At 44.0% G+C, this 470,483-nt stretch overlaps 3 protein-coding genes and 1 long non-coding RNA gene across 10 annotated transcripts; 2 read left to right on the top strand and 2 right to left on the bottom strand.

The window, feature by feature from the left end:
* Nucleotides 1-22,537: 22,537 nt before the first annotated feature.
* On the bottom strand, nucleotides 22,538-303,835 carry PLCB1 (phospholipase C beta 1). Of its 5 annotated transcripts, none has more exons than XM_063152828.1 (33): nucleotides 303,588-303,834; nucleotides 294,631-294,708; nucleotides 236,916-236,984; nucleotides 143,462-143,602; nucleotides 138,013-138,092; nucleotides 135,406-135,459; nucleotides 134,806-134,881; nucleotides 128,840-128,940; nucleotides 127,543-127,709; nucleotides 115,055-115,201; nucleotides 108,373-108,530; nucleotides 105,185-105,267; nucleotides 99,516-99,600; nucleotides 98,870-99,047; nucleotides 93,553-93,623; nucleotides 92,937-93,033; nucleotides 89,448-89,532; nucleotides 88,269-88,393; nucleotides 87,793-87,947; nucleotides 86,557-86,721; nucleotides 85,891-85,990; nucleotides 83,841-83,945; nucleotides 83,181-83,290; nucleotides 78,914-79,046; nucleotides 78,096-78,149; nucleotides 77,370-77,589; nucleotides 74,152-74,332; nucleotides 72,042-72,118; nucleotides 71,863-71,952; nucleotides 70,698-70,755; nucleotides 69,605-69,691; nucleotides 43,771-43,835; nucleotides 25,701-25,841 (listed from the first exon to the last, which is right to left on the bottom strand). In XM_063152828.1, the coding sequence occupies exons 1-32, from the start codon at nucleotides 303,684-303,686 to the stop codon at nucleotides 43,797-43,799; spliced, it is 3,468 nt and encodes a 1,155-aa protein (XP_063008898.1). In that variant the 5' UTR covers nucleotides 303,687-303,834; the 3' UTR covers nucleotides 25,701-25,841; nucleotides 43,771-43,796. The 5 variants fall into 5 exon arrangements, with proteins under 5 accessions (XP_063008895.1, XP_063008894.1, XP_063008898.1 ...); XM_063152827.1 differs by having other exon boundaries at nucleotides 25,710-25,847; XM_063152825.1 differs by lacking the exon at nucleotides 43,771-43,835 and having other exon boundaries at nucleotides 22,538-25,841; nucleotides 303,588-303,835.
* Nucleotides 303,836-338,311: 34,476 nt separating this feature from the next.
* LOC134416825 (uncharacterized) lies at nucleotides 338,312-343,359 on the bottom strand. 3 transcript variants are annotated; one of them, XR_010027416.1, is made up of 4 exons: nucleotides 342,981-343,359; nucleotides 342,729-342,865; nucleotides 342,535-342,638; nucleotides 338,312-341,821 (listed from the first exon to the last, which is right to left on the bottom strand). It is a non-coding gene; the product is annotated as an uncharacterized LOC134416825 (long non-coding RNA). The 3 variants fall into 3 exon arrangements; XR_010027418.1 differs by having other exon boundaries at nucleotides 338,312-338,928; XR_010027417.1 differs by having other exon boundaries at nucleotides 342,729-342,862; nucleotides 342,981-343,356.
* A 209-nt stretch (nucleotides 343,360-343,568) lies between these two features.
* Nucleotides 343,569-363,485, top strand: TMX4 (thioredoxin related transmembrane protein 4). Its single transcript, XM_063152823.1, has 8 exons — nucleotides 343,569-343,761; nucleotides 351,657-351,772; nucleotides 354,864-354,909; nucleotides 355,509-355,637; nucleotides 356,336-356,381; nucleotides 357,794-357,895; nucleotides 359,516-359,579; nucleotides 360,010-363,485. Exons 1-8 carry the CDS (start codon nucleotides 343,577-343,579, stop codon nucleotides 360,276-360,278), a joined length of 957 nt encoding a protein of 318 aa, XP_063008893.1. The 5' UTR covers nucleotides 343,569-343,576; the 3' UTR covers nucleotides 360,279-363,485.
* A 4,036-nt stretch (nucleotides 363,486-367,521) lies between these two features.
* HAO1 (hydroxyacid oxidase 1) lies at nucleotides 367,522-388,296 on the top strand. The gene is made up of 8 exons (XM_063152822.1): nucleotides 367,522-367,709; nucleotides 373,659-373,810; nucleotides 380,605-380,860; nucleotides 383,671-383,846; nucleotides 384,317-384,408; nucleotides 386,953-387,111; nucleotides 387,368-387,437; nucleotides 387,800-388,296. Exons 1-8 carry the CDS (start codon nucleotides 367,573-367,575, stop codon nucleotides 387,868-387,870), a joined length of 1,113 nt encoding a protein of 370 aa, XP_063008892.1. The 5' UTR covers nucleotides 367,522-367,572; the 3' UTR covers nucleotides 387,871-388,296.
* The last annotated feature ends 82,187 nt before the right edge of the window (nucleotides 388,297-470,483 follow it).

The following is a 470,483-nucleotide window of genomic DNA, read 5'->3' as shown; positions in this document are numbered from 1 at the left end:
AAAGGTCTTCATACCATGTAGGAAGGAGAAAAGTGCATGCATCCGTGGGTGATGGCAAGCAATTGTGTTTATTTGTTCTCTGGAAGTGCATGGATGTCTTGTAACTCCTGCCCAGGGTGAGCTCTCCCAGCTCCATTCCCTGTGCTGCAGTCTTGCTGCATCAGACTTCAGCCTCCTCCTCCTGCAGCATCCCTGGTCTCTGATATTTTCCCTGTTTCCTTGCCCTTTGTTGCAGTGCTTGACTAGTGAAATTTTTGGCTCCCAATCTGTTCCAACACCTCCAGGTAGTCCAGGTTTTAGCAATTTTCCAGTCAAAGACCTGGGTTCATGCACAAAGCTTGGAAGAGGAGGCTTTGCCTGGAGCAGAAATACTCCTTTCTTTCTCTTGGCCTGTTCATGTGCCAAAAGCCTTTATTGATCAACCTGTATAGATCTGCTGGCACTCTGTTGTGCCTTCAGCAGAAGAAAGACTGCCAGAGGCACAAAGTGGGGATAATTCATATTAGTCAGGCTGGGAGCTGTATATTGGGATAGATAACCCAAATCATCCCAATATGATCTTCTATGGGAGACAATTTCCTGTCCAGATGCCAGACCTGAGGTCAAGCAGTGAGATTTGCACCTCCTGAGCCAGGAATGTAACTCAGCTGCAGCTGATCCATGCCAGCCTGAGGCAGATGGGGCAGCTGCAGGGCTGTATCCAGGTACAGAGAGCCTTTATCCCAGGTACAAAGCTCTTTTCTCAGATACAAAGCCTTTATCCCAGGTACAGATCCCTTTATCCCAGGCACAGACTGCAGCCTTGGCCAGCTCCCTCCCAAGCAGGTGCCACAAGGCTCCCGGTCTGGCACTGAAAGGCAAAGTGGTACCACCACATTTTAGATTTAAGGAGTGACTTGGATGTGTGACCCCAGGAGGCAGCTCTGAGTTGTGCTGGATTCATAAGGCACTAAGGAGAGAAACCTCATCCTTCTTTGCATACCCCACAGAGGAGTATCACAGAAGGTGTTTTGGATGCCAGTAAGGAAGCAGGAACCCCCTGAATCTGGAATTTACCTCCATCACGAATAATCCTGAATAAACACTGTTAATGAGCACTGACAATGCTAGTATGAAATCCTGTCCCAGCAGTTCCTCATTAAGCTGGCCTGTTCCAAACACTCTAATCTAAAATTATGTGTATCAGGGAAGTCATAAAAAGCAGGAGCTCTAATCAGCAATGTTTGATGAAAGAAAGGAATAGATAAGATTTTTCGTATGCCTAGTTAAATAATGGCAGAAAAGGGAGGTGAAGACAACCACAGGCAGGGGAGAACCTGTAATCAGGCCTCATTAATACTATAGTTAATTGATTTTCTGCTCAGATTCCAAGGAGGAACAGGAATCTTCCTTTAAGGTGGGTAATAGATCAACAAACATTGGAGAGGCAGAGAGGAAGGGACACACTTGTATCTAAGCAATGTGAGCTTTTCCAGTTTTGAAAGGTCTATTTGCTTCAGAAGTTAGCATGAAACTCAGTGCTACAATAGTCACAGCCTTAAAAGATTGTTTTCCCTAAACTTTGCATGGTTACCAAAAAAAAAAAAAAATTAAAAAAAAAATCCCTTTTTGTGAGACTTCCCCTCTCCTTTTATCATATCTGGGGAGCCATAAATTGAAGAATCCAACATTTCCCTAGTCTGCTAATCACTTGGCCTACATATGATTCTCTTTTCAAGTGGTGATTCAGGTGCTGTGACTAGTGAGACATGGAGAGAGAAACCAAAACTATTTTCCCAGAATGAAAAAGGCCTGTTTTCACTCAGTTCAGGTAAACTATGCAGACTTTTTAAGTGCTTGGTGCTGGCTGAGATTAAACAGGAGCAACACAGTGCCAGAAGTGTTGTCCAGGAATATTATCAAAGTAATGGTCTGCCTAAGCACATAAATATGTTTATATGGGGTGCTGCTCTCTGAAATCCCACGGGCTGCAGAGCAGGGATCTCCCATGGCATCTCCCCCAAGTCCATTGTGTCAGTGCTGAATCATCCCAATAGTCAAATCCAAGAGCAGTGCTGCCTTACAAAGCTGTTTACCTCAAAGTGCACCTTTTTCTTCCCCTCTAAAACCTTTTCCTATTTATACCCTGCTTCAGCAGCTGTGCTTTATTCCCCATTCAACCTCCATTTTCCCTTAAGAGGGATAATTAATTTAGAACTCCAGGCAATCAGACATAGGTGAGAACCCAGCTTTCCTGGCGTTGCCTTTCTTTTCTTAGCCATTAAATGGTGCAGTTGTGCCTCACGTTTACAGGGGAATGAGGGAATACACCCAAAATCAACACCAGAAAATAATTCCTTTTAGTGCTGTGCTAACATCATGAAACACAGAAGTGCAGAAGTCATATTCCTCTACTACAGTATTAATTCATCCTGGGTTCTGAGGTACTAGAAAATCAAGAACTGACAAAATTAGGCTTTGATGTGTCATTTTCACTTAAGCAACCCAATGCTTGCCCAATAGTTTCAAGAAGTGTTTTCAGGAACCTCAGGTGCAGTGACACTTCAGAGATTTCTTTTTCCCATCAGAGAAGAGCAGCCTGTTTGCATTTATTGAGGATTTTTGTACATGCTCCCTGCTTTTAGTACTGAAGGCTGCCAGCAGTGGGGTGTTTCAGTTACAGGAGAATCCCAGCCCTTCCTTACCCAAAGGGATGGATGCAAAAGGTCACACTGACACTGCTAAAAGCAAAAATGAGTCCCCAGGCTATGGGAGCTGTCAGCTTAGGTGTTTTGTCTGACCTGGTCTCAGGGTTTTGTTGACCCTTAGGAAGAAATTCATCCTCTGGGACTCAAAAAGGAAGAGAGGAACTGGGAAATAGTTGATGTCACTCTTCTCTCAGTCAGGTTTTAATCCTATAATCTGAGACATCATCTCCCTCACTGCCTGGGTGACCTGGGTGCTCTCAGCCACCTTGTCCTGCTCCCTCAGGGAAGGAATAGAAAGCAGGAATCAGGTCATAGGTGTCCTGAGAACATATAAATGGGCACATATTGGTGATCTCAGTTATTTAGTGAGATCTGTGCTCGTGTTTCACCACCCTAGACTGAGGTCAAATCCTCTTTTCATTTTAGCACATAAAAAGCCCTTTCTTGATGCTGTAATTAAGTATATTACTTATTCCACACCCTTCATACAATAAGTGACTTCTGCTAGCCTGCTTTTTGCATGATTTCCCTTTAGAGCTAAAGCAGTTGGGATAGTGAAAAATCTATTGCTTGTCACCTCCCACCCCCCAGTATTGGCAGGGTGTGTAAAGCACGAAAGCGAAAACATTCACACCCGCAGTGTTCTGTCACAGAGAGCCTACCTGGGCTCCTGTTTCAGTAAAATCCAGGTGCTTCCATGTGATCCTGCCTTTGCAACACACATGTGCTCAGGCTGGGTGCATTGTGTTTTGCAGACACTACGGGAGAGCCTGACGGAGAGGGGCTCGCGGATGAGAGCTGAGAAAACCACGTTTGCAGTCCATAAAAGCAGCCCTCACAGAGGATCTCTCCACCCAGTGACCTCTGAAGTTGCAAGGACACATGGCCTAGACAGGTAAGGGAATTATGTTGCTCCTTATTTTACCGTGGTTTGTGCTGCGAAGCATGCTCATACAAGGGAAGAGCAGTTTGCAAAACTGTGTTTAAAAAGAGCTGGGTTTGTCAGCCATGACAACAGCTAGGGGAAGATTTAAATAAAATAATAGGTGTTTTTTGCCTTTAATGTCTATAATTAGTTAATGCAGTGTGAAAACCAGCACATCATTACTCTGCCTCTCTCCACTGTAGAAAAAAATCAACAAAGAGAAAACATGCAAACCCAGTATTTTTTAGCTTGTCTTGTAAGAGCCTGGCTCCTGTTTAGTATGCATTTAGTAACGATGCATTCAAATGAATAATTTAGACCTCTCATGACAACTTTTCAAGAGCAGTTTTATCAATGTCAGACAGCTTCCCATTTTTGACCATAGAAACACAAGACAGAAACCACCACTGCCATTATTAGTTTTGGCTCATCTTCCTGCTGTTTGGATAGGAAAGCCCCATTTAATTTTTTTTTTTCTAGGAGTGAATTGGCATCATTACTTTTAGAACTTCCTGATTGTAAATGCTGAATCAAATGTATTACCATAAAAGAAAAAAAAAAAAAAAAAAAAGCCCTGCCTTGTACCAGCACTGCTAAAGCTGCAAAGCCAGACACTCCTGGGAAATGCTAGAATTTACACTGTCTTAGTTTTGCAGGTTATTACTTCTGTGTGCTAAGGCACAGACAGTCACCTTACAGGTACTGACAGGTTGCTTACAACGGAGCCAGTGATGCCACATTTGCTTCCAGAGGCTGGAAGAGGGAACCATCCCCACTCAGCAGAGCAGGTCCCTTTGTTGACAGTACTTTTGGTGGCAGTTGTGTGAGGAAGGATTCTTTAAGGACTTTTATGTTCAGTTGCACACAATTGCTCCACATTCTGGCGCTCACACCGACAGCCTCACAGGGGTTAGTTTTAAGTAAAGGACTGTGTCTGTCCCTTTCTGTTATGGTCTGTGGCTCTAGCAGGTGTAAGGAGTTCAGCTTGCCCTGCATGAACCATCTCAGCCGAAGGCAAAACAAGCTCCAGCCTTGTACAGATTTTTACCATCCCTCTGGGTTCTTCTCAGGTTGTCACTATTTCACTTTGTTAGGGAAGGATATGTCGAGTAAAAAATCTTTGAAATCAAGAGGTCAGCTAAAAATACCACTAAACATTTAGTATTCCCTTCCACATGCTCATGGAGATTTTTTCCAGCTTTTTCTTTAGACCTTATTGATTCCTCTTATGAACATAATCTTATGTAGGTGCACACCCTGCATAAGGTGCCAAGCTGCACAGTGTTCTGATGGATTCAGTAATAGACTTAAATTTAGCAATTTTCTGATTGGAAATAATGCCATTATTCATGTGCCCTTGTACCAACTCCCAAGCTGCTGCCTGGCTCTCTTGACAATATGACGTTCCTGATGCACATTATCTCAGAGGTCAGTGCAGAAGGAAAGGTGTTATGCAACACTCAAGAACAAATTCTCCAAGGAGGAGGTCTCAGATAGGCACAAAAATCCAGTCTTGGCACAGTATCTGCTGGGTCCTTGCACACTTTAAATATATGCAGTGCTCCCTTGCTGGGTGTTACTTACAGCTGAGACATCAGCACTGGCTCCGTACACTCAGGGTAGTCATTGGACAGCTGGCCACAGGAATGGTGAAGAGCAGTGACTGATGGGATAAACTTATTGTTATTTTTTGAGGTTGTATGGAGGCTTTCCTTATAGCTTATGTTACTTTGTGAGCAACCTGTAAAAGCACCCAAAGACAGCAATCTAAATCCACAAGCAGCCGAGCAGCAGCAGCAGTTTGTATTAAGAATTTTGCTTCCCCATCAGATACAAATTTCAGATTTTGAATCCAGTTGCTCAGTGGTTTGATTGCTATATTTAAAAATTATATGAAGTCCTCAGAGCATTGTGACAAAGCAAAGGCTAGAACTTCATCAGCCCAGCAGCCAAGGTGTGAGCACAGAATAAGCTGTGAGACATCCCTAGAGCAGCCTGTGAGCAGGACACTGCCTGGGCTGCCCTGAGCTCCTGCTGCTGCAGCCAGCCTTGCCTTGCCTTCCTGCAGCCCCCTGTGCCACAACCGAGGCTGTGCAGCTGCAAACAGGTGGCACAGGCACCTGGCACAGGGAGCCCTGGCTCAGGAGCACTGATGGGGACTGAGCCCCTCCTGCCCTGCCCTGCAGCTCTAAAGGAGCCTCTTCCTTCCGAGGCTTGCGTGCAGCCGAGCACAAAAGCTGAGGGGACCTGGAGATTGAAATATTTGATTTGCCTGAGCAGAAAGCCCTTACTGACACAAACCAGGGCCTGTGATGAGATCTTGTTTACCGGGCTAGTGTGGGGCTGGAAATCAATGCACCACAATTGCTGTGACCAGAAATTAGACTCACTTAGTGAACGAAATTCATTAAAACAAGCTATGGCTCTCATCACACCTTTTGTGTGACTGATTTAACACTGTTGCTTCCTTCTTACTTTCTCCCAGAATGACCTTTCTAGAACAAAACATTTGTAGAAAGTCACTTGTAAAAATTATGAAATAGAAAGTAATAAAAAATGTCAGTCTTTTATAATGAGGCACTTGCTAATAAAACCTTTAATTAAAATGTTGTTGAAAAACTTAAAAGACAATTTTAAAAACCACAGATGTGCGCAGTTAGTCACTTGTGCAACATCTTTAGCAATTTCTTTTTAAGAACCTTTGATGGGTTCTCTTTATATTAAAACCTTCCTTTATTCCTTTCCCTTAAACATCAACTGCCCCACACTTGCACTGGCCATAGTCTTATTAAATAGGTTTAAAAGATTTTCTTACCAGGAGTTACTCGGCAAAAGTGATTTGAAGGAAGAAGATTTGTGACTCAGAGGTGCAGCAGACACAATGGCAGGAGTGTGTAGAACAAGGGGAGAGGCAGGAGCTGGTGACTGGGTTACTAATAGAGCTGGGAGAGAGCCATGAAGCATCAGTAGCTAATAAACTCCCTGTATCTCTGATACAGGCCAGAAAACCCCAAGGCCCTGCCCACAGAAAGTGGTGTTGTGCTGCTGACTAACAGCACCTGTGGCTAATTTAGGCAAGCAGATCAAAATAAGCCTGATAAAAACAAGGAAAGGAAAGATTTGTGTCCCTTGTATCTCCCTTTCACGCTGATATCCTTGGGATGGCAAAGGAGAGCTGGATCAGTTCCATGTTTGTGGTACAAGCACCTGGTGTGTGTGCTGCATGCACGTTTTCATGAAGCACATTTTGGGGGCTGACACTTCTTTCCTCTATCTCTCCACTTCTCCATCCAAACAGAAATATCCCCAGCTACTGCTCATCCCAGCAAGAACAGCAGTAGTACATCTGTGTGTAGATGGTGGAGAAAAAGAGCTTGTTTCCATTGCATTGCTGGCAAAATAAAACTGAGAACTGTATTTTCTCTCCTGCATGCTCACCCACAAGCTCAGCTTCCCCTGAGCATGCTGTGTGTGTGGTGCACAGACCTGCAGAGCCCCTAGGCACAGCTATATAATAAAGTGTTCACTGCCAGCAGGTTAAAATTCAGTTTAACACCTACTGGGCTACACAGAGCTGCCCTGGTAGCAAGGAGCAAGTCTCATTAACACTGCTGTGCTGCCCCATAGACCAGGAGCTGATAGCAGTCATTTATACTCTTACAAGGTAGGCGTAAACCACAGAAATTACTACAGTTGTGCTCAGACTGGGAGACAGAAGTGGTTTGGTTCACTCTGTGGTGCTGGGTGCCCCAGGATCTGGGATATCAGGCTGGATAAGGGATGTGCAGCACACACACACCAGGGAGAGAACAAGGGGTTTGCTTCACTCCAGAAGCCAGAGATGCTGTAGGATCCTGTGACAGGCAAGTCCTCTGAGCTGCCTCCAAAGAAAGAGTTTGTTAGGAAGAAACCCTCTTTTGACATGGAAATCATGCTTTTACTATTATTAAATATTAATTTAAAATAATCAATAGGAACAGGGCTTTTAATTTCTGAAGGCACAGAGGTCCAGAGCTGCAGGGCTACAGTAGCTGACTTCCATCACAACTGGTTTCAGACTGGGATTTTAAGAGTCCCATCCTTCCTGCAGATCTTTCTTTCCAGGAATGGGAAGAAGAATGAAAAATAAGTTGCATTTGCAGCTTGCCTAGGAGTTGTTCATCTGCACGTCCCACACGTTTGGTAGACAGGATATTGCCTTACATTTGTGTTCACCTTTCTGATTTAAACAATAGCACCTCTTCCCTAGGAAACCAGCACTATTTAACTAGTGCTGAATTACAAGGGACATTGAGGAACCTCGTTTTGCAAGGAAAAAAATATGAAAAAATTGCATTGATTAAAGTTACCAGCTTAAAATGATTTGTTCAAAGTTCCTCCACTGCAGTGAAACCCCCATAAAACCAACCTACAGTAGGAAGTGTATGCATATAATTTGCACAGCTGCCATTCAGGGGCAGACATGGTAGGAAATAAGAGGCTACAGCAATTCAAACTCTAACCCCAAGCCTCAACTCATTCCACAGTCTCAGCACAGCTGGAGGTTTTTTGCTAAATTTGTCCCCACTGTAGTCAAGAAAGATGGAAAGAGCCTAATTAGACTTCAGGCTCAGTATCTCAGGGGTGGGAGCAGAGCAGCTCCCCACCCCTTTGGAACCAAAAGCTGAGCTCAAGAAATATCAAAACCCAGCCAAAAAAAAAGAGATGTCACTACATGGTTGCATTTGTATTTAGGATAGTTAAAAAGACAGAACTGTATTCAGTTGCACTTTTGAAAGAGAGAGTTTAAACCAGCTAAGAGTTCAATTTGAAACTGAAATGCTGTGTTCTGGTTTGTTTTATGAATGTCCATAAATGCTGGACTTTTAGGTGATTTTAAAAAAACCAAAACATTTTCAGTGAAATGATGCTTCAGGGGTAGTGAAGTTAGGGCACATTTTCTGAAGGGTGGATTAACATTGGGTAGGATGCAAAATGCCAATGAGTGCCAAATCCTGCTGTATGCTAGATTATCAAAACGTGTCTTCATGTTTTGGAAAAGAAAAAAAGCAGTCCATCCTGAAAATTTTTCCTATTCATCCTTTAGTTTCTCAAAAAACCCATTTCATTTAGGGTGATATTTCTGAAGTGGATGTTGAAAAAAATGCTTCTCTGGTGTGAAGATCCCCAGTTTCTCATGAAATCAATATTGTGTATTAGTTGTCCTCTCCATCTCTGAAAAAAATCAAGTCATAAATCTTTCTGGCATAGCTATTCATTCTCCTGATTACACCATATAATGCTGAGGAACAAAGCAAGCTTTTTTTTTTTTCTATATTGCATATCTGGAGAGGCTTGTGAGGGGGACTGTGTAGCTGGGGAGATAAAGCCTCTAACTCCACATTAATATATAGCTCAAAAAGAAAAGAAATTGGAACAGCCATGAAATATGGAGTACAAGATACACCTTGCATTAGTATTTCTGAGCTAAAGGAATGGGCTATCAAGATTTAGGTGGCATAATATTCTGAATTCTATTTTAAAAGCATCATTATCATCAGAGAACACTTAATATAAATCCTTCCTACGGATTCCCTGCAGGAATAAGGTGGCCTAGCTAACAAAGCCTTGATTTATTCCATAAAACATACTCCATTTTCCTGTGAAATGTAGACAAGGCACCTGCTTCTACCATCTCCATGCTCAGCTGCCACTGCACAAATATTCCTTTATATCCAAGGAGTACCTGGGCACTACCACACGCCTTGATGTACAAAGGGCTCCATTCACACGCCTCGCAGGAAAGAGCAAACAAGGACACCACAACTGCCAAACACACAGGAACTCGTTCAGCTCCAGCAGACACGGCATTTCCACCCCCTGCCAGGATTCTCACACAGCACGCCGTAGCAGGCACGTCAAGGAAGCCAAAACACGAGCAGGGTTTGCTGCCTGAGCTCTTCCCTCTGCAGCCTTGCAGGAGGAAGGGTGACAAGCAGGGTCCTTGCACCCCACAGCCTGTAAAAGCAGTGTCAGTGCTTCCCCTGTGCCCAGAGACCCTTCTGCTTCTCATTTATCAACCCTGCCTCATGAAAGTGTTGTGCCATAAACCCATGCTCATCTCTCTGTCCTTCTTGCTGTCACTCATGAGTGCCCCTTTGCCCCATAAATGCCCACAGCACATGGCTGGGACCATCCAGCAGCTCTGGCTCCTGTCTGTGATGTGGGCTCTCTCTGGCAGTGCCCATCAGGGGCAGCCTTTGGCATGATCTAATACAGCAGGTCTAGAGACTCAGTAGGTGTTAGCAGCACCCCGGTGGGTGCTGGCAAATTCCAGCCCTAAATGAGGCACCCAAGGAGCCCACTGAGGGCAGGGAGGCTGCTCAGCTGAGCAGGGCTTACACACAAGAGCTGCACCACAGGCTCCTGCTAATTGCAGTGAGAGCAGACTTGGCCCCAAGGAAGGGAGGCACAAGAAACATCCACGAATATTCTCTCTGTGTCCTTGTGTGAATTCACCTGTGGAGTGCACACCAAAGGTGGATGTATGCTAGGAATGAGAGGTACAGAATGCTGAATGGTATCCAGGCAGTATCCCTGTCATGCAGTACACTGGTTATCCTCCCAGATCCATCCCAGGGCCGTGTGACAGCCCTGCTCCAAACCAGTGTTTTACATGAGCACAGCGATTTTTCCAAAGGGGACTTTCCAGTGCACCAAAACCCCCTTGGTGAGAGAAGCTGTGATGGTGCTCCTGGTACAGCAATCAGGAACCCAAAGGGAGAGAAATGCACTCAGGCAGAGTAACTCACAATTACATTGCTGCAGGACATCTGCTCTGTGGGGTACAGCTCTGCTCAGATCATAAAGAGCACTGGCATTGGAGGGTAACCTCCAGACACCCACCAGTGAATCTGTGAATGCACACCTTGCCACCACAACCAGGCTGAACACATAGCGGGGTTTGGTACTCTCAGTACAGATCAGAACAACGGATCACTTCCATTCCCACAGCTTCCACAGCCTGGCTCTAGGAAAATAAATTGCAGCTTAGGGAACTGGCGAGTTACAGTCTGTGTTTAAAAGAGGTGGAGATGGCAAATATGTGTGTGTAATGTTTAGTGCTTTATGAAATCCTCCTCTATTTTTCTCTAAACAATTCTGAATAAAACAGCAGCCTGTTTTAATACAACCTCAACCTAGCCCCTCTATGATAAGGATTTAAAGATGATTAAACCTAGTTTGTAAGCAGCTTCATTTCTGATTAGGATTAAAAAGCATCCTGAGTATTAATCCTGCATTCTTCAGTAAGCTTAAAAGAAAGGAAAATATATAGTGAACAGTTCTTCACTAACGAATCAACCAACCAACATTAGTGTCAGGATGGTTACAAAATTGCTCTCTACACATCTGCAATAATTCAATTAGCGTTTGTGCTTGCGACGGAACATGAAGTGTTGGTTACTTTGGGACAGTACTCTCCCAGCTCTCTTTGGAAACCATTTGTGCTATTGAATCATTGATTCCCAGCACTGTGCCTAGCTGACAGCCCCATACATCAGCTCATCCAGAAGAGAAGATCTGTACAAGGTCTTTGAGCGGCCCTTCCCCAGCTCGTGTCTTGTCTGCGGCCAGGACATCGCTACAACACAGCACCACCTTCTTTGGTTCTATCAAGCCTCAAGGAAGGCTGGTAATTTCCATTTCCCCCCTCAACACCCAGACCTACTTTCCTTTAAAAACTCTGATCTTTGCATCCCTTTCCACCCCCTCGTACACGGCAGTTTCTATAATCATCCCCTTATGTAATAGACCCAGAACCGGGAGCGGTTATTTATCCATGTTTGCTGCCCTGCCTTTCTCCCCAGAGAGCACCAAAATAACCCAACAGCTCCCCATTTGGTGCACGTGGGCTGGCATACCCTTGTCACCAGTGGTGCCCGCTGTCACCCTGAGGGGAGCGATGCTGGGGACAGAGAGAAGGGTTCCTGCTGAAGGAATCCTACAGGGTCCTTGCTCTGGTGCTGCTTTTCCAGACATTCAGCTCCATGGTGTGCTGCACAGCAGGTGATGGGTACCCAGCTCTGCCAGGCTTGCACAAGGGAGCCATGCAGGGAAGCAGCAGGGAGCATCTCCAGTGCCAGAGCCCCTGCAGCAGACAAACCTGCACCCACCCAGAGCCAGGCTCCTGACCTGGCCCCTGGGCAGCTTTCATTGTTGGCCTGTTTATTTCCAGGTGGCCCTGCTACAGTGTTGTTTTCTGGTTTCTCACTGACCTGGCAGGTTTTCACTGCTCTTGTGTCCTGCTGGCTGGCAGAACAACAAAGTCTGGGGGATTTATGTGCCCCGACACCCACGCAGGAGCTGGGAGAGAAGCCTCCTCCCGAGGAGAGGAAGTTTTTGCAGACAGATGCCTCTGTTTGAAGTGTCCATGTGTATTTAGGCCCTGATCCATGGGAGCATGGGAGCACTCAGCCCTAGGCACATCCATACTGCTGTCACCAGGCTATGCAAAGTAAGATGGGTGTTTAAGTCTTCCCTGGGCTTAAAGCTTCAGGTTTTTGTCCGGGCAGCTCTCGTAGCCTGCAGTGTTCTAGGTTGATGATTAACAGAGCAGCTAAAGATGAAAGTTTGCAGCACACACATATTTCTGCAGTGAAAAAGCACAGGATAACTTGTTTAATCCATTCTGGGGAAGGGTTTTACAAGCAAACATGCATTTACCCTTTTTATTAGGCATTTCAGCCACAGAATTTATGACCTCAGCACAGCCTTGCCCTGGGCAGAGCACCTGTAGGCAGGAGTTGCTGCAGGAGAAGTCAGTGGTGCATGGCCTATAAATGCCTGTTAGACACCACACAGTGTGCTTGGGTTAGCAGCAGCAGCTTCATGGGGACAGACACATCCCACATTTAGTCACTGTGTCAACCCAGCCCTTGTCTTGCCAATTTGGTTCCTGCCCAGCTCTCCACTGACTTGGTTACTTTGAGGGAAGCAGATGGGAACTAGTGGTATTCCAGAAGGCTGGGGGAGTTTCTGATGGGCCCAGACAAGTTTGACAACAAAAGCCTAGTCCTGAAGAAATACTTCTCTTCTTTAAACAAAAAAAAGTTTGGTTTTATTGGGAAAAAAATCTCAACTTATTATTAGCATGCAGATTTTTTAGTGCAAACCAGCTTGAGCTTTGTGTTGCTGGTACCCTCCATCAGCTTTGTTCCATGGCCAAACCATTTCTTCAGTGAGCTGCTTTGGTCTGGTGCCCTCAGAAGCTGATTGTCCCTGCCACTTCCCAGACCACCTTCCTTCCGTTTCTCCCTCATTTCTGCAGAACTGAACTCCAGACTCTACAATCCAAATTAAAATACTTAATTTTTATAACTTGTCAGCCAGACCAAATTAGTTTTGCTGATAAGGGAAATCCGCTTGTTTGCTGGAAGAGAGACGGAAAGTGGCTGTGCCAGCTCGGGGATGGTTCTGAGCCAGGACTGGAAATAGCAGCACTCAGCCTCAGAGTTCATCACTGAGCCACTTCTTCAGAAAAATCACCCAAACAATTTCCTGATGCTTCCCCAGCCACACCTCTCTGAAACTCTTCTCCCCCCTGAGCTGTTGATTTGGAAAAGTAAATCCCTTTTCCTTCTCTTCAGAAACTGCACTGCTTTACTGACAGCTTGAAAATGGACATTGTGGTTGATTGTCTTACTCACTCATCTTCCACAGTGATGGCATACAGCAATGATCAGTGAGTACAAGTTTTATATTTGAAATATAAAGCTACCTGGTGTCATCATCACCTCATCTGTGTTATAATAATGCTCACTTTTCACCTGACCTTTAGAAATCAGCAGATTCAATTACTTGTAGCATTTGCTGAAGATCCTCCAGGGATCTCACCATAAATTATGCTGTATTCTACAAATAGATATGACAACACTAATCAGCAAATTAAATGACAGTGATCATTCCTGCAGAGATACTTAAACATCTGATTGAGCTGGTAGGTTGGATCTCTGCAGCCTTCATCTTCAGCTGAGGCACTGCTCTCGTGCATAGGAAATGCTGACCTTGCAAGCAGGCACCTGTAGGGCACTGAAGATATCTGGTAAAAGAAGGGAGCAAAAGCCTGATGCCTCCAAGCAAATGGACATGGCTGGATGGTGACTCCAGTTCTTTCATTAAGGTTTGGCTCTGACTTTACACAATCATTCCCAGACAGAGCAGGTCTGGACACTTCCTAGCACTCTTTTCCCCAGGCATGGGAGAGCCATCATTACCCCAGCACCAGCATGCTGCCTCCCTCCAGGCTGTGATTGCCAGGTAGTCCTGCGGCTATTCCTCCTTGAACTGTATTCCATAGCCTACCCAACAGCCATTCTGCAGTGGATCTTGTCCCAGTCCACCCTCACGGCCCTGTCCAGCTGCAATACCTGCCAAACCCCCCATCATCAGCTGGCTGTGAGTGACTGTGCTCCATGTGTTGCCTGCAGCGTGGTTGGATCAGAAATGCTGGGCAGGAAGGGCAGGGTGCAGAACTTGGGGCTGGAAGGTGCAAAAGACCTTCATGGAGCAAAGGAGACATGGCTAGGGCCAGGCTCACAGTGCAAAGGGCTGGAGGGGCCTGAGGCCATGGCCCTGCTGGAAGGTCAGCCAGAGGAGCCCTGAGCCATGTCCTGCACTCACAGGCATGTCACCTTCATGTGGCCTGCTCCTGCAGCCATTCCCTGGAGCAGGTGCTGCAGGAGAGGGGCAGCATGAAGCCAAGAGGTGTGACTGCTTCCCCCACCACAAGCTGTTATTTTGACAGCTCTATTACAGTCATATAGAAACAACTCCTGGGAAGTGTAAAGCACTATAAAAAACCAGGCAGGGAAATCATCTGTCCTGCAATATGCCAGCTTTCACTGCAGAAGAGGATGGGATGCCAATGAAGATCTGCAATGGGTTCTTTCCCTGCCTCTTTCTTTGGCCACAGTTGGTTACTGTTCACCCCAAACCACCATTTCTCCTCTTAAGTCTGTGTGGTTGTCACATCTGATGTTTATTTCACAGCAGCCCTCTCCCCTCGATTCATTTTTCATAGAAGCATGAAGATCTCAGCCCAGCTGAGGTGAAGGGATGAGCAGCCCTTCCTCGAGCTCTTCTCAGGGAAAAGCCACAGACAGTTATCCCAGGAACCACTGGCTGTGCTCAGAGTTCAGGTGTGCTCTGCATCCTCACAGAGCAGGGCTGATCATGGGGGTACCACAGTGATTTCCTGCCCCAGGGGCCACTGACACAAAATCCAAACTGCTGCTTACTGTGCACGTCCATGCCAGGACTTCAGTGAGGGATTTGGGGAATGCAGGTGCATTCCTTGGTGTAATGGAGAGTCAGATCCTGTACAGACCAAGGTTTAGCTCATACAAAAACCCAGCAGCCCCTCCTGGAGTCACCTCTGCTACAGCAAATAGAGTTGTGCCCTCAGCCTGGCACGAGCAGAGCAGCCCTGCTGGGACTCCAGCCATGTTCCCACTGCTCTGCTCCTCCAGGAGCCTGCAGCAGCACCTTGGTCACCAGGAGAGCCCTTGCTCTGCACACCTGGGGGTGCTAGGAATGCATTTCCTAACCACCAGCAGACACATACAGGCACTCTAGCACCAAAAACTCAGTATAAAGTTTCTTTTTTTTTCTTTTCTCTTCTAATCACATAGTACTTAGTAGCAACACCATCTGATAGCCCAGCATAAACAATCCTGCTCATTTGTGTTGCTCATTGGCGTTCTCCATAGAGACACACACACACAAGTTTTCTCTGTGTGCCACTCCTCCCACCTTGGGGAAGGAAATTAGAAGTGCTGATGGAGGAGCTCCAGTCACATTTCCTTCCAGCTTCTGGTGGCATCAGCTCAACAGTGACAGTTTGTAAGGCAAAACAAATGGCTTGTGAAGTGAGTGTGTGTTATGGAGCCCTACCCAGAAGAAATGCCTGTCAGGTACTCCAGAAATTCACTGTGACTTTGGTACCTTTTTGTTTGACAAGAGCTGTGCTGCAAAGTTTAGCTTTCACCCTCATTACTGCAAATTATTCCCCCAGCTGAAGTGCCTTTTCTCTTAGGCAGTACACTGCAAACTGGTGCTGTGCTCCCAATCAGCATCACCCTTCTGTCAAGAGAATGCCTTCAAGGGCTTCTCTCTGCACCTGGCACTTCTTGTGGAGGAGCCCTTGCAGCAAAAGGAAAGTTTTCAGCCTGAGGAGCAACACCCAAGTGCTGCAGGCAGGAGAATCCTCTCTGCAGCTTAGAGGAGCTTCAAGTACCACACAGACTGACATACCCACCCTCTTTCATCCCTTTACAAACCAATTGTCCCTTCCTTGCCTTTTCTGTCCACATATTTCTAAGGCAGCACCAGTCCTCTAGGGCCACAGGCTGAGCTGGAGCTTTGTGGGAGGCTCATAGTACACATTAATATTACTATATTAATATTGTAAGAACTACAAATAATGCCTTTTGCTTTCTCCCTTCCCCCTCTCCTGTGTCCTCTGTCATGGATATCATGGCATTGTTCTGAACCTCTTGTGTCTGGGAATGGTTACAGGAAAAAATCAGGACAAAACAGATATTTCAGCCGTGGAAGACCAAGGAGAATTTCATTTGTCATGAGCTGGAGTAATTAGAAGTAATTTTTGCATGTTTTGGATGCTGACTTTGGTCAGAGCATGAGCTGTGCAAAACGCTTATTTTTATAGTTTTGACGTAAATCACGGAATGTTTTCTTTCTTAATTTGGAACACTTGCCCCAAATGTTCCAAGTCTCTGTAGATAAGTCCAGGCTCTTTTCTTCCTGACAACATCCATCCATCCATTAAAGTTCCAGGGTTGACTGCCCAAGTTGTTTAGCTGGACTGGACACAGGACAGGCATCTTTTAAAAGTGGTAACTTCCAACAGTCTTCACAGACCACTGATTCCAAGTAAGATGCACAGTTTTGCTGTCTAAAATCTGCCTTCTTCTGTGCAGAAGTGCCATGGGTCATTTGCTTAATAAAATAAACCCAGCCTCCTCCCCCAAGCCCGGCACATACACAAAAATAATTTCCTTGGTTATATTTTTCTCTGGGGATGTTTAAACTGTCAGCTTTGCTGAGCTACATTCTCCCCTCTCATTCTTTCTCATGGGTGATGTCTTGTCACAAGGGATTCGGTGCAAAGTCACATTTTGAAATTTTCCAGAGGATTTAATATTAATGCATGTATAAAAGACTTGCAAAATCTTTCTCTTTTGAAATGATCATATTCTATCAACAGTTGCTAGAGCTGGAGTTGTTCAGCTTTGGCAAATAGTTGGAAAAATAAGAAGCAAACACTTCTGATCCCAGGGTTACATGGATGTACAAATTTTCAGATCAGTCACTGTCTCAGGGTATGGGCATGTGATCATTGCTCACTCACATGAGATCCATCTGAAATGATCCCACGTGATTGGAATCAGTGTGGAACGAGGAGCTCTCTGTTTCCAGTTGTATCTTCTGTTATCCATGGAAAGTCCTGCTTGGCCAACAACAATAAACTCTTGGGAATGATCGCACACATCCCCAAACCTCTACCAGCGAACGTGGGAAAAGCAGAAGCTTCAGTTTTGTTTGAACCTAGGACACTGGCTAAGAATCAGTTACTGTAATGGATGGCAATGCAGAAATGTCAGCCCACAGGGCCTATCTCACATGGATACACATTTGGGAGCTTCTCACATTTGCAGTTTCAGCTGTCATCCTCTGCAGCCACCCACAGCCAGGAGCAGTGGTGCGAGATCACACCAACACCCTCACACTGACACTCGGGCTCAGTGTTTAGTGTCCATGCTAGCCCATCACTTAAAATCCATGGCAATTCAACCTCAAAACACTTGAAATGATTAATAATTAAAAGCTGCCTAGATAGGAATGTAACGTGCCGAAACGTTGGCTAGCACAGGCAGCTTGGCACAAGGATTTGCATTACAGCCTTTTCATCAGTTACAATAAATGAGTGTGGTAGAATGTCTCCTCCCCTATTAAATTAATATGTGGGGTTTTTTTTTGGCTCACATATGGCAGAAATCTCCTTGTGGCAGTAGGAAGGGTCTTGGCAGACCTGTGCCTAAATGTGTGTTGATGCCTTGCCTTACAAGTCTCCTGTAGGGAGAGCAGGGGTTTAGGCGGGTGCAGCCACCGTGATCACAAGTGCCTGGCTGTCAGCGTGCCTGGATGGGCTCCATCTGCAATCAAAGGCACAGTGTGGCTCCCACAGAAAGCTGCCTGGGAGATGGATGGGCTGCATTGTAAGATGAGTCCCGCTCCCGCTGTAAGTTGTGGCAAATTGCAGTTTTGCCAGGAAAAGCAGGATCAGGCGCTGGTGGCTGATGCCTGTATTTCTGCTGGTAAGGAATGCTAGCCAGAAAACCCAAAATGGTTGTATAGAAACATCCTCTGACTGGTTTTCCCCTCATTTGATATAAATACTGCATGCTTTAAATCAATTATCTGTCTTGTGTAGCTCCCTGTGTCAGTGGTTTTGCAGCCTTCACTGATTTGGGGTTGCTAACTCTGATTTTACTGCAGGTGCTATGGTGCTGATTGATTTTTTTGCAATTATCATCTCCTTGAGTTATGTGAAAACAGTTTCCATTTCACAGCTCACAATGGTCCCACATCTGCTGCTGGTCAAGGAAGGTTGCAAACATGCAACCTGTAACTGCTGTAGGCACCAGAAATATTAGTGGGGATAATTCTAATTACAAATGAAAATGAAGTTTTTATTTAAAGGAGGCTTTATGAATGTCCCAGTTTGGGTTTTGAATGGGTAGTAGTACAGAGGGAGAAACCACCTCCTGACCTACTGGACACCAGTGCTCCATCACCCCACACTGTACACGTCTGATTTACACCATACTGACAGACTCAGCATCCCTACAAACCTGGTCCCAATTGTGAGGACTGAAATAAGAAATTGAGTGCCTGATATTGAATTCTGATCCTCCAACCCTTGCATTTGTCCCTGCATCCCCACCATCTGCATCCACGATGCTGCTGGGTTGCTGGAAGACTACGTGGTTTGGACCAGATCCTCTCCTGGCTGGGGGCAAGCACAGCATTATTTTCATTCCACTATCTGAAGGAGGCAGATCTGGTGGCAATTTAAGAATCATACATTATCACAGGCTATGAAAAGAATAATTTATGCCCTTGAGCATTTCTCAGATCTTTCAGCAAAATCAGACATCTAAAGGAAAATCTGGTTCTTTGGAGAGCCACAGGGATGAGTAATGCACCCAAGAGGAGTTGGGGTTCAGACAAGAAGGGATTAGCATGCTCCACCAGTGTGGTTTTGTCCTCTCAGCCACACTCAGGCACATCATGTTTCCTTGTTTCGTAACAGCCATCTGGATGTGGAAATGGGAAGATGGGAGCTGGTTCTGTGCCTCTGGTTTGTCTTCCAGGGGCCACACGTCCCCTTCTGCAGAGGGCTGAGGGCTGTCTTTGTGCTGGGAGCTTGCACCACTCCTGCTTCCCTCTGACACACAGTGCCACAGACTGCAACAGGCCTTGGGCTGGAGCTCTGAAAGAGGGGAACCTCCCCAGGAACACCTCACCAGTGTGATCAACCATCCAGAATGCTTTTGTGCTGGGCTGCAACCTGCTGCTCTGCTGGCCATTCATCAAGCAGTCCATGTATGAAATGCCCAATGCTCCCCCAGGATCTAGTTGCCTTCACACAAGGAGTCACTGAAATAGCTTTGCTTCTGTTGGCATTCACCTTGTGCTAGGATAACCTCTCCCCACAAAAAGCAACCCCAAACTGCCCATTAATTGCTACAGCACTGCCCATTAATTCCTCCAGCAATGGAGGGATCTATCTGCAGCTCCTTGAGCGTGTGACACTGGGCAGTCACCATTACATAGCTGACCTAAGGCAAATCCCAGATGATCTAATTATTAAAAAATAAAATAAACACCCCCTCTCCCTCCCTGCCTTACCACCCTGAATTTGTGTGAATGCAGGCTTTCCAGTTCATCTCCCTCACTGAACATCTGATAGTTCATTTAAAAGAAAGAAAAAAAACCAAACAGAGCAGAGGGTTCCCTTGTGGAATGTAAGACCTCCAAAGGCCTTTTGGCAGCATCTGGAGATATTATTAAGTTTTCAGACTAGGTATGCATAGCACAATAATTAGGTCCCCTGAAGAGACCCCAGTAATTGATGGAATTTTATGATATCTATTATGAAAGTATGAAACGGCTCTTCATAGAAAACACTATTGGATTTCCACTCTTTATTCCACATAGGCTAAAAATCAATATTAACACCTGGCTAGTGAATTCTGACACTTGAAGAAGTTTGTGGCACAAAGAGCTCCCAACACTGGGCACTAATTGCTTTGGAGCTAACAGGAGCAAGAGCACCGTGCTGTGTGCATTGGATTAGACAGACTGCTCAAGAAACACCCTCTGAGTTTCTTTAAGAAACATTGAAGAACTTGCCTTTTGGAACAAAAAGCTGTAAGTTTTATTTTGTGGAGCAGGCCCTTTACTTTTGGCAGTGCTCCAGAGTGCTGAAAAACCAAGTGAGCAGGGAACAAGCAGGCCGTGCAGCGTGCATCGGCACTGCAAACAGAGCTCCAACATCAGACAGCTCTCCTGCATTTTGGGCTGAGCTGAGAACAGCCACCAGGCAGAGGCACGGTGGGATGTGGACCTGCCCAGGCTGGTGGCTGTCCGTCCCTGCTGGGCACAGGCTGCCTGGCCCGCTGCTGGTGCCCGCCAGGCTGCTGCAGAGCGGCAGCTAGTGCCAGCACAGGGGAAGGGCCGGGACAGGAACGTGCAGCCTGCAGCAGCAATTCTCTACAGAAACACTCTCCTCACTTCACATGCAGCTCAGGTGCTGGCTTTCATACAGCTGGTGTAAGGTAGTGCTGTGGTTTGATAAAGAGGGCTTTGCTGCAATGGTCTCAGTGAATATGGAGAGAAGAGGTATTTAACTCTGTTAGCTCCATGCAGCAAGACAATGATAACTGTGTCAAATTCACCTTAATGCATACTGAAGCAGGGCCAGTTAAACTGCAAGATTTTTATCACTGTGTGTAACACCAGCAAATGCCTGTCCCTGTGCCCTGGAGCGCTTCTGGCACCACTGGCATCCCCTGGCCACAGCCAGTCCCACTATGAGGTGAGGAGTTGCAGCTTTCCTCCAATAGCTGAGGATAGCAGCATTTCCATGGACAGCCAGATAATTTCCCTTTCATTAGTTACCTTGACACAAGAAAGTTATCACAGCTCCCCAGTCTGTCACTGGTCTGAGGGAACAGGAATTTTAAAAGAGATACAGATTTGAAATTATGGCAATAGAAAACAGTTGCATTTTATGGAAAGGGAGAACAAATGCCCAAAGCTGGGTTTCCTTGGGAAAACACAGCAACAATTATTTTGTTGCTATCAAGGCAATACCAAGGTGTTTTCTTCCTATTCCTAGACCCCTAATATAATAAAAGGAGCTAATAGCAGTAAGCTGTAGGAGCCACGGGACAGCCTGTGCACTCTGCACCATCCCCAGCCCTGCCCAGGGGTCCCCACCCCAGCACTTGCACAGGGGCAGGAAAACCCCTCCTGGGGAGCAGGAAAGGGCTGCTCTCCCTCCCCTCCTCTCCAGCCAGCCTGGCAGCTGCTGCAGGTGTCTGAGCAGGGCACAGAGCACAGCAGTGGCATCAAGGGCTCTGTGGGCACCTGCAGCCCACAAATCAGGGCAGCAAACAGCCCTGCTGAGGGCTGGGCTGCGGTCTGGGGCTGAACCATCAGAGGGAGGCTCTGTGGCAGCAAAGCAAAGGCAGAGGGCAATATTTATTTTGAGAGGAACACAGGCTCTTGCCTACTTGTACAGGTCCCTTCCCACCAGGAGAGGCTTCTCCCCCAGCCCAGGAAGGAGCTCTGTGCAGAGATCCTGCACTGGGATGGAGATGTGCAGCCACACCACGGCTCTGTCCCGGCTGCTCCCCAGGCTGCACTCTGTGAGTCAGAGATGATCTTACCACAGGCTGCACAGCGGGCTCTGCACCCTGCCAGGGACTTCATCTGCTCTGCTCAGCTGGTGCCAAGCTGCAAGAGCTCTTGGCTTCAGTTTATTTATTGCTGAGGGCTCCTGGGGTGCCACAGCTTGGCTGATTTACACCCTTGCAGAGAGGTGACTCGTTTGCTGGGAGACATCCCACATGGTGAATCACCACTCAGGGTTACTTTACTGACCTGGCAATTAAGAGGATATTAAAAAGCCTTTCCAAGGGGAATCTCAGCCTTGGGGTGATCATGTGTGAAAGTGCCCTCCTGGGGAAAAAAACCCTCGAAGAAAAGAACATTATGCTAAGAGGAGCAGATCTTAATGCCATGAGAAGCTGTGAGATCATGTGGTCTGGGCTGTCCATCACAGTCCCCTCTGCTGCATCCACACTGATCACAGGGTGCAAGTACCTGCTGTGGCACCATGCAGTGCATCATCCCCTCTTCCTGCCAGTGCCTGCAATCCATCATCTCTGCTCTGGGAATGCAGAAAGGAAATAAAGGTGATGAGTGAAACAGCTGGGGCAGTGGAACAGAAGTACAGGTGCTGCCATTTGTTGAGACAGTTTATTGGTGTGGCTGGAAGTCACGTCCCAGCTCTCCTGCAAAAGCCTTCCTGTAAACCAGCACATTTTCTTACCAGTTCATCGGCTCCTGCACACTGCTTTTTGCTTCCCATTGTTCCAGAGTCGCTGCAAATGCACATTGTGCTGGCGTGGGCAGGGGCTGGAGGCACAGGCACGTGCAATTTCTTGTTTCACAAAAGCCTGCAGGGAAATTTCCCTGCCTTCTCCTGGCACTGCCCCTCCTGTCAGCAAAGGCTCAAGGTAAGGTCTCCTCAGTCAACTGAGGCTCTTGAACCAACGAACGGAGAAAACTGGGCTTGTGTTAAGAAATTTTTATTTGTCCTTTGGATCTGTAATGTAAGCACATAAAATTACAAGTGGAAGAAACATCATGCCACAAAATTGCATAGAATTTTTACAAAAATGTGAATTATGCCTCTGAAACAATCATAGATTGAGGAACCAAAAAAATATGTACATGTTAACTGGAATATTTCATCCTACTCTGAAAGCAAATCATCAAGGACTAATCAATCACAGACACTATTAATACAATGTACAAGAGCAACACTGATTTCAAAGAAAGGCAAGCAATGATGTCCCTTTAGTTATCTGTCAGTGAATGTTTAGCTAATACATGAGCATTAATTAACATAATTATGAACATGTTAAGTCTAAAATGTCTGGCCTTCATTAGAATTTTTAAAATTCTGTTTATACTGCCAAAACCAAGCTATTTTCAGTAGTGTAAAGATATCTGAAGTGCACGACCTAGTTTAATATAGACAGCTCTATTCTATACAGCAGAAAGTCCACAATACAGCATTTCCACACATTCAACACGGAACAAGGCAAATACATAAAAGGCACAAGACTTGCACATCATAAAGACCCTTTTGTCATTATCTTACTCTAGTTCAAGTAATATCAATATTAAATGATATCAGTTTCACTGAAATAGTTTGAACGATGCAAGATGTACAGGATCACACACTACCTTACACCTGCAGAAAGTGGCACTGTACAGATATAAAAAAATGGGAGTACGGGAAATGGTCAAATACAAACGTACTGTAAAATGACTACAGCTGATAGTATATCGAACCCAACCAGTCTATTTATTTCTTATTAAATATAAATAAAAGGTTCACTGGCGTTTGCCCGAGTTTCTCTGAGGGCTGTGTGAAGTCCTGGCTCCCCTGAAGCCCTCGGGAACGTCACCGAGGCTCGGAGGAGCCAGGACTGTCCCAAAAGCCTGCGCTGTACAACGCTTCTGTAATGCAATAGCTTCAGTTTTATATGAACACTGCTAGCAGTTTATTCTCGTAATAATTTAGACAACACGTCATTTTAACTTTATAAAATGCAGCATTAAATCTCGACTCTACATTTTCAATGAGTGATTAAGATTGATTTCAAAGTGCAAAACTAGGATTAGCAGAGGAGTCACCTTTCCTAGCGTTAAGATGAAAGTCAGATTTTTGAATTTCATGTGCACTGATTTCATCATCATAAACCAGAACAATTTAATTCAAAATATGATCTCCAAACAATGTGCAATTTTTCTTTCTTTCTGCTCTAAGTTTAAAAAGGAAACATCAAAATACTGTTTGTTTTCCAAGACTTGAACTTATATATATATACACCATTATTTAACTGAAAACTTAAGCTCGATTTGTATTTTATTGCTTAAATTTAAATAAGTTACTTTAAGTACTAAACTCCTGAGGGAATGGAAGTAAGGTAACTCAACTGTTAGGATGTGTTAAATGCCTCTCTATTAACTGATTGCTCTCTCCGATTGCCGTGTAACCCTAGGTAAGGCCCTGATCTTCAAGGGTGGATGTGAGTGTTATTCCCAGCCCAGCTCCCGAGCCCAGTGGTGCAGGAGAACACAACTCTGCAGGATCAAGTGTGTCCAGGCCAGCCTGGGGCTTCTGGGCTGGTGTCCCCTTGCCCCAAGGCCCCTTCACCAGCAGGGAAGGATCGTGCACTGGCCCAGGTACAATCCCAACTGTCTGAGGTGTCCCATGATTCCCATTTCTGCTGGGGGGGAATCCACAGAACAGCATTTCTTTACCTTTTCAAACATCCTGACTTTCAAATGTGTCTCTGTCATCTGATAGAAATTTCCCAGAATGTGCTGTTACTTCTCTCATGCATATCATACAGTACGCTAACTTTGATTGTTCTTATTTTAACAAGTCAGTTAAACAGATTAATATACATTTTTAAATAACAGTGGTCAGGTTTTTATACTTTGCTTTTAAATTTTAGACCTTAGTAAAACTGAACCTCAGTCTTAAAAATAATGGAAGATTCTGTTAGATTTCAAATACTGTAGTCCTAAACATTTTATAATCCTATCAAATTCAGTAAGCTTAAAATATGATACTTAAAATCAAAACTTTCGAGTCTGCAAAATATATATCAAATTTATATTCTAAAACTACTTTGATTTACACCACTAACACCACAAAAAGAATTCTATGATTCCATGATTATTCTATAGCAGTATAACCCAGATGTTAGCTCTCGGAAAGATTTTCCCTACTCACAGATCCCTGAAACATTTCATTTGGCCAAGAGACCACATCAGCTTCAAATAGCAACATGCTGTGTGTGTATATGGACAGATGTGTGTGCACATACAGCAATATATATATATATAAATGTATATATATACAAACATATATGCACTCACACGGTGTAGCAAACACAGACGGACACAGACACCAACAATCTCCACGTGGGTTCTTCTCTCCGTTTTCCTCTTGTCCCCACAGTTCCAAGAATTTTCAGCAGCAAATATATGTCTCTCCGTGGGATAAACATAATATCAAGACAGCAAGCCACCAGTGCTTGCAGAGCTAAAAAGGATCCAAGGTTTCAGTGCAAATGTAAAAGGATGGTACAGCTGTCAAGGTGCAGTTATAAAGAAGGAAACAAATATGATTAGGTACTGTTGTGATATTCGCCAGGATCTCTATTAGTTTGGAGCACTTGGCTCTGGCACTCCAAAAGGAAATCTGCACACACTTTTCTCTGTACAATACACTGGTCTTCATTAAACATTCTTAACAGTGAACATGGCCAGAAAATTACCCACTGTAAACTGGCCAAAAAAAAAAAAAAAAGGAAAATAAAGAGAAGAGGGAGGTTAACATATTAATTTTCCCATTACAACTGCACTAAGGTTTAGGCCAATAATCAGATGAAGAATGAGAATGAAGACCTTTGCAGAATACTTTTATAAAATGTTCCTTTGGGGAGATGTGCACTGGAATGCAGATTCCTGCTGCCTCCCTCCAGGAGCTCCGGCGCAGCTCACCGCGGCACGGCGGAGACGGGCAGCTGGCAATGGTGCGCCCCGTGCACTGACTGGTTCCTGGGCAGTTAAAAAGTAGTATCAAACACTTTCTCTTGGGTATCTTCTTCCAATTCCTCCTCACTTTGCGGAGGTTTATGGTTTGATTTTCCACTGTCACAGGCCAGGGAAGAGGGGGCAGAACTGTGGTCTCCATCCTCACTGATTTTCCCTTTCATGGCTTCCTGTACGAACTCCAGAATTTCCAAAGGCAGTCTTTTGAATTTGTCTTGATATTCCTGATCAAGTTCCACCTGCAACTACAACAAAAGAGACAAGCTGTCTTCAGGTGTATGTGATGTGACCAGTGCTACAGGATGGGGAAAGCACCACACCAGGCAGGAGGGGCATTACCAAGGCATTTTTACACAATTCAAGACCGTACTCCCTTCCTTCCCGTATCAGCACCACGCATCCAAAGTGCCTATCAATTTCCATGCAGTCATTGCAAAGCTGGAGGAACGTGCAGTCACAAGGCTGGTTTTGGGTACCATCCTTGGGTACCCAAATCCTTCAAATTCATGTGGATTTAACTGTAGTGGTGTCCATACTCCCACTGGCTTTGACAAGACCCCATTCAGGTGCAGTATGGATCACGGATAGGCCTTTGAAAGAGCAAGGCCTTCATTGAGCTTCAGGTAGTTAATCACACATCAAACACACCACAAACGTTGCTCTGAGAACAATAAAACAACTTGTGCCAGATTTCTTGGGTTGGAGAAACCATTAGGAAAAAGTCAGTTGTCAAAGGGAGTCGGAGAGGGAGGGAAAACACGTTAAATTACATTTCTTAGGGCTAGATCATGGAAAGTTACATTATCGGATTAATGCAGAATGTGTCTTGGACATTACTGGGGAAAAAGTGTCATATCATCAACAGGATGCAAAAGGCATGCAGAAAGAAATCTGGCTATCAGTCTTCAGGAAGCAGTGGGTCCTTTCCCAGTATTTATTAGTACAGCCTTTGTTTTTAGTGCCCATATTAGGATCTGCACGATCCATTATTTGAAAAACAGTAATGTGTATCAAAGTTTCAACTGAAGACAAAGCCAATTTTTTCATCATGACCAATATGAGCACAGCAGGAAGCAAAAGGGGTGAGTTCCAAAGCCAGACCCGCTCCATCTGTCCGTCCATCCATCCATCCATACATCTACCCACCTTCTTAAAAAGAGGGAGTCAGGTTCTGCTAACTGTAGCTGCAGCAGTTTTGCAATAGTTTCTTAGGCAATTGTGTTTTCAGGTAAGTATTTTCCCAGGATTTCCAGGATAAAGGTGCTGGGAATTCTGATCCTTCAGCCCTAGGCCTGAGTCTGTCCTGTGCAGTTTCAGGTCTCCTCCACCCCACTGCAACAGCTCTCAACAGGCAGTGCAAATTTTCACCTGAACATCAGGTCCTATCCTAGGCTTCCCATTCTTCACCTGTCCACACACACCATGTGCCTCTATCCCTGCCCCTCCCTCTGAGCCCTTCCAATCCCATTCCCCATGCTTCTGGCCTGGTTTTCATCCTGCATCTCTGACTTTATTTTTGTGAGGCCTCTTCTCCTTTCTCCTGATGTGCAAATCAATGTCCTCAGCTCACCCGGTCTAGTTCTACATTCCTTAATTAGACAAATTCTGCAGCTTTTCTTCCTCAAGATCTAAGATCTGTTCTTTTTCCTTTTGGTTTCCCTGCTAAAGCTCTTTTCCTGCCTTCTTTCTGGCAATTCTCCTGATGTCCTGGCCTCTGTTTCCCACCTCAGATAAAACCAAGTCTGAGGCACAAACGGTTCCATTAAACACACCCTGTGTCTAAAATACATATTTCTATCAGCCAGAAATATATAGTTGTCACTGTGGTAGTTAATAATTATAATAACACCCTTCTTCTTTTCCTGTACCCTTTCATTTTCTGGCTTTATGTAGAGATACAAATTTTCTGAAGGAATCCTCCTTTTGTCTCCATTTTGCAAACACTTCCACTAGTACAGGCAGCATCAGAGGAACAGTGCCATGGCTGGTGGATAAACTGGAATGATCCTCCCTCTCTGCCCTGCTCAGCACAGCCCCAGCGGCTCACACTGCAAAACCACACATTAAAGACTGAGCAAAAGAATAAATTCTTCCTTCATGGCGCTTGGGGTTACAGTTCAAGCTAAATATCTGCCCTGTAAAACCACAGGAGTGTCCAAGGCAGAGATGGGCTGCTGCATTCCCCCACCTCACTGTCACACGTGGCGTTTGTGAATTTTGGGCACCTCAGGTACAGAAGGTGTGCAGTATCACAAGTCAGGGAAAAGGCTCCTGGCTCTCAACTTCCTTCAGAACCTCAATGTGCTTAATTAGGTTTAAAAGCAAAGGAAATTTTTGAAATCCCTCAGAAAGTGAACGTTATGTGAACCCAGTGCAGCCATAAGCATCTTGTTAGGTAACAGTTGCATCAGTATTCTCCTAAAGCATCTCCAGTGGCTAATCCCCCCTGAACTGAGTGCTCAATAGAGATGACATGGATCTGGTGGATCTGGAGCCACCCCTCTGTCTCCAGAGACAGTCTACAGAGATATCTCATCATGAGAAGGTTGAAGTTAGTTGAGAAGGAGCAGCCAGCAGACAAGGAGGGTTGATTAAACTGCATCAGTAAAAATTAGTTTTGTTTTTGACTCCAAAGGCTCTGTCAGCTCTTCTCCTTGCTCAGTCTCTGACAAGCCCCTCAGATCCCATCCATTCTCTGGCCCCTGAGCCGCCACACAAGGTTAAAGAAACAAGTTGCCTGCTTAAAACCAGCTAGCCTAAAGAAATCCAGCTGTTTTTCTCCTAAAAGCCTCAGTGTTGTTCTGTTTGTTCTGTAGCTTCACAGGGACATTGCAGTTCATGGCAGTGAATAGAGAGCTGCCCTCCCAGCAGCAGCAGCCACCCACAGCTCTCATTTGGCTGGCTGATGGCAAATCAGGGTGCCAGGTCAGTGTGTGAGTGAAAACCTCTGTGCTCCACCAGCACCTCATCAGATCCACCCAGGGCCCTTCTGCTCAGCCTGCTGTTCCCCTGGCTGCTTCCCATCACAAGTCCACCTACCCCAATTTCTCTCTCCCCAGCTACTGAACAAGGTGACCTACACTTGCTCTTAGGATTTTGGAGTCAGACAAGGGGGGGAATGAGACTGGCACATCATTATCTGGACCACTGTCCTCATTAACATGTAACAACCTTCCTCCTGTTATCTCACTGCCTGCCCTCTTGCAGATCCTCTGTCCTCTCCTTGACCAACCCCCAGGTGGCTTTATTGTCTCACAGGTGGACACTATTTCTTGTTCAGGTAGATCTCACTCCCTGTACTTTACTGACAGGCAGGGGGTTAAAACTTTAACATGCAGAGCCATCATTAGGTGTTGGCAACTGGGTCCTTGGGGACAGGAGATGACTGTGTTAGTCCCTCTTGATGGCTGTGGCCAGAAGCTCTTCAATGTGTGCTTCCACCTCCTACCTTTTATATTTTTCCCCAACAGTGCAAGTTAAAAGATGCCAGGTAATGCTCCCCTGAGCTTCACACAGAATGTGCCCTGGACAAACAGCACCACCTGCACCTCCAAGCCAAGCCCATAGCCCTGGGCTGAGGGGCAGGGCATGAGCAGGGCTCCCAGGTGAGCAGAGCTCCCGGAGCCCAGCCAGCTGCCCAGCTCCCTCCAGCTCAAAGGGCTCTGCAGCATCCTTGGCTGCAGCTGCTGCCCAAAAAGGGCCCTGTGTTTGCCCCTCTCCTCATCCCCACACCCTGGAACACAGCTCACACACCTTCTTGAATGCATCTGCAGCTCAGGAATAACCCAAGGGTCACTGCTGGAAAAGCATCTCCAGAATCAATCTTCAGCCAAAAACCTTTTGAGAAAGTTATGTGGGAAATACAACCAATTACACATTTTGGTGAAAAAATCCCACCAAAACACAGTTTTTGTTGAAACAAAAACATTAATTATGGCTATATTTGGTTTGATGAAGTTCTCCCATTGCAAGAATTTAATATGACTCCAAATAAGTCACTTTTTTGAGTCTCAGGTTTTTCCATTCTGTGGGAATTTTTCTCTAAGGGCAGATTTTTGAGTTTGGTGTTTCTGCTCTATCTCTTTTTAAATTTATCCTATTTTGTTTTTCTGATGACTTTCTTTCCCTTAATGATGCAGTGAATTATGAATGGAAAATTATTCAAATATCCTGGCTCAACAATTTAGGTAAAAATAGACTCTGAGGACTAAATAGTTCAGTATCTCCAACAATCTCTGACATTTCCAGCAGTAAACTCTTTATGCTTAAGATTTTTTCACAATTTTTGAGTTAAGATTTCAAATGTGAGACATTTTAAAGTTGTGTTATTTCTCCTTGAAATGATACAATAATATATGAAAAATGACACAAATAATATATGAAATAACACAATAATATATGAAAAACTTACTCTTATGGTATTTGATTGTTGCATTTACTCACAGTTGAAATGTGCTCATTTGTATCCATAATTACCCTGGCAATGCCCGTGTGCAGGATATTATTTAATTCCACACAGACAGTGCCTGTGCTTTTTGTTTTACTGATGAGAACTCAAGGGCATTTGTTTCTTCTGTGCAATTTCAGCAGAATGTACTCTGACACCAGGCTGTGAGTGGCCACTGCACATTTGTAACCAAAGGGGGGCTGCAGCCTCTGCAGGGAATTTCTGTTCAGCACAGCTCCCGTTTCCCTCATCACGTGCCATGGGAAATGTTTATTTTGCTAACACCAGCCCCACTGATGTTGTCAGTGCTCAGTGTTGCCATATTGCCACAGCAGCACTGTGCTGGGATTGGGGCCCCCTCCTCACTCCTCCCCTCCGTCTCTAAATCTGCTAAAGCCACAAATACTTCTTTTTCTTCCTGCAAATATTTGACCCATGTGCCTTAAGATACTTTTAAATAGAGGATTTGGGGCTTTTAAGCCTGCATCAGACAACAAATATGCATAATGTCAGCGACCTCAATTTAGCTTCCAAAATAGCACATGGAGGACTCCCAGATACAGGGTACAGAGAGCAGGAAGGCTGCTGTTCCTCTGCTTTTCATTTGCACAGCTTACTTAATTAGAAAGCCATTCTGGAGGGATACAGCATTAAAAGACACATGAGCAGCAAGAACTGTTAAAAGCAGATGGAGGCTCAGTAACAGGGAGAGTGAAATTGAGGAACAGAGCTCAGGGATCAAGTGATTTATAGGCAGCGATTTTTGTTTAATTGGAAACAGTAGGAGTTCCTTATTAAGGAGCATGTTATTCCCTCCACTAAGCAGATTTCTGCTGGGAAGGCAAAGGAGTAAGCACAGCTCAGATGTCCTCATGCCTCCAGGCCACAGTCCCAGTGCAGCAGGGGCTGGAGCCCTCCTGCCCCACCAGAATGGCCTAAGGCAGCAGGGGCAGCAGCAGGCTCTGGGGAAGCAGGTTCTCCTGGGAAAGGAGTCACCTCTGCATGTGCACAGAGCACCTAAGGGCTCCTTTGGTTCCCAGGGACACCAGGGAAGGGTGTAAAGGGATGTGCCAACCATGTTAATTAACATTTGGGCTTCATACAGCTCAAGGACAGCACTGCTAACCCTGAGCTGAAACTAGTCAGGTAGACAGAAGTGTGGAACCATCAAGGGGAGCCTAAGGGCACTTGGCAGCTGAGGTGGCACCAGGTAAAGAGCAGCAGGAAATGCCTTCATGCTGTCTGGAAAGCTCCTGTTGATGAGTCCTGTCCTCAGACAAGGACATCTCTGTATTTCAAACAGTGGTTACTTGGCAGACCATGAGACACACCAGGCACACCAATTCCCAAATCCTCCTCTGCCTCCCTGCCTGAAGGAGATGCTCCCATGTCCCACCAGGCTGACCTCAGCACCCCCAGTGTCCAGGCTGCTGGCTCAGCCCCAGCTCTGCCTGCCCCCCATGCCCCCAGGCTGCACAGCCCAGCTCCGTGCTGGACAGAAAGCACCAGCAGGGACAGCAGAGGCCAGCCAGGGCTGTTATCATGCCCTGGTATCTGCCCTTGCACACACACTGCCCCCCTTACCTGCCCTGCTGCAGCCCAGGGCTCTCTGTGAGGAACAGGGGATGTGCTCTGCCTGCCCAGGGTACACAAGTCGCCAAATGAATGAGTCCCTCCAATGTGTGCTGTGCCAAGGCACCAGATTGTCACCTGGGCCCCATCAATCTGTGCCTCTGTTAACTGCAGCCTCCATTAAACCAGTGGCACCTGGCTCCTGCATTTTAGTGTTTATAAGGAGCTCATATCCACCTTTGTGTAGTAAACCCACATTTGCTCCAATAACTGATTAAAAATAAATGTCCGGGGCATCTGACTCACTTTCTCTTTAATTATCCAACCCAAACTTCTGTCATTGGTATCAATAAATCTCCCTCTAGCAAACCACCCATCGCTCCAAGCACTACCCCCTGAACCTGACGATGACCTTCAGCTTCTTTGACCAATTTTCAAGCCCATCCTTCCTAGGAATCCCACTAATCCTCATCTCAATAGCATTCCCAGCTCTCTTACTGCCCTCCCTAGACAATCCATGAGTTACTAATCCAGGAGTTACCATCAGTGCTGCCCAGGTTATACACATATTGAACACACATTCACCTGTACAGTATCTCTGCTGAGACCTGCTGGGTTAGAGAAGGTCCTACAGCAAAAGCCTGAACTGGAGATCTTTGCCTACTGGCAATTGTATTGTTAGCAACAATTTCAGATCTCTTGCATTTTCTTTAAAGAAATTATTTCAAGAACTAGCTTGCACTGAGTTCTGTGGGAGGATTTTCTTCACAGTAACTCGTTTCCTGTTTCTTCAAAAGCCTGGCAGTTTATTCTCGTGCACAGCCCTGCTCTGTGCCTTGCAAGCTGCATACTTGGAATTACTCCTCTTTCTGATGATTACTTCATGTAACAGTTTGCTTTTGAGGACAAAATGCTTTCTTAAGCTGTCAAGTGGCTCTTAGACAACACCATAAAAGCATGACCTATGCACCTCATAATGCATATGAATAAAAATAATTTGAGCTAGAATGAACAGGAGAAAATCCCCTTTCTATGGGCATTTTAAGGGTAGATTCTGAGATTCTGTTCTTTTTCATCATCACTAAAGTAAGCTGTCTTCACTGTAAGCAAAGGAGAATCTGCTCAGTTTCAATGCAATAGATCCAGAGAAGCTCCCCTCATCTATCAGCAGATACTGCCCTTAGTTTACTGGGATGGATCCAGGGTAAATAATTCGAGTGACAGAGCTCAAAGAGAGCGTCTTAGCTGGTCCTTTTTTAAAGTACTCTCCATATTTTGGATACTGCAAAACAAACAAACAACAAAAAGAATCAGTGCAGCCATTACCTTCTAATAAATGATGTTTTTCCACTTCCCCGGTGCCTCCAAGGCAGCCTGCAAACAGCACAGGCCTTCCAAGAGTGGCACTATTGTAATCCTCATCTCAAGAGGTCATGACAGTCCCTTGGAAACTCATTTTAAATGACATCTTGAGGTTACAACAGCAACAATATGTCCCAGAAATATTCCAAAGCCTGGGCAGAGCCAGCAGAGGACACAGGACTCAGCAGCAGCAGCAGCACCATGGCTGCAGAGCAGGGTGTCCCCAGCAGCCATGGAGCCTGCAGGACACTCAATATTCACTGTGCTTGGCCTGAGAGTGGTGGTGTCCCCCTAAGTGAGAGATTCTGGCAATTTTGGAAAGAGGAGAGACAACAAAAGAAAGTTTCAGGTGCTTAAGGCCTCCTGTGTGAGGGCTCAGGAGCTGCTGGAGCTCAGATCTGGGAAAAGGTGGTGGAACCCACAGCAGAGCTTTTGGCTGCTCACCTAGACTGAACCCTGGGTTCAGTTTAACAAAGCACTTCCCAGTCTCTCATATCCGCCTTGCTAACAGCAATGACAGTGGTGTCTGTGTCTGGCTCTTGGCAGGACATCTCTAACAGGTCAGTGCCACAGAAAATTCCCTCTGAGCCTGCTCCTCCAACAGGACAATGGAAAGGAGACAAATAATCCCTTGGTGTGTCTCTCTCCAGGGCCATCGCTGTGCTCCTGGAAGCCAAGGGAACAGCTCGGGCTGTGACTGAATCTGGCAGCTCCTTTCACTGCCATACCTGCCCTGACCCTCCAGCCTGTTCTGAGGACAGGAGCTGCAGCACACACTGAGGGCTGTGCCTCTGCACACAGCACCTTCTGAGGGCACACACTCACTGCCAGCCCCATGGCCCTCACCATGCTCAGGGAGCTGCCACCATTGGCTGGAAATGGAAATAATCACTGATACAGCCTCTGCTGCACTTTGAATGTACCTTGCTCTCCATGCCAGGGGGCTTTGCAAGACGGAGACCCACTGAAAGGTCTGCTTGGAAAATTACTGAGCACTCAGTCTTCTCCTAATATCTTGTTAAAAATGGATGTTTCTAGACTGGAAAGCAAGCACACTCTGAATAAAGATCAAAGCCTTCAAAGTTGCTTTGAAAACCTTTTCAAGCAGTTGCAGCTCTATAATCCCCTGTAACAGCGAAGGCTATTCCAAAATATTTCCTAACTCATCAACAACATAAATCTGGCTTCTTCTTTACTATTAGCAGAGACTTTTGCATTGGCTCTCCTCAAATAATGATCCAAGTCAGTGACAGACCCACTGAACATAGCAGGCCAATGAAAAAACCCACTCAGAACCTGGCAGAAGTTACCAGCGCAGACAGAGCCACTGTCCCTCCTCCTCCATCTCCCAGAAAGGATGGCTCAGTGCTTTGGCCTTTGCACTCCCAAGTGCCAGGCAAGTTCTGAGGCTGGGTTTAACAATGACAAAGAGCTGGGCCCAGGTTCAAACCCATGTGCTGATGAATATGTTCATGATTACCTAATGGCCATGAACTGGAGATGTATCATTGCTGCTGGGCACTGAAGCTGCTCTGTGTTTATATTCTGTGATTATCTTCACATCCCTCCACTTCCACCCTGAGTTCATCCACATATCCACACTGCTCATCATCTCATGCTGTATTACACAACACACTGGGCTTTTTTTTCACTTGAGAGGCAAAATTAGTGTGGAATTTTAACTGCAACTATTAAAAACTTCAGAGCTTAATGTAAGAGCAACACTGCCCAGTGGTTCAGCCTAATTAAAAATAGCCTCAAGGTTTTTCTTCCTTATACTACAATGAGCTTTAAAGGGAAAAACCCTCCTCTTGCTGTCTGTGCTGCTGTTCCTGGATTAAGCAGTACTGTGCACTAGGAGGTTGGCTGAGCCATCCTCATGATTAAGTTCAAGGGATTAATATTTCAGTTCAGTTGTTTTTCATTTAAACATTCTCTCCAAAGTTCATATTAACACTGACTGCTGCAAGCTTAGGCAACTCTCTAATTACCCATCAAGTTTAAATGACTCGTGCAGAAAACTTTATTTCAGTGATGTCCAGCAAGCATCCCACAATGCAAAAATTGGCAAAGAAGGTAATTTCATCAAGGCAGATCAACAGGACAAAGCTGCCCAGGGCAGCCTGAACTCCTGCCTGGTACAGCACACACCCAAAGCTCACTCCAACCTACAGGGCAGGGATTGGCTTTAATGGGGTTTGGAGCTGCAGCCACACACGTACAGGTGCAAACACAGCAGATGAAGGGAAGGAACTGCTGGCACTAAAGGGCATGAGATGCTTGCTCCTGACCCAGCAGGGAGCTGGGGTAATTGTAGCCTGCCTCACAAAGGAGAGGTGCAAAGCTGTGTGTCAGTGGCTCAGGGCTTTCACCTGAACATCACTCCTTTTTTCAATTTAAGCAAACTGCAAAGGGTGAAGGAGTCTGGGAAAAGGGACCAGACTGCTACTTAAAATCCAACAGCCAAGAGATAACAAGCTCCCCCAGAGAAGGGCAGCTGCCTTGCTCACCTGCAGACCCTGCTCTCTCTGTACAACCCCCTCTGGGTCTGCCTGCAGCACCTGAGCTCCCTGGAGAAGGGAAGCTGCTGCTGAGGGGGTTTCTGCCTCCTGATGCTGATGCTGGGTGAGGAACTGCCACCCTGCCCGTGCTGCAGCCTCCCAGCCTGGTGCAGGGAGGAGCTGTGACAGAAATGTGTCCCAGGCCTGTGTGTGAGGCTGTGCCGTGGCACATTTCCCCTGGCTCTGGAAGGGCTCTTGAACACATCTCTGTGTTACAGAGACTGCCGCTGAGCTCTGGTCAGCCCCTGCTGCTGCCAGCAGAAGGGACACGCTAATCCCTCAGGAGCCATTCGGGGCAGGAGGATGAGGGCCAGCCAAGTTCAAACCCCTGAGGATCAGCTCCCCTGGTGCCCCCTGTCCCCCCAGGCTCAGTGGCACAGGAAGGTCACTGTGGGCCTCCCCACAGCCCCTGCAGGAACTGTGAGCTCCTCACTGTGAGCTGGAGCTGCCCCCTCTCCTCCTGGGCTTAACACAGTTCATCAAAGCTCAGTTCACCACAGGGTCAAGCCTGAGCTCAGATGAAGCTCATGGAACTTCACTAAGCCCTTTGCTTTTTTTTTCCACTGAGAGGCATGCCATCGAAATGCCTAACATGATCCCCCTGGAGCTCCACTTTGTTTTTAATCTGATTTCATTTATGTGTATCACTATTGGTAGCTCCTCTCTTGGAAAGGTTTTGCACCATGCAAAACCTTATTTAACGAAAAAACCCACTGGCAATAGAACAAAACTTCTTTCCATTAGAAGAACTTATCTTTTTAATGCTCTATCAGTGTTTTATTGTTATTTTGGTACTTGACATCTTCCAAAAGCATAAAAAAAGTTCTTGAGAGGTCTTACAGCTTTACAGTGTATTCTCTGATGCCAATTCTGATCACAATCTAGCTGAAGATAAGTTTAATGAACACTAGAAAAATAAAGGCCTTTCATAAATGATCAAGTGATTTGAAGAAGCAAAAGGGTACTTTAAAAACATGTGTTTCTCACTTTAGAGCCCTACTCTAAAAATGTGCAGAGTGCACATCTCTGCAACAGAAATTCACCTGGAACTTGGGGAGTACTTATTTCAAATCATAGTAGAAAGTATCAGAAATGAAAGAGATTATTAACTTGCAAATACACCTTTTAGAACAACAACTATAAAATGTCATCTCTTCCCCATCTCAGGGAAATCCATTTAGTATTAGAGAAATACAGACAGACATTAGATTTAGTGATGGTGAGTGAATAATAAAGTCTTCCGCTACTCTAAATAACAGTATAAAGATTATTCTGAATTAGTTACAGAAGTTATTCCTAAAAAATTCTTATCACTTATGTTATTTAAACTTTCTTACATATCAATTAGTTTGAAATAATAAGTCTTTAGGCTATCTATTAATTGCAGCGCTGTTGGCACGATCTGTGCTTAAAATTACACAATGAAAATTAAGCTGAAGCACCAAGCTGTCTTGGCTAACAAAAAAGATTTACTCAGCCCTTTGGATAGAGCAGGAGAGAGAATGGGGGCACAGAAACCACAGGAGAACTCAGATTGCTGAGTTACGGCTCCCTCCTGCCACAGGCTGCCAGGGGCTGTGCAGGGCATGGGGTGAGAACCTGGGCTGAGGCTGCAGGGCAGCTTGCCCTGCACAGTTCCCATTGCCCTGCACAGTTCCCATTGCCCTGCACAGTTCCCATTGCCCTGCACAGCTCCCATTGCCCTGCACAGCTCCCATTGCCATGCACAGCTCCCATTGCCCTGCAGTTCCCATTGCTTGCCCTGCACAGTTGCCATTGCCCTGCAGAGTTCCCATTGCTTGCCATGCACAGTACCCACTGCCCTGCACATTTCCCATTGCCATGCACAGCTCCCATTGCCCTGCAGAGTTCCCATTGCCCTGCACAGTTCCCATTGCTTGCCCTGCACAGTTCCCATTGACCTGCACAGTTCCCATTGCCCTGCACAATTCCCATTGCCCTGCACAGTTCCCATCGCCCTGCACAGCTCCCATCGCCCTGCACAGTTCCCATTGCATGCACAGTTCCCACTGCCCTGCACAGTTCCCATTGCTTGCCCTGCACAGTTCCCATTGCCATGCACAGTTCCCATTGCTTGCCCTGCACAGTTCCCATTGCCCTGCACAGTTCCCATTGCCATGCACAGTTCCCATTGCCCTGCACATTTCCCATTGCCATGCACAGCTCCCATTGCCCTGCACAGTTCCCATTGCCCTGCAGTTCCCATTGCTTGCCCTGCACAGTTCCCATTGCCCTGCAGAGTTCCCATCGCTTGCCATTCACAGTACCCATTGCCCTGCACATTTCCCATTGCCCTGCACAGCTCCCATTCCCCTGCACAGTTCCCATTGCCCTGCACAGCTCCCATTCCCCTACACAGTTCCCATTGCCATGCACAGTTCCCATTGCCCTGCACAGCTCCCATTGCCCTGCACATTTCCCATTGCCATGCACAGTTCCCATTGCCCTGCACAGTTCCCATTGCCATGCACAGTTCCCATTGCCCTGCACAGTTCCCATTCCCCTGCACAGTTCCCATTGCCATGCACAGTTCCCATTGCCCTGCACAGTTCCCGTTGCCCTGCACAGTTCCCATTGCTTGCCATGCCCATCTTCCCATTGCTTTCCATGCACAGTTCCCATCCAATTTTCCACTGCTCTCCCTGCCCCTTTCCCCATTGCTCTCACTGCCCATTTCCCAGCCATTTCCCCATTGCTTTCCCAGCCCATTTTCCCATGGCTGCTCCCAGGCAAAGGGAAAGGAGCTCCCAGGACTGAGGCAGAGGAAAGGCAGCAGCACTCAGAGCAGGAGGAGAGCTGCTCCAGGACATTCTGCACAGGGCAATGACAAACCCAAAGGATGGGGGATTTAGAGGGTGAAGTCACTCCTTCAGAAGGCACGGGGAGGCTGTTTGCAGAGGAATACCTGGTCCATAACCAGGAGAAGACACCAATTTTCATTTATCCTGCTGTTATGGCTCGAGGCTCTCCAAGAAGCCTCCAACCCACGCTTTTAAGTCTGGCTGTCTCTGCAGAGCAGACCTAAGGACAGCTGAGCTCCCCTTGCCTGCTCATCCTTGGCTTCCCAGAGAGACTGAAGCTACCCTTTGGCACTTGTGCCATTCCCTCTGGGCTGGCTCCTGCTGGGCCCTGTCACAGGCACGGCAGGCACTGCACAGCAGCACTGACCAGCAAGGGGCTTTGGAAAACACCTGCCAAGGAATGGCTGCACTGTCTGCCCAAATCCCCTGTGCCTGCACTGCAGAGGGGTCAGAGAGCTGCTCCACAGATCCAGGGAATGGCATCTTCCTGCCACAGGAATTAGAATAAAAGCAGGGAGAGAAACTTCTTTAAATCAGAGCAGCCACTGCAGCTCACTCCTGTCATCCTCTGCCTGCCCCACCTGCAGCTCCCTGGCTCCTGCACCCCATGGTTATTGTACTTCCAAATAAGGAAAGGCAGAGCATCCTCCTGCTAATATTAATGAGCTACAGGGAGGGAACAAGGGTGAGTGCTGAGTCAATCCCCTTGTGACAGGTCTGTGTGCTGGTGGATGCACAGACACACACATAAAATAGGGAAGGCATCTGAATATTTTAAATACATCAACATAATTACTCCACTGTCATAAGCATGGGTTTTGTTGGGGAAAAAAAAATCATATTACTGAAATATTCATACAAAAGATGCAGTTTGTTCAGGGAGGACAGGTACAAAGAGACCTTTGGTGAGATATTTATCAAGGATCTGTATTGTTTTTGTGATCTTCAGCACAGGGTGGAGAGGGACCTGCTCAGGGTCTCTGGGCAATGGCAGAACTGGACACAAAAGCACTCTGTGGGCACTCTCACAGATGTCTGGTGGTGAAGCTTTACTTACTTGCCCAGAAAACTTGTCCAAAAGGATTTCAGGAGGGCACAGAATATTTCAACTTTGAGCAGGCAACATCCATACTGGCATTATGCCCTCTCTGCTGGTGACTGGGTGGGAAAACAGACACCTCTTCCCAGGAGGGATGTGGGGCTGTGAGCAGGCTCACTGCTTTTCCACATTGAACCAATCCCTGCAGCAGCCAACAGAGAGGACCCTGCCCATGTAAACCCTCAAACATGGTTTGTGTCCCTGAATTAAATCCGCTTAAGAGTTGCAACCATTACATGGCAGCTGATCTTACAAGAAATTAACTCCAGTCTTAGAAAGAGAGATCACTTCAAAAGTAAAAAAGCTAAGCAATAATTTAAAAATTGGAATTCATTTTCAGCCAATTAGTATTTCCAAGTGGGAGCTGCAGTAGTGCCTGTCTGAATACAAATGGGAATGAAGGGTACTCCAGGCCAAGAGGAGGAGGGAACACTGCCATGGCACTGGGAGAAGTCACTGCAGAACTGATTGCCTTATGGCATGGAGAACACCAGCCCCTGCTTGGATTTCCAGGATCCCCTGACAGACAGACAGACAGACTGACAGTGAGGGATCACTGCCAGCAGCTCCTGCAGCTCCCAGGCTGCATTGGTGTCAAGTGGATTACTGAAAGGACAGGGAAGCATTGAATTGCTGCAACTCAATCCCATCAGGAACACCAATTTCTGAAACTTGACTTCTGCTCTGGAAACTGAACCTGCAAAATTTTCAGCAGAAAGGAGTGTTTTGAGAGCAGAAATATTAGGGTGAGATCTCACAGACCTATATGGCACCCTGCAGAACAAACCTGATCCCAACAGGCACCTCTGCACTCACTAATGGGAATTATCTCAAGGAGGAGCACAGAGGAGTGACTGCAAGCTGCTTCTAGCAATGCTAACCTTCACTATCAGCAGGCTGTGAAGTAATGTGCCCTGTAAGCTCCACACCATATGTTTTACTCAGGCATGAACACCTCCTTATGAAAATAAAGCTGTAGGAGAAGAGGCAGCACAGGGCAGTGCCATCCCCACAGGCCAGGCAGCAGCTGAAGCTGGAGGTTGAAGTTGTGCAGAATTCTGCATGTGTGCAGCAGCTACCAAAGGACAAAATTCCAGCTTTAGGAAAAAGCACAGCTTGATCCTAGACAGCACTTGCACATGGCTGAAGCCTCACTGGAAAACTCCCTCATGCATTCAAGTGTCCATTTGAAACACAGCTTAGAGATTGAGAAAAGTGCAGCAGTACTTTCTAGGTTCTACTTTTTAGACTTCCTAAAACCCATTCCTATCCAGCAAAAAGAAAAACCTCAGTGCAAAAGAATAGAATAAAAAAAAGGCTGCAGGTTCAGACCAGGCTTTTAAATATACATTATTTTCTTATTGTTTCAAAATTTTATCTACTACTGACAAACAAAATGGTGAACTGGGAGTTCCTCCTGTAGCTGGCTAACATTTAGTCACTAGAGGGTTCAAACAGCTCCTGAATGAAACTGTAATTTAGGGAATTTCTCTAGATTTCTGCATAGCTATTAGCGTGCCTTAGAAGGATTCTGTGCCTCCCCTGTACAGAAATATTCTCTGAGGTGTCCAGTTTTGTTCAGCCCAAAGCCAGTGCTTTACTCCACCAGAGCAGGAGCTGAGATATTCCCCTCTGGCCTGCAGGAAACATTTACTCCCTTCTTCTGCCCTGCCTTCCCTCCGTCACCCTGGCGCTTCACAGCATGCCAAATGCCCTGTCCTGTGTATGTAACAGTGGGGTTAGAACAGAAAGGGGTGGAAAAATGTTTCTTCCCATCATTCTCCCATTGGCTTTGGTGTGCTGGTGCTCCCTGAGTGCTCAGTGGCAATCCCCTTTGTTTCCAGGTGTCCTGAGTGACACGCCCACCCTGCACAGCTTCTCCTGGTCCTGGACACAGCCTCTGGGGCTGCAGTGCTGACAGCAGCATGAAGGAAGGAAGGAGTAACTCCAGTGGTGTAATGAGGAGTTACTTTCACTAGAGGAGGTTTTTTCCTGGGGTCTGATTTCTTTTAGCTGTGCAGGAGCCACTGGATTTGCCTGGGTTCCCAGCATCCTCCCAAGATATCCTCACTTGACCCAGGCAGGTGAGATGAGGCTGGCCTCTTATTATTTAATATGTAAGTGATGCATGACAAGAGCAGAGTTAAAACAAGTTCCTCTGTTTTTTTTTCAAACGTTCAGAGAGCTGCTTCAAGGCAACTCATCTCTATTCCCCTCCTCCCGCTTTTCAGGAAAGGAAGACAGCACATCCCTCAGGAACAGAAATCAATATTCTCCTGTCACTTGAACACAAACAACAAAGAAATCCCAGTCCCCTAGCGAGCAATTGCCAGTTTAATCTTGCCATCTCCAGTAAGTCACTCCTTTGAATACTGTGGAGGTGCCAACATATTCATTATGGGCTCTGCTTTCTTTTGTCACAACCACTGTGCTCAGGAAATCCACATTTAGTTCCCTTGCCTGTGTCCAAGAGGAAAACAGCACTCCTGAAATCAGAGCCCCACCTCACAGTTTTAATCTCTAACCCCGCCACAACAGAACTAAACAATACTTGCAATTGTGTTATCTTTAACCAGCATTGGAGAAAAATGTTCACTTCTTATGCAACAGTAAAAACCTTTCAATAAACCGTAACAATGAGAATTAACACATGAGGAATATGGTGGGGTCTGGGTGAGCAGAGCAGGTTACTCACAGAAAGAAAAGCCTGACAAACCAAAATCACAGTCACTTCACAAACCAAACTTAGCACTTGCCCTTCTGCAAAGCCCAGGACTCTGTGTTGTGCAGGGCACAGATCCAGTGTTGTTGTTGTTGTCTTACTGTGAAACTTTCCTGCCTCCTTTGTGAATTCCCATGGGCAGCCCCTCACCACAGCCCTGCCAGCTGACCCCAGCTCTGTCTCACCCAGCCAGCCCACCCTTCTCACACTCACTGGATGTACCTGGGGCTATTAGGGGCAGGCTGTTTCTAATCCCTGGTAATTGGTGCAGCTGAACTCCTCAGGGCTGAGACTGCCTTTAGCACCATCGCTTATTCTTCTGCCATCCATGCTCCCACAATCAAACACCCAGAGCTGGTTCCCCCCTCCTTGCCAGTGTGTGTTCATAGACAGGGATTTGGTCAGTATTTAAAACCCCAAACAACTCCCCCAGCCAGGCTGAGAGAACAAACACAGCCCTCACTGAGAGCCATGGCAGTTCCCTCCAAACAAGCAAAGCATATCAAAGCAACCCAGGAGAAAGCAGTAGGAGTGAAATAGCAAATAAAAATACAAAGCAAGCAGGACTCCCTGAATTAGTGACAAAGTTGTGGCTGATTGCTACCCTCAGCCCTCCTGGCATGGCTGTGTTTGCAGGAAGTTTGCTTACACATAATCATGTCTCCTGATGAACACACCTGAAATAATGCTTCATTCCATCCCCATCATGTCATCATTAGCCCTTCCATAAAGCAATGAAGAAAACCCCTTTACTTTCATCTACTTTCATCTTTCTTCCAGGCTTTGCCTGCTTTTCCTCAATTGTCTTCTGTTCTCTTCCTCCTGCCTGAAAAATTCACCCTCTTACCTTTTAGCCTTCCCCTTTAGGCTTCACTAATCCTGTTTTACTGATCCCCATTCATCAGTTCTTTCTCTTTGTCCCCCAGTTCTTCCTCCTGCTGTGATGCCCTGGTTAATCCCATCTTTATCCCATACTCTGGTGTCCCAGATGACAAATCCCTAATTTATCTACTTGGTAAGCTTCATCTTCAGAGGCAGCCAGAATTCCTACTTCAACACCTTTCCCCACCTCCCACTTCCACATCCAAATACTCTCAATTCCTACCCCACATGAATAATCAATCAATCAATCAATCAATCAATCAATCAATGTCCTTTACCTCTTCAGAGAGCGATTGCACAGTCCCTGGTGCTGTGATCTGACAGTACTGCAGCTACTGTGAGCAGAGAACAGGGCACATTGCCATGACCCCAGGGCTGTGGAGGAAAGCTGGGATGCTCATGCTGTTACACACAGCCCCTGCTGGCTGCACTGAGGGGCAGAAGCAGCAATCCATCAAACAGGCAGGGGGAGATGATGGGGTGGGGATGACCCGAGAAGGCACAAATCGGTCTCAAAGGGATGTCATGGTCAGGGGCAGCTCATGTTATGCAGCTAGCAGGTAAAAATCAGGGCTGGGATTGCTCAAAGGCTTCAGAAAAACCACCAGGCAGTTAATTGTGGATGGTCCTGACTCGGTTTGGACATGTAAAATGAAAACAACATCAGCATTACTGGATAAAAAGGGGAATTTTTCACTCACTTTCACTATAGTCTCATATTCCATTTCTACTTCTGTTTTTCCTCTACTTCTTGTTCTTCTATGCTCTTTAAAACAAAACCAAGGATCATTTCAATTTGAGGTGATTAACAGTTACTCTAAGCTGAAATGACATAATTCTGTGCATTACAGTAAAGCAACATCTCTTTAATCTATGCACTTAATGAAAAACAAAAGATTACTTCATGCTCTGTGTGCCGGCTCATTAATATTTGACTAGGTACACATTAGTCAGAGAAACAGTCTATTTATCACAACCTGTCACTCCATGCTACAAGAGCAGTATTCCAGTGTTCCAGCTGTGCTTGAGGGAGAGATCCAGCTTTAGTTGAAGTTGCAGCTTATGCAGGATGCAAGAAGGGTCACTGTTTTCTGGGAGAGGGAAGGAAGTGTGTCTGGAGGGAAAGATGAGCATCAGCCATGCACCTGGAGCGTGTGCTGGAAGAGACACCCTGCCCTTGCACTGGGATCATGATGATGCCATGGGCTCAGGGCACTTTGCATGGAAAGGCCCCACCACAGCCCCAGGCGCTCACAGGAGTGTGCTGCTCCAGCCCATGGCCCTGGAGTCACTCTGGCAGGAGATGTGGGACATGCTGCCCATGGAGCTGTTCCCACTGCTCCCACCTGCATCCCAAACTGCTTCATCCACTGCTCCCACCTTCATCCCAAGCTGCTCTTTAACTTTGGAACCCTGGCTTTGGCAGCTCAAGGAGCAGCAGGACTGTCCCAGAGGCCCTGGTCTGATCTGGGATTGTCAGACTGTCCCAAAGGCCCTGGAGTGCTCTGGGAGTGTCAGATTGTCCCAAAGGCCCTGGTAAGCTCCAGAATTGTCAGATTGTCCCAAAGTTCCCGGTGAGCTGACTCGCTGCATCCCACACCACTCTGAGCACCCTGAACTCAAATCTTGGAGAGATCTAATGTCTGGAGCAGACAAGTCCTGAAGGTAATCCAGCAGCAACCAAAAAGACACAAGTTTGTTCCAAAAAATGGGAGACTTTTTGGTTGTTGCTGAGTGCAGTCCTCAAACAGCCCTGCCCTGCCATTGGCAAGTGGCTGCAGCTTGCTCCCTTCTCTGTTGAGCTAAATTATTGTGGTAACTTGTCTCCTGTCTCTCTCTAAAACCAGTGTCACTTCAGCAATAAGTGATTTACTGCTCCACAGGGTAACAATTGCATGAGTCTATCACTTAACTTGGTTCTGCTTGCAGAAGTTAAATCACAGCTCTGTCATGACAGGGCTGGTGCCACCAAAGTCTTGACATTTCCCACATCATTATAATTTATACTTTATCCTGTATTCTGGACAGCTTTGTGTCTGCACTGTCCAGCAGCCAGAGCTGCAGGGGCACCCCTGTCACACACAGGGGACACACAGGTGACAGCCAGCCATGGAACAACTGCATGTGAGCTCACTGAGGTCACCTGTGCTTGGGCTTAGGTGTCACGTTTGTTTTGAATGAAACTGAAGATGGAAACCTTTAAAAAGAAATACAAACAGACAATAACACAAAATAAAGCTTCTCATTTAAAATGTAAAGATGAAATAGCTTAGAAACTGAGGTAGTACTCTGAATATTTGTTACAAAACATTTCCTCTCAAAGCATTTTCTTAAACTGAATACAATTATTGACTCACTTCCTTGGTAATGGGTGAAGAAGCAGAACAATATGTCTGAGCACTGTGTGCTCATGTTACTTCCATGCAGATTGATAAATCCCTTCTAATTGAGTCACAATGCAGGCAGAAAATACCATTAGCTAACAACTGGCTGGATTTGATTGAAATGTGTGCAAGGGAACCTCTGCCACCTTCTCATGTTGATGTGCAGCAATGAAATGATGCAGAAATGAATGTTGTTTATGCTCTCCTTGCAGCCTCTGTCACTGTGGCAGCAGTGGGCTGTGAAGCTGTGGCATGAGCACTGACACAAAGGGTGTTAGGGACACATGTGGGGCAGAGGATGCTCAGGAAATGGGTGCCACTGGCTGTGGCAGCTTGCACCATCTTGACATGCAAAATGAACCTAAAATAGTAGCTGAGGAAGCAGAAGGTGACAGTTTGTAGCAGCAAAGAAGGTGAAATGCAAAGTGAAATAAGAAAGCCACTTAATTTTGCACAGTTCCTTATCCCTCCTCCTGATGCACTTCATTTTCCTGCCCCTTTGATCCATGTACCTCACTGGTTCTGTGCTCCCACTGACAGACAAATCAGATAAAGCAACTCACAGAAAATTGGCATTTTTTACTAAATTACATGTAACTTTGCAGCACAAACACATTTTGTTGCTGGGGATGTTGGCCTAGTTACTTCAGTGAGGTTTAAACTACTGAAAGCAGGTTAAGATTGGATTAAAAATTCCCTTAAAACCAGTCTTGGAAAACACTACTAAGCATCCTCTTGCTAAATTTCTTCATTTGTGCAACATGAACACTTTTCCTTTCTTCTGGCACCGTTTTTTGCCAGCCTCCCTGTTAAAGAGCACACTTTACTTTGGGCAAAGGTCTGTGCACTCTGTGTATTGTGCTCACACACCAGGATTTGGGTGTGCAAAGGAGGCACACATCTGCCAATATCCAGCCTTTACCTACCTGCAGGATGAATATCAGAAATAAGTAAACATTTCAACAAAAAGCAACATTCAAACTTGGTAACAAACCCCCCCTACTTAACCAAAGTGAGGAATTTCCCCTTGATTATGTACCAAAACACAGTCCATGGGAAGTGACAGAGATATCTGGGTAGCATGAGCTCCACAGGCAGAGGAAAGCAAGGGTTACCAGGTATAACTGCTCAGCTGTGAGCAGGGTATGCACCCCTCAAACCTCTGTTTGTTGTGGAGCTTTTAGCAATATAATCTGTGCCCTTGCACCCTGGGATGCTCCTGATCCAAGAGATGGAGGTGCAGCAGCCAGACAGACAGACATCAGATATTTACCACAGCTGCTCTGGGAGCTCCAGGCATGGCCTTGCAGTGTAAGAAGGAGAAAGTCAGAGAGAAACACAGGGATTAAAACAAACACTGAATGTTTCAAGCTCTTCTCTATTCTGATGGTCGTGACTGTACTTGCAAAATTGCCTGGTTTTGAAAATGCCTGAGCAACTTTTGATTGTGGTGTGAGCTGAACCTTTGTGCTTGTACAGACATTGCATCAAGCAGCTCCTGGTGAAATCTCTGACACACAGGTAATAAAACACAGAAAATACACACACTTTCCCAAATCATAAAGCAGCCATGTATCTGTTGCTTTTGTTAGTGCTGAGACAACATTTTAGGGAAGACACACACAGAAACCAGATGTAGAAGAACACCAATGACAAGGGGAAGGGATAAAACATTATCTACTATTCACACTCACTGCCTACCTAATGCTGGTCTCCCAGAAGCTTTCTGGAGACACCAGAAAGTCCAGAAATCAATCCAGCAAGTGTTTAAACTTTTAAAATACTGAAGCTGAATATAGTCTGGTTTATCTGATGGTCCTGGATGTGTCCTCACCTGTGCAAAGGGCCACCCAAAAAGCTGCACTTTATATTTCTGGTTTCTAAGCTGTCATGAAAAGCTGGGTTGTGTTCTCAGTTATTGTGCCATCCCTGTAAAGAACTACTGCCATAATTAGCCAGGATTTCTCTTCTTGCTGGCACACAGAGTCTTGTCGGTGCCCACATAAATTGTGCTGATCTAACACCTGCAGCCAGCTCTTGTTAACATGGCTGTTCTTCACAATTATCCATTAATGACCCTTAAAACCACAAAGAAGATGTGTGTCTGAGGAGAAGGGAAAGGAGACGGTGCTTGTCCCAAGAGCTGCCTCACAGCCCAGGGCTGAGTTCCCTCAGGAATTCCCAAGCTCTCAGCTGCTCACACACTCACACCTGGTGCCTCTGGCAGGCACCTGCAGGCTCTTCCCTGACCACAGTGGCTTTATTTTGCAGGCTGTGAAACCCAGTTATACTCAGTTGTATTCTCTTCTTCCCTGGACCAGAGCAGATCCTTCACACCCCTGTCACAGACACAGCATGGATCTGGGTTTGCTTATCAATTGATCCAAGACTGACTGTGGAGCAGGCAGAGGAGGAAATGCAGGAGGAAGGGCTTGGTCCTGGCTTTGATCTCACTCAGTGAAACAAACAAACAAACAAAGAAATCAGATTAATTCTAGTGCATGTCAGTAAAAATGCCTGCTTTAACAGCAGCATGTGTGGAACCCCCCTGTGCAATTCCACCCTTCAGTTACACACACAGATCCCAGCTGCAGCAAGAACAGTCTTCAGATGCACTCCTGTTCCTCATCCTGGGCAAAGAACATTCCCTTCCTCCTTCATATTGACTATTTCAGATATAATCTTTTAAAAAATCCACTGAAATTATACAGCAGCTCCATAAATGCCAGCAGATTAAGTCAGAATATGCATCTTTCAGCTCAAAACAAAACTCCCAAACCTCAAAACAGGGTCCAAGCAGAGCATCACTGAAATTCTGTCTGTACAAAACATTTTATTTATCACCTTTACCATCTGTGGCACAGCATTCACTAACTGTAAGCTAGACAGAGATCAAGAGAATGGACTTCATTTCTCAGAAATGTATTTCCATTAATACAATGAGTGTTAGACAGAGAAAGTCCAGTCTGGCACTCTGACCATCTGCAAAACTGCATGAAATACCAGTTACTGGTTCGCATTTTAATACAATTAGAAGTTGAAAGCAACAGCATGGTCTTGTCTTACAGACAAGCATGATGGCTTAGGCAATTTCAGGGCCTCCTCTGTATTAAACAGAGCAGATTGCAGAGTTTTCTCTGCAGCAAAAGGAGCTTTATTTCCTAAGAACATTCAAAATCCAAATCCTTTCCTAATGAAGTGTCAGATGAAAGGACCTTCTTCACAAACACATCAAGAAAATGCCATCTCCCAGAATTTCATTAAACATTAAATGGCTGTGAATTAACAAGCAAAAAATGTTGATTTTTTTGACAAATTGTTATTCGTTCCATTTACTAGCTAAGACAGAATACATATGACAATTAGTTCTTCAAATGACTGCACGGGGGAAATCCCTTCTGTCCTGATGCTCTGTACTTTATGATAAGCTCATTTATTTGTGTCTAAGAGCAGATTCTCAGCTTCATTCCTTTCTGAAACCAAAGTTAGCCTCATACAGATAATGGAGCTGCTGCTAATAAAGCCAAGATGTCTGAACATCAATTTGCTGAATGGAAAATCCTGCTTATTTTGAGCTAATTCAGTACAGCAGTACCTGCTTAAGATCAATTGGCAGCAGACTATTTCCTATTTATTGCTAATTAAAATCATGGATTTCCTGTTCCAAACAGCATAAAGCCTGAAAAATTAGCTGCAGCCCAGAGTGCTATTGACTCAGCTGGGGCAGCAGATGTAGATTTACCACCCCATTGCAGGGTTTGTAAGAGCAGTGGCTCTCAGGCATGACAAGGCAGCAGAGGGAGGCCAGGTGTGGAGGCAAGCTCTGAGATTTGTCTCTCAAGGCTGTGGGGTGCACAATGGCTCAGCTGTGCCTTCCTGCCCAGCCTGGGGCACCCCAGCACACAGCCTGCAACCCTCCCTGGGCACACTGAACCTGAGCCTTTCTGCCTCAGCTGAGCCTTTCCTGCCCTGGGGAGAATAATACTGCAGCTGAGTGCCAAGGGATATCTGCAGTGCCATCTGGGCTAAAGTTCCCCCACCCACCCTGCTCCTGTCAGCTCCACACAGAGATGTTCCCAGCTGATTGTGCTGGGCACAATTCCTTCTCTTCTGGAACACAGGCCAGCCAGGAAAGCACACAGCCTTGGGAACAGCATGACAAATGGAAATATTGGAGTGGTCCTGAATTGAGGATGATCCCACCCAGTGCTTTCAGCATTGCCCAGAGCATTCAGTCCCTGGGATTTGAGACTGCCTGAACTGCTGAGTTCCCAGGAGAGCAGCACCTGCTGGGCTCCACTGTGATGGCACCACACTTGAGAGGGCACAGACAAGGGCTGTGCCATCCTGTGATGGCACCACACTTCAGAGGGCACAGACAAGGGCTCTGCCATCCTGTGATGGCACCACACTTCAGAGGGCACAGACAAGGGCTGTGCCATCCCTGTCTCCCTAATCCACATGAACTGACACAAGATGCACTTACAGCAGGAAAATGCCTATTAATAAATCAACCCTTCTTCTTTTTTTACCCCTCCAAAAATCTCTGCCTCATTCCCACATCAAAAGCCTAAAATCTGCTCAGGCTCATCTTGTGTGATTTAATCAACCTCAGCAGCCTGGACTGCATTTCCACCATGGCAGAAGTGACACAGAAAGGTAAAAGCCCTCTAGGAAGGAGCCCTGCATCTCTCCTGAGCTTTGGCCAGCCAGGTGCCAACAAATGCTTCTTTACTGGCACCAAATCCTCAGTGGGACAGAGAAACACCTCCTTTACAGTTCCATCTCACACCCCCAGGTAAGTCAATGCTGAGCACTGCACATGTGGACAGGTTAGAACTCCAACCATTAACTGCTATGAAAAACAGCATTAATTTTTTGTTACTGTTATCCTTTGGTTTTCAATTTTTTGAAGGATGCCAAAGGTCATTCTGGAGGATCTAGTCTGAAGGTAACATTCAAAAGCAATTATTAGAGTCTGACTTTGTTACTAGCATTTTCTTGGACACCCCAAACATACTTATTCAAACAGCTTCCCCAGTCAGTCTTCTATTCATAGGTAGATTTTTTAAACAGTGCTTGGTGATAGTAATAGCATGGCAAAAAACAGAATAGGTGTATAGTTAATGAAATAATTGTGTTGAATGTATATTCAGTACTTTAAGTAAGTGAGAAGTACTTCAAGTTGTGTTCCATGTTGCTCAAATACTTCCAGAATTCTTTTGGTTGGAAACTGTTTAGGAAGGAACTGTCTGTTTGTGAGAGGCCCCTGCAGAACCAGCCAAGGGTTTCAGGGTCTCTGTTCCTGCACTAAGCTCAATAACACTTATTCTATCTGCATTTCTTATTAAAAGAATGCAATCAAATTATTAATGACAAATATAAATATTAATGTGTTGATATTTAGATGATAAAATGTAGTTTTGTTGTTCAGAGAAATAAGCTGCTCCTTTTATCTGCTGGCTTGAAACAGCCCTTTGTTTATCTTCATCTTGTTTTCCAACATAGCTTATTTATTTACAGCATGTCAAGGGAGAACCTAATTTCTAAGGACATTTTCCAATTAACTTTCCTAATTAAAAGTAAAAGTTAGACTGAATTGGTTTGTAAATGGCATGATGTAAAGCCCCTAAAATGAATAGATTCTGGGAAGTGACTGAGAATGCCCCTACCCAGGCAGGATGAGGAATGCTGCCCCTGTTCCCTGTGCAGGTGTCCCAGACCTTGTCTGCATTCTGAGCTGCCTGCTTTGGATCAATGCCATTTGCTCCCAAAGGCTGTACATTGTCAGGGAATGCTGCTGCCCTGGGCTCCTGTTAGTGCTCACAGGGAGTTTGCACCCAGCCTTGGCTTTGGGGGGTTCTGAGCCTGCTCTGGATGTGAATCTGTACCAAGAGTTTCTGCTGTGATCCACCTCCATGGATTTCTGCAGGAGTCCAGGGACAGCCCAGGGAATGCTGCTGTTGCTGCACCGATCCAAACCCCTGCCACTCACTGAGAACTTCAGAGGGAATTCACAATTTCAGCAGGGACCATGGTCTTGTCCTGAGTGCCCTCAATGAAGCTTGTGTGAGGCTTTCAAATCCTGTGCTTGAGCTGCACCCAGACACAGGAACTGGAACCTGGGGATCACACTGTCCTGTCTGACTGGGGGATCAATTACAAACAGACTCACCCACTGAACAGCCCATGAGAACTGGGAAAATATTTAAATCCAATAGAGCCAAAGATGGCTGCAAACCACTTTAAAGCCCTGGAATTACTTATTTCCCCAGTGCATTAATGGCAGTGAATAACAACACTCTTTGTGGATGCAAGACCATTTCACATCTAAAAATAACTTACACTGTGCACTGATCACAAATCTAGACATACCCAAGGCAGCCTGGAGTCACAGGTCAATTTATAATACTTATTAAAAAAATAAATAAAATAAGCTTAAGGCAAAATTAGATGTTCTACTTGCTCCATATATCGTGGACATGTGCCATGAATTATGGCAAACTTTCTCTGAGACATACTAATTTAGATGAATGTACTTCTTAGCAGTTTCAGTACTAAAAATACCATTTTTTCCTCATCTATTGAAAATACATGGCAATATATTCCCCATACATCTGGCAGGTACAAACACCTGGCTGCCTCCTCCTCACATCCTACCATCTCACAACAGCTTCACACACATTTTAAGCAGCACTTTCCCTGCTTTAGTACTAGACAAACAGATAAATGTGCTTTGATGTACTTGCTGTGCAAGAAGAGCAGTTTCTATGTTCCCATACAATGCTTTTAGAAATATTAATGATAGTAATAACAAAAATAATGACAAAAGAAGCTGTAAACTCCAGTAGGGCCTGGCTGTAGCTGGAGAAACTCAATGACTCTGGGTTTTGAGGACAATGAGTCCCTACACGGTTTAAATTAGAGTGCTTGTGTGCAGACAGCAGCATTGTGCTCTGCCTTTGTGGTGGTGTTTTGAACCACACGAGGCACAGCTTGGGCAGGCAGCTGAGGAAAGCTGATGGCTTCATGCTCCTGTATTCCTTGTGCCAGAGGGAAATGCTGCTGTGCTCAGCACAGGGTACCAGGGAACCTCTCTGCTGCAGCTTTGGCACGTGCTAAATCCCCTTTGCAGCTAGCAGGGAACCTGGCAATCCATAAATCTGCCTTTCCCCCTCCTGTTTGCCATACAGGGGAAACTCTGACCTCACTGTTAATGCAGCCAGCTAGGAAAACTTGAGGAGACCACAAAACTCCTTTCTGGGATTGCTGGTTTCAACACAGGACTGGGAACCATCAGAACTGGAGTCTAATTGTGTCCTGCAGATAATTCACTCTGAAAGATGCTTCAGCCAAAGATTTCAAACACTGACACCTCAAGTAAGGCAGCAAAATGCAAGTTAACCTAGCAAAGCCTTCAATGCACAAAAACCACTGTATGGTTTCAGCTGGAAGCATCAAAGGAACTTTTATCACACATAATTTTCCTTTTTGGAATTGTCTATTGATTTCTGTTTCAGACCCACACATTTAAAACTCACAGCTAAATTTGTCTTGACAGTGTCAGTTCAACTGAGCTACAAATGTCTTCCATTTGTGTCGATACCTGTTCTATTTGCCAGGTTCAGCTTCAGAGACCTTTAAAATCAGACTGCTTCAAAAGCTAGGTTTCCTCAAAAACATATCCTAGGCTAATAAATATCCTAGGGTAATAAACACCTAGAATCTCTATTTCTAGGAACAACTGGCCATAATGATCAGGGTTTTTCTGGCACCCTCCATGTCATTTACACCTGCTCTGAGCCCCAGTGCATCCCTGGCCCTGCCCTGTGAGTGGCCACAGAGAGAGGGAAGCAATGCCATTGACTCCCAGGGTGGCAGTGGTGGCCACAAGGGCTCCCAGAGTCCCACCCCTCTTCCTGTGGGCTCTTCCCTGCCAGGATTGCAGGTGAGCTCCTGCAGGCCCTGCCCAGGCTGCTCCTGCAGCCAAGGTCACCTTGCAGAGCTCTGTTTGCCTGCAGCTGACGCTGATTCATGCTGCCAGATGGCAAAGGACAAAGCACAATCACTCAGCACAACGTGTGACCCACTTCCACTCCCAGCAATCTGCTGCCTAATGCTTGGGAAACGCAGAGACTTTGATTAAAATTGTCATTTTGTGTCCTAGCTGGCCCACATGTGGCACGTGCACTCTGCATCCCAGACACATCTGCTCCAGCAGGGCAGTGCCATGGTGCCTCCCTTCCTCCTGCAACAGGGCCTGTGATGTGTGAGTGCCACCTCCTTGTGTCCTACAGGCACTCTCAGAAGTAATTACAGAAGTTATTGCTGTGCATATGGACAACTAATGAAGAGCCAGGCACCCCATGCTGGCACCACACAAAGCAACAGTGCCAACAGTCATGAGTCTGCTCCAGAGGAGAGAACAGAGACAGGACACACACAAAATTCATGGAGGGCTCCCAGTCAAACCCGAGGGAAGTCATGGGGAAACTCTGTCCCTGCTCAAAGTCACAGATACATTTACAGGAGCAGCAGGGAATTTCTGCAACGATGAGCTCCTCTGTGAAGGGATGTGAGAGTAAAGCAAGTGACATCTGGTCACTGCAGGGCAGCGTCCCCACATTGGTCAGGGCTTTAGGAGAGCCACAGTGCCAGGCTGGCTCAGAGCACAGCTCAGACCTGTGCTCTGCCTCTGTGCTCTGCCCCTGGCTGCTAGCAGGGGCTGTCCGAGGGAAACACAGTCCTAGAGCAGGCAGGTAACACAATTCCCACCTCTGGGCACCCCTTCCTGGTCCTGATCCCTCAAACCCTGCCCTAAGTCCTGCAGCTCCAGTTTTAGTAAAGTTTTAGCTCCTGTCAAAGTGTCACTCAACAAGAACTTCGGTGCTGAAAACATTAAATTTCTGAAGTGGTCTCCAATCCCTTTTGAATCTCCTCAGCTTCTGACAGATTTTTCAAGGGCTTGGCACCAGTAAATGAAGTGGAACTGCTGAAAGTCTCCAGTGTTGAGCAGCTGCTCTAGGAGGAGGTGACGGAGCCTGCCTGGAAACCTTCCCATCACATATTAGTAGTGTTTATTCGGGGAAAATGGGAAGGGAAGGACAAACACAGGGAGAAGCAGTTGTATCACAGTGTAGGCACTGCTAATGAGGTGATTGTAGGTGGCAGAGTAAGTGAAAATAATTGGCAGGACCCTGCCTAAAATAAAAACTTATCAGCAAACCAACTATCTTGTTACTGACTAAAGATTTGCAGGGCTACTCTCAGGATATATCATCACATTATCTGAGTGCCACACGTGGTGTTACCTTCAGCAAGAAGTTCCCAGGGCTGGGAAGATGACTAGGAAGGATATTCCAGTTGAGGATGGAAAACAGAAATATTTTACAATTAAGCAGAAAAAACAGCTTCCCTTGCAGGCACCTGGCCTGGTTTGTCACACATTTCAGGTCCTTCCTGGGGCCTGAGTGAAGCAGGAGGCTCCCCTGGGCTGCTCAGCACAGAGCACCCCCTGTGTGGGTCTGCCTGCTTTGGCAATGAAAGCCTGAGCAGGGGGAAGCGCCTGCTGCATTTGGGTGGCGTGGAAAGGAGCCAAGGTGTCTGTGCACCGAGCTGTGCTGGGAACTGTCTGCCCTGCAGTTTATAAACAAGGTGCCACAAAAAACAAACACAACTGAAGAGAGTCTCCTCAAACAAGAGCAAATTAAACAGAGATGCTTCATCAGAAGTTACATCCTCTGGTTTTGTTTTATTTTCCTCTTTGGTTCAACTTAAAAATGAATTATCTTTCAATCCTTCATAGAAAACACATGTTTTGTTAACAATACTTTGAAGAAAAAGGTCCTTTTGGGGGCATGACTGTCTTCTAAAGGGAAGAGAGAAATTTAGTAAAACTTATCCTTGCTTGCTCTTTAGATCTTTCCAACAGGAGTTTGCAAATGCTTCCCCTATACTGAACACTCACAAAAGGGAAAAAAAATCTCTTAAATAGTGTGGAACTGGGGTAAATTAAGAACAGCAATACAATGGAAGAGTTTTGTTTGCGTTAGTGCTCCAGTTGGTGTTTTTGGAAGAGTTAGATGGATAATATTCAGGATAGCTCTTTATTTAAGGAAGGGAGCACACACCATAAATTAGAAAGTATAAATATTTAAAGGTTTGCTGAAAGTGTACACAAGCAACCTATTATGGCTGAACTGCTTTTTCTAGGCAATAGCTACAATAGATGTCCTTAAAAGTGATCCCTTGGTGTAACACTGGGCAAAGGCCAAAAGAAACTCTGTTTCCAGAATGGACCCCTAGGGAATTCTTTATTTTAAAGTGCCACATGGAATGCCTACATTAAGTCAGAGGGGCAAAGAAATTTATGGTATCCAAAATGTTTGGTTGGGCAGGCAGTGCATGGCACCAGCCTGTGAATAAACAGCTCTGCCAGACCCCTGAGTGCAGGGACACTGCTCCAGGGCTCTCAGCTCTGCTCTGTCCCTGCAACACAAGGGTGGATGTGCCTTTGGGGCTGCACTGAACACTCAGCCAAAAGGGACAAAAACGTGCCCAAAGTCCCACAGCCAACAGCAGGAATTTCAAACAGCTCCCAGCTTGGGAGTGGCTGAGGACAAGGACACAGCCAAGCCCAGTGGCTGGGAGCGTGTGCCTGGAGAATGCAGAGTTCAGAGAGTGAAAAAAATCCTTAAAAAACACAGCATGTAGAAGGACACAGGCAAGGGGGAAGATCAACAGGAGGAGATTTTCCCTCTCTCTGTAATGAAAGTCATGACCTGTGCACCATGGGATTTCCCAAGCCACAAGCAGCACTGGAAGTGCCACAGCTGCCCAATGTGCCAGCCAGGCCGCAGCAGAGCCCTGCCAGGGATGCCCCTCCGAGCCCTGGCACCCAGGGCACTGCCAGAGCTGCCCAATGTGCCAGCCAGGCCACAGCACAGCCCTGCCAGGGATGCCCCTCCGAGCCCGGGGGACCCATTTCTCAGGGGCCAGCTCCATGTCCCACCCTGCTCTTTGCTTGCCACTAAAGCAATGCTGCCCAGCTTTCCATGATCAGCAGCAAAGGCACCTGATACTTTCCCGAGTTTCTTTTTTTTGGGGGGAGTAAAATCTCCTTCAAACAGTTTGTAGGTGAAACAGAAACTCAGTTTTTTTCATACAGAATTATAAACAAAGCTCAAATTTATACCTAGCTTTAACTTGTTTTCACAAGCAAAATCACAGATGAAATACAGCTTGTCTTTCTTCTTGACAGTAAAACCTCCTCTCCATTACTTAATTACTCTTCAAATCTTAGATTTAAAATCTTAGTAGAGCACCTCAATACATCCGAGAGCTTTCTGTGCAAATTCTCCAATAATTCTTATAAAATCAAATAATTTCATCTGATGGCATGCAAGGTAAAATTCATTTCTTGTCTCTGCAGATGAGTGGTTACTGGAATGTCAATTCTCACTCTTTAAAAGAGGGTTGGCTTTAACTTAACACCACAATTACAGAGTGAATTTCTCTTTTAGAATTTTAGGTTTTCCAAAAGCTAAAATTCCTGAATTAATGAAATGCAAATGTAGAACATTTAGTCTTAACTTTAATAATTTTTCCTCACTTTTTTTTTATTAAATATGGATATAAAGATATATGTCTATCTGTAATGAATGCAACAGTAAAAGAATTATTCCTTCTGTTTTGAAGACACACAATGCAACTCATAAATCTTATTGAAACTTTAGATTGACCAGTCTGGGGCAGTTGAAGCTACCTTGGAACAGTACCACAGCATCTTGGCACTGCTTTGCATTGGCAGGCAATGGAACACCAAAATCTGCCTCCCAATTTCCCCCTCCTGCCTCTCTCCAAGCATTCCTCTCCTTCACACCCCCTACAAGTGTCCATATTCTCATTATTGCTGCACTTCCTTCCTTCCTCCTATTCTCAGAGTTTCCTCCTCCCTGGGAGCTGAAGAGTATCTCTTAATAGAGCTAATGTATTTTTTAAACATTTGCCTTCCTGTCTATCTGCCCTCCTGGTTCCAGCAGCTTTTCACCATTCCCACTGCTGGTGCTATTTGAGAAATCCCTGTGCTCTGTTCCAGAGTCCCTGCATGGCAGGAAGCACCAGCTGCAGGGGTCAACAACACCCCAAAAATGATTGAAGCTTTTCTACTGTGAAACTGTGACAGAGGCAAAAGCAAAGCACTCCATGAGCCTGTAACAACAGGGAGTGTTCCAGCAGCACTCCACCCTGAGCTGCCAAGAGAGCTTGGCAGAGAGGGAGTACAAACTGGGGAAGGACAAGGAAAACATGGGAACTGGGAAAGCCTGGCTGCTGGCACTCAGAGGGGAAGCTGCTCCTGTGATAGGCTGGGATCCAGCAAGGCTGGGCTGCCCTGAGCTCTGGGAGCCAGGCACAGCTGGGCCAGTGTCAGGGCAGCAGGGACACAGAACCCTGCAGGACAAGGCACTGGGACAGAAACGGGAGCAGAGCAGGGACGGGAGAGGGGGAACCACCACCTTCTGTCCCAGAGGTGAGCCCACAAAGGGCTGATCCCTGTCCAGCTGACCCCAGCATGGACAGTGCAAGGTGCATGGCCTGCCAGGGGTCAATGCCCTAACTGAGCAGAAACACACATAAATATCCCCCAGTGGCACTCCCAGGGAAATGAATCCCAAGTTTCATGGTGGGTAACAGAAACTGAAAGCCAGCAAGAACAAGTGAGCCATTTCAGTGGAATTGAGGGGTCACAGGGAGGCGAGGGGCACCGTTTTGGTGTGAATTCCAGCATTGTGTTCTGCATCACAGACTGAAAGGCAACACCCAGGGTAAAAAGAAAGAGGGGAGACATGATTCAGTTGGGGGTTAAAGTTGGCTAAGAGGCAGCTAAAAAAGGCACTTTAAAGATGGGTTAGAAATATTGTTTCTTTACCAGTTAACAGGCTCAGGAGACCAAACCCCAAAATTCTGTATGGTCTTGCATATGAAAGACCCCATATCTGAGCCAGAAGCTGCTGAGTGCTGAAAACATTTCTAAAAGCCATTCTGTGAAATGAGTGAGGGACAGATCCTGTGCAAGTGCTGCTGGATGTGGCTGCCTTTGCTCCTGAGCTGGAGGGGAAGCTGGCAGGATTCTGGGGGGCTCCCTTGGGGTAACTAAGGAGCCAGGGCTGCACAGGCACTCGGGAATGCTGGCCTGAGGATGAAGGACATGAGTGTGAGTGACAGGAGGAGCAGCCAGAGCTGCAAACAGGACTGAGAGGCCAACTGAGAAATCCTGTGGAATCCTGTGTCTGCTGAGAGGGAGACTGGAGAACTCTTGATAAATAAGAGCAATCTGTGCTTCCCATACTACAGCAAGAGTGTGCTGCACAGAGCATGGGATAGCAGAGATCATCCTCTGCAAGTACTTGCTCAGGAAATGTAAATCTAGTAAATCTAGTAAATCTAGTTTTCCACAGGAAACACAGGCCAAGCTGGGACTCTCCCCATGGCAGGAATGATCCACTGCTGATTTTCCCTGCTGTGTCATTAATATTGCATCCTGTCACAGCCTGTGCACCAGACAAGAACTGCCCAGCCTCAGAGGGACAAACAGGAGCCCTGACCTGAGAAGCCACCACAAAGTTACTGGAGAGCAGAGCTCCTGGAAAACAATCAGAAGTGAGGACAGAAGGACATTGCTGAGTGCCCTCTGCACAGTGAGGAACATCATCTGCAAGCAGGGCAGACAGTGAGCTCAACAAACCAACACCAAATGCATTTCCTCACAATATGCTACCAGCTCCAAGAGCAATGTTTCTTCTGAGCTAGAAAGTCACATTATTTGTTTTCTGATTCAACAGGCAGGGAGTGAATCTGACAAATGGTGAGGGAAGGGTGACTGGGGAGCACTGGCACAGCAGAATTCCAGTCAGGGTGATCATTACACAGCTTTGGTACTCCCTGTGTAAGGAAGGTAAAAATGCTGGGATGATGCCTTTCAGCAAAAGATAAACATGAGAGGAAAAGCCAGGAGTTCCAGCCACTGGAGGGTGTGATCAGTCCCTACATGTATTCCCACACCTCCACAGCTGAACCAGGGATGCTGGCCACACAGTGATTGCTCAGCTAGGGCAGTAAGGAGTCAGTTCATCTTGTCTGCAGGAGCAGGAACTGCCTACCAGGATGTACCAGAGTACAGCAGAAAACAGTGCAGGGACAGAAAATGGGTTTCATTACTGGTTGTGCAGCTCCAGAGTACGGGTTCCACGGAGAGGAGAGATTCTGTGCATTAACTGGGAAGCCACAGCCATAATGAATGCAGGATGACATTTTGAGCTTCACTTGCCCTCTCCCATGCCAATCCATCTCCCTGCTTTGCAATCTGTCACTCCTGAGGATGTGTTAATCTCTGGGCTGAGGAGACAAATCTGTTTGGGCTCTTTCTGAAGAGCAGCTACCTGTTAAGCACTGCAGAGAGCCTCTCTAGGAGGGAAGAGCCACTGCAGTTTGCTGAGAGGAGAATTTATCTATCTAGCAGATAACTCTCAGTGAAGCCCTCCATGACTTCCTCCTGTATTTACTGTCTCATTTGCATTTCTATAGTCTCTATCATCTGAACACTCAAAATGCCCCCTGTGCTTAACCTAACAAATCCCTAACACAATTCAAGGAGCAGCAGGTCAGTTTAGAGCAAAGCAGGGATGATGGAATTCCTGCCACTGGAGCTGGAAGCTGGTGCACAGATACTCTGTGTTTACTACAGGCTGAGAGGAAGGAGGAGAGTCTATGAAACCTGCACAGCCCCTCCTGAGCTCTGAAAGCATGCTCAGTGCCCTGTGCTGCCTTCTCTGCACCAAACCTTTCACTGCCATCCTCAGTGCCCTGTGCTGCCTTCTCTGCACCAAACCTTTCACTGCCATCCTCAGTGCCCTGTGCTGCCTGCTCTGCACCAAACCTTTCACTGCCATCCTCAGTGCCCTGTGCTGCCTTCTCTGCACCAAACCTTTCACTGCCATCCTCAGTGCCCTGTGCTGCCTTCTCTGCACCAAACCTTTCACTGCCATCCTCAGTGCCCTGTGCTGCCTGCTCTGCACCAAACCTTTCACTGCCATCCTCAGTGCCCTGTGCTGCCTTCTCTGCACCAAACCTTTCACTGCCATCCTCAGTGCCCTGTGCTGCCTGCTCTGCACCAAACCTTTCACTGCCATCCTCAGTGCCCTGTGCTGCCTTCTCTGCACCAAACCTTTCACTCCCATCAGCTGCCTGAGGTCCCTTTCCCTTGTGCCATTTGCTGTGCTCACAGCCAAGGAAGGCTCTCAATGGGCAGTCAGAATTTTCCCCATTTATTGTCTTTCCAGAAGAGAAGCAGAATATTAAGCAGGCAATTTTAAAGGACAGGGGGAAAAAAGAAAGAAAGTAAAAACCAAAGGTTTGAATCACACTGTAATTAATGTGGTGATCATGCCAGTTTGAAAATCACTAACAGAATTTTGTGATAGTGAATTTTCCATCCTGCAAGGCTGTGAATAACTGTAATTTAACAGATGCATCCAAAATGTACATGCATCAAGCTAAATCTCTAAAATTATAGCATATGCATGTTCTTAATAGAGCTGGTGAGCATGTGTGCCTATGCACACACAGCCAAATATTTACTGTGACATATAGAAACCACATTTCTTCATCAATGTAAACAAATGGATTCTATCTACTCCACTTCCTCATACTGTGATTAACATTCATGCTGGCCAGCTTAGAACAGGTACCAGTACTGCTCCACTTATGAGTCTTCAGAGGTCAGAAGAATTTTATCTGCCCAGTGTGTTGGATCACAAACCTGTGGCCTGTTCAGCACTTTTATCTGATGCAATTCTCAGTGTCCCTGGCTATCAATGCACTGTACAGCACCGCTGGTGTGATACAACACTGCTGCTTTAGGGTGTCTGCACACTCCTACACTCATTGCCTGTTCTAGAATGTGAACTTGCAGAGCACATTTTGCAAGAGAAAAAGAAAGTGGGTGATGTTATGGCATCACAGAAATCACCTTTCCTCATTTTATCTCATCTAATTGAGAGCTGCTTCTGTTGCCAAGTGATTTATACATCTGGGCTTCCTTGATGTACAAATCAAAGTGTTTGTTACACTAAAAGTGGCATGTAATTGCTTGTCAGCAGTCACCTTGCTGTAAGAAACGTGAAAGAAATCAAAGGAAATGTAGAATATTACTGGAGATGCCTTTGACAATGAACAGGACTGCATAAATGGCTGATCAGCTCTGAAAGGGAAATATATGGTGAAGGGTTTTGGTATAAATATAAGCTAAAAAGGTATGCATTCAATGGAATTCAATCTCTAATCCCTAAACTCTGTGTATGTTTGGCCTCTCAAAAGCCAAGCAGAGCAGAGGGGAGGGCCCAGGCTCTGTGCAATGGGCTGATCTGCACCTGCAGTGTTTGCACTCATCTCTGTGCCCTGTGCATCCTCTCTCCCACCTCTGTGCCCTGTGCATCCTCTCCCATCCCTGTGCCCTGTGCATCCTCCCTCCCATCCCTGTGCCCTGTGCATCCTCTCTCCCATCCCTATGCCCTGTGCATCCTCCCTCCCATCCCTGTGCCCTGTGCATCCTCTCTCCCATCCCTGTGCCCTGTGCATCCTCTCCCCAATCCCTGAGCCTCCTCTCTCCCATCCGAGGGAAGCTTTGGGAACGCCTGCCCCGTTCCCAGCCCAGCTCACAAACGTGCAGAACACTCCTGGCAGTTCTGTAACACCTTTCCCCTTCGTGCTGCTCCTCCTGCAAGAGCCCCATTCCCACAGGCACTTGTGGGCACTCCCTGAAATGTGTCAGCAGCCAGTGATGGCAAAGAGCAGGGAGTGCAAGAGATGGAAAATAAGGGCTACAGAAAGAGCAGGAGAAAGGAACCACATGCTGAGAAAAGGAGCTTGATGGAAGGTGGAGAAGGACAAGCAGGAGAGCAGGGGAAATGGGGGACAGTGGGGATATAGAGAAAAGGAGAAATGAAAAAGGCTGAGGCCTCCCTCCATTATCAGCAGGGTAATATTATGCCTGATAACTTCCTTTAGTGCATGGCTTCATTTCTATAAACCACGGGCCAGTCTGAGACCTGGGAAGCTGATGGAATGAACCAGAGCTCAGATTCCCTGCCCCATACCCAGCAGGTTTAAAAGGAAGGATTTTTCTATCACAAGAACATCAAAACTGCTTTATCTTTCATATATGAGCAATGGAAAAAGAACAAAAATTGTGAACTTTCACCACACTCATGATGGAAAATTCAATGTTACAATACTGGGCTCCAATGTTAAAAGATAATGTTAAAAAGTTTAAATTTTGCTTTGACCATCCTAGAGCTAGGCTCTGTATCAAAGCACATCTGGATTAGTACTCCCCTTGCCAGGCACATCCAATGATGCCACACAGAGCTCACAGATCCCTTGGCCTCCACTAAAGAGATCATCCTCAGGTACAGAGCTGCAGTTAGCTACTTAGTCACACTCCACACTCTGGGCAAAACCTGCCTCCAAACCAGGGCTGAATAATGGGAATTTACTGAGTCACTGCAGGCCAACCTATGGACTGCCATCCCCCACAGCTCCTGGATGATGAACTGCAGCAACTCCTCTGCTGGAAACTGCTGATTTGGGGCAAGTGACTCACAGGAGATGTTTAGATGTCTAATGAAAAGTAATCTTTCCAGGGAACATCCTTCCCAGCTATTCTGTACTGACTCCAGAGGCAGCACTGGGAGCAATGTGGGAACAGGGCTGGAATGTTCCCTGCCACTTTCTCTCCCTCCTGGATGTGCAGGGATTTCATCTCCCACCAAGCTCAGTATTCTCAACCTCCTGGGGAAGAGACTGCATCTCCAAACAACAGCATTTCTTCTGATTTTGGTTGTTTCTAGAAAGAAAAGTCCTTCCCCAAGACAGGCTACACATGACTTTCAGTACACTCTTTAAATCAGGTATAGTTTTGAAGCTGTAACACAAGTTTTCTTGTTTCTGCTACCCTTTCCTGTACAGCCAGCAGCAGTGTTTCCATCAGTGCCTCTGCTTTGCAGGGGATTCTGCACAAACCCTGCCCCTCTCCTGCCTAATGACTGCACACACAGAGCCCTTCCTGCACCACAGCCCTTGCAGGACCACTGATTTTACTCTGCTCATTAAAGAACACATCTCCCCCCCCACATTTCATGCATTTTAAAGCATCTCTTTAATGAGTTCACATAGCAGGCATTAATATTTCTTTCAGCACTTTTCCATTAGCTGTGTCAAACTGGATCTGCTGCCATTTGTCATGCTGCACTCAGGGGCTGATAATTGTGCTGCTGTTGCTGTGGTGATGGCAGCACCAGGAGTATTTGGTTGTTTCTCCAGCTGTGCAAGGGTATTTGGTTGTCTCTCCAGGGGTATTTGGTTGTGGCCCTGGGTGTTTGTGGCTGGCTCTGGGAGGCAGGGGTGTGTGCAGGGTGTGCATGGGGGATGTCTGTGTGTGCTGCCATGCATTGCAAGCTGTGTTCTGTCTGTGCACACCCCACGCAGAATTCAGTGTGTTCTATCATTTAGCATTTCCTGCGCTTTACCATTTCCTGGAGTGCCAGCCCAGCTCCTGCAGAGGGCAAGGGCACAGAACAGCCTGTGGTGGTGCCCTGGTGCTCCCTGACATTCACCAAAGCCCTTGCCTTTGCACAGTCACAGACATTTCCCCAGCACAGCCCTCCCTGGGCAGGTTTAAATATTGCACAGCCTCAGCCAAACATCCCGACACAAAACCTTGGCACTCCCTGGCTCCTTCAGTTTTTTAGCGTGGCTTTGGTTGTTTTCCCCTCAGAGAGCACCAGGTTAACACAGCAGTCAGCTCTGAAGCCAGGCTGATGGGGCTCTGAGCAAGCTGGGACAGGGGAAGGGAGGTTTAAGAAGGAGATCAGCTTTAAGAAACCTAATATCTTTAAATCACCAGTGACACTGGGAACTTGATCATGCTCCTTCTGATTTACATTACTGCAGAATTGAAAAGTTTGCCCTTTCAAGTAATTTATTTCCCCTTTTATTGCAACTCCAGAGCAAACCCAAGATTTTCTCTGACTTCCAGTAGAATGATCCATGTGTGAAAAATATCTCCTTCCCTCTATCAATAAACTCCAATTTAAATTTATCATATTTCTCCATGTGTCCCATTCACCAAAGTATTTCTTTACATTTAAATTCTTCCTACAAAGAGTTGGTGACACTTTTATTTAAAAGAAAGCGACACCAGAATTCAATTAAAAATTTTAAAAGCATTTTGCATATTCACACTGGAAAGGTGATGCTGTTGATTTAAAAGGAATGTTTCCAAGGGCATGTATGTGTAAGACATTCAGTCAACACAATAAATATCACCTCATATTGCTGCACGTATCTTTTGTGATACCCATTTCTCACACTGCAATATTTATCCTGCTGGAAAACATAAACAATCCTTTAAAATGTGGATTTGTAAGGAAGATGTAAACCAGCAAGGCCCAAAGTGACAATGATGCTTTGAGCATCCTGGTACTGGACTGGACCCTTTTGCTCTCAGGCCTGGGATGTGTCAGTCGCTTCAGGGAACTCAGGGAGGTTTTATTGGTACAAAACTGGCACAGGATAAAGGGCAGCCTGCTTATTTTTAACGAGTGAAGTGAGATTATTTACTGCTCAGTTCCCAGGCTGAACGTGCCACTGGGAACTGTTTATCCACTGGGAGAAACAGCAGAAAAGGGAGCACCCTAAATTCCCCAAAATAATACCCTGAACCAGGGGCAGCTCAGCAACTGCACCAACAGCACACTTAAATCCCAGCACATTTAAATCCCAACTTTGTTCAAAGTTTGGGCTGACTGTCACCTGGGGCTGGGTGTGAGCAAAGAGCCAGATCCTGCAGGGAATGGATCCCAAAATCATAAACAGTCCCAATGATCTCAAAATTTAAACACAAGCTCCCATCCAGAAGTGGGAAGATGCCAGATCAAGTCACAGGAACATTTGTAAATATCACTCTGTGTTTCTTTTTTCTCTTTTAAATATTCCTTTTAAATATTCCTTGGTCACTGAGGCTATGAAAATTCCCTTCATTTCTCCGTGCTGTTGCCTACTTAATGAGGTAAATAAACATTTTATTATTCCCCTCTGATGAGTACACAAGCATCAAAGCCCAGAGCTGAACAGTGAAACAAACAGTAAATTATTTCAATCCTCTTAATCCCCTGCTTTTTTGGCAGATAATGCCACAAGTCATTTTAGCTTAGCAGCCACAGATTGAAGACAGATTTCTTTTTAAACTTTGGAAATTTTCAAATTGAATGAACTAACAAACAGAATTTTTACCCAAACAGGGAAAAACAGAAGAACTTTGTAAATATGACACTGGCTATCAGATCACTTTTATGGTTTTTTTTGCCATGAGTCTGAATACTGATTTTTCTGGGAGGACAACTTTCCCCTGTCCGATCCCAAGCCAGGCAAGTCCCATGAATCCCAGTAAACTGAAATAACCTTTTCCTCCAAACTCCTGCCCCAAAATTCTTGGAGAGCTGCCTGTGGTTGAACTGGAATGCATCTGGAAGTGTTTGAATCGAGTGCAGCTTGCCCAAAAGGCAGCCTGGCTTCCTGCAGAGGTGTCAGGGATGAAAGGGGATTGTGGTGGACACAGCATTGTTGCTGTGAGCTCCCAGGGAGCTGAAGTGACTCTGGAACACTCACCGCAGCTCCTCAGGGCTGCTGAAATACCTTTTAGAAGATCTTTCAGAAGGTGTTTCAGAAGGTATTCACCTTCTGGAAGGTATTTCAGGACACATTTACTGTTTACCCTCCTGCAGGGAACAGCTCCACTCAACAGCATCACCTGCACCAGGAGGTCACAGAGCTTCACCCAAAGCACCAGAGCTGCAGCCCTGGAGGTACCAGAGGCTGTAAAGGCTCTGACCCACCAGCACAGGTAACACAAGTCCCACTGAGTCCAACTAGAGGAGGCTTGGGTCTATTTACTGTAACGGAATCGATTCCCAGAAAAATAATTAACTCCTTGTCGTGTCTCATGTGTATTGATTTCAGTAATTACAATGGAATTGGAGGCAAGGGGGCAGGGGGAAGGAAATGCACTTGATTTGTGTTTAATTTGATGCACAAGCTGTCAGGGACAGAGCCATGTGTGCCATGCCCATCCTGGGCACTCTCTGTGCCACATGCAGGATCCAAAATCCCTCCCTGCCCTGACACATGCAGGGCACAGAGCTGGGCATCCCTGGGCACCCTGGGCATCCCTCCCACTGCAGGCAGGAGCAGCCCAGGGGACAAGGTAAGGAAAGGACAAGCTCCATGTGCATCAGTGACTGAGAGGAGGAGACAGAGCACGAGGGTGGGAGAGAAAGAAAATACAAGTTGTGATAGATAATAGAGCTGCCAGGAGATAATGTAAGGAAAAACAGGGAGTGAGAGAAGAGAAAATACAATATGGCCTTGCTTGGTGATGGTGCTGTCAGGAAAAGCCAGCAGGAGGGAACTGGAACTACAGAACCTGGAACTACAGAATCTGGTTCTACAGAACCTGGAACTACACCTGGAACTACAGAACGTGGTTCCACACCTGGCTGTAACCCCCAGGCTGTGCAGGGTCACAGGTCAGTGTGTCACTGCCATCACACACAGAGGTCACTGTGTCACTGCCATCACACAGAGCCACCTCTGGGCTCACTAAAGCCCATCCTGCCCTGGCTCCTGCAGCACCACAAGGAGCTGTTTCCAGCCTTTTCCCTAAAAGTACCAGTTCAGGAAATCTCCAACTCTCACAGGAGCAAAAAAGCTCTTTTTAATACAATAGCCCTGCAAATAGAAGCTGCAAAACAGTCTCACATCGAAACACTAGAAAGAAATGATACATGTGAGGGAGAGGCAGAGCTTAGGGCTATAAATCAGCCCCGGGTTAAGCACTTTCAGCTAACCCTGTGATATTTTAAACAAAACAAACCAAACCAAAGCAGCCTCCAGGACAGGGAGTTACTCTGCATCCAGGTTGTGCAGTTTCTAACACATCAGCACTCCAAGGCAGATGTTCTCCTGGTGCCCTGCACACACCACAGGAGAGGAAGCTGCTAACTCAGAGAAAAGCCACCACGATGGGAGAGGTTGTGGCAGTGTGCTGGCAACACTGGGTGCCACAGCATCCTCCCTGGCTGGGAAAGGGCTGTGAGCACACTCAGAGCACAACAACACACTGGGAGCACCAATAAATAACCCAGCAGCACTGAGGGATGACAGCAGATCTGTCTCCAGTGGAATCATTGCTGAGAATACCGAAAATTCTTTCCCTCTTAATATATTGAACTCTTTGTTTGGGGCTGAGTTGATGCTGCCAGAAAAGCCTTTTAACACAGGCAGCATAAATTTCAGTGGGTGTTTGAAGCAGGAGAGGCTGGGCTGTTGAAAAAGCAGCCCCCAGAAAGGCTGCAGCCTGCAGCAAACACAGCAGCTCTGCTCAGCTGGGAAATCATTTGATCTATTTTACATCATCCACCCCGGCACTGAGGAGGCAAATATGGGAGTGAAACATGGACACGGAGCAAAGCATAAAAAGAGACTTAATAAAATGAGTAATTATGTTTTCCTAAAGCCTCTCATGCAAGCAGGAGGCACCAGCACCATAAATTGAGCCTGGTGCCTGTTCCAGTGTGTGGGGAAAGGGAAAAGCCCTGGAGCCAGGCCCTGTGAGCACAGCCCTGAGAGGAGGGAGGGCAGGGGCACAGGGATCTGGAGCTCATCCAGAGCTGGTCTGTGCCCACAGGGATCTGGAGCTGTCACTGTGCCCACAGCCAGCCCTGGGCAGAGGGAACTGATCAAAGAGTCAAACGTGGCTGCCCCAGCACCTCTCCAAATTCAGCTCAAGTCCTCAGTGACAAATTTCCAGTGCTTTATGCTACTCCTCAGTACATGGATAAATTAAAAATAAAAAATAAAGAAGACAAGAAGGAAGGACACAGCTAAGCAGAATAATTTGAGTGCCCAAGGATCCAGTGCTAGAAGCACTAACTGATTATTATTCTTTGGCATTTTAAATTCCAGTGTTTAAATTCCAGTTCACAAGCCTGATGAACTCATGACCCCACAGCACTAAACATAAAGATATGGATACTTTTTACACCCACAAGATGACCACAACACCAAAAAGTTCCAGCTTTTTGTAAGCACCATTTTACAAACATGAATAGAAAACTGGAAATGCAAACATTTTTGTTTTCCCAAACTATTGTAAACCTGTGTAAACTCTTAGCCCTTAGCCTTACTCTCTGCTGCTCCCCAGAGATGCCACGGCAGCAGTGATGACTCCCTGGCAGTGCCAGAGTTGCAGCTGTGGCACAGGCACAGAAACACCGGGGCTGTGGGCACAGACAGGGAATGGAGCTGAGCCAAGGACACAGGTGTGAGCAGGAGCAGAACAACGAGAGCAGACGTGACACAGTGGGCTGGGAGGATTACACCTGGCCATGAGCCCTGATGAACACAAGCCTCCCTCCATGTGGAGGTCTGACCATGGCCAGGTGTTCCTACAGGAGATCAGGTGCAGCATCTGAACCTCTCCACTGAGGCTGGTGGCAAAGCTGCCCCAGCTCCACCTGGAGCAAGAGGGAGCCCCAGGCCCAAGGAGCAGAACCTGCATTTCAGAATGTTACACGTGGATGCAGTGCATAAACTCCAACAGAGGCAATCAATCCAGCAAGCCGTGTGGAATGTGAAGCACTACTCCTGTAAGAAGGCTCCTTGTGTCCCACAGCAATCCCTCCTGGGGTGCCACAGGACCCGGGGCAGCATGCTAAGGAGATATCTCTCTGTCCTTCCAGTGGGAGCTGTGTTTTGCTTCTGTGCAGTCAGGCACAGGGGAGGGAAGGGCACACTCTGCTGGTCACAGCACCGTCTGCACCGACAGCTCCTGATCAGATGGGTGCTGCAAAGAGCCCTCCTGTCACATCTGCAGGGAGGGGTGCCCCACAGGCTGCTCCTGCCTCCCCTCACCCTGCTGCCACTGAGGGGGCCTCTGGTGCTTCCCTCACGTTCAAACATCAGCCTACCTGCTGCCAGAGCTCGTTCTCTCCTGAAGGACAATTTTAGCACTGTAACATGTTCAAAAACTCTTTACCTTGGGCTTTTCATCCAGTATTTGCTGGCGGATCTCCTTGTGTTTCTCTATAAGTTTCTCCTGCCTTTTGCTCTGAGCATCTTCTAGCTGTCAGGAAAGAGCAGAGGATCTTTGTTCATGGATTGCACAGCCTCACTCTCCCACCTGCCCCCCAGTAAACACCCCACCCATCAGAACTGAGACACTGTCATCAAAAATGTGACCAATTCCAAGCTGAAATGACAGAAATGACACAGCACTGCCTGAGCACCCCTGAGCACAGCTGTGCAACAGTCAGGTGTGGACATGGAATATCAGATTTACATGTAACATTCAGGATCACAAATGTCTGAAGGACTTACTGCAGACTCTAATGTTATTCAATTCCAAATTTTGGGCTTCACTTAGTAACACCCTCAGAAACAAAACCAACTTAGTTTACTTAATTCTTTAGGCTGCTTCCTAAATCAGACTCTTCTAAGCAAAAATGGGCCAATTTTAGAACATGACTATCTCTGCATTGAAATTAAGAGAAGAATTCAATGGCTGCACACATTCCATAGTGATTTTACAGCCCAAAGCACTGCAGGGCATGATTTCAGCCTGGTGTGAACCACCTGTAGCTTCAGGAAAGCTAACAACCATAATAGAATTCTTTAATTGGTGTTTACAGAACTTACAGAATGCTTTTTACATTTCAGTAACTGTACTAATGCAATTAAAGTTAATATATACTCTGCAATTAAATGTTCATTGACTTTCCTTATGCAATCTTTGCATTTGTCAGCCAGCAAGGCCATTAAAAAAATGGGTGCATTTTCCACAGATACACACAGGATATTCAGAGATGAAATTGTATTGAATTCTTCCCTCCTCAGCACCATCCCCCAACTGCTGACTAACAATTAATGAAGGGCTGTTTGAAATCCCAGTTTTCCTTTAATTGGAATCCCAGCTTTCCTTTACCTGGAATGGGAAGCAGAGCCTACACTGCATCTGCTGGGAGCCAGCAGGTGCAGAACCCTCCTGCTGAAGCCCAGAACCTGCAGCAGAACCCAAGCTTGCAGGTGCAAGGTGCCATTCCCTGCCCCAGCAGCAGCAGAGGCTGACCTACCCTCTTGATGTACTGCACCACCTCCTGGATGTAGGAGCGGATCATCTCCGTCTTCTCCCTGGGGAAGCATTCCAGCATTAGTGCATTATTCCAGCATTATTGCAATATTCCAGCATTACTGCAGGCACAGCAGCACATCCCACTGTGCTAAACACAATGGCTTTTACCTGCCTGAGCTCTCTGCCAGGCCAAACCCTGGGTGGTTTGCCTAAATCCTACAAAACACGAAGTAAAAACAATGAAATTGGTGAGTCTGTGTAATATTCCTGCCCAAAGTTGTGCAGAAGCTTTAGATGAGCAGCAGTGCAGCCAGAGTGAGTCAGAAGGGATCCACCAGAAGGAAGGTCTCACACCTCTGTGCCCTGCTCCCAGAGTGAGGACAGGCTGTGTCACACACAGGGGAAAGCTGACTTTCAATGGGGTTCCCATCTCACCTCTCTCAAGGGCTCTTGGAAAAGCCTGACAGAGGAAAGTCCTTGGGAAAAATGAGGAAAAATAAATGAAAGGGCAAGAGAAAAGAACAGCTATCTGTGTGTCCCTGAGCCTTTGTCACCAGTGCCACATTTACCTCTCAGCAAATCATTTCCTCCTGCAATTGATTTTCACTGCTGCAGCATTTCCACAATGGCCAGCTGCTCTCTTCTAAAATTAATTCCATGCCCTCTGAACAGCTCTAACTATGTTAACTATTTTTCCTCATTTCCATAATAAATTATTCTCATCTTTATTTTTTTAATAGGATGTTTATTGACATTTTTAATGTGCTGATTCTGAAACTACCTGAAACCCTTCACTGTGTGTGTCTGTGATTTCCTCTCAGGGGTACCAAATACAGATTCTCTCTTGAGAGGCTCCAGACCCTGTGCAAACCCTTTCACCTGCAGCAAACCAAACACAGTTGTGCCTCTGTTACATGGTAAAACTCAAACACTAGAGGGTTTCCTTTTTGGTTTTGTTCTGTTCGCTCCTCTTGTATTTTTAACTGCTCTAAAGTAAAGCTCGTGAACAGGAGATTGGAGCAGCCCCAGGAAATGAAATTATTGTCAGGGAAAGGACTCTGGGGAGGTCTGACTGAAGGCTGCCTTGCATTTAGGGTCAAGACCTTCCTTTGGTTACCAGCTGTGAAAAATCCTGTGCAGTGATATAGATCCAGGGATTTACTTACTCTTCCATTTGATTTTTATCCTTGGACTTTGCTTCTGTGATCTTCTCCTGCCGCTTCTTGTCCATTTTTTTCTTCAGTTCTTTCTTTTCTCTAAAGCATAAAAAATAAAGGGGAGTACAGAAAGTATCCAAACAAATCCCACAAGGAGCAGCAATCAGTGGTAAGGGAACAGCACTTACTTTTCACATGTTTCCTTCAGTTTCTTTAGCTGGTTGTTCTGACACTCCTCTGCTACATCTGTCAGCTTCTGAATTAGCTAGAAAAATCCCCAAAATAAAAAATGTATCTTCAGCTAAACACCATAGAGGCAGCTAAATTTCCTGAAAAGCCTGCAGGAGGCAGGAAAGTGTTACACCATTCCCAGATGAATTACCAACGATCAAAAGGCACCAAACATCATTATCAGTATAAACACATGATTAACTTGTGCAGTTCAGCCAGAATGGTGCATGTCCAACTCACCCAGAAACTGCTACTCCTCTGTAGAGCAAGGTGACACACTTTAAATATAAAACCAAAATATATTTCAAGTATTTTACCTTTGCTAGGAATGAAAGTGCCTGTGAAAAAACATGAGGGGTCACAAATTGAATTTACACAATGCTAATTGCCAGCTGAATTCCTGTGTGACAGAACATCCAGGTTTTCTGTGAGGGCTGAAATGTTCCTCTTGTAATGAGGATTATTACAAGGAATGCTTTGGATTTCAGGGTGGTCAGGGGCATGTTGAAAACCAGACATGGCAGGTATGAAAGGCAAGCACAGAGAAGCATAACCTACATTTTGGTCACAGAAGGAAAATCTCTGAGTCACTGTGTGAAATCTGCTGTGGGTTCATTCTCCTTGGTGCCCAAAGCAGAAACAAAGGGCGCAGCTGTGCTGGGGATGCTAACAGGAGGGGAGCTGTGGGCACGGCTCCTGGGCCAGGTCAGGGAATGAAGTGGGAATTGGGACCCTAAAAGGGTTTGATCACTCTTCTAGGTTAAGTCTGATTTTGTAAAATCACCTCTCAGGGAGATGAACCAGGAGTGTGTAACACAGCACAGCCAGTCTGATCCAACTTTTCATTCCACAGATAAAAGCAGAAGGGTACCAACAATAGGCTCCCCACTAAAATAAAGCCATCAGAAAGAACCTCTCAGCTGAAAGGCAAGTTTGAATTGGAATATTAACTCCTGCACAGCTCAGAGGGAAAGCTGCCCAAAAGTTCTGTGCTAAAAAATGAATTTAATGTGCCACCATCCAACAGGATAATGCCAGAAATGTACCTTGGCTTTGAGAAATGCCATTCCCCATTTTAGAATGAGAAAAGAGTTACCTCAGGAGATCAGCCCAACTATGTGGGTCCAAAATGGTTGTTTTATAAAAGCCCAAATCTCTGAGAAGCAGCCAGCAGAGGTCAGTGGGATGGGGACTGTCCCTGGGGCGGGTACACACACCCACCCTGGAGCACTGAGACTCACAGGATGGGGACAAACACCCCAGCTTTGTGCTGTGACCATGGAAATTAGCCTGTGCAGGGCACTGCTGAGCAGTACCACACACAGATCACAAATCACTCCTCTTACCTGCTCTTTGTGGCTGCCAGGGCAGAGGAGACAAATCAGACAAATCACCCATCAGGAGGGAGGCAGAACATCAGGTAACAGAAAAAACTGCAAGAGGGGGCTGTCTGGAGCTGATAAACAGCTTGCACTCCCATAACACCCTTTAAAAAAATGTTCATTTCTGCCTAATGTCCATAAGCATGAGCTTCCATCTGCCCAACTCCTCTGTTTCAGCTCAGAGGGCCTATGATCCTGCTGCAGTTGTCAGCCAAACTCCAGCTGTAAAAACAAAGCTGACCTGGACCAATGAATGCAAAATATTTCTCCACTGTATCCAGAAGGTGTCCTGTATCCCCTCAGAGTGCTCATCTGCCACAGCAACACTCTTTGGCACAACCCTCTGTCCTGGGGAATGTTTGAATCTATTTTCACGGTGTTTCTATTTATTTCCTGGCTAACCCTGCCTCCTTGTGCATTGCAGGTTTGGAAAAGTGGCAGAACAAAACAGGAACTTCATCCAAAAGCTGCAGTAAAATGAGGGAAGAACAATGAGGGAGGAACAATGCTGCTGCCTTTGTGCCATGCACCCAAAGCCCTCTGAGCTGCTGGGAGTGACAGAGTGACACAGCAGCCCCTTGGAGCTGCAGCACAACACAGGGAATGGGGCTCTGCAAGGGACCCCAGGCAGGAGGAAGCCCCAGCTATGAGAATGTGTCCCAGGAGCACAACACCACAAACCTACCAGCTTGATGTGCTCCCGCTTCTGGTACTTCTCACTGTAGTACTGCTCCTGCCTGAGGTTCAGCAGCTGCTGCTGCTGCTTCTCCTTCAGCTCCACCAGCTTCTGGGTCATCTCCGAGTCCAGGGCCGCCAGCTCCTGCTCGATGGTGGAGGAGCTGTGGTCAGGGCTGCTGGTCTCAGACCTGCAGGGAACAGCACAGGTCACCAGGCTGGCACCACCCTGCCTCCCCTTGGCCCAATCTGCCTGCTGAAGGCACATCTGTATAAACTGCCTGCTAACGAGCTCCCCAGCACCACACACAGAGCAAGGAGCTGGGAGATTTTAGCCCTAGTGAGTTAAAAAGAAGTTATTAATGATTTCTTAATGGCATGGCTGCATCTTTTAAACCTCATCCCACTGACCCACCAGGGTGGTGGCAACCAGACTTAGTGAGCTGTAAAGGCAGCTGCCAAGACTTCCCAGGGAACTTGTTTATCCCGTTGCAGACAGAACCTGAACTTCAAAGCTGCACAGCCTCCAGCAGGAGGGGTGAATGCTGAGTATTTTGGAAACAAAGTCATCCCTGCACCCACTCAGCAATAAATTAAAAAGCTGAACGTTACATCTGCATTTACCAAATGCTTCACATGCAGGAACATCCCTTTATTTGGTGTTTTGTCCCCCCTTCAGGAAATGCCATGCATAGCACACACAGCAAAGTGCTCCATGGGCTGCTGCCTCCAGAAGGAAAGCTCACACCCCAGTGGGGAGCAGAGCTCACACAGGCAGCTCTCAGGAGCAAGGCAGAAACACAATAACAAAGGGAAAAACACAGGAAGGAAGCTAAAAAGCAAAACTGAGGAACAGCTTGGGTCTGTTTTACTCTTTAAGACAGAAGGAAGGACAGATGTAACTGTGAAAGGAGATGACACCAAACTGCCCAGGAGAAAATTAAGCAGCAAATCCAGTATCACTCCGAGGCCAGCACTAAGCAAACCCAAGGAAAACACATGACAGGAATGAGATGCTGCTGTGTCCCTGCCCTGCTGCTGTTTGCTGCCAGGCTCAGGTGCTAAATCAGTTGCCTGGGAAACGTCAGAGCAGCGCAGGAGATGGACAAAACAGCAAAACCTTGAACAGGGAGGGCTGACACGGGAGAAAAATGAGTTTGCTCCTCAGAAATGTGCAGAGACTCCAGTGCAGAGCTGGCTCTGCCTCTCTCCTCTCTCCCAGGTTCAAGTGTGCAGCTGCTGTCACTCAGAGCTACCTCTGCTGAATAATGTGATCCTGCTCTCATCCCTCCGAGGACACCAGTGCCAAGGTAGCCTCCTTTTATTTCTCGTGCTTTGATTGTGTTTGAATATTCTGCTAAGAGGTTAAGTGTGCTGGGTGAGGGTAATTTAAACATTTCAGAGCCAGAAGACAGCGTGAATGAATATTACAGTCAGCATATGATGCCATTGCACAACACATATTTTAGAGCTGACATTTCTCTTATATTTCTGGGAAAAAGGAATCAGGCCTGTTTCTAAACACTGGCTGAAATACTGGCTGCTTTTTATGGGATGTGATCATTAAAGGAACTTCAGAGCAACACCAACAAAACCCTTGAGCACGTGTATAAATAAATATTTCAAACTTTCTGCAGACAACTCAGGCTGTACTGAGTCTTGGCTCAGTTTTAGACAAGGGAAGAAAGCAGAAATTGCTCCTGACAGAGACAACACATTTTTATGGCCATCTGATACAGGGACTCCTGTGAAGCAGTGATTTATACTTTGCAGTTACAGGCAAATAGTACCAGCAATAATTAAAAAAAAATTAAAAATCCTCTTGTGCTCTATTAGAAGTCTGCTGCTTGAGATAATATGTAATTGCAAGCCTGAAAATCCCTGAAAACATATTTGCGCCTTTTTTGACATGTAATCTCCAGACTTGTCAGTATGTGCACATAAACTCCCCATCACTGACATCACAGGAGACTGCAGGGTTTTGCTGCCTGACATCAGCAGTGGTTTGCAGTCAGACCAAACACACCAAAAAACCTCAAACCCTTTCTTGCTCAAAAACAAATGAGTCATTGTATTCATCCAACTTGATTTTCTGCTTAGATGTGAATAGGAGGAAAGGCAGAAACGTGCTGTTGTTGTGCCTGCCACTGTCTGTCACCCACTTTGGTGGTGGAAAACACTGCAGATAAAATAAAACATCCCTGGGCTGGGAGCTGACAGCCAGCCATTGAAGGGAGCTTGTTACACTCAAATACAGAACCTGGAAGCTGAAAACTGGCAGCAGTGCAGGCCAGCAGAACACAGATATATTGGGAGTGCCCAGCTCTTCTAAGGCCAGTGACATTGTGCCATCAGGAAGGCAGAAATGAAAAAGCTCCTGCCAGGGACAAGCCATGGCCTGAGTCCCAGTCACTCACATTTAGAGGTACTATCAAAAGGCTGGCAGCCAGAGCAGGCTTGCAGCTTTTTTCTCTGATATCTTCTACCAAAAAGTAATTTTTTTACAAGTTTGTTCAATATCATCATATTTAAGAACTGCACCTACATCAATTTCATGTAAAAGTTAAGTGGACTTTAGTGCTTGTCTAGTTACTTTAAAAAATAAATGATGTTAAGACAAAAAGGATGCACCAATGGGAGAAATAAAAAGTTCATTTGCAAGAGTCTCTGACACTGACTGGCTCTGTGTGTGTACATGCTTGGCCAGGAGTTAGGAATTGATCTTTATTAACATACAACTCCTACCATAAGAACAAGGCAATAATTGTGGAAAGGTTAGTAAGAATTCATTGCAGGTTTTTGCATTTAAATCGATAATTATAGTTAATAAAGAATGTAAAAGTTGTATCAGGACAGAGAAGGAGACAGGGTGGTGCAAGGCTTGGAAAGAGAAAGCACAGAAGGGGTGTTCCTGCAGGGCAAAGCCAGGCAGTCGTTAGGACACTCCCACGTGCTCCAGATCAATCATGATTTATCAGCAGTCAGGTGTTGACCATCTCCAGGCGCCTCTTTCCCCCAGTTCCACACCTGTGCCCTCTGCTGTGGCCTGAGCTTTCCCAGGGCTCCACCATGGAGCCATCGCTCCCACCTCCCCCATGAACCAGGAACCTGCTGCTGGGGATTGCTCTGTGCTCTGCCCCCTCCGTGTGAATTCTCTACCCTACAAGCAGCAGAGGTGCCTGAGGACAGGTCCCCAGCAGCCATTGCTGAGGAGGGTGCCTCACCCACCGTTTCTTGCTGTCCCTCTTGGCGGTTTTCTCCAGCACGGCCCTCCGCCGCAGGTAGTCGTTCTGGATCTCGTTGTACTTGGCCGTGTGCTCCTTGATCAGGTCCGTGGTTTTCTTGTGGTGCCTCTTCACCAGGTCCTTCATCTCCTTGTAGTGCTTCTTCTGCAGCTTCACAAAGGCCTTCTGCTGCTTCAGCTCCTCGATGGTCTGTGCCTCCACCTCTGCAATGGCAATCACAAAAGGCACTTCAGCTCTCCAGCAGGGCAGGATTTCAGCCAGAGCCAGGGATTGCCACCAGCAGCAATGAACAAACCCTGCTTGTTTGCTGGGGTGAAGGAAATATGGCATAAACTGAGTGGTTTTATCTGAAATAAGCTAGCTAGCTTGAAAGCACTGTACCAAAATGGTTCCACTAGTATTCACTACATTCAGAACAAATTTAGCCCCTGTTCTCACAATAATGCTGCTCTTTTTTCTGGCTTAGATGGTAGCTTGGTGGTCATGAAACCACAATTCCTAAAATATTCCCTGTTGGCACCCATCTCATGAGATGTGCCCAAACATTGTTTACTTCAGCCCTGAGGAAGAACACTTGGCATGTGCATTTTGTAAGAGTTACTGCAGTCCCACTCACTGGAAGAAATGCCTAAGCCAGGTGCCAATTTCATAAAAAATATCTTTTTCTTGACAAAAAAGCTTGTCATTCTTCATTCTGTGTATTTATTACCTGTGAGGACACTCTGGATAAGATCTTCTGTCTTTGCAGGTGCTTTCACAGAACCTAGAGGTAAAAGAGATGTTTAATTCCAATTCTTTTAAAACAACAGCCACAACTGTGCTGCTTGAGGGCTAGAGCATGGCAGATGACACAGGACACACCCTGACATGGGCAGACTTTAGTCACTGGAGAAAAGACATTTTTTGGGCATTTGAGGAGCATGAAGACAGAAAGGTGACCTTCCAAACCCCACCTGAGCTGTGCTGTTACTGATAAGGAGGAAGAACTCCCTGACACCACTCACAGGAGTCATGTGAGTGACATTAGGCTGGCAGTACAACCACATTACACAGCGTGTGGCAGTGCAGAATTCCTGCACACAGCATGAATCCAGCAGATACTGCAGCCATAAAAATCATAATCACTGTGTTTAACAAGCATTTGCTACAGGAGATGTGTCAATACAAATCACACCAGTGCCTAGGACTGGGTTTTGTGTGTGCAGTAAGATGTCACTGTGCATAGAAACAATTCCAAGAGATTCCTGCACTTGCAGCAACAACAAAAAACCCCCAGCATATTTTCTTGCTCGTAAAGAATTTCAGTTTCACCACCGATGCAACTGTTAAGTAGAAGATATTTGTATATTTGAAGCAGAGAAAAGTGGTGGGAAAGTTTTTACCTATTTTAGACAAACAAAACAAATACACAATTTCCCACCTTTGTTCTTTAGACACAAAGCACTTGAAAAAATATTACCCAGACTAATTTAGAAAAGATGGGACTTTTTTTTTCTCTTTTCCTTTGTGTTGTTTGTTATGTTTTACCTGGTGCTGGCTGGCTGTGCACAACCTGAGTGGCTGGTTTGGGGGTGAGGGAGGCAGTGAAATTCACCCCATTTTCTGCTGGTGTTGGCCTGGGCTCAGTGTTGGCTTCGGATGGTGCGTCCCCGTGGTCAATCTGAAATCACACCATAATTCACATAATTCCTCCCAACACACAGACATCATTTACTTGCTTTAGTTTAGCCTGGCTTTTAAATGAAAATTCTGCAAACATTGTATGTAAAAATAATTTTAAAATCAAACAACGGAAGAAGAGATCCTTAGGACCTGTGCTAACCCAGGTGGCTCATTTGTGCAGGGTAAATTTCAAGAAGAAATGGAGCATGCATTATTCTGAAAAAGTATTTTAAGCAGATATAACTCATCAGGGACATTTTTTAGTGCAACATATATTAGCTGCACCAGATGTGAAGGCTGTACTGCAGTGGAGAGCCATAAAATCTTTCTAGAAATAACATAGGTGCTGCCAGGAGAATGCTCCCCAAATCCCTGCTGTGAGCAAAACACGTACACAAGATTGCTGCTAAATTTCATAGACACACCCAGCACTGCCATTCCTCACCATTCTCACAGAGCAGGAACATCCTTGTGACTCCCAAGATCTGACATTCCTGTAACCACACTCCAAGGGAATCTGTGAACAGTACCTGCATTCTGCTGCATGGGCACATCTGTGGAATCCAAATACTGAAGCATTTTCCACACTCCTTTCCTTCTCTCCAGTCTCCTCAGGGCTCAGGCTTGCAGCGTGCACTGCACTACACCCTGGACACCTGAACTGTCCCTGTGACCATCAGGGTTTAACAGGCACCAGCCCTCACAAACAGAAGGTCATTCAAAGCAATTTTATTTTGAAATGTTTCCGCTTCCTGCTGTCCCCGCCAGGGCTGGTTGCCATGGAGTCTCAGGGAAGTTTTGGATTTGTTCCTTCAGCTGCTTCCATCTCCTCCTCTGATGCTAATCACATTACACGAGGAGGCAGGACAGCACAGCTGGCTTTTTATTTCTGCCCCATGATTACCCCACGCTTGCAGAACATCAGCCTGTGCTACATCAATGGAGGCAGAATGGGTTTTGATCCAAGGCTTTGTGCTGCTGCTGGGCTCCTTCAGCCTGGCCCTGACACTACACTGTGCATTCCAAAATTCCTGTCTCACCAGCCCATCCCTACCAGAACGACAGCAGAGAGGTACTGTGGGCAGGAGCATGATGCAACTGAAAACCAGCGCCAACAACTTCATTTACACCAAGCAGCAATGGCTGCAGTAAAACACAGAAAAACCTCATTCAGCCAACATTTCTAACAGAGGAACAACATGACAGGCAAAAGCTGTAGCTGTGATAAACACACACAGATGTGGCGATCCTCACAGCTCTCCTCAGGCTGCAGTTCATTAGCTTAATAAAAACAATGTTTGCTACACACATCACCAACATTTAATACAAATAAAGCCAGAATTCCCAGCTCCTGGCAGCTCTGTGCCCCACTGCATGGGAAGTGGGTGTTACCTTCTTCTGAGACCTGGTTTGTAGGTACTGTGAAATGCTGCATCACACCTTGCTGGGGAACTATTAATATAACCTGTCACTTTGGGACATAAAACATCTGTGTGCACAAGCTGAAGCAGAAATGGGAGGCAGGATCACAAATGAATAAGGAATAATTTTCACTATATCGAGCAATTGAATCTCATTAAAAAGCACTTTCTCTTCCCATAATTCACCACACTGTGCTAAAAGAATGCTAAAATAAACATGATTTTTCCTTTTTCAAAAAGGGTTTTTCCTTTTAGGCTGTTTTAAAAACATGATGTAATCCAGCCTTCTAATTTACACTTTTAATAATCACATAAACTGGTTTCTATTTCACGCTGCCATGTCTACTGCAACACGGTGCATTTACCTAGCAGAGAGATCCATTCCTATAGAGGACAGAGAGATCCATACCCATAGAGGACTCTATCTATGGGTCTATTTTTATTTGTACAGAGAAAAGGAGCTGCTGCAGGCTGGGATTAGCCCTTACCAAGGAATTCCCTCTGGATTGCTCCTCCTGTCTGTAAAGGACACTTGGCAGGGGAAGAGAGGGCAAAGGGATCTTTGTAAATAAATGCAGAAAAGAGACCCTCAGCCAGTTCTTCAGCATTCTTTGCTTATGTGATTGCACTGACATTAACAGATAAAGTCATGTGAAGTCTGAAGAAAAGCTGATTTCTTGGTTTAAAACAATTCACTGCTAGATAGTTTAGTTCACTGCTGTTCTGTGAGGAGCCTATGGAACTCCCTGCAGGGTTGGGTTTAAACTACAGCAAGGAGAGCAAAACAGAATCCTCTGAGTTTTCCTCCGACAGCTGCTCAGGTCAGAGATGTGTGTGAGGGGAAGGACAGAGGAGTGGGGAGCAGAATCTGTGCTGGGAGCCAGAACAATCAGTTCCAGTGTGCAAGACTGAAACTGGGCTTTGGGAATGGGAACCCAGGTGCAATTGCTGGCAAACGCACTTGGGTTTGTTCAGCTGTGCTGCCAGTGAATGTACCTGCAATCATGGATTGGTGTGGGCCAATAGAAGTGAAGATGAGGACAACGTTATCATCACAAAACATGGTCAGGGAATTCAAGATTTCCAAGCACAGACGTTTCCCAAAAAGTGCCTTTAAAATAGAAGGTAAATGTGGTGGACTCAGACTGACACTTCCAGAGGCAGCTTTGTCCCTGTCCCTTGGTGCTGCAGCTAACTCAACCCTTACACATTTATAGCAAACAGATCACAATCACTACAGTTTTCTTTCACAAAATATTTCTGTGCTTCTCCAAAACAACCTCCTTTACCCTATGAGCTTCCAAGCTCCTTGATAATCATCCCTCTTTAATCCATTTGCTGCAAGAGACACTCTATGACAAGAATATTTCTAACTAACAAATAAGCCTGTATATACCAGGAAAATGTGTAGTTTTCAAAAGTAAAAATGACCTCTAAGGTATTTAAAGGATTCTGTTACAAAAGGCTTTGCTATTAATATAGAATCTCAGGTGTGGCGTGTCCTAGATAAATGTCTGGGATCCTATTGAGCATTTCAGTGTCCTCATTCAGAGAGCCTGTGACACTGCACACACAGTGAAGGGCTGGCTACTGAATTGCAATGACTTTCCCTCATCTGGTCTGCTTTGGGAATGTATTCTGGGCTACAAAATCTAGTTCAGAGAGGCTCTGCACTTCTGAGCATTGCAGAAGGCAGGCACCAGGGCAGAGGGCAGTTAGGATTGAAAAGCATTTCCCTGTCTTAGCTGGAGACTGCTGAGAGCCTTTGGATCACGGGGTGTGCCCAACACCTGGCACAGCCACCTCTGGCAGGCAAGGCTGATGTCCCCAAACACTGCTGGAAGCCCAGTGACAGTGTCTGGGACAGGTGGTTTGACCATGCAGGATCCATCAGGAACCACAGTGAACTCTCAGTTATACCCACAACAACCTCTGTGCATTTGGGGGCACAACACCTTCAATTACACAGAAAAAAGGTTATATGTGCATAACACCTTCAATTCTACAGAAGAAGGTTCACAGCTTAGTCTGCAGGTAACCACACTTATCCAGACATTAACAACTAAAACTGGGGCCCCCACAGCTTTCAGCTGAGCAACACTAAGCCTGTTTTATTTACTCCATGGTCTCCTCCCTCTTCATTTCTAACATCCACGAAGGGCTGAACTCGAGGCCCCTTCCCAGTTAAATTATTGTAGGATTACCCTAAGTCTCTTCAGGACATGTTTGCTCACAGAGGATCTATAGAGACATCATAACCTGAGATACACAAATGTTTCTCAGCAGAATGACCTCTCCAGAGACAGGCTGAAATTCCCTGCAATTTGTAGTATTTTCAGGAAAACCTCCTGACACAGAGTTGTCATTTTCTGCAAGGGGAAGCAGCAGCACAGTGGAAAACAAGGGGCATTGTGTCACAGAGATTTCAGGTGCTCCAGAGCAAAGCTGCACACACACAAATAACACAAACAGCCCTTCCTGTGTCTCAGCTCTGGGCAGCAGGCTGCTCAGTGCACACCAAGGTGCTTTTAGTGACAGCACACCCCCAGAGCAGTGCTGCTGTGTGGGGTGTGCTGTGCCCAGCCCTCCCCAGGGTGACATGCGTACATGTGTTCATATCATTAGGGATGTTCAGTGTTTGCCTTCCCAAGCAAAGAAGGTGCTTTTAAATACCACAGCATCATCTCCAGAGGCTCAGAAACCTCCCTTACCTCTTTCTTGACCTCCTCCTCATCCTCCAGAGTGAGTGCAGCCAGCTGCTTAGCTCTCTGCTCCATCAGGTTCACATATCTGATGGGGTTGGATAAGGCCTCAATCACATCTGGGAACAAGGCAAACACTTCAGTTCCAAAGCCCTGGAGTTGTGGCCCTGGCACTCAGGGTTTAAGGAGAAGGCAGAACTGTGTTTTTCCCTGAAGATGCTCTTTGCCTGGCATTTAAAGCCAGCCCTGTTCAGAGACAATGCCAAAGCCAGTTCTCTCCCTGGAGCATGGCACCCTGCTCAGGGAACAATGACATCCTCATGTCCTGCATGCAAAGTTTCACTTGTGCTCCAGTGCCAGGTGCCTGGGCTATCTCCTCCTTTGGAGCCTGCTGAAAATGAGAGCTGGCCCTAACCCTAAGCTTCAGGCAAGGTGCTGTAAATCAAATCAGGCCATCTCCTGGGAGTGAGGATCCAATGCAGATCTCTGCTCACAGGACTGTCACCCCAGCCTGGCAAGCCCTCCACACCCCATGCACTTTGTGTTTCAATTAAAAAAATATTAAATAATATAAAATGATATTAAATAATATAAAATTATATTAAATAATATAAAATTACATTCCCTTCTATTCCTCAGCAGAGAACTGCCTGTATAATCCAGAGTTACCTGCATAAGTGTCAGGGACGTAGTCTTTGACCTCGATGTACACAAAGAGGGCTGGCAGTGTCAGGGGCTGGTTCCTCTCATTCCTCAAGCAGATGTAGTGATAGCCTGCAAGGTAAGGAACAACCAGTTCACAGCAGAAACCCCTCCACAGGCACTTCCAATGTATATTCCTGTTGTATTTGGTATTTAGAGAGTGGCAGCTCCAGGGACTGCTGGGAGGGGAAGGTTCACCTGAGGGTTTCAGGGATAACTGTGCAGACTGCTGGAAAGGCATGAGGCACTGCAGCTCAAAATTATACCAGCTGTTTATTCTTACATATGTGATTGATGCTAAAAATGGTAATTTATTTAAGGTTTTCATGCATTCTGGTTTAGTACCTCTGTCTGGATTTTTTTAGTTTAGTACATCAAATGTAATTTTCAAAAGTGACCCTGGTAGTACTCAGCAACTGAACAGCCAAAGTAAACTGAGATGTAACAGCCCATCCACACACAGCATCTGATTAAAAAATATACAATGTGGCATGATGGCCACAGGGTGTTTGTGTGTGTAAATCCTGTTGTGTGACCATCCTCAGGAATACATCTGTAGGAAGAGGAATTCCAGGCTGTTTTGAAAGCTGGCAGCCCAGCCTTTGATCACTGAGTGCCAGGCCCAGCTTGGCAGCCACCCCTGTGAGAGGTGTCAGGATGCAAGGATGCATTTACCTGGGAAATCCTCACCTGGCTCATGTAAGCCACTCTGTCCAAGCAAAGGCCAAATCCTTGCTTTGGGAACAGTGACAAGGCTGTGCATTTGTGTGACAGCATGATACAACTTTCAATAGCATCTCAGAAGGGAGAGAAATGAAATATTACAAAGGGTTCTCAGTTCTCTCAGCCTCCTCCAGGTTTTCAGCAGGACACAGACTGAGCCCAACAGGCTGCTCTCCATCACATGCTGCAAACTGAGCATTGCTGGGGCCAAGGCACAGAGAAAGGGCCTGGGAGAACAGCTCTGCTAGGATTCCACTTGCCAGAAGAGGAAAATCCTTCCCATGCCCCTTCTCCTCTCCAGTCACCCACCTCCCTTCCTCTGGCACTCTGCAGCTCCATCCATTCAGCCAGCAGAAAATGCAGCTGACACAACAAAGGTGTCAGCTGGACTGACAAGCTAAGTTTGCTCCTGAAAAAGGCGTGGAGATGATTGCTCAGGAGTAGTTTGGCCAGCTGTCAGATGTGGGGGCATGTGAGTTTTGTGTTGATAAGGCACAGGATAGATAAGGATGCTCTTCCTTTAGCAGGAGTAAAGCTGGGAGCACGCTCATGGCCCATATGCTGCGCTAATTCAGTTTCCTCCCCTGGCTGGAGAATCTGGCTCTGGATCTGAGCACTTCCCTTGCTCAAGCTGCCAGTGTCACTGCCTCTTTCTGAAACAGCATCTCCAACAAGTCCCTGGCCTGGAAAACGTGGCCAGAGTTGTCACACAAGGTAATTTTCATTGAAGTGGCCACTCATTATAGTAGAAATAATGTGATTTAGAAGAGGCCAATAATGATCTTTTTCTTTTAACTTTCAGCAATGAGGATGAAAGTAATTTTGGATTGATTTAAAGGTATTGCAGAGATATAACAGCTGGCACACAGGTCAGTCTCTCATGTGTGCAGAAATTACATTGAGGGGAGGAGGTTTGGCTTTCATTCCCAGCCACGTCCCATGCTCACAAAGATGACATTAAAATTGGCTCTTGCTGCTCTCTCTTCTCTTAAAAGTGTGCAATTACACTTTTTAGCACAAACCTGTTGCAATTGCCCTCTTCAGCATAAACCTGTGAGCATGAAATTGGGGTACTGGAGAGAAGGAAGTGCCAACTATGCCTCCAATGCTTTAGTTCCATTGCTTTTCCTGGACAGTCCAAAATGTCAATTTCTGCTGAAATATGGGATTTTTGTTTTTCAAGTCCTCATTTGCAATGAGCTGCTGAGTGGCTGCTGATCAGGAGCAGCTGGGATTGTGCCTGGCTGTCTCTTTTCAGCACACAGTGTCTGTCAGGATGGGGAGAAGCTTTTACCTGGTCGGATTGCTGAGACTGGCAGGATCCGGTGGCCAATGAATTTCCCTCCTTCCTCATACACTGCCAGCCTTAAACAGGCCAGGGAAGGCAAAACCACCTGCAAGGCAATATTACTGCATTGTTAAATTTCACTCTGAATGATGCAGCTCCTTCCACAGGCTGCACAGAACACATGCTAAAATTTATCTGGTCATTGGAAGGAAAAAACAAACAAACAAGCAAAAACAATGAAAAAAGCTTCTCTGATTTATTTTCAACTTCTAAAAATAGTAGTCTCTGAGCACAGGGCAGTCAGGCACGATCCTTAACTAAATACAGAAATAAGTACACTAATTAGAAGTTCATTACAGAAGAAAACTGCCAGTGATGTTTCCAAACCTAAGCTCTGGCAGGCTGCCACAGAAAAGCCATTGATAAGGCCAAATTATTCAGGGAAAAGAGCACTGCTGCAAGTACCAAGTGTCTGAACACCCTTGTGAGAGAAACCCAGAAGAAACTGTTTTACAGGCACCTGGACTGGGGATATGCTCAACCAAGGTGCTCAGAGGTTCTGTTCAAATACTGGCTGCAGGCATATTGCAAAGTGCAATAAAACACCCACACTGCATGGTGCCCAGTGTGCTCTGCCCACAGTTCACTTTGGGAAGCAAGGGTCACACCAACCTTCTTGAACACTATGGCTTCCTCCTCCCACACTGGGTTCACTGCATTGCCTTGAGAGGTCTTGGTCTTCAGAGCTTTCCTCCTGGTGTCCACAGGCAGGCCAAACATGTCCACCTCCACATAGGTACCCACTTTTTTATCAGAAAGGAACTGGCCTGAAATGATCTAAAGCCAAAGGAGCATTGTCACCGATGGCAGTGGTGGGTGAAGAAATGAGTGGCTGCAGAGCTCTCATTAATGATCAGTAGCGGCATTTAAAATAGAACCAAAATAACACTAAGCCCACAATAAACAGAAAAAAACCCCCAATATTTGACTGCAGACACAGAAAAACAGCTTGTGAGGCCTGGTTTCTGTGACCCTGTGGTTCTGAATTCCCCTATGAGCAATAATGTGGCTGAGACCAGGCTGCTGCCCTTCCCTCAGCAGGAACACTCATTTGGATCTCCTCCTCCATCTGTATGCCCAGCTCCTGACAACTCTTAAGTTCTATCTAGTCTCAACAACAGGTTCAAACAATGCTTAAAAATCAGAGGCTTAAATGGCAGAGAAATTATATACATGCTTTTAGCTGTGAGGGAGAAAACAATCTTAAAAGTCTGTGTTCTAATAAAGGCTCAGGAAGTTTATGGTTTTATAGCTGGAGATATAAAAGTGAATTCCCCAAGTGAATTTGTCCCCCTGCCACAGCCAATGCAATCTATCCCCTTGAACACTTATGCAGGTAATTCTCCACCTGCAGACTCCTGGCAGTCCGTGAACTTCATCAGAGGCCCTCAAAAAGGAACAGGGAAACCCAAGTTGGCAATGAATTGCAGCTGACATTTATGGTTCCACAGTTCTGCTGGAGAACTTTCAGAAATGCAGAAAAATTTATTGATGCGGAGCATGTAGTGTTCTAGCTATTGCAGTTCAGCCTCCCACTTCACACCAGCATGTTTTAAATCCACCCCTTTGTTTCTAAAACACAGCCAAACTGCTCCTAAATCCATACACCTCCCAGTTCTGTGATTCTGGGATTACTTCTATAGCAAAGAGTACAGACAATAAAAATATATTGATTCCTCCTACAATGCAAAATGAGAGGCAGAGTTTAAAAATTAAATGTTGCTCCATGAAATTAAATTTATTTTATTGGCATAGTATAGTCATTTTTGAGGCCGCTGCACCACAGAAACAGAAATATATCCTTGCTCTGGCATTGCCATGAGAGCACTTCCACAGCTGCATCCATACCTTGACAGACAGAGTGTTGGCCACTATTCCATCCACTATTCCCTCAGTAAATGGATCAAAGTGCTTGTCTGGCCTTCTCATGAATTCTGGCTTTAACCTGTAGCCACTTTTGCCATTGTACTCGTACATTCCCATGTTTATTTGCATAGACAAATCTGGATGTGGAAAATATTGGAAAGAGTTATTTTATGGAAAATAAATAATAAAAATAAATAAATAAAATAATACATAAATTAAAAAATAATAAATTCAGTTAAAAAAAAGCAGTAAAATTTTAAAAATTACTGTAATTCCTGACTGCAACAGAAACAGTAAAAGCCTGGGTTAAACACTTTAATTAGCAGCTCTATAGTACACTTTAATCCCTAGGTAATTTTTGACAAATACAACCTTTCCTACCTATGAATCAGCAAGTGCATGGGAAAAGTGGACACGTTCAGCTCCCCAAACGCAGAGCACAGCAGGATTTGACTCACCCACAGTTTGGAAGTTGAGGGCCACCATCTGGCAGCCAGCATTCCAGAAGACTTGGGGCATGTAGTTGGAAGAGTCCACTCGAGTTCCCTTGGGGTAAATCCTGCTCAGCTGCATCTTGTTGTACCTGAACAGGGAGGGGTTAAGGTGCACAACACCTGACAAGAATCACCTGGCACACAGGTGAGAAGGGCAGCTGCAGGGCTGAATTAAACACAGGTGATTCTTTACTGGTTCCTCACTGGATTTCTGCAAGCATCATGCTTCCAGGTGTCCATGGTTTTGCAGGAGATATGACAAATATGGGGCAGTTAAAGCTGCTGCTGTTCCTGCATTGAGTACTCAGAACAAGCAAGGAAAGAGCACACTCATAAAATTCCATTTATCTCTACATTCCTACTTTGAGATTTCCCTGGGATTACATTTCCAGAGGCCAGCTGCTTGTAAACAGTGAATCTCGCTCTGGAGCAGGGAGAGGTGCTCAGTTAAAAAGCGGTTTTCTGCAATGAGATTAGAGTTGGCCTCCACATGGACAGAAATGACAAGTGTACACATCTTCTGGCTGAGTTTCCAAACCTCTGAGATGAGGATGTGCTGCAGGCAATCCCTGGAAGGAGCTCTCCATTCATCTCCTTTGAGGTACTGCTTTATCTGTTTATCTCTTTTACTTCATTCATTTTAACTGCAGCCATGAGGAGAGAGACTGAGAAACATCAGAAGGTCTAACCAGAACGTTCCTTAGCTTTTCTTTAGAAGCTATAAAAATCAAAATAATTGAGAAATTGTGTGCCAATAAATCAGTAGAGGCATGATGGCAAAGTGAGCATTCTCATGTGACTTTGCAAAGAAGTCATTTTGACAATTTGCTCACCATTACTCTCGCCACTCCATATAGGATGATAAATTTAACAATCAGAATTAGGTCTTCAATATGTCATTTGTGCCTATTCCCTCTAGTCCTAGCCCACAGCACGAGGACTCATGCCAGTTTTTAAATTAGTTCATCAGAACTCAGGCCAATTAATTCCTTTAGAAATCTTTAGAAAGAATAAAATCTAATCTACAAATTTCATTTGGGTTCCCTATTTCCCCAGCTCCTGTCTGTGAATTCCAATAAAGCTCTGTAGCAGATCTCAGATATAGAAGGACTTAGGAAGGCACTTTGTGAAAGTCAAGGATACTCCACAAATTCCACAGGAGACTTTGTCAGCTGCTCAAGCCCTTTGGTTTCCACGAAGGAAGACATTTCAAAGCTCTTGTTGCGTTCTGCAGGTTGAGAGGGGAGAGAAAACCAGGGATAGAACAGGTTAGACACAAACTGGTGTTGTTTAGTGCCAGTCCCCTCAGCCCATTTTCAGCTCTTTTCACCCTGATCCCAAGGAATTGATGGCTGTGCTGCCAGCAGTGCCCTGGCTCTGCACACACCCAGGGCTCCATCTCTGGGTGCACTGGGGGGGGAGCAGAGATCCCATCTGTGACACACAGGGGCTGCAGCACCTGCCGTGGGCACTGCTGGGCCTCTGCCCTGTCCCTGCAGGCTCATGTGGGGCTGGAGCCACCTGCAGCTGTAGGAACTGATTTCCATGGCAGGTTAAAGCAGCAGAGCAGTGCAGTGGCTCTTGGTGCATCAGGGGCAAGGTCAGATGTGTCCAAGCCACCAAACACCACTATCCATCTGTCCCTGAAGGTACCCTCCTGTGCCCCAGCAGGGATTCAGACCTAATCCCCAACTGATTTCAGGCTCCTATGATCCCTTTTATTTGGTCAAACTTTCTGAGCAGCTCCTCCTCCACACCTGAGCTGGCAGAACAAACATTAATTTGTGCATTGTTGTCACCCACCTTAGCCTGATGTGGGCACAGCCTCTCAATGCACCCAGGCACCAGGAGGCAGCACAGCCTAAATCAAGACCCTGCTAGCTTCAGAACCTTCCCTTGTGTGCAGAGGAAAGGGTTTCTGTGAACTAACCCTTCCCACTCCATCCCAGCCAGCCCTGTGCTTGCCTGGAAGGGCCACTGGAGTCAAATCCATTAACTCAGCTCTGATCTGCTCAAAAATGAGGGGACAGTGCCTGTGCTGGGGCAAGACCTCTCCAGGCTCAGCACCTTGCTGCAAGAAGCCAGAAGGGCAGAGAGAAGGGGTAGGAATGGCTGTAAGGGTGCTGCAGCAACCCAGGGACAGGCTGCCAAGCTGCAGGGCAGGGACAAAGCTGAGCAAAGGCTCAGAGAGCAGGACACAAACAGGTGGGCTCTGTCCTCCCAGGGAGCCACAAAGGAAGCAGTATATCCAAGGAAATGGTTTGGGCCACTGTGAGAGGAAATTGTGCTGCCAGCCTGGGAGCACAAACCATTCTCAGCCTGTGCTGGAGAGTCAGAGGATGAACATGGGTTTCCAAAAGTAATTCCTGCCATTAGGAGAGCTGGGACTCACCCTCGATGGTGGTCCCTATTTCTAATCAGCAACCATCATGCCACTGCTGTTATTCACAGCTGTTATCTCCTAATGGTGAAAAACTCCCATTATTCCCTACAGGCTGCTCTCCTACCACTCCCTCTTCCTTTCTAACACACAATATCCTTTCCTTCTCCAGCTGGCTCAGCTCCATCTCAGCTTCTCATAAAGGCACTGAGATTGTTGTTATTCCAGCCACCCCCTACTGATGGCATGGCACAGCAACACACGTGTGCTGGTTTGATCCTGTTTAGAATATAGGTGCTAGAATTTCTGGTAGCCATAAACTCTTATCTCTAGGATTTCTGGTAGCCATAAACTCTTATCTCTAGAATTTCTGGTAGCAATAAACTCTTATTTTTCAGCCTTGTCTTTAAGTAGAGCATTTGTAGGAAACCAGAGCTGGTAGCTGTTAAAGGATTTGGTTACCAACTGTCCAGAGCTTAATCAGATCCTTAACTAAAAGAAGAACAATTATTTCCTTGTAGTATCTGAGAGGATTAAGGGACCTGCCCTTTGAAGAGAAAACTGCAGGAGAGACATTTCTCTCTCGTGATATATTACACTATGCTATCTTATCAGGAGCAAATTACTGCAGAGTGAACAAATAACTCATTGAAAACCTTCTGAAAAACATGGGAAAATGCACTCACAGCTCCTTGCTGCCAGAGAACAGGGAACATTTCTAGTGAGGGCAACCAGGGCACTGGTACAGATCCACTGGTGCTCAATATTGCTGTTACTAGCTTGGATGCAAGGCCACAAAATGCACTTTTAAAATGTGTGACTGACAGAAGCAGTGAGGTACTGCTGTCACCACAGAGGGCTGGATCATAAATCCAAACAAACTCTGAATAAAACATAATAAATTAGCAAAGGGCTGGAACCTTGGAACTATAAAACTGTACAAAAGACAAGTATGGATCTCTGGGCTTAAGAAAGTGAGGTCAAGTGAACAAAAGTAAAATTTTTGGGAAAGAGCTGGATAGATAGCAAACTGAAAAGCAATCCTTATTTAATCAGCTCATTTAATGAAGACCCAGCAGAGTCCAGGCCAGGACTAAGACCAGAACACTCACGTTGTTCTTTAGGCAGGCAGCAACATTTCCCACCTAGGGACATATTCATGACACAATGACTTTTTTGGACACAGACACCAAAAATTTAATTCCTTAACAATATGAGTTCACTGAAACTCTATTATTGATCAGAGGTCACACCAGGACTTAGAAAGATTTGACAGCAGCAGATCTTTACAAAAAGCAAAACTCAGAAAGGCAAAGGTATGTGAACAGTAAAAACAAACAAAAAAACCCTACATGAGACAATTGTCTAACAGCTGCATCAACTTGTAGTGCTAGGATTCACATGGCTTCCTCTCCAGAAGGCACATCTCCTCCCCACTGTGCTCCTGTAACTCTCATTAGGGCTGGAGGGGATTATCTACACCCCACGGGCCCTGCTGCAGGGAACCAGCACAGCTCCTGCACGGGGCATGCCTGCTCGTGTGTGGCACTGCATAAATACCCACACACAATGAATACTGGGAACTTCCCAGTGTTTGTTATTCAGCACAGCAAATGCCACATCTTGTACAGACACAGGGACTTAGGCACAATTACCTGTCCTCTGCCAAGGACACCACAAATCCGGAATAAATTAAAGTGCTGTGCACTTCCTTAACTGAAAAGCTGCAAAAGCACATTAAACCTGTCAAAACAAAGTGAGAAAGGGCAGGCAGGCAGCGGGGGGTGTGCATCAAGGAAAGCAGAGATGCTGCAGTGTTTGCTGAGGATGGCACTGAGTGCATTCCAGCAGGGGGTGAGATGATGGCCCTTCCTTCACAGCACACAGGGGCAGGAAAGTGAATCTGCACCTGGGGAAAGGCAGACTCTGCTTGCCCTCAATCTTCTATAGGAGTACTAGAGGCAAAAAGAAATAGGAATATTTATGACCACCTTTCTCAAACTGCTTCAGTCACGGACAACAAAGAACACATAACTTTCAAAACTGTTTTTGAAATGTCAGCATGTTTACTGTTGATGGAGTAGGATATTTAGACTAAAAGAGGCTTCAAAACACAAATGGATTTATCTGGCTGGATACCAAGGGAACATTTTCTGTCTCTGTTCCTGAATCTAATTGAGAGGAAGCCAAGCACATTTCTGCACAATTCTGCCAAACACTTGCCAGGTAATTTTAAGATGTTTCTTACTTACTTTTTGATACTTCAAACGACTCAAACTTCACAGGCTGAATGTAGTTTACCAGGTTAGACATCTCTTCAGTGGCCATGGCCTCACTTCCAGCAGTACCCTAGGGAAGAGAAGGGACAATGCTGCAGTTGGTCTGTCCATCAGAAGCCACAAATGCCAAAGCCCAGTTTTCTATCACTTGTGGTGTCTTTCACTGGCCCTGGCTAAGGAAGGCAATGCTTCATGTGGGGAATGCCACATGGGAAAGAGCAAGGTGGGCTGGAGGATGGGAATGTCCACATTAAACTGATGCTTTATTCATTGTTTTCATGTGGCTCCCAGGAAGGGACAGCATTGCCCCCACCCCAGTACAGTGCATTAGTGCTCCTGGGTTCTGATGGCAGGTTTTGCATCCAACAATGCTAAAAGGCAGCTGCCCCAAACAGATCTGCTGTGGTGCTGCTTGTTCTTCATCTTGAGAAAACAAAAGTATAGAAAAAGCAAAGATGTGTTTCCAACCCGACCAACAGCCAAGCTGGGGAAGCTGGTGCTGGTGCTCTGCCTGCCTTCCTCCACTGGATGGCAGCTCCAGTCCTGCTAACACACACCAACCCCATCCCCACACCATCCCCGCCCTTACTTCATCCATCGACGACTTCTTACAGTCGTCATCGTAGTCATCGTCGTCGTCGCTCTCCATGTCTGCTTCTCCTGCAAAGGTCCAAGCAGAAGATGAGGCCTGGCAGGGACAATGAGCAGTGACAAACCCAGGGAGGGTGTGCAGCAGCCCTGCCTGCAGCAGCCTGTGCTGTGCCTGTGCTTCTTGTCCCAGCACCAAACCCAAGGGAGGGACTCATCCATCCTGAGCATGGAGTTCAGTTCCCATTGCCCAAGCAGCAGAACTCTTGCTCTGAGCTGCCTGATGCTCGTTCCTTGGCCAGCAGCACTGAGAGGCGGGTGCAGTGTGCTCAGTGTGGGTATCTCAGAGATATTCCTGAGTTATTCCTGACTGCTCTGATATATTCCCGAGTTTGGGACATAGCCCCAGGGTTCGGAGGTGTGAGTCCAACCTGCAGGGTGCATGCAGGGCTCCAGGAGTGTCCCAGCCCCTCTGGGCAGCTGCAGCCTGCACGGGGTGAGGAGAGCACCATGAGAATCCATGGGCTCTGCTGTGCTGTGTGCCAAGGGCAGCTCAGCAGAGCCCACCTGTGCTGGGCATGCAGAGCCCTGCCCCGAGGGGCAGCAGTGCCAGCAGCTCCCTGCAGGGCCCTCTGGAGCAGAGCTGAGCCGTGCTGTGCCAGCTGAGGGCACTGCAGACCCAGCAATGGCAGGAGTGCCCAAGGCTCATCCTGCCCCTGAGAGCTCAAATGGCACCAAACACAGCACATCCATTGCCTCACTCCAATTCTAGGGCACTCACCAAACTTCCACGGGCAAGGTGAGAATTATTTAATACTAATTAACAAGGGCCTCTCCTCGCCTTCAAAGTGTTTTGATTGGTTGCATCCGAAATTAAATCATTAAGGAATATCAAGTTTAGCTTTGCCTTTAGAAACTCCTCCTGTGGGCCTGGCTGTCATAACGTGTACCTGTGCATCCTAAGGCTCTGGGAAGGAACATTTACCTATCCTGCGGTCACCCACCCACACCTGTAACAGTGACAGCTCTCCCTGAAGACTTCACTCCACAAACCTTCCAGCACAACAATCTAACTACTGTGCAGCATCCCAAATTCTCCAGAGACTGGTAACTCAGTCTCAGCTCCCCCTGTCAGTCTGTGTGCCCTGAGTCAATAAAGAGGCTCCTCTTTGCCCCAGGGGCCCCTCCTGAGCCCAGGGAGCACACACGAGTGTGCCTTGCACAACCCAGGGATGACTGCCCAGCCTGCATGTCCTTCCAGGGCCAGATGTGGAAATGTCAGCCTTTGATTCACCAACACACTTCTTCCTGAACGTTTCATTGAGGAAAATAGCATGATTGCTCAACAGGCCCAGGGGATGGCTCAGGGAGCCTCAGCACAGTGCACAGAGCCAGGCAAGCTCTCCCAGGGTTTGCACTGACAATCTCTGCATGGGGAGCTCTCCACTGATTGAACCAGGCTGGCAGAAGAACACCAGAAGGGGAAGGTGGGCAGGTTCTGGCCAGCTTGCACCTCTGAGAGCAGAGGTACACGATAGCCTGTTCCTGCTGCAAGCGCCCAGGGAGGAAAGCACACACTGCATGGCTGCTTTGTTTAAAAACATTTAACACAAACACTCCCAAGGAGATCCAATCTCGTTTTCAAGTTCTGCATCAGACAGCAAAACCAGGACAAGTAACACACAGGGGTGCCAGCATGGACTCAAAATGAGAGTGTCAGTAGGTGTGGTACACCTGCACTGCCTTGTCCCAGCAGCACAGCCCTCTCTCCCTATTCATAGCAGGCACAAAAGCCACCCTGAGGCTGTCCAAGGGACAATTAGCTGTCATACCATCCTTACTGGCTGCATTTAGGTGACACTGCAAACCCAGCTCAGCACGGGACCTCTCCAGGGCTCCCTGGCACACAAACACAGTGAAAATAGAGTCCTGCTCCAAGGAAGCCAAACAAAATCCTGTCCAGGGACAGAGGCAGCCAGAAGAGTAGCAAAAAATTGGAGGATACCGCTTACAACACAGGTACTGCCAACCCTCACAGGCAGAAGGGCACAGGAAACTCTGAGGAGAGCCTGAAGGATGTTTCCAAGGAGCTGTCCCTGCTGAGTGGGGCAGTGTGGAGGAGATAGAAAAGTGCTCCTTGGCAGAAACAACAGTGGGCAAAACAGGCTGAACCCCAGGTTCAACACAGCAATCCTGACTGGAGGATCATCGGGAGAGCTGGGAATGACAAGCCAAATCCTTGGCTTGAGGAAGCACTGTGCTAAACATTATCCATTCTCATCACCCTGACAGACTGGCAGCTCAATGAAACCAAAGGGTAGACAGTGCTTGAAATTCAGAGGGATCTGGTAATCTGTGTACCTCAGCACTGGCTGATTTTTAAAAAGGGAAAAATAACCTTTATTCAGTTTGATAAACCATTTTGCTTTGTAACAATGGGCCGTGGTCTCAGCTGGCATCAGCAGCAGTTACACCCACTGAGCCCAAAACCTTGTATGCAGTTTTCCATTTAGGCATCATGGAACCATGGAGCCGATTCTGTCCTCTGTCCCTGCCTTCCATGAGTCCTTCCTTGTAGCACCCACTGCTCTGACAAAACCATCATCCCATCAGTGAGAAACTAACAATCTGCTTATTTAACAGTATTTAATCCCGCTCCATCAGCAAGCTTTAGCTCCTTTCAGTGTGGGCCTGCTTTTGGTGAAGTGCACATCCTGCAGAACTGCACTGCTCCTTCCTGCTGTGACAGAATTTTGGAAATCTTGTTTGCTCACCTCTGTCCATTGTGCAGGACCCAGGTCTAAGAGGCTTCTTTACCAAAATTGCAATCTGTCTCAGAAATTCTTCTGCTTTTTCAGCTTTGCTCTACTTTTAGAAAAAGTTTCTCCCACTGACATGTATTGAAGTCACTTCCTACATCAGTTTCATGGGCATCCTGCAAGGCATCCTACAAAGCTCAGAATTCTTTCTTTAATTATTGCTACTATTTCACTAGCACTACACTTTCATATGGTCTTATAACACATCAAAAACGTGGGTTTACTCGAGTTTAAATCTGACCTCAAGCAGTGTAAGACACTGCGAATCTTGATATCAACTCCAGTGTGAATTTCCACTTTGTTTTGCACTGCTGTGAAAAAACTCATTTAGAATCTCCAGAAGGCCAAATCAGCACAATTTTCTCCTGGAGATCAGCAGCAATTCTGACAGGAGCTATACAACCCAATAGAGTAGCTTGAATAATATATCCAAGCTGTTAAATGTCAAGATTCTATTAAGGCTGGAGCACTGAAACACTTAACATTGGGCAATGTTAAGAATCAGGCTTCTGATTAATTGCATTGCTCCAGAAAGAAATTGGTGCTGGGTGCAGAGGAGCACAAGGCTGCAGAGCTCCAGGGTGACACGTTGCCAATATGGGGATGTGAGAAGAAGGGTGGCATGGTCACTCTTGGGCTCTCTGTGTAGAAACTCTTCACTACCACAATGTTCTTATAAAATGGGGAATAATTTTTTTTTAACTGTCCACAGACAGAAAAAACTGGCACCTGACTTACAGGAATGCTGCATGCTCATAGCTGTAAGCTGTAGCTGTAGTCTCTGGAGCTCTGAATACTTAAAAATTCAAAGCACTCTAGAAAAATGACATTCTGGGTGTTCCTCATCACTCATCCCCAGAGTGTTCTTAAGTTCTGTCAGATTTGTCTGTCCTCAGCTACAATTGCTGTAATGATACTGCACTTCCCACAGGTACCATTCAGATAAACTCACTGCTGTTTGGCAGCCTGGATACCCCCACAGACACTCACTGAGGATGCTCTAGCTACGATCAAGCACTGAATGACAGAGAGAGGAACAATATTGACTAATTGCATTCTCAGAAAGAGGCACAAGTGCCACAGGAGAGGCAGAGGCTGACACAAGGACACAAGCAATGTGTGTTGGCAGTCATGGACGAACCAAGTGACCACAGCAAGTCTGCAGCCTCAGTTCCAGCATTTTCTAATTTGTAAGTGCTCATCTTCATAACCAGAAGCTGTTCCAGAGGTAAATACAGGCATACTAGTCACAGTTGATTTGTAAAATTACACACGCTGTTCTGGGATTGACCCCTCTGCCTGGCACCATCATCATCACCACCTTTACTCCCAGCCTGGGCCTGTTCCCAGCACAGCTCCTGGGGAGGCTCCTGAGGGCAGAGCTGTGGCCCCAGTGCAGCCCAGCCCCTCAGAGAGCGAAGGCTGTGCTCCCTGCCACTGTCCTCACCCTGGGCTGCTCACAGAAAGGGACAGCTGGGAATGCAGGGCTCATTCCAAATGCTGCAGACGAGGCAGATGGAACACACACCTATCCTTCTCCTGCTTGGGATTTGTCAAAAGCAAATCAAGAAAATAGCATTAAGTCATCTCTGACACAGGGATTAATCTTGCTTTGAAATCCAAAGCATGCCCTTTTTATCGTTCCTTAAAAGCAACAGTTGAAAACTCTTTTTTGCTGCTAATAGGATAAACAATGTTATTCACAAACGAAGCAGGATTTCTTTCTCGTTAATTCAGCTTGGGGCAAACTGCCAGCAGGAAAATTTTCAGCTCAGTTAATCAGAGTTCAGAAAAAAACTACAAACAATGGGGAAAAGTTTTTAAATGGCAAATGGCAATGAACTGATACTTCAGCAGAGCTTTCAATTTACTCTGTGAGTTTTCTACTGCTGGGGCATAAATATCTGTGCTTATAAGAACATAAAATTTCAGTCTGGACAGGAGAAGAAATTCCAGCGCAGGGAACAGACACTGGGCCAGGAATTAGCATATAGAGATGTCATTATTTCTGTTTCCAGCTCTGGAAGAGAATACAATCTTACAGCACTTTAAACAGAGGTCCATGACATGCAGGACATCAGCAGGCTGAGCCTTCCCTGCCAGAGGAACAGGGATCTCATCCCTTTATCCTAAACCCTGAGGCACTGCAGACGCTGTGCAGGTTCTGGGGAACAGGTTCTGTCTGAAAGGGCACCAAATAATGGCAGGCACAGCCCAGAGGCAACAAGGACAGGAAAACATTTCCATTTGCTATTGGGCTTGGGCACACAGCAAAGGCAGCCAAGGGTGGAGGAGCTGGCAGCTGCCTGTCCTTAATAAGCAGTGCAGAAATGTTAGCACACACCAGAGAGCCTGGGTCAATCCATGAGAACCCAAAAAACAGATTCCAGGATCAAAGACACTTCAGTGTTGTTTCCTGCTGAGCAACCCCCACTGCTGCAGCACTGCAAATTGTTGGGATTGCATTTGTGATGGAGGGAGAAGAGTGCTATGTCCTACCTGCTCCAGGGGAGGAGGGCTCAAACATGCTGGATGTGTCACTGCAAGTGTTGGAAGCTTGCTCTGACAGCTTCTTCTTTGCACTCCCATCCGCTGACTTGTGAGACTTCTTCTTGTTCTTCACCAGGATTTTGTACATTAGGTCCATGGGGCTGGGGAGAGGAACCCCAGCCTCCAGCTTCCAGGGAGAAAGAGGAGAGATTTGTTAAAGCAGCAGAAGGAACAGGCTCATGGCAGTTTCTTAGGGAGCATGTGGTGCAGGAAACTTCTGTAATTTCGGTAAGCCCTGTTAAAATGAAATGGATTTTGTACAAGAGGCAATGTCAACATTCAATGAAACAGGGCTGCTGAGGGCACTTAAGAAGAAAAGTGCTTTATGAAGTGCCTGCAGTAATAACCAAAATAAGTATTAGCTCAGCTATGAGAGTCCAGGTTTTAAAATGGCAGCAATGAGGATCAATTGCATTGAAAAGATCACAATTCACTCCATCAGGGCAATCTCTGCCTCACAAATGATGCTGAAGCCACCAACAGCTCACAACTCCCTCCTTTAGACTGAGAGGCTTCCCATGGGGAGCGAGGCAGGACAGACACCCCAGGAAACATCCCCAGCCATTTGTGATGGGATAACACCAAGGCACCTCACCGGGTACTTCTCCAAGGGATCCATCAGCAGGGCATCTCCAAATATCAACCTGCAGTACTCTGCCATTTTTGCCTGCTGTTTAGGGCTGAAGGAAAGAAAGGAAAGAAAGAAATTAGTCCTACTAACACTCCAGAGTGACAGCAGCAGTAATGGAGCACCTAATAGCCCCAAACTGGATATAATTTCCTGATCCAACAGCTGTGAATTTTTCAGTGAGACCTACATACATCATGCAATTATTTCAGTTCCTCTGATGGAGTTTATCAAAGGGAACATACACAAAGTAAAGGCATAAGTCAATGGAATAACAGTGAAACAACCATAACATGAATTTGCCTCTTTCAGGCAATACTTCTATTCAAAATAGAAGTTTTTTCCCCCTTGTGTTACTTTATGCACATGCCTGGCATTTTTCTTGCACTGCAATTCTCACAACATACTCTGCTCTGTAACCTGCACCTCAGCAAACTCCACCTGTAACCAATTCCCCCCAAGTGCAACCAAAGATGAAGCAATTCCTGCATGCCAGTGATGGAAGTTCTAGGACTGAAGGTAGGTTTTGCACTCAGAAACATTACTCCAATCAGCTCAAAATGCAGCTCAGTACCACAGTCACTCTCTAATTTTAGAAAGCTGAGGATTTTTGCTACATGTGCCTGTTTAAAATGCGTAGCATCTGAGCTGAGGCATCTTTCAAGGTTTCCTTTTTTGACACTCTGCTGGGAAGCCTCGATTAAAGGACAGGTTTACATGGCTTAATATAACTTCCTCAGCTCCTGCTAATTAGGATCTGCATGTCATGGAAGAGAGAGGGATGCTGTAAGCTGGTATGTTACCATGGAGCTGCTCTTCATGACAAAATTGAGCTGGGTATAGAGGGAAAAAAGACAAAAAAAGCTCATTTCTCTCTTGCAAAGCAGTTCAGCCCTGGCTGTGCCCAGCTGGGCAGTGGTGACCAACTCCCAGGTCAGCGTGGCCAAAGCAGAGCTGAGAAAAAGGCTGGGTGGCCAAATGACATCTCCATCAGAAAATAGAATTTCCCTGGGATCAGCATCCTGGCTGCCCCTGGAAGCAGAGAGGGGCTGAAGCAGTCATCAGCTCAGTCACTGACAGAAAATACTGCCAGAAGGCTTTGAATTATCCCCAAAGCAGGAGCTGCACGCATTTAAATCCCAACAGCATGTCACAAATGCTGTGTTCTGCAGTCAGTTCTGCACAGAAAGAAGCTAAAAGGCACTTTGAGCTGGGGATGGGGACCACGCTGAAGACAAACAAGGCAGCAGAACACAGAACCCTCATGGGAGAAGGTGGTGGGAGAGCAGATCAGGCTGGGACACTGTGTGGGTATCTCCAACCAAGTAAAGGCACCACTCAGCAGAGTGTGCCTGTGCCCCAAATCCAGGGGCCTTCAGTGAGCTTTACTCCAGCCTGCTCCACCAGCCTGTGTTCTGAACAGATCCATACCCTCAGAAGGCAGGAAGTTCAAAGGACAGCTCCTTGAATCAAAAGAGGCCATATACTGAAACTGGAGTAATTAGGTGTGACATCATCATCATCATCCTTACATGGGCACAACTCCAAAAAGAACTCTCCATAGGAATTGGAAAAAAATAAAAAGCAAGAGTTAAATGGAATAAATTCCCAGTCACCACCACAGCTAGAACAAATTCTTCTGATCTTCTGTGTTTAATTACATGTTTACCTCAAAGAGAGCACAGTGAGAACTTTCATTTTTGCAAACGAGAAAAATGTAATGCAGCATGATGTTGGTTCAGCGTATAAATCCCAATGTCACTGCATCCCAGAGGCAGAAAGTGGGAAAATTATGTGAAAAACCAATAGGTTTTAATACCACAAAAAACCCTTGAGGTAGCAACAAGGCCAAATGAGGAAAATCTTGACATTTCAAAGTTACTTGTCTTTGTGAACTGGACTATGTGTACAAATATTTTTAAAAGCACCTAAGGGGGGATAGAAAAAAATTGAAGAGTACCAGCATTTAACTGTGTGGTAGATCTTTGTGTTCCCTCTCTCCCTAACATACATACCTGTGTTTGTACTGCTGCAAGAGACAGACCATTAGGAAAAGCAGATTACAAATCCCTATTTTAAGAAGTTGGAATATTGGTTTCTTTTTATTTCCCATTCTTTGAAAATTACGAACCAGAGCAACAGAAACATCAAATTTTTTAAATCAATATGTTCCCCCAATTCTGTTATGAAGTCAAACCCCAGATATTTCCTGGTCCACTTCTCCTCTTACTGGAAACTCTCTCAGCATTCATGCACTGCAGTGAAAACTGATTGTCAGCAAAGAGCTGACTTTATCTGCTTTGTGATTTCCACTGGGCAGACACAGACAGGCAGCACACAGACTTGTTGTAGGTGCCCCCAAAATGTGCCAGGGTGAGGGGACAAAGTAGGAGCATGGTACCTGGAGATGCAGAAATACAAAGAATATTAAGAAATGTTCTCATTACCATTATTGTACTGCCTGTATTTTGCTTTGCTGTGTTTGTGTCATGCCTATCATGAAGGTCAACCCAGAGGCTCCTTGGCACAAGTGCTGCTCCCAACATTACATTTTTATCACTTCTGCAGAGATACTTCCTCTGCATAAGACAAAGGCGCAGATGCTTCCCAGAAGAATCTAAAATAATTCAAAGTGTGGGACGAAAAAGTGATAAAAATCCTGTTAATATCTGAAGCAACAATTCCAGCCAGAAACCAGCAGTATGAATAACTGTAATTAAATTTAATCTTGGAAGCAATCTTATATGGATACTGCTCAAGGATCACTTCACCTTTTTGCTCTGTCATCAGTGCATTTCTAATTATAGAGTGTCTGCTTTCAGATCTGCAGATTGCTTATCACCTTGCAAGCCCCATTTCAAACACCAAGGTCTCCTTGAGGTCCTTTCAGCATTTCCAGGGCACTCCCTCTGCTTTTTTTCCCAGAACCACAGCTTGGTTTAGTGGTCTTTTTTTCTCAGTGGGCATGTTCTGACTTCACTATAAATGATGACATACATAACAATTTATGTCATCTAAAAGTTACATGCTTGCCTCTTTTCCTTAACTTTTCATTGCATACAAACAGGCAAGAAAAAATACACTAATAGCGGAGTTACAGTACAGGAAATTAAATCCTTCATGTGCTGTGGAGATAGTGGAGAGGAGCCCTTCTAGGAGACACATCAAAGGAAAGCAAATGAGATGATTTACACCATGTGCCAAAAAGTGATTTTTTCCCCTAGGTGGACAAGAAGTGTCAAAAATATTCCCATGAACATAAACCAGAATAAAGAAAAATTGTGTTTTAAGTCCAGTGCTGATTAACAATGTCATATCTTTGTGATGATGTGAAACTTATTTACCTCTGATAATTGCAGCCTGTTTACAAGCCAGGAACACAGGCTAAAACCATATTTTTGTTTAAACCAATGCCAACATTTCTAGGGGAGCAAAATTTTGCAAGCAACTCTCTCAACTTGAAAAGCATAAAAAAATATTTGGTCCCCTAGAAGTAGGAATTGATGAAACAGGATATTTGTTTGACAGCAATTCTAAAAAAACACTGGCACTTTTTTGTTAACATTTAGGGCAAAGTCCAGCCTTAAGATCCAGGAGAAAAACAACATTCCAAGGAAATGAAAAGACAAAAGGAGCATTCCATGAAATTAGGGGAACCTTTCTGTGAGTGACATGACTAATTGCAGATTTCTCCAGCAGCTAGTGAAGGAATTAAGGGGCAATTGTAGAAGCTGGTAAAATTACCAGAAATTATTTTCAGGCAAAGCAAAATGAGAAAACACACACTCTGAATCTGATCATTTACCATAGCAAAAAAGAACCACTAGCAGGAAAGCCTCAGAAAGAGAAAAGATTTGGTCATGGTTCTGCAAACTTGCTTTGCTACAACCCTGTGTCTCAGCAATGCATGGAAAAGGATATCAGAGAGCACACATCAGGTTAATTCCTTACTCCATGGCTGGGGGTTTCTGCAGAGAAGGGTTCCATTCCTTCCAAGGGGCAAGCTGTAAATGACAGGAATGCAGCAGGAACCCTGTCCCTTTCCAGGCACATTGCTGCAGTGCCACCCTGCCTTTCACTCTGATACTGCCTCACCTCAGGATTTTAAAGCCACTTTTGTGTATAACTTACATCTGACAGGAGTTTATTTCATAGATCTTTTTACTTCTTCACCTTCCTAAAATAGATCACCCTGGAACAGTTGAAGATTTAAGTCGCGATGACTTTAAAGGAAGAAAAATGTAACTCTTGTGGTTAAAATAATTTAGCTGTTGTTTTTCCTTTGCCTCATGTGAGCAGAGTGGATGTATATTGCAATAAATCCAGAAGTATAAAATATAATACTTTCAAAAATGATGGTTGACATCTTTCCTAAAGGCCAGAATTTGGAAGCACTGTGAGTTCAAACCTACAGGAGCAGGTGAGTGCAACCCAAAGGGACACAAAGTTCACCAAAAAGAAATGAGGGGCCATTAGAAAAGGCAATTAAACACAGCCCCTGTGTGGGCTTTCAGAGGCAGAACTGAGCAGGATTTAAGAGACTGTTTGAATCACAACCATGTGCCCTAGAAATGTGAGCAGAGCAAACACATATTTGCCCCCAAGAGGTAAATTTGTACCCTGAGGTATTCAGGTAGTGGAGCTCAGCCCTCTGACTTTAAATTTTTCTACCTACATAATTTTTGATCAGTATTGTCACATCTGTTCTTTAAAAACATTCTTACACAGCTGCTTCTACCAGTTCCTTCCCTTATGACAAGAATGTTCCTCCTAAAAAATGGAAAAGCAGTTAGCCCTCACCTTCTCCTCTTTCAGAAACTAAAGTGCCAACCTCATTTCTGATTTGTGTTAAAACACTCATAGCTGCCCCCAAGAATATTTTTATTTTACATTGGAAAAAAACCCCAAAAACACAAAAGCAAACCCAAAAATTAGTTTTTAAGTCCATACTGTCCCCAGAAATGTTGGAAATGTTTTCACACCAAATAAAAACACAAAAGGGGAAAAGATAATTCAAGTTAAGGTTAAGGTTATGTGTCACTGTCACTCCAATTTGAACCATGTGGTCTCTGCATTCAAAACCAAGGTTAATGTTAAAAAAAAAAATCAGAACTATAAAAATAAAACAGATCACTGGGACAAACATAGAAGTGTTCTCATTTATTTATATAAAATTGTCCTTTTCTTATAACTAAAAAAAAAGAAAATTAAATAAACTTAAGTAAACTGTTATTTTTTTGGCAGAAATTAACTGTTCCTGGCCATCCCACCATCTATTTTGCAGTCCTAGAAATCCATGGTTTGGCCTCTGCCTCGAACACAAGAGACAGACCAAATGCTGAATGTGTTTGTAGCACAGAACAGGGTCACAAGCAGGGGAAATACTGCCTGGTTTTCTCTGGAGTATTGCTGCATTCCAGCAGGACACACTGAGAGTGAAAAGTTAACAAAATCCCTCTCACAATCCAACCTCCCCTCCCAAAGAACAGGTTCTGATTCAGGGAGGTTTTCAGGAACAGGCCCAATTTCACTTTTGGATAAGAGCTGTTGTTTGGGTCACAGGTGCACACACAATTCCATGCCTAGACCTTATAAAAAATGAAACATCAGCCAAGAGAAAGGTGGTAATTACTTACGAATCCACATGGTTTTCAAAGGAAAGGAGGATTGGGAAGGGTGATGTCTTAAATGCACATTCAGCAATAGCTTCTATTACTTCCTAAAGAATCAAAATAAACACAGTTACAAATTTAACTCTCTAAAGAAGCAGAGTTGTAGCCTTTGAAGACAGAAAGGACCCAACAAGCTCTGAGATCATTCCCTGAGATCCAAACTTCCTTCCTAAACCTCCCAGAAAGCTCTGGATGTGCTCTTGCCACAACCCAATTTTTCAACCTGAACTATAATCAAATCTCCAAAACATCTGATGAGTCTCAAGCACCACATTTCTCAAAAAATTACTTATGTCTGCCCAAATCAATAGTTTAAATGTAAAGCTTGGTTTTGGTGTGGAGCTGCTCCATGCCTGCAGCTACCGCTTTCATTTGCTATAATAAAAATGCTCTGACAAAGGCAGATCTCCAAACATCATGTATCCATAAAATCCTTACTTACTCTGACTCACATTTTAGCTCTCCCTGTCTTTTTTTTTTTTTTGATGACAGAAATCCCTTTAAGGCAAAATAAAAGAAAAAAGAAATCTTTACTCAATTAAAACAGTTGGTTCTGTGGTAATTATCAGAAAACTCAGAAAAGTCTATAAAGTTTCCTGTCAACCTTACAGAAAATGGAAACCGTAAATCCAGTAGAAAAGTAATTTGACAATGCTGATTTTAGTGAGGTGCACAATAAATGCACTCATTGTTACAAATTATGAAATGTTTCCCTCTTGGAACAAATCTCTCTTCCAGAAGAACACAGAAAACACTGAAGACTTTTCATATGCTGGCAAACCCTGGAGTTTCTACAAACCCATAAGGCTCTGCCACACCAAATCATAAGGATGACTAAAACCTGAAAGATGTATTTATGTTAAACAAGCTTTCTCTGGGGATTCCTCTTGTTAACTTTCTGCACTTTTAGAGGCCCAACTGAGAAGCATAACAGCAAGAAATCCACTTCCTAAAAGAAGAGCTGAGCTCCTGGTACATTCTTCTGGCCCACTTGTTTTCAATGCCTTCCTGCTCCAAGAGGGGATGGAGCCCTGCATGAGTGGGGAAATAAAATAACCTGGAGAGTGAAATTAGGATTGAGCTGATGAGATGTGAGATGAAGAGCTCAGACACCAGTTCAGCGAAGGCAAATGCAGCATGGGTTAAAATTCAGATTAACTTTGCTTTAAATTCCTGCTCATGACCAAAGCAGTCGAGAGCCATCTCCGTCAATTAAAAGACTCCCAGCAATCAAACTCCATGCCTAAAACATAATGGTCAGAGGGACAGAAGCTGGCAGGCCCCATACCTGGCTCCAGCTGCAGAATGCCTCACTGGATCAGCCCTGCAGAGTTAAACATGGGTACACACACAGAAAGCCAGCAGGCTGAGCAGAACCCCTGTGCCCTGGTCACAGCAGAGCGTGAGCTGATACCTGATTGAGCATTCAAGGCATGAAGTGATTCTCACACTCCTGACACATTATTCCCTGCCATTTTGCTCCTCCCCAGCCCAGCAGCACACACTCAAAGCACTGAGTGTTGGAGTGTTGAAAAGAAACCGAGATGTTTTTCCACATTTTTCTGGGTGGATTAAAAATGCCTGCCCTGGAATGACCTATGAAATACTCCTGAGGAGGTTTAAAATGCTTCCCAATATCTCTCCTGCCAGCACAGTGCCAAGGGTTGAACATCTAAATATCCAGGGATAATCCTTGTTCCTGCTAATGATCCTTTTAAAAATCAGATTAACTTTGTTATAAATTCCTGCTCATGACCAAAGCAGTCGAGAGCCATCTCCCTCAATTAAAAGACTTCCAGCAATCAAACCCCATGCCTATAAACATAATTGGCTTCCCATAAACATAACTGGGAAGTTAATAACAAACGTGCAAGGAGGTTGTTTTGCGTGTTTCTGTGATTAACTCAATCAGGGAAGAATTAGAGAAAGCAAACTGGAAAAAAATGGATTGTCCTGGTACAAGTGAAAATTAGTGCTCTATCTGTGGCAGACGTGTTTGCTTTTTTCCCTAAAGAATAGCACTAGAAGACAAAAATCCCCACCCAACAAAAGGTTTCAAGTATGGGAGAAAGGTCCCAAAGCTGTAGCCACACGTAATTCCCAGAACACAACTAAAGTCAGTAATAAACATTTTCCCACATATTCTTGCACACAATAAATGTGTGCTAGAAATGCATCTCCATGGTGAGTTAGTGTCTCAGATGAAGAAGAAATATTTCTTCACACTTCAAAAATGATTTCCTGTGCTGACTACCAATCCTAATACTACAGGCAAACACCTCCATTATGCTCCTCTAACACCTCAGATCAAAAACATCTTTGAGAAGAACAAGAAGATAACAATTTAAGATTATTGCTAAGGGTTTGGTCTCTCTACCTTATACTGTAGGAAAGGAAATGGAAGCTGGAATTCAATAATAAAGATGACATATTTGGGGTTTGAATGGCACAAATATCCCTTCACAGCCTCCAAAGATGGTGATTTTTCTTTTTCACCCTCCAGTGCTTTGGGTCTGATCCCGAGCATCAGGGATAATATTGCACACTCACTTATTAATTCTTTTTAAAAATAATGCCAAGTGTCTGGGTCCTGTGCATGGAGCCTGCCCCCTGGCCATGAGCAGCATATTCTCTGCCCACAGGAATTTAAAATCTTGCAAATTGTTGAGATTTGGCTGCTACTTCCTGTCTCTGCTTAGGACTTTTGCCTCCCACTGCCAGTGACCAGGCAGAGAGGAGAAAGGGAGTGAACTGATGTGCTGGTTACTGCTGCCCAAACCCTGTCCAGCTCTGTCCCCTGGCAGTTGTTTCTCCCAGTACCTCCACACCCCCATTTGTGTCTGTGCAGAGCCAGCTGTGGTGGCTGTGCCTGGTCCTTCAGCCCTGGCTGTGGCTCCTGTCTGTCCCTGTGAGATGTGCTGCAGGGACGTGCACAGGAGCATGGACCTGGGCATGGAGCCCAGTCCCCAGATGGCCCTGAGAAATAATCCCTGTTCCTCACCCTGCCCTGACCACCAGGAGCCTCTCCCCACGCGAGGTGCACATGCTGCACTTCTTCTCTCTGCAGCTGCTCTGCCCTTTCCTCCTGCAGCAGCTTTTGCCCTCCCAGCGATGGCTGTGCAGGAGCAGAGCCTGCCCAGCAGAAGGTGTACCTTGAAGGAGATCTCGGTGGTCATGGTGAAGCCGTGGGTGATGACGGGCTCCTCCTCGGCCGTGCGGCCCTTCCAGCAGTCCAGCTCCACGCAGCGGCAGCCCGACAGCAGCACCTGCCGGTACATCTCCACCGACGAGTTCCCTGCCAGCTGCCCAGCTGCACACAGCACAGGGAGAGGCAGGTCAGCCTGGGCCCCAGGAGTGGATAAACTGCTCTGACAAGGACACAGCTACAGCAGCTTGGGCCCTCGGCTGGCAAGGACAACGCGGTCATGGCTCCAAAGAACGCGAACAGCGGGAGAACGCAACGAAATCCCTTTGAGACAGGCAGGGTCATGGATCCATCCCTTTGGCACAGCCAGGGTCACGAATCCATCCCTTTGGCACAGCCAGGGTCATGGATCCATCCTTTTGGCACAGCCAGGGTCACGGATCCATCCCTTTGGCACAGCCAGGGTCATGGATCCATCCCTTTGGCACAGTCGGGGCCATGGTCTGGATCCATCCCTTAATCTAACAGAGAAATAACCCAGCTGAACCCAGCTCCAAAGCTTCTGATGGGCAGCTTTGAAATAATGAAATCAAATAATGATCATGAAATCAAATAATAATAGTAATAATAACAACAACTTGGTTCTATGAGATTTTGTCCTGGTTTGGATCCTGCCCTCAGTCTAATAGAGAAATAACCCAGCTGAAGTCAGCTCCAAAGCTCTGATGGGCAGCATCAAACACATGAAATCAAATAACAATAAGAATAATAACAACTACTTCTACTACTACTTAGTTCTGTGAGATTTTGTTATCCCTTGACCAGCGATGTGAAATTCAGACTCAGGAGACCAAGACCACATTTTCTCACACCATGCAATGCAGTTCAGTACGAGATGAAACAAACCCCCTGCAGTCACTAACGGCACCACCATTAGGTCTCAAATCAATATTTAATATGCTAACCACTGCAATGAGCTGGTCAGTTAAATTTCCCTGATGTGACACTGTATTATGCAGGGAGAAATTCAATTAAACTGTCCTTTTCCAATAATGAGATAATATAAATCTAAAAACTAAGAAGGAAAAACTCATTTTTTCCAAACTTGCGAAGTATTAAGAAAGGAACCCAAAAAGAAATTCCAACCCAAGCCAACAAAGAAGTCCAGTTGGACTCAGGGAAGGATACCCAGCCAGGTTGTCTTCATCTGCTGCAACAGGTTTGATTCCAGTCACTGAGATACAAATGTCTTGCAGCAGAGAGGGAACATAATGGAAGAATGGCTTTGTGCCTCTTTTAGATGTGAAGAAAATGGATGCAGTTTCCTCCTTTCCAGCAGACTTGATGAGAAGATCCTCCCGGATTTCTTGAAGGAAATTAATTTTCTTTTTAAGGAGGCAGTGAGTTCATTTACAGTGAAGATTCTTTGCTGGCTGGGGACATACAAATACTTCATCTAGACTGGCATGTACTATAATGCAGATGAATCCTCATTTTATTGTCTCTGTGATTCTGTTTTTAGGTTTTATTCTGGGAAATACACATTTTGGGATTTGCTTCACAAAAAGCATTGTGTGCTTTTGCTCTGTTTTTACCTTGCACTAAAACCTGTGTAGCAGAGCCCCTTACTTGCAAATCCTGTTTACAGCTTCTGTCTGATACATGAGGTGGAGCAATCATAAATACTCCACAAGGTATTTACATGACTCCTGTTGAAATCCATCAGAATTCTCAGTTCCTGCTGGAACCAGTGACAAATGTCTGTTAATAACAGAAGGAATTGGCCAGGGCTGGAAAGCTCTGAAAATCCAAATGGAGTCAGCAAAGTGACAACGTGTCTCTTTTTCTCATTTTCTTTTGGAATTTAGCTTTTTCCTGTTTCACCTTTGATTATGGCAGATTACCTTTCCTCACACAAAACCCTTTTTGGTGCAATTCCAATGCCTGGGGTAAGTAGTGGCTCTTTTTCTTTGCAGGATGCAAACAAGCATAAGCATGGGTCAGGGAATAACAACTCACATTTCCATGTGCTTATCCCTGAGCATCTGCTGATGAAATCTTGGCTCTCACAGGGATCCACTGAACTCTACTGCCTAAAAACCCATTTTCACTTCAAAAACTGCTCTAATGTTGTTTTTCTTTTCCCTCAGAGCACACAGAGTTTGGATTAACAAAGTGTTTCCCAAGAGACTCCTGGTGGTTATCAGTGCTGAGTGTTTTGTGCTCATAGAGATCCTTCACCTTCCAAAGTGCTTAAGTAAATCATGACATGCATCACTTGCCACATGACACTTCCCACACCTTATTAATAAGGCTCAGACACTTTGGAAGGATTCCTGCAAAGGATAAGAGGATATTCAACCTCCAAACCACACAATCTTCAGAAGAACCCCCAGGCAGAGTGCAAAATGCTGGCACATGTTTAATAGTCCCAACAGCTTGTTTTTCTGAAATACAGAATATGAGAAATGTGCTCCCAAATGTGGGGGTTTTGCATACATTATTTAGAAATATCTTCCTGTTTGCATTTAGTTTAAAATACCCCTTTTGCATTCTAAAATGTGGTAACACAGACACTAAAGGGAACACTTTCAGTATATTTTTAATAGCCTGGGTACAGATCAATTTTTCAATACTGGAAATTGAAAGCATTATGTATTCCCTTCTACAATACAAGCAGTGTCTACAGTAACACCATGCAGAACATATCATCCCATCACCCTATGTGGGCTAAGGAGAAATGGATTCTGACAAAAAATTCACTTTTCAGAAAAATGTGATTGGCTAAACAACACCTGACAGGACAGCATGCAAAATGAGCTGGTGCTGCTTGATGTGAGCTGAGGATGTGACCCAGGTTTCCCCTCACAGAGCACTTCCACACCTCTGTAACTCTGAGCTGCTCCTGCCTCAGGAAGTGCATCCTTGCTGGGCTCATCCACCACTGTTTCTCCAAGTGAAAGTTATTTGCAATACATGGAGTTAAAACCTGGTTGCTATCTATGGAAGACATCTTTCCTCCCCAAACTGGATCCAGCTATTGGGAATCGCCTGACTCTTCATTATTCTAGACCCAGAGGCTGGTCCTTCCCTCTGTCCCAGCAGTTTCTCCCAGCACGAGGTGCCTGTATCCTCCCTTTGCTGGGCATAAACACAAGTTCCTACATCTCCTCTCTCCAGACAAGTCCTGCAGGAGCACCAGCGCCCTGGATCACACACTGGGGGCTGCAGTGTGCAAATCGGAGCCCCACACTGCTGGCAGCCTGGCTCCTCACTCCAGCAGCCACGAGAGGTGCTGGCAAGCTGAGATTCCATAGACCCAGCCCATTTATCTGAGTTTGTTTTGCTCCTGAGCTATTTCCCCGTGCAGGACAAGCAGATCAGACCCCACACAGCAGCAGGGAGGTGTCCCCAGCTCTCCTGCCCTTCCCTATGGAGGCTGCGAGATGAGGAAGGGTTCAGGAAGGGCTAGGTGCAGATAATCAGCAGGAACAGTGGGACTGAGGAGGCACTGTGAGCAGAAGAGCTGGAGGATGGTGGATGAGAGGTCACAGGCAGCACCAGAGAAGAGAACTGCCCCTGGTGAGCCATTTTTGTAGGAACAACTGAAATACCAGACTGTAAGAAGAGGCTGAGGGTCGATGGGACAGTCCCACACTGGCTACATGGGCTCAGCTGAGATTATTGCTCCTTTTAGCCAAAACTGTGTTCAAGGTGTGCGATTTCAGTATTTTGCATTTCCCATCAACAGCAGCAAGCTGCCCAGCCCTCAGAACATGCAAGGCTGAGTGTGGCGTGCCATCATTTGTCTCTGACTTTGGGTGCTGCAGAAAGAAGTGCTGCCCAAAAAATCACTCCCCACTGTGCCCACAGCAGGAACCTGAGGGGAGACTCCAAGAAAAAGCAGGGTTGCACTTTAGGGGTTCAAAGGAATAAAGAATTAAATATGATACCAGTGAGAAAAAAAGTGAGAAACTTTTTTTACTGTCTCATAAGACGACATTTCTTTAAGTTAGCCTAGGTTCACTGCAAATCACTTCTTTCTTCATGGGCTTTTACCTTTGTTCTTAAAAATTACATTTCCCTAAGAAAAAAGAAAGCAGTAACACTTCTAAATAAATAATCAGGACTTGATGTACTGCCAAGGGTTTCTACTAAAGGCTAGGAAAGTGATCAGCATAATTAAAAATAAATTCAGAGTGTGCACATGGTGATTTTTATGTTATAATGTTGTTTCTTTGTGCATGCTTTTTCTGGGTTTAAAAAAACCAACAAAGGGAGAGATAATTGGTAGGGCATTAAGCTCAGCAATCATGAAGTAATGCCAGGCTGAGTGGTTTTCTTATTGTCCTGGTAATTATTACATGACCAGTTGCTATTTCATGGCCTCAGTCAGGGCAAAGGTGCTCCCAAGCCTTCCCTTCCGGAGCCATGAGCACTTGGGCAGATCCTTCAAACTCTTTTGGGACAGGGAATAGCCAGCTGCCATTAATTTCATTGACTGTATTTCCTAGTTGGAAGAAAGCAAATGGGAGTGTGATTGCTTTGTCCATGCAGGTTCAGAGCAAAGTCCCAGGCTGTCAGTTTTTGTAATGCACAGATAAAAATCAAATCATGAATCCCATTGTGGGCCAGCTGCCACACATTCACTGCACATAATGAACCCACTGAAAGGGAAGGGCCTGTGGTTGGTGCCTGTAAATGTGAAACATGCACTCTGAGAAGGAATTTGAAAGAGTTTCAAACTTCTCTTGCACTATGCCCTGGGTTTATCCTGATTTACTCCCCCCAGTTTCCTAAGCTAGGAATATTTTGTCAAATTAAGGCTGAAGATCACATTTCCAAATATAGCCTCTGAAGTTCCTTGGAAATGCAGGCACAGAAACCCGTAGGTGCAATCTGAGATGATCTGCAGACTTTCACATCCAAGTCAAAGCAAGTGCAGCAAATGTCAAGGTAAATAATTAAACATGTGAGGTCACTTGTAGTGCAGCTAAAAAAACAGAATAGGTTGGACTAATCATGAATCCTTAATTCTTTGGGGTTTGGCTTCTGTACCTCTAAATCTTTGGAGCACATCTCTGTCCTGACCAGCCCTGATAAGAATCTGTGGTATGGACCTGGCTGTAAATTCCTGCTGGTAGAGTGGAGAGCAGTCTTTTATCTGCTCAGATCAACCTCAAATTGCATGGTCTCTAAACCTCCTGTGGGCCTGTGCTCCTCCTCTGGCACTGCAGCTTGACTGTTTTCTTCCAGAATATCTGTATGAAGGTGCAGCATTTGCCCTAAGCACCAGCTAATCCTCAGTGACAGCACAAAGTCCTCACTGGAGGTAAGAGGTCTGCAAAGCATCACAGTTAAAAATTGCTTTTGCTTTGGCCATGTCCTCACTCCATCAAAGGGCATAAATTTCTGCATATTGGAATCATAACTTAAAAGTGGCCACACTGATTTTCGTTTCTTTGAATTCAGAGAAAGAAAATCCCTGTCAAAACAAATACTTGTGTGACAAGTTCTAGCACAAAACACATTTTACAGCTGAGATATAAACCCTTGAAAAATGGTGTCTAATGGAAACAATGACAGTTCATTCACTCTGTGAAAGCTGGCAAAGGAGCTGGAGAAGGAGCTGGAACAAACACAGGGCAGATGAAAATAACTCCCTGAGGTCTGTTTAAAGTGGGCATCACCACTGCCTGGGCTTGTTAATGTTTTGGCATGCTGGCACTCTGAAGGAGTTGGTCAGCTAAGGCCACTCTGTTAATAGCATTAAGAAGCCTACATTACACATAAACCACATTTTTAGCATTCAGTGCAGCATCATTTTTTAAATTAAACATAATGCTAAGTCATCAGCAAACATGACAGGACAAAGCAAACATCAAATCAAACAGGACAGAACCCCCTGTTCACATCTGCTTGCCCCAAACATTTGTTCCCACGTAAACCAAACTAAAATAGTAAATTTACAATTATTTTCTCACGAGTTAACAGAACCTTGGACTAGGAAACAAATGCCAAAAGTCAAATTCCTAAACTGCCTTAGCTTTTTCTGAGTCTTAAAGCATTGTTGACTTTGCTGTGCAAACAACACAGTTCAGACTGTAACCCTAATTAACAGGAGCTTCTGGGTGCTCAGCCTTTTTAAAACATGACAGCACCTAAAGGTTTTAGCTCAGATGTCAGATATTGGCAGAATTCCCTCCTGGCACTTATGGGCTGTCAGAAAGTTATGTGCCATGCTGAACCTCCCTGATCTCTGAATCAAAGCAAATTTCATGAAGCACAGCAAGCTGCCAGATTTCATGTTTATGGGCAAATTTATGAGCTACAGAGATGTTTCCCATATTCTGCTTTGCACACTTGTCCTTCTTTGTTGCCATAAAAAGTACAATGTTCGTTCTCCTCCCTAAAGATGGGCCTTAATCTGCAATCCCATTTGAGAGAAGCTTTTCAGGGACTTCACTGGGTTTCTGACCAGAACTTTTCTGTACAAAGCAAGTGCTGCTCACCTGTTAATTAAAGTATATTTGATGCATTTGTGTTGCAGCTGCAACAAAAATCGAGTGCCACCCTTGCTTCCCTGGAGAAGGAACTCCACCATGTGTTTAAGGCTGATGATTTCAGTGTATTTTATGTCACCACTGAAAACACCCAGAACTTTAGCAAGGTCAGACATCAGGTGGTACCTGTGAGGTAGGTGTTGTGTGAGGAGTTGATGAAGTAGTGTGACAGTGGCTGAGACATGTCCTCATTCAAGTCCAGTTTCTCAGGGGGGACAACGCCGTTCTCCTCCCCGCTCAGGTAGCGCATGAAGCCATCCACGGAGATCTGTCCTGGGAGAGCAACCAGGGAGAGCACAGTCAGTCCCAGCTGCACACCCTGGCACAGGCAGCTTACAGTGCCACCTTTTAGCTCTGGATTTACAACAGAAAGATTTAATGGCACATTTGGGTATAAAAACTTAGACAAGAGACACATACCGCAAAGACACAGGGATATGAGGGATTCACACTTTTTCCTTTTCTGGCTTTTTGCATTAAAATTATCTTAGCCCTAAAATTCTCAATGAAACTTCAAAAAAATATCCATTGTGCTTTACATAGTTCAAGTCAAGTTCATAGTTCAAGTCAAGAGTTAATTGGCCTGTCTTTTTCTTTCACCGCTGCCATGTTAAATTTGATCTGATGTCTCGAGACGGAACCACAGCAGAAGCCATGTCAGCAGCTACAGCCCTCAGTGAGATCCTTCCCTCTGCAGGGTTTGGAGCTTGCCAGCACAAGAAATTTATTTTTCTTCCCCTTCAAACACCTCTTCTCTAATTTATCTGATTAATTACAATTCCCCTCCCCATGGGGTCACTCAGTAGTGCTTTGTTAAAACACTTAAAACCAGCACAAACATAAAAATGCCTCCTTTTTCCTGAGGCACCTGGCAATTGAAATGTTCAACGCAACTCAGGGCCACATAGGCACCTCCTGCTGAAGAAGGCAAGAGCCTCCTCATCCTCCCCTCTGACTTATTCCTTTGTCCTCTTTCCCTCACACTCTGTACCTTCCCTGCCACACTCTGCATTTTTTCCCATCACACTTTGCATATTTTTGACTTGGTTCCCAAAACACACATAAGTGTGCTAAGTTTAGTAAAGCCAGCTAAAGTTTGGTAAATAACAGAACCATTTTAATGTTTTTATTGTGCATTGGAACAGGTCTGAAAAATATAAGTGTGGAGGAGAAATACAAAAGTGTCTAATGTACTCTTACCACAGACATTCCCAACACCTCAAAATTAGAAACATGCACCTGAATTAAAAACTTCCAAGAGTTTGGAAAGGCACTGCCCAGTGTGGAAGTGTCTCTGTGCCTCTCCTGCAGAAATACTTGAGGCAGTTTCTCAGCAAATGGTTCCACAGAACACCTCAAACTGCTGCTCCATGCAACCTTCAGGGTGCTGGAATTGATGCAGAGATCAAAACAGAACCACCACATTAGGAACCAAGTGAAGTCAACAGAATCTGGCATTTCTCCATTCCAATTTTATAGGAAGGAGAAGTAATTTCCTACTAGAAGAGGAGGAGTATATTGAGAGGTTCTATTGAATTTCCTGACTGTGATCAGCTTCATTATATGAAACACGGGAAGTGTTTGTGCAGCCTGATCTTTTTCCGCATCCCTGGCTCCACCAGATTGTTCCAAAATAGTTACAAGGGAGGGAAAAAAGAAAAGCACAAATGAAGTGGCAAGTTCTACACATTTCACAAGAATTCCTTACTAACTGCAGCTACACAATCCCATAGCTTTCAAGATCTATTACAATTGATCAAATACATGAATGTTCCTGGATAAAAGAGAAAACCACATAAAAATGTAACTGTTGCTTTGTCCACAAGGCTCTTTTCTAGTCAGCATTTGTCTGTTCTAAATACACCAGAAGCCACTTCTGCTATCCCAGATCCTTTTTCCTGGAGCAGTCTTCAGGCAGGTGACACACTTCTGGCAAATGAGTTATCAGAATTCACCGAATTTCCAGGGGTAATGAAGTGAATCCTCTTTTCCATGGTTTTTAGATCTTGTCAACATTCATCAGTCAAAATGTTTTTTTCTGTAGCTCATGAGATCTGGACTATCCCCATCCTGGGAGCTGGTGATCACTCATTTGCTATGAAGCAGGAATTCCAGCCACTGTGCTGGAATGACAGACTTTGCTTTGTGAATGCACTTCTCAGAGGCTCCTCTGTTTGGAGACTGAGTAACCACTCAGTAATAGTGTGATAACACACTCTTGGTGTGCTATCTTAGTCCTGTTTGCCAGATCCAGAGAGCCAGGCCTGTGTCTCCTATGAGGCCTGTGATAGTGCTGGGGCACACACAGGTGACAGCCCATGGAAATCTGTTCCCATGCAGCTTCCAGGGCTGGAAAAAGCTGCTTTCAACACAGAAATCCTTCTCCCAGAGCCTAATAAGGCACAGGTAGCTTGACCAGATCCTGCTTTGCCAACCCTTTTAACAGCCAGCAGGACCAGCATGGTGCCTGATGTGGAAATGCTCCTGTGGCCCTGGGAGCTGGCCAGCTCTCAGCATCAGGATGTAAACAAACCCTGCTCACTCAACACCTGCTCAAAGACATCAGGGTTCAAAGCAGTTTGAACTGCCAAAAGAAGCTGCTCCTGCAGTTCTGTGCCCTCTGCACAGGTCCAAGACCAAAACAGCAGCAGTGCAGTAGCCTGGGGGAGATTTAATAAAAGTGCAGCTAACCCTGAGAACTTCCCAAACAGCAGCTGGGTCTAAACTTCATCCCCTTATTTTGATGTGCAGCTCCCTAATTTTCCTGGGCTCTAGGAAAATTTTCCTAGCCCAGCCTGCTCCCAGGAGCCCTCCAATCCTCCAGGAAAAGTCTTGGGATGGAAAACAAGAGAGGCACAGCAGGCAGCAGAAAAGACAACATATGTGAGCACTTTTCTTTGCATTTCATCCTTGCAACTTTAACAACAGCCTTCACCTGTCCCTTAAAGTTTGTGGATGATCTGTATGACAATCAAAATGTGCATTTGCTCGTACACAGTAAACATGTTAGGCCACATGGATTTTAAACATTTCTATTTGTATATTTGCAAACCTCATTGTGCTTTCCATTTGTTTACAGCCATGCTGTTATCCACTCAGTTATAATCTAACTGGAAAGCACCATTGTGCCAAGAGATGTTATTAAAGCAAAAAAGAAAACAAACAAAAAGGAAGCGAGACAATTAATTGGCACCTCGTATCTCCCAGTCAGCAGCACAGAATTGCAATGGTGTTTTGTCTGACAGTGAAATCAGGTTTATTCCAATGCAGTCTGTAACAATAATCACATTTGCTGTAATCCCACACAACTGAGCAGCCCTCTCAATTTGAAGATAAGAACCCAACAAGCAAAGCAGACACTTGATAATCCAGTGGGAAATCTGTGAATTGTGTCCCATTGGGAACTCTCTCTCACAAACAGGCCCTCCAATTCCCAGCTCATTAGGGATTAAGATTTCATGCACAGTGTGGAGCAGGATGCACAGATCCTGGTGTGTCTCCTGACACTGGGCACACATGAGCTACTGCAGAGAAGCTCCCAGGATGAATTTCCATGGAATCCACACTGTTGGGACACAGTGTGCCAGAGCTGCTCTGGTGGCACTTGCAGGGTTTGCATCCAAGTGGTGCTGAAAGCTGCTTGGCTTTCCAGACACATTTCTACTGCTCTATTGGTTGGGAGTTGTAGTTATCACAAAGCTCCCATACCTTCTCGGTGATGTCTCATGGGCATCTCCTTGCAGCACTGACTCCTTCTTCCTCACAGCACAGCCACCACACTGCAGCCCTCCCCTCAGCCAGCTCACCCACTCTTTTGTAGCACTCTTCTTCTTATTGGGCACAGCTGTGGCCTGCTAAGGGCAGGCCTGTTCCTGACTTTGGGGATTGGTACAGCTGTAACTACTCAGGTGTGAGACTGCCTTCTGCACTGTCTGTATTCTCTTACATTCTATCTGCCCACAGGGGTAACTGCAATTTCTGCTTATTCAGCTTTGCAAACCAGGGCAGGACAGGACTGTCCCACTGCACTGTGCACCCTCTGCCACTCTTGGTGGCAAAGTCACCACAAGGAGAGAACACAGAATGAGCTCAGCCCAGACTGAAAAGACTCCAACCCTACAACTGGGTAAGGACCTCACCCCAATTATCTTAGTGCTGCTTTGTTTTAGAAAAAACAGTGAGCATGGCAAAAACTGTCAAGCCTCAGGTCAGGATCTGCAGATACATCAAAATATCACAGTAGCAGCCACCATTTACACACCAGGGGCAAAAATCATCAGTAGCTCCTCCATTTCAGCAGTTCTCTCAATGATCACTAAGGGCAGAAATTCACACTAGTCAGCCTTATCAAATTAATAAGTAGAGGAACAGCAATATATCTGAATTACTGCATCTGGCTATTAGTGAAGCATTTAATGAAGTTTTAAACTCAGATTTTTCCTAATTGGAAAAACTAATCTGCTAAAAAGCTCAGATAGAAATAAACTGAGGTCATCTTAAAAGATCAAGGTTTCTTTGAATTTGAAAGCTGAACTGCACAAGAAGTCCAGAGGCTGAACACTGATCAGTGGTAGGTCTGGTTTCATAAAGTCCTTAATAATGTGAAAGAGTAGAACCAACAACACAGGGTTTAAAAACCAGACAGTTCTCTGGTGGCTGTTGGCAAAACAAGAGGGCAAAGCTGTCATGAACCAGGTAAATGGGACACAAATAAATGAGAACACATAAACAACAATTCAAGCTACACAGCTAATCACTGCAGCAAAGGAAAATCCAAAATACAGAGGAGAACAGGGAAGATAGGAATCCATCACCCTGAGAAACAGATGAGATGCAGAGAATGGCAACCCATCTGCAAAGGAAGCTGCATCACAAAAGATGATTAAGAAAAAGGAATTAAACAGGTAATGAGACCAGAGTGAGCACCAGAAAACTTGGGATGTGTGTCTGAAAAAGCTTGGCATTGCTTCAATTAAGTGTGCTAGGAAACAGTCTTGCAGTGGATTTATTGCTTGTGTCATTGCTTAAATCCTTTAAAATCAAAGCAGGACAATATCCTGTTGTGCTCAAATCTCATTTCCTTTCCCTAAACTTGGAGGAAAACATAATGGATCCAATCCTGCCCTTAGTTTTAGTCATTGAAATACCTCCTGTAATTAGAGTTACCTGGCCACAAACCAAAACAAGCTGTCTTGGGGAACATGTTCTTGCAAGAGAAATGGAAAACTCCCTCAGTAAGGAAGGGACAGAGCAAGATTCCTCTCTCCAGGCTTGTATAGGTACTGTGCAGTGAGACACAGGGAGATGTGAGCACAGACAGAGAATGGTACAGGATCAGGATCAATTATCCTATAGATATGGTTTATGCTGATACAGGATCAATTATCCTACAGATATGATTCATCCTGATACAGGATCAGGGTAAATTATCCTCTAGATATGGTTTATCCTGATACAGGATCAGAGTAAATTATCCTATAGATATGGTTTATATTGATACAGGATCCGAATCAATTATCCTATAGATAGGGTTTATCCTGATACAGGAGCAGGATCAATGATCCTATAGATATGGTTTATCCTGATACAGGACCAGGATCAATTATCCTATAGATATGATTTATATTGATACAGGATCTGAATCAATTATCCTATAGATATGGTTTATGCTGATACAGGATCAGGATAAATGCTTACTGAATGGGACACAAATCAAATGAGAACACACAAATAACAATTCAAGCTACACAGCTAATCACTGGAGCAAAGAAAAATCCAAAATACAGAGGTGAACAGGGAAGAAGATGCCCTAGAACCCATCACCCTGAGAAGCGGATGAGTATGAATGCCAAGTCAGTGAGGGAGAACAGGGAAAAGCAAACCCGGTGTGTCTGAGCAGCCTCCACAGAAGAGCTTGCTCAGTGCCCACTAACCCATGGGGAAATACCACATGCCCAAGGACACTGAGATCCAGAGCTGTGTGCACAGCAAGGCTCCTCAAGTACAGCAGAGTTCAGGGTGCCTAAATCAGGAATGCTTGTCATTCCAATGAACTATCATATCCACTTTAGCATCTGGACAAGTGCACAGTGAAAACCAAGAGTGGATACAATCACAATTTACCTTTTCTGGGGGGTGGCAAGAAAATGTTTGCAGATGGAAAACCACTTTTCTGAACTATCAAGAAGAGGCACTGCAGCCCAAGACACTGAGTTCACTCCAGGGAAGAAATATTTCCTACAAGCTTCCACAGGAGCCATGCCAAACAGCAAATCTACTTAAATCAGAATTAAAAATCAGAATTAAAACTTGGGGAGCATTCCAAGGACACTGCCATCTCCAAGGGAAAGGAAGGTGGAGTGGCACCTGAGGAAAATGCAGGTTTCCAAATCTCACTGGTGCCTGTAGGCAGGAACCATCCAGGCTTAACAAGATCTTAAAGCCAACTGCAGTGTTGAGTGTGGTATTTATTTACTCATTTTATTACAAGTCACAGGCTTTTTCAGCCTTTTTCAGGCTCTCAGGAAGGAAGGGCTCTGACCCACAGGGGCTACACAGCCTATGAAAAGGAGGTATTTTTTCTGCAGTAGCGCTAGAAAACAGCAAAACACACATTGAAGCAGGGAGGATTCTAAGCACTCAACATTTTCTCTTCCTTACAATTGATACCTTGGAAACACATTTATTTGGATGGCTATTGATCCTTTGAACGCCTGCAGCAGCTTTAAAAGCCTCTGCTGTTACAATGCACGGTCACAGTTCAGAGACTCTGGTAAGCAGAGCTTTCCTGACAAGGAAAACAAGTCTTGGAGCAGTTCCTAAAACTTCAGCAGGCAGATGCTAAACTTGTTAGAAGGCAAACTTAAATAACTGGTAATTGTTAAGGAGTTGGGGAAAACCCCAAGCAACTGATCTCTGCTAAGTCTCAAGACTGAAGCAGGGTTTCACAGCCACAAACCCATCCTCTGCTCTTGACTTCTCAGCAGAGATGCAGCAGAAATTGTTTCTGACAGGATATCCCTTACAGCACATCACAAGACAGTCAGTTTAGATCCAATTAAATCCACAAAACCACTACAAAAGCACCTTTACACCAGTCCCTAGCTGCAGTGGGATGAGCACTTTGCAACATGGCAGGTTTCTAAGGCAGCTGAGTGGAAAGGATTGAAATCAGACAGATAAAAACACCTTCATCCCAGTATACTACAGTTATTTCTGACAGACTTGAAAGAGGGACAGCACTGGAATATGTCACTGTCTTGCCAAACCTCTCAAAAACATCCTCTGTACAATGCTCACAGTGATCCTGGGAGATGGAATAATGTTAAATGCTGGCTTACTTCCAATTGCTACGTTGCACCAAAAGACATCTAAAAATATCTATTTTTCTCTGCTAAGTGATACTTCTCTACCTAAGCTATTAATGCACTTGCCAAAAGGACTGCCCTGTACTATCATGGGAAGAGATATGAGTGTCAGTGTGCTCTAAGGACCGAAAAAAATCCAAAAGAGAAAAATCACAGGTGACATTTTTACTTCCACAAACTCCTGCAACTAAAAATAGATTAATATTAAAGAGAAGTGGCAAAGAATAAAGGGGTGGCACTGCAAAGACAGTGCAAACAAACTGAAAAGAAGGGATTTTAGTCCCTTTAAAGGGCCTTCCTTATCTGTCCTTTAAACTTGATTCTGCAGCTGCAGGCACTGCAGTGGACAATCCCTTCCACAAACAACTTGAGCTCTCTCCTAACAACAATTGCTTTTTTTGCCCTCTTTGCTACCTCTGCTACTCTGTGCCAGGACCACATTGTCAGGAAACTTTTCCTCATTTCCAGCCTCAGTTTATTCAAGGCCACTTGATCCCTGTGTGTTCTTGTGCCAGCATTGTCCCTTAGTTCCCCACCTCGTGCTGCCTCCCCAGAGTTCTGGATTTATGGGTGGGGCATGAATTTATGGGCAGGGCATGAATTGATATCCTTCCAGCTGGAGGATATTGGTGGATATTGGTGGATACTGAAGGACACTGGTGGATATTGGTGGCTGACTGCATCTGCCAGCAGAAGGAAACTCCCTCCCATGGATGCTGTGCCCTAAACCATGCCATGTTTGTGCAAACTTTATCTGCGTTTGTTTCCATCAGCACTTGAGTCCAGGCTCCTTTATATTTTCAGAAACAAACCTTATCTAGTATTCATCTTCAAATCATAAATTCTGCTGCTAAAATGGAATACTTCCCCGTGCTCCATAAAAGAGGCAGGAACAAGCACAGAATAAACAGTTTGACTGCTGGACTGACTTTTCTATTTTATGGGCTCTGACAATCTGAGGTCAGGTCAAACACAATACAGAAAAATACTCTCCAGTGGAGATGCAAAAAATCCTTATAATTGAGGACTTTCCGTTCTAAAAGGTTTTTACATTTAGTTTTTCACTTGAGATGCAATGTTCAAAACAACTGCAAGATCTGAAATTAATTTTTCAGCTTAACTAGAAAAAGCAACCTCCAGTGTATTAGAGAAACAAATTTTGCAAACTCATTTTGTCAAATAGTTTCCATTAACATATTTATGCTGCCACATTATCCATACAACACTTGTTGCACATATATATATATAATATATATATAAAATAATTTTTTTTAAAAAGGTTTTCTGGTAAGCTACCTAGCTTAGCACTTGCTGCTGACAGCCTGGGCTAGCCCTACAACTTTGGTGTGGCTTAAACATTTCAAAGAGTAATAAATCATGCCTGGGATCTATTGTTCTGTCAATACTTGAGACAGAAACAGGGCAGAGAGCTCTTCCCCTGTACAAGTGGAATGCTGGAAAACACTGACAATCCCAAAGTTAATGGTCTTTTGGGGAAGTATTCTCACTTTCCATGTTCCAGTTGGGAGGCCAAAGAATTCCAACTGTTCTGTAACACTTCCTACAAGAGTTTCATACCAACCATTTGCCTGAGTGATTTATACATCAGAATTTATGCTTTAAATATTATGAAGCATGTCTTAAAAGTAGAGCCATGGCTGCACAGTGCTTGTTTTTGCCATTAAAATCTGTTACCTAGGAAATGACCCCCTTCTGCCACCAAAGGAATCCAGGGTGTAATTATTCTTAAGCAGTTACTAAAAGGTGAATTTAATGCAGTGGGGTGAAAATGTTTAAATTGCATAAAAGTTTAAAGGAGGAAAAAAAAAATTATGCTGGGGTGAATAGTGCCTGGTGTTAAGGCTGCCATGGGAAAAATACATACAATAGATGCTGTATAAAATTAAATATAACTTAATTGAATGATGATTGCTTAATTTATTTTATTACCTAAGAAAAACTCAGCGCAACAACTACCAATAAATGTGCACTGCAAAACAGAATTCATGCTGGAATTCATGGAGAGAGTCATGCAACCAGCTCCTCTACAATCCTTACAAATGCATGTCTAACCAAAGCTGACACACAGCAAATAGATACAGAGAAAATCTGGAGAAAGAAACACTGTGAAATGTAAGAGCAGATCTAAAGGGTTGGCCCTTTAAAATTAAAGAAGCAGGGATAATATTTAAATAAATGCATCCTTACAAGGAAAAAAAAAATCAACATCTTTATGCCATTACTTAAAGCACTTTCACACTCTATTTTTAAATCTTCCACTACCAAAACCACTCTAAAAATAAAGGCTGATAATAGCCTAACCCTTGCCTTGCTCCCTCCAAGGATGATGTGGAAACACTTAATTACTGGCTTTAGTTTTTTACACTCCTTTCCCTGGCAGCCCTTGGGTTTGTGCTCTCCCTGCTTTCATCTCCAGCCTGGGGCTGGGTGCAGGTGTGGAAGTGACCCAGGGGCTGTGGCTTGTTAGGTACGGAAGAGCCACATGTTTCTGTGGAATGGGAAACACACAGATATGGTAAATTCTCCTCCAGCCTCCCAGCACACAGGGACAGACTGCTCAGCACCACCAGGGGCTCCTCCTGCTCCCTCCTGATAAGGGAACAGCTCAGCAGGGAATTCCTCTCCTTCCCAGCACAACACAAAGCATTAATCACATCAGCTCACCTGGCCCACAATAAAACACCACTGCAGACTCTTAACCTATGCAGATGTCAAGCCCACCTCTCTGCTGATTCTGCAAAAGCTCCTCTGTGTCCCAGCAATAAATGCACCTAAAATACAGCAGTGACTGCAGGAGCTTTACTCAGACCTCTGTAACCTCAGGAACTTCACCAGCAAAAGATTTTACCAGGTACCTGAGGAGTTGCAAAAGTGTAAAACATTATGGACAGCTCTTGCTTACTGTGCTCGGAACAGTGCAGGTGAGCAGCAACAAAAGGCCACAATGGGGACCAGGGGAATGATGAGATCCCAAAAGCATTTGAATAGTGCACAACAACTCACCAGAAATCCATGTAATTAGCTGTGAGAGAATCATTAGAAGAGAATATTGTGGTACAGTGGATGTGCACAGCCAATGAGCTGGGACAGGGAATTAGGAAGAACAATCATCAGAGGAGTGAAGGGCTAGCACTAGCCAAACAGGGAGCAAGGAGTCAGCTGTGCACATGGCTTCCACTTCATAAATTTGGATTTACATTTTTAAGGAAAAAAATCCCTGATTTTATTGAAAAGAACTTTTCAATGCATGACATTTTATTTGCTAACAAGCATGTGCATCACACTTTTGGAGGTTGTCTGGGTACCTGTGTTCATGTTTCTGGCCAAAAACTGTCTGGAAACTTCACTTCAACAACTCTGGCAGCAGGAAGCCTGGGGGATCATCCCTTTTCCAGAACACCACATTAAAAGGTTAAATCACTGCTCTAAATATGTGCTTACATTTTGGTGACATTTTACAGACACGAAGCGTTTTTTGACAATTATTCCATGAGTGCAGAAATGAGTGCACACCTACACTTCATTTAATATACAGTGAGTTGCATTCCCAACTCGGAGCAGATGCACAGAAAATATTGTGTCCCCATGTCATCCCTGATTAGCCAATTCCTGTCATTTTGGGATTTACACTGGAGCTGCTGCCAGTTCTGCAGCTCAGCTGCCAGACAGGGAGGTGGTTCTTCAGCACAGAGGTGGATACCAGGCTGTGCCAGCTGGACCCAGTGCACAAGCCTGAAAAGGGAAAAAACCCCACAACAATCCCACAAAAAGAATTAACTCTGTGATCTTTCTCTTGCTCAAGTCAGCATTTTCAGAGAGAACTGATTTTTAAAACAACATAGATCACACCCAGGACAAGAGACATCCATGGAACAGCACCAGGGTAAACAGAGTGAACAAATCCCACAAAAACCTGTGTGCCCCAAGGTAAACAGGGTGAACAAGCCCCACTGGAGGCTGGGGGCAAACACCACCACAGCACCTTTTCCATGGGCTCTGTTTCACGTTCTCTCCTTATTGCCAGGCAGAGGTGTGACTCTGGCACACCACACACCTCCTTCTAATAAATCCTTTATTTGGCTGATGTGGAGTGCTAATATTTGGGTAGCAAGGATGATCTTTCAGGTAACAGACTTTCCTGTAAGGTAAGCACAGAGCACAGTTCTAATATTTGCACAGATGAGAAAGGAGGTCACAACGGGTTCCATTTCCTCAAGGAACTGCTCCGGCTGACGTCAAGAGACAGTTTGCATAAATATGGCCAAGAAGCAGGATTTAACCCGCCACAATAAACTGGAAACACTCACTTGGATTGGGCTAGAAAAATAAGAAGCCTTAGGAGGAAAAAATTAGAAGTGTTTGAGAGACAACATTCATGATGACATCAGTTTCCTCCAGCAATATGCAAAAGTGAGAAAGCTTCCAGATGGGAGTGCCTTCAGTTAACCTCCAGATTCTTGGGTCTTTTTTGGCTTTTTTGATTCATAATCTCTGGACCAAACCATCTTATTTTCATATTAGATCTGTTTTTCAGAATATTCCCATGGCTCTAAAATTTCTAAGGTGTAAACACATAAAAAGCTGCGCTAAGCATCAAGATATGTGCATTGGAATAAAACAGGATGCAGACACAAACTGAGTGCTATTTTAAGATTTGTGGTGGTAGCAAAAACTTGCAGAGATTTGTGCAGGAGCTCTTTCACTGGTTTTGGCTAAGTGCCCAGCTAAGTCCTGACAACACTTGAGATGTTCAAAAGGGAATTTTCTGTGATTATAGCATGAAATACACTGAGTTGATCTCATATCTTGCATTGTACACCACTTTATCCAAAAGCAGAGGGCTAGACTTAATGGTATTATTAAATTATAGATTTATCACACTCTGAGTTCCATTGTCCCTGATTTTTTTCTTTCAGCTTTACATTTTAGATGCTGGTAAACAGGCACTGTGATAGTCAGGCTTCTGCTGAGGGTCACATCCCAGAGCAACTCTCCTGTCAATCCCACACCCTGCAAAGCAAGCAGGGAAAGCAGCCCCATCCCTGCTCACTGACACCAATCAAACACACCTTATTTTAAAATGCACCACAGGATGTCTCACTGGCCTGTGAGATCCCAAAGCAGACAGCTGGGACAGAAGCTGGATTTGGAAGCAGACTTTGCTCTAGCATGTAGGAGAGCTGAGTGACTGTGTCTGAGTGCAGCAGGAGCGTGAAATGCACTGACCTTTCTTGGCCAGGTTGCTGTTGGGTTCATACTTCTCAATCAGCACTTGAACTTGCTCTTGTTTGAGAGGTGGGTAAAGGATCTCGTTCAATCGTGGATCCCGCTGCTTCAAATTGATGAAGTCCATCATCTGATCCACAGTAAGGTAGGGCTTGCTCTTGGCACCACTGCAGAGAAATTAAAGCAAAGTCATGTTAAAACATTTCCTTGAAGTCTGATTCTGGGTCTGAAACTTCCCAAGGAAACTGAAACAAGATTCATACAAAACTATCACATAACAGAAACATCACTCCACTGTGTCTCTGCACAGTGATTATTTATTTTGATTTATTTTGCCAAAGTTTCTCCATCACACATCTAGGAGGAACATCTCTGAAAATGTTCAGCATTACTGGCATCAATGGGAAGACTTGAGGCATTGCTAAAAGCCTTTCATTCCTCCGAATTCTTGGAATGGAGCTATTTAACAAAGCAAAAGAGAAAACAGCCGTGGGATTCAATTCCCAGCTTGCCACAACCACTCTGCTGGCACTCCTGGCCCAGCTATTTGGGTTACTGCTGAATAATAGCAGCCCTGATTGCATTATTCTGGTGATTTGTGTGGGTACCTTTTTTATAAACCTTCTAAAAGCTTCGAGGTGCTCTGCAAGGCAAGCAAAAAGCTGCCTGTTTGGGGAGGCAGTGAGGAGAGCAGAGTCTGGCACAAGCTGTGCCCTGACAGAAACCCAGGCTTGCTGTCCTGCCTCCACTGACCAGGCTGTGCTCAAAGTGAGGCACACAGATTGCTGCAGGGGTAGGAGCACCAGGACTTACAGAGCTCAGAACTGAATAGATCAAATCAGTTGTAGCTGGCTGCTAATTTAATTTCACGGTGTGAATCCATCATACACAAATCCTAAAAGTTGCTGCATTTTTTTCCCAGTCCTAATTAAGCTTTTGGGGGTGATTATACATATTCTCATGCCTATTTTGTGCTGTTATTGCTTATTACTCTTCTTTCTTTACTTTCTCGGAAACCTAAAGTGTCCTGATCAATGCAGAAAAACAAGACCTGGCAGTTCTGCTCCTCTAGGAACAAATTCCTTTAAAACTCAAGCCATCAGAAGTGGAGGTAAAAGCCTGGGAGAGAAGGAGCCCTTGATCCAAGATTAAATAACAGCCCTGCTTGACATTTGAATCTGTCACTGGCCAGCCCTGCATGCTGCTGTAGTGTAAATAACCCACTTTGCCGTGGCCAGCCCAGAAAATCAGTGAATGGGGAAAATAAATAAATAAAGCAGTGAGAGTGCTTCCTTACAACTCAGAGAAGATGTGGTCGATCTCAGGCCGAGGGCAGAGGTTGTTCAGGAACACTCTGTACACTTCAGGCGTGAAGTCATCTTGAGGGATTGAATCATTCTGTGAAATGGGGAAACAAACAGTGAGAGAGACATACAGCACTGTTATATGTTCTCTGCACACTGAGCACTCGGTTTTGGCTGCTTTTGATTTCCGTCCTGCAACCCAGAGGAGCCCAGGTTCTGCAGGGTTGTAAGCTCCCCTGAATGCCAGAGCATCTTAAAGAGTACAGCTTTAAAAAATACACACAAATATATCTGTATTTTAATTTTAGTTATTATATTATGTATAATATTGTTTATTTTATATAATATTATTTATTATATTTTATATATAATATAATATATTTATTTTATGTACTATATATCTGTATTTTTTTATTGATTATTTTTTATATTTCAGCTTCCATGAGTCCCAGGTATGTCATCCTCTGAGCACCTGGGAAGGAGGAGGAAGGCACAAGTCCCTACCTGCCCCCGAGCAGAAATGGGTGTACCAGCCCTGCTGAGTCTCTGAGCTCACCCCAGCAGTGCTGAGCCCGTGGTTGTCAGTGAGCAGAGCAGCAGCATCACAGGGGTGAGGATGTCACTCATCCTCCCAGAGCTGTCACACAGCTGGGGAGCAATGTGGGTCACTGTGTCACTGCTGCTACACTTGTTCCCTGGCAGCAGCAGGGATCCTTCCTGCACATACACGTTCAGGATGCCACAGTTCTGGGCAGCACTCAAGCAGCACAGCTCTGCCATCCATCTTTATCTTTGTCCTGAACACTCAGTGTGACACACTGGGCAACCAGACTTCTTTTAGAGAAATTGATAAAAATGCTCACCTGCAGAACACATGCCAGCTTTTTTTTTCCCTTACATCTTCTACAATTTAGAGTGATTTAATTTTAGAGTGATTTAAATTTAGTCCAACTTCTAGGTGACAATTTCATCATCCTCACTACATTTTTCTCTGAAAAAATCAAATTACTGTGGGCATTTACTGTACTGAGTATAAGAGTCCTTGATCCAAAGCTATGGCATGTGGTCTCTGGGAGCACCATGGCCCACAGGATGGCTCTCCATGCTCCAAAAAGGGATGAACTAGAGGAAGAGGATGGTAATTTGGGCACAGAGCTGCTTGCTTAGCAAGGCTAGCTGGGGCATGCAGTGCCTGTGTTCCTGTGCCTGTTCAGCAGCATTGCCAGGGGAACCTGCAGCATGGCTCAAGCCTTTGTTGGACCCAAGGAAACTTTGCTGTGCTCTTCCTGCCTCAGGTTACAAGAAGTAAACAATGCCACAGGCATCACTTTGTGTCCTTTCATCCGAAATCCACACAGCCTTGAGAAGGCTTTATCCTGTTTCTGTCCATAGGAGTCAATCTGTCCCAGACTGACCAGTCTGGGCTGTCCTCTGCTCTGCCTGGACAACCATCCCCAGGCTCCCACATTCTGGGTGACCCCACCAGATCCTTAACCCTCCTTTTCTGGCAGGCTGGGGTGGCTGCAGGGTGAGCTGGCTCAGACTCCCCCAGCCAGAGCCTCCCTGTGTGTGTGCTCCACATGGGATCAATCCCTGAGCCAGGTAACTCACTGCTGCCAAAGCCAGGGCCAGGCTGGATGGAGAAGGGGGAATGCTGAGGGGACAGCATGAAAACAGGGCTGCCAGTGGCACTGCCCCCATGGCACTAAAAAACTCCAGCTGTGCAGCTCTCGGTGCCAACACCTGTGTTTGCCTTGAGGCTGGGATTCCCAAAGCTTGGGAATTCTCCAGTTAGATCTGCCAGCCTGCCCTCCCCTGCTCATAACCCCTGTCCAGCAGGGTGCTGCTCCTCAGCCAGGCCTTTTCAATGATTCTCTGAGAATTCACCACAGAGCTACAGCTACATCAAGCCACTATTTTTTTCTTTACAAGGGATTTGAAGGTGCTCAGCTGAACAAAAGTTTATTTCTTCCAACAGCCTGAGATCCAGAACCTCAGACCCAATTAGCAGACATCACTTTGCCTCCCTGTGTCTCCAAACACCCACTGCAAAGAGAACAACCAACATGAGCCCTCAGGCACTAGTGTACAGCGCTTTTTAATAGGTGTTTCCTAGCAGTACCATCACCAGTGGGTACAAACCACAGATATCTAGATGGGAGACTGAAGCCACCTCAGGCACACCTCCCACAGCCACATTTGGCTTCCAAAAGCCTGTATGCCCCCAGGGATGGAAATACACTGCCCCCTGACTCAGGCTGGTCTGAGCCATCCCCGTTCCAGAGGAACCACCCACACACCTTATGGGCTCATCTCTTTGTGACACCAAGGAACAGAGCACAAACCCTCTGCACCACATGAGAGCATCCCTCCTTTCCAGCCTAGCTCAACGCTGGCATTCCATTTTATTCCTTGATTAGATTCTCTACTAATTTCAAGCCCTGCTGATTTAGGATTTGCCTGCTAACCTGCCTGCTTTTGTAACATCTGTATCCAGTCTGTTACGTATTTGGCAGCATGAGAGCTAATTCAGATTATTTGCACAGATTGGACTCAAGAGCTGGTTATTTTATTTTAACACTCAAGCTTGCTGGTGCTTTATTGTGAACCCTGACATTAACTAGAAGGCAAAAACCACTTTTCACAGCCAAAAGGCCAGCTAAAATAAAACTCTCCAAATTCTATTTAAGGCACCTTCAACCAAAACAAACAAAAAACATCCAACAATAACAAAAAGCAACCTTATTTCCAAAAGATAGCCAAGTTTTAAACAAAACCAACACAGGGGAATCAGACAGCAGTCAGAAATTCATTGGGGTACTTTAAAACTTTGTTTAAATGTTTATTTAATCTTTCTGCTTTTAGATCTGCTGGATGATGACTGTTCCAAAAATCAGGGTTTGATCCTCCAAGACTCCACACAGGCCAGTTGTGACCCAGAAAGAGAGAAATAATTAAAGCCATGTTTTGAAAAGTGCTTGACTTGAGGCCCATGTCTCATCCCACTGTGATCATGCCCTGCTGCTCAGCACTGCAGAGAATCCATCTCTATTAAGGTCCTTAAAGACAAAATAAAGGATTTATTTCAGCAACTCTGAGGGTCCTCTCTGGCGCTACTCCTCAGGAGGAAAACAATTACCTGGGCAAGGAGAACTCTTGCTCCTCTTGCACTAAGTGCAGAGCCTGCAGGTTTTTTCCCTGGGGATTGGGGCTGATGGATGGGGTACCTGTCCTGTCACAGAAAATCCACACAGGGACACTGTCCCCTGTCACTGTGAGAGGCACATGAGGGAATATCCCAGGCTTCAAGATCCACTCCCAAGTTCCAAGAGCTGCAGAACACATGGTGTGAAGCTCATGGCCAATGAGCTCCATATCCTCCCAGAGCAATGAGAGGTGGGCAAGCTCAGGGAGAAAATCCACGAGGCATGAATATGAAAATGCAGAGCCTGAACTGCTAACATCCATGAGAGATTTTCATGAATTCTCTGAATAATTTGGCTGAGCAAGCTCCCTGATATTCATGTCTTGCGTGCCGCTGGAGTCCACTGCTCTCCCAAGGTTTTATGGTAACACCATGTGTCCTGCAGTAATAGGGCAGAAAAGCTGGAGCTAAGAATTTCACTTGCTCAAATAAACAGGAACACAAAGGAAGGGAGATGTGGTTGAAGTTCTGCTTCTCTTCCATTCCCTTACCTCCATGAGATTCAGTTTTGCCCCTCCAAAGTATTTTCCAAAGATGATCACCACAGTTCTCTTTGGTGCATGCAGCACATTTCCCTTTTGTCCCAACCAAAGAAAGGATCTACTTCATACTCTGAATCATTTTCAAGATGGTATCCCAGCAACAAGCATCCAGCAGTGTGTATGTAAAACTGGCTCTACTTAGATAAATAGCAGAAAAGGCTGCAGTTTCTTTCAAAGACCCAAATGGTATTTAAATTTTCCTTTCACAGACACGTAGTAAACGGAAGGAATAAATCAGCTGATTCAGAAAGCAGCGCCTCAGAGATTTTTTTTGCACACTTTGTCTTGTTTGCTATCAATTAAATGGAAACTCATCTTTAAAACCTTTCTCTCCACATTTCTAACCTCACAATATTACTTCAGATAAGATTATTACAGTATTTTATACCTACTTTGCTGACATTCCTTGGAATTTTATTTAAACCTACGAAGGAAGGTCTCACTGAAGGGGTGTTTGAGGGTTGGCTGGGAAAGATTCTGCTCCTCTGTTCTGGAGCTGCAGGAAGGGGCTCTGTTAAACCAGTGGGGGAGCAGATGTCAAGGAAACCTCTCAGCACAGAGCTTTTTGTATGAGTCAGGGGATCAGGAGATGCAGTGTGTCTCTGCTACAGAAGGGTTGTGCCCCATCTCTTGGACCCCTGAAGGAAGGAATTATCCTGCAGGAACCTGTCCTGGGATTAAAACCCAGCTTGAGCAGAGAGGTGAGAGCACATGTCCCACTGCGGTTGCTCCCAGCCTCACCCAATCTGTGACTCCAGAGTTAACTGGAATCACCTGCTCAAGGTCATGCCATCTGAAAAAGGCTTCTTAAGGGCCAGGTGCCATCCTGGAAATGCTCTGGGTTGAGGACAGCTCCTGGATGAGCAGGATGCAACGGCTGCATGCCTGCAGTGTTAGCATCTCCCACAGCACATTTCCACAATTCCTTCATGCACCTTTTGGATAAGGCAGGGAGGTTTAGCCTGTCACTTATCTGCAGCTACAGATCACACCTCAGGCTAACACTGAAATTGTGCAAAGATCACTTATCCTTCAAATGGCCTCACAGGATTCCTCCAGGACAGCTCACACAAATCTGCCCTTCCTTTGAATCCTTTCAGGCTTCTTCCAGTGCCCCTGATCCCAAACAACTCCAACCCAAAGGCACTCAGAGGGCTCTCAGGAACCTCGGGGTGGGAAAGCCAGAGCTGCTGCTGAGGAGCCATCCAGAGCAAAGGCAGCACAGAGCAGAGGACACAGCAGCCAAGCCCAGCCAAGCTTGTAGGAGCATCAGGGGATAGGACGGTCAGGATGGATGGAGATGAGAGATCTCCGAGGCCAGGTCAGGAACTTGTGGTTTACTGCAAAGGGCCTGGGTGCAGGGCCCTGCTGGGAGCTGCCAGCCACAGCTCAGAGCAGGCCTGACAGAAGAGAGGGGGAGAGAGGACGAGAGGGTAAGAGAGCAAAAGGGCAAGAGAGCAAAAGGGGTAAGAGAGCGAGGTTCTCCTTACAATACAATAAATCTTCTGGGTTGAATATTCTAATTTGTTGTCTCATATAGCACAGCAGTTCTATTATCATTATAGCACAAGGATTCCATATCACCAGAGTTTTGTGCCTCCTCAATGTTTCTCGTAGGCAGCTCCTCTAAGCACTGACTCTTCCTGGTCGTTGCAACAGCCATCTGACTCCAGCTCCCACCAATCCACTCTTTTATACCACTGTTCTTATTGGCTACAGGTGTGACCTGTTAACATCAGGCCTGCTCCTAATCTTTAGTAATTGGTTCAGCTGCAACTCTTTAGGGGGTAAGATTGCACTCTATACACTTTCATTTACCCATACTGTCTCCCCCTACACTAATTTTTACTAACTAATCTAGTACAATATACAAATTTTATAGCATTTACATACAGCCTGTAAGAATCATTACATTACCACACTGTGTTACATTTTAAACTTTAAAAACTCCTCTTTGGGGCCCTTCTGCCAAGCTGGCAGGGCCTGCTCTGACCCTTGAAGCTGCCTGCAAGCAGAGGGTGTTGCTCCATCAAAAGGGGATCACCTTCAGCCGGCCACACCATTGTTTTCTTCATTGTTTGAGGTGTCTCAAAGCTTGCTTTCATTTCAATCTCCCTTATAGTTTCCATATTCTCAAAACCTTTTGCCAGGCAATCATATTGATAAGGCTTTCCTGTTCCATGTCCCCCACAAGAGCTTGCTCGGTGCTTACCCTGGAGGAGGGCAGGTTGCAGGCCTCCAGCGCCGTCTCCACGCGCTTTCTGTCCGAGGAGAACAGGCGGTAAATGCTGCAAGGGGCACAAACACAGGGTTTGCTGTAAACACCTGCCTTGATGGCCCTTGTGGCTCAAGGACTGAGTATCTCCCAGCAGCCTATTGCATCTTTAGCCATTTGTTTCCCTTTGCAGGCTGCTCAGTACAGAGTGGAGTTTGACAGTACACAGGTTTAACCCTACCCCACACCAGCCCCTATCACAGCAGGCATTTATTTCAGCCATCACTGGTCTCCTCATTCCCCCAGTGCCATGCAATTTGAATCTGCTTATTTACACATATCCCTGATATAAAGAAATTATGCTGCTTCTTTTATTTTTTTTTTAATTTTTAATTTTCACAAGTGGAAAGAACCAGGGCAGAGAGGCAGAACGCCTGTGCCCCAAGGGCATTTGAGCAGAGACACCCCATCATCACTGTTATAAAGAGAGGGTAAAATTATTCTTCTAGGCACAGGGGTCCCCAGCTCATCCCAAACACATCTTCACAGCCCAAAGCCAGCAGAGAGCACGTGGCAAGGAAGGGGAACAGCACTTACTTCTTCAGAGGAATGCGCCCCTCTGGAGTCACCTGCAGCTTGAGCTTTGTATAGCTGTGGAGAGAAAAGCACCCTGCTTTATTTTTACAGCATTTTCAAGGAGCTCTCCATCACCTTCTTAGCTCTGGGCTAGTGCTCTGATCATGTGGCAAGTCCCACTCAACTCCTCCTCCCAGCAGGAAAACATGTTGGGATATCATTATTGACCACAAACCTTCTACTGTCTGTCCTGAGAGAACTGTAAATGAGTTTTACAGCAACATCATCTGGTGAAAAATGTGGCAACACTTAAATATTTTAGAGGACTTTTTTTCTTTTTTTTTTTTTAGAAAACTCAGCTTTTTCACTTCACCCACTGGTCTGCCAAGAGAAGAAGGAACTGCAAGGTTCTAATAAACTTTCCTTTTCTTCCCAACAGAAAATGCCATTAGCAACCACTTCAAAAGCACAGTGCACGTTGAAACTAGGATGACTGGGATAGGAACATTTCTACAAATCCTTGACTGCCCACAGTTTCATCTTCTGGAAACTGAAGCCTTTCGTGCTACTGTGTCACCAAGCACAACCTCCAGCACTGAGGGAGATTAAAACAAAAAAAATCACAACAGTTATTTAAAAAAACCCAAAAGTTTCTTTTATTTTGCCTTCTAGTTTTTCAAAATTTGACTACATTTTGGTGACATTGAGTGTTTTCCTCTATAACCAAGGAGGTTAGAAATAACAGAAGATGTCCAAAAGCTGTTTATTATTGCACTCCCAGTGCTCCAAGGAACTACATGTCATAGAGAAAACCCCTTCATTCTGCTCTAATGCAATCTGGTTTTCTCTTTCAACGAAAGGGTTCTGATAGGACTCCAACCAACCCTTTGCTTAGTACACCAGTTATAATGGGGAAATAATTTAATCTTCAAAGTCATACATTTCTTAAGTGGCTGATTTGGCATCCGCGCAGAGGAGCTGGGAAACCTTACGGTTTCCAAGTGATTTATTAATTAGTGGGAAAAAACACAGGAATGCCATGCTTGCCTGCCACTGAATCCACACAGTGTGTCCAGTGACTTCATCTTTAATTAATATGGCTTGAAAAGCTGCCAAGAAACAGCTCCAGCAAAGGAGCTATCCTGTAGCGTGTGATGAGACATTTCTCCCCTGGTTTGGGTAGGAAAGGGCCCATTAGGCACAGCCCAACCCTCCCCACTGCAGAGCTGCCAGCAGAGCCCACTGGGCACCTGGGCATTTCAGGGGCAGGGAATTGTACAACAAATCCCCCTCCAAGCCCTTCTCCAGCCTGTGGAGCTGAAGGAAGTCACAGCTCAGGTGGGCACACTCCCAGCAGGCAGGGCCAACAGGAAATGTGAAATGTTCCCATCCATCTGGGATTTTGTTTGCCTAAAACATCCCTGCTGCCCCAACACACCCTTGTCAGACACAATGCTGTGTTTCCAACAACACCCACCCTTCAGAGCTGCCTCAAGAATTCCTGCATGGGGAGGAAACATACACCCACAGATGCACATATCTCCCTCCCTCCCACAGCAGGCACCTGTGGCTCTGTGGGATTAAATTCAGCACTCTGAAACATTCTGACTCTGAGGGCAGCTCATGGAAGAAACCTCACAAAGTGCAGGAAAAGGGGAAGTTAATTTTGGAGGGAAGAAGATTTTAGGAAGGTAAGTTTAGCCCTGCCTGTGAGCAGGGAAAAGTGTTTGGGGGAGGCACTAAGCTGACTTTAAGCAGCTAACTCACAGGCTGGGGAGGTGCAGCCCCTCTTTTAGAAGCCCAAGAGGCCAGTGAGTATCCCAGTTCAACACCAGCACTTTCTGGCAGGCTTTGCCATGCTCTTCTCAAAGATCTGATTTCCACTAAACTGCCTCTCATCAGCTGAGAACTGCTGAATTGAGAATTGTCAGGTTGACAATTGTCAGTTGCTTCATGTCTTCCCTTTTACCCAAACCTTCTCAAAAACAGCTTTTCTGCTTCAAGGAAAGCAACCCAGAATCTGCCCACTCTGCCAGGCAATGCAGAGGAATGAATTCTCTCTGGATCACATGGAAATCAGAGAGATGGGACTGAGAAAAAGGGACTTCTGGCATTTTTCTTTTTTGTTTTGTTATCAATAAAAGACAAATAGGAAAACAAACCAGAAGCAAGTCAGTCCAGAATATTCTTTCTTTTTTAATGGAGACTTTCAGCCTAGAGCTGAAGCTTCAACTGTACAAGGGGCAGGGAACATGCAACTCTGACTTTTTCTGCAATGATTTCATAGTTTGCCAGGAGAACCCTAGAAAGGATTTCTGCTTAGATGACTTGTGGATAACAGGCTTTTTAGAGCCACAGGGACCAGGAGCTGTGTTTACAGAAGCGACACGGCACCAGAGCAGAAACAATGGATGCCAAGGTGAGTAAGAGGCTGGAGGAAGATGCTGCAGAGGGAGGAGCAGCTCCCTCAGGGTGACAGGCAGGGCCTTCTCCAGAAACAGGACACCCAGCTCCCAAGGTGACACAACCAGGGCCTTCTCCAGAAACAGGACACCCAGCTCCCTCAGAGTGACACCCAGCTCCCTCAGGGTGACACCCAGCTCCCAGGGTGACATCAGGGCCACTTACGCCTTCTCCAGGAACGCGTCCCTCGACATGTTCTGGGCCAAGAGATTTGTTGCCAGACTGAACACTTCATCTGACCATTCCTGTGAAGGAAAAAGTGAATAAATGAGGCTCAGTTTAGATGTTTAGTGACACAATGCAACACATTTTTGGAAATTATGCTTTGAATAAAAGGGCCTAATTAAAGCCTGAACTTGATTTTTCCAATTACATCTTCCCTCCTCATCTGTGAGACCTGTTTTTCTCATGCTAGAGAAAAAATGAAGACTGTTACAAATCGAAGTCCTGACTCTATCCAAGATAAGAAAGAAGCTTATAAACTCCCCAAGCAGCAGAAATACACAGGAGTACATTTCAATTACTCTGATGTGCAAGGAAGATGTAACTCCAAAGAACTCTTTCTCCCTGATTGCACATCCTCACACAGTGGTCCTATCCTCCACTAAATATTTTTCCAGGGAAGGAATGGCTTCCAAGGGATGTCCAAGAGGATCCAGATCCAAGGGACACCTTCCCCTAGACAGGCTGCTCCACATTGCTCCAGTCCTTTTCCTGCCTCCCTGACCTTTCCTGTTCCCAGCAGGGCTGACCATGATTATAAACTGAATTTTAGACTCAGAGTTTGTGCTGCTCTCCTCCCTCTAAGGTCTCTCCCACAGCTCTTCATTGCCAGCTTCAGTGTGTTTTTCCTTTCTAACCTGATGCTTATTCACAACCTTTAATTGCAAATCTTTTTCATCACAACTGTGGTTTTGGATTGGCTTCATTTCACCTCACTGAAAGAAAGGGAAGAAAACAAGCAGTGCCTTTGCAAACAATGCGACTGCTTTTTGTTTTAGTTGACAAAGCTTTCAGAGTTTTGTTCCAAACGAAAGTTAGGTTTCCTTTCCTAACAGTCCAAATCAAAAACTCCCACTGCCACCCTCTTTGGGAAATATTCCCTTCTCCTTGGCCTTTCTTTTTCTTGAGATAAAAATATATATTAAAAAAAAGAAGGATTCCCTTCAGACAAAAATGGATAGGGATGGAAAGTGTCATTGACTTCCACTGAAACAAATGTTCCTGTGAAACTTTGATGCTTGGAGCCTGTTTTACCTAAAACTCCTCATTTTTCCACATGACTAGGTGAATGATTTGAGAAGCTGGGGGAGTTTTCCACCTTTTTTATATGCTGAGGTTTTTTCCCTGATGTTATCAGACCTTGTTCCTGAAGCTGGTGTCCCACCTGTGCTCCCAAGGATAAGGCTGCCTGCATGCCCAGTGTTTTAGACTGTTTTGGTGGCCTCTGATGCCCTCCAGCTCTCAGATCCTGAGCCCATCCCATTCACCCTCAGAGATAACACCTCTCCTGTGCTGCTGTTTCTGCAAGAGAAACCTTCTTCCCTCACACACAGACTTGTTCTGGAGGCAAATCAGTGTTGCCCAGATAGTCCTCCCTCCACCCTCTTGTGTCATTCTTCTCCTTTAATTGTTTTTCCTTCTTAGGTCTAGTTTGGAAAAGCCAGGGGTGTGAGAAGGCAGAGGAGGAGGAGTCAGGCTCTTTAGCAACACAACTGCTTTGCTGTGAGTCCTGGAACAGAGAGCATATTAAGTGCAGCATCTGTTTTTCTTCTTGGCAACTCATTTTTCCAGGCTCAAAATAGGCTCATCTTGTAAACACTGCTTTGTTTAGGCACTAATAATAGCTGCCCAGGCTTCTCCCTGTGACACTGACAGCCACAGAGACTCACACAGCACAAAATACTCGCTGGAAATCGAAAATACACTGCCTTTTAACAGACCCTGATGGACTGTTCTCATCTTGCTGCTTCTGCTGGGCTTGAAGCTGCAATATTTTGTGTAAACCAGAAGTAGGGCACTCCAAGAGTATCCCACACCCCCAGCTCTTCCTTTCCTTTGTCCGAGTGCTTGTTGACAGGAATGTGAGGGGAACTCACTCATTATGTGCCTGTCACACACATTATTTATATCAGCGGCCTCGCCATTTGTTCCATTCTGCTCCTCTGCTGGCTTTTCCTGGCTCTCCAAAGCAGCCCCATCACTCTTGGCAAACCCTCTGGGGGTACCTGCAGGCTGAGCCACTCCTAACTGTGACTGCCATGGGTGCTGCAGCCTCTGCACAGATGTGATACAACAGGAAAACAGAAATCTGGGCGCTTTTGGAAACGAAATAGGGCTGCAGCAGTGCCAGCAAACCCAGCACTGATCCCTCATGGGAGCAGAAGGACCTGACCTTCTGATCTGCAACTCCAAGCAAGCCACATCCATCATGGTAATAGAGAGCTTCCTGCACCTGATCCCCTCCTGGCTGTGTCCTGCCACACCAGTTCACCTTCTGCCATTCCTGTGAACTTTGCTGAGGGGTAATTCAGCTGCTCAGGGCTTTGGCAGGCAGCACACGAGCAGCAGCTCCTGTAGTAATGTGCTGCTCCTTTGGAAATGCACTAATCTCTCTGCCTCTGCATGCATCAGGGGACCATGAGACAGAAGAGATGAGACCTTTTTCATAAGAAAAGGCAGCACAGAGTCTTGAAAACTCTTCCTTCAAATCAGGCCTGACTACATGTGAAGGCAATGTCCCTCACACATTTCTTTTTGGTGGGAGGCTAACAAAGCAAGCTGCTGAAATTCTACACTTTCAGAATTTCATTTTTTAAAAAACTGTATCAAATGGAAGTGAATTTATTTTATTCTACTGATCAAGCTCTTACATACACTGGGGAAGCTAGAAAAATGAAGATGTATGCTAGAAAGAATAGGACAGCGTGACTTGTGAATCATCCTCAATGACATCATTTTACTGATGGAGGAATTCATCAGCTCTCAGTGATGCACTTTACCCAAAGCTCATCAAAGTGAGGAGAAAGAGATTTCCTAGGGCTCTGGACAGGGCCCTGCATGGCCCGGATGGGAGTGCAGAAAGAACAGAGCTGCCATGAGAGGCACCAAAGAGAGTGAAAGGGGTGGGAACAAGGAGATGTTCCCTTCTCAATCTGCTGGATTTGGGAAGAGAGGGAACTGATGGGCTGCACTTCCTCATGCTGGGAGTGGAGACAGAGAAAAGGAGCATTTGCTCAGAACAGGTTTGAGAATGAACTCTGCTGCTTCTGCAGCAATCTGAGGATGCTCACAAATAAATCCTATCCCAGACAGGCACTCTCAGATGGAAACAAGTGAGGGCTCTCTCAGTGCTGCTTGCCTCCCCAGCAGGACACACCTTTCTGCCTGCCCTTTACACCAGGGCCTCATGAATTCCAAGCTGCATTCTTTGATCAAAGCAAGTGCCCTCAGCTCATCACTGATGTGCTTTAAACATCAGTTATTTTCTCCTGGAGGAACAAACATAAACCAGCACACTGACATTTCTATTTCCTGCACCTGAGGCAAGCTGAATAACAACCCCAGACTTGCATTCTCCTACTTCTCCCATAACTTGGCCAGTGGATGTGACCAGCAGAGTTTGTAGCAGAAAAGGCAAAGGGAGAAATGCTCTAATGGAATGATTTTAATTGCCTCATTAAGACCATTACAGTTTACTGCGCCTGTCTCCTTAAGGGAGGGCTGGCCAACACTTGCCACACAACTTGAAAAACAAGGTGTCACAAATGAAGGGTTAACCACAAAATATTCATGCACTGAAAAGGAAAGGTGGGAAGGATTTCCATTGGCACTTGCTTTCCCTGGAACATCAGAAGGGTCAAAATTTGCAAGCGTGACGCTGGCAACGCCTTGTACTGACATTGCTCCCCAGAGCTCCCTGAGGGCTGACTTGTGCCTGATGTGCTTATTTATTACACCTTCTCTGACTCACTGCATGGGGCTGAGACAATAGAGACCAAATTCTGTGTTCTGGTTCATGTAAAGTTGGTAAACAGGTTCAAAAGGGAGGAATTTTTAGATGCGTTCAGCAGCAATCAAAACTGTTTTGATTCAGACAATCAGGACATTTAACACGGCCTCAAAGCACACACAATTCATCTGCAATGCCTTAAAAATTACATCCCCAGGCCACTGTGCCCAACTGATCAAATATTAATTTATTTGCTCTACTGCATTTACAAATAAAAAGGAAGACTCAGATTCTTAGTTACTCAGATGGGTAGGAGTTACTCAAGATTTGGAGCAGCCAAGCTTTTACAAAATATGATTTTATCCACTTTAAGGTTCCATTATCAAACAGAAAATAGCCCTAAAACACCCATTTCTGTGCTGTTTTAGCACATAGATGATGGCTCACGGACTGCTGGCTAGACAGGAAAGTGAAAAAGGAGGACACAAGCTTCTGATTTGGGTGATTTTCCCTGCTCCTTGATAAGGGACAGCAATTTCTGCTGGGAAAGCTTTAGCATACCTTTTCATTTCCCTTCATAAGCACAGCTCCTTTTTTTCTCCTGAAGAGTTATTTCAACTGCTTTCATTTCTGCACTGTTAAGATTTCTCACCCTATAGAGCTCTGCATTTTCCAGCCTAAGAACTGCACTTCCCTCTCAGCTCTTCATGGACCACCACAAACTCTTCTGTCTCTATTCTTCTGTGCCAAAGAACTGGAAATTTTTGCCAGTTGGCTAAAGAAGATTAGCAGAAATGGGAATTTGGCAAGCAGAAATGTCCCCTCCTTGCTGAAGGCTTTCATCGTATGACCTTTTTGCACCTGGCCTAACAGTCCTTGTTGGCTGTGAGGTGTTAAAATAATCCCTTGCTGTGGTTAAATCCCAGCAGGATGCAGAGAAGCTGTTTTCACACAATCTGGTGAAGGCCAGGATGTGAAAATGCCCTGTGGAAAGTGTTCTGTGCGTGGATTTCTGGATTTCTGGGAGCAGAGCGTGCCCACATGAGTGGAAGGGGAGAGAGGAGAAGCTTTGGGATGTCTGTTGGAAACAGATAAAGCAAAAATTCCCAGTTCATTAAACAGAATTGAATTGTAGAGAAATTGGAAGGAGGAGGAAAAAACTCAAACACAAATGTACTAAGTGTAATTTTATGTTGTGGGTTGAAGAAGTGGGAAGAAACTGATGGACCTACACAGAAAAAATTACTTTTCTAAGAAAATTATATTGACTACAAGCCTTATCAAGGGCTCTCAGCAGGCAAAATGTGATACTGCTACTGAAATACCGATGTGTGTTTGGGGAGCCACAGTGTAACATCTCATTCCTGAGCTAAAATTTGTGTGTAACACTATTTTTACTGTGATTATTTGAGCTTTACAAGCAATGTTCTGAACACAAGTACACTTAGCAGGGGCATTAATCTTCCTGAATAAACTCCTTGGGGAAAAAAAAAAAACACGAAACAAAAATTACACATTTGTTCTTGGGAACTGAGTGGCCCAGAATAGAAGTGTGCTTCAACTCACAGCAGCTCCTGCTTTCAGCTCAGGTATCCCTATCTCCAAACACTACCCCCAAAGCCTGAATTGGCTATGACAGACTTCACGTGGCAGGTGTGTTACCTTTGCAATGTCATCCTGGAATGCCACGAGGTTCAGGTAGGAGATGTTGACCAGGTCAGGCCCGTACACCACGGTGATCATCCTGTTTTCCAGCCGGCCTCCCGCGTTCCCAGCGTCCAGCAGCTCCCGCAGCTTCGGGTCCTGCAGGGGAGCAGCCACCAAGGGGTTAAAAACTGCTGCAAAATACACTGCACAAACTGCAAACACTCCCACTCTGAAAATCTCTGTAGTTCTGAACGTTTTAAGCACGTTGGCCTGTTGGTTCTGATCCGGCTAATGACTCATTAAATAGTTAAAGTTATTAGCCCAGAATAAAAAGGAAATCATTGCTGTAAATCCTCCAAAGCTCTGAGCTCCTTGTTGGTGCTGTGCACACTCAGAGCTGTCCAGCTGATGGCTGCACAGTCCTGTTTTCAGTCATTTTGCTGCAGAAGTCAAGCAAACACAAACTGTCAAAACAACACAATCTGTCCAAAGGCTACTGTCCTCAGCAGCGATTTTAATGGGTTTGAGATAAAACTGAAAATGAGAACTTAAGTTTTTCCTAAAGAATTAAGAAAACTTTTGGAGTTAACTTTCTTAAACTCTATGAAATGAGTAATGGAATTCTGGTGTTGCCCTCCTTTTTCTTCTTTGTGTTCAACAGGTTATTCATTATTTATTGTTTATTTATTTATTATTGAAATTATTAGTTATATTCAATTTAGTTTTTAGCCTTTTTCTCCCCCCCCCCCCCCCCCCCCCCGTTTGTGTCCAATACAGATTCACAGACTCATCTAGGTTGGAAAAGGCCTTTAAGAGCATGGAGTGCAGCTGTTCCCCCTGCTCTGCCAAAGGCACCACTGACCCATGTCCCCAAATGCCACCTCCACACTGTTAAAGCCCTCCAGGGATGGTGACTCAACCCCTTCGTGGGCACCTTGTTCCAGCCTCACAGAGGAGCCACCAGCTAACACTTCTGCGAAGGAAAGCAGAATTCAAGGATTTTCATCAGCTATTAATAGCCTGAACCTCAGCTGCACTGGCAACCTAAATGTGAGTGAAAACCTCAGGGTATTTGGTGACTCTGCTCATTTCTGTGAGGCTGCTCCATTTCCAAGAAATGCACTCAGTGTGTCTGAAATGAAGAAAACGGGTCCCTGGACTCATGGTAAAGTTTATGGAGGCAGATGAAAAGCTGCCCTGCATGACTGGATTCACCCTTTGGAAAGGGCCTGTACAATGTGAAAGCTCAGCTTTCCTAGAAGGCAACACTGCTCAGTCTCCTACAAAAACTAAAAAATGGCTAGCAAGAGAGTCCCTGTGGGATGGCAGATGCTGGGCAGAGATCAAGTTATTTCAAAACTGCCACAATAAATGCTCTGCACTTTGAATTTCATTCTCCCATGAATCCTCTCCCCACACTGCCTGCATATGTTCCATTTGTGGTATTCTTAATATTTCATAACTTTTGGAATAAGTATCTACATTTCCACCAACTGACAGCAATTAAATTTAATATAACAAGGTTAAGATGATAAAAAAGGGCCATTTTTCATGGATCTTGCAGGAAATCCTGTACCAACAAGACATCAATCTACAGGGCATCTCCTGATTGGTATCATACCTTCTTGGAGGCAATGGAGCTGTGTGTGTGTTCACCAAACACTTCACCAGATTTAGGAAAACACTTTTGAAGCATGAGGTAGAAACTGAAAAGAAAGTACAAGGCTGTCTATCATAAGTGCTGAGCCTCTTAAATACTGGCTATGATGCCAACAGTTACAGGAGAACAGACAGAATGATCCTATTTAAGGGCTCTGTAGATGGGGAATATCATTGTGCTCCCAGACAAAGATGGTTTCGTGGGTAAACAAGTTAATCACAGCCTTTCACAGGAGAGAAACACAGGAGGGGGATACAGAAATAGCAGTTGTGTTTCAGAGATTTCAGAGGATTCAAAGCAGAAAGACAAAGAAATGGTATCATTTAGATGTGGGAGAAGGGCTAGAGAAATGCCCTGCAGTTGCTCAGTCAGTCATGGTGCATTACTGGATGGGTTCCTTTCTCTTTTATTTACAGGCTGGAGGTTTCAAAGCTTTGTTTTATGTCTCTGGGAGATGAGAATCCATCTCCTTTCCATTCCAGCCCCAAATCAGACAGATAAATGCCTGTGCTCAAGGGCCTGTCTGGGAGCAGCATCATTCTTCCTGGGCTCAGACAGAGGAGGATTGTGTCTGTGCTTTCCTGCTTGCCCAGCACTGCCCCTGCTCCCTCCCTCTGCCTGAGCCTCCTGCTCACAGCTCCGCTCTGGACCATGGACTGCACTGGGAGCAACACAAGGAGAGGGCAGAACCTCCCTCTTCTGTATTTACACCTGGCCAAGGATGTCTCAGGGGTGAATCACACTCCGGTATGACCAAGACATGCATCAGCCACAGAGTAAAGAAACAAATATATTTGCAATGAGATGTTTTCTCCAAGGAAATTCATCCAAAGCAAAGTTATCTGGCACTGGCTCAGTTTTCAGAAGTGCAAATAAGTGGCACATCAAGCAATGTGAGTGTGGATTTGGTTTTCCAAATCCAAGGGATTTTTTGCCAGGTTTTCCAAGCAAGCAGTTAGAGCATTGTCTTTGGACTGCTGTGTTTGAATGGCTAAAATGTGAGTTTCTCTGCTCTGTTCAAGGCTTGGCTAGCAAGGTTGGAAGCACAGAGTCCATTACAGCAGTGCCCTGTCCAGAACCACCCAGCAGCTGTCAATAAAGGGAATACACCACAATTCCTGGGCTGTCTCAGTGAAACATGCTGTAGGCCCCACAGACCCCAAAGACATATTCTAATAGCTGGTTTTTAGTATTGCTTTAAACATTTTCTATTTTTAATTTCAGTGCAAGAGAATAATTTTGATGCTAACATGACTCAGAGCCAGGCTGACCCCTGCCATGGGTGCATTTGCCCTTCAGGGGTGACAGATGCACTTGTCAGCGACAACCTCACCCTTAGCTGATGATCTAGGCCATAAATAGTGCTTGGATCTGAGGTTCTCACACACCAAACCCCACTGCCAACTCCCACATTCATTCCTCAGCTCCCTTGTTACCCCCTTTGCTGCAAACACTGCTGAAGAGATGAGCAAAATCTCCTTTACCAACATCTTGAAGGCTCTCAGTGCTCTATGAATCAAAGCCCTTCTGGAAATGTCAGCAGGTTTTCCTGTGGAGATGGCAGGAAAGCACATGGGGAAAAATACCAAACCAAGCAGCAAGACCAAATTTAGCTTCTTTCATGGAAATGGGATTGATTTTGGTGGTTCCATTTTGGGGCATGACACTGCCAAGGCTGCTGCTGGCTGGGGTTGTGGTTCATGCACTGGGCCACAAGTGGACAGATTGGTTTTGGGATAAACTCTGCTAAACTGGGGCCTAATTAGCAATATGCTGAGCTCTTTGATGGACATTCAGAAGAATTACACCTATTTAATATTGATTACAGCAACTTTTGGAACACCTGAAGTTTGGGAATCCACCCATGGGATGGCCAATGAACAGCAGCCATTGGCAATACCCACATAACTCATGCAAGTTCCCTTTGCAGCTCAATATTTCAAGTCTTTGATGTTTCCTGTTGTTTCTTGATGTCAAATGCGATCAGTTTGGTTTTCCCCTTCCACTGCAGTCTGGTAGGAGCTTCAGCTCAAGGACTGTAAGTACCTGAAGATTGCTCCAGAAATAGGTCAGGAAAATCAGTGTTTGCATGGGACAGTGCTGCTTAAATTCCCAGGGGGAGATGGAATTTGTGAGCAGGCAAATGTGGAGGACGTGATAAGGATGGTGTTGGCAGCACAAAGAGCTTTAGAATCTATCAAAAATCACATTAGTCATGTCAAATTTGGGGCTAGGGTTGGTCAGAGGATTGCCTGCTCATTGGAAAACATTTTCCCTATTTGGTTCTGCTGTCTTGGGAAACTTATCAAAGAAAATATACCTTAAAACATTGGGAAATAAAGAGAGAATAGTGAAAAAAATTAAACAGAAACATTTAAAAAAAAAAAAAAAGCTAATAGAGGTTCTAGCATTTTCATGAACAAATGCAAAATAATGACTTTTTGTTAGAAACCAGGGTCCTGTGGACAGATGGATAAAAATAGATTTCAATCAGGCTTCCCTAACTTTCTCCTGCTGTATTTCCTTTCCACTGGAAATCATAAGAATAACACAAACTTAGAGAGGCACCTCAGCCACATCACAATCCCTGCCTACCACTGTGACTGCTGCTATTAAAATGTAGGTCCTAACCCTGAAATCCCAATTAGTGTGTGCTCTGCACAGCAAATGCCATAACATCTTTTATTAGTATCACCAGCTCCTTAAACTGTTTTTTGTTTTTAACTTCTGCAAACCTGCAGCACACCATCTGCCGGTGGAAACGCTGTGGCTCTTTCATGCATGGTTATAAAAGGCTGCCATGAGGTTCTGTGGCACCCAAATGCTGGTTCCAACACTCCAGGGAGCAGCAGGGCAGCTGCAGTGGTGCCTCGGGTTTGGTTTTTATATTTTTCAGGTTCTGTTCTGCTTTAGTGTGTGGGTCTGGGCTCCATATTATGGGATGGTGAGCTCTGTGCACAGAGCAGGGAGACAAAACAATTCCTGCTCCAGCTGGGCACCAAGGACAAATGACCCAAATCTCAGCCCAGGAGCACAAACACCGTGGGCTGGAGAGAGAAAAACAAGGATGGGACTTGATAACCTAAAGCTGGAATTGGACAATTAGCTCCAAGATGCAAATGGAGCAGAACTGATCACAGACCCCGTGAGCGTTCGTGCATTTTGGGGCCATTTTGGTTCATCTTGGGTGCAGCCCAAGGTGCATCAATCGAGATCCTTTGAATAAATCCCTATTTTATTCTGTAACTCCATCCAGCCCCTGCTCTAGGCCAGCCTTCCCAAGGCACCAGCAGCACCATCTCAGAGAGCAGCTTCTGATCCCTTTAAAAAGCAAAGGAAATGCTAAAGGTTTTCCTGGGTTTGATGGTTATAGATATCCAGACAATCACAACTTCTTGGGCTGCTGGAACAGGTGTGCAACTAAATATTGGGAATTTTTAGTTAAAACATTAATTTACAATGCAAAAACCTCTCAAAACTATCTCACAGAGTTATAGGGCACTCCAGAATTCCTTGCACTGCAACTATCATGGTCTGCATTACTACCTGTAACTGTCACAATCCCAAATCATTGCATTTATGTCCTGACAAATTCAGGAGAGACTTTAAACAAAAATGGCACCAATTTTCACCTTTGTTTTCTGCTCATCAAACTGAGATTTCCAAGCGCTCAAAAGTGCATTTATATTTTTCTAGCTCAATATCTATCCCAGAAGAAGGAATATAGGGGAGGAAAGAAGCTCCTACATATGCAAAGAGTTTTCCAGGAAACACTGGAGTTTGAGGCTTAAATTAAACAAAGTACCTTGCTAAATTAGGGCTTTCTATTGTGACTCAATTGAAGGCAGAACTCCCACAGATCTTCCACAAATAGAACAATGTCTTGTCTTCAAGAATTCCTTATCACAGAGTGTTTATCAACAAAAATGTATATATATAGATAGCATGGACATGTCATATATTTGACCCAGATTTCAAAATACCAGCTCTTAACACTTAAAGCACCAGGTGAGTTGCTGGTTCAGGGGTAGTAAAACAGGAAATAAAAAGTGAAAAAGTGACTCCTAAAATCACAGCACTTACCCTGTGGCTAGCTGAGGGTTGCCAAGCCCCAGCTGTGCTGAGTGACCCAACCCAGCTCCTCAGTGCCAGCTGCCCAGCACACAACACCAGCTAAAGGCAGGAAATGATTTCTAAGGCTCTCAAATCTCCTTTGTACCCCCTGTGGCAGCTGAAGCACATACACAGCTCTGCTCTGCCAGGATTTCAGGTCCACGATGACACCTAAGAGCTGCTCCTCATCTTTGTGTGGGACCCTCAGGAACAAAATGTCCTTTTCAGCTGGCTGAAACTCACTGCTAACAATGCCCACACAGACCTCACATTCCCATTCTGGTTCCATTCCCTTTGTGCCAGACATCACCAGGAGCTTCCCACTGAGGGCATGGACAGACTCATCCTGCAGAGAAATCTTCTTCTCTGCCCCCTTTGCTGAGAGCAAAGTCAGAACTCTCAAGTTTATCCTCCAGCAATGCCTCTCAGTGACTAAGGAGAATGTCCAACATGGGAATCACATGTGCAGAACTCACTGACAGCATTTTGTCTGTCTCATTGACAGCCATGTGAAATGAACAGACTGCAATTAATATATCAAAGATATTCAAAACAGTGCTCTCCAAACTCTCTTTGATGACACACAACACATAGGAAGTTTGATAGCTAAATGGATTTATGTGTATCAAGTTATCCTTACCAAAATCATTGTCATTAAACCAGAAATCTATGTAGCCCAACAAACACTGCAGTATGGTTTCAATACAAATAATGTCTTCACACATTTCACAAAAGAGTATCAGATCAAGACAGAACCAAAATATTTGCAAATAAATTTCTCCCCCTTTCTAAGGTTTCAGAATGGATTCCAACTTTGGTGTGCTATCACCATAGCTACCTATGCACAGAAACAGAGCCAGGATCTTGTTTAAACACCCAAGTCACCCAGACATCATTTCTGTGCAAACCAAGTCACTGTGCACAAAACAAGAGGAAGTTTCTTTAAAAAATAATCTCAATCATCTAAACTGGGCTCAATTTGACCATCTGCTCAGTTAATACAGTGGAATGTTTCTGACATATGACGCAGCATGAGGTAAAAGGAGTCAGAAATGCTTTAGTCAGTCCCTAGGGAAGGAGATCCAAGGCATGCACGGATCTGGTACATGCAGCAATCCCAAATACCTCCGATGCAGCTAAAACCCCAGGGCTGTTCTTCCCACAGACATTATCAGGGAGGACAGGGTGCCATAAATCAAACACTCAGGGCTGATTAACCTTCCCCATGAAACACCTACTCCAGAACAATGGCTGGTTTGCCTAAAACAGCGTGATCCAACTCCAGGCTTGAAGTAACAACATCAACACATCAAGTTTACCAGGACCAGGCTGTGGAAAGAGTGAAAAAGATACTCTTTTTTCTGTGATGTACAGCTTTTGAGGAAGAGAGAGCAAGTGCCAGCTTAATCCATATTTTTCTTTGGCAAAGGAATAAGAGGGAAGCCACTCTCTGCCTGTACAAAGGAACTCTGGAAAAGAGAGGACTGTGTCAATAGACATTTCCAATAGAATTCTAACTGTGAGCTCTGAAAATGCAGGATGAATTCATGCTGGCTTTCTATGACACCTACATTGCAAGACACAGGTTATTTAAAAACATCCAAGGTGATAAATCAGTACTTTTATAACATCTAGGGACATCCCCCCAGCAAACCTGGCAGTCCTATGCCAGCCACCCCACCAGGAGGACAGATCACCCTTTGGAAGCTCTCAGGTCTCTTTTCACCTCCATTTTCACTGACACCATCATTTCTGTACCAGATGTGCTGCAAAACCTTACTGGAGACAACACTACAAATTCACTGATGGCAAAATTCACTGAGGGTAATTCAGTTCTAGTTTTGATGAAGATACTCCTGAGAGTACAAAATCAGATTGATTTCTGGGGAAAAGGGAGAGAGATGCCCACAGGATACCTATGGCAAACACACTGAAAGCAGGATTTTAGCTGAAATACAAAGTGAATTAATTGCATGTGCTGAGGAAAGCCAAGGGAGAAAAGCAGGGCCACCTCATCCCTCTTTTCCTGACCTTTCTCACAGTTCCAGTGATCCCAATCCAGCCTCCCTGGGTCTCTCATGACAGAACATGAAGCAAATATCCAGCCAGGATTTTATTTTCATTTTCCATCCGAACACTCATATTTCTCAAGATGGTTTTTTTCTAGGCTTGTGGTATTTGAGTTTTAGGTTGTTTGCAAGACTGTGTGTTCTAACAAAAAACAAGTGACAGCATAAACCATCTAAGTAAAATCAGACCAAATGTGGTGGTTTTCAGTGCTTTTGGATGTGGCTGTGATTAACATGAGAAAGCTTTACTTATCACAGTGTAAATCTTAATTGATATTGATGCCAACTCAATACCAAGCAGCTACAACCACTCACAACCTTCCTCTAGGTGTTCTCTAACTCATGAACATTTTTTACCGATTTTATCAGCTGCAGATGGCTCATTATTTTAAAGATGACCTTTAAAGACACACACTTCCCTTCCCTGCTTTTCCTTCCTCCAAATTCCACGAGTTTTTCTTCAATTTAATTTAAAAGGAAGAGATGAACAGACAGTGGAGAAAAGAAACTCATCTCATTTCCATGTCACTTTTATGAACTCGTTTTCTTTGGTCTGTATGAGACTATTGCAAAACCTATAAAAAGCCTTTAAATGAAATGATTTCTACAGCAACTTGCACAGCCCCTGAGGGCAGGAATAGCTGGAACAGCAGCTTCATTTTCACTTATCTATAAATCTCACATGCATTGTTCTCCCAAACTGGAATTGCTGTGTGCAGTTATTTTAACAGATTTACTTCAGAGGTTGAGGCACAATCGGCTCCTCATTTATCTGAATTTGTCAAAATCTGAGCAGGATGAGAGGCACTGTGGGCATCCCCACGCTGCTCTGGAGTGCTCCACCAGGGCTGCAGGACAACCTCCTGCACTTTAATGCATATTTTGGTTTTTGGCTGGTGGAAATGTGTCCATCCAGACGGTCTGAAACGCTGCCTGCACCAAGTACCCACCCCAAACAGACAGGACAGATGAAACCAGAGAGCCAGGACTGAAAACATCTGACTAACGAGCTGCTCATTTTTGCAACATTTCACACACGCTCAGCAGTAGAGGAAAAAAATAATAATAATTTAAAAATAATTAAAAAACCCCAACAAACAAAAACAAACAAAAATAACAAGAAAAGAGCCTGTGTGCCATGCCAGCAACATTTTGTTCACTCTTACCTGTCTCAGACACACATTTTGGTGTCATTTTTTTTCAATCGCAAAGTCACGAGGGACGCTTAATGCTAAAGGTTTCAATTTACCTGATTTTAATTATTGTAAACACTCACTGCTCCCATTACCTCAAAGTATTTAATTCTAGGGAACTCATTTGCAGCATAGGAAAGAAAAATAAACCATTTCAATGATGATGCAACAGAAGTGGAAATTGTTTCCTTCTTGGGCTGTAGCAAACACTCAGCCTGTGAGCTCAGCACAGGCTCTTAATGGCACATGTGATTAATTATTGATGCCTAATGATGAGTTGTGCTGCACTGTCCTGTGTCACAAAGCCTTCCCTGCACCTCAGAGCAGAAGCAGAAATACATGCAGACATTTGACACCGACAAATTGATGCCAAATTAGCCCACACAGATGAACTAATTCCCTGTGGATCTCGATGGAGCTGCCCTCGCTCCTGGTGACAACCCAGCTCGGTGGGAATTGGAGCCAGGACAGCACAAAGCCAAGGGACTTGACTCTGAAAATCCATAAAACCAGCTAAAAACCACATGGCAAAATCATATGGCAGATGCCAATGCCTCAAATGGCAAAGTTAATAGAGAAAAAGTTATGCATAATAAAAATCAAATTAAGACTCCTTTTTACAACTTGCTCAGTTTCTATTTACTCCAGAGAGGAGGATTTCCTCTAAGTACATTTTAACTTTTAAAATAAGTGTCTAGCAGACAAAAACCAAGTAGAAATAGGCTCCTGGTTTACAAGACAACATGACTACTGAAGGAAAAAAAAAAGGAAGTAAAATCTACAAGGAGCATGAGTAAGAAGCACAAATATGTTTTGCTGGCTGAGGAGGGAGAGACAGCAGTGAATAAATGCAGCCACTGGATTTGGGTGGTTTAATGCCAGATGAATTTCAGCCCCTGTGCAAGCACAGGAACCATGTCCAGTCTATGCTAGGAAAGGACATCAAGTACTGATGTCCCTGGCCAGCAGCTGCACAGAGCAATTCTTCAGGGGATGCCAGGGACATTATTTAAGGCATTGGTTTTGTACTCCACGGTTTTGAGAGCTAATTGGGGAAGGAAATATACAAAGGGTGGCTGGATCAATTTTAAATCAAGCCTGAAGAACACAACACATCACTTGGAGAGCAGTGCTGGAGAAAATCATGAGTGTCACAAATCACAGATTTGTGAGCAGCCAAACAACGTGAGAATACCAAGACATGGATGAGGGAAAATCAGTGCAGGCAGAAAGTGGTGGAAATGGTCCCAAAAAATCCAGATGCAAACTTTTGAGTGAGCAGTTTTGGGCATCTGAATCATTCACATGAGTTCTAGAACCACAGTTCACTCATAAATACACATTGCTGCCTGTACATCTGCATTGGGACAGCTGCACCAAACTTGGTCCTTCAAACTTTTCCAGATTCATCAGCTTTCCTCATGGTTCACAGGGAAAGGCACAGGGACAGCAGCTGCTGCTTTTAAAAAGAGACAGCTCTCACTGAACCCCTCTGCATCCCTGATAGCCATGGCTGGCTCTTTTCCACAGCAGAAATCATTAAACTTTGGGAAAGCACAAGCAAACAAAGAATATTTTTCACCCCAGAACCTCCCGTGATTCCTAACTAGGTACCAACACCAGGTGATGCACAGAAACCAAGAGATAACAATGGCAATTCTGCCCTAATGCACAAACCCAACACCTCAATTCCAAGAGGTTCACCTGCATTTACAGAAGTTGAGAAACGGTAAAAAGCTGGCAGAGGAAGTTTAACCGTGATTAATTGTTTTTAAAGCTCCTCACACAAATCATGGCAGCTTGCAAAGAATTCAATTTCTTACATTCAGAGGGTGGATCAGCACTTCTCTTCCTAATTTCCCTTGCTAAGTGCCAGACAGACTCCCAGTTATCCAAGAATTTAATGAACTAAATCCAGCCATTTAAGGCTGTTTCATCTAGATAAGAAGCTTCCCAACGTGAAGGATAAAACAGCCTTAAAGGCAATGGAAAACAAACCCCACTTTGATGTGCATAAACTACCCAAGCAGTTAATTTTCAATGATAAAAATAAAATTTTAGCTGGGGGATGTCAAGTAAACAGGCTTGGCAGGAGAAAGGAGTCCAGGAAAGAAGAGGAGGCTGGAAAATTCCTGCACAAACTCCAGGCCACACTTTGTGCTCCCCCTTTGCTGAACTTCCCCCGGATCCCCAGTGGAGCACTTGACTGAGCAAAACTATGAACTCCAGGCTTTGACCAAAATACTTCTGAAAGGTTACAAAGTCCAGTGCTTTTTGAAAAGGGAATTAAAAATATTTTGTGCACATAAGATGGTGGCACTGAGGGTACGCTTCCTCCATTTGGATCCCTTCCAATACATCCTTGGGAAAACAAATAGTTATAATGGATGCAATTTGGAAAGGGATATTCTGCAAATATAGGAATATTCTAAATGTCACTTCCCCAAAACAACAATATGACACTGGGTTTTAATAAAGATGCATTAATTCCTTGCTGTTCTGAGTTCATTTTTCCCCTCATCCTTTAACAGGCAATAAAGAGACAAAACCTGAACATCTCTTGTGATGAGAGGTGAAAAATCCAGAATTTCAGTGTCTTCATTTCCTCCCTCTGTAAACTGAGCTTTTGTCTCTTTTGCTTCTCTAGAATCTACTGAGTTTAATTTTTCTTACATTCTGATCAACCACTCTTGCCTCACTGAGAGTGTTAACACAGCAGAAGTCTTTTTTCCCCTTTGGATGATTTTCATGAAGAATAAATGTATCTTCATCCTTCCACATCTGAATGAGCTCTGAGGTGATGAAGCACAAACCCTCACTGCATTCACATGAGCAGAGTTCAGACCTTCCCTTCCCTCCCCTGCCTGATTGTGTCCCTGGGATGCTGCTTTGAGGAGCCCATGATATTGTCTGAAAAATCTCTTTGCCAGGATTTTTCTCCTGAGAAGCTTCAGAGGAAAAGAAAACCAACAATTATCTGCTGCTGTGGAATGCAACAGGTGCATCTTTGATTGTCCATGTTGGTTGTTTTTATTAATGGCCAATCACAGTCCAGCTGGCTCAGACTCTCTGAGAGTCACAGCTTTTGTTATCATTCCTTTCTATTTCTTGCAAGCCTTCTGCTTAAATCCTGTCTTCTATTCTTTTAGTAAGTTTTATTATATCAAATTAAATGATAATATATAATATATAATATATAATATATAATATATAATATATAATATATAATATATAATATATAATATAATATGTGATATTATATTATATTATATTATATGACAATATAATATAATATAATATAATATAATATAATATAATATAATATAATATAATATAATATAATATAATATAATATAATATAATATAATATAATATAATATAATATAATATAATATAATATAATATAATATAATATAATATAATAATATATTTGGAGAACATCCCCAGGCTGTGGGATGGGACCATTCCAGCCTGGCCTGCCAGTGACCCCAACCCTGCCAGCTCACCCATAAACCAAACAAACCCCTGCAGATAAAACCTGGTGAGTAATGGGTCAGTGCTATAAATAGGAAGATCAATAGTGCCTGGAGTCAGCCTGAATGCTGCAATTAATGATTTCCCAAAACAGCAGCAGGCCAGGGCCACGTGGTACAGCTGGCACCTACCTGGGACTACAGAGCATGAGCAACACGGGGTCAAAACCCTCTAAGCACCTTCTCTTCCTCTTTCCCATATTTTCCATACCATTTAGACACTTAAATAGGCTAGGATTTGCTTTATATGCTCAGTGGGTTTATTTGAAAAAGATTATACATATATATATATGTGTGTATATGTATATATGTATGTATGTATATATATGTATATATATATTCTTTTATATATTTTATATATATTAATATATATTTATATATATATAATATTTTATTTATATATATAATAATCTTATATAAATGAAAAAGATTATTCTTTTATATATATAAAAGAATAATCACTTACATATATAGTGTATATATATAAAATGTGTATATATATAAAAATACAGTGTATATATATAAATATATATGTAAATATAGTGTATATATATAAAATATATATATATAAAGGATAATAAAAATTATCCTTTCAGAATAATCTACATTTTATATACATACACTATAACAAATATACTTCTTTAATATTTCTGTGAGATAATTTATATTGGCACCACCGTATGGTTTTAATTCTATACATGGTGGTGGTGCTTGTGGCATTTGCCCCTTTCTGTGCAAGCACAACTAACAACAGGGAGTAAATTCTCAGCAAATTCTTTGAATGTCTCTTTGATTTTGGTTTTGATCCCAACTCACAGCTAAGCTCCTGGAGTAAGGGAACAACAGGATGTTTGGAAAGAGGGATAAATGCCACAGTGGGAAATGGAATAAAAGTACGGCCTTACACCTCCCCAGGAAAAACAAGCTGTGCCAGTAGAACACACAGTGAATGGAAGCGCCTGAGCAGCCTCCTGGGCAGGGTTCCCAGCAGGAATTTATTTCTGCCTTATCAAGTTTCTCATCAGTTTTTAAACCAGGCTGCTGAATAGGTAAATCTCCTGAATGGCAGGAAATTCACTGTGGAGACAGAAACTTCCAGGCTGCAGTGGATATCATCTACCCCGAAATCTGACCTCTGAGACCTCTAACTGCAGCACTGAGGAGATTCTACAACCAGACTGAACTCATGATTCAAATGGATTTAAAAAAATAATGAAGACCACAACTAAACAAAATGTTTTAAAAACCCCACAAACAAACAACTCACAAAAACCCCCAATCAAACTATAAAAACAACCCAAAGATCCCAACTTACCACTGCTGAGATTTTCACTATTAATACAAAGGAATGGAGAAATTTAAATTACAATGGAGAAAGTTTTAAAAAATGCAGAAAGTTGATAGATAGGGCGATTGACACACATAAACTTACTGCTCTCAAACCAGTTTGCCAGAACCATTATCAAACCCCCTTTGATATGTTCAATCATTTAGCACCTTTAGAGGGGTTATACCCTGATCTGACACTGCTTTTCCCTGCCAGCCCTAAATAAAATCAAATTCCCATGAATTGGGTGAGTCCTTGCCTCAGCACCTGATCCTTTCTGCTGCCATTTGGAGTTGTGCTTGTGTAGAACACATCTGCTGATATCCACATCTTCTCTCAAGGGAGCTGGGACCCCAAAAAGCTGCAAAGTGCCAGTTATTTGGTGTCACATGTGCCACAAGATGCTCTCCCAGTTATTTGGTGTCACACAAGCCACACGATGGCTCTCCCAGTTATTTGGTGTCACCTGGCCACAGCAGACTGAGCTCCATTCCCTGCACACCCCTTGGGTTCAGGGATTTGATCACATCAGACTCTCCTGGCGCCTCACATGGAGGTTCTGAACCTTCCTTCAGGAACCTGGGAGTGCAACTGCAAGTTTGTGCTCCATTTTATGGACAAGGAAAGCACAGAGCACAAGAAATTTATTTATTTTTAATGCCCTGTGGGATGAGTGAGCTGCTCCAAAGGATGTCCTGCATGAACCAGGAGGGGAAGCTGAACAAATCCCAGCTAACTCTGTGAGGATCAGAAAGCTGGAACCTCACACCTTAAAAAACAAGGAAAGGAAAATAAAATACACTTCCATGGACCCAGCTACATTGCTGCTGCCTCTCTCGAGGCCTCCTGCCAGATCCTGCTCAGGCAAGGATGTACAAAAGCAAACACTGAAAAACAAGTTCCTATTTTTTTTGAAGCTCGGAGCAGCTCATTGTGCTGTTTCCCTTCAGATCAAGTGGCAGCAGCAGCAGAGCAAATACCTGAGCAGGGCATATTTTATTAGATCAGCTGTCAGGCAAATTCTCTTTTGCCTTAAAAACAAAACAAAACAAAACAAAAACGGCCACTCTCCCAAAAAAAGGAAGAAAAAAAAGGCAAATAGGACAGGCTTTTCTGAGTATGTTTCTATGAAGGTTGTTTTAAAGCTTCCAAATCGTGAATTAATGCCACCAATGGAAGCACTGTGCAAGAAGACTTGGGAGCTGCTGGCTCTGAGGCAGGAAGGGCTGTGCTCAGGACCTTGGGAGCACAGGAGCCTTTGGGATGAGCTCTGCTGGCACTTTGTGCCACGGGGAGCACAATGTGAACAATCCCACTGGGTGTAACCTGCCAAGCCCCCATTCCCAAGCCAGGAAGGAAAAGCAGAAGCTCACAGAATGCAGGAGGAGTTAAATAGTTGTGGTTGCTGTGATGGGATGCTCTTGGAAGCTGCAGGAATTAATTGGGCAATACCAAACCAAGGCACCAAGAAGCCAAAAGATGCCCCTTCCTCCTCATGTTGCCATGGATTCCTGTGATGCTCATCACTGGGAGCTCTGCAGGAGAGGGGAACGAGGCTGATGGCTCCAGTTTATCCCCAATTTCTGGTCTTATTCCCATCCCTGGTGGGAGCAGAACAGTGATGCAGACACTGACCTGAGGCACCTGAGCAGCTCTCGTGAAATCCGCGCCCAAAACTTCCCTTTGGGTTTGTTTTGGCTTTTTCAAGGACTTCAATTACATCTACAATTCCTCTTTACACTGCAGATTTTCATATTAAGAAGGAAAAAAAAAAAAAGTGTTTTTTTTCCCCTTGCTTTAATGTATCTGTTCCTGACATATTTCTTTTGCCTAGGTGTGACATTTTAACGTGGGCTTAGGAGGAAAGAATTTTAGAGAAGGGTATAGATTTTTGCAAGATCTCTGATTCAAGAGGAGCTGAAAAAAAGCCCTTAAAATCTTTGAAGAATTCTATTGCTGAAGCACAAAATACTGAAAAACCTGATTATTCTTCAGGCAATAGAAAAAAAAAAGAATGAGTGGCTTTGATATTTCTAAGATGATGCAGACAATGTCACTTGCTTTTCCATTTCCAAGCCTTTTTGTAAATATTCGGACTTTAGAGCAGCAAGAAGCCTCTCCATATTTTCAGACACAAAAAAAATGAAGTATTTCCTAAGGGGAAAAATAAATATTTTCTGTAAACTCCCCAGCTGTCTGGGAAGAAAGCAGCAGAAAAGGAGATGGGGAAGAAGTCTCACACACCTGAGACAGTTTTTCCAATGAGAACAGTTTTTAAGATTAATTTTTGACAGTGGCTGCCAGTTGCTCACCTGAAAGCCTTTCTCAATCTCTCTGGACCTTTTCTTTCCATGAGTCTCTCTGTATCACTACTTATTACCACAAAAACTCCTCATTTGTGAAAAGATCTTAATTCTGAAATTAACTTTATGAGAGAAAATGATAGCTCTTAGATAACACCATCACCTGTGGTACCACGGATGTAAACATTAGCAATTTAAAGCTTTCAGGGTGATGTTTCTTCTATTTTTTTTATACTTTCTCCCAGGAGATTCCTCCTCTGCTGCATTTCAGTTCTTTTTTTCTTCACATTTCTTTTAAGAGCCCCCACGTCCTTGATTTTCCTGGATCATTGTTTCAGCCCATGTGGCTCTCACTATATTCTGTCTTCTGTGAATTTCAGCAGCTGACATCCCTCATTTTCTCTGGTTGAAAGGAAAATTAAATATACACCATTTAATCAGCCTACATATGCTCATTTTCCTTTGTCCTGACTGTTGGGGTGTAATAGCTCGGGTTTTATTTGCTGTTAACAGGCTTGTAATTGTTTCTGATAAAATAATACAGTGTTTGTTCAGCTCTGCAAAACAGAAACACATAAAACCACAAGTTTTGTGCACAGCCTTTGTGTGAGCTGAAGGAGGGTTCAGCAGCTAAGCGCTCCTGGTGACTATCAGATTCAATCAGTCTGTTTAGTGAGGTTCTGCAAGGAGAATATGACAGTTCTGCTCCTGTTTACTGAAAACACTGACCAGGAAAGCCAGACAGGGACATGAAAAAGTCAGGCAACAAATACTTAGAGGAGAACACAACTGCTTCTTTTTCTTTTAAAAGCAATTTTGCTGCAATGATTTGCTGTCCAGATTTTGCATAAAGATCACGAGGGATCCATTCCAAAATTCTATTTGTGGTTGCTTTTTTGACATCTTACAGAAATGCTGCTTTTGCTGTGTAGGTGACAGGAAATGTACGTTAAATAACAGAAATTTAGCCTCTCAGAAGGAATTCAAAGGTCTCTCTGGTGTGAGACACAGCATGAAAATTAATCAGTGGAATTCCTCATCAGACAGTCCACAACACAAGCACAGAAAACCTTTCATTCAGGGAACCATATGTCCCTAAAAATACCTGGCCTAGCCCCAAATTATGCAAGGTGCAGCTCTCAGCTTTCTTCCCCAGCACAGCAATTATGCCTCCATTGTGCTCCCATCTCTTATTTTTAGCAGTGAATGTGTCCACACAAAAAACTGATTAATTCTCATCAGCATCTGGCACAGCCCTGGCTATTCTTTTACAGGTAATCAAAAGCTGCCCTCACTTTTTTTGGCCAGCAAAAAATGTTCCAGTGAGCAATTCAGGAATATTTACCCTGGACACAAGATTGTTCTCCTGTTAGCACGCTGACATATCTTGAGATCAAACTGTAAGAAGAAATCTCAGCTGCTGAATGGTGGAAAGGTTTTGTGCAGAGCCTGCATGCTGCCTTCCTTTCCCTTGGCAGGATGCCTTGTGGATGATTGCTGATTTTTAAATACTAAAAAGTCTGTTCTGCTATTGCTAAACACATTCCTGAGGCAAAGGAGAAATGGGGGGAAATTATGAGGATTAAAGCAAAGTATCTAAAACCTCCCTTTTGTTAGGGAATAGAAATATGCCATGCCCTGAAAGCCTATGGAAACCACGCTGTGTTATTTTGTTCCTTTGTTGGCTGGGGGATTTTTTGCCTCTGAACGTGTCAGTAATGATGACCCTCATCACTATTTCACAAAGCAATGCAGAAATCATTAAAGTTTCCTACTAAGAGTCTGGAGAGCATCTCATAAATGCAGGCTCTGATCAACAACCCCTGAAAAATCCCCACCAAAATCATCACACAAATGCCCCAAAATAAGATGTTCCCTCAGCTTTCCATACAAACTCCTCACTATCAGAAAATCCGCCTTGCTGCCATTAAAAAAAAAAAAACCAACCAAACTCAAGAAAACAACAATAAACTCCAAACAAACAAATAATAAAACCCAGAAGAAAATTCAGTTTCCTAGAAGCTTGGCAAACTGCAGCCTGATGGAATCTCGACTTGCAAAATGCTATTTCTGTACAACTGCTGCCATTACTGCAGCCCCGTCACCTGTTCCTGGAGAAGGAAAAAAAAAACAGATTTTTTTTCCCCCAATGAAATATCTGGAAGTTCTTGATCTGAGCAAAAATGAATTTAAATTTGCAATATCCACTTTGGAAGTTTTAATTAATTCAGAATGTCTTCAGTGGCTTTGTTTATTTTTAAAAGCCATGCAATACCCTTAGTGCACAATCACATCCCAATCCATGGCTGCATTAATCACATTTTAAATGACAAGGACATCCATGATCAAAGAATCTCATCCTGCCTGACTCACAGAAGCTCCTGATGCAGCCTGACACTGATCTAGACCAGAAGAGGCTTCAGCGTTAAAAACAAAATCAGATTCATTGTTAGCCTGCAGTTATTTGCCTTTCTTGTTAATAATTTCAGTCCTTTCCTATTAAACCAGGCTGGATACATCAGGCAGAGTCTCAGCCAGAGGCATCTGTGAAGTATTCAGCTTTAATCCATGTCCAATCCATTCAGGGATCCTGGAGATAACCTGCAGCTCTCCACACACTGCCTCTGTCCCTGGACGATCATTTCACTTCCTCAAGGGGTGCAAAAGAACATTTCTGCTCCCCCAAATATCCCCTTAACAAGCCACTTTTAACAAATGACTTTAAATTGTGTGTGGCAGATCTGTGTGACCATCCTGACAGCAGCTCTAACTCTGACTGGAATGATTTCATTTCTCCTTTTTCCAGGCTCACAAACCCTCTTCACTCCAACTTTCTAACTCATGTTTTGGCAATCAGGTGCTCAGGAGATGGCACGTGCTGCAGGATGCAGACAAACACTCTGGCATTTGAACTGCTGTGGAAATCTAAATCTGCTCCTGAGGATTTCCAGAGCCCAGCCTTTGTCCCTGGATCATGTTCCCACACAAGAAGGGCCTCACACTCACTGCCTCACCAGATTTCCAAGCTGTTTGCTCATTCTGCTGGCTTTGCTAATTGTGAGCCCAGGGAGCTGAGCCCAGGCTGTAAAACCCCAGCTCATTAAAGCTACAGAGAAAAGGTGTGAGGAGATAATTTCTCCGTGCCTTGCTCCTCAGGTATGACAAGCAGCAGCTCTGGGGCTGCTCCCCTGCAATTACAGGAGCTGCCTGCGCTGAATTAATTCATTTCAATGCTAAACATGCTCTAACAAGGTATATTGTAAATAGCACAAACACACAGGCGACGACCTGCACTTATGCTGCCTCCCAGCAGGTACAAAAGCCCCTTGATAATCAGGATGTTTCAGTACAAACTCACACAAGTAGAAGGCCAGATGTAGAACACATCCCCCATTGGGCCCACACTATTTTGCACTCACATTTCTACAGCCAATTCCCTCCAAAGCTCAATGCTGAGCAGCTCCAGAGAGAAGGTGACACCTGGATTAAACACAAACCTTGCTTGTACCAGGCAGCACAACCTTTATTGTCACTGTACCCAGTGCTGTGTCACCACTGCAGCACCATGGAGAGACTCGTCTTCTGGAAACTGCAGAAACTGGAATGGACTTAGAGAAACTCCCCACGAAATTTAAGATGACATTTGCCTTTTCTGGGAAGACCTGGGCCTTGTGGGGAGATTGGAGAGGGAAAGGCCTACTGTGTCTACAAAGGGACAGTAGACACAGTAGGCCTTTATATTGCCTGACTTTGTATTTGGTTGTGAAGAGAGCAAGGGAGTAATAACTGGGACATTGCACAAAAATCCAGTGTGGGGCTTCACCTCAGCACACTTTTCCAAAAGCAGAAGTTTGGCATTTTGCCTAAACTCCAATGGAACAAGAAGGCACTTCCAGAGGGAGGTGCTTGCTGCCACGGCTGTACCAAGACACACAACCTGCCTGGGTGTCCAGGCTTTAGGTAAGCAAAATGACAATTAATACAGGGGAAAAATAGTCAGAGATGAGCCATGCAACAACTGCCCAACCCGGGTCCTGGATCACTTCACAGCTCACCTTCTCCCAACAGCTTGGCTCAGTTCATTGTGGAGATGCTCCAGCCTGATGGAGACTCACACAGGAGTACTGAAAACATCTGGAACTGCCAAAAACCCATTCCTTGTGCCTTTAGACTCCACTTCTACAGCTGAGGTGATGAAGGCACAAAAAGCTAACAACCTTCTGGGTGCCCCACAGTCACTTCTGAGCTCCCTGAAGCCTCCTACGCTTTGGGACCAGAGTTGCAGTTTTCCTGGCATGGCATTGCCAAGGGGCTCAAGCCATCAAGTCCTAAAGGCCAAGAGTTCAGACCCTTGTGGCTTTTTAAGGGATCGTTCTCTTTTATTAGGACAATATCCAAAGGGAGGTGCTTCCCCAAACCCAACGGTCTCCATTCAATAATGAAAGCATTTTGCCTGAGACACGGAGCTCATAGAATGCAATAAAACCATCCACTGCTCATGAATCAGGTGCTTCAAAGCAATATAAACAGCAATAAAAAGGTTAGAACGTTATTTCTGTAAACTTTGCTGCCAAAGCAGTGTGACAGTTGTGCCTCAGCACACAGACTGAGGAGGGAAATTCTTTTTAAACAGACAAACCTAGTGCCAGGACAGGGAGAGCCTCAGAGCTGGGCTGCAGGGATTGGGGCTCTGTATCAGAGAGCTGAAAGAGGCTTCTCAGCAGCTTTTCACAGGGGTGGTTAAAGGAAACCCTCCCAGATTCGTTTCAATAAAGAAAAGGTTTTATTGGCACCAGCAGGGAGTGGAATTTCCACTGTGGACCTGGCCCTGCTGCCAGAACCCTCTCACGTTCTGGTTCTCATGGATGTGGGCACAGAGTGGGCACAGCCCTCTGCAAGACCTCCTCAGAAAGGACACTTAGCCCAGAGACTGATTTCCCACACAGAGAACAAGTTTGCTTTGTTTTGCAGCGGTTCATGATCTGCTCTGACTCCCTTCCCTGGCACTGAATAAATCTCAATTCAGATGCAGTTGCCCCCATGGTTACAAAACAAACTGTCAGCTCCCCGAGAAGTGACAGCTGAGTGCAAGGACAAAACGTTAAAAATAAAAGGTAAAATATATATCAATATAAAATACATTATTACTGCTTTCTGCAAACAGAAGAACCTTCTCTCGAGCAGTACATAGTACTGGAATTTAATAGCATTTTGGCAATATTATGCAACTCACAGACAGCAAAGAAATAAGGGCTCAGTGGTGAAGTGCTCTGCATGCAGAACTACTGAAAAGCTGCTTGACATGGAAAACAGTGCCTACATAAAGCATTAGTGCTTTGGAAGATCCTCACTGAGAGGTGTAACTTGTAATATTACAAAAAGAACTGGCCTTGAAAATTGGCAGATCTTTAAACCCCTGAATTCCTTCCAAAATGTGTATTATGCTTTTATTTGAGGGGGGGGAGGGGGAGAAAGCATTTCAACTTGAATTTATGACTGAGAACAGAAATGACTTTACACTGGAAGAGGAATCAAACAGACCTCAAAGAGACATTGTCTGATTTAAACTGAGCCAGTAACAACCATCAATACCAACATCTGGTGTCAGTGGAAGCAATTTCAAGCACAAAGAAGCTGTAGCAGCTCCTACAACCTGCAAAGAGTGGTAATGTCAGTCCAAAGTATTATAAAAAATCCACACTGGCTTAGCAGCTATCAAGAAGTTTGAGATCCATAAGAAATCCTGAGAAGCTGGCAGCATGAAGAAAGTAAGTGGAATTTATTTATTTTCAGGGAAAAGACTTTGAGAAATCCAAAACATGTGCAGCATGAAGAGAAGCAAGCAGAGAAGTACAAGCAGGACAAAGCAAACAGCTCTGACAAGCTCATCCTTGAGCCTTTGTAAATAAAACCCAGGAAAGGAAGGATCATACAAATATCTGCAATGAAATTCAAGCCCAGCCAGAGCCATGAAAAAGCTGTGTCAGAAAGGTGAATTACCTGAACCAAGCTCAGGTCTCACTGCCAGATCTCACTGCCATTACCTTTTTAATTACAGAGAAAGGTTAATAAAATGTAGCAGAAATACATTTATGACACTTCAAAGACAAGACTCTGCTAAATTCCAGTTCCATCCCGCAGCAAGTGCCTGAGACAGAATTAATAACCTGTAACTTAAGAGTCTTTCTTTGTAGCAATAAATACAGAGAGATATTGCACAGAAATTCTGCCCCAGGGACAGAACAGATCTGTGCTTCAGTGATTCAAGTCAACAACAGCAACAAAGCTTTCAGAGTTTTCCAAAACCCTGTTGAATCCTTTCAAACCAAGATCTGGGGGTTGTAGAGGCAAACCAAGTTACAGCATTTATTCCCTGCTGCACACAGCCCCCTGCACATGATCAGCACAGGAGTGACATTACAGCACCAAAGGAATTCAGAGGAAATTCAATAAATTCCAGCTTAATCAATGGAATATCCTGAGCACCTTCTTCCCCAAGCCTGAGAAAGCCTAGATATGTGTAAGTGATTATAAATGCCCATGAAAGTACAGAGCTTGGAATCTCACATGCTCTGAAACTCCTGTTTTCCTCCCAAACCCCAGTGTGTCTTTCAGCAGCCCATTTCATTCCCCAGCTCGATTTAAAGCATGCACTGTCCTGCAGCTGCCAGGTCAGATTCTCCTCATTCTCGGTGGCAGAACCCACCACAACCCACTCTGATAACCCACCCAGAGCAGTGACAGCCTTCCTTCCTGAAAGCCCAAGGCAGAGCAGGGGGAGCCCAGTCATTGATCTGACAAGTAATTTGTGGCTTTGCCTGACAGGGATTAATTAAGATTGGAAGAGAAGTGGGAGCAGGGATGACAAGCAACAGAGGTCCCTGAGGGGCTGAGAAACCAGAGGGACGTTTCACAGCTAAAGGGCACATCAACAAACCCCTGAATGCTGGAGTCCCTCAATTGCATGGCCACAGCACCTTCCACGCTTCTCCTAGGAAAGGGGAGAGAGAGCAAAGGAAGGCTGGGATCCACACTGCAACCTGGAGCAAAATTCTCAGTGAAAGCAGTAACTTAATTACAGAAATGAATTTTAATGCAACCAGATTGGAATTATTTACCTGGGTTCATTGCTGTAAATCGGCACAGTCTTCTGAATGTCAGCTCCAAATTAAGCCAATATAAATATTTGATGGAAGTTCACAATACGTGTAAACAACAATATACTAATGACACTGAGTTGTTTTGTAACACTGAAAATGAGATCTTACTCCTAATGAACTTTCTGCATACTCAAATTATTTTAAATTATTTGTTCTACCTCCATTTGTTCTGGTATACGAGATTATATTAACGAGGTGTAATTGTGATGCACAGCAATGTGTGAAGAATTTTTCAGTGTTTAGTCTCATGAAAAGCACAAATATGAAGCAATCCTGAAGTTTGTGGACAAGTAAAACCCCAGGGATGACTGGAAATCAAGCCTGCAGAGCCCAGAGATGGAGAGCTCAAAGTCTGGCTTAGCCAAATGCTCAGGATCACTCAGGGAGCAGGAGGAGGCAGCTGCTGCTCCCAGAACAGGGTGGGAAGGGCAGGGAATTGCACCACTCCATCAGCCAGAGCCACAGTAACATCTGACACAATTGTACTTGCATGTAGAAAATTGTGGCTGAAGCCAAAAGCAGATGAAATGCAACAGCAAAGCAATGTGATTTCTCTTTTTCCAAGGCCTCACTCAATTTCCTCTTGTGCATCTTCTGCAAGCAGCAGCGGTGTCAGCTCTGCTCTGGAGATTATCTCTGTCCTGGGATGGGGCTCTGCATCCCTGTGTTATCCCACTTTGGATACGGGGCTGCAGTTCAATCCTGCACAAAAAACAGCTCTGTGAACTTGTAGTCAGTGCTATTAATTGGCTGCCTTGATACTTAATTAATCTTCTCAGTGGAACATCTTCATCCTATGTAACATTTGCACTTCCATCAGTTACTGAAAGTGGCGTATCGATTAGAAACAGAAAAAGAGCAGCTTGGAGAAAACCCAGCCACACCTCAAGCAAGACACAGCCACAAGAATGAATCCTTGCTTTGTAACCACCTTCTTATCAGATATTTCTATTTACCAGACCTTGCTATTGTTCTTGTAAATTGGGGTGGTCTCAAGCACTAAAATTCACCTGACAGATCAGGCATAAGCTTCATATACAGAAGTTTCTTCCTGAATTATAGAAGAAATAATAAACATTTTCTAAAAGGGCTTTTGGTGACTTTACAGAAGTCTGTATCTGCCCACAGGTGCCCACTGGGACTCCTGCAAGCAGGTCCTCCTTCACCACTGAAACACCTTCTCAGACCCACTCTCCAGGCTCTAAATTGGGCAAGAGCTGGAACAGAGTTTCCAGGGTCACATCTCCCCCGTGTGCTCAGCTCAGTCCCTTTCTGTGTCTGCATTTAATTTTGGCACTGGGACTTCTGACATTCTGGAACACTTCAGGCTCTGATCATCTGATTCAGATGCAACCCCAGACTCGTAGACACCTACGTTGTGGGGGTGGCTGCATTCTCAACTTTGCTTCAACTTTCTCTCCTATTTCAGCCTTACATAACGCATCTATTTCAGTCTGTGCCATCAAACATTAAAATTAAGAAAAGCCTTGCTTCACAGCTGAATATAAAGTGAGTTCTTGATGCTCATGTTCCCAGCAGGGACATTTAACCACATCCAGTCGCTGCCACCTGTGTAAATGGGGTGCAGCAATTTTGCCTTCACAATCATTTTTTTAGAATAAAAATTGCAGGTGCACATTGACACCTCAATGTACAAACTGCAGAGAATGCAAACTGTGCCATTACTATGATTTGCCCAATACCTCCATAGGAGTTTTTTAAACTTGAAGTTTATATCTCTTCTTTTATTCCCAGACAACAATCGGTGAGTTTTGTGATAATAAAATACAACCAGAAAAATGCTTAATGCTAAAATTTACATGCTCAAAAAAATGGTGCCTAGAAATTATATAAAAAAGCAGCCCTTTCATATTTTACTCACGGAGTGGCTTTGAGAAGGGAAAGCTCACCAACCAATTCTTTTGAAAACCTATTGCAACACTGCCAGTTTTGAAAGAAAATACATAATTTTCCAGCAGAGTTGAAAGCAGGGAAAAGCAGACAATCCCCATCAGCGAAGAGGAAATAAAGTGCTCTCTCCTCTGGCTCTGAACAGAGACAAATGTTATTTGTTTTAATGAAGAATGGCTCACACAAATGCTCTTTGGATCTGTTTTGGTTTGATTTTTCTTTTTTTTTTCTTTTTTGGGAAAAACTTTTGTCAGATAATGTTTTAAAGCATTCCCAAATGTTTTATATTATGCAGCCGACCCAATCCATTGTCTGCTAAGTAATGAAAATGTCCAGATTCATCTGTGAAGCAGAAAGTCCTTGCAAAGTTAATGGTGTTTGATAAATGGCACCTTCTTCCCCAGCCCTCCTTAACTGGATGCAGTGATCACACATCTGTCTCCCTTCCCAGTGGAATATTCATTTCTGTTGCCTCCCAGCCCTGAGAGCTCTCACCTGCCAGCTGAGGGAACAAAGCAAAATGAATTTGTGCAATTCAAGAGGAACTGGAAATATTCCTAAAGAGGGGCAGATTAGCACAAGAATGACTGCTGGTCATTAAAGGCTGTCCAAACCACTCTGCAGTGTAGGTCCCTTGTATTTCATCTATTTCTCTCTGGGAAAAGTGCTCTGCTTGCAGAGCTGTCTCTATTTTTATACTTTCTGAAGAGAGGAGTCAATGGGCTTCACGCTGCTTTAACACACTGCACCCTGGAGAATTCTGTCCATGTTTGTGTAGTAAAGTGGTTATTACAGCAAAAAAGAAATCCAGTGGCACACATTTTCCTGAGAAGCAGGCTGGACTTTCCCTCACACTGGGCAGCAGTGGCTGGTACTGAACACAGTCTCCCACAGCACCAGGGAAAGTGCAGAACAATGTCCAAACTTGGACCCCAGGTAAAAAACAAAGGTCCCCCAGGTAAAACACCCTCAGATACACCCCAAAGGTCCCCCAGGTAAAACCCCCTCAGATACACCCCAAAGGTTCCCCAGGTAAAACCCCCTCAGATACCCCCCAAAGGTCTCCCCAGGTAAAACCCCCTCACTACACCCCAAAGGTCTCCCCAGGTAAAAGCCCCTCAGATACCCCCCAAAGGTCTCATCAGGTAAAATCCCCTCAGATCCACCCCAAAGGGCTGTCCTGACCACTGACCCCATAAACCCTTGAGGCAGTGGTTTATAACCCTCTAAAAACCACTGGAGGCGGGGAATGCCTTCCCAGAGCTGCTCAGAAACCCCCCTTCCATGGGGAAGGCACCAAGGTCTCTCTCAAAGCAAGGTACACACTGCTGCAGCCCACATGTTCTCCTGGCATTTCAGCACAAAACTCTTGCCACAAACACAGGGATTTTGTCACTGCCCTCCTCGTTTGACAAATTCTTGTTCAATTTTTGTCTAATTGTCATAAAGCATATGTGTTCATTTATAAACATATCAGTCAACCATTCAGCACACTTGGAAATATTCATAATCAACAGGAGATAGGGAACTCAGTCTTCTTAAAATCCTAGGATTACTCTCCTCATGGAAAGAAATTAAATGTTTTCTGAACATTTACTACTAATTAAGTACCCAATTAGTACAAAACCAGCAAATATCAAAGCAGATCATTTATATAAAGGGAAGTATACACAGAATGACAAACAATATTCTCCTCCTTCAAAGACCAGACCTGTAAAACCAGTGGAACCAAGGAAGCAGTGCAAACAGAACCTGGCAACCAAAGAAGCCATACAATAAAATCAAACTCCAGAATCTTTATGAGTACTTTTTCTGGACAAAATGAGGTAATCATTTCTCCAACTCCCTTCAAAGGCATTACTTCAGTGCAAAGCTATGCATGTACCTAAAAACATTTACAGGCACAGAAGCCTTCCTGTAAATTGAAAATAAATTAATCAGCTCAGGCAGTGTTTCACCAGGGCCCTGCTGAGGGCAGAAAATGTGACAGGGTCTGAATGAAAGCTGAGGCTGTTCCATAAGCTGCATGGGTGCAGTTCTGATGAGGTGATGAATGATATCACCTCTCATTATATCTCATGGCTGTTGAAGGCATTCTGCACCTCAGTGTGTGCGAGCCCAGTATCCCTCCAGCTGGAAATGCACTCCTTAAAGGCAGCAATTCTGCTTGGGCACAAAGTCTAATCCTACAAAGGCCCCAGGAAAAGATTCTGCCAACTTCAAAGCAGAGCGTGCTTCTTGCAGAATATGGTAATAATTATCCATCCCTTCAGCACATTAGAAATATTCATTTCATCAAGGTCAGAGCCACTTGAGGGACTGTGAGTGCTTGCTCATTTTAATGCGTGATTTCTGTATATTGCCCCATAAGTCTCTGGGAAGTGTGAACACCAAGAACATGCTGAAACTACCATGTTGTTAAGTAGGAAAACTACACTGAACCCATTAATTTAAAAGGCTGGTTTATTTTCTAGACTAATTTAAGGAGTTTTGTCTGGTTGTTTACATTAAAACAGTTTTTACTCAGTAGCTAAAGTTAATTTGAAGCTTGTGCATATAGAGAGATTCATTACCAACAACACCAAAAGAAGAACTAAATACAAACCCAAGCAATTATGTTTCTTAATTGCTATCTCATTTAGGGTCAGAGATACCAACATCTCTTCATCACACTTGACATTCAGAACTGCTCGGGTGTTTCAAATGCATAACTGCAAAACACACGGTCCTGGGCAGCACTTTGGGGTTTAATATTTCTAAATTATCAAGTTTTATCCCCAACTCTGCCCCAGTATCTCTGCGGGTTCTGCTCTGTGAGGTGGTTAATAAAACTAAGTTGTTAGTGGAAGGTTTTTCATAAAAGATAAAGTTGCAGCAGAGTTGTTTTCATTACAATAGCAACAGTCCTGCAGGGCAAGCAGGGTTTCCAGTGAGATTTTTGCAGCTTTACTAGCAGGAAACTCCCAAACATGAGATATCCATGCCTAAACAGAAAGAGAACTAGATGCAATCAACAGACTCCTTAATTGTCTTTCCCATGGCTCACTGCAGAAAAAAGCCCACACCTTTATTCTGCAGATACTAATTTCAGAATGTGGTATTTTTAGGAAGGAAAAAAAAATGACAGAGAAAAAAAAGCCACATGACTGACATATATTAATTAAACCCTGCTGTGATGTTTATTAGTTTGGGAATAATTATTTAATCAAGAAATAGCTGCCAAGCTTTTGATTTGATGCTGATGAATAGGTATGTTCAAAGAGATATTTGAAGCCAACCAAAGTAGGAAAAAATCCAGAATAATTCATAGGAATTTGAAAGCAGTGGCTCAGCACAAGAACATTGACCTTGAATTTATTCATGTTCTAAGTCTGAGACCTTTGGCATCTTCTCTGAATAAACACCATTGTGATCTGCAAATGTTTATTGGCACGACTGAGCCAAACATGAAAACAACCCACGGCACAAGCTGGAGGAAGCAGGACAAACAAGCTGGCAGCTTGTGCTACATGTCCTTCCACTGCTCCCACAGAAACACACCTAGGGAAAAACAATAATGGAATGGAAGAACAGGGACATCCAGAAAGACCATGAGGAGGAGGAGGAGGAATGGCCCAACTACAAAGCCTGTATGATTTCTCTAGAGTCAAGCAATGACATGGTGGATTAAAAACCAGTTACAACTCACACATTTATGTGCATATACATGTACATGCTTACATACAATAAACATGGCTTAGAATTCTCTTTTTAGACATTGGTTAGGCATTGTCTTGTTAGACAATTGCTTTGACACCTTTCTAAGGGATCTGCATCGGGGAGTTGGATGGACATGTAAGATCTTTCCTTTATGGCCGATTTGTTCTCCGGCTGAAAGCCATACACTAAACTGGGGAAGGGGTTGGCAGTCCAGCCACTCATTTATGCCGGTCTAAAAATGCTACAAGCTTCAGGGGATGGATCTCCTGGCAGGGATGTCTGCCAAAGGAGCACTGATTCCCTCTGGAGTGGCAGGATGGACCAAGGAGGAACCTGCAGCCAGGCATGAGAGCAGGGCTGCACAGGTGTGCACAGGTAGGCTGTGCTGCTGTGGAACAGCCTTGGCTTTCTCCCACAGGGTAACAATCCTCTCATTTTGGAAGGAGTGGGAGATTCTGTGAGCCTGAATGCCAACAAAGGGTTTGTCTGTCACTGAGGAGGCGTGATGGGAACCCGGGGGGAGGAAGGCACCGTGCTGTAGATAGAGCTTGAGCTCTCCTGAGCACAATTTCTCCTTCCCAAGCAAATGGGAGCTCCAATTCCCTGTGTCTGGGGACCCTCTTGAGCACACACCACTGGTGCCACCATTTCAGAGCCGCTCCATTTGTCAGCTAAGGCCTGGGATTTCAGTCTTGGCCTTCACTTGCAGCTCTTTCCATGAACATCTTTTCCAGCAAAGCCAGAGCTCTTCAAGATGAAATCTGTGCTTACTAACGAGGGACAGGTAATTTTAGCAGTGCTGTTTCCTGAGGGTCCCTGTCCTGTTGAGCAGTTTAAAAGGACTCACACTGGCAGGGCAAGGGGTAGAACATGCACAGTCCATCTCCTCCCACCTCTCCCATGAGCCTGGGTACCACAGGCAGCCTTGGTTCTGCCTTTCCCACTCTTCTGAGAATTCATTTTTGAGTATTAACAGATTTCCTCTCAGACAGTTTCCTGTGTTTAACTTACCCAAGAAAGGAGGGAATAAAATACCTAACGTACTGATTGCTAGAGTAAATAATGAACAAAGGCAAACCAGAATGAATACCTGCAATAAATGAGCAATCTACATGGCTAAGTGATAACATGGTGATTGATACAGGATCAAAGGCTGGTGAAGAAGGGAAAGTTTCTGGTTTTCACGTTTAATCTCTTCCACACAATAGGACAGTTTGTTTTGAGTGGCCAGTATATACTCAGTCTACAAGCAGCCTGGTCTCCAGTGAGATTTGACTTCAAGCTGAAAACCCATTTCCTACAGACAAGATTCTAAGGAGTGTCTAGACAAGTCTTCACCCAGGTGTCATCTGCTGGAAACATAGAAATTTCCTTGTGCTGGGCAAAAACAACCCAGTGAGGGGTGTACAACGACCGAATAACCATGTACAAGACTTTCAGGAGACAATAAAAGGCTGCAAGACCTTAGAGGAATGCCAGAAAATTCAGATCCATGATTAACAAAATCTTGTTCTGTATATTGAACATTTATAAGGCCACCTCTCTCAGCAAGGATTGAATGCACAGACTCAGACCTAGCCCCCTCTATCACACAGCACTGTCACAAGCACGTGCAGTCTGTTCTTTCTCCCACCCCACAGAAAAAGGGCCTGAGGCTAAACTGGGTTAGTGTGTCACTGTGACAGCAGTTTTTCTGCTGAAGACACACCGTGCACAGAAAAGGGACCAAGAGAACAAGAGAAAAATTGCCAACCGTGTAAATAAACTATTTAGTGCAATACAACAAACATGACATCTGGTTTTGCTGGGGCACAACAGTGCTGGGGCCCTTTGACAGAAATCCTTCTGGCCAGACAAATAACAACTACTAAAACATTTTTCAGGTGTAATCTTGCAGCTGGTCACCTGCCTGCAGTGACATGATGGCACACACAGAAAAGCATTAAAAAGTCTAAAGGAATACAAGGAAAAACATCTTGGACTCTTTTAACATCTCAGGGGGAGGAGGAAGGAAGCATGCTGTGAACACAGCAGCATTTGGCTTAAAAACACAATGCATGATTGATTAACTTTGATGAAGGTTCTTGTGGCAAGTGTTATGTCCATCTAATTTAAGAGAATAAAATACATTTAATACTGAGAAATCTTGCCGGACATGCAAGCTGAGCTCTCCTCCACCCCACTGAGAAACACTTCTGTGTATGGAGTATTTTTAGGGAAATGTCTGAGCCTTACTGGACTGACAACTGCGCAAGAAGCTGTGGAACAGATTCAGCAGAATCTGCCTTCTGAAGAGAAGAGGGTTGAGCTTTCAGCCCTGTGCCAGTGCTGCTGTGGCTGGGGTTTCTGTTTGCTGATGGGCTGAGCCAGATCCAGGCTCACTGAAACCCTTCAAAGCCTCTATCAGCTCCCACATCACGCACAGCACTGCAGGCAAAGCACCTGAGCACTGCTTGGACTCCTCCTCAAGAAAGTGGGCTTCAACACACTGAACAGTGATCTCTGAGACCTGCACTGTGGGGTTATCACTAAAAGGGTTCTGGAAACAACCTGTGGCCAACAGAACTGAAATAGGACAAAGAGATAGAACCATGCACATGAATCAGGCATGGACATTATCTCTAATAAGCTTGAGATGTATTTGTTTGCCTAAACATGGGCACCACAATTATTCTTCCATTCCCACTGGAAGGACACTCCCTGCCCTGAACAGTTGTGTGTTCTGTTTTCCTCTATCTGCAGACACACACAAAAGCCTCATGAGTATCTCACACAAGAGGAAGGTTTATATTCATGATTTGAGGGTGAAGCCCCATGCTGAACCACACATCACACAGTGTCAGTATAACTGGGATGTTCCAAACGTGGTGCTTTTAAAGCAGAGTGGACATGAGCAGTTTTTGTATCCTGCAGCAGGCAGGATCAGAATAGAAATGAGTCTGAAAATCATCTTGGCTTTACTTCACATGTGAAAACAGTTCTTACAGTGCCTTAAAACTGAGCACTATTTTATGGCAACAAATGCTGCTTTCTCTTTGTGCCCAAACAGCCTAAAGTGCAACATTCCATTCTTCCTGACACATTCCAAATAGTGAGTACAGGTATAAACTTCAGGAAGAGCTGAGTTCTTGGAAAATAGGAGAAATTAAATCCTAATGCTGTACCAACGTCCTGCAGTAACCAGTGGTGATGAATCTTTCCTGTCAATGTTACTCTCACCCCCAAACTCTCTGCAGCTTAAATAAGGAAGTGATGCAAGTTGGAAAGAATCCTGCATTATTTATGTAGCAATGCAGCAGGTACCTGAGAAATTAAGGTTTAGATGCATTTTGCCAAGCTAACACGTGCTCAGGTGTTACACCTTGTCTTTCTAGCAAGGTTTGCCTGTATAGTAATGCTGCACTGTTTGACCCAAAAAAATGCTCTGAAGCTCCCAAAGGGAAACAAAACAAGCCCTGAGGGAAGGTACAAAGCAATGAGGGAAAAGGAAGAAAACTCCAGCTTTGATCCTTTCCAGAAAACAAGAGACTTTTCCTCCTGCCTGCTCCAGGTATTTGGCAGGCTACAGTCAGGACCAGGTGAGGATGAAGCAGCACCATTTCCCTGAGGCACAATTCTCTCCAAATATCCATTTGTTCTCCTCAATACCCAAACTCCAGTGGCCTTTCCTGGAGCCAGCTGCAATGCAGTGAAGGTGCCTGTATCCAGGGTGCACAGAAAAACTGAAAAAAGCCCTGTCCTTCCCAACAGTGGACCGGGAAGGAAGGATCTGTTAAAATCAGTGTCTCCACAAAGAAAATGCATTCAAGTTATAAAAACTGCAGCATTTTAAAAAGCAGCTTTCTCTTCTTCCTGAACTTCTCATTCATGCTTACTGTGTATTTCACACAGATTTTGGCTTAGCTAATCAAGTCCTAAAATGTTCCTCTGACAATGTCAAGTCCTAAAATGTTCCTCTGTTCCTCTGCTGGTCAAATAAAATGGCAAGGAGAGGCCTGTGAGGTAAAATCCCAGTCCTGCCTATGCCAACAAAATGCTGCTGCTGCTGCTGCCATCAGCGAGAGCCAGGTTTCAGTTTTGGTTCCATCCACACACTATTTCTGATTGTAAACAAGTGAAATGGAACAGAGGCATGGTCCTACCTGAAAATATGAGAGCATTAAGAGTCAAGAGTAGAAAGAAAATAAAGAAAACTAAGAGAAGAAGAGGAAAAAAGAAGAAAAAGGAAGGGAAGAAGAAAAAAGGAAGAAAAAGGAAGGGAAAAGGAAGAAAAAGAAGAGGAAAACGGAAGAGGAAAACGGAAGAGGAAAACGGAAGAGGAAAACGGAAGAAAAGGAAGAAGAAAAGGAAGAAGAAAAGGAAGAAGAAAAGGAAGAAGAAAAGGAAGAAGAAAAGGAAGAAGAAAAGGAAGAAGAAAAGGAAGAAGAAAAGGAAGAAGAAAAGGAAGAGAAAAAGGAAGAGAAAAAGGAAGAGAAAAAGGAGGAAAAGAGGAGGGGGAAAGTTGGAGAAAATGAGAAAAAAAGAGGAGAAAAAGAGGAAAAAAGAGGAAAAGAAAAAATAAGGAGGAAAAAAATAAGATGAGACTAAAAGAACACAGTAATTGCAATACATATTCCATTCAACAGATTTCTCTTCCAGAGCAGTATGTGAGCTACATCCTTTAGCAATCACCAGCATATCTCGTAACTTCATCGTGAGAAAGAGTCAAAGTTAAAAAAACATTGTCATGGGAGATGGAGGCTGAGCATGAACTTCCAATGCCAAATGCAAGAAGCTGCTCTGAGAACATTTGGAGCTAGTTTAAATAAATACATCTCTCTACACACAGCGCTGTGATAAGAGCAGGGAATCAAGCCCAGCTGTACAAAGGCAGGGGAGATGGAAGCAGAGGTAAATTCCATTTAAACACAGGCTCACATGTAGCTCTGCAGCTACTGCAGCTTGATCTGCTCTGGACCAGAGCGAGGAAAGGGCAGTTTCTGTTCCAGCCTCAGCTACTACTGACAGAAATGAACAAGAATTAGCTGCTGCAGCATTTATAACTGGGGACACTCCTGAGGATTTCCAGAGCACATCACCCTGCAATCAGGCAGATTCACCCCCAGTGCAGAGCCAGCACCACTTTTTATCTCTAGATGAGAATCCTGCTACAACGAACTCCAGAGAGTAAATATCTGGGTTTATTTGAAATTATTTTAGTAGGATTTCAGCAAAACAATTTACTCAGACTGCTGCTGCTGCTTTAGTGAAAGCAATTGACTTTTCATCCTGATTTTATTGCTGCTGCTGGGGGAAATGAAACCAACTTCTCATGGTAATTCCAAATAATTCTTTGGTAATTCTTTCCTTTATAGAAAAGCAATAAAATGGCCTTGTTGTTAGTATAATACCAGGTATGAAGAGAGCGCTCTGATCACCCTTTTTATCCTGGCAATACAATCTGATCGATTCAGTGCTGCAGATGCACCCCAAGGGCAGCCCCTGAAGCCCAAAAGTACCCCCAGAATTTTGGTTAATATGTCACACAAGCTGATAGAACAACTTCAGAAGCTTCAGAGTGTTATGCCAACATTTGGTCCTCAATTTTGCTTTTTCTTCAGCCCCTGTAAGAAAAATTGGCAGGCGTGGATGGTGGGTTTGTGGTTCTCAATTGCTGCTGTTTCAAAGTGTCTTTATGTGTAATTCAGGCAACTTCCCTCCCCTCTGATTAGAAAAAATCACCAAAAAAAGCAGCAAGGAAGCAAAGCAACTGGAAATGTGATACTCCTCCCCAAATCATCCCATCCCTGGGAACAAACCATGGGCATTTCCTTCCCACAGGACCTGCTCACCTGCTCCAACAGTGCCAGGGGCAGCCCCAGATTAAAATATCCCTGAAGGGAGCTTGGTTAAACAGCTCAAAGGAACTTTTAATCCAACTCCTGCTTATTTTAAATTCATGGAAAAGTGCATGGCCTCTGCTTTTGGAAACCCAGGCTTTTGTGCTCTATGTTACATCTGTTTTCCCTTGAATCTCTGTGGAATTTGTTTACATCAATCACGAGCAAATAGCAACAAATTCTCTACATTTGTTTTTAACATTCTTTAAGTGATGCAAAACTAAAAATTACAGAAATAATGCTTAATTTGATTTATTTTTTCACAACGTTTTCTGATAGCAGCGCCAATCCAGCTGTACTACTTCTGCACACAATTTCTCCAGCTCCAAGGAGGAGATGTAAATCTCCTACATTTAGCTGGAAGACATTATCTTGATTAAATTTATGAAGAGAAAGAAGGAATTTTCCTCACCCAAAAATACAGAAAACAGTGAAGGGAAAATTAGAACTCATGGGGGCAAAATGCCTGGCAAGCTGCGCAGGGGTTAGTTAAATATAAAAGCATGCTTGGAAACCAGCACTCGGCCAAGCAGGCACCTAGCAACAAAATGCTGCACGTGATGTGCTTTTAAATAGGAGAGAAATGGTGCTGTGAGTGAAACTAGAATTCCTCTTTGAAACATCTCCTGCTACTGGGCTACCAAACGCCACAGGGCTAAAGATGCTCCCTGACACCAAAGGGAATGACCAAATTCTCTGTCTCCTGATGTGCTTTGGCAGCAGCTGTACCTTCTCCATAGCCACAGACAGGTTCTCCTTTCTTTGTGGATTTTGCCCAGAAAAGCAGAAAAATATTTAAAGGAGCTGGTGTTATGAATTTTGGATGCTCAGGTGGCACTTTCAGCCATGAAGGGATGAAGAGGGCACTCAGGACAGGTGATGTGTTTTGGGGTGTGAGGACAAAAATCCCTTCAGGTTCAAGCAAAAAATGTGTCCCTGGGATAACTCCACACCAGTGACTGCACCTCAGAGGCTCAACTGGCATTTTCCTTATTTTTCAGCTTGATATCCTGAAAAAAGCTGCGTGACTGACCCTGCCATTTACCACTGCAGTGATGGGCATTTTATAGCCCTGCACCTTGAACAGCTACAGCACTATTTTCAGGCTGGCAGCATAATGTACAGCTCCATACATGTGTAACAGCTGGAATTAAGAGCTTAAATCTGCTTTGTGAGATGTATGGCCATTAAAACGCAGGCAATGATGGAAATAAAATGAGGAAAAGAACAAAGGAAAATACTGTTATGCACTCCTTAGCACTAAACATCAATTCACTCACAGTTGTTCCCCAAAAAGAAAAAAAGAGAAAAATTTATGAAAAAGAGAAAAGGCGAACTTGCCATGAAATCCCAACAGATCCAGTAAGTAATGTAAGAAATCCTTGTGATGCACAAGATGGAGTTAAGCTTTCAGGGTACATAAACTGTCACAATTTAACATATATAAAATGAAAATAAATGCTTCAAGTTGTGCAAAAATACAGCAGTGCTGGTCATACTGAAAATGGAAAATAAAAATGGGGAAAAAAAATTAAAGGCACCAACCCCATCAAGCAGGACACAGGTCCAACCAACATCGTGCAACTTCAGCTACCACAACAGCAGTGTCTGAATGCCACCTTTGGAGCCCTTTGCCACTTTGCTGATTTAAAAGCACATTTCACCATTCCCTCCTAGGACCTGGGGGATGTTTTCCCTCTTTTTTCGCTCTGGGTTTGGCACAGAGGGATGATCTGATGGCAGAGAACTGGAGAATCCCCCAGCAGGTCCTGCTTGAGCACAATGGGTGCAAAAGCAGCCCAGGATTTCCATAAAACTGCAGAGAAGTCAGTGAATTTACAGACACCTGACCATGACAACCTGACCATCCAGACCAAAAAGGCTTCAAGCCATAATGATCATCACAAAAATTAATTTATTGTGTGCACATGCAGTCTGCTTAGCTCTGAGCACACAGACACAGACATAGGTGCTCACTCGTGGTTCCTTCCCACACCACTGAAATTCTGCCTGTGGGATGGTATATTTCTCCTGGATAATGTTATTACATATTTTATTGACGTCAGTAACCTTGTTTTTGGAGGACAGTAATAACTTCTGGCTATTTTTACTTACAGGCAGGAATTTGCAAATATTAATTGAGGTCCGTGATCCTTCATGGTAATAGTTACCAGAATGTTCAGAAGGGAACATCACAACTTCTCCTGTAAATAGTGCCAGGCCAAGAACAAACATAAATTTAAGTTAGCCCTTCAGTTGCTCTCACTGTGGTTTTTTACTCTGTGAGCTAGTAAAAGAAGAAGCTATAATAAAACACTTCTATTTTACCCTTTTCCACATGATCAGCCTTATTTCAGCGGCAAGAGAATAACAAGTGTTTTGGGAAATGCGCAGGAAAGCAAAAATTATTAAATTATATTTCCCCAGCTTTCAAAATGCAATGTTTGAAGGCATCAGCTTGGGCAAGGAAAGGGAACATTCTCATTCCCCCTTCTCTATCCCTGTGCAGCTCAACTGTGCTATCTTAGCCTGACACTGACAGAGGGGGTACAAAAGCATAAACCCTGTAACAGACCTGCTGCACCAAGGACAGCGTGACACGGAGCTGTTCTCCCACTTCCAGGTATTCTGTGTCCAGAGTAATAAAAATAACAATAAAAATGGATGTGTTTCGCCCTGGGCTGCTCTAAAACACCTCAGACTTTTCCAAAAGCACCTTGCTCCATTCTGACTGAGCTCTCACACTTCATTTCTCTCTGTTCCTGTTGCCTGACAGAGCAGCAGACTGCAGCAGCCCACACAGCCTGTCCTGCTCCTGGGCACCTCACAGTGAATCTCCTTTTTCCCCCTGGTTTATTTTCCTTCTCCTCCTTCTGCAGGGAATGGAATCCCTCAGGCAGCAAAGGAAGATAAGGTCACACCAAATGCAGCACCTCTGGGGGCTGCAGAAGCTGGAGAGGAACAAAGTCTCTCACTCAGGTCCTCCAAAACCAATCAAAGCCTTCCTTATCAGCCCGAAGAGCCATTTATTGTAACACCTGGGACATAAGTGACCAAAAACTTCTTAATAAAGACACAAACAAGGACAGCAAAACCCACAGTGTCATAAACAAAGAGCTCTTCTGACAGTGATAATTGGAGTTTTTCTCCTCAATATAGTCCTTTGTTCACTTTCACGTTCACCCAATGAACTTAATGCATTTATAATTCAATCTCTGCCTGCCTGGCTATGAATAAAGGATTAGGCCTGATAGGAAAGGTCATATTGACCTTGAGAGCTATCAAGTGATGAGACATTTTAGCAGTGGAGTAAACAATTTAAATACATCTTGGAAACAGACAGATCCTAATGATGGAGCCAAACATACAATCAAATGATACTTTGTTCTAATAAAAAGTTTATCCTGTCTCTTCCAGCTCTGTTAATGCTGTGATTTTTATGTATTTTCTGTCAACTTGACAACCCAGTTTATCAATTACAGCTTTTTTACCAAGCACATTTTCCCACCACATAAAGTTTGCAACCCCCCAAAATGCAAATGTTCAGAAATGCACATTAGGAACACATGCCTTGTTATTAAACTAAACCATCTCCAATAATCTTTATGCAAACATGACCATATCTTTATTTCTAAATATTCTGGTAAAGTATCTCCCCCACCAGCCAGAATTTGCACAAATGCAAATGAAAACATTTAGACACTGGAGTTTCTAAGCCCTTTTTTTGAGGGGAAAATGGTCCTTCAACATGTGTCAGTGCTGCTCCCAGTCAGAGAAGCAGGCCCTACACTTACACATAGATTGTTTCATGATGCATTTCTGTTCATAACAGGGAAAGAATTCCATAAGTAATGAGAGGTCAGTTTTTGGTAAATTCTGTGAAAAATGGAAATTACAAAATTTCACAGCTTCTCTCCTGTACAAAATCACTATTTTATTTTTTTCCTCCAGACTACTGTCTGGCAGCTGTTGACAAAACCTGACTTTTTAATGGTCTGCATAAGCTTGGCTGACAAAATTCCCAACAGAGAACACCCATCTACAACACAGCACTGACAGCTGACAATGCCCTCCGAGTCGGGATCACTGCTCCAATAATCTGTGCTCTTCACAGCACCATCAAACCCCATTTATTTATTTCTTCATGAGCTTCCAGTGCAGATTAGCACTTATCCCAGTGAAGCTGGAGGACAGAAGATGTCTTTTTCCTTATCATTCTCCAGATAAACCCAAAGAACAGATGACAGCACTTAGTGCTGACCACAGCACTGTGGTGCTAAGAAAGTTTAACCTCAGAAATTACAGCCCCACAAATCACAAGCAGCTGAAGGAGAGCCAAAATAAAATTTTGAAACCAAACCATTCTGGCCTGTCTCATCAAATGATTGGAAAGGTATTTCCCTCTGCATTTCCTGAGGGAAAGAGATGGAACAATCCATGAGACAAAGCAGGAGAAAAGCGGTAAAACAACACAACTCCCGTGACAAGTGCTGTAGGGAGGGCTGCAGCCTTTCAGTTCCTGCCAGGGGTTTACTCCAAGGCATTCTATTTCTGTCTTCTTTTCTTCCTCCTGAAAAGCAGACCTGGGAAAAGATCTCACAGGCTGCTCTACAATGCTGGACTGGCAAAGTGGGGGAAAGGAACCACAGCAAGCTGTGTGTGGTGGTGTGCAGGGAAGGCAGCAAAGACAGACCCAAGAGGAGTCTGATCTAAACCAAAAGCAGCAGCTCCTACAATGCTCTGAGATGCAGGAACATCACCTTGGTGTCAGACAGTGAAAAGCTGCCCACATTCCCTGTATCACAGTACAGGCTTCTAAACTCTGGGAAGTAAAACCAAATTTGAACTGGTTTTGTACATTGCTCAATCTGTCAAGAACACTGGCACGCTATAAACCACAGCACTGTCCAAACTCCTCATTTCTGAGACATTTCTGAGGACTTGACATCAAACCCTATTTTGTTTACATACTAAAGCAATTCCATGGACCTCTGCAGAGCTAGTCAGGTAAGCTGAACTGCACTGCTTTCTGGTGTTTCTGATCAGGAAATTGGTGATAATTTTCTCTTACTTGTAACCTGAATTATAAAAGCAATTTTCAATCATGCACTGGGTGCATGAACAAGCCTCTTCCATAATAACACCACTGATTTAAGAGGGATGATACTTCACAGAGCACAATCACATTTGAAGGGTTCTTATTATAGCAACTCCTCTATAACTGGAGCATTAAATAAGTTCTACTGTGTTATTAAAAAGCCTTGAAAATACTCTTTGAAGTTACTTAAAGTTACATTATGGGCCTGTCACTTCTTCTTTTGGAAGAAATAAGATCTGGGAACTGGGGAGAGGCACAGAATCACAAGGTTTGGTGTGACAGCTCCACTGCAAGAACCACCAACCATCCCCTTTATGCCCAACAGCCTGACCCAGGGGCAAAGCATTTCCAACAACACAGCAAACATGGCTTGTCTTATTCCAGGGCTTCTCAATCCTCTCCTGAGCACACAGCAAGAAGTCCAGTCCTTTTTACAGTTTTTGCAGTGCTTTTTGCTGCTTTGGGATAAAAATGCCTGCCAAGCAAATGAGTGAGGCCAGGGGGAGAGGCCCCCCCTATAACTGGCTAATCTTTTCTCATTAACTGTGCTTTTGATATTTCTGAGGAGAAGAGACTGATGGCATTTTTTGTCTCAAACCCCACCTGCTGAAGTGTCACACTGCACATCAGAGTTCAGGTGAAGACGACTGACCCCAACCTCTCCATTAAACACAGACCAGTCAGGGAAACTTGACTTCTGCCCTTCTAGCTGAATCCTTTAGGAAATCAATCCCATTAAATATCATGCACAGAAGGGCCTATAAGCAAGTGGCCGGACTGACTTAACTACATCCCTGCACTTTACTCATTTACATCCAAGAATTTACCTCACCTGGAGTTAAAAACCCAAAAGTGATGTAGGAATGCTGTCATAGATAACTCAAAGTGTAAGAAAGATCCAGCTGGTGCTGAGTGTGCAGCCCTGGGATGCAGATCATGCCCAGGAGAAGCAGGACGGAGATTTTCCACTGCAGAGCAGCGGGAGGTGGGCAGATCCCAGTCTGCCAAGAGACTTCTCCAAATGGCACAAAGCATTTGCAATTTGTGTTCCTACTGACTGTTCCCCACACACAGAGTCTCTGCTCAGCCTCTTGGCTCATTCCAAACCACCAAGAGTGAAAGCCTGGTTTCAGCAGAGCTCTTGTGATCCTTCCCAAAGGAACTTTTCAGCTGCAGTCTCTCTGCATATCACCTAAAAGACTGTGAATCTGTTGTTTGGAACCCTGTGGTCCCATTAAGAAATCAGAGAGCTGAAAGCCCAGAAAAGTCAATGCCTTTAGAAGCTTGGAAATTTAGGAAATGCAGTTTCATGCTCTCGGTGTCCCTGTCTGGAATGGGAAGTAGGATTACTTTTCTGCTTCACCTGATAAAGTTGATAAGTTTAAATCTCTAGTCTCAGTGCATAAATGAATTAATAACATTATTTCTAATTTGAAGACACACCCCAGTAAGTTTTAAAATCCAATTCTTGTGTGTATCTGGCTTCCTGGCAGTGGCAATGCATCACATGCCCCTCTGCTATGAGCAGTGATAATTAAAGGGAAATTTTTGTCCCAGGATAGCCCAGACTGCAATACTGCATTCCCTGAATCAATGTTCACAGCTTCAGCATTCCCAGATTTCTCTGTGTTGAAGCACACAACTGACAGCTTAGCAAACTTGAATCATTTCTCTTTTCTACCATACACAGCAATGAGGCAACACAATAGCAACAACATTTACACCCTTTACAACCCACACCTGCCAGGGGGAGGTCAGCAGCACTGGCTCACTTTGCAATCACAGCTGGAAAGCTCCAATCCTTTAGAAATGGAACTTTATCCCAAATTGTGGGAAACAAACTGCACAAGGAGAGGTGATGGTGCCTTGTGGTTTTGATGCAGATGAACATTAAGTTTAGTTTCCAGACAGGGCAGGAACAATTTAACACATTTATTGGTTGCTTAGAAGCAGGGAAATCTGAAGCACAAGTGAAAACATCACTACCCAATGTCACAAACTATGCAAGTATAACGAAAAATATATTTCCCTGTGCCAAGGGAAATACAGGTTGGATATTAGGAAGAAGTTTTTTACAGAAAGGGTGATAAAGTTCTGGAATGGCTGCCCAGGGAAGTGGAGGGGTCACCATCCCTGGGTGTGTTTAACAAAGCCTGGATGCGGCACTGGGTGACAGGGTTTGCTTGAGGGGTTGGGGCTGGGCTGGACTCCATGATCTTGAAGGTCTCTCCCAACCTGGTCATTCTGTGTGAATTCTGTGAGAAGTTTTGGCAAGATAACTGAAATGACAACTAATGGAAAGCACCATTCTTGAAGTTATAACTAATGGAAAGAACTATATAACTAATTATTAATTAGTTAGGAAAGAACTATATAACTAATTATTAATTTCACCGTTCTTGAAATGATAACTACTGGGAAGCACGCAGCCTGGCTGTTCGTGCAGTGCCAAACCAGCAAAGTGCACAAATACCTGGAAGGCTGTGTGGAACCTGCAGCACCCAGCAGGGAAGGGGAGCAGGGTGAGCAGGGCAAGCAGAGCAGATGGTGGCACCTCCCCAACTCTCTGCAAGAGCTCATGCAGCACCAGCATTCTGTGAATCCAGCTGGAAAATGGGCAATTTCTCCTGGGTGTGCATCCTGGAGGGTTTCTGCCCTTCCCAGGCCCAGCAGTGCCAGAGTAATTAGCTCTCCCCTGTTAATGACTCCATCCATGACAGGCTCTCAGATAAATGGCACCCTGGACAAAGAAACCACCAGATGTTAATTCAAGCTACAAAGCTCTGTTCCAGGACACTGACTCACCTGCTCTCCCCCTCATCGGTTTTATTCTGAAGTTTGAATCAGAGAAACAAAAATGGGGAAAAGGGAGTGCTGGATCCAGCTTTTCTCACCATCAGCACTCACAAAGAAATCTGTAATTTATTAAGTCTCAACACCTTGACCCACGGTCCCTATTATCAGAACAGCTAACTCCAAAGGTATCTATTTTGTCCACTGGACTTCAGAAAAAACCCCAAGCACATAAATCCATCTGGATGGAAAACAGGGTTTTACCAGAAGGTTATAATTTCTTTTTTGCCTTAATAGCAGAAGAAACTCAGAATGAATCATTTCATGATATTATCTGAGAGCACGCTGGTAACCTCTATCATCACTGAAACTGTGGCTCCAGAAGGATTTTTTTGACCAAGGTATCATCTCATAACAAACTATGTTTAAGCAGTTTGATTCATTTTTGCAGATCAAAACTCCTTGCTCAGACCAGAGATTGGTGAAAAAATCTCTCTAATAAACTGAGGCTGCAAAGAAAAAGCAGTTCACCTCTTTATATGAAAATTTAATATGTATTTTTATATTTTTCCTCCGGCCAAGAAGGAAAAAGAATCAGACCTGACTAACTCCCCACAGAACAACAATTCTGGTATTTGAATACCTTTTAAAAGGCAATTCTAACCCAGTTTTTTAAAGTTCACCTACAGCAAATTGCTGCCAAGGAACTGATGGCCAGTTTTTGAGTTATTGCCTTGAAACACTTCCCTAAACCAACACAGCTGATGGCAGACCTGCAGTGAGTGATGTGTTCTGAACAGACTGTGCCTCCCGTTTGCTTCTCCATCCTGCAGGCTCAAACCCATCCTTAGGGACTGGGAGTGAGTCTGCAGTGATGGGTAAAGCTCACAGGACATGTGGCATCCTCATGAAAAGTTTCTTTTAGGAGTATGGGAGTGAGGATCTCGATTAAAGTCTGAGTAAAGGATATTCTGAGGAACGAGAAGGAGGCAGAGACAAGTGTTAATATTCTGACAGGAATGCAGCACCTTCCCAGCACACTGATTACATCCAGGATTTATGGATTGTATTACATCCAGCTTTTCCCTGGATTTACCCTGTTACAGGACAGGTGAAAATGCAGGGGTGAAGTTAAAGATGACATTCACTCATGCAGTAATTATATTAAATTTAAAAAAGCCACTCCACTTGACTGCTAAATCTGTTGCAAAACACTGTGTACTTTTTACCTGTTTATACCTAATTGTCTACTTTCCTAAAATTAGCTTTCCTATGACACCCAGATGAGGTTTCTAACAGCCTGTCCTGTCACGGTTCCATATCTGGATCTGGAAAAAAAAATCCACAAAACTTTCTTGCTGAAATGCTTTAACCAAAAGTTATTTAATGAAAAGGTGTTATATTTTTTCCCTTACCCTTTCATGGACAGTTTTTCCTGAATTTCCCACATTTAATTAAAAAAATTTTTATTTTTATTTTATAAGAAAATTCAGCAAAACAACCTGCGATTTGCTCAGTGCTTGTTTTCCAAGCACATAAAAGTGTTCTGTAAATGCTTCCTAGGAAGCCAGGCAATGGATGCAGATAAAAAATCCCCCTCACACACACCCCAGGCCATTCTGTATTTAGGCCCTGTGTGTGTGAGGGAGGCAGGCCGCACTGGGTGTGTGAGGGAGGCAGGCCGCACTGGATGTGTGTGAGAGGGGCAGGCCGCACTGGGTGTGTGAGGGAGGCAGGCTGCACTGTGTGTGTGTGAGGGAGGCAAGGCTGCACTGGGTGTGTGTGAGAGGGGCAGGCCGCACTGGGTGTGTGTGAGAGGGGCAGGCTGCACTGTGTGTGTGTGAGGGAGGCAAGGCTGCACTGGGTGTGTGAGGGAGGCAGGCCGCACTGTGTGTGTGTGAGGGAGGCAAGGCTGCACTGGGTGTGTGAGGGAGGCAAGGCTGCACTGGGTGTGTGAGGGAGGCAGGCCGCACTGGGTGTGTGTGAGGGAGGCAGGCCGCACTGGGTGTGTGAGGAGGAGATTTCCCTGCTGCAGGGACAGGTCCTGCTGTGGCACACAGAGGGATGGGTGCTGCTGCCGGCAGGGCAGGGATGTGGGGATTACAGACACCCAGACACACAGCATGATTTACAGGAGTTCCAAACTGGCAGTGGGAACAGGCAGCTCGGGGGTGAGGGTGTGGGAAGGAATGGGGAGACAGTCAGGAGGCCCTTCCTGGGCCCAGGCCCAGCCTGGACGCTTCTGAAGGGAATAAAACCAGCAAAAATAGAAAAACCAGCACAAAACTGTTCCACCTCCCTGGTTTGCATCAGCGAAGAATTTGGTGCAAAGTGCTGCAGCAAATGAAGCCTGTGGAGATGGTGGGAGTTGGAAATGACAACCTCATGGAGTCCTCACCCCCACAGCTGCCCCGAGCCTGAAACCCCTGAATAATCCCCAGCCCACTCGTGCCGTGCCCAGGAAATAACATGGCTTTGAGCTCGCCTGTCTCGGGTAAAACAAAAGCTTTTGTGACTCACAACAGAAACCTGAATGCTAAAATTCCCTGCAGAACTACTGAGTGTGTCTTTTGAAACACAGTGCTTATTACCAGGGACTTGTCGTCCCAAGAGCAACTGCAACCTTGACATCTGCTTATTTTCTTTCAGAAAAGCACCTTGCTCAGTTATTAGACATTGAAAGCTTGATGGTTGCCAGCAGCTAGAAGGGTACAAGCCACCAAGCAAGTGCCACAAAGTGGTAATATTGAAGCTGCAGGATGTAAGGCTGCTGAAAGAACAAATGAACACTATTGCTACAGAGAGCTTTAAGAAGGAAAGAAATCTGGATTTCCCCAAAGAAACATATGAAGCAAGCCTTGCACAACTTCATTGTACAAAAGATTTCTGTGAAATACATCCCTCTCCATGCCCCAAAGACACTAAAATCCTGGCTGTGTGCAGCCCCTCTCCATGTCCCAAAGGACACTAAAATCCTGGCTACGTGCAGCCTGGCAGCCTGCTGGCTGTGGGAACAGAAAATAAGGCACTGCTTCCCTATGGATTTAACAGCACCATACATGCCAAGCTGGGGAAGCTTCAAGGTCACTGGACAATATTTAAGATGCTGATACTTAGTCATGCAATAATAATGTCAACTGCAATTAAATGCATTTGCAGAACATACCTTTTCAACTGTGGGGATAAAAACACCTTTTAGGGCTCATTCCAGAAGTGTCTGGTACAGAATGATGTCCACAGTTTTTCACACTGAAGTTAATTCAGACATTTTAAAGTACACTTGTAAATAAAGCCCTACCAGGAGCAGCCTTGATGATCTCACTGGAACCAGAACCAAAATGTGTGATGCTATAAAAGCACCATGATCAGGAGGGGAAAGCAGGCTGTCCCCAGGTCCCATTTCCATAGCTGGTGTGCTCTGAATGTCCCTACATTGCACAGAGGCTCTGACCCTGGGGAAGGAGAGACTGCAGTGGGAAGAGCAAGGATTCCAGCAGGCAAAGGGAAAGCCCCATTGGGGAGTGGGCTATGGTGACATCTCAGTATGGGAATTTTTCTGCCAACGAACACTGCATGGTGAGCTCTGCTCTCCTTCCTCCCCAAGTTAATAAAAGCAAATTCTTGGTTTGAGACGCTGTTTCTCTCCTGCAGCCCCTGTCCTGAATTTGGCTTCAGCAAAAAGTTACTGCCACAGCCCTCCTCAAAGCCTTTCCTCCAACATCCTTTCCAAAATCCCACCAGGCCACTCGGCAAAAACAGGAGCAAGCTCTTGCACAGCTGCCAAACACCCTTCCAGCTCTTTCTCTTCCCTTCCTTCCCCTGCTTGAAATGCTCTCGGCAAAACCCTCTCTGTGGGTGTCTCTCTGCCAGTGCCACTTGCTAATAAACACTTTTACTCTGAGCCCCTGAACCTCTGCCCCAGCTCACAACTCTGGCCTTGTCTTTGCCTAAAACAGCTTTTATTTTCATTTCTTTCCTGCCCCTCTTATTTCCTGTTTCCCCTATGCACCACTTAAGGAGCAGCACAGATTTGCTGCTCACATGTTGAAGAACGCTGCTTCTGTCCAATGTGTCATTTACAAAGTTTGGAAGGCTTTTCCTGATGAGAATTTCTGGGCAGGTTTTAGTGCTGTCAATCTTTGTTCCAAACAGAAAATTAGCTTTAAAAGCTGATTTTGAAAATTAGCTTGGAAAATTAGCTTTAAAAACCTATGAAAGCAAAACAGCTGAACAGAAATTTGTTTTTACAACCACAAACTCTTTGGAAGTATTTTTGTGCCAGGGGTGTCAAGCCCTGTGAACCCTCCAAGCAGCTAAAGAACCAATGAATGAGCAATGAAGGCATTTTTAGCTGTTGGGGTGGGATAATTCATCCTGCCTTCACTTCAGGGCAGGACCGAGGGTGCCTCTGGTTATGTGCACTCTTTGACACATGGAGAATTTAGCATTTCAGGATTCGCCAATCTGCCTCACACCTTGCAGGGTGCATCACATATCACATAAACACAGAGCCCCTAAAGCCCTTTCTACCAGAGATGGCAAAAACAAGAGTTCCTGAGCCTTAAGCCCCAGTCTCAACAGTTCTTTTGAGGCTGCCTCAACTATTTCAACAATAAAAATATCTACTTTTGGTTTGTAATAAGTTCTGTTTGTCTTTTTCTTTTTCATGCTAGATATAAAGCAACGTTTCAATCTTGTAAGATACTTGTGTCCTGTTTGCCCAGCTAGAACAATAGAAATCCAAGTAAAAACAGAGGTTTTGCTGACAGGCAATAACTCAGCGCTCATTCTATTCTACTGTCAGGAACGGGGAAAACACACAGCAGGAAGATTGGAACACCCACAAACACCAAGAAGAATTTGGCATTCAGCTCAAAAATACAGGGGAAGACCCAGCTCCGTTCCAAACAGTGGCATGTGGAGGGGTTTCACCAGGCAGGTGAGATCCCAGCCACAGATCCATCACCATCCATCCCAGCCTGTTCCCCATCACCAGCAGGATGGAGAGGACAACATTTCACCCTTTATTACCCAGCTGGAAAGGGCTGGCAGTGCAAAGGGAATAACAGGTGAGGATATGACACTTTAATTTAGGGGCTGTGAGCCCCTCAAAGCAGCAGCTCCTCCCCACTGAGAATTCCCAAACTCCACCTGGAGCCAAATCGTGCCCCAGCCATGGTGGGTTCACTCATTACGCTTTTAAGGAGCTTGGAAATAAAATTAAATTTCTGTGGTAGCTGTAAATCCTTTGTCACCTGGCAAATCAGGTCTATTTTCCTTCCACTTTTACTCATAAAAGCACTACTGGTCTGCCTAAATTTACATTGTGTTTTTATTGTGGAGACTATGGAAATTCAGAGTTCTCAGCAATGTTGTCATAACTCAAATTAAGTTGTGAGGGTTTCCAGACAAATTCTTTATCAGGATATTAAAGGCACTGTTAAAACCCAGAGAAAAGAAAATGACTTGTTAGGTTTTGAAAAAAAAAGAGCTATGGACCTTTAACATGACAATTCATTAATATTCCTTGTAGCGTATACATTACAACCTCATTTACAAATCACCCAGCAAAGTCATTATTTTGGGGTTTTTTTATTGTTTTCTAAAGAGTATAATTTATTTTGAAGATCATTCTTTGCATTTCTAGATTAGTCTTTTTAGCCTGTAAATAAGATATCAAAAGTGGGAATGAAAGCATTCTACTAAAAAGCACTTTGAAAAGAATACTCTACCAAATTAATTCTATGACTGATCAAAAGAACCAACTTTATTAGTTTTCTTTATGTGCCTACTAATGATGTAATTTTCTTTATTCCTGAGGACTGAAGTACTGCTCTCCAAAAAGCACTTGCAAACCCAAGATATCAGTAGTTAATCAGGTAGAATAAACATTGAATAACTTCACAGGAGAACTTAGCCTTGTGCTTCAAACTCTGACTGCACTGGAATAAGGAAATAAAAGAGAAAACAAGGGTTTTTATGATTAAAGTCAGTGAAATTGTTCCATTTGCCTCATACCAGTTGACTACAATGTATTCAAGTGGCAGGTCCATGTTGATAAAGCCCCTAAGAACACAGCCATGGACTAAGCAGTACTTGTTTTAAAAAGAGCTGGTCATGCTCAAATGGAAACAATTTCTAGTCCCTTCACACCTATGGGTTTGCTACCAAGCAAATTCCAGAAATAAATGAGAAATAGCAAAAACTTCCAGTGCTTACCAAATTTCAAGAAATTTAAAAGACCTTTATCCAGTTTAAGAAAACAATATTTCAAAATCTAGAGTTGGTCTATGAAAACAGTAAAGCCCCATCAGTATTTCTATCATTTTAGGTACCTTTTCCTCTTTGTTTCCTGTGACTCAGTGATAGGAACAACAATACAACTACTTTATTTAGACCAAAAAAGAATGTTCTGTTTGAAACAAAAAGCACTAGACAGTATTTCCCTTCTCCAGGGCTGTGAATGACAAAATAAAAGAGCCAGTCTCTGGAAGATTTGTGGAGTTTGTGTGACTCAGCCAGCACCAACAGCAGGCTCCAAAACGCCTGCAAATGGGGGCTAGAGAGCAGCCCAGCCAAATCCCAGCTTAGGGGAGCACTTGGCAAAGGAGATGCTGCTTCTCTGGAAAAGCCAGCCATCCATAAAGAAATTCATGGAAATCACTGTCAGTCTGAAAGGCTGCCCACTGCTTTCAAGTGGTTCAGGTTCTCTTGTCCCTCTGCCCACCACAGAGAGGCTTAACTAAGAGTGAGCAGCATCTTTTATTTATCACCTGAAAACTCCTCATTGTTTCTGCTCCATGCCCTGCCAAACAATCAACAGGTCTGTGCCACAGGCCAGAGCTGAGGGAGATCACAGTGCTGCAGGACACAATACTGATGGTGCAGTGATGCCTCAGGTTTGGTTTTTATATTTTTCAGGTTCTGTTCTGCTTTAGTGTGTGGGTCTGGGCTCCATATTATGGGATGGTGAGCTCTGTGCACAGAGCAGGGAGACAAAACAATTCCTGCTCCAGCTGGGCACCAAGGACAAATGACCCAAATCTCAGCCCAGGAGCACAAACACCGTGGGCTGGAGAGAGAAAAACAAGGATGGGACTTGATAACCTAAAGCTGGAATTGGACAATTAGCTCCAATATGGAAATGGAGCAGAACTGATCACAGTGACAGACCGCATGAGCGCTCGTGCATTTTGGGGCCATTTTGGTTCATCTTGGGACCATTTTGGTTCACCTGGGGTGCAGCCCTGGCTGGGCTCCTGTGCTGCCCAAGGTGGATCCATGGAGGAGATCCTTTGAATAAATCCCTGCTTTATTCTGTATCTCTGTCCAGCCTCCCCAGGGCATCCTCAGCTGCACGCAGAGGATGTGATGGTGCCGCTGGACAGGAGAACAGCACCATGTGATGGAAACCCAGGAAGAACTTTCAGCAGATGGAATGGAGGATCTGAAACCAGAGGAGGCCACAAAGCTGATGGAAGGCTGGAGCACCTTTCCTAAACAGAGAATTGGAGGCTGCAGGGAGAGCTCAGAGCCCCTTCCAGGGCCTAAACGGGCTCCAGGAGAGCTGGAGAGGGAATGGGGACAAGGGACAGAGTGACAGGACAAGAGAAATTGCTTTAACTGTCAGAAAGTAGCTTTAGATTGCATACTAGATATAAAATAATTCCTCTGAGGGTGGTGAGGCCATGGCATGGGTAGCCCAGAGAAGCTGTGGCTGCCCCATACCAGGGAATATTCCAAACCAGGCAGGATGGTGCTTAGAGCAACCTGGGATAGTGGGAATTTTCCCTGTCCATGGCAGGAGGTTGGAACAAGATGAGCTCTGAGGTGCCTCCCAACCCAAAGCACTCACTGGTTCCATGATTGTGTGAAAATTTAATGTAATTATAGCCATGATAGATATGAGGAATGCAAGGTCTGCAGGGAAAATAATATTGTTTATTAGAATAATTGATGCAGTTGGAAAGGATATAAATTTCTAATAGAGCACATTTCACTTTGTGCTATCTGTGTATTCCTTTCAAAATGTGCCTAGATGATTACAGCTTGCCAGCAAGGCAGAAATTGCCTCATTACCAGTGAAATATTCCAAGTGATGGTACACACAGCATTGTCAAATGTGGGAAATCATGAAAGTGGGGACTGAAGAAAAAAGAGAATATTCCACATTTCAGCTAAAAGATTTTTAATTCAAGCTTCCTTTGCAGATTCAGACAGATAAAAACTTGCACTTTTTCAAAGCAATCACAAATGGCTTTTAAGAAAGATAAGCCAAGACCATGGCTAAACCTCTGTGTGCATCAGGGGGCCAAATCCTGTTGAATCCCAGCATGAATTTGGAAAAACAACTGGAAAAGTTGCTTTGCAAGCAGCCTGTAGTTCCTGGGACACTGTGTGAGCACAGGGAGACATGAACCCCTTCTCCAGGCACAGGGACAAGGCACAGCCACCTTGCTGCTTTCTTCCTTTCCCCACAGCCCTCAGTGTCAGGATCCTTGTAATTGGTAAGAAACATGTTGTGAGAATGGCTCTGGGCACCAGCCTTCCCCCCAGAAGAGTAAAATGTTAAAAAGATCCAAATTCAGCCAGACTTCTTTGGTTATTTGGCTCTAAAATATAGAACAATGCACATATGCTCATTTTAATAATGCATCAACGCTCCTTCCTAGTTCCCAGGAGTTATTCTCTCTTTCAAATGATCTCCCAAATTCATAAGAAATAAGCTTAATTTCTTTCTGCACTAAAAGTGCAGATTGCCTCTCAATTACCTACATTTCTGTTGGAAGCTGGATTATTTAAAGCTCTCAAATTATTCAGCCACCAGAACTTAATTCATTTAATGATTACACGCAAAACTGAACCTTTGAACCATTTCGCTCAACTGGCTCTCTAATTGTTCTTCAGCAGCCCCCTAATAACTGGAAATATTTCCTTAAACTGTGGCAAAAAGCTGAACTGAGATGTGTAGTCTGGAGCTGAGACTTTTCAGATTTTCCTGCACAAATTCTCCATCACTGTTGCCACACATGCATTTATAACATTATCCTCAGGATTATTTCCAGGCTGCCAGGACTTTGGGGGAGCTGCACACTGAAAGTATTGCCCCGTTCATACTAAATTCAAAACCCTGAGGGCCAGGACAGCTCAGCCTCAGTGGTTCTGGGGCTGCTCATTTAACAAAGCCCATGCTGGGGACCTGCTAATTCTGTTTCCTCAGGAGCACTGGGTCATCCTGCTTTCCACAAGCCCCAAGTGCCCCAACACTTCAGCACAAAGGGATGAGAAAAGCAGAATTCATTCTCACATCACTCGCTGGACCACACTGACAGCTCTCAGCAATTACAGGCACACGACCCCTGCCCACGCTGAGGGAAGAAATGACAAACTCTCCTGCTTAGATGGAGGAAATATTTTCAGTAACAAGAAGTGCCTGGAAAGGGATGGCATTTTTAGTAAGGCAGCACACACACAGCCCTGTAAGTAGAGATTTCTTATATCTTCTGCTATCAGTGGCTCTAGATTTCAAAAAATAAATTATTCATCTCGCCCAGCTCCTTGACAGCCTGTGCATTAATTTTAAGAATAAAAGTGAATTGTTTTGAGTGGAAGAATCAGTACTGAGCTCTATTAGCAGAAATAAAAAGGTGAAAGAGTCTAAAATTCAGATAATAAACCTTGAAGGTGGTAAAAAAACCACCAGCAAGATGCTTCACCCAACCTTCTCATTCCTTACACTACCCTAAAATACGTCCTACAAGAGATAACCTCATTTTCCTTACTTAACATCTTCAATTTAGCAACGTGGGGGCAAGAAATTACTGCCAAACTCAATCCAAACCATCACATTTGATAGCAAAATCTGCATTCCCTGTAAACAGTGTGGGAAATCTACCTAACCAAGACTAATTTAACTCTTTAAGGTTGTGTCACAACGGTGGTGGAAACATCCCAAAGGAGTCATTTTGCAGAGACATGAGGGTTTTAGAAAGGATTAATTATAGAATATTTGAAGGACCAGGCAGTTTTTATAAGGCAGCATGAAGAGCAACACAGCTGAGCATGACAGTAGAGTTAAATCCTTGTGTCCCTGTTGTGCACACCCCAAATGGAAACTGCTGCTGTCTTTCAGCTGTAAATTTATTTATTTAAATAGAAGTTCTATGTCCAAGGACCATTCTGAACAACAGATAAATGTAAAGTTCAGAACACAGCTGAACCAGCAAGTGCAAAGCAGGAGCATGTGGTAAGATGAAAAAAACACCCACAACCAATAAAACCTCTACAGCAAAGCAGTTTCACAGAATTCAGTGGCACCAGAACAAATTGAAATGAGCAAATAAAAGACTCCAAATTAGACTACTGGAAGTTTTCATAAAAAATACTCATGGTCTCCAAACTACCACGGGAAGCTTCATAGCCTTGCTTTAAAAAATTATCTCCTTCTCAATTTTAATCTTTTTATAATGCATGCAATTTTTTTTAATCTTAAAAGAGAGTGCCAGATCATTTGCTGAATTTCTAAACTATTTATCATTCTTTCCCCTCAATAAAACTTCATTAAGATTATTAAACAGAGAAGAACTTGTATTTGCCCCTCTGCTGTAACCCTGTATTCTGGCAAAACGTGAACTGCATCTTTTTGCCACTATTTTGATATTCAAGGGGAGCCAGAACTGCAAATTTAATATTTAAATAAATATAGTGATAAATCTGAAGAAACCCATGCAAGTGTGTGACTTCTTGCTTTCTCTACCTTCTCATCCTCTTCTACAAACCGATTTTGTTTGGTATAATTGAAAATCAGGAGTCCAGGTGTGAGGTTCAATCTTTAACTTAGTGAAAAATTTGTATCAAAAGGAAATAAAGGCAGGAGGCAAAATGACAATCAGGATTGTGTGTCTGATGGCAATGAGCATTCTTGGTGCTTTTCTACAGAACACATGAATTATTTCCAGCCTGGGTGAGAACTGGCACTGTGTTTTCAGGATAACCTTTCTGTGTGGTGGCACTGGCTTTGTAATTCCCATTCTGCCTCCAAGGGCTGCCACCTTTCTGCTGACGGATTTTATTTTTTCAGCTCTACAAATAGGACCTTTTTAATGCTGACCAAGTACTTTTCCCTAGAAATGACAGCTCCAGCAAAGCTGTGTGTTACAGCTGGTCCCTACAGATACCTTCCTACTCTATATCCAAGAACTTCACCAGCAGGAAACTGGAAAAGCTGCAGAGCTTCAACAGGAGGCAGCATTCTGCACTTTTATTATCATCTTTACAGACACAGAGCAGTACAAACAACCCTCAGAGCCAAGACAAAGCCAACCAAAGTGAGAACATTTGAACAGCCCTTTCCCTGACACAGATACCAGACAGCCAAAACACCACTAAGACAGGAGTTACTGATTGCCTGTTTTAGCTAAAACACTTTTCTTTCCCTGATGGGGAAGGAGAAGTTTCCTTCCTCTCTGATGGGTTTGAGAGAGAAGGATGTGTTAATGTCACCCTCTGTGCAATGCCATGGAAATGTCTGGAGTTTGGACATTTGTGGGGGATACAGGGAATTTCAGGGCAGCAGCCTTGCCAGAGCAGTCCCTACTGCAGCTTGAACGGGATAAACTATTTCTAAAACAAGCCCCCTAAATATGTGCTAGTTTAATCTAACAAATCTAACTTATCTGCCAGAAAACTTCCTGGGACAGGAGAGCATCCTGTTTGCCAGCTTAAAAACCTCCAGGCATTTAGTTTGCTCCCAAATAACACCTTGGTCATTCCAGCCAGAGTTTAGGACAGTCTGATCCAGGTGCCAGCCTCCTGCAGATAATGACAATAAAGGTGCCATTGCCACACAACTTTGCTCAAGCCTGCTGCTTTCCCTGCCCTGCCCAAGCACACATCCAGCAGCTCCTCAGGGATGCCAGAGAAGCCTCTCAAGCAGCAGACAGGATTTGTTTAAAGGCACACTTATGAAAAATAAAAAGGCTCAGCCTCTAGGCAGTTTCTGTTTTGCTCACTCGTTTATTTTGCACAGGAGAGCACAGAAGCATAGTTTCCAACAGGAACATAAAATCATAGTTAACACACTAAATCCCTAAAGAGGAGCAGGCTGATTTTTCTCCCTGAAACAGGCAAGAGAAAAAGATCTCTGTCACACGAAGCCACCAGAGAAGAGCTACACAGATAAGGCACTTCAAAAAGAAAATGAATTCTTTTATAATTTGGAGGACAATTACTTAAAGATTGACATTCACAAGCATCCAGCTCCTCAAGGACAGAGTAGCAAGACCAGAATTCCAGCTACCACTACTCCCATTTTCCATTCTCACTGATGCAAGGCCTGATTAAGATTATACCCTTTGAGCAGCCAAATATGAGGAAAATTCCAAGTTTGCTACCTAAAAACTGCAGGCTCGAATCCCTCAGATGAAAATGACAGCACAACCCCTGAAATCACAGTGGAATCATTAACTTCATTCCACAAAGGACATGTCTGCTTCTTCAGAGTTCAACTGATTTCAGTTTTTTAATCCAAATGCTGAGAGTAACCTCCAGTTTTCATCATGTAAAATATTAACAATTTGCCCTTAATTAGCTGCTGCAATAGCCAGGTCTTGCAGAATTACAGATGGGGCCAAAGCTGAGGGAGCAGCCCAAAATCTCTCCAATTACAGATTAGTTTGTTTGCCAATTCCAGGAATGTACCCCAGGTACTGATGCTCTCCATCACTTGCAGAAAGCTTCCCACAGAAAGCAGGGAAATGTTCCTTAAGCCTCCAGAATGTTTCACGCTTTTCCGATGGAATTTCAGTGAGATTCAGTTAAGTTATGAAGTGCTAAAATAATCATCCTTTTACTTCTTAGAAAAATGTCAGCAACATGGCTAAACAAGCAACAGAAAACTGACACTTCTACTTTCCCAACTTGTTTTGCCACTTACATAACCTCTAACTTTTGTGTTCGGTAACAAAATATGTAGATGATAGAGAACTAAAAATTAACTAGATTTAGATGATAGAGAATTAAAAATTAAAAATTGGGAAATCAATTTCCACCACAATTCCAGTGGGATTCAGCGTGCTAAATCCTCAGGTTCTTCTAAAATTCTTAAGATTTTTAATCTTAAAAATCAATACTTAAATTTTTTAAAATTTTTTTATAAATTAGGCTTCAATCTTTAGACAATTCATCTCCATCCCCAAAACCTGGCACTCCACAGAGCTGTCCTTTGTGGGTCAGTTAGCAAGATGTGGAAGAGGAGCAGAAAATCAAACCCACTCCCAGCAGCTGTTTCCACAGCTGTGCTTGCTTCCATCAGACCAAGAATGACTCCTGTGACCAAGACAGCCAAGGATATGTGCATCCAATTCCTTTTTATAAATAAAAAATTCAGCTATATGAACTCTAGCTTTAATGACACATTCCTCCATCCTTGTGAAAACATGGCACCTGGGAAAGGCAGGGATCCTTGTCAGGGATCTGCAGGGAGTTGTGTAATTACAGTGGAAGACAAAAACATGGGGTAAAAGATGAGAACAAAATACTACAAATCTTCAGTTTTCCCAACACAAAGTACAAATACCACATGCAGACAAGAGCAATGTAATTATTACTACCCAGTTCAAATTTATTCATTATGAGCTCACCTTGCATCGCCTAAAAATCAGCAAGATTCTGTGGAGCAGCAGAAATATAATTACCAAGATCACTCCAATGCACTGTGCCATTAACACCTTGTTATAATGAGGCCACAATATGAAAGCATCTCATAGACAGAGCTGTGGTTTGCAATTCATGCTGCAATTAGGTCTAGGTCTAATTCAATGCATCCAGCTCTAAGTGGGATGGAAATTCCGGATGCCTTTGTCCTCAGATATAAAGGTCAATGGTGCAAGTCCAAATTAACTTCAGTGAGAAATGAACAGGGGAAAGGCTTGTGAAGCACTGGCACAGGGAAGGGGCAGGACCACCCTCCTTGAGGGATTTAATTGATGTGGCACTTGGGGACAGGGTTTAGTGGCCTTAGCAGTGCTGGGGGAACAGCTGGACTCCATCATGTCAGAGGTCTTTTCAAGTCTGAATGATTTTGTGACTCTGAGAACGTGTTAAGGCTTTTCCAGCAAGAAACTACAGCTAAAAAACCTAACAGCTAACCCCTACATATACACAAATCCTGAAATCCTGATAATCAATTATGTAATCAAAATATTCCCTGATGTTTCCTTTCCCCCACCCTTTTCTTTCCAGGTTTTCTCTGTATGGTGGCACAGATTTGAACTGAAAATGGACATGTCTGAAGCTGCAAAGAACAATTTTCTGCATCAGGGCTGAAGACTGGAATCCTGGATTCCTGTTTGATGTAATTCTAATAGTCAGAGATCCATACCTTCAAAATAGGCATATTAATGAGCTTCTCCTAAGAGCACCAGTCCTGCGAACACTGAATCTTTGATTCCTGCAGGAGCAGTTATGATATTCATTTTGAGTGTATTTCTGTGCGTATTGGAGCATTTTCTTTATTTCATTATAGGCAGTCCTAGCTCAGAGCAGCAGAGGGGATTTGTCTGAAGGCTCATTCCCAAAGCACCCAAGTGATAGCTCTGAGTACAGAGCTGCTATTATCAGCCATTACCACCCCAAATCTCACAGCACAACACAATCAAACTGCTGGAAACACCCAACGCCTGATGCTGCTCCGTTTTTGCATTTTGTCTTGCACAGCACAACACAAAACAAATACATTACATGAATCAAAGCCTGGGAAAGAACTTCTGAGACAATGGAATTAAGCATTTAAGTGTTCCTTTTGAATTGAGATGCATTCAGTGATAGCAGGATGAGGCACAATGTATGCTGCGATTTCTCCATCTCAGATGCAAACAAATCACTCTCTTTAGTGTTGTTTGTCCTGCAAAAACCACATTATTTGAAGGTGCTCTCATTAAAGATCTTTTTGCTCTGTAGCTTCTTCTCAAGCACCTGAAGCTTCAATATAAGCTGATCCATAAATTAAGTTGCACCTCAGTTACCCTTGGCTAAAAACCACTTTACTGAAGATACAACGTCTCTTAAAATCAGTTTTAAAAAGCAGCTGCAAATGGACTCTTTAAGCAGGGAATGGAAGTTTTAAAGCCTGAACCCTCTCCAGCTTGCCAGGTAGGGCTGTTGTTTTCAGGAACTATCACAATGCCATTCCTAAGCAGCTTTGGTGACTCAGTGCTAAGCCTCTGTGTGTGTGTGGGAAGCTGCAATTTGAATTTGTCTCCCCCTGGGTTGCCACTTTGGGACTCTGGTGCCAAAATAAAGCCGCAGGTTGTGCAGGGGAGGAATTTTGGGTGTGATCCCAGAATGGCTCCGTGCTGGGGAGGCTGAGTGGGCCCAGGGCTTGCCTGGAGGGGCTGTGCTCAGTGCCTGCCAGGATGGGGAGCATTCAGGGGCTCTCAGGAAGGGCTCAGTGCAAGGAAAAATGGCAGTTTTGGTTCAAAGTCACCTTTTCCCTTCTCTTCTAAATACAGTGAGTTTACCAACCGCAAATGGAGGCATAAAGAGTCTGAGCAGACTGCCCTCTATTTAAAATGATATTTTATTCTCCAGTGAATGTTTTTATTGAGTGTCCTGCTGAGGTGAGGGTATTTAGCATCTCCAGCCCACCCTCTCTTAAAATTATATTTTACTCTCCAGTGAATGTTTTTATTGAGTGTCCTGCAGAGGTGAGGGTATCTAGCATCTCCAGAGGTGCCAGAGATCAAGGACTGGCACCTGAAATAGCTTCCCTACCCACACTCAGCTCCCTCCTGAGTCTTGCAGCCCCTCTCCAGCTCCTGGAAAGCTCCCCAGGCAGGGCTCAGTGTTTTATGGATTGTTAAGAGGCATCAGGAACGTTGCTGGGCTGGGTCCCAGCTGGGGCACTCAGAGATGAGCACTGAGGGTGCTGATGGTAAAGGAGAGATGAGCAAAAAGGGAACTGAATCAATGGGGGGTGAGAAAGGAGCCATTTTTCTCCTCGTACAAGAGAGCAGAGTGAGAAGCAGTGAGCAGTGTTTGTGCTGCAGCTCAGGAGGAGCTTTGGAGCTGTCCTAGGTGGGAAGCAGCCCTTGCTGCAGGCTCTCAGGTGCCTGATGCAAACCTTCTCTAAAATCCACACTTTGGTCCACAGGTTGTTTGGGAATGAAGGGGTGGCTCAGCTGAGAGCAGGCATCCCAAAATGCAGATTTGGCAGTGCCACAGGAGGCTCTGAGGAACATCCCCAGGACACAGCCCTGCACTTTGGAGCCATGCACACACCAAAGCACGGCCTGCCCTAAGTGGATAAAGACAGATTTGCTCATAGCCTGAGGATTGAGCCACGAAAGCCTAATCCACCAATATCACTCTGGAAAGTAAAGCTAATTCAGGCTTACCAGAGCATGCTCTACCTCCTCTAAACCAGCTTTTATTTTTTAAACTGTCTTTAATTTGCAGCTTATGCTGCAAGTTCTAAGCTGTTCCATATAGGCCAACAAAAAGGGAAAAAAACCCAAAACATCAAAACAAAACCAAAACAAAAACCCCAAACCAAACAATCTTGAAAAGTCAAACAAAATGCAAAGTACGCTCTGCATTCCACAACATGGGAAACAAACCTGATAAACCATTTGGTTCAATTAAGCCAAGCCACTATAGGAGCACCCTCAGTATCCAGTTTGCTTCCCAAACTGCAGTTTTATTTGCTCACATTCTCATGTTCTTAGCTCCTGAGGACACTAAATTAAAAAAAGTTCTATCCTGTTTTGCCAAAACTAGGGTTTAGTTTTTATGTAGTTGATTTGGATGGAAGGAAAGCAGTGGAACATGGGAATAAGGGAGCTGGGGCCGCAGAATGGGTTCTGCCTTAGACTGGACACAGCAAGGTTGAAGGATCAGATAAATTAAATCACTTTAAATCAGATACTGTGGAGCAAGCGCTGAATTTCTGCACTTCCTTTTTACAGCCCCATCGTGTCCTTAGCCTGTGTAATTATTAAATGTGAGATCAGAGGACTGAAATGCATGCAACATTTACACAGGCACACACACACCCAGCTGTGAGCTATCCCATCTCAGAGCTTCCAAACCAAATCTTCACAGAGCATTTCAGAAATGCACAAAATGCAGATTCCCTCCATCACGTGAAACGCCTCAGGGGAGAAAACAAAACAGGAAAAACAGCTTGAGGTAAGGATTCTTAAAGCATGAAACGTGCCAAAATTGGAGAAATATCTTAATCTGCAAGTGGTGGAAGTGCACCAAGTAAAACACTTCAATATTAAAACAACCAATGTTTTTAGGACAGAACGAGTTCCCCAGTAGTATATTAATGCAAAATTATGTGCTTGGAAATGGGAAGTGATTAAAAACATACCAAATAAAATCAAAACATTGAAAAGCTTTTTTGATGGCAAGATCAAATTAAGAGTAATTTTTATTCCAATTGGAGGGGAAACTGTATTAACATCCATTAAAATCTATAGTAAACTGATTAGCCATGATTGCTGTGGTTTAAACACGCACTTTGGGCAATACAGGGCAAAAATGAATCCAAAATGCCCTCGGATGAGGGATGGAGGGATGGATGGAGGGAGCATTTCTGGCTGCAGCAGACCAAGAAGGTTGTGGTGCTTCACCACAGGTAGCCAACATCTCCTAGGGTGTGTGACAGGACCTGTGGTGTGTTAAACATCAGGGTAAGGAACCATGGGGGTGTGCAAATAGAGTACAAAGCCTGTTAATATCCTCTATTGATTGAGCTGTGTCTCAGTAAGGGAAAATGGCTTCAGAAGGCATCTCAGAGTGCACAGGACATGGCCTGTGGCAGCTTACAAACTCCTCACTGACCCATATTTGTAATCAAAATGAAATCCTCCTGTGAAGGCTATCAAAGCTTCACTTGCCAAAATCCCACTAACCTACAAGATAAAGCCTTTAGGCTGCAAACATTCATTTAACCTCAGTGTCACTGCTGCGTGCAGAGCTAACTCGGAGCGAGTTCCCAAGGTACCCTTCAAGGCAAAAATGCAATTTTGCTCCCAGCTGTAGATGGATTTCCCCTAAAAAGCCTCCTTGGACACTTTCACTGTATTCAAGCAGTTGCTTCACAGTGTTCAAGTGCAGGTTACAGATCAATGCAGCTCAACAGCACGTGAGAGAAAATTTCACTGTCACAATTAATACTTAATCAATTTGCAGTGCCTTGTTCCCCAACAGGCACTTAAAATACAGGGAACAGGTAGAGCCTTAAACTGCTGGGAGAATAATTACCACCCTGTGTCCTGAGCACAATGCCACTCCGCTGTGGTGTTCTGACAAACACATACAGACACTCACAGATCCAGTGACATTTTCTGTTCTTTTATTAAACACACTGTGTGGGCAAGGAAAGAAAGGAGGCTGCAGTGTAATTTTTGACACCATGTAATATCAATGCTAAAATACAAGTGAAAGACTTTTAAAACAAAGTTGCAGTGTTTCTTCCAGTAAGTTCCCCTTTTGTGTTATCAGCAAGCCTCAATTTTGATATTCACAAGGCAAATGAATGGTTTTCTTTTCTGAAAGGGAAAACTGAAATCACTGTCAACAAAATGATCAAGAAACAAAGATGATGCATATTACAATTAAGATGTTAAATTGTTAAAGACTAAAATTTCAAAACTCCCCACTGCAATGAGAAGGAAAAGTCTGACACACAATATGCAGAAGAGATGGTAGGTAAATAACTCCAAGTCTGGAATTGTGCAGCTTGAGAGTGAAATGCATGTTAGGAAAGTGGTAGAACTTTCAGTCCTACATTCGATTAAACACCACTTTAAATTAATTTGGCAGCAAAGCCCTAAGAGCAGACACAGCATTGAAATGGGGTGTTCCCATCTGAATTTAATGTAAAAACTGAGTTCCACACATTGATGACACTGTTAGGTAGGTATTAGCTACTATACATAATTAGTACCTGGGGACAAGTGTTAATCTGACAATCAAAGGGTTAAGAAATGGAGATACCATCAATAAACAAAAACCTTATTAAAGAAATTTTGTTCTTCAAGTATTTCCACTGCTGTTAATCTTTAGAGAATCCATTTTCAACCATTTCTGGGGAACTTGTCCTCAGCACCTTTTAGGCTGAGAATGTGATCATTTGTACTGGCCCTCAAATAAACCAACGCTGAGGAAAACTGCCTGGGTCACATGCATTGGGCAATTCATTTAAATGCACAAGGTCTGCTCAACAGACTGCAGAACCACCCATTTCCCTGGCTTTGTGAGGCCCTGCACACACAGAATTTATGAATTAACAAGCCCAGTTAGCCAGTTCCTGAATGCACACCTGAAAGAAAAGAACAGACATAGCAGTAGATTTATTGGTATAGTAATGCCTAAATGTTGGTTTGCTCAGCATCAATTAGAGAAAACCATATGTTCTCCTAGGGAGACAAAAATAAAATGGAACCAAACCCATTTTCATTTAAATGCCTGGAATTGACTGTGTTCTCAGAGTGATATTGCCGAAGAACCTACTTAGCGGCTGCTGCAACAGAAGCATTCAGCAGAGGAGAGGAGAGGAGGAGATGCTGAATGCAGGAGCTGAGGTGCCCTTTGCAAGCCCTGTCCTGGGACAATGACAATGACACCATGTCCTCCTGCTCTGGCAGACACCCTCATTTGCAGGATAATTCCCACACAACGGCTCGGGCACTGTCATTTTCCATTCAGGAGCTGCTGCAGCTGGGCTGAGTGAGTGCTGCCCATTAGCGCTGCCCAGCTGCCTCCCAGCTCTCTGCTGGCACCCTGATGGCGCCCAGCAAAACAGCACCAAGATGGGGCTGTCACATCCAGCCCAGGCTCTGAGACCATCACAACCTGATTTCCAGCCCACCTGCCCGAGCACAAACCTCACACCCAGGCTGCTGATGCTCACTAGTGCTGCACTTGGGGCACAAGCCAGACCTCATGGACTGCTCTCTCTGTTTCCTTTGCTGCAGGCACATCACCTGACCAGGAGCCATCTATCCATCAGCCAAGGAAAGCCTAGAAGTAGCTTTCCAGGTGCATGAATGCTGGAAATAAATTAAATAGCCTGTTGCAGAAAACCCAGGCAGATGTAAATTCTGGCCTCCCTTCTCAGTGAGGAAAAGGAGACAACAAACAATCTTTCCTATGGGATCTCTCCTCATTTCAGAGTGGAGACTGTTCATATAATGGTTTATTCCACAGTGAACACTTCAAAGCCATTCTAGTTTTGTAATTTTACATTTTTCTCCATGTTTAATCTGTGTGGGGCTCATGGAATCCTTTGGGCTATAGTGTAGGTTCCAGAGCCAGAAAAGAAGGCTGCCCATGCTGCACTTGTTTGTAATAGGTTTTTCTGTTTCAAATTTCTAATAATTTCCAGTAAATCACAGGCTCTGTAGCTCACTGGTGAACAATTTGTCTCAGCTACTGTTTGAACCACTTGTATGAAGTGAAGAAATCACCCTTGGAAGCTTCAAACCAGATTGCCACGTGTCTGTGAGATGTGAAGGGTGGCTGAATTGGTACCAGCAGGCTCTAGGAGCGGGTTTGCACTGTCAGCTCACTGCCAGCGCTGGGACAGCTGGGTGGGTCTCTCAGGCGGAGCTGCAGGTACCAAGTGGGTCTGAAGGAGCTGGAACAAGCAGTGACAGAGTACCACAACAATCCTTGTCAGTGATCACACTCTGCAGCAGTCAGGAATTCCTCCCCTCTCTTCCTGTCAGCAGCACAATTCCCAGTGCTGCTTCTACAACAGAGCTAAAGCTGTGAAATCCTGCAAATTGCCCTCATGGAAAATCCAGCATTAAGGGGCTTCATTTGTTCGGGGGTTTTTTTCTCTTTTGCTTTTGATGGAGGGGAAACCCTCCAACCAAACAGAACAGAAACATCCAAGCCCCTAAAACTGAACAAAAAACTTCACAGCAAAGCCCCAGATCAAACTCCAATGAAACCCATGCACCTTCTCTCCCTTCAGAAAGTCTTTTATCTTCCTGGGGCAACTGAATCACAATTTAGATGCCTTGGAAGGAAGCAGCAAGCCTGGCAGCTCTAATGCATTATGCAGCAGGCCAGGCTTCACCTAATGCAGTAACAGCATCCTGAACAGCACCAAACCTCCCCAAATCCACCTCTCCACTATCTCACCCTATACCTTCCTACTTGAAACAGGTCTCTCTATTTATACTTTTAAAGATATGAGCATGCAATCCAGATATGAACAGAAACACACAATCTCCTCATATTGATATAAATAACAAATTAACACAGAGCCAGGGCATCCCTGGGAACCACTGCACAGTCTGTGGAGTGTAAAACTTTGAGCATTTTAAGGTCCTAAAGGAAGGTCAGCATCAGGGTTCATTTTATACAATAAAAATGAACTTTTCCCACTCCTCCCAACAAAATTTAAGAAAGGAACAGCAGCTCTACCTAAATGCTTTGTCCTTTAAAGAAGAGAGGAACAAGAGTTCTTTTCACTCTAAAAAAATAAGCACTGCAGTGTGGTGTGGGGTTTATTTAGATATGTATGAGCAAGGAGAAAGCACAGCACACACATTAACAGGAAGATGATCTTGCAGCTGTAGTCCACTCCTTGACACCAGAGGCTTATAAAATAGACTAGAGGCTTGTAAAACAGACTAGAGGCTCGTAAAATAGACTTGCAGGTTGTATTTTTGTCCAATAATTTCTATAAAATGATATTACAATACAAAATTGTCCCACCCACCAACATTTCAAAATGGAGAATGTGCTTAGAGTGAGAAAAAGAAGCTGGCTTCAGAGAAGGTTTTGGAAAAGGGCAGGGGAGAACCACACTTTTCCTGCCAAAATGTGGAAGGGTTACTTCCCAAACAGAAAGATTTGGCAGGTATGAAGCATTTACACATCTCATGGCAAAATACAGAATGTTTTTCCTTAAAATATTTTAAGAAGAAATAAAATGCATATTTCAAAGACACTTTCATGAGCATGTGCTATAGTCCAGATTACACAACACTGCTCCTATTAAAAACAAAGCCTAGTCTGAAAAAACACCCAGCCATATTCATGGTGTTTGGAAATGAGAAATAGATGATGAGGAGCGTTTTCTTCATTAAGTAACAAATTGCTTCTCAGAGATGGATATTTTAAGATATGCAAGTGGCCAATTGTCAGCTGGTGCAAATTATCACACTAGCAGGGAGCTCTATTTTTACCAGCTGAAGATTTTGCCCCTGAGCATCTGCCAGTGAAGCCAGCCAGGGAACCATGGACATATATCTGGAAAGGCATTGATTCTAAAGAATGACAAGGTAATTACAACGTGCTGGGCAATTGCAGGGATGGCGGCAGGAAAAGGATGAGCAAAGTCACAGTAAGCAACCAAACGAGCAGGAAAGCAGACAGCAATCCTGGTAGCTCTGCAGGCTTGGCATTAGTGCACCAAAAGCTGTGTCAGAGCCCTCCCTCCCAGCCCTGTGCTGCAGATGCTGGATATAAAATACAAACTGTGCTTCAGCATCTGGGCTGAGTCAGCGTGGCTGTTCTCCCCTACAGCAGCCAGGGACAGCTGCTGACTGCTGAAACCAAGGGAGTGGATATTCTGAAGAGCGGGATAAAGCAGTTACATGATTTTAAGACAGCAATTTCCATGTGCATCTTGGCTGACCCAGTGAGCTGGGTCCAAAAGCACCTCCCTGACACTTGGAGCTCATCCCCACACTCTGTGTGCCACGCTTGACCAGCTCCTGCCCACCAGGCCCTGGGCACCCTGGCTGAGGGCTGGGCATCACCCATCCCTTCTAACAACTGGGACATCCTCCCAAAGGCCTTGCCTTGCCTGCTGGGGGTGCCATCCCCAGCCATGGCTTGGGTTTCTGCTTGTTCTCTGTCACTGAAGGTACAGGGGACAGTAAAGAAGGTGACATATGGACTCCAACATTCAGAAGGCATAAAAAGAGGCAAAAAGCTTCTCCTTTATTCAGATATCTTATTTTATATCTTAATTTACTACAGGTGGACCTGACTGGTCATTTAATGAATACATTTCACATGACTGGCTAATTAACAAGACACCCATTTGGTAAATAACCTTACTGTGAACACACACAGCACACGTTGACATGATCACAGCTGCAGAGATTAAGGATTGTTTGTAATTCTCTTTGAGCTTCTCACAGCTTTTCCCACAACAATGCCTGGGAAGCTGTTTCTCCCTGTGAGCAGAGAGCTGCCACCACAGTTCTCCACACACCCTTTGCTGGTGTAACCCAACTCAACCCCTGTGCTTGATGTGGAATTAAGAAACTGCAACAGAGCAGCTTCCAGGGCACCACAAGCACTGGAAAGCTCCAGATTTAAACAAAACACCTTCCCCAGTAGTCCATGTAATGCTTCAGTGCTTTCAGAAGACAAGAGGAAGATAAAAGATGTTTCCCTGTGTGTCCCACATCAGCAGCATCATTTTGTGTGCTAACAACTCACCTTCCCCTGCACTGACAGCACTGGCAGCCCCTTCCTGTTGCTTCATTTGCAGGGAAACAAGAGACTGGAGCTGATGCATTTCTGCAGGAAACTTACATTTCTGAACCATGTTAACCCAGCTCAGCAATGCTGCCTCTCACAACTGTACATTCTCATTGCTCCGAGTGTGTCACCACTCAGACTGAGCAGCCCAGCCACTGGTAAAGAATAACTCCTAATTACATGGCGTAATCATTAATTAGCATTCATCCAGAGCTGAGGCTTGCATTCATGGCTGGTGAATGACATGATACTGAGTGTTGAGCAGCTCTTAGTCACATCCCTGGGACATCACAGCTATGCCACTGCTAAGCCCTTTACATGAAGTCTGGATAAGTCTGGTACCTCTCTAGATGGACACTTACTCTCAAAAAACCCTGACAGACCAAAATACGTGGATTTGGACCTCAATTCAGAGCAGATAATTCTGTCAAGGAAACATTATGAAGAAGATGAAAACCAGCAGAAGCAGATTATTATATTTAGGCTGTGCTGGATTCACTGCCACCACTTTTAACAACAGGCTTTATCCTTCATGTAACCAAATTAATGCTAATCTCCTCGAGAGTTCCAGAAATCCAAGCCAGAGAAACTCATCATTTTCAGCATTTCCAAACTCACTTCACAATGCTCTGCTTTTCATTTTTATTGTGACCTCCCCACGAAAGGCTGCTTCAGCCTTGCCCAGTAAATACTGTGGGGTATTTACTCTGGACGCCAAAGCACTGGCGGTGCTTCCATTTCATTGTACAAGGCCAAGATAACAAATACAGATTTATTATTAAATGTCCCACCTTTCACACTATGCAAATTTGCCCAGCCTGCAGCCTACTTTTGGCAGTCCTCTTTCCCAAGGGCCCTTTAGGAAGAGGCTATCAGCCAGATTAATTATTTTAACAATAGCAGCCTTTTCCTACCGCCATTTTTTCTGTCACCATTATATGACATAAAGCAGGGGGGAGGCAGAATGAATTCATCCAGCCTGTAATATATCTCAGCCCCAAGCTTCCCAGAAGCAGTGTGCAAGAACAATGCCACCAGCCTTGCGTGACAAGTGACAGGGGACAAGGGGAGAGTGGTACATCAGCTCAGCTGGGTCTGGTTAGGGGTCTTGAAGAGGTTTGGAGATTCCCTTATCTCTCTGTGTGATCTATTCCACTACAATATAGCAGTTGTAATGACAATTTTCTCCTATTATCTCATCTACACCTCAGATCATATGCAGAACTGATTTCTTTCTTGTTATTTTCTTCTTTCTCATCATATTTCTATGTGAACAGGGTAAGATAATTCATCTTAACTAAACAGAAGTAACAGTATTCTATGAGACTTGGTAACATAAACAAGAGTTACAGGCAGGCAGAGGAGGCAGTTTGGAGATGGGATTTTTCAAAGTAAGGTTTGCTACAAGCCACTACAATGCCCTCTAAATGCTTGAGATGTGGTGTAATACATTGCCTTGAGTTATGCTCGGCTGGTTTAGTCACCTCTACAACAGGACTGAAGAGGGATTGCCTTAGGATAAAATTAAAGGTGTTAGAACACAAAAAAAAGTTCAACAGATGTGCAGGCAGAACTCAAGAGGAAAGCAATTTGCCAATTTGCTCTCTCTTTTTAAAAATTCCTGCTGCTGCTCAGGGTCAGGCTGGGAAAAGGAATGCTCAGGGAACCCTGCCACCTGCTATAGACACCAGATGTGTTCATGGGAAAAAAAAACCAACTTATGTACATTACTTAAAGAAGCACAGAAATTAGAGATTTTCTCACTTTGAGATAACACCTGAACACAGCAGCTCATAGTGAGTAGGATAACACAAACCCAAGGATTCCCTAACTCCTCATTATTATTTTTTTTCACAACTCAGAGTCACAGATCTGCATGGAAGGAGAGGGAATCGTTCCTCTGCCAACCTGAGTTGCTATGGGTGTCAGGAGCTGCCCTTCCACTGGGCTGAGCAGAGCCTTGTGCCTCTGTATTCCAAATCCACTCTTTCTGGAGATCCTGGTCCCAGAATTGCAAAACAACTTGGGCACAGGGGATTAGGTCATGCGAATGGGCTGCACTGTATGTTTGACTTAACAGAAAACATGAAGCAGTTGGCACTCTGCAGCCCGCTCTGTAATGTTTACAAAATGATAATAACCGCAAAGAAACGCCAACAGGAACTTAGAACAAGTTAAACAAATCACCCTCAAAGTGGCACTCTGACACAATGGTGTCAAAACACATTTCCTTTCCCACTGGAACAATCCTATTATTGCACGCTGGCAAATGGAGGGGAGAAAAGCGGATTTATACCCATGGGAAAATGGCACATTTACAGGGACATGAGCAAGGCTGGTGAGATCACAGAGCTACTCAGGGCAAGTTGGGCTTGCTCAGAGAACTTCTGGAGGCAAGAGGTTTGACAGAGAAAAGGCCTAGAGGGTTATCCCATGTCAGCACAAATCCAGGAAAAGACAACGCCATCTTCATTACTCCAACAGGCGCCAAATCATAACGCTCCCACAAAATGAAAATAATTCATGATCTGCTCCTCCTCCTGCACACCAGCAGAGAAGTGAGACAGAGGACAAGAAATGGTCTTCCCAGTGCTCCAAGACTGGCCAGCGTAAGGCTCCACAGGAACCAGCACGGCTTCGAGCAGACTGACACAAATCCTCCCAGGCCAATGGGAATGTCTGATTAGGAGAGGTCCAGCTAAACTCTGGGAGTCAGGAGGGCTCACCCATCCACAACAGCATATCCTGCATTTCCAGCTCAGTTTTCCAGCTCAGTATTTCCCTGCCACATGTCTTCAGAAGACTCAGTGCTTATGGAGCCAAAGACAAACTTTTCAGGGAAAAACAGATATCAAAAATCAAGCGTCACTTCACTTGTACAGGAAGCACCTCCATCTCTGCCCCTATTTCTACCCATGGAGTGAAGGGCTCAGATGCCAGCTGGACAAAACACCACATCGACAAACTTCAGAGCAGTCAGGGTTGGGATGGAGATGTGGGCAGCCCAACCTATAATATAATCATAGGCTTCATAACTTTGGAACTGAAGGAATTTAACAAGTCTCTGAATAGGATTTTAGGGTACAGCTGGTGAAACCAGGGGATCCAGGACCTAAAGACTAGGTCAAGCACAACAAATCCTGGAGCAGCTTTCAATGGAAAGCCCAGTGACTACAAGTTGAGTGTGCCTAACACTGCCAGCAAAAGATACCAGTCTGTCAGTGAGATTAAGGTCACTTATTACACAAGTCCAGCACAGGATGCCAGAACTTCAATCAGGAGGGAAAAGCATCAGACAGCCCTGTGCATCAGCAGCAGGGAGGATGCCAGGAGCAGATCTGCTGGTGCTGCAAACCTGACTGATGCATGCCTGAGGTGAGGAGAGCATCTGCTGCACCCATGGACAAGAGTCCATTAGGAACAGCCTTTTTAGTTCCTAAAATGACAGCACCAACAACTACCTGAACTCTTGCTTATATTGAAGAATTTCCCTCAAATCTCCATGGCCAGAGATCAAGCAATCACACCACTGTAAGATAAGTCAAAACTATGTAAAAGCACAAATATCCCAGAATTAAGGAAGAAAAACCTAGATGGTTGATTTATATGTCTGAAACAAAGCAACACCAAATCTGCTGCATTACAACAGTTACTGCAAAACTTCAGGCCAATTGCTAAGGCAAAACCCCAATAATGATCTGTACTGTGCGACCATGGAAGGCCAAGGAGTGCTGGAACTGTTTTATGGCTTCCTCTTTGAGCTCACCAGAGGAAACCTGGAGCAATTACACGTGGGGATGATGAAGGGCTTGGAGGGGAGGATGAGGGCTAATTGCACCATCACTTCTGAACACTTCTAAAGAGAAACCTGGGAGCTGGAAACCCCAATGTGGACATTTCTGGCACCCCAGCCAAAGCCTGGCTGACTGGGAACACCACACAGCAGGGTCTGAGATCTATTCACTGCTAATTACAACAGAGTCCCTAATACACAATATTGATGTTCCTCTTCTGACTGCTCAGGCTCTAGAATATCTCTGTTTTTACTGAATGTTCCCAAGTGTTGCTGGAGCTGAATGGGCTGAAGATTCCCTCCCAAAGCAGTGTGGCACCTCACTTGTCTCCAGAGGCACCTCAGCTCAGTAATTAGGCTGCCACCTTTCACGTCTTCCTGCTTCCAAACAATGCTTCTGCAGGCTTATTCTGAAGCAAACCAGCCATTTAACCACACACAAAGGGACTGCTGCCTTCCCAGAGAAAGAGAAGTCAGATTTGTGAATTTCCTTGGAGGAAAAAAAGGTATAATTACCGACCATTAGTAGCAAGTCCTCCCCTCACAAAAGGTTGAACATTAACATTCCTTAAAGGGTTTCCTAAGCCTTTTCTGCTTGGTAAAAATATCCCAGAAGGGTGGAAGAAAGCAAGCCCTCCACAACACAAGCAGCATGGAGCCTTTTTGCCGGATAATGCATTTCTTATTTTGGCAATAATGAAAGGCACGTTGGGCGCTTTCTAAAGCAGTTTGTTCCAGATTGCTGCCTCCCACTGCACACAAAAAATAACGACCCCTTCCCCAGCCCATCCCAACAGCAGCAAGCCATGCCCATGGCACAGTGTCCCATTGTGTGCTCTGAATGCTGGAGGATGAGAGCTGGGTGTTGCCAGCGTGTTGATCCGAGGGAAGGAGAAGGGGCCCTGCAAAGATGAATGCATGGAAAGATGCCATGCTCCAGCCCTGCCTCCTCTGAGCTGCTGCAGGAGCTGGGAAGAGGAAGCTGGAGATAGACTGCACAGGCATTTACAGGTCTCCCACAACCCACAGTGAGCACCTGGAAGCCACTCTGAAAGCTCATGAAAAGGCTGAAGCCACCTTGCAAAAACAGAGCTGTACAGGAAAGGAGGGACACTCCATCCAATTCCTGTGTTCAGTGAATAACCTGTCCCTAAGGATGCAATCACAAAGCAGCCTCTGTGCTCAGGTAAGGCACAGGAACTGACAAACAGCACTTGGGTTCCTAAATGCCTCAGCTACTCCTCGAACCTCCCACCTAGGACAGCATGCCTGGATAGCCCTGAGGTGTGGAAGTAAAAAATAATGAGCCCATGACTGTTCTCACAATGACTATGAAAACAGTGATCCCATCACTAGGAGAGTCTCCTGGCAGAACCTGTGGAGTGAAGACAAGGGAAAACCCACTCCTGGTTTGGTTCTCTTGCTTCCCCCCATGCCACCTTTCCTTCCATGGCTCTCCTGGCAGCCCTTTTCCACACCCCAGCATGCTGAGGCTCTCAGCCTGTTGCTTCCTGCAGCACTTGGTTGACAGCTCTGTTTTGTTTGTGGCTCCTCTCCGTTCAGCCACATCATTATGTCCATTTGCGGCACAGAAACGAATTCCAAGAATCAAGTGACTCACATTCATTAGGGCTGTTTGCACAGCATCTGATGATGCTGTTGCTCCATCCAGAAAGGACTCTGTGTCCATGCTTGTGCCATGCCTGGGTGGACCCATGACACTGATGAGTTTGTCAATGAGATGTGCCCACCTCCTCCCCATGACCAGGAGCACACAGAAAACATTAAACAGGTTTTTGTTTTACCTGCCTAAAAACCATTAAACAGATTTTTGTTTTACATTCCATTTTTTCTTCAACTCTGTTTTAGAAAACATTGGGAGTTTTTACTCCAAAAGAGCTATGACAATTTAATGCTATTACCTTGTATTAAATGGCACAATTTTGATTATTTAAGCTGAATCCAGGGTAACACAGTTCATAAGTTCATAAGCTTTAAAGTTTTAAAATAAGTACACCACAAACCCACTTCTGGACAGGCAAAGAGCTGATTGCATGGAACCCGAGCAAGGAGATGACACGAAGAAACAAACTCAAATTCTCCATGAGCTTTATCCAGCAGCACATTCCCCTGAACTACAGGCTTTTGCCACAATACCAATTAAAGAGACATTTTAGGCACTTGGAAGCTCTAATCTAGGCACAGCGTGAAAACTTTTTTTTTTTTAATAATAGATTGGTAAGCTTATAACTTAACATCTCTTTGAAATATTTGGCCATTAAAAGCTATACAGCTGACCCTGAGGTACCTCAGGGAAAATGCAATATTGTTCTTCAATAATTAGGTCAGAATCTGATATTTTGACCTCTGTGTACTGCTGCTGAGAAATATGAGCAAAAGTCAGTATAACCTGAGGCTTTCACGATAGGGTCAGAACCTCTGTGCTGTGAAATATTCCAGCTGACCACAAGGGGATTCAAGTCATTACTGGATATTCCTTCTCTCATACTGTCTTCCCTCCCACTGACAGCAGTGTATAATATTTCCATCAGCAAAAAACATTCCCCAATTTAAAAAAATGTCCTTCTCATTCACAATCAGCAAGTGCCATCTCTGAGATGTATTCTGTCCTCCTGCAAACACAGCAACTGTTTCTGTACTCAAATGGCAAATAAAATCTGTGCTTGGTGCCGAGTTTAGTTAGAAAAGTGTTTTGTTTATAAAAAAAGAAATATCTCATCTTCAAAATAACCCAAGTAACACTAAGGCTGTGTCCTGCTGACTGTCAATAACAACTAAATCTTTAGGAGGTGACATAATGACAAAACTGTTGCAAGCAGAGAGAAGCAGAAATATTTCACAGACCGAATGTGGCTATTTGCAATTTTTCAAAACACATTTGCTATCTGCAACTTTTCAGAAAAGCAACAGCAAGTGCACAGCACTAAGCCCAGAACATTTTCCAAAAACCCAAAAGCTCTGATAGGAATGTGCCCATGGCTTTTGCTCCATGAGATGAAAACCAGTTGTGCTGACCCAGGCTCTGGAGCTGGTTGTATTCCCACTAATAGGTACTGCCAGTCAAAATAGGACTGACAGCTTTCTTTTCCCAAAATTTTTGGGACCACCAAAGTTCATGTGCTCAGGCTAAGTGTGTCTTACAGAAAAACGTGGATCTCTGCTCATTTTTCCATGTGCCAGAGCAGGAGATGGATAGCAATTGCATTGTGAAGCCAATAACCACCTCACTTTATTCATTCCTCCCCAAAAGACTAACACTGTTTGCTTTTCCAAAAGCTTGATTTATTACTTCCAGCAACCCGGATGGGAATTAATTGGAGAAAATGCAAGAGCTGTCCAAACAGAAGCCTGCACAAGAGCTACTGCCTGCAAAGCAAAGCTGAACTGAGAGCTGGAAAAGGTCACATCCTTTTATTTCTTTTAATATCTTTTATTTCCAAATCAAAAAAAGAGCCAAAGGAGGCGCAGGCTTGGTGCCCATGACACCAGCTCCAGCCACCTCCAGAAAACCTCTGTACTGCATGAAGACAACTCACTACTGGAAGGCACATCAAATAAAAAATGATACCATGAATAAAGGCAACTTAAATATACATTCATTGGAAAAAATAAAGCCTCAACTTCACAGTTTCCAGAAAACATCCCATTTGAAATAACAGCACAAGCTTCACAGAAATGATGCAAAGACAGAATACAGCTCTTGTTTCTCTTGCCATCAGTGAAACAGAGGAAAAGTCATTTAGTGCTCAGCTCCAACACAAAGCACCACTGCTTTTAAGTTTTGAAAGAAAGCCAACCAGTTCACTTAGCATTTTCTAGCAACAAGCATTTACCCAAGACAAGCATGCCAGCCTTTTGTTTAGAACAGAAATATTGCCTGCATGCCTTGAAAATTGAGCCTGTCACGGAGATATTTTTTATAAACAGCAGCTCACACCCATTTAATAAATGAAAGCATCTCAGACACAATCATAACCCTGCACAGAGCAATCAGACACAGGAACGTGGCCATTTTACAAAGCACTGATCACATTTGCAGCCCCAGTTTCTCCCCCTTCCCTCCACAGCAGCACCTTGAGGTGCTGGAATACGGACAGAGCGAAACAGATCAGAAATGGGTACAACGTTTAAATCCAGCACCAGTGCTGCACTCAGGTGCCAAAAACCCCCACAGCACGGTGGTTCAGAGCTAAAGAATGCACAGCAACCCTCAGCTGACTCCAAAGCTGTGCCATTTCACACCAGATCCCAGCAAAGGTGATTTGATCACAAAGCTACACAGGGACTCGTGACGTAGATGGATGGCTTGAATACAGTTCTACTTCTTCCTGCAGATACATTATCCCCTAAATTTAATAAACAGCAATGCAAAAGCATTCTTCTTGTTACTGTTTTATATTGAATCATCTGCTTTCAAGCACCCCTTCAAGGTGCTTAAACTAAGAGAACTTAGGCTCAGTAAGACCTTTGCTATGTGATGCTAAGTGGTTTTGACAAGCTCTATTATAATTGCTTTAAAATGCTTTGTTCCGATGCTCGTGTTTGCTGAAGTCTTTGATGGGAGATTAAATTACCTTCACCCAAAATTCCTATAATAAATTAAAGAAAACAGAAATGTAGTGTCAATTTGTGTCCAAATCTGCTTACAAAAGAGAATTAGCTCAGGCCTTTGCCCAGCCAAGCACTCAATCATGTGCATAATTTTTATTACGTCAGTATTCCCACTGATGTCAATGGCCAATTGCAGCCACAATCACAAGTTCTGTGCATGCCTGAGTGCCTTCCTGGAGCTGGGCCTGAGAGGATTCTCAGCACATGGCAGGGACTTGGGACAGCCAGTCCAGGGAAAGCCTCTGGGCACCGATGTCAGGAGAGAGCTCAGCACACAGCCTGATGCTCCCTCACACAGAGAACAAGTCCTGCATGATAAAACTTCAATTACATTTATAACATAAAAAAAAAAGCCAGCACCAGGCTGCCCTGAGTCAATGAAGAACCAAGAGAACCAAGTCCTGCATGATTAAACTTCAATTACATTTGCAACCAGCACCAGGCTGCCCTGAGTCAATGAAGTACCATCCAAACTTCAGGCAATTAATTGATGATTAGAGCAGTGCCACTTAATTAAATAAAACCCTGACAGATACAAAAAATGGTGAGGTTTACTGCATTTCCAAAGAACCCCAAGTTACCTTATCACATTGTATTGTACTTCACCAAATTCCTTTTATTTTGCCATGTATCGTGCGTATGTGTCCATTAACACCACATACATAAATATATACTTACACACATGTACTGGTAACATTGGGCTTCTAGCCTCTAGATTTTTCTCAGAATGACTGCTCTCTGACATCATTTTGAGCAACAAATTTCAACATTTAGTCATTACTACTAACACAAAGAAAAATCTACAATTTTAATTTCAGAGACACACTTAAACTCATCCTAGTACAACTAATTTTTCGTGCTGACCAGCACCTAAACTTATGCCTAAATGGTAAATTTGTGGCTTTTCTCCATTTTTAAGTATGTATGTTTAATTTCTGCACAACAAACCTACAGAAGTTCTGTGCAACTCTTGGCAAATACCAATCATTGCTTTGAAGACAAAGCATGAAAAATCTCCTGCTTGGTACCACCTCCATCCATCTTGTACCATTATTCCAGCCTTGGTGACAGCTGCAGCTTCCAGCTCCTGGGAGACCAGGAGAAATGATAACAAGCCCTTCCCAAGCTTCACACGTAATAAAATAAATCCAAAGCATCACAATAAGCAGCACAGCTCTTGCAGAACAAGTGCTTCAGTCTTTTTGTGCCAGTGTTTTCTTGTTTATACACACCAAAACCACATTTTAAAATACTTTATATATGCATATATTTATAGTGGGTCACTAATATCAGGCACAGCTCAAACATGTTTTTGTTGATATTCAAAGAGGATGAGCATGGGATTGATTTATTTTTTCCTTTTCCCTTAGGAATGGTTTCCACAAAGGGCAAATTTAATAATCAATTACTATATTAAGAACAGAACCTATACTAAGCCACAAATCTTCATCCAGCAGTTGCAATATAAACAGACACATCTGGTTCACAAGCACCCTTTTCATTACCTTTCTGTTTGCTTTCAAACCTCCTTAATTTCTTCATGCACTCCTTTAATAACAGTTCAGCAGTGCTAAGCATCTCCTGGTGGGAGATGAATTTATAACACTAATCCTAATCTTTACATTCTGCTCCATTTTGAAACATGCATTCCAGACAAGTAACTCTGATGCTTTTCAAACTTGATCTGAAGTTGCTAAAATGGAATTTTCCAATTTGAATCATCTCAGCTTCAGAACAGAGACCAGAACTGCCTCAGTACAATTCACACATATATTTAAGGACACAACGTTCCCCAGTGCTAAAATAAACCATTTTCTAATGATCTGCAGGAGCTCAGATGAGATGCCTCATGCATCTGCCCTTTGCATGAAGGACCAGAAGGAGATGCCAAAGGGGTTTGAAGATGCTGCATGAACACTTTCACAGTGGTATTGATCTGGCAGAAAGAAATGCCTGCCACGTCACAGCACAGCTGACCTTAAATCTGTCACTGATGGAAGACAAAAGAACTATTTACAGGCTCAAACTCCAGCTTTGTAACCTGTTTGTAAGTGCTCTCTGCGACACCTGAAGATTATTAGGTCTTGCCATCCTTTTAATGATTTTTTTATTATCATTGATTTTCTTTTTAATGCCAAAGAGCCTGTATTAGACTCCGGGAAGCCAAAAAGACAAACTATTCATCCTCCAGCAGGCCCAAGGAATCCAACACTTTCTTCTCTTTATTTCATTAGAAATTTGAAAGTTAAACATTTTCTAAAACGTAGAATTCAAAATAGGATGAAGTAAATACAGATTCATTTTTGACGAGTCCTTACAGGAAAGGAAATTCAACCAGCATTAAAAACAGGGGGCCAGAAAAAGCACAAAAAGTTCTCCCCATGCTTTACAAAGCTCATTTTCAAGCTTATGATCTGACAGGGGCAGAGTAACATAAATCCAAATGGTATTTCAGTCTTTTTTTTCTGTTTTCCAATGCTCATTCAACTTCCAGGCACTTTTGCTGGTGAAGAGGGCATTTATTCAAACCAAATTATAGGGGCTCCTTTTGGGCTGTTTAAAATGCTTAAAATGTACAGGACTACCTCATGTTGGTGCCAGAAGTCAGGAGTGAACCAAAGACACCCAGAAGATCCAAAACATATAAAAAATACACTCAAAAAGAATTCCAATTTTTGTCTCTTGTCTCCAGACTCAAATGCTGTACTTAGGAAATGACAGGACTCCACAAATAATGTTTCCAGTTCTTAAATTGTTTTGTCCCAAGGCTAATTATATTAATAGACTTCCCTGGGTTTAATTAGCATTTTGTACAACCCCAGCTGATCATTAAAATTTCATTTAATCTGATCACCAAAGTACATATTTTAGGTCCAGTCCAGATGAAGGAATTGCAAGCATACAATTACAACTGAGTGGATGAGCCAGGGCATTTTTCACTCCTAAATTTAATTTCGGTATCTCAGGTCCATTAGTGAGGATTGCTGATCTTCCTCCTTGTTTAAGTGACAGCAGCAATCGATCACAGCCTCCTGTTTTGTATATTGGGAGCACTAATTCTCAGTTCCTGTCACTCAGCAGTCACAGGTGGCCCTTCCCTATCCTAAACTCAAGGTCTGCCAGCCTTTGAGCCTGGCTGGAAGGCACCAGCAGACAGAATTTCATAAAACACAACTGGACAAAGCTGTAGACACACCTCTGTATAACAAATTCCCCCAGGAGAGCTTTCCTCTTTCCCTGAGCTCACATGGACAGGCTGTAAAGGTGATTTGGGCACACTCTTTGTTTCTAGGTCATTATCTGCCATCTCCACTTCAAAAGCAATCCCAGGGCTGGATACAGAGCCTGGCCCTGGATAACTTATGGAACCGTGAATTCCTCTGCTCCTGGCTTCCCCACAACACAAACTGAGCCAGCACCTCTGTGATGAAAGGACTGAGCTCATGGAACCTCTGATTTTCCATGATGCTCAGTGCTCCTGCCCAGGTACAGAACGACTCCAACTCCCAGCTCTCAGTTCAGATGGAAACTTTATTCTAATGTTTAGCCTTGAATAATTGCTGCTGGGCACCAGAACTTGTGCAGCTCAGACGTTTACAAGGCCTGGTTTACATACACTTGTGGTAGCAGCCTTTAGGTTAAACTGAGAACACACAAAATTGTTTGTGTTTCCGAGAGTTTGCTTTAATTGCCCAACATTTTAATAATCTGCTTACAGCCTGTCTGGTTTTGTTTATCTGGAAGAAGCAGTTTGCATGAGCAAGATAATTCAATTTAAAAAATACATTCCCTGTAGATGTCTCCAGTATGTAGAACATTTTGGTCAGTGATGTGCTTCACAAGGGCTGTGCTGCACTTCCTATGCTGAAGCCACAATATTCTTTCCTTGGGGGAAAAGGTTATTTGGTGCATGAGAAGTTTGGGATTTTATTCTGTTAAATATTTTGTTGCAGATCTGACCTCCTTGGGCCATTTTTGTTTGCACAAATCTTTCCCACCAAGTATTAGTCATGCTCTGGGTTCTGTTAAAATAGTTTTGATGAGAATTCTTGTAGCTGGCACAGGGGCTCAGGAACAAAATGAAGCTGACATGTAAGCATTTATTTTATCCAAAGTTTGTGGCTCAGCTGCTTATCTGAACTTCCATTATAAACTTTGGCTTGCTTGTAAATCTTAGAAAAGATCTTTTCATTAAACCACCAGCCATTAACATGAAAATTCAGTAAAGAAAAGCAAGTGCTTTGAAATTAAATTTAAATAAAAAGAAGCTCTTATTCAACCTATTAGTACTTTAAGAACTTGATTTCTAGATCCAATTAAAAGCAATTAAACCCCAAAGCTCCAGAACTGCACTCCAAGGAGAACACACAGTGGCACAACAAAACACAGGGATGCAATCAGAGCTGTGTAGAAAGTGCTGATGTTTTGTGTGTCTCTGGCTTTTAAGGCACACAAAGTCACTGCCCTGGGAGAAATCAAACAGTCTGGATGGGAGGGGGGCCCAAGCAGCTGCATCTGCCCTGCTCTGGAATGGCTCAGCAAAAGCAGAGAGCTGCTGGCACTCCTGAACAAACTCCTGCTCCAGGCTCTCTCTGTAAATCCCATCTCCACACGTGGCTCCTCAGACCCCACCTGCTCCTCCACAGCTTGCTCAGGTTGTCAGATCTCAGACCAGGGAATCTGCACTCTTGGCAGCCAGTGTAACCTTATGTATGACATGCTCTCACACAGCCCCCTCCCCTGCTGCTATTCCTGCACAATTAGCACTTGGTTCTGTGCACTGAGGGATGTGCAGAGTCCCTGATTAACCACCAGCACCTTGTGTCAGAGATCACCCAGGGAGGGACTCCAAGGGGAACTGGCTCTCTGGACCCTGGAAGAGAGAGCAGCATTTGCAGAACAGACTCTCTCCCCTGCGCTTAACTCTGTGTTTATTTAGCCACTGTTTCACTCAGGTTTTGAAACATCCTTTTGTGATTTGCTTCCAGGTGCAGCCACCACCTTGTTTTAGATCTCACAGCCCAGCTGAGGTGCTGGTTAAAGGCACTGTGGTTGTCTGTCAGAAAGGAACACAGTTTTGGCAAGGAAGGGTGGTGCTCCCACAGAGGCTCCAGCCCAGCTGCTTGTGGAAGAAATGGCTCTGCACTTGTGCAGAGACCTCTGCCAAGGAGAGGAAGTCCAAGACAGGACCAAATAATCTAAAGGTGGGGAGAAAAATGAATACAACAGCATCAGGTCCAGCACCTGCTCAGGCTGATGATTTCAAGAGCTTTCTGTTCTGTTGGCAACTGAGCTCCAGTCCACTTCACTCACTCAGCATCCTTCCCAAAAAGTACATTTCAGCTCTGGCTCTTTTCAGCCCTCTTTTCTCTTAATGCAGAAAATCCAGCGCCCTGGTGTTAATGCCATTTCTCAGTCAGGAAGTAACAGGCAAAGCTCAATTAGGAAATTGTGCTACCAGGACATTTTACACTCTTGATAAAGTGACACAAACTTGACTCAAAGTTCCTTTTCCCAGTGCCATACATGACCCACTGCAGCATTTGCTCATCTGCAGGTGCTGCAGATGCTCTGAGCCTGGGGCTGGAACCAGAGCAGCTCTAGCTCCTGTGTTTCACATCAGGCAATGCCTTCCTGCAGCTCCTCCTTCCAAGACATCTGTATTTGATGCCCAACAATCCAGAACAGAAAGCCAAAGAGTCATGCAAACCAAGGGCAGTAATTCAGTGGCAGCAGATGTGTCTTCCTTCAATTATCAGACATGCATGTAGCATGAAAGTTTATTCAGATAACCTTTCCTCTTCTCCTGAAAAGCTTTAGGAACCTTTGGTCTTCCAGTTCCACTTTGCTGGGTGTTGACAGTAAAGAGCAATCTCTGTTTCTCCAAGAGAAAAAATAAGGGATGATTCAGAGGTGCACAATTAGATTGAGATATTCCAGTTTAGGGAAAGCAAATGTGACAAGGCTGTCAGGATTTTCCTCCCAGATTTAGGAGAAACAGATGAGACATTACATAAACTCCTCACTGATCACTAAGGTTAAGCTCTACAGCAGATCATCAATTTAGAGCAATTTACTATTCCAATATGAAAGATTTGCTTAGAATTACAAGTACTCTCTTCCATAGTTTAACGGTTGTTGGAGGAAATAATGAATTAGAGCTTATTTTTTATAAATAAGATCCATAAAATTGAAGAAATGTAAACTTGGAAAGGACTTGAATGGTCATTAGCAAAGTATAATGGAGAAGAAATACTTGAGTAACACAAATACAAATGCCTTTGTAAATGCTGCTCCTGCTTAGGGCTTGACTCCCATTTTAAAATATCCACACAATTCCCACTTCACTGCATAAAAAGCAAACAGATATTGAGGGCACTGTCTGATTTAGTTACTACTGGGAAATTGCATTAGGCACAGATCCCGAAATAATAACTATTCTGCTCCTCAACTTCTAAACCAAACATACACATCTGCAAATGCTCTCCATGCTGGGCCTGCCAGCCTGCAGCTCATTACAGAGCACAGCAAAAGGCTACACTGATAGCGCAGCAGATAACACATCCTGATCCTTCACCTGCAGGCAGCTCTTTCATCCCTGATGAAATCATGTCAGGATAGAGCCATGCAGCTGCAGGAGCAGACACAGCTTGGGCTTTAAACACGCCGAGAAAAACCATGCAAATATTGCTGGGATTGGATTGCAATGCTCAGAGGGAAGCTCAGACTGGCAGGAGGGCAGGGATTTGTTGCCATCCATTTCCCCACCTGCCTGGTGCTGTGGCTGTGATGGAAATGGTGCTGAGAGATGCCAATGCAGGGTTGGTGGTCACTGCTGCTGCTCTGGGCAGCAGGATGAATGACAGGAGGGTTTCATTATCAGAAACATGGCAGCCAGCTTTCTAGGATCACACAAATTGGATTGCAGCTCTCAAACATGAAGTGCGCTGTCAAACGCAATTTCTTCTTCAAAGAAACATGTCCTAGATAAAGGAATGAAACTGTAAATAGATTATAAACCAGATTTAAACTGATTACAGGTTAATGCAGGATCCAGACCAAAGACACACAGTGCTGCAGGCTGCATATCCCTGAACTGAGCTCCTGGCTCAGGGTGACTCCACACACAATTTTTCAAGAAACAACACTACCAAGAGAAGGGAAAATAAAAGAAAAGGGGAAATGCACTAAAAATGAGATGTCACTAAATAAAAATGCTTTGCTGGGTTGGGTGTAGCTACACCAAGCTCAGGCTGGACATCAAGGAGTTTATTCATGGAAGTGGTTGTTCAGCATTGGTTGGGACTGCCAAGGGAGATGATGGATCACCATCCCTGGTCATGGAATGGCCAGACATGGCACACAGAGCTCTACTCTGGTTGGCATGGCAAAGGCTCAGCCACAGCTTGGACTCCATGACCTCAGAGATCTCTTCCAACCTTAATGATTCTGTGATTCTGAAATAATCCAACATCAGCTGAACTCCATAGCTGAAGGTGCTTCACACGGCACTTCAAACCCCTTCAAAGGAGCAACTGTTTGGGCTCCAGCTAGGAGTTAAGTAAATACAGATGTAGCAAGAGTAGGAAAATGAATACATCAATGCACTAAAACTGCACCAGCATTACTAATTGCTGCTTATTGGGCTTTTTCCTCGCTTAGCTGTTTCCCAACAAAAACCAAACAGCTGCTAGGATTGCACAAGGAGCTCTTTGCCCCCACATCTTGTGCAGGCCTTGCCAGATGCTGCTTGGAGAAGGCCTCTCTGCTGCTCCCCAGGCCCTGAGGGCTCCCTGAGCTCCGTGCTTTGCCCGGAGGGTCCCCATTTCCACATGTCCCACCTCCCCAGGCTGACTGTCCCTGCAATTCAATGTCCCCTGGCCGGTCTGTGGTGGCCTCCCCACGACAATGTGACTGCACTAAGCTGCGACACTTCATTCCTCCAGAGCAGGCCTGTGAGCACCGCCCAGCCCTTCCCCTCAGGAGAAGGAAACGGACAAAACCATTTCCCACGTTTCTAAAGAAGTCTCTTTCAGCCAGCACAGTTCATGCTTTGTGACAGCACTCCTCTCTGCAACATCAATAAACAACGAACAGAAACAGATTTCAAGTCAGAAATAGAAAAGAGTGTGCTTGGCTCAGATGACCCACTGCGGTCCCTTCCAACTGTACCCACTCTGTGTTTTTTTTTTTAATTTAAGAAACAACAATTTGTTTCACTAGAAATCTGTCTCTGGTCTAGAAAAGTGTAGATGATTTCCACTGATATCAAATACTTAAAATGAGAAAACCAATAGAAATATTTGCAAAATATGTAAATTGATAACTAACTACTGCTTCTAAAATATGGAATTTTAGACTGAAGATGAATTTATGTGGAATTTTTCCTCCAAGTCTCCCTTGTGATGCTGTTTGCTAAACAAGCTCATCAGAATTGGTGTTTGATGCTGTTTGCTAAAGAAGCTCATCAGAATTGTCGCGTTCCAGTCTCACACTTAACAAATAAAAATTACTCTACATTTGTTAAAATGCAACTTTAAATGAAGCTCCCAGTGCAGAAATACAAAGGAATCAGAACACACACATCAAATTCTGCTGAAAACCCAAACCAGCCCAGCAGAATGAAGCAGGCTGGCTCTGCTCTGTGTGCCCAGACTAAACTGTGCCCTCCCAGGCCAGGCTTTGCAGAAGAATTTAAACCAGAGCCAGCTGCTGCCCACATCACTCGTCCCTGCATCTCAAGAAAGCTCCTCAAACACAATAAGCCATCATATTTCTTCCCAGCCATGGTTTCAAACATTAGTGCTTTTGTTCTGAGCCTGCACATTATTTTCTCTCACACACAGGACGTGACCAGCCAGCCCAGTTTTTTGCAATGTGATGAGGTTTTCCATTGTTATATCCACTAATCAGCATTGAGAGCAACTTGGGAAAGAGAGATTCTGGATGAGCAGAGACCACTCAAGTTGGCTTTTCAAGCTAAGATTTTATTATTTGAAGCAAAATTAAAAGGAAGCCAATCAGCTCCCTCTGGGTGATGGGAATTTTAAAGAACCCTGCTGCACATCTCAAAAACAAATAAATGAAATACAGCTTTTATTTTTTTCCCCTTTCTTTTGGTGATTTGCCTGTTGATTGCCTTTTCATTTCCTGGAGACATTTCTAAGCCTTGTACATCCCAAAGCCCAAACACAATCAATCCCAAAACTGCAGTCACCCACCGATGGGGCAGCACACGAAGGAAGCCCAGTGTTTGTGCTGCCTCTGCTCACATCCAGCCACAGCAGCATTTCTGTATTTCACCGGGGTGGGCTCACTCCACACCAGGGGAACTGGAAAACACGTCACCCACTGATAAGCGCCCTATAAATAGATTTTGGCCTGGCCCACGGGCTCTGATGAGCAGCAATTGATGTAAATAAGCTCTGGGGTAGAGCCTGGGACAAACACTACTGTGGTTGTGCAAACAGCTGTCTCCATGGCTCAGGGGAGGATGGAATCCACTCCTCAGCTCTCTGCCTGCACAACTGGGCACAGGGGCTCCAAGGAGGGCTTTTGCTGTGTGCCTGTAGCTTTTTTATTATGTGTCCATGCTGCTGAGACCACAGAGCCTGTATTAACCCTTGCAAAGTGATCCTTGCAATTCTTGAGACAATCCCATGCTGAAAAGCAGAGAAAAACAAGAATTTTCCTTTTTTTTTTTCATCTCCAGTTCTCTTATTTACAGCAGGTAGAGCAAACTGTACCACATTCATCTGGCCAGATTGAACTGTGTATTCATGCAATTCAGTTCTGTACTCCCAGGGGCAAGAGACAATGCACACCCAAAGAAAAATATCCATCTGCATCTACATCAGGGGCTCACTATTTTCATGCAAATAAAAACATCTCTCCTCATCTTTTTCTCTGGTTTATAAGCACATTAGAATTCCAAGTATGTCTCTAATATGCAACTACAATTGAAATAACTTTAGATCAAATAGCTTTGTATCACATTTGACATAGCTCAAAGAGTAAAGGAAAGTGCATTTTTTTTCCTCATATCCTAAATAATCTTGCAAATAGTTTTGGATTTATCACCAGGATAAACTGCATGACTAACAGGCACAATTCCCGCTCAGGGGAAAGCTGCTGACAGCAGTTCTACATTCTCATCACTCATCTTAGTTCTGGGCTACTTAATATAGACTTCTCTTTAAACAACACTTTGTCTCCCAGCTCTTATCCTGGGATCACACCTTTCCTGGATGTGCTAAACAAGCTCTTGGTCATGGCAGGCTCCTTCCTACAAGGCTGCTGCAGCCCATGCCAAGAGCCTGGATGAATCAGGCTCCTGGCAGGGCAGCAATCCACTTCCCTTCCATGGCATGTGCAACCCCAGCCCAGGCAATTCCCTCCTCCAGCAGGAAGGGAGTTCACAGGGAATGCTGATTGCCACAGGAAACTCAAACAGCACTGAGCAGACCTGCACAGGAGCACCAGGGGTGCTCACTTTGCACAACCTCCTCAGTCTGCTTAAATATACTCAACTGATCATCTGCAGATTATTCCAAATGTTCAACCAGCTCACAAACACCAAATTTCCTGAAGCCACGGGGCCATGGAAACATTTAAATTAGCAATATCAAGTGATTATGCTTTCAGAGAATACTTTAAATGTGAACCAAATAGAAAAGGCAAGCATCATCAAAATATGAGACCTAAGCACAGCTTGCAAGTTCTCCTTTTTTATTATGTAAGCAACAGTTAAATAATTCCACTTCTCCTCCCACCATCTGAAACTCTCCTGACTCCAGCAGGTTGGAAAAAAAATAGTCTTGAAAACAAAATCACTTCCCACAACTGAAATACTGCCACAAACTTACAAGTGTCTTAAAAAGGAGCTGATCACATTCAGTGATGCCTACAAGAACTCCCAGCAGCAAAAGCTCCTTTCAGAGATGCAGAAGTGCTGCCACTTTGCAGTACAGGGACAAACACAGGGCAGTGATGAGCACATCAGTTATGAGAAGGTGCAGCCAAGAGCATCAGGGAACTGCAGAATGCCTTGGGTTGGGATAAACCTTAAAAACCACATTGTTCCAGCCCACTGACATGGGCAGGGACATCCTTCCACTGGAACAGGTTGCTCAGTGCCCATCCAAACTTGAACACTTTAATCAGATTCCAACTCTACAGTATCAGCAGCCTCAGCTCCCAAAGCACCCCAGAGCCTTGGGCCACTGCACAGAAACTCTGAAGGACAATATGAAAGCAGCTCCAAAAAACAACTTCTTCCAGCCAAAACCAAAGCCCTGCAGCAGTCACGAAGTGTTCATGCACTGACCTGTAAAACACACAAACCCTGAGACCCCAGCAAGCTCCTGTCCTGCCTCTGTCCAGCACCCTGCATGTTTACCCAGGTAACAACAGTGCATGGCTGGAAAGAACACTTTACACTGCCCTAACCAAACACATCAGTATTTCTGGGGAAGGTGATGCTCTCTCCTGCACACTCAGTGTGCTCTGAGCATTTTAAAAGCATGCAAATTACAGCCATTATTTCCAAGATTAATGTTTCCCCTTTATACATGACCTTAGCTAGCACGGATTTTCTGCTTCTGCCACCTCATTAGCAAACACCATTCTGAAGGCATTTACGCTAAACATTCCTGAGCACAGCACACAATTTCTCACATAAATTATATTAAATGTATTTCATTAATCTCACAGGAAGAAGGTTAACTCCGAGCAGACACAAGAACAAAAAAATCTTTGTGTAATTTCACTTATGACATTATCAATACTGGATATGTTTCAGAAAAGGGAAAATCAGCATGGGATGCATAGCAAGTCAGACCCAGCATCAGCACAGCTCCCCTGAACTACCAGAACCTTCCATCACAGTAATTTCTTATAAAAATGACTGAGTTGATAATAATTTTTCTGTGTTTCAACACAACAGAAAGATCTCATTTCCTCTGAACTATATTTTTTTTTTAAATCCATTTATTTACCAGTTGCAGTAAACTGTGTTCTAACACTGACCTAGCACCAGGACTGGCCATAACTTTCATGCATTCAAACAAGATTTGTTGTATTAGCATTTGCAAGTTGTACTGACACTTGTTTTAGGATTCCTCCTGGAAATAATATGGAGAAGATCTGTTGTTTTAACAGGTGTTATGGTAACTAACCACCAAAGACTCAACCCACAATGTCCTCCACAGTAAAAAAAAAAACCTTCCTAAACCATGTATAGCTGTGTATCAGTCTTAACACACCACAGTTTTCACTGCACTTTGTTCTTGGGAATCACAAAGAGTTGGGAAATGCATTAAGCCCACTTTTGGCCCTCAGAAAATATCCTTGTAGCTCTGGCCTACAGAGAACCATTTTGCCTCCCTGTGCCATCCCTTTTGCAGGAACACCCCTGAGAATGGCCCATCACCAGCCCAGGAGTGGCAGTGTGTCTGAACTCCCCAGTGGCACCAGCTGATAATTCTGTTTATTTAACCAGGATTAGTTTGTGAGGTGACAGAGCTGAGACAGCCACAGACAAGCAACTCACACTCAATACAGCTGTAAGGGTTTTTGTTATCACCACACAAATAGTGCCCAGGACTTATTTAAAAATGAACTATTTGCAAGCCTTACTTGGTGGCATAATCCTATTTATAATTAAATAGGAAGGGAGCTTTGTTTGGTTTCAGAAATAAGCTACTGTATTAAAAACCCCAGGCAGATATTTGGATGCACTTGCCCACGTTCTTGCATATCCACAGCAGACAAAGCAAAAGAAACAAGTCTCCTTTCTGCCTGATGCTTTGGAAGAATGTGTTTAACATGAATATATTGATATCACTACCCTGGAAATCCATAGTTGGTGCTGCTTTGCACTTCACATTTACTCCCATTCACTGCCTTACCTGGAGCTGAATTTTTGGTCCTGCTCTCATATTAATAATAAAATGTTTGCCAGGAATACTGGTTGAGGTCTCTTTGCAGGACATCTGTGTCCCTACAAGGTGCCAGTGGCACAGCCATGCCTTGGGACACTCACACAGACCAAAAACCCTCACAGCTCCATCAGGAGATCCCAAAAACCCCATTTATATGCAGATGATAACCAGCATATCAAACCTTTGCAACTAATTAAAACCTGACAGCTTTCTCCAAAGGGCTGTTTACAAGCTAAGGGATGTAATGACAAATCACCAAGCTGGTTTCCAACAAAGCAGGAAAATTTTAATCACTTGTTCCAAACAGTTGCAGAAAGATGCATCTGCTGTGACATTTCCACTTGAGCCTGTTGATCCTACTTTTGAAGCTCGAGGGTATTGCATTGCCGCCAGATCTCTGCACACTGCTGCTCAAATATGAACTTTAATATTTATGAAATATTTCTAGGTGGAGATTATGGCTCTGAAGCAAAGACTAGCATGGTTCAGTTATTGAGTACCTTTACATTTTCCAGTGAAAAATTTTAACATTCTTTCCAGACTGAGTGCTCATGACAGGCTAAATGGAGCATTCCTTATTTTTACAGATAGCAACGTTTTATTTATTAGTTTTCTATTAGCATTGCATTAGGGCTGTGCTTTCCCAAGACTTTGTGATCTTGGTGCAAAAGGTAACACATGGATCTGCAAGGTAACAAACAGATAATATTGGAAATTGATATTTCAGCATCTTAGCACCTTTAAAAGTGCCTCCAAAATGGCTTTGTCATCCAACCAATTTTTAAATGCTGTGCCAGCTGCTGCAAAAATGCCATTTGTCAGATTCAGGTGAGGGTTATCCCGAGTGACAGGGTATGGGTGTTTGTGACAGGACATGCTGTGCCAGCTGCACCCTCAGCTCATCAGCATCATTAGCTGGGAAAGCAGGAATGAGACATCCCTGTCCTGGACCACCGGGCAGAGGAAAAAAAATAAATTGTGCATGTACACATGCTTAACCAAAAGCAGCAGCAGCATTTAAAGCACATCTCTACTGATAATTTCTAGTGTTTTCAGGAACTCAAATACCACGTATTTAATTGAGCAGGGCCTCCCTTTTCAAATTTAAATGTCAAGCTTTAAAATTACAGTTGTAAGATGCCTCTGCGCTTCTTAAAATACAGAATTTCTTATTACAGGCTTTGCGCTGTGAACTTTGGCAAACAAAAAAAGATGAAGGCTTTATAAATACAACAAAGTAAAGTATGAAACCAACCAGCTCAGAAAGATAACTGAAACAGGCAGCAAGCAGGGACAAAAATGGAAATGGTTCATAGTGAAAGCCTTGGAAAAAACCCTGTGATTTCTGCCATGGCCTGAATGTTAGTGAATAGTGATTTCAATGAGCTGGCCAGACAGAGCTAAGTTACACAGTGAATGACATGCTGCTGAAAAGGCCCCAGTTCCCCAAATAAAATAAAGTCACCAATTTGGGTCCAAGGAAAAGCCCCCTCAGCTCTCAGGGCCCACAGCATTCAAACCACTTTCATATCCACCTGAGCACTGGCCAAATATCATACAAAGAAATTCATCTCAACCTTCCTCAATAAAGTAAAACTCAACCTAGACAAAATGTTTATGCAACTCAATCCTTATTATGAAAAAAAAAAAAAAAGTAAGCAGTTATGTAAAAGAACAAACACATTTGGGGCGGATGTTTGTGGCTGTCACTGTTATCCCCAAGGTGAGTGGGAAGAAGGTGAGCTGCGCGCACATTCCATTTTTGTTTCTTTTTGGCAGAAATAGAACACTGCTTCGGCACAATTTACATTTTCTAATTTAGCATCAAGGTTGTTGAAGGGAAAGCAGCGTGCATTTCTATCAGCAGACAGAAATAACAGCAGCATCATTTGAGGCAGAATGGAGACATCCTGAGCAGGGTGACAGAAGGCAGCGGGTGTGCTGCTGCCCTGGGCCAGCCATGCACACAGCTGGGCATGGACTGAGAGCACAGAAAGGGAAAAACCCAAGCACATCTGCCATTTCACACAGGCAGTGTGATCAGGGTGTTACAAACGCAGCATCAATGTCCCTGCACAAGTCAGTGCCACAGAGCACAGTCCGGGGAGCTCCAACAGTTCAAATGGACTTGCACATCCTCATTTCCCCCAAAATCACCTGATTTTCACTTAAACAATGATTTAGACTTTCCTTGCTAGTTTTCCTTTCAGTTCCTGAGCCCCCTAGTTCAGGAAATGCTGATTTTCCTCCATGGATGTGTTAGAAGCGAGCAAAGCTTCCACAGCAGCTTTTGGATTACACTGAGATAGGTCCAAAATCATCTCACTCGAGCATTTCAAGAAAAGCCACCAAATACATAGAGGCTGGTGCTGATATTAAAATAGCAGTTGGAGCCTTGGCAGACTTCTGACATTCAGGCATCTGAATTATTTTTCTCTGTAGAGCTTGCTTGTTAAAGTGAGAAAACTTGGGGCGGGGGAGCCACGAGATTTTTTAAAATTGGGGATTACTCTCTAAACGCATCTTGGCATGAGAGTGATCCTATCATTCATAATTTCATCTCCTACAGGTTTCACAGTATATGTTATTTAAAGGAATTCATTTCCTGCTGAATGATTTATGAGGGAAAACAGGATGCTAAGGGAAAACATACTGATCAAATGCATCAGAAGTTTTCAATATGAGCATTTACCATGGAGTTATTTCCTTCTCCCTGTCAACTAATCCTGATATTTCTTCTCGCTAGTAAAAACACATACAGTTGCTTAAGATTTCAGTTTCCATAGAAACTGTTATTGGCTAAAGTAAATACAAGATGGAAAAAAGTGTGACTTCCCTAGTCCTGTGAGCATGTTTGCAGCTGCCAGATTTTCACCACCTGACCATTCATTTCTCAGTGTTTAGTGGTGCCTGACATTTTTAGCTGCAGCTCCCTTTAAAGAGCACGGACACTCTTTTGAGAGGCACTTCCATACTTGGCAGAAGGCATGTGAATATTCATAGCTATTCCTATGTACAAAAGCACATTTTGTGTTATTTGATTTTGCAGACTTTGTCACTGAGCTTTAAAAGGGAAAAGATGCCTCAGATTGCACAGCAAACGAAAGCTTGAGAGAGTATTAGCAGGCAATGTGCAAATAAAGGGCAATAAAACATGGCTTCATCACAACTAGTGATTTTCTTCTGCTCCCAAAATTCCTCTTGCTCCCCTTCCTACCTGATTCTAATACAAACTTAAAAAGCAAAGTCCTGATAATCATTTTATAATCCACTCACTTCTTTATAAATGTCATTTTACTTTGAAGGGAGGCACTTCTTCCTAACATACACAATTAATGTGTCTTTTCTTGTTCCCATCAGAACATGACTTCAATTTTTTCCTCGTGCGGAGCTCTGCTGCAGCGCTCTGTGCTGCCTGAGATTTTGCCTTTCTACCAAGGAACCATCCTTTGCATGTATATTGCATTGAGATGCAAAGCTCTGTTACCATTTCTGAAAATAGCAGCTGAAGGCAGAAGGATACATCCCTGACAATGTGCAAAAAGAAAACGATGCTGGAACTTCTCAGGGTTGTTTCAGTAGACTGATTTTAATCTCCTGAGCATCAAGTGCCTTGGTACCCACTAAAAACTGCCTTCTACATGGTCAGAAACCCCAGTTCCTGCCCTGCTCAGGGGCAGCCACACCTTCACTGCAGCACCCAAAATTGTGTTCTCAGCTCCCTGCTGGTGCCACCACATTGCTGTGAGGACTGCAGGGTGAGAGCTGCACTCCTGTGCCTGCAGGAGAACCTTCTAAACATTGAGGGGATGGAGAAAGCAACCAGAGCAGCTGGGTGAGAAACCTAGAAAGGTGCAAAAACCATGCAAGAACCACCACAAAATATATGGCACTGGACTTAGGGAAAAATGCTATGAAAACTGAGTATCAACCAAAAGAGTAGAAACAGCAAAGCCCTTTGTGCTTCTCAGTCTTTTTCCAGAAATGAAGAATACTCATGGCAGTGCTGAATGCAGCATGAGAACAGACTGAGGTTTGGAAACACAGTCCCTTAAAATCATTTCTTGCTGGTGGCCTTGTGTGGCAGCACACCTCACACGTTCTGATAACTAACTGTGGGTGAAGCTAATGACACTCAAACTAAGCTTACCATAAAAATAAAAAGGAATTACTCTTTTATTCAACGAGGAAGTCAAGGCTTATTAAAAAAGACACTTATTTCTATCAAAAAGCAGCAGTAGATCAAAAATACACCAAATGAGGTTTAAAGATTCCTGTTAGGTTTGTAATGACAACCCATGGGTGAAATCTACTTTTAGAATTCTGAAGAGAGATTTAAAAATTTGCATCAACTGGCAGAAGTCCCCTAATATAAAAACTGGGCAGAAGGAGGGCTGGTGTGGTGATGTAGAGAAAGTCACCTCAGTCTCTTGGTTTGCAGTAAAAGCAGGGGGTGCTCCCAGCTGAAAGCAGAGCTGTACAAAAGAGCCCCTGAAAAGCTTTGGGGAGCACCCTCCATTCCCAGAGCTCTCTCTTCAGCCAAAATCCCAGGAGTTTTACTGAAACCTAGTGCTGTTTAGCTGCTACCCACACACTAATCCATGACAAAAGGCAGCTCATTCACACAGGTGGAGCATTTCACCACCCTGAGAGCCGGGATTTTCTCCTACCCTTCGTTTAATGCCACTGCTGTCAGAGCTGAAACGTGCTCCAACAAAACCAGCCTTTATGTAACCCAATAAATAAAAGTCACCAAGGCAATAGCTGTGCATAAATTTTAGCTGAAAACATTTTGTTAGAAGAACGTGAATGTCCTCTGTAAAGCAGGTAGCATTTTAAAATAATGTTCTAGACATTGTTAATACTTTATTGCTATTCATCATAGAACCATTAATCATGGTGAACTCATTTGGTATTAATGTGGATGTCATAAAGTACTTCTGTTGCATTTCAATTATAACTCAGCCTTTAAAATGCTGCCAGCACTACATGGAGAGCTTTGAAAGCCAGATATGAATAGTCTGTTCAGAGATAACTACAGCTGCTTTCTGGCAGCGAAGAACAACCTTTTCCATTCCCAGTGGCCCTCAGGGGGCTGTGCCTGGGCCCAGGGCTGCAAGGAAGAGAGGTCATCCAGACCCAGGAATATTCCTGCCCCAAGATGAGAGTGGGAGAAACATTCTTTTTGTCTGTTCCATCAGGGCTAAGCAGCAGCAAGGCCAAACTTTGCAGGCCCTGGGAGATTTCATTTTTCTCCCATCACTCCTGGGATTCCCTGAGGCACTCTCTTGCTTCCAGAGCTGAGTGCTTGGGCTTTTCCTCTCGTGTGCTGTGTCTGCCCCAACAAAAACACCAGAGAGAACTTGGATCTGCAGCCTGCTGTCTGCAGAGACTGGAAATGAGTGCACAGTCCATCAGGGCAAACCCAGAGGGAGCCGATATCCCGACCTCTCTGACAGCAGTTTAACAAACAAACCTAAATCCTCCTCCTCGGCCTCAGGAGGCACTGAACAAGCAAAATCACCAGCACAAAACACAACATGGCCTCAAACAAACATCAGCTCCCTGCCACCAGGGAAGCCAAGAACTTGGGTAAGTGCACCTTGACAAACCAGGATTTTTGCTGCCAGCAGAGCTTCCAGGTGGATTTTACACACAGAATCCCAAGACGACAACAATCCCAACACTTCTCAACAGAAACAGTGTTAAACAAAGAAAAGGCAAAACAATTCTCTTTAGCTGCAGGAACGTTTTTTCTTCTTTTCAACTCTTGCATATAATTCCCACTCTTTTTTATCCAGATCATCAATGTAACAAGAAAGCACACAGCAAGAATTCCTACTACCTTGGGAGCTCTGGCATGTTTTCCACATCTGGCATCTTTGACAAGGCTGATATCCAGCAGCTCAGTCTCCTAGAAGAAAAAATTGCAAAACAAGTGATTATTCCATTATTCAAGAAGCCTTGTTGTGTTACAGTGTCCCACATGTGTTTGTCCAAATGGAGATCAACTCCTAGGAGAGCTCAGGTGCACCCAGGCAATTCCAACTAGGAATATAGGTTATACAGAATCCATAGGAGTCAAGCTGATTTCCTGGATTGCTAACCAGCAGCTGCTGTGCTTTCACTTTAATCCCTTTAATACAATTTCAGCATTTTGATGCTTGTCACAGAGTGACAAAAGGCAGTGTCACAAACAGAAAACCCTGCCTCTGCAATAGAAAATCTCCTTTATTATTGCCAGAACACTTTGAAAAGTGCTCATAAACCCCAAGAAGTGTTTTATCTGCAATGATAACAAGGTTCAGCAATTTCAGTGACTGCTGCTCAGTAAGACACAGGCACTTTTTGACAGGCATTTCATAGCTTGTGTGCTACTCCTGAGTTATGGGTTACACAACAAAGCTGGCACATCATGACAGCTTCTACTGGGCAAATTCTTGCTCTCCCCTACACACAAGTAGCATGAAGAATCCCTTTCCCTGATTTGGGCATTTGGGAGGAGGATGGATGCTGGAGCAGTGTGATTCCCAATCTGAAGTGCTCCAGCAGAAGTGTGGCCACACTGCAGGGAGCCTGTTTAGAGCAAACCTGCATTTTTGAGATGGTTATTTTTGCTCTCACTTGCCTGAAAGAGGACAAGAGCATCAAAACCTGCAGAGATTAGAAAGAAGAACTGGCAGGGAGATAAGAGGTGGAAATAACCCAAACTCCACCAATACTCAGGGCACATGGACACAAGCACTCTTCTGACAGTGCAGGTGAAACTTGAAATAAAAACAATTCACAATTAAGTGCACTGGAGGGCTTTGAGTCCTTTTAGCTGAGGTAATCCATATGGGCCATTAAGATCCTGGCAGGAATGAAAACCATGGAACACGAAAACCACGGAACACGAAAACTACGGAATATGGCAGAGCTACATATGAGTTTATCACACTCAGAGCAAGAACTCAGGTGGGAAACAGGAGTTTTATTTACAACACCCAATAATACCCACACACCAAAGTGGCCTCAAGCCCATGGGGAAATGTTCCACAGAAGCTCCAGGCAGGTGCAGATCATAAAAAATCAGATTTCCCCAACTGAAAGGACTAAGGAGCACTAAAAATAAAGGCTTCAGCAGCAAACACATGAGGGAAATTAAATATGCTGAAGAAAAATGGATCTTACAGATCACAGAGATGCTGAGCCACACGGTGTGAATTTCAAAAGGTTTTTTTTTATTTGCCTGGTATTCTGTTTTTTAAAAAAGAGAAGAACAACTAACAGAATTAGTAATTTAGCCACTTACAAAAGTGCAACTAGACCTCCCTAACACAAACAAAAATTTTAAGTGGAACGGCACACATTAAAAACAGACACGAAAAAAGGAAAAGGCAATGACCAGCACTCCCAAGGACCTGAACAGCCCTGCCCAGGTTTGCATCCTCACAAGTGGAGGAGGATGAGCAGGCACAGGGCTGGTTTGGAGTTTTGACCACTGCTTTCAAGCTGCTTGCATGCCACCAAGCCATGTGCAGAAAATGTGACACCTGAGGATGCAAGAACTGCCAAGGGCAGTCTAAGAGTGAAGGAAAAGGGGATTTTGTGGGGCTGCTTGGCTCAGCCCACTGCCAGGGCTGTGGGAAAGGCTGATGCACCTCATGGCCTTCCTGCCCTGTTACCTCTCTGGCAGAAAACACAGGGCTTGTCATCCTATCCCCAGAATCCTTTCCATCCCTATCTGACAGCATCATTTAATATAAATGGATGAGAGCAGGACCTGCATCCATGGAAGTGCCTCTGCAGGCAGCATTCAGTGGGGCTTGGATAAATCGAAACTCATAATGGGCCATTTCTTAGTGCTTTGGTTCAAAGAAACCTCCTGGAATTCCCTCACCCCAGGCACTTGCTTTCATCTTTTAAACAGCTAATTAAGAGGGCAGAGATCAGCTTCCTTGCAAGTCAGAGGAAATACCATTTCCTATTTCCCTATTGCAAAACGCAGGGGGACTTTTGCAAAAGGAAAATACACTTGGGCAGTGGCCAAAGAAATGCCCCATTTCCCGTGCAGCAGAACAGCCCGAGCCCTCCTCCACCTAAATAAACAGGAGTTTTGTTAATGACTTCCTCCAGGCAGGCTTGGAAATGCACTCTGTGTGACAGGGGGCATGGAAACCACAGCACATTGTTATGAGGGGGGGGTTAAAGAAAAATGCAAATCCTCTAAACAGAGAAAAGTTGAGACTTGCAGAGAGCTCCAGTCATTGCTGCTGGGACTTAACCCTGCAATAGAGTAACATCTCTTAATGCAAGTGGTAGATGCCTCCAATCATTCATAATTTAAAACATCTGGGGCAGTTACTAACCCTCCCATGTTTGTTTCCAATCAGCAGCCCAGACAGAGGAGCATTCAGAGAGGGCTGCATTGTGCAATCTGACTTTTATGGCTGAGCACACGCTCACAAAAGCAATGGATTGTGCAACCCTCAGTGTCTGCCTGAGCACTTGTAATTAGGCCCATCTGAATTTAATAGAACACCACCAATTTATACCAGCTGAGGATCTGGCTCACTTCTGTTTCACACTGCCCAAAACGCTGACTGAGTCACGGTGCCTTGGGAAGGTGCTGGTGGCACAGCCCCAGCCCCAGAGCAGGAATTCTGCTGGGCACCACTGCAGAGCTCTCCTGGAGCAGCAGCAGGGCCTTCAAAGGTTGGTCCATACATTGCTAGCAAAATAAACTTTGGAAAACTAAGCTGGTTTTCTAAACAAGCACCATTTATTGCTACTGCATGGCAACATCTGGTCCAAGTTTTCGAAGGGGCAAAGCCAATTTGCTGAGACAAACTTCAAACAGAGAGTCAAACAACACTTTCTATTGGGAATAGCTAATCAAAATGAAATACTGCTTTAATATTGAAAATCTCTGTTTTATCATTCTCTGAACATGAAAGCACTGAATAGCTCTAGAAGAAAAAAAAATGTATGCAGTTCTGTGCTGTATTTATTTTATTCAGCATTTTAAAAGTGATATTTTAAATAGGACCACATGACTACTCTCCTAACAATATGTCAGAAAGAAAGCATTAAGAACAATACTTGAATCTGATGAGGAGGAATTGCAGAATCAAATGGTGGTGGAGTCACCATCATGCCCTGGGCAGCCACTGCAGTGTCCAACCACCCTGTGTGAAGAATTTACAAGTGGCAAAGAAATGACAAGCTATGCTAAAGAACTACCTTAGGTAAACAGGTATGGAAATTCATCCATTTACGGCCACTTATGGAACACACCTCACTCAGGTTTCAGGGGTTTGGACAGTGATCCATCAGCCACACTCTGATTAGCTCCAGGATGAAATCCCCCACAGCAGGATTGAACATATAACACCAGTTCCAAAAGGGTGCTTGCAGAGCTGGGGGATGTCACACATCATTCCCCTGCTCAGAGCACACCTATTTTTCCTTATTATCAATGAGAATAAATTGAATGAAACACAGCAATTTGTCTCCTCATCCCAAAGGAAAACTGTGGAGGACTGGTGAAAGTGATTTAACAGAAACCTGCACGGACAGCTGCAAGCAGGAACAGCAAGGCTGTCACTGACTGTAATTGGAGCTGTGCTTCCCCAAAAGTGCCGTTCTATAATTCATAAGCTGCATCCCACCAGAGAGACACAGTCCCTGAAGAAGCTGTCTCCATGCTTCCTCCTGGCAGCACACAACTCAATTATTGGCATCAGAATGATGGGCTGTGTCAATAGGGCAGCAGCAGAGCAGCACGTACACCTCCCATCAGCAGGAGAACTCAACGACACCCAAGTTTTGGGCTGCACAGTTGTCCTACACTAATTCAATGGCAGGACCACTGGGCTTGGTATCACAGAGGATGGAAAATTTTCAAAAAAATCACTTGAACAGAATGAGAGCAGAATGATTTCTTACTACCCAAAATGTATCATCTGTAAATTTGAACTTGTGCTAATCTTTACTGTGTGGGTCACCAATTCTTAATTCCGAAAGACTTGGGGGACCTCAGCAAGGCAAGAACCAGCATTTATTATTTGACTCAACTGCTCTGGGAATGAGCTCTAAATACCTTTTAAAAAAATACATATATATAAATAAATAATAAATACCTTAAAAATATATATATATATCTTAAAAAAAACTATATATAAATATCTGAAAGGTTTTCTGGCACTTTAGGAAAAACCTCCAAGCAGAGTTGGATGACATCCCTCCTGCAAGGCCCCCATAGGAAGCATTCCTCTGGAAAAACAAGCCCCAAACTGAAAAGTTCTGGCTATCTTAATAACACAGAGTGTCTCAGTGTATCCCTGGAGCTGTAAGAACAGCAATATCTTCTAGTAGAGGGAAAATGATCTGTGGTTTATATAAAGCATAAAACATTGAGCTATTAGGACAAAAATGAGAGGGAATTTTCATGCTAAGTGCCCTTTTAATAATGAAAGCGAAACAATTCTTCTGCAGCTATGCATGGAGCTCTTTGCTGCTTCATCAAAGGGAAATTTCATTTACTTGGATTTACAGATGCTGTGGCTGAGCAGCCTGGAAATGGGCACAGAGATTAACAGTACAAATCTGAGGAGTGCAAAGAAACTGGAAGCAGAAGAACACAGAAAAGATTTGCTGCCTGCCTTCATCCCAGCAAGCTGACCATCACCAACAGGCAAAGGACACAGGGAAGAGCCAGCATGCTCGGATCAGCCATCATCCATGTGTTAAGAACAGTGGAAAAAGAGGAAATTGCCAAACCAGGTGAGACTTCAGCCATTCATCAGTCTCAGCCAACTGATGCTACAGTTCAGTCCAAAGTCACCAGTGTTGATAAGCTCAGCTTGGTATATAAAAACACTTGCCCTTCAGTCAGAGTGTCAGTAAATACTCCAAAAACCAAGCCCCAATCCTTACTCTTACATCCTAAACACACAAGACAATCAGTGAATGAAAGGAGCAATGAGTTTGTGAAGGGATCCCCCAGCAGGACAGAGGAATCCCACATCCTTCATGAACACGGCATCGCCTTATCCCACTGCTCTCCCTTCCCAGGAAAGGCTCCACTATGAGAACACTCAACCCCAGAAGTTTCTCATCCCAACAACTTGGGTTTGTTGCAGCACACAGTGGGAATGGTATGGACAGGAACACCTTGAATGTAGCTGGTTGGATCTGGTTTGGATCTGCTAAAATTGCTCTCACACCGCTGCCCGTCCCACTCACACAGGCAGGGAACAACAGGAGCAAAAGGAGAATTCCTGGAGTGCAGCCATATGCAAAAATGAAAAGAGCTGGGGGAGGACCTGCTCCAGAAGAAAGCACAAAAGCACCTTGTAGGCAGCCCCCATAATGGTACTTGACTGATTTTTATTCACACAGCTGAGAATAACCTGGCAATTTGTAGCTTTAGAGTCACAGGCAAGAGTACAGTGAATTGAAGTTTAAGCAGTATGTTAAAAAACCCAAAAAAAGCAATGTTTCTATTAAGAAACTTTTCCTTTCAAATCACAACTCAAAACATGTTTGATTATGATGATTAAACGCCTGCCCAAGAAGGGATCTATCATATTTTGGGGGTGATGTTCTCATGCCATTATTTCCCACTGACAGGGGATCACAGACTACACAGAGATTACGGGTTTTTCCTTTGAAGCAGATAAAATGTATTATTTTCAACAGAGAGCCCCAAACAGTGAACAGCAGGAGCAGAGACTTTCACCCCACATGGAAAACCACTGCACAACTCTTGCTGTACCACACCTGACAGTGTGAAAACCTGTCCATCAACACAAGGTTTTTCTAGGACTGAACAAGATTGAAGGCTTTTGAACTTTAGAAAAGCCCTTTTTTAATGCATGCAGCATAAGTTGGAGGCACCTAAACAGATATCAACAAATTAATGGCTCTGGATGTTTAATGTTAGATGCACTTCAGCAGGTGAGGCTGTTTTTGGCAGAACTGCACTGCCCTGGAGTTGTTCTCCTTTTCCTTCTGACTAGTTGGGTTTGAGGAGGGGTTTGGAGACTGCACATTCATGCCAACAGCACAGAGCATTTGGTTTGTCTGCATTTAAACAAGAAATGCTTTTTACAGATCTAAATGTAACAGAATGGGGAGATCAGGAGCTTGGAGCTGCTCTGCTCCCCACATAGCACAGGGAGTTTTTATGTTAAGGACAAACACAGCAATCCATGCCCTATTTACAGGCATGCATAAAGAGAATCCACTAAAAACTGCATGGAAGCAGAACGTACATCCCTGCCAGCTCCAGCCCTGGCATGTGTTACTGAACTGGAAATCACAGGCCAGGCACAATTCCAGCTGCAGACTCCAGCTACAACACACTGCTGGAGCACCAACAACAGCTGAAACCCTGCACAACCTGGACACTGGGAAGAACCCAAAGCACCTACAATTTCAGAAAAGGGAGCAGAAACAACCCCAGCAGCTGCGTGCACGCTAGTCTGACAGGCAAAGCTTTGGAGGAGATGATCAAAGGAGTATTAATCCCATAAAGGTAAAACAACAAAATAATAAGATTCAGCATGAGCTTGCTGGCCAGATCATACCTCAGCTTCTAATTTTCCTTTTTTCTTCGCACAGGAAGCTTTTCTCTGCCTGAATTCTTATTACTGACATGAGCTGGAACTGGCAGGTCATCATCCCAAACTCTGGTCACCAGTACCCTGAGGTGCATTGAACCTGAGAAGGTTCCAGAAGTGATCACAGAACCCAGTGCAGGCTCTTGTTAGCAGAGACTCAGAGCTTGGCTTCCACCAAACAGCTAAGAGGGGGATGATTATTGTCTATGAATGCTTGCATTGTGTAATCAGCTGAGAGGAAGAGGAGCTATTCAATCCACAAAGAAATAAGAACTGAGTTATACGGATTCTAATAAATGAGGGCAAAAAATTAGGACTATTTTTTCTTCAGAATTTGAAAGCAAAAATCACTTATAAAAAGGGGTTTGAGCTGTGTTTCTGAATACTAATACATGCACTACACAATATCCATAAACATAGAGCACGGAAAATGTTTTTTCTAAAGGAATTCTATTTATTTACAGCTAAATCTTTGCATCCTCACCACTCCAACCACCAGGAGGCTTTATCTGCAAAGTTACCACTGGATAGTTCAGAGAGTAATTCATTAAATGCTAATTTGCGAGTGACCTATCTGGCAAGTGTTGGTACTTCAGCAATTTCAGAGGAGATTTCTACTTGCAGGCTCCTTAGATGGAGCTCAGAAAAGGCAGCAGAAGAGGGAAAAGCTTTTCCCAGGCAGATCCTGGGCTGTTGGCTGCTCTCAGGGAGGATGAAGCACACCAACAGCATCAGCTGAAGGTGTCCATGCACACCAGAGAGGTGAGAAACCTGCAGGTGAGGGCACAGCAGCTCTCTGAGGAAGCATTGCTTTGCTCTGAGGGAAATCCTGTTTTGCTTCTTCTACAAGCACAGTCCCTAGTGCAGGGGCTGGGCAGCAATTTCCCATGTTCTCCTCCCTGTGCTGAGGCACAAACTCTCACTCCATCCTCCCACAGCCCCTTTTCACTTCACCTGCTGCTGCCACACTTTAATTTCCCTTATTACCTCCATTTGCTGCTTACCTTGTAAATACAAGTGAGTTTAAAACAGTTACTTGTTCGGTGTTTATTAGGGAATTAATTAGAGGGGAGTAAGAATTTCTTGCTAATTTATTCTTTACAAGCTGTAATCATTATTATTTTTGCACGCTCTCAGGGTTTATGGATAAGTGCATCTTAAAAATCAAAGCAAAAAAGGAACAAAAAAAAAGAATCCCCAGACCAGAATCAGTGGGTGAATCTCTACAGATTTAATTTACATTCATCTGCTGTTAATCTGAATGCATAATATTCTTCACCATTATTTTATAAATCTCTAGCTAGAGCTGGGAAATTATTTTTATTGAAGTATTTGCATGCGCATGCCTCAGACAGTTTTTGTCTTGGCAGCTGTGCCTGAAATTGGGATTTACACGGAGTGAGGAAATACAGGTCACTCTGCAAACACAGCAGAGATGAAGTCAATGGCAACTTGTTGGAGGACCTTGAATTCTTGCCAAGCCATGTTTCCCAAAATATTTTGCCCTACACCACACGGAAGCCTCAATTAGCATCTCCTCTCTCCTCTCCAGCAGGAGCCAGCTGCTCTGAGCATCAAAGCACGGACACAGAGCAGAACCAAGCTGGAATTCAGCAAAAAACCTGCACAGGTGGGTGGGTAGCCCTTCTTATCCTTCATCAAACTGAAGAACACACTTTTCTTAACAGGAATCACTTCGGCCTACACCTGAAGTGTGTCAATGGCTGCATTACACTCAGCACATTCTCAATTTTGCATTTTATTCCTTGCCTGAATCCAGCACTTTGGAGCTGTTACAGGCCAGGGAATTTTTGCTAACTGTGTCTTGCTGGCAGCACAGATACAAGAAAACATGAAAAGATATTCTCCTCTCCTATCAGGGCACTCTTTGGCTCTTTCCTGTTTATATTTTCTCCTGCTATGTGGAACTAAAAGCAAGGCAGCAAAGCCAAGGTTAGCCCTGCGGCCTAATGATGTTTCTTTATTTAGCAGCTCGTTTGACTGCAGTTGCTGCTTTCTCCCCCAGAAATGTTCTCAGTTCTGTTCTCTGGAGCATAATTATTCCAAGTACCTTTCCCCCAGCAGCAGCACACCAACACTTCTTGACTTTGCAAGAGTTCAAGTTCTTGAAGGTGACTGAAACACAACTTAAAGAAAGTACTAAAGGACTCAATCCTGGCAGGGAAACGCAAAAGAGGGAGAGGACCCAAATACTCTGCAAGTCCCCCAAGCCTCTATGAATCACCATTTTTAAAATCCTCAAGGGCATTTTTCATGGCACACCCAACCTGCAAGCCTGAATAACACCCAAACACACTGCTTTGAATCCATTTGTATCTCACATTCCCAGAAAAATCATCTCACTTGTCCAGTGCCCTCCCTGACACGACCTGGATGTCAGCTCTGTGTTTCTTTTCCAGACTTGAACCTCTCAGCATGAAATAATCCTGGTGGATGACTGCCTGGGCTGGGGTGGGTTGGTTGTTATTATTCTTAATGTGGCAGCCAAGGTGATTTCACCAATTTCCTCAAATGAAGCTGCAATTTCTGAAATAAGGCACATCCCAGCGAAAGAGATGAATGGGAGTCAGAAATGCTTTGGGAAATGGTTCATGCATGCTCCAAAGTGCCTCCTGCATGTGGGAACATCTAATGCCTTCCTGCTTGGAAAAATACCTGTGGATTTCAACAGTCAGCAAGGTTGTGCTACAACATCTGCGAAAACACAGCCAAGTTTGGACAAGAGACTGAAACATCTCCTTTCACACACAATGAACTTAAAAACCCAGAATATATGTACATGCTGTTATTCTCAAAATGCATAAGGGAAATTAAGTGTTTAATCTAGCATTTCACAATATCTAAGTGGTTAAGCTTGCAGCTTAAGTAATGTCTTGTTTCTTTCTAAATAAAATTTCACGTGTAATGAAATTATCATTAGGAGTCAAGGGTATGATTTAGCACGTTTTTCAAAGCAGGCTAGGGCTGCATCCAGAACAGCACCAAAAGTGCTATTATTGAGTAAAAAGCAGGATAGTTGGGGGAAAAAAAATACTCACATGCTTAGAAAAGGAATGATTTTTCTGTAATGACGTAGATTGAGAAACAGCTATTTTTGTTAACATCTTCAAAGAGACTATTTGAGTTATGGCAAGTAAACAGAGGAAAACTAGAAAAACAGCTTTTTTTTTCCTCTCAGAAAGATGATGGTTTGACAAGCAACAATGAGACAGAAGGGTCAAGAGTGACCACAACAAACGTGTTCTACCTGCTAATGGGCAAACACAAAACTGGCAATTCTCTCAAAAGCAAGCAAATAAACACAGGGACTTGTGACACTCTTTCCTCCACACCTTTACAGATATTCCTGTTACAAAACTTGCCTCTTTTGTAACAAGTAAAATCTCCCCTCAGACACATGATGCAACATTTTATATTTCTTTTTTAGTCTGGATTATCTCCAGGATCTTCCAAACACGATCCAAAACACTAATCTGTGTATCAACAGTTTTGGAAATGTGGGTATATGACAGCGTAATGGCATTCTCACTTCCTTTCCCACAGCAAATACAATTTTCCATTCAGAAAAAAATTGCAGAAACACCTTTCATTTCTCTGAAAATCTGGCTTTACTGACAGTCCAGATGCTAAATCTACCTTTTTCTGTACAGAAAAGTCTCTCAAATACTACCAGTGTGTATTTGTTCTTTGAAATAAGTTTTTATTGAGGCTGGTAGAGGCTTAGTCTCTCTCAGTAGCCTCAACCTTTCAAAGGATTGTTTACCACTTCAATTAAAGGAACAGAATAACATGACCAGTTAAAAAGATGAAGGAGATGGAGTTTTATATTAAACTTGAAATTACCCTTATGGATAAACAAACCTTAGCCAATTATTGCAGCAGCAAAACAAATTAAGATACAGTCTTAAACCAGATTAAACATGAGATTAATTTCCTCAACAAGGACGTGCCCAAGATGGGAGAGCTCAGCAGCCACAGCCCTGAAGGAGGAACACAGATCATCCAGGCACTGGGAAAGCACCAGCAGGAATGGCATTTTAACACTTCTTTCCCTATTTTGTGTAACTTTTGTTACAAGTTGAACAGACTCATTTGTGCTACAGGAAGATCCTATCAATATTTGAGCAGCACATCCGACCTCCACCAAATAAATCAACCCATCTCGACTTTTATTGCCCCGGATATGGAATCCACATTTGATCATCTCATAAATAATTGCTCACCTCTGATGCTCAGCAGAGTTTGAATGGGCCATTATCAGGCAGAAGCCTAAATAACCTACTATTACTACTCCATTGATGGCACACAGTCTCTCCCCCTCCAAAATTCATAATTAAAGAAGCAGGCTGGGCACATCGACTCTGTTAACCTCAGAAATATTGGAGACATTTGTTTCTTCTGCACCTGCCACACAGGGACAGAAATCTGCACACTGCCTTTTCCCCAGCAATAAATCCCAAGGAAACATCAGCAATGCAGGGAATGGATGTCAATGTCCACTAGTGTCTGATGGATTTGGTTTCTGAAGGGATTTCATGCTCCATCAGAATCCAAGGCAAACTAAACACCAGACACTAGGAAGAAACAGGAAAAACCATTTCCAAAATGGATTTATAAAGTAAACTGTGGAAATAGGCAGAGTTAACGTTTACTTTGGCTGCAGAAGCCCTCCTGAAGTTTCCCTGGAATACAGAGCTGCTCCTCAGGGCTGTGTCAGTGTCTGTGCCTCTGGCAAGAAAACGTGCCCTGTGCAGAATCATCGCTTCTCCCTTTAGATGTGCATAGAGCAAGTCCCTGTTCCTCTTCTCTTTCAACCCCAACACAGGTTTTCAGAAAATCAGAAAATTAGTTTCCAGAATGCTTTAAAAAGGAAAAAAAAGGAAAAAAAACCACCAACCCCCCCCCCAAAAAAAACCAAAAACCACAACAACAACAACAAAAAAAAAAAAAACCCAAAAAAACCCCAAAAAAACCACCACACAACCAAAATCAAAAAACCCAAAAACAAAAAAAAAAAAAAAACCAAAAAAAACAAACACCAAACCAAACCTTCTTTCTGATACCTGACAGGAAAATGGATCTATTTCTATGGCAGTCACTGCCACTCACCACAGACCTTCCTGCATCTGCATGTGCAGCTCCCTGAGCATAAAGAGATAGGGATGAAAAAGAATCTGATTTGAATTTCTGATGTCATCTCTATGGTGTTGATGTTAGACATGTTAACAGTGGTATGCAGGTTAACATATGTCTCTCACAGTGTGGAGTCAATATCCCACCCAGAGTAAATCTCAAAGTTCAGCATGCCCTGAATTAAATCCTGTAATGACTCCTAAAGATGGCCATACAATCTCTAATGTCAATACCATACCCTGGTCCATGGTTATAATTTGTTCAGTCAATAATTCACCACAGTCTATTAAACTTAGTACTGGCTTCCTCAAAAGCGCTAAAATAAATGTTTAAAAGACTCCCAATGGCATATTTATAGTTATCTATAATTGGCTCTGCAGCATCACAGGAGCACATCACGGAAATTATATATATAAATCAGAGTACTATCCTAATTTCACACTTATTCTCCAAGGGTTGGCATAAACAATTGCAAAGCCTCCTGTAGCTCATGACAGCCTGAATCCACAGCCCAGGCTGCACAGCCAGCAAGGCTCCTCTGAGTTTTGTTCTGCTTTGGCTGCATCAGGACTCTGAGCAGAAGCCGAAGGCCAATTCCCAGCTCACTCTTTGTTGTTAAAAAAAACCAAACCAAACAAAAGAAGAAACCAATACAAGCAGGCAGTGCAGAAGGGCTGAATTTTTTCAATATCTTGTTATCTATCTTTGTGACAGATATGAACTCCATAAGAAGTCAAAAATCAAGGAGGAAAAAAAAAAAAGGCTGGCTGGGAAATGTTGATGCACAGCAGCTCATGTTATAACACACACTGCTGGATTCCTTTTTCCATCCATATGCCAGGAACAATTGACCTAAAGCAAGGCTTTTTTATTGCAACTTTTGGCAGATCCAGTCAATATCCATTATTTACAATTATGCTTTTGTGTGTGTGTTTCCACAGTAGTATCTCTGCCTAATTGTCAAGCCCAGATAGGACTTTGCCGTATAACTATTCAAAATGCATTTGGTAAGTAATGCAGATGGAAGATGCAGGAGGAAAATGATACCAGTATGAAATGACATTCCTAACAGCACTCTGCAGTGCATCTCTCTAAACACAAAGTATATGGCAAGCTAGCACTAAAAACCCTCTACCAAAACCCTTCTTTGTTCATGTTTCCTTCAGTAATTCAACACCCTTTGTTTTCCTGATCTGTGGTGAGCAGCAGCTGCCCGGACCTACCTGCACTGCAAAATCCCACTGGTACCATCCTACAACACAGATCCTGCTCAGGGCTAACACCTATAACATAACTGGAGTCCTCTAGACCCGTGCTTTAAACAGAAATCCCACGTTCCACACCAGGGTGACAGGGCTGGGGGACAGCACCTGGTGTAAGCACAGACCTGCTGCCCCCAAAAGTTACAGTCCAAAAGTTAAACTCAGCTTTAGTTCAGCTGAGCAGACTATGGAGTTTCTTTTTCAGCTGACAAATTTTTTGATGTGGTATTTCAAGAGGGAGATAAACCCACAGTAAACTGATTAAATTTGTCACGATACAAAATCACCTAATGGCCAGAGGTCCTGAACTTGCCCCTGAACAGCTGAATGCAGATCAGGCAGGTACCAGTTTAATATCCAGCTACACCCAAGCTTCTCTCTTCTGCTCCTGGGACAGCCAAGATATTTCCTATGGAAAGGGGAAGGGAGAGGCAGGGGGCAGCCACAGGAGTGTCAATATCAAGTACATGCCACAAAATACACTCTGTCTGTACTTGCTTTCAGGGCTCTTTGCAAGTAACCACATCCTGATGCCCCTCCCTTGCTTTCAGGCTCCTTTATGTGAGCATCTTCCAGTGAGTGATAAAGGAAGCTGCAGGCTGGAATGTGCAAATGCAGGGAGTGTGGGAGTTGCTCAGTTCCCCCAGGAATAAGTGCAATAAGCACTAGCAGCGCTAATGGAGGATCAGCTAATGGAGGATTCCCCTGAGACACCAGCCTGTCTGAATTGCCTCCCCTGTCAGCACTCCTGGAGGACAGGGGAGCTTGGGCAAAGCTGCACTCCCAACATCTTTCCAAGCCAGCCAAATTAGCCTAAATGAACAATGGCAGGCCAAAAAAAGCTGCAGCAATATAATTTGGCTTTGTGCTAAATACAGCACAACAGCACACATTTTATTCTGAAGGGCAACTCCAACAAAAAGCAAAAGATAACTTCTGAACCCTCTCAACACTTGTCTTTGCAAGTGTTCCTTGTGAAAGGTGAGGGATCAGGCATTGCCCAATGCCTGATTTGCAATCCTTGAGCAAAAATGGTCAAGCAGACTGACACACCAGTACAAACAACCTGAGCAGAATCAAGTGGCAGCAGAGCTCAGTGCCTCGTGCACTACTCATGAAGGGAGTCTAGGAAGGAAACCTGGAAGACAAAACCACAAGAATGGATCAGTGCAGTGATCCCTGTGCCACTTCTGCTTCTCCCAAGGCAAACAAGTGATAGAAGGAGCTGTTCTGCTCCTCTGCTCACGAGTGTCTCCCCAGTGCCCCGTCTGAGCAGCTCCTGCTCAGCTGAGAGCACCACCAGTCTTCACAATCTGATGAGCTCAGTCCCACTCCAATGGGAGAAGTTACAATTTCACACAATTCAGGGTGACAAGAATTTGAGAAGGCTCTTGTCAGCATGCTGAGCCAACAGATCCCATCATTTCCTTCCATTTCATGTTTTGTTGTTTGCAGATAAGTAGTACTTGTTGAACAAGACACCAAGAAAAGGTAAAATACTTCTAAGCTTGTTGCAGAAGGGCTGAATAGTGAGAAAATGCTAAGGGTCAAAAAGACTAAATTGCTTATCCAGCTGAAGTACCCTGCCAGCTCTGCCTCCTAACATCACCCCTGAGACGCTGCCATACTGCCACAGGCACAAGTGCTCATATTGGATTCTCTCTCCTCCATCCTTTCCTCTTATTCCTCCAAACACTCCTCTGTCTTGGCATGCCCTCCTCAGGCTTGACATCTACTATCCCATCTCCTACCCACCATTTGTCTATTTTGAGGTTTTTGTGCATGTACAAAAGTGACCTGGGAAGGCTGTGCTTCATTCACACATTGCACAGGACTCAATGTTTGGCCATCCAAGGAGGTGCAGGTGGAGACAGAGCTGCAGCTCTGACTGACCAGCACATGGAGAGGAGACACAGGTAAAGCATTTTGGAAGGCCAAACCTGCCTTCTCCCACAGGTTCTACTTTGGGAGGCGTTTGGAGCAAGAAGAAAACACAGCTGATTTCAGAACATTCACTTGGAAAACAGATAGCAAAGTCTGCTTTTGCCTTGCCCTTAGAAATGAAGATATTGAGACATTCCCTTGTAATGCTGCCTGAACACTTTCTGTAAGAAGAAAGTTAACTCTCTCTTCTCCTTTCTGCCTCTCTAAAGAAGCTCATTTCCTTCCAGTTGCTATCTTGCAGAAATAATATGCCTTGACTCACAAAATTTGTGTTTAGTAACCCACAGCAAGCAACAGAACGTGTCTGTACTTGGGATCTAAGAAAAAAGGAAACTGTGTTTGTCCTCCCACAACCAGGCAAGCCAAAATTATTTGGGGGATAATTTTAAATCACACGTGTTTAAAAATATATATGGAAACATACTTTTTGTTTGTTTAAACCAAGGGCGTATGTCAAGGACCATCAGCTTCAACTCCTCCTAGACTTTGATGGCTTGTTTAGCCACAAGGGAGAAGAGGAAGTCATTTCTTTTTGTGGTAAAAAAGAAAAATAAACAACCCCCTCCATTCCTCCAAACCCACTCCTCCTCACTCACACACACCAGAAGACCCAAAGGCAAACAAACAACAGCCCCAGAGGAAATAAAGTTTAAAAAAACCAAACAAGCATAAAATTCCTTAAAGTGTGCCACCTTTCAAGAGAACATTTGGCAACCACTTCAAAATAACAAACAGGAACATGCAGCCCATGTATCTCCTCCCTGTGCAGAAATAAATTGGGAGTTGCTGTGATACTTCAGAGATCCATCAACAACAACCAAAAACCAACCAGTGTGTGTGTCTGCAGACATAGTGTTGACAGATTCTGCCATCTTCAAAAGATATTATATTGTTGAATTGTTTGAATTGAACTCATTTAAAGTTGGCAAGTCACACCTACATTTCCGAGAATATAATTTTGATTACCTGGAAAAAATAATTCTGGTTTGGGTATTTCTCCACCTCACCAAAAAAAGCACATTCAGGGCATGTGCATACACACGACAGACACATCATGTAAAAAATGACACCTTGTATTTTATAGTTGTGTCCAGTGATCCAAAATGACAAGAAAAAATTTAAACCAGCTTATGGTGTTATAAGATTCTTTAAATCATGAATTTAGGCTTTTTTAACATGTTCTTGATCCAGTTTTTATTTTAAAACTTTATTTTAAAACAATTTTTTAAATTTTATAATTTTCACCTACAGGAGCAAGAAAATTCCTCTCTCAAAACAAGCAAAAAAATCTGTTATGTCATGATGGGACTGCAGAAATTGGGACTTTTAACAAAACACCAAACAGGATGAGGTTAAAGTTTCAGAGATCTATGAGTATCTGAAGGAATCAGTGAAACCAAAGGTAAAAAATAACAGCAGGAATTACACCACTGATTTCAACAGCATCAGGTTCTTATCCTGCCTGCCCAAACTTAATTTCTTTTGTGTCAGTCGATTATGCCTTGGCATTTTGCCCTCCTGTAGCGAGCCACAATTTGTAAATTAGTTTTCAAGGTTAAAAAAAAGGTGCAAGGAAATGAGATTTCCTACTGCCAACCCAACATCACCATGAAGCATTGCAGCAGCTTTCCCAAAAGTGCACGCATTGGTCACTCTCCTGATACGAAAACTTTAAAAATAAATTCTGACAGGTGATTCATTTGCCTTTTAGCAGAACCCCAGCACAGGCAGATGTGTTGACCCCCCCCAAATCCATGGCTCCAGCAGCAGCTCAACATCTGTATTTTCACAGGGTGTTTCAGAGCAGGAAAGATCCAGAAAAAGATCCAGAAAAAAGCCTGAGCACAAAGCAGGTACAATAAATACAAATTCAGGCAAAATCCAGGCAGTGACTCTCTTCTAAACACAAGGTTCTGTCTGTTCTACAGGATAATCATCATCATCATCATCACCACTGTTGTAGTCTCAGATGAAATGTGGAGTCATATCTTGCTGTCTGCTGTGCAAACAGAGCTAATGAGAGTCATGTGGGTAATGCTTTTCATTAGATGGAGGATATGAGCCTGATTCAACGGCCACTGAAATCAGTGGCAGCTCTTCCATTCATCTCAATGAGCCTGGATCAGCTTCTGGAAGGTCAGGATGCCAAAACCCCTCTGCTCACACAAGGATCTGCTGCCTTCAGGACTCCCAGCACACATTCAGCATACCAAAAACCACTCACATCAGGTCAGAGGAAAAGAACACACAACCAGTATTTTCATATCAAAATGCCTTATGTCAGTGGGAAACAGCTGCGTATTTCCCTCACTCTACTCTTTTCAGGGTTAGCCTCAAACTAAATCAATCATATAAAATTCAAAAAAACCTCAGCAGGTGCTGACAGAACTCATGTGAGTGCATGGGTTATGTGCAGAGAACTCCAGGGCAGTGCAGCCTTCCAGTGTCACTGCAAGCACTGACCACTTCACCAATGCACAGAAACTAAAATACGGCATTTCAAAAGAAAAGCTGAAGAAAATGACTCTTTCTCCAAGCAGAAACACACGATTGGTTTCAGGCACTCACTTACAAGAAGGAAAAGCAACTTTTTCTCCACACAAGTTCTGCAAACCATGCATTTTAACAGGTACATAAAGTGGGATTGTGGCTACAACAACAGATTTCTGAGTTCTTTTGTTACCCTCACTTAAGGGCAGCAAGTGGCAGCATTCCTTCAGATAAATCTTTACCACTTTGCTTTAGAGCTTTTCTTGGTTTTATACTAAATAATGGCCAGGTGATGGGAGGAAGGGAGGGCTGCATCACACCAGGAGCATGTCAGGAAAAGCTGCAAGGATGGACAGGGCTGTTATTATTTGCATCAGTGCTGTCTTTGGTCCAACACTTCAGGACAGACCCTCCTCAGAAGGACACACATTTAACTGCTGCCAATTGGATATGGACTGGGAATGAAAATATTTTTACTTAAATGTTGACTTTATAGCTACTTCAACAGCAGCCCTACCACTCCCAGCAAATAAATCTCACCACCAGCTTGAAGCAATGCCCTCCCTCTCCAGTTTACCTCATTGCAGCAAAGCCACCTATATTATTTTTACTCCTGGTTTTCCTTGTAAACTGTGTGCATAATGCCAGTCCCACAGAATCTCTAGACTCCAAAAGGACAAAAACACTACCAAGGATTACTTGTGGAAGCTTATTCAGGAAGATGCTCTGTTCCTTGCCCATCTCTGAGCACTTGGGGGATGCAATTCATCTTGGTCTAGCGCTTTGTCAACTTTCCACAGCTCTAATTACCTCATTATGTGCTTCACTACACCAGTCAGGCCTTTTTCCTTTCTACATCGCCTCTTATGGTCCTGTTGCTTATCCTAAGGAACTTTTTTTTTTTTTTTTCTTTTCACTTTTTTCCCCCCTATGGGTGAAAAGCAGCAGCACAGGGAAATGGAGTGAACTCGCTCAGTGAACTCGGAGTCTCCTGCCCGGCCGCATGGCTGAAGGCACAGGATAATTACCCACATGCCAGACAGATCACATCTGATGCTCTGCTCTCTCCAGCTGATTGCCTTTCATCAGCACCTCCAGTCATCCTCAGCTCACTTTCCTTTTCAGGTCCCCGTGTGCCTGTCAGCTCACAAAGAGTTATTTTAGGAAGAAGGATTTGGAGACAGACAGGTTGGAGACAGATCTGAAAAAGCAGGGAACTGAAGGCAGCAAGAACAGCGGAGATGGTGACATCAGCCTCCCCGTTCTGGGTTTCCATGGCTGAGAATAAGCACTACCTGCTGCCACAGGCACGGAAAGGCTCTCTGGCAGGCAGAGCATTGAGCATGCACCAAAGAGAGAACTGACTTGTATTTGCTGTTTACCCCACTGAAGGGAATTGTTCCCAGTGCAGGAAGAACAGGGCTCTATCGAACACTGTGTTCAGATTGCTCTGCTCCGGATTGAAACATGGGCAAGATAAAGCTGCACCTTATGGAGGTGACACAACTTGGCCTGAAGCTGTTCCATGTCCAGCCGCTGCTGCTGAGCCATCCATGCAAGCTGCCATGGGAGCAAACCTGGGATGCCGCAGAAAATCCAGCCTTAAATCTGGGTACCAAAATCCTCCTGGATTCTCTGAAGGGCGGCTGAAGGTTCATCAGGCTGGAGGGAGAATTATATTTTCTCCATTTCCCTCGCATTCTGTGTTTGTTTCCACCAAGCAACTCCTATTCCCAGGATTTGTTACTCCTCCATGTCAATGGCACCTACTCTTTCTTTCTTCTGTTTACCCTTTCATTGGCATTATTTTAGTCATCCAAACTGATGACTAAGATTTCCTTCCTTTAATAAAAAGTGCCCTTCCTCTCATCTACACGGTCCCAAGACATACAGCTCTGAAAATCTGCAAGGTTTGGGGGCACAGGATTTGTTCTTGCTTTGTGGGGCTTATTTGGGTTTTGTCTTCAATCACCACCATCCTGCTCTGGAAACAGAACATTGCTGTGGGGGACCAGTGTGATCAATTCTCTTGGGTTCTTCACACAGGGGGAAGAAACCAAAACAAAACATAGAGGAAAGGCCAAGAAAAAAATAGATTTTATATTTGGATGAACTGAACAGCATTGATCCTCTAAGATGGGAGCCAAATGACAGCCCAAAGCAGCCCCTAAAATAAGTCACAAACCAAGACAGCATTAATACTGAAAGGCAGGGGAGCAGCAGGATGGGAGGGAATAAAGCCAGTCAGCCATGCCCCAAAGGATGGCTGCTGCCATGGAAGGAATTCAGACTCTGAATAAATTACAGCATTTTCATCTCATCCACTACTACAAAAGCATTCAACTCATCACTGGGACCAAAACTTCAAAAGGGGCTCAGTTAGTTTCCATTTGAGCAAGAAAGGAAGCGGCCAAATTTCACAAAGAACTGGACATGTGGCAGTGAGCTAGTCTAACTTCTATTAAGAGGAACCTGATGTTAATTTATATTTCTGCCATTACTCTGAGTTTGTTGACTCAAGCTCATCTTTCAGCTACGTCCAATATCCACTCTAACACTCCCCATTACCATTCCCAGTCAGCTCCTTCACAGCTGTTCTGCTCCCAGTCTGACATCCCCGGTCACTGGTGTTGCTCCATCCTTTTCCAGGTGTGCTGTGCCTCTGGAGGGGAGCCCAGGTGAGCTGCACACCCATCCCCTGCACACCCATCCCTCCCTGTTCCCCTTTCAAGGAGCATGGCCTCTGGTGCTCAGGCAGCAAAACCCTTCCATTATCTCTCTGACCCTCCTGCATATTTCAAGAGGTTGTTCTGTGGCTTGTGCTCAAGCCAAAGCAGAGCTCAGGGAGGTTTGTGTTGCCTTCCCCACATCCTCACCTCTCCCATCTCACACAATCAATGGATGTGACAGGTCCAACCCAGCCTATCATTGATGTAACCCAGCACTCCAGACTTAGCTTTGTCATTTATGAGCTTGCCTGTTTGTTTTTCCCAAAAAAAAAAAAAAAAAAAAAAAAAAAAAGGCTAAATTCTGTGCTTGTTTGGAACTTCGTCTACAAATGAAAAACAAATGCAAAATCTGAAAAAAAAAAAAAAATCAAAAGAAGCCACATATCTCAGTGATGCACTAGAACACTTCAGACAACAGAGATTTCAGTTTTGTGCCAGAATGGAAATTCATCCAGCTTGGGAGCATACCTTGATGCTGTAAATACGTGTGAGTAACAACTCTACCATTTCTATGGAAGTCTTTAGTTCTGCAATGCCAAATATGGCTCTAATGAAAGATTTATCACAACCTGTCCCTTTGCATCTGGTGGCTGTGTGCTGCAAAGCTGGAGAAGCACTGCAGAAATCAATTAGCTGCTGTAATGCCAGCCGTGCTTCCTGCGAGCTCCAAAATATCTTTGGGCATGGAGCTTGCTGTGTAACAGAATACAGGGCTATCTGTATTTCCAGCTCCTAATGATCCATTAAATGAGTGCATGGCATGAGGAGGGAAGGGTGTTGTTTTAGCTGTTTATTTTTATCAACATCAATAGGAGCTAGAGTGTAATTAAAAAAAGTCTGCCAAACCTTACATCAGGTTTCAAATGACACTTCTGTGAATTCAGGAAAGGTTATTCCAGTACAGTGGAGTGATTCAATGCATAAAACTTGTTCTGGGGTAACAGACGAACGTTTTATGATTTTCTACATTACTGAAGGACAAGCAGAAAACAAAACCAGACTCAAAGGTGAAATAAACTCTGACCAAAGGACCAGACAGAGCTCCAGTTGCTGATTAATAAATGGGAAGAGAACAGAGCTGGTACCTCCTTGCACTGCAGCTGTTTTGTCCCGGGATCTAACCTCATGTCAAAACAAAAATAACACCAAAACACCTGCCTTCCAACCTGCAGCAATGGCTGCAGTGACTCTCCCTGCACTGCAAGTGAACAAACGCAAATTACTCCCCTCAGAAGCACACGGTTGCTAGGAAAACAGCTGTGAAAACCTAGAAGGCTGCAAACAAAATGTTAGAGCAATCAGGGCCATGAAAGCGCTCGGAAAAGGAACCTGTTTCTTGGAAAACCAAGCTGGGGAAAGGAACAGGCAGCTGTGAGCAGCTGCTCTGGAGGCACAAGGCTCTGGCACGGCTTCCATGTGGCACCAGGGGATGGACCCACACCCCAAAGGCTTCCCTTGTAAGCCACAAGATTCCTGTCAGACACTGAATAGCAGCTTTCTGCCAGAAAATGCCCACCTCTGGATCTTCACACAGAGAGCTGACTGAGCTCCTCTCCCAAATTTAATTTAGCACTGCGTGCTCATCAAATATGCCACAGGTGGATTGTGTTATAAATCAATAGGGACTGTGGGGCACATAATCAGATAAAGAATGGAGAGGAGCACAGCAGAATCCTGACACAGCAAAGCTCCTCACTACAGGGTAAGTGTGCCATGGGAAAAGGAAGTGCTTCTCTGGCCAGGGAGGGGACAAAGGTGGACAAATGCCATTTGTATCCAGGACAGCAGCAGAGCACAGGGCCACCACCAGTGTTCTGGCAGTCCATACACACTATTGGCTGTCCACATGGTCCTAAGGCTATTAAATCAACAGCAACAGAAGGATTCAGCTGTGCCAGCAGCATCTCTGTCACTCCATTTTACAGCTATGCTATATCAATCACTTAAAACCATTCCCCATCCGCCCCAAAAAAATCCATCCTGGCATATACAGAAATTCCTGTAGTTAAGGAATTCCATCGTTAAGGATCTTTGGGAAGCCCTACTCTCCCCTAATGAGAGTTAGTGCTGATTCCCTAAGCCTTTGGCCAGCTTTCATTCACAGGGCTCATCATCCCACTAGAAAGATGAAAAATTCCAAGCGAGATTTGAGACTGATCAGAGAAAGCCCTGCACTTAATGGAAAGGACAAAAATAGCACTTATTATTTTGGGGATTCGCACCAATTGCTTTCCACTTTATTTTGGTTTTTCCCTGTGTTTAAACATGGCCTCCCACACTTATTTAACACCTGTTTAAACACTGTTTAATCACTTGATACTCACTGACTGTACTCTTGTTAGGAGGGATTTATGGCACTGACCTGATTAGGGAACAACCATTGGCATTGGTGATCATTAGGCTGCAATGGCTCCCTGGGAGATGTCCCACTAAAAGTGTCTGTCTCAATTAAGCACTGCAATTAAGTGGACCATATCTATAGGGTGATCTCACAAGGAGAACAAGGCACTTCAAAAGCCTTTCTTCCCTTGTGTTAATACATTTTTAATGTAGAATTAGTGCTTTTGACTGGAGAAGAGACCATTACCTATAGGTTTCTCTAAAAAGTCCTTTTTTGGGCGGTGCCTTACTTCCTTAAAATGGAGCTGAGGTGGAAACATCTCCTGCATGACAGTGGGGCACTAAACAAAGATCAAGTCTCTGTGGTGGTTCTCTGACACCTCAGCGAGGTTTGCCAGGTAAAATCGTCACAAGACAATTAATGTGACTCATAAGTAGTCAGGCACTTGTCCTTCTTCACATGGAAGATCTGGGGTCTGCTTGCATGTGGCACAAAGTGTCCATGGCAAATACTTCTCTGGGAAGTTTTAATCCTTTCCTATGTGCTGCATTGCCCACCAGCACGGCAGCTGTGCTCACCCAAGCACCAGAGACAACACTCTGAATCATTGGCAAGAAAAAAATGCACTTTTAAACTGTAATTTACTCTAAGTCATCGAGATTCTTGGAGATATTAACCCTAAATTTACAGCTTAATCCCCCAGCTGTAGGAAAGAGCAAAACAAAGCTCAGAGTAAGACAAAACTGCTTTCCACTCTCTTTAGAGATACTGCAGCAAGTCTCCAGCCCCCGGCATCAGGGGCTGGGTAGCTGCAGTCACTGATTCACTCCTCATTGCTGACAAACTCCACTGAGCCGATACCTGTTTCCCAGGTGAGAACAATTAAGGCAGCAAATCAGCAGGCACACGCTCCAGCACTGCCTGCCCATGCAGAGAGAGCAGTGCCACGGAAACTGGGAATGCCAGAGCCCTGAACCCAGGGCTGAGCAAACAGCTGCCACAGCATCACTGACACAGACTGCCTTGCACAGGGCAGCTCACAGCAGTGCTGCAGGAAGGCATTTAAAAGTCTGGACAGGAATTTGGTACTTCACCATTAGCTACCCCGTTATCATTTGCCCGCACTGACAGCACAGAGGGCAGTGCTGTGACCTGCAGCCTGGAGAAATAAAGGATTCAGCTTCATCTCTTCAACAGCCATTTCTACTTCTTTTCCACAGCCTGTAATTGTACACCTTTCTGTGCAGTACAAGCTAAACACTTTTTGTTTCCCAGCTAAAGAAAACAAGGCAGCAAGTGGACTGTCCTACTGTCCTTTCCAACTTGAATAACAGACAAACCACTCGTTCCCAAGCTTGGGAACTGAATATCCTCTGAAGCAGATCTACCAGCAGCTCTGCAGCATGACAGCCTCCCTCTCCAGCCCCACACAGATGCAAACATCTGCTTCGGTCTGCTGCAGGTTGCTGTGATATCTGCCCAAGGACTGCGGGGAACGCTGCTCCTCTTCGTCTGGCCTCACTGCTGATCACCCCATCCGAGCTGAACGCTGTCAGAACAATGGGAGAGGGGCAAACAACACAGAGGAAGTGAAGATGAGAGGCAGCAGATGCTGAGGAGGCAGCAAGGGCTCTGCCAGATGTTCTGCAGTGAAACAGCCATGGATGTGGCAGACACATCTATATCCGTCATGTCAGACACATCCAATCCTAGCTCTCCACGCACGTCTGCTCCATCAGAGGCTAACAGGGCACTGAGATCTGAGGCACCCACTCGAGGCACACCCCAGGGCCTGAAACCAGGATGGATTTTAGCTCTGGGGCCCAGCCTGACCTGCAGCAGCCTTTGCACCTGCCCTGACCCTGAGGTTTGCTGCAGACACCAGCCAGAGCCACTCATCACCAATGTGCTCCCTCTCACCCACACAGCTGCAGCAATCCAGCCTGTCTGGCCTCATTATTTAGCTGATGGTGGCTGTCAGCCCTCTAACCATCTCAGTGCTAATCAACACAAAGCCAAAAACACCAGAAATCAGCCACAACACCAGCCATGTACACATCTCATTGCTTTTTCACCACCATTTTACCTGTGCCTTTGTGAGCTGGTGAGAATTCCTGAAGGACTCAAATTTTCCAAAAACGTGACAGGCTACCTTCAAATCAGATGCTGCGTGTATAACCACAGAATGGTTTAGGTTGGAAGGGACCCTAAAGATGATCCTTTTCCAAAGCCCTGCCTTGGAGGGCACCTTCCCCTGTCCCAGCTTGCTCCAAGCCCCATTCAGCCTGGACACTTCCAGGGATGAGGCAGCCACAGCTTCTCCAGGGCCTCATCCTCATGGTCAAGGACTTGGTCCTGAAACACCTGACCTGAGCCAACCCAGTGCACATATTTACTGTATTCCAGTTCCAAAGGACCCTTGTAATACCCTGGGATGGCCAAAACAGGAGGCAAAGGGAATCCAGCCATCACTCTGTGCTGGTTCTGGGCTCCCCAGAGGGCAGCAAACACTGGGCTGGCACAGACACCCAGAAATCCTGCAGGTACAGCACCTTGCCCCAGAGGTTACCTGAGCAAAAATGTTGACATTTATCCACAAAAGAGATATGGGAAGGGAAAACCCCAGAGCACGCCCGCAGTGGTTAGAACTACTGTGATTTGAGAGAAAATGAAGGCATTTTCATTCATTATGTGGTCCTCAATGAATATTTGTTCATGCCAAAAGCTCCCTTTCTATAAATGAGGTGTGTCCCCTCTTTTCTCTTTTCTCACAAATAATAGCAACCCAATGAGAAAAATAAATTAGTCTTTCACTGTAACTCAAACCAAAAGAGTGATGCTGCCACTCGAGCCACATCCTTCACACCTTCTGCCAACATTCTCCAATAACATCTTTATCTAAAAACTGCTCCAGGAGGCTTTTAACCACTGCTGTTTGTACAGTACGGAGTGACCACTGGCTGAATCTCCATCATTACTCAACAAATCTGGCTTTCTGAATGGGTGATTTCCTGTTTTGCTCTCACTGTGGGACTGATTCAGATCTCCCCTGACGCCAAAGGAAAGTGATTTCAGCCTTTTTCAGCCCAGGCTTCCCAGATTCTGCAATTCACAGAATTCACACACACAACTGCTGCTCATCTGGCCAAGGGCTGCCCAGCTGGGAGGCTCCTGAGAAAATCTGGCTGCTGCTCTGGAGGAGCCCAGCATCCTCCTTACTTCCTATGGGGTAGGAGAGGAGATGGCATGTAAATGGACATCCCCAAGAAGAATATGAAAATTAATTATGAGCATTTTCTTAATTGCATCCCAACAGCATCACTCCTTTAAAACCTCTTCAATGATTAGAAAGCGTGTCCTGTAGCACATCTCTCCGTCTAGCAGAAAAATTTGAAGGTTTTTCTCATGTTACCAAAAGTACAAGGCTAAGCATAACAAACTTTTTATTTCTATTTGCAAAACAAAATTGCGACTTTTTCAGGGAAGAACACTAAGTGCATCTGTCTCAGCTGGAATGCTAGAATTTGGAAAAGCTATCCATCAGTTGTGATCAGGGCCATTAAAGAAGCTTTACATTTTTACTGCAGATTTTTGTCCCCAGGCTTTAAAAACTGAGCTGCACATTTAAGACTTGGGTTTCGGTTTGAAGCTGTTCTGCCAATAAAAATGTTAACAGTTTATTTATAGAAACCTTGCTCACTTCCTACAGCAGAATAGATAACCTTTAATAATGGACAATAAATAGTAAAAACACATTAAATGCAATACAGGCAGCTCAGCACAGCTGAACACACATGGCTCTAATAGAAACAGCAAATTTCTGACATTTCCTACAAATCAGAAATTTTGATAAACACTTGTCCTGCTTTGTGAATATTTTTTCCTCCCTGGTCATTCAATTCTAGATTAGAAATTTTACTGAGGTTTTTTCCCAAATGCCCAAGCCCTGCACTGAGGGGAGATGGCCTCAGGTGTTTCAGATGGCAGTGAATAAATTAACTTCCAGGCACATTAGCAGCAAATGTGACATTTCTCAGCTTCATTCTATGCAAGTGATGACTGTCATACCCACATCCTCAATCCTCTGTCCCTGAACTATCCCAAAAGGTTGCAAAACACAGCAGCTTTCACCTGCAAATATCTACAAGCAGGAACACAGCCTGCTGGAATGGACCACTGGCTGTGTGGAGTGATGCCATCTCCTGCAGCCCCCCAAACCCTGCACACAGCCAAACCCACCCTAAGCAGGTACAAAGCCTGGCTTTTGTGGAATGCAAAGTTCTGGAGATGGGAAATGCTCATTTGGCTCCTCCAAGCCTCTCTGCTTGCCTCAGTTATTCCCTGTTTAATCACCAATTCACACATTATCCAAGTTTTGTAAACTGGACAGCAACACACCACCATGCTGCTTTATAAGCAGAAGAAATGTAGCCATGTTGTCAAGAAACACTGGATAGAGAAGGGAAAAAGGGAAAAAAAAACAACTTTCAGCAAATCCAGTGATTGCCCTAGCCTGAGGTAAGTCACAAGATCCATCACTCCATGAAAAGAATCTCATTTTTCAAATATTCAGTGAAATATCACCTCACAAAATTAATAAGAAATGGTTTGACAGAAATTCAGTAGCACAGGAAGCAGGAATGAAAAGGAGGCATTAAAAAAAAAAAAAAAAAAAAAAAAAAAGAGCAGGGGGAAGAGGTTATATTTCAACTCCTAACCCTTTGAGACACCCCTTTGTGGAGAGAGCCTTGGTCAGGGCAGGAGGTGACAGTGAGTGACCTGGCAGGAGGGACATGCTGATCGTCCCTAGGTCAGACAGCAACAGAGGCTGGTTCTGGTTAATGCTTGGTTTTTTCCACCCTTCCCACTGATCTGAGCCTATCCTGCTCCAGCTCAGACTCAGAACTCTAGGGGAAATTAAACGCTGGGCAGATTTCTCCAATGAGGATTTAAGATGATGCATGGCGTTAAGACAAATAACGCTCTGAGTTTAGGGAGGAATTCAAAGCAAACCCTTTGAATTCACCTTTTTCCCCTCCAGCAAACAGGAGAAGATTCCAGAGACTGGGGGTTGTTGGTGTGTTTGCAGAGCTGAGAGCAAGTTTCCAGAGGGAGGAGAGATCCTGAAATAATGGTGATCAGGTAAATTTAAGCCCAGCTGCAGCAGGGAACACGGTGAGGAAGTCAGAAGGGAGAGATGCAGATGAGCCACTGAGCTGTGTGCTTGCAGGGGTTGCAGCTCAGGGGTTCCTCAAGGGTTAAATGGCTCCTCAAGGGTTAAATGGCTCCTGAAGCCATCACCAACCCCTTAATGCCCAACACCAGCCCAGCATCTCCCATATCCCACCCTCAAAACCTCCTGAAGGGCTCTTCAAATGCGTTGCAGACCAAAAGCACCTGTTCCAAGCCACTTTTAGCTGGTCATGGTCTCCTACCTGGAATTCTCTTGCCCCTATTTACCCCAACTTCTGTGTTTGATCAGTAAAACATGCCACAGCTCAGAGAACAGCAGCAGATGCAGATTGTCTCGCTCCTGCTCTAAGGTTCCACCTCTCCACAAAAACTGGAGGACGATTCATCCCTAAGACTGTGGAATAAATGGAAAAACCCCACAAACAGTTTTAACTGCATCCTCAAAAGGATCTCAGAGAGGCACCAACAGAGGGGACATTCAGGAAGAGACAAAGGAAGTACTATTAATCCCCACACTGGAGATCAAGACCTGAAGTAAGGGAAGATTAAATGAACCTCCTTTGTTTACCCAGGAAGTCTGTATCTAGCCTGGACAACAAGCCCAAGCCTCCTAATTTCCAACCACAAAACAGACTTCCTTCCAACTAATAAAAGCTTACAGGAATCCCAGCTCCGTGTTTGCACGCAGGCAAAGCAGCACATCTCTCACAGCAGGAGACACAGTGCAGATGTACACAGGGAATAAAAGGAATAGATAAAAATGCTGGTGGAGAGGATCTTTTCAGGCATTTCTTTTCCTGGCCCTTCCCCAGCACAGCCAATAAATCATCATCTCTCCCCATCGTGCACACACAGCTTGTGTCTCCTGATTCTATTCCTACACAGGAGCACAATTTCACCCATCAGGAAACACACTTTAATGAGTGTTCCTCGGCAGGATCTGCTCTCTGGGGCTGTTGCAGATGAAGAGAGGCAGAAAGAACCCATCCTTATAATTTAAATGCAGCTCATCTGACACACACCTGAATGTCAGACTGTGCCAAGCAGGAAAGCCAACACACATGAACTGCACAGACACAAGGAATCCAAGAGCTGAAATGCAGCACATCATGAGGCAAAACCAAAAAAATATCCTTGGTCAAAGATGCATTGTATCTTTGATATCCTGGTCATAAAGGAGAAATGTTTAATTTCCACATCCTTCAATCAACTACAGTAACATCACCTAAGCTGCATAAGACACCATGCAAAGGATGAGCCAAAAATCACAACAATATAGGAAAAAACCCTGTTCTTCACAACAAAGCAGATGAAAAGCTGCACAGATTATTTTCCTATTAAAGTCTTATAAATTACCAACACTAAATTGTACAAATGGCGTATCCATTTGCATGGGATGCACGGAATGGAAAGACCAGAACAAGTCTTAAGCTGTGGCACCCAGGACTTAGGGGAGAATATCAGCAAACCCACAATCTGCAGTGCTACTGCAAATCCAATCTTCCTCAGAGGTTGTTGCTATAAAAGACCTTCAATAGACTTGATCTCATTTACTTAAAAAAGACTGTCAGAAAGGCTTGTCAGCAACTTCTTAGAAAGGCAGCCGAGGGAGGGGAAGCAGATTGTTAGCATTAGAATATCACCTTCCATCTGGATGTGTTTAACATAGGATCAGATACAAGATTTGGACATGAATTTGAAGCCCTTGGTCTCATGCCCAGATTAAACTTGAACTTAAGGACTTGAAGACATGTTCTTGTCTGTGGGATGTTAATAAAAGCTCCAAACACTCAGGCAATTTCACTGCTTATACTCCCTTGCACTTCTTTAAAAAAACGTTAAGTACATTTAAAAAAAGAAAAAACTATAAAAAGCCATTAAACACCTACAAGCTCTGCTGCATGCTGAAAAAAAGAAAAAAGAAGAAAGGGAATTGAAGTAATATCTCAAGTTCCACAGTTTCAAAGAGCCTACCAATAAATGGACTTATTGATGGGCACCAGCTGAAGTGACACAACTGCTACTTACTTAATCATAAAAAGAAAAAAACCCAAACATTTCCTAAACCAACCACATCCTTTGCTGTGGATTTTAGCCATAACCCTTTATTCCACAGCCAGAAATCACTGCAAACAAAAAGCCACAAAAAGCCCCAAAAATCTCTGTCCCCTCCCAGCCTGCCCAAGCAAGCCCTGGCTTTCCAAAGCAGAGCATACCCATTTCTGATCAGGGTGTCCCCACAAGGAGAAGCTGCAGCACAAGGAGTCCCTGCCCTGGGTGAGGCAGAGAGCTGAGGAGCAGGAATTTTTCTCACAGGAAATTTTGGTGAGAAACAGCACGTTGTCAGGCTTTCATTAAAAAAAATATTTTCCTGCAGAAAAAGGAAACATTTTCTCTTTGGCAGCCCAGGGAAGGAACAGCTCTGTGTTTTGCAGAGTAACTGTGCATGTTTCTTGTGAAAACAGAAGTGTTTTATATAAGCTATTTGATGAACTAAGCATCTCTGTTCAGAAGAATTACCATCTCAAACACTGGGAGAAAACATCTGCTACCAGTTCCACTTAAAGGCAGGCGCACCCTCACAGCAAAAGTGCAGAACATCACATTCACAAACACTGAATTTCACAGGAATTAGCCAGGACAGGTAACTGCATATTCCATTTTATGTCCAAGCTACAATTGGTTCAAAAGGGAAAATTGTTTAAAGTAAATTATCTGGAGCACAACACTTGTAATGTTATTTCTTTTCCAACCACTGTGACACAGAGCTTAGCTGAGAACCTGAACCACAGCCCACATCAGAACAGTTGTTCAAGGCTGCCTTTCACTGGAAAAAAATATTGTTCTTCCTTGTTTATGTATTTCCACCCCATTTTAAAACTGAAAAGATTCACTTTGTCACAAATTACCTAAAATGCAAACACTCCAGTCCCAGCCCCAAGTTTTGTCATATCAAGGTGCATGTGAAGTGCTGTGAACAAAAAGCAGCAAAGCTCATGGAAATTGTGGTACTGCCTTGATCAGAGCCTGGCTCTTCCCCTACTGCATTCACATTATCCAGTTTATTTTTATTCTCTTTCATTCCTGTTCTCACCCAGCCCAAAGCATTAACCTTGCAGCCCAGGTGTGCTGTTATCATTCAGGGAAGAAGAAGGGGACATTTATAGCACATCAGGAACTGCTCAGCACTGACAGGGGCTGGGGCAGCGTCCCGATCTGAGCCACAGAGCAGCATTTGATCTGCTCTTACCTCCCCCAAAGCTCCTCCAAAACCAACAGTATCTGATCATCCCTTACCTCTCTGAAAGCTCCTCCAAACCCAACAGTATCTGATCATCCCTCACCTCCCTGAAAGCTCCAAACCCAACAGATGGACGTGGCTTAGGCAGCCACTGCTGCTGTTACTGCTGAAGAGCACAGAGAAATCAGCTTGTTCTTCCACAACTGTGATGTGGCCGTGAGCAAAACAGATGCTTCAGAGCTATTCCATGTCACATGGCTTGGCCATGCAATAATTGACAGGTAAAAATCACCTGGATCTCCAAAATCAAATTATCTTTCACTCCTCCTCATCTTGTACCCAGAAAAATACCTGGGCACATTTCCATTCCCTACCCAGGAACATGTTATACAATTTATAACTTCTGTCTACACCTCAACAAACCAAAGTATTTCTGAATCAGGACAGTCTCTAAAAACACAAGAGCCAAGGCAGCAACCCTCATTCAGGCACAGATTACAATTCCTGCCTGTTTCCATTAAAAGCAGAAACCCCTTCAGCTGCTCTGCAACACTGGGTAACTTTAATTTGCAAAGCACTGCTTAAAAGGGAGACAATTTTTTAGAGCACCTGAGATTTAGAGGAATTATCTAAATCACAAAGAAGCATCAATTTCCAACCAGAAAAAATGGTGACTTGGAGCACAAAAGATTGTACATAATTCTGTTGCTTTCTCCTGCCTGCTATGACAGGCAAACTTGTGCCACAAACAAAGCCTTTGCAAATTGTGTTTGTTTTCCATCCTTCATAATTAGTCCTTGCATGCTTTGATTTGTCAGCTTGGTATTAAAGAATAACAATAATTTTCTATTATAATGTAGTGCTCTAAAAGCATTTAACAGTTCCTCTTTGCTACTGAATGATAAGAGACTGCACTAATTAATTGCATTCCCTCTGTTTTATGCTTCATAAAAACTTTAGAGGAGGTTTCAAAGGCACAAAAGGACATTTAAACAGCTTGCACTCCATAGAAAACAGCACTGTGTGCCTTGGAAAAATTCTTACTACAACAAATGGCCACAGTGAATGAAATTAAAAAGATTTCTTGTTCAGAAGGACTTAAAAATTCATGTCCAGTTACACCCAGGACTTGAATTCTAGAGATGCTCACTCCTTCCAATTCACTAGAAAACATTGAAGTTGGTAATATTCTTCTCTTTCAAGTTTCCCCAGAAATTAAAAGGCCCAATGTTTGTCAAACTTAGTGTACAAAACCAAGCAATAGAAAAAATCTAATTGTTTTCTGATTTATCCCTAAAAATAGGATGGAGTTCTTTTCTTGCTATCACAAAAATATTGCAAAATGAAGCAAATTCGAAGAAATAAATCCAATACAAAGCAAAACTCCAAAGGTATCAAAGTTCCAAAATTAGGCTGTGTTCAGGTGCAAACTGCTGATGAATAAGTATTTCCTCTGATAACATCTTGGAGGGGTTTTGCACTATCTGAGAAATGCTGAGAACAACACCCAGTTCTTATTTAACCAAACATGGAACAACTGTAATTTAAAGCATCATAAACCAGCTGTAATTCATTTCAAGATGTTTTAATGAAAGATGGCAAAACAAGGGACAGATAATCTATCTGTGCTCCTTATCCCACAAGTATGTATGAGCTCATGTCAGCACCAACACTTTTCTTTCTTACATAATTAGGATGTAGGATGCCTATTACTGAGACACCTACATAAATATTAAATTAGGACATTTATTCTTCTCACTTATCGCAGTCAAGCCACTGGAAGAAATCATTTTCCTTCCACAAACCCTGCATTAATCACCCTCTCAAAGCAAAGCCACTGCATAAGTGCTTTGCACTCACACGCGGTCTATTCAACTTCGAAGCTAAATGGTGCAAATGATTTTTTTTTTTTTTTTTTTAAGATGGTGCAATATTGAAATCATCACTTTGAGATTGCCAAGGAGAACTCAGCAGCACGCTCTGTATCCCATGGGGTCTCCGCACTGGGCACAGGAATTGCCAGACTATGGGAAGTGACCATGCAAAAACCCTTAGACATGCAAAACCTTGGGCATGGCTATGTCTAAGCCACAGAAATTACTCAGCCACTGGAAAGTGTAAATTCTAAGCACATAAAAGAAGGAATTCTGCCTATTATTTCTATTAGGCAAACTGGGTTAGAGCAGATGGCGCTGCCACAGAGAGTCAGAGGAGAAAACGCCCCTTTGTGGGGCAGACATGGGGATGCACTGAGAGCTCCTGAATGCAGCTCACAGGATTCCTGTGCAGCCACCAGGCAGGGATTTGTCCCCTTGCAGCCCCTGGAACAGGCAGGGCTCTCCGAGCCTCCCCCAGAGCCCTGGGGCAGCCAGGATTGCAGCTCTGCCCAGAACCTCACTCCAGGGATGCTCTGTCACGCAGCCAAGGCTCCAGCCTCAACCTCTGCTGCTCATTCCTTAATGAATACACAGATAGTGCTCAGTGACTTGATAAAAGGAATTAGATCTTATCAGGCCTTTCCTGAAAAGAAAACACTGCCAGCCAAAGCCTGGCTGAGCTAATTGAGCAGCACACACGGGAACTCCAAGGGATGGCACTGAAGCCCAGCTTTAGAAAGCAGAGCACAGGAGTGCTCTGGTGAGCTAAATGCAGTAGGATAAGCACAACAGAAAATTCAGAACTATCCCCAAAGGCTGCTGTGAGGTGAGGGATTGGTGCTCGTATTGCCTAAAACCAACACCAACATTCCTAGCTTGGAATAGCATTTTAATTCCTTTCCAGCACCAGACCTGCTTAGAGCATATTGAATTTCCAGCAGAAATTTGAGCCAGACAGCACTAAAACCCTATGAAAAAGCTCTGCAGAGAAATGAGAAGAGGGCTGTCTGTCCAGCTGTGCCAGGCACTGACCCACAGCCCAAACCCCTCTGCACTGGCAGAGTGCATTGCTGAATATGCACAGTTTGCCTTTCCTTTTGGGAAGGTTCCTCTCAATGCACAGTTTGCCTTTCCTTTTGGGAAGGTTCCTCTCTCACCAAAAAGGATGCATAACAGCCATTCACAAAGATGAAGAGTTTGAAGAACAGAGGGTACATAATCATCTCAGCACAGGATGAATCACTTGCCAAACACTCTTCCCCTTTTATTATTTTATGGGGAAACTCAACCTCCCTAGGAGCCAAAATACCAGTGTCATGCAGGTTTACAGCAATGGCACAGGAGTTACACCGTGGCACCCAGTCCTGCCAATGGCACCATTCACAGCCCAGGGAAGAACAGATATTTCCAACACAACGAGCACAAACACAGCAACAGGTACCCTGTCCCACCTGTAACAAATGTAAAGAGCACTTGAAGTACTCTGCATGTATTTTTATTTCAAAAGGCTGCAAGAGTCAACATGCATAATGATGAAACAAATTATAACATCCTGCTTGAAAAGTATTTCTTTAGAGGTTCATTAACTCAGTATTAAACCATATTAGGACATGGCAAGCATATCTACAGGGTAGGAATTAATTACATATTTGCATTTTTGTCACACTCTACAATTATACAGAGGGGCCTGGCTGCCACATTTATCTGAAATACAATTGTCACTGAGGCTGAGGGAAGCTCTCAGACAAGTGGCTTTAATATGATTTCTTTACTTAAGTTTGGAAGTGAACTCAATTGAATTAGGCCACTTTAATGGTGAAGAAAAGCATCCACAGAGAGGTTTTACGCAGTGCAACAAGCTGCTTTAAAAAATTAACTTATATTAGTTTTCCCATGTGCTCTTCCATTCACTCACCCTTCAGGAAAGCTATAGTTTTAACACTATTGACCTGATTAAATGAAATTTCACTCTCTCACATTACAGTACTCCACTTGCTAATGTGAAGAAATCACTAAATTACAGTGAGCTCCCTGGAAGAGCCATCCAGTTCCAGAAGAAAGAGTATTTTTGCTGTGGTATTTCAGTGTTTTTACACTATAGGACTAGAAAAACACTCAGCCTTGTTTGGAATTTGGTGAGTGGCACCCAGTGCAGTATTTGAGGGGGTGGATGGGGGTCTGCAGTACCTTTTGGTTTTGCTTTATTTACAATTATTTAACTGCCCTTGTAGTCTGACAAAAGTTCATCGCTCTTAAAACAACAAAACTGAAACCAGCCAGCTCAAAATTATTGTAACATCTCAAATAACAGCGCAAACACCATCAGTGACTCCCAAGCTTTTCCCTAGACCTTCCTGGCTCCTGAGCTAAGAGCAGAGAGCAATTCCAGCTCTGCAGCAGATCTCCAGGCTGGACGCTCAGGACGCGGCAGATGCATATTTAATTACAGCCCATCTGAAGTAGGCAGCGAGATCAAAAGGAAAGAAATGCTACAGTGAGGAGAGCTGATCTAAAGCTGCAATTAGAAACGTGAGCCCAAGGGAAGGGGCTGTTTGAGTTGGTAGGAAGGCATTACACACAGAATTAGGATCAGTGTTATGGTTCTGAAAATGGAGCAAGCAAGATAAGCAGCAGCACATAAACTGAGTATTTACACAGCTGTAAAACATCTACCAGGAGAATTGTGAGAATGTGTGTTTGGAATGGTGAATGGGGAAATCTTCTCCACCTGATCCTGTACAATCATCTGCTTTATTGCCCTTTATTGCTTTTGAATCCGACAGGAAAACCAGAAAACAGTCATTGATTGAAGCCACGTGTATTTGAGTAAAATATGGACCCAAACTTCCCACTTATTCAAATAAAAACCCAAACAATAAGACTATTGAAGCTTAAAATAAAGTGTTTATTTAAAACTTAAAATGAAGGAATATTTTGCTTTAAAGCCTAGAAATAAAACTTTTTCACCTGGTTATGTTGCAGCCTGGTACCAAGGAAAATAATTTTGCTACTTTGCTTGCTCCTACTGTGCACAGAAAGACAAATGCTGGTCAGTTCTGTCAGGGAACTGCTTTCACAAAAAAATTCCTCTGGGAAAAGAAATGGCTCAGTGTACTTGAGCTGACAGGCTGGCCAGTTCTTTCAGGAATTCATTGGTCCTGGCTTATCAGCAGGCAGGCTTGTTTGTATTTGTCTTACTTTCAAGATGCTTATATAAGAATAATTTATTAATTCTGTATGTCTGTTTATTTGACATAAAAATAAAGTTCCCCTGCTGCCAGCCCCTGTCCCAGCTGAGGCACACGCTCTGCTGTCCCTATTCCCCCTCTCCCTGCACATTTGGTGTCACAGACATCTTTTATGGAAAATCCTTTCCTTAGGATTTTTTCTTCTGAGAAGCCGGAGGCCTCAGGAACAAAATGTAAACAATGGTTATCTGCTGCTGTGGGATGCAACAGGTGCATCTGTGATTGGGCTCATGTGGTTGTTTCTGATTAATGGCCAATCACAGTCAGCTGGCTTGGACAGAGAGCTGCAACACAAGCTTTTGCTATCATTCTTTTCTATTCTATTCTTAGCCAGCCTTCTGATAAAACCTTTTCTTCTATTATTTTAGTCCAGATTTATTGTAATATATATCATAAAATAATAAATCAGCCTTCTGAAACATGGAGTCAGATCCTCGTCTCTTCCCCAATCCGAAAACACCTGTGAACGCGGTCACAATTTGGCATCAGCTGGGGATGCTCCAGGGGCACCTCTGAGCTTCCAGCCCTGCTCAGGGCCCAACTCCAGGGCAGGAAACATGCAGGAGCCCAGAGCAGAGCTGAGATCCTGCTGCGATCTTGGGGAAGCAGCTGGTTCCTCAGGGCACTGCCAGCTCCCACATCCAGCACGGCCCCAGCCCAATCCTCAGTATCTGGGAATTCGGGAGCCTCAGGCACTGCTGAGCAGCTGCCCAGCCCTGAGCCACCCTCCCTGCCCTCCAGGGAAAGGAGGCAAACCCTGGGAAGGAAAAGTTCCCTTGTGAGCAGTCACACTTGCTCAGAGCTGCCACTCAGCCCCCAGCACTGCCAGGGAAAGGTGAGAGCCAAAGGGCAGCAGACACGGCCAAGGGCACATATCTCCAGATATGGTCAAATCTGCAGATCTTGGACCCAATCCAGAATTTATCCTTCTGGCACAGCTGAAACACATCTCAAGTTTAGGCCAGAAAATTAAGAATGATGGCTTGGTGTCCAGGTGATTCAGGAACAGTATGTGGCTGTCAGTCTTGGGGGAAACACACTCACCTTAAAAGAATCAAATTAATAAACTGTTATAAACCTCCAGGAGTGATAAATACTAAAAAAATATTTCAAAATAAAAGTAGTAACTTACTGCACCTTGCCAAGCATGTGCTACTGCAGGGCTGTGACCAAATAACTCTTCTATTTCCAAATACATGACACATACAAGCTATAAATAAACAAGTTCAAGATGTGCACTGATACCACAGACATCGTTTACTCACTCTGCTATCCTTGACTCACTGCAGCCTATTTCTGATCTTGTCTTGACTTTTTTCCCCTCTCTTCAGGCATAAAAACAACCCAGCCTGTCCAACACCACCAGTGGATGCAGCAGCACTTATCTTTCATTCACTCCATATCATTTCCCAGACCAGATTTCCTGTGCTCAAGCACTGTCTGCAATGTAAAGTCAGGTTGTACATCCCTCCAAAAGATGGAAACTCCCCAGATGCTGTGTTTAGCCACCAGCTGTTCCTAGAGAACACCATAGACACGCTGAGGCATTTTTATTATTATTATTATTATTTAGGCCATAAAGTGCAGGTGGGAAGAGTCCAGCAGGAAACAATCCTGCTGCAGTGTTGCAGCACCCCTGGAATCAGTCACCAAGCACACAAAGGAAACTGAAGTAACTGTAGGTAAGTAATTTACAAGTGTTGGATAAAAAGAAACAAATGTTATATCAAAAACCTTCTATATTTGCATGAAATTACTGAAGATTTTGGAAATGAGGCCTGGACATGCAAGTGTTGGAACTGAAAGCCCAGGTGTGTGAGGAGTCACTGATGTGAGCAGCTCCATCCCTACACACCCAACACAAACTCAGATGTTGAGTGCACTCTGCTCATTAACAGCCACTGAGGAAATTATCCACCCAACATTTTGAAAACACACACACTTCATTCTCTGCTAATGTTGAGATCTTTTAAAAAAACAAATAAAAGCAAGCCAGATGCACTGAGGAGAGGATTGGGAATGACTTACAGGGCTTTGGCTCCAAGGATTTTCATTTTGGTGGCAAACCCCATCACTGCAATCAGGCCATATTCCAAGCTTAAGGATCATGTGGCTTCTGAAGATGATCCCACTTTTTCCTCAGAAAAGCGTGCAGGCAATTCTAGAGACAGCAGTGGTGCCCAGAAGCACAGATATTATTGACACCTTTATGAAACCTGCTGTGGAAAAGGCACGCTGGTTTCCACAAGCTTGATATAAAATACCCCACCAGGCAGAACCTGGCAGCAACAAACCCAGCAGGCTCCTATGGGCCATGAGCAGGCAAATAAAAGCCCAGAGGGTTCTGGCTATGTGTAAATAACCAAGCAGAGCTCAGCCCATGCCTACCCACTGCCACTATTCCCAGCAGAGTCTGAAGCCTTTCTAGCTGGACAAACAGAATATTTAAAAAATGGAGTTGGGTTTGGACAGTCTTGTAAATCTGATGGTTTCATAGGTTACTAAATAACTTCTGCTTCTGGGAAAGCGAAGTGACTGCAAAAATAGCAACATTTTATCTCAGAATGTTAAGCTGCAGTTGTGCATCCATATAACCTCACCATCCAGACTTCATTTTGCCTTTTGAGGGCCTGGTTTTGTGTGTTCACAATTTATGTGGAAAATCATAAGAGCTAAGGGCTAATACATGAACACTTTAAATGAGAATTCTCAATATGACAGTCCTGGGTGGTTTTCAATGCTTAATTTTTTGCTGATATGTCACATGAACAAAGGGTGGGATGGCTCTGCTTTGTAATTTAGTACCTTGAAAAAAGAAATACAGGTATGCAGGTTCTCCATGAGCTCTCTATTCCCATGGGCTGTACAATTCCAGAATTAGGCACTGTGTTCACTTGCTCTCCAGAGCAGCTAACAAGAATAAAAGAAACATCACAAGAATGCATTGCAGGCATTATTTTTTCTCCCTCATTATTGCAGTGCTGTAAGAACAGAGGAATATTTTCCCCCCAGTATTTACTTAGCACGCCTTCTCCCTCCTTTTAGGCTGTTTATTTTCATTTAAATGTAACAGATAAAATATTTAAACTTCACAGTGCAAACAATGTATCAGATACATCAAATGCTGGACTGAGTGGGCCAAAATAAATCTGAGATAGCTTGCATTCCCTTTGTTGCTGCTGCAATGATCTCCCGATGATAGCACAGTCTCCCCTTGCAGAATGGAGCCCTGATGCTCCCAGCTAGCTGGAGGGATAAAAACAAACCTGACTCTTATTACAGCACCCAGAGAATTTCATTTCACCCTCACTGGATCATTCTTGGGGGCTTCACTGCAGCATCACAAATGTCTTTTATAATCTGTCTTTATAATCTTCCACCTGTGTGCCAGCGAGGCTGCTCATTGCAGTAATGCAGCTTTAATTGTGTCCACGGGATAGAAAAAGCAATTTCCACAGAAATAAACCATCACCCAAGTCAGCTTCTCACAAAGCAACTCTGGGCTCATGTTTCTTGATCCTGAGGCAACTCCATGCCCAAGGTTTATTTTTACCAACGCTGATCTGAAACCAGAATGTCTTTAATCAACCAGGGCATTTTAATAATCCTGTTATTAACAGATTAACTTTAGCATGACAGATAATTTCCATGCAAGTCTAACAAAAAGCTCTGCCTGTGTGAGCTACAGGAATGGAAGAACATCAAGCACATCACAAAAATGTGATTTTACACTGTCCTTGCAGCTACAGTGCATACAGAGGAAAGGTGCCAAAACAAGACAATATTTAATGTACTGAAAGAGGTATCCAACAGCCCTCATGGCTGGCAATTAATGTCTCAACTGCAATTCCAGATTAATGCTTAATACAGTACTTATTTCTTGTGTGTAAAGAATGTGATTTATTACAAACCTAAGGGGCCAGCACTTATCAGGAGTAGAAACAGGACAAACTCTGAAAACCAGCTCTGCTCTCATGCCAATTTTCCTTATATTACAAAGACAACAGCACTGAGTGGAACACAGATGTCAGGCACAAAAACTTGCACGATGAGAGTTCTCTGCTCACACCCTACAACAGTTCAGCAGCTCTAATTAAGCAGAGATCAGAAGTGCCATGAAACAAGAGATGCCTTTGGCAGCAACTTATTCAGTCACATCTCAAAAATACTTCTTAAATTAATCTCTGACGATTACTTACTGCCTGAAATCCATGGTGCACTCAGCCTTAGAGGCAGCAGCAGCACATTTCATGCTGATGTTACATGAAATTGAAATTTTTGAGCACACAGCTCAGCTTTTGCTGCTTGTACGATGCTCACTTGTCAGCTGGCTGCTGCCTGTCAGTTTAACCACTGGGAAGCAGACAAAGGTGGATGGGACAGTTGTAGTCCAGACCACCACCACAAATCCTGCTTCCAGACTTTTTACAAGTTCCCCCTCGCACCTTTTGGCATTTCAGCAAGGGGTGCACATCGGCTGGGGATGGAGCACAGGGATAAGTGATTTGGATAATGCTATTAAATGACCTTTTTAGCAGCCAGTATCAGGAGCAGAACCAATTTCAGTGCATGAAGCCACTCACATGGTGTGTCATGCAGCTGATGTGAAAGCCAACATTAAGGTCTGGGGATGCAAACTGCCTTTCCTGGGGATGAGAGCAGCAGGCATTCTGGAAATAACATTGTATTTTAGCTCAAGGACGAAGCTGTGCGTGGCTCACAAGGCTGTCCCTTCCCAGAAGGATGCAGACACAGGAAGAATCCCAACACACAGCACCAGGAAGGATGCTGGAGGAAGCAATCCCCAGACTGTGTCCCTCAGCAGCCTCCTTCCCTCTGGAACAGGCATTTTGGAGCCATTTAGCCAATTAACACCACGTGACAAGGACATGACATGGGGTACATCATCACGTGGATGCACAACCATGTGAGTTCTACGTGCAGGAAAGGAGCTCAGGGGGTTTGCCTTTCCTGAGCTCCATCCCAGGGTGGGAATGAGCTCCAGAAGGGCAGAGCCTGGCTGGAGGTGACCCAGGGCAGGGCCAGGCTGAGCCCTTACAGAGGGAAATAAGCACCTCATGACAGCCACACCAGCAGCAGCTCCTCACCTTTCAGCACTGCACTCAAATACTGAGCCCCTGGCCTTAAAATCACATTAAAACCACATTAGGTCAGGCTTCAACCTGTCCCTGCCACACCCCTGGGCTGGCACCAGTCCCTATCCAAAATGTCACTCAAGGCACCTCTGGGGCACTGGGGTGATGACACAGAGCCCATTATGGGTGATGTGGGAGACAGGCAAAATAAACCCAATAAACCCCAGACACAACCACCCTCCCAAAACCTCACAGATTCTGAGAGCACTTTTGCCTCATCCCTCTGAACACAGGGACTGGACACCACATTTGCAAGCCTGTCCCACCCTTCCTTTGGGCATCAGACTCATCCAGAATTATGCTATCATGGCAGTGAAATCATTAATCTGATATGGCTGAGGACTTTGTGTTACCAACATTGTAGCTGCATAAAAAAGCAGAGGATTTCACACTGCATCCAGAAAACAGTGATCCATCCTCTTTGGCTAAAATAGGAAGGAACTAAATTATGGCCAGCAAGTGCCAGGTGGGCCAGGGAGCAAAGACAAAGAAAGAAAAACTAATAAGAAAATTTAATTTCTGAAAATGGCTACACCTAAAAGGTCAAGATTAGTCTGGGTCCAGAAGGAATGAATAGTTCCTAGAAACTGAGAACACAAATGTAGAAACTCAAGTGTAGAGTTTCTAGGCCAAATACTGGCCTAGAGAGCATCTGTGAGAGTCAGGAGACAAACTCATCAGGTAAGATGCAGGACACTTGTACACTAGTCACCAAAACACCCCACATTTCGTGCCAATTATCCTTCCTCTCCCACCTTATCACCTGGACTGCACATAGAAAAAACCTCAAAGTGCTTGCTGTTGAAGCAGTAACATGTTCAGTCCAGAACATCAATGATAGAAGAACTCTTTTATTCTGCCCAAAGCACCTGGCTACTGAGAGAAGCAGGAGCCCTGCAGTTATCACACTGCACAAATCCCAGCATTTCCCATGTGCATTCTTATGCTGCTGCTCCAGAACTGTCCTTATGGCCCAGCAATGTGTCCTTCCATCCCACTGCCCCTCAGAAATGGGGATTCTTGTGTGCCCCAGCATCTCAGGGGCACACATTCCCAAAAAAATCCAAATATCCTGTCCCTCCTGCCTGAAAGCACTTTCCCAAAATGTGAACACACACATGCCATGAAACCACCCAATCCAGCAGAAGGGCTCATGCCCTCTCTGGCCAGCCCAGTGCACATTGAGGAAAAGCAACACACAAAGATAAACGATCTCTGTGCCTTTTTCATGTAGAGCAACATCACAGCACCCCCAGAATCTGGAAATATTCCAGCAACACCCTGTTGGGTACACCAAAGACAGATGACTGAACACAGCCAGTGGCTTGCTTCCCACTAAAGTCTGGTCAGGATTTTATTTCAGCTTATTTTTCCCTCAAAAACAATAGTTTTATTTTAAAATAAGTCAGAATGGCAATCTTGAGGAAAAATCCTCAAGGCATTTTAGAATTTTCTTTCACCATTCCAAATCATTATTTTCCCATCTATATAACAGACACCTCAAAGGTACAAAACTTGTATTGCAAGCATTAATATTGCTCTGGAATCACACATGAGGGTAAATGAGGTTCTGTTACCAGCAAAGGAAATCACTTATTTAAACTTTCATGGAGCCACAGGTCACTGTTTCATTAAATCCCCTCCAGCCCAAACATCATGACAATACCTGTAAGCTTAAGTAGGACTGGCATTTAAAGGCAGCTGGCCTTAGCACTGGCATTTTCAGCAGTGTGGGGATAATTCCTGACATTTACTGTGCTGCAGGGACAGCAGGAAGGGGACAAGCAGGGATCTGAGCTCTGCTGATGCCCGACAGCTCGACAACATTATCAGTGTCAGCACCAATCGTGGCCACATGAAATCTGGCACTCCTCAGCCAGGCCAAGTCTGGAGACACTCAAGGAGCACTTAGCTCCCAGTAAATAACAGCTCCAAGTGCTTGAGGATGCATTTTATAAACTTGATTCTGGCACTGGGCAGGATTAGGGACAGAAATGACAAAAACTCCAAGGAATAAGAGCTTGACAAGCCTGGGTTTTTCTAACCTGGGCTATCAGGTGAACAAAAGTACTCATGAGTAGGTGTCAACAGAATAGCAAAAAAAACTTGTGTTAAATAATTATTTCTAACTTGGAGAGTTACCTGGAACTGTCCAAGTAAAGGCTCTGCCATCAATTCTTGTGGCTGTCCTAAAAATACCTGCTGAAATCATTTAGAGAGATCTGAAACACAAGCAGCACTTTCTTCTGGCCAGAAAGACAGAAGTTTCTGCAAACGTCAAGACTCCGCCACCACACTTGCCCACCTTTGTCACTTGAGAAAGTTACAGCAGCAGTGTTGGCCTCTACCAGTGATCATCCCAGGCTCCATTCATCTCTATTTATGCATTTTGCCTTTTTAAAAAGCCTTTTCTATGCTGTTCTACCTGTTAAACCCCTATGTAGCCTGCTGAACCCTCTGAAAATATTGCAGAAGAAATTCATGGTACCTCAGGAGCTCCTGTTCCATGATTCTACAATTTCTACCTTAATTTGGCAGCGACACCTCCAGCAAACACTCCCAAGGATTGTTTACTTACAATGGCATTTGAAAATGTTAAGCATCTGCTCTGAACACAGACACACACATCTCAGACAGCCTATCTGGAAGAGCATCACTTGATTTCCAAGGTCCAATTAATCACTTCAAAGTTCACTCCCTTGGAAAAAAAAATATTTTAAAGGACACCAGCAAGGACAAAACTTTCCCAAAGCTTATCAAAGGCACATGAAAAAAAAAAGGGCTCCTTTTCTCACTGAGCAAGGTGCAGAGATAAAAGGCAGCTTGTGCTGCTCCTCCAGAACTTTTACCAGGCTGGTACTGCAGGAAGGTTCTTGGGAAAGACTCTATAAATAAGAGAGTGGCAGCAGGATGGTGGGAAGGAGGAGGAACTTCAGTGCACACTGACTTTTATGGTAATTCCTTGCAGGGCTCTCAGCAAGAGCAGTTTTATGGGAGACAAAATCCCTTTCCTGACTGATCAAAGCAAACCCCCCAGCACCTCCCACCCAAACCATCCTCACTTGTTCTGATTTTTGGCCACAGAGCCAGCCCTTGGGGCGCAAGGATCCTCCCCTTCTGAGCCCTCAGCATTTGGGACTGAGGATTTTGGTGGAAATCCCAACACCCACTGATGCCCGGAGGGGCAGGGCTTGGCTGGACAGCCACGTCAAAAATGTGGGAAAACAGGGAAAAACTGGGCTGGCTTGGCCAAACTGAGCAAGGAAAAGACAAAACACCTTCCAATTAGCACATCTCATTAAGGTTTGGCTGCTGGCTGAAGGACAGGGTGCAAGCTGGAAACTGAATGTCTGGGACAGTGGTGAATGCACTTAAATCTGTTTTCTGTGACAGCTATTGTTCATCCTGCAAGACAGACTTGCAAATTACACATCTCACAATAAATAAATAAATATCTGTCTCACTTAAGCTCATCTTCCTTGTTCACAGGTCTATTTCTCTTTCTAGCAAGTGCAACAAGCGTTTCACCAAAAGCAGTCACCATGCACAGACATTTCCTTTGGAACTTTCCATCAGCCTTGGCCAGGCCAAGCCTTGCTTTGTTTATTGCACAACTTCTCTAGGAGGTAAATCCATATAATCCAGGAAATAGCAGCAGACTTGTTTTCTCCTGACTTGCTTTACATGGACAGATCTCAAAAAAAAACCTCAAAAAGCAGCACCACAACACACTGCACTCAGAAATGTGCACGAGCACACACGGATGTGTTTGACTCCCACAACTTTAAGGTGCCTGCACTTGCAGAGCTCTAAAAACTCCTGACACTATGTTTACATGCTCAAAACAATCCTTTCCCAAGGAATTTCACCAATTTTGTGTGCCCTGGGAAATGAAGAGCTGGAACACATTCAATACAAGCAAATACACGCAATAAATCAAGCTCAAGTGGCTGAAACTTTTAGGGATGATACACAACAGAAGGCAACAGAAATTGATTTACTATTATTCTCTGTGCAAAATAAGAGAGCACACTTCGAAAGTGTTACAATTCATACAATACTTTTCCATTTGATATATATTTCTGATAGCATTCTTCAAAGGATATCAGTGAAACAATGATTATATGGAAGTGCTAAGCTCTAAAGTTTCTCCCCAACAACACACAGCATTACATCCTCCAATTACTTACTGAATTTCTTTCAGGTAGGCATTAAAAACACAAACCTCATTCCAAACTTCCCCTGGTTTCTAAATGTCCAGCAAGAAGCAGCACAACAGCCAACAAAAAAGTATTTAGCTGACAACCACTAAAGGAGCTTTCTACTTTTGACTTGAGGCTTCAAATGTTACACACACACACACTAGAGACTGCTAAAAAACCCAGATTTTAGGGTTGGGACTGGAAGAGAGCAGGAGGGAACCTTGATTGCTGCAAAGGGGGACTCTTGGCCCACCCACCAACATTATCACTCCCCCTTTCCAAAGGAGCAATTTCTCTCTAAAGAGAAACCTTGCCTTAATATTTCATCTAAAGGACAGAACCCAGACTAAGAACAGGCTCAATCCTATTTCTGCTGAGTAAAGGTTAGTTATGAGCTTTCAAGAACTGCATTAAAAATCACAGAATTTTCAAGTGACACAATTTCCAAGCCTTTGTGTTGAGAGCAAACACAAATATCAAGGCAAACCTTATGAACACTGATTTCTATTTAAATTCTCTGAAGTGTCAGTATTAAACCTTTCAGTGTTGTACCACTAAACAGCTTTTCATTGCTTCACCTGAGGTCTGTGCTCTCACAGGGCAGGGAAGGATCCAGCCCAAACCCAGCATTTCCCAAACCTGAGCCAGCAGCCAGCACACAGCAATGGAATCACTCCATGGACTCACACTGAAATCACAGGGGAGCTTTCAGAAACATTTTCCACCTTTTGAACACCTGCCAGCACCAACCAATCCTCAAAAGGCAGAGGATCGGAGTTCTGCTGCTCCACCTCTTACAGATCCAGCTACCAAAGCTTTAATATCTCACAGGGACGCTGTGAGATCTGCCTCAACAGCTGCACTCTGTGAGCACCTTGAAGAATTTAAGGTAGAACTTAAATTAAGAATGTAAATTAATTAATTCAGCTGCACCCACAAATTCTCACTTTTGCATGTCCAAATCCACAAATTCTTTTACAGTGACATTTTGCCTTAAAAAATACCAAAACTTTTCAACATTAAGGGGGCTGTGGAAAGGTCTGGGGACATTCTCAGTGACTTTTCCTGGAAGAGTTAGAGACAAATGCTGCAGGTTCCATAAGAATACAATTAAAGCTCTTTTCCCCCAGAGCTGTCAATCAGCCCCTTGCAAAGTGATGCCAGAGTACTTGACAAGACATCAGATTACATTTCTGTCAGCTTCAGTGTTAGAAACTTATTTTCATTAATTACTCCCGTCAATCAAAAAGGAGAAAGTAACTCTTCTACTTTTACTTTTCTTCACTGGATGCAGGGATTGAAGCAGTGGAGCAGCTTTGCTTTTGAGAGGAATTGCTGTCCCCAAATGCACAGAATTGCCCACAGACAGTGAGATCTGTGCCCTGCATGGCAGGGAATGGCCAGAACTGAGGTTTGCTGATCAGAGCTGATCCAGCCCCAGACTGACACGGAAAGGTAGAATCGGCAAGATGTGCCTCCCTGGCAAACTGCTCTCCACATCCAAACACAGCTCTCCCTTTTAGGAGAAGGCAGCTTCAGTTTCAGTCTCCCTACCAGTGTAAGCTAACAGGTCATTCTTCCAATAAAATAAGCAAGTATGGTCAATTCTGGAGTTTTTCTTCCTGACCTTTGGGAACAACACCAGCTCATACAGCTGCTGCTGTAACCACACTGTGAGGTCATTTCCCCTCATACTAACACAGGAGAAATTAACAAAATATAAACATAAACCAAGCTTTTTAAAAAACAGGGAAAACACGTTAAAACTTTGAAGTAACCACAGATGCCAAACAACAGCAACCCAATGAAATTTCATCCCCACTTCCCACATTTTTTATTTTGCCAACGACAACATCAGAAGCGCCACAACCACTGCATCCTCCACTATAGCTGGGCTTCTATTTCCAAGGTTCCAGTTGCTGTTGTCTCTTCTCAAAATACAGCATTGTTTCATGGGACCAAACCTCAGTATCTCTGCTGGAGCAGCATCCCTTCAGCAGATTTTTACTTCCAAATTCAGCTCCACGTGGATGCAGCAGCACCCACCCAAACCCTGGGCTCTGCTCCCTGCAAACAAGGTGATGAACAGCAGCTCCTGTGCTCTGTGCCCTTCCCTGAGAGGGCAAGGAAGCACACAAGGAAATTAACTGAGGAAGCTGTAAAGCAACAAGAACAAGGAGAGCAGCAGCTGAAGTCACTCCCTGGATTATGAACTCTCCTCATGGCTGCTGCTTGGCTCTAATCACAGTTCTGCTGTCTCTGTGGCTGCCTTTTGCAGCTTTCCCAAACCCCCTCTGATTCTGTGGATTCCCACACAATCCCACCCTTCATTCCCACTCCCTAAGGTGCATTTAGAGCCACCCTTGGAGCAGTGCCTGCTGCTGGAGCAGGGCTGCAGCAACACCTGAGGGACACTGAGGAGTTACAGGCGCTGAGAGCTCAGGAAATCTCATTTCCCAGTCCCAAGCAGGGCTCTACCCAGGCAGGAGCTGGTGAGACAGAGCTGCACTCTGCAGAAATGCCTTGGCACCGTGTCCCAGAAGGTGACACCAGCTCACAACCGCATTTAGCTTTGGCTCAGACACTGGGGACACTGTTACAGGCTGCCTGGTGGCTCCCACCTCATCTTCCTCCCAAATGACAAATTAACTTCAGAAAACCCAAGACAGCCTAGAAAACCTACAGCCAGGCTCGATTAATCTCCAAGTATTTCAATACATTCCATATTGCCTTACCAGACTTTTCCTTTCCTACATCTGCTGTAGGATTAGAGGGAAGGAAAGAAGTTCAGGCTTTGAGAGCTTTCAATTATTTGGGCCACCACTTATCTGTCACTCCAGTTTTAGGCAGCTACAGAGATGAGGAAACGTGCATCAATATCTCCATAATTTTAATTGGCTTGTGAATTGTCCAGGAGTGAAACACTGCTGCCAAATGCCAGATCCCAGACCACCATGGAACAGGAACACCCATGGAAACCTCAGGAAAACAACCACCATGGAATAGGAACACCCATGGAAACCTCAGAACAACTACCATGGAACAGGAACACACTGACTACACCAGGACACCAAATGAGCATCCCAAATGCAGCCAAAGCCCCCAAATGTGACTCCTCTCACTCACACAAAAGCTGGACAAGGCTTCAAGACATGAGGACACAAATGTCCACCCCAGCGTGTGATGGTGATGTGGATATCATGAATTATCACTTGAATTATCTTCTCTGAAGAGACCTTGCTAGAAAGAAAAATCCCTGGGCACAAATCTAACACATAAAACCTCATCTCGGAAAACTGATTTAGTTTCAAAGACCAACCCCTATACCTGGCTTGCTTTCTATCCTGACAGCATGCACAACATCAACTCACTTAAATACTGCATGATTTGGAATTTTCAGACACAAATTTATGCTTCTTGCTAAAATGAAATAAATAAAGCCCCAGAAGAACAAAGATGTTTTCCTCCTTCAGTGAAGGACCTTTCCTTGCCCAGCTGTGTAACTCACACCAATCCATCTCCATCTCCCTCTGAAGCTGAAAACCCACACAGTTTAGCCTGCCTGCTCAGAAAATGGTCCAAGTGAGAAAGATCCTGGAGTTCAAACAAAATGCTCCAAGCCCTCTCCCCATGGCTTGCAAAGAGCTCTACGTTTGTGGCTCATTTAAAACTCCAGAATCTCCTTTTAGACAACCTCTGGGAAAAAAAAGTCAGGCACATTCAGACACAAGAGCTAGAACTGATCCCTAAAGTCAGCAGAACATAAATTTATGAACCCACATCAGAGTATGGCTTTTCCACAAGTTAGCCTATTGCATTTTATCCACATCTACAGAAATGACTATTAACAAACACTTTAAAAACCCCAGCTGTGAAATCCAGGGAGAATATCCGGCTTTGGCATTTCCCAGAGGTCACAGAACCACAAAAGGCTGGTCCCCTGCCCTTGCTACTCACACAGCAACACGTGCCAGGTAAATTCACCTGAAGGAGAGGGGGATTTATGGACAGCTCATTCACTGCCCAGCAGCCAAAGGAGAGCTCTCCACCTCTGCAGGTAACAAATTCCTTCCTCAAATAATACAAACTTTGTGTCCTACATCCAGTGTGGATGCTGACCTTCAGTGGTGGACAAAAGCTGCCTTTGCAGTGTGAGTCTTTGACTTCAAACTGGGCTGTTTTCTTCCTTTTTTGGCTTATAATTTTATGAGGTCATAAGAGCGAGTTCTCAGGCTAGTTCTGTAAATAATTTGCACCAAAATTAATCACATCTAGATATAAACATTCAGGCCACCCAACAGACTATATTCCCAACATAAAGCCAAGCCAATTACACAATGTATCTCATGCCACTGGGATATTTATTACACTAATGGAGTAGATTTTACAGTTTCTGAAACAGTCCATGAAGATTATGTATGATTTATTCCCATAGATCTTACTCTTCTAGCCATGCTCATATAATTGGCATATTTTAGTGTCTGGGGAATTTACTTATAATGCCCTCATGATTCAGAGATTATCCTCATGCTGGTGTCATCACCATGCAGACTAAATTCAAATGTACAAAATTAAGAAATGGCTGAAACAGCTCAGTTTGACCAGCCTCAGATATGGATGTGCTTCAAATCCCTCTTTTGAATCAGGCACAGGGAGAGGGGGGCTTGAGTCTCTCCAGACCCTGAGGATCTCACGCTGGTCAATCCCTATTTACACAACTCAAGTGTTTTTGTTCTAAGGTTCCCAGAAGGAAATCTAGTCAGTGCCACCAGCTGGATGCTGCACTTCCATGTGTCCCTTTTCCCTCCATTCACATTCTCTGAAAAGAGAGAGATAATCCTCTCTCCCAGGTTTTTTCCTGGAGAAGCACAGGGACAAAAAGATAAAACAATTCTTATCTCGTGTCCCTGCTCCTGTTTGTGCACACGTGGAATGTGTTAGGAACATGGTTTACCTCAAGGGATTTGGTAATTGGATTCTGGTGATGGTTGTTTGTATTGATTGGCCCATTGTGTCCTGGCTGTCTGGAGACAGTCATGAGTTCTTCTTTAGTATGTATCTTTTAGTATTCTATAGCATAGTATCTCTTTAGTATGCTATATATTTAGCATACTATATATTATATAGTCTTATAACACAGTATTAATATAATATAGTTTAATAAAGCAAATGTTCAGCATTCTATACCAATGGAGACAGATGCCAATCACTCCCTGCACTGGGGGCTCCCCGAATGCTGCACTCCACCTCCAAGCCCTCCGTGGAATTGGGAAGTGATGGATTAGCCACCATCAGGCTCTGCACAGGCAGGTAAAGCTGAATGAGGCCAGGTGTGATGCTGGGATGCAGCAAATGCCAGCTCCAGGTGTTGCCCATCTGTCCTTCAGGATCCACAGTCTGATGCGTCACAGAATTGCAACAGCATCGTGAGCCCGAGGTGCCTCCAGTCCCACGGCACAGGGCAGGTTTAGCAAGTTTGAATTCATATTTCCAGCCCTGGGAATCCTCAGATGCCACCATGGTCTGGGAGCTGTGGGAATCCACAGAATCAGAGGGTTTGGGGAAAGCTGCAAAAGGCAGGCCTCAGAGACAGCACAACTGTGATTGGAGCTAAGCAGCAGCCATGAGATTGGTCAGCAGAAAAATTATTTAAAAAGTAGAAAAGCAAGGACAAATAGAACAATGGTCTGTGTATTAACGCTTGTCCAGATTAACTCCCTAAACTGCAGAAAAGTTTATCTAGTGAGATATTAGGAAGTCTGAAGCTTAATAATGGAGCAGAGGGGAGAAAAAAAGAGAGCTTCACTCAGCATTATGAAATGTCTTTTGTCACTTCTCAACCAAGACAAAAAAAATACATTTCCAAGGAATTAAGAGATCTTATTTTAGCATTCAGCTTTGCAACAGGACTAAGATAAGCCTTTAGATAATTCCAGACACACACAGTGGCTACAAAAGGGCAGCTAATTTTCCCCTTCCACAAAGGCTGCAAGGTCTAAATTTGGTGAGAAAGTTCAAATATTCCAGTCTGGCAGTCAGAACAGTTGGGCTGACCTCCAGCTTCCTTTACCTTACCTACACCCCCTCCCTGGGTCCCTCATTTCAGCAGAAACACGGATTGAGATTCCAATACATTGTGAAAGAGGGATCTAAATGTGGGTATGCAACACAGAGCCATGCAGCAGGCACTGGGATGAGCTGGCAGTGACAAGACAGATTTGCAGGCAGCACACTGAAAATATCTCCTCCTGGCAGGAGAACAGCAGAGCCACTCTTCAGGCTGGCTTGGCGTGGTTTGGGATTTACTGCACACAGGTGTGAGGAGAGAAGCCCCTGAGCTCTCCTGCAGCACCCCTGACAGCTCTCCCAGCAATTCCCAATGCCAAAAATGCCTGCAGGCTGTGGCTGCAAGGGGCAGGAAGCAGAGCCCCAGATTTGGCTGAGATCCTTTCCAAGCATGGCATCATTCATACCAATAATGCAGCGTGGCACTCGTTAATGCCAATAATGCAGCATGGCACCCACCTTGATTTTACTTATCTCTATTTTTGGGGAAATTAAAGAGTAAACCCATTGCTGTATTGCTCTAAAAGTTGCCTTAAATACAGAGTGTTTTGAAAACGTCCCAGTCTCAAAGCCGAAAGTGCCAGTATAAGTACCTAAATTTTGGGATGCACTCCTAGCTTCCAAACATCAGTGTTCCACTTCATAGCACCTTTTATTAAATCAGGCCTGGTGTCAAACTGTCCTGGGTCAGCACAGGGCAGCCAGAATTAAACTACAAGAGCTTCCTTTAGAATTTCATTAGTGCTTTAACAAGGCTCCAACAAGCATCACTCAGTGCCCAGCAGCTCCCCCCTGGCTCATCAATATTTTCACTGTGATCCTCATTAGAGCACTTGCTGCACAGCCGAGCAGGATTCCGCATCCTGCCTTTACACACCTCCCAACACAGTGCAGCAACTGCAAGGCAAAAAGCATCTGTGCAGCTAGAATTAGTCAAATTAACACACACAGAGTGAACCTAAAGCTCTTATAATTCGCAGCAAAGTGTTTTCCCAATGCTGGGTTAATACAAGTTGTCCATAAAGAAAAGACAGGAGTGAGAAGGTTCCCTAGGACAGGGAGCTACAGAGTCCACACACACCAACCCCAAACCAAAAAGGAAAGCTGTGGGGTACAATGGAGCACTGCAGAGTGTGCAAAATGCCAGAATTGTAGGAACAAGTGGTAAAAAGCTTTAAGGTAAATAAGGCAAGGATTAGTGCAAAACTGACATTTATTGCCACTCAGTTGTATTTTACGAGACTCTTTCAAACTCCTCAAAAAGGCCCAAATTTCCACATTTCTAACACATGTATCCCATAGCACTGATGAGCAGGGGAGTGTGTGTGTTCACACAGGGAGATCACATGCATGGAGACAGAACATATCTGATTTAAAGACGGTTATTTTTGGAGCACGGCTAAAAAAAAAAACCACCCATACAAAAAAAAAAAATCCCTGGAAGCGTAACAGGGAGAGGAAAGGGCCAGGATGTGCAGCATCAGGGAGAAGTGAATCCAACAGGCACACCAGGAGACCAGCAAGGCTGGTGTGCTAGCAGCCAGTTTTTGAGCCATGCCGATAATAGGTCAGCCAGAGCAAAGCTGATGCTGCACATGCAGCCAAATCCGTGCACAGGCTGCAGGCACCAACACAAGAGAACCAGCAGCACATAAATTTGGCTGCCTCCAGAGCCATCCTTCCTCAATTTCTGAGGCTCTCTGGCTTCCTCACTTCAGCAAATGGACCTGTGCTGTGGATTAAACCCAACACCTCACTTTCTGTCCCTGCCTCCCTCACAAGCAGGGAGAACATCAGCAGTGGGAAATGCTCACAGAGATCTGTGTTTGATGTAGAACCATTTCCCTAATGGGCCTTGAACAATTTCCATGTTTTGAAAGCAGAGAGATTTCCTCTAAATCAGCAGCCTGATGGGAAGCTGACCTCCATGAAATATTTCCTCCCATTTTCACTGTCCATGGCAATTCCCCACCACTTTCCCAGTCTTCCTTTATTCTGCTCACATGCTATTTTTAAGTTGTTGGGAAAAATAACACATCCTTAAATTCCCAACTGAAAAAAACAAGCAAAAATCAAAAATCAATTTTTGCTCTCAAAACTCAAGGACAATCCCCTTTCAGCTTGGCACTCAGTTCACATCTGTAGGCATGGGGCACGTTTAGAGCAAAACCATTCATTTTTCAATTTTTAAGGGTTTCAGTTATTTAGGATTTTTTTTCTCTTTACATGCCAAGAGAGAAGCGTGAATACATGTTTAACGATGCACTCCTTGGATGTTTTCAGTGCTGAGATGCACAGCTGAGCCACTTCGCTCTTGAATAAGTTAAGCCAAACAGCTGAGATTTGGAGCAGGTATTTTTAAACCTGGTACTAGTAAATATTCCGTTCTCATTAAATTACTAGGTGTATTTTAAATATTGATATATTAACTTCATTCTTTACTGTATGCTCAGGTGTATTGTAAGGCATGTATAGATGTAATTTAAATGCCATTCCCTAAAATGTGAGGCAGGATCGGTGCCCTGGCTGGGCTGTCCATGCTCCAAGGGCTGAGGAGGGCAGCTCCAGCCTCACATCCCTCCCACACAGCACCAGCACTGCCAGGGGCTCCTCAACAAACACTTCCCTGGGACAAACAACATCTTCCCGTGTTTACAGCAGGCAGTGGAAGCTGCTGCAGGCTCCCAGGAGCTGGGAACTCATGTGTAGTTTCAGCACACACTGCTCAGTCTCAGTGGGTGACACCGGCTCTGCATGCCCTGTGTGCTCCCAGCCGGCTGCCATGCCCAGCTTCCAAAATCAGGGGCACTAAACCAGTGTGTGCTCCTGAGAGAGAGGACAGCACACAAACCACCCTCGGGCTTTTAAACCCCCACATGGATCCACACAGGAGCAATTAGCTGCTCTCCTGCTTTCCCTGCTCAGCCTTTGACTCAACGCCATTCCACCACTAAATGTCTTCTCCCCACATCCTCTGATTGCACAACAACTTCCACACAAAGGATGCAGGAGCACTAACACTCAAACTGCCTGACAATACCTTTTTCTCCTCCTAGCCTGCCTGTGCATCCATTAATACATTTATCCATAGACAGAAATCAGGCTTTGCCTGGCCTTGCTCTGCTAGCTGGGCTAAACACAACAAATGCTTCCAGCCTCTGCTCATCTCCTCAAAAATGCTTCTGATTATCACTCCTTTTTACTCCAGCAGACTTCCCTTCACCTGGGTAAATTCTGATTTATCTTTCTTCCACGCTCATGAGCAGAATAAGAACACATAGAAGAAATGGCATTCCATGTTAAAAGAAAAAAAAAATCAGGAAATTGAATTATGTTTTAGTCAGGTCATAAAAAAACCCACCACAATGAATACTGTCTGGATTTGCTGTAGTTAAGAAATGTTACCTAAACAATAAGTAACAGACATAAGCTTATCACATTAATTAATTTTTCTTTTAAATCCCTCGTTGAGAACCATTCAAGTAATAATATGGAATCAGCCAGCAGTCTGCATACAGATGAAGGAAAAAATATTCCAGGAAAGCTGTCCTGCCACCTGTTCAAAACAAAAGGTATCAAGTGTTACTAGCAAACCAGGGAAACGCTCTGGGTGCTGTGATTGTGGAGGATTTACCCTTACAGGTGACAGCAAGGTAAGCTGAAATATGCAAGTGCACAGTGACTATGTCAACATGCAGGACACAAACTGCAAGACTGGAGTTTAAATTAATTACTGCTCTCCATCCTCACACAGCTCCAGGTGGGACACTGAGGGTGCTCTGCTCTCCATCCTCACACAGCTCCCTGTGGAACACTGGGGATGCTCTGCTCTCTATCCTCACACAGCTCCCTGTGGGACACTGAGGGTGCTCTGCCCTCCATCCTCACACAGCTCCAGTCTCTGGCTGCACCAGGAGCACCTCACAGTGCCCAGAGCCACTGCTGGGCAGCACACACTGCACATCACATCCTTGCCCTGCAGCACAGGTGGAATAGAACAGGAACAGAACCACAAAACCACGCCAGGAGCAGCTCAGCCAGCCAAGGAGCACTGCAGGGCCACACCACCAGCTCTGAGCTAAAACACAACACAGGGGAGTGGCTTTCTGTTTGCTCTGCTGTTCCCTCCCAGCAGTTCAGGTAATCTCACTGATAAGGCACAGCAAGCAGAGGGGGCAGATGGCTGCTGTCAGCAGCACACCCCTGTCCAGCTGTGATTTACTGTGCCACAGGCTCACAGGACACACCAATGGCCTCAGGGACGGCTGCTGATGCCCAGCCTCATGCCCACACCTTGGCCCAAGGGAGCTGGCACTGCCCTCTGCCACCCCATCAGTGTGCAGCAAGGCTTATCTCTGCACACACAGAAAACAACAGGCCCTGCTGGTGACTAAAGCAATTGCTTCAACCAAATAACGCGGGGAAAAAAGAGAAAATGATCACATTGTCCTCACATATATTTCTTCACATAGTTCCGCTGTCATCACAGGGTGGCTTCACACAAAGAGAAGGAAATTAAAGAGGATCTCCTACATAACCTCCTTTTCTCATGTATCTGCAATCTCGCAATCAACACGAACCCAAATACTCTGTAAAAGCAGAAAATGGCTTTTCCTTTCCAGTCCTTGCACTATCAGCACTCCAGCAGATATAAATTTACTTTCTTTAAATAGGCACTGCTAGAATGGTGTTTAGAAACAAGCTTCACCTAGTTGTCATGAATTATTAACCAGAAAAAAAATCCCTCTTGTTCTTCACAGAGTCTTGATTTGCAAGTTTAAAAATCAAACTGACACTTCAACCTCTTGTATAAATACCAAACCTTTAAGAAAATGCTCTGAGCATTATAAATACATTTTTTCATGAATATGAGAACAACAATTCTATAAATAGCCATTCTTCACAGAGTTGCCCCAAGACATTGTTTTTACAGACAACAGTAGGAAACTAAAGGAGGTCTAAGCGCCAAACACATTAAAAGTGAAATAAACTCTCCAACCAGCTCTGGGTTTCCACTTATTCTTACAAAGTTCATCGTTCTTTTTTGGCTTGTACAATGAGTTTATGCAAGGGAAGGAACAGGCCAAAAGGCTGCACTGACTCCTGGCACAGGATTTACACTCAGCTTCTGGGGCACTCACTGGCAGCAATTTAATTTAACACAGCTCTGTCCACCACAGCCTTGCAGGAGCACAGGCAAACACAGGATTCTCATCAAAAATTACAAAATATGGTTCCACACAGATCCACTGCAAGCCCTGCTCCATCTCCCCTCAAAAGCAAACACAGGAAGATAAATAAACACAATCTAACATAAACTGCCTCCCCAGCGAGCCTGCACGTTTCAGGGCTGCTCTCTCCCCAAGCTATTTCTGCCCTGGTATCCAAACAAAACCAACAAGAATTCCCCCAAAAAACAGCAGCACAACTGGTGCACCAGGTTTCTGCAGCCAGAACTCCACAAGCACACACTGGGGTTTTCTGGCAGACACTCATGCAGGGCCAAAGCTCAAGCACCACCAAGTTCAACACCATCTCCAGCAGGGAGCCAGCACAAGCACTCACTTGATAGGTGCTTGAAAATTCACCTCTGCAACGAGGAGAAACTCACTCAATTCCCAGCTTCAATACAGTGTTCTACAACACAACACTCATTTTCTATATATTTTATATATAAACCTGGGTACCAAACAAGCTGCACCCAAGTGCCCAGGGTGCACTCTATTTCTATACATTTTAAATAAAAAGTATATTATATTTAAATATAATTATATATCTATTTATATTAAATGTATAAATTTTATTGTTATATTTTATTTCATATTTATATTTTTTAAAATTTAAATTTTAAATGCATATTTATATTAAATATAAAATATATTCTATTTACATATAAACCTGGGTACCAAATAAGCTGCACCCAAGGGCTCAGGGTGCTAAAACTCATGTTCTAGATATTTTAAAACACTTGGCTGTTGTGCCAGGACTGCACATCACACCACAGATAAAAAGAAGAACCATTCTGGAGCAGGAATTTTTTTTCTCTTACCTTATTTTGATCTGTCCAGTAGAAGAAAAATCCCTGTGGGTCTGTTCTGAGGATAATTGGAGTCACAACAGTGGAGTCCTGGCAGAGGAAGGACAAACAAGAAATCCATGTCAGCACACAGAACACACAATTACGCACAAGCTGCTTTGCCATCCGTGCTAATGGATTGCAACATCCAGGAATTACCCTGAAGGTATCACCAGCAGGATGGCACTGAAAGAATTTAGTATCACTTGCCTCAGCCCCATTTCTCTGACATAATGTATTCCCATTCCTGTGGAGACAGCACCCAACAACTGCAGGCTTGTCAACACGTGGAGTTAACCCAGAACAGCTGGGAGAGGGTGAAGCTCAACAGGCAAAACACCCTGGATGTCAAAGCAGAGCCCACACAGTAAAACACCGCAGCTAGGTGTCCACTGCCCACCTTGGTCTCACTTCACCTTCACATAGCAACACTAAATACCTCTAAAATTGACTTTTACAAAGGCTGAATTTACCTAGAAAACACAGAAGAGCATTCTCCACCTTAAGACTTCTGTCAGTAACATTCCATTAAAATTTATCTTTTTTTTTAATCAAACCATGAAAATTTTGGCAATGGGAATATATCTGTATTCCACCTGACTTTCAAACTGGTGACAAAGCTGTCTAGTCTGGTAACATCCACAGCTCAGGTCATGTAAAACCAGGCCCATTTCTCAGCACACTGAGCAAGGCAGCCTGGTTACCTAAATTTCCTATCTTCTGAGTGACAGACAGCAAAGCCTGACCCAGGAGCCACAGGCTCCAACCCAGGACTTTTCCACAGCTGGAAATTCATCCCATCTCCCCCATCAGGCTGCCCAGCAACAACTGACCCCACTGCAGCCTGCTCCCAACAGGATTCCTCCTCTGTTTTCCATGGCATCCACAAAGACACTACTGTCCCAAGACCTCTACCCATTTTTCAAACTCATGTAGGAGTTATGGAAGGGGCACAGAAGGGAAAAAGACAGAATAATACAGAAAAATTGCAGAATTACAGAAAAACACAGAAAAATTGCCTAAGCCTCAGCTCCCCAGGCTAAACATACAGCTCCTCCCCAGAAAGATTTTATATTTCTCTAGAGGTGCTACAGATATTTTACAGCTTCAGCATTCACCTGTTTCCAAAGCAGAAATGTGTGAGGTCAGTCCATGTGGCATTGAGGACAAAAACCAGGCTGTAACAGGTTAAAATTGAAATCCAACATATTTCAGGGTGGAGTAGAAACACAAAGAAAGCTGATGGAAGTCACACACAAATAAAACAAATACAAGCAAAACCAACCAAAAAAAAAAAAAAAAACAAACAAAAAAAAAAAAAAACAACCAAATGAGAATGTCCCAGATGTGCCCAAGGCTCTGCCACTGACCCTTCATTAAAACACTGCCCCTCCCTAAGAGAGCAGACATGCAGAATTTGCTGAATCTTATCTCCCCCCCATTTTTTCCTAGTTTTTAATATCCTTTACACCTGAGAGTTAGATGCTATTTGAAGCAATATGCAAATTTGGGCTTAAAATATATGAGACCCTGAAGGAATCTGTATCCACAAGAACCTAAAAAAGGGTTCTTAGACCTCCACTACTCAAAATAGAGAAAAAAATCCCTTTTCTGGAAGCATAACTTTTTTTTCCTTATTTCATTGTGTCATCAATGTGCATGAAAATATAAAATGAGGAAAGATAAAGACTAAGATTCCTTCTGCCTTTGGATGAGGTGTGAGGAACTTCAGGGGAAAGGGAAGGAAGTGATGGGAAACAGAGCAATTCTGTCCAGGATTAACTAATTCTGCTGCATCGTTTCAAACCAAAGTGTGTTTGATGGCACACACCTATCACAGCAATACTTCTGTAGATGTGTAAAATGTTGACTAAAATCAGGCTCAAAGCAGAGGATGAGGGGGAAGAACCTGCAATATCCATCAGTGGCCTAAAGGAAACTTCATCATGACTGGGTGAGTCGTGCTCCGGGAATCTCTGCTCCGAAAAGATGTTTGGTTGTGCTGGAGTTTTTATTTGTTTTTTTAATTAACTCTGACACCAGGCACAGCACCATTAAGGTGCTGATGAACACGAGGATCTCAGAAGAACTCTGCACATGTGTTTGTGCTAGAAGTGCCTCAGGAACTCCTCCGTGCACCAATAAAAGCCACATGCACCATGCTTTGTATGTTCTGCAGGTTAATTAGCACCCTTGTAAAGCCCTGACATCAGATGCCACGCTCAGCCCTGGGTGTGGAGGCATGGAAATAATAAATCAACTTTTGGAGGCAGCTCTGCCAGTCCTTCCACCCACTGCAGAGCAAAGCAGAGTCCTCTGGCACCTGGGACAGGTCTCTTGCTGTTATACAAATCTGCAAAACCAATCAAAAGGACTCCTGAAAAAACCTTTTGCAATATACAGTCAAGAAGAGCAGCAGTTCAAGGCTCTGAAATAGAGATTTGCTTCAACCTACAACTGTCTGGTGCATTTATTTACAAACATTACTGCACTGGTAAGGGAATGGCTGTGGTTTATGACCCATAGGACACACCTGCAGTCATTCATGAGTATCCTGGAGTCCATTAATCCAATTTCCTCACCCAAGGAGCTGACCTCATAACTCTCCTGAACAGAGTGACCAACCACACACAACTCTGAACAAAAGGGTTATGGACAGAACACAACACAAGAGGAGGAACATTAAAATGACAAACAAAATTTCAAGGACAAACAAATCAGGGGCAGACACTCATATCTCCATAACTCACTCAGATGCAAAAGTGAGAATAAAACAGGGAAAAAAAAAGTCTCAGAAGCTGAAGGGTTTGGAAATTTAAACGTGCAGTAGGGGAGCAGCCTATATCCATCCCTGTGGATATTAAAGCAGCCCCTTGAGCAGCAGGCCAGACTCCTGGGGCAATTCCAAGCACATAAAGGTGCAGGATGAGATGAGCAAAACCCAGCTGTGACCAGAATAATTTTTAAAGGGCATTTAATTTCACCTTTGGAAGTCCTCCACCTTTGTCTCTGCTGACTTAGGGCCAATTCTCTACTTTCCTCCAGCCCCACAGCCTCAAAGGAGTTTTGTGGCTGCTCTCTACTTACTCCATTAAGTTCCTCCTAATTGGCTGCTCAACCTCAGAGCCCGCATTAGCAAATTCAGTGTTTTGTGAAACAAAACTTTGAAACAAAGAGGTTTCCACTTTGTGCCCAGGAAGTGCCACAAGGAGCTCTGTGATCCTCACACAGCAGAGCACAGGCACAGAGGATCAATGCACAAACCCACAATTAAATGGATACTTCAAGGTCTGGTTTTAAGAGTGGGGCTCTCACACTACCTGGAACACCAGTGAGCAAAAAGTGCCACCTCCATTCATTCCATTGCCACTGATCATTAAAGATCATCACACAAAGATAATTAGTGAAGAGCTGAAAGCTTGGGTTTTGCTCCTTTCCGACCATATCTATCAGAGCACCACCATGGCCTGGCTGTGCACAAGGTGGAACCTTTTATTCCATGAGCACGAGCCAGAAGACCTTGTGTTTTAATAAATCACCTATAGATAATGATGGTGTTTCCTTAGAAACATCTGCAGTCAAAATCCACACCAACAGATCCTCAAAAGAAAAGCAGAGCAGGCTCTGTCCTCAGCTCCTCTGACAGATGGGGCTCATGACACTGCCTTATTAAGGCTGGCTGCTCTTTCCTGGGTTTGCCTCAGATTTCCAGAGACACTGAACATCCCCAAATAGAACCTGAAAACTTTGGCACATCATTATTTCACTTGCCTGAATCTTCTGGAAAGTTTCTGCCAAACTGCAGAAACACAAAGCTAAGAAAGATGGACTCCTTCTGGCAGAGGCAAAATACTATTGAATATTTCTTTCAGACCAAAGGGCCTAAAATCTGGTTGAGCACAGGTGTCAGACCTGGGGACAGCCCCTAAAATGAGCTCTCTTGCCATCCCACAAGCCAGGGGGATTCCAGGCCTGGGAAGAAGGAGCAAAGGAGAAGGGACAGAACTCCAGTTTGCACAGGGTCACACACCTAAGAATTCCAAAATACCCTGAGTGTACTGAGGCTGAATTAACAGGATCACCCAGACAATCAGAACCAAGAAATTCCTCAGGCTGAACTACAGTGAAAGAGAGAAAGATCCCAGCCCATCTGCAGCGAGCCCCTGAAATAATGGGGAAGGATAAAAATGCCCTTTTTCCCTGAGAGCAGAGAAACCAAACTTGACACAGGCTGCAAAGAACAGAGAATAAAGGGAGAGCTTGAGAGCAAAGGCAGTGAAATGCCAACCAGGAAGATTTTCACCATGGCCACAGAGTTCTTGTGTGATGCTGAGAAAATAATTTAAACCAGTCTGCTCATCAGCATAAATGCTGCCTTTTGATTTTGAGAGAACACTGGAATTACATTTCCACATTTCATTTTCTAATTTTCAGAGATGCTGAGCTCAAATTCATCCAAAACCACTGGGGAGGCATTCTGAGCACCTGACAGTGTGGCACTGCAGGCTGAAAATTAGGTCCAAGGTACCTAACCACAGATTAAAAATTAGGAGATTTAAATGTTGGTCTTTTTTTGGATCTACAACAGAATAACTGGAAACTGGAAAATTTTGTCATTTAATGGGCCTTGTGAAAATAAATTAAAAGTGCTTATGAAGCATTTACTTTCTAATAGATCAAAAGCTGCATAGTTAGAAATAGACTGCAAGAGTTAATTGTGTGTTAACTATTTCACTCCCGGTTTGGTTAAAAAAAACCAGAAGAGTCTTGAGCATTCAAACACTGAAGTGAGGAAAGCACACAGGGCAAAACCCAAAGTCACAGTTAACTTCCCTCTCCCAAACAATGCTCACTTATTTAGGAGCTGTTTTCTGGTTTTCACTCATCCATGTTTCCACCAACACTGCAAAGGGCTCCAAAACTCCACTAGCGGAGATCTCACCTATTACTTGAACATCAGATCCTCCCAGGCTGGCATTTAACCCATCTGCAGCAGATCCAGATCTTATTTTCCCCCCACACTGAAGTTATAAAGAGCCTTCCAACAGAGCTAACCAAGTTCAGGCTTTCCAATTTACTAAACATTAACTCTTAAAAATTGTAAATACAATCTCTCAAGACCAAAGCCACAACTTGCACTCATTCAGATAAAATATTTTTAAATAGCCCAGAGCTGGAACTTGTTTACTACATAAAGATTAGCAACAGAGAAGCAACAACAAAATCTCTGGAATGCTGGACTTGACCTCTTCACTCCAGGCTGAAAGTGTTCACAAAAAAAATAAACTCTTCAGCTTATTGTTTTAGTTTTATACACACAGAACAATGGTTTCTCATTTTTCATGTCCTCACTAATGTACTGGAGTGGAAGCCTTGTGCACAGCTTAAAAACAAACAAAAAAAGGCAGAGGGGGAAAGAGTTATTTTAAGTAACTTCTGAAAAATTCCAAGTTGTTTATTTGTTTCATCTCAGCTTATCCATAATAAAAGATGCTCTGATGTTATGTTTACTTGTAAGGTTAAAGGGCATACCCTTGATAGTCTTCTTTAAAACATTCAAAACAGAGAAAGAAGCCTGCAAATCTCCAGAGCGTTCACTCTGAGCTCACAAACGCTTTATTGAGACAAAGTGCTCTAAGAGAAAGGCATTAAAAAATATTTAAAAGATCTGGGTTCTATTTTGCTGCTCACCTGGGGAAGCTCTGCAGCCACTAAGCAATGCTTCCAGTCAGGTTTGCTGCACTAATCCAGTGCTTAGAAAGAAAAGATGTGGCCAGAAAATTGCAATTCTGGCCCTCAATTGAGCTAGAACTCACCTTAGCAATACACTTCACTTAAAAGTGAAAGTAAACAGTGTGAGCCACTGAGAGCTCAGTCAAAATCTTTATGCAAAGTACATATTATCACTGGGGAAGATAAGAAAGCCTTTAAAGCAAGAAATGAAAACAAACCTATTTTTGAACCTGCACCATCATATTAACTTGCTGGAGTGTGCCAATTACAGCTCTGAGAAAATATCAGCTCAGCTGTGCTCTGAGCCTCAGTTACGTCTATCCTGTTCCCACCACAGGCCAGAGAGAAACAAGGAAAGAATCAGCCAGGGCAGATTGCTGCCCTCAGGACAGATAATTCCTGGGAGAAGCTGCTCTTTGTGCTCAGCTTTCCTTACCCTTCTCAGCCTAGCAACACATCCTGCCACATTAAGCTTAAACTCTTACCAAAACAGTTTTCACCTGTGAACTTAATTACATTTATTTATTAACCCGCTCAGAACTGTGATCAGGAGGAGCTGCTGTGAGCACAGCAGAGGGGATGCAGCCCCCTGTGTCAGCTTTCCCCAGGAATACAAGGGCACAGCTGTCCAAAGCCAGGGCAGCAGTCTTTGGACACAGCCACAAAAAAGACCAAAGCAGCCAGCCACGTTTATCTTCCACAAACTCCAAGAGCAGCTATTTCTGCTTAGGGCCTTTTGAATCCAAAACTACACACCAAGAGCAACATATCATTCTGAAATTTGCTTTCTGACCCGGAACACTGTTACAGAACACAACACAAACAGCGTGAGGAGAAACAAAGTTACATGACAACACTGAACTGCTTGGCTTTAGTGCTTCACACCGTGATCCCCAATGGAATTTGCGTATCAGGCATTGGATGGGGGAGTAGTGTTGCATCCAATCCCAAGGCACCAGAGTGACTTGTCTTGCAAAACCAGACCCTTTTAATTGATCCTAATGCGTTTTCAATATAGAAGCTGAAGATGGGCTGCAGAGGAGATGGAATCCCATGCCTTTCACCTGCCGGTCTGTGATCTGGAGTGATGCTACTCCACACAACACAGAATTCCTTCAGCCCCCCTCAACACTCTTGTTTAAATGCTCCCAGCATTCCCACTTGAAAATTCTCTGCAGTTTAAAGGTTTAAAGCTCAGCTAGGAAAACTTTGCTTCAGGCTGAAACTTGGTACAAGTGGTAAGAATTCACAACCACCAGTTCTGCTTCGTGAAATGCAAAGCAAAGTCAGTAGGACCATCTTAAAACTGCAACCCAAAACAGCAGGGAAGGGAACAAGGAGAGGATGGAGGCTGCCCCAGTGCACAGGCACAGAAGAACTCAACTCCCATTTTCACACACAGTGAGAAGAAATGGTTCATAGCAAACATCAGTGTGTGAGCCAGAGCAGACTCCCTTCCCTTGAAACCTTGGATTTTGTGGGGTTTCTACTGCTGAGAACACTACAGGGAAGACATGAGGGGTGGGAAATGTGCACAAACGCACACAACGCATTGTCAACAATGAGTTACTGCCAGAATTGTTATCACAGTGTGCCTAAAAAGGCATCAGCTTTCACGGGGCTGCCAGTGAAAGCACTCGCTAAACACAACAGGACTCAACTCACACACTCCAGGCAACACCTGTGGACTGCTGAGCAGCACCTTTATCCCAAAATACAGATCTTTCTCCAGAATTTAACCTTGTTTTATTAATGCAGCCTTCAGGTTTACAATTTTAAATCTTTTTACCAACTAGCCTGTAGCAGGCAGGTGAACATCCACTGTGCATGGAGAACACCTCTTCATCTTTTAATTCTATCTATATAACTACTATTTATAGAAAATAGTAATAACTTAAACTGTTGGCTGATGGCTTGGGCTTTCAGTCTGGAGACTCAATCTTCAGCTCGACCTCTGCATACACACGCGGAAATTCCTTGGTAACTTACCAAAAATAAAACAATAACTGCAAATGACGAGGCTGCCTTTTCCTACCCTAAGGAAAATGTCAACCCGAAGAAAACGTTTTCTCACTCAAGCCTAGTTCCTGACCGTGCAGAACCTGTATCAAAGGCACTGTTTGGCATGCAGACAAGGTCAGTTTCCTGAGCCTTTCAACAACGTGTTCGCTTATTACTGTAAACAAAACTTCACACCACAGGTTGTTTGGTTTCTGATGTTCTCTTTCTCCTTGGGAGTGTTTATCGCAGGTTTACAGGGCCCAGGCTCACACACTGGGCTGCTGGACAGGCTGAAAGCAGCGACAAAAGAGCGAGGGAGAACAAGCCAAGATACACGTGAGCCGCTCCTTCTCCCTCCAGTTGTTGCTGTGGACGTCTTTAGCCGAGCCAAGCTCACAGCAAACGCACAAGAGCTCTGAAACAACCCATCCTCAACACTTCTCCTGGCATTCAGGCTGCCTGTCTTCTCTCCCAGCCATTTCTCTACCTCAGCTCAGTCTCCCGATGGCACTCTCAGACTTTCTGGGGCACCTGCACAGCGCACAGCCAGGGCCGGACCGCCGGAGCAAAACCCAGCACAGGACTCATCCTGCAGGCTTTGAAAATGCCAACTCTGCTGGTTAGCTCTCCTTTCCTCCAAAAGTGTCCCGGGCACAGCCAGCGTGCCAAGGAAGAGACCCCAGCTGCCCAAGAGCTGCTCTACCAAAGGTGAGGTGGAAACCACACTCCTTTCCTACTGAGGCTATATAAATGTAAAGGGAAGCAGCAAGCAGTGCAGGGGAAGCAGATGCGATGGTGAGGCCAGCCTCATGCCATAAGGAGCCAAGGAAGACCAAGAGTACCCGAACTGGGAGAACACACGGGGGCTTGACAACTCCACCAGAAGGAGCGAGACAGCGAGAGGAGCAGGAGAGGCTGGGAAAAGGAGACGGGAGGTGGAACGAGAGGGAGCAGGCTGGAACAACTCTGCTACGGGCACAGAGGCGGCAACACGCACACCGAGAGGCGGCGGAGGAAGGCGCTCCCGAACGGAGCCAGCCCAGCGCGACTCCACAGGACAGCCGTCCCACAAAGTTCGCCCGGCGTTCAACCCCTCGGCGGGGCAGGGGACACCCGGCGGGGACCCCTCTGTGGCCCGCAGCCCTCCCGCCCCATCGCCCCGCAAACCCCGCCGCGGGAAGGGCAGCGCTACTCACATCGTCCCACTTGACGAATTTGACGCCTTTCTTGAGCGTTTCGGAGACGCAGACGGGTTTGAGCTGCAGAGCGTGCACCCCAGGCTGTGCCCCGGCCATCTGCCCCGCATGGACGCCGCGCTCGCTGTGCCCCGGCGCGGAGGAGCCGCGGCGAGCGGCCGAGGCGGCAGCGAGGGACGGAGGGAGGGAGGGACGCCGGAAACCCGGCAGGGAGGCCGGCACGGGCGGCGGGCGGCGAGGGCGAGCGGCTTCAGTGGCGCTGCTGGCCCAGGGAGCTGGCGCGGCAGCGGCCGGGGCGAGCCATGCGGCGGCACATCCTCTATATACGGCCGGCCCGCCCGCCGCTCGCACACACACGCACGCACGCAGGGCACGGAGGAGCCGCCGCGCTGCCCGCTCCGCTCGCTCCCTCCCCTCCTTCCCCGCCTCAGCCGCTCCTCCTCCCGCCAGGCTCGGCCCCCGAGGTTCCCCCGCGCCCAGGGCAGCGCCGGCGGCGCCGCGGCGCCACCTCCCGGCCGCCGGTAGCGCCCGGTGCCTCCCGAGCGGCGCAGCCCCGGCCGCCGGTAGCGCCCGGTGCCTCCCGAGCGGCGCAGCCCCGGCCGCCGGTAGCGCCCGGTGCCTCCCGAGCGGCGCAGCCCCGGCTGGGAATGGGAGACGCACCCGCCTCCCTCCCCGGGAAGCACACATTGGGCTCCGGCACCGCTCCGAAATGCCCAGGAGAAGGCAGCGAGAATGAGCGTCCCTGCTTCTTGTCCCGCTCAATCTCACCATGGACCTGTGAAGATCAGCCAGCCCAGCATCCCCACCAAGGCAGGGGCACATGGGGTACGTGACACAAATGCGTGTCCAGGTGGGTTTGGGATGTCTCCAGACAGGGAGACCCCACAGCCTCTCCGTACAGCTGTTCTGCCGCCTTCAACACAGAAGTTCTCCCTCCTGTTGAGTGAAACTTCTCAGCTTTGAGGGAACAGTCATGGCAAAAGCAAGGGACAGCGCTGAGCCCGCACAGCAATGCCAAAAGAGGAGCGACTTTTAATTGAAAGAGTGGCGCAAACAATTCCCAAAGCTTGGCGCTTTAAATACACAGAAAGTGCTTTACCGCGACTTTTTGATCTCCTAAGATGAAGAGGCTTCCTCAGAACAAAGGAATGTGACCTTAATTCAGGTTTTAGGTGTACTCAACTCAGAAGGAATGAAGATGGAGAAACATCCTCTCACCCAGCAAAGTTCAGAATCCAGAGGTTTTAAGGCAAATGTGAAGAAAAAAGTGCTCCACCAATGACCTCCTCTCTCCTGTGAGAGCCCCTGTGCAATCATACATAAAGCATCAGATAACACAGCACATGAGATTGCTAATTTCTCTGTAGGGGTTTCCAACTGACCCCTGGGATTTAGGAGCACCAGGCCAAACTTCTGCTATAGACAAAGCAAATAGCACAGAAAAAAAATGTCTTTGAATGTATTTTTAGCTTAGTTTGGAGGAATGATATTTTAAAAAAGTAATTGTTTTTTCAATCTGAGTGTGGAGATGTTGGTCCTGTTTTTTTAATTAAAAAGCCACAAAACTGGCATATTGCACTGCTGATTTGCTCTTACTGTAAAGAGTCGCTAAAGCTTTTCCTCTTGGTCTTTTGCAGATTCTCCCTCTTCAATGAAAGGTTTCTGATTGCCTTTAGTGGGAGGTGAACCTGCTCCCTCACCATAGCCCATGCATGCAGCAGGCACATTTCAAGGCCAATTAACCCATTGGATCTATTTTTTGTTCTTCTCAACCTTCCCTGCAGACGTGGGTGTCACTCCAGTCAGGATGAGAGCCTGCTCGCTGCCTGCTGTGCTGTAATCCCCAGCCATTTGCCATGACTTAAAGCTCAAATAACCAATTCTGCCTTCGGATGGGCTTGCTCCGTGATGGGGGAAAAGGGAGAGATCTTCAGGGCCATTTTCACAACTGCCTTTTCATATAGCATACAAAAGAATGGAAGTGCTACTAAAATCCACAGAAAATAAGAGCAGAGAGTACTGGTGCCACAGAGCTGACTCATGATCCCTTAAGCTCTTGCATTCCCAGCAGTCTGCGGAAATCAGACCTTGGGAAGATGTAAACCTGCCAGGGATGGTAGCACTTCCCAACAAACTCACAAATCCACTTTCACTTGGCCTGGACTCATTTACAGCCTTTGTTAGGGAAAAACAAATCACAATTTATGATCTCAGGATTCATGATGATGCCAGAGGCTCCCAGCAACCATTGATGTGAACATGCAAGAAGAGGGCCTGTGGATTAGGATGGGCTCTGATACCGGTGCCTGTCATTACAGATGGGAAGTTTTGTCTGGAGCAATTCTGTGCAGACTTCAGTATATTAATCTGATAGTATTTGCCTGAGAGAAACACACCTTTCATATGGCAGTAACCTAAGGAATTTTCCATCAAAAGAAGAAGCAGCACCCAAGGAAATGGCATGATGCCTGAGCCTTTTAAACAACAGCTCTGCAAAGTGCCTATGATTCAGCCTGTGCTGAAAAATCCTGGGCTCTGTGAAGTCAGTGGGAATTTTAGTTTCAACCCAGATAGCTGGCTCCTGTGTTACTGCTACTGCCTCACTGGCATCTGCTGCAGGAAGGAGCGCAGTTCTTGGTGCCTGGTGCACACTGCCAACACAAATTCAGAGCTGTCTCAACCTAGTTCCTTCTCCACAAAGCTGGGGATCAGCAACCTGGAAACCAGCCCCACTCAGCAGGATTGTTACACCCAGAAAGAGTACACAGATCTTGTCCTTAAATGATGGGACCAAGCCTCACAGCAGAGGAGCCAGACACCTTCCTCCACAGCCTCAGTTAAACACCTAAATGCTTCTCTGCTATTCCTTCACTTAGCCCCTTCCAGTTCCAAGAGTGAAGGAAAGATGTGGTGCTAGGAAAAAACCCACTCAGCAATAGGCTTAATCAAGTGGTTATTCCAAATCCTACAAATCAGATGTGATACCTGCTGCTCTCATGTTACTGCAAGAGATATTTCAGGACATTTTCCATTTCTCTAGGTTCAAAAATCCCAGCCTAGACAGTCAAGGGATGGCCTTGCATGGATAATACAAGTTGTTAGAATGCAATATACCCAATAAAGCATTATTTTTTTATGTAAGGGGCTTAGGCACCAATATTTCATTTCCAGGGGCATAGCTGACTACAAATGTTTTAGATACACATCTGGATGTGTGTGTGTAAAAACAGGAAAGGAGCAATAATTGATGTAAATAACAGATGGCTTTGACCAAATAGCCAGGTCAAATGACAACATGGCAAAAGCTACACAGAAAGCCTCTGAAGTGATATGAGAAATGCACTAAAACCTAAATTTACTGTTTTAAATTTGGGTTCAGAGAAATATGCATTAAATCTCTATTTCACTGGCTATCCCGAGTTTATTGGTGTAATTCTAGGTCCTGAAGAGAAGCAGGGGCCCCAGCCTTGCAAATACTTCCCTGCAATGGTGCACTGAGCATACAAAGATTTAAACCTAAGTGTTTGCAGGATTTGGGATTAAAGCTATACTTCTAGTGAAGCTGAGCTTATCATCCTAATTACATTTTAAATTGGGTCAAATTATACTTTAATTATCAGCCGGAGCAGGATCATTAAGTTCTATGGAACAACTCTGGAAAAGAAATAGAGAAATCTCTCTGATGAAAGCTCAGTCCCTCTGATAAGCAGCTGCTCCACATCACGCAGGCAGCAGAGCTCCCCCCGACCAAGGAGTGCCACGAGGTGAGCTGAAGCCGCCCTGTGTGCTGAGAAATGCCCCCTTCCAAATGCAGGAGTCACTGATTTACTGGGAGAGCCAATCTGCCCATTCTCCTGTAAGCTGAGTAATGTGTGGATGTTCAATCTGCTCCCCTCACCAGGTGCCACACACACAGACCCCATCTTCAGGAGGGAACTTTGGTGGCACATATTCACTCAATGAGGTGGCTGAATGTAGAGTGAATATGAAACTCTGACACACGAACCACCACCATAGCAACACAGACAGCCTGGCAACAGCAGCTGCTGCACAGAAACTGGGAGGGGAATCTCGTACAAGAGTCCATTTCCTGTTGAAATCATCATAATTTTCCCTCACATCAGAATCACAAATGTCTGTATAATACTGGGAGAATAAAGATAAATGCAGTGTGATGGGAATTATGACACAAACCATGTCTTTGTGTAAATGAAGTGGCTGGGTCACTGCTACACTCACTGGAACCATGTTTTGTTTTGGATGGATTGTGACCTGAGGCACAGCTGGCACCTGTGGAACTCCACATCACCAGAAACAGCCCACAACCCCCAGAAAACACCCTGTGTGCAAAAGAATGAGGATGGTTTGGACAGAAGGTGCTGCTGGCAGAATTCCTCACCCATGAGATCTCTCACCCTGTTCTTTCTCTGGGATGGGCCCTGCTTTGAGAGGCCCTTCCCTGATGCTGCTCCATCCCAAGGATCCTCTCCATGTCCCCTGACACTCCCTGCCCACTTAACCTCTGCTAAAAACCCCAAACTATTTCCAGAACAACCCAAAATTATTGCTATTCTCAGCAGTTAAAATGGCAAGTTAAAGAACCAGCTAATGCATTCCTTAGGATGTGTTAATTCACCTTTTTGGTACTGGAACCTGTCCTTGCTTCCCTGCTCAATTTACAGCATGATACATTTTCTTAAGAGATTGTTAAAACCAGCCCATAAAACATACAGCACATTTAAGAATGCTGAAGTTAATTATTAAAGACTTCATGGCCTACCAGGTTTGTTAAATCACAGGTGGGGTAAACTGCCCCTGACTTCAAAGCTGTGCATTTGTTTATCCCAGTAACACATGCACCTTTGCCTTGTTTTGTTCTCTTCCAGCTCTTAACTTTTGTCCCAGCTGCACAGGCAGATCAGAGCCCTCTCACCTGCTTTAATTCACATCCAAGCTGAGCTGTGAGGTGAACTAAAAGACAAAAATATCCAAAGCAGCAATTGCTTTGAAAATGCCCACCCCTTTTGTGGAGCAGAAATTGTGCTCTGAATGAGGAGCTGCTGCATGAATAGCACCTCTGTGCTCCATGCAAGGACAAGAATGCTGGTTTGTGCTTTTCTTGCAGGGTCTGAAAATCACACAAACCTCATGGCATCCTTCAGGGGCACAAAGATGCTTCCATATTACACATAATGAGTCAGCACACACTTGCTCTGGATTCACAGCTCCAATTCCCACAAAGTTTCTGCATGTATTGCTGTGACAGAGCAATATTTAACTGACAGCTCCCAGCTGCATTTCCCATTACCATGGTGGAGTCATGTCCCATGGTAGCTCATTCATTTCAGCCTAGCTTACAAGTCTGGTACAGTTAAAAAATAAATATATTAAAGCTGGTGGCAGGGTGGTTTGTCTTTAGAAAGATGGGAGATTATGAGTCTGAAGAAGTGCTCACAGATCTGGCACAATCCTCTTTCCTTAAACTCAAATGAATTCATCTTTTGAGTCTTTCTAGATGGCTTTTGTCCATTGCATTCCTAAAGGCAAAGAGCCCAGCACACACATACCCTGGATTCTGGAGATCACCAGGGCTTGGTTTAAGTACCCTAAAAATTAAGGGTCTGCACACCAGCAGGACTATTTCATTCCATTAAACATTTAGAGAAAAAGTGTTTGCAACTCATTCAGATGCTAAAAATTTAAGGAGAAAATTTGTGTTTCTTTTTTTGCATGGTAAACTCGATACATTTTCAATTTTTACACTTCCCAATTGCTGTTTTTATCTCATGATACTCCTAAATTAAAACAAAGATTTTGATGGCATACCTTCTCTTGGAGGAGGCCACTTGAAACTTCATGCCTTTCCCACTGACACTTTTCTCTAAGCTCATTTCAGAAATATTCTTGTAATAGCCTGTCATGAATCAGACTTTCATTACAATCCTGGCTATTTTACAGAAACCTGCAGTTGTGAAGGGTGAAATTCCACAACTGACACAACATTAGTCAGAAAGCAATAGGACACCATTTACGTAGCTGCAAACACTTCCTTTCAGCTTTGCTTCTAAAACCTGGAGCAATTTTCCTGTGATGCAGGTCTTTAAGCCACATCTCCTGCAGTGGATTGAAACTCTTAATGGCCAAAAAAAAACCCAACTCAATTCCCAGTTACTTTTCGGAGAAGCTGAAGAGTTTTTAATATTGCTAACCTGAATAAAGCTCAGGTCACTGACAACACATGGAATGGAAGAAAGGACTCAGCCTCCCACAACCTGTGAGCTGTCCCAGCCCAAATTCCAGTGCCTCAGCACAGCAGCGCCCTCCAAAATCACAAACTTGAATAATAAACTGTAAGCTATTATGGCCTAGACAAACTGATGCTCTTATTAATATTCACAATAAGCATTTTCCAACATGCAGTGTATTTTCTTGATAAAAAATAGAGCCCCCTTCACCAGGAATGAAGAGTTTTCTAGGATTTGAGGTGAGAGCACAAAGGCTGGGATGCAGGCTCAGGAATGGCTCTGCTGCTGCTCCTGTCCCTGTGTGGCAAGGAAAGCACTCACTGCCAAGCAATCTGCTCTAACAGGGTGCCTGCTGAGCAATCAGAAACATCATTTACCAACCAGGAGACACTGAGACACTGCCAGGGAAAGGAGGAGGTTCAACAGGGCAGGAAACTGCCTTTTACATGGCCACCTCTTGATATTCATCAGCAAAACACAGCCAGGAAGAGGAGAGGGATAACCAGCCAGTGTCTCTATTCCACAGCACTGCAAGATCACTGCAAAGTGCTGGTATCAGATATTCAGCTCCACAATACCCAAAAGTCCCCTTGTTCCAGGAAAAGGGAGAAGAAAAGGACCAATAGCTTAAACTGAAGGGCCCCAGTCATACTTGGGTTGAAGCCATTCCATGAGCTTTGGTGGCAGTTCAGAAAGGCACTCAAAGCAAATAAATGATCTTGCAATTGTCTTTTTGCTGAGATTATGCAACGGTTTTGATGAAATGGCTCATGATGAATTTAAATTTCAACATTCATTTTCCCAGTAGTCTTGTAAACACATAAAAGGTCACAACATATAATTTCAAATAAGGAAAAGCAATTATTGTAAGGAAACCTTATGTTTCAGAGCAGCCAGCAGCTAAAGAACTTTGAGCAAAACAAAGCTGAGTGAACATCACAGGCTATAATAAAAAACACCTCTTGACTTCTCTTCACAATGAGATTTGCAGCACTCACAAGGAATGCTTGGCACAGGTGCTCATTTGAATTAACATTCTCCCACCAGTGTTGCCACAGTGAAATCTCAGATCATCTACCAGCAGGTTGTCTGCTTATAAAATTCATCTGAATGTAGATGCCAGTTAAAGAAAGTATATTTTTATTTATTTCAGAAAATACAGAATAACAGAAGTTACTTGCTTTTACAGTACCAAGAACACATTAAGGGATTTCTACACTTGTAATACACCAGGGATTCAGGCAGGAGTGCAGCCTCCTTCTGCACAAACACAATTTTAGCAGTTTGCAGTGTTTGTTACAGTCTCTGACACAAAGGAAGCGTGCTCAGAGCAAGGATTATCACTGCCCCAAGAGACCATGATCTTACAAGAAGTCTCAGATAAGCTGAGACCCAAGTCCAGATTTCCAAGAAACCTAATCAAGTAGTGTTTCTCTGTTCTCCTTCATGCCTTACAACACTGATAAACCAAAACAAAAAAAAAATAGATGTTTTAGATATGATACAATAGCAAGAATCAACAGAGCAGTGTAGAGAAAAGATCTTGCGAGCAGCATTATATAAATAGCAATCCAAGAGGAGTGTTTAACAAATACTGGTACCAAGTCTGTCAATAAAGTTCTAGCCATTGATGCCATCTCAAAGCTGGCACAATAGGAGCTATTATTGAAGAAGGATCTAAATTAAAGCACAGCTGCCTTGCAGACTAGTTCAGAAATGCACCTAAAATAGAAGGGACACAGCAGTGCGACTTCAGCTTGGCATTTCAGACAAAGTCACCACAAATTCAATAACGTGAGCTCATCATTGCAATGCCAGAGCAGCACAGCCCTGCTTCAAAAACCCAAGTGCCTGATCACACACAGCACTGATCCTCCCTGGCACTTGACTGATTTCCATTGAGCTGTAGGTGCTGATTTCCTTTCAGGATCAGCTCAGGAGAGATGATTTTCACAGACAAATGGCACATAGGAGCTCAAAAGACCCTGAACATGGGCCCTTTCACAGGCAGATTCATGGCTGGAATCCATTTGTTCAGGAGATGCAAAATGGATCCATTTGTTCAGGAGATGCAAAGTGCTGCCATGTGACTGTCCTCTGACAAAGGCAGGCTCCCAGGCTGTGAAACAGCCACTCCAGAGCCAGAGCTCCTTGCCTTCCCCTGCCACTGCCCACCCCTGAAAACCTCCTTCTCACCCACCTGAAAATGAACATGGCTATTGCCTGATAAGGGACTTGCAAGCTACAATGAGCATCTAATTGTACCATGGAATATTGCTAAAAATGCCAGCCGCATTGTAGAAATATATAAAAGCACACCAAGTTTTGGCAGTGGAGACACAGCCATTGGTTTGGGAGCAGTTTGCTTCCCTGGTGGAAAACTGTTTCCCTCTAATCTTTTTGTGGAAATAGTCAGGCCCTTCATTTCCATAGCAAAGTGTGAAGGTGAGGAACTCAATGCCCAGATTCCACGTGCTCAGGATCAGCTCTGTGGCCTTGTCTGTTCTATGGGTGAGGTCTCTGCAGCCAAGACCCCCCTATTTAATTTTTCATCACCTTCCTCCACTGGGGAAGCCCACCTACACCTCAGCCATGCCCCAGTACCTGGCCTAAGATCACTTCACTCTGTGCCAGAAGTGTTTCAATACCAGATTGTTAACAGAGGGGAATAATTCCAGTTTTGGTGGGAGCGTGGATAACATTTGGAGTCACCTAGCAAGTTCAAAGCAAACTGCAAAGATTCAATACCACAGAAATGGCTCAGAGCCTCAGGAGGATAACCCAGCGGGGCTCTGACATCCCATCACTCACCAGCGGGAAATGGGCAGCTTCCAATCTGCCACTGGGTGCCAACCACCTCCATTTCCTTCCTGAACTGCAACTATACTTTGGAATATCTGATCTCCACAGACTTCAGCTGAAGAGCTTTAAAACTCTCACATGGTGGGCAGATCACTGCTCTCCCCTACTGCAACCTCTGACTCACATCTCCTGCTCAGATTTGGTGTCTCTGGGAGGTTGGGCACTCAATTTGGGGAGCTCTAGCAAACACTGCTTGGCAGGCCCTGAGTGGCCTGGGCAGCAGATTTTCAGCATCACCTGTGGCTTGTTTCTGGCAAGGCACTGGATTCTGTACTCTCACTTTTGTGTGTTTCTGACTCATGAAATGGCTTGGAAGGGACCTTGAAGACCATTTAGTTCCACCAAAGCTAAAAGTGCAATTATCTGACAAATACAGTTTATTCCTCCATTTAAAAAAAAAGCATTTCAAATAAAACTAGATACTGCTCATAGCTGAACATGGTTTTTTTTAAAATATGCTGTTCTCAGGCACACATCCTTTGCAAGAATTAACCTTTTGGGATAGTATTTTCTCAGCACACTCTATTGTTAGGTATTTAACAAGAACATCGGGTATGGAATTTTCTGAGGTGGGAGAAAAGGAATTGGTAGGCTTTTTTCCCTTTATGTGAGTGTTACATGCATGTAATCTATGCATGTACACATTCCTAGTTATATTTAACTAGCAATGTGGTTTGCAGCACAACATACAAGTATTCCACCTGGACATCTCACTGAAATATTTCTTTCTAAATCAAGCACCTACCACATGGAATAGCTATTTGAATTTGGCCTGCACTGGTCCTAACAGCTTATCTCCAAGAGGCTTTTCTGCATAACTTTTTTCTGTAAAACATCTCATGGCTCAGAAAACAGGACTCCATTTTTACTTGAATATATAAAGCTGCAATGAAGAGTCTTAACCCCAGTGAAAGACAACATCCTTTCCAAGAGAGAGACAGGCACAGCTCTCCTCTAATGGCAGCATTTCTGTGTCTGAGAAAAGGCTATTAGGAAGATACTGCCTTGCAGTGCTATAAAAAAGAGTTAAAAGCCATCTTGCTGCTAGGTATTTTATATCTACAGCTACTCAGAAAACACCTGTCATCTCAAACTCAAGAGGGGGAAATGTACAACACATCTTCATGGGTAGAAAATGAAAACAAATGTTGCTAATGCATAATATATAATATCACCAACAGGTTCCAATATATGAAAACACTGATTAATATTTAAAGGGCTATTATGTGTCCCCTAATGCCAAGTGATGCAAGGTCAGCTGTGCATGAAAAATAATGACATTATCAAAGGGAACTGCATCAGGTGAAGATATTGTGGCAATAATGGAGTTGCTGTCCTTATCTCTTCAGACTTGTTTTCTTTCTAACTCCCCAGTCTTAGGTGTTCAAGTTGTTGGCAATGAACACAGACATTTCTGCTTGTTATAAATGTAACTGCCACGGTTTGTGATCCATTAGTGAGCTATTTTATATAAACCACTGTAATAGCTTGGTGATTTACACTCACTATTTAATACTCTTTCCATCAGCAGCATTCTGGCAGTGATTCTTGTTGCAAGTGTTCAGTGGAGAATAATTTCCTTGCAGTCGGTAATTGCCACCTCTCAAACAATTTCAGCCTTTTAGTATCGATTTTAAGAGAACTTTATGAGGAGTCACATATGAATATTCATCAAGCATTGTATTACAAATATAACTGGTCCAGCACAGTAGATCAGATTAAAGGAAAAAGAGCCTTACTAATTGCAGCATACTCATAAAATATGGAAGAAATTATTACTAGGGTATTTCAGAACTAAGGCTCCTAGCAATGGCACCTGTATGTCAATCAAATTATTATCAAATCAAGGTCTTTGTAAGGTAATTCTAACATATATTATTTTTAGGTTGGACTTACAACAGATGTTTTACTCCAGGTTCAGCCCTGGTGCTTTTCATAAATCACTTTCACCTGAAAGCTTCCTTAAGGCCAATAAAGTCAAAAGGTGATGTAAATGTGGATAACTTGTCAGTCAGCAGGCATTTACAGCAGACAAGCCTTGCACAGAAGCATGAAGTGAGAAAGAAAAGGTGGACAGGCAGGGCTTGTTTCCATCAACAGAGCACATTTCCCAACTGTTTAATCAGGCTGTACCCCAGGTGGCCTCACATGACAAACCCCTGACACTTGTGCTTTGTAAAGCACAAAAAATGTTGTTTGCAGAGACAAAAGGGACTCCTTCAGGACAGTAATGCCACAGGACTGTGAGATGGTGAGAGCAAAGATCTATGGTAAAGATCTCTAGGAAATGCCTGCACATACAGCCTTCAGTATTTCATGGAGAGGAAAGCGAGAGGTGATACAATGAGCATTTCCCACATATATTGCTCCTGTATTATACTAGAGCTTTCACCATTAATTTGCCACTTCGGAGTAAACCAAGATCCAACCAAGTGATAGGAACTGGTACAAAGCAACACTAAAGGAGAATCTCCATCCTTCACTGGATGCAAGGGGAAACAGTGACAGGGGATGAGGAAAAGGCAAGTTCTAGCCCATCTTTTACTCATTTATTACTTTTGGAATGCACACTGAAAGGTACGTAATCATTGAAGGGATAATTTCTGTGATAACCTAAATCTATGAACTTGAGTTAACAGAGAGAAAGAAATTATATTGATGAATATCCTAGTTTAGAGCAACATTTGCTGATATTGCTGTTTTCATCTTTGTGTCATCCTTTCAAAAATGCAGGATGTGTTTCCCAAGGATCCATGCTCATATGTCCACAGAAGATAATGTCCTGTTGAATTCCTGTTTAATGTCATTTATCAGAACAACATGACCAACTGGCAAAGAAATGTGAGCCTGATTACAGATATTCCTGTCCCACTGTCAGCTATCAAAGTTAGATTTTTTTCCCTACTTTACATGTTTATGCTTACATGAATAAGCAATGTATTATAATATACCACTGATTTAACCTCTCCTCCTCAAGCAAATAATTTTAATACATAATTGCAAGTAAACATTTAATGTTTGCATGGAGTATAAACAGTTTAAATACCCAGTTAAAATGCTGAATGTATTCTATGTTAGACACTGCTGAGCTTATAACACAAAAAGTAGAAATTTAATTTCCTAATCCATTTATCTGATATTTGAAGAGAATTTTCCTCTGGAATTTGTTCACCTGGCATGGTTTAAATAAGCACAAAACTTGCTGTAACCACTGTAAACCAGCTCAAAGCAACAATCTGCCTGTGTGTAGCTAAGTGGGATTAAGTGCACTGCTGCAAGCTTTTTATACCTTTTTTAAAACACTGCTTTTATTTCAGAAGTCTCTTGGTCATTCAGACTGCAGGTGCCTCACTCCAGAGGAGTAGTTTGGGACCAAAGTGCTCTGAGCCCCCTTGGGCTCTGCATCCAATGGAGCTGCTCCTACCTTGGCATTGGAGCATCCAGGCTCTTGGTTCTGGGCCAGAACACCCCATTCCTGCAACTTTCTGTGGACACTGCTGACATTTATAAACAAGCCTGAATTGGTTGAGGTGAGTTGTACTGCAGGATATTATGATTGGTTACTCTAATTTGTGTTTTCTTTAAAAAGCTGCAGATTTTTTCCAGTGACCTGTACAGCTCAGCCTGCTTTGGACAGCTAAGTGTCACCATGCCTAATATCAGGTTTATTAAACCACAAAGTCCTGGTGTTTCCTGCATCCATGTGGTATTTCAATATCCAAGGATCTATTACTAGCTCTGACAGCAGAAAGGGAGCTTTTTTTTCCTTTCTATAGAACATCCAGTGACCATTTTGAGGTCCTTTTTGCAAGCAAAGCTGCTCATCCAGGAAATCTGTCTTCCCTTGCAGCCATGCTTCAGGTTTTTTCCCGGCTCCCAGCTCCCTTTTATCTGCTGAAGTGAATGCCTGCCTTGTTCTCAGAGTGCTTGCTCCTCACACAAGTGCCTGAAAAGCAGCGGCAATGCTAAGTGCCACGTGAGATCATCTTGAATAGGATTGAGCCTGAAAGCTCTTCAGAAATTCAGATTTACCCTTGTAGCAGAAGAATATGAAATATGTCAGGCCCAGCCACTCTGACCACTCACTTATGCTAATGGACTTTGATAGGAACTTCGCTCATCAACAGCTTTTAATGCCTGTGCAGAGTGTTTCAGACTCTTAATAGGCCTAATTGTGTGGGGAGCTGAGAGACAGCCAGATGAGTGATGCCTTCACAGTAACATTATCCTGTCATTCCCCCATTGTCCCAGCTTGAAACCAGCACCTCAGGTTAGAGTGACCTCAGATGCACATCAGAGCCTTCCACTGCCATCACAGCTGCCTTATTCTGCCCATGCAATTCACTCCAAAACCTGATCTGTGAGAAAACAGGAACCAGACTTGAATAGGAATAGCCATGTTGGCTAGAACAAATAGCATTTAATGAAGAAAAGCCATTCACCCAGTGTCCTCCCAGAGCAAAGCTGTGACTGTCTCAATAAAACACTGAAATAGACCCCAACACAGTTGGTTTGTGCTGCCCCAATTTTCCAGAGATACATTGACTTAAAAGCAAAACAGACTGTGAGAGACTTCTCAAAAAAGCTCTTTGCTCACACAATTTCACAGATGAAATGAAGAATCAGAGCAGTCACAAAGGATACAACATTTCCCAGCATTTACAAACAAGTAGAAATAGAAAGTGACAAAGAATATAATCCCACTGGCAAGGCCAATCAAACAGTGAAATCACACAGAGGAAACAGCCAGACTTCCACACTCATGCCAATCCTGGGCCCACAGCAGCAGGGCATTTTGGAGAAATGAGCTGAGCAAGAAGCTCCAGAGGGTTTCCAGCCTTTCTGTGCACTCCTTTAGAGGCAGGGCTGCTGGTGCTGAGCACAAGAAAAATACAGCACCAAGGATTCTCATCTAAAGCTGTTCTTTCTACTTTTGCTAGTACAGCACTACAAGCTTGTTCAGCAAACCCATAATTGTTACTTTCCCAGGAAAGAGAGGAGAAGAGAAACTGGCTTTAAGAGAGTTGCATTCCAAGAGGCATAGGTAATTAGCAAACACAAAACTGTCAGAAGATTTTTGGCAAGCCCAGGCAGTAATGACTCATAACAACAACTTTTTTAGCCAAGGAACTTTCTATACCTCTCTCATCTCTCCTTTCTGTTACACTGTGCAGCCTCCAACTTTCCACTGTAACCTGCAGTTCATGGTTTCACATGTTTGGTGTCCACAGGTCAATCAAAAAGAGGTAAATCTATTAAAAACCAAACCCCCACTCTCCTGGCAGCTGTGGGTCCTTGCCAAGCAGGATGTTCTCAGTGTAAGACTCAATGACAGGATGCACCCATTTCAAGTTTATTTGCTCACCTCTAGCACCATATTAACATCCAGGGAGTCAAGCCCTCCAATAAGGCAGAATATTCTTGGATTAAACTAACTTCCACTCCTTATTTCAGGAACTCATTTTTGGAGATAAAAGAAAACCTATAAAATGGATCACATTACAAAAGGTAAAGAGCTTGAGGTTTAATTCTGATTTTGGTATTAACTTTTAAAAAAAAGGCTTCTTGTAATTTTATTTCACACCTGTGACAATTGTACTCTGCAGACATACAAGGGTTAGTTAGTTATAATTCCCCTTGAACAATGTAAAAATGCTATGTAAGTACTAAAGGCCATAAATTTCTCCAAAAATGAATTGGCATAATTCCTAGACTTGATTACAACTTGTCCAAGAACTGTGCATAATGCATCTCGTACACAGAAAGGTCCAGCACCCATTATTATATATGGCCCTGAGCAGCCTGGAGAGCAGATATTAGCCTAAGTGATGCACTCAGTATTTTGCTCTCTCTAAAATGGTCCAGAATTAATAAATTGTAAAATATGTACCCTTGTTCCCCCCTATCTTTGTTTGCACTTAGCATGGTAATAAAAACTGTTTCTTCCATATATGAATTATGCATTATATATGGGTATGAATTGTGAAAGGCTCACATGCAACAAGACTAAATTTGCTTTCATTCAGCTTTGACAAAGTGCAAAAAGAATTAATAACAGGAGTAATAAGGCTGTTCTGATTATAGAAGTTCTACTTCAACACTATGTAACCACACAGCTTGGGATCCTTATAGGGGTTAACAAGTTAGTACATGATTGGGCATTATCCCCACACTTGCAAGGAGCAAAATGAAAAGATGAACGGAATTAAACTGCCCAGGATTAAATAAAGGGCCAGACTGAGTTAGACACACTCTCACAGCCTCAATTTGCTGGTTACCAGTCACACCTCCAGCTCTTATCAAAAGGATTTCCTTTCTTGATACAGCTATTGTTGTATCTTATTTGTCAAGAATTAACATCTCCACAGTGGTCACATGGAGAGACAGCTCTGAAGGAAGCTGCTATTAATATTTAAAATTCAGACAACTCAGGGGAATAGCAGCAAACAAGACAACACACAGCAGAATGAATTTGCAACAGGAACACAAATGTTGGTGGGAAGAAGCCTCTAGCAGTAAGCTCCCTGGACTATCAAGGCCAATAAAAAAAATAACAGCCCTGGAAGAGAGGAAGCATAGCCTTGGAAGCTGTGCTTGTGTTTCACTTGCATGATAACACAAGAAAATCTGGTGCCTCAATCATGCACAGTAACTTGTGTTTATGACTGCAGACAACCAGGGCTCTGGCTGTTGGGAGGGACTCTGCTTCTAAATTGAGACCATAAACATTTGAGGAGCCACACAGGAGCAATATTTCCTCTACCAACTTAAATTTCCCTTCTTGGGCAGCTGTCACTGGCAGGAAATTTTGGGGGTGGATTCTCTTGACTTTGCTCCAGCTCTGGTCTACTCCCATGAGTTCCCTCATTCACCACTAGTGAAAAACAGCACTGAGCCACAGAAGGCTCTTGCTAAGCTGCAGTGGCAAAGAGATCTCATGAATTTCAGGAAGAACAGGACACAGGAATCCTCCTCCCATCCTTGCCTTCCACACACCTGCCCTTTGCTGTCCTGTCAGGAGAAATGGGCTGGAAAGGAACCTCAGCACCTCCTAAATTCCCCTGCTCCCCTCAGTTTGTATCTGTAGTTGAGAGCTGCTGCATGCTCAGCCTCAGGGTGGCCAGCCTTAAGAGCAGGAATCATTTAGCCTCATCTTCCTCACTTTTCCCTCTTTCTAAACTTCAGCTGGACTGAAGCTCCCTACAGGGTCTGCAGCTGTTGGCAAAGCCAACATTTCTCCAGGCTGACTGCTCAGAGGGGAACGTTCATCCCAGGTGTCTCCCCAAGAGCCCAGAACACCTTCCAAGGCAGGAACAGCACCTCTCCCACCAGCTGCTGGCTCCACAAATTCAATTAATCCCTCATGACTCTTTGCTCCTTGGCTTCTGACTATCCCCAAAGAACTCAGGTAATGCCAGCCACACAGCTCCTTTGAGATGTGCCTCCTGTCAGCTGTGAGAATGGCTTTGAGGCTCGCTGTTTTCAGGGAATGCTACCAAATAATGCTTTAATTCCCTTACAGCTTGCATCTCAGCTCAAATGAGAGCTAAGAGGAGCAGCTGAGTCACTCAGCTTGCCCTGATCCCTGCTTCAGAACTGTTTGTAAATCCCAGCTTAGCAGGCATCTGGTGAAAACTTGGCACACAACTTTGTCCAGTGGCAAAAATACAAAACTATCAATTTAATTTTCGGAACATTTGCAGTCTCCAGACAGCTGACCAATGAATACCAAGCTGCTTTCCCCAAATATGCAATTTGTTGGCAGTCTCCAAAGGGTTAAGGGCTAGATTTAATTGCTAATAAAATTGAATAAAATATTCTCAAAGGAATTAACAGGAATTGTTTCAGGCTCCAAACTCAGCTAAACCAGTTTTTAATTAAGCCATATTTAATAAATAACATCTAAAACAACTGTGCTGCTTTCTTAAGGCTAAGGAACAGCTGATTCTCTAAATATTTTTTGTAGACTTGACTTGCTGACTGCAACATAGAGGTTGGACAGTAGAATAAAGCATGGATTTTAACAAGATCAATCTTGCTGTGATAGCTTTGATTTCAATTATAGGTAGGCCAGGTTTGCAGCCAATGAGAATATTTGAATATTTTGCAGCACTCTGAGCTGATCTCTGTGCAGTAATGCAAGAGGCTCCTCCTTACACACAGACTTTTCATGTCACATTTTCCAATCCAGCATGGAGAAGGTTTGTGCACTTGGATCTGGGGCTGTGTTTGTGCAGTGCCTGGCAGAGTGCAGCTCCAGTGCACAACCGGGGCCCATGGGCACTGCAGAAACACAAACCCAAGTGATTTACTCCCATTTCACTCATCCTCATGTCACAAAGCAGAGGCTTCTCGTGCCTCTGCCAAGGGGTGCATGCAATATCCTCCTGACTCAGCGTGTGTGAGAGGCAGCACAGACCTCACTGACAAACCATATGGCACTTGTATTTACAAAGCTGTGTACTTTGGGATGCACTGCCTGAGAACACACTTGCCAAACCATTGTGTGGTCTACAAACACAGAACAGCCTTAATATGGTGGGAAGTGTGGATAACATGCAGCCAGGCTTCAGCTCAGTCCCCTGCAGTGAGCATCGAGCCCATCCCACACCTGTGCCAGCAGCCAGGTGTGCCAACTCCAGCCCATCCTCATCCTCTGACCCTGCTCACAGCCCCTGCTGCCAGCCAGCAGTCACTGCCACCCTGACCCTGTGACAATCCCTGAAGGAACAGGATTGCCATCCTGGAAGCCAACCCAGGCCGTGTGAGCTGCTGCCATCGACTGGGCAGCTAATTAATGCATTTAGCTGCACTAATGAACCAAGCAGCTCGTTAGTGCAGCTACAGCAATGATTTGTGTACAGTAAATACCAGCAAAACAAAGCTCTGCAGCCCTGCACTAACTGGATTAATGACTGCTCTGCACAAGGAGCAAGGAGCCAGCTCAATTGAGCCCCAGGGATCTTCTTGCTGTTCATTTTCTGCCCATTTACACAGGTCCTGGATGGCAGGACCTAGAGCATCTCCCCGAACTCCCAAAGGCTGATCAGCTCTGAATAAAGCCAGGAGCTGCCTCAACAGCAGCAGAGTTTTAAGAACGAACAGCACTACAGTGGGGCCATTCCTGCTCGCCTTTCCAACAGAGAGAGTTTCTCAAAACACATTCTGCACAAGAAAAGTCCAGCAGTTCTTTAGTCAGTGCCAATAGTAATTTTTCTCCAGCTCCCACATTTAGGCAGTTTGTTTGCAACCTTTCCAAATGATTTCTGCTCCAGGAAGAACAGTGGATGTTCAGTTCTCTTTTATCACAGGAGAGCTGGGAAAGCACAATTAAAAGGAGCGGTGAACAGTGGAGAGTATCACAGAAGCTGCAGGTGGATGCAATACCTAGGGATGGGCCAGGTGCAATATTATAGGTACATGTTGTAATAACACATAGCATAATACCCATTTTATTTATTATTACACTATATATATTACACCCATTATATGCATTACTCCCATATTACACCTATTATATGTATTATATATATCACAGTGCAATACATAAGCACCATGTAAAAGTCAGTCAGTGCTGCTACAAATAGGCCCAGAAGATTCACATCAACACTTTGAAATCCAGCCATGTGTTGCTTGTCTAAGCACTACCAGGTGTGGAAGAAAAAATCCAGAGTGACATAACAAGTGAAGAAAACAGGGCCTGAACATAGAACCAGCAACATTTTTTACAGTGTTGCTTGCACTAAAGGCTCATTAAAAAGGGAGGGAAAAAAAAGTTTGTCATTTTTTCATCAGACCTAATAGTGCGAGAGCACCTTCAAAGTGGAGATCTTGGAGAAAAAAAAAACATTAAGAGTATTTGAGACAGTCTCAGAGTATGCACCAGGAACTCATAGGTATAACTTCAGAACTTTCATCAGCTGGGAATTTTTTCAATTCCAAATGGAAGTTGCTGTTATTGTTAAAATAAAGGTTAGATAACCATCAATTCAAATACTACAGATTCATCCTCTGTATTTTATCTTTTCTTGAGAGCAGTCTGAATAGTGTCATGGTAGGGTGACTTCATACAGGTTTTTCACATAATAGATTGTTCTAGAACACTTGTTCTCCCCTCACAAAGACATGTGCAAGACAAGCAATTTTACAAAACATTTCTAAAGGATGATCTTTCTGCTTTTCAAAATCTTGGCAATCTTAAATCAGGTGAAAGTTAATTACGTGCAAATGCATAAAAACTCCAAGATTCAGCTCATCCTCCTTGTACACAGCTGCAGCTGATTCTTGTCCCCTCCACGGTAGTCAGGAAATGACTCTGAAATCTGCAGCTAATACTTCAGTTGGGATTTTAGGATTTGAGGCTGAGAAGTAAATACATCTTTGAAGCTGGATCTATCAGGCATGAAGGCTTGAACCACCAAGTGATTAACTTCATCCACTAAAACAGCCCTGAGCCTTCACACTGAGCTTTTCAACTTGTGGAATGGAAAAACCAAAACAGGACAAAATACTTGACACGGGGAAATAACTGGTAAAACACTGGCAGCACAAAACTTTGAGCCCATGCACCTCGCTGCAATTCACAATAGAAGACTCTGTGAGCTGGGTTAATGAATTAATACTAATAATCGTGTCCTGAGAGTGAAGACTCAGAGAAGCCAAACTAAAATGTAAATATAAATAAAGCCAAGCCTCTGTGGTGGTGGTTCAGCTGACAGGACCCCACTATAGCAACTGCACTGTCATCCAGCAGCTTCCAAGAGGAAATTGTAAGGGAAGAGGGCAGCAAAGAGGATAAGAAGGATTAATTTAAAATGTACATTTTTATCTTTTTACTCAGAAAACCAGTGTTCAAACAATAACATCTATGTTTAAGAGATAAAGGTGAAGCTGCAGGGAAGAGCCACAATCCATTAGCACAATGAGTGCTTCCAATTTTAGCAGAGACAGGCAGAGCCCTTCCACACAGAGGTTAGCTAAACAGTTATTTTAAGGCTCCCTGTCCTTAGTGGAAAAATAATAGAGCAAGTGTCAAAAGCCTTTCATGACTTCAAAAATTAGAACAGTCCGTCTCCACTGGGTATCTGTCCTGCATAGAGAGCCCTCACCTACTGAAATGTAGCGTGGGGAGTTTATCCAGCCCCTGGAAATGAGCACAGCTGTCCTGGAATCATCCCTCCATATATCTCTATCACACCTTGCACTGCCTGCCTGGAACAGCTCTGCTCACCCACTGACATGCACAGCAGCAGAAAATTAGAAATACAGCCACTTAATCACCAAACATTTTGGAAACCTCCCTTGCTGGAGAAGGCACAAGCAGTTACTGAATCTGCAGAAGAAACAGTGTGCACATTCACCAAATGTTAACTTAAAAGCAAACTCCCAAAGCTGAAGTTCTTCGCTCTGTGGGGACAAAGTTTGCTGCTCTTTTTGAGGGAATCAGGTGTATTTGAAGGTAAAACAAGGCTCAAACAGGCATGGCTCAGGGGAACACTTAATGCTTCCTTCTACTTCTCATTTGACTTCTGCAGCAAGATGAAAAAACTTGTCTGGATGTTTCTTAGGAAATGTTTATTTATTTTTACACAATCTCCACAATAATCTATGGTTTTGGTTTGCTAATAGCAAATTATTGTTGGCATAATTAATTTAACAGTTGTTGTTCAAAGTGTATTGCACAAGAAAGGGACATTTCATATTTCATAAATGTCTGGATATTCATGCCCAAATGCCAACATTACATACAGCTGCACCTCAAACCTCATTTTGGTTTGATTAGGGGATTAATTTATTCCTAAACCCACAAAATCCCCACTTTTAAAAAGTAAGCCTCAAGAAATCTGTTTTAAAGTTAGCCTTGAAGCCAGTTTTACAATTAATTTGAATGAAATTCCTATTTAGCAGCTAAAATAATTTCCTCTAAGTGGCACGATGCCAAATGTGATCTCTATTCCCTTTTCTAGTGGCAGAGAGCTCATGACTATAAACTAAGTGAGAGCTCCAAAGGCTGCAGTGTTCTGCAAAATGGATCCTGAGGGAAAATAGCTTACTGTGGCTGTGGAAATGAGGTACTTTTTCCTTTTTCTCTCCCCACAGAGCAGCAGTAGCTCTGCATCCAGGGGATGCTCTGCATTTTCACTCCTAAATTAAAGAACCCAGGGTGGGTGAGCGCATGATGCTCCTCAACACTGAGGAACAGCACATACATTCTTTGGGCTCCTAAAATAATCTCCCAAGGGAACACTGTTGTTCTTCTTTGAGGCTGGGGACTACATGAAAGCCAAATAAAGTTTTCCATGTAGTGACTAACCCAGAAGCTATCCATCATTCTGCCAGCCTGCTTCCAGGGCTAATTCCCTTTGTTGCTTTCTTGGCCTGCTTGAACCACTACTTGTCCTTTGGGTTTGCTCCATGCACACACACACAGGAGCAGGTTTTCCTTCTGGGAAGCTCCCAATAAAGTCATCTTACAGTGGCCTCTCCCTTCCATGCACTCCGTTCTTTAAACCTGCACTGCTCTGCACATTTAGGGCCAAAGCTGAGCTGCATTTCTCTGTGCAGTTGTGAGCAGGTGAGATACAAACATCCATTGAATTCTTGTATTGTTCTCTAATTGATCTTTTCCCCCTAATTAATCTCTTTTCTCTAATTAATCTTGTATGGTTCTCTAATTCAAAGAATTAGAATTCTTCGAGCATTCTAATTGTTATTCATACTTATGGAATCAACATTCTCCTATTTTCAGCTATGACAGTCCAGCTCCAATTGCAGAGGCCTAAGCAGTTAAAGAGTCCATACTGTCACAAAAACATGTAACCCTGAGTAGTGTCACTATCCAGAAGTAACAGAGCTGCTGTGACTCACGAGCCAGGAGAAAATCCACCAGAATGGAAATTTTCCAAGGCACAGCCAGATCTTTAACTGAAACCTTTCAGAGAGGCTTGTTGGCAGAAATGTCAGTTTCTGAACAAGCACTGAATGCCTGAAACATGATCACAATTAGCCTAAAATGAAAAGACAAGAGAAAGTTCCACTGCACACCTTTGATTATGTAAAAGAGCAGGGAGAGATGACCTTGGGGCCCTTTGATGACAATTCCTAGCTGAAATAACGTAATCTAGGGAAGAACTGCTTTTATCAAATCTCAGCTTCCCTTGTGAAGATAGGCCTAATTCACTGACCTTCAAAGCACTCATTTCAATCATTATAGTTTGGGCTTGTACATTTTCTATAAAGGATTTTTTAAACCTGGAGTTCATCCTTATCTCTGCTTGAACCAAAAAACACCCAGCAAAACCCATTTTTGAGCCCCAGTCTGTAATAATTACATAATATTTTTCTTTTGTAGGTCTAATTGATTACAAGTTCAAAGCTTTAAAAACTTCAATCTCAGCAGACTGCAGTTCACCTAAATGTTCACAATTTAAAACACTGGCAGGGCTATGGCAAATTTAGCAGGGCTGCAACTGTGACCCACAGCTTGCAGTGATATCCAAAACACTAAAATCCTTGGAAACTCATACTAGTGTAGCAATTGCTGAGAATTCAAACTAGTGTTTGTGGATGCACAAACAGAAGGCAGGAATAAAAGCCTGCAGAATATATTTCCTATTTTAAAACCACAATTCTGAGTCTGATCCCTCCTTCCTGCATTATCCTCATGCTCCACTCCTGGCTTCTCTTCCTCTCAGGTTCTTGACATGTGTAGAACATGAAAATTCATTCTATTTCTCCCACATAAATCTTCAAGAATACTCAATATCCAAATAATTAAATACACTCCCATGTATGCAGGACATTTGTTTTTTCTACACTATTTGAATCCTTTTCCTAAAACACATGGCAGCCTTGGCAGAATGGAATTGGGATCAAATCCCTTAATTAAAAACAAGCATTTATGCATTTCGGTTTGGCAAAAAAATACTTTGATATACCCATTTAAGTGACTGCTTTGTGCACATCAATATATTCACAGTTAAAATACAGCTTCCCAAGTTCAACCACCTTGCTGAATACTGTGATCTATTGAAAATACCTGTTGTTTCATCACCAAGGCCTCTGACAGGACAGATTTGCATTGCTGGGTTTCATTTCTCTTTGGATTTTCAGAGGCAACATCCCTCTTCCCAATTTTTATTCATTTTTAAGCGCTTATCCACAGTGCGTAATGCAGGAGCTCGTTTCCATCAGCAAATCAAGCAGAACTGATAGAACATGCAGAGAGTAGGCTAAAAGAAAAGAACTGGCATTTTCTAGCACTCCTTTCATTTCCACATCTGCACACAGGATTTCAGTGGAGTGGGTATTTCTCTTCTCCCCCATGAGCTCAGCATGACTATCAGATTGCTCCAAGTCATCCAATTTTCATTGTTACTGAAGGCAAACAGTCACCAGCTCCCTTTGTGGTGTGCTCTGAGATGAGCAATCTGGGATGAATTGTGCAATCCATTTGCAAGAGAGAAGCAGTAAAAACTCATTGCTTCTCCCAAAGAGTTCCTAGTTGTCAGAAAATGTGGGGTCTAACAACGCCATTCAGTAAATGTGCTATTATGTTTACCCAAAAACTGATCACAGTTTTTGGAGAAAACTGCTTTTAAGAAATGATGAACTTGCACAGGATGCTTTGATCATTTGGATGTCAATAAAACAAAACAGAAGAACATGGTTTTTCAAGTGTTGAAATAAAGTTACTCTGACCTGAAGCTTTTAAAAATAATTTCCCGTAGAGGTATTTCAAGAGCAACAAGAGCTGAACTATTTATTATGGTGTCCACAGAATCACAACTAATGAAAGAACATAATATGTATCTACCTTAAATATGCTAAGTGGCCATGTTGTTGCTAATCAATAAATATTCTTTACTAATGAAAAAATATTCAAGTGCACAGTAAAACCATCAGGAGTGTAGAAATGTTCTCCTATCATTTAGAGAAGGCTCTTTATCAGTGCTCCTGTACCCATTTACAGGCAGGGAGGTGAAGGTGAGGGGAATTGTTCAGCACCAGAAGGGACCAGAGCCCTTTCTCCTCCTGCAGCTCCATCCACCCTGCCACACACCTGAGGCAATGCCACCTCAAAGCAAGCATCTCTCCAAGCAGTATCTCAGCAGAAACAGGCTAATTTTACCAGTTCTCTTCTTCTAAATATTCACATGTGCTCCATTGTATGATCTGACACTCAGAGCTGACTAAATTATACAGTGATCTTAAGTTATTTTCAGTAGCGCTTATTTTACAGCTGGAACATTCCTGACAAGTGGCCTGCAGAAGCTTTGCAGCTCAGAACTTATTCAATAAATCTCCAGCATCTTTTAATGTTTCCTTCTCCTTTGTGTCCTTGTGTAACAGAATCAAAGTCAACAGTGCTTGATTTAAAAATAAAATTCAGAATCCAAACTCACACAGGAAAACATCGGATTTCCAGTGCTCAGCCTGATTACCTTTTTACACCTGGCAAGGAGCCTAATTCTCCTGGGTTTCAAGGAGAGGCAGGATGCAAAGTGCTCACTATTCACAGGGCATTATAAAACCACAGTTTATTCCCGCAGGAGCTCCCTGGTTGCTCACCCACTCTTGGGTCAGAGGGTGGAAGAGCAATTTGAAGGTCTGGCTATTCCTTTTCCCCAAAGGAAAAAAACAGGAATGTGTTCTCCAGGCTCCCAGTCACATCAGGGAAGGAACTGGTGGCAGAGGGTGACGCAGGCATTTTCACTCCTTCCAAAAACATGTACAATAATTCAGATCTCAGCCTGTCACCATGCCTTGCACAATTTCTATGTGCTTTTTTAGCATTTTTTTCCTTCAGTTTACTGCAATAAAAGCAATGCATTAAGGAGCAGTGTTTTGACAAGAAAAGTCAAGACAAGACCATGGAGCTGCTCCTTTTAAAGTAATTATCAAAGTCCAAATTGATTTTAGCAGGGAAACCTGATCCTTAACCTGGTAATTAATGGAGATGATTCCAGAAAGAGAGCTCATTTTTCATACAGTACAATGACAGATCTTGTTTCCATAAATGAGGTGAACAGGCTGATGCTGCCAAGTTTCAATCCAACATAGACTGCTCAACAACCAGGGCCTCCAAGAAGTAATTTTATTTCCCATGTTTATGTACAGCTTGGGCAGAGAGCAGTCCAACTGTCAAAAGCTGTCACTTCCAAAATCCAGACACAGAATTTTTTCTTATATTTGATTTATTCCCCTTGTTTTCAAAACTAAAAATGATGCTGAAGATGCAGGCAGATTATTTAGCTTGTGATTTAATATTTTCACTTTTAGTCAGTTTTGTGAAAAGTGGGACTGTTGGAAAGCAGCCACTGCAATCAGTGCAGCTCTGTCAGGTAAAGTGTCTCTGAGCAGAGTCCATCAAACACTCAGCATGACAAATCATTCCAGTTTACACCTGTCCCACAGCAATTGTCTCTGAACTGGGAAAGTCCCATTAGAGTGAATTGCAGAAGTGATTTCTGCCATAAGGAACTGGGGCAGAGAGGGAGAGCAGGGGACAGGCATCACTCAGGCACCCAATAAAGATATCACTGGGCTGCACACTCAAGTGACTTCAAATAAGGTTCACCACCACATACCTTACTTACTACAGCAAAGGCAAGGCAGAAAACCTCCCAGTATCCAAAACAAGTCAAGTCAAATATCTGAACTCTTAGAATGATTGGTATTTTCTGGAACTAATCTGGATCTTGAAAGAGGTTTCACCCCATATTAGGGGTTTTTATCCCTGAAGGAGAGAACACTTTAATCTGTTCAATGCACTTTCATGTGGGCACCCTGATCTTACTTTAATTGTTTCATGTTAAGCTTTCTGAATAAATCTTAAAACACTCTGGGTCATATTTGATGAGCAATTATAAATTGCCTGCATATTTCCCATCAACATCCCTGTGCTACTCCCAAACAGAAGCAGAGCGCAAACTGTACCCAGCAGGCCAGCTCAGGGTGATAAGCAGCACCAATAGTGAAAGGAAACAATCACACAGATAACTCCCACTTCTTGCCTCGGCCATGCAGAGGTGGAAGGATGGATGTAAGAAGGCTCTCTGGATAAATGGGCCTTGAGAGGCTGCCTGAACTGCAGCAGTGTCTCCAAGCCACAATATGACTTGGAGTGATGCCTGCAGTTCAGCATCCTGCCTCCAACCTATGACCCTTCCTTTTACAGTGAGCAAACCTCCATGGAGAGCCTTCCCTTGCCATTCCAGCTCCAAGATTTCAGTTTCCCCCCCTCCCACTTCTTCTCTGGCAGCATGGAAGAGGCAGAGCAGAAAAGCAGGGGACTCATTTCGAGCCTGTGCACTCCATTTATGCTGGTGCCCTGCAATTTCCAGAGCAAAGCAAGTTGAGAAAACATCACTTTGTACAGAGTCAGATAATGATGTTCTCTCAGACTGACTGTCCTCCCAGGAAGCCTGGGCACTTACCCATTCCAGGAAAAAGTGAGCATTGAGTGCTGCCTTTCTGATCTGGTGCTGTTTTGCCTCCCTTCTACATTGATAGAAATATTTCCAATAGCATTTGCCCATCCAGCTCTCAGGGCCTTACATTAAGTGCAGAAATGGAAGTGTTAAGACAACTTATTACTATTTATCCTTGAAGCACTCTGTGTCTCTATTCGTCTCTCATTACAAGCCAAGGAAATGCACAAGCTGCCTGGTATCTGTGCCTTGCAGAGAGCTGGATCTCTAAGGATGCACCCTAAAATGCTACAAATAAACACAGGATGCTGCACACATGGCAAAAATAACCCCAGGCACCACCTTAGCATCAGAAAACAGCTGGAGGAAAATGTAAAGGGTCTCTGGAAATATGGATATGGCTGAACAGATATTTAGAAACAATGAAAGGAGAAGGAGCCAGCCACTCTACCTGCTGCTGCAGACCTGCCTCAGGTTCAAGAGACAGTTGCACACCTGGGAACAAAGCCTTGGGAAGAGGAGGACAAGCAAGTCCTCAAAAGGCTGCAGTCCTGCCAAAGAGGAAGCACATGCTGTGCTCACATATCAGCTCACACCTCACAAGAGAGCTCACCCAGGGACAGGGACACACCATCACTGGAAGTTTGCAAGCTCCAGCTGGACAGGGGCATTTCTCTCCTCCCTTGGCCATGACAGGCTGGACCACAGGACATTTTGAGGCCCTTTCCTGCCTCATCTCTCCTATGACTCAATAACCAAAATAGTCCCTTCACTTTTTGTGAAACAGTATTTTTCCACAGTGGCTTAGGGCTTGATTTGTCACCAAGACATTTCTATGCTAGCATTGCTTTCCCTTTTTTCTTTTCGGAGAAAAATTGACAAAGCCTTCAGAGTTTCATAGACTTCAGCAAAATTGCTGTTCATGCTGCGTAGCAGCAGCAGCAAGGAAGCCAAGCTCAGCCTGGAAACAGAATCATTACCCGGGGCTGATATCCTAAAGGAGGCAAAACCCACTTAGCAGGAGGCTGGGTCTTAAATTTGCCATCCTGTAATCAGCTGTTAACAAACTGTTAATTGACTGGAGCTCAGCATCCACCAACACGAGCAAGTGTTGAGGAGGACATGGGTTGTCTAACTGGATGCATTCCCAATCTGTCAGCACGTTTGCAAAGGATAAGTACACAACTGGTTCATCACACAAATGGAAATCACACCTGCTCCAAGCTGTCATTAACATACCGCACTGCCAGCTAACTGGGAATGGGGTAGGAAATACATGGAGAGCAGGAATTTACTTCCCCTTTGTAAAACATTGGCCCAGCTTCCACCACAGTCAGTGGAGCAGCACTTGGTCTACAAAATACTAAAAGAGAGAGGAAGAAAAAAAGTTATCTAGTTCTTACAGTGTTAGATCTAGGAGGCCACAGGTCCTAAACAAAAGCAGGAGCTACTTTTGTAATACAAAGCACAATTAAACTCTGGAACCACCTGCTAAAGGATCCAGGAACTATAAACAAGTCCAAAAGAACATAAATAAATCCACACAAGTCCATTGCTGATAATTAAAGATAAGCTAAATGCTCCAGAAACCTCTACTGGTGCCAAGAGTTTCCAACATCACACACAGCCCTAACCTGCATTCTTTCCTCAGGAAATTGTTATTAACCTGTGGTGAGACAAGACCCTTGGTTTGACAGAAATTGGTTTGACCCAGCCTTCCACTACTCATACTGAAGTTCAGTCAGATGAGAAAGAGGGGCCTAGTCTGACAGTCCTAACAGGGAACTAAGGGAAATTCCACAAACCCACTTAATCTTAGCAACTTTTTTTCTTTCAACTCCATTAATGCAGGATGAGTTGGCACAGAGCATCAGAAGCAAGGCGACCCCTGACAAAGGGGAGGAAATGATGAGGAGGACTCCATTGATATCAGAACGCTAATTAATTACTTTATTACACTATATTATTCTATATTTACTACACCTAAACTGAATCTGCACAAGCACTCACTGCCCAGAATCTCGTGACTGTCAGCCAACAGCCCCAACTCACACACCTGGATTCAACTGGTCAATGAATCAAATCACTCACACCAGAACCCAATTACCAATTCCCTTCAGGTAATCAACCTTCCACAATGCATTCCACCTGTTCCAAAACACAGGGGCAGTGAATAAGAATTGTTTTTTTCTTTCTCTGAGGTTCAGAGAATGTGAATCCCAGAAAATCCTTGGGAAGTTGTGCCTTGCTTTTCTCTGTGAAGAGAAAGGCAGCCACAATAGGGTATTCGCAATAAGGTTTAATTACTACAGCAATAATATTAGCATTCCTCACTAGGGTATTCTGATAGACAGGTGTTTTCAAAGGCAGTCACCTGTACAAAGCATTAGTGATGTGTCCAGTAGGAATAAAGGAAAGATATTGGGAAAATATTTTTACTGGGCAGTTAGTTACCTATATAAAGTCCCACACTCTCATTATTTTCTCAAGCCTTATGAAAGCTCAGAAGTCCAAACATCCTCTCTAACATCTTCCCTCCTTCCAGCTTGTATTTTAACAAACCAGCTTTTCGTTTCCTCAGAACAAAAGCAGGCTGGCAGGTAAAGCTGCAAAAGCAGCACAGCAATCTCATTAAACATGCCAGGTTTGCTATGCTACCCTGCAGAAAAACACCAAGTGATGCTAATTAGAATCCAAACATAAGCAGCTGGGTGACTCTGATGAGCACTGAAACTGCAACACATCCAAAAGCTTTGACTGCATCTGGCCTAGGTGCACTAATCCATCCACAGTCCCTATCTGATTTCTCCAGGAAGCTGCTGATAAAAATTCACAGAAATCAGATACTCTGAAATGGGTGTTTGAGCTGAATGCAACACCTGCATTCATGATTTCAGAACAAACAGACAAAATGCTCTATTGGCAGGATTTAAACACCTCCTTTCTCAGCTCTCTTCTGCTGAAGAAAGGAACCAGCAGTAATCTCCATTCCTCTGTAGGCTGAGCAATGGCTCTTGCAGAGGATTAGTTTGCCATGAAGTAATCTGCTCCCTCAACAGCCTATTCTGGAGGACAGAAGCAAATCCCACTCTCTAATCCTGTTGGTTTCAGGGACAGGAGCCAGTGACAAGCGTACATCGCAGTGTAACAGGGTAGAGCAGCTCCCATCTGAGAAGCTTTCTCCCCTTGCTTAGGCCAATTAAACCAAAAAACCCAACCAAATAATTTAGTGCAGAAAACTGCAAGTTGCTTACATCTAGAGATTTTAAAGCAAGTGTAGATGCATCTCAGTGTTATTAAAGTGTCAGAAAAATGAATTTATCTCTCAAAGTTTCCACTCTCACCTCCCAGAGTTCAATTCCAGCCCCTGCCTATCCATCTTCTCATATGAGAAAGCTCAAGCAGGGCTGAGAAGCCCAGCACAGAACAACACCCCACAGGGGCTGAAGCAGGTACAAATAACAAAACCCAGGAGCTAAACCAGGTATAAATAACAAAACCCATCACCTACCTCAAACACAGCAAGGATGAGCCAGGCACGGCAGCCACTTGGGTAGAGGAGAAAATAGCAGACAAAGCACCAAAGACCAGCATGAAACACAGCTAAAAACCAGCAGCACTTGAGCTTGAGCTTAAATAGGGCCCAAGGCCCTGTGGGAAGGGTGTGGGTGGGGGGCCCAGGTGAGGCTGATCAGGGCTAACGAAGCTCATCAGCACTAACTGAGGTGATTGGTGCTCTCAGGGCTCCTGCAGCTGTTTCTTGTTAAGCCCCTCTGCAGAATGTTTTTTTTTTTTTTTTCCACAAAGAAGGTTCTAGTACTTACCTTGATGAGAAACAAGCAGGTGGTTTAAAAGCTATCTGTGCTTTTATTAGAGACTTAAAAAAAATAGGAACGTAATGTAAAAATAACAGAAACACTAAGGGAGGGGTTATATTTTCATTACAGTCCCCCATTATTTGATATTTTTTGATACTTATGTTAAGGGGTAGTTCTGAGCCCCAAAGGATGTTCTGGGCATAAAATCCACAGTTCTTCTTTGGCAGAAGAAGTAACCAGTACCTGTTACCAGCCAAAAATGTTGTAATTGCCCGGCCTTTTGTTCACAGCACAGATTTTACTGGGAAATACTGAACCACAAGCAACAGCAAGGAAGACTTAAAAAAATGTCTGTTACATCTCCAAATGACAGCCCTCTGTTTTAGGGAATGACAGCAGAGCTGGTTTCTTAGGGTGTGGTGGGACTGGCCTGACTCCCTGCACGTTCTTTGGGCTTTTTTTCCCATTTCTGCGACAGAAATCACATTGTTGCATTTCAGAAACTGATTGGAGGGTTCATTAATTTAAAATTTTTTTACTGTTCTCTAAGCTGCAACAGAGTATTCTTCTCTTCAACCGCAATGAGGCATTTAATTCAGCTTCTTCCCAAACATATGTGAAAGGAAGACCAGGAGTGCTGTGAGAAGCTGTGATTTAGCAGGACATGTTTCTCGTGTGGATCTGTGTTTAAATCGAAAAATAAACTGTAAATTTGTAGTTACACCCTAACAGCTTGCCAAAAGTACAATTCCCCATGAAGCCAAGTCAGGAAGTAAAATCTTCCCCTGTGTTTGTGGCCAAGGCTCTGTCAGTGTCACAAGTGCCACTGTCTGCTCAGCCACTGAACGTGGCTTGCTTCAAGATGCCTTTGCCTTCAGGTTGTCTTATAGGTTGACATTTTTAGCTATGAATTTATCATGGAAAAAGTCACAGAAATGGGACAACAAAATGTAAAATACCATCTTAAAGAATATCCATAACTTTGAATAAGCCATATAATACCACGTGTTTATATCCATCAGACAGTTACCATAAAAAATCCAGGTATTAGAACAGGTTTTCATTGTCCACTTCTGGAGCTGAGCATTACTTAGGAGGAGAAGGATGGCAAAGGAGCCTCTGAGCAGTCATCAGCTTCATATTCCATAAAAAGCCTGCTATTTCTAGAGATCTGCTAATGCATTCTTTGGCAAAGGGGTAGCTCTGAAAGAAACTTTTAAATCAGCCCATATCATCAGCCCACACTTGAGATAAATGTGCACCCTCTACAGTTTCCCTTTTCTCTCAAAAGGAAAATCTCTTGACTTCATGACTGAGACCCTTGTGTTCTAGGGCTGGATCACAAGTGCCCTGCTCAGGAACCACCCCCCAGATCAAAATCAATCATTTTCCTTGTGGGGATCACCTTAATTATCAAACCATGTGTCTGAAAGTTGCAATAGGCTGAAATATTTATGGGCACTCCGGAGGTTGCATTTAATTAGGATTTGTTGATTGTAAATGTGAAGATTTCTGTGGCCTTGGCAAACGAAGAAGGAATTGCAGCTTCCTGGAAGTTCGAGTAGCCTTTTATTTTTTGCAGACAATGCATTCCATTTTGTGGGAATTTTGCAGCCTGGTAATAAAACCACCTTTGTTTAGCTGCCTCATCTTTCACCTGCATTTTTGGTTATGAAAAAAATTTTTTTTCTGGACTAAGAATTTTGAACTCCACCTGGTTTACACTGCACTATAGAAAACTTTTTGGATTGACTCCAATTTTCATTCAACTAACTTATCATAAAATCACCCCAATGGTTTTTGGCTCTAACTGAAAGTGGTCTTGTTCCTGAAATTCCAGGAACAATTTGAGATCATTGTCCCAAGGATAAATGGCCTCAAATGTCTATTGGACACTCCTGATGAAAGATAAGTGCTGAGTTAAACTCAGATCATATTGCATGTAATTCTTCTTTCAAACAACTTCTTTTCAACAGTCCCTGGGAAAGGGAGGGGAAGGAGAATTACAGTGGCAAAGCTATGGCACAATACAGTTACATAATTGCATTTCTTACATTCAGTGGGGGTTTCAATAAGTTTCTCAGGACAAGTAGGTTTTTCCAGTGCTTTGCAAGGTCCTGTGGAGTTGTTACCTTGTTTAAATGGTTGCCAGGGAAAAGGAAAAAACAGAGGCTGAGCATTCCTTATCCTTGGTGCACATCATGCACTGCTAAGTAGGAGAGGAACAGGAGATCTGGTTAAACAGGAGGGTGAGGATAAGGATTTAATACCTGTTTTGAAACACCTGCAAATGAACATTACTTTCCAAAACTTGAAAATTATTAAAGAAGACTGATCCCATAGGACCCTCAGAAGACTGGAATAAATATCAAGGCAGAATATCCATTAATTGTTCAGATGGGGGGTAGAAATATTATTTTTCACTGCTTTTAGGTGAAGACATTTTCTTAGGGTGGGAGAGAATGGTACAAACTCTGAAAAGTGGATTCAGCAACACAATGGAAAATATTGTTTCATGTATATCCTGCTGCTTTTATCAGAAGTTGCTTAATTCAGCCCAAATTCAGATTAATAAATAAGGATATTTGCAGAGGTTGGGATTTTTGGAACCTTTGCTTGAGATCTACATGCAGTGGCATCTGGATTTATGGCTCTGCTGCACTTTGTCTCTAAGATGTTTATCCAAAAACTGACTACAAACAAGAATTTGGCTTATGACACAACAGCTTTCATTTTCCCAAACTTGCCATCTTGTCGGGTGAGCTTTTACTCTTTCTGCAGGAAGTTTTGATGCACTGCAACCTTTAAGATCCCAGCATCCACTCTGTGTGCTACAGAGTGCACAGCAGCTCCTGTGCCACAGCACATCTGTGGGCTTGGCCTGGGTTTCCATCCGAGCCTTGGCTTCACTGCTGAGCTCCTGCAGCAGTCACAGCAGGCTAAAAATGAGCCTGGCATTCCTGGAGTGGGGCTGTGGCACTGCCTGGAATGGAAACAGCACTTACTGTGGTCACAGGACCCAGGGCAGCTTTTGGATACACAATTCCTGTGCAGTCCCTGCTGAGGGCAGCTGGAGTTTCCAGGTCTGCCTGACTAACACAGCTCGATTCACTTCTTTAGCACAATGTGTGGCAGCCAGACGGGAGCTGAAAAAAGGTCATTGTTGGAACAAGAAGTCACAGATGGCAAAAGCCCTGTCTAAATAACACCCATGACTTATCTAACAAGCCTTAGTTGTGTGATTAAGGCCTGAATTTTGGGTTCCTGTATTGTGTAAGGAAGAATAACACTTCTTTCTTTAATAGAATGATTCCTGGTTTAATCTGGGAGCACAATCATAACCACTCTGTCAGTGACATGTTGTACTGTAAATCCTGTCCTGGTACATGCATGCCCTTCTCACAACTGACAGAAAAGCCGAGGAAAACCACAACCAGTCACAGGTCCAGGAGCAGAATTTGGCCACAGCTGTTGGCGCTAGATTTGCTGCCTGATCAGCCTAGCCAGCTTGAGCATGCATTATAACCTAATAAAAACCTAATACTACCTTTCCATCTAACTCAGCCACATACATCAGGCTTTGGAGGTGTCAAGCCTAAAAAGAGAATTGTACTGCTGTCTTGAAGTCTTTTTATTGCTGAGAAAAATATATTGCAAGCAACAATTCCTTACACAGCAGTTGTCTCTCTTTTCCACTTTGGAAAAAAAAGTTAAGAAAAATCAAAGCAATAAAAATTCACGTCCAGATCTGATGCACTCAAACTTGAAAGCTTGCTCTCTATCTCTTGTAAGATCTTTTAAATCCTGCTAAGGCTTGACAGGCAGAAGATGAGCAGATGCACAGCAGAGGTGGGAGATGATCTTGTGGGAGGTCTCCTGCCTTGTGCAGAGAAGGCTGTGGAGGCGTGCCTGCACGCTGGGGCTGTGCGGGGAGAGGGAGCCCAACAATGCTCCTTTTTGCAGGGCTGGGGTTACATAAGGCTTGGCAGTGCCTTCCTCCCTCCCCTCGGGAGATGCCAGCAGGGAGGCCCTGCAGGAGAACAAGCTGCCCTGCAGGTCTACGCTTGTTCTGTGTGTGCCAGCTGCCCTGATGGGCATCACCTTTCCAGAGGCAGCAAGCAGGCTGCTCCTTGCTCCTGTTTCTGCTCCCAGGACAAGGTGTGCCCTGGTGTTATCCCTGCGCCCTGGGGACCTCTGGCTGTACACCGACCACTGCTGTTCTCTGTTTCAGACTATGGATGACAAACTCCCCCTCTGGACATGCAGGCAAGGTGAAAAAGCAGAATATTCCAAGTTATTTGATACTATGTGAAAAATGCCAATCGCTCGTTTTGAAAATTTTAAAAGTTTAATAGTAATAAAATGGTTATAAAAATAGTAATACAATTAGAGTAATAACAATTTGGACAAATTGAATTAGGACAATATGAGACAATAGAGACAAAGAGTTATGGATGTCTGAATACCTTTTTCTGGGCAGCAGGAGCCCGAAAAAGGACCCACATGAACAAAGGATTAACCGTTCAAAACAATAGACTGTTGCATATTCATACAATTCATACATGATGCATAAATTCCATTCAAATACAGGATTCTGTCTGGTCATCATCAACTTCTTCCTTCTAATCCTGACAGCACCTTGGAGGTGGGAAGAAGTTCGTTTCTTCTGCTAAGAGGGCAATAAATTCCTTTTCTCTGAAAGATTCAGGTGTCCTGGGGCTGCTATCTGCTGCGAGTGCCTCATTCCTTTCTTAAAAAAATCCCAGTAACATAGCTCTTATTTTAGCTACAAAAGTTACCTTTTAACTACAAGACTTCATTTATCATATTATTACATGTTAATACAGCACTGCTAATCAATACATCAAAACACATATGGTGAATATCTGCACAGACCCATATAACATGCACTTTTCACAGATTTCAAGATCAAGAGGAGCCACTCAGGACAGTGGGGAAGAACTGTTGGTGCACATCAGCTTACCTGTGTAAGAAGCATAAAAGTGAGTGATATTTTTTGATAATAAGGTATATTTTTCAATGTTGAATACTCTTGATAACTTGTCTCCAAATCTTGGCAGGACTAGTTCTTCACATTTCTGGAGACCAGCAAAACTCAAAGTTAGTCAGAGATGTTCAACTGGATGAATTCTGGGGAGAGTACCCTGTAAATATGATTTCTTTCTCTCATTGCGTACCTACCTTCTGGTGAGCAGTCATTAGATTCACATCAACTTGATGAAAATGAACAAGAAATGAACATATATGAAGATATACTCTTCATGTATATTATTTTAATATTCCAATGAATTCTTTGGTCTGATTTTTGGAGCACAGCTTTCAACATTCCTTGTCAAAAGTCAAAGTTTTGTCTAAAAGCTTTTGTTCATTTGTATTGGATATCAAAGGCAGGGCCCTGGTGACTTCCCAACAGTTTCAGTGTTGTGTATTTATTGATTTATCTGTTCTAAACCACACCATTCTCTTTAAACATAACAAGATTTATTGTTAATAAATCCATGGTAGAAAATGCATTGAATACGTATTTTGGCCACATCTTATTTATTCTCTACTACATTATTTAAGTTATAAAACTCTTTTAGCATTCACATAGTGAAAAGTATATTGCAACTGCTATTTGTGTTGTTAGACACATGTACAAATTAAAATTGGAAATATCAACATTGCTATTGTCTGTGTGATGATAACCTCTTGTTTTCTAGTTTCACAACCAACCCATCAAGAACAAATTCCAAAAGTTTAGGAGAGCAGTTCTGGAAATCCAGAAAACTGGAAAAAATCACATAGCTGGTGATATCAGGTGTATTTTAGGAAAATGACTGTTGCAGTAATTTATTCTGCTCTAGGCAGTGTCATGAATCCATCATGGCACACAGAGAGAGAAAACATATCAAGAATGCTGGAATACCTTTCCTTACCACAAGACACCCACACAAACTAACAATAGGACAACATTCAATAAAGTAGAAAATAAACCAAATAGAAACCAAGTTAAGGAAAGTTGGGAAAGACTTTTCCAACTTCATCCTCTGTGCCACCTAATACCTCTAAAATTTTAAACTCCCTTCTTTTTCCACTAGAAAACCACACTATCAGGGGAGGCAAATTTTAGTTCAGTGAACACAAAGACACAGAAGTCTGAGTAGGAAGGGACCTTTTAAAAGCCACCTAGCTCAGCTTCCCTATATGGAAAATAGTGGTAAAACACAAAGTCCTGTCTTGCTCACACGGCTCAAGAGAAACAGTGAAATTACTGATGTGGAGGTCTAGGAAACAATGTATTTAGGTGGTGTCCTCTGTGCAGAGCAAGGGCTGGTCACACAGATAAATTATCATTCCAGCACAGAAATATTTGTGAGCTGAGTGTCACAGAGCAAGAGAAAGGTTGGCATCTTTCCCTCCATGTAGCTTCACTTGTTCTTTCCACACTGTACTTGAACTTTCCATTTTATCATCAAGGTTAAAACAAACAAACGCAGACTAGAATTTTTTTTTTTTTTTTTTTTTATTTACATCAAATTCTGTCCAAAACTCACCTGGGGTCATGGCTACACTGCAATCACCAGCTGTGGAAACCTAAAGTGACAGCTGGATTCCTGCAGCTGTTCTTGTCCTGCAGCAGCAGTGGGGGTTTGGAAGCTGGAAATCTGTGGCTCCCCGTGTGCAGAGCCCACAGAGCAGCACGCACACACTGTAAGGGCTGGAGCAGGGCAGGTTAACAGAAGCCCACTGAAGCTAAGGGAGGGTAAATTGTGGAAGGAACAGAATAACTGAAATCACCACAGAAGCAAGGGAAGGTCTGGCCTAGACCCTTGTTTTCTCTGACTGGCCCTCCTTGCTTTCTCTTTTCATCCATTTAATGGATGTTTCTAATCAGGCTCAATGAGGTGTGCCATCTCCATCCTGGCCAGCCTGACCTACTTCTCAGGGATTAGCAGCTCCATGACATCTCCCCTGACTTAGGAACACTCTGTTCTCTCTCAGAAATGAAACCAACTGTGCCTCCTTCCTGATCAGCGTTTGGCTGAAATGCAAACCTCCTCTGAGCTCAATGTGGCTAGAAATTACTGATAAATTTGTTACAAAGTAAGCTTTTCTTTCTTGTTCTTTGGAATTCACAGGAACACTCCCATTTATTTGGAGCCATCATTTTACATGTTGTTCCTTCTCAGCCCCTTCATTTGCATGTTCTTTAATGACACAGCTATAATTGTTCACCACCCTGTACCACCACTAAATAAAACATTCCTCAGCCTTCCCTTCTGCACCACCAGTTCTTTGTCACTTAAATTCTCCTAATTTGGTTCAACCCTCTCTCTGCTTTGGCCAATTGCTTTTCCTTCTTTCCCTAGAGAATCTATAGAAAGATGAGAACGTTTCCCTCAAGTTTCCCAAGTTCTTATTAGCAGTAAAAAAGGGGGAAAAAAAGTAAAAGTAATTTCTTTATTACCTTCTCACAAAGGAACATCAGCCAAGTGTGTGTCTTCTCAAATGAATACTACTGCTGTATTTTTTTTTCTTTTCACTACATATCCCAGGTCTAAACATTGCTAAACCATCCAATTTTACACTATCCATTTAGGAGGGGCAATGATAAATTAGAAAAAGGTTGTTTTCTTTTTCTTTTCTTTTACAAACCATGAAAGGATTAGAAGAACTGTAATATAGAGACTCTGAGTTTGTGCACTATATTGAAAATATTACAAGAACCGTGTTCTGATAGGCTTTTACTTATTTAATCCTCAGCTGGCATTAACTGCAGTGGCAAGATGGCTCAGAAAATGGAGGGATCTCTGCAGTGCTGGGAAGCTGTCAGCAACACTCTACTTTGGTCAGGGCAGGTACTGTTGGAATACCTGGTGAGGAGAGAGGCACTGAGTCATTGGGAGAGGCCTCATTACTCCTGATAAATAACAAAAGAGAAAAACATTCTGTCATGGTTCCATTTCTGCATAGTGAGAGTGGTGCTAGGGCCATCTTCTGCTTCTGTCACCAAATATTAACCTGAGTCTGCTTCAGTGACAATAAAGGCCAGACCAGCACTTGGGCTTTAAGGAAAGGTTTGATCAGACCCAGAATCCTGTGAGGAAATACGGGAGTGATGTAAAGGAGCCTCATAAAATAAACTGGTAAAGTGCAACAAAATTCACAGGTGATAAATGCTACTATTTCCTCTGCTGAGGGAAATAAAGTGTGAGTGTTTTACCAACAGGACTTATCAGCACTGTGTTGCAGTAACTGTTATTAAATTGTTCAGCACAAGTTACTTCTATGCCAAGATAATCTCCAGCCAAACAAAGATTTTCACAACAGACAAGAAGGCAGCCTAGACCTGTACGGTGATCCCTTCTATTTTTTTTCCTGGTCAATTTACCAGGCTAACTAAAGAAGTCTATTTTCTTTATTTCTATTACTTAAGAGTACAATCATCCCACTCAAGGGCAGGGCTGCTGTTCAGAGGGACCTGAACAAGCCAGAAGGATGGGGCTGACAGGAATCTCATTGCAGTCAAGGAAAACACAGCGTTATGTGTCTGGGATGGGGTGAAGAATGCATCAAGGAGTTTTACCTCAACATGAGGAAGAAATTCTTTACGTTCAGGTTGACAAAACACCGGAAAGGCAGCCTAGGGAGGCCATGGAGCATTCCTGTCTGAAGAGATTCCAAACTCACCTGGAGGTGTAGGGGGATAGAACATAAGTAAATAAAGATAGTATAGAAAGTAATCTAAGTCAATAAGGATAGTATAGAAAGTAATCTTACCCCCTAAAGAGTTGCAGCTGAGCCAATTGTGAAGGATTAGGAGCAGGCCTGATGTTAACAGGCCACAGCTGTAGCCAATAGAGGAGTGTTATAAAAGACTGGGTTGGGTGGTTGAGGGAACTGGAGTCAGGTAACTGCTGTGAGGATAAGGAAGAGGCAGTGCTTAGAGGAGCTGCCTACAAAAAACATCAAGGAGGTATGAAACTCTAGCAATATGGAGCCCTTGCAATGAAATGACAATAAAGCACTTACACTGTAATGACAACAGGAGGTGCTCCTGTGTCACCTGCTCTGGGTGACCCTGCCTTGGTAGGGGCTTGGACAGAATCCCAAACTGCACTGGGGTTCTTATTAGCAGCAGAAAAGGAGAAAAAAGGGTGACAGCCCCTCAGAACACAGAACACTCGCTTTAGGGCGATCCCGCAGCCGGTGCCTCACAGCAGCCGCTGGAGCCATCACCGCTGTTCAACCAGCTCCCACCGCACGGCGCCGGGGACAGAGCTCCGGAAACCTGGCCGAGAACACTGCGAGCTGCGGCCGCAGCAGGTGCCCAGAGGCCCGCTGGAGCAGCACTCTAAGCTGGGGACCGCCCGGAGCCGGTGTCCGGCCGCTCTGGCTGTAACGGGTGGGCACAGGGACCGCTTGGGGCCGGTGCCCAGCTGCGAGGGACAGACACGGGGACCGCCCGGAGCCGGCGCTCGGCCGCTCCGGCCGTGAGGGCCGGGCACGGGCCTGTGCCCGGCCGTGAGGGGCGGGCCGGGCCGGAGGAGCCGCCCCTGCCGCGCAGGCACCGCCCCCGCGGGGCCGCTCCTGCCCCGACTTCCTGAGGGCGGGCGGACGGGCCCAAGATGGCGCCGGGCCGCTGGCGCCAGGGGCGGCGGCTGCTCCGCGCTCTGCTACTCGTGGCGCTGCTGGGTCCCGCCGCCGCCTTTTCTTCGTCCTTCTACAGCCCCGGCGAGCCGCGGAGCAGCGTGCGAGTGCTGTGCGGCTCCAACTGGAGCCTGGTGTTGCAGGGCCAGTGGATGTTGGAGTTGTGAGTAGCGGCCGCTTTCCCGCCCGCCTCGGAGGCAGCGTGGCCGGGGGGGCGAGGGGGGTTCCCTGCGAGGAGTTCCCTGCGGGCATGGCCGGTGCCTGCAGCCCCGCTGTGGGGGCAAGGGGGCCGGGCCGGCCTTCCCGCCCTGCGGAGGGGCCGTGCAGCTTCCCCACGCCGGCAGGGGCTGCCCGGGCACGGCCAGAGGGAGCAGCGGGCGGTGCCCGGTGCCCGCCCTCAGTCGGTGGGCACAGCCCGGTCTGCGGGGATGGCCGGGTAGAACCCGCCGATTCCCGGCTGTGTGGGCACAGTCCCCAAGGTTAAACGGGTCACTCTAGACAGGGGGGCATGAGGAATATGGAATGAAGGACATGGAGGTGTGAGAGCGAGTCCCGAGCAGGCCACCCAGTTGATCAGGGGAATGGAGCATCTCTCCTTTGAGGAAAGGTTGAGACAATTGGGGTTGTTCACCCTGGAAAAGAGAAGGCTTGGGTAACCTGACTGGTGCCTTCTAGAACCTGAAGGGAATTTACAGGGAAGATGGCGAAGGACTGTTTATAAGAGTGTGCCATGACAGACCAGGGGGGAGCACATTCAGACTATCATAGATAGTTGAGTTAAATTGGGTTTTGGGGAAGAAATTCTTTACTATGGGGATGGTGAGGCCTGGCACAGGTTGTGGATGCCCCTGGATCTCTGCAAGTGTTCGAGGCCGGGTTGAATGGGGCTTGGAGTAGAGAAAGGTGTCCCTGCCCATGGCACGGGCTTGGCACTGGATGGGTGCCAAAGTCCCCTTCCAACCCCAACCATTCCATGATTTAAAGTCCCCTTCCATCCCCAACCATTCCATGATTCGAGATCCCCTTCCAGCCCCAGCCATTCCTGATCCTGTGAAGCAGCTGTCCCTCAGGTTCCTGTCTCAGTACCCAAGGTTAAAGGGTCACTCTGGGATCAGTGTCCAGCACTGCCCCTTGCCCTGCTCCCACCAGGGACTGGCGCTGGGTTCTGTGTGAGCTTCAGGAGGGCTGGATTCCATAGGGAACATGTAGCAGGAGTGGGCTTCTAGAGCAGGGTTACATAATATCCCAGCCTTGTCTTGAGCTCGGGGCTCTCATTCAAGGGAGATGCATCACATTTCATTAATTCTGACTGCACTGGAGCGGTGACTTTGCTTGGAACATGACACTGTTTGAAATGCATGTGACTTTATTTTTGGTAGAGCCTTGCTCACCTGCTTGTATTTAGAAGGGGGGAATGGAGCTTGAGGGTTTCTTTTTAAGACAGCAGTGAGTAAAAAAGTAGTTTAAGTAGGCAGTACAGCCACGTGGTACCTGTGGGCCGTGCAGCTATAAAATAGGATTTTATTGTGGCATGTGTGCTACTCTGTGCAAGTGCTGGAGTTTAAAGCAGTTTGAACATCTGAACTCGTGCTAACTCCTAAATACTTAACTAGCTACTTAAAGTTTTGGCTTGCCCTTGAATTTGTTTTGTCTCCTGTCTCTTCTTAGCAGGATGGACTATCACCTAGGCTTTAGTGCTCAGGATCCTACTCCACCCTGGTGTTAATCAGGAATAGGTGGTGAATAGGTTAATCAGGAATACCACGTGAATAGGTGGTAACGATCCTGAAACACCTGATAGCGACCCGGGCGTGCCAGCTGTTGTGGTTGAGCATTTAGAATGGGTTTTGTGTATCTCTTCATTTATTGGGATCTGAAAGCTGGAGGGAAAAACAAATTTGTTTTAAATTGGAGTTTTTTTCACTTAGTCCAACGTGGAAGCGATTGTTACTGATTCATACACAGGTTCGTGAGTTTCCAGGAGGAAGGTTATTTATGGTCACTCAAAGTTTTTATTTCTAAACGAAAATATTTAAATAACTAGTGGTACGTCCCTCAGAAGAAAAGAGAGAGGAACTGCCTGAAATCGGAAGTGGTTGGGGTAACAAACAATTAGAGTCCTTTGGAAGCCTTTACTGCAATTGAAAAGTTGGTTTTTGGTTTGGAGTGAGAGGTTGCTGACCACAATGGTGGCAGAGCTTTAGTGTTAGCTGGGCATGGTACACGTTGCTGCGCTGCTTAAATCAGCCTCTAATTAATGTTATTCGGTGTTTGATGTGTGAAAGATCCCCGGGTCTCCCCGCTATTTCCTGTGGTTCATTGCTGGTGTTTTCTACTTTTAAATGCAAATGTTACTATTGCATCTTCAGGGAAAAAAATATTTTCATCTGCTGCTCTTTGGAAGCCTCCTGCTGTGGTAGGAACAGGTACAGCTGCTGTTTAATGTCAGTTTTTCTATTTGGGAAAGTGGAAAATCACTGTGTAATTCCACTTTTTTGTTGTTCTCAGGTGCATAAATAGAGAAACTTAAGTTTGAAATTACTTGTGTGTGGCATCTGTAGCAGAAATGGGATTTTTCTTCCTTCACTCCCCCTAGCTGAGGTGTGTGTACTCGACTGGCTTTTTGTAACTATTTCGTTATTCATAGCTGGAAAAACTGCAGGCCCTGGAAGTGCTGCTGCATTTTATTGATAAAAATGTTTTGGAGAAGGTTCTGTATCTGCAGACATTGCACCAGCTTTTGGATGCTGTTGCTATCACAGCACACAGGTCTGGGCTGGAGTGCTGTGAGTGAGGTGCTGCAATGAGCTGTGTTTAAAAGTTTCCCTCTTTCTGTAGCTGTGAGATAATGATTCATTAATATGCTGAGTTTTCTTTTTGTCTTTAATATTGTCTGTCTGGAACACAGAAAACTAATTTCTGGTCTGCTTACTTAAAAGTGCATTTTGCATTTCCAAACTTGATTTATCTTAATTTAACATCCTCTTCTTTTTGAGGCAAATTAAAACAAGCAAACAAAAAGCCCAACCTATCAATGAACTCGTTGTTTTTGTGCCTCTGGTTACAAAAGTAACTGTTTATGCTCTTGGTGCATCTGCAGTACTTCATGTGCTTGTTCCCACTTCGGGTATTAAATGTTTTGGTTCCCCTTTGTTTCAGCACAGACTCATTGCAGTGTGCACCTGAAAAACAATGTCTTCATTGTCCATTTCAGTTCTAGCCAGGTGACAGTCAGGAGACCAGTTAATAGTCATGTTTCTAAGGGTTATTATTCTTACAGTGTAAGAATACTTTTATTTTTTCATTGTCACTTACCATGGAACGTTGCCCTGCTGTCTCTGTGGCCAGCTGCTTGCAAGGGTTGAGCCTCCACCAGCACCTTTAGTCTGTAGCTTCGAGGGAGTGCGCTAAAAATGAAATTGCATGTTTTGGTATGTGGATGGTTTAATCGGTTGCCTGGAAGTACTTTGTGTATGTAAAATCCCAAAGGATGTGCTAAATATTTAACAATTGCTGTCAGTTAGGAATTCAACAAGGTTGAGAATTTTCTGTCACTTAAGGGTGTCTAGTCTCTTACTTCATGTTAGTGTCCAGGCTTTTCTTTGTCGTGTTTGTAAAAATCCCCAGCAACCCAAAACCCAAAAAAGCCAAAAAGCAGGGGGAATGAAAATCAAGTTATCAACACTGTTTTGGTTTTGAAGCCTCTGCAGCTCTGCTGGCTGACTCCAGAGGAAGTGACCAAACATTTTATTAAATAACACACAGCTGAGTGTTGTGCAGGGCATTGGCTGTACAAAAACTGCAATAATGTGATGCTGAAATATACTTTGTAGCAGAAACAAAACAGGTGCAGAAGGGGATGTAAAATTAAGTAGAATGATGGAACTTAATCTTCTGACACTCTAGAATAATTCGCATAAATTTTCATTGATTGATTTGCTTTCTATTTTAGAAATAATTTCTTCTTTAAAAAAAAAAAGCCTTGTCTGGTTTGGAGGGGTTTGGCACTTGGTAGGAAGCTCCTTGACAGCTTCCAGGGCTTGTGTTGTGGTGATACAGATCCACAGGGGTAAATGACAGGGACCAACTTCTGTATCTTTGCCTGCCACCTGCTCACTTGGAAAGTCATTAAAAACTCACAGTTGATCTGGAGCTTTGCTTTTGTTGGCATTACAGAGCTGCCCATCCTGCCCCAAGACCTAGCTGTGTTTAGAATTGTTTTTTTTTCTTGTTTTCATTTTCTATGCTTGTGAGATCTGTAGCAATAAAGCAAAACTATTTAAAACAATAAAAATAAGAATTTAATTCTGCTGCTGCTTTTACTATTCCATTGGGTACTGTCCCCACATTTTTGCTCTTATTTTAATAGCATTCCCAATATGAACTCCATCAAGCAGCTTGGTTTAAGGAAGTTTGCTATTCAGCAAATCCTCTCATGCTGTATCCATGAGCTGTTTTTCCTTTTTCCTGGATTCGTGCAGCTTGGTGAAATTGCGAATCAAAGTATGGATTGGTACTCAAGGTTGCATCTGTTATTGTTGGTAATAGTGTGAGAATGCAGATAAAGTCAGTTAAATGTACTTGAAAAGGGTGGAATGGTGAATTCAGTGGCCAGGCAGGTGCGAGCAGCGAGAGAAGAGGCTCAGAGCTGGAAAACATCAGTACGGCTTAACAAAGTCTGTGTGTTTACTGATCCACTGGGGGTGATAGGCAGAGTGGCACCTTTGCTCAAACTGGTTTTCACTTGGCTGGGGTTTGTTGTGCTGCCTCAGTGAAGCTGCTGGTATTTGAAAGCCAAAGGTTGTTCCTTTGTGCTTTAGATCAGAGATAAATAGTAGTCAAAAGCAAAGCCTGAGTCTGAGAGCTTCGAACTTTGCTTTTCAATTGCTTTTTATATGCCCTCTGCAAAAGCTTTAGATATTGTAGTGGAGTAGGAGCAGGAGAAAACACCTGCATGCTTGGAAATAGTGATTTTAGTTGTTGTTGCAGTGATAGATGTGTGCCTTTTTTATGGAGGGCTGGCCGTGTGTGAGAGGATTTCAGCTGTAAAACTGCTGTGGAAGAGCTCTGGAAGCATCAGGAATGAGGTGTGTGTTGGGGAATGTGCAGTACCTGCTTGCAGTGAGTAGTTTGGCAGTGTGTAACTTCTAGCTGTGATGGAGATCAGCAAATTGCCTTTTAATGTGAAACAGGCTACTGAAAGCTTCCTTTCCTTAACAGAGTACCCAAGTCTCAATTTAAATTCCAGAAGATTTTGATTGTTGACTTGGAGCAGCCTGTTTTCTTGTTACAGCTTTTGCACTGCACCCTGTGCCCTGCAGGTTGATAGGGAGGGGGATTGGGAGTGACAGCCTGAAATTTGGTGGTGGTGACAAAGTGCTCATTGTTTCCTGCCCTGCCTGGTGTTTGGCAGAAGAAATTTGGGTACTTCTGCTTTTGCCAGGGAGCTGCTCTTGCATTTTGTGCCTTGAAAAGTAACAAAGACTGCTTCCACAGCAGACACAAGGGTCTGTTTCCCTGCTCCTACAGATAATACTGTTTTAAATATGAATTTAAGAATGGCAGTTGTACCTTAATTTCTTTGGAAATACCGATCTGCCACAGTTCTAAAAACCCTGTTGAAATCAAGTACTTCCCTCAGTGCTTCAGGGTGCAGAAAGTTTTTTGGAACTTTTGATAAGATGTCCAAAGTGTGAGTTATTTTACTGTTCTGTAACTTACCTCCCCTTACACTGACTCTTTCAGTGTTTTAAGACTGAAAGAGACACACTAAAGTTTTGGTAAAGTAATTTATTTGTTATATCCAGGGGGCAGGCATGAATTCCTTGATGCTGCACTAAAAATGCAGACATGAAAGCTTGAGGAAGATGAGGGTGTGGAGGTGAACAGCAGTGGTAACTCTGGCAGAAATCTGATGTCTGTTACAAGTTGTCTCTTGAGTGTGTGGGGACAGGCTGCTTCCTGGCTGGCAAGAGTTGGATGGGTAATTTCAGGAACATAAAGCAAATATTTTAATCCTGATTTTCTGTGCCAGTGTTCAGCTGGAGTGGCTGGATCTTGCAGCATTATATGGAACTATTGCCATCCCATGTCCAATATTGATACTCAAAATTAGACAGCTAACAACCACAGCTTTTTGTGAAATGCACTGTTACATCCCGTCACTGCTGAACTATGACATGGGTAGATTTTCATGCTGCTTTGAGCTAAAGGAAATACTTTCAATCATATAAGTGTTAGTTGTATATTGAATATTCCACTTCATTCAGGAGAAATGCTCATGCATGTCAAATGTAAATATAAATATTGATGGGGTCAAAATTTCTATTCCAAAATCAGATTAAACAGGTGAAAGGATGTATTTGTTTTGAAAATCTCATGGTGTGAATCTGAGACATCTAGAGAAGCTGGATTTAGAAAACAGTGAAGCTTCTCTTTTATTTTAGCTCAACAGCAGCTGCATTATCTGATGGATGTTTGCAGGTTCTTATCTATTAGTCAAGCCTGTATAATGAAATAATCCTGTTTGTAAAGTACAGTACCTGCCAGACTGTTATTAAAAGCTTTCTCTGGGCCAGCAGCACAATGGAGAACATCACTGTGTGTGAGACTTGTTTCCAGCATCCTTTGGAGAGATACTGAGGGGCTGTGTCTTGGCAGGACAAGATTTATGTCCTTTTTGCAGATGCTTTCACACAGAGTGACGTTGACTTAAAAAGACAAGATATAGGCTTTCACAGTTAGACTCATAAATTTCTAGTACAGTAATATAAAACAAGCATTTTTAATTTGTGTCCTTTCAACTGCCAAGTGGCAAGATTCCCTTTTTTAAATACAGGAGTTCAAAAACTACCAGAAGGCACTCAGAGTACATCTGATTCCACCTCTTCTGTGAGAAATGACCTGTTTTACATGAAGCTTTATTCATATGAACCATCTGGGGGTTTCAGGGATACCTCTGTCTGCAGCCAGTGGGGAAGTAAGCATTCCTGAGAGCCAGAGAACAGGAATTGCCAGTCCCCAGGTCACACAGCAGGGGTGGCAGAGATAGCAAAGGAGTGGAGAGCCTTGGGAAGGCTCCCAGGGATGGTTTTGTGCTCAGGATCTTGGACTCTGCCCAGAAGGGAATGTGGTTCTGTGCTTTGCAATGGATGGGGAGCGTGGTGGCATCTGAGGAGCCCTGTGACCAGGAGAGTATCCCCACACTCACTGCTTTTGCTGCCAGAAACCTCCATCCCTGCCCTAGTAAATCAGATTAAAGCCCATGAAGGTCTCTTCTCATTGGTAAAAGGCTGAGTCTGTGCATGGGCAATGGCCCCAGCTCAGTCTGTACCTCCTAGTCCTGGTTCCCTGCAGACTTTGCCCACCAAGTTAGGATAAAATACAGCAAGGTGGAAAAAGGGTTTTTTATAATCAATTTTATCTGATGTTATGCTTTATATTAGCTGCTCTGTTTCCAGATTGGTATTAGCAATAGGTGCAAAATTGGTTTAATTCTTCTGATTGAGAGTGTAGAAAATGCACTCTTGAAAAGAGCACTCTTATTTTTCTGAAATGAATCCTGGGTAAAACAAGACAATAACTATGAGCAGCAGGAATTTGATGTGTGCTCTTTTTAAGTCTCATGGCTGCTCTCAGAAAGGGCATATTGTGATGTATGAGTAGTGGGCTAAGGCAAATGCAATTTCAGGAAGTTCTGAGGTGTGAGAAATCAATACAAAATGCTGTGATGAAGGATGCTGCTTCAAAGGACAGCCTGGCTTCAATAATTCAGATAGCTGCCATGAAAATGTATTTTATTTCCTATGTAAATAGAATAAATCACAAGTGGTGAGGAGTTTGGATGTGAATTTCTCAAATCTGTGATTTGTTTTGTTCTGATAACATGGGGAGGAACATAGGGATTGATAAAAAAACTTTGATTGTCTTACTCAGTGGACTTGATTAAGAAAAACTGTAGACGTTCCCTTTGTGATTGATGTGTTTGTACATTGTATGATAGATCAATGAGCATGTGTGTAATGGAAGAATATAAAACATTTCCTGCCTTCCCCCCAGTTACGCCCCGTGGTGCCCGGCGTGTCGGCAGCTGGAGCCCACCTGGGAGAGCTTTGCCAAGGAGAGCGAGCGGCTCGGCATCGCCGTGGGCAAGGTGGATGTCACTCAGGAGCCAGGTACTGCAGCAAACACTGCTTCAGTAACTGAATTATCCAGCACAACCACCATTTGCTGTTGTTTAGGCTTCCAAGTCAAAATCATCTTCTCCACACTTTGTTTCTCCATACAGTTTGTATTTCTGAGCCAAAGTTGATAAACTGTTTGAAGGATTAAAGAATTGGGGGGTGATTTGGCTTAATACTGACTTACAAGAGGCTTATTCTCTATTTTAATCTTCTGCACTGGAAGCTGTTGCCTGTCCCGTTCCTCCAACCTGTCTGCAGAAGATTCCAGCTCTGTAGCTTCCCATTAGGAGAATTTCAGGGTGTGGTAGAGCAATCCTGCTTTGAAGTTGCTAACTGTTTCCAGCATATTGCATGCTTATTGATGCTTTAATTGTAGCAGTGCTTTATATTACAGATGTTATTATTACAGCTGTTCCCTGTTGGTGATGCACATATGCAAATATGTTTATAAAAACATTTCCCTAACTGTTCACAGAAGCATGAGTGCAATCTAATTTCTTCCTTTGATGACTCCCTTCCAAGTTTTGAGTGTGTCTTTGTACAAGCAATATTAATATTGTATAAACCTCTGCATCTCCTGAGAATGCTTCATGCTTGCTTGGGCTTTAAGGGGATAAAGGATTTTATCAGCAGTATCAAAAGACTAGTAGATGAGATGTTATTAGAAACAAAAAGCCAGACTTCACCGATTCTTCTTTGTTTTTGCTTTATAAAGTGTGTGGAAAATGTGTTTATTAGTTGAATAAATGCTGAACAGATTTACTGTGTCAAAACTGTTGTATCAGAATCAGCAATCTAAATTGACAAGAAAATGCCAGTGTTTCTAGACCCTGTGTAGGTTCATGTCTTGTTAAAAGTTCACAAGTAGAGAAAAAATCTGGTATCAAAAAGCTGCCTATACTAATCATTATATAGTGTTAGAAACAGATGAGTTTTAATATTGCCTTGTTTAAATAGATGTAACCTAATACTTGGATTTCTAATGTTGCTGAGAGTCCTGACCCCTAAGCGTGGTTTTTTCCTGAGTCCAAGGACTGACCTAAATGATGAATTTGTACCAAAGCTCATGTAATTCACCTCCAACATCCAGCTCAGCCCTGGGAGCTGCAAGCACTTCTAGAAGTAAGGAATGCTCAAACTGGAAAACAACCATTTATTACATGTTTGACCTTTGGTACTGATGTAATTTGGAAGATACGAGTTTCTATGGAGCTCTCCAAAGTTACTGAGGTATTTTTACTGTGGGCTTTGCATCAGCCTTTCAGTTGTGTTTAAGTGCTCTGTCTCCTTTCTTGATTGCACAATGGTACTTTAATTAGTCTCAGTTATGTAACCCCTTCATTGAATTGAAAGTAGTCAAAATGTGTTAAATTAGGGGAAAACCACGAGATGAGTGCAGAGTTACATAAAATTGCACTTCCCAAAGCAAAGGAGAAAGTGGCCATTCATGGGGCTTAATTGCAGGAGATGCCTGAAGAATGAATCCAGCAGAGTCTTAATGGCTTCGATGTTCCAGCCTTAAAGTGCTTCCTCTTGCCTCATCTTCTGCATTGGAACATTCAGGGTGGAACAAGCACATAGTGCAGATGCTTCTGGACCCTTAAATTCTGCATATTTGTGGTGCCTTTTTAAAGCTCCTGATCACATTTACCTGTCAATTACAACAAGACTTCTTGGATCTTCTGTGTCTTCTTTGAGTAGTTGTTGGTTGAAAGTAGTTGGATGACAGCTCTATTCTTTGTACATTTTTGGAGGTGTGCATATCTCTGAAATACCTCAGATAAAAGGGTTTTTAAATTTTTGATTAACTGCTGATTTCATAGTGGATGTCACTTTCTCATTTGCAGATGCTGTACTGTAACAATTCAAGATTGTATTCAACAGGCACCAAAACGATTTAATGTGTTCTTAAATTTTGTAGCTGACTCACATCTGGTTTTGCCAATCTAGGGAGGTGCCTTAGATAACCAGCAAACCTCCAACAAAAATATTGGAGATGGTTAGATGCATTTCATAACTTATAGATTTCAGATATGCTTCTGAGGTGTTCACTCCAGGATAGGCCACAGGTGAGAGGTTTGAGCTGTTTTATTTCCTTTGCCTGAGTGGCATTTGTAAGAACTTGAAAAAGCCTGTCAGTGTTCCCATGACTTTCTCTGTTGTTAAGCTAATTATGTTCTTTGTGACTCTCCACCCACTTTTCCTTGTGCAGCTGTGCTGTCTGCTTTATTAATTGTGCTGCTACACTTGTGGGTTTGTTTGCTTTATCTCTCCCTGTGCTGGCACAACTTTTAGCTGTTCCAGAAAGTTTTTCATCACCTTGCCTCTTGTAGCAATACAGGCAGAGAGCTTGAAAGATGAGGTAAAGAAGCTTTCCTTTCTGGGTCTTTGAAGATCATTTGCTTTACATGTCTTCAAACAAAATACCAAACAACAAAAAACCCTTTTTTTGCCTATTCCACTGAGTAATTCACACTGAGGAAAACATTACCAGTGAAACTTTTAAAAATACCTGCTTTATTTCAGTATGGCTCATCTTTGTCTCTAAAGGCAGAAACCCTCTTGCTACAATATTTTTCTGTGGCTGATTCTGTTGCCTAGAGCTGTTTGCTTTATTGAAGGCTGCATAAGGCCTTCATTTCCCAGAGGATTTTTCACAGACTTTTCTAAAAGGCAAAGTTAAATAACCATACTCTTTATACTGGTACTTGAGATGAATTGCATTGCTGCCTACTGGAATTCAGCCCTCCCTGATGGACTCTGAGTGCATCTAATGCTGGGCTGCTGCAAAACTTCAACTGTGTGCAAATACTGAGGAGACAAATCCACTGATGAGAAAAAATACCTCTCAGTAAACAAACATCCTTCAAGCTAAACATTCTTCCTTCATTTATAACCAATATTCAGTATCTGTTACTGTTCGTAGCAAATGTGAGGACAAACTCTTAACCTGTATTTACAAAACAATGGTGAAAGCTGTGCAGCCTGCTCTGAAATACAGACATGTTGCTATTTATAGGTAAGTCAGAATGCTGAGAAATTTCAATGTTACTGAACTGTTTGTGTTTTTTTTCCTTTCTAGGCTTGAGTGGTCGTTTCTTTGTCACAACACTTCCTACAATTTACCAGTAAGTGTGTCATACTGGAAACTGCAGCTGTTGTCATTTGATTTAATATATAACTGCAAAGTAGGGGAAATGAAGGAATAGTGACTTTCAATTTCAGCTCAGGTTATTGTAGCTTTGATTGCATGATGGAATCCTTATGTGAGGCTTTTCTTTAGTTTAAATGACTTTACTAAGTTTCCCTGTTATCCATACTGTTAAAAATGGAGCACAGAAGACATTTGCTGTATCTCATCTCCAATAAGGTGATGCCATCCTTAAAGTATTGAACCCTTCATTAAGTCAGAATATTATGAGTTGTGCAGATACGCAAACAAATACCTATATATGTGCACTTTTAATTCTGACTTGTATTTAGAAATGGTCTTGTTGTTAACCTCACGTGCTTTGTGTATTTGCTCTAGTGCCAGTGAACATTTAAGAAAAATAGCAGCTTTATAAATGGCAGAACCCTCTGCTGTTTAAAACCTGAGATTTTCTGTGCTGGATTGCAGTTCCCAAACTCTCACTCTGAGCCAATGAGATCTGTGATGTCTGTGGGGTTTTGGGTGGGATTTTCCCCCGGATTTGGAGCTGTGTGTGCTGATGGGTTTGTTTTGCAGCGCCAACGACGGAGTGTTCCGCAGATACCGTGGCTCCCGCACCCTGGAGGATCTCCAAGGCTACATCCTGGAGAGGAAATGGGAAGCTGTGGAGCCTGTGGCAGGATGGAAGTCTCCATCTTCTATAATGTAACACTTGGTTTTTGTTAACAAGAACAATGTTTTATATCTCTGTATTCACTGAGGGTCCTGTATTGACAGTTTAAAGACAAAAGGCCTTTATTCCTTGGGCTTGCAGAAGCCATCAGTATTGACAGGCTGATACCCAGCTTCTCACCTATACAGGCAGCTTATTTTCTGCATTTGCTTTTGTTTGTGTCTGCTGGGGCTTGTTTATGTCATATTTGAAAAGAGATTAAAAGAAAAAATACAGGCACTGATCATTATGTAAAGTGGCATTTCTAATATCTGCTGAGTCCTGGAATCAAGTGTGTGTTTAATTTACATAAAGCAGTAGCTTCATGACTTCTGGCTACTGCTACTTTAGCTTTAGGGGTTTCTTGTTTATTTCTCTACAAGAGAGACTTTTGTCTCCCTTTGGAGTAGCAAAGAGTGTGGTGCTTACAGGATGCATAAGAACTTCTTTGTAGAAAGAGGGATTTGCTTAGAAATATTGTAGAAAGCTTGCATGGCACAAAGGATGAACCAAAGACGTGAGTGGCCTGCAGTTCCTTCTGGCTGAAGCCATTATGTATAAATTCACATCAGAGATCCAGAGAGTCTGTATTTTCCATGTGAGAAGGAAGAGGAGCTGTAGGGATATTTAGGGATGGGGAGAGGAGCTGCAGGGCTGCTGTGAAACTGTCCTTTCATTTCCTTGTTTTCAGGATGCATGGCATGGCAGGGCTGTTTCACTTCTCAGGATGGATCAGGGTAAGTAACTGTGTGGTGTTTTCCATGCTCCTTTTTATGCTTAGAGTAATCATATGTTTAAAAGTCATTATGACTGAATATTTTTATTTTCTTTTTATGGGAGCTGCATCACAGGGCCAGGGAGTTTTTTAGTAATAATTTCTGGGTCTGGGGTTCAAACTGGCAACACCACTTGTATAGGAACATGATGTATTTGGATAATAGAGTAATTATCAGAGGTAAAGGAGAAATGCTTGGCTATACTGTGTGCTTTAAAATATTAAAACATATTTTACACTATATTATTTCAAGATGCTTTAATTTGGGAGCTATCAAAGTTTTTCCATGGCATCCAAATAGTGAGGATTTTCAGATTCTGGTTAGGAAGCATCCTCTTAAGACCTTTGAGTTAATGAGATTGAGACACCGTATTTGATTGCAGCAAAATGTTACTATTGTAATATGTGCTTCAGACAGGAAACATAGTTGAGAGTTGGAACAAGTTTGTATCACTTTTACTGAGCATCAAACTAACATAGAATCAAGCAGAGCTCTGAGTTGTGTATCTTTGATTCTCTCACTGGATAATATTTACTTTTTATAGCCTTCTGGTGTTTCTCTCCCATGGTTGCTCTGAAATGGTGTTGTTTCTCTATAGTCTCCTTCCTGAAAGATTAACTGTCCTGGGAAGAAACCTCTATTTTGTGTTCCACTCTGAATATTTCAGGTGTATGTTTCCTCACTCCTCCTGCTCTGCTGTCTTTGCTTAGGCCTTAACAAATATCAGAAGATGTTCTGACATTTAAAAAGAAGGCTCTGGAATTTTTGTGTTTAAACTGCTGTAAATGTTGTTTGTGGTTTGTTTTGAGGGAGATTTAAGGTCATAATTGACCTCCCACCAGCTCACTGACTCCATGTGCTGCTTGACTCAGCCAGTTAAATTTGTAGGTTTGAGGAACAGATCAAAGTTTGAAAGAAGTCTTAATACTGTATTTGGGTTATTTAAATTTAGTAGTGAAATAATTTGTTTAGTGTATGCTTAGAGTGTATGGCTCCTATTAAGAGCTGAAAAATCTTAAGGAAGAGCAGAATGGTTTGATTTTAGTCAATGAACAGATGCCACCTAAGGATGAAGGATGTTGTGGTACTCTGCTGCAGAGCTCCCCATCCATCCTTCTTCAGTGAAGGTTGTGTGGCATCTGTAATGCTGAGTGTCTCAGGGAGAAGCAATTGTGCATCCTCTGCTTAAAAAGCCTTTTCATGTGAACAAATCAGTAGAAACCCCCAAGATTTAATGGTGTCAAAAGGGGAAGACTTCAATATAGATACTGTTAAATGAAAGCTATTAATCAGACAGCAATGCATGTGTTGGCTGTAGAAATCCTAAGTGGTTTTAGGTATGAAATTATTAACTATCTTGTTCTAATTTCCAGCAAATTCATAACTACCTCACTGGCACTCTTGGAGTTCATGTTTGGGTTTCCTATGCCATCTTCATCCTAGCTACCTTACTGATTGGCCTGCTCTTAGGTTTGGTAAGAAAACATTACTTTTTTTCCTCAGTTAACTAGAACTCTTGCTTTCCATTATCTTGTGAAAAAAATAAAACCAGCTTTGCTCATAAGATATACTTAAATATACCTTGCTTTAATAATATATTACTGAGTACTAATATCTCTTCCCTGTGACACCCAGAGTGTGTGAGAGTGGGTTAAAGCTGTGCCAGGGAGGTTTAGATGGACATGAAGAAGCAGAGGGTGGTGGAACACTGCAGAAGGCTCCCCAGAGTCAGTGCCCCAGGCCTGTCCCTGGTCAAGAAGCATTTGGACAGAGCCCTCAATACAAATCAGGTCACCTTCTTATGAAATCTTATCAAATTCTTATTAAATGCTTCAATTTAGATTTGTTCAGTCCATCCACTAGAGGACTGATTCCTGTGTTGGCCTTTTTGTATCTAAGACTTTTCTACTTGAGTGGAAAATGTGGTCAGAGTTGGTCAGGACTGCTGCTTGGGTCAGCAGTGTAAGGGTTCTGCCACGCTGTTACTCAAAATCAGAGGATGAAAATGTTTTTTAAGGCTTTGGAGGTCTGGGGGGTTTAGGTTTTTTCAGGTTAGCTGCCTGTTCCACAAGCACATTCTGCAGCTGCAAGGACAGTTCACACAGTTCTGCTGGTAACTGGTTCAGCCAGCTGCTAGGTCACTGTTCCTTGCAGGATGTGTAAAAGTTGTTTGTTTTATGTGGATCTCTGACCTTCAGCCCAAATATTAGTGAAATAAAGAAAAATTTTGTCAATGTATTTCCCAGTAGTTCTGGGAAGTGATTTCAAAGCAGTTGAAATCTGAATTTAGGCAAAACCATGTTTTATACTCAATGTGCATGCAGAATTCTTGTATACAAGCAAATGTTTTTGATTATTCAATTTCAACAGCTTTCATTTTTCTAGATGGTAGATTTTCACCAGATGAGAGCAAAACAAGTTAGTATAACTAGGAGCAAGTGAATATCATGTTTTAAAAGAAACTCTCTGTACTCCTTCACTAAAAATACCCCAACTGAAAAAGCTGAAAAAATGTGCAGTTCATCCCTCAGCTCTTTCCAAAAAGCTTTTCAATGATTGAAATATATTTCTTTCACATGATGTCAGCTCTGTCTTTTTCTGTGCACTATTCTTAGCCTGTGACAGTGAGGCACAAATGTCTTCCTTGCATTTTGAGTTCTGCACTGGGCTGGTCAAATAATGAGCACAAAAGGTGGAACACACACCTGTACTGGAGAGCCAGGGATAGGAATGGATTAACATCCCAAAATACAGGAGATCTTGACCAAGATTTTTTCATAAATTTTCAGAAAGTAAAAATTCTCAAACTGTGTTCTGAGCTGTTCTTCAGCTGTGAGCAGTGTCAGTACTGAATAAATTTAGGCAAGTAGGAGGCAGAAAATGGGTAGTAGAAGGTAGGGGAATGTTGGTTAGTACACATTGAGAATGCACTTTTTTCCATGTTTTTATTTAGTTCTTATCTCTAAGCAAGATAACACAATTTTGTGAATTTGATTGTGCATATCTATCTAAAAGGAATGAGTGCAGGGACTTTTGCAATTGCTAATAAATGCTGTTTTTATTATTGCTAATAAATGCCTTTTTCCTTTCCACAGGTCCTGGTTTTGATTTCAGACTGCCTCTGCCCAGCCAAGTCAAAACACTTGGCTGGAACACCTGGTAAGAACTCTTCTGAGAGGCTGAGGAGCTGTAGTTTCAGGTGTAAATTTGTAGGAGGAAGGGCAACACACTGTTCAGATCTTAGCTGTGAACCAATAACCCAGGAGCCAAGTAAAACTGGTTTGTCTTTGGTTTGTAACTCAGTGGAATAAAATCCAAGTCCATCTGTGCCTGACATGCAAGGAAAAGTAATGGAAATGAAGAGAAATCTACTGAAGATTTAATTAAATAACTGAGAAATAAGAAAAAGTGTTCAGTCACAGAATGGTTCAGGTCAGAAGGGACTTTAAGGATCACCTGGTTCCAATTCCAGCTGGAATAATAATTGTGATCCCTTATAATAATGTCCATCCGTGTTTCAGAGCGTGTCTCTGCAGCTCAGGAAGGCTTTGCTGTGGGTCAGTCTAACTGCAGTCTCTGCTTTCTTTAGAGGAAGCCATCAGCAAGGAGAACGCGGCGCTGGAGGAGCCCGACGAGGCCGCGCGGCTCTCTGCCGATGAGGCCGCTGATGTCAATGACCTCTCAGATGGAGAAGATGCAGCAAACTCCAGTGCTGATGAGTCAGAGGAGGATTTAGCACTTGGAAAAGAATCAGGGGGAGAAGAGACAGAAGACTTGAGTGAGCAGCCTGTAGCTGAATCAGAGACTGAAAGCACAGTGAGGCAGCGCAAGAGTCAGGGTGCTGAGAAGGAACTATAGCTTCCCCTGTGGTGTCTCTTGTACACCTGGACCAAAGAAGTGTCAGACCCCTCCGGGTCTGAAGCTGGAGCTTACACTTGATTTGTCGTTGGTGTTTACGCAAAGCTCTGCTCTGCCAGCAGGCTCCTCTTTTTTTAAGCTTAGTACTTGCTTACTTTCTTTGATAAGCACATTTGCTGTGTGTTGTGTGACCTTAGCCATGACAATCAGAATCAATGTCTTATCTGTTCCATGTCCTCAGAGAAAAAGGGGGTGTCAGCCTCAGTTCACCAGCTCTGAAATGATCATTGTGTGTGTGTCCCTCTAAGGACTGACCTGGGCAAGATCAGGACTTTTAACTCCACGGTAGCTTGGCAGGATTGTGACTTTTCTGTCTGAGTGTTGATTGTTCCCAACTGCCACAGAAGCACAGAGACAATTCACTAGTGAAAGGAGGCACTTTACTGGTCTTCTATCAGAAATGTTGTGTACCATGGGCTTGTTTTTATCACTTTCAGCTGAAGCACCTTTCTATTTGCATTTGTTTCAGAAGTTGATCCTGCAGCTCATCCCCACATGTGTCAGTTTTTGGTGATCCAGAGGCTGTGCAGCTTGAGTTGTTTGACCCAAGGAGTTGGAGTAATTAAAAACCTCAGGCAGAAAGAGAGTGGCAGCTAAATGTTTAAAATGTGTTGGAACTTTTAGAAATTTTAAAGGAAATTATTTTGGTTGGGAGAAATTTTGCCAAAGCGCAACTACTTTTTCTTTTGGTAATTTATTCCCATCGGGAGATTGCAGCAGGAAATGCTCACTTGGGAGTCATTAAGTTGTGTTTATCATGCCAGTACAAGTTTGTCATGTGCAAAGCAGCCCTGCCATTTCCAGCTTGGAATGCTTTTGGCAGAGGTCAGGCTGCTTTAGTGATGCTATCTGAAGAGGCACTTAGGGTTTTACCTTTGATCGCTGTTCTACTTTTGCGATCATCACATTGGGGAAATAAAGGGGGCACAGGTGGACAGGGATGAGGAGCTTTGGGTTTTGCTGCTTCTATCAGAAAAATGTGCACGTGTTGAACTGTGTAAAGTGAAATTGGCTTGTCAGGTAGACAGCATTAGGTGTGATTAGACTTGTGTCATTAAACATATCAGCATAAACATATCACTCCTTTGGGTTAATGTGTAAGTCTTTTTTAGTGAGGAGTACCCTCCATGAGATTCTGTATGTTCCTGCTTTGTTGATGTATGACCATGAGCGTAAGATGTGTCCTAATCTTGATATTATTTTAAAAAATATATATATGTTGCATAAAACTTGCTAACATGCATGAATTTCATCTTGTTCTTCAAGAATGAAGAGTAGTCAGAGATGAGATCATCTCTTATTAGAAGCTGCTAATGCAAAATCCTTGTTTCCTTTGAGACTGAGATTAATAGGGGCAATTTGTGTTGAAAGCTGTTTTGTTGTTGTTGTTTGTTAATGCTTACAAAGAACATAATTGCCAAGAAGGTCAACTCTCCCATCTATGTCCTGTCCCAAATGTTTTCAAACTATATGGTCGAAACTCTGCATTTGTCTGGTAGACCTGCTCAAAGAAGAAAATGATACTGCATATCCTGAATTTGAACTTTCTTAAGGAGTACTCCCAGTCTGGAGTTTGATTTCCATGTAGTGGCCACCTGTAAATGTGCTTTTACATAGGTGTAAACACAGACTTGGTGATATGTACACATTGCACTACGTTGAGAAGAGCTCGTGGCGTTTGGCTGTTGTCCCATGTAAGTGAGAGGTGTAAAGCTGACCCAGCAGTAGGTGAGGCACACAGCAGCCTGTCAAAAGCTACACTTCTGTCTGCAGAAACCAGGAAAACTTTGTGGCCACTACAGCGTGAAGAGAAGAACTGTGCACTTGGAAGACAAAGAGGTGTTCTCAAGAGTTGGGTTTCCCTCTGGATTTCACAAACAAACCCACAGATGGCACTTTGTCCTCAAAGGCATGTGGTCTGAGAGATGCTGTGGGAGAGATCAGAAGCCCCTTTGTGGTGTGTCTGAATTCTCTGCTCATGTTTCCTCTGTCCTGGCACATCACAGTTGGGTTTGGGTTATTAAAGCAAAGATAGGAAGTGTTTTCCATCATGGCAGACTGAGCTGTAAGATCACTGATGAGCAGGGGTTAAGTAAGCAGGCAGCAGTGACAGCAGCTTTGATCTGTCTGGTGAATCTAGAAATGAGGTTGGTCAGACTTCTGAGGGTTCTTGAACATAGCATGGATGTTCTTCCTGTGTTTTCATGAGTAAAGTGGGGAGTACTAGTGCTGGCTGGGTTTGACCCTATTTGCTGTGCATTGGTGTATCTTAAAGATCACTGAACTGTGGCTAAGGCTTTGCTTAGAAAAGGTGACACTGTGCAACCGTGGATCTCTCCAACTTAACTTTACATTTGTAGGAAAATGACTGTAGTGTGATACTGGAGATAGTCAGCTTTGACTAATGTTTATCTGGGAAACAGCAGGCAGCAAACACTGTAAAGGTAGATTTGTGTTTAACAGTAAAACAATTGGCTGTGCAGTAGGAGTCTTATGTTAATATACCTTCCAGGATCAGGTATTTTTCCACTAAAACACATTTTAATTGAATCATGTGAGTAGTGCTAATGAGGCCATGACAATAGTTTTAAACTTGGTGTGTTTCCAAAAAGTCAGGATCAACCTTTTGTGCAATCTGGGTGTACTGTTATCTCTGTTCTGTGAGGATTAATCATGAAGAAATGGAAATTGTTCTTGCAACCTCAGTATAGACAAAAGGGCCTTGGAGAAGCTGCTGCTGGCACTGTTCAAAATGTTCTGATGAAGGACAGGGCCTTAAGGCTTGTGAACTAGAGCTGTGTCAAAATTAATTTGAAATTGTTAAGAGGCAATTTAAATATCAATAGGGCTGCATGCCACTGGAATGGGAATGCTTAACAGCACCTCATGGAAAAAATCTGGCAGGTTCCTTTTTCAAGAGGCTAGAAATCCATCCAGCATTCCAAACCTCCTGTCCTTGGGATTTGTGTGAAACTTGTGTGTGTGTCTTGGAATGCTCTGTATCTACTGCCCCTGTGGGAGTGGCACGTGTTATGTGGGTTTTCTTCTTGCAAATGTTACACAGGGTTGTCTGTTACATCAAAGTGTTGCAAATTTATACTTAGGCGTATTTTTACTGAAATGCCACATAAAATTTTGTATTTATGACCTGCTTGGAGTCATTTTCATTTCCTCAGTGCAGAGTTGGCTCATCTGTGTCATTAACAAAAGGTTTGGGGTTTTTTAAAATAATGCTGATCTTCCAATTATAGATGCGGTGACTTGTGAAAATTCCTTAAAATCTCTAAAAGGAACCTGGACATCAATGAATTGCTTCCCTTTGGAGGGTTTCCCTAGAGGAACCCAGGGCTCTCAGAGGTTCAGAATGGAGCTGGGCAGGACAGCAAAACTGAACCCTTAAAGGCTTCACCTGCATGCGAGGTAGCTCTTTCCCTCCCTGAGAAATCCCGACTGCCAAAGCTGTGCTGACACCCTCTGGGATTTGGAGCCCAGCAAGAAATGTGCAGACCTCAAGAGCCATCCTCAGGATGTGGTTCACATTCCAGGCAGTGCTGCAGGAATGGGCTGTAGGAGCAGCTGTGCAGAGGGAGCAGGGACAGCCAGGAACCATCCCTGGCCCTCCTTGGGGCAGCTGCTGGATCTGGCACTGGGTTCCCTCTGCTCAGGTGTTACCTGAATGCCTCTCCCTGTGAATGAGCAGTTACAGGGTCTGGGCCATTGCCACTCACTTTGCTTTTCTTCTTTTCCACTGTGTTCGTTTCTGGATGCAAAGTGCAAGTTGGAATGGTATCAAATGAAGCCTTGGGAGCATTTTGTTTGCTACCTCATCATCTCGTTCTTTTGTCATGTGAGAATATGAAATTTTCTCCATGAAAACATCACATGGAATACTACAGGAAAAACTGGATCAGGTTTTGATCAGGTTCAAGCAATCAGACAAATCCAAGCTCTAGTTTTGTAGAGGAAATACTGAAGAGAACTAAAGTGGAAGAAAAGCTTGCTTTTCCTATCTGGAACTGGACCAGTGGTAAGTCCCAGCTCTGGGAATGCAGCTGCCCAATATTGTGTGGTGTCATTCCCTTCTGCTGAGGAGTAAGTTGTGTTTCACTTCAATAAGTACTGTGGCGATAACTTATTTTTAACCAAACATCTTCATTCCTCTCCCATTAGAAAAACACCTAAAACTCTTTGGTCTTACTTTCACTTCATCTTTCCTGAGAAGAAAGGAAAGCTCTGTGTTTAAATACACAGGGAACAAATGGGGATGTAGGTATCCTAATGTTTTCATTTTAATTTCTATTTTACATGGAAGTGCTGTTTTTTATGGCTCATTAGAATTACCTGGAGCCTGCTGGTACTTCAGACTTTTTACATCTGTTAATCTGGATTCCAGGGGAGTGTGGGAGCTGAACTGCACACCACGGATTTTCCTGGCACAGGCTGGGCCTGTGCCTCATGTGCTTGCAGAGGATGCAGAAAGGGCAGTGGCCATTCCAGGTGTGTCACACATCAGGAAATGACAAAATCACCTTGATAAGGGCACTCTTTCTTTGTTGCTGTGGTTGTGGGGACAACAGTAACACATCTTGGTAAATCTGCCTTGGATTGGTTTCATTGAACCCTCCAGCTCTTCCCAGGAGAATCAGTCCTCTGCTCAGTGCTGCACTATTCTGCCATCCCAGCAGCCTCCAGACTTCCCAAAAGAGACACCCAGGGGCCTGTTCCAGCCACCTGCTGCATGGCCAAGGAGCTGCCTTCATCCCTGTAGCATCTCTTGGCTTGGACTCTCACAGTGGAGTTGCCAGATGGCTGCTGGGGTGAAAACTCCACAAATACTTTCTGTTGGTTCTCCTGACTGGCTTGGAGGGGACAAAACAAATTGGTTGAGCTTTGGCTGATGTAAGATACTGTCCAAAAACACTCTAGAAAACAGGTGCTTTATGGCTTTATTTGGAGAAATTGTGGGGAATTCAGAAGCCAAAATAACTGTTTTACTTATGTGAGGTACTTGATAAAACAGCTTTGCACAACAGTCTTGAGAAATGGGCAATGGCTTGTACACTAAAATATTTGGATTCTATGCTGCAGTTAACTTCTCCAGTTAATCTTTACTGCAGCTAACCGAAGGGAGAAAGTCCCATCTGGGCCATGTTTCCCCTGCAGAGGTTTTTGTGTGTTGACAGGAGATTGTTGATGTTCTCTTTGATCCTGCAGAAGGACACAGGACCAGACTGGAGTGCTGTGCAAAAGTCTCCCTTTCTAGCAAGTCACAGCCACCAGCCCAAGCATGTTGTGGTTGTTCTCTGAAGTCTTCTTGGCTTTTGCAAGTAGTGCTTTCTGCACCACAAGGTGTGACTGTTCCACAGCCCTCTGTGGGGTTTCCCTCTGGAATTGGTGATTGATCTTTCTGAACCACAGTGAAAAGTTTCCATTGCAGGACCTGGTTCAGCTGAGCTCCATTGTGACCCCATTCTCTGTTTGTAGCTCCTGCTAAAGGAGCAGGGGAGAAGCAGGAGATGAGGGAGGGGATGCTTACACCACCCTGATTCTGGGGTTTTTGACATGGGCTGTGGCAGTGAGGTTTGTGTGGTTGCTCTTGGCTGTTCAGCCATGATGCTGTTCCTTGGTTCCAGGGTTAAAGGTCAGACAGCCAGAGCCTCATTAAGCAGCCAGGGAAAATCTCACCCAGAAAAATTCATTAAAATGAGGAGCCAATTACTTGTAGGGAAGTTGTGTGTGTTGGTGTCAGATGTGCTTGGAGACCTGGTACTAAATCTCACATTTTCCTTAGTTTTGCTCCCTGTGTGCTGATACTGGCACCTTCCAGCTCAGCCCCATGGGAAGTGGTGCATCCTGCTGGAGGCTCCAGTTCCAGTTGGACCCCTGGGCTCTGAGGAGCATCCCAAGGTGTGTTGGGTGGGTTGCAGCAGGAATTCAGTGGTCCCAGGGGGGCTTTGGGGTGTGAGTGGCACATGTGGGAGGATCCAGAGATGGTGGCACCTGAGAAACTTCCCTGCAGGGGAGGGAAGAGGAGCTCTGAGCCTGAGTGGCAAATTAGGGCAATTAAAGTAAATCACCAATATCCTGTGAATGTGGCACAGAAGCATCTAACTGGAAAAATAAATATCAAGGTGGGAAGAGTTTTGAAGAATACAGACATTATAGAGCAGGGAGAGGTGCCACACTATTGTTGCCTCCAGAAATTTTTGTGACTTCCCAACATAAAAAACTTTTGAGTTCATTAAGGTTGAGCTCAGCTGCACATATTAGAATGTTCAGCTGTAATGCAGCACTTCCTTTCTCATGCTCCAGGATAAATACCTGTTTTTAGCACAGATGATGCAAACTTTAAATAAATGCAAGCAGACATGTCCCCAGTTTTTTGCTGCAAGCGCAGTGAAGTGCCAAGGTTAAAGCAGTTTGCATTTGAATTGTTTATGACACTGATATGTGACAAATGCCTTGTGGGGTGTAATTGGGTGTAAATTGATATTAATGTGCAGTCTACAGCTGAAAAAATGAATATATTCACATGATATACTCTTAATTTCCCTGTCAAACAATTACTGTAAACCCCTTTCAAACTCTGTATGTTTTTTAAAATTTACAACAAGGAGTAATGAAGAAATGCTAACCAAGTGTTGCACTTTGGATGAGGGTTGTGTCTTTGATAAGATGATTTTATTTCCAGCCAGTGAGTGCATCTGACTCTTGAGGAATAACAGGAGCCCTCTGGGTTGTGGAGATGGAATTACCTGAAAATCAGGAGCCGTTTGCCCAAGGATGTCTGGCAGCTGGGGCTCTGCAACTGGCCTTGGTATCCAGGATTCTAATGGCACTAACTGCAGTCTCACCTGTGTTAGGTGTTACCCTGTGTGTGCAGGCTGGGAGCTGCTTTTAGAAATCATCCAAATCAAGATTTTGCTTTTTGGGTGTGAGCAAGCTCTTTTGCTTTGTCTCCTGGGTATTTTGGATGACAGAGGGGAACGTACATTCCTGTAACTGGAGCTTTAACTACACATTTCTTTCTTTGCTTACTAATTTTCTTCCTTTTTACCATATTTTATTCTGTTTTAGGTTGGCCTTGACCCCATGAACTAAAAGATGGTGCTGAAGTCCAATATGACACAAGAAGTTGGTGTATTTTTTTTTTTTTAATCATATTAATGATTTACAGGCAAAACTCTGGAGTTTAAAGGAGTGGGAATACAGTAAGCCAGTGGGATCTGCAGCCATGTCTGGCAGGCCAGTGTGCATTGCAGATTTTGAGGAGTATGCCAGAAGCTTCCTCCCCAAGTCTGTGTATGATTATTACAGCTCTGGGGCGGATGACCAGGAAACCCTGGCAGAGAATGTGGCAGCGTTCTCCAGGTAGGAGGATGATTGAAGGCTGGGGTGGGAGGCAGGGGGTGTAAGTTCTGGTGGATTTACTGGTGCAATTTTAGATTTTTCTCTGTGAACAAAACTCCATTTTTCTGCAATGTCTTTCTATTTTAGCAGAAAGACTCTCAGCTGATTTTTCAGGACAACTCTCTCCCCTTTCACTCCTCCACCGAACAATTTCTGTCAAAAAGCAGTCCCTAAAATCCATTAGCACCTTTTTAGTTTTACCTGCATTTGGGTTCTTTTGTTAACCGAAATTCTCTCCAGAGACTTTCAGCTCCAGTATTTAATCAGCCAATGAAGCTGTAATTTCTATGTTTTGGGTTACAGTGCCAACAAGGAACCCCATCTTGGGGTGGAGTTGTACTTTTTAGGTCCGTAGTCAGTTCTGCCTTTTCCTTAGTTCTCCTAAACGGAATTAGTGCTGTGGCCTTCCCAGATGAGAGCTGCAGAAGGAGTTGCATTTCCCAGCCCTGGGGAAAGCCAGGGTTTAGTCTGAGCTGTGCTCAGGGATTTCCAGCAGGTCAGCCCTTCACCAGGGGGTACTGTAAATGCTGGGAACTGTTCTAAACCACTTCTGACTTAGACTGACCCTCTAAACTGACCTGGGCTCAGGTCAGCCTTAGCCTCAGAAGGACAAGGTCAGCACGAAGTCAGGGGCACTTGCTGTTGAAGTGTCACAAATGGCATCCATCAGTTGGCTCCCTGCTCCCAAATGTCCCTGAGCAGGGCAGAGGGAGGGAGGCAGCTGGAGGCTGCTCCCCTCAGCCCAGCTGAGCCCAGTCAAGCTGCTCAAACAGCTGCTGACATCTCCTTCCCTCTGGGGCTCTGTTGGTGCAGGCATTTAACCCCCTGCACTTGTCTTTGCTAAGGCTTTATCTTTAGTTCCTCTGAGCCTAACCAAACAAACCATGACTGTCCTGGTTTATCCTTGCTCTTTCTCCCTCTCTGCTTTGCTACTCACTGCTCCAGTTGCTTTTCCACAGGCTGTGGGCCATTCAGCTGAAATCTGATGCAAGTTGAAGGTTGTAGGAGACTCTGTGATAATTCATTTAGCAGGATCTCAAAGGTCAGAACCTTAAAATTAAGGGCACACATAGAAAAGCTTTATAATGTCAAGAGGAGACAACTCACCTCCAGTGCTTATTCCAGACCTCCTAGCTCCATGCAGAAGCTGCCATCACAGAAACTCCCCTGCTCAAACACAGCCAAAAGAGGAGTAAATAGGAGCAGGAGAGGATGGAGCAGCACTCACCTGATTTTTATTGTACCTTTTTTAATGCTTCCAGATGCTCTGATGCTACTTGCCCTCATAAAAGCAAAATGAGACATTAAGGAAAGGACTCTCCAAGGAAGCACTTGCAGGCAATAAACTGCAGGAGCAGCGAGTGTTTGACTCGTAACTGCTGAAGCTGATCATGGTGAGGTGGGATCTGAAGCTGCCAGGGACAGGCTAGCAAAGAGCTGGGCACATCCCTTGCTGTGCTGGCAGCAGCAGAGCAGGGAGATAAGGGCAGCCCTGCTCTGAAGCTGTCCTGCCACAGAGATGGGTTCCTCTGATAAGAGACCTCCTTGCATTGGGCTCCTTGCCTGTGGGCTTCAGGCTTGCCTCATCTCTCCTGAATCTTCTTTCAGATTTTCAGTAAAACCCTCCAGTTTTAGGTGTTTGAAACTGTGGTGTTTGCAGGCAGCCTGGGGCTGAAGGAGATGTTCATTAGCAGTGCCTAAGACATTAAAAGAAATCAGTGACATTTGGTGTGGCTGAAAGTCCCTCAGTGCTGTGTCACTGCCCCTCCACAGAGGGCGGAGGAAGGGCTGGGAGGTGTTTGTCTTTGCTCTCCATCCATTTGTATTTATCTGACATTAAACAAGATCCCATTTTCTCAGCATGTGGGATGCTGCCATGAACAGTCCTTAGACCCTATTTGCAATGGATTCCTGGGAATGCATCCCTAAAAGGTAGAACCTGCTGTAAAGACTTTGTAATATTTGAGTTTATAAGATCTATTTGACACAAGGGACTCTGAAGAACCCTTCTTTTCCCTTGGATGCTGTTGGGAGAAGCATGGCCCAGCTGTTACAGGTAGGGAAGTGCTGTTCACTCTGACCCACACAGTCCTGCTGCAGCTTGTGGGTAAATATAAAGTCAGATGGACTTTATACCCCCGAGGCACAAAGATCACCAAGTCAGATGATTTTGTGAAATACAGGAGTGTGTTCTGCTTTGTTTGCCATTGATTTCTCCTGTCAGAAAGCTTAGTTGCAGGGTTCAGTCTGATTTAGAAAATTTGCAGATTATTAAATATTTGGAAATTTGAATGGAAGAGGAAGCACAAAGCTGAACCAGAAGCAGGAATGGTTGGGCTGTGCCTTCATGGTGCAGGATTATTCAGGTGAGGTGTGAGGATGGAAAACCAGTGCTGGGTTCATCTGAGTTCTTATTTTTTTGGCAAAGGTTTCATTTCTGGAGAAATAAATAGATGATCTTCTTAAGGACTAGTATTACTGCTGTTATTAAGAATGGATCCTAATGGATGGTTGTGTTGCTAGATCCTGCAGTATCTTTAGAACACTCCATGCAATTTTTGGAGCAGCACAATTCATAGTCATTGGATTATAAAAGGCATGTCTTGGCCTTTTGGCCTTGAGGTGCTTTGTGTCATCAGCTCCCAGAGTCCAAGCTGCCTCCACAAGGACAGTGTTTAAGGTGAGTTTAACCCCAGGTACAGCAGCTCTCCTGGGACTGAGGGAAGAACCAGCACACAGGTTTTGACATCAGTGTGTTCTGCTGAGGCCAGAAAAGTATTTCTTAGGCATAGTTCTCAAATGGCCCTGGCAGAAGTGAAGTATTAAGGCCAGGAACGATGATTTGGGATGGCAGAGCATATGTCATTCCCTGTGGTGCCTGCCTGCCTTCTCCTTGGGTTTGCTCTGCATCCTGGAATGCTGAGTGTCCTCCCAGGCCTGTCTGGAGCTGATTTCCCCCCTGGAGTTGTCACAGAAGTGAGGGGCCTGGATGGAAGAGAGATTTTTGTGACAAGCTCAGGACGCCTTTGGCTGATGGCATTCAGGAAATCAGTCTGGAGCCTCCCCTCTCAGCATGCCAGGGAGGGGGGTGTGGAGCAGGCTCCTGCTAATCCATTCCTGCCACAAAATTCCTGCAGGCCTCGGGAGAAGCTGCCTTGTTCTGTCGTGTGCAAGGAGCAGCAGCTGCTGCTTCAGCAGTGCATCATCAATTCATCAGTTGAATTCATCAGTACAGGCTTTCTGCAAACCTGCTGCTACCTTATAGCAGTTAAAGGCATTGAAACGGCCACAGAGGTAATCTAAACACTGGTTAGGAAAGCAAGGCTGATGGTGGGACTGGGTCAGACACGTCTGGGAAGTTCAGGGCAGAAAAGGAAAGGAATGCTTGGAATAATTACTCAGTTGTGTTGTTGTGATGTCTTTCACCTCAGTTTCCCAGCGCACCACAAAAAGAGTGTGGATGGTAAAACATGCTGGGAGGGAAGAGAACTTTCCCCAAGGAAAAGCAGCTGCTGCTTAGCCTGGCACAGCACCAGCCCCTGAAGGGAAGTGGAGCTGTAGGAGACAGAAGGGCAGCAAACTGGGTTGGGTTTAGGATGGAGGCTTGGCCTGAGCACTGTCTTCTTCCAAATGTGCTTCTTGCCCTGCAGCACAAGGGGATTTGGGACAGCTCAGGAGAGGACAAGAGAAGCTGCTTGAAAATATGGTGCAGGTTGAAAATTTCCATGTTTTTCCCAACTGAAAGTAGTCCTTCCATCTTAGCCCACTGCAAGGTAATTTACAAACAAATTTTTTTTTAGCATGGAGAAAAAAGGAAAAAATCCAAAAGATTAATCCCCCTTCCTTCCCTTTAATCCTTCCTTCCAAACAGCTTTTAGCTGGAACTGCCTAAATCAGGAGTGCTTGCTGCCTTCCCCTCTGCAGCACCTCCTGCTTCCAGCTGGGAACAAGGATGCACTCACTCTCACTTGCTGATTGCAGCACACTAGTGTGGACTTGGCTGGGAAAAGATGTGGGTGATGAGGAGATGATGAATTTAAAATAAATCCAAGTTTTTTTCCAAAATGTGCGCGAAATGTTTCACTGAAGGACTTGGAGGAAGCAGGTGCTGTGTGCAGCCCAGTGAATGTGCCCTGGTGATGGGGAAATGCTGCCTGTGAGCTTTCCTTGCTGCTGGGAAGGGCATTTCCCTGCCCAGACAGCACTGGTGTCAAGTGTCTGCCCAACTCAGAGCTGGAAACACCCGAGTTTCCAAAGTAAGAGCAGGTTTTACTGAGGGATAATGATACTCTGGTGTCTTGGTGTTTTTTGTGGGAGTGCTCAGTTCTGTGTCAGGAGCACCCATCCAGCTGGTGACCTGATCAGGGATCTCTGCTTGGGACTGCATCACTTCTCTTGCATGCACTGCTGGGGGGGGGTTTGGCTCCTCCTGCTTCTCTTCCCAGCCAAAAGCACCACAGGGGTGTTTTACCTCAGGACTGACCCTCTCGCTGGCTGTGAGATGGCAGAGGCAGGCACCAATCTGAGAAACCAGGAGCCTGGGGAACAGGGAGATGCATCACATCCTCCATGCTTTTGGGTTTGACTGCATAAATCAGCAAGGTTATAAAGGGATTTTTTCTTTCTTTACTGGGAAAAGATACCTCAGGGCAGAGTGGAAGCCTTTGGAATGAGGATTAGGCAAAAAAGGAGGAGATAGTAGTGATGTTTTCTTTGTCCCACCCTCAGCCCATCCTCCCCTGTAAAATAACAAAGTGTTTCAATGGCATGAAAACAAGTGAGAGGAGATGTTCCTGCCGTGTGTGTCTTGGCACTGAGCAGCACAGCTGACTTGCACAGCCACACCTCTCCTTCCAAGCATTGTAACTGTCCTCCTCCTCCCTGGGGAGCACAGCCTGCAGAGCTGGCACAGCCCCAGGTCTTCAGAAAGGTGGGATCTGCCCCAGGCTTTTTGGGGAAATGTCTCTTGATCTTTCTATAAAACAGATTTTGTCTTTTCCCCCTGAATTTTCATTTTAATGCTCAAGCTCACCTCTACTCCCAGTCAGAGGGTAGCAGTGGCTCTGGCTCTCTCTCTGTGCTGGTATTTACAATATTATCAGTCTCGAGCATTCTGGTGCTGAGCAGTTACTCAGGTTCAGCAGTATTAGACAATAATGTTTAATTCTTCTCTGCAGTTACAGTTCAGAAGCCATGGGAGCCCTTGGGGAGGGAGGGAGGCCTCGGTCGGTGCTTGCAGGGAGGCTTTGGCCTAGCTGAGCTCAGGAGAGGCAGCCCCAGGTGTGGCACCCCCTCTTGTGGCTTCTAGTGGTGGCACTGCTGTGACAGCACTGAATGATGGGACAAGTCCCATGGCACGGGCATCCCCAGGAATGCAGCCCTCCTCATAAAACACTGGGTGTTATGGTGTCTAGTTGATCCCCTAATAGGGATCGTGGTCTTCTGATGCTGTTTTGTGGGTGGGAGTTGAAAAAAGGTAAATTTGTGTGTGCAGCCTGGCTGCAGTGAACTGTAATTTCAGGTTAACTGTGTTTAGTTTGCTCTGGTTTGGAAAAGGGAGTCCCAAGCCTGCAGGCCAGGCTTGTGTTGCCAATAATCCCGTGTCTGTTGCTTCCCGTGTGCACACAGCCTCTGGCGCCCAGTTCTGCCCCGAGGCTTTCAGGGGGCTGAGACTCACCACAACCTCACTGTTTTACAGCTCCTGTCTTTCGTTTCTAACAATACCAGCCAGAAATGTCCAGGGAGAGCAGGTGTCTCTCCAGGCGTGGTGCCCTGCAGGGGTTTTGCTGCAGCTCTGGGTGGCACGGTGGGGTTCTGCTCCAGCCTCACTGACAGACAGCAGCAGAACCTGCTCCTGTGCGTTCCCCCTGCTGCAGCCCTTTAAATCCGGTGTATCTGTGTGTGTGCCAGGTGGAAACTGTACCCGCGGGTGCTCAGGGACGTGTCGGTGATGGACCTGTCTACCTCCGTGCTGGGGCACAGGGTCACCGTGCCCGTGTGCGTGGCCGCCACCGCGATGCAGCGCATGGCTCACCCGCTCGGAGAGACGGCCACAGCCCGAGGTGAGCGGGGAGGGACAGGGACAGGGCGGTGCCTGTCGGGGCATCCCGGCTGGCTCGGGCTCCTGCCCGGTCTGAGCGGCTGCTCAGGGTTGATTCTTGCCTTTGTTTTTTACTCTTTCACTCTTGTGGTTTCCCTCTCTATGAAACGGGGCGGGGGGGAAATAAAGGATACAAGAGGGGAATAATTTGTTGCGTATAAAATTGAAACATCTATCTACCTATCCATACATTCTGTGTTACTGTAAACATTGCCACAGCAACATTCTTCCCATTAGAGAATTGACTCCAGAAATTGAGGCCTTTTTTTGCCTGGTAAGCATCCTTGTCTGGAAGAGAGGTCTTTGAGAGCATCCCAGGGAGGCAGTGAGATAAGGGCCCCTCTGGGCTAGAAGCTGCACCAAGATGTTGCCAGCACAGAGGCTGCAGCTCAAAAGGATGTTAACCAGAATTCAGACGGGGAGCTGTCTCCTGCTTCTTTGACTCCAGCTGCAGGATGGCACTAAATCTGGATAAGGGATGCGGGCTGTGTATTTCAGTGGAAAAAAGGAAAAGGGCACAAAACCTAAATAGGTGATATTTTAAAAAGCATTAATCCTGTGCATGGCTGGGTTATTCATCTGGCAGCGTTTCCATGCCCAGTGCAGCCGATCTGGTGTGAAGCGAGTGGAGTTTGAGCCCTGCAGTGGGAGCTGCTCTCAGCTCTCATGGCTGTGCTGTGCAGGGGGCGGGCTGCAGCGCTGTCTGTGCCAAACACACGTCTCCCATTTCTCAGCACGTTCGGGGCCGCGCTTTCCCCGCCCAGGAGCTGTTTGAGGAGCCGCTGTTAGTAAATGCCGGCTGTTCCACGCGATGGCACTGCAGCCCCTCGGATCGCACTGGGAAGGGCCGCCTGCTGCTGCCCCATCCTCTGGCAGCCCCGCCGATCCCTTCTGGGCCCGGTCCTGCCGGGAGGGAACTCTGAAACATTGAGTGCAGACATTATTGCAACGGTGAGAGCGAGATGTGGAACACAAAATTCAGGATGTTTCTTAGCAGAAATTCCCACTGATGCTGCAGCCTGGCCACATTTTAAACATAAATCCTCAATGGCATGAAAAGGTGGATGGTACAGTAAGGCTGGGTACCACATTTGCAAACTTTAACACGTGATTATTGCATTTAATGTTCCTGGGTTTCCAAGCTGGCACAGCTCAGTGTACTGGCACCACCAAAAGTTAAAATGTGTGGTCCAGTAAATTTATCCATTGGAGCTGGTGAATTTTTCATAGGTTTCAAAGGATTGGCAGTAGTCAAATCACATCCTCTGTATTGCATTGGCATTTGGGGAGAATAAGAATGGCTTTGGTTTTGTGCTGTTAGAGGAGGAGAGGGGCACTCTGTGCCAAGCTTTTGGTTTGACCTTATCAGATGACAGAAATTAGCTGTAAGTACACATTTGGTTTAAGGGTTCTCTTAAACTTGGGACACTCGGGATCGGGGGTTTGCCACATCCAACTTCTGTTCCAGAGGTGGCACAGGGTTTAAGTGAGCAAGCTCTTGGTTGCTTTAATTCAGCTTCTGCTTCAGCTACATGGGTTTGCACAAGCCAAGGAAGCCTGATCATAGTCCTGTGGCTCCTGCCAAGCCTGGCATGCTCCATAAGCCTGGCTGTTCTTGGCTCAGGTGTGCAGGACGTGCTGTTTGGGGTGGTGCCTCTGCCATGGCCATGATCCTTGAGAGGCACAGCGTGGCCTGAGTCCTGCCCCCTCCCAGGCAGTGCCCTGGCTCCTGTTGGGGCACAGCAGCTCCCAGAGGAGCCTCCCTGTGTGCCACCAGTCAGCCTTGAGCTCAGGGATAATCCTGGTTCCCACCACGCTGCCCTGCAGAGCAGGGAGGTGGGGAGAGCAATGGCAGCTCCTTCCCTGAGCACTGAGAACAATGCTTAAAGAATTCCCTGGAGTGACAGGAATTGTCTTGCTTGGAGCTGCTCTGCTCTCCCAGCAGGTTTGGCCATGGGCTGTAGGGTCAATGTGCCCTCTGGGGACAAGGGCATGTCATGGTGTCCCTCAGAACTCTCTGCCCTCACAGCTTCTTGCTCTGGGGCTTGTCAGGGTTTGGGGGCTGCTGCTTCCTGAGGGATGCTGTCCCACAGCAGCCAGGCTGCTGGAGAGGGGTGTGCACCTTCCCAGAGAAGGGCAGGGTCTGTCAGCTCACCTGAAACACCCTTCATGGGCAGTGCTTCTGTGTGAGTGAAGAATCTCTTCTAGGGAAAACAGCCAGTTGTCGTTTTGAGAGCTGCTGGTGACAGGCCAGCCAATATAATGTAAGTTATTCAAAGGTTAGGTGACCCCCCCTCTGAGCAGAATAAACTGCATTAATGGTCAAACCTTGTCAAACAGCCTCAAATCCACATGTTGCATTTACTCCTATTAGCTAGACTTTAAAATAATAAATGACTTCTTAAAAATGTCTATGCAGGCTGTAATAAGGCTGCTCCTCAGTTTTCTCTGACTTTTGTCTGAATGTAGCAGGAGTCCTTCCTTACAGAGAAAGCTCTCTTGTCCTTGAAACAATTTCATGCACCTTGGCAGTTGTCCCAGTTTTTCTAAGTCTTCCTTCAAGTATATTGCCTGGCATTTTAGTTGTAGCTCATCAGTGTATGTGGCAATTTTCCAAAGAATGGATTTTCTGTTCAGTAGAGACTGAAAAATTGGGAGGAAAATTGTTTTGGATTAACTGAAATGTTTCATTTGATCCAAAACATAATGTTTTATTTCATTTTCCTACTGGCTAATGCTTTTAGCTATAGTTCTGTTTTGAAACAAAAGTGTCAGCTCAGGAGAAAACATTTCCATTTTGAAAAGATCAACACATGACATTTTGACTTAGGTGTTTTTTTTCTCATCCTTCCCACTCCAATTTCAACCTCTTTGACTAAAAATATTTGCCAAATTTGATGAATAATCTTAGCCACTAAAGAGCAAAAGGTTGTTCTCCAAACACTTTTCAATGGAACCCTTCTGATTCTATGGGATCTTTTTCCTCTTGCTTGTCCATCAGCAGATTCCCTGCTCCTCCAAGCCAAGGCATTCCTTTGCCACCCTGACTTCATGCTGTGCTTGCAAACCAACAGGACCCACTTTGAGTACCCTGACTCAGAATCCTGTGCACCATCCAGCTGCTCAGCAAGAAGTAGATGAGGTGTTTTGCAACCTTAATTGATCATGAACACATCTGTAGCATTATTTTATTGAGATTTGTCTTTATATTCCTGCTCATTCCATATTGCACTTAATGAGTGGTTTAAATTTCTGTTTTTACCTCACAGCAGCATTGCAGTGCCTGGCTTCTCCATGAATGGCAGTAAATCAGGCTGAGATTTGAGTTGGGTAACTGTGTTCTTGGCCAGGTATTTTGGGAGCTGTCCCTGACAGTGCTCAGGTTGGAGTTTTTGTGCTTGCCCTGTGCAGCTGCACTCCTGCCCCCTCTCCAGGCTGCTGCTGAGGCAGGAAGGGTTTCACCATCACCTGCACCCTCTGCTCTGCCAAACGGAGCACAGCAGTGCTGACTGCAAAGCTGTTCTATTCCCCCTGCTTTACAGAGCTTCTGGCAGCTCTGTCATTCCCACTGGAGAGGGAGCAACACCTTTGTTCCTTTGGCTCTTAACAGGTTGCTACTGTGCCTTTTCTCTCTGTGATGCTGAGCACTGAAATTTGGGTTTCCTCTGCCCATCAGACATGGCTGTGACTGGGAAGGAGGGATTTGGCCATTTGTTACATTTTGTGCTCAGCCACAGTGAAAGCAGCAGGACTTTGTACCTACCTGTTACCTGTGTGGTGATCAAAAGGTGAGGCTGATTTTGAGATATGAAAATTAATGTGAATCCAGAGGCATGGTGGGGGAGGATGCTCTGAGGCTTCAGGATGGAAAAAGGGCTAAGAAAGGTCACTGCTGTGTTCCCCACTGGGGCTCCCAGGTTGGTCCTGACCCATTTGTTGCTGTGTGAAACACCTCAGTTGAGTTTCCCAGAGTGAATGGCTTCAAGGTGCCAGAGGGCAGGTTTGGACTGGGGATGAGGGAGAGATTCTTTACCTTTCTGTAAACCCATGGACTCCCCCAGCTCCCTGTGCATGGCTCCTGCTGTGCTCTCTGCTGTCACAGAGCCCAACAGGAGCCTGCAGGGTGCACCAGCGTGAATTATCCTTTGGACAAGGTTCAGGATTAGAAGAAGGCCTGGGGAAAAAACCATAAAAAACAAGCAACCAAAAGCAATCATGCAATGACATGAGGAAAGGCTGGTTTACAAAAACATCTCATGCTTAAACTCTGGTAAATGTCACACTTTGCCGCAAGAGCATCCTGTGGAATATGGCTGTAGTAGGACTGATTTGAAATAATAATTTGCAGCACCCCAAAAGTAAGTGTAAAATATGGCTGTTAGAGGAAATGAATTGCTTCTGTTCTCTTCAACTGCAGCTAAATGTGTGAGAAGTTGGAGCTATTTTTAGAGAAACCTAATCTGAGGTAGAAATAAAACCCAAGCAAACCTGGCAGTACTTCAGGCCGCTGTATCTCACGGTTTTAGAAGTCTAGAAAATTGTCAAAATAATCTTTAAAACAATCAAGATCAAGCACAGATTGACTAAAACTGGAACTGGGGATTTCTAAAACCTTGACAAGTTTTGTCTGGGAACTTTGGATTTGCCTGAGAGATCTAAACTGTGTGTGGAGCTGGTGCTTCACCAGAGAGCTGTGAACTTTGCAGGAGAGGCGAGGGGAATTTTGTGAGCATGCTTGCATGAAAATGCCATGACCCCATTTGGGATGGCTGAACTCTCATTGAACCAAACTACTTAAACCTGATCTTAAATAAGAGAAAGGCACTATTTTCTCTATTGCTACATGGGCAGCTAAGTTGAAAGGATATGGTGATATCCCATGATTTATATCTTCACCAAAAATTATTTATTGTGCAGTTTATAACTAAATTTTGCTTTTGCAATAGAGGTAGGCGTGAGAATAAAAGGCAAAAATGGAAATAAATGGATACCTAAAGGCAGATTGAACCATAACATTTACATTTCTCCCTTATCTGATGTGAGGGTTTTGCAATTCCTGGGTTTGCAGCATTCCCGATGTAGAGGGAATTGTGTCCAGCAGTTTAAAGGAGAGGCAGGGGATGGTTTCAAACTGGAAGGGTTTGGGTGATTGCTGCTGGATTTCCAGTGAGGGAAAACTGGCTGGTGGCCCTGGGAGGGTGTAACCAATTTGTTTGAATAAGCTGTTCATAAGTTTCCACTCCAAGAGGCTTGTAATCCTTATTTAATAAAATGTTGTCATAAAGACCACTTTTTAATTCCTCCATGGGCTGGGGATGACGTCTTGAAACAGAGGTCCATTTACATTAAAAATATGCATACTGTGGTAGACCAAGGAAAATGAGGCTTTCTATAATATTTCTGAGTTTTACAGTGTGTTTTCCCTCTATTTTACAATAAGTGACTGATTACTCCAAAAAGAATGAGTGATAGATTCAGGAGAACTTATCTGTGTGAGGTTAGCTGGTGCAGCCTGTCATGGTTTGACGCTGGCACAGTCTTGGGAGTTTGCAGTTTATTGCAGCCCCAAGACACATGCAAAGTCTCTGTTTCGGCCTGAATGTTCAAAGAATGAGTTGGAGTTCTTAAGTTTTCGGTCTCAGAGTTGTTTATTGTATCTTATCTATAAAATTTTTTCTCCTGTCCAGCTGAGGTGTGTCCAGCAGGACGGACAGAGGCACCCTGACTGCCCCCGGGTGGTGTAATCTCTTTGTTCTACAAACTATGTATAACATGTTTACAATTGCTTTCCAATACCTATCACCTATGTTATACAGTGAGCTTCTACTCTAAACCAATCCCTAACATCACAGCAGAAGATGGAGGTAGAGAAGGAGGAGGGCTGGACATGCCCAGGTCTGTGATTGTGTGCACAGGGGGTCTTGGATGAGGGAAGAGATGAGGATCTGACTCCATGTTTCAGAAGGCTGATTTATTATTTTATGATATATATTACATTAAAACTATACTAAAAGAATAGAAGAAAAGGTTTCATCAGAAGGCCAGCTAAGAATAGAATAGCAAAGAATGATAACAAAGGTTTGTGGCTCGGCTCTCTGTCTGAGCCAGCTGACTGTGATTGGCCAATAATTACAAACATCCAACATGGGCCATCAAAGATCCACCTGTTGCATTCCACAGCAGCAGATAACCATTGTTTGCATTTTGTTCCTGAGGCCTCTCAGGAGGAAATATCCTAAGGAAAGGATTTTCCATAAAAGATGTTTGTGACACAAGTCCCTCCGTCTTGTCCCTAAAACCCCTGTTCTAAAAACCCTAAAATCTACTTTTTCACCTAGTGATAATTTTATTATTACACTACTTAAACCTCTGTGTCTTTCAGGTCTTCATACAAAGCTGGTAATTTGCTCCACGGGTCATAATCAACCGCACAGGTGTTCTGGGCTGTGTGCCAGGGTCTCTGAGCCCCCTGGCAGGGGTCCTGGCAACTCTGCATGCCCAGAGGGATGTACTGAGTTCTGCCAGCACAATGCCAGTGCCCCATGACAATATATGTTCCCTGGTGTCTGCTGCGAGATGTGACCAGGAATAGGGCAAAGCAGGCTCCAACTTGGGAATAAGCATCCCAAAACACTCACTTCTGCCTGTGCGGAGGGCGATTTTTGGGAGGCAATGTGGCAGCATCCAAAAACCCGGAAGCTTTAAATGCATTTATTTGAACGCTCCTGTTTAGATTGTCCCTCTGTGTTCCTGCAGCGTGCCAGGCCGTGGGCACGGGGATGATGCTGAGCTCCTGGGCCACGTCGTCCATGGAGGAGGTGGCGGCGGCGGCGCCGGCCGCGCTGCGCTGGCTGCAGCTGTACGCGTACAAGGAGCGGCGGGTGACGGCGGCGCTGGTGCGGCGCGCAGAGAGCGCCGGCTTCCGCGGCATCTTCCTCACCGTGGACACGCCGTACCTCGGCCGCCGCCGCGCCGACGTGCGCAACCGCTTCCAGCTGCCCCCGCACCTCAGGTACCGCTCCTGCTGCCGGGTGCGGGACCGGAACAGCGCCGCGGGATGCTGGGGGAGAAGCTGGGGCCGGGAGCGCCTCTGTGGGGCCGTGCGTGTGTCTGCCTGGGGCACAACAAAGCTTTCCTGGCTCTTGGTACAATAAAAGATGCTGTGCCGGGCAGGCTGCTGGAGTAAGAGACGTGAGGCATTGCTTTATGCATGGATCGATGTGCTCTTGGCTGTATTCAAACTTCAGCTGGGCAGAGCCTGGACTGACCTGCTCTGATGCTGAACTGGGATCCACCAGCAGGAATGGGCTGGGCTCCAAAAGTGGGCCAAAAGTCCCTTACAAAAGATGTTATGGTTCCTCCTGTGTTGTCCTAATGACCCTGCTCTGGGTCCAGGACCATGTCACTACTGACTGCAGAGCCCCTTTTTGAGCAACTCCAACTCTTCTTTTACTCCAATACGGAAACATATGGGTATCAGTCTTTCTAAATTCTCCACGAGGGCAGTTTTTACCCCACAGTGTGTTTTGGGACATTTTCTGTGTCTCAGAATTTGTGGCATCACCATTGATTTCAGTACTAATTATAGTTCCTCCCTACTGCAAGGCCAATGAGGATTTCAGTTTTAACAGAGTTAAACCAGGATTTTAACCTTACAATGGTGTTAAAGTGCTGATTTGCTTGGCCTTTTGTAAATACAAATTGATAAGACTAGAGACTCCCCTGAGAAACAGATGCTGAAGTGCTGGCACAGTTCTAGCAGCCAAGGACTGGCTGCAAGAATATTTACTCAATGGGATATCCAGGACTTGAAGCTAAAAATCTTGTGAGGTTCTTGCATGTAGATCTTGGTAAGAACCACAGTCTACCATGGCACATGTTAGAATTATTTAGAGCATGAAAATGAAGAGACAAAGAAAATAGCTTAATGCATTTTGAAGCAGATAAACTTTGAGGTGAGTTCTGGGTGAAAGCTAGTTTTGTATATTGTCAGTGAAATTTAATTGTTCTTCCTATGTCTCCAAAGATTGTTGTGTTATACTGTACATGTGTTGTAAGTAACATGTACTTAGCAAGAATCTCATCTAGAGTTTTTCTTCATTTCCATACTATTCAAAAGGAAGATAAGCCATGGGGCTCTGCTCTTCTCTACCTTGCTGGCTAAAACCCCTCCAGAGCATGAGTGTTGGCTCTCCCCCATGCACTTGTACTTGCAGCTAAGAGATGAAAGTTGACAGAGGAACTGAAACTCTTCCCTGATTTCTCTGTTAAAGTACAGTTTTAAGAGGGAAGCACTGGAAAGCAAAAAAGCCCCAACACATCTAACATGAAAATGTACCACACTGGTGTGTGCCCTATGTTGTAATCCTGCTCGAGATCTGTGTTTGACACATTACCAATATACACTGACCTTTTACTCTAAAAGATAAAATTAGGCAATTATGAAAATAGCTTACTTTTTAGGGGCGGTAGAATTTTAAGGCCTGGGGTTGAGGAGTTCTTGAATGTGAGTCCAACAACCCAAAGACATTTGAGGAAAGCAGGAGAGCTGAGGAGATTTCTGAAGCACTTTGACCCCACCCCAAATATATTTGTTATATTTGCCCAAATATAACAAGGTTTTGAGTGAACAGGATGAAATCCCGAGAAATTGGAGTAATCCTTGAAGGTTCCAATTCATCACTGCAGATCCCTGAGTGCTGCCTAGGCAGAGCTTTGTTGCAGAGCCACAGTGAAACTCTCCTAGTGTGGGGCTCTGCTCATTTATGTGATAACTTTTTCTTGGCTTTGGGTTTTAAACAAAGTTTCAAAGCAACAACAAGGTGCCATTGTGCTCTGAAATGTATGTAAGGCAACATTCATCCAAGTGTTGATCTGCATTCTGCAGGCCAAGAAAAACAACAGTTATTTATATAATCTTATCCATGGTTCTGTTTTTCTCTGGGCACTCCACCCTCCACAAACCAACAGCTGAAAAGCTGGATCTTGCTGACAGCCTGCTCCTTTCTCGTTTGCTTCTGGGCCTGGAGCTGAGCAGAAAAGCCATGTGAAATGCTGCTTGTTGCAGGCATGAAATCAGCAGTGAAACCAGCCAGGTTCCATGCAAAAACACTCATGCACTTCCCAAAATGAGAAATGTGAGTATTAAATAGCCCAATGTGGAACAGGACACAGTTTCAGAAGAGCAGGGCAACTGGGACATGGATGTGCTAGAACCTGGGAGATTTTGTTGCTGAAAAACCCAAGTAACAGCAATGTTTTCACATGAGCTTCCTTTCCTCTCTCCATTTTACAAGGAAATGTACAAAAGGGACACAAGGTAAACAGGCTGGCTGTTGGCCTTATTGGACAGATGAAAACTCTGAATTCTTTGCAGAGCTTCGTGGACATTCATCTGTTTCATGGAGCATAAGAAAACTTTATTTCCTCCCTGATCCCCTATTCCTCTCACAGCTGAATTCCCTGGATTTGAAACACAAAACCCAACCGTATTTATTTTGCTATAGAAGTCAAACTATTACCTTGGGCCAGAGAAACTTGTCCCAGATTTATCACAAAACCATCACAAAAAGATAGAAAGACTTGGGTTGGATGGGACATTAAAGATCCAATGCTTGTTTTGATTATCAAATGCTTTGTCAGCCAAAGGTTTTGGCTCACTGAGGAGGGGGATCTGACCTGCTGGGACTGGCTGGTTTTGCTCCTGCCCTGCACTGCAGCAAAGCTTTGCCTCAGGCATACTGCATGCTGCCATTAGGGACCCGCGGTGACTGCAGAGAATCCTCCTCAGGCTGTTTTTCTGTGTCTTGTGTCACTTTTTAGCCTGAAGAACTTCTCGAGCAGCGATCTGGCCTTCTCCTCAGGGAAGGACTTTGGGGAGGACAGCGGGCTGGCCGTGTACGTCGCCGAGGCCATCGATGCCACCGTCAGCTGGGAGGACGTCAAGTGGCTGCGGACGCTGACCTCGCTGCCCATCGTGCTCAAGGGCATCCTCAGGGGTGGGTACCCTGCTGCTTCCTGGGACAGGGCAAGGGCACGGCTGTCACCTCCTCCTGCACCACCAGGAACCCACCAGGGACGGTGTTTGTGGGAGCAGCTGCCTAAAGAAGTGCCTGGTGTTGTCACCAACGCCACCATCGTGCCAGTAATTTTGCAGTGGACAAAATAATTCAGCAAAGGCATTTCTTACTGATGAGTTCTGGAACATAATAGAGAAAATAAGGGCTAGCTACCAAAGTGGCTGCTGATCCAAAGGGATAAAATGTTCTGCTCCAAAATTTCAAGCTGCTTTTGTGGTCTTATTACTTAAAGATAAAACCTTTTTCTGTGTTGAGGCAAGGCTTTGGAAGGCTGAAGCCCTAAGGTGGCTTTGTATGAGCTGACAATGGTTTTCTTAGTGATTCCTTGATTGTGATGTCTACAAGCTCCCACTTATGGAGGGACACATCCTGTTTGGGTTTTCTCCTAGCTGATGATGCCAGAGAAGCTGTAAAGCTTGGGGTAAACGGGATCCTGCTGTCAAATCACGGAGCACGACAGCTTGATGGGGTCCCTGCTACTGTGAGTACTGATGCCAATATGTTCCAGTAATCTCTGATTTTCTCTGCCTTTTGGGTTCTTGTTTGCTTTCTCTGAACATGCAGTAGCTGGAGGAAAAACCTGGAATAAGTGTTCTATGCCTTAAGTAAAAGTAAAAACCTCTCTCCACTTCTCTATGTATGTCACATCGTACTCTGAGTTAGACACAGCCTTTCCTTGGTAGGTCAAATTGGAAAATCTTTCAGAACTGCAGAATTGTTTTTTCCACTCTCCTCTTCCATGTCATCTTTCTCATTCTTTTTTGAAAAACCCTCGTTGCCATTTGCAGCACACTGAAGGTTGTATTAGGGTCGGCTTTCCTCTTTTAATATTCTTTGGAGGCTTCTGAAAGATTGCAGTTAAGGAACAGCTAAAAGCAGAATGAAACTCTCCATTTTTCTTCTTTCAAGTATTTTCACCTTTGGAAAAGGGAGAGAGTGGTTAAATTACAGCTTTTCCTTTTTCCTTTTCCTTGTCGTGCTACCCCATGACTTTTCCAAAGGTGAAAGGGATTTGAGAATTTCTCCATCGGCAAAACAGAAAGAAGCAAAGGAAAATGAAAAAGTATGTGCTCAGGATGAAGGAAAAACCCCAAAATTCCAGTCATCACTCATCTTGCTTCATTTGGTGTGGGAAAGCTGCACAAATAAAAAGAGAATGAAAGGGAGGGGAATCAAAGCCCAGTTGTGCCTCTCTGGGTATTTCCAATATGTTCTCGATGAAAAACCTCCTGTTTTCCATGCTGGTTCCCTGAAGGGAGAGGGGAACAGGTCCTGTTGTCACCTCCTGGGAATGTATTCCCCAATTTCACTGAGAGCATTTGAAACTCTTGGGCAAGTCTGTGTGTGAGGTAATCCAACAGTAACAATGTATGAGGTTGTTAAAAACATCATTTTGAGGAACTCATGAGAGCTCAAGAAATACAAATTAATTTTTGACAGCTGTAGCAGAAGAGAAATTTGCAAACTCCTTGTTAGGAGTTACTCCTTTGCCACACCACAGGGCAGAGGAGAACTGCTAAAACTGATGTGTTCCCTGGGTTTCTGGTACAAAGAACACTACTCCACAATACCTGTTTTTATACAGAATCTGTATCAGGTCATGTTAAATGGTTCTGATTTGGAAACATAATAATTTGCTTCAGTTTCATGGGGTTTCAGATCATGAGCTGAACCCAAGCTGGTCAATATTTCTAGTGTCAAGTTACACATTGAGGAAATCTATGTTTTAATTATGGTTTGCATCATGCTTTAGTTATTAGAGCACTTTAATGTTGGTACGGTTTGTCAGGATGTAGAAAGTGGTCTCTGGATGTGGAAATAGTTCCAAAATATGTCTGGCAAGAGAGCAAAACCAAAGGGAGGGGGAAAATCACAGCAAGTGCCAAACTTCAAGAAAATTTTAATCCAAATCTAAAGACAAAGTGCACTTTCAAGTTTTTTCCCTCCATCTAGTCATTTTTATCCATTAGAAAGGAAATGAATTACATCCGTATTTGAAAGATGTGAATTTGTGTCTTTTGTCCTACTTCCACACACTGTTTCCAGTCTCCTTAATACTTGGCTTCTGGTGGTGCTCCTTTCCTGATTTTCATGAATAGGAACTATTTAGGTGGCCTTGTAGGAAAATTTGCCCTGTAATTAATGCTCCAGGCTTGGATTTAGGAGGCTCATCCTTTCATTGGGACCTCTTGCATGGCAAGAGGAATTACTTAGTTCCCTGGTTACACACTTGTAACCTGAGAACAGTAAAAATATTTCCCCCCTTACTTGTGTCACTGGTGTAGGGGATAAGCTGAGAAAGGGATGAGCAGAGCTCAGTGAAAGCAGCATACATGTGCATTAAAAGAAATTACTTCCCGCCTTGCTCAAAGCTTAGAGGAAAGTTAATGTTTTCTTATCTTAAAAAGTTTTTCTCTATAGTCATTCCCGTAATTAGATGCATTTTCAAGAGGGAAAGTACATTAATTAAAAATTTTCAGCCAACTCTAAGTTCTTCCAGGCATGTGTTCCTCTCACTCCTTGTCTGTAGGTACACTCCTGCCTCTGGGCTCCTGAGCTGGCCCTCAGGATAAATGAATAGGAAATTTAAACAGGGAGCAAAGATGATAATTTAAAAAGTGAGCTGATCCAATTTCATCCCCAAGCTCGTGAAGGCTGGAAGTTTGGGAGGTAACACCATGAAAAGGCTTCCTTAGTGCTGCTGTTTCATATATTCTGCATAAGAAGCAGTTACTGGCTTGTGTCAGATATGTGTCATGGGGTCAGATGCCCATTTTTTGAGACCCTGCTGATTCTCATTCTGTTTATGTGACTCTCCAAATAAATCTGACCTTTGCATGTACTTTCTACCCTGCAAAGTCACTGCTGGTTCTCAATACAAAGCTGTGTTATTTGGGTGTATATTTAGGCATGCAACTGCTCATTAAGCTGCTGTAAAGCTTGGATCCTGTGTGTAAGAACTGGCTCAAAAAATAAATAGGGTTTCAGGAGCAGCCAAGCTGTGTTCCTGGTTTCTCTCTCCTAGATTGATGTCCTGCCTGAGATCGTGGAGGCTGTGGAGGGGAAGGTGGAGGTGTTCCTGGATGGAGGTGTGAGAAAAGGCACGGACGTTCTCAAGGCCCTGGCTCTTGGTGCCAAAGCTGTTTTTGTTGGGAGACCTGTCCTCTGGGGCCTGGCTTATCAGGTAAGTGGGGGAAAGCCCAAATGCCTGACTGCAGCTCCCTAGAGTCACTGTTTAACCCTATTAAATGCACATATGTGTGTGTGTGATGCATCTGTGTGCATCCACATCATCTGATTTGCTGTTTGCTCAAATTTGCTATGAGCAACCCTCGGGATTTATGTTTGTGCAGAAAACCTTTCTTGGCACACATATACATGTCTGTGCCTACACACATAAAGGTACACATCATAGTTCTCATTGTCTCCTAATCTCCCAGGGTGAAGAAGGAGCAAAAGAAGTTCTCCAGATGCTGAAGGAAGAGTTTTGCCTGGCAATGGCACTGACAGGTGGGACATCAGCATTTCCTCTCCAAAATCACGTTTTCTCATTTGCCCTAGGCAAGGTGCTATAGCAACTTGCATGAGGGGAATGTCTGCAATCTAAACAACTTAGTCTGTGGAGAAATGGGAAAAAGACTTGTTATCCCTGCCTTATAAATGGGGAACTGAATAGATTAGGTGAAAACATTTTGTGAGTTTTTTTTTCACAAGGAGAGCAATAAATCCATAGAAAAGTAGTGACAAATCTTTGGTTGCTGAGGGGTGGATTTCATCTGACAGAATGGAGATTTTTATGAGGCAGATAAAGAAAAGGCTTAGAGTGGGTTGGAAAATCAGGGGCTTGAACTGATCTGCAACTTCTCCTCCAGGATGCCGGAGAGTGGAAGAAATTGACAGGACACTGATCCGAAGACACCAAGCATTGCTTTCCAAGATTTAGGTCTGAAGACTCCTGCCTTGTGCATTGCCTGTTGTACTCCCAGACAAAATCCAACTGCATTCCCTCTGTGGGCCTCCTCCTGCAATCCTGACTGAGGGAACGCTCTGCTCTGTAGGAAATCACTTGCTGAAGAAAGAACTCAAAGCAAATTTTACAGGTGCTTCCAAATCTCTCAGGCTCTTAAGGAAAGCTGCTGCACTGGGAGGTGTGATTAGAGATGGGCCTTTATACAAGACCAGCACAGAAACTTCAAGGTGTTTTGCAACAAATGCTGATAATTAATTTCCATGCCTGGGAGTAATTTATCTGTTAAAGTGAAACTATAAACAGAAATGCTGAAATTTATAATGCAAAAGATGCTTCTTGCTCACTGTTTAGAGAAATTAGACTGTAGATTGTAGAGATTAAATCTTGCTTTCCTCTGAACAGTGTGTCCTTTCCCTAGTGACTTTGTAAGCATCTGGGCTTGTGGCACGTAGGCTGTAGGAGCCCAGAGGACTCTTTGTTTTAAGGAACCAAAGAGCAAAGCAAAATTGGGGAAATTTGGGGAAATTCAGCTGTTTAAGTGGCACAAGCCCCTCTGCAATCAGACAGCTGCTATGTCCATGCATTGGATGTGTGTCAGATCCTTGGATCCTTGGCTACTGCAAGTCCCTGTAGCCCAAACTGTGCCAGCTGCATCCACCTGGAGCTCAGAGTACCATTTATCACCTGGACTGGTTTGCTAATAGTGGCAAGGGAAGGTTGATGCTGCCTGGGAGAGTTGGTAGAATTTGCAGCCATGTGCAAAAGGGAAACTTGGATAACTGAGGCATTAACCCTTGACTTGGGAAGAGCCTAGTGGCTCTATTGAGTTTCATGCACACCCTTAAGTCAGATAAATCTTGGTGTTCTTCACTCTGCTCATGAGGAGGATGCAGAGACATGCAGGACCTGTGCCTCTGTTCTCTGAATAACCCAAATATCCACTGAATTCAGGAGACATTTTGCAGCTGTAAAGAATAAAGGAGGTAAGACTATACTGTTCTCATCTTGGGTAAAACCAAGGCTAGCTCTTCACCTGTCTCACCTCCCTTGCAGGTATGGCAGTTTTACAGGGAGCAGGGAAAGGCCACACAGGTTTTGAATATCTTGCTGTGAAAATTTAATGTTCATTTTCAAAGAAGACCAAAAAAGAGAAAAACCCCTTAATTTCATGGTTTCACTGACATCACCAGCTCCACCATTTGTTTCCCATCAGCCTCGTGCATTCTGACTCCCCTACTTTGCTTGGTTTGAAAAATCTCTTACTGAGCTTTAGAGGCAGCTTTGTAATGAAATGATGGAATATTATAATGGGAACTAAAGCTGGGGCTGGAACTCAAAATGGGGAGAAAACCCAAAAGGCCACATGCTTGCCCTCCAGTTGTAAAATCTGTGCTCTTATTTACTGCAGAATGTGGTCTGTTGTGTGAGAGTTGCGTAGCAACAAAATAAAGTTTATCTGTGCAAGGAAATATGAATGTTTCTCAGAGAACAGAGAAACATAATTTCTGCTGTTTAGTGCACTTATCATATCTGTTGCAATGTGGACTGTGTCAGATGTCAATTACAGACTAACTTCGGCAAGACTGTTTATTTGAGATAATATAAATGTTACTTAAAAGACAGGGGCATAATATCTTATGTTTACACGTTTAAGATCTATTTCTAAAGCTCAGAAGATGCAGTTTCCTGTTTTTGCCCCAGCCAGATTGGAGGAAAGTTCTGAAACTCTGTGGCTCAGTAGAAGTTCTGATGGTGAGGAAACCAGTTTTGTTACTTGTGCGTAATTCACCGTTTCTAGTTCCTCTTGGATAAGGGGCTTACATTGCTTTTTCCTGCCTGTTATCTGAGAATCATCTGACTGCCTTCCAGTTCAACCCTAGTAAGACTAGACAAGCATTAAAAACCAAAATTAGAGCCAAATACTTAAAGGCTGTGAGACTGTTAACAGAAAGTAAATTCATTTGTCTGGTAGAATTCTCTTTTTAAAATATTCCCCAGTGAAGATAATTTCTTTTGATTTTGAGACAACCAAACACAACTACTTCTTGAAATTATTAAATAAGAAAATAAAAGGTAGGAATTCTGTTTGGTTTGGGTTAAAAAGCAGAAAGACTGAGTGTCCTCAACCATTTTAAAAACTGAACAATGTCCAGGCTAAGAAAAAAATCTATCTCCACATTTGCTTCATCTGGAGAAGCTGAGAAAAAATCAGAGCACACAGGTGATAGTAGATCTTTCTATGGTTTGTGAGTGTTTCTGAGGAGAACATAAGTAATGTAACAAAAAAAATAGGTCTTTGTGAAATATGTAAGTAGAAAATTATTTGTCTTAAGTAACAAGTGAACCCAACAAACTTTTAGGAACAATTAGTCATAGTCCTTAGATCAAGGCACAGAAGTAGAGGGGAGCAGAAATGTTTTGCATTTATGATGCTTTAGTGGAACTGCCTACCCAAATGGCAAGTAACAAACATGATGGGTTTAACAGTGAAATTATTTTCTGGCTTCACTTGGGCTCCATATTAAGTCACAAATACAAAGAAAAATTATCTACATAGAAAAAACCTAATAAGGGGAGAACAGTGAGTGATATTTCAGTACCCGCAAAGACAACAGTCAGCTGGTGTGGTGTGCTGGGTAGTGAGAAAAACCCCAACTGGTTTGGGAGGCTGGTGAATGATCAGTGACTGAATGGAGCTCTCCAACCATCTCCCAAGAGGAACCAGGAACATCCCTGGAAAAGGAGATTGCAGCTCTGAATGAGCAAATATTTATCACGTGTTTTGTGAAGAGAGAAGAGACCAAAAGCAAAACCTGAGGGTGTGAAAGAGGAAGATGATCCTGTGCTTTTTAGGAGAAACTGGCACTTCCCAAGAGGTTCAGATGTGAGGCAGGCTCTTACACACTGGTGTTCCATGTTCAGTCTGTGTGTGGAGTTCTCTGCTGCTGGCAGTTCAGAAGTTTCCCTTTTTGGAAACATTGCCACAAAGCTGTCTCCAGTGAGCTTCTGGAGGCTTAAACCCACTGAAGGGTGTGTAGAAGAGGGCAGCATTCTCCAGAGGATATGCAGAAAGCAATCAGGAGGTTTGGAGAGGCTTCAGCCCTGTTTTGGGATCTCAACAGCTCAGATCAAGACATGCATTGTTAGCACTAAGTTCTAAAGAAATCAATCTGTTTCTAAGTGGCAAAGTCAGTGAAAGAGCCTGTGATGTTTCCTGGACAGCTGACAGACCACACTGAAGCTGGACATGCAGGGAGCAGGGTTCTCCTAGGAAAAAAACAATATCCCTGTGGAAAAGCCCACCTTGAGCAGGTTTGGCTGTGCTGGGAACATCTTTGCCATGAGAGTCTGGCAGTTTAACTCAGCAGAGGAGAGCACAGAGATGGCTCAGCAGATGGCAGGAGTCAGCTGAGGGCTCTGAGAACATCTGACCCTTCAGATCAAACTGAAGAGGAGATTACTGCAGCTTCAGGACAGATTTTCCTCTCGCTCTCTCTCTTGCCTGTCAGTCCTTTGAAGCAGAGACCTGCTGCTTTTTGAATGTTTGGAGCGTGCACACAGGGTGGAGAATCCAGTAAGTAAATAATAGGAGCCATAACTCAGTGCTGTGAAGCTGAGGAGCTGTGAAAGACATGATCTGTTTTCTTGTGACCTCCACCTCTCGCTGTGACTCCGGGACACGTTATTGTGTTTTATTTGCTCCAGGGGCCAAGTCAAACAAATACTCTGGAACTCTGGTAAGAACTCCACCCCCATTCCCCAATTTTTCAGGTTGAGCATGAAACTTGTCTGTCTTACTGGGAATTTCTGAACATAAATAAACAGACACTTAAGAGTAACTCGCCTTGATAAATGGGCAGTGTAGGTCGGGGCCTGCTGGATATGCAGGCGACTCAAAGATGAAGCAGAGCTGGGGAAGTAAGCAGGAATGGCTCTGCTTTTCTTGGCATCTCAAATGGTTTTCAGGCTGAAATCAAATACTTGAGTGCATGAGGAAAGCTGGCTTCTGAAGTCATGATTTTGCACTGAACCTCACTGTAAGGATATCTCTTATAAAGCTACTTTTGATGTGGAAATTTGGCTCCAAACCACACTGAAGGCCATTATAAATAACCACTTCATCACAGGACACACAGAAGTTGGCTTCCTTGAACACTCCTAGAAAGCAAGCCCAACCTTACTGAGCCATAACCTCAGCTAGTGTAAATCAGAGAAGCTCCATTGACTTCATTAGTTTACTCTGATTTACACCAGCTGTGACTGCAGCCCACAATACAGCAAGATATGTCAGCTTTTAAATTCTGTCACTGGGTGTTGAACAAAACTGGTTTTAAAACAAGACTGGCAATCCCAGATTTAGATCCTAATTAGATGCAACATTGTAATTGTTTCATGATGCTTATATGCTCCATTTTGTTTTCATTTTTGCATTGCTTCTGTTTTTCTTATCTCCTGCCAAACAGAGGAAGAGTACCACATATGTTACATTCGTAACAAAGATGTTTTGCTGCATCGAGAACACGTCCTCCAGATGCAAAATGCCTTTGTGCTGGAGCTCAGCTTCTTCCTTTGCATAGGTACATGGGTTATGTGCCAACATAAGAACACCCTTGAGGGTAGCCCTGTGTTTCCCCAGGGCCTGGGGCTCTGGAAAGGGGCACCAGAGGTTGTCCCAGGGGAACTTCAAAGATCTGATTCCCCCTTAGGGATTTCCAGCTCCTAAGGTGGCTCATTTCAGGTGAGCAGGATGAATTGTGCCCAAGAGCACCCTGATAGTACTGCCCTGAGACCATCATTACTCTGTCACAGTCCTGCAGGGTAATTAACCACACTGCCTAATCAACAGGCACCTCTGTGCTCTGGAAGGCTGGGAGGTGCATACAGATGGATATTCAGCCAAAGGGAAGACATCCATATAACCAGACTGACAGTGATTAATATTGGTTATTACTTTATGACAGCAGGAGCTGTAGGTTCCAGTCAAGGTTAAGGCAGCGCTGTGCTCTGCAGAGATGCTTTTCTGCAGGCAGCAGTCTCTGCTCAACAGGGTCAGAAGGGTAAATTGACAGGCAGAGGCAGAGAAAGTCTCTCTCTAAAATGGGGAAAGAAATCAACTGATTCACCCAGCTAAGTCCCTTAACTTTCCCCTCCCTAAATTTGCTGTTCTCCCTAAGGCAGGTAACTCTGGGTTGGGCAACATACACCACAAATACTCAGCAACCAGGGGAAGGTCCACAGGCAAACAGCAGAGGTGGTTTAGGAGAACTGAAGGTAGTGGATTTTAAACACTTAGTTGTCATTAAACAGGTTCCTGCAAAGCAGGTATTCACCATAAGGTTAATTTCATGTGAGGTAAGTCTCATTTTTGAGAGCAGTCACCAAGACTTCAAAGGAAGGTGTGAAGACCCTACAATAAGGTGACACAGCATAAACTCAGCTGTTGCACAAATTCAGGATGGGTGTTGTGCAGGTCTCTACTCTATGGTCAGCAAATTAGTTCAGCATGTTCTGTTACCAGACCCAGACACCTAGCATGGCTGTGATTTGAACAATCTTCCTAACAGATCCTGAATGCTGATCAGAGATGAGAATTCAAACAGCAGGATCATCTCCCATATCTAAGCTTCTTTCCTCTGGCTCTGTACATATTCTATCAAAGAGAGAGAGGCTGAAGAGTGCAGGAAGGGAGTCTTTGTTATAATTTTAATGCAAATTGTCACTGACATGTCTGAAGCCTTCCCATTAGTTAGTTAAGAGCAGCAAAAATTACTGAATGTAGTAAAAATTCCCTTTGGGAAGCCTATGTCTCTACCCAAGAACCTGGAAGAATTAAAGAAGTGCCTGTCATAAAAGAAACTCCACTGGCAAGTTCTTTGAAAGAGTTACAAACAGAGAAATGTATTTTAGGAAAAGGAAACTTGTGCTTTCCTGAGACTGTGACCAACAGAATATATCTGCCGTTAAAGAGTAAGAGTTGGCACTAATCCACCTCATTTCCTCACTGCCTGCTGGAGAGTTTGTTTCACAGCTCCTCATGCGTGGCTGCAGGACTGGGGGTTGCAGCACCCATCTCTTGGCTGTGACACCTCACTGCATGCTGCATGTTTTCTGCCGTGCCCACAGCAGAAACGTCCTTGGATGGGATCACACAGGGAACCTGGGAGGAGAAGGATGGGTGAGATTTCTGGGCAGAGCCTTTGTCCTTTGGAAAGAGTTGGACATGAGGTATGGACAGGTGTGAGTGTTGCTGGGGTGTTTTGGTGAGAAGGTAAGAGCTCATTTTCATTTTCCAAGAGCCCCCTACCCAGTATTAAAGTTGAAGGTTTGCCAGATGGGAAAAGGGACCTGCTTAGGTGGGACTTTGGTGGCCTGTGGTTCTTCAGCAGCACTTTATGTCAGCAGAGAAAGCACTGAGTCTTGTGGCACAGAAACCCAGTCCCTGGTTCCCATACACCATCCACAGCCACGGTAAGGAATCTAAAGAGGAGACTGGCAAAGACCTTCTAGTGAACCTACAGGCTCAGTTCTCCCTGCCTTCCCAAGAGACACCAACGTTTTCATACCTTTCACTAGAAGTTTTGGGGGAAACCCAACAAGTTCATAGTATTTGAATTGGTAGGACTTGCAGCTGTCATGTGAGGTGCTTGATGGTTGCTTTTATCAGGAATTCTGAGGCCACAGCTGGAGGAAAGCAGCGAGTTCTGTGGCAAGGCTGCTGTGGTGATTGTTCTTAGTTTGGCAAAGGCTGTGCAGTGGCCTTTTAAATGCTACTGGTATTTCCCAGACAAACTTGCCCTGTTACAGAGTTGGTGCTGAATCATAGAATGCTTGGGTTGAAAGGGACCTTAAAGCTCATCTAGTTCCTACCTTCCTGCCATGGGCAGGGGCAACTTCCACTAGACCAGGTTGCTCAGAGCTTCACTCAATCCATCTTTTGTAAATGGAAGGATGAACAGTCCCAGTACATGACATGCACACTTTAATATATAAATAACCCAAACAGATTATGATCTCTGTACTTTACTCTCTGTGTTATTTATCCATAAACAATACCTTAAACAGATTAGATCTCCCAACCTTTGCTTTTTGTGTGCTCCCTGCTAGCAGGCTGAGACATCTCTGATAGCTCCAGCTCCAGTTTATGTTCTGGGTATTCAGTGGTGCCAGAGACACTGGCAAGACCTCCTGGCATCACTGACAGTCCTCCTGTTAGTCTAGGGACTGACACTTGCAAGTAGTTATGTGTAGGTTTGTAACTGCTGCATAGCAGACTACAAAACCACACCCAACCGAAATAATTCGCTGGCATGCTAATGAGCATCAACCCAGACAGCTCAACCATCTGCGTGCTCTGTTTTTTATCTGTTTCAAGTCTGTTGGGTTTCAGTGTACATGTCCCCTCTGCAAGCATAAAACCATACTCTTGATCTATTGCAGAAAGGCCCTTTTACCATAAAGATAAAAAGATAAAGAAAATTATTCCATTTGATTCTCAGTCCTTTTTCCATTATTGCTCTGATATGGATGGGACCATATTGTCAAGTTATTATGGAGTATGTAGAGCACACCCAAAGAACAAGGAACTGTAGAGTACATCCAGCCCCCCAGCTCATTTATTAATTTGTGTTGCTGTTTACTGATGTGTTTGGGAATCTTCAGAACTGTGTGATGAGCAAAGATGTTGGCTGCAACACAGAGTGTGTCTCAGCCAACACTGTGGCTGCTGCCGTGATTTCTAGAGCTGTGGCTGTAGCACAATCATTCCATTCTGAATTTGTGCACTGGGTAATTTACCTTGGAGGATTTTTGTTGCCTCTGAGAAGCTTTTTGGTTATTAACACAGGAAAAGCAATATGTCTAGAAATATTAATACATGGGAATGCATGATCCTAAGTCCACTCCAGCATGTGATTTCCATCTGTGCAACAAAACTTTGTACATGTGTCTGGCTAAGGGGCTGCCGGTTGATCTCATGTGTAATGTGTGTAAAGTGCACAGCCCAAGCAGCTCCCAGCTGTATGTGGGAGCAGAGGAGCCACGCTAAGGTATGTTTTCAACATCTGCCTTATAACTTTTCCTTCTCTGACCATGACTTTTTGGAGTTCACTGATGTCCTGGTGGGGAACCTGTGTCTGATTTCCCAGAGGTGAAACCTTTTTGCCATGCAGGACCCAAAACCTCTGCAGCAAATATTGCAAATGTTCCAAGAAGTGTACACAGATCAGTAAAAAGATGGAGTGAGTACTTGGTCTTGGTTTGGAGGTGCAAGTGAGATGATTTTGAGGCTCTTTCATCTCAAAAAAGAACATACAGCATGTTGTGACTGAAAGTTGTAGGTATTTAAAACAAAGCATTTTTTTTTTAGCAATAAGGATTATGAGTGTTGGAGTATTCTCAAGGGATATGGTAAATTGTACTTTGTAGTCTTTAAATGAAATACAATTGTTTTTAGAAGATATCCTCTATTTTGGCTAAAAGATATTGGAGATTTGTTGATTTGAAATGTTCTGGTTTTTCATGGTCAAAATGAAATGGGGTGATTGCAACATCTTTAAACTTCCTAGTCTATCACCTTCCTTTAAGAAGGTGATGTTTTTGGTGGTAATTTTTTTTAAATTTATGGCTGAATCTATGAGAATAAGACAAGACAGGATGCTTTGCATGACTGATTTGTGCAGCCCAAGCCACAAAAAGGTGTTCCAGTTTCCTGATCCCAAATGGTGTTGAGCCTCTTCACCAGGACTTCCCAATGGCTCCGGGCATTTAGGATTTTTAATCCTCTATGAGCCAGTGTTGATACCTTGCTGAATTAGACTCATTAAAGTTCTACTCTGTCACCTTATTTCTCTGACATCTCTGCTTTTGACTTTGCTGGTGTAGCTACATCAGATATCTCGCTGTATTGCTCACCCACAGCAGGTTTGAGAGCATAATTCCAGGCTTTGTGAAAATGGAACATTTCTAAAGCAGCGGCCCCTCACTAATCTGCAGAGAGAAAACATGTATGACAGGCAGTGGGGATTCCATTTTTCAGGATCCAGGGTTTAAGACAGGCTTAAAGGAGTCTTATTAAAAGTGTTTTCCAGTGCATGTGGCTCCTTCTGACAGCACCCAGGTGGTTAAGAAACCAGCATTAAGAATAAAAGCCGTTTCTCTTTTCTGCACAACAAATGGTTCAAGTGTCTGGTATTCAGTTCAGAAAGGAAACCTGCAGCAGTCATGTCCCCTGAAATAAACCAACTAACATTTTGAGCTGCCAACACTTCTGTCTATTACGTCAAGGCATTGCAAAGTTTAAAGCATAGCAAAGTAATATATATTTTTTTTTTTTCAGTAATCCCAGGGTAAATATTAGGTAGACAGCATTTCTGCTTTGCGCATTAAAAGCCCGAATGAATTTGAAAAGCCTGCAAGTGCACTTTGGGGATTTCGGAAAGTGTCGTTTGACCATGAGCTAAGACCAGGAGCTGCCATTTTGCAGATGGGGCAGGAGGGAAAGGCGTTTGGCCTCATTCATAACTTCACAGCTACTGCAAATATCAGCTGATGAATATTTATGTTATGACTGGCAGAGGCCCGAAAGGCAAATGGGGGAGGAGTGAAGGGGGAAGCTTAAGTTAGGAAAATGGTTGTCTGATCTCTGTGGGATTTCTTTACCAACACTTTCCATGCTTGAACAGTAGCTGCTGAATGAAATCATTATGTACTGAGCCCCTGTGCAGGAAAACAAGGTTTGTCAAGGCTCCGTTCGTTAGCACCTCGTACTTTGTTTGAACCTTGGACATTTGCTGGGCCCTGTAAAGGGAAGTTTTTTTTCCTTTTCAAATACTCCATAGAGTGGACCAGTATTCTTTTGTTTAGTCATGGTTTAATTAGTATCATACTTGAATTTTAAAGAAGGAAAAGAGGTGAGCACCATTCCTCTCTATATAACATAATTTCAAAGCAATGTATTTCTTCATATTTGTATTATCTCAACTCAACCACTGAAAGGGGAAAAATCCCAACCTCTTCCTTTTGCCTTCACCAGGCTGTAAATTACCAGCAAGGAACAACTTCCAATAAAGCTTACCAACATGACTTCAGCATTGGGACGGATCAAGCCCAGGAAGGAAACCGGCTGGAAAAAGGAACTACTGGAAGGCAGCAAGGGCTTAGCAAGGTGATGGTGGCTGCGGGTGGGCGGCAGCACGGGACCTCCACAGCACAGGACCACAGGCTCAGAGGTTCAGGGCTTCATGAAATGCAAACAAAAAAATAAGGGCAAGCAAGCCAAGTTAGATATACAGAAGAAACAGAAGCGCCCACAACCAGTTGGTGACTTCAGAAAATGCTTCCCCAGGGGCTCTGCAGATTCACCACTCTCCGCTTCAGAGAAAGAGGAAAAAACCTGGACTTTGACTACTGTACTCCTTCAGAAAAAAAATCTCTAAACTTGGGTTTAATTTGCCCACTTTCTCTCCGGGTGGTGATGCCTTGCAGGCGTTTCTTATACTGCTTATTTAGAGCCACCTCAATGCCTTCATCTTCAGGAAAAGCCCACGTGCAAGAAACCACTCAAAACCCTCTCTCAACTTTCTTCTATTCCTTTCCACCCCGTTGGGAGCAAGAAACCACTCAAAACCTCCTCCCAACTTTCCTCTATTCCTTTCCACCCCGCTGGGAGATCCCTGTGTGTCCCGTCTACAGGAACCAGCAGATGGTGCTGCAATACACCAAGTATTTATTTCCCTGGAAAGGGAAAACCTGGGCCCGGTCTACTCGGGGCTGCCTCTGGCTACCTCCAGCCCCTGAGGGAAACCGCTTCCCGCCTTCCCTCACGGCAGCCCGGTGCAATTGCAAACCCAGCCGGTGTAGCTCCGCTCCTTTCCGACGGCGGGCGAATGTCCCCATCGTTATTTCCTAATATCCGAAGAAGTCTCTGGTGGGGAGAGGTCTTTGGGACTGAGGGGAAGGTGTCTGGGGAGGGGTTTGGGGGAGGCAAGGCAGCCACGAGGCCACGGCGCTTTACCCTCAAGGTGAGGATTTTGGCGGGCTCCCCTCACGGAGGGCCGCCGTGTTTGACTCGCTCCCCGCCACTTTCGTCGGTGCTGGGTTTGTGTCCGCGGCTTGGAACGGAGGTGCTTGTGGTGTAAAAGAGTCCAGTCCCCCCCCCCCCCTTTTTTTTTTTTGTTTAATGTCAGCCTCCCAAGAAATAATGATGAATTTGTGTCCACTCCTGCTGCCAGCCCAGCAGGAATCTTGGGGTGCTTCCCCTCCTCTCAGAGTGCTGAGGGCCCACCCAGTTGCTGCGTCCACCACCTGGCTCCAGCCTCTGTGGTGAAAATAGTGAGGAAAAGCCTCCCAAAAAAAGGGCAGTAGAGAGACATGGGAAATTTGGACTAAAGTGCAGAAATACGTGCAAGGAACATGAGCAAGCAGGGCATACTTATGTGCAGGGGCTCTGTAAAACATGGCGGGGTGACCTAGGACCTGTGTGGATGTGGTGCCTTATTTTTTTATAGAAAAAGTTATGTGGGGAAAAAAGGCAACTTCTTGAAGCATTTAGTGTTTATTTGTGAGATTTTCTCACCAGCACCTGTAAACCCATGGTGTGCTATGAGGAGAAGGGGTCGAGGAGCTGCTCACCAGCACACAGCAGGGTGGGAAGGCACAAATAGGGAGGCACAGATTAGAAAAGGATATAGGACAACCCTGTGCAGCTGTTTTTGTTATACCACAAAGCTGTAAAGTTGAAAAATGATTTAAAAAGCAAGAGATGTGCTAGGAGTACTAGTGTGTCCTGCTTATGGACGCTTGGGGTATTCTGTGCAAATTGGACTTTCCCCCTCTCTGTTTTTTTGGATGGCTTAATATTGCAGAAGTGGAAGGGAAGAGCAACAGCACACTTGGAGCGTGGAACCTTTTCCCTGATCCCTCTGCCACTAGACTGCAGCAGCATGACCTGAGGACAGAAGCAAAGTCTGGCTGCTCCCATCTTTTCATTGCTGTAATCCAAAACATGGAGGTTATTTCGGTGTGGATGCTGCATATGAAAAGGGTCTCAGTTTGGGGGATTTTTTTTAGTTAAAAGAATTAATAGCCAGGTGGGAAGAGAAGGATAACATGTGTATGATTTACTGGACAGCAGGGGAACAAGTGGAGGGGTCTTGATGGAGCTGGAGCAATTTGCATCCAGGGAATGTGGGGCTGTACCCACAGGTTTGCTCACTGATGCTCCAGACTGCAGTTGCAGACTGAGACAGCCCACATTCCTTTCACAAGTGAATAGCAACACTTTTCTTTTCACTGCAGGACTATTTGGTCATTGTGAGTCATGTGCGTGTGTGTGGAGGCTTCTGTTTGGGTTTTTAATCTGCTCAGTAGCTTTTTGGGAAGGTGACCCATTTGCTTCTAATCAAAAGCACCTAGGAAAACCTGCTCCATAAGAGAGGTTATTCATCTCAGTGAGGTAAAAAGGATGGAAAGACAATTACTGTGTTTTGTGACTAACACAATATGTGACTCAAAACATTAAGCAAGAGTGCTGCTGACGTGATAGCCTCATCCCCTCAGCTTGAATCCACTCTGAGGCATCAGGCTGAAACATGAACTAGTTCCCCTGAAGCCAGGCTGCTCTGGCTTTGCATCCAAAGACACTGAAGTTAGTCCATAACCTAGGGAGAAAAAGGTGATGTTTAAGCAGCTCATTCCTGTTACAAACAAAACTGGGAGAGCTGTAGTTTTTGTGTTTTGATTTAGCAGGTAGAAGGTGGATTTCCTAAGCAGCCTCATAGAGTCACGGCCTGCAGCCCTGGAGGCTCCTGCTGTGGCTCAGACAAAACCTGCCAAGTAATCTCACCTTTTCCTCCTTGCCAGACTCTGCTCTGCCATTCTTGGGTTTGATGTATGATGCAGATTTTCATTTCATCTCTGTGTGGGAATGGATGCTGGTGTTCCTTTTGCAGGATAAGGTGGCTGTGAGGTGATTTTTCTGTCCCTTTGCCATGGGCCTGTACATATCTCTGCTCCAAATGGTTTGAGGAGCTGGAAATCAGAGTGTGAAAGGATGGGTCCTTGCAGGAGCTCCTCATGCAGGGTCTGCAGAATCATAAAACGGTTGAGAAGGACCTTAAAGATCATCTCATCCCACCCCTCCTGCCATGGACAGGAACACCTTCCACTAGATCAGGTTGTTCAGGATCACATCCAGCTGGGTCTTGAGCACTTTGAGAAGGTGAGCTCTGTGAAATCAAACAAATAATTTAACTTGCCACATTTATACTTCAGAATACAGCTGTTGGAGTGACAATAAAAATAATTATTCTCTGAGAAAATTGGAAAGTTATGGGGAAATCCGATGAATGTCCCAGAGGACTTGAGTTTATTTTCAGTGAAGCATTAGTAGCAATTTTATTTGTCATATGAAGTGAGGTGATTCTTCTTTTGGAGCTGTCAGGTGCAGTGATGTACCAGTGATACTCTTGATACTCTGTGTAATCTGGGTGATGCTCTTGATATTCTGTACATGAAGAAGCACAGCAGTTAAGAAGTTCCAGCAGTTACGGTTTTTCAGAATTACACATTGCAAACATTAGTTTAAAAGAGGCAAGCAAGTCAGATTTTAAAAGGATGCTAATTACAGAAATATCTCCTTCTTCCTGAGCTTATCTGTTCCTTCCCTCATACTTCACATTTATTGTTTTGGGACCCGAGCTCAAGCAGGGAGCTGCCTCATTTCTTCAGGTGGAAGATCCAGAAGGACGTGCAGCTTTAGGTAGGTGAACACTGATTTTGTTGGGGAAGCCATGTGGCAGCATTTTGGAGAAAGTGCCTCTGGAGGGTGGGGGCTGGATCGTCCTGCCTGTGGGTTAGAGGGGTTGTGGTGTGACTGAGCAAACCAAAGGCGAGCGAGCCCACCTGTGAGCTGGTGTTCCCTGGAAAGGAGCTGGACTGGATCACCCTCGTTTCAGAGCCAGCCACAGGATGTAGTGTCATGTTTGTGTGACTCTTGTAGCATTGTGCTGCACTGCGTGATGTTTATTTAGTGCAGAATCATTTCCCAAAATACAGCCCTACTGTGTTTTGCAATAGGGTGGCAAATACTGCTTTGTTTGTCAACTATGGGGTGTACCGTGCATGGCGAGTGATTCATTGCCCAGCAGGCGAGAATTTAATGTGTAAGAAACTTCTCTAGCTTAGCTTTAAAAAAACACTCTATTTTATGTTCTAAATTCTGGTGAGAATGATAATGATTTGGATGAACTTCCAGAGGTGATTAAGGTAAGGGGTAGATTAGGCTTCTAACACCCTGCCAGATTTGGCCATAGTTTTGTGCAGTCAATTGAAAAGAAAAAGTAAATTTTACTCATGATTTTGTTTCTGATTTCAAGGAGATTTAATTTTATACCTTGCTTTGAGATGTGACATGCACAGTTGTTACCCCTGAAATTGGACAAAAGCAAAGCAGATAAATTTCAGTTTTCTTCTGGAAGTCCATGGACCTTGGGAGATCACAGTGTACCCTCACATCCAGGAGGGTCTCATGTGGTTTGAGGTTTTATTGTAGACATTTTCTACATCTGTACTCAGGGTAGATTCATGTTGAAGTGGAAGGCCAGCAAGGCCACAGCCAGGTGTTAGGATGTGGCATGGGTGACTCAGTAGGTGGTACACTTCCTTCTACACCAACATTGAATAAGTGTCCTTTGTTGTAATGGTTGGGTCAGCTCCTGGCTGACATGGAGAAAAACAAAGTCACTGCTAAGGCTTTGGTTCTTGTACAGCAAAGTCCCCTGTCCTCTGAGAAGCCCAGATTTTATTTAGCCTGTTCAGCTGTGACATGGCCAGGCTTTGTGGCTCTGGGATGTGACAACTGGATTTAATTGTACCATCCACAATTCCAAGGCCCCTGGTACTCCAGTGCTTGGACCCTGTGTGAGGGCACAGGGGAGGCCCCTGCAGCTCTCAGAAGCTTCCAGAGACAGGGATAAAACAGTATATCCCATAGTTCTGAGCCTCTCTGAAACCTGCCAGGGCTCACAAATGACCAAAGCATGCATGAGTTCTGTTCTGCTTTAAAAATGAAAAAAAACCCGTAAGAATCACATCTTGGGGCAGTAAAAATGTTTTTTCACCTTAAAGGTTGTTATTTCAAAGGATATTTTCATAGTGACTGAAAAAGAAACTGGAAATCCCATATTATTTCTCCTTCCCTCCCTCAGCCAGGCCCTTTCTGTGCCCAGAATTTTATCTGGTGTGAGGAAAAGGCTCCCTGGAATAGAGGGAGATGTTTGGAGGCAGCATTTCAGTGTCGTTTGCCACCTGGCCTGACTGCAGCTGGCCAGCTGCTGACATGGCATCTCCACTCTGGGTGACACACTTAGGGGCTTTCTTTTCCAAACCCTGCCTCAAGGAACAGGAGGGAAAATATTAGAGGGTTTAGTTATAAATGGAGAGAATGGTGCTTCTGGAGATACAGAAAAGTACAGATACAGCTCACTGCTCTGTGCATGTTTCTCTTTGGCTGCAACTGGGCATTGAACATGGAATTAAACAGCAAAATCTGTAGTCCTGACAAAATGAAAATTGTTTTCTGAGTGCAGTGCACATTTTAAATCTGCTTTTTTTATAGCCACAGAAACAAAACCCCCATTATCATAAGCTTTGATTATGCAGCAGAGTTTTACAGCAAATGGCACTTTCTGTATCTCCAGAGTTCCAGTGTTTGTAGGCTCTTGGTCATGTAACAAAGATCACACTGCTTTTCTGTGCAAGGGTTTGAGCATTATTGGCTGCCAAGATTACAGAAGGAAGATCTTTTTTCTTCCTGTGGAAATGACATCTATGTTATTTTTTGTTACTACATTAACATTATGTGGGCTTACATGGTGTTGTGTTGGTAAAAGGTATTGTGTCTTTCTGAACGCTTCTGTGGCCTCACTGTGGTTTCAGTAGAGATCTAGGTGTCCTTAATGTTTGTGTTACCAAAGGGATCTGCATCTTTAACCACCTTAGGGACCTTTAACCCCTTTAGTTCCTACCTGTGCTTAAACAATTTTGAGAAGCTGATCTCTAATCTCCCTCCAAGCTCCTCGTTTGCAGTTTTTCTGTAGAAAGATCCTCCTGACAGAAGGCAGTACTGGCTTAGGATCTGGTGGTTGTGATGGTGCTTGTGTCAATTGTTGGTTCAAAGCTGGATGCAGCTCCAAGGACAAAATAATCCGAGGCACCTGCTGGAAACTTCTCCATTCAGGACAGAGCAGAGGAAAGGAGCATGTGTGTCTTTACTGCTAAGGGTAGTGGCCAGAGTAATTTTTCCACTAGAATGTAACTGCATTGTAAAAAGGAGGGTAAGAAAAATACCTTAAGTTATATCCTGGTTAGTCATGCACAAAGGAACAAATGCTGGGGGAAATTTTCACTCAGCTATAGTGCTTACTCATGGTGGGTGTTGCAGTTTCTTTACTAGAGGCTCAGTTGGGGATTAGTGCTGCAGAGAGGGAATGACTACAGCAGGAAACAGTGGCCCACTTAGTCCTGGGGCTCCAGGCAATTTGTACCCGGTGCTGATGTTGGAAACATTTTATTTTTCTGAGAAACTTCTATCATTTGAAAAGCTGAAAATCTTTTTGCTGGTGTATTTTGGCCTTTCTGATGAAAAGTTGCAGTTTTCTGTGGAAAGCAAAGCCCTGCTTGGAGGGGACTGGACTGACTAACCTACAGGTTGCTTTAAATAGAAACATTTCCTCCAGCTCCACACATTCAAAAGAAACTGTGTTTCAATGAGCTTCCCCAGTGACAGTGGAGTTATTTCAGTAATTCTTGTGCAGGCAGAGCACCCTGGGATTGGCATATGGCTGTGTTCATTGCGAGCTGTCCAAATTAAAATTATTTTTTAGACGAGCAATTTTCATTCCAGGACTTCTTGTGCTGTGCAGGAGCAGCCACAGAACACCTTGTTTTCAATAATAAATTTACTGTTATCTATAATAACTCCTGTAATGTGAGACCTTGTATTGAGCTGTGTGATCTAACAGCTGTGATTGCTGAGGGCCTGCAGTAAAAAAGGTCTGGTTGTTTTTGCAAAGAATGAAGCTGATTCATAGCAAAATTATATGAGTTTTCTACATGATTTGAAGGTAGTTTGTGGGCTTTTACTCTCACTCAAATTTAAATGGTTCCCAAATTTCCAGCAGAATGATTTTTCACACTTGAGTACTGGCAAAGACAGAACCCTTTAGAGCTTACAGGAGGTGTGTGGTGTGAGTGGCAGCTGCACCTCCCTTCAGCAGAGCAGTGGAGGGTGGATGTGGAAGGAGGTGGCTGGGACAACAGCAAGCAGAACATGGCAGGAGAATCTTCTTGGGTTGGTTTGGAGAAGTCTTGGAGTGCAAATGATGAAGGATGTGAAGATGTTAAAAGATTGGGATGAGCAGGGAACAAAGGTTGAAAGGTGACAGTGAAGGAGATAGTCCCTCAGGGAGGCCCAGCTGTCCCAGTCAGGTTGTGTTCTCCTGATGCCCTCTGCTTGCCAGCACTCAGAGCTGATGTCTCTGTCTCCTGGCCCCTCCCTTGTCCCTCCCTGACACCGAGTGCCAGCTGAGGTGCTCTTCCAGGCACGGCTCTCACTGGGGTGTGCTCTCTGTGCTGGGCTCCTCTCCCAGCCTCAGCACTGGGAGCAGAGCTCAGGGAATGCCTGCACTAACCCAGCAGCATCCCACAGGGGAGCAGCAAAGCCTGCTGCCCTCCTGCATGGGGAACCTGGCTTTGCTCTTCAATTTGCCAGTGCAGCTTCATGTTGAGGTAGTGCCCACCTAGCAGTGAGTGTGTCCAGTGGAGGTGAGGGGCACTGGGAGCAGGGGGATGTGGAATGAAGGAATAGGAGCCTGTAGCTGACAGGCCCTGTGCAGGGCAGCTCTTCATGTCTTCATCTCACTCATCTATTTGTGGCATTGGTGATTCCCATGACCTTGGGGTTTTGCTGTGAAAGGAAAGTTTGAAAGCTTACCACCATTTATTTATAATTATAAATAGTAATAAAACCAGAGACAGTTTCTGGGCTCAGTACATTCCTTGCAGCAGGATTCCCCCTTGACACCGATCTCTGTTCCAGGGAATGGAATGCCCTCCATTCCCTTTCTGCACTAAGTTTTCCCTCCTCCAAACAATAACTCTGTGTTGCCTCCAGTGGCTCAGTTGTACCATGGTCCTGCTGTGTCCCATCCCAACACCTCCTGCACTATTGCCATGCTCTGATGAAGATTTTAGGCAGGGAGTCATTCAGAATATTTAAATTATTCTATAAATTAAGCTTAGAGAAGTGAGAGCCAAGTATGCAATTTCTACATTTCCAGACAAACTGTGTGTTTTCTCAGAGGTTTTAAAGCCAGTTTTATTGGCTGAGTATGGCAAAAATCAGTGTAATCAGCAAATACTGACCTTTATGATAGAGCAAGATATTGGCTTTAGAAATTGTGGTCCAGGTCAGGTGATCTAGATCTGGGAAGAAAGTGAACTTAATTTGCCTCTCAATGTGATCTGATGTTTCTCAACATCTGATATCTAGGAATATATGTCATGTCAGAAAACCACAAAGTTAAACCAGAAAATAGAATGGAGGCTTTAAAATAAAAAAAATCACTTCTTTTCTTCTCTTTCTTTCACTTTGACCAAAGCATTGAAATATTTTTAAAACAACAAAGATATTATTGTAAGTATATGGTAATATGGATTCTATAATTGCCTGGAATAAGGAATCAGATCTCAAATGTCTTGTACCTGAGTTGTTGTTAAAAAAAAAGCCTAGGCAGTAAATGGGTTTGGGCTTTACTAATTCACACAGAAGAGCATCTGGCCAGTTAGTGGTTTGGGCTTTTTGACTGAGCTTTTTTTGGGGGCTTTTTTTCTTAAGAATGTGAAAGTTAAATTGTGATAAGGACTCGAGGAAGGCGTTGTGGAAGCCTCTTTTATGTCTCCCTAGTCCCCAGTTTTGTCAGTATGTGTTAGCCTGAGCTTTGTGAAGTCTCTGTGCTTTGAAGTGTCTCTGTGATATTAGTCTGCATTTAGATAAGACTGGATTGTTTTGAATTCAGGTAACTCATTTGTGCCTCCCAGAGCAGAGCTGGGGCTCCTTCAGCATTGTCATGAGGAGCCTGCTCAGTGAAAGCCTAAAGGTAACCAGAGCAGGTTTATGCAAAATGGAAAGAGTGAGGAGGACTCTGCTCCTTGACATGAATGCTTCTTGAGTTTTGTCAGCTTTATTTTAAATATTTATTCTTTAACTTTAACCTTTAGCTCCCTCCATCTTAATTGAAATCCACATTCTTTTAAACATCAGGCAACACAAAGAGGCTGTCTCCAGTTGATTTTGGCCTCAAGTCACCAAGTTGTCACTCATCAGCTGAGCTGCAGCAGCTGATGACACATGTTCTCATAAATGAATGCTTACAAATTAATATTAATGGGAACTGAATGTACAACTGCCCTACTGAGATTTGGACTTTTTGTCCAATTTATAATATTTTTTGTTTTGTTAATTTTACTGTGGAGACATCTGTTTGCCTTTTTTCCAGTGGAAATTCAAGAGCTAACCTCGGTCAAAGTTTAATTTTGTTTTTAGCGTTACATTATATTTTCAGAAACATAATCAAGCCTAAGTTCACTCAGGGAAATCAGCTCCTGTTTTCAGCCTAGCCTCCTTTTTCTTTGAAAAGTTGTGCTGCATTTTAATAGTCAGGATTAAAATTAACCACCTGCTCTCCTGGATCCAAGCTAACACTGGGACTAAGGCAGCACAGCCTCACACAGTGAGGCACAGACATTTCCAAGCCATTCTTTTATTGCCCCTTAATGTCTGTCAGCAAGAGAGGCTCGTGCTTATGTTCAATATTCCAGTTTTAAGACCCCTCCCAGAGAACAGGGAAATGTTGGATTAGATTTGATTCTAATCCCACTGAAAAGCCTTCCCATTTTTTAAATTGTCAGCATCTGGATGTTTCTGGAATTGCCACTGGTGGAAAAAGAAGTTCTTTCTGGGGCTGCACAGAAAGAGTGATTTTGACAGAGGACTGGACTGAATTGTTTAAGTATTGTACATCTGTGACCTTCCAGAAATTCCGTGAAATTGCCTGTATGTGTAGATGAACTGAGCATCAAACCAACTTTGATGGAATAATAAGTACTGGGGTTAGAAATTGAGGAAGTCAGTCAGTCAGTGGAGCCTGTGGATGGCAGAAGGGGGAGTCACTCAGGGGGAGCTGTGTAAACCCAGTTCTTGCTGTACATAACTCAAGACTTTGCAGCTTAATGGAACTCCTGAATTCTTACATCATACATCTTCAGCCTTTCCTCCATAAAGGGGCAGAAACTTCTGGTGGAGCTGTTTGCTTTGAAATGAGTTATTCAGTACTGCATCCATCTAATCCAAAGCTTTTCCATCAACACTAGACTGAAAGTTTCCTGTTCTTTGGTTTTCTGTGGTCTACCTTCTTAGTCACCATAACCTCTGGACTGCCAGGTCATACACGACTTGTAAGTTCTGGCTTGTGTTTGATTATAGTGGGAGCTCCTAAACCCCTTAATTTGCTTACTAATTCCTTTGGGAAAGACTGAAAAATGAGTTTGAAAGCCAAATGTTATCTACTAAAAAGCCTCTTTTGCTAATATGTAAAAAATGTCCAGTTCCATCTAAACCCTGCTTTTTTTGTCTAAGGATATAACATCCTGGTGACATCAGAGACACTCTCACTATATTATTTTTGGCCCATTCACAATGGCTTTAACTCTCAGTCCTGTCTCAGCCAAAATTGTGTCAAAAGGGGTCAGAAAGGAGAATGTAGTAGCCACACTAAGAAGGTCATTTTTGTTTAATATGTTGGGTGTGCTCCCTTAAACCCTGGGGCTTAGTATCTGAGCAACATTTGATTGGCTTGGATCAAGTACAAGTGCTCCTATACTGGAAAGTAATCCTGATAGATTTTACAGGATGTTTCAAGTTACTAAAACACAAACCCCTGGATGAGGGCGAGTTAGAGGGAAGGAGGACCCTGCTGGGCTTGCCTCTGGAAGAAACAGCAGAGGCAGAGGCACTGGTTTGCTTTGGAGGCGGATGAGTGAGAGGGTGTTGGGACACTGACTAAGGCTGACAGCCCCTCCATGGCTGGGGACATGGGACTTACACACCATTTCCATTATGGTAATGGCAATTTACAAACACAGTTGGCAATCTCAGTAACTCTCTCTGCTCCACAGGGCAGCTACAAACAAACAGCAGCCAGCAGAATCTTGTGAAATGCTGGCAGTGGCCATGAAAAAGTTCCTCTGCCTCCTGAGGTTTCCTTGGGACAGGGAGGGATTGCTGCAGGGCACATGTTCAAAACAGCACAACAGACAAGGGAGAAAGAATCTCCAGGTTTGTGAGAGAGGAGGGACAGCTATGTTTGTACATGTGATCAAAAACCACCAGAGATGCAGTGAGAAAAAGATGCACACTAGGAGTCCTCTGAGCTGTATTTGCTCAATATGATTCTTTTTGAGGGGGGAAGAAATCCCCAGAGATGCTTTTTAAGAGACTGTGCTGCTTGCTGGAAAACAGTGGGTGGCAAAGATCTCCTTTCTGCTTTTAAATAGGGTCAGCAATCTACTGAATAAGCCACTTCAGCCTTGTTTCATATCTACCTTTACATCTTTGAAAGTTTGTGTTTCAACTAAATTTTATCCTTGGTCCTGGCCTCTTTTGCTGTAGTATTATCCCTGTGTATATATACAGTGATTATTCAACAGAACATTAGGACTCCTAACCATCAGAACTTGGCAGAATTTGAATTATCCTAGGAAAGAGTGAAAAATATATTTAATTTCACCTGGTACCTACTAACTATTTGCTTGTTCATCATCCTGGACGGCATTTAGATAAAATTTGAAATTAAACTAAATACACAAAAAGGCAACCAAAATGTTTTATTAGTTGTATCTCTTAATGTTCCTGTTTATGTTGGGGAAAAAATTATTTGAAGGTATTTTGCATGTAAAATTAACTTGTTAAACACAGAAATAGAGAAAAACTTGTGCGGAACATTCACATTAGAGGCTTGAAAAAAAATAAAAGTCTGATATGGTTTCTACTTCTTGCCTGGAAGCAGTAATGTCTGAGACCTTGACTGAATCAAGCTGGTTGCAAATTTTGCTCAAATCTCAGCTGGAAAATCAGGCCACAGTGAAATTAACAACATAAACAATGTCTCCAGGAATAAATGCCAAGAAAGTGGGAAAAGTGGGCTAAATTTCTGTTTGGCTAAGGTCAGGGAGAAGGAAAAGGGGGACAGTGTTATTTTCACAGAGAAATGGACAGGAATCACCGAGTGTGAAATAAGCCTATGATGCCTTTCCACTGCTGTTTATTGGAAAGCAGTGGGAGCCTTTCTCCTGCCTACTTCACCAGGGGGAAGAAAGGTCTAAACTGGGAAAAAAAAAAGTTTTCTAGTTTTTCTGGCAACTTTTTACATATCTTTGATCAAGGGCCTGATTTTGTTTTAGCCTTGTTCGTTCTCTTTTGCAAAATGATCATAGGAGGTCTGTTTTTGTTAGCTTCATACATGGGATCTTTCTTGCCTAGCTCTTGTCATCAATAAAACCCTAAAAGACTGAAAAACAATGATGTTTCTGTCCAAGTTATCCTCTCCTAGAGGGCAAAGAGAGATGAGCAGCTACATCCCATCCCATTGGTGTCATTTGAATGTGCCCAGCTCCTTTAAGGGTACCAGGAGACTGATGCCCTCAGTCAGTGCCTTGTGCCTGCTCAGGGGACTGTAAGCATGGACTCTCTGTGCAACACCCTGCATGTCTGGGCTCCAGCTCTGCTTTTATTTGTACTGGGAAATACAAACTGGAAGCAGTGGTATGATGGCAGGGGTAGAAAACCCCACCTGAGCAGCTTCTAAGGCTCCTTCCCTCCAGGGATCAGGAAGATGGAGTCACTTGCTGTGTGGTACCCTGATTAGAAAGTCAATTCAAATATTCACCTATATGATTTGCAGGCACTTGGACAAAAGAATAATAAAAAAGTATTTCTGGCATCAGACTTGATCTGAAATAATTGTTCTAAACCAGCTTTACTCTGCATCATTTTGCAGGTAATTTGCACCTCTTGTGCATGTGCAATGTGACATTTCCACCCAGCCCAGCCCCATCTGCATTTCCGTGCAGAAATCCTATGGAGCACATGGCTTGGCACCAGGCATGAGAGCATGGGCTGGGTACCTGAGTGCAGTTCATACCCTGTAGTTTATTCAACTGCAGCTGAAGGGACCTGCTGTTTCCAGCAGACTGCTTTTCTAGAGAGTTCACTTGTCTCAGAGTAGCAGTGAAAGAGTAAAAAGGTTCAAGCCCTGAGCCTTGCTAAGAATTAGACCATAAAGTCACCACCAGCAGCTTGATTGGCCAGAAATGCTGCGTGACGCTGGGCCTGCAGAACTCCAAACACCCAGTGCTCCATGGCCTGGGGTTTCACCACCTCACACAGTGTAGCTGCAATACTGAATCGCTTTTTGTCATCCTGAGAATGTTTATGATTGTGAGAGCAGAAATCTTAAAATCAAAACAAAAACCCCCAAAACCCAAGCAGAGATTTTCTTCTCTCTTGTGCATATGTATTATTTCTGGCTACCATGTCATTTTTCCTCTGTTGTTTGGCTTTGTAGAGTTGATAGTATCACTGTGGTCAAACCAACTACATTTCCAGACCTGGGCTGCACAGCCCATTGCTGAGGTGAACGGAGAGGGCTTTAACAAATAATCTCATAAAACTGCTGCACTTTTTGCTCAGCAAGAAAAAGTTCATCGTGCAGTATCCTGGTTCTTTGGGGTCCTCAAACCAACTGGAATTTGCCCACCTTGTCATGAGGTGCTTTTTTTTCTCTTGTCACATGTTCTGTGCTGTTTGCCACACGAGTTGCAGATGGTAATTTTAATTTGAAAATATAAATGTAATAAATTCAGCAGATTAGTATTTGGCTGGGATTGAGGCTGAGATGGTTCAATTGACTATTATGGAAAACACATCAGCCAACCTCATCCCTGACCAGAGAGCAGTGGTTCCATCCTCTTACAAACAAAGCCTTTGTTTTGTCTTCCTTGCTCTGTGATTCTGGTCTCTACTGTGCATTTGTTTCCAAAGCAAAACAAAGAATTCATAATCTTTGGCAGTTGAAATATTTCAACTTGGATTTTCCTGTTACACAACTTACCTACTAGCTGATGGAGTAGGAGATGACCTCACTGCTGAGGAACAGTATTTTTTCAGATGCCTTCAGCCCTATTTGTTTCTAGTCCAGCTTTAACCAGGAGCCAACCAACTAAGGCTCAGGGTGCTGGTGCTGCTGCCCCACATCCCATGTGCAGAAAGACTCAAGCCTGTCCATGTGATATGGTTTGTGAAATGAACACAAACGTTATTCATATTCCTTGTGGTGAAATGTAGAGGGTTATGGATAATCCATGTCTGCCATAAAGCCCTTGGCTCTTTTACCTGCATTCTGCCTATTGCTTCCCCTTGGTTAGTTATAATATGTCTAGACTTGTATCAGATGTAATGAAAACAATCATAATGGCAACAAAGATTTCATTTTTCCTCCAAATGTGCTCCAAACTGACCCTGGCTTGGAGTGCCAGCAGCTTCCTGCAGTGCAGACAGTCCTGTTGTGTTGCAGGGTATATTCTAGGGACAGATTTGAGCTAGGAGCAAATTTGAACTTTTAGGTGTGACTGCCATGAAACTCAGTTTTCCATTGAGTCATGTGATATCTCTTCCTTATTATTTTGGCCATTCTGTTCAGACAGGTTTTAAGTGTTTCATTTTTTATTCCGAGACGCTGAAAACATGAGCCAAGGAAGCCTAGCAGAGGAAAGCAGGAGAAGAACATGTAAAAGGACATAAGGTACTGGACTGTTCTCTATGTTTTGGTTTGGTTCTTTATCAATGTAAACTGCATGAGTATTAATCACTGAGCATGATGGGGTCTTGAAAAAAGCAAATTAATTTAGAAAATGGATAGACTACCTGGGTAAGGACAGCACCACTATTAGGCCTGAAAGACAAGCACTGAATGACTCCTACTTTTTGCATGAATATTTGTAGGATTAACATATAAAGTTGAAAGTTGAACTAGAGGGAGGAATGAAAAGGGAAAAAAATGACATTTCTTTGCAGGTCTTCTGCCAACCATTTGATTTTTCTGAGAGTGCATTTTTTGACATTTAGTAACAACAATTTGATTTGTTTTAGTGTTGGAGGCCCTTGGCCAAGCCTGGGCATTTGTTTTGCATTGCACGTGTTGCACATGTAGGGACAGCTCTGCTCATAGGACTTGCAAAGCGCAGGAGCAGAAATAAAGACTCACAGAGGTGCTGGTTGTTTCCATGGGGCGATGGAAAAGGCCAAGCAGGTCACTGGCATAGCCAAGAATAAAGCCCAAGTGTGCTGACTCCTGATCTTGTGTCCTGCTTACTAAACTTTTCCTCCTGAAGCAGAAGAATGGCAGCCAAAATGCTGCAATTGTCTGGGGTGGGAACAGGGTTGAGAAAGACACTGAGCAAAAGCCATGTTCAGCTTTTTATGAATTTGTAGTTTTCTGGATTTGTCACTAGCAGTGACAAAACTGCCAGCACAGTTTCTGTCTATTGAGTTCTGTACCTAACAAATTTGTTAGTGGATCTTGACTGCTCATACTGCCTCTGTTTCAGCATTTCTCTCTGCATGGTGTCTGTAGAGCCAGATATTTTACTGGATTGTTTTATAACTTTCCAGAAATGAATAGTATTAATCACCCAGTAGCAATATATGAAATCAAGCTTCTTTAGGTGCTGAAGGGGTACAAACTTGAAGCTTGGCAAACCATCTTTTAGGGAAGAGTTGGATAGATGTTCTGTCCCTTCTCCCGAAGCCTTTACACGCTGGCACACAGCACGTACAGTGGTTGCCATAAGTTTTTATTAGGGCTGTTTTTCCATTTCTGAGAGGGAACAGGGCTGCAGTATCTGCAGCACTCATTGTGTTCCCTGTAGGAAATGGATAAAGCACACGGAGCACGCGGGAACAAAGCAGAGCTGCCAGCCCCAAGGATGGATCTGATAAGTGCTGCATGGGTAAGGAGCTGCATGTGCAGAACTGGGCTCAGAGGCATTCTCGTGAACAGGGAGTTGATTTAACCACAACCATTTACCACTGAGACCTAGATTTATGTGTTTATAGTCATTTCTATGTCAATACGTCAGTGCTCAGTGCAGATCAGCTCTCTCTAAAGAGGACAGGAATGATCAAATTTCCTCTTTACTGAAGGGTGAACAGGAGCCACAGAAAGACTTCATGATTTGTTCACCTAGCCAGCCAAGATGGAATAAGGGATTCCCAATTCCCAGTTTGTTGTTCTAGTGACTGGTGGAGTCTTTTTCCATTCCCAAACAGTAATGTCTATCCTAAACCCATTAAGAACACTCCTTCCTATTCCATATTCCAAACTAGAACAAACTGTACTGATCTGACCCCAGTTGTGAAGCTATAAATTTAATTTACAAGGTCATTTATATGGGAGGAGAAGTAGTGTCAAAATACAAGAATCTATGCAAGCAGAAAACAGAAGAGGCATGGATAACATAACCCCTATAAAATGTCTCCACATGTGATTTGTGTGGAAACAGTTGCTCTGAGATCAGAAGGAAATCTGTTGCTTTTGGCAAAAGTGGTAATTCTACAGCTCAGGAGTTACTAGGGCCTCTGTGTGATACTTTCTGAGCTATGGACTTATCCTAAAGACTTCCTGTTTTGGAGCTCTCAGTCCTGCCAAGATGTTTGTCTTAGCATGATTCAGTTCTGTTATTAGAATGATATCAAGATTTACAATGAGCTAGTAAAAGATTAAAAGATACAACTGCAGCAAGCATAAAGATGAACATAGTCTAGAATGGAAGGTAGAAGATTCGAGAAGAAAAATTCAGGCTGGATGTTGATTTAGCAGTATTTTGGGCACTCTGTGCTTTCTGTAAGTCCATCAGTCCAGCAAGCCTGTCCTCACTGTAACACTTGTTAGCTCTAAAACCCCTTTCCTTCTACTGCCAGCTCAGTGTTGTGCAGTGTGGATAGGAGATAGAAAGAGCCAAGTGAAATTGCTTTGATTTTAATGTCTCTACAGAAGTAACTATGGCGTATGGTCTCTAGAGCTCTCCTGTAGTGGGTGCTGACCCAGTTCCTATGCAAACAGGGTGACATTTGGTCTGTTCTTTGGTAACTTCTCTAAGGGATGCTGATCAAAATAGAGAGCAACCACCTCTGGTTTCAGCTCTGGACACACAGGGCTTGTTTTAAAGCCAAAAAAGGCAGTTACAGCTGCATTACTGTGGAGCTGGGAAGAGACAGCTGAAAATAAACTGTTATTTCGCAAAAGGATCTGAACATGCAAGGTACTCCATGGGCATTAAAGGGTCTGAGCATCAGTGGGAATCACTAAAGTTTCTTTGGAAAACTCATGACCCTTTTACCGTAATGACCATGTCCTCTCAATGCTCCAACCCTGTCAAAACCCAACCTGCCTCATACTAAATAGCAACAAAAAGACATGTAGTCAATTTGTCTTCAAATCACAAATCAATGCACTTGGGGTTAAAATTCTATCAAAGCAGAGTTGGTAGCTCCCAAACACAGGGCAGATAGAAGAAACCTGTCTTGCTTGGGCACAGTGAGTCCTCTCCATTTTGGTCAATTTGATTTATCAGGTTATCACTCGGGTGCTACCAAAATGTGGTAACATAAAATAGACAGGAAAATAACATTCAAAAGCACAGTAGAAACAGGTATTTTACCAGCAGTGCTTGAGGTTTTGGGCAATACTTGCTCCACAGGTTCAGCTTTCTTTCCCTTGTAGCATCTCAAGGATGTGGATTTGGGAATGGAGTTCTCATCTGAGCTTCAGCCACATTCTAAGGAAAATACTAGCAAGGTTGGGAGAGAATGTAGATAGAAAGTAACCCCAAACTATTCAGAACTGCTGCTTTTCTAATATTTTCTAGCTAGGACTTTTGAAGAGGGAAACCTTGGTTCTGATGAGATTAGTGGCAATTTTTATTTTTTCTTGCAAGGGGCAGGATTTTACCCACATCTTGGGAGCCTTTGAGTCTGAAGGAGAAGGTAAAGTGCCTCTTGTCCAACTGTGCAGGCAATCACTGGGCTAAGCTGTGTGATCTGGGCATAATTCAGTTTTTCTTCTCCAGCCACTGGAAAGGTGAGGGAGCTTTTGGAAAGTGGATTCTGACTTAAATGTCAGAACTAAAAAATTAAAAAGTGTGACTGGATAAATGAACAGAATGAGATGATGGATTAACTCATACATTTGCAGTTACTCACCTGGTCTCCTCCACAGTATAAAGTCACCTTCTTCCTTTCAGTGGCAGGTTTTGTTGTCACTTGTAGTTAATATTGTAATTAAATAAACATAGATTTGGCATGAAATTTATGCTGGCCTCTCACATTCATGGAGTAAGGAAAGAGGCACCTATCTGACCTGGCTCTGTGACACGTGGGACCAATCAGTCAAAGGTTTTGCTCCACAGAACAGTTGTTTAGATAGCAATTCACAAGATTTACAGAGCAGATAAATTATACTGGACTCCAAACCACACCATATCCCTTGCTTGTCTTAAGGTTAAAAGGGGAAAAAAAACATTTATGAATGGATAGAGGACAGGATGGGAGCTGAGCTCTCTCTCCCACTCCCTCACAGACATACTTGTATGTATAGCTCGTTTATATATATATATATGTAGGAATTATAGCATTTCAATATACAGGGAATAGAGACTGAATCAGCTGCTGAATTTGATGGAAGCATGGGCACTCAGAAAGGTGCTGATTTAACAGCTCTTGTACTCTGTAGAGGCTCTTCAGGAGCTGTTGAAGCCTCTTTGGAAAAAAGCACTTCATTTCTGTTGGTTTTGGGAGAAGAGAGCCTCAGTGGCAGCAAACATCCTGTAACGGAGTGGATTTTTTATTGTGTTAAAAAAAAGAAAAGAAAAATCTCTGTTTTGAGCTGTTATTAATTGTCACTGTGCAATTGAAAGGTCAAACCTGATGTTCTTGCTTCAGCAAAATGCTTTGGAAAGCCAATGGAGTTTTGCCTGAGAAAATACTGGATAGAAGCATGCACAAATGTCAGCATTGGGACTGGATTTGAACTGGATTCAGGCATTAGTTAAGAGAGTTCCAGAATAAGCTCTAAATGTTGGAAGTGCTATCTTTAAAGGGTGCTTCTGCATGAGAAATATGGGGTGATCCCCTCAATTTATAAACTCTTGGGAAGAAGGAGGAAGTGGCTCTCATTTATGGCTCTGTTCCCTCGGTCCTAGGGGTGTGAGCTCCCAAGGGTCATTAAATAAGTCTAAGGTCAGGCTAAATGCTGCTCCTAAAGGTTCCAGCTGGTTGTCCCCATCCTGTCCCTCCTGAGCAGGTGATGTCAGGGTGACTTTCAGTCCAGGCCTCTTCAGAATGCCTTGCTGTCCATTTTGTCATGAATGTGCATTTACCAGCAAGAGTATTCCCAGTGTGACAACTGTCCATGGTGCAGCAACCAGGAAGGTGCCAGAAGAAGTGGGATTTCATTTGTTTAGCAGCTGCAGAGGCAGCTCTACTGCTTGTCTCTGTCCAGGCTGAACTTCCTGTCCACACCAAAGCTCACCTGTCCTGCTCTCTGATCTCTCCTGGAGCACTTACCCTGTAACATTAACAAAGTCATTTTTTGTGTGGCTGTTCAAGCACTGACTGAAACATTTCTTATTTCTGTGTCAAGTTCCTAATTTGACCTTTGCAGATCTCATCTGAGTAACCAACCATGGGATAGAAAAGGTAATGACTAATTTTTGTGAACAACTTACATAATGCAGCATCCTAAATTAAATAATGAAATGTCAACAGCAAACTTCTTGTAAGTTATTCTGAGAAGGAGATGGAAAACAAGTTCACAAGTTCTTTCAAATAAATCCAAAAACATCTCAAGTTACAAACAAAAGAAAAGAGATGGAGGTTTCCCAAGAAATTTATCATACTAATCAACTCCATTCCTGCCCAAAATGAACCAAAAGGTTGGGAAAATGCAGGTATATCTGCCTTGAGATATAGAGAAGGTGGAATCAGATGTTTGCAGGTCTCATGTCACACTGATATTGATTAATGAGACCTTTTTAGCGGTATTTCATCTGCTCAGTTATGGCATGGTGGATGGAGCTGAAGAATATTGAGGTGTTCTTAACTCTTAAAATAATAATAATAATGCTGATAATATTAAAGGCTGGAAAGTCTGAACCAGATCTCAGCTGTTCTTGTGCTAAAGCTTGACACAATCTCTGTGTAGAGAATATTTCCATACCCTATTTAAAAAGCAAGATAAAATAGAGTAAATAAGTAATACTCCTTTGCATCAAAAGATGAAAATATCCAGGCTATTCATTTTGAGAAGTGCCTTTTTCATTGTGTACAGTTTTGTCACAGTCTAAAGATTGTGACTGGAGTTTGCTCTGCTCTGACAGAGGAAGGTGTAACAGGAGCCAACAAACAGGAGAAGGAGGATCCCTTCAAACCAGGAGTAAGGCTGTGTTTTGAACAATGAGCTTATTTAACCAGGGTGGAAAAACTTACCCAGGAACACTGTGCATCTCCATCACTGGAAGTCTTTAAATCAAGAATGGATGTCTTTCTGATGAGCATGCTTGTTGCTACAGCAGGAGTTATAGGCTTTGAAATTCCATGGCTTGTGTCATCCAGGAAGCCGGGCTAGATGATTGCATTTGGTCTCCAGTGGCCTTCCAGTCCCTGTGAAGCATTCAGCTGGATTGCTGCTTGCAGCATGTCTGGAAGAGGAAAAGTAACATTTCTCATAGCTGGACAATAGATGACAAGTGGTTTCCACTGGAGTTACAGATCAGGTTTTTTTGAATTTTCCAGGCAATGCACTAATTTTTCAGGGAATAAGGAAACTGCCAAAGGACCTTTTGGTTATTTAAAATTACATTACAGCATCATTTCCACTCCTCCCCCTTGTCCTCCCCTACAAAATCAGTGTAGAGGTGAACAATGCATAAAAGTGGGGGACTGGTCCAAATATGGAAACACTGGCCCTGAATAACTGTGTTTGCATCCTTTAAATGACATTAATTAAGTCGACTGAATTTCTATGAGTATTCTGAAATGACTTTTGAAAGAAAACAGATTTCAGCAATTTGAAAGAAAAATCTATTTCATTTGCAAATGGCATAGATTGACTGAGGCTAGCCAAAGTGTTTATGAATTGCCACAGAGACCCAAGGAACTGGATCTACACAGCCACTTCCAAATTCATTGCCAGAATCAGTCAATTCCTGCAGAACTCCTGGTCTGATATACCTGGCAATGGTAAATATTATGTATGCAAAAGAGAAGAAACAAACAGGCATTCCTTGGTGGTGTTCTGCAAATAGACCAGCATTGTGCACACACTTGAGCTGCCCATAGCCAATTAATTAAACCACAGAATGTCTGCAAATATTTACCTGATGGCTGGGGCTTGAAAAAGCTATAACACAAATAGCTTACTACATAAAATAGATTTGATTTACATTTCAGCACATGTGTTGGTGAGAGTAAATGATGGGGAAAGAAAAGGAAGAGGAAAAAGCTAAAATGAAAACAAATAGATTATGTTTCCAAAATCCTACCAAGTATGTGATGCACTGAAATGATCAGACTCTTAACTGCTTGTAAATCTGCCTGGACTGGGGTTGTGAAATTATTTTTAGGGTGACAGCAGAAGCCTTTCTAATGCTACCATTGTGGCACTGTGTCAGCTGAGTAAGAGGCAGCAAGAATGGCATAAAACTCAAGTGGGCAATCTGAGAAGGAGGCAGTTTAACAGCACAAACATTTCTGTGCAAGCAGAGGAAGTATCCTGATGTAATTGTATTTATAACCTGCGAGCTTCTGAAATCCTAGGGAGAGTACATCTGAGGACAGTGCTGTGGCTGTGCATGGCCCAACTAGGAGCTATTTCATTTTTGAGGACGAGCATCAAGAATTCTTGCTCAGCTGCTTAATAGAGTGTGTCAGAGCTCTGCTGTCCTCTGTGGAAGTGGTCCCTTCCCAGCACAACAGTTCTGCGTCCAGTCCAGCCAACCTCAAATATCCCCCCGAGTCGTATCTTATACTTTCATAAATCTTAAGCTTGGTTTCAAATGAAAGAGCTTCAAATAAATGTCTTTCAGTTATTTTTATTTCCTGTCTGGTTTGGGAGTTTGGAATTGGTAGGGAATAAGGTTTTTGTGGTCTTGGAAGCTTGCTTTCTCCTGTTGGACATTTGCACTCCTCATGCATCAGCCTGAGCCATGGTGGCAGCAAGGAGGACCTTGGAAGAGGTACAAAGCAACAGAAGATACCATTGTGGAGGAGTTCTGGAGATTGGAGGAGTTGCACAGGCAGATTGTGGGTACAGACAGATCTGAGGTTGGGGTTTTTAAGGCACTGAGTGAAAAAGTGGGAGACTGCACAAGTTCAGCAGAGCATTTCTGCTGACATCCTCAGCTGGGGAACTGTTAACAATGCTGACACAGACTGTCAACTTCTGGTTTCGGATTCACTCCTTCAGGATGAGAGACAGGAGTTCATATCCCTCAGACATTGTTTCAAGCTGTCTACAGGCTAGAGAAGATAACAGTGCATCAGCTTACATTTTTATGGGTTTGCTTGTAATTACAGGAAAGGAAAATTGAGGTTTTGAGAGTTGATTTCAGTGGGAGCAGAAATGCAGAGGCACTTCTGAAAATCTTGTCTGCAGTTTATTTTGAAAATGGAACTGTAATTTTTTAAGTCTCAGTTCTGTGAAAAATGTCAAAGATGGAAAAAAATATTAAGTCCTGCATGTGTGCAGAAATGGATGTGACAGTTCTACCTAATTAATTCTGAAGAAAAGCAGCACAGCCTTATGCAAATGAAATTTCTCAAAAGAACATGAAGACCTGAAAAGTTACACTAAGGGAGGTTAAAGCTGGCTTTTGAACATCAAATTCAAAAGAACTTCTTACTTAACTTTGTGAATTGTAACAATTCCGTTTCTTCAAGATACTCAAACAAATTGAGCTTTGTCTTCCAGGCCAATGGAAATATGTTATCCAGTGCTGTTGTGAAGTAAAATGGCTCCAGCAGCTTTATGGAAAGGGGGAAGGTTCCCAGACTTTCTGTTCCCAATCCAGTTTAGTTTCAAGCCTCATGCTCAGTTTCACTTTCAGAGTGTGCCCTAAGAGAAAATGTAATTTAGACTAGAGCTGCATTCACAAGTTAATGGCACTGACTGCAATCCTTCAAAATGATGGATACTGGAATTTCCCCCCCTTTACAGGAGGAATTGCATTTCTCAATGTCACATAAGGGAGAGAAACAAACATGCAGAAACAGCAACTGGCCTTCAAATCTTTGAAGGTACATGTGTATTGCCAAAGCTGAAGTAATTTTCCTGCCAGAAATCATTGTGATGGAAAGTTAGAACCCCTATCTGGGCCCTTTGTACTGTGCTGACCTGGTTACAGATACCATTCTGTGTATTGGAGAAAAACTGGGAATTGTGGGGGAGGCAGAGAAGTCCTCAAGCAGATGAGGGTTTGTCTCTTGAGGTAAAGGAAAAGTTTGGAGCCCAGTTTCTGTTGTCTGTCCATGGAACACCATGCATGTTGTGAGTTCTCAGCAAGTGTTAAAACAGCAGAATTTATTTATTTGTTTGTTTGGGCTGATTGTGCAGTATTGTATCTGCTTTTGCCTTCATTTGCATGGGCTGATTTACTGCTGTTGCTTTGCTACACATTCACACCTGTGCTGGTCACATGAGGAGGTCTGTCCTGAAAGGTGGTGTCCTCAGAAGATTCTTCAGGAGCCTTTGAAGATAACAAAAGGATGGGTTTGCCTGAAAGAGGTGAGTGGAAGGATGAGGCAGAGCCATTCTGATCTTTTCCATCAGCAGTAGCAACACTAGTAGCAAGAAAGGAGGCCTAAGAGGGATCTTCTTTTCAGAAACAGCACAGGGAAAGTTATTTCACTCAGATTGATAGAACCACAGACCCAGACTCTGCATCCCTGCAAAATTAGCCATGTCCTCTGAGGGAGCTACATGGGAAAGGTCAGCCTGCCACTTTGACACTGCTGGATGGGCACAGTCCTTACACTTGGCTCAGCACCATCAAACACAGCAAAGGTCACAAACACCTGAAAATACTGAAAGTAACAGCTGGTAGAACAACAGCAGAACGAAAAGCAGCTGGAAGCAGCTGTGTGTGCTGCTAATGGATCCACTCTGTGTCTCCTCCTGAGGTGCACATCACACTCATGGATAAATATAAGGGTTTAGCCTTCAGACAATCAGCACTCGACCCTGGGGGATTACCTCTGCATGGCCTGGATGCCTGTTGTACTCAGAAGTAGCTGCTTGCCTTCAAGGTGATTTCTCTTCAGTTCATGACAGTTATCCATTCAGTGTAACTGGGATGAGCACTCAGAGATGTTTTATGTCACTGTAGAGTGTCTTATGGTCAAAGACAGAGCTGAAACCTCTATGCTTGTGTTGCTGGACTTCATCACAGCTTTGTCAGGGTGAAGTATGAGGTATTCCTGTGATGATGTGGTAGGAGCAGCATCCCCAGGAATCTGCACAAGAATACTGAGTGGAATAATATTAGTACCTTCTCATGTCCTGTTATTGCTTGTGTATCTAGTCTGAGGCATATCCCATTATCCTAAATTATTGCAGTTTTGGCTGAAGCCTGTTTTTTTTTCCATGGATTTACATGTGACTACCATGATGTAGAGGATCTGAGGGAGTCATGCAATCAGGTGATTTTCCTGAGCAGTAGTGAGCATGGGGTCTTGGTCAATATCTGTGTTCTCTGCTCTTCTCAGGTGTCTCCCTCCAGAAAAACGCCTTACAGTAGCTTGGTTTTTTCCCTTTGAACAGGTAAATAATAATACCAGAGGGTAAAAGGAAGGCTACTTCTTTGGTGTTTTGGGAAACATTTTTGTGAAAAGACTTAACATTTGTTTTTACAAAGAGATACCTTAAAACACTGACAATTGACAAACAGGCTGGAGTAGGGAACTGGCTTATATCAAGACTGCTTGGTGATGCATTGACATTTGGTGTCACTGCTCCATTAATCAAAAATATTTTGGAGGAAATTCTTCCTGGTTCATTCATGCACAAATAATTTACACTGGGAGCAGTGGGTCTAAACCTCTTTGGCAGACTGAATGGAGGAGCATGATGAACAGCTAGGCTGGCTCCTGAGTGACCAGACACTCACTGCTTTACCAGGGCTCTCCTTTTTCCCAGGTATGCACTTCGTCTGTTGTGCCTGGAGGGAGCTCACAGTAGATATTTGTGAATGATAAAATAAAAGGGGCCTGAGGGCCCAGAGACTGAACAGAGGATCTTAGGTGAAAGAAAGCTCAGTTGTTAACCTTCCTGTGCCTGATACGTGGTTTGTCAATTAGGCAGCAGAAGCTGAGCTGGTTGTATATTGACCTACAAGCATTAAACAACTGGCTGGGAGCCATATCCTGTGAAGTCTGTACTGTCCTTTTGATTTGAAAAGCAGCACCACAGTTGTGGTTCCACTTAGAGTTTTTGAAACACAGGCTTTAGTTTAAAAAAAAAAAAAAAGAGAAAGAAAAGTATCTTTCACCAGGTGCACTTTGACTGTTTATTTGGAAAAAATAAAAAGGGGTTTGCACAGAAATATCCATAGTGTTCCAAGGGTTATTAACATGCATAGCCATGCCTGGCTTGACCGTGCAGTGTGCTCCTAGACAGAATGACAAAGCTGGAAAAATGAAGTTAAGGAAATATGAGCTGATTTATTTTTTATGTGTAACAAGCTAAACCTTGATCCAGTGCATCTGTGGAGCAGAAGAATATTTATTCAGTTCCACCATCGAAAACACTGAGAAACACGAGGTGAGTGTGAATTGTCTCAGATGAACTCATGTATTCTCCAGACATAATTAAACACTGGCCCAATTTTTAATGTGGGCTACTTAATTGGATGTCAGAAATTCCACATTTGGAGGTTCAGTTTGACCTTTAGTTACATAAAAGAAGCATTTAAGAGTCTCCAGTGAGTGTCAGTGTTTGAATGCAGATGCCTTATTTGAAAACTGTGCTCCTTTACAGCGATGCATTCCAGGAGGAGAAAGCCCTGATCCTGCAAACAGTTTGGAGCAGGCTTCAGCTTGCTGCCAGGAACACCAGCCTGCTGGAATCCACTCATTCCAGGGCATGGCACGCTGCTAAATACAAGCAGATGGGAAAGCAGTTGCAGGATTCAGAATTAGCATGAGCTTTTCCTCCCATCTAAATGCATACAAATTTGTGAATATACTTTAATCTCAAGGTAGAAGCCCAGAAGTGAAAGATCAGATAAGCATCTTTCTCAAATGCCTGGGGATCTGTGTAGGATACATCAAATCAGTTACAGTGAGACTTTCATTGAGTGGTGGAGCCTGGTGTGACCAGGTGAAAAATGGGACTTTGGTATATACACAAGGTCATTTTTGATCCAGCCAGGCCAGAGGAGATAAATACCACTGAAACTTGGCAAGATCATCTGGATTTCCATCTACCTAGGAAAGAAGCAGAGGATTTGGGCAGGTATTCTTAATCACAGCTATTGGAGATTTTGCTAATGCCTTGTGAAGTGTCCTTAAGGACCCACTTCTGTGATAAGAGAGTCCTAAAACACACAAAACTGTTTGGTCAGTGAAGCTTTATCTATGCCCCAAGACCTGGAGAGACTCTTGCAGCTCCTGCTGCTCAAACTTGACTCCTACGAGTGCATGGCAGAGCAAGGTTAAAGCTGTGGGAAGCAGGTAATCCACACAGTGCCAGCATGGCTCCAGTGCAGGCTCCTGTAGCATTGGCCTCACTGGTAGCACAGATCCCAAAGGTGTCTCAGAGATCCCCTTGCACATGGGCTGTGATTCCCTTTCTGTGGTTAAAAAATAGGCTTATTACAACACCAGGAAATTAACTCATCAAGGGAAATGGTTTGCTGGCTGGGTATTAGATGCTGGGAGCTGCTTACAAGGTTTAGGAATGAAGTGAGAATCTCCAGACTTAGGATGGATATGTATGTGCAGCTCTCTGTTTGCTATGATGTTATGCTGAAGCATCCAAGTGATGTTCTTGTTCCCATACTGATTTGTTTGGTCAACTCAATTCAAGTGAAAAATGGAGTTTTAAGGGTAAAATGTCATCAGTTCAAGGCATTGCTCCCTGAAGTGTGTTCCTCACTTGCCAACTGCTGCTTGGCAGGATCAAGCAGGCAAGGTCATTAGTGGGGTACTTTCTGGAGAAGGATGTAATGCATTCCATACAAACTGCAAAATCCAGGGAGTGCCAGACTACCAGTGTAGAGTCTTTTCCTTTGCTGAGCCACAGGGGATGGTAAAAATCTGCAGATAATTTCTCAACTTTAAACAAATGTTCTTTCTGTGTATGGCTCGCAATTCACACAGGGCAAATGTCCACAAGAAAACAAAACTCAGTGAAAACTGGGCTGTCAGTCAGCACTGAGTGTGCTTTCTAACTTGAATTACATCCATATTACTCACAAGGGCAACTGTGTATATGTAAAACAATTTGCACAATTTGAACTGGCTGGCCTAATTATATAAAGTACTCAAGCAAACAGATAATTCTCCAGGAAAATTATGTTTGTCTTTAAAATTAATCCTTTCTCTCACTGTATCTATTTATAGAAAAAGTTTCACAGATAAAGAAATGGAGGTTCTTTCCAGACACAAAAAAAATATTGCATAGAAAATAATACATGGATTGGATGAATGTAGTATTTTGATCATAGCCTATGGAATATGGAGGGGAGCAATCTACAGTTTAAGTGTTCTAGTGGTTCTTAAATCACAAGTTGATGTCTGCAATATTATAAGCAAGGCTTCAAAAGTAAAGAGAGTTATACAATATTTTTAAGCAAAAACAACATAGGGTTCATATTTCCAAGTTTTTGTCTGTCATTCTGTGGACTAAAAGAACTGAGAGCTCCGTTGAGCTAAAAGAAACATTGAAATTCTCAAGATTCTTTTTTTATTTTTTTTTTTAACTTTTGCCTTTTTTTGGAAAATGCTCATCCAGTATCAGAATAAGTAGCAAAAAATCATGAGTGTGACAATCCTCTTGTCACACCGAATTTCCTGCACTTATGTTTTTTAAAGAGATGATGGCCCTGCTGAGAGGGTGAGACTGTGTACCAATGTTTGTGGTTCAGAGCCCAGTTTTCCAAAGAGAAGTCCAGAACACACAATACGTCACCTGTTTGTACTCCAGCTCCATGAGGCAACGAAGACAGAATTATCCAGCCTTTCCAGATCAGCTCTCCCGTGGGGCTTTAGAGCTGAGTTTTGGTCTCTGCAACACACAAAAATGTTTCCCCACATGAATTAAAATATTACTTCTTGGCTGTACAGCCTGCTACAGGCTTTATCCACTGGTGTTACACTTTTGTAGTGTTTTAACCATTCCCAAACTAAGGTGGGGAGATGGGCTTGCCAGCATAGTATTAGTCTGCCTTTGGCTCAGGAAGTGTTTGCATTTCTTGTTATTACTGCTAAGCAGATTATTCACCATTTATGTGAAGAGAATTTATCATGTCCTGTAATATACCTAATGAGAGACTGAGGGGATTTTGCCAAGTGAGGCTCCTTTACCTCCAATTTGGATCATTTTTATGACTGACTTTGGGAGCAACAGGAGTCAGACCCAGTGTGGATGCTTTTATTTGATGTTGTGTGAGTTTAGACACCAAGTGAGTACCTGGGCATGCCAAAAGAAGGTTTTCTGCTGTCTGTAGTAGCACTGGAGAGTATCCAATGAATGGTACAAAGGCTTTACTACAGTTAGGACTGACACCAGCACACAGCTCTTCCTCTCACACAGCTCTTCCTCTGTGCCTTTCTGCTAGAACTTCCTCCCAGTTTGTGAAGGCAAAGCTTGGCCTGTGAGAATGAACAACTTTGTGACAGTACACAGGTTCTGTGTGCTGCCAGTCAGCAGGAGAATCACCAGTGTCACACATCCCAGTGGGAATGTGGCATCCTCACTGGGGCATCTATTGCCTCCCTTCCCACTTGTGCTCCCCTGGCCCTGCTCTCTGGGCATACCTGGCAGGTGCTGGCTCCTGCACATGGAGCAAGTCCAGCAGAAGTGGACTGGAGCAATCCTTCTCCCGTGTCAGATTGCTGAACACAGCCCTGGAGGGAGCACAGAGTGTGACTATTGCGTACAGAAATTAAGAAGCTAGCTATGGGGAGCTCAGGATTCTATTCCAATTTCCATATGCTTAGGTATTGTACACTTCCATTGACTATGATTGCATTTTTAGCATTTACAACTCTTTCTAGTTCTCTGCTTGTGAAAGGTCCTTGGCCAGGTGGCTCTCAGCCAGGTGTCTTTCGGCTCTCAAGTGATATTTATATGAGAGACAAGCTTGGTCATATTTTCAGACGCATTGTGGTCACGTTTTCAGTCAGGAATTAGGGCAAGAATAAGACCATTCTTTCTCCCTCTCTACTTGGAGATGTTGTTCAGAGGCACCTTTCTGGTGTCATTTCATGTCTGTTCATTTTGGTGTGACAGTGGCTGGTGTCAATCACGCTGCTGTGGCAGTGGAGCAGAAAGCCCAGATGAGGAGGGGAACTGATGGCCATGCTCAGCCTCCAGGGAGAACATGCAGTGCAGCTAAATGAGGAGGCAGGCTACTGGGAGCCTTTGAGTGTGCCCTTTGTGCAGCACATTGTGAGTTTTGGCTTTTGAAGGTAAGGAGGTGGGCAAACTAGGGTGAAGGAGAGATTTTTCACTAGCCAGCTCCAAGCTGGCCTTTGCCAAGAGAATGACTTTAGTGCAACAGAAACCCAGTTGTATACAACTGTATGTTGAATATCAAGGGATGGAAATGTTGCAAGAGTCAGAGTCCATGTTTGCTTTCTTGGTGTGTTCTTTTCCATGCTCTCTTAAAGAGGAAAATGGAATTTAGGATGGGGAAAAGAAAGAGCTGGCAGTACTGATAAAGCAAAACACGCATGGACACTACCTGACAATAATATGCATTTAGCTGCCAACAGAGGGAATGCTAAATAAGCATGGATCTCTTACCAAGTGCTTCTGGCTGGATTTATTTTGGTTTAGGGTTTTTTTTTCCTTCCCTCAGTGTTTTTGCTAATTATAAGCTGTGGCACCAAGAATATTTAATTCTGTTGAAGGGATGTGTGGTTTCCTGGGTGGTGGGAGTGAGGTAGCCAGGCATACTGCAGAGGGTAAGTGTCCTAAAGCAAAGGTTTTAAAGCATTTTGTGTCCATCTGAGCAAGCACCTTGTGCTGTTGGGACTTAGAGCTTTATCACTGAGCCCAGCTTTAGGGTGTTCTCTGCACATTTTCAGTGACAGAACTCCATAGTTCAGCAAGGTGGATCCAGTTATGCCAGGATAAATTCCAATAAAATTTGTTTTGCTGATGTACCTTTATTGATTTTTAAAATCTAAATGCACAATGCTGTTTTGAAAACTCAGTGACCCTTCTGGAAAAGCTGTAGAGTCTGAATCTCTGGGAATATCTTTGTGGAATATCCTTGTTCCTCTTGTTCTACACTGTGGTCACCCCTGTCTGCTCCTGGAAGCATCTGCTGTAACCTAGAGGAATTTACTGGCAGGAACCAAGACAAAGTTCTCAATCTGATTATTTTAATCCCTGTTTTATTTTTGGAGAGGTGACTGCAAAGGAGCAATGTGGCTTCCCCAGTGAAGCTGTATTCTTTGGCATTGCCTTAGGAGTCCCATTAGCTGCTCAGATTAAAAGGTTCTGGTGTGTTACTCGAACAGCTGTTTTCATTAAACTCACTCATTTAGGATACAACAAATAAGCCTTTAATCTAATGTGTTGATCAGCGACAAGTCAGCAAGTTCATTGAACGTGTTACAGCTGAGGAAATGTGTGTTTGCTGCTGCTTAGTCTAAACAAAGGGTTTTTCTTTGTTGCCTTAGAAATATTCTCCAAATAGTGAAGAGGGTCCTGTCCCCAGACACATTTTGGGTCTCATCTGCCATTATATGTGAAAAAATGTTATAGCTCACAGGTAAGAATTGTTGTGGCTTATCAATAATCTCTGCCAGTTTCAGTTGGATTAGAAGGGACACAAATGTGGAACTAGGGATTTCTTTTTTTACTCTCCTTCCTCCCCTTCCCCTTTTTAATGTAAAAAGGCTTTAAAAATTCTAAAGTAATTTTACAAATAGCAACCAAATTATAATTTTCTTCTTTCTCCTGCTACTCTGAAAATTAACTGAATTTCTTTTTCTTTGCACACTGGACATGGAGCTGGAACAAATACTCCATTTACAGGAACCATGGCTGGCACATGTAAGAACCAAAGTCTTGCGGGTCTTTGGGATTCGGAGTTGGGAGGAAAAAGTGGTGGCACTAATCATAGCCTTGGCATTTTAAACTGAGAGCTGTGGTCTTTCAGGGTCATGTCTACTCAAATGATCTCCAACTAGCAGTTAACAGCAGTGCTGTTTGTATTTTGCAGCCTGATTCTACCTTTGATGGTCTGTTTTTCTCTACCTGCGTGCCCAGGAAAAGACAGCCCTGCGTCACTTCAGATTAGGTAAGTTTTCTTTGGGATAGCCTTAAGCTGAAAACTCAAAACCTAACATGAATCCATACCAAACCAAATAAATCTGAAGATCCATCTGTGTCCTGGTGTCTCTGAAAAATGGCAAAACTTGGAATATCCTAGGACAGCAATCCAGTGAGTATATTTTATATGAAGGACCAGCTTTGTGGCGTCTTGGTGCATTTCCCACAAATCTACTTAAAGATAATGTTAGTGTTAAAAATGCCCCCAAAGAAGCAGATGTGGATGTACTGAATCCCAGTCCAGTGTTTATTCTGCCTTTTTTTTGGTTGACATAAAGGCCTTCAAAACAGCAGGCCTAGAAATTGGTGTTTCCTTCCTTGAAGCAGCAGCTGGACAGTTTGACTTCAGGTCATGGCATAAAGGTGAGTGTCCAAATCCTGAATTGAAGACCGTCTGCAAAGGTGGGTGTCCACAAAAATGAACTTCTGGGCCTGCATTTCATACATTGCACTTGTTTATACAACCTTTTATTTCCCTACATATTTAGGAGTAGTTTCTATATGAAATATTTAATTTGAGCTGCTCGGAAACTGAAAACTCGTCTTCAAAGTTAAAAGACTAAAGGAAAAACTGGTATATTGTTGTTATTGTCATTGTTATGTCAGCACTATAGAAAGCTATAATCATTTTTATGGCTGAAAACAACACTTTGCATGGTTACAGACTGCTGGGGGTCAAAGAAATGGAACAATCCTTTTGGGAAGCACTTTAAAATTCCACAGGTGGTGTAGTGGTTCTTTTTTTTAGCAGGTATTTAAGCAGAACTGTTCTCTTGCTAGTCTGACTTCTAAGTCTGTCCCTAGCCTGTCCCCAAACTGGGTACCTGAGTGAATTTAGTTATTGAAGTTCAAAACTTAGTAATCATGAAAAATGTAAAATGCTGGGTATTTTTTTTTTGCCAAATACATATGTTTGTACTGAAAAATCCTAAATCCAGGTGCTTTTGGGACCTGATTTGTTATCCTAGTGATGGGTATAGCAGACTAGGGTCAAGCATGAGGGTTATACTTTGATATTTGTATGATCTTGCAATCACCATATTCCACAACATTAACACATATTGGAACAAGCAATCCCTGTGTGATCAGACTGTGTATGATAGACAGAAACATAATCTTGCCAAAATGGAATCATCTAAAGGATTGGAAACGATCTAAAGTAGGAAGGAGCAGGGCATTGCTCTCCAAAGCCTCTGCTGAAGGTTTTCTCACATCAATTGTCATGACAATAGGTGGCACCCTCATGCCAATAAATATCATGTTGGACAGAACTAGGCTCCCTTGCACTCATGTACTGCAATTTCTTTAATCAAAATCATTGGAATTGAAAGCAAAAGCCACTCATTAAAGCAGAATATTCATTAGGAAAAGGTGAGACATGCCTGAAAAATAAAAATGTAAACTCCATTCTAACTGTTGATTTTAAAATAAGACTAAGCTAGCAGTTTAGCATAAAACTAAACTGCTGTTCTGTTGAGGCAAATGAGAATTTGAGTGTGGGTCTGTACTGAGCAATGCTCACAAACTGTGTCATCCTGTGCTTTATAGCTGAGAATTTGACCCCTTAGGGATTACTTCAGAAGAAACAAGGTGTGTCCTCTTTTATTTGCTGTGTTACACAAAGCCTTGGGTGCATGGGATATCCAGGCAGTCTGGAAGCTCACAGCTGCACAGAGTCAGAAAGGGAATCTTAAAAGAAAGGCTTCTCTCAGATGAGTTTTTGTCACTTTTACTTCCAATATGAGTCAAAACCTGGAAAAAAATATTAACCAGACATTGACAAGCCACAGGCATCTTGGCTTGTGGTTTGGATAAATGTCCAGGTCATTTCTTACTCTATCCTGAACAAATCTTATTCCCTCCTTCTCTGCTGAGATAGAGAGGAGGTCAGGAAGTGGCAGAAAAGAGAACATTAAAAAAGCCTTAATGCATTGTAGAACAGTGAAAGGTCACCACATATTAGGAAGTGTGGAAAACACTTGCTTTTTTTGGGTTTGGTGATATAGCTGGGTATGAGAAGTTTTGCTAAGCCTAAATTTTATGCATTTTTTTATTTTCATGAAAATGGTGTTTAAAGATCTGATGTAATTCCATGGATATAAATTGTCTTAGGCCTGCAGATGGCCCATAAAATTTGCAGAGCCTTGGCCATTTATAAGCTGGAATTGGAACAGAAAAAGCTTCAGGATTCATTGAATTTTGCTAGCCTTGGCAATGTCTCTGTTACACTTTTACTGGGATTTTGCTTCATCCTTATCTTGCAAATGTAACATCTTAAGATGGTAAAGCCAAACCAAAGGGGGAAAAGAACTGATGGAGTGAATGAGGTTCCTTTGTAATTTGAGCATTACTTAACAAAGCTATTCCCTTAGCTAACATTTTGCTGAAGTAGCTATGATGTTCTAGGGAAAATTTAAATTTCCAGTTTTTCAGGAAATGTTTCTTATTTGGACCTCTCTTCATTTCCCTTTCATCATCTCGTGCTGATTTTTGCAAAGGTTTTTGTGCAAAGCAGTGTAATCCCTGGGCAAATTGTGTTCCTTGGGATGAAAGCTATCTTTGGGTTTTGATGCCAAAATGGAATTGTTGTTTTCTGCTTAGCATTTGCTCCTCAGCAGGTCTGGTTTTAGGCAGGTGGTTATAGATCCAAAAGAGACCAAGAGACACCTGCAAGTCAGTTAAGTCTGTCACATTGCATTTAAATGATACTATATGAAGATGCTTTACCAAACACTTTCATCTGCTCATCGTGCAGATGAAAATACTGACAAATACCCTGACGGCACTGTTAAGTGTTTCTATTCCTTGAATTTCACAGATGGGAAAACTCATTCAGTTCCCCAGGATGCAACTCCTGTCTTGAAAAATCTAAACAAGTTGGACATTTTTTTTGTCCCACATCTAAGTCTTAGGTTGTGACAGTGACCTGCAGTCCTTCAGAGCAGCAGGATAATTCTCTGTAGCCTCAGTGGGAATGAGGAGGAGGATTCTGCTTCATCATGTGCTTTCGCTGTCCTGAAGTGGAAACAGATTGTGCAGAATGTGTTATCAGAATACCAGCAGCCTTTTCCTCCTGTGAGCAGCAGGCTTCCAAAGGGAAGCAGTAGCTGCTGAGGATCATGTTTAATTCTTAGAGGGTAGGGGGAACAGTGTCTCATTCCTATTTCTGGTCTCCCCTTGGGTAAAGACCAGGCTGTAGGGAGAAACTTCTGTGCTGCCTAAATGTCTCTCACTGCAAGCTCCCAACAGAGCACTCCAGGACAGCAATATTAGTGAGAAACTCACCTGATGGAACAAGGGAATCAGGCAGTCACAGGTTCAGTATAACTGAGAGAACCAAAGGGATTCATTTGTCCATGTTTCTATGGTCTCTCTCAAGACCCTTTTGATTTCATTTAGTTAATTTAGTCACTTAAGTTGAATTCTTTCATTTCTTCACTTTATCTTTTGCAAACATCTAAGTGCATCGTCAACTGCAGATGTGATTAATACATTCTATTATTTGCACTTCACCTTACCCTGGCTTTCATTAATGAATGATTTTGTGATTGCTCAGTCAGGTGCTTCTGGCCACAGGGATGGCAAATCTGTACTTAAAGATGTCTTAGCAAGGCCCAGCTTCCTACCACATTCACCACAGTACCCAAAGGATGGCAGATTCCTTGTGCACTCTTTATCTCTTTGCTCTCAATGGGAGAGAATTTGGAATGTCTGGAGCAGGCTGCACCCTGGCATTTGGTGCTGGCACCATCCTCTGCCATTTCCATAGTTTTCTTTCAAGATGTATTATTGATTTTTTTCACAGTGTGTCACTTGTTTTGCTTTTCATATCTGGGTATAAAAGGCATTAATTTCTACTGGTTACTATAAGAAAATAGTTCTAACAGTCCAAAATTTAGGAGTTACCAATATTTACAGAAGTAAATACCACAGTGTATCAAGCACTTGAAGAACCTTTCCTCGTAAGAAGAAAGGGGCCTATTTACAGCTCATCTGTACGTACACAAGGTATTCAGTATTCTGCCTTTTTGATCCTTGGGTCAAATTTTGTGTTATAAACCCCAAACAGATTGTGTGGTTTGCTTGGAGCTGTAAAACTAAATGAAGCACATTCAAAATACATTTTTGGTCTTAATTCCATTTTCCAAATCCATGTATAAAGCATGAATACAACAGCCCAAGTTTCAAAACCAACAATGTTCTCCTTAGAAACCAACACCTTTGTTTGCAAAGGGGTTCCCAGAATTACAGGGCTCTCATGGCACACTGAGGTTGGTGCGGGTGGTGGGACCCTGGCCTTTGTGCAGCACTGGGAGAGCTCAGGACACTGAGAGCAATGTGAAGGTTAGAGGCTGTGTGCAGGTGTGCAACCTTCATTGCAAGTTTCTCAGCTGGGGACTTAAATCTAAGTTCCAGGCTTCAAGGATGTAAATGCTTTTCTAGAAATAGCTCTTGGTGTGTCTGTGTTGGGGTCACTATTTTCTGTTTGTGGGGTGTGCCCCTTTGTGACCCCTCAGACACTCCAAGTCCCTCCATGCATCCAGCATTTCCATGGGACCTGTGGGGACACAGCTTAGGGCTGACCACTAAAATGTGCTGTTTGATTTGCCATGGGCAAACAAAGAAGGCTTTGGTCAAAGTGGCTCCCAAAGACCAAAGTGACATGCTAGCTTTTCTGCAAGTCTTGTGAGTAACTGAAGAGCTTTGGGCTTAGCTGGAAACCTTGGCTGTCATTCCTGGGTCACTGTGCTTTACTTAAGAGCCTTCCTTCAGTGTAAGGTTGAAAGGTGAAGGAAAGAAATCCCAGACCTGCACACCATGCTGCAGAATACACATATTTCTCCTGCACACATCTCTGGAGGAGTCCTCCACCAAGCTGACACTAACCCTGACAGCCAGATGTGCAGCTCGGATCAGACAAAAACCAAAATAGACTGTGGTTTACAGCTGCTTCCAACAATAAACAAAGCATATCAAAGGATCTCCCAAAACACACTTTCTCTGTAGAAACCTACATAGTTTTATTATTCTAGTCTCCAGCTTTAAAGCACTTTTGTCATTTTTGTAGAAGGAGAATTAAACAGATGCAGATTCCAGCCAGGGACAATTGTCAGGGACTGGACTGGGCTTACTGGTCAACCACATCCATCCCAGTGAGACTGTGCATTGTCAGCAAAAGTTTCCTTAAGGATGATGTTACTTGCCAAAATCCGCTTTCTTCAGTTTGTGAGGCATTTTTATAGGGACATTACTTATATAAAGCTCTTCCCACTGCCCCATGCAAATGCTTAGAAACACCATTTTATGTAGCCCCAGTTGGCCTGTGCAATATTCAGTCTTTCACTTGACTGCTGGTGGGTTCTTTCTGTTAAACAGAATGAAACAGAAGCATGCGTCCCCTCCAAACAGATCTTAATTGTTTTCTCCAGGTGAACATAAATATCACAGATTGGCATGACCAAATGTCATAAGTATTTGAAACACATTTCAGTATGAAAGCATCTAAAATATATCTGGTGTAAGTTGGAAGTGTTGCCCTGCAGAAAATTAATTCAGCTTTGCAAACTAACCTGGGAAGGGGAAAGTGAGAAAAGCTACTCTAATATGAAAACAAGTAAAGCTTCTGTTTCAACCTGTTTTTTTCTTGAATCTATTTTAAATCTTTAGCGTTCTCTTGGCCTCCAGATTTCTATAATGTTGAAAGATGCTTTGTTCTCCAAGGCTGGTATCACCTTACTAGGAAAGCCATGGAGGAGGACTCATAATGTCTTCTATTATACAGCTCTATCTCTACTTAATGTTGACATGAAATTCTTTGCTAAAGTTCTGGCAATAAAATTAGAGAAACCTATTCCCTAAATTGTTTCAGCTGATCAAGCAAAATTTGGAATTCCTTCTATGTCCTGAAACTTCAGAAAGTTAATAGTTTGTGTTATCCTGACTCAAACTCTTGTCACTTTCCTGGAATCTTTGTGGACTCAAATACTTGAGTATTTTTACTTTTGCAGACATGTGCATTCTCCTGTGGAATTAAATGTGAGAAAATTTTAGTTGTATTTTATTACTTCAGAAAGAACAGACAAAATAATTGTTCTTGGATTAGTTTCTTCTGTCCTGGCCCTTCCCTTTTTATCAATTGTGACCTCTGGAGTTTTAAGATGAGATGGAAGTGTTCAGAAGTAGAGACAAGGACACCTTCTCCAGGTGTACAGGTGCTTCTGCTCGCTGTCCTGAAGATCCAGAGAGCTTGGCATGGTTCATCGCACCACAGCATGGCTACTGGAACAGGGGGAGTTAATCCTGGCTGCAAGGTGGGAATACTAGCTTAAACAAGAGACTGAAGAAGGCCAAGAGCCTGCGCCTCCCACACTCTGGGCAGACACTGATCCTGGTGTCACCTGTGACAAGGGCAGAGAGTGTTTCCTGGGAGTCTTTATCATCCTCTGCATAGTTATTGTTGCTGCTCTAGGTAAGCCAGGAGCTGGCCCCCTGTGGCGCTCTTTTCCCAGTATTCCCAATGGACTTGTCAATGAGTGGGAGCAGGCTGGAGGCTGGAGTGCTTTCCTAACTCACTGCATAGTCTTTACATGCTGCAGCAGACAAGCTCTTGTGGTCATGGCATTAAAATATTACAAGCTTTGTTTTGAAACAATGACACAGAAATGTTCGCAATGACTCCTTGTGCAGTGGTTTGGGATTTTAGCTCATGTCTGGAAACCACAGTTTCTAGATTGCAGGACAGCTCATAGCTTGGGAATTTCCAAAGTGACTATTAACTGGAATGTTGGTTTATATAGCTGTGTCTGTGTTAGTTCAAGGTTTGTCCTCTTGCAGGTGGCAGAGCTGCTGGGCAGAGAAGGGGAACAGGAGGAAACCTCTCACCATTCATTTTGCGTGGGTGCGGTAGAAATCCAAATTTTGACTAACCCACCATGTCTGGAATTAATCTCTCTGGCAAACCAAGTACAATCATGGCAAGAAGTTGTATTTGCTGTGCTGAAGCCTTTCCTATGGGGCTGACCCAGCTTCTTATGAGGTCAATGGAAAAGCCTTTGTAGGCTTCTCTGGGTGAAGTGTGCTAAGGGGGCTGTGTAGGTTCTTAAGCCTTGAATGGATGCAAGACCCTCTGTTCCATTCTGCAGTTCATTCTGATCCAGGCACTGCAAGTGGGTAGGATCGGAAAGCACACTGGAGGGGTCAGAAACCCTTTGCTAAGAACAAGAGATACCATCTCTGCTGGGGCTTGGCCATATTTTTTAATTTAGTAATTAGCTAAGGTGGAGCACTTAGAGAGCCTTTACAGAACACTGTGAACTAACTAGGTAGCAGCAAGAAGTTACTTCAGTCTGACCTCCTGCTTCTACAGAGGAGCTGCACTGCACCTGTCTATGGAGTACTCAGCCTCAGGCAGGGCTTCACACACCTCTCAGTTACCTGCTCTGCACAGGTTCTTAGAGATCTCAGCTTCAGAGCTCTGCTGTTTCCTTTTCCCTCACCTTCACTGTTCACGAAACTAAGGCGTGAGTTCAGCACCACCAGTGCCAGCTGGCACAGCAGTGCCCAGCTCTGCATCCTCATGGAATTCCTGCTGGAACAAACCCACACAGCTCCTGCTCTGTGGAACAGCACAGCTTCTGAGCATGGGGCCACAGAAGGGCAGAGAGGACTGAGAACCAGGGACTGTTACTTGCTAAAGACATTGTGAGCTGCAAGAATCTGTGTACACTCCCTCAAACTCCTGTTCAAATTCAGAGCGTGTCTGAGCTGCCTGTCCTGATACTAAGGCGTGAGGAAAGACATTAGAGAAGAATGACAGGCAAGAGACTGTTCAGAACATGATTTGTTTGTTTTGCTTGTCCTTCTCCAAGATGAAGGTGAAAGATTCCTCAAGCTGTGTGCTCTTCTGCTTTCATTGCCACTTTTTGTCCTGCCAGGAGCGGTGTCTGCTGCAGATTTTGTGCCTCGGGCATGCAATGGGGAAGCCAGGAACAGACACAGAACAGCAGCACACTCAGTTCAGTGGAGTACAGTGAACCTGGGGAAGAGCTGCTTCCAGAGGACCAAACACAGGAACCCAGTGAGATCTCAGCCCTGGACAAGCATGGCAGGATGAGAATGGCTATCCTTATTTTTTCTATAATTGTCTTTCCAGGCTCACTAAATAGCAATACTGGCCTAAATATTAAACAAGAGGAAACCATACTACTACCACCAAATTATTTTAATTTGATTTCTCATCCTTTACACTCGAAGGTGGCTTGTTCTGTGTTGTTTTAATCCTTTTGGAATTGGATGCACTTAGGATCCCTCATAAGAGGAGCACCAAACTTTCTCCAGTGCCTAATTAGTGCCTGTTTCTTCAGTTCTCACTGTGTTTTTTAAATTTTTCCTCCTATCAAAGTTAGAAAACTTTGCCTTTAAGGTGAAAGGTTTGATTGCATTTTAGTGTCTGACTGGCAGAGCCAAATCTTTTCTACAAGAACCACAAATACTGAAGGATTCCTAACACAGTGGTGGGAAATGTAAACTGTAAAGTGGTACAAATGCAGTAAAATGAAAGCTAATGAACCCTGCTGTAGAAAATTAAAGCTGTGTTCATAGCTGAGACCCTCCTGTCAGGAAATGTGGTGACATGCCTTCTTCATAACCATGAGTTAGCAGAGTTTACAGCACCCTGAACCTGTTGTAGATATTTGCCAGAGTTGAATTTCTGCTCAGACTCTGTGCATCTGAAGATTCATGGACAAGAAAGGGACAGCAATCATTTCTTCTGAGTAGATCTTGGATTACTTTGTAAAACGCAGAATTCTGCTAATACCTTAAATGTAAGAAAACAAGAATGAAAGGGTTTTAAGATGGATTTTATCTTGACAAATGAGTGATGCATTTTAATGCACCATAAACATGTAACCCTCACTCTCTTTCACTGTAAGGTAACATATTGTTTTGTTTTCAGTTTACCTCCCACCTTCTAACTGTTCTGTTTTCCATTACTGCATCTTGCAGTGCAACAACAGAATCGTTGAATCATATGAGAAGGGTCCAGCAAATCTTATTTGTTCCACCAAAATTCCTTCCATGTGTTGAAGCTTCCTTTTTTCTTCTGCTAATTTTTGTCATGTGCTTAATTTTAGTCATTTCTCCCACACATTGGAGGCCAGCATCCTTCCCTCACCACTGACAGGTTTCAAGGCCTTACAAGAAGTAACTGAAGCCTGTTGGATTTACCACATCCTTAGAATGTAACCATGTGCATAACTTAAAGCTGCCCTCGCAGAGAGGGGAGAGCAGAGGAGCAGAAAAATAGGAGTTGGGCTGGAGAGTGTAATTGGTGATTCAAATTAGAGATGCTAAATAGTACGAGGAGAAAAGAGGACAAGAGCTAGGGTCTCACTAATACTGAGGGAAATGATTTGAAAATGGCTGTTGAGACATAAAACCAATTACCTGGATTCAAATGAGGGAAAATGTTGCACCTCCAAGGTGAACTGAGCAAACTCCCCCAGGGTGGTGCAAGGCAGTGTGGGATTTGGAGCAGGTTTCTACTGGAGCCCTTTGAAGTCTCTCAGTTTGAGCTCAGGATCATACAGGATTTGGGCAGGAACTACTGTGCACTTCATTTGCTCAACACTGCAGTTTGTGCATATATGTTTGGAGGCAGGTTTCCAAGCTTTGAATACCTCTTTCCTTTGCAAAAGGATAATTTGGGTCTTTGGTCTTCAAAGAACTTTTTCCAACAACAGTTTTGATTTGCTCAAGGAAAGTGAATGAGAATTCTGTTAGAAGCAAATGCATAGCAGAGACATCTACTACTGCCCTTTAACTGCTGGAGACTTTGCTCTTGTGTGTTTTATTCATCTCATAAAAAACAGCTTAGAACCTTGTAAAGAAAAAATATCACAGAAAAGATGTGAGACTTAGCACAAATATATACCACACACATAGGGTGGTCTTTTCTTTGCGTGTATCCAATAAACTTCCCTTTTTTCTTCATGTTGTTTTTGCCAACTTGCCATTGTTTCCTCATATATGAATTTCCTTTGGCTTGGGCCACACTACCCCCATTGTTGTTGTAGGTTTTCTTGCTCTCTACAAATTTATAGCTCCCCAATAAAAAAAAAAAAAAAAAGGGTGAGGATACACTTTATTAGCAGAGCCAAAGTATGTAAATGTTTATAAGAAGCTATGCTTATAGTAATCCTAAGTAAACTGTAAGAACATATAAAACTTAAATGCTTAAAACTTTCTGGACACTACATTTTGGTACAGGATTAGAACTTTTGCTAGCCAAAATGTTAAGGATTAGACAACTGGGGCTGCAACCCAGTGCTGTCCCATGTAAGTTTAGAATATGGAAAGTTTTTTAAAACAGTGTTTGAAAAAAGTATTTGAGAATGTTTTGGTGATAATTACAGCCAGGCCCCAGAGGGATCTTTCCATTCTTCTGTTGGGTCAAAGGCCTGGATTTAGAGAGGTGGAGGATCCAGTGGGCTCCTCATGGCCAGGCACCCATCAGTACCACCATTGTCACAGTTGTGCTGATCTGCAGCTGCTGTTCCTCATTCCCATTCTCATGGAGAAGCCAGAGACTCCAGAATGTGGATGCAGAAGCATGGTCTAAATTATCTGTCTTTTGCAAAGCAGAAGTTTGCTTTTCAACACAGTCTCTAATTGCACAGAAGAAGTTAGGCAGAGTATTTGCACCAGCATGCTACTTATTATCAACATGGTTTTCATTTGAGGACTTTTTTTTTTTCAAATCTGTTTGAGAGTACTCTCCTTTTCTGAGATGTTGGACTTTATTTTCTTAATCTTAGGATCACTCAAATTTCCTGTAGAGGAATAATTCATCCATGACCTCCTCTATCAGTTTTATTGTGCTCTTTCTCATATGAGATTAATTTGTAGTGCTGCCTTTTGGCATACATGAAGGCTTTCAAGTGTCAGAAAAACCTGTGCAAATCACTGTTTTGATGCACTGGGTATTACTAGTCTTTTAAAAGCACACCTGTATCCCTTTCTGGAGGCAATAGCTGCAGCTAGACTGAAATATTCTAGTAAAAAAAATTTATAATTTTGACCAATAGGCCCACGTTGCCATTCTTTGGAAGTACTGCAGCAGCCTCTGTAAGTTGATTTTCCTTTTTAAACATTTTTTTGTTTGTTCAAAAAAATTATTTTTTTTGTTGGGAAAGAAAAGTGTATTTCTTGCTTCTCTCACCTGTGTGAGCATGACTGCATTTTACCAAAGCACAAATCAATGAGTTTTTGAAAGCAGTTGGTAAGCTGTAAAGTTGGCTGGGAAGTTGTAGGGATTCCATGGGACTCCCCCTTACAGGCTATAGTGGGTAGGGTGTGTTTGTGCTCTCAAGAGTAATTTCTTCTTTGTCCCAGCAATGACAGCTCCATCTCATGACAACTGAAATTTCTCTTTATTCTGCCTTGGAATGAAGACAAGTCCATGCAAACCAGTGGCTCTTTCGCATACTTTCACAAAAAGCAATGACTTCTATTTCCAATTGAAAAATCGAAGTTTTTTGATCAAGTTCTTTTTTTTTTCTGAAAGGGACTAGAGAACCCTCCTCCATGTTAGGAACATTACCATCAAAATCTGTTTCCATGGAAAATTTAACAGAATTGTATCCTTTTATGAAGGAAAGCTCCGTGAGAAATATTCTGGCTGTCTCCTCCAAATGTTTCACAAACATTTTTTAAGCACCTGATTTGGATTTGCACTTGTGGCTGGGCTATGTGTTTGCAGTGGAATGTGTTGTTATTCCTTTGGCCAGTTACTGTTTTTCTGTTGAGTCTGACATGAGAAGATCTCCTTTGTTAGTACCTCTTTTGTGCTTCTTCTCACCTCCTTCAAGCTGAGCCCCCAAGGAAATGTCTCCAATGAAACCTCTCTTTATCACTGCAGCTTGTTCTGCTGACTGCAGAAACACTGCTCACACTTGAACAATGCATTGAACCCTCCTAACTTGGGTGGTTCCTCAGTGATCCTCTCTGTCCTAAATGCAACCAAGGAAAAGCTGGTTTTATTGAAGGTGAGCTTTGAAATCTTCATTACCTAAGTAGGTTTGATACTGGTTTACAGTCAGACCAAAGAAAAAAGACTTCACAAATGTCCACTAATAATATTTCCTTTTCACTGGTCTCCAGCTGTAGTTGTGTCTCTTTTACAGCCTGTGTTTCTTTGGTGGTCTTAAACCCAGGAGACTCCTTCCAGAGCTCTGCTGCTCATGCCAGATGCCTGCAGTGAAATTCAAGGGTGGTAGGAATGGGCTCCAGCCATTATACAACCACAAAAATCTCCTGATGATTCAGAAATTTCATTTAAACAATAAAATGCAGGGCACAGATAACAGAGGAAAGAAGAAAAAAGTAAGATGCAAGTGTCTCTTCCTTACATTTCATAGCTGACATCTGGTGTAACTAAAGATTTCATTAGTGCAGCTGTTGTCCTGCACTGTCTGCTTTATACTCAGTTCTTCCTATGAAAATGTAATTCACTAAATCTGGGCTGACTGCATTGAATGTCCTCTTCTTAAGATGCTTGGGTGACTGGGGGGTTGCTCTCACTTTATAGATCAGTCCATTATCTCTGTAGAGCTTTATAGGATAGCAAAAAGGGATAGTGGTGGTGGAAGTTACTTGAGTCAGCAGCTGGGGGGAAAAAGGGATAAAAGATTGGAACATTTCTTTTTATATTCTTGGCAATAAAACTGAGACCAAAGGCCAAAATAGCAGCTGCTCATTCTCGTTGAGATGTGGATGTTTCTTGGGGGGATCCTGAGTCCCATTTTCCCCTTGTGACAGCAACATTAACCCACTGATTCTAGCACAGGGGGTGTGTGACCCTGTGACTTTTCCTTAGTGATTGTACAGCCAGAGAAAGACAAGAACTGCTCCTCTAGAGCAGGAGTTCTCCCAAGTGCTTCTGATGTGCACAACTTGGTTGCTGATGCCTGTGTTACCAACCCTCATTTTCAACTCCATCAAGGTCAGATGGGAGACTGATTCTGGATCAACTCCATGGCTGCCAGGAGTCAGCAGGTCACCTTTCAAAGGTGGAGGTTTGCTGCACAAATCAGGGGACTGAAGGTGACCAGCTGCAAGTTTTCTCTGCTCCCAGCTTTTTTGGTGCACATTGATTGACATGAAAGAAAACCTTCATGGTGGAAAGGGAAAAGAGCACAGGAAACCTGTAGGAACTTGAAGGCATTAACTGCCTGATGGTGGACAATCCTGTGTTTCACAGACAGTGAGGGAGGCAGCTCTCATTATATGAATAATCAGCTTTTTCTACGCTGACTTTGGTTTTTTAGTCCTCTGCCAACTGTGCCCCTTTCTTTGATGTCCCTGTTTCAGGTGTGGCTCTTAAAGCCTCTCTGGTTGCATTTCCCAAGGTGGAATAGCCCAGCTCAGTGTGTGTCCCAGTGTCAGTTGTGAGCAGCACGTCCTGCGCGTCACTGTCATGGCTGTTCACAGCTGGCAGCACTCACTGGGACACACAGAGGAGCTGGGAACAGAGGGCTACAAACCTGTGGGTTGAGCTGTCATCTGACCATGAATCCTGACACCAAATTTAGGTCACATGCAAGTTAATTGCCTACATCCTTTTTCTGGTTCTAGTCTTGGTCCCCCCATTCCAACCAAACTGGCTGTTTGTGCCCCTTTGAAAACCAAGCTGATGGCTGTTAAAAGGCCTGGAAATGTTTTGCCTTTGCAGGGTAAAAAAGAATCTGAATCCTAACTTTGAGCTTTGTGTACTGGGATGAAGAATGTTATCACATAATAATTCAGGGAAATTATCTCCGCTCAAAGCATCTTCAACTGACCACAGATATGTTCTCTTGCATTCTTTGATACATCTTTAATGTGTTAGTGGACTTTTATATCCCTTTCCATTTGTGCCTTTCCTCTTGGCCTGTCACGAGACTTTTTTTGTTTCATCTAATTCTTCAGCTAACAAACAAACAAGGTTATAAGAATAAGATTGTTAAAATTATTTGCTGTTGGAAAGTAAGTTTTAATCAATCAAATGTCTTACATGTTTAACAACTGCTTTAAAACAAACAAAAAATTTATGGGGAAAAATCCACACAGAAATAATGTTGGCTTTAGTTTATGTTCTTTATTCAATTGAAAATACCATTGAAGTCACTCAGATTTTTGCTGAAGTGAGAACACAGAACATCAAGCCTTGGTTCTTTTAAATATGGCTTTTTACTGCATTGACAGGAACATGTTTTCCTTTGATATTTAAGTTCTGAGAAAACTACATCAACTGGCAGCAACGTAATTAAGGAAGAACAAGTGAAATCCTCTCCAGGCTAACCACAGGCTTTGGAGAAAGCTTGGTTTTCTCAAGAACAGCAGCAATTAAAACCTCTTCACTCAGTTCCATCACTATAAAGCATGATGGGGATCTGCTGCTGTTCATTCACACCTACCCTGCATTGCCTAAGGTTCAAATGGCCCTGGAAAACAAAAAGTACCACTTAAAGTGAGCCTGCTAAGCTTCCAGGTAGATAATTCTCTAATAATACAATCACAGCATAATAGAAGGGTCTGGGTTGGAAGGGAACTTAAAAACCATCTCATTCCAACCCCCCTGCCATAGGGAGGGACAATTTTCACTATCCCAGGTTGTTCCAAGCCCCATCTAACCTGGCCTTGAGCACTTCCAGGGATGGAGCATCCACAGCTTCTCTGGGTAACCTGTGCCAGGGCCTCACCCCCCTCACAGGGAAGAACTTTTTTCCTAATATCTGATCTAAGCCTATTCTCTTTTATAATATAATCTGGAGATTGTGGTTCCTTCCCAAGCCAGAACAGCTCCAAAGATAAAAGTATGTTTCAGTCAGTTTCTGATTTTTACACTTAATTTTGAGCAAAACCAGCCAGAAGTTGCACTTTTGGCATAATTTCAATGAAATCTTTTGTTTTCCAGAGGTAAATGACTATTTGTGATGCAAATGTCTGTTTAAACAGAAGGGTTGACAGTGAAATATCATGTATCCTAAGGAAGCAGTTCTGTCCAACTGCTGAGAGAGGGTTTATTTGCTTGCTCACAGCTCTTAGAGCACAGCAGTTTGCATCTGCTTGTCCAAATGGAGGCAGAAGCATCATGTGGAAGCTGCACTGTCAACCACAGTAGTAAAACCTTGTTGTATTTTCCAGGCTGGTGCTTGTATGGGTATATCTGCTTGGGAGCAGAAATAGAGGTGAGAGTTGGACCTTCCCTCTATTGACTTCTGATCTGGTCAAACCTCTTGGACAGAGCAGGTCAGCTCCAAAGTGGGTTCCAATTCAGACTTGGGTCAAGGTTCCACTTCAGGATGCCAGACAGCAACCCACAGCGTTTGGGTGATGTTGTATTCCAGTTCTGAGAGAAGCCATTTTATAACTATTTCAGGTAAAGTGGGCAGCAGGATTGCAGTGCTAAAGAGTAGAAGTCTCACAAACTCTGTGAGCTGTTGAGATTAAGAATGGAAGTAATGCCAGTTCAGGTCAATATGTAATATCTGTGCAAGCAGACACCTGATAGAGCAGCACCAAATGCCACAGCAAAAGGCTGCCTGAGAGGAGCAGCTGCTTTGTCAGGAGAGGAGCAGCATGGACCATGCTGGCTGGTGATCCCACAAGCAGCGGCCTTGGCAGGTGTGACAGTGCTGCCAGCAGCGTGGCACAAGTGTTGGCAGCTGGATGGGTGAGTGTTCTTGGTGTCTCTGTGCAAATGGGGACAGAGCTAAGTGACCCTCTGATGTTCTGGCCAGTCTGTCTGGGGCACAGCCCTGACCACGGAGCTGTGACACAGTTCTGGAGCCTGACACCCTGCCAAGTGACCAACCACCCTCTGGAGCGTCTCCTCATCTTTTCTCTAGTCTGCTTGAAACTGTGCCCTCCTCTTCAGGCTGGCCATGCTGAACTGCTGTGACCTAGCCCAAGAGATGCTCTGACAGTGATTCCAGGAATGAGACAGATCCCTGGGGAAGGTGGTTGTGTACAATGGCTTGTGACCTCTGGCTGTGGTTGCAGCTGAGAAGTCACAGTGGGGTGTGGGTTGCAAAGCTCGTGCTTGTGGAACAATCTACTCTGGCAGTCTTGGCATGGGATGGGGATTGAGCACTGGAGCGCCACATTGGGACAGTCACTGGCTCATGGGGAGCGTTGCAGTGTCTGGATCACCTCCAGAAGAGTCCCAGGAAGCTTGGGAGGGGTAAGATAACTTTTCATTTGCAGGCACTGTCACTGCGCCTGGCTGTGCCAGCCTCCATGGAGCCTGACAGCTTCAGCTCTGTGTGCTAACAGCAACAGTGGCCTTGTGGCTGCCTGGCTGCTCCTCCTGCCACCTCCCACTTGCTGGATGAGGCAGAGAAGGCCAGCAGGGACCAGCAAGGAGCAGCTGCAGCCCAGAGCTGGGTGTAGGAATGGGAAGGCTGTGAGGAAGCAATCCACCAGGAGTCCAGGATGTGGCTTTGTGTGTTGGCATGGAAGGGATTCGTCCTGCAAATAGCCTCTGCAGGGAGTGCTGCTGTGGATATTGGGCCATGCCCCTCTGCCTGTGGTGGAGCTAAAATAGATGAGATGAATATTTTCCCTTTAGAAATGTCCTGGAGGTGTTGCTCAGTTTGTGGAGATAATAACGTGAGAATTCAAAGACAATTGCTGGCAGAAGGGGGAGTGGATGTGGCTCAAAGCATTAGGAATTTCTTCTTGAGCAAAAACTCATATTTTAGTGATCTTGAGACTGAATAAAATCTCCTAGGCAGTAAGGGACTGCAGGTACTAAATGCAAGTTGAATAATTATCCATGTCCTCTGACGAAGACCTATAGGACAAACTGTCAGGGATTAGAAATGGGTTTGCAATTTTAGATAGTGTAACAATTATGGTAATATTAATATTTTGAAGTATGTGATCAGAGGAGCTGGTTGCTGATATTCTCAAGGCAGGGATTGATTTAAATTGGTAGGCAAGGATATCATCATAGTATTCATAGTTAAACTGGAAAACCCTTTGCATCGTATGGGAAGTACAAAGCCAGCTGTGTCTGGCCAGTGCTGTCATCTGCTCATGAAGTATTTGCCCTACTGAGGAGAAAGTTCTGGTGTCTGTACATTGATACATTTCAGGAATGCCAAAAAAGGGGCTGGAGGACAACTGTAGGAAATGTAATGTTAGAGTCACTCGAGAGATGCTGATGTGAGTTCAGGAAGTTGTTGCAGGGATTGTGAATGTTTTCTAGAGAATCCCAGTGAATATGTCAGTGCTTAGTACAGGATAACCTGTGCTGGGCAGTGACAGCCCTAACAGAAATAATGCTTCAAATGTGTCAGTATTACAGAACGAGCTGGGAAGAGAGACAGCCAACAAATGCATGCTCTACAATATCCTTTGGATTTCCTGGAGATGAGGAATAGTGTGTCTGAGCTACTGCATAGGATGGGAAGGTGGGATCGTGGCAACTGAATACAGGGAAGGCTTGGAATACAGCAGAACTCTGAGAGTATTTCTTGTATAGGAGAGTGTCTCCTGAAATCTGTGTTCCAGAGCTTCAGCCTTGTTAAAGCCCTTGTGTCAGCTTGTGAGGAAGGAGGCAGGAAATGTTTAAAAAGCAATCTGAATAGTTTAACCTCCTTAGTGGCTCTCTGCCCTAGGCAAGGATTTAATCTGTCATGTGACGTGCTGCCTAGAGGGTTGGGGTACTCCTGTCACCCTGTTCTAGTGATTTCAGGGAATACCAAATTGGATATGCACCCAGGTATTGACATCATGTTCTCACAAGGTTATGTGAAGTACATCCTGCATTTTTCATGTGAAATCTTTGCCTTGGAGCTGGTTAAGTCACCAGGAAGAACTGGAAAAAACCAGTTACATGTAATCAGTGTCACCAGTTATGCCAAGAGATCATCCTGCTACAATGTATGTTCTGTGCAGATAGTTGGGACATCTATGATTAAAAAATAATTACAAATACTCAGGGGCCTTCTACCTTGGGAGAATGGCATCATCAGTGGATATGCACATTGAAATAAGTAAAATAGTATGTAACATCTTTCACTTTGGAAAAACTCACCCATCTTCTCACCAGGCATGGACAGGACACTTGCTGAGCAAAAATGAAATTAAATCTATTCAAAATTTCCATGTCATCCAGGTTCAAATTACCAGAGAGGGATAATCTTTATGGTAGAGATGAAAAATAAATGATTAATAGGAGCTTGGAAATTATTTGTTTGGAAGGTTATGAGCCCAGCCCAGATTTTGATAGGAAGGAATGTGAGATTCTCAGCATGCAAATGGGTGTGTAAAGGAAATAATCCTTTGAAAAATAGTCCTGGGACTTAGAGTGGAGACCAAAAGTTATTGCTGAAGTTGGGTCAGTCACTAGTAACAAGTCAGTTTCCAGGCTGGAAGCTGGAATGGCCTGGATCCCTGGTTCTGAGTGATGATCACAAGAGAAGTTGATAGCAGAATTCCTTGTGAATTACACAGAAACAGCAGAGCTCTTGCACTCGGGTGGTGACAGCAACAGAGGCCAAGAGGAGATGACATTATTTTGGGAATGCCCAAAAATCAGGGACATCTAGAGCTGCTCTGCCAGATGCAGCCTCTTGGCCTAGGGACAGACCCAGCAGCTGTGTTTAGATTCTGCCATTTGAAGGAGATGGCTGGGATGTGGATAGACAGGGCGAGGCTTAAGGAGAACAGCCCTGTTATCCACAGTATTGTTGCATTTTCCAGACTATATTACAGATGGGTGCTGTGCTTGGCTCCTCCCATATTTATATGCTGCTTTGCAAGTGGAATCTCAGCTTCTCCTCAAGCCACCCCATGGTGGTGAGAGGTCCTGTCTGGGTACTTTGAAGGAGATCTTAAGGAGAGAAGGGGGACTGTGCAAATGGCTTGGGGTTCTGTGTGTGTACAGTGCTATTAACCAAGTAAACCTCACTGCTTGTTCCACAGCTGAGAGACAAGCTCAGAAAAGGGTTTATCAACAAGGGAAAGAAGAGTCCTTTTGAAAAAGGCAGAAAGGTCTAAGGAAGGCCCCCAGTGTGAATAAGAAAGTATTCTGACATTGGGGGTATCCTTATTTGGGGGAAGCAGATTAAGGAAGTTCCTTTCTGCAGGTGCACTTTTGGCCATGCTTGTGTTTTCCTGGACATGTTTTCATATGCCCTGTATAAATAGACCTGATCCTCCTCTCAGCTGGAGCAGCTGCTGATCAGGTGGCAGGTTAATACCTTGGAGAAGGTAAATTTGAACACAGCAGTTTCTGGAGCTGAACCACACCCAAAGTCCAAGTGATTTGGTGTCCTTTTGGTGCTCTGTTTTTCCCAGAGGCATTGCCTGCTTTGATGGCAGAACTTCCAGTGTGTATGGCAGGCACAGGCACAGGGGTCCTTGGCAAGTATCCAGCCTGCTATGTTAAGCTTCTGGGAATGGTTCTCCTTCACTGAATCCCAATGAAAAAACATCTGGTTATTTCCTCTAGGGATGTGCAGTATGGATTGATAAAACCACCTCTGTGCTGCCCATTTGTGTGCTCATTTTTATCAAAGGAAGCCTTTACACAGAGTGTTACTGATAATCCAGGAGGAAAATCTGTGAGAAATATGTGATGACCTGTCCTGATGTTCAGGCAGGAGAGCACAGAGAACCAGCTTCTGCAACTGTTGGTAAATAATTGAGAAAACACATTGTTTACTATGAAATAAATGAACAAAATACAAAGGCTGTGATTGCATGCATGGAACAACTTGAACTTTTTACAGCCTGTGTGCAGAATTCAGCCTGACCCCATGGAGGCTGCAGAGCCCTTAGAGGATCTCATGGAAACAGAGGAATTTCCTCAGTGCTGTCACAGCTAGCAGCAGCAGGAGTGGCTGTAGTGAAGAGACCACTGTTTGCACCTCTCCCAATTGTGCCTCTCTCCTTGCTGGCCCTCTGGAGCTGTCCAGCAGAAGTACAAAGGTGCTTTGTGACAGTGCCTGGTAGGAGGACAATCCTTCAGCAGATCTCAGCCAAAGCACCCCGGAGGAAGCCCTGGCATACTTCTGCTTAGACAATCATTTATCTTCCATGGCAGCTGACAAAAAGAGCTGAGCAACTTTCTCCAGAATTTCCATCTTGAAGAAAACCTGACAAACTGCTGTTTGTCTCAGTTCCAAATCTGAATGAAAAGATAATATAATGGAAGATTTTTTGTGGGTTGAAAACTCTGAGGGGTTTTCATGAGAAATAACTCCTTGGCAGAGAGAGGCAGTTTAGTCAAAACTAGTCTGTCCTTCCACACACTGTGCACAAGTCATGGAGAGCTGTGGTTTCAGGGCTGTTAACTTATTATTTTGCTTTTCAAGTCATGGTCTTGACTTTGTGGATGTGTCTTTTCATGCCTGTCATTCCTACCTTTGACCTTATTTCCAAACAGAAGTATTGTTGGTCTGCAATTTTATTATGAGCTTGGCACAAATCATGTCTTGACACTCCATTGACAGTACAAAATGTTCTCTTGAGCAGATGAAATGAAACTGGACCAATGGTGCATTGCCTTTTGCTTCTGAGGTATTAAAACAAATGAATGTGATTCCTCCTGTAGCTTTGTACCCAAACAATAAATGAGGCCAGACGTGACAATCCAGACCAAATCTTTCCCCATCAGAAAATGGGATTTTGTTACAACAGAAACAAATCTCTGCATCTGTTTTGTGGTGGTGTTCCATGGGACCCATAGTTGCAAGCCTCTCCTGTTTTATTCTCTCCCCCAGGACCTGAGTGGTGTCTGAATTGCACTGCAGGGGCTGCTCTGATGCCAGGCTGTTTTATGAGTGATGAGGTCTGGCAAGAAAAGCAGGTTTTAGCCGTGCAGATGCTGTGAGACACTCAGAGCTATTCACCTTCAGCCATAGAAGGGATTATTTGTTTACTAAGATGGGTATTGACATCCAGAAAAGTATTTGGATGTGATTATTTTTTTTCTGGTGAGAAGTACATGGCAATTGATTTTTTTTTCCCTGTAGAATAATAAGAATGTAATTACTGCTTCTTTTTCAAGAGGAGAAATAATTCTTTGGGGTGTTTTCTAATTTGTTTTTCTTTGGATTCCAGTCACTCTTATGGGTCCCATCTGTTTGGGACTCACTTCTCTGGACATTTTGCATCCTCTCAGTGAGCACCAATTGAAAAGTTTGGGAGTGACTGGCATTTTACATTCCTTTCCTGAAGGAAGTCTATAAGAGTTGTTACAGAGGTAACAGAAACTGAGGCATTTGCACGAGGTGTTCTACAGTCTTAGGTAAAGTAAAATTTGTTTAAAGTAAACTGATTTCAATGACATTTTCCTATTACTCAAGTTTTCACTCTGCACTGGATGTTTCTCACATCCATCTGATGACATTGGTTTTTTGGCCAGTCCAAATCACCCAAACTGTTTCATGCTCCTGCTGATGTCTCTCTCTTCTGCCAAGGCAGAGCCCTCTCTTTACATCCTCTTAGTGAGGAATCCCAAAATGCTTGAAACCCTTCAGTGGAAGGAAACAACAGGGTTTGCTCAAGTGATTGTCCAGTTTCCTTCCTTGTTTCTTGTGTCAGGGGCAGATTGATAAAAACTGAGCAATGATGCCATAGTGTGCCTTAAAGGGAAGGGTAAAAAGATGTCTAAGGCTTAGGAAAGAACACTAGAGCTCTATATCAAGCCTTGAAGCCTCACAGAACATATCTTTTACTCCTCATCAGCCAACAGCACATAATAGTGCAGTTTGGGCTGATGGAATTATTAGAACTGGGCAAAGTGCTGGACATGGCATGACTCCTCTTGAGCTTCCTTTATTCTCCTATGTTTGCAGTCTTGGCTAAGTATTGAGCCTATTTAGGGAGTAGTTTTGTGGCTTTGACATGTGATTGGGTGATATTGCTAATTTCATATGTGCTGTAGGGGGAGAGGGAAATAATTGGCTGCTCTGTTTTTTCTTGAAGTGTTGGAAATAAAGTGTTTGACTTCTGCCTAAAATAGCTCAGACTTGGTTTCCCAAGTTGGTAAAACATCAAAATACCTCTGCTAAAATCACTATTTCAGAGTGCTCACATGAAGGCAACCTGTGGGTAACCAGTTCTAAGTATATAATATGCAATAAATTTCTGAAGGAAGATAAGTCTTTAGTGAAACTAAAATATTGTAGTACTCCTTATTCTGAACTGTTATCAAATTCTTCTCAGCTGTGGTTTCCGTGGAAAGCTGATTTTCTCCATTCCCTGCTCCAAGAAGTTTCTATTTTCATTCACCCTAAGAAAATAAACTCACTGGAAGTATATATAAACATTTGCTTCAAGCTACTCCAGTAGAATCCAATCCAACATGTACAGAAGTCTTTCCAGTGACTGCAGTTTGATCATTTCCATTCAGTCTTGTAGTAAATGACAGTTCCGTTTAAAAAGAAAAAAGAATAATAAGAAGGTTTTGGTGAAAAATAACATTTGGAATTTGTAAAATGAACCAAGTGGAGCTGGTTTTCTGCTGTGTTACACAGTTGGGTTGTGCACTGTACTTTCAGCAGTTCACATGTGTGAAGGACTGATCTGTAGCAAATCCAGCGTGATCTTTGACTCCTGATGCTAATTAAATACATACCTATGAAAAATCTTCATAGGAATGATTTAAGTTGATTCCTAGCATATTATTATTGCTTTCTCTGTACCAGGTACTTGCTATTTTGCAAAGGCATCTGAAAAAATCATGCACTAAAAGCAATCCTGAAGAGTTCTGTGTAGGTCTGCTGGGTTCAGAGGGCACAATTGTTACCTCACTGGCACTGTGTCATTCAGATCCACATGGTCACAGCTTCCTCAGCTGTGAAGGGAATGACTTTACAGGTCCTGGTCATATTTTGGTTTGTAATTGTGCACCATCTCATACTTAATCAGTGCTGCTGGATGTGTCTTGTAATTCTGCAAGGATTTCAATGTGGCACCAAGAGGAGCAGACTGCACCAGGGGCTGTGTTACGAGAAATAGCAGCAGAATCCCTCACCCTCCATCTCAGGACAGACAGATGCCACGAGTCACCACGGGAGGAGGCACCTCAGCCCTCATTTCACACTCTTCAGCTGGAGCCTGAGCAGGACTGTGGGCTGTGATTTGTCACTTTCTGTTTCAGGGCAGCACCCAGGTGACCCCCGGGGTGACAGGGTATTTCAGAAGGGGTTGGTGTGCAGATTGTCAGTTCAGCAAAACCCCAAGGAGTGCAAAGTAGCCCAGATGAGAACTGCATTGCAGTCGACTTCTGATTTCTCCTCCTGCCTTCATACTGATTTCATAGGGCTGTTTCTCTACAAGTCATATGTTTTCATTCTGACCTTCTTTACCAGTCAGACCAAGTCCATACAAATTCCTTGTCCAGGGCAGGTTTTCTTGATGATGTGTTATGCAAAATGTCCCTCTCCTCTAGCCAAGCCCAGATCATATGTCAATCATAGGAAGCGAAAAAAATATGTGGTTCAACCACAAAACCAATTTCCAAGACAGAAAATCAAAAATAGAGATGTTGCAGAGTGGGACAGAAGTCTCTTCCAGATGCAAAGTATCATTGCATCTGGGAAGAGACTTCTGGGTAAATGAAATAGAATTTTTCTGTGGGGATGTTAACAAATGGTTAGGGGGTTGCAATGTCTGCAAAAGTCTCTGTAGTCCGTGGCTTGGGTGAGTGATAGCCTGGACTTTGAGTGGCTGTACAACATCCTATTTATTTACGGAAAAGGTAGCATTATGTTTTCCTAGTGATCTGTGCTCAAGCGTTGATTTTCACTCGCTGATTGTCAGCCCTCATATAAGAGTTATTTGTGTAGAACGAAAGCACTAACACAGAGGAAACTGGAGGTGTCTGGTGGTGTTTCCCCTTGCCCTCCTGGCTGCACATGTGGAAGAACACAGCCCTTAACTCCAGCATTGGCTTCCAATAATGAACTATTGCTGCCTACAGTGCTGATTCCTGGTGCTTGGCCCACTGTCAGGGTGATGTGACTTACATTAACTTCAATGTCCCATATCCACAGAGGTATTCCAAAAATAAGCAGTCAACAGTTGAAAAAGTTAATTGCTTTTATTTGGCTGCTGACTACCAGAGCTGTAAGATGTAGGAGGATACAGTGTGGGTAAATGAAGGTGTAGAGAATGTAATCTTATCCCCTAAAGAGTTGCAGCTGAACCAATTACTAAAGATTAGGAGCAGGCCTGATGTTAACAGGCCACACCTGTAGCCAATAAGAACAGTGTTATAAAAGAGTGGATTGGTAGGAGCTGGAGTCAGATGGCTGCTGCAAGGACCAGGAAGAAAGAGTCAGTGCTCAGAGGAGCTGCCTACGAGAAACATTGAGGAGGTATGGAACTCTGGCAATATGGAATCCTTGTGCCATAATGATAATAGAACTCTTGATGACTAAGGCAACAGTAAGATGCTGCTTTTCGTTGCCTAGAGCATTAGGTGTGACCAAGATTACTGAGGAAGGAAAGAGTGTTGAAATCTTGGACTCCTGGTTTATAAAAAAAAAATAAAAATTGAATGTTTGGTTCAGCTGGGTGCCTTTGCTGAGGGGAAAGTGGGCCTGAATATTACATTGTGTTGAGATTTCCTTACTTTTGTTTTTCCCTCTGGAGCCTTGGGGTGGGTGATTTAAAATGTTGTGCCAGCTGTGCTCTGAACCCCTGTACCAGGCACCTGAAGGCTTCTGCTTGCTATTCTGGCTGAAGGGGAACCAACTGACTTAAGTTCATATATCTAAGGGAGCCCTCCCCACTAAACACACAATTCCACAATGTTGATTTTCTTTTTCTTAGCACTTAGTACATCTGAGAGGGAAGGGGAAGGGTGTTATTTCTCACCCAGAACACAGCTCTTGGCAGTATTGGGTTTTTTCATCCGAAGTAGCCCAGAGTAAGATGAGCACCAAGGTAAAGGAAACAATGGGAGTGTAAATGTCATTTAAACATATACATCTGCAAGCCATTCTCTCCTGAATGCTTGGAAAGTTTGCTGTGTAAATATTGCTTTTTCTTCCTCCTTCCCTGCTCTGCTTGCTCCCAGCCTGGGGACACGAGGAGGGTGCAGCACATGATGCCAGGCAGCCCTATCACTGCAGAGGCCCTAAAGCCCAGATATCACCCGTGCAGAGCAGCTGAAAAGCTCTGCCATTAAACAGGCAGGTGGAAGCCTCGGCAAGAAGCCCAACACAAGAACTAAACCATTGCAGGCATGGCCCCATTAAAGTACCTTTCAGTCTGGAAATGAGAAAAATGCCTTAGGCAGACCATTCTCAAAATAGTGTTGCAGACACAAAGCCAATATAAACATTAGATGCTCTTAAAGAGCATTTGTTTGAATCATGGGGTTGAATTGACTCCTTCAGCACTGACAGACAGTGCATATGTCTCACTAGCAGCTCTCCAGAGGGTTCTCAGCTGTTGGTGTGGGGAGACAGAGACTGTTCTTCAGGGAGGTTTCTGTAGCATGGCTGTTTCTGGAAGGTAAAAGGTCAACAGCAAAGCTCTGGAAGAGTAGTAAATAAATACTCTGACAGCCCTGCCCATCATCTGTGTTGACAGAATTCTCCTGAAGTTATTAGTGTTATTTATTTGTTTTTACAACAGCAGCACTAATTTATTTTTATTAGGAGCCCCAGCTGGGGTTGGGGTTCCATTGTTACAATCATGTCATAACAGGCAGGTCCTCTTTGAAATATTAGTTCTTCACTCTGATCAGCAAGGCTGAGTATGGGAAGTAAGAAGGGTTCTTCTTCTTCCTACTCTACAACTGGAAAATGGTGGCATGCAAAATTTCGCAAGTTGGCCAAGGCCACCCACAGTCCAGAAACTGCAAGCTGGGGATTGTAAATCTGTCAGCTTTAATGAGGTGTCTGGCTGGGGAGAGTCTCATATGAGTCCAGTTTAAAAGTTAAACAGAAAAAGCCCTGCAAATGTTCTATAGGCAGCACATGGTGTGCGTGGTCAGTGCTGCTGAAGGCAGTGCAGTGTGTCCCGTGCCCTCGAGTGAACGTGTGTGTGTGTGTGTACTCCCATCAGTCTAGGTCGAGGCAGAAAAGGGGAAGGTTTCAAAAGAGAGAACAAAGTTTGCTGAAAATGCAAACCAGACAGTCCTGAAACTAAGGATTATCTCCTTTCTCAGAAATGAAGCAGCCATACCCACCTTTACTGCCACGAGTGGCATTTCTGACATGTCTCTCTGCCTCTGCACGAACAATGAGCACAGGCTGCTTTTTCTGCATGTGATGGGTGTTAGTGTAAATCAGCAGAGAGTTCCCTGACCCACTCAGTGTGTCTCCCCTCACACCTGCAGCTATGCAGGTGCTCACAATTAGGTGGATGGTGTTTCCTGACTTTCACCAAGAGGTCAAATACAAAGCAAAATGAGATGGAAAATACTGTAGCATGTGGTGGTAAAGGGGGCAAAAAGGAGTGGGAAGGAAAATTATTTCCATTCTGACGCAAAGAACTTTCAAAAAATTCCTTTGTGAACTCTCAATATTTCCTGTCCTCCCTCATTCTGTATTTTCTGAAATATGAAGACAGGATGTTCCAGATGGAATGAAGTTGCCAGTATGATGGAAGGTTGTTTGTGCAAAGTGAAAACCTTAAATATTTTCCTTTCTTGGGTTTAGGATGATGGTATTCACAGGTAGCATTTGTGTTGCCATGACCCCTGAAAGCCTGAGCTTTAAAAGTCATGCAGATAATCACAGATTTTGTCCTGCTTTAGGCACTGATCACCCAGTTTGGGCTACTTTTTGGGAAATAGCATCTATAGGTGAAAGCCTGTTCTCACCCAGAAAGAGACAGAGTGCTACAGAGAGGATTTGTGTTATGGAATGTGTCCATTCCAGTTTCTTCTGTCACCTTTCATAATTTCCGTTTCCTTAATGGCAGCATGACTTGATCGTGTACTGGTAAAGATATTACCACACACATGATTCTAATGCTGTGACGCTACCAGTGGATCTGAAGGGAAAACAAGGCATTCATCTAAGGATGACCCTGATTTTGCCAAGTGAAGTCAATGAAAACACTTCTATCAGCTCCATTAAAGCTTGGGTTTGAGTGCTGTAATTAAACATATTCTGCCTCCCTTATACTGGAAGTTTTACTTTCCAGTAGAAATTAATCCTTTAATATTGCAAGCATTCCCTTTATTTATTCTTGAATGGGATAGGAGGTGTAGGCTTGGAGTAGGACTGCATCTGGGCAGCAGGGCAGCCTGCAATGACTGTGCCACTCCCCTCAACTGGGCAAGGACCCTGAGAGTGACAAAACCTTTTCCACACCTCCTAGAAAGAGGCAGAATGGCTGCAACAATTCCTTGCTGTCACTGGGGCTGTGAGGGTACAGCCCTGCCCATGAGAAGGCTGATGAGCAGCACTGGCAGCCCGGGGCACATGGGTTAGTCTACTCCAGTGCCACCCATCAAACCTCTTGGTACAATAAATAGGGAACACATGATTCCTCCATTTCACCTGCAAATGCCATATTAACAGTTCACGTTTCAAAGGGAGGAGGCTACTTCAGCCCAATCCCAGATAATTAGAAACACCTTGTCCATCACTACCTAATTTTCCCTCAGCTGTTTGTTCTTGCTTCTTTGCTGCTCTTAGATAAATGAGCTTTTCAATTTCAAATAAAGAACATTCTAAACATAACTTTGATTCTTGTGAATCAGAAGACTGCCTGAACCACAACCAAATCCGTTTTTGTTCCCCTTCTCCTTATTGCAGCTATATTAGAGCAATCTGAAAGCAAATCCCCTCTAGTCACTGGCAGGACGTGGGAGGTGTTTGCACCTTCTAAGTGTGGCCAGTCCGGCTCAATTGGCCACACCTGCACTTGGTTTCATAGCAAGGAAGGAGCTGGACTTGTAGGGGGAGGCTGGTGTATAAGTAGTGTTCTGATGCTGCTTTTATGGAGAGCTGTAAGCTGAGGAAAGGCTGAATTGGGAGTATGCTGCTCCATGAGTGAGGTGCAGCCCTTCTGAGCATGAGGTAGAGCCCTTTTTATAGGGCAATGATGTTAAACACAGCAATTCTGCCTGGATGAAAGCTGCTGCTGGGAAGGTACCTCCCAAGGAAGCAGAAAGAGAGTGGGGAAGCAGTGAGGACTGGAGTTCAGCTGCTCTGCACAAAGTTTCCTGGTATGTCATAACTTTTTCCCCTTTGGAAAAGGGCAGCCTACTGAAAGCAAGGAGTAAGAATGAAAGATTTGGTAATGTGGTTACAGCCCTGGTTGTCCTGTGAGTCTTCAGAGTGAGGCCTGGCAAGCTCTGCCTGGTGCAGCTGGAAGGTAGGAGCAAGGAGAGAAACCAAACCCTGCTGACTTGGGCTGAGTGAGAGATCAGAGGTTGCTTTTTCCTCAAGAAAATGCTTCTTTCAAAGTCTGGGGTTTTGATTAGCCCATTTGCTGTTACCTGTCTATAAATGGCTCCCAGATGAGATCCACTTCAGCTCCTGGAAACGATGCAGCATTAATAGGGAATTCAGAATAGTGAGTGAGTCTTAGGGGGCCTGTGTTGGCTCTTAGAGTCCCAAGATTTGTTTGGGATGATATCACAGTCTTCAGGACCCTTGGCAGGGCTGATGGGCTCTGGATGGCTTTATTTTATGTACATGTGTAGAGGCAGGTGCCTAAATAATCATAACTAACCCCTGCAGATCTGTGGTGAGCCTGCCAGGCTGCTCTGAGTGGCTCTGTGTGCCCTCTGCCTGTGGCTCACCAGTGAGTGCTGCCTGCAGCTGAGCAGGAAGGAAACATGAGGCTGAGCCTTGTGATGGAGTCTGATATTTGAGCCCTTTGTTAAACTGATGGCATGTTGTTGAGTAATGTCTGTGAAGCTTCAGCTTTTATCAGAACAAGCAGTGATGCTTTGATTCCAGTACAAGGAGGATGTTGTAAATCCTGGGATAGCGCAGGTTCAGGGAAAGGGTGACATCACTTAGACATGTTTTTCAAACAGGTTCACCAAAATCTGCGGACATTTATTGGTCCAGATGAGTTTGCAAGTGTCAAATGCCTGACCTTCATCTCTGTTGCACTTTGAAGAATTAATAGAAATGTTGGTATGTGCTGTTGCTAGTGACTAGAAGGAAAGGCTTGGAATCCTTTGTTCTAGGATGTAAAACTCCATTTTTCTTTAGTTACCCAGGTTAATTAAGATGCACTTGATTTCTGAGGCATTAACTGTGGCTTGTCATCACTGTGTGCAAAGTGATGGCCAATGGGTTGTTATTCCATAAAGGCTCTTTTTTTGCCTTGCAAAAGTCCCTTCTCTCTGATCACTGTGTTCATTCTCTGTTTGATCCCTGTTTGAGCCATTCACTTCAGAGCTGGACTCAAGGATCCTTGGGAGTCCCTTCCAGCTCACAATATTCTGTGAAATCTGTGACCCAAGCAAGACTTTGGGCCACAAGTTAGACAACTTGAAAGTTAAAAAATCTGACTGAAAGAAGCAACTGGAAAATTTTGTGTAATGGAATTTGTGATGGTGGTGGCTGTAGCACTGACGAAGTGAGTTGCCTTCCCTGTCTCTGTGTTTGGGAAAGTGCCAGAATACTTCCTGGCCTTTCACAGACTGAGCTGAGGATGTGTTTCCTCCACCTGATTTTTGTTGCAACTCTGTAATACATTGCTAAGTAAATTTTTGGTTTCCGCTGGTATTTAGTCATCCCTCCCAACCAATGGAGCTTGCAGAGTGAGGAGGAACACAGCCCAAGGATTGTCTGGAATGATGTTGTGCAGTCAAATGTAGGACAATGAAAATTCTAGGCATGGTTTGTGTGCTCTGAGTGATTCCTGATGCAGTTAATCCCTCCTTTTGAAACAGATTATGGTTTGGGCTGGGCAGGGGGATAGAAATCATTCATCCAACCCAGAACTTTTTGAAGATTTCTGTTCCTTTGTGGATCAGCAGGGACACTGAACAGTGTGTACGTGGGTCCTGAAGCTGGTTTATTGTTCAGTGTATCACATTGTGAATTATCCTGGCCATTCCTGAACTCTACATTGACTTTTTGATGGGCTTTGTTTGGTTTTTGGTTTTGCTTTTATCACAATAATGTTGTGGTCTGTTAAGATGGAGTCCCACAAACCTCTGATTGGAGCAGGAGATCATTTCTGCCTGCAAATCCCTGAATCTACTTGAAGACAAAGGAGGGTTTGTCCAATAACAGCATCTCAATTGAGATCTGGGGAGCTTCTGGTGTGGGGTGTGAGCTGTGGGAAATTCAGGACTCTTGGCCACCTAACCAATATGATTAAGTAGAAGCTGTTTATTGTTTATAATATGCACTTATTTACACATTTTAACTCTACTGTATACTGTGATCTCATATTTCTTGTTGGTGCCTTTGCTTGTTGACATATTTTGATGTTCTTTTGTATTCTTTTGGTACTTCTCAGAAGATGTGTTTGGTTACAGTCTAGGTGTTTTGCTGCCCCCATTATCAAGTTTTGTAGTCTTGGAATTTGATTTCTCAGCCTCTTTCTTATTTTAGCACGGTTTGCCTTAATAACTGTGATGAATTCCAGAGGGCCCTGAGAAAATTCTGATAACAGTTACAAGTGAAATGGCAGGTTCACCCTGTAAGTTGTTCAGATACATTGCTGCAGTGAGCTGGGCTGTGGATGGGCTGGAGTGCAGTTTCAGGCTGTCCTGTAAACTTTATGCTGTTGCCTGCCTCTTCCTGTGCCCCTTTAGAGTGATAGTGCCCAAAACCTGCAATCCATGAGGAAGTTCTGAATCCTTCCCTAGAAATGTGTGTACACATACTGCCTCATTTTATGCTTTTTATAACAAATGCTTTGGCTCAAGTGGCAAATGCTGAAGTAGGAAGCTCTCTTTTTCCCTGTCATATCAGCTCCAGAAGCTGAGGGAGGTCTCTGCAAAGCATTTCTTCATCAAATAATTTTCTGGAGTCTCAGCAGAACAGCAATAAGAAACAGAAATGGTGGGAAGTAGCAAATATAACAGGCATGCTGTAATGGAGGAATAATGGTGTTTGACAGTCGCAACTTAAATGAAATTATTTTTCTAGCATCATGACTTAAATTTTGTGGAATTTCTGGCCTTGGAAATGTTCAAGACTCAAGTAGACATGTCCCTGAGCAGCCTGGTCTAATTACACCTGCTTTGAACTGGAGGTTGGAGTAGATGACTTCCAGAGGTCCCTTCTTACTTAAATTATTCTGTGATTTTAATAAGAGTATCCCATACCTTGGTCCCTTTCTCTCTGTGTGGTGTGTGATATATGTTACACTGTTTTGGCAGGGATTTTATGAGTAGCTGAAGTCATTTATACTGAAATAATTCTTGAAAAGATTAATAAATGTTATACCACACTGTATCATTTTACTGTGTGTGCTACTCCTCCTATCAGTGCTTGGCTGTATTCAGGCTGCTGTAAATCACTTTAGCCATGTGGATACTTAGTTGCAACACTTTAATTTAATTTCTTTCATACATTCACATTTGAACCTTGGTTTTCTTAGTACTGTGTCCAATGTGTGGTGCTTAAAAGGAGATTAATGTTTGGGGGCTATCTATTAGCTTTTAAATTCATAATGAAACCTCTCTCAGACTTGGGCTAAGGCTCCTTGGGGGGAGCCAAATAAAATTCAGGATTGCTTCTAATCTTTTCCTTATTGCTATTATGATTTAAAGATCCTTTGTCTACATGAGACCTGGGCCTGAGCATGCTTTCATTTTCAGACAGGACTCCAAAGAACTCATATAATGTTAATATCTTTCATGCTGGTGAAATGTCACAGATTTTATTTTTGTTTTTTTTTTTTTTTTACTGGCAGAGAATTTGGCCTATTCTGCAATGTTTCAGGGCTGACAGATTGAAGAGCCAACCTCTGCCAGTTGGCTGGGAGGGAACAGCAAACCTTGGATGCACATAATCTTGTGGGAACAATCTACTTCTGGAAATCAGGAACTATTTCCTTAAACTGCTGATTACTTGGAGACTGTACCACAAAGAACATAATTCTCCTGCCTTGTTTCTGTTCCTAAACAGCTGTTTCCTGGCCGTGGCTGGACACAGGGTACTGGGCTCAGTCTGGTTGCTGGTATTGCTCTGGCTGGAGCTGTGCCTGATCCTGGTGGGTGAAGGAGGACCCAAACAAATGATACAGCTGGGGACTGAGGGAGGGTGGTTGAGGAAGAGTGATGGAGGTGGTCATCCTTGACTGTTGAAATGAGGCATAATTGCTGCTGTTCAACGAACACTGCTGCTGTTCAACACATGTCACAGGCTAAAATCTCCCTTGATTTTAAGGTCTTAATCATATTGCCCTGACAATCAGCAAAATGGACATACTGTGCGGACCGCAAGATGTCAACAAGACACACCCACTGTCCGCATTTGGCAGCTTTTTTTGAAAAGTGAAATAACAAGTGCCAGGAGTGCCAAACCAAACCTAAAATGAAGACAAAACCAGAAGGACCATCCAGATGGGTGTGTGTCTATTTGAAACAGACCTTTTTTCAACAGGTCTCATGACACGCTTGTCCCAAACTGGAATCCAAGTCATCAGGTTTATGGTAACGAATGATTCAAAGGGAGCAACTCCCTCCCCTTCTCTCTGCTCAGGTTTTTGTACATTTCTATGGTTAGATGGAGGAGGGAAGAAATCTAAGACTGTCTAACCTCAAACCTAAATGCACAGTTCCATTACTGGTGATGGATAGTGTGCTGTGGGCACACCAAATGGAAAATATATTGATTAGGTTGATACGTCCCTTCACTCAGGGTTCTCAGACTTATCTGGGGAGCCCAGGTCACTCGTCTAAAGGATTTAATGGAGGCTTTTGAAGCCTGAGGACCTCATTGTGTCCCAAAATATGAGGACTAAATGATCAGGGACCTGTCTGTATATGTTGCTGAACATTATTTGCTTTTTCACCTCCTGCCTGGCTATGAATATGTGTAGGCAGTTCATTCTTTATAACCTTACTTTTTTTTTTTTTTGCACCATTATTCTATGTAGAACTTATGTGATCATTTTAAATTAAGCCTTACTGTTTATTGAATATTTAAAGACATCATTATGAAGTATTCCAGAGTAGAAATCAATAGTTTAGTCATCCATAAAAAAAACTTCTTAGATGTTGTAAGCAGAGGAGTTCTCAAGTTTTTTCCCCTGTATTGAAATATTAGCTTGAACAAAAATGATTGCTGAACCTTTTCAGTCAGCCTGACTGTTGTAGTGCTTTCTCCAGCTTTCCAAATCTGCTGTGGTCAATTAAGGATCACAGCACTTGCCATTTTGACTGAAGTTTTGTAGCTGTGGGTTATTAAAACATGTGGGGGTTTCCTCTCTAATATATTGATGCCTTGGAAGCTTCTACTCTGTGCGCTCTGCACCCTCAGCCATAGAGAGCAGAGTGGGAAAGCAAAACTTTCCATCGGTTCATGACATGCAGTCAAAGTTGCATTTCAGCTTGCACTAAACAGATCCTATTCTGTTTGACTTGGTTGACATTCAGGGATGGAAATGAAATTATAAAAATCATCCCTTATTCATAAAGTCACTGAATGGTTTGGACAGGAAGAAGCCTTAAAGATCATCCAGTTCCAGCCCTCCTGCCTTGGGCAGGGCCATCTCCCACTGGACCAGGTGGCTCCAAACCTTGTCCAGCCTGGCCTTGAACTCTTCCAGTTCCAGTTCACCACCTAATTATGAAGCATTTCTTCCTAATATCTAATCTAAACCTACTCTTTCCCAGTTTGAAGGGTATCTTCCCTGTCCTGTTGCTCCATGCCCTTGTCAAAAGTCCCTCTCCAGCGCTCTTGTAGCCCCTTTAAGCACTGGAGTTTTCTGAGTTCTCTCCAGAGCCTTCTTCAGACTGAACAACTCCACCTCTTAGCCTGTCTTTGAAGGAGAGGTTTTTCTTTTGCCTGCCTTAGCTTCAGTGGATGAGAATGTATTTCCTTAGGAAGATGCTCTGTATTTGCAGACTATCGTGTTTGCCAAGCACTGCTGTAATTAGAATAGTAAATATTTGTTTTTGATTGAAAACCCAGTAAATATTTGTGTATAAGCCGTATAAATGGCTAGAGGCATTTTTTCAGCCGAGCAGATGCAGCCTTGTACTGACCTTTCCCAAAAGTTTTCCTCTTTTTCTGAGAACTAAGTCATATAGTTAGAACCAGAAATAGCTGCTGTTCTCTTCACCTTCCAGGGAACTGCAGATCAGGGCAATGAAAAACACATAAATGAAAATGATCCCCAAATGTTCAAGCTTGCCTGAACTTCTGTATTGAGAGAAGTCCTTATCCAAATCTGTGCACCCCAGACCCCTCTTTAGTTGCAGGATTGGTTTGTACTTTACAACTTTAAAATGCTTGTTTCTTTCAAATGCGGAAGGAAAGCAGCAGAGCAGAGGGGTGATTATTTTGATGTCCTGATAAAGGGGTGCTTCCTCCTTTTTCTTCAGTTTAATTTGGGAATTATGCTGCTTTCATTTTGTTTCTGATCATCTGCTTGCTTCCCAGATATGCTCTTTGTCCTCTACTGGAGTTTAAAAGGGCTGTTTCTCTGGAAGTCATCTTGTTGGTGCTCACAAATATGACTGCTCTCACTTAACACAGCTGTCGAGATGTATCGGTGTGTGATTCAGTTTTGTTCTGGATTCAATACATCAGTGTGTGATTCCTTCTGGAATTTTCACAGTGGCATTAATAATGTAGCCAAAGTATCTTCTTGGTTCTATTTCAATAGAAGCACAGTGGTCTCTCACTGAACTGATGTGGAAACTGGTTAAGATGCTGAGGCACAGCTTGTGCAGTGAGGTGACTCTGCTGCAGTCTGGGTTTAACAGCAACAATGTAAGAAATGCTTTCCCTGCTGCTGCTGGGCCTGGCCAGGGGTATGAAGGGAGGGTTTCTTCTCTTGTTTGGAGAGGCTAAAAATTATGGGTGAGGCTAGAGCAGAGGAGGAAGCTGGGAGTGTTACAGTGAGAGAGCAGTGTTGGTTCAGCAATGAGAATGTGCCTGTTCATTGTGGGAGTTCATCTCTCAGTATCTGTGTGCAAGACTCTTGTGGAAGAGGGAACATTCCATGCACACTCCCTTTCCTGCTGGCTTTTCATGGGGTTTGCTCTGTGGCTCCAAGCACCTTCTGCAGGCAGATGTGTTCTCAGCACTTGCTCAAAGATCACTTGCTGTTCTGACACAATCTAGCAATTTCTCCAATAGATTCCTAAAATGTGGGAGAGTGTCTAATGTCAGAATGGGTGGACGAGTAACCAGTTCATTGATGGGGAGAATATAAGCTCCATATGAGCAACAGTTTTCAGCCCCCCAACTCAACTTTCCTCCAGGCTGTAGAGTGATTGTCTGCAGTTATGTTAACCCTGGAGTGGGGGTGTGGTCTGTCTCTTTATAAATACCCCTGCCTCAAGTATTTGCAGATGCAACCATCTCTTCTCTGCTTCCAGAACATACCTGCCTTGAAATGTTTTATTCCATGGCACTGGAATTGCAGCTTAGCAGTGCACATGACATTTGCACATTAATTGTCAATAAATGACATTTGTCCTGATTTCCCCCCACTTGCCGAATGAAAACATTTGTTGAAAAATACTTCCCTGGCTTAAAACTATGGAGATATCCCTCTTTCACTAATTTAGTAATGGGGCTATGATTATTTCTGTATTTATTTTTCAAAATTCACACCTAGGGGCCTTTTTAGGTATTAAAACCTAGCAAGAGGTTTTGTATATTCATATCAATGACTATCCCTGTAAAAAATTTGGAGGTCTTTGTTCAGATTTGCCTCCCTGGATGCAACTATATGGAGTCTTTTGGTTTTTGAGATGCAGTCTTTCAGTGCTGGTAACACAATGAAATTGTCCAACCTCTGTCTTATAGGACTTAGATTTTCCTGAAAAAACCAAAATTTTGATTTTCTGGAAAATGACCATTAAAGGTGTTACAAAATCACTAACCAGTGTCTCCTTCCATGGGTTCGTCAGCCAGTTCTGAATGAAACCCAATTTCTGCAGTGTTTTTTACCATGAGGCCACTAAGGCAAAGCATTCAATGTGACATTAAAAAATAAAGGTGCTGGGCACACCTGTGGATATGATGGGTACCTCAGTCTGTCTTGTATTACATGCACATCTTGCTGACCAAGGGTGATTGAAAGGCAAAATCAATTTTTTCAAACATTTAAAAATAACTGGCTGGAAGATGTAATGTAACAATCCAACACCCATCTTGAACATGCTGTGGTGAAACTTGAGGAAAACTCAAACCCTGAGAAGTTTTAGGTATGTCCATTTTATGAATGTGTCCATGGTGTGGACTCCATTGGTGACCAATTTCTTCAGTAATGAAAGAATAATTTAAAAAATGCAGCTGAGAGGGATGCAGTTCTTCTAGGGCATCCTCTGGCTGTGAGCAGGATCAAACCCAACTATGTCACTCCTTACAGATTTTCATTTAACCTGCCCTTAATTCTCCTAATGGTGGATGTTCTGTCCAAGAAAAACAGTCTTGTGCTTCACTACTCCTTTACTCCCAATGTTTTCCTGAATATGTGTAACTTAATCATATTTCTATTTGTTCTGACCACCGTGGATTAATTCTTTCCCCTTTTTTCAGCAGTCCATTTCTCTTCTCTTAAAGCAACCCCAGTTTCTCAGTCTTTTTTGGCAGCTCATGATTTCTGAACTTCAGGCCATTCCCATGACTCTTCTCTGGAATTTCACTAAATGGTCCAAATCAGGGTGTAATTATTCAGCTAAGGTCTTGCAAAAGCTGAATAAGTGGGCGCTTCATTTGCCTCACAGTTTTTACTCCTAGTTATATGTTCCAGGATGATGGTTAGGGCTTTATTTATTCAAAAGCCTGCTTTTCTTCATGCAGCCAGCACTTCTGCACATTACCTCTTCTTCTAGCCATAAATGAGTATTCCCACTTCAGTGCCAAGATATTGCACTTACTGAATTTTCTTGGGCATTGTTTTTTGCCACGTAATTCATTAATTTAATTTGGAACGCTAGTCCAGTCCTCCAAGGCAGATTCCCTTCTAGCAGCAATGTCATCCATCTAAGCTATAATGTCTAGGCCAGAGAATCTCTGTTAGCTGGTGCCACCTTAAAAGTTGGGAACTGTGGTTAAAATGCAATTTAGAAGTTCCATTTTGACTTGAATTCCTGGTCAGTCCCTACTGGAAAAGTGCACCCAGAGATCTGCATCGCATTTTGAAGAGGAGAAAGCTGAGGCCCAGAGGAACCAGCAACTTGTCCAGGGTCAGGGAGGAAGATGGCAGGGGAGCAGGGTCCAGTCCCAGCTGTGTCAACTCCCAGACCAGGGCCCCAACCACAAGGCCATCTCTGTGCCCAGCTGGGTCTGTGTGTCTGCCTCCTGGGCAGAGCCCAAGCCCTTGGTGAAAGATCAGGATACAGTGTAAGCAAAGTTGTGTTTATTTTAGAATGCAGGCCCTGGATGTCGGCATGGCCGCAGAGCCGCCGGGGATGTCGGAATGCTCGTGGGGTTTGTGCTGAACCCTGGGACAAACACCAGAGCAGCCAAGGCAGGCTCTAGGAAGCAGGAGGCACCTCACCTGGTGTTGATTACCACTTCTGTACATTCTGTCTGCTTGGGGGAAATCTGGCTAATACATGTTGGGGTGAGTGGATAGTAAGAGTAGGAAGGAATTAGTGGTCATGGGGAGGTCAGAGTGAGTGGCACAGCTTGTTAATATTAGTCCTGAAGCCAGATGGGCTCATAAGATATATTGGCTTTGGGAAAGGTGATGCACTGCTCTGTTTGGGTACTTGTCCTGTGAATTCTGAGTGATTTGACTGGAGCAGCTTCCCAGGGATGCCAGCTGGAACACGTGCCTTGGGAGCAGAGAGCTGATTATGCCCTGCTCTGGTTTTTGGCTCGTTATCACAGGAAGTGTATGCCTACTTCTCTGATGGCCTGTCTTGCAAACATTGTTGGGGTACTAGAAACATGAAGCAGATGTGGGTGAAGGCTAGAGTTTCTGACAAAGGCTAGTTCTGTTGCTGAGGATGATCTTGGAGAAAAAAAGGGACATCTAAATCAAAAAACATACTTGAATATAAATCCAGAAAAATAAGGCCATCTTTAGGACAAAATGTGTAGCAGTTAAGTGATTTGCAGTGAAGATTCTCTTCTAGTCTGCTTCATCTTGGATTAGGCACCTAGAGTTGCCCAACTCTGTACAGTGCCAGGGTTAAACGTGTGCTGTGTGAGCCATGAGTGGTACTGGAATGTTCAAAATGGTCAGAACAAGAGTAATGTTTGTGGGATGCTTGGGAGAACTGTGTTCCAAGATCCTCTGAATTGTAGAAAGAAAGAAAGAAGGGGTTAATGCAGCTTGTGGGGAGACAGGAAATGTCCCAGCTGGAGCTGATTAAATCTGCTGTGTAGCCTAAGCTGCTCAGATGGGAGACACATGGCAGAGTGAGATGTGTTGCTTAGCTCCAAGGGATGTCTTATCACTAAGTGGGCCTTGAGCACTGATTGGAGGTCTCCCTCCTTACTGAGGGTGGATCTCCTGGGCTATCAGCAGAATGTCAAACCACATTTTTAACCTTTTCCACACAAAAGTTTCCCATGCCCAAGAAGAGGCATAGCAGTGAAAATGGAAGGTGAACAGAGGTGAAATGGAAGCTGCATGTTTTTCTGCAGCTGGCCACCAATCCCTTAGACTTTGGAGCTGTTGGGTGCCTCACTGTCCATGTTCCCTCCCCTCTGTCTCTAGGTAGAGCAGTGACATGAAGTGTGAGGCAACCTGGACTGTTCAGAAATGGGAGAAGAACTGGGACAGCCCTGCTGTCAAACTGAGTCTTACAACTTGACAGCTGTCAGGGCACTGTTAATTGTGGCTGTGTCTAATTAGCAGGGCCTGTGACCCCAGCACGAAGTCCTGGTTCATGAGCAGTTTCAATTTGTATGAGTTTCCTTGAGGCATTACAGCAGATCTGTGTTTCTTCTAAATCAGCTCCAGCCATGGGCATAATCCTGTGTCCAGCAGGGATTAGTGCCAGGGTCTGTGTAGAGCACATCCTTAAAGCAGCTGTGGGACAGACCATCTCCAGAATCCTTATTTGTGTTTCTTTTTAGTTTTAAGAAGAGTATTTTTTTACAGAATGCATCCATAATTTAAATTTTTCTTATTTTTACTATTCCTACACATCTCAATTCTGAGGCAGGAGTTTCTAGAAACATTCCACATCAGGCACCTGCTTGGCTAATTTTCTCCATCTTTACAAGGTGTCTCACAACCTCTGTCAGATGCTGGAGTTTTTCTTTCAGCTCTGTCTGGAGCAGCTGGGGTGCATCAAGGCTCGTGCACTGAGGCAAGGCTTTGATGTTGCTCCAGTGATACTGTTGATAACACCTGATTGTTTTCCATCTAGATCTTCTCAGAAATTGATCTTGATCAAACACATATTAGGCCCTGTAAAACTAGACAAAAGCTCCTCCAGTGGGGCTAAAACAGCAGTTGCACAGCTTTGGGTTTGTTTTCTTTAATAAACTATTTTTCCTTTTTTCTCTCTTTTGCTGGGGGCTGGGAGAAGCAGCAAATGTGGGGAGAGACAGCTTGTGCTGGGAAAGGAACAGATCGTGTTCCTCTGATTAGAACTGCAATAAAGAGAGGAGATTTTGCCTTTGAGTAGGAGCTCTGGTAGTGCTATAAGAAAACAGCAGTTGAGCAGTGTTCAGGGGCCTGGCCTGGTTTCAGTTCCAGTTTCTTTTGCAGTAAAGGGGCTCTTCTGCCAACCTGTTCCCTTGTTCCTTAAACAGCTGTCTCGCTAATGATTCAGGCTTTCTGCCCTGGCAATATGGGAAGAGAATGAGGATTTCTATGTTGAGCAGATGCCCTGAAGTTCTGACACTGCATGGATTTCAGCAGGTACAGGCTTTCTTCAATTCTGGGAAACAAAACACGACACCCATTTTTGCCATAGGAAGGTGGACATTTGTCCCTCAGCTTTAATAACTGCAATAGCCAGAGGCTTTCCAGCTTCTGTCAGTGCTGAATCTGACTTTGGAATAAAATGTGCCTAACACCAGCTGGAGTCAAAATGCTGGATCTTTGTCTTTTTTATTTTGCTCTTTACCTTGAGAGCATTTTTGAGGTGACAACATTTACACAACAAGAGCCATGGAATTTCAGAGTCATTTCGCCAGAATGAAACCCACATACTTTTGGTTTGAGGGTCCATTCTTATATATGTGCTAGTCTCTGTTTCCTTTATCCTTCATGTTGGAAGAGTGGAAAAGGTCACTTGCAGGGGGATTTGATGGGAAGAAGGGTGCCAAGCCTGCCCCAGACAGGGAAATTATTTAGTGGTTCTTGTAAGGTCTGTGGGAGTGGATGCCTTGCTACCAAACCAAAGAGGATGAAATTCTCTCCTGAGCAGAGGGTGAGCACAGAGAGATTTGCCACTGAAAAGGGCTGGGTTGAGCCAGGAGTGATCCATAGGCCCTGCTGCCAAAGGGTGCATGATTCCTATGGAAGGGTACCGCTCAGGATAATTAGGGGTGGCAGTGCTGGTCCTGGCTGGCTTTCATCTCCCCAGGCAGCCCAGGCCATGCACAGCCTCAAACCCTGCAGAGTTCACTTGGCTGGAGCTGGCACTGCCTAAACCAACAGCAAAGCTCCATCTTGACTTCACTGCAACATCTGCAGGAGCCCCTGGGCTGGGAACTGCAGCAGAGGCTGCATTACTGGGAATTGCTCCTGCGTTTGTGAAATGCAGATATCTACACCATAGTGTGAGGTTAGTGCTAAATTTCCCATTTGTTA

This window comes from Melospiza melodia, chromosome 3, assembly GCF_035770615.1.
Source record: "Melospiza melodia melodia isolate bMelMel2 chromosome 3, bMelMel2.pri, whole genome shotgun sequence".
In the NCBI taxonomy this organism is placed as follows: domain Eukaryota; kingdom Metazoa; phylum Chordata; class Aves; order Passeriformes; family Passerellidae; genus Melospiza; species Melospiza melodia.
The sequence above is the reverse complement of the archived record's forward strand: the minus strand, read 5'-3'. Positions and strand labels throughout refer to the sequence as shown.

Bases quoted from the DNA above. Each gene is read 5' to 3' on its own strand.
- PLCB1 (XM_063152824.1), bottom strand. From the start codon at position 303,686: ATGGCCGGGGCACAGCCTGGGGTGCACGCTCTGCAGCTCAAACCCGTC. The intron at 236,985-294,630 runs GTAAGAGAAAAA...TTTTTCTTCTAG, and splicing joins ACTGGACAGATCAAAATAAG to GAGACTGAGCTGCTGGATAT. The intron at 93,624-98,869 runs GTAGGACATAGC...GGACCTTTGCAG, and splicing joins GCCCTCCTCCCCTGGAGCAG to GAGAAGCAGACATGGAGAGC.
- TMX4 (XM_063152823.1), top strand. From the start codon at position 343,577: ATGGCGCCGGGCCGCTGGCGCCAGGGGCGGCGGCTGCTCCGCGCTCTG. The intron at 355,638-356,335 runs GTAACACTTGGT...CCTTGTTTTCAG, and splicing joins AAGTCTCCATCTTCTATAAT to GATGCATGGCATGGCAGGGC. The intron at 357,896-359,515 runs GTAAGAAAACAT...TCCTTTCCACAG, and splicing joins TTGGCCTGCTCTTAGGTTTG to GTCCTGGTTTTGATTTCAGA.
- HAO1 (XM_063152822.1), top strand. From the start codon at position 367,573: ATGTCTGGCAGGCCAGTGTGCATTGCAGATTTTGAGGAGTATGCCAGA. The intron at 373,811-380,604 runs GTGAGCGGGGAG...GTGTTCCTGCAG, and splicing joins AGAGACGGCCACAGCCCGAG to CGTGCCAGGCCGTGGGCACG. The intron at 387,438-387,799 runs GTGGGACATCAG...CTTCTCCTCCAG, and splicing joins CCTGGCAATGGCACTGACAG to GATGCCGGAGAGTGGAAGAA.